Source organism: Somniosus microcephalus, chromosome 7 (assembly GCF_052327205.1).
Source record: "Somniosus microcephalus isolate GS21.2 chromosome 7, FLI_Smic_1.0, whole genome shotgun sequence".
Taxonomy (NCBI): Eukaryota; Metazoa; Chordata; class Chondrichthyes; order Squaliformes; family Somniosidae; genus Somniosus; species Somniosus microcephalus.
The window spans coordinates 155,974,309-156,410,909 of NC_140993.1; the positions used below are offsets into that span (position 1 = coordinate 155,974,309).

At 48.3% G+C, this 436,601-nt stretch overlaps 2 protein-coding genes across 5 annotated transcripts in view; one reads left to right on the forward strand and one right to left on the reverse strand.

Moving 5' to 3' along the window:
- The window catches only part of sulf1 (sulfatase 1), a 601,332-nt gene extending 589,320 nt beyond the window's left edge, over positions 1–12,012 (forward strand). For all 4 annotated transcript variants that reach the window (XM_085993124.1, XM_085993123.1, XM_085993126.1 and 1 more), the window contains one exon: positions 9,685–12,012. In XM_085993124.1, coding sequence (XP_085849250.1) covers positions 9,685–10,595 — 911 coding nt within the window. In that variant the 3' untranslated portion in view covers positions 10,596–12,012. The remainder of the gene's footprint in view (positions 1–9,684) is intronic.
- A 20,517-nt stretch (positions 12,013–32,529) lies between these two features.
- slco5a1 (solute carrier organic anion transporter family member 5A1) lies at positions 32,530–430,773 on the reverse strand. The gene is made up of 9 exons (XM_085993128.1): positions 429,469–430,773; positions 223,848–223,980; positions 171,243–171,460; positions 78,271–78,435; positions 64,682–64,880; positions 61,254–61,413; positions 58,592–58,833; positions 53,634–53,698; positions 32,530–35,760 (listed from the first exon to the last, which is right to left on the reverse strand). The coding sequence occupies exons 1-9, from the start codon at positions 430,367–430,369 to the stop codon at positions 35,306–35,308; spliced, it is 2,538 nt and encodes an 845-aa protein (XP_085849254.1). The 5' UTR covers positions 430,370–430,773; the 3' UTR covers positions 32,530–35,305.
- Positions 430,774–436,601: the final 5,828 nt, after the last annotated feature.

Consider the following 436,601-nt stretch of genomic DNA (forward strand, 5'->3'; position numbering starts at 1 on the left):
GAGAGAGAGAGAGGGAAGGAGAGAGAGAGAGAGGGAAGGAGAGAGAGAGAGAGGGAAGGAGAGAGAGACAGAGAGGGAAGGAGAGAGAGAGAGGGAAGGAGAGAGGGAAGGAGAGAGAGAGAAAGAAGGAGAGAGAGAGAGGGAAGGAGAGAGAGAGAGGGAAGGAGAGAGAGAGAGAGGGAAGGAGAGCGAGAGAGAGGGAAGGAGAGAGAGAGAGAGAGGGAAGGAGGGAGAGAGGGACGGAGAGAGAGAGAGAGGGAAGGAGAGAGACAGAGAGAGAGAGGGAAGGAGAGAGAGGGAAGGAGAGAGAGAGAGAGAGAGAGAGAGAGAGAGTGAAGGAGAGAGTGAGGGAAGGAGATAGAGAAGAGAGGAAGACACCCCGGGGAAGGGGCTGGACTCAGAGCCCGGCGGGTGAAGAAGGGCGGCCACCATTTTGTGAGGTTGGTGGGAAGTTTGAATTGCGGCAGCCGAAGGAAGGAAGAAGGCGAGCTCTCCCTCCCTCTCCCACCCCTTCACTCTTTCCCTCCCTCACCCTCTCTCTCTCCCTCCCCCCTCTCCCTGCCGCTCTCTCTCTCCCCCCTCTCTCTCCCCTCTCTCTCCCCCTCTCTCCCTGACCCTCTCTCTCCCTGCCCCTCTCTCTCCCTCCCTCCCCGCTCTCTCTCTCCCCCTCCCTCCCCGCTCTCTCTCTCTCCCCCTCCCTCCTCTGCTCTCTCTCTCTCTCCCCTCCCTCCCCGCTCTCTCTCTCCCCCTCCCTCCCCGCTCTCTCTCTCTCCCCCTCCCTCCCCGCTCTCTCTCCCTCCCTCCCCGCTCTCTCTCCCTCCCTCCCCTCTCCCTCTCTCTCCCTCTCCCCCTCTCCTCTCCCTCCGACTCACCTCGGTACCAGAACGGAGTATATCCGACACCGGGAGGCCGGGTGCCCATCGCTCAGAAGCGAGCCCAGGGTTCCTCATGTTTAACCAGGCGGGCCTTTGGACCCAGTTGGCCGGGCGGCAGTGGAAGGCCTTTCGCTCCTGACTCCCATGTCCGATTTAGGTCGGGGACGGCTCGTTGGAAAGCCCCGGTTTTCCCGGTCCCGCACTAATGGCAAGAGAGAGAGGGGGAAGGAGAGAGAGAGAGCGAGAGAGGGAAGAGGAGAGAGAGAGCGAGAGAGAGAGAGGGGGGGAAGGAGAGAGAGAGAGAGAGAGAGGGGGGGAAGGACTTAGAGGCAGGCCGCGGTGACCGTGCGTGGCCTAGCGCTTCAGGCCCGGCCGGGCTCTCGGGCCACGACTCACCTCAGCTGAGCTCCCGCTTCGGGAGAGAGAGAGAGAAAGGGGGGGAAGGAGAGGGAGAGAGGGGGGGAAGGAGAGAGAGAGAGAGAGAAATTCCTGAATCAATACTAATGAATCAACAATTTCCTCACCTCCATTACCATTTTTTTAGCTTCAGGCCCGGCCGGTCTTTAATGGCCGCCACTCACCTCAGCTCAGCTCCCGCTCGGCAGTTTGAAGGATTAGGCCCCGCCCACAAACACCATGAAACGCTCCCCAATTGGTTAACCATCACGTCACTCAACGCTAATGAGCGGTAGGATTGGTCAACCGCTAATGAGCGGATTTTGTCCGTTTTTTGAACGTTTTTGTCCGAACAATTTTTGTCTGACCAAAAAGTAAATATGCCTATGAGACTCCCCTAATCATAAGCTTTCTTTTGATATAACATATGTGTAGTTACGCTCTATAACTTTTGAGTGATGCCCCAGACAGACAGACAGACAGACAGACACCACGATCCTTTTATTATATATATATATAGATATATCTTCAGTTTAGCTTCTTGTTCTGTCAGCAGTCAATAGAAAGGTAATATTGATCCCAGTTTAATGGAAATTGCACAGTGCACGCATGGTGAGATGAACCATGGTGGTCTTTTCCGGGCTTGTATATTTCTATGGTGTCAATACGAGAGAATAAATCAGTTCATGCTAGTAAAATACAGCTCATTCCGACCAACAGATTTGCTTCACTTTCTCTCATCGTACATTGTCCATTTCACTAATAAACTTTTTTTTTTAGTGTGTAGGTTCATCGCGTTGCTGCTGCAGTATTTTCTGTTTGCCCTGCATGTCTAACCATTAGTCATCTTTCATTGCCTTATTTTCCGAAGGAGAAACCACCAGGATTGTCCAAACCAAGGCTAAAAGGTCATTTGTCCTGCTTACTCCTTGTTGATTTTCTTTGGATTTGTTTTTGTTTTATAGCTTTGACCATCTTCCTAACTCTCACAGGCCATGCCATTCACCTAACAGGACCTCACACACTGCCATTCATTATATGTCTAGGTTTCTTCTCCTAAGTTACACGGTTTTCTCAGTTTGCTTTTGTGTCATCTTTTATTAATATCACACTTTGTAAATACTGTAACAAAAAATACGGGCTTTAGGAAATTTCATGAGGACTCAATGGGGTTAATTTTGACTTTTGGGTGACTGGTTGAGTGCGGGCACTGGCTGGCCACCCATTATGGGGGTGAAGTGACCCCCATGGGTTTGCGGCCCCGGTCTCAGTTGTGGGGCATCAAACAGACGTCCCAATGCAGCTCAATGGACTAAGGCCTCAAAATTGAACCAAAGCAGCCTCAGCAAGGTAAGCTACAGGTGGGGGGGTGGGGGATGGGGGTGGGTGGCGGGGGTGGGGGGTGGGGATGGGAGGTGGGTGGGTGTTGGCGGTTCATGATCAGAGGGTGGGGTCCAAGGGCAGCAGCGTCCCGGTTTATTTTTGTGGACCCTGGAGGAGCAGTGCTGCTCCGGGGCCCACAAAAATAATTTGACCCTTATCTTTGGTAGGCCACTTGTGCTCCGTGGTCTGTGGAACTGGTCAGAATGTGCACGGCACAGACTCCGACTAGTTGCAACCTAAATTGGCAATCGGGCTCCTATTTACGTCATAGGACTCTGATTTCCATATTAAAATGGGCCTATGGCCTGAAACAGGCAGGTGCTTTGGGCACCCGGTGGTAGGCCCCTTTCAAAATAGAGCTGCCAGCAACACCGGTGTTAACAGGCCGGTAAAGCCACCGACTGTCCTGCTAATGCCAGGCAAAAGCAGTCAAAATCGACCCCAAAGAGTTTAAAACATGAGGGAAAATTTCCACTGTGTGCAATGTGTATCAAAATCATAAACAGGTTTTTTATAAACATAATAACATAGAAGCCATGGGTTATTTCAACTTGGCACCAGGTTTAAAACTGGCAACCTGGATCGGCCACATGTTGTAGAAACCGCCTGATGTTCATTTCCATTGAAATCAATGTGAAGGATTTCTTTCTCACTCTTTTGGGTACGAGAGGTAAGAATCAAGCGAGGCTGAAAAACTTCTCTAAATAATCGGATTTGTTAACATTAAGACATGACAGTTTTACAGATAGAGATGCTTACAGCCTTATCCAGGAGTACAACTCGAAACTCAGAATGATCAATTCTTCAGCTTTCGGGGGCTGAGGGTCTAATTCGTTGACATTTTCTTTGAACTGCTTCTGGTTCTGTCTCCTGGCAATCACTTTCAAATAGCTTTGATGCTGCAAAACAGCTTGCTGATGTTTTTTTCCCCTTTCTTGCTCTTTCTCATGGCTTGAGAAGACAGTTGTCCTGGTTATGGTTTGCTTTATCTCTAACCTTGTCTTTATCTCCCTGAAAGTACAGCTTGTCTCTTGAACACAGCAGTTAGTCTTCAACAGTCTGAAGCAATGAGAATATCCATGATACCTTTTGAACTTGGTCAAGCTTCCCAGCATGCCTTCTGATTTCAGTCAAGTTTAACAGTTCTGTGTTCTTGACTTTGGTGTTAACCAAATTTTGATTTTTTGCGAATAATCTAGGGTGTCTAGCCCATCCTTTTAGTTTTCCTTAAAAACGACTATTAGAAGTCCATATTGAAAATTACAAAATCCTTCAAATGGAAATGAAAATCAAGCGGCAGTTGATTCGCAATGTCAGTTTTACACCTGGTGGCAAGTTGAAAATCAACCCCAATCTTCCCCGATGATGCAGAAGACGATGATAAAGCTCTTGTGGGGAAAATGTTCACTTTGGGTGCGGGCATAAAGCTGGCAATTGCAGATTGGCCACCCTTTATACACCCCGTCCATTGGAAAAGAAAATCGGGTGGGGTGTGTAAGGGGCAGCAGATCCGCAACTGCTGGATTCTCTGCCAGTAACATACCCCCATATGTTACTGATAGACGAGTGCCCAATGCAGTAGGCTCAGATCTAGTTCACATAAATCAACAGATTCCTGATTCAACAGACAGATAGATCCTTGGATTGTATTTTTAGTGCCAAAGATTTCAGAACAAAGCAAAAACAAAATACTGCGGATGCTGGAAATCTGAAATTAAAACAAATGGCCGGAATTTTCTGGAGGTAGGCGGATTGGGGGGCGGGGAGCCTCCGAGGTGGGCGGGAAACCCCTGAGGCCGGGTTTCCTGCAGGTCCTGCCGACTTTAACAGCAGGGCCTGATTTGCATGTGAGGCCTCGGTTTCCCACCCGCAGCCAGACAGATTGAGGGGTTGGCTGACTGTGGGCAGGTAGGCCTGCATCTGCAGAGAGGGAAGGAGGGAGGGTTCAGTCTGGGGGGAGGATGGGGTGGGGATCACGGGGGGCTTGGTCGGGGAGCGGGGGGAGTTGGTCGGGGATTGGGGTCGGCCAGGGTTCAGGGATTGGAGTTGGCCATGGATCGGGGGAGTCAACCAGGGATCCGGGGGGGGGGGCGGGTGGCCGGAGGATTGAGGATCGGTGCGGGCGGGGTGGTGTTGGCTGGAGGACCAGGCATCGGCAGGGAGGTCAGCCAGGGATCCGGCGGGGGGGGGGGGGGGCGGCAGCCATGAATCAGCGGGTGGGTGGCTGGAGGATCGAGGATCGGCAGGGAGGTCGGCCAAGGATCGGCGGGGGGAGGGGGTGGAGAGAGGATCGGGGACGGTCACCGTAGGATTGTGGCCAGCCTCAGCATCAGTGGTGGGGGAGAAGCGCCATGGTGGGGCTCGGAGGCCTGGGAAGGCAATCAGAGGCCTTGTAAGGGGTTCTCTGATCATGGGGGGTGGGTTAGGTAGGGACCCTGGATCCAGGAGGTAGATATAAAGCCACTTACCTCCTGGATCCACTAGTCCCCGCCTCAGTTTAACTGCCAGGTTTCACGAATTGTGCAAAACCCATCCACATGCAGTTAAATTCAAAATGGAGGTTAAAAAAGAGGCTTCCAGCCTTATTATAATATTTAAATTGATGTTCGTCCCCTGGGAGCGGGTTGGTCACCTGCCCCTGTTCCGCCTCCATTAAAACCAGAAGTGGGCAGGCTGGAGGTGGGATCAGGTCAGGAATCCCATTTTTAACAATTTACCTGTACCCAAGCTCCAAACTCACCCAGTTTTTTAGTGGAAAATTCTGGTTAAAGTGTTGGAAATACTCAGCAGGTCAGGCAGCATCTACAGAGAGAGAAACAGAGTTAACAGGCTGGGTTTTAAGGAGGAGGGCGGGTAGGGGGCAGGGAGGCTCCGAGGTGGTCGGGGAACCCAGAGGCAGGGTTTCCCACAGGCCCTGCTGACTTTAACAGCAGGGCCTGATTTGCAAGCTAGGCCTCGGCTTCCCGCTCGCAGCGAGCCAGATTGAGAGGCTGGCTGATTGTGGGCGGGTAGGTCTGCGGTTCTAGGCCACACAAAGGAGGGAGGGAGAGTTCGCATGGGAGCGGGGTCGGGCAGATGATCGGGGGTCGGGCCAGACTGTTAAAAGGATCGGGTGGGGAGGGGTTGGGCAGACTATCGGGGGGTGAGGGGGGAGAGACGATCGGGACCGGATGGGTGATGGGAAGATCGTGGCTGGCCACCGGAGAATCGTGGCCGGCCTCAACATCATCAGTTGGGGGTGGGGAGGCCTGGGGGTGTGATCGGAAGCCTTCCGAGGGGGTCTCCGATCGCAGGGGGTAGGTTAGATAGGGACGTTGGACCTAGGAGGTAGGTATAAAGGCACTTACCTCCTGGATCCAGCAGTTCCCTGCTGTAGCTAACAGGTTTCAAAGAAACAGCAACTTTTCGTCACCAGGTTGGTTTTGGGTTCCAGGCTTTTGATGACTAAACAGAAGAGGTTTTGGTGTATCGCTTGTCATCATACATTTTGCAGATGGGTAAAGAACATGACTGTGGGGAGACAGGATCCCAGTGTTGGGATAGAATATAGGGATGCAAATTACAGAATTCTATAGTTATGTAAAAAGCAGAATCCCTAGTTATGTAGACACGGAGGAAAGGAAGATACTTTCCAGACTGTCAAACATAAAGGCACTTGAGACAGTTTATTTACCAGTGAAACAATCAAACCCACCCAGACGTCAGAGATTGTTCAAAGACACCGAGATGAATCAAAATGAAACCGCTTAGGCCTGTACTCATGACTGGGCAGTAGTACCAACAACAGGGCTGATGGAAAAATGGCATTTATTATGAAAATTACACACAAGCTATGGTTGACATTAGATGAGCCTCTTGATGGATGAGATAATGCCCAGCAATATCCAAACCCATGGTCAGGAGGGAGTACAGACATGAAGCCACACAGGGGATGCATGTAATATTACAGTGTACAGGTCCACACCAGGCTTAATGATGTGAAGAAGATGTCAGCCATGGAGAAGACTGCATTCAATGTCCAAACCAGGAGAGCAACAAGGGAGAATTCTGATAGATGAAGGATGTTATTAGTTGACACAGGTCTATCATTGGCTCGTTGATGAGCCTGCAGTTTCTAACATGCTGCTTCTCTTAAGTTAAATCTGTACACTAAATCACTGTTTTCAGGTGATTGAGTGGAGGTCCATAGATCCTTGGAAATAGCAGAGGCCCTGTGGTGCTGGAGGACTGGAGGACTGCTAATGTGGTACCCTTGTTTAAAAAGGGAGAAAAGGATAGACCAAGTAATTACAGGCCAATCAGCCTAACCTCGGTGGTGGGAAAATTATTGGAATGAATTCTGAAGGACAGGATAAATCTTCATTTAGAAAGACACGGATTAATCAAGGATAGTCAGTACGGATTTGTTAAGGGAAGGTCATGTCTGACAAAACTTGATTGAATTTTTTGAAGAGGCAACAAGGAGGGTAGATGAGGGTAGTGTGTTTGATGTAGTGTATATGGAATTTAGCAAGGCTTTTGATCAGGTTCCACATGGCAGACTGGTCACAAAGTTAAAAGCCCATGGGATCCAGGGCAAAGTGTCAAGTTGGCTCGGAGGCAGGAAGCAGAGGGTAATGGTTGATGAGTGTTTTTGTGACTGGAAGGCTGTTTCCAGTGGGGTTCCGCAGGGCTTAGTACTAGGTCCCTTGCTTTTTGTGGTATATATCAATGACCTAGATTTGAATATAGGGGGTATGATTAAGAAGTTTGCAGATGATACTAAAATCGGCTGTGTGGTTGATACTGAAGAAGGAAGCTGTAGACTGAAGGAAGATATCAATAAATTGGTCAGGTGGGCAGAACAGTGGCAAATGGAATTCAATCCGGAGAAGTGTGAGGTAATGCATTTGGGGAGGGCTAACAAGGAAAGGGAATACACATTAAATGGTAGGACACTGAGTAGTGTAGAGGAGCAAAGGGACCTTGGAGTGCATATCCATAGATCCCTGAAGGTAGCAGGCCAAGTAGATAAGGTGGTTAAGAAGGCATACGGAATGCTTGCCTTTATTAGCCGTGGCATAGAATACAAGAGCAGGGGGGTTATGCTTCAACTGTATAAAACACTAGTTAGGCCTGAGCTAGAGTACTGCGTGCAGTTCTGGTCACCACATTACAGGAAAGATGTGATTGCACTAGAGAGGGTACAGAAGAGATTTACAAGGATGTTGCCGGGAGTAGAGAATCTTAGCTATGAGGAAAGACTGGATAGGCTGGGTTTGTTTTCCTTGGAACAGAGGAGGCTGAGGGGAGACCTTATTGAGGTGTATAAAATTATGAGGGGCATAGATACAGTGGATAGAAAGGGCCTATTTCCCTTAGCAGAGGGGTCAAAAACCAGGGGGCACAGATTTAAAGTAATTGGTGGAAGGTTTAAAGGGGATTTGAGGGGAAATTTCTTCACCCAGAGGGTTGTGAGGGTCTGGAAGTCACTGCCTGAAAGGGTGGTAGAGGCAGAAACCCTAACTGCATTTAAAAAGTACTTGGATGTGCACTTGGGATGCTGTAACCTGCAGGGCTAGGGACCAAGAGCTGGGAAGTGGGATTAGGCTGGATAGCTCTTTGTTGGCCGGCATGGACACGATGGGCTGAAATGGCCTCCTTCTGTGCTGTAACTTTCTATGGTTCTATGAGATGGTGTGGACAGATTAATGTTATCTTACTCTTTTGTTGGTGCCTTACCTTTTGCTCAACATCCTCCTCTGACATGTTCATTCCTACAACATGAGGTGGGTAATTTGGACTTTGTGTGATAGTGTGAAATGGGTGATAATGAGTTGGCAGCCCGTTTTATCTCTCCCGATTTTTATTTCCATTGAAGTGAAATGTAAAATGGGCTGCCCATACACTATCACCTGTTTTACACTATTACACAAAATCAGAATTACTCCCAAGATGTTTATTATCCCTCTTGTGTGAACCACAGTACTGTTTTCTCTCCTGGCCTTGATAAACCTTGGTCAGAATTTGACCAATTGCACAAGTATTATTAGCTGCGCATAATAACTGGACACATTACTTGATTGGATCCAGCCCGTAATATTTTAAGTACATTTCCAGAAACTCTGCAATACTGAATTCATCCTATAGAAAATACAACTTGGCGTTAACATATAACCAGCCTTTTACATCAACTATATTTTCAAAATGAGACTGTCAGCATGAAAATCATGTCATCACTCACAAAATAATTCCCATAGAATCCTTGGTTATGTGGAGACACAAGATCCTTGCTATGTCCTGTGCTTTAGCCAATGGTTCTGGCAACCTTGATGTGGTTGCATGGTAATAAGATGTTGCTATCAATCTGTCAATAGGTAGTAAACATCAGTTTTGAGATATTTCTCTACTGTATTAATTAAATGAATTAGAGCTAGAGATTGGATTTTGGTGGAGGAATTTTTCTACTAAATATAATTTGTGTTAAAACAAGGACTTGCAAATAACTGAAATAGAGTATGTGTATGCATATATCTGTGTATGTGTGTGTGTGTGTGTGTGTGTGTGTGTGTGTGTGAGAGAGCGATTCCGTATTATCTTAAACTAATAAAAATATCAACACTTTTGCTTTCCAAATGCTATTTGATTGCAATGTAATGAAATATTAAGGGCAGTTCAGCTAGAAATATCAGATAAGGTGAAAATTACCTTTTAATTTATATTGTGTTTACTGTATGCAAAATCAAAATGAGAGTTACTTTCTTTAAGAAATCTCTTTTTGACAGTGAGTTTTGTGCCTGTGGTCTATCATTATTTCTCTTCCTTCCCCTGTTGCCTATGTTAAAATTCTGATGTGTGTTTTAAATCTGTTCCTGCTGTGCAGCTTTGCTAAAGTCTTTGTGTGGTGGGATGAGCTATCTCTAATTTTGCTTTAAACAACCAGTTGATATTGGAGCAGGTGCATGTTTGCATGCAAACGCAGTGCTTCAGCAATTATGGGCGGCGCCGTATGTGAAAATAATCTACTTCAAATCTTTGCTTCTGCCAGCAGAGGACAGCTATGGGATGGATGGGAAGGTTAATCCACTCAAACTGCCAAACTTCACAGAAAATATCAACTGGGAAGGACTTGAAAATTTGTACAGTGTGGATGAAAGCGTGTTTGAACACAGGCATAATTATAGCCTTAGCCTTGGAGACTGGACTAATTACTGGAAGGATGTAGATAGAATGTTTGCACTGCTGAAGACTTTTTCTGAACACATTAAAACTTCTGAGCCCATTGCGCTAAATAAGGGCAGGACTCTTGATTTGTTGACCATTGACACCACAGCACTGGACATGGCATCTACTCCATTGCCTATTTTGGGAAATGTGTTCTCTACTGAGCCAGAGGACGAATCTAGTGGCATGACTGCATGGGAGGCGAAAGAAGCACAACCTGCTGTACTTATAGACTCCAGGGGTCCAACTGCAAGCGCAGCCATTACAAGTGGTGACAGCCCAAAGGAGGAAGTGATAAATTACAATCATATACCTGATAAGCATTTTTCAAATTCTGAATGGTGGAGACCTAATCGGACACGAGAGTTGATAAAAGAATGGGTGGAGCTGGAAAATGATCAAGGTTTCAGTGGAAATGGCCTGATGGAGATTGAGACCAAAAACAACTTCTTCCTGCAGCAAAGTGGCATGCTTCCATCACCCAGCAACCAGAATGAAGTAGAGGAGAAAGAGGACATATTTGAAGATCAAACATATCTTCCTGCTGGTTCTGTTGGTCAATTTTATAATAAAGCTTTCACAGTTCCTCTAGAAACCGGGGTCAGCAACAATGAGAAATCAGCAAGTGTTCAGCTTCAGGAAGAACCCCAGAGCAGTGGAGAGGAAATCCACGAGAACTTCAGTACAGAAGGCAGTGCCTTGCCCCCTCCCTCCTTTCATCAACTCAAAACCCGCTAATTATTTATTTGGACAACTATTTTAATCTTTAGTAATAACAGCTTTATTTTAACAGCTTACATTGTGAGGTCAAAGCAAAGCACATTCCATTTCCATTGGAGGTTCATTTCATAACAGACTAGCCATGGTGGAAATATCACATACAGTTTTATTTTATTAGCATTGTGTGGAATGAGGGAACAAGAAGCTTATATTCCTTTTATAATTGTAATGTTTTACAACTCTCTATATAAATATATATTTAAATGTTCAGTGTTATGTAACTATGGATAGACATGACCCAAAGTGCTACGAGAAATTCTCCCAAGCTTTCCATTGGCTGTTCAGTATGCAGAACTTTAGGTGCTTCAGCCTGTCCTACAGAGGGTCTCAAGATCTGTGACCTTTCCATTCCAAAAAGCCCTCATCATACACTCTTCACATTAATTCACCATTATAGAAGTTATGAGTACAGCAGTGTTTCCTTCTTACAAAATATTTTGCACTTTCAGAATTCTTCACAATATATTTGCAGAATTTGGCCACCAAGTATGGATGTATTAACAGTGCAGAGCATTGGCTCAGTAAGTTTTTCCAGCTGATCATTTTAGCTGTAATGTGTAAAGGAAATCTCATTCTGTGTTCTTCATGCTGTAACGTACTGTCACTTATCAGTTGTTTTTCTTCTAAAATTTTTTAGGGTTGTCTTTATTTGCTTTAGAAATTTTACCTAGGCCTGTTTTGAAATTCTTCTTTAATGAAGGAACAAGATGAAGTCAACGTGCTGGATTTTGTTTCACTTCATTACTTTTTCCTGTTACTTGGCGCACATGCTTGCATAATGGGAAATGATATTAAAGGGGTATTGTCTTTGTGAAAATGTTTTGCAAATTTGCTTTGCTGGGGGAGGGGGAAGAATCATCTGCCACTTTACCCTGACATCATTGAGTGCAACTGTCATAATGATGTACTTCTAATGAGATTAATGTCACTGTGTGAATATGCATTAATAAATGGTTTGCAAGCCTTTTTCACGAATACGGTGCCCCTTTAAAATTAAAAAGTAGGCAAAACTACTTACAATATACTTGATGAGTAACTGTTTTGATAATTCTGTGTATAGTTTAAAAGCCTTGTTTAACACCATCCCTAGATTCATTTGCATGAAGGTTTGTATAATGTATGTAGGTTTTACAGTGGTCACAGATGTTTTCATTTTTTTATTATATGATGATAACACCATACATTTCCAAGCCAATGTAATCGATGTGCATAGGTTAGAGACATCAGAATAGTGCAATTCATGCTATTCAAAGGGTAAAATTTGTAACAGTGTGTTATTTTTGTCTGTAATATACACTGGCCATACTATTTACTGGTAATTACCTGTTGCTTGTTTCTGGATAGACTTGCAGTGATTAAACCACAATGCTTAATCCTTCTGTGAGAATGTAATTGTCATTAGTGATACAGAGTACTATCAACAAAAGGTACCAGAGTCAAAATTGAATTAAAATCAGTGAAGTTCACAACAGTGTATTGTGTGATTATAGGTACCCTGCAATGACTTAAAGATTTGGTTACTATGTGTTAAAAGATCCCCATATTCATTATTTCTATCAAAGTCCCAAAGCATTTTAAACAATAGAGGGAGTAATTTTATCTTTGGTGATAGTGTAAAATGGGCGATACCAAATTGGCCGCCCCTTCCACGCCCTGTCTGATTTTTCCTTCCATTGATTTCAATGGAAAAGAAAATCGGGCGTGGTGTATAATGGATGTCTAATTCAATATTGCCCATTTTATACTAGCACCCATAGGTTTTACTAGAAATAATAATCAGGAACAATTTTTACTAAATTATGGCACAATCAAATAGTGGCCAATGGAATATACAACTTCAATCTTTTCTTTTGGATTCCAATGAGAATTAGAAACTGAGCTTCACTCGCATAAAAGATGACATCACATAAGTCACTCGTTCAGGTCACTGCTGCTGTTGCTCCTGGGTATCCATTATTTTTCCTCTAACTTGTGGATTAACCTATAGCTGTTGACACTGGATTGTGTAAGTTCATGGGAAAATGAATCCAAATCAGATCAAAGCCTATGATTCACTTGCAATTGGTTCTGTAATTGGGTTATTTAAATTTTCTTCTTTATAAGAAGTACCTCATGCAATTCTTAAAAACAGAAAAAAAAGTAGCAAAACCCGGAAGTCAAATTAAAAACAGAGAATGATGAAAATGCACAGCAGGTCAGTTAGCATTTGTAATGAGAAAAGATAGGATATGATGGTCTGATACAGGGTTGCACTCTCCTGAGTTCTGATGAGCGGTGCATACCCAAAACGTCATAGCCTGTCTTTTCTCTTTACAGAGACTGACTAACCTAGTATGTATTTCCAGCACTTTCTGTTTTTATCTCGCACAATTTATTTGTTTTTCATGCATTTTGTTTTGTTTCAAACCTCAATGAATCATATATAGTTGTAGAAAATGGACCTTGTGTCCATTTTACAGGCATAAAGCGGGTGCAACAAGGCCGAATTTTGGGGACTAACGTCCTGTTCCCCAAGAACACCTGAAAAACGCCTGACATGAAATTGAGTCAGGCCATTTTTCAGGCACTCCTGGTGGCCACCTAAAACAGACTTTAGGTCAGTTACATATGGAAATGAGGGGCCTAACGCCTGTTTCAGGTCCCATCACAGAAATTGAGCAACAATGAGCAGGCCAGGCGCTGGGCTTACCCCACGCAAGATTCTTCTACAGCCGCCAATTAAAATGAGGTTTTTTGTAATGCAAAATACGACAGAACTTCTCTGTGGAGCCAGGAGGAGCAGGAGTGCTCCGCTGACTCCAAAGTCATTGGAGATTGCTCCAGAAAAATACTGCTGGCCGCTGCCGCTCACTCACATAATAGCCAAGAAATTGTTGTCGGCGTATTATTCATGGATAAACTACATTGCTAAAGATTTTGGGGAGAATGTGCAACTGCTGGTTTACCCACAAGATTGCTGTTTTCAGTTTGTGGCTAAAACTGGTGAAATTTTCCCTCACGCAGTTGGCCAGTCAATAAGAAGGGGCAGTGCTAAAAACTCTTAACGCAATCATGAACTGCAATTATGAGCTGAATAATGCATCTGTGGCCTTCTTGAGACAACGGTGGCTAGCAAACTGGCTGATATTACAGATGTCCCTTGCAATAACCTTAAGGGAACATAGTGTAAGGCATAGTCACCCTGGCAGTTGGAGGTTGTCTGCAGGTCTTCTAATCCAATGCCTGAGCCACAAATATCCAAAAACACCAGTTGCCTTGATGCCCAGCTCATCAAGGCTCCTCCTCCTATTGACTCCAAAATCCAAAGTAATCAAATATAATTCCACCATTTTGGTGTATAAACAAATGTGTGTTGTTAACCTAGACTGGGTGTTCTGCATGTGCACCCACCCTTAGATGCAGCAGCACAGGTACCAACATAGCCCATAAAATATTTGATCCCCTCCATTTATTGTTATCCCTATAATCTTTAATTCCATTCTATTGCCACTAAACTACTGACCACCCAACTTTCTTTTCTGACTCCCATGTTAGCTGATATTATTAACGGTTCTCTCTCCTCAGATACTGTCCCCCTCTCCTTCAAATCTGCCGTCATCACCCCCTCCTCAAAACAACAAACCTCGAGCCCCTCCGTCCTTGCAAACTACCCCCCCCCCCCATTTCCCACTTCCCTTTCCTCTCCAAAGTCCTTGAACGTGTTGTTGCCTCCCAAATCTGTGCTCATCTTTCCCAGAACTCTATATTTGAATCCCTCCAATCAGGTTTCCACCTTGCCACAGTACCGAAACGGCTCTCATCAAAGACACAAATGATACCCTATGTGACCATGACAAAGTTAAACTATCCCTTCTCGACCTGTCTGCAGCCATTGGCACGGTTGATCACGTCATCCTCCATAATGCCACAACATTTCTGCAGCTACTGATCTGCTCAACTTCACCCTCACCACCACCTTTGATGCCCTCGTCCCCATTAAAACCATTACTCTCGCTCACCCTGGCTGTTCCCCCTGGTACGGCCCTCATCTTCGCTCCCTTAAGTTCAAGGGACGCAGACTTGAACAGATATGGCGGACAACTGGTTTAGCCATTCATTGCCAGATCTAGCTGAACCACATAAAGCATTATTGAGTTCTGCTCTCGTCTGCCAAAACTGCTCACTATTCCAGAATAATTCTGGAATGCAAAGATAACACCCGGCATCTTTTCTCTACTGCAAGCTATCTTTTAAACCCCTCTCCCCTGTTTCCTTTACCCTTACCTCCAACAACAAGTGCGAGGAGCTCATGAACTTCTTTTTCACTGATTGAGACCATCCGATCAGCTGCCTCTGCCACTTCCCTTCCTTCACCTAGCCCACTGGGCCAAACTTCATCTAAGGTTACCCCCTTCCCTAGCCCTGAACTCATATCTTTCTCCAGTTTCTCTCTGATCTCCCCTCATGCCCTCTCCAAGCACATCTTGTCAATGAGGTCCACTTCCTGCTCCCTCAACCCTATTCCCACTAAACTGCTGACCACACAACATCATTTTCTGGCTCCCATGTTAGCTGACATTGTTAACGGTTCTCTCTCCTCAGGTACTGTCCACCTCTCCTTAAAATATGCCATCATCACTCCGCTCCTCAAAAACACCCTTGACCCTTCCATCCTTGCAAACTACCACCCCATGTCTGACCTCCCTTTCTTCTCCAAAGTCCTTGAACGTGTTGTCGCTTCCAAAATCCATGCTCATCTTTCCCGGAACTCCATATTTGAATTCCTCCAATGAGGTTTCCGCCGCTGCCACAGTGCCAAAATGGCTCTTATCAAAGTCACAAAGACACTGCTTAAAACCTTCCTCTTTGACCAAGCTTTTGGTCATCTGCCCTAATATCTCCTTATGTGGCTCGGTGTCAAAGTTTGTTTTAAAAAAGACTTGCATTTATACAACACCTTTCATGACCATCAGACATCCCAAAGCACTTTCCAGCCAATGAAGTACTTTTGAAGTGTAGCCGCTGTTGTAATGTAGGAAATGCTGCAGCCAATTTGTGCACAGCAAGCTCCCACAAGCAGCAATGTGATAATGACCAGATAATCTATTTTTGTGATGTTGATTGAGGGATAAATATTGACCAGGACACTGGGGAGAGCTCCCCTGCTCTTCTTCGAATTAGTGACATGAGAGTGCAGATAGAACCTCAGTTTAACGTCTCATCTGAAAGATGGCACCTCCAACAGTGCAACATTCCCTCTGGCACTGCACTGGAGGGTCAGCCTAGATTTTTGTGCTCGGGTCTCTGGAGTGGGACTTGAACCCACAACCTTCTGACTCAGAGGCAAGGGTGCTACTAACTGAGCCATGGCTCACACTAAGAATGCTCTTGTGAAGTGCCTTGGGACATTTTATTATGTTAAAGGCGCCATATAAATACAAGTTGTTGTTGTAGAAGTTTAGCTATTCTGATCTATTCCTGGTAGGAAATCAAGAATGGGTCGTTTTCAATAAACGCTGGTAGAGGATCACTGAAAAGCTGCTCTGCACACGTAGAATATTTGTACCAAGGATCAAAATCACTGGGAGCTATGTAAGCCCTTGTTTAAGGAATTTGAGCTGGGCCTGAAATACTTACACATTTAGAAGTCAGATGCTTGTTAAACAATTATAGCTATTTTAGGCTGGTGCCTTAATACAAAGGGGGGTTTAAACTAACTTGGCAGGGGGATGGGGTACAGAGTGGAGCTATAGTAGGGGGTGATTTACAGCCAAATACAGAGGGAAAAACAAGTCAGCTGGGAAGGCAGAGCAAATATGTGAAGGCAAAAGGGAATATGGCAGGGCTGGAAGGCATTTATTTTAATGCAAGGAGTCTTGCAAATAAGGTGGATGAACTGAAGTTGTTGTTGAACACATGGGAGTACGATATTGTTGCTATCACGGAGACATGGTTGAGGGAGGGTCAGGACTGGCAGCTCAATATTCCAGGGTATAGAATCTTCAGGCGAGACAGAGGGGGGTGTAAAAGGGGAGGGGGTGTTGCAATATTAATTAAGGAGTCAATTACTGCTGTAAGGAGGGATGATATATTAGCGGGTTCCTCTAATGAGGCCATATGGGTAGAACTTAAAAACAAAAAGGGGGCAAGCACTTTGCTGGGAGTGTACTATAGGCCCCCAAACAGTCAGGGGGAGATAGAGAAACAGATATGTAGGCAAATCTCAGAAAAGTGCGAAAATAATAGGGTAATAATAGTGGGGGATTTCAACTTCCCCAATATAAATTGGGATAGTCAGAGTGTGAAAGGCTTAGAGGGTGCAGAATTCTTAAAGTGCATCCAGGAGAGCTTTTTGAGCCAACATGTAGAAAGTCCTACAAGAGAGGGGGCGGTACTGGACCTAATTCTGGGGAATGTAGCCGGGCAAGTGGTGGAAGTGTCAGTAGGAGAGCATTTTGGCGACAGTGACCACAATTCGGTGAGATTTAAGGTGGTCATGGAAAAAGACAAAGACGGCCCGGAAATAAGGGTTCTAAATTGGGGGAAGGCCGATTTTAATATGATAAGGCAGGATCTGGCCAAATTGGACTGGGAGCAGCTACTTCTAGGAAAATCCGCATCAAAACAGTGGGAGACTTTCAGAAGGGAAATAGAGAGAGTACAACGCCAACATGTTCCTGTAAAGGTCAAGGGTGGGACCAGCAAGCAAAGGGAACCTTGGATGACAAGGGATATACAAAAATGCATTAGAAATAAAAGGGGGGCTTTTGGCAGTTACAAAAGACTAAAGACGGAAGAAGCCCTAGAGGAGTATAAAAAATGCAGGGGCATACTTAAAAAAGAAATTAGGAGGGCGAGGAGGGGCCATGAAATAACACTGGCGAGCAAAATAAAGGAAAATCCTAAGATGTTTTATAAGTATATTAAGGGCAAGAGGATAACCAGGGAAAGGGTAGGGCCCATTAGGGACCAAAGTGGCAATCTGTGTATAGAGCCAGATGATGTAGGCGGGGTTTTAAATGAATTTTTTGCATCTGTGTTCACTATGGAGAAAGACGATGCAGACATAGAAATCGGGCAAGGGGGCTGTGACATACTTGAACATATTAGCATCGAGAGGGAGGAGGTGCTAGCGGTTTTAGCAGGCCAAAAAGTGGATAAATCCCCAGGCCCGGACGAGATGTATCCCAGGCTGCTGTGGGAGGCAAAGGAGGAGATTGCAGGGGCTCTGACACAAATTTTCAGAACCTCTCTGGCCACAGGGGATGTACCAGAGGACTGGAGAACAGCTAACGTAGTACCATTATTCAAGAAGGGTAGCAGGGATAAACCAGGGAATTACAGGCCAGTGAGCCTAACATCTGTGGTAGGGAAATTATTGGAAAAAATTCTGAGGGACAAAATTAGTCTCCACTTGGAGAGGCAAGGATTAATCGGGGATAGTCAGCATGGCTTTGTCAAGGGTAAATCATGTCTGACAAATCTGATTGAATTTTTCGAGGGGGTGACTAGGGGGGTGGATGAGGGAAATGCTGTGGATGTGGTTTACATGGACTTCAGTAAAGCTTTTGACAAAGTCCCGCATAGGAGACTGGTCAAGAAGGTAAGAGCCCATGGGATCCAGGGTGCCTTGGCGCGTTGGATCCTAAACTGGCTGAGTGGCAGGAGGCAGAGGGTGATGGTCGAAGGTTGCTTTTGTGACTGGAAGCCTGTGTCCAGTGGGGTACCTCAGGGATCGGTGCTGGGTCCCTTGTTGTTTGTGATCTACATAAATGATTTGGATGAGAATGTAAAAGGTATGATCAGTAAGTTCGCAGATGACACGAAAATTGGTGGGGTGGTAAATTGTGAGGAGGAAAGCCTCAGGCTACAGGACGATATAAACGGGTTGGTCAGATGGGCGGAAAAGTGGCAAATGGAATTTAACCCTGAAAAGTGTGAGGTGATGCATTTTGGATGGACAAATAAGGCAAGGGAATACACAATGAGTGGTAGGACCCTAGGAAGTACAGAGGGTCAGAGGGACCTTGGTGTACATGTACATAGATCCCTGAAGGCAGCGGAACAGGTAGATAAGGTGGTTAAAAAGGCATATGGGATTCTTGCCTTCATTAGCCGAGGCATAGAATATAAGAGCAGGGAGGTTATGATGGAGCTGTACAAAACGCTGGTGAGGCCACAGCTGGAGTACTGTGTGCAGTTCTGGTCGCCTCACTATAGGAAGGATGTGATTGCTTTGGAGAGGGTGCAGAGAAGATTCACCAGGATGCTACCTGGGATGGAGCGCCTCAGCTATGAAGAGAGGCTGGACAGGCTGGGGTTGTTTTCCTTGGAGCAAAGAAGGCTGAGGGGGGACCTGATTGAGGTGTACAAAATGATGAGGGGCATAGATAGGGTAGATAAAGAGGAACTTTTCCCCTTAGTAGGGGGGTCAATAACAAGGGGGCATAGATTCAGGGTAAGGGGCAGGAGATTTAGAGGGGATTTGAGGAGGAACTTTTTCACCCAGAGGGTGGTTGGAATGTGGAACTCAATGCCTGAAAGGGTGGTAGAGGCAGGAACCCTCACAACATTCAAGAAGCATTTGGATGAGCACTTGAAATGCCATTGCATACAAGGCTATGGACCAAATGCTGGAAAATGGGATTAGACTGGACAGGGATGGATGGGTGGCGCAGACACGATGGGCCGAAGGGCCTCTTTCTGTGCTGTAAAACTCTATGACTCTATGAAACGAGCAGTACTGCATTAGCATATTGGGCATCAGACTCTCATGACTCCTCTGATCCCATCCCTTCTCTGAGATGCATTTATTTTAATGTGCCTGTTTTTGTATGTGCTTAGCATGTAGGGTTGCCAACACTGGTTGGACCTATTCCTGGAGGTTTAATCACGTGACCACCCACCTCCAACTGCCCTGCCTAGTCAAACAGTCTTTCTTATCCCCCTCACCAATAAATTTATAAATAATAAACAAAAGTGCTCAAAGAAAATAAGAAAAACACATAGGGCAAGAAATTCGTGGCCTTAGTGCCATTGGTGCTAAAACGGCGGCCGCTGCTCTTTTGCCAGCTGCTGGCGAGTCCCATGGTGGCCGCCGTTTTTGTCCTTACCTTTGCGCTGCCAGTAACTGGCAGTGCCATCTCCAACAAAATGGCGGTGTTGTGATGTAAATCGGCGTGTAACTCCAACTTTACATCACAAGCGTCAATTTCGACCCTAGCGCTGAATTCAGCGCTGATTCCTAAGCATGCAATGTCTGCTGCTCTTAAAGGGACACACACATCATTCAGGTAAGTTTGGTTTAAGGTTTTGGACTTTTTTTTACTTTATTGAAGTGGTGGCTTGCTGCAATAGATGTGAAAAGTTTTTTAAAGTGTTTAGGGAGTGCTGCTGGACGCTTGCAAGATCTTGGATGGTAAATGAAGGCCATTGAGAAGACAGAACATGCTGCAAATACTCAGCACGTCACGCAACATCTGCGGAGAGAAAAACGGAGTTCACGTCTCAGGTCGAGATGCTGCCTGACCAACTGAGTATTTCCAGCATTTTATGCTGTAATTTCACATTTACAGCATCCGATTGCAGAAGGAAAAGGAAGACACTGAAGAGGATGAAGCCGAACAGGAGGAAGCCAAAGAGGGGGAAGCAGAAGAGGAGGAAGCAGATGGAAGGATGTATCCCAGACAGCCCCTTGGTGGCTGGGATATCCGGGGTGGAATCATCTGCCTACGGTCCCAGTGACCACAACCCCAATTCCCCTTTCAACATTAGTCCCACACCTTATCTTCCACCTGTTACTGACCTTCACAATGTCGTCTTGGTCACGATGCTGAAATAAAAGCCACCACAAAGCAAACTTTCCAATCTAACTTTATACATCTATTCATCCAATGTGACATCAAGAAATCAACTCATCACCCGATTGCATTCTCTTAGTGACTGTCTTGTGTGTGCCTACTGATGTCACACAGTGCTATCCCAGTATGACTGGTGGAAGGTTGCTGACTTTCAATGGGCGACACTGCAAATGCCATTGCTGTTTGACCTTGAGGAGCTGGTGGCTGGGCATGTCAAGTCAATCTTCTTCTTCACTTTCCTCTCCCTCTTCTTGGTCACTCACTGGCTGGGCAGGCTGCATTTCTTGGGTGTGTGAAATGAGGGAGGCACAAGGGTGGAGTTGTGGTGAGGGGAGGGCGGGAAAGCATGAGGTGCATACCAGTAGGAGAATAATGTATGAGGATACCAGCATCTTGTATCCTTTCAGCCCCGCTGCTAGACAAGGGCTCAGCCATGCTTCTGCTAAGAATGGCCTGCGCCGTCTCCTCCATGGAGGTGAGGTGAGGCTAGGAATGGGAGATGTGCCTCATGATTGGTGCAGATTGTTGGTAGGTGAATGATTGGGGGTGGGGGATCGTGCATTGAGCAGTGTGTGAGGCTAGTGGTGCAGTTGGTAGGAGATGGCTTTTGAAGGTGCATTCACTGACCTGGACCAGTGGTCTGAGGTCATGAAGCTTCTTTGGGCACTGGAGCCAGGTGGTGGGGGCAACACTGCTGCCAGTGATGGCCTTGGTGTTGTGGTCCCACATCGTTCTTTCTGGAGGGCCTCCTGGCCCCTATGGGTCGAGGACCTGTCTTGCAGTGTTGACCAGCTGGAGTGCTGCGTGCGAGACCCTGGATGCCCTTCCCTGGCTTGTTGAGCCATTTGTGTTAGTACTGAGGCATTTTTCCCATTTTTTGAGTTTAGGAAAGGAATTCAGTTTTAAGAGCTGAATATTCACCTTTGGGACTTTTTTTAATGTTAAATATTTTTTTAAAAGGCAGAAAGGGTTGAAAACTGCATTGTTTCACTGGATTTTAATTTATATTGCTTCAGAATGCATGGCCCCTTTAATTCTCATGCCTCTTCATCACCCACAATTCCTTGTGAGCTCCACAGCCTTGATTCCAGAGGCTGTGTGAGGCTCGAATGCCGCACCTGGACAGGAACTTCGGGTTAGATGCCTCCAGCACGCCGCCAGGATGGTGTTGCATAGCAGGTAAGCGCTGCACCAACAATCTCCATCCCCGCAGATGAATTTTGCTCCATTAGCGTTGCTGCCATTTTCACTGGCTAAAATGAATTTCTCCCCTGTAATTCCCCAATGATTTTCTCCTCGGTTGGTTGCTTGCAGCAGTGCCAAGTAGATTAATCTTTAATTCCTGGGGACTCCCAAGACGATCCTGGCAGGTTGGCAACCCTATTAGCATGAAGACCGATTTTACAAAATCTCAATGAGAGTGTGGAGTAGGGTAAACAACCCTCTAGGAGTGTCCTGGAGTCTACAGGAATTGAAGATTCATCTCCAGGGCACTCCTGTAAGCATCCCAGGAGAAAATCAAATGGGTATTAAAAAAACTGGTGTTTTTTTCATTTTCTTTGAACACATTCGTTGTAAAAATATTGGAGATGGGAAAGAAATGTTTCACGAACAGTCAAGATTAATCTAATTGGTTAACAAACAGTCTGTTTGGTTTCCAATTGGTGTGGGAAGGCAGTGAGCCTGGAGGATGGACCAATGGCGGGAGTGTGGGGGGCGGTGAGCCTGGCGGATGGACCAATGGCGGGAGTGTGGGGGGTGGTGAGCCTGGAGGATGGACCAATGGCGGGAGTGTGGGGGGTGGTGAGCCTGGAGGATGGACCAATGGCGGGAGTGTGGGGGGCGGTGAGCCTGGCGGATGGACCAATGGCGGGAGTGTGGGGGGTGGTGAGCCTGGAGGATGGACCAATGGCGGGAGTGTGGGGGGCGGTGAGCCTGGAGGATGGACCAATGGCGGGAGTGTGGGGGGCGGTGAGCCTGGAGGATGGACCAATGGCGGGAGTGTGGGGGGCGGTGAGCCTGGAGGATGGACCAATGGCGGGAGTGTGGGGGGCGGTGAGCCTGGAGGATGGACCAATGGCGGGAGTGTGGGGGGGCGGTGAGCCTGGAGGATGGACCAATGGCGGGAGTGTGGGGGGCGGTGAGCCTGGAGGATGGACCAATGGCGGGAGTGTGGGGGGTGGTGAGCCTGGAGGATGGACCAATGGCGGGAGTGTGGGGGGCGGTGAGCCTGGAGTATGGACCAATTGCGGGAGTGTGGGGGGCGGGGTGGTTCGATCCGGGAGGTTATGTGATAAAACCTCCAGGAATACACCCAATCAGAGTTTCCCAGTACGTGCATCTGGTCATATTGGGGAATTGCAGGAAATCGTGAGATCTGGCATCTGCTGGCAGGCAAGACTCCCCGTCAGTAATATATATTCATAAAAATTGGTCCTCAGGATAAATACAGTTAGATACACCAAACCGAATGCATATCAGTTGATATCATGGCATGGGCACAGGAAGAGCAAAAGTTGTGGTTAAAAGTCTTTGAAAATGCCAGCTTTGATTACTTAGGCCACTGGGTCCTCTTTTTTTGATGTGTGAAAGAACCGTGACAAGAACTAGAATGAGCTGAATGGCCTTCCTCATCCCTTGTGAACGGGGTGGATCTCTACAAGGAAAGAAAGACTTGTACTTGTATAGCACCTTATCACATCTCTCAGAAGTGTCTCTAAGTGTCAGCTGTGGCTCAGTTGGTAGCACTCTCACCTCTGAGTTGGAAGATTGTAGATTCAAGTCTCACTCCAGAGACTTGAACACAAAAATCTAGGCTTATACTCCAGTACTGACACAGTGCCGCATTGTTGGAGGTGCTGTCTTTTGGATGAGACATTAAACCGAGGCCCTGTCTATGCTCTCCGGTGTAAGTAAAAGATCCCATGACACTATTTCGGAGAAGAGCAGGCAAGTTATCCCTGGTGTCCAGGCCAATATTTATTCTTCAATCGACATCACTAAAAAACAGATTGCTGTTTGTGGAAGCTTGCTGTGTGCAAATTGGCACATTTCCTACATTACGACAGTGACTACTACACTTCAAAATAGTACTTTGGGACGTCCGGTAGTTGTGAAAGTTACTCTATAAATGCAAGTCTTTCTTTCAAAGCGCTCTCTGTACAGTTAATTACTGTGAAGTAGTGGTTGTTACGTAAGCAATCGCAGCAGTCATTACATTTGCAGTAAGATCCAACAAACAATGAGATGAATGGTCAGTTTATTTATTTTTGGTAGTGTTGGTTGGTACATATCAGTTGCCAGGACAACTGGGATCTGAAATTCCACAGGGATTCTACTGTTCTCCCACTGACTCTTAGAATCATAGAACGGTTACAGCACAGAACGAGGCCATTCAGCCTGTCGAGCCCGTGCCGGCTCTCTGCAAGAGCACTTCAGCTAGTCCCACTCCCCCGCCCTTTCCCCGTAACCCTGCAATTTTTTTCCTTCAGGTACTTATCTAATTTCCTTTTGAAAACCACAATTAAATCTGCCTCCACCACCCTTTCAGGCAGTGCATTCCAGATCCTAACCACTCGCTGCGTAAATTATTTTTCCTCATGTCGTCTTTGGTTCTTCTGTCAATCACCTTAAATCTGTGTCCTCTGGTTCTCGACCCTTCCACCAATGGGAACAGTTTCTCTCTATCTACTCTGTCTGGACCCCTCATGATCTTGAACACTTCTATCAAATCTCCTCTCAACTTTCTCTACTCTAAGGATAACAACCCCAGCTTCGCCAGTCTATCCACGTAACTGAAACCCCTCATCCCTGGAATCATTCTCGTAAATCTTTTCTGCACCCTCCCTAAGGCCTTCACATCCTTCATGTGCAGTGCCCAGAATTGGACACAATACTCCAGTGAAGGTCGTACCAGTGTTTTTAAAGGTTCATCATAACTTCCTTGCATTTGTACACTATGCCTGTATTGATGAAGCCCAGGATCCCGTAAGCTTTTTTAACCACTTTCTCAACCTGCTCTGCCACCTTCAATGATTTGTGCACACATACCCCCAGGTCTCTCTGTTCCTGTACCCCCTTTAGAATTGTACCCTTTAGTTTATATTGCCTCTCATTCTTCCAACCAAAATGTATCACTTTGCACTTGTCTGCGTTAAATCTCATCTGCCACGCGTCCGCCCATTTCACCATCCTATGTCGTCTTGAAGTCTATCACTATCCTCCTCCTCACTGTTCACTATACTTCCAAGTTTTGTGTCATCTTCAAATTTTGAAATTGTGCCCTGTACACCCATATCCAAGTCATTAATATATATCAAGAAAAGCAGTGGTCCTAGTACCGACCCCTGGGGAACACCACTGTATACCTCCCTCCAGTCTGAAAAGCAACCGTTCACCACTACTGACTTAGTCAATTTCGTAGCCATGCTGTCACTATCCCTTTTATTCCATGGGCTTCAACTTTGCTGGCAAGCCTATTATGTGGCACTTTATCAAACTCCTTTTTGAAATCCATGTACACCACGTCAACCACATTGCCCTCATCAACCCTCTCTGTTAACTCATCAAAAAACTCAATCAAGTTAAACACGATTTGTCTTTAACAAATCCGTGCTGACTTTCCTTAATTAATCCACACTTGTCCAAGTGACTGTTAATTTTGTCCCGGATTATCGTTTCTAAAAGCTTCTCCACTTTCGAGCTTAAACTGACTGGCCTGTAGTTGCTGGGTTTATACTTACACCATTTTTTTGAACAAGGGTGTACCATTTGCAGTTCTCCAGTCCTCTGGCACCACCCCCATATCTAAGGAGGATTGGAAGATTATGGCCAGTACCTCCGCAATTTCCCTCTTTACTTCTCTCAGCATCCTTGGATGCATCCCTGGTGACTTAGCTACATTAAGCACAGCCAGCCTTTCTCGTACCTCCTTTATCAATTTTTATCCCATCCAGTATCTCAACTACCTCCTCTTTCACTGTGACTTTAGCAGCACCTTCTTCCGTGGTAAAGACAGATGCAAAGTTCTCATTTAGTACCTCAGCCATGCTCTCTGCCTCTATGCACAGATCTCCTTTTTGGTCCCTTTACTATTTATATGCCTATAGAAGATTTTTGGATTCCCTTTTATGTTGGCTGCCAATCTATTCTCATACCCTCTCTTTGCCCCTCTTATTTCCTTTTTCACTTCCCCTCTGAACTTTCTATATTCAGCTTGGTTCCACTTGCATTCGCAACCTGACATCTGTCACTTTCTGCTTCATCTTACTCTCTATCTCTTTCGTCATCCAGGGAGCTCTGACTTTAGTTGCCCTACCTTTCCCCCTCGTGGGAATGTACCTCGACTGTACCCGAACCATCTCCTCTTTAAAGGCAGCCCATTGTTCGATTACAGTTTTGCCTGCCAATCTTTGATTCCAATTTACCCGGGCCAGATCCATTCTCAACCCACTGAATTTGGCCTTCCTCCAAATAAGTATTTTTACTCTAGATTGCTCCCTGTCCTTTTCCATAGCTAATCTAAACCTTATGATACTATGATCACTGTTCCCTAAATGTTCCCTTACTGACACTTGCTCCACCACATTCCCCAGAACCAGATCCAGTAATGCCGCCTTCCTCGTTGGGCCGGAGATGTACTGATCAAGAAAGTTCTCCTGAACACACTTCAGAAATTCTTCCCCCTCTCTGCCCTTTACACTATTACTATCCCAGTCAAAATTAAGATAATTGAAGTCACCCATTATCACTACTCTATAGTTTTTGCACTTCTCTGTAATTTCCCTGCAAATTTGCTCCTCTACATCCTTCCCACTAGTTGGTGGTGTATAGAATGCTCTATTGTTTCTTAACTGTAACAGAACCCACTGGGAATCAGAATGAATGACAATTTATGTTGCTTCCCTGGGGGTTACGCCATCTCTGGCCTGAGTTATGGTGGGAGATCAGAAGACTCACCACAGAATTTTCAGGGCTCATAGCAAGCCAGATCAACAATTTGGCTCCAATTTGTTGCTTTTAACTGATTCAATTTTAAAAAGAAAAAAGACTTGTATTTATATAGCGCTTTTCATGACCTCGGGACGTTTTTAAGCGCTTTACAGCCAAAGAAGTACTTTTGAAGTGTAATCACTGTTGTAATGTAGGAAAAGCAGCAGTCAATTTGTGCACAGCAAACTCCCACAAACAGCATTTTGATAATGACCAGATAATCTGTTTTAGTGATATTGATTGACGGTTAAACATTGGCTCTGCTCTTCAAAATAGTGCCATGGGATCTTTTAAGAGGAATGCATCCTCTTGGTGAGTTTCCAGAAGTTGGTGGCTGGAAAAACAGCTCTAGATTATAAATGTAATATCAGTGTTTCCAACTGTACTCCGATTGAAAGTGGACAGCATGTTAATCATGGCATGCATAAAACATGACTTAAAATGTTTCTTAAGTTTTCTGTTGTTTAATTCAAAATGCTCCAATTAAACATGGCCACCAATATTATACCATGGGGTTTTCTTTGTTTTATTGACAACATATCAAGTATTTATTGTAAACAGGTTGTTAATGAACATGATGTTTACAGATGTTCCTGATAACGAAAGGAAGCGATTAAAGGCTTTACAATACTGTCATTATTACTGTCTTTCAAAGAAATACATTATCAATAAACCAATTATTTAGAAAACTCAATATTGACTACAGTATATTCCAAAAACAAAAGGATTTAAAACAACCAGTCACTTCCCGTTTCTTTGCTTATCACAAGCATAACGCATATACATCCAGTACAATTGATGCGATTGCTTTTAACATGGTATTGAAAAGCACAAGTCGACTCATTCAATATTCCCACCTGTGGAAGGAGGATGTTGCTGCTGGCGGTAGAGGTATGTAGTTGGTTAAAAATGCCCATTCCAAAAATTGTATCAGAATTTAATTTACCTGCACTCAATAAACCTTTACTACTTCTATTCATCTTGTTTTTAATCCAGTGAGTAGCTGAGGCATATAATGTGTGCTTGGTTAGCTGATTTCAGCCAGGACAGCGGTAAAGGCGCTACAATGCTTTGAGTGAGGGAGGTGAATAGCCCGCTAGGTTCCAGGTCCTGTTGCTATCCAGCGACCCCTGTTGGAAATGTTAAGTGTGCACATTGGGTCAGGACGGATTGGGCTCAACTGAGGAGCCCTGCTGGTTGAGTATTGTGCCAACATTCCCTGTCAATACTCACACATGAATAATTGGGTGAGGTACCTGAGTGGAACAAGCACCCATTAAATCTCAGCAAGGAGTCACCGCCTTCAGGATAGCAGGGCAGGTATAACATTGGCAGAGCAAAATTGGCAAAAACAACCTAATTTATGTTTGTGGAACAAGATGCTATGGAATTGCTGGCACAGTTAATCCTAGGCATATAACACAGGCCATGGCTGTAGGCCAAGGACTGCTCTCTATAAAATATTCTAACACATCTTTCTTACTCTCACCCCATCTTCCTAAAACTCACAACCACAAAGAGATCCTAATTAAATTTAAGGGAGCCATTTAAAATACAGTATAAAGAAAGACTTGCATATTTGCATATAACCTGTAGCAATAGTCATCTGAAGTAATAATCACTTGCCTTCAGCAACTACTTTTCCCTAGTCCCAAGTACCCAATCTTTCAGTTCAGAACCTGACCACGATAGTAGATTTGCACTTTATTTAGGAATTTATCATATTGTAAACCATCACTCATTCAACCTGGATAAATACACACTAGTGATCAAATGGATTTCTGAGAATTTCAGATCAGTGACGTTTTACTCTCCACACAGTAAAAATACAGTAGCATTAGAATTTGCTATTTAGTATAATTATGTCATTGTTTTTTGTTTATCTATTTCTTTGACTTTGAACTACAGTATTTATACAAAAGAGCTGCAGTTGAACATAACATGTAGAATATGCTGTCTGGAAGAGAGTGTAATGTGAGATGTCCATGAGTACACTGCCCTGAGTGACAGGCTGCACTGTGGGTCAAAATACATACACACACACGCACACACACACACACACACACACACACACACACACACACCTCTACCCCCATATTCAATGTATCACATTCTTATTTAAAATGTTTTTGCACTCAAAAGAACAGTTCAGATTTAGATCATTTAGATGTTGGGACACACAAGAAAGGAAAGAGAGGCGATTGGGACTATGTAGAAGTGAGAGCGGAGAGAAACAGTAAAATGTGGGCAAGGTAAGAAAGAATTTTAAAAATATTTATAATAGAAGGGTCATCGGTATTGTAAGACGAGCTGGGAGTATAAGAGCTGCTACAATTAGCAGTAGGAAGTCTTGGCAATTGCTAAATACATTTTGAGCTCACTAGCTGTCTTTCACTGTACAATTTCAACTGAATTGCCTGCTACAGGCCTCCCTAAACTACATCCAACTAACTTCTACAGTACCTACCTATGAGATCTAAAGTGTAGAAATGTGAAAAATATCTCTAACCTTTAGAAACCATACCAGTGTGACAGTGTACAATTTAAATACTGTTCTACAAGGTACATCAAAGAATTTGAGACAATTTGTATTGGATAAATTACAATCTGTGTAATACTGCACGAGACCTGTCCAGACAGCTTCCCGTCCTAAAGGAAAGCAAACTTAAAAAGTGCATGCAGCTGAAACAGTAGTAAACATGCATGCAATATTGTGCTTCAATATTCAAGTATTTCAAAGTTTTCCTGCATCAGTTATGTTGTTCTTATAACAAAAAAGTGATTTGCAATTATAAAAAAAGAAGTTTGGAAATGTATTACATGTTCCAATCCAATCCAATCTCTGCTTTTAAGTGTAATAAGAGTTCTTATTAAATCCTATTCTATTTGCTCTGTATTCAAGTTAAAAATGATCAAGACATGTTGTTAAATAATAAAACACAGCAAACAAAGTGGTTAAATCTATTTACCAGTGGACAGTACTTCAAGAATGACTGTACTGTCCTAAATGAAATAGCTGCAAAGAGGAGACCAAAAGCTACTTGTATACCAGTTCTTGCAAACGTTGGCATTTGCTTTCAATCCCACTTATGAAAATCAATACATTTCACCTCAGCGTTTGCTTTTGATACGGTTGAAAGATATGTTGCTGTGCACACTTTTGATTGGTACCTTAGCTATATAACTCTCAGTAATAACTGACTAAAACCACAGTTGATCTTGATCTAAGTCTACAAATTGCTATGGCAATATTAGCCGACAAATGCTTAACATGCTCAGATGGCATTCTTCTGTTAGAGATGCTAAACAATTTAAGATAAACACAATGGCCCGGAATTTGCGGTCAGCAGTGAAGTGAAGGCGTTCGCTGCCGGCTCCGAAGTACGCTCCGCACAAGGATCTCGCAATCCCTATGTCGAGAACTTCGGGTTTTCCAACCTTCAATTCAATTCAACGGACTGTAGTGGGGATCCTCTTGTTCGAACTGCTGTGACGTCAACAGGCTGTCTAAGCAGCCAATCAAAAGGCAGAATTTTCACAGACAGCGAACAAAGAAGTGAATAAGCTCTTAAAATTCTAACTTTTTTAAATAGTTAGAGCAAAAGAAAGATTGGGGCTTTCACATAGGGAAATGGCAAACCTGAAATAAAGATGGACACTTTTTTTTTAATTAACTTTTTTTTAAGTTTCTTGGAAATTTTAATTTTTATTAAAATGGACAAGTTTCACACTGCACAAAATTAAAATTGGTTTTCAAGGGCCTTTACATTTGTTTAGCAGTCAATACACTGTTAAAACCCCAGTTACACCTAATCCCTTTGGGTCTATCTTTTAGTGGGGAATGTAACAACATAATTACTGCGGAAAAGTTGAAATTTTCGTCAATTTCAATGATTTGGCTGATTACACAGATTGCCGGCTCTGTGAGGGGGTGGGGGTCACAGCGCAGCCTGTTTTGGAGCTGTCAATGACTGACCGCAACTTCGGCACTTCCGCATGTGTCTGCGCATGTGCCAAATCCCGAAGTTGCGGTCAGTTTCAAAGGCGGACTGATGGTGAACACTGCCAGTTCGCTGTCATCCCGACCACAAATTCCTGGGCCATTAACACCTGTGTTAAAATAGTGGACCAAGGGATGTCATTTGCCCATATTAAGTGACAGCTGCTAAAATAACCAATGATCATTTCTAGGTCTAGTAATTACCCATTTTTCATCCTGTTACTTGTAAAACATTAAAATATATATTAGTGAATAAAATTCTGATCTCACATTTTTATGTTTAAAGAAACACTTCATGACAAAATTCATGGCAAATCTTTTTCTTGTTTGGTTACAAACACATGATGCTATAATGTGATTGTATTAAAATACATCATCACATTACTCAAGCTGACAAAAAAAATTGGCAAATACTTTTAAGAAATCAAAAAATGTCATTTAACTTAGCTGAGAAAATACTTCAAACCAATTAATGATCACAGTGGAAGTATTCTGGCGAGTTCATCACTGACGTGGCTATGTGGCCATCCAGTATTTATTCAAGACACATGGGGGAAGGAATTGGATCTTGTTGCACCTGTTTTACAGATGGGCACAGCAGTGGCCAATTTTAGGGACCAACATCTGACCCGGTATTGGGTTGAGCCATTTCAGGCTGGCTAAAAGAGGCGTTAGACCCCTTACATATGTAAATGAGGGGCCTGACATCTCTTTTAGGCTCTCTGTGGGAAATTGGACATCACAGAGCAGAGTAGGAGTTAGGCCTCTCTGCTCCGGATTCTTCAGCGACTGCTGACAAATGGTGAGTTTTTAAAAACAAAATTTAAAAAACGTTCCTGTGGAGCTAGGGGGAGCAAGCATGCCTCCCTCACTCCACAGTATCTCAATTGGCAATTCCCCCATCCCATTGACGCTCCAACCCCCTCCCTGGTCTAACCGTTTGGCCGCTGAGAATGAGGCAAGTGGCCCAAAATTCATCTTTTAAAAATGGGCGAGTTGCCTGCGGAGATGCGACAGATGCCGGCAGCTCACTCAGATAATGTCAATGAAGCCTGAGGCCTAATTTTGCGCAGGCCTCGGGCCTGAAAATGGGCCTAAAGCAATTTCCACCTCATGGGCTCTGAAAATGCACAGGCTGTAATCCTGACAGTTATGCTGGCATTGTTTCCACCAGTGACTTCTAGCACTGCCCCCTCCCCACCCCAATCCCCACAGAGTTTTCAGGGCAGGGCTAGTTGTTGAGGGGGGTGGGGGCGGTACTGCACTTACATAGAGCTAGCGGGTGCTGTGTTTTTTTACTTTAGGGAGCAAACTCTGCCCTAAGCAATGGCTGGGAACTCCGGTGCCTGGCCACTATTGGGATGGGCGTGATACCCAGGCCTGACTCCGAGACTGAAGATCTCATGCATTACCTTCACGGCACCTTGTGTAAGGGGGCCTATCTTAAAAAAAATTTAAGCTCTATCTTTGGGGGGGTCCAGGCTCTGTCTCTGACCTGGGCCTCCACTTCCAGCCTTCTGGAGACACTGTAGAGACTCCGAGGGGGAAATTTTAATCCCCAAGAATGGTTAGGTTGGGGCTGGTGGGAAGGTAAAAAATTTAAAATTCTATCAACCGACCCCATCCCGCCCACTTCCAGTTTTAACAGAGGTGAATCAGGGAGCGGGCGACCAATCTGCTCTCAGGTGGCAGGTCGATTACTAAAATCTTTTAAGGAGGCTGTGTGCCTCCATTTTAACTCAATTCTTATTACTAATGCATGGAAGCCGGGGTTCCCGGCAAGTAAAACGATACGAGAAGGGTTGGATCGGTGAGGTAAGTGCCTTTAGTGCACTGCTTGCGGGCCAGGAGGAACAGGAGTATGGCCGACCCACTCCCCCTACCACAATGTCCGATTCATCCTAACCCTCCCACAATATCCGTATCCCCCCACAATATCCGATTCGCCCCAAACTCCCCGGCAACGTCAGACTTATCACTCCCCGGATGATTTCCAGCCTGACAGGAAAATCCTCCACCTCCCCCCCCCCCCCCCACCCGCTTCCCCCCACTCTCTTCCCGGCTCCGAGTAAATATCGGGGCCCCAGTGTAGGGAGTTCTCGCTTCTTCTGACATGGCTGGCCTTGTTCGGGACAGGTGGAGGCTCTTCCCCTTACAGGGCCGACCGGGATTTCCCAACAAATGTCAGGACCCAGTGTATTTTCCAAGCTGATTCACCGGACTTGCAGCGAAAATCTACTGGATCAGCTGAGGGAATTCGGCTCCAGGGTTTCTATTTGTACATAACTAAGTCTCAGTGTCAGGCTGGCATCAATGAGACGGATTGCACACATGGATAAAGCAGAGTACATTAGCTACAGCTTAACAGTCTGCACCCATTTCCATTTAATTCTACAGTTAGCATCCTTCATTTTATTCCAAACAAAGTAACCAGCTGGTATCCCATAGGTCACACAGTATCCACTTATATAAAACACAGAAAGATGCTCAAAATACACAGCGGGTCAGACAGCATCTGAAAGAGAAAGACAGGTTATTATTTCAGAACTGGTAAAAGCTCACAGTTGAAAAATTTGTCTATCTTTCCTCTTTACAGATGCTGACAAATCTGCTCTCTATTTTCAACGTTCCTTGTTTTTATTTCTAGTTGGCAGCATTTACAGGTTTTTTCTTTTTATCTGCAGCACTAAATGTTCTTTTCCCAACCTTTTCTGAATATTTCCAGCAGTGGGTGGCATAGCAGTCAATGTTCCCCCTAATTTTTTTTTGGGCTGCAAGGCCCCTTTAACGGGTTGTGTGGCCCATTTAAATTTCTGCGCATGTGCGGTTTTTTGCACTGGGAAGTTGGCTGACCGGCTGCGCAGGACCTCAATACGGCCATGCAGCTTAAAGGGAACGCTGATGGCAGTACTGAGTGTTGCCGCACTAATGCTAGGGGCTGGACTTTATCAATGGGGGCGCGTTGGGGGCGGGACTGCTGGTTGTCAGGTTTTAGTCCCGCCCCGAACGACATCCGGCTAACTCACACTATTTTCCCTTGATTGACCTTGTTAAGCCCGCCTTGCGGGCTTAGCAGGCCAATTAGGGGAAAGCCAGTGACAGAGGACGTCAGTGTATGACGTTTCATCTGTCAAAAAATTTTGACAGATGAATTGTCATCATTTGACAGCTTTGAGAAGCTGTCAAACACTGACATTCTCTGTTTTTTGGTGAGTCCTTGCACTGAAGACTCACCAAACCTCTTTCCTGAGCAGAAATCAGATGGCTGTTGCATCGGAGAATGCTGCAGCCATTCTGTCATCTCTGCCGTTGAGATGAGGCACCTTCGGATCCCCAAGGGTTGAAGCCTGCAGGATGAAACAAAGGTAAGTAAACTTTTTCTAACCTTTACACTCACCTCCCATACTTACCTCTCCACACTTGCCCCCATCACTCACCTCCACAGCGCACTTTTCGACCCCTCTGACCCCCGCAGACCCATTGCTTGCCTCGCTGACCCTGGCGAGGTTCGCAGCTGTCGGGAAGCCTGCACTTATGTTGGTAAAATGGGGATAACAGCCACTTAACTGCTTGTTAACAGGTAGTTAACAGGCAGTTAACAGGCTTAATCCTCTGGCTGTAATCCCCTTCCCGCCTCAAGGAGACGGGTCCCTGCACGAGTCGGGGACCCGCCTCCCGGGAAGATGGCATGGAGGCGGATTGGGAGCGGGGTTGGTATCCGTTCCCAGTTTCTACCATTTTCCTAGCAGACCCGCCTCTCCAGGGCTGGCAAAATTCCCCCTAGTGTTGGAAATGACAGGGTTTGACTCTCTGAGCATAGGTGCTGCTTCTCAGAACTGGGTTATTCCTGCCACCTCCTACTAGGCTACCAAAGGTGGGCATTGGCAAGATCTGGAATTTAAGCCTCCTGTCCACCCACTCCATGGCAAAGACACAAGATCCAGGCACGTCAGTGTTACAGATATCGGAATAAAAACAAAAGATGCTGCAAATATATAGCAGGTCTGTCAAAATCTGATCAGTTTTTCTTCAAGTTTCCAGCAATTGCAATTTCCTTGTTTTACCTTTACAAGGTGTCACAATTTACTGCTTTGTAAAATGTTTCTCAACATTTTAAATAATTATGTTTAAAAAATGGTCATTTGCACATAATTTATTAGGTCCAAGTCAGAGCCACTGGGGTAGATTTTCAACTTGCCACCTGAGTATGACACTGGCTGCTCCTTATAGAAACCACCATAGAGGTGACAAACGGGCAGGTTCTATAATGGGCGGCTCATCTCAATGGCAGTTTTACGTCCCAAAACCAAGTTAAAAATCTACCCTCACTGCATCTTGTAACAGCTCGTAGCTTGAACAAGCAGAGATTTCTAACACATCATCTTGAACAGATAAGAATAGCATTTAGTTAAAAAATTATATGGAAGCTTGTCAAAACAAAATTTCTCACTTACATTGATGCTATTTTCATCTCCCTGCTTGTTCGCCAATTATCTCTGTTTCTTAGTCCTCCAAATACAAACTGTACATTGACTCTGACCATGAGTGCAAATGGTCACTCTATAAGATTAAAAATGATACAAGGTATCTGAGAATTCTAATCTCGTTGAGGAATCCAACTTTCTAGCATGCTGTGGTTGGTTCTTTAATCGTTGTTTCTATTGGTCAGTGTATGCCACTTCTTTAAATTAAAAAGGCACAGGTTTTGTTGTTTACCTGGAGAAACTTCCCAAAGGGCACTTTTGTCAAAGAACTGAACTTCAAAACAGCCATCAGTATTTGTGTTTGACAACGAAATCCCTAAGACGGTGTATATATATATATATATATGAATTCACCTAAATGTCAACTGTCGTGTCATCCAGTGTGTTCTTGGCTGTGTATTTTACTGCCTCCTGGAGTGTCGCAGGAGTCTGTGCTACATGCTGGACTGGTCCAGACCGCGTTAGGTATTCACTGTGTTCAGCCTTTGTTTGAAAGGTAGGACATGATCGAGCCTGTGTATAGTTGTGCTGGGTCCCTGGGTTACTGATCAGCTCACTGACAGTGCTTATGGGTGAGGCTCTCCGTCTCCACCTTTGTAAGTGGTCTTCTTTATGTTTAATTGAGTACCAGGCTAGAAAGATAAAAATAAAGCCGACAAACTTGAGGCCTGCTGCCAGTCCAAAGTAGACAAATCTGAATGATGTGACATCGTATTCCCAACAGGAGCCAATAACGCCACATTCCTGTTGCCAAAGCATGCAGGTTGTGTCAATCACAGCCCCGAAGTAGATTGGAGTCGGAATGTAAGCTGTAAGGAAAATAAAAACTTATATTTGCATCAAGAAACTCATGTACGTTGTGGAATTAAAAAAAAAAATTACATAATGCATATATACTTAACTGACATTAGAAAAATAGTTGCTAACAGAATCACAAAGGAGCTTTCAATCTGTCCTGTGATATTTTGATGGATCTAATTAGACAATAATTTTACAATAAAAGCTCTAAGATTGACCTAACTGTACGTGCACTGCAACAATTAGTATGTTACTCTGAAGGGCAGACTTTCATAAATAATCCGTGCAGAAACCAGTAAGTTGTATCTTCACTAAACTGAAAGGGACTGAATCGCACTGTTCAGTAATATGGCTGCTGACACTGCTGCTTTCAGTGTCTCAAGACAATTAATAACTTATTTTGTGGAATGCAGTATAATCTTTTGCTGTGAAATAACTTAATGACATAATTGTAACTTGCTCATTATAATTATAATTATAATGTAACTTAGTTTCAGAGGAGTGTCAGATCAGAAGTGGTGTCATGTGCACATTATATGCATGTTTTTAAACTTTAAATACAGCCAGCCAAAAATATAAAGCAAGGTTTCAAAAAAAATGACTGGTACACATTTGTTTATAGTCTGGGTACTGGAACATTCAAAGCTTTGCTTTTTGTGTGTGCAATTTTTAATCTCAGATTAGAAGAAGCAAGTGTAAATTTAACTTTAGGGAGCTGGGAGCCACATCTAAAATCGTGGTGTAACAGTAATGGAATGTGTCATCAAAGCCTTATAAATAGTTGCAGCCTCAGAAAAACAACTGCTGACTGCTGTGCTCAAAACAATTCTTCTACAAATTATTCTATAAGAAAAATTACATTCATATAGTGCCTTTATTAAAACATCTCAAAACACTTCACTCAAAGAATTGCTTTTGAAGTGCAGTGCCCGTGCCAGCAAAGTCTAACAAATAGCAATGGGAAAAATCATTTTGATGGTATTTGGTGAAGAGAGGAACGTTGGTCACACCCTGTTCTCTGTTCATCTTCAAATACTGTTGTGGTATCTTTAATACCCTCTTTGGTTTATGTTTCATGTGAAAGACAGCACCTCCCACAAAGCAGCAGTCCCTCAGACTCCATTCACGTCCTGATTGGGGGCTGGAACCACAGTCTTCTGATCCAGAAGCAAGATTGCTGCCAAATGAGCCAAACTAATATTTATATATGGCTAATAAAACCAGTTAACAACTATCCAGACTTAACATAAAATATATAGCTTTGTTCATGCACCTGTTAACTAACATTGTGCAGAATTGAAACTTGTACACATTCTTCAGGAGAAAATAATCAAGATCTGGGAAGGAACACAGGTGTTCTACTAATATTTTCAAAAATTAATGGGGGGCTAAATTTGGTTAAGTTGCACCTCTCTAAGAGGGCGCTAACGGGGCACAAATCAACTAGCGCCTGGGCGCGATGCCGCTAACGCCTCCCGTGAAATTCAGCGGGAGGTTAGCAGCGGCGCTAACTGTAATATTGGGTGTCGCCTCCCGACTTACCGGCAGATGCTATGTCTGACGGGGTCAGGGGGGCCTACCTGCGGCCGGGGTGGCGCTAGTTAAAGGGGAGGTGGCGGGCGGCATCTATTACATCAGCAGCGGTGCCCTTGAAACTACCTCACCTTGGTCCTCAGAATCCCACCACGACCAGCCCCAACACCAGCAAGACCAGGCACACCAGCGGCACCAACAAATACATCAACATTCTTCGCAATCAGTTGGTGCTGCACAGGGGACAGGGCATCAGCACCCAACCACATTGCTGCTCGGGACGCCAGGGATGGCCTCACCATGGCCAGATTTACTTTGCTTAATGCTGTACACCCTGGCTGCCACAAAATGTGCCAGGTTGGCACTACCCCACCATAAAGCATCCCTACAATGCCCAAGTCATTCCTTTCACACTCATGACTATTGTGGGGGCGGGGGGGGGGGCGGTACTGTTATGTCTCACCATTCACTGCAACTCACTAAGCCACTTCCAAAGGTGCACACAGAGTTGTTGAAGAACGGAAAGTGTTGAAAATAAAGGTTTCAATGTTTGACACCGCATTAACAGAAACTTTACATGAACATTGGCTAAAACACCCAAGTGCCTACCCTTGTGTGTTGTTAGTTGGTATGATTGGACTAGGATGAGGGTGAGTGTGAGGGGTGGCTAGTGAGATGGGGAAGTGATAATGTAGATAGAGAGGGATGGGTGGAGGTGCAAGGTAAGTTGGTGTGAGTAAGGATGTACAGGAGTAGGGTAGGGAAGGCAGAGAAATAGGGATGTGATGAGTGGCACAGCAGGATGAGGTTGAGTGTGGCTTTGCATAACGTTTCGTGATTTACTGAGGTCAGTAAAAGGTTTGTGCCACTGCATCCTGGTCCTCCTGACGACATCCCTGCTTGTGCCCTTCTGTGCAATGTGCAACTAGGCTGCGTTGGTCTCCTGGGGAGGTCTCTTCCACCCATTAGAAGGGAAGAGAACCTCACTGCGTGTTGTGACTCCCTCCATAAGCATATGGAGGGAGTCATGGGGGGCCTGGGTGTAGCCCTGCACCTCTGTGCAGTGCTTGTCAGTGTTTGCAGCACCTCAATGCTGTAGAACACTGACAGCACAACTGTCAAAATCAATTTGCGCATGGTCCCTTTAAGGGACGTCATCTGACCCACTTCCTTCAATTGGCCGGCAAACCTGCTGTGCGGGCTTAATAAGCCCAATCAGGGGAAAATCATTTTCGACAGTGGGCTGGAGCCGGCAGCAGGGTTGGGACCCGCCACCGACGTCACCCGCTACAGACCCGCCGAGGTATAGGAAATCACGGCCTTCGTCAGCACCTCTTAAAGGAACACACACACATCTTTCAGGTAAGTTTGCATTTAACCTTTTGGACTGGACTTTTTTTATTTTATTGAAGTAGCAGCTTGGTGCAATATATGTTAAAGGTTTTTTAAGTGTGCAGGCAGTGCTGCTGGACACTTGCAAGACCTCGGATGGTAAAGGAAGGTCTCTGAGAAGACAGGAAATGCTGGAATTACTCAGCATGTCAGGCAGCATCCATGGAGAGAGAAACAGAGTTCATGTCTCAGGTCCAGATGCTTCCTGATCAGCTGAGTATTTCCAGCATTTTATGCTTTTATTTCAGACTTACACCATCTGCAGAAGAGGAAGATGCAGAAGTGGAGGAAGCAGAAGAGGAGGAAGCAGAAGGAAGGATGCAATCCAGACAGCCCCTTCCTGGCCAGGATATCCGGGATGGAATCATCCGCCTTCAGAACCAGTGACCACAAATCCAGTTCGCCTTTCAACATTTATCCCACACCTTACCCTCCCTCTGTTACTGACCATCACAATGTCCTCTTGGCCACAATGCTGAAATAAAAACCAACACAAAGCAAACTTTCCAATCCAACTTTATACATCCATCCAATATGACATCAAGAAATCAACTCATCACTGTTTTGCATTCCCTTAGTGACTGTCTTGTGTGTGCCTTTGCCTATCCTAGTGATGTCACACAGTGCTACCCCAGTGACTGCAGCATGGCTGGTGGAAGGCAGCTTTCAGTGGGCGACACTGCAAATGGCCTTGTTGGTCGACCTTGAGAAGCTGGTTGCTGGGAGTGTCAAATCGAGTGACGGTGTTTCTTCTTCTTCTCCTTCACTCTCTTCTCCCTCTTCTTGGTCACCCACTGGCTGGGCAGGCTGCATTCCTTGGGTGTGTGAAATGGGGGAGGCACAAGGGTGGAGTTGTGGTGAGGGGAGGGCGGGAAAGCAAGAGGTGCCTGCGAGAAGGAGGATAATGTATGAGGATACCCGCATCTTGTATCCTTTCAACCCTGCCGCTGGCCAAGGGCTTAGCCATGGCCCCTGCCAAGAATGGTCTGCACCGTCTCCTCCAAGGGGGTGAGGTGAAGCTAGTAATGGGAGGTGTGCCCCGTGTTTGGCACAGATTGTTGGTAGGTGAGTAATTGGACGGGGGGGTGGAGATTGGTCGTGTATTGTGAAGTGTGTGAGGCTAGTGGTGCAGTTGGTAGGAGAAGGCTTTTGAAGATGCATTCACTGACCTTGACCACTGGTCTGAGGTCATGAAGCTTCCTTGGGCACTGCTGGTAATGACAGCATCGGTGAAGTGGTCCCACATCGTTCTTTCTGGAGAGCCTCCTGGCCCCTGTCGGTAGAGGACATCTCTTGCATTGTTGGCCCCCTGCACAAAGCTGGAGCGCTGCAACGAGACCCTGGGTGCCCCTTCCCTGGCTTGCTGAGCCATTTGATGAGCTAGCTGAATGTCTCAGAGACTCCCCTTGTGGAATAAACGAACGCCTCATGAATCTACGGCTCACCCTAGCCCGGAACCAGTGCGCTACAGTCATCAGTGCGTACGCCCCAAAACAGACGAGACTAAAGAGGAATTCTACTCCAGCCTCGTACAATCCCTGTCTCGAGTCCCAACGGGCGACAATCTGATCCTCCTTAATGACTTCAACGCCAAAGTTGGAAAGGACACAGACCTCTGGGAAGGTGTGATCGGCAGAGTGGGGGTAGGGAAAGCCAACTCCAACAGTACCCTCCTCCTGACGAAATGCTTAGAACATGGCCTTGTCATAACCAACACCTTGTTCCGTCAGAGAGCCAAGTACAAGGCTTCATGGCAACACCCTCGCTCCAAGCACTGGCATCTGTTGGACTACGTCATCGTTCGAGCGAGGGACCGCAAGGACATCCGCATCACCCGCACCATGACAGGAGCTGACGACTGCTGGACAGGCCACCGCCTAATCCGCTCTGTCAGCTCCATCAACGTAGCCCCAAAACAGCTGCGGCAACAGAAGCAATGTCGCAGGAAAATCAACGCTGGAGCATGCAAAGACCCTGTTAAGAAAGCCCTATTCAGCCTGTGCCTCACAACCAACCTGACGACTCCCAGTGATTCAGAGACACAGATTTTGCCAGTCCTGGGGAGGTGGGTTTGGAGGCGGGACTGCTGGGAAAATGGCAGAATTTGGGGGCGGGTGCCCAACCCGCCTCCATGCCATCTTGCCAGGAGGCGGGTAGCCGACCTGCGCCGGGTCGGGGATTAATGCCAATTAACTGCCTGTTAACAGGTAGTTACCAGGCAGTTTTTTGGCTAATCCCTATTTTGAGCCCTGAAGTGTGGACTTCCCGACGGCTCCGAACCTCGCCAGGGTCAGTGAGGTGGGGCGTCGGTCTGCGGGGGTCGGAGGGGCCGAGATGTCCGGTGTGCAGGTGAGTAATGGGTGCATATGTGCAGAGATAAGTGTGTGAGGTGTGTGTAAAGTGTTTTAATAAGTTATACTTACCTTTACTTCTTCCTGCAGGCTTCCTCCCTTCAGGTCTTGGGAGTCCCTCAGCTCACCGGCACAGAAAGCAGAATGGCCGCTGAACTGTCAAAAGCTGCAGCATTCTGCTTTCTGGTCAGGAAGGCTTTCTAATTGAGTCTTGAGTAAAGACACAACTTAGAAGACAGATTGTCAGTGTTTGACAGCTTCACAGAGCTGTCAAATGATGACATTTCATCTGTCAAAAGCTCGACAGATGAAACGGCACTCGCTGACGTCACCTGTAAATGGCTTTCCCTTAATTGGCCTGTTAATCCTGCTGGGCGGGCTTAACAAGGTCAATCAAGGGAAAATAGTGTGGGTTGGCCACAAGTTGATGGAGGCGGGACTAAAACCCAACAAGTGGGAGTCCCGCCTCCAAAAGCTCCCCATTGACAAAATCCAGCCCAGAGTGTCCACAGTGCCTGGTCTGCACTCAAGGCCTCCATAATCAGCACCTGTGAAGAGACGCTCGGGCAATCGACCAGGAAACACCAAGACTGGTTCGACGAGAACGACCAGGAGATCCAGGAGCTAATAAGCCGCAAGCGCAAGGCATTCCTGATCTGGAAACAACAACAGAACTCGAGAGCAAGAAAGCAGCTCTACCGACGCCGGAAGGCCGAGGTCCAACAAAAAACTTGTGACTTAAAGAACAGATGGTGGGTGGAGAAAGCGCAGGAGATCCAGCAGCTAGCCGACAACCACGACGTGCGTGGATTCTTTAGTGCAGTCAAGACCACCTACGGCCCAAGCACCCAAGGTCCTACCCCACTGCGGGCCAAGAACAGAGAGGTACTCATCAAGGACAGAGAGGCAGTCAGTGCCCGCTGGAAGGAGCACTTCGAAGATCTCCTTAACCAAGACTCTGTCTTCCACGCGAGTGTCCTCAACTCCATCCCCCAGCATGCTACCCGCCACCATCTCAGCACAACCCCAGCCCTGCATGAGGTTGAAAAGGCCATCTGACAACTGAAGAACAACAAGGGCTCAGGAGCAGATGGAATCCCCGCCGAGGCGCTAAAACACGGCGGAGAAGCATTATTGGTGCGAATTCATGAAATCATTTCTCTTATTTGGAAGGAGGAGAGCATGCCAGGGGATCTCAGAGACGCCGTAATCGTGACCATCTTCAAGAAAGGTGACAAGTCCGATCGCGGTAATTACAGAGGAATCTCCCTGCTATCTGCCACAGGGAAAGTCATCACAAGAATCCTCAATCGTCTTCTCCCAGTGGCTGATGAGCTCCTCCCAGAGTCGCAATGCAGATTCCGCCCACTGAGGGGCACAATGGACATGATCTTCACCGCACGTCAACTACAAGAGAAATGCAGGGAACAGCACCAACCGCTGTACATGGCCTTCTTTGACCTCACAAAGGTCTTCGACACCATCAACCGTGAGGGATAATGGAGTGTCCTCCTCAAATTCGGCTGCCCTCAAAAGTTTGTCACCATCCTCTGCCTGCTTCACGACTGATGCGCTATCGATTCTAATAAAAGGCTGAGTAGAGTTCAGAACAACAGGCTTTTATTAACTACTGAATGCAACTACAAACAGATCAGGACTATGCCTCTAGTGGACGACCGAATGGCAGAGAGCTGCCGTGCAGCCGTCCTTATACCAGGTAGCCAAGGGCGGAGTCAGCTGAGGCATAGTCAGGTATAACAGTGAAACAAGAGTGAATGACAACAACAACAACAACAATAGTGAACACCGTGAACGACAGTGGTTTACCACAACGACGACATGCAATCCGTGATCCTGACCAACGGATCCACCACAGACCCAATTCACGTACAGACCGGGGTCAAGCAAGGTTGTGTCATCGCACCAATGCTCTTCTCGATCTTCCTGGCTGCAATGCTCCATCTCACCCTCAGTAAGCTCCCCACTGGAGTGGAGCTAATCTACAGAACAAACGGGAAACTGTTCAACCTCCGTCACCTCCAGTCCAGATCCAAGGTTATCCCATCCTCTGTCATTGAATTACAGTGTGCAGACGACGCTTGTGTCTGCGCACACTCTGAGGCCGAACTCCAAGATATTGTCAACACCTTCACCGAAGCATATGAGAGCATTGGCCTTACACTAAACATCCGTAGGACAAAGGTCCTCTACCAACCTGCCCCCGGCACACACTACTGCTCCCCGATTATCAAAATCCATGACGAGGCCTTGGACAACGTGGACCACTTTCCATACCTTGGGAGCCTACTGTCAACAAGGGCAGATGTCGATGACGAAGTCCAACACCGCCTTCAGTGTGCCAGTGCAGCCTTCGGTCGCCTGAGGAAGAGAGTGTTTGAAGACCAGGGCCTCAAATTCAGCACCAAGCTCATAGTCTACAGAGCAGTAATGATACCCGCCCTCCTGTATGCTTCAGAGACATGGACCATGTACAGCAGGCACCTCAAAGCACTGGAGAGGTACCACCAACGCTGCCTCCGTAAGATCCTGCAAATCCATTGGCAGGATAGGCGCACCAACATCAGTCACCAACTCTCAGGCCAACATCCCCAGCATCGAAGCTTTGACCACGCTCGATCAGCTCCGATGGATGGGCCACATTGTCCGCATGCCCGATACGAGACTCCCAAAACAAGCGCTCTACTCGGAGCTCCGACATGGCAAGAGAGCCCCAGGTGGGCAGAGGAAACGCTTCAAGGACACCCTCAAAGCCTCCTTGAAAAAGTGTAACATCCCCACCGACACCTGGAAATCCCTGGCCCAAGACCGCACAAAGTGGAGGAGAAGCATCCGGGAAGGCGCCGAACACCTTGAGTCTCTTTGCCGGGAGCAAGCGGAAGCCAAGCGCAAACAGGGGCAGGAGCACACGTCAACCCAAGCACCCCACCCACCCGCCTCTTCAACCACCGTCTGCCCCACAGCTTTTGTGGCATTCACGAATTTCTAGGCCAAATAGTTTAAATGATCAACCTGGCCAATTTCTGCCCCATCAGTCCACTCTCAATCATCAGAAAACCGATAGAAGGTGTCATCAACAGTGCTATCAAGAGGCACTTACTCACCAATAACCTGCTCACTGATGTCCAGTTTGGGTTCTGCCAGGACCACTCAGCTCCAGACCTCATTACAGCCTTGGTCCAAACATGGACAAAAGAACTGAATTGCAGAGGTGTGGTGAGAGTGACTGCCCTTGACGTCAAGGCAGCATTTGACCAAGTGTGGCATCAAGGAGCCCTAGTAAAATTGAAGTCAATGGGAATCAGGGGAAAAAACGCTCCACTGGCTGGAGTCATACCTAGCATAAAGGAAATGGTTGTGGTTGTTGGAGGTCAGTCATCACAGCCCCAGGATATCACTGCAGAAGTTACTCAGGGCAGTGTCCTAGGCCCAACTATCGTCAGCTGCTTCATTAATGACCTTTATTGGACACTAAGGGAATCAAGGGATATAGGAATAGGATGGGAAAATGGAGTTGAGGTAGAAGATCAGACATCATCTTACTGAATGGCGGTACAGGCTCGAGGGGCCGTGGAGCCTACTCCTGCTCCTATTTCTTACGTTTCCTTCATCATAAGGTCAGAAGTGGGGATATTTGCTGATGATTGCAGTGTTCAGTTGCATTCAGAATTCCACATATAATAAAGCAGTCCATGCCAGCATGCAGCAAGACCTGGACAACATCCAGGCTTGGCCTGATAAGTGGCAAGTCACATTCATGCCACACAAGTGCCAGGTAATGACCACCTCCAACAAGAGAGAGTCTAACCACCTTCCCATGGCATTCAATGGCATTATCATTGTCGAATCCCCCACCATCAACATCCTGAGGGTCAGCTATTGATCAGAAACTTAAATGGACCAGCCACATACATACTGTGGCTACAAGAGCAGGCCAGAGGCTGGGAATTCTGCAGCAAGTGTCTCACCTCCTGACTCTCCAAAGCCTTTCCACCACCTACAAGGCACAAGTTAGGAGTGTGATGGAATACTCTCCACTTGCCTGGATGAGAGCAGCTCCAACAACACTCAAGACGCTTGACACCATCTAGGACAAAGCAGCCTGCTTGATCTGCACCCCATCCACCACATTAAACATTCACTTCCTCCACCACCGGCGTACCGTGGCTGCAGTGTGTACCATCTACTAGATGCACTGCAGCAACTCAAGGCTTCTTCGACAGCACCTCCCAAGCTCACGATCTCCAACACCTATAAGGACAAGGGCAGCAGGTACATGGGAACACCATCACCTCCAATTTCCCCTCCAAGTTGCACACCACCCTGATTTGGAAGTATATTACCATTCCTTCATCACCGCTGGATCAAAATCCTGGAACTCCCTCCCGAACAGCACTGTGGGAGTACCATCACCACACGGACTGCAGCAGTTCAAGAAGGCGGCTCACCACCACCTTCTCAAGGGCAACTTGGGATGGGCAATAAATGCTGGCCTTGCCAGCGACGCCCACATCCCATGAATGAATTTTTTTAAATCCCTAATTTATGATGCGATGCCATTTGTTTGACAGATGATGGCACTGTTGCAGTGCAGAAACACATGAATGATTTGGACCTTGTGGTTTCGACTCAGTTCCAATCCCGGGGATGAGGGGGTGGTCATATGAGGAGAGGTTGAGTAGATTGGGACTCTACTCATTGGAGTTCAGAAGAATGAGAGGCGATCTTATTGAAACATATAAGATTGTGAAGGGGCTTGATCGGGTGGATGCGGTGAGGATGTTCCCAATGATGGGTGAAACTAGAACTAGGGGGCATAATCTTAAAATAAGGGGCTGCTCATTCAAAACTGAGATGAGGAGAAACTTCTTCACTCAGAGGGTGGTAGGTTTGTGGAATTTGCTGCCCCAGAAAGCTGTGGAAGCTACATCATTAAATAAATTTAAAACAGAAATAGATAGTTTCCTAGAAGTAAAGGGAATAAAGGGTTACGGGGAGCGGGCAGGAAATTGGACATGAGTCTGGGTTCGGAATGGTCATGGCCCTGTGGGTAGTGGAGCGGGCCCAGGGGCCGTGTAGCCTTGTTCTGCTCCTACTGTGTTCTAATTCTGTTAGATTTCAGGAGATGGTTTTATTCCTGTTCCTGGCTGGGGTGGAGATCGCCTTTACAGAAGGTAAGTACTGTAGAAAATATAGGGACAGAGTGATCTCCTGGAAGAATTTCGATCGCCTAGATGGGTCGGAGAGGAATTTCCCAGATTTTTTTCTCCCAAATTGGCCATTGGGTCTTTATCTGGTTTTTCGCCTCTCCCGGGAGATCACATGGGTTCGGGTGGATGCAGAGTGATAGAAGATTTGAGGTTAGGATCAGATCAGCCATGATCTTATTGAATGGTGGAGCAGGCTCGAGGGGCCGATTGGCCTACTCCTGCTCCTATTTCTTATGTTCTTATGTTCTTAGTTGCAGTTCATGCCCGATACGAGACTCCCAAAACAAGCGCTCTACTCAGAGCTCTGGCATGGCAAGAGAGCCCCAGGCGGGCAGAGGAAACGCTTCAAGGACACCCTCAAAGCCTCCTTGAAAAAGTGTAACATCCCCACCGACACCTGGAAATCCCTGGCCCAAGACCGCACAAAGTGGAGGAGAAGCATCCGGGAAGGCGCCGAACACCTCGAGTCTCTTCGCCGGGAGCAAGCAGAAGCCAAGCGCAGGCAGCGCAAGGAGCTCACGTCAACCCAAGCACCCCACCCACCCGCCCCTTCAACCACCGTCTGCCCCACCTGTGACAGAGACTGTAGGTCCCGCATTGGACTCATCAGTCACCTGAGAACTCATTTTTAATGTGGAAGCAAGTCATCTCGGTTCCGAGGGACTGCCTAAGAAGAAGAAGAGTTCAGATCATAGAATCATGGAATGTTACAGCACAGAAGGAGGCCATTCAACCCATCGGGCCTGTGTCGGCTCTTTGAAAGAGCAATCTAATTAGTCCCACTCCCCTGCTGTTTCCCCATAGCCCAGCAATTTTTTCCATTTCAAGTATTTATCCAATTCCCATTTGAAAGTTGCTATTGAATCTGCTTCCACCACCCTATCAGGCAGTGCATTCCAAATCTAAACTTACTGCGTAAAAATGTTTTCCCTCATGTCGCCACTGGTGCTTTTACCAATTACCTTAAATCTGTGTCCTCTGGTTACTGACCACAGAATCATAAAACCATAGAAATTTATGGCACAGAAGGAGGCCATTCGGCTGAAAGAGAGCTACCCAGCCTAATCCCACTTTTCAGCTCTTGGTCTGTAGCCTTGTAGGTTACGGCACTTCAACTGCATATCCAAGTACTTTTTAAATACGATGAGGGTTTCTGCCTCTACCACCCTTTCAGGCAGTGAGTTCCAGACCCTCACCACCCTCTGGGTGAAAAAGGTTCTCCTCAACTCCCCTCTAATCCTTCTACCGATTACTTTAAATCTATGACCCCTGGTTATTGACCTCTCTGCTAAGAGAAATAGGTCCTTCCGACCCACTTTATCTAGGCCCCTCGTAATTTTATACACCTCAATTAAATCTCCCCTCAGCCTCCTCTGTTCCAAAGAAAACAACCCCAGCCTATCCAATCCTTACTTATAGCTAAGTTTTCCAGTCCTGGCAACATCCTCGTAAATCTGCTCTGTACCCTCTCTAGTACAATCATATCTTTCCTGTAATGTGGTGACCAGAACTGTACGCAGTACTCTAGCTGTGGCCTAACTACAGTAAACTCTTGTTTAAACGGCACTTAATCATCTGGAATTCTTTAATAACCGGCAAAATAGATAACCAGTAATCTTGCTGAATCCATCCATTTTTCGTTTTTCTGAGTCCGAGTTTCCCGCGGTGGCTGAGTCAGTGGTTTTTATCTTTTTGTGTTAAAAATTGCCTACCTCTCTGTTATCCAGAATTTTTCATCAACCGGCACCATCCTGGTCCCGTAGGTGCCAGATATGAAAGAGTTTACTGTAGTGTTTAATACAGTTCAAGCATAACCTCCCTGCTCTTATATTCTATGCCTCGGCTAATAAAGGAAAGTATCCCGTATGCCTTCTTAACCACCTTATCTACCTGTCCTGCTACCTTCAGGGATCTGTAGACATGTACTCCAAGGTCCCTCTGTTCCTCTACACTTCTCCGTATTCTACCATTTATTGTGTATTCCCTTGCCTTGTTAGCCCTCCCCAAATGCATTACCTCACACTTATTTTTTTTTTGTTTATGGGATGTGGACGTCGCTGGCAAGGCCAGCATTTATTGCCTATTCCTAATTGCCCTTGCGAAGGTGGTGGTGAGCTGCCTTCTTGAACCGCTGCAGTCCATGTGGTGAAGGTACTCCCACAGTACTGTTAGGTAGGGAGTTCCAGGATTTTGATCCAGTGACGATGAAGGATCGGCGATATACTTCTAAGTCAGGATAGTGTGTGACTTGGAGGGGAACTTGCATGCAACTGCTGCCCTTGTCCTTCTACATGGAAGAGGTCGTGGGTTTCGGAGATGCTGCCGAAGAAGCCTTGAGTTGCTGCAGTGCATCTTGTAGATGGTACACACTGCAGCCACGGTACATCGGTGGTGGAGGGAGTGAATGTTTAAGGTGGTGGATGGGGTGCCAATCAAGCGGGCTGCTTTGTCCTGGATGGTGTCGAGGTTCTTGAGTGTTGTTGGAGCTGCTCTCATCCAGGCAAGTGGAGTTTATTCCATCAAACTCCTGACTTGTGCCTTGTAGATGGTGGAAAGGCTTTGGGGAGTCAGGAGGTGAGACACTCGCCGCAGAATACCTAGCCTCTGACCTGCTCTTGTTGCCACAGTATTTATGTTGCTGGTCCAGTTAAGTTTCTGGTCAATGGTGACCCTCACAATGTTGATGGTGGGGGATGCAGCGATGGTAATGCCATTGAATGTCAAGGGGAGGTGGTTAGACTCTCGCTTGTTGGAGATTGTCATTGCCTGGCATTTCTGTGGCGCGAATGTTACCTGCCACTTATCAGCCAAAGCCTGAACGTCGTCCAGGTCTTGTTGCATGCGGGCATGGGCTGCTTCATTATCTGAGGAATATTGAATGGCGCTGAACACTGTGCACTCTCCAGATTGAATTCCATTTGCCGCTTTTCTGCCCACCTGACCAATCCATTGATATCTTCCTGCAGTCTGCAGCTTTCTTCCTTACAATCAACCACACGGCCAATTGTTGTATCATCTGCAAACTTCTTAATCATGTCCTCTACATTGAAGTCTAAATCACTGATATATACCACAAAAAGTAAGGAACCTAACACTGAGCCCTGCGGAACCCCACTGGAAACAGCCTTCCAGTCATAAAATACCCGTTGACCATTACCCTTTGTTTCCTGTCACTGAGCCAACTTTGGATCCAACTTGCCACTTTCCCTTGGATCTCATGGGCTTTTACTTTTCTGACCAGTCTGCCATGTGGGACATTGTCAAAAGCCTTGCTAAAATCCATGTAGACTACATCAAACGCACTACCCTCATCGACCCTGAAGTTAGTCAGACACGACCTTCCCTTAACAAATCCATGCTGATTGTCCTTGATTAATCCATGCCTTTCTAACTGATGATTAATATTGTCCCTCAGAATTTTTTTCAATAATTTTCCCACCACCGAGGTTAGGCTGACTGGCCTGTAATTACTCGGTCTATCCCTTTCTCCCTTTTTAAACAACGGTACAACGTTAACAGTCCTCCAGTCCTCTGGCATCACACCTGTAGCCAGAGAGGATTGGAAAATGATGGGCAGAGCCTCCGCTATTTCCTCCCTTGCTTCTCTTAACAGCTTGGGATACATTTCATCCAGGCCTGGCGATTTATCTACTTTCAAAGATGCTAAACCACTGACTATTTCCTCTCTCACTGTGTTTATCTCATCAAATATTTCACTCCTCTTGCTTAACTATAATGTCTACATCGTCCCTCTCACTTGTGAAGACAGATGCGATGTATTCATTAAGAACCATGCCCACGTCTTCCGCCTCCACACACAGGTTACCTTTTATGGTCCCTAATAGGCTCTACTCTTTCTTTAGTAATCTTCTTGCTCTTTGTGTATTTATAAAACTTCTTTGGGTTTGCATTGATTTTACTTGCCAATATTCTTTTCATGCCCTCCCTTTGCTTTCCTAATGTCCTTCTTAATTTAGCAAAAGTGGACAGGAAACAGCTACTTGAAGGTAAATCAGTGTCAAAGCAGTGGAAGTCATTCAAGGAGGAGATAATGAGGGTTCAGAACAAATATGTTCCCAGAAAGAAAAAGGGTGGGACTTCCAAATATAGAGCCTCCTGGATGTCAAGGAGCATACAGGGTAGGATAAGACAAAAAAGGGAAGCTTATGTCAGATACCCTGCACTTTCTATACTCCTCTAAGCTTCCTGCAGTATGTAGATCCCGTATTTGACATAAGCTTCCTTTTTATGGCCTAATCTCTACACTTCTAAAGAAAGAAAGACTTGCATTGATATAGTGCCTTTCACAATCTCTGGACATCCCAAAGCGTTTTACAGCCAAAGAAGTACTTTTGAAGTGTAGTCACTGTTGTAATGTAGGAAACACGGCAGCCAATTTGTGCACAGCAAGCTCCCACAAACAGCAATCTGATAATGACCAGATAAGCTGCTTTTAGTGATGTTGATTGAGGAATAAATATTGGCCAGGACACCGGGGTAACTCCGCTGCTCTTCTTGATATATTGCCATGGGATTTTTTACCTGAGAGAATAGACGGGGCCTTGGTTTAACGTTTCATCCAAAAGGTGGCACCTCTGACAGTGCAGCACTCCCTCAGCACTGTCCTGAAGCATCAGCCTAAATTTTTGTGCTCAAGTCTCTGGAGTGGGACTTGAACCCACAGCTTTACTGACTCAGAGGCGAGGGTGCAACCACCTGAGCCATGGCTGACACTAAGAATAACCCCAGTTTATCTAGTCTCTCCACGTAACTAATAAAGATAGTAAAGCACAGAACTGTAATTAATTTCAGAAACAGACTTGCTAATTCAACTCTATTGGGCAGGTTTTTGACTTTACCACTGGGGCGTTAAGCATCACCTGGTTGGAGTGCCGGGAGAGAAATCAAGCACAGAGGATCACACATTTTTAATAACGTCGCCTGATATTTCTTCCAGTCAACTTAACGGGTGCAAAATTTGGCAGCCTCCTTTAGGGATGTGCAATCCTCCCATCTGAATTTCACTCTCTGTGCCCTGCCCCTGTGATAATTAATGTCCAGAAGGCAAAGTTGAAACCTACTAACAGATCCCATGGCACTATTTCAAAGAGCAGGGGAGTTCGCCCCAGTGTCCTGGCCAATATTTATCCCTCAACCAACATCCCAAAACAGATTATCTGGCCATTATCACATTGCTGTTCGTGGGAGCTTGCTGTGTGCAAATTGGCTGCCGTGTTTTCTACATTACAACAGTGACTACACTTCAAAAGTACTTCATTGGTTGTAAAGCGCATTGGGGCATCCTGAGGTTGTGAAAGACACTAAATAAATATAAGTTCTTTATTTCTTCTTTACTCGTATGAACTGACTAGGAACCTACCCTTATGGACTTAATAAACAAATGCATGCTGAAAAGTTACGATTCTGTAAATGGACATAATTGCTGATGACCATAAATTGAACAGGAAGAATTAATTCTACGTATGGAGCAATACTGAAAGTTTCAGCTAAACCTTTCTTTATTTGTTTTTCTATTTGAATATTTTTATCCCATCTGGCTATGGACATGGGGGAGATGAATTTCCATTTTTGCGGGATTCTGTGGCTCTTTCAGAGGAGTTAGAGTAGACAAGTGGAAACTTCCCCCCCCCCTCCCCCCGCCGCAGAAAGTTATCCTATGGCAGTCCAAAAGTCTGATGGTACTGAGTCAGCATTCACAGTTGGAGGATGTGCCTATATAACAGTCACATATAAATGCAACTATTTCCTTTGTTTTATTTTATAGTTCAACTAGCTGGGGGGGCCCCGCGTTGCCAGGGCTGTTTTGGGCCGGGCGGTTTAAATCGAGTCCCAGGCTTTCGGGCCTGTCTCTGTGTCCCTCTGTGAATCCGCTGCCGGGCAACATTTCTACCTTTTAATACCTTGAAAGATGAAAGTGAAAGTACTTATAAAACGTTTTTGGTAAATCTTATGTTATTTTTAAAAGAGATACTAACTTTTTAGAAGCTGGATTAGCAGATTTTGAGCTGGAAGTAGTTGAAGCAATGGCTGCCAGATCCCTGAGATGAAAACGATTAGTCCCGCCCACACACACACCGATTGGCCAACCATCAGGTGACTGAACTGTAGGTTTGGTCAATCATGACGGCACAGGATTGGTCGGCCTTGACGTCAGTCAATCAATGGTAATTAGCAGATAATGAGTTTAATTTTGAAGGTTTTTTGTATAACGCGCGAACAATTTTTGTCCGACCGAAAAGTAAATACGCTTACGACCGTCCTGGAATGGTAAGCTTTTTTTGGATGTAACGCACGTGTAGGTACGCTCTATAACTTTTGAGTGTATAGCCGGACAGACACACCGAAGGACAGACAGACAAATAGACAGACAGACAGACAGGTCAATCCTTTTATATATATATAGATAGATGAGTATATGGTGATGGGCCTTCTTAGCCTTTGCCAATGCTGCTCTGTATCAATTAGAAGATCTGCTAGAATTAGCAGTGAATGACTCTTCTTCCAACTTTCCTTCCCTCACAATGCAAAAGAAAAGCCTGGTTTCTGCTAGAAGCCTCGCCGAGATGATTGAAATGGATAATTCAGCATGCATGAAATTGTAGAAGCACCCACATGTTCGAAAACTCCATGTAACAATGTACTGTCTTTCAGTGAGCTCCCTCATGCTCCCTTAGGTGTTAGACATGGCTCGGTGGTAGCCTCTGAATCAGAAGGTTGTGTGTTGAAGTCCCACTGCAGAGGCTTGAGCACAACATTTAGGCTGACACTCCAGCACAGTACTGAGGGAGCGCTGCACTGTCAGAGGTGCCTTCTTTCAGATGAGATGTTAAACCGAGGTCCCGTCTGCGCTCTCAGGTGGACATAAACAATCCCATGGCACTATTTCGAAGGTGAGCAGGAGAGTTCTCTCCGTTGTCCAGGCCAATATTTATCCCTCAACCAACAGCACTAGAACCGATTATCTGGTCATTATTACTTTGCTGTTTGTGGGATCTTGCTGTGCAAAAATTGGCTGCCTCGTTTCCTACATTACAATAGTGACTACACTTCAAAGGTACTTTATTGGTTGTAAATCGCTTTGGGAAGTCCTGAGGTTGTGAAAGGCACTACAGAAATGCAAGTCTTCCAAATATTTCTGTCATTGCTCAGCACCATTCCACCCCTGAGTTTGAACTAAGCAAAACTAATTAAGCCAAGAAAATACTCATCAAGGGCATCACAGGCCCATAGCCTGCTCTTGTAGAACTTACATATATGATGTTTCACCGTATCAGTTAAACTGCATTCAAAATATTTTTTAAACATATGTAACTTTACTATGTATTCACTACTAGGCTATATAAGAACCTAATCACTTACCAAGGGTTCGTAAGAGAACAAATTGCATACCCAGTGCAAAAGGTCTCTCCTGATCTTCTACAGACCTAAAACAGAAAAGTATTTAATTAAATTTGTTCAATTATGCCATGAAAAATCATACTAGCGTTGAGAGCACAAGGACACTGTTTTGTACAGGCCATCTCTAATCCTCAAACTGACCGCACAGCCCCACAGAGGTGTTCATGCACAGCTACCGAAGGCTGTTTTTAAAAAAATCACATATTTCTCCTTTTTTTTGAAGTAAATCATTTCTCGCACCAATTTCCTTCTAATAAGGAGGGCAGGTGACCTGTTCCAAGGTCTCCATCATTCCTGCTTTATAGCTGAGGACAGGGGTGGGCAGGGAATATTTCCTCATTACTTGTTGGACAGTACTTCACCAATGCTTTAGTCCTTCCCTCTTTCCTCATCAAAGTAGAAGGGGGAACATAGTGTGCTGCTAACCCCTGGACACGCTGAAAGTAAAGGCAGAGATGTTTAAGCAGACTACATTTTAGTAAGAATGTCACTTACTGAAAATTAAATAACCCTGGGGCTGTTTATTTACCTATTATACCCGATGTGTGAGCAAGATAACTCATTTCCTATTTATCTCCCTTCAGTGCCACCTGGGACAAAAATGTATCCAAGCATTCATTTACAGCTGGGTGAGCGTGATCTAGTATCAGACAGCAACAATGTGGCTGGGAGTACAGAACTAAATTTAACTGTGCCGAAGTGACATACTAGATTAGAAATTGCAAAATCACATGCTCCAAGTAGCAATTCTGACAATTATTGGCATCTGAGTTTAAAAAAGAAAATTAGTGGGCACAAAACAAGTAAAAGATTAGAATATTCACTCTTGGGATGAGGGTGTTGCTGGGAAGGACACCCCTAGATGTCCTGTGTGGTGGTGGGCCTTCTGGTAGAGCAGCTTGATACAGTTGAGTGGCTCTCTAGGCCACTTCAGTTAAGAGTCAACAACATTGGTGTGGGACTGGCTTCACATATAGATCAGACCAGGTAAGGACAGCAGGTTTCCTTCCCTAAAGAACATTAGCGAACCAGCTGGATTTTTATGACAATCCGACAGTTTCATGGTCAATTTTTTTTACTGATAGCAGTTTTTCATTTCTAGATTTCCTAAACTGAATTCAAGTTGTCAATCTGCCATGGTGGGATGTGAACTCTGTTCTCTGGATTACACATCGAGTAGCATAGCCAGTAAACTACCATAGGTGGCCAACTGGAAGACTACACATCTGAGTGCCAGTTGTTATAGGGAATAATAAATACCGTAACTGTTGTTTAATAATAGAGGTGTTCAGGTGATATCAAGACCACAAGTGGGGTTTATGAATGTCATCATAACCAAAAGGCTAGACACAATCTTGAAATGACATAATTCTCAGATGTTAAATATATTGGGCTAGAAATTCAGTAGGCTTTGCGCCCAGTTTTCGCCCAAAGAGGGCTTTTGCGCCACTTGCTGAGCTTTCGCCGATATTCAGTGCTGCGGTAATGGCGGCGTTAGCCAGTAGCGCTGCGCCGCCACCGATGACGTCATCGGTGTGCGCAGTGCCCCGCTACCGGCCCGACCGCCATATTTAGTTGCGGCCGCCTCTTCCGCAGCGGTCGCAAACAGCGATCAGAAAACGGGGCCGTCCTGTAGCGTTAGTGGGGCGAGTTAAGGCGGAGGTGCGGTCGGCCGCTTTTTCGGCGGTCGCCTGCCCGCACCTCCTTCCCCGGCCTCCTCCACCGCCCCCACCCCCGCGGCATTGCTGGCTGTTTTCCGGGAGCCCGGCACTTCTCCGTGGTGCCGGGCTCATTTGCCGGCACTAGCAAGCGGCGATCTCGCTGTTGCAGGCACCTCCCCCTTAAGAGAGGGAGGAAGGCCTGCAGTACCGCAGCCTGCCGCTCCGCAGCGGGTGACGCTACGGCACCTAGCGCGCCGATATTCAGTTTCAGCGCCCCAAGCGGGGGCGCCGAAACCCTTGAATAGCGGCCGCCTTCGAGTTGGGGCGCTGAAACTGAATTTCCGGCAGGCGCAAGTGGCTCCGCGCGCAGCGGTACTTTCTGGGCGCGAGCGAGCTGGCCACCCCAAACTGAATTTCTAGGCCATTATGTACCAGGTAACTTCTCCTTTCAGCCACTGTGCTGTACCTGGAAGCTGTGTTAGATCATGACCTCATGGACTTGTTGCATATCAGCTATTAGAGACAACTTTTGTAGCATGTGGCTGCTATGCTTTTGTTGGTGACTAAGCTGCTTTCTCCTCAACATGAGATTTCTGTGGTTTTGTTTCTTTATGTTATTTTTCTTCCAGTAAACTGTTTCATAGCTATATTGTGGGTTCCATGGTAAGCAGCTAAGAGTATAGAAGGCAGGCGTTTAAAGAGAAGAGTAAACAGAGATTGTGTAGTCATTCACATTTACAGGGTAGTGTGTTTGATATGGTCTACATGGATTTTAGCCAGGCTTTTGACAAGGTCCCACACGGCAAACTGGTCAGAAAAGTAAAAGCCCATAGGATCCAAGGGAAAGTGGCAAGTGGATCCAAAATTGGCTCAGTGGCAGGAAGCAAAGGGAATTGGTCGACGGGTATTTTTGTGACTGGAAGGCTATTTCCAGTGGGGTTCCGCAGGGCTCGGTACTAAATCCCTTGCTTTTTGTGGTATATATCAATGATTTAGACTTCAATGTAGGGGGCATGATTAAGGAGTTTGCAGATGATACAAAAGTTGGCCGTGTGGTTGATAGTGAGGAAGTACACAGTAGACTGCAGGAAGATATCAATGGACTGGTCAGGTGGGCACAAAAGTGGCAAATGGAATTCAATCTGGAGAAGTGTGAGGTAATGCATTTGGGGAGGGCTAACACGGCAAGGAAATACACAATAAATGGTAGGATACTGAGAAATGTAAAGGAACAGAGAGACCTTGGAGTGCATGTCCACAGATCCCTGAAGGTAGCAGGACAGGTAGTTAAGAAGGCATACTTTCCTTTATTAGTCGAGGCACAGCAGGGAGGTTATGCTTGAACTGTATAAAACACTAGATAGGCCACAGCTAGAATACTGTGTACAGCTCTGGTCACCACATTACAGGAAAGATGTGATTGCACGAGAGAGGGTACAGAGGAGATTTATGAGGATAAGAGGATGTTGCCAGGACTGGAGAATTTTAGCTGTGAGGAAAGATTGGATAGGCTGGGGTTGTTTTCTTTGGAGCAGAGGAGGCTGAGGGGAGACGTAATTGAGGTGTATAAAATTATGAGGGGCATAGATAGAGTGGATTGGAAGGACCTATTTCCCTTAGCAGAGAGGTCAATAACCAGGGGGCATAGATTTAAAGTAATTGGTAGAAGGATTAGAGAGGAGTTGAGGAGAACATTTTTCACCCAGAGGGTGGCGTGGGTCTGGAACTCACTGCTTGAAAGAGTGGTAGACGCAGAAACCCTCATCGCATTTAAAAAGTACTTGGATATGAACTTGAAGTGCCGTAACCTACAAGGTTATGGTCCAAGAACTGAAAAGTGGGATTAGGCTGGATAGCTCTTTTTTGGCTGGCATAGACACGATGGGCCAAATGGCCTCCTTCTGTGCCGTTAATTTCTATGATTCTATGATAAGTCGAAGTGCCTAACAAACAGAGGAGTAACCCAAGTGAGGGGAATGGTTGTAGATATTGGAAGATGGAATGGGTACGATTATGGGTATGTGTCATGATTCCTTTCCAAAACTGTTGAATTGCTGTATTTATTGCTCTATAAATCTTATTTTAGGAACATTTGGTGGGGAACCAACATGGCTGCTGAAGGAGTTTAAAAATGACTTTTAAGGATATGATTATGTTTTGAATGTGGCCAGTGTTTTTGATTGGCTCAGATTTTACATTTACGAACAAGTAACCAATCAGCATGCATTTTGTGCTATGGATGCATCTGACATGTCAGCCATCCATACAGACAATGTTCCTGCTAATTTTTTGGGGTTGCACGGCCCATTCAAATATCCGCACATGCGCAGTTTTCCATTTAAAAGCCGCTGAGCGGCATGCACGGGACCTCCAGACCACTGCGCTGCCGTGCAGCTTAACGGGAATATTGCATACAAACAGGAAAATGGCAGTCACACGACGATCATCATGGCTAAAACACTTCTTCCCTACTACGCCCCCCCACACACACACACACACACACACACACCACCTCACACCTTCACACCTACCCTTGCAGCATGTAATCTCCATGTAATCAGGCAAAAAAAAACGGCCAAAAAGGGCAATAAATACTTTGTAAGATTCCTCTCCGACCCCCCTCAGGCAATGAAAACCAGTCCAGGAGATCACATGAACCAAGTATTACCTATACTTGGGAATGAATGGGTCAGACTCATGACGTACATAAACAAAGTTTCCACAGCACTTCCGGTGAAGTTGCACTAGCGGAGTGGAAGCAACTTCGAGGAAATTCATGGACATAAATTCACAAAAGGAGCAATAGCCTGTAGATTATAGAAACCTTAATGTTAGACAAGTTTTAGGATTGGGAAATACTTGCCCCTGTGTAAATCCTAGGTAATTATTTTTAAAAGAATTTCATGGTTAAGAATGAAATCTCAGTGACAGCAATCTTTAACAGGGCCCCGTATCATTCATTTCATGGCCGTGGTGGCGTTGAGTGACAGACAGCAGTGGGGTGTTCTTACTTCCTTGCTTCATAACACTGCAGTCAGTAGCAAATGTTTGCAGATGAGATCGTCATGAACAGAGTGACACACAGCTTGTTTGTTCCATTTAAAATGAGGCCTGGAAAGTTTACTTTAGTAGTTTTCTAAATGGATGCTGCTTGCTTCATGTCACATAATGACATCATTAAATGAGCATCACATTATCAGCACCATAAATTGAATTGACATGCCTGGTTGGCTCCATTCGGCTATAATGGGCTCTTACCTGAGTGTTACTATGATTACTGATGGCTGTGCGCAAGCTGTAATTAGTGTGACGATGAAGAGGAATATCAGAAAAGGGATCAGTGTATTGCACGTCCGCTCACACTTGCCAGACACTGCATAGCCATTCTCGTTCAGATAGGTTTTCACAATAACCAATCGGAGCTGATTTCTCTGTCCGACTGTAGGCGGGGTTATCACCTGCCGACTTTGAACACAGGCACAGTCAGTGTAGTTCCTCATCTGCAAAAACATATTTGATACTCAGGAAGGAGCACTGCTTGAAATTAATTAAAGTCTACTTTCAGCCACTGCAAGAATTCTTGAGTCAGCTATTGCACAAGGCAGTGCCACTCCTAATAAGGCTGCTTTATAATATAATTCAACTCCTTTCCTACAAAACACATCCATGGCAGTAGGCCAATTTCTTAAGAAAATAATAGAAACTATTGACATTGTTTAGATGTAAAAAAAAAAGCTCCATTACCAGAGGGATATCCACTGCTACACTACATCTGTTAATAGTTATTCTCCTTTACACTACACCAATCAGTGGTTAACCTTCTTACACTACGTCAGTAGTTACTCCCCTTTACACTACATCAGTTAGTAGTTATTCATTTTTACACTAGACCAGGCAGTAGTTATTCCCTTTACACTATACCAGTCAGTAGGTATTCCCCTTTACACTGCATCATTGAATGAGCTAAAGGCAGTACTCTCACAGATCACCACCTGACAGGATCTCCAGATAAAAGAAAACCAATATCCAGTTACAGTTCAGAGAGCAATGTAAGAAAGGTTACTACAGCATAAAAGAGATGGTATATGAGTATTACGTCTATCAGCCAACCTTTGAACTGGCAACTGGCTTACTACGCAACTTCTAGATCCAGGATCTAAAACTAGACATCTCTGCAGACTCGTGCTCAATTTCCAGGTGTTCAATAGTTATAAGTACAGAGGAACAGGAGTAGGCCGGTCAGCCGCTCAAGCCTGTTCCACCATTCAATTAGATCATGGCTGATCTGTATCCTAACTCTATCCACCTACCTTGGCTCCATATCCCTTAATACCCTTGTCTAGCAAAAATCTATCGATCTCAGACTTAAAATGATTAATTGAGCTAGCATCCACTGCTTTTTGTGGGAGATAGTGCCACACTTCTAGCACCCTTTGCGTGGAGAAATGTTTCCTAACTTCTCTCCTGAATGGCCTGACTCTGATTTTAAGGTCTTAGACTCCGCCACCAGCAGAAAACATTTCTCTCTCTCTACCCTATCAATTCCTTTCAAAATCCTAAAAACCCCAATCAAATCACCCCTTAACCTTCTATATTCTGTGGAATGCAAGCCTAGTTTATGTAATTTCTCCTCATGATCTAACCCTTGGAGCCCTGGTAACATTCTGGTGAATCTGTGCTGCACTCCTTCCAAGGCCAATTTATCCTTTCTAAGGTGTGGTGTCCAGAACTGCACACAGTGCTCCAGATGTGGTCTAACCAGGCAAAACTCTATAAAACTTTATATTCTAGCCCTCTAGTTATAAAGGCTAAGATTCCATTAGCCATTTTGATTATTTTTTTGTTCCTGACTACTACATTTTAGTGATTTGTGTGAATCCCTAAATCTCTTTGGACCTCCACTGTTCCTAGCATGTTACCATTTAAAAAATACTTGGATCTATCCTTTATTGATCCAAAATTGATGACCTCACACATACCTGTGTTGAAATCCATCTGCCAGAATTTTGCCCACTCACTTAATCTATCCTTGTCTCTGTAATTTTATGCTCCCGTCTACACTACTTACTTTGCCACCAATCTTCGTGTCATCAGCAAACTTGGATATATGGCTCTCTATTGCGTTATCTAAGTCATTAATACATATAGTGAATAGTTGAGGCCCCAGCAAAGACCCTTGTGGAACACCACCAGTCACTTCCTTCCAATTACCCCATCTCTCTGTCTTCTACTGCCTAACCAATCTCCTAACCAGATCAATAATTTGCCTTCAATTTCATGAGCTTTAATTTTAATTAACAATCTCTTATGTGGAACCTTATTGAATGCCTCTGGGAGTCCATATTAAATATATCCATAGACATTCCCCTGTCTACTACTTTAGTTACTTCCTCAAAAAACGCTATTAGATTCATCAGACATGACCTACCCTTTACAAATCCATGTAAGCTCTCTAATCAGCTCAAATTTCTCTAAGTGCTCAGTCACTCGTTCCTTAATTTATAGATTTCAATAATTTCCCACAACAGATGTTAGATTAACAGGTCTCTAATTTCCTGGTTTCTCTCTCTCACCTTTCTTAAGAAGTTAAATGGAGTCAAAGTTGGTGCTGCAACCATATTCTATTGTGTTGTCTTTACTTTTGTATTATAGAGGTTTATAGTGTCTCAACGTAAGTATTACACCAGTCTTTTATCATAGCAATGCTTAGAAGTCAGTATCCATTGAATGGATAGCTTGAATTCTTGCTATAATTTTAATTTGATGGTTTAGTGATACTTTGTAGCTTTAATATTAATTTTTATTTCCACTTACTTCAATGGAAATGAAAATCGGGGGAGACGTAAAACGGGCTGCCAATTCGCCATCGCCTGTTTTATACTATTGCTGTGTGGTAAAAGTTATCAATTTTGCTACTCACCCCTGTGCTTTCATTGAAGATGTTTGAGCAGCCAGCCAAGCAAGGACTGAAGTACGTGATCCCATCTGATCCACAGACAGGCTCATACTCATGGATTCTGCACCCACAGTTAACATTGCAGCCACCCGTTAGATTTCTGTGTGCCATTGTAAGCGAAGGGCTGAAAGGAAAACAAAAAGAGCTGTTTCTGCCATCATTCCTTCTAAAAAAAAACTGAGCTTGCTCTCTCATTATGCCTTTCAAATACAGTGATAGCAATCAAGGATTTTTTTTTTGCTGACAGTAGAGCGGTTTAGGCAGACGTTAGTGACCTCCACGTGAATCTATGCCCAGGGTTGCTAAGTACCAGTTAAGTATTCTGGAGGTCATGTAAAGGACAAAGTAATATTAAGGAAAGTATATTTCAATCATTTCATTTTTCCCTTTCTATGCCAATTGGTGTAAGCTTTTATTTTTGCTTTAGCACTATCAGTGGAGATTTAATAAAGGTTTTTAAAATTATGAACAGTTTTGATAGTGAATAAGGAAAGACTATTTCCTCTGGTTGGGGGAGTCAGTGCTGAAGAGTATTCAATTGAAAATAATCACTAACAGTGAAGAGAGGTTAGGCAGAGGGTTATCAGAGTTTGAATGCTTTGCCACAGGAAGAGATTGAGGCAGAGACCATGACATTTTTTGAAATGAAATTTGGATAAATATTTGAAGCTGAGGAAGATATATGGCTATATGGAGAAAGCAGGGCAGCGGGATTCATTTTGCATTAAACTTATATGATTCTGTTTGATGCTTTTAGAAGAAGGGATGTCAAGCAAGTCAGATTGTGTGAAAGATGCTCTGTGCCCACCCACTAGCAATTGCAGACAGAGGTGATCGGACTTTGCTTTGGCAGACAGTACATGCAGAGGCTCCCTTGACCAAAGGAAGCTGGAACACCTGACCTGATGACACCACTAGGATATCTGAATGAATGCCTAACTATAATGTTGAATACTTCCTCATAAGCACTACTCCCAGAATCTTGAGCCAGAATGTGCAGTGAGTAATAACGGTGAACTAACAGCATTCGCCGTTATTACCCCTTTGAAACTGACCGCAACTTCAGGATGTAGCACATGCAAATCTAAATGTGGAAATCCTGAAGCTGCAGTCAGTCATTCACTGCTCCAACACTGGCTGCGACGTGCCCCCACCCCCATAGCCAGCAATCAGTGTAATCAGTGAAATCAGTGAAACTGATGAAAACTTGGGCATTTCTGCGGTAATATCACTGTAAATACCCCATTAAATGTTAAGCCTTGTTGGACTAAGTGTAACTGGGGTTTTAACAGCGTATTGACTGCTAAACAAACGTTATGGCCCTGAAAAACTAATTTTAATTTTGTGGAGTGTCAAATTTCTCCATTATGATAAAAATTACAATTTTTAAGAAACCTTTTAGAAAAAAAAATTGTTCATGAAATTTCAGGTTCTACCTTATCCCCATGTGAGAGCCCCAATTTTTGTTTTGCTTTCTGTAACATTTTTAAAATGTCTGGATAAAAGCAGCTTCTCATTTCTTGGTTTCCTGTCTGTGAGAACTCTGTAATGTGATTGGCTGCTTAGACAGCTTGTTGACATCACAGCAGCATCGTACTAGGGAATTCCCACTACAGAACACTTGAACGTTGAAAAAGGCAAACCGGGGGCAGTGGCGAACGCAAATTCCAGGCCATTATATTTTAGTGCCAATGTAATGAATAAAGGAATGCTATGGTTATCACAAGCCAGCATAGCCTGATTGGTTGCACATGTCAACATGCCACCAACCATTTCTGCAGACCTGACAATGACCATGGGGAATGGTCAGTATCTGGGTCAGCCTAAACCACATATAGCTACCAGACAGCATTGGTATGACACATTCAGTGTCAGTAATGGTCGATTGTGGCCTGAAACATGGCTCTACCTCTTGAGAAGCATGCTGCAATATTAACCTATGGGAATGGTGCCGTGGAGTGGCACAAAGGAACACTGTCCTTGAAAACACCTCATGCGGCATCTCTTCCACTTCAGCAGCCATCACAGTGATTTGCAGACTCATGCCTGCACCTTCAATTATTTCAATTTTCCCTTGCACCTTCAGCTTTGGCAAAGAATGGGTTGAGATGCCTTTTGAGCCAGATCTTCCTGAATTTGTACCCTACTGTGACATTCTCCTTTAATTGTCCCAATTCCTTTAAGGTTCACTTAAGGTAATTTTCCACTCCCACCTTTAGGGGCCAATTTCAACTGTGCCCCCCACCCCCGGCATAAACAGGAGGGCAGTGGTTTGAAAATGACGTTAGGTCATGCCCTGTTTATTCTGGTCTCTGACCACTACCATGGGACCTTTACATGGGTGGCTGGAGCACCCGCCTGTATTAGGCAGGAAGCCCATTTAATATGCAAAGCGGGGTCCAAATACTTAGGACCCCAATTGCAATTTTGAGGTACAAATGGGCAGAACTTGCCTGATCCATGCAAATAAATTCCAGGACTAAAAATAGCTTAGATCTGCCTGACCACCTGCAATTTGACAAGTGTTAAAATGGCCCCTTAATGTGATCCCTACATTCATCGAATCTGCAACTGAAGCTGTGCTAATGAGCTGACCACAGAATATTGGGTGTAAGCGGTCCATCTACATTTGGGTTGCTCTAAAACCCACCAATATCCATTCTGGCATAAATGATACCAAAAATGGAAAATATGATGAGGCCAAAGTTCTCTGTGGGTCATCAAACCTAGCTGTTTATTTGCCCCATAATTGGGAGCAAGGTTTTGTTTATTTCTGCCCATATTTATAAATAAATCAAGCCATTAAATAGATTCAGACATTTTTATTTAATAGGAAGAGCGTCATTCAGAACACAGGGCCTCATTGTTTTAATAAGAGACTCAATATTTGCCAGAGTTTGAAGTCTGTCATCAGCTGATGCCACTTTGCAGAATAATCTGCATGATGATCATGTTTATCCTTGCTGTAATGAATGTGCAACAACCGCTGAATAAAACACAGGCGCAGCACTGTCAATTCTCTACATCAAACCATAGTTTTCTAATAAAAATAGCCTAAAAACTGTAGTTTAAATTGACATTATAAATATAACAAAAACACTTTACATATTTCATGCTATATAACCGGTATGTGACCTGTTTTGGTCACACACAGTGTGAAATTGGACTTTGGCAGTTGTGTGAACTGGGTGATAGTGAATCGGCGGCTCGTTTTACAATGTGCCCAATTTTCTTTTCGTTTGAAGTCAATGGGAAAGAAAATCATGTGCGGTGTAAAACGGATTGCCGATTCACTATCGCCCATGTTGGGCTACCGCCAAGGACCAATTTCACCCTTACAGGGCTTTTACAATCACAAAAAAGGCCAAAACATAAAGTAAGATCATTCTTACCCTGTGGTATATGGTATATTAATGCCCCCAAGGTTAATGCTTTCACAGCCAACAATGAAGAGCGTAGAGAAGCACAACAAAGAAACCCCACTGCAGATCATAGCAAGCTTAGCTGATTCTCGTGCACCAAGCTTGAGCTTTTTAATAATGTAGCCCCCTAGGATAATGCCAACACCAGCACTGGGAACAATGATCACACCTGAAATTAAATCAGAGCACTAGCTTACAAATGATTCACTGAACAGAAAACCGCACTTCATACAGCAACTCTAAAACTCTAAGTGTGTGTGATTTGTGTTTGCTAGCACCATAGTTTACTGCATTTAATCCCAGACAATTTATACATAAAATATGTATTTTTATGTGCACATTACGTGCCTACATTGCTTAAATGTTGGAATATAAAGACCATAGGGTGGATTAGATCATTCAGTATTATATTGATACTGTGCCCCTTAGTGTGATCCCTATATTCATTGAATCTGCAACTGAAGCTATGCTAATGAGCCTTTTCCATTTTTGAATGAATTTCTGTCACATTTATGATAGACTTCAATTTTTCACCCAATTCTTAAGTGGCAGCTTTAGAATTCTTTGGAACGTCATTTTGAAAATTTGAATAGCATTACCTATCTTCCAACTTTATTGTATGGTATCTGTGCAGGGGAATCAAGGGTAATGGGGGTCGGGCAGCAAAGTGAAGTTGAGGTCGAAGATCAGCCATGATCTTATTGAATGGCGGAGCAGGCTCGAGGGGCCGTATGGCCTACTCCTGCTCCTAATTCTTATGTTCTTATGTGCCTAAACAACTGAAGTAAAATCTGCTTCTGTGTGTACTCTCTGGGTCAGAGTGAGATCCGTCTTGTTTCAATTACAACAACTTGCATTTCTATAGTACTATTTTAATTGCTAAAATTTCCCACAGTTCTTCACAGATAGGGCTAAGGAAAATGGATACTGATTATGGAAGGAAGAGTTTAGGAGCCGTGACTGAAAGCTTGGCTTTTGAGTCAGCCTGTTCTGTTTGGGTTATCGGGTCAGCAGGGGCTGCATGGTATTGGTAGGGATGATTCTGTGGAGGCGAGGCAGCAAAACAACCTAGATTTCCAGGGAGCGGACTTATTTTCCAATTAAAATCAATTTATCTTGATTATTAAAAAATTCCAAATGCTGTAGCATATAGTTCTGACCACCGAGTTTGTCAGGAAATATGAATGCAGTCAAGCTAGGCTGAGTGAACAAACAGGAGGGCAAAACACTCTATAAAGGAATCAAAAAAAACATTAAAAAGTGAGGAAAAGCACAAAATTGTAAACTAAAAATTACATACAGAGGAAATAATTTAACTGGACGTTCTGAAGAAGTTCACAAATGAAGCACAAAGCCATCCCATGACCAGATTATATAATTATAGCATGACAAGTTTACGAAAGAAAGAAAAGACTTGCATTTCTATAGCGCCTTTCACATCCTCAGGGTGTCCCAAAGCGCTTTACAGCCAATTAAGTACATCTGAAGTGTAGTCACTGTTGTAATATAGGAACCACGGCAGCCAATTTGCCCATAGCAAGGTCCACAAACAGCAATGTGATAATGATTAGTTCAGGGATAAATATTGGCCAGGACACCAGGGTGAACTCCCCTCCTCGTCTTCAAAATATTACAATGGCACCTTTTACGTCCATCTGAGAAGACAGATGGAGCCTCAGTTTAACGTGTCATCCAAAAGACAGCACCTCTGACTATGCAATAGATTTTGTGCTTAAGTTTACATAGGCAAAACTCGTCTTTAATGTGGACATAGGTATTTATAACGGGAAAAGGTTGCACAAAAAGTATTACAAAATTGTGACAAGAAGTGTATGCAAATGGAATATTTTTAATACATTATATCCATATTATATTGATAGATATATAGGGAGTAACGTCAAACTTTTTTCTCATTTACAGCAAGTTATGAGGGACCTGGGTGACTGCATTAGCTCATTTGGTAACCTCACACCATGCTGCTGATACCTGTAATTTACTGAAGGATGGCCTTCAGCTCCAAATACGAACACCTCCCTTGATGCACCTCTTGCCGCAGGACTGTTAGCATCAAAGGGCGCAATGTTACCCACATGTCTTACTGTGCTACTGTGAACAACTAGTCCACTTTTCTGTCACCACCACAACTTCCAGAGACTGCGGGCCTTGAAGAGCTACTGCCTTTCTGGGTATTACACTTGCCAGCCAAGTGTGCTATTGGCCAAGCTCCATGGTAAGCCTTTTATGTGTAATTATTCAAATTAGGGGAGAGATTCCTGTCGCAAAATTTGGCACAGCCTGCTCCATACTACGACATGTGTGTCTCTACCACATGCTAGCACAATCCCATTTTTGCCTTTGGTATAAAACCATAGCTCATGTTGCTTGCTTTTCTTGTGTGCAGTTTTGGTCGCCTTATCTGAGGAAGGATGTTCTTGCCATGGAAGGAGTTCAGCGAAGATTAACCAGGCTGATACCTGGGATGGCAGGAATGACGTATGAGGAGAGATTGGGTCAATTGGGCTTATACTCGCTGGAGTTTAGAAGAATGAGAGGGGATCTCATTGAAACTTATAAAATTCTGACAGGACTGGACAGACTAGATGCAGGAAGGATGTTCCCGATGGTTGGGGAGTCCAGAACCAGGGGTCACAGTCTAAGGATAAGGGGTAAGCCATTTAGGACAGAAATGAGGAGGAATTTCTTCACCCAGAGAGTGGTGAACCTGTGGAATTCTCTACCACAGTAGGCAGTAGAGGCCAATTCATTAAATATATTCAAGAAGGAGTTGGATATATTTCTTAAGGCTAAAGTGATCAAAGGATATGGGGAGAAAGCAGGGACAGGGTACTGAATTTGGATGATCAGCCATGATCGCATTGAATGGCGGAGCAGGCTCGAGGGGCCGAATGGCCTACTCCTGCTCCTATCTTCTATGTTTCCCCTCTCTGCGAATCTGTATTGTAAATAAATTGTAAGAAGACGACGGAGCATAAAGTAAGGTGTGATGAGGGCAAACTATTGACAGTTCTGCACCACTGGACAGCTCACCAGGGGACCCTGGTTCATATCCCATGACATTCGAACTCTGACTTCTTGTTTCAGTTAGTTACAGCTGAGTCATCCAGCAAAGGAACTCTAAGCAGATGGTTCCTTCCCACACCCTTCAAGTGGGTTTAGAGATAGGCTGGATCAAAGAGAAGTAACCATGAAGTGATCTGTGAGTTGGACTGTTGCACTCTCACAAGAAAGTCAGCTGAATATAGGGAATTGGAGGGGCTATAGGAGAAACATTACACAGAAAACGAATAAGGCATTGTAATTTATTTTTATGTATGTATAATTTTACTGTCTAAAACATATGCTCATTAGGCAGGCAAAACAAAGATATTAAATTGAATTATTGTTTCAAATCACAATTACCTCAGGTATACTGAGATTCATTACTAAAACTTGGTTTCAGTATATGCTAATGTTGAGTTTAGATTATTGATGCTGTCCCAGTTGGACTGAATGTTATCAGCATTCATTTAAGTTGGAGCTGGATGTATTGTATCCCCTGAGATTGCCTGGGTTTACTCTGACACCTGGGAAACACACAGAATCATAGAAGCTTACAGCCATTCTGCCCATTATGCCTGTTTTGGTTCTTTGAAAGACCTGTCCAATTTAGTCCCACATCCCAGCATTTTCACCATAACCCTGCAAATGTTCCATTGAATATTGAAGGTGGATTGCAGACAATTTTGGTGCTGATCCATTCTCCAGTTTACTATATGAGTAACCTAGTAACAAGGCTTGCCCAGCTCACTGTATTAACCTCATATATCACAGTGATTTTGGAGGCAGGCAAGTGCATATCCTTTCACAGGGAAAGACAGAAAAGTTGATTAAGCATTTGAGGATATCCGACATTGCACTGCCACTTGTGAGAGCTTGGTATCTATTAGACCATTTCCTCCTGTGCCACTTGCGTTATGTGATCAGCAAATTCCTATGTCATCCACCATTTTGCTGCACAGACTTGGTTCATCTTTCAGTTTCTAGCCGAGAGATGGTCAGCACTGGTTGCCAGCTTCTAGCCAGAGCTCCACTTTCCTTGAAGCATGTCTGTGGTCCTGCTGAGTCAGGGCTTTACAACCAGGCATATTTTTCTGTTGGTGAGTTTTCCCAATTGAATTTTCCTGTCCCAGTTTATTTCTTCTTTTACCCTTGGTAACAACCCCTGGCAACTCTTATGTCTGTTGAGCTCTGCTATGTAGTTTCATATCGGGTGACAGGAAAATGGAATTCATTCTATTTGGCACGATTCATGAACTGCAACTGAGAATGGTGCAGCGCCAGGAACTGAAACTTTGGTAGTGCATCTGCCAAATATATTCTACTTGAGAATACACGCAGTGCATGGCCAACAAAATTATTATTTTTATTAAACTTTCTTACTAGATCAAGTGTCTAAAATGGTCTTGGTGCTCTGCATAGATTTAAAAATAAAACTTTTTTTGCACCTTAGGATGGGAAACTACTGTACTCGGCTATGAGTCCACTTCCACATCCTAACAACAACAACTTGCATTTATATAGCGCCTTTAATGTAGTAAAACGTCCCATGGCACTTCACAGGAGTGTAATCAGATAAAAATTGACACAGAGCCAAAGAAGGAGATATTAGGAGGGGTTCCTAAAAGCTTGCTCAGTGAGGTATGTTTTAAGGAGGAGAGCGAGGTGGAGAGACGGAGAGATTTAGGGATGGATACCAGAGCTTAGCGCCTAGACAACTGAAGGTTCGACCGCCAATGGTGGGGCAAAGGGAGTGGGGGACGCACAAGAGGCCAGAGTTGATGAAATGCAGAGTTCTTGGAAAGTTGTAGGTCTGGAGGAGGCTACAGAGATAGGGAAAGACAAAGCCATGGAGGAATTTGAACACGAAGATAAGAACTTTAAAATCGAGGCATTGGTGGACCGGGAGCCAATGTAGATCAGCGAGAACAGGGGTGACGGGTGAGCGGGACTTGGTGCGGGTTACAATACAAGCAGCAGAGTTTTGGATGAGCTGAACCTTACGGAGGGTGGATGTTGGGAGGTCAGCCAGAAGAGCATTGGAATAGTCACGTCTGGAGGTAACAATAGCGTGGATGAAGGTTTCAGCAGCAGATGGGGTGAGGCAGGGAGGAGATGGGCGATATTATGGAGGTGAAAATAGGCAATCTTAGTCATGGAAAGAATATGGGGTTGGAAGTTCAGCTCAAGGTCAAATAGGATATTGAGGTTACAAACAGTCTGGTTCATCCTGAGATGGTGCCTGTGGAAGCGTGGGCGGGGGGGGGGGTGGAATCTGTGGTAAATCTAACCACATGCTAATATTAAACTAGAAAAATCCATGAAAATTTTAGAGCTGCGATTGGTGTTCTTGACCAAACTAGAGTTTTGTCAAAGAAAGATGATAAGCAAATCATATTTACACTATGTGCATTATTGTGTTACAGCACCTGACTAATGTATAGAAAAGACATTGAACACTACTGTACTAGTATATTGGTTATATCAAGATAGTGAATGATGAGTATGGTTTATGCAGTCACCAATAATGATTTCACCTATGCAAACTTCAACTAAAATTAATTTGAGCTGTAAGCATTTAGCAGAACACAGGTTCTTCAAAAAAAAATTACATTGGATATCGTCACAATGGGCTAAAAATTCAACAGCACCACCCCCCCCCCCCCCCCCCCGAAATACGGGCATGGGGCTCGCGATGCACGATTATCCCACGGCCGTTCAAAGTAATGCAGGCAGAATGCAAACTTGGTGCTGCCTGCTAATTTAAATGATAGTGGCATGTAACCCAGTGCTAACCGCGCTATTGAGTGGCTGCATGCTCAGCAGGGGGCCCAAGTTTGTGTGAGCTTGGCACCAATTAAAGCTAGCCTGCACTTCTTAAAGGAAGCCTGCACCTCTTAAAGGGGAGGTGCAGTTTGATGAGATCAGGTGCTTGAAGTCATTCCAGAAGGCAGTTTCAACTGAGAAACATTCAGCAATAGCACAACAGGTCAGAGAGAGGGTTCCAAGTTTCTCAGATGTAGCATTGGAGACCTTAATATAGGAGATGAGAGGAGGAGAGAGGTCCTGTTTCCACAGGGGGCCAGGAGGCCCTCCAAACAGCAAAGGGAGTGGGAGCAGACAGACACTTGGTCAATGCCAACAGTGTTGTCCCGAGAACCTGGATGCAGTGCTGGAAGAAGTTTAATGACCTCACATGAATGGTCAAGGTCAGTGAATGCATCTTCAAATGCCATATCCCACAAACTGCACCACCAGCCTCACCCACTACTCAATTCATCGCAGCCCCATCACTCACCTACCAACAATCTCTATCAATCACGACTCATACCTCACATACATATGCTCCATCTCACCCTCACACATTTACCACTGCCACAAGCTTCACACTCACATCTCTCAGTTTGCACACACTGCCATCTTTTCAACCATGACAGCCACATCAGTCAAACACATTGAACCACACTCACTGACACACTTCCCTCTCTCTTGCAGGACAAGGTGGCGCACAACCGTAGGCAGCGGCAGCTAACCGGAAGGGGACAGGCACGCCTCCATATCCTGACCCCGCTTGAGGAGACGGTGCTCGGCATAGTTGGAGTGGCTGTGACTGAGGCTGTGGCCAGCGGCGGCGCTGAAACCATTGAAGATGACGGTATGCTCATACCTCTTTCTCACATCCCACTTCCCTCTCATCCCACAATCTCTTCTAATTTACAAGCTGCAGATGGTGTAAGCATGGACCTCTTGCTTTGCCTCCCACTGCTCCCCTCACCACAATCCTACCCTTGTGCCTTTCTCATTTCAGAGACCCAAGAAATCCAACCTGGCCAAGCAATGGTGCAAGAGGAAGAGGAGAGTGATGATGAAGAAAAAGCGTCACTGGATCTGACACTCGCAGTCACTAGCTCAGATACTGACACTGTGCGGACTTTAGAGGGTAGTTTAGAGGCAGGATCTGCACGTGAGTCACTGGGTACGAGTGGGCAGCAGCCAGGTCAGAGGCAAAGGGTAGTGCAAGTGCCAGCTCCCTGGAGGGCGAGGTCACACACGAGTTCCGCTGCACAGGACTCAGATGAGGATTTTATGGGGCGGCCTACAAAGCTGATGGGTATCCACAACTAAATGCTTGGTGTATTGGCGGGCCTGACAGAAAGCCATAGAAAAATAGAAGATAGGAGCAGGAGTAGGCCATTCGGCCCCTCGAGCCTGCTCCGCCATTCAATGCGATCATGGCTGATCATCCAATTTCAGTACCCGGTCCCTGCTTTCTCCCCATACCCCTTGATCCCTTTAGCCTTAAGAAATATATCCAACTCCTTCTTGAATATATTTAATGAATTGGCCTCTACTGCCTTCTGTTGTAGAGAATTCCACAGGTTCACCACTCTCTGGGTGAAGAAATTCCTCCTCATTTCTGTCCTAAATGGCCTACCCCTTATCCTTAGACTGTGACCCCTGGTTCTGGACTCCCCCGCCATCGGGAACATCCTTCCTGCATCTAGTCTGTCCAGTCCTGTCAGAATTTTATAAGTTCCAATAAGATCCCCTCTCATTCTTCTAAACTCCAGCGAGTACAAGCCCAATCATCCCAATCTCTCCTCATACGTCATTCCTGCCATTCGCTGAACTCCTTCCATGGCAAGAACACCCTTCCTCAGATAAGGCGACCAAAACTGCACACAATATTCAAGATGTGGTCTCACCAAGGCCCTGTACAACTGCAGCAAGACATCCTTGTTCCTGTACTCAAACCCTCTCGCTGCGAAGGCCAACATACCATTTGCCTTCTTAACCGCCTGCTGCACCTGCATGCTTACCTTCAGCGACTGGTGCACAAGGACACCCAGGTCTCGTTGCACTTCCCCTTCTCCCAAGCTATTGCCATTCAGATAATAATCTGCCTTCCTGTTTTTGCCACCAAAGTGGATAACCTCACATTTATCCACGTTATATTGCATCTGCCACGTTTTTGCCCAATCACCCAACCTATCCAAATCATACTGGAGTTTCTCGGCATCCTCCTCACAGCACACACTCCCACCCAGCTTTGTGTCATCTGCAAATTTGGAGATATTACATCTAGTTCCCTTGTCTAGATCATTAATATATATTGTGAATAGCTGGGGTCCAAGGACCGATCCCTGCGGTACCCCACTAGTCACTGCCTGCCACTCGGAAAAAGAGCCGTTTATTCCAACTCTTTGCTTTCTGACTGCCAACCAGTTCTCTATCCAAGTCAATACCTTGCCCCCAATCCCATGTGCCTTAACTTTACACGCTAATCTATTATGTGGGACCTTATCAAAAGCCTTCTGAAAGTCCAAATACACCACATCCGCTGTTCTCCCTTATCTATTTTACCAGTTACATCCTCAAAAAATTCCAGTAGATTAGTCAAGCACGATTTACCTTTTGTAAATCCATGTTGACTTTGTCCAATCCTGTCACTGTTTTCCAAGTGCTCTGCTATGACATCTTTTATAATGGACTCTAGCATTTTCCCCACTACCGATGTTAGGTCTGTAATTCCCCGTTTTCTCTCTACTACCTTTTTTGAATAGTGGGGTAACATTAGCTACCCTCCAATCCATGGGTACTGTTCCAGATTCCATCGAATGTTGGAAGATGATCAGCAATGCATCTACTATTTCTGGGGTGCAACGTCAAGGAGCATGGAGGAGTCCAACTCCAACCTTGCACAGGGCTTTGCGCAGAGTTTGGAGCCCATCCTTTCCAGCGTGGAAGGGGTGAACAGATCCATTAGCGCACTTGTGGGCCCCATGCAGCGTCTGATGGCCAACATCTTAGCTTCCACTGCAGCACAAGCAGAAGCCACCTAACATTTGAGTACTGCAATGGAAACTCAGACTGAAGCTTGCTGCCACACAAGCTCAGACTGTTGCCATCATGGTTGCGGTTAGCAGTGTTGAAAGGGGCTTACAGGGTGTCACAGCAGTCCAGCAATCTGTTCTCCAGCAGATTACTAGGATTGCTGAGGCCCTGGGGGAGTGGCAGTGGCTCCATGGAGGACGAACCTGCTGTCCTCTCTAAAGATGACAGCATTTTTCCTCCCACCTCTGCCACTCCTCCAGGGCTCTTGCTGTTGCCCATCAGTTAGCCTAAACTGCTGCCACCCAGGCCGAGGTGGTGCAGTCCAAAGCCGGGCCTACTAGACCCAGAGCTGCTCGAGGTCATCTTGCAAGGCCATCTTCATTCTCCCCCATTGGAAGTCAGCAGCCTTCCACCAGCCATGCTGCAGCCACTGGGGTAGTACTGCGTAGGAGCACTAGGATAGGCAAAGGCACACGGAAAACCAACACTAAGGGAATGCACAAGGGTGATTAGTTGACTTTACAATGAAATATTTTAATGGTTTGATTCGTAAAATTGGTTTGGAATGTTTGTTTTGTGGTGGCGTTTCTTGTAGTATTGTGGCCAAGGGGACGCTGTGATGGTCAGTAACAGCGGGAAGGTAAGGTGTGAGACTGTTCGTGAATGGGGAATTGGAGTTGCGTTCACTGGTACCACAGTCGGATGAGTCAATCACGGACAGCCTGGACAGAATGTGGCTGTCTGAGTTGGCTCCTCCTCTTCCGCTTCCTCCAGCTTTTCCGCTTCCTCCAGCTTTTCCTCTTCCTCCTCCTTCTCCTCTTCCTCAGCTGGTCACCTTACGCCTAGTGGCAAGGACTGTGCCCTCATGATGGCGAGGTTGTGGCGCATACAGCAGGCCATGACGAATCTTGAGACGCACTCTGGCAAATACTGCAGGGCTCCTCCAGAACAGTCTAGGCAGCGGAAGTGTCGTTTAAGCAGGCCAATGGTCTGCTCTATCAGATTCTGTGTGGCAGCATTGCTTTCATTGTATGCAGGCTGCCCAGATGTGTGTGGGTTGCACAGCGGAGTCATGAGTCAGGTGGTCAGCGGATAGCCCATGTCTCCCAGTAACCACCCTCTGGTTTGTCGTGGTGGTTCAAATGCTGATGGTACAGCGGACTGCCACAGAATGAAGGCATCATGACTGCTGCCAGGATACCGAGCATTGACCTGCATGATGCGCTGAGTATGGTCGCACACCAGCTGGACATTGAGGGAGTGGAATCCCTTCCAGTTGTGGTACATCTCCAAATTGAGATGCAGCGCCCACAAAGCGACGTGTGCAGTCAATGGCACCCCGCACCATGGGGAAGCCTGCTATCCTGGTGAAATCACGTGTTCGCTCCGTCTCCTTTCTCTGGCAAGAGAGAATGCAATGTATTCAGCTCTCTTTGCATACAGAGCCTCACTCACCTCCCTTGTACAGGAGTGGACGGTGAACTGGGAGATGTTACAGATGTCACCTGCTCCAGCCTGGAGGAGCCCGACGCAAAGAAGTTCAAGGCCACGGTCACCTTTACAGCCTCTGGCAATGCCGTCCTCGCCCTGGACTGAGGCGGCAGGTCTGTCTGCAGCAGGTGGCAGATTTCAGTGAGCACCTCCTTAGTAAAACCGAGATGTCACATGCACTGTTCGTCGCTGAGGTTGAGGTAGGAGAATTGCTCCCTGAAGACCCTGGGTGGATATGGCCTCCTGCTGAGGGCCCTTCTCCCCCTCCTTCTTCTGCATCTTCTAGCAGCTTGTCCTGCTCTGTGCCGCCTCTGCTCATTCTCCCTGTCATGCTGCAGGCCAAGGGGGTTACAAACTACTGCACCCGTGTCTGGGAGCAACTGGTCTGAGCAGACCCCTTGCAAGTCAGTACCAAGTCCTTGAGCACATGCCACACTACTCCTTGTAGACTTTAGGCAACTTTAAAGAAATCTAGAAAGCATCAAACACTTCTACAATCAATCAACAACTAACCTGTTAAATAGGTGATGATCCCTTTAAATAGCGCTGGTGGGGGGCCTTCCTGCTGCTGAACGCACGTTTAGTTGTGGGAGGTTAAGAGAGGGCGTTAGCTCCAGCGTTGAGGTTGGAAATGGCAGCACTGGCATCAAATTAGCGGTAGACATTGATTGACGTCATGATCTGCCTACTCTGAATACTTCCGATGCACGCTCCCAATGCCAACGCTAATGCCCTCACCAAAATGGCGTCTGGCGTCCCGCACCAGAAGTGTACACGCGCTGCTCAGACACCATTTTCAATCCAAAATGGCACCTGTAGCGCTCAAACAACCGGCGCTACACAACTGAATTTTTAGCCCCTAATTTCAGTTTAAACTTTTACTGAAAAAAATTTATAACTGTGAAAGTTCATTTGATAAGGCTTCATTTGCAACAACACCAAGAACAACGTGTATTAATATAGTAAAACATCCCAAAGCGCTTCACAGGAGCATTATAAAACAAAATTTGACACCAAGCCACATAAGGAGATATTAAGACAGAGAGCTTGGTCAAAGAGGTAGGTTTTAAGGAGCATCTTAAAGGAGGAAAGAGAGGTAGAGAGGTGAAGAGGTTTAGGGAGGGAATTCCAGAGCTTAGGGCTCTGGCAGCTGAAGGCACGGCCACCAATGGTTGAGCGATTAAAATCAGGGATGCTCAAGGGGCCAGAATTAGAGGAGCGCAGATATCTCGGGGGTTTGTGGGTCTGGAGATGATTACAGAGATAAGGAGGGGCAAACCCATGGAGGGATTTGAAAACATAGATGAGAATTTTAAAATCGAGGTGTTGCTTAACCGGGACCCAATGTAGGTCAGCGAGCAATGTAGGCGAATGGGACTTGGTGCGAGTTAGGACACGGGCAGCAGAGTTTTGGATGACCTCAAGTTTACGTAGGGTAGAACATGGGAGGTCAGCCAGGAGTGCATTGGAATAGTCAAGTCTAGAGGTAACAAAGGCATGGATGAGGGTTTCAGCAGCAGATGAGCTGAGGCAGGGACAGAGTCGGGCGATGTTACGGAGGTGGAAATAGGCGGTCTTAGTGATGGCGCGGATATGTGGTCGGAAGCTCATTTCAGGGTCAAATAATCCACCAAGGTTCTGAGCGGTCTGGGTCAGCCTCAGACAGACGCCTTATTCAATCCTCTTACAACTTCTGGTAAAGCTATCAGACAAGGGTAATCAATGGGATCTTATGAAAAATTAAAAATCTTTGAAAAACTAGCAATTGTCTCCATAGTCTTTGGAAATTACTCCATTGAGATTCTACATACATTGCATTTACCATCTGTTAGCACATTTACGAACATTTCTGGTAACATAATTTCTCTAGCTCCACTGCTGTGTCAGGGGGTAAATGCACTGCCCAGTATGAAACTGAATGGGCTGTTCATGGGTCTGCCATGGGTCTGCTATATTTGGCCGCAATGGCCCTGGACTGAGGCGGGATAAAAATCAGCCAATGTTCTTGCTCCTGATTGCTATCCAGTGAGTTCTACTGGAAAGTGCATATATGTGGATGTCAAGTGAGGACAGGTTTAGGCTCAGATGTGATGTTTACTTTGGTCAAATAGCTGACTGGTATTTACAGTCTATTTAGGCTTATCCATGAGGAACTGCCAATCAGCTAGCTGCCATGGAATCACACTCCTTCAGGATATTAGGAAAACTAGACACGGGAAAATCTCATCACTTCCAGCGCAACCTTACGTTACCCTAAATGTGAAAATCTGTCACTCAAATGGCCCTTTTGGTGTAAATAGCACAGTGAGTTTGAAAATGTATCATATCTGTTATTATGGACAAATCTGATCGTAGCACCTTTAGAGGTAAACATTTCACAGAATCACAGAAATCACAGAAACCCCACAATGCAGATAGAGGCCATTTCGGCCCATCGAGCCTGCACCGACACATATCCCACCCGATCCCCGTAACCCCTACACCAACACATATCCCACCCTATCCCCATAACCCCACGTATTTAATCCCCCCTAACACTAAGGGTCAATTTATCATAGCCAATCATCCTAACCCGCACATCTTTGGACTGTGGGAGGAAACCGGAGCACCCGGAGGAAACCCACGCAAACACGGGGAGAATGTGCAAACTCCACACAGACAGTCACCCGAGGCCGGATTCGAACCCGGGTCCCTGGCGCTGTGAGGCAACAGTGCTAACCACTATGCCACCGTGCTGCTTCCCCCATAATTTCCCCCATAATATTTGATCTAATGTTCTAACAATAAAGATACCTACATAACATTTCAAAAATTATTTCCAAGATATTGGGGGAGATTTTCATTTTCTTTTGCCTGGGCACAGCGAATAGAGGAAAATTTGTCAGGGTGGATCACATATCTTTAAGGGTGTCACTTGACTTTCTGTCCATTTAAATCAATGGATGGAAAATTAGATAAGTTTCCTTATGGGTGTGCAAATCTCTGCGCCTGATCAAATACACGCAGGCACAGGGACAGGACAATCTGCCCCATTTGGTCACATGTGAGGTACGGGTTCATAAGTCAACCTGATCCATGAAGGGGTAAAATCATCACAAAGTTTGCACCTATTCTATGGCATATTTCTGTTGCTAAAAATAACTTCACGGCCCAAAAGGTTAATGTACACATCTTACCAGTGTAAATGCTTGCATTAGATGCTGGGATGCCAAACTGAGATTCAATGAACTTGGGAATGAAGGTAATAAAAGCGGTGACGATGGCACTTTCTGCTGTGTATGACAAGCTCACAAACAGGAATGTCATGTTGCTCAAGATCCTGACAGCTGCTTTGGGAATGTCTATAAAAATGACAAGAGAAACACTTTCACCATGAATGAACCACAATGGAGAGGAGCACCTATAGACACGGAGAAACTCTACAGCTAATGTAAAGAGGCCCATTCGTACATTGTAAATGGCAATGTGTGTATTTGTTCGTAAAACAGGTGGAGCATGTAAGCAAGGCAATGGGTGTACTGTTCTGGGACATTTGTACTTTAGCATACAGTTCTATTGAATTCTTTTCGAAAGGATACCTCATTCAAACCAACTAACAACAGAGAGTACACACAGGGAACACATTAAATATACTTAGACAACAGATGGGCTTAGTCAGATAACATGAGTAGACAATCACAAGCGTGTTATGTTGGGCCTGCACATTGTCTAAATAATGGTTGTGTTTTCCATTAATATGAATATCAACAAACATAACCAGTCATGTTTAGAGCTTAGAACAAGTCAAAAAATAGAACCAGAAATGAAGCAGACTTACCAAGGTTCAAGATGACTTAGCATCTTGTGACATTTCTGCACACCACTGTATAAAAAGTCATTAGTTCTGTATTATTACCATAGTTGTGTATCAACTGTTCTAATTGAACAATTTAGATCAACCGTTGTTGGGCATGGATTTTAGCAGAGTATAGATAAATGGAAAGCAGTTTCTGGAGATCAAAAATTCAATATATGCTATCGCACCTATTTAAGTAATTGAAATAGTTCCGCAAAAATCATTTGTGATGGGCTGGATATTGCAACCCATGATGTAAATTAAGATGCTATTTTATGACCAGATCACCTTTTACATTAAACAGAAAGGGGGAGAAATTCAGTATCGCCCTAGTTGGGGCACAATTATCAGCCGGGCGCAAAAATTAGCGCCTGGCGCTAATTATCGCCTCCGACTGCAAACTTGGCTTTTATCACCCCTGGAGGTGATTGGAGCGCTAAATCAGGCGCTTTACACCTGTCTTATGGCGCAAAGGCCGAGGAGCGAGGCGCTACCTCAGAGCGCTGGCGAAGCTCATGTGATGTCAGTCAGCAATGGAACACAGACACAATGGCGCCGGCCAGTTCTTAAAGGGGAGGGTTGATCTTGCTCTCCATCCACATCCTGCTCATTGCAGCCTTGAATCTCAGCCTGGAGAGACCTGTACATCAAATCTGCTGGAAAGAACAATGGAGAGAACCAGGGAAAGAGCTCAGAGTGCAGCCCCCACAGTCTCTTCTAAATCGATACAAGGAAGGGCAAATCAAAATGAACCTGCAAAGTGCTGCTCAGTACCCAAAACTTCTTCACACAGCGTTGAATCTCTGCAGAAGTCTCTCTCTCTCTCTCAGAATGCGTGGTGCAAAAATGTCACCAACAAAAAAAGGCAGGAAGCATTCACCTTTAAATAGCACTCCCCCAGTCCCTTCCTGACTGCAAAATGCTCCCTCAACCTGTCGTTGCTAGCGGCAGGCGGTAAGGCAGGGGGTGCCACTCAATATCTGTCCGGGGCGCTACCAGGCGTTGCACACTCGACTGACGTCATGATCTGCCGGCGCAGGAGATCGTGGCGGTAGTGCTTAGTGCCGCCACAAAATGTCTAGTTAATTTCGTGAGCGGCGCAAACATCGCCACACCCGGGCGCTAGTTGATTTGCACCCCATTAGCGCCCTCTTAAGGTGCTAACGGGAGGCGCAAACCAACTGAATTTTTCCCCCAAAGGGTTTAATGTTTTAGGCAACTAGTCAACCAGCAGTGAAATATATTCCATTGGAGCATTATTGACAATACAAATCAAATTCCTGGCATGGAGGACACTTTAGACCTGGAACTCTTTCACAATGAAATGAAAAAAGAAATAACTCACTTTTACATATAACATTCAAAACTCTTTGAATAAAGTTATTCTCTACATATCATGGGTGCGAAGGCAGTCTAACACACAGAAGTCAAAATAAATGTCTGCCCTTTTAAGAGATCTCGTACCTGCACTACAGTTCCCTTCTAGTGCTGCATACTTTGTGCCCCAAGTAGCTATCTGACTTTTCAACCAGCCTCCGTCACACAAGGATAAGTGAAATCTACCCACCCTGTTTAATCCAATCAGGGATAAACTGAATCTTGTTCACCAATAAGCTACTTTTTTATTGACACATTGGCCTCGATATTAACACCCCTAAGACAGGCAGGAGAAGGTATGATGAATGTTTTCAACTGTCAAACGCGTGAAACGCGACCCTAACCCGTCGCACACGTTGTTGTTTATACAGCGTGGGTTTCGTGGCGTCTGAGTGGAGAAGCAGGACACTTCATTAACACAGTGCAAGTGGGAACCCAATTTAAAATGAACTATTACTGCACGGATTTCCCAGGGGTCGGGAAATCTGGCAGTGAAAGGAAGGTTGAAGCTGCTGACTTCACAAGGTAAGTGCCTTTACCAGCACCCCTTGTCAGCCAGGAGGAGCAGGAGTGCTCCCCCCAGGGCCTTCAAGAAAGCCATCAGACTCCCCTCTGCCAATCGCGGCCTTTCTGTCCCCCCCTTCTGCGAACACTGACCTCCCCACTGTCCTCCAGCCGTGATATTTTTTCTTCCACCCCCTGCTGTGTTGACCGACCTTCCCCGCTCCTGATTGCCAGGGCCTGTCCCAAGGGTTCCCGGCTGTGGCCTGTTGCTGCTGGTTTTCCCTCCTGGCCACCAGCCAGGCTGTCAATTTGGCTGGCTGCCAGGCGGGAAACGTATCCATAAAATGTTAATGAGGTCCTGCCAAACTGTATCCTCAGCTTTGCCGGGTTCTTCTGCTGTTTTCGGCCTTCCCCGTAAAGGAATGAGCCATACCTATTCAGAAAAATACACCATCCGATGAACAGAATTCTGACTTTATTAAAACATGACAAACTGGGTTTAAAAATCTAAAAGCCTCAATGACACAAAGCTGTAAATACAGGCTTTTGAGATAAAATGAGTTGTTAACACAAAGCTGTAAACACCATACAAGCTTTTGAAATGGGAATTGGTTGTTGACACTATTGAATAGCCCTATTGAACCAGCAGGTTGGAGCTTCCAGAAAGTCTGAGCTTTGGAAAGAACACAATAAGAATGCCCAGTTAAAGGTGTCATAAACCAACACTTTGAAATTAAACACATAAAATTAAAGAACCATATGCCTTCATAAATATGACATCAATAGATGCACCAAGCAATCACATGGTTTTTGTATTGAACTTGGAACACATAGAAGACGTGAAGTCTGCTTACAACCAGCTAAGGTGATTTAAGGATTGAATAGAAGTCCTTTGTAAAAATGGCATCAAATAGATACATCTGTTATAACCGTTTTTTATGATAAGTTTTGAACACCTACACAGCAGACAGAATTCTGCAAGCTAACAGCTGAATTGACAGTAAGAATAGAAAGAAGTCAACAGAAAGATGACTAGAGATAATTAGCTTACATCAGCAGAAAACTTCAAGGGATATACCACTGAAAAAAGGGTATAAAATATAGAACTTTCAGATAGGAAGCCAGAAGTCGCTAAAAGGGGCAAATTGATTCTCAACTTCAGAGGCAGCTCTGTAAGGTTTTAACTCTTTGAGTCTCGGGGATCAAAAAGGTACTTTTATTTGATTTTGGTGGATATCCTGGATTAGAAATAAGTAACAAATGTAAAAATGTAACGATGTTAAGATTTGAGAATAAGGATCTCTGATGATAAGAATTGTAAGCTATTTGTTTATGGAACTGTTAAAGTTGCGATTGAGTCACCAGCTGTTAACTACATGTCGGTTCTTTAATAAATCTATATATTTTTAGAATTGTCTCACATAGTACTTCTGTATCAAACTTGCGAACTCAATCTCTGTACACTCTTTGCTGAGGAGTTGCAGAATTCTGGGGGAGTTTTCTGGACCCTCATAATATCTGGAAGGTTACAGTCTAGTTAAACTTATTAAAAGTGCTATCTGGAGGATGGTAACATCTTCAAGTTGTTCCTTTCCTTTAGGGAGAGATAGTCTGGACCTTTAGACCCAATTAAGCGTCTTATAGAATTCGGCTGTCTCTAACTTTCGTTGAAGGTGGACATCTAGGGAATACTCCTGATCCGGGGTAGCATGAAAAGGGCTAGGACTAGTAATTATCCCTTCAGTTGGCGCCCAACATGTGTGTTAACAAGTTGATACAGAACCTATACTTATATTTATATCTATATCCATCTTGTAGATTGTTAAGTATAGAAGGAGGGGGAGAAATTCGGTTGGTTGCGCCACCCATTAGCGCCTAAAGAGGCCGAGAAGTGGGGCGCTAACCAACGAGCGCCCGGGCGCAGCGAACCCTGCGCCTCTTCCCATATTGAGCGGACATTTAGTGCCGGTGCTAAATCTTAGCACCCGCTCACGGGTGCAGGCAGATCATGACATAATTTCAGTGTGCAACGCCTTTTGGGCGCCCCGGACTGGAAATTCAGTGGCACCCCCTTCCATTCCACCTGGCGCTAATAAGGACAGCTTACCTGGAACGTTCCCCAGTCGCTGTCGGGCTGGGGGGGCGTTCTTTAAAGGGGACTGCTGTGGTATAAAAGCGGCAGCCATTTTTGGAGCACATCTTCTTCGAGAGTTACAGAGTGCTGCTGAGCTGCACACTGAGAGCCATTTCACCACTGAGCCAGCGCTGGCAGAAGAACTTCAGCCTTCTGACCATTACCTTGCTGTTGGTGAGCATTTCAAATGGGGAAACATTCTGCTGCTTTGGAGGGGAACGTCCTGCTGCTGAATCATCTGGAAAGGGCACAGAGACGCAGGGAGAGAGGGGCAGGCATGGCCAGACGGAGGAGGGCCAACAGACGTCGCCACACCAGACCTTACACTGCCAGGGTTTTCCGACAGCAGTTTTCCTACATGAACATGTCGGAGGAGCAGTGTATCAGAAGGCTGCGCTTTAGAAAGGAGGTGGTGACTGAGCTGTGCCACCTGCTTCAGCCAGATCTGCAGCCTCAGATAAGGTGCAGGACATCTCTGTCGGTGGCTGTGAAGATGACTGTTGCCCTAAACTTCTACGCAAGCGGCTCCTTTCAGGTCGCAACTGGGGACATAGCCAACATCTCGCAGTTTGCGGTGCATTGCTGCATCCGTCAAGTGACTGATGCCCTGTTTAGAAGGAGGCGGCAGTACATCTCCTTCCCAATGACCCCGGACAAGCAGTGGGAGCGCGCAGAGGGCTTCGCAGCAATAGCGGACTTCCCCATGGTGCAGGGTGCCATTGACTGCACGCACGTGGCTTTGCGGGCGCCTGTATTGAATCCGGAGGAGTTCCGCAACCACAAGGGGTTCCATTCCTTGAATGTCCAGCTGGTCTGTGACCACCGACAGCTGATCTTCGCAGTGAATGCACAGTTCCCAGGCAGCAGCCACGACGCCTTCATCCTGCGCCAGACTTCTGTTGCAGACCTTTTCGAGGCCCCGGCTCACCCAGGAGGCTGGCTTCTCGGGGACAAGGGCTATCCTCTATGCCCGTGGCTGATGACCCCGCTCCGTTCGCCCAGCACCCCTGCTGAAGAACGCTACAAAGCGAGCCATCAGGCGACGAGGAACATTGTGGAGCACACAATCGGCGTGCTGAAGCAGCGGTTCCGCTGTCTGGACCATTCCGGAGGAGCCCTGCAGTACTCGCCTGAGCGAGTCTCCCACTTCGTGGTTGTATGTTGCATGCTGCATAACCTCGCTATCCTACGAACCCAGCCAATGCCACCAGACATTGAAGAAGAGGATGATGATGATGATGATGAGGAGGAGGAGGAGGAGGATGAGGATGAGGAGGAGGTGGTGGTGGTGGAAGGGCCGTCCGTCAGAGGCTGATCAGAAGTTGCTTCTAGGCCCCTCTCACGGAATGCTTGCTGCCATTCCAAGAACAGGAATGGAACCGTTCTGATACCCCAAAGCCTGTGAAGGGCAAAATGCATGTAAATAGCAGACATGGCCATTGTAAATAAAGAAAGTTGTTTATTGTACAAAATGTGCTTCCTTCCAACAAGACAAAGCAATGGCAACAGAAATCAAAACTAACACACTGACACATAAGTGCCTCGCACACCTGCGAGACTGTCCAAAACATAACTAACATTTAGACCAGCATCCTCGGCCTTGATTTCTACAAATAAGACATTACAGCAGCACCTTCTACTCTTTCCCCCTTGATGGTGATCTGCTTCTCTTGCGAGATTGGCCCCTTTCCTCCCTGCAGCTCCTCCGTAATGGGCCCCCTTGGCTGGAGCAAGGCTGGGGGAGGCCTGCTGACTGTCCGAAAGCGCAGATGTCCCTGAGGGACGGCCTGGACGACCTCTGGGCTTGGAGGGCCCGGCTGCTGACTGCTCCAACTGTGCATGGGTGGAAGCAGTCTGTCCTGCAGGTGGTGGCAGCTGCAGTGGAGACATGCCAGCGGTGGCATCAGGAATGCTGTCATCCTGAGAGCGGACAGCAGCTCCCTGGTCGTCCGACACACTGGCACTCTGATGGGGCAGCACCAGAGCATGCGCAGCAATCGGATGGTCCACAGATTGCTGGCCTGCTGTGGTGCTGCAAGGGCCCCGGGTAATCCTGCCTGATCCAGCGAGGGTGGCAGCAGTCAGTGGTCGCGTGGCCTCAATCTGCATCTGCATGAGACCAGCGAGTGACTGCGTGGCAGCACTCAGCAGTTGCGTGGCAGGTGCCAGTGCTTCGGTGAAGCCCTGGACAGTCCTTTCCAGTGCTTCGGTGAAGCCCTGGACAGTCCTTTCCAGTGCTGTCCCGAAGCCCTGGACAGTCCTTTCCAGTGCTGTCCCGAAGCCCTGGACAGTCCTTTCCAGTGCGCTGCCGAAGTCCTGCGCACTCCTTGCCTGTGCTGCGCCGAAGTCTTGGACACTCCTTGCCAGTGTCTCGATGGATTCAGGCATCCTTGCCACTGCAGCCATGAGCTCAGTGTGCCTCAGCCCAGCCTGGGCGCTCATTTCTGCGAGGGCACGCACCTCTTCTGCGCTCTGTGCAGCAGCACTCGCGGCCTGACTCGCCCTCCGGGGAGACGGCCCCCGAGCTTCCCTACCCCCCCCTTGCGTGGCTGCAGCCTGCTGGTTCCTGGAAATGGTTCCTCCTCAGAGCATTCCCCCCCGCTCCCCTCCAGGGAAGTAGTTTCCCCAGTCTGCAGGGGGGCTGGCTCGCCTGAGGGTGGTACAGATGGTCCGGCTTCCTCCTGCTCGTCGCCTCCAGAAGCAGTGGCAGTGGCAGCTTGAGGGCCCGGCTCCCGAGCTGGTGATGCAGCATCTGAAAGCAGGGAGGTTGAAGAGTGGCTTTAGCGAAAGGACAGGGTGGCAGCAAGGGATGCATGAGTGCTGCAATGCTCTGACTTGGGTCCAAAGCGAAAAAGCATGCTGGTGGGGGGAACAAGTGGAAGGAGAGAGTTCAAAAAGGTGATGACCTTAACATCGCTGTGCACAATGGGGTCGGTAGCTCCAGAGGTGACAGGACCACTCATCCGGCTTCCAACAATCTGGTGGACTCGCTCCTCGAGGTCTGTGAGGGTCTGCAGGTGAGGCCGGCCTTCTCCGGTACGAAGCTGCTCCCTACGGTTCCTGGCCAGCTTGGCCTGCAGGAGAAAGGATGGGAAGTGATGAAACATGCTGCCCTGAGCTGACATTACATGCCCCCCATGGTAGACTAGCCCTTACATTATGCACTGAGCTGAATGTGCGTGTGTGTTTCCAGAAAGGGCCATGGGTGCTAGCTGGCAGATGGCCATTGGGGCTTCGCGCACCCTCTGGCCATAAAGTCAGGTGCAGATGGAGGGATGAAGATGATTGTGAAAAAGGCACTCACCCTAACGACCCTAGTGAGGTCATTGAACTTCTTCCTGCATTGCACAGGAGTCCTGGGCACCACGCTGCTGGAGGTGACTCTTTGGGAAACATCCCTCCAAGCTCTGCGGTATTTGCTCTGATGAGGCCTCCTGCCATTCTTGGGGTACAGCACAGCTCGCCGGCGCTCCACTGCGCCAACCAGAGCATCCAATGCCCCATCGCTAAAGCGCTCCGCTCTCTGCCTGACCCTCTCCATGTCTTGGAAGTTTTGAACGCCACAGGTAGGTCACCGCCGATTTTGAGGCCTACAAGGCGCAGAGTGTGGCTGCTGATGTTAATTGACCCGCCCCTTTAAGAGCTGGCCGGCGCCAGCGTGTCTCGGGGTAATCGATTATTGACAGCACCTGCGCTGCGCCCGGCCGCCGAGAAATTGAGTAGCGCCGCCGGGTTAGCGCCTTAAGAGTACCGTGCAGCACCTGATTTAGCGCCGCAATCACCTTCAGGGGCGCTGCAACCCAATATCGCTCGAGGTGGCGATAAGTTGCGCCTGGCGCTAAACTTTGCGTACCACCAATACTGGCGCCCCAAACGGAGCGATACCGAATTTCTCCCCCAGAGTGTTTTACTGACAGTGGTACTAAGACCCAGATTTAAGTCTCTAGAGACAACAAGACCCTGATCAGGCCTTGTAGAACTTAAATCAGAACTCCCTCAATATACCATTGAGGCCTAGAAATTTCTTATAAAGTTCATATTAAACCCTAACTGAGGTTAGGTCCTGACGAAATGGCAAACCCTGTCAGAATTGGCCAAGTCTTTTTATTAGGAAATTCAAACAATTGCTTTATTAGGGGAAATAATCCTATCCCTGTACCTCCACAAAACTAAGTGATAATTTTTGAAATAGAAGGCTTTGATGCCGAAGGAGCCGTTAGAACTCATGGCACGATTGATGTTGATTACCAGAACCAGAGGATACAGAATATCCAGTGGGATAATCAAACAAATACACCAAATCCACTAAATTCCTTAATGATAAGGTGCACACCTGCAAAATTGGGAGGCCTAATGAACGGTGCCCAACAAGGTGGTGGCAACCATGGCCGAATAGCAGGACCCGGAGCAGCCTATGCTTCTGGGGGCCATGGATTCCGGTTAAGGTGGCAAGCTCATGATGAAATAAATGACCAGAATCTTCGAGAAAACTATAGACAGCTTAGAATCTATTATAATCAATGCCGACAGGCACTAGCTCAATCTTATCTAAATGCTGGAGGTGCACTGATCACTGGTCCAATAAGCCAACCCCAGCAACCACAAATTGCGGCCCGAGGTCAAGTAAACCTGAGCTCTATCTACACAGTGTGTGGTAGACCGGGAAACACAAGCCAGGAAAGAACCTGCTGGATTCTAACTAACCTTGATAAATTGGAAACCTGTTGCCAAGATTGGAATGCCCAACACCTGAGGCAACTACTACAAATGATACTAAGTTCAGACTTAATTCCTCCATTAAACCAGTGTAACAACTGGGTTCAAATATACGCTTATGTTCTCACGGCAACTCAGGGAGGGCATGTAATGGGTTCCATCAAGGAAATACTCACTAATACAGCCACAACTAAAGGGCTGGTAGCTGCCTGCAGATTAGGCAAAGTACTTACACAGGATAACTGGGACATTGTCCATGGTTGCCTGGCCAATCAATACCAAAATACAGCCCTCAAACTTGCCTGTGAGGGTGCTCTAAACGATTATCGAGATAACCAACAAAGATGGGATAATATCAATCGCATTATCCAATTAAATCATGACCTCTTAGGTCTACCCCAAACTAAACCTATAATGAGATCAGAAACTAGGGATAAAAAAAACCAGAGAAGGTACCTTTGGTACTCAGAAAGAAGGACTGTATAGACCCAAGTCTCAAGTCCACCCCGCCCAGACACAAACTCGTGGCTCAGGACCCCCAAGAGGATATTCCAGAAGGTTTACACCCCCAACTCGCCCACAATACGAGAAAGATTTCTCTCCAGAAAGATGGGATAGACGAGGGGCTAGACCTCGAAAGGAAAGCGAAGAACAGTGGACTCCCTATGGCAACAGCTTTTACACTGGCCAAAACTATCAGAAAGACATGGGAGGATACCGAGAAAATCGAAATTGGGATCAAAAAGATTTCCGGCAGAACCAACGTCCACCTCAACAGGAGGATCGTCAAGATAATAAACGGTCCGACAAACCCCCTCAGGGATCTGGAAAACATGAAACTCCCAAGAGGGAGGAACAAAAATCAGTTAAAATAATTAAAGACAAAGCAGCAAATTAAACAGGATCCTGAGGATGAACAATCCCAGGATTGAAGGCCTGGCACCCAGCCAGGGCCTCTTGAATTCCCCTATGCCATGGCAACCTTGCCCACAAACACACAAGTGAAGGCCCTGTTTGATACGGGAGCTGATTACACTGTAATAGATCCTGCAATTATAAAAACTAAGTGGACAGATTTGGGAAGCCCAATTTGTAAAAAACCATTAGGGGGATTCACACAAGATGAAACCAAAATAATTAATTTTTACAAAATACCTATTACTATATATGGAATCACGGTGACCCTTGATGTAGGACTGGTACCACAATTGGCCTGTTCCCTCATTATAGGACAACCAGACATGAAACATTACCTTAAAATTTCAACCAGACCTGCAGAAGCATCCACAGACCAGGATGACAGGGAAAAACATGTCGAACACAGCTTGATCGAACTTGCCTAGAGGGGGGAGGCAAAGACCTCCTCGAGCAACTCATTAATAGATACTACCCTTATCTACACCGCCATCCAAATCAATGTGGAAAGATAGAGCATCTCCCCATCATGCCTCCCTGTAAATATCAGGGCCATTATATTATGTCCCAAAGGCACATATATACCTGATTAACAATTCAAGTATACCAAAATGCAAAAGTCCATTTGGAAAATCCCAATTAACACTAGATCAAGGTTCAGAGGAAGAGGAAGATATGATTCATGAAAGATAACACAGTGTGAAGAATGTAAATACCACACTTAAAAGTGAGCAAACTGTGGTTCCTTTTGATTCGTTATCCTACAGGTACCATAGCTCATTTTCCGAATGTAGGAAGAAGGCAAACTTATAAGCTTAAAACCATACAAGCAGAGTATAAGTCAGAGTTCCACCAAATGCATGTCCTTCTTTACAGCCAAATCTAAATGATAATATTTGGTGTGAATGTGAAGGTTACTTGTAGCTGTTGTGCAGATGTCCTTCAATACAACATGTTTAAAACTAATCCTCTACACATTAATCTATCACTTTGCAGGGAAGAAATTCTACCTATTAACTAGTTGGAATGTAAAATGCAGCCTACTGATCACTGAGCTGTCCTCTGGTGACAAATTTACCCCAAATCTTATTAACAAATTACTTTTTAATCCAATTTTCATAGTACCAAGCAGCTCACAACGCTGTCATACAAAAGGGTTCGTGTTCATTTTAGATGTATAAGGAACAGAAAAGATGGATTCTGAAATGATTTCTTGAGAGATGTAATTTAAATAACCTCATCTTGTAAGGGTTCGGGATGTGGATAAATATTGCACGATTCTTATCCTGTATGAGGTAGATGCTATTCATTTTTCTCAAGGTTAAGAACAAAGATTTTTTAATTTTATTTATTCATTCACAGGATTTGGGCTTCACTGGCAAGGCCAGCATTTATTGCCGATCCCTAATTTCCCTTGAGAAGATGGTGGTGAGCCGCCTTCTTGAACCGCTGCAGCCCGTGTGGTGAAGGTACTCCCACAGTGCTGTTAGGGAGGGAGTTCCAGGATTTTGACAGTGATGATGAAGGATTGGTGATATATTTCTAAGTCAGGATGGTGTGTGACTTGGAGGGGAACTTGGAGGTGGTGGTGTTCCCACATGCCTGCTGCCCTTGTCCTTCTAGGTGGAAGAGGTCGCGGGTTTGGGAGGTGCTGCCGAAGAAACCTTGGCGAGTTGCTGCAGTGCATCTTGTAGATGGTGCACACTGCAGCCATGGTACACCGGTGGTGGAGGGAGTGAATGTTTAAGGTGGTGGATGGGGTGCCGATCAAGCGGGCTGCTTTGTCTTAGATGGTGTTGAGCTTCTTGAGTGTTGTTGGAGCTGCAAGTGAAGAGTATTCCATCACACTCCTTACTTGCACTTTGTAGATGGTGGAAAGGCTTTGGGGAGTCAAGAGCTGAGTCACTCACATCCTGAGATACAAAAACAGCTTGCTATACCACAATGTTTTCTGTGGCACCATGGGAAACAAATACATAAGTGAAAACACAGTTTTAGGATTTGTCCATACCCTTATCCAAATCAGTTACTGGTGTTAAAGCAAACATTTATACCACTGCAGAATATTGCTCAATGTGTCAAAACCAATTGCTTCCCCTTCTTGATACATCTTGGCTCATTGTCGCTTAAAGTAATGGACAGAGGTTCGGACAGAGGTTCTTTGCTAAACCACAAAAGGAGTTGTCACTTCAGCAATCCTGGATCTCACTGTTCTGGAAGCTGCAGACACCTATCATTTCATTTGGACTTTCCTTGAAACTCTGACACAACTTGCTCCAAATCCTGATATGATGCCTGGGTTTGAACATTGCAGCATTTGTTTACAATTGAGTGTCTTGTTTGGTCAATTCATGGGGCATTAAGAATCAACCGCATGGTGTGGGACTGGAGGCACATGTAGACCAAATTGGCTAGGGGAGGCAGGCTTCTTTCCCGGAAGTGAGTCAATCGGTTGGGTGTTAATGGCAATCCAGAATCTTTCATGGTTATTTTACTGGTGCTTGCCCACAAATTACCAGATTTATTGAACTCAATTTCACAATTTGCCATGGTGGGATTTGAACTCAACTTCTACGCTGCCATTCTAGCACCATAGCCACCATGCTGCAGTTCTCTTTCTGAAAAGGCCCGTACTATTCATTTTTCATGGGGAGACAGCCGACATTCTTTTGCTTGGAATTGTGTTATCCTTATAATTGAGGAGCGGAGAGCTGAACATTACTCATAAGGATCAGAAACTAATTATGGATGAGGAAAACCATTCGGCCCATCTGGATTTATTCCTCTAGAGAGATCCTAACATCACCCCACTGTAGCATACAATAGTTTCTTACATGATTCTAAGATTTTTACCTCCACTACTCTATCTGGATATTTGTTCACACTATCTGGGAGTTTAAATCATAGCTTTAAGCTAACTACTTAATAGGAGAGGATTCGTGCACATCCGCTCGCAAGCAGAGAATTTTTAAGTCAATTCAGTAAGCCTAAACCTGCTTGAATGTTGAAGGATGGGGGTATTCTGGGTCAGTACTGTGGGGCTGTCACATAATGTTAGTTGAGCACCACTGTACACAATATAGCATGTAATGTGACCCTCACAGCGCCATCTACAGGCGCAATGTCATTAGAATGCTCTGGCCGTTTACTGGCCGCGATTTTACCTACCGAGGTGGGCTAAGTGCGGCCGAGGTAGGTGCTGGATGGCGACCCCGCTCCCAGCTCCATCCCGCTGTGTGAGAAGAATTTTCTGTTGATTGGGCTTGTTAATTCTGCCCTGCGAGGTTCCCAGCCAATTAAAAGGAAGCAGGTCTGATGACGTCATTTGATGACGCGACATCAGCCAGTTTCCTTAAAGGGGACATGTCCAAATTGATTTTGACAGTTATGCTGTCAGTGTTCTACAGCACTGAGGTGCTGCAAACACTGACAAGCACTACACAGAGATGCAGGGCTGCACCCAGGCTCTCCCATGACTTGCTCCATATGCTTATGGAGGGAGTCACAACACACAGGGAAGTTCTCTTCTCTTCCAATGGGCGGAAGAGACCTCCCCAGGAGACCAAGGCAGCCTGGTTGCACGTTGCACAGGACAGCACAAGCAGGGATGTCGTGAGGAGGACCAGGCTGCAGTGGCGCAAAACTTTCAATGATCTCAATAGATCATGAAATGTTACTGCAAAGCCACACTCAACCTCATTCTGCTGTGCCACTCATCACTCTGCCTTCCCTACACTACTCCTGCACATCCTTACTCACACCAACTTACCTTGCACCTCCGCCCATCCCTCTTTATCTACATTATCACTTCCCCATCTCACTAGCCACCATTCACATTCACCCTCATCCTACTGCAAGCATACCAACTAAGAAGACACAAGGGTAAGCATTGGGTGGTTTAGCCAACGTTCATGTGAAGTTTCTGGTAATGTGCTGTCAAACATTGAAATCTTTATTTTCAACACTTTGCATTCTTGGACAGATTTGTGTGCACCTTTGTAAGTGGCTTAGTGAGTTGCAGTGAATGGTGATACATAAGGGTACCCCCCGCAATGGTGGTGAGTGTGAAAGGAATGGCTTGGACATTGTAGGGATACTTTATGGTGTTGGTGTGGGGTGGTGCCAACCTGGCGCATTATGTGGCAGCCAGGGTATACAGCGTCAAGTAAAGTAAATCTGGCCATGGTGAGGCCATCGCTGGCGTCCCGGGCAGCAATGTGGTCGGGTGCTGATGCCCTGTGTCCTGTGCAGCATCAGGTGATTGCAGAAAAGGTTGGTGTTGTTGTTGGTGCGGCTGGTGTGCCTGGTGATGTTGGTGTTGGGGCTGATCGTGGTGGGATTCTGAGGACCAAGGTGAGATTTTTTCAAGGGCACCGATGCTGATGGAATAGATGGCAGCTGAAGTTGAGATGACAGAAGCGATCTGTCAATGTTGAGATAGGTTGCTCCAAGGAGGTGACAGTGGATAGTGAGTTTACTCTAAACACTTCTAAACTGCATAAAGCTCAAAAGTGGGTTCCAAATCCTGAAGGCTCCAGCTTCTAAGTTTGGGAAGTGAACAGCTGTGAAATGGTAGGTTTTATACCACCTTTGCAGCTGTCACCTATTCACAGCAATGGAGAGTCATTGAGAATACGACATACTTACCTGACATGATACCCGCTCTCCGGGAACCTCGTTAAAAACCTGGTAAAATGGTAAGTTCATGGTAAAATGGTGCTTAACAACTTTTAACAAGCTTTTAAGTATCTAAGTTGGCTGACCCACCGCTTGATGTCGAGTCTGTTCAGGGATGACAGACCCGACACTTGGGAAACTGACCAGGAGGCGGGTTTACAGCTTTGATTTTGACAGTGGACCCGCCTCCAAACCTGCACTCTGAGCGCCGGTAAAATTCTGGCCACTGTTTTTAATACGTAATAGATTAAACTGGGCTTTTACTTTGATTAATGACTCACTGTCTATTTATTGCTGCTGCAATAATAAAAAACAACTGATCAGTAATACAGATCAATATCACTTGTGGCAAACAAGACAGAAATTCTTGGTTGTTCTGATAAAATGTCACTGTTTCAGGAGCTGGCTGATTGTTTCAAAAACAAGAAAACAGCAGGTTGAAGTTGAGTTATAATAAGGTATGTTGAAATTATTGCATTCTTGTCAACGATTGAAGTCTAACCTAAAAAACCTGCTGTGCTCCCCGCTTCTTCAAGCTGTGAATAGACTGAAAATGGATTTTGTACTTTAAATGACAGTTTTGTCTAGCTGATACTTTTAAGAGTAATTAAGAAAATCAATAAGTACTCAGGCAGAGATAAAGCAATTTGTGCTGGGAAACTGATCATTAACTGAGTTAAACTATGAATGATTAGGGCTCATCTTAAAATCTATGCCATTCAGTGAATGTAAACATTAGAAGAGTCTTAACTATTGAATTCACTGGGGGGAATTTTAACTCCCGAGAACGGGTGGGTTGGGGTCGGGTACGAACTAAAAACAGAAGAAAAATGAGGCCTGACCGTAACCCAGATCCATCACGCCAACCTCCGGGTTTAACGGAGGCGATTTTGGCTGCGTGTGAGTAACCTGCTCGCCGGAGTCAGTGCAATCATTAGCGTGGGAGGGTCGGCAATTAAGACAGCATTTAACATCATAATTACATGAAAATGAGGGTTTTTCTAAATAATTAACTTCCTTTGCATTTAACAACTCCAGCACAGGTTTCCTGTGGCTCAGGAAACTCCCCAGTGAAATGGAGGCAAGTTTTAGCTGCAGTTCATGGGAGTCTTTAAACTTAAGATTTCCAGATCTCAATAAATGCTCAGTTCTTACATCTGCTTTATCAGTTCCCTCTGGCAAATGTTTAGCAGAGTTCTTGCCAGCAGAGGTTTTTGAGATGGTTGGAGCCTATCAGACACCAGAAGGATGGGAAGCACCAGTGATGTTTTTAACAGTACATCCGAAGAGGAAGGCCAAAACTATCCACAGCAGTGACATAGTGCTGCGGTGGGATCAGCAAGTGCAGAGGAGAGAGGTGCACAGGGCAGAGGTGCACAGGAGGAAGGGGAGAAGTGCACAGGGGGGAAGTGCAAAGGAGGAAGGTGCACAGGGGGAAGGTGCACAGGAGGAAGGGGAGAAGTGCACAGGAGGAAGGTGCACAGGGGAGAGGTGCACAGGGGAGAAGTGCACAAGAGGAAGGTGCACAGGGGAGAGGTGCACAGGAGGAAGGTGCACAGGGGAGAAGTGCACAGGAGGAAGGTGCACAGGGGAGAAGTGCACAGGGGGAAGGTGCACAGGGGAGAAGTGCACAGGAGAGAGGTGCACAGGGGAGAGGTGCACAGGGGAGCGGTGCACAGGGGAGAGGTGCACAGGGGGAAGGTGCACAGGGGAGAAGTGCACAGGAGAGAGGTGCACAGGGGAGAGGTGCACAGGAGGTAGGTGCACAGGGGAGAGGTGCACAGGGGAGCGGTGCACAGGAGGAAGGTGCACAGGGGAGAGGTGCACAGGGGGAAGGTGCACAGGGGAGAAGTGCACAGGAGAGAGGTGCACAGGGGAGAGGTGCACAGGGGAGAGGTGCACAGGAGGTAGGTGCACAGGGGAGAGGTGCACAGGAGTGAGGTGCACAGGGGAGAAGTGCACAGGGGAGAGGTGCACAGGGGAGAGGTGCACAGGAGGAAGGTGCATGGGGAGAGGTGCACAGGAGGAAGGTGCACAGGGGAGAAGTGCACAGGGGAGAGGTGCACAGGGGAGAGGTGCACAGGAGGAAGGTGCATGGGGAGAGGTGCACAGGAGGAAGGTGCACAGGGGAGAAGTGCACAGGGGAGAGGTGCACAGGAGGAAGGTGCATGGGGAGAGGTGCACAGGAGGAAGGTGCACAGGGGAGAAGTGCACAGGGGAGAGGTGCACAGGGGAGAGGTGCACAGGAGGAAGGTGCATGGGGAGAGGTGCACAGGAGGAAGGTGCACAGGAGGAAGGTGAACAGGGGAGAAGTGCACAGGGGAGAGGGGCACAGGAGGAAGGTGCACAGGGGAGAGGTGCATGGGGAGAGGTGCACAGGAGGAAGGTGCACAGGGGAGAGGTGCACAGGAGGAAGGTGCACAGGAGGAAGGTGCACAGGGGAGAGGTGCACAGGAGGAAGGTGCACAGGAGAGAGGTGCACAGGAGGAAGGTGCACAGGGGAGAGGTGCATGGGGAGAGGTGCACAGGAGGAAGGTGCACAGGGGAGAGGTGCACAGGAGGAAGGTGCACAGGAGAGAGGTGCAGAACAGCAGAGAGGAGACCCACATAAGAGTTGTGGTTGCACAACAGAGTCTCAGCTTCCTTGTCCTCTCGGAACAGCAATGCTTCCACAGGCTGAGAGTGTCACGTCAGGTGGTCGCAGACATCTGCAGTCTCCTAGAAGACGACCTGCTACCTACTGGACCTGGCAGACACACATTGCCAGTGGCTGTGAAAGTCACCACGGATCTCAATTTCTTTTGCCTCTGGGTCCTTCCAGTGCCCTACCGGAGACACCGGAGCATAAGAGATTAGCGTGCAAAGTTAAAGTACATGGGATTGGGGGTAAGGTACCATCTTGGATAGAGAACTGGTTGGCAGACAGGAAGCAAAGAGTTGGAATAAACTGGTCTTTTTCTAAGTGGCAGGCAGTGACTAGTGGGGTACCACAGGGATCGGTGCTAGGACCCCAGCTATTCACAACATATATAAATGATCTAGATGAGGGAACTAGATGTAATATCTCCAAGTTTGCAGATGACACAAAGCTGGGTGGGCGTGTGTGCTGTGAGGAGGATGCAGAGAAACTCCAGTATGATTTGGACAGGTTGGGTGATTGGGCAGATGCATGGCAAATGCAGTATAATGTGGGTAAATGCGAGGTTATCCACTTCGGTGGCAAAAACAGGAAGACAGATTATTATCTGAATGGCAATAGATTGGGAAAAGGAGAAGTGCAATGAGACCTGGGTGTCCTTGTGCACCAGTCGCTGAAGGTAAGCATGCAGCTGCAGCAGGCGGTTAAGAAGGCAAATGGTATGTTGGCCTTCATAGCGAGAGGATTTGAGTACAGGAGCAAGGATGTCTTGCTGCAGTTGTACAGGGCCTTGGTGAGACCACACCTTGAGTATTATGTGCAGTTTTGGTCACCTTATCTGAGGAAGGATGTTCTTGCCATGGAGAGAGTGCAGCAAAGATTCACCTGAGGAGAGATTGGGTTGATTAGGCTTATATTCGCTAAAGTTTAGAAGAATGAGAGGGGATCTCATTGAAACTTATAAAATTCTAACAGGACTAGACAGACTAGATGCAGGAAGGATGTTCCCGATGGCGGGGGAGTCCAGAACCAGGGGTCACAGTCTAAGGATAAGGGGTAAGCCATTTAGGACTGAGATGAGGAGGAATTTCTTCAGCCAGAGAGTGGTGAACCTGTGGAATTCTCTACCACAGAAGGCAGTTGAGGCCAATTCATTAAATATATTCAAGGCGTTAGATATAGAAACATAGAAGATAGGAGCAGGAGTAGGCCATTCGGCCCCTCGAGCCTGCTCCGCCATTCAATGCGATCATGGCTGATCATCCAAATGCAGTACCCTGTCCCTGCTTTCTCCCCATACCCCTTGATCCCTTTAGCCTTAACAAATATATCCAACTCCTTCTTGAATATATTTAATGAATTAGCCTCTACTGCCTTCTGTGGTAGAGAATTCCACAGGTTCACCACTCTCTGGGTGAAGAAATACCTCCTCATTTCTGTCCTAAATGGCTTACCCCTTATCCTTAGACTGTGACCCCTGGTTCTGGACTCCCCGACTATCGGGAACATCCTTCCTGCATCTAGTCTGTCCAGTCCTGTCAGAATTTTATAAGTTTCAATGAGATCCCCTCTCATTCTTCTAAACTCCAGCGAGTATAAGCCCAATCGACCCAATCTCTCCTCATACATCATTCCTGCCATCCCAGGTATCAGCCTGGTGAATTTTCGCTGAATTCCTTCCATGGCAAGAACATCCTTCCTCAGATAAGGCGACCAAAACTGCACACAATACTCAAGATGTGGTCTCACCAAGGCCCTGTACAACTGCAGCAAGACATCCTTGTTCCTGTACTCAAACCCTCTCACTACGAAGGCCAACATACCATTTGCCTTCTTAACCGCCTGCTGCACCTGCATGCTTACCTTCAGCGACTGGTGCACAAGGACACCCAGGTCTTGTTGCACTTCCCCTTCTCCCAATCTATTGCCATTCAGATAATAATCTGCCTTCCTGTTTTTGGCACCAAAGTGGATAACCTCGCATTTATCCACGTTATATTGCATCTGCCATGCTTCTACCCAATCACCCAACCTGTCCAAATCATCCTGGAGTTTCTTAGCATCCTCCTCACAGCACACACGCCCACCCAGCTTTGTGTCATCTGCAAACTTGGAGATATTACATCTAGTTCCCTTGTCTAGATCATTAATATATATTGTGAATAGCTGGGGTCCAGGGACCGATCCCTGCGGTACCCCACGAGTCACTGCCTGCCACTTGGAAAAAGAGCCGTTTATTCCAACTCTTTGCTTTCTGTCTGCCAACCAGTTCTCTATCCAAGTCAATACCTTGCCCCCAATCCCATGTGCCTTAATTTTACACGCTAATCTCTTATGCGGGACCTTATCGAAAGCCTTCTGAAAGTCCAAATACACCACATCCACTGGTTCTCCCTTATCTATTTTACCAGTTACATCCTCAAAAAATTCCAGTAGATTAGTCAAGCACGATTTACCTTTTGTAAATCCATGTTGACTTTGTCCGATCCTGTCACTGTTTTCCAAGTGCTCTGCTATTTCATCTTTTATATATTTCTTAAGGCTAAAGGGATCAAGGGATATGGGGAAAAAGCAGGGACAGGGTACTGAATTTGGATGATCAGCCATGATCTCATTAAATGGCAGAACAGGCTCAAGGGGCCGAATGGCCTACTCCTGCTCCTATCCGCTATCCAGGATCTCACAGTCTGCTGTTTCATGCTGCAGTGTCTCACAGAACTAAAAGCAGTTTAACCCTCTATAGTCCCTGTCGTTGCTATTAGGAGTAATGTAAGCATTTTGATCAGTGTCTTTTCTATGAGCATATGCTGTCTTACATTTGTTAATTATTTTCTCTGTAAATGTGTACAAATATGTTATTTTTATGATATTGCGTCCTTCTGGTTTTGGGTCTAAAAACTGAAATTAACAGAACAAGTGTCTAATCAAATGATGAATGCTGGTTTTCTGTGGATGGCTACTACAGACAGCTAGTTATTTAAACTATGTTGACATTCCTTGGGCATATGATTTGGGATTATCATGTAAAATTTGGCACTTTTGAGTTAATCAACCCATAACAAGGAATCAATATTTTATAGGAACATAGGAACAGAAGTAGGCCATTCAGCGTCTCGAACCTGTTCCGCCATTCAATGAGATCATGGCTGATCTGTGATCTAACTCCATATATCCGCCTTTGGCCCATATCCCTTAATGCCTTTGGTTAACAAAAATCTATCAAGCTCAGATTTAAAATTAACAATTGATCTATCATCAATTGCCATTTGCGGAAGAGAGTTCCAAACTTCTACCACCCTTTGTGTAGAAGTGTTTCCTAATTTCACTCCTGTAAAGTCTGGCTCTAATTTGTAGACTATGCCCCCTAGTCCTAGAATCCCCAACCAGCAGAAATAGTTTCTCTCTATCTACCCTATCGGTTCCCCTTAATATCTTGAAAACTTCGATCAAATCACCCCTTAACCATCTAAATTCCAGGGAATACAACCCTAATTTGTGTAATCTCTCCTTGTAATTTAACCCTGGAGTCCGGGTATTATTCTGGTAAACCTACGCTGCACTTCCCTCCAAGGCCAATATATCCTTCCTAAGGTGTGGTGCCCAGAACTGCTCACAGTACTCCAGGTGTGGTCTAACCAGGGTTTTGTATAGCTGCAGTATAACTTCTACCCTCTTGTATTCTAGTCCTCTACATATAAAGACCAGCATTCCATTAGCCTTTTTGATTATTTTCTGTAACTGCCCATGACATTTTAATGATCTATGTACACGGACTCCCAAGTCTCTTTGGACCTCCACTGTTTCTAGCTTTTCACCATTTAGAAAGTACTCTGTTCTATCCTTTTTAGGTCCAAAGTGGATGCCCTCACATTTGCCTACATTTTAATCAATTTGCCACAGTTTTGCCCATTCACTTAATCTATCAATATATCTTTGGTTCATCAGGGATGACCTACCTTTTACAAATCCATGCTGGCTTTCTCTGATCAGCTGAAAATTTTCAAGATTTTCAGTCACCCTACTCTTAATTATAGACTCTAGTAATTTCCTGACAACAGATGTTAGGCTAACTAGTCTATAATTTCCTGGTTTACCTCTCTCACCATTCTCAAATAGCGCAAACATGTGCAATTTTCCAATCTAAAGAAACAGTTCCTGAATCGAGAGAACTTTGGAAGATTATGTAGTTCGAGCATCTGCAATGTGCTCGCCTACTTCCTTTAAAACCCTGGGATGGAAACCATCTGGTCCTGGGGATTTATCACTCTTTAGTGCAATTCCTTATTATCATTGACAATATCACCATTATCAGTTTTCAAGGGGCCAACACCTGACCACCTTCTTTTTCCTAATTATGAATATTTTTTGTGTTGATTTTGATATCCCTTGCAAGTTTCTTTTCATATTCTCTTTTTGTAGCTCTTACTATCAGTTTTGTCAACCTTTGCTGTTCTTTGTATCTTTCCCATTCGCCAGGATCTGGGCTATTTTTTGCATTTTTGTATGCTTTTTCTTTTAGTTTTATGTTGTCCCTTACCTCTTTAGTCGTCCATGGCTGGTTTTTTTTGCTAAGTAGGGTTCTTGTCCCTTAGGGGTATAAACTGGGTCTGTATCATATTAAATTCTTTGTTGAACACTTCCCACTGTTTTGTATTAAAAAGGCAAAACCAGCTTTGGAAAATTACAAAGTTACATTTTGAACTTTTTCAAAGCACTTTTTTATTATTGACTTAGCAGCAGTCTGAAACTACTATTGTGCTGGCTGACTCCTCCCATACCCACAAGGGTTTTTCAAAGTGAGCAAGAAACTAACCATTTCTATTTGCCACATTGCATTGCTAAACGACAAGACATGCTGCATTTATTTTTTAAGTATCAGCTCTAAGCAATACCAGCATGCTCACGACCACGAAAGTTCTTCTGGAACAAGTTCTTTCGAGGTGGGGAGATCGAGGTGATCGATAGTGATAATGGAACATTATTTGTGGGTGAGGTCATGAAATAAATGTGCACTTAGTTAGGGATAGAACAGAAATTCCACATCCCATAGCACCCGCAAGTGTCAGGCTTGGCAGAAAGAACAAATAGAATGGTTAAAACTATCTTGAAGAATGTAGTCAGTGAGACTGAGATCTGAAAATTCCCCTGATTTTGATGCCAATTAGAGGTACAGGCCATGAAATTCAGCCCATCAGCACTGGCTGATAAAGCTGGTTTGGATGAAAAAAATGGCGGCCACCTCGCTTCTGCCACCTTCCGATGCGGAATGCAGCGGCCGCCATTTTGGGCAGATTTGGAAATTAGTCAGATCGTGACATCAATCAGCGTGTAACGCTGAATTGACGCACGACCTGCTATTTTGAGCGTCGCCGCTCCTTTTAATGCCCTCTCCAAAGCAGGCACAGCAGAATGTGTGTGCAGCAGTACAACGGACCCCCTACTAGCGCTTCTTAAAGGGACACAGGCAACTTTCAGGTAAGTTTAGATTTTTGCTTTTGTACTGGTTTCTTTACATTTTATTGGAGTAGTGGCTTGGTGTAATATATTTTAAAAGTTGTTAATGTGTGCAGGGAGTGCAGGGAATGCTGCTGGACGTTTGCAAGGCTTTGGATCTTAAAGAAAGGCCTCTGAGAACACCACTTGCTCCCAGTCCTGGGAGCTCTTGTTGCAGTCAACCTTGGGCTGCAGCATGACATGGAGATGGAGCAGAGGCAGCAAAGGGGACAAGCTGCTGCAGAGGGAGGAGGAAGAGGAGGAGAAGGAGCAGGAGCAGGAGAAGGAAGAAGCAGAAGAGGAAGAAGCAGAAGAGGAGGAAGCGGCAGGAAGGAGGTAACCCAAACAACCCCTTTCTGGCCGGGATATCCAGGATCGAATCATCCACCTGCGGTACCATTGAACACCACCCCAATTCCCCTTTCATCATTAGTCTGACACCTTACCTTCCCTCTGTTAGTGACCATCACAGCGTCCTCTTGGCCACAATGCTGAAATAAAAGCCAGCACAAAGCAAACTTTCCAATCCAACTTTATACATCTATCCATCCAATATGACATCAAGAAAGCAACTCATCACCCTGATGCATTCTCTTAGTGACTGTCTTGTGTGTGCCATTGCCAATCCTACAGAAGTCACGCAGTGCTACCCCAGTGGCTGCAGCATGGCTGGTGGAAGGCTGCTGAATTTCAGTGGGGACACTGCAGATGGCCTTGCTGGATGACCTTGAGGAGCTGGTGGCTGGGAGTGTGAAATTGAGTGACAGTGTTTCTTCTTTTTCTTCTTCACTTTCCTCTCCCTCTTCTTGGTCAATCACTGGTTAGGCAGGCTGGATTTCTTGGAAATGAGAAAGGCACAAGGGTAGGGTTGTGGTAAAAGAGGGTGGTAATGCAAAAGGTACAGCTCGTAAATCAGAAGATATTGTGGGATGAGGATAATGTGGGATGTGAGAAGGAGGATCATGTATGAGGATACCAGCATCTTGTATTCTTTCAGCCCCGCCACTGGCCAAGGGCTCAGCCATGCTCCTGCCAAGAATGGCCTGCACCGTCTCCTCCAAGGGGGTGAGGTGAAATAGGAATGCGAGATGTGCCTCGTGTTTGGTAGAGATTGTTGATAGGTGAGTGGTGGGGGTGGGGGGGCGTGGTCATGCATTCATCAGTGTGTGAGGCTAGTGGTGCAGTTGGTAGGAGACGGCTTTTGAAGATGCATTTACTGATGTTGACCACTCGTCTGAGCTCATGAACCTTCTTTGGGCACTGGAATCAGGTCCTGGGGGCGACACTGCTGGCAGTGACTGCCTCGGTGATCTGGTCCCACATCCTTTTTTCTGGAGGGCCTCCTGGCCCACTGTGGGTAGAGGACCTTTCTTCCAGTGTTCATCCCTGTACAAAGCTTGAGCGCTGCGTCTAAGACCTTGGTGCTCTATCCCTGGCCTGTTGAGCCATTTGGGTTGGTGGTGAAGCACTTTAACCATTTTTGATCAGCAGAAGGCAGCTCACCTTTAAGAGACCCAGACTAGCTTTACTTAAAGCTGGCCTCACTCGAACTTCAAAGTTGACCTGCTGCCTGCACTCCTTGAACGGTCGCGGGCGTATCGCACTTCGTGGTGCCTGTGCCCGTTTTTCAGCGCTATGGAATTTCATCTCCACTGTGTCTAAAGTACTGAACAAACGTCTTTTGACTTTTGAAGCCATGACGCAGAATCATAGAAATTTACGGCACAGAAGGTGGCCATTTGACCCATCATGTTTTTGCTGGCAGAAAAAGAGCTATCCAGCCTAATCCCAATTTTTGTATCATCTGCAAACTTCTTAATCATGAAAGACCATTGAAAGTCAGAGGTGCCGTCTTTCAGTTGAGATTTTAAACCCTCTAAGGTGGACAGAAAAGAACCCATGGCACTATTTTGAAGAAGAGCAGGGGAGTTGTCCCCAGTGCTCTGGCCAATATTTGTCCTCAATCAACATCACAAAAACAGATTGGCCCAGAACTTGGTGTCGGGGGCTTGCCGCGCGTGCAAGCCCCCGATCTGCACTCACCCTGCGCACTGACATCTGAAGCCCGGGCCTGCTTGCATTTCCTGTCACAGGCCCGGTTCAGGTGTCAGCGCGCAGTGCTTACCTGATCCAGCGGCGTAGTTAGTGCGATGTGCCGGCTGGGATCAGGTGAGCACTGTACAACCAATCAGGGGAGGGGAAGGTTCATTCATGAGTTTGAGAGTAAGAACTGTCAAACTCATGAAAACTACGGGGGCCCAAAACACTATTTAAACTTTAAATAAAAATTTAAAAAACATCCCAATCATTAAATAAGTTAAAAAAAATAATTTAAACAATTTTTTTTTTTGAAAAAAATAAATTTTTAATAAAAAGGGTCTAAAACTAAACTTACCTTATTGTAGATTCTTTAAAATAATAAACCTGTGGAAAAAAAATTCTAAATTGCACTAAAACACCACTTACCTGTAAAAATAAATACTTACGTGTGCTTTTTACAAGCATAAAGACCGGAGGCCTTTACACATGCACAAATCCCCCAAAACAGAGGAAATCCAAGACGCACGCGCTGCCCCCTACAGCGCACGCGCTAGCCTCTTCAACTCTTGGGTTAGAGGAGAGGAAATGCCGGTTTTCAGCGCATGCGCTGTGCATGCTGAAAACCGGCATTTCCTCCGGCCAGACGCGTGAGTACCCCTTCCGTACTCACGCGTTTGGGGAGGAATTACTGCCCCATTATCTGGTCATTATCACATTGCTGTTTGTGGGAGCTTGCTGTGTGCAAATTGGCCCTGTGTTTCCTGCATTACAACAGTGACTACACTTCAAAAGTACCTCACTGGCTGTAAAGTACTTTGGGACATCCTGAGGTTGTGGAAGGCGCTATATAAATGCAAGTCTTTCTATTTTTTTTCTTCACAGTTCATAAATTCGGTTAATTTCTGGTTAAATTCTAACCTGTACGGAGAGGTTATTTTTAAGATTGAAAGGATGGCATGGATGTTCCTTGCTGCTCTGATGGGTTTCGTTGTTACAAGTCAGGAAGGAGATACCAGGAGTACCTGAATATTTATCTTATCAATGACAATTGTGCCAACATTTATCTGACGACGATGTGAAGGCAAATAAATTAACGTTCATCAATTGTGGTAAATTGTTTGAACTGCAGGCTCATGATAAAGGCAAGATCCCAGAGGTAACAAAACTAAATTGGACCAGGATGAAGCAACGAAATCTGCGAAACAAGGCAAAGGCCCAAATAATGGACTGATAGTGATTTGCGATTCGGAAATTTTCCTACTCTATTAAATTTTTCTTTGGTATCTTTGCCTTCCAATTTATGTAATTGTATGTATGTAAATTTAATCATGCGCTGTTAAGAGAAATGGTACACTATTTTACTATGCACAATTCAAGAAGAAAATCAGGTGAACTGACATAAAGTGAATGTGGGAACATGATAAAACAATGCGCAAGTAATTGCCCATTTGGTACTGTGCATGCGCACTCGATCCGGTCGAGTACGCGTACCAAACGATGCGGTGGCTGCGGCCTGCTTTCCTCGGCTCCCTGCGGAGAAGGTCAGGTGATCAGATGGGGTGCGGGGGAAAAGGAGAGTGGATCGAAGGGGGGAGAGATGGAGGTGAGGGGATCGGATGCACGGGGAAGTGGAGAGGGGATGAAAGGGAGGAGAGGAGAACGGATCGAAGTGGTGAGAGAGGAGAGAGGATCGACAGGGGGAGAGGAGAGGGGATCGAAGGGGGGAAGAGGAGAGCGGATCGAAGGGGGGAGAGGAGAGAGGATCGAAAGGGGGAGAGGAGAGAGGATCGAAAGGGGGAGAGGAGAGGGGATCGAAGGGGGGAGAGGAAAGGGGATCGAAGGGGGAGGAGAGGATCGAAGGGGGGAGAGGAGAGAGGATCGAAGGGGGAGAGGAGAGGGGATCGAAGGGGGAAAGGAGAGGGGATCGAAGGGAGGAGAGGGGATTGAAGGGGGGGAGAGGAGAGCGGATCGAAGGGGGGAGAGGAGAGGGGATCGAAGGGGGGAGAGGAGAGGGGATCAAAGGGGGAGAAGAAAGGGGATCGAAGGGGGAGGAGAGGATCGAAGGGGGGAGAGGAGAGAGGATCGAAGGGGGAGAGGAGAGGGGATCGAAGGGGGAAAGGAGAGGGGATCGAAGGGAGGAGAGGGGATTGAAGGGGGGGAGAGGAGAGCGGATCGAAGGGGGGAGAGGAGAGGGGATCGAAGGGGGAGAGGAGAGGGGATCGAAGGGGGAGAGGAGAGGGGATCGAAGGGGAGAGGAGAGCGGATCGAAGGGGGGAGAGGAGAGGGGATCGAAGGGGGGAGAGGCGAGGGGATCGAAGGGATAGCCGTGGGGAGTGCTCGAATTTGCTTCCAATTGCCGATGGCACAACACCGGGCCAGGGGTGGCGGTGGGCCCGAACACTTCCTGGGTTAATGCTGCCGATGATGTTTTTATTCCTATTTCTGTTAATGAAATGTACAAAGCTCAAGCTTGAGAGTGTGAGTATTCAAAGGAGGAATGATATGCAGAGGAGACTGAGAATGAGGCATATTTCCAACAGCGGCAGAGGAAAATGATATTGGTAGGGGGAAATGGTGGACAAGGAAAAACAGAAAGGCAGTGTATTATTTAAATGGTGCTAGATTGGGAAATGCTGATGTACAAAGGAACCTGGGTGTCCTTGTACACCAGTCACTGAAAGCAAACATGCAGGTGCAGCAAGCAGTTAGGAAGGCAAATGGTATGTTGGCCTTCATTGCAAGAGGATTTGAGTACAGGAGCAAGGATGTCTTACTACAGTTATACAGGGCCTTGGTGAGACCACACCTGGAGTACTGTGTGCAGTTTTGGTCTCCTTATCTAAGAAAGGATATACTTGCCATAGAGGGAGTGCAGCGAAGGTTCACCAGACTGATTCCTGGTTAAAGCACATGGGAATGGGGGCAAGGTACTGACTTGGATAGAGAACTGGTTGGCAGACAGGAAGCAGAGTTGGAATAAATGGGTCTTTTTCCGAGTGGCAGGCAGTGACTAGTGGGGTACCGAAGGGATTGGTGCTAGGACCCCAGCTATTTACAATATATATTAATGATCTAGATGAGGGAACTAGATGTAATATCTCCAAGTTTGCAGATGACACAAAGCTGGGTGGGCGTGTGTGCTGTGAGGAGGATGCAGAGAAACTCCAGTATGATTTGGACAGGTTGGGTGATTGGGCAGATGCATGGCAGATGCAGTATAATGTGGATAAATGCGAGGTTATCCACTTTGTTGGCAAAAACAGGAAGGCAGATTATTATCTGAACGGCAATAGATTGGGAAAAGGGGAAGTGCAACGAGATCTGGGTGTCCTTAGCAACAGTCGCTGAAGATAAACATGCAGGTGCAGCAGACGGCTAAGAAGGCAAATGGCATGTTGGCCTTCATAGCGAGAGGATTCGAGTACAGGAGCAAGGATGTCTTGCTGCAGTTGTACAGGGCCTTGGTGAGACCACACCTTGAGTATTGTGTGCAGTTTTGGTCGCCTTATCTGAGGAAGGGTGTTCTTGCCATGGAGGGAGTGCAGCAAAGATTCACCAGACTGATACCTGGGATGGCAGGAATGACATATGAAGAGAGATTGGGTCGATTAGCCCTTATATTCGCTAGTTTAGAAGAATGAGAGGGGTTCTCATTGAAACTTATAAAATTCTAACAGGACTGGACAGACCAGATGCAGGAAGGATGTTCCCGATGGCGGGGAGTCCAGAACCAGGGGTCACAGTCTAAGGATAAGGGGTAAGCCATTTAGGACTGAGATGAGGAGGAATTTCTTCACCTAGAGAGTGGTGAACCTGTGGAATTCTCTACCACAGAAGGCAGTTGAGGCCAATTCGTTAAATATATTCAAGAAGGAGTTAGATATATTTGTTAAGGCTAAAGGGATCAAGGGATATGGGGAGAAAGCAGGGACAGGGTACTGAATTTGGATGATCAGCCATGATCTCATTAAATGGCGGAGCAGGCTCGAGGGGCCGAATGGCTTACTCCTGCTTCTATCTTCTATGTCTATGGCAGGACTGTCGTATGAGGAGAGATTGGGTTGACTAGGCCTGTATTCGCTAGAGTTTAGAAGAATGAGAGGGGATCTCATTGAAACGTATAAAGTTCTGACAGGGCTAGACAGACTGGATGCAGGGAGCCCTGGATGTTTCCCCTGGCTGGGGCATCTAGAATGAGGGGTCACAGTCTCAGGATACGGGGTAGGAAATTTAGGACTGAGATGAGGAGAAATTTCTTCACTCAGAGGGTGGTGAACCTGTGGAATTCTCTACCACTGAAGGCTGTGGCGGCCAAGTCACTGAATATATTTAAGAAGGAGACAGATAGATTTCTAGACACAAAAGGCATCAAGGGGTATGGGGAAAGAGCGGGAATATGGTATTGAGATAGAGGATCAGCCATCATCATATTGAATGGCGGAGCAGGCTCAAAGGGCCGAATGGCCTACTCCTGCTCCTATTTTTCTATAATAATTCTACCTGTGCGTTTACCCCAAATATTGTAGCTCTGTAACCAGGGCTCAAAAGAACAAGAGAATAACGATTCAAAGCGGCTCTTTGGCGGTGCTGTTTTTCCAGCCTCACTATCTTATGCAGCCATAACTGAAACCCAACAGGAGTTTGTAATCCCAGTCAGATCCGCAATATCAGAGGGGAGAGGGGATTGAAGGGGGAAAGAGTAGCTCGCAGAGGAGAGAGGAGCTCAAAGCTGGGGGTGGGGGTGCGGGGGGGGGTGGAAGAAGGTCAGGAACTTGGGGGCAGGTCAGAAACTCGGGGAGATGGGGGAGAAGGTCAGGAACTCGGGGACAGAAGGTCTGGAACTTGTTGGGGTGGGGAGCAGGATGAGAACAATGGGGAGGGGGGGAAGAGAGCAAGAATGTGATCAAGATGGGAAGATAGATCCCGTTCTCCAGCCCTCTGTTAGGCCTGGATCACGTTCTTCCACCCCCACCCCCTTTACACCTGCGCCACACTCTCCCTCTCCTCCGCACCCTAGACCACAGTGGTTCAAGAAAGCAGTTTACTACCACCCTCTCAAGGGCAATTAGGGATTGGCAACAAATTAATTAACTTTTAAAAATGAGAGCGTATTCCATGTTGGTCCAACAACATATATAACATTACATTTATGTGTTATTTTCCAGACTCGACTATTCCAATGTTCTCCCAGTCAGCCTCCCATCTTCCACCCTCAATAAACTTGAGCTCATCCAAAACTCTGCTGGCCGTGTCCCAACACGCAGCAAGTCCCATTCACCCATCCAAAACTCTGCTGCCCGTATCCTAACATGCAGCAAGTCCCGTTCACCCATCCAAAACTCTGCTGCCCGTATCCCAACACGCAGCAAGTCCCATTCACCCATCCAAAACTCTGCTGCCCGTATCCTAACATGCAGCAAGTCCCGTTCACCCATCCAAAACTCTGCTGCCCGTATCCTAACATGCAGCAAGTCCCGTTCACCCATCCAAAACTCTGCTGCCTGTATCCCAACACGCAGCAAGTCCCATTCACCCATCCAAAACTCTGCTGCCCGTATCCTAACACACAGCAAGTCCCGTTCACCCATCCAAAACTCTGCTGCCCGTATCCTAACACACAGCAAGTCCCGTTCACCCATCCAAAACTCTGCTGCCCGTATCCTAACACACAGCAAGTCCCATTCACCCATCCAAAACTCTGCTGCCCGTATCCTAACACACAGCAAGTCCCGTTCACCCATCCAAAACTCTGCTGCCCGTATCCTAACACGCAGCAAGTCCCGTTCACCCATCACCCCGTGCTCGTTGACCTACATTGGCTCTTGGTCCACCAACAACGTTCCTGCTAAGCCGCGCAGCTGTCTGGAGACTCTGCGCAGGCCGCTTACCGGCTTTTGAATGATGGATTTTGCACATGCGTGAAACTTTAAATAGGCCGCGTCCCATTAAAGGGACCGTGCACCAAACAAATTAGGGGGAACATTGTCCACCAACACCTTGATTTTAAAATTCTCATCCTCATGTTAAAATCACTCCACTGTCTCACCCCTTCCTATCTGAACTCGGCAGTTTGAGTGCTGTGAGTGCTTCTAATCCGGGAGGGTGAGCCCTGTCTGTTCTCCGAAAGCATTAGTGTTAACACTGTGAGCTCTGGAGCCAGGTTGTCACAATGAATGGATCAAATTACACATTGCAAAGATCTTGATTACTCCAGCAGGCAGGATCAAATTACACATTGCAGACAAACTATTGGGTGTGTCTTGTCCTTCAAGGGGTTCAATCAGAAATCTGGGCTTGCCCTGCACATGGTCCAATCAGAAATTTAGTGTTGCAAATAGACACAACCAAGTAATTAAAGGGTCTGTTTAAAGGAATAAATAGGCAGACCGGGGAACAACAAATACTATTAAGAACAACTGATCTCAAAGGTAGTATGTATGGTGGTTTTTTCTAATTAAATCTGATCCAAAAAGGGGTTAAATGATACAGAAACAATTGGAAACTAAATTTTATATTGGGCGAATAAATGAGAATCTGGAAATCAAATGGGAATATGGATTGATGGAAATTGTGATGTTTCAGATTGGTTTATTATGTCAGGAAGCCTGCAAGCAGAGTGATATTATTTCATACGAACATAAGAAGTAAGAGCAGGAGTAGGCCATACGGACCCTTGAGCCTCCTCCGCCATTCAATAAGATCTTGGCTGATCATCGACCTCAACTCCACTTTCCTGCGCGATCTCCATATCCCTGGATTCTCCTAGAGTCCAAAAATCTACCTATTTCAACCTTGAATATACTCAAACACTCAGCATTCACAGCCCTCTGGGGCAGAGAATTCCAAAGGTTCACAACCCTCTGAGTGAAGAAATTCCTCCTCATCTCAGTCTTAAATGGCCTACCCCTTATCCTGAGACTATGCCCCCTAGTTCTAAACACTCCAGCCAGGGGAAACAACCTCTCAGCATCTACCCTGTCAATCCCCTTCAGAGTCTTGTATGTTTCAATGAGATCACCTTTCATTCTTCTAAACTCCAGACAGTATAGGCCCATTCTACACAATCTCTCATCATAGGACAGCCCTCTCATCCCAGGAATCAATCTAGTGAATCTTCATTGCACCGCCTCCAAGGCAAGTATATCCTTCCTTAGATAAGGAGACCAAAACTGTGCACAGTACTCCAGGTGTGGTCTCACCAAGGCCTTGTACAATTGTAGCCAGATTTCCTTACTCTTATAACCCCCTTGCAATAAAGGCCAACATGCCATTTGCCTTCCTTATTGCTTGCTGTACCTGCATGCTAGCTTTCTGTGTTTCTTGCACAAGGACTTCCAAATCTCTCTGAACACCAACATTTGAAAGTTTCTCACCATTTAAAAAATATTCTTTTTTTCTATTCTTCCTACCAAAGTGAATAACCTTATATTTCCCTACATTATACTCCAACTGCAACCTTACTGCCCACTCACTTAGTCTATCTATATCCCTTTGCAGACTCTTTGACCGCGATTTTTCCTATCGATGTGGCTTGGGGGCGGGACAGCTGCATTCCAGGTTCCAGTCCCGTCCCCAACGACATCAGACGCACAGATGCGATTTTGCATCAATTGGCCTTGTTAAGCCCGCCCTGTGGGCTTGCTGGCCAATTAAGAGGATGCCGGTGTCAGATGACGTCAGTTGATGACGCGTCATCTGCTGGTTTTCTTAAAGGGGCCACGCACAATTTTTTTTGATAGCTGATTTTTCAGTGTTTGACAGCATTGAAGTGCTGCAAACACTGACAATTACTATACAAAGGTGAGCCCTTGCACCCAGGCTCTCCAGTGACCCCCTGCTTAGGCTAGAACAGATGGCAGCTGCAGGTGAGGTTACAGAAGCGATCTGTCACTGGTGAGAGAGATTTGCCTAATGAGGTGGGACTGCACACACAATCCAAAACATGTCACCTACAGAAAAGTGTAAATGCATTAAAAATGATTTTCCCAACATTTTCTTACCTCTGAAACTCACCAGTGCACCGTTGGATCCATCACACCACTTCTGCAGCTGTCATCAATGCAGAAACATTACAATAGACCCACAGCACTCCACACTTACCTGGCGTGGTGTCAGGACGTCGGGAAGCCCGCAGTAGACCTGACAAAATTGCAAAAAGCCTTTTAACTGCTTGTTAACAACCTGTTAACTAGCAGTTAAATGCCTATAATCCTCTTCCCGCCGCTAGGTGTCGGGTTCATGTGCAAATCGGGGACCCGACACCTGGGAAGATTGTATGGAGGCGGGTTGACAGCGAGTTTCCGATCTGCTGTCAATCTTTGCGATTTTGCTGGATGTCCCGCCTCCAAACCCGCCCCCTGAGCGCTGGCAAAATTCCAGCCTTTGTGTTCTCCTCACAGCTTACTGTCCCACCTAGCTTTGTATCATCAGCAAACTTGGATACATTACACTCGGCCCCTTCATCTAGGTCATTAATATAGATTGTAAATAGCTGAGGCCCCAACACTGATCTTTGCGGCACCCCACTAGTTACAGCCTGCCAACCTGAAAAAGATCAGTTTATCCCTACTCTCTGTTTTCTGTCCGTTAACCAATCCTCTATCCATGCTACTATGTTACCCCCAACCCCATGAGCCCTAATCTTGTGTAATAACCTTTTATGTGGCACCTTATCAAATGCCTTTTGGAAATCCAAATATACTACATCCACTGATTCCCCTTTATCTACCCTGCTAGTTACATCCTCAACAAACTCCAATAAATTTGTCAAACACAATTTCCCTTCCATAAAACCTTGTTGACTCTGCCTAATCCTGTTATGATTTTCTAAGTGAATTGATACCACTTCCTTAACAATGGATTCCAGCATTTTCCCGATGACTGATGTCATTTCTGACTAATAATAGCAATACCATTGATGTAAGACTGATAGAAATATTTAATGTGGACGCGATAGACTTGTTGGAAGATGACATATGCAAGGGGTTTGTAAACTATCCAAGGATACTAGTTAGAAAAAGAAAAAAGAAAGACTTGCATTTATATAGCACCTTTCACGACCTCAGGAAGACCCAAAACACTTTGCAGCCAATGACGTACTTGTTGAAGTGTCGTCACTGTTGTAATGTAGGAGACGCAGCAGCCAATTTGCGCACAGCAAGCTCCCATAAAACAGCAATGTGATAATGGCTAGATAATCTGTTTGTGATGTTGACTGAAGGATTAATATTGGCCAGGACACCTGGGATAGCTCCCCTGCTCTTCTTCCAAAGAATGTCATGGGATTGTATTCATCCACCTTAGAGAGCAGATGGGACCTCCTATAATGTCTCATCCGAAAGACGGCACCTCCAACAGTGCAGCACTCCCTCAATACTGCACTGGAGTGTCAGCCTAGAGTTATGTTTCTGGAGTGGAACTTGAACCCACAACCTTCTGATTCAGAGGTGAGCATGCTACCAACTAAGTCATGGCTGACACAAGGAACGAAGGAGTCTGGAGATCCCCAGATACCTCTTGCTGTTTCAGGAAAAGTGGTGTCTGGCTATGCGGCTGTGATGTGCTGCAGGTCTCACTCTCAGCATGTGGCTTCACCCTGGATGAAGAATTCCCTAACTGCACTATACAGATTGATCGATGGAACACAAAGAAAACTGGGGCAGAGTTTCCACTTTGGGCGCAATTGGCGCAAATTGTGTCCAAAATTGCACCCATTTTGAAAGCTGTTTTTCTTTTCTCTCTTGAGTTCCCGCTCAAACTCATTTGCATATCACCGAATGCAAAATCTGCCATGAACCAGTGCAATCGAGCAGTGTTTTAAAACGTTTTTTAAAAAAAGCTTTTACTTCAAAAAAATGTCCTGATATATTTAAGCGGGATAATTGGTACAGTCTGATTAATACAGCTGAAAATGGGTTTATCACAGAAAAAGAAGCAATTTTAATCACAGTGTCAATCCACCACCTATGAGTAACCCGACTTTAAATTACTGAAAATTACTTCAAAAAAATATACAGATCCATTTCCTAGTTATATTGGGGTACAGCAGTCAGTTTCTTAGTAATTAAAAAAAAATTATACAGGAAACTCTTTTTTACCAGCACCGACGGGACCGGCGTGTGGCCGGTTTATCAAAATTTCCGAATGACGGAGAGGGTTATCGACCGAAGCTATTTTTAACAAAGAAAAATAAAAAAATCAAGAAATGTGCAGTATACAGTAATTGGGTACTCACCTACAGAATGTTGTGTTAAATGGATGGTGGAAGATGCTTGATTAAGTACAGTACTGCCAGTTGAGGGTAATCCATTACTCTTTAATTACTTAACAGTAAAACAAAACTTATAAACGACTGTACAGTACAGTATAAAGTACTGTGGTTGACTGTACACTTATTCCAAGTCAACTGGTTCACCAGGAATATCCATGTCAGCTGGGTCATCAGGATCATGCACTTCAACAGATTCTTCAGGCACTTCCACTGCTTCAACTCTTTTGGAAGCTTTCCTAAACATGTCCCGGATGTCTGCTTGCTTAGTGGACTCTTGCCTCTTTTGTAGAAAGGTGGAATGCAGAATATGGAGGTGCATAACTTCTTGGGCAGAATAGCAAGGATGGCTTTCAGCAAATTTGAGGAATGAAGCAAAATCTTCTGCAGCTTTAGCCCAAGAAATCTTCTTCTCTTCAGAAATCTCATCACATTCCATCTCACTTTCCTTTTCTTTCTTTTGATTCAAAACATTCCCCATTATTTCATCATCACTTAGCATATGCACAACAGCAACTTCTCTATCTGCATCAACCCACTGCTCAATATCACTTTCACTGAGGTGACGTAGAGAGTTTGCTGGGCCTACATTTTTCACCATGCCAGCCATTTCCATTATTGTACTCCTCTTGGGATGAACATTGAACCCATGAAATTCCTCCTCTGAAGAAGAACTGTTGTGTATGTACCTTTAAGAGAATAACTGGTCTCAGACTGCAGTACCGGCAGTGACCACCCCTGTATAAAAGGCGCTAGAGAGCCTCTGTTTGTTAGTTTCACTATTGACTTCCACCAGTAAAGACTTGTTTGTTTTCACTCCTGCTGGTCCGTGTCTCAATCATTCACGGACTTAACACTGGCGACGAGTAAGAAACGAATTTACCTGCAACTCGGCAGCACCTCAGACGACGTTGTTGAAGGTCGGAGCCAGAAGAAAGAAAAAAAAAATAGAGTCCAAAGAAACTCGGGAAACGGGCGTCGACCGTCAATCATCGGTTTGAAAACTTGCAGGAGAGACTGTCCAGAGCCAGGCCGGGTTCCTCGGTCTGTGGTTTCCCAGCTAATCGGGCTGGAGGCAGGTAGTGCTCTGATCCTTCCTGGGCTGCGGCGGGCTGAAGCTCTATCAGGTGGCTTTTCAACGGGGCCGGGCAGCGAGTCGGGAAGCAAAGAGAGAGAGAGAGGGTGGCGCACACAGGGCGCGGCCGGTGCTTCGAAGCCGGGCAGCGTTCGGACCTAAGAAGAGGGAGGGAAGTGTCCCAGAGGGTCCGCTCCACGACGGGAAAATAATAAAAGAAAAAGAATCAATATTTAACGCGCAAGAAACCGTGGAAAGCAGCGCTAACAACAGGGGGAAGCAGGCAAAGCGCGGGAGGCGCCATTTTGTTAAATCGGGGAAGAAGGCAAAGCGCGGAAGGCGCCATTTTAGATTTGCAAGATGCCAAAGACTGGCTGTATCACTGCTTTTGATAATACATTAGAGGACTGGACCACGTATGTGGAAAGAGTCGAGGTATATTTCGAGGCAAACGAAATAGCGGAGGGGAAAAAGGCATTGATATTGCTAAACTTAATGGGCGCTAGAACGTACGGCCTATTGCGGGACCTGATTACTCCAGCCAAACCGAAGGCGAAGAGTTTTAACGAAATTGTTGCTGTCCTACAGGAACACTTAAACCCTGCACCGCTGTTGATAGCAGAAAGATTTAAATTCCACAGGAGAACTCAGCACAAAGATGAGAGCAATGCTGAGTATCTTACGGAACTACGCAAGCTATCAAAGCACTGCCGGTTCGGAGCAGGACTGGCAGATACCCTACGGGACAAATTTGTCTGTGGACTCCTGAGTGAAGGAACACAGAAGAAGTTACTCTCAGAAAAAGAGCTGACGCTAGATAAGGCTTTCAGCGTGGCAGTATCGTATGAAGCAGCAGCCAGGGGAGTTGCAGAAATTCAACAAAAACCACAGGAATACGGCACCCACGAAATGACACGGGGATTTGCAAAATGTTATCGCTGCGGCAGAACTAACCATGACCAGAAGGACTGCTGGTCCAAAGACAAAATATGCAGACAATGCGGGAAGATTGGACACATTGCACGAGTTTGCAGGTCTGGGAAGAAGACCAGTGACAACAAAAAGGCTACTAAGGAACCGCACAAGAAAGTACAAAAGATGACGGACAGTAGTTCCGAAGACCAGATGAGCGATAGTGAATCCGGAAACAGGAGACTAAGCTGTCTCAAACTTCACAATGTAATCGCAAAAGAGGATCACCGAACCATTTGGGTCACCCTCACGATAGCAGGGTCCCAAGTTAAAATGGAATTGGATACAGGATCAGCGCTAACCGTCATGAATCGACGAGACTACGAGCGGCTATTTTCACATATACCCTTGAGAGAGACATCCATCGTCTTGACGACGTATACGGGGCAAAAAGTATACCCCAGAGGAAAAATAAGGGTGCCTGTCGAATACAATGGCAAGAAAATACGGAAATTGTATCTCTGCATACTGCCAAATGGTGGACCACCGTTATTGGGACGGGAATGGATCAGGAAGATAAACTTAGATTGGCATTCCATTCATGCAATGACGGTGGACGGTAAAAAAGATGAAGACGTCACTCCCGGACGATTGTCAACAATCTTAGCTAACGCCAAAGAGGTATTTCAACAAGAACTGGGCACGCTTAAAGGCGTAACCGCCTCGATAAAAATAGAAGAGAATGCAGTTCCTAAGTTTTTCAAAGCAAGACCGGTACCATATGCAATTCGCCCAGCCGTCGAGGCAGAGCTGGAGAATCTGGAGAAGGCGGGCGTGTTGTCTAAGGTTGACTGGAGCGAGTGGGCGACACCCATCGTTCCTGTCATGAAGAAAACGTTAAGCAATAAGTCCGGAGAGCCAAGGAAGATTTGCATCTGTGGGGATTTCAAGGTGACGGTGAACCCTGTCCTTCACACAGTACAATATCCTCTTCCAAGGATAGAAGACATCTTCGCCTCACTGTCTGGAGGGAAGCGTTTTACAAAAATTGACCTAGCACAAGCATATTTGCAGATGGAGGTTGAAGAGTCCTCTAGGAAGTATCTCACGATAAACACTCACAAAGGTCTTTACCAGTATCATCGATTGGTATTCAGAGTAGCATCGGCTCCGGCGATATGGCAAAGAGCGATGGAACAAGTCCTGCAAGGGATTCCGGGGACTCAGTGTTACTTGGACGACATCCTTGTAACAGGTGAAGGTGACAGTGAACACCTTAACAACCTAGAACAGGTGCTCACTAGACTACGGGAACATGGGTTGCGAGCCAACCGCGCCAAGTGCGAATTTTTTAAGAAACAGATATCGTATTGTGGCCACGTGATTGATGAAGAGGGGCTCCATAAGTCCCCTGACAAAATTGAAGCAGTTGTTAAGGCCCCAGCGCCTGAAAATGTGTCGCAACTGAGGTCATTCCTCGGGTTGGTGAATTACTATCATAAGTTTTTGCCGAATCTGTCGACAATTCTGCACCCACTGAACGCCCTGCTACGAACAGGGGTAGCATGGAAATGGAACGAAGATTGTAAGCGTGCTTTTCAGAAGAGTAAGGACTTAATCACTTCAAGGGAAGTATTGGCTCACTACAACCCAGCACTGCCAATCAGGCTGGCGTGTGATGCGTCTCCCTACGGCATTGGGGCGGTACTGTCACATAAATTCCTTGATGGTTTAGAGAGGCCGATAGCTTTTGCGTCACGCTCGTTAACTTCTGCCGAGCGTAACTACGCCCAGATTGACAGAGAGGCCCTCAGCCTAGTGTGGGGGGTGAAGAAGTTCAATCACTATCTGCACGGTCAAAAATTTACTCTACTAACCGATCATCAACCTCTTGTCTCCATTTTCAACCCTCAGAAGGGCGTACCGATAATGACGGCACAACGGCTGCAGAGATGGTCCCTTTTCCTAGGGGCACACCAATATGACATCGAGTACAAAGGAACTAAACAGCATGGAAATGCTGATGGATTGTCATGCCTACCGTTGCCGACGGTGGAAGAAGAAGACCTTGCAGTGGATCCAATGGAGTTATTCCACTCGACCATAGTCGAATGTGTCCCTGTGACGAATGCAAACATAGAAAAGGAAACACGGAATGACCCGACACTATCACGGGTCTATGATTTAACGGTGAAGGGATGGCCAGCACATGGCGAACCACCGCTGCCAGCATTCTCGCCGAGAAGAGAACAGCTGTCAGTGTGTAGAGGAACCTTGATGTGTGGATCCAGAGTAGTAATTCCACCTAAGTTGACGGATAGAGTACTCAATGAGCTTCATGAGGGTCATCTGGGTGGGGTAAAAATGAAGAACTTAGCCAGAGCGTTTGTGTGGTGGCCGGGAATCGATAGAGAAATCGAAGAGATGACCAAGAGCTGTGCAGGATGCCAGAAGGTCCAAAACGCCCCACCACAAGCCCCTCTACATCCATGGGAGTGGCCCTCATCTCCATGGCAACGGGTGCACATTGATTTTGCTGGTCCCTTCATGGACTCGATGTTTTTAATTGCGGTGGATGCACATTCAAAGTGGCCAGAGGTAATAAAAATGTCCTCAACCACCACGGAAAAAACTATCACAGTTTTGCGAACCATATTCGCCAGGAATGGGCTGCCTGAACAGATTTGCTCTGACAATGGACCACAGTTTGTGTCTGAAGAGTTCCGGAGGTTCTTAAAGAACAATGGCGTTAAGCATTACACATCTGCCCCATATCATCCAGCCACTAATGGATTGGCCGAGAGGTTTGTCCAAACATTCAAGAAGGCTATCAAGGCAATGTGTAATGAAGATATACCCCTACAGCACAAGGTGGATAACTTCTTGTTTGCCTACCGGAATGCGACACATGCAGTTACCAACCAAACTCCAGCCATGATGTTCTTCAATCGAAGACTACGATGCCGCTTGGATTTGGTTAAGCCAAACGTCCGAAGAGATGTGGAGAACAGGCAGTTTCAGAATATGAATGAAAGGCCGACCAGGAGTTTTAAGATAGGTCAACCAGTTTTGGCCCGGGACTACCGCACTGAGAAATGGCAGCCAGGAACGATTTGTACACGACAAGGACCTCTCATGTATACCGTGGACGTTGGGGAGAGCATTGTAAGACGCCATGCTGAGCAGATTCCAGAGTCACTGGAAAACGTCAACTCCACACCACGATCTGATACACCTGGTAATGAAATTGACGTTCCAATTGCAGCTACCGCAGAATCGGTAATATTGGAAGCAGATGAACCAAACGAAGACATTGATCCCGACGCAACATTGCCAGAAGAACCTGATACCCCAAAGAGGCGTTATCCAGACAGAATCAGGAAGCCTCCTCAAAGACTGAACTTATAATTGCTTAAACTTAACCAATGTATCTAGCAACAGTAATTGTGATTGTAATTCGTTATCATTTAGTTGTTAAATGAATGTTATGTACTGTTTATCTAAAAGGGGAGGAATTGTTGTGTATGTACCTTTAAGAGAATAACTGGTCTCAGACTGCAGTACCGGCAGTGACCACCCCTGTATAAAAGGCGCTAGAGAGCCTCTGTTTGTTAGTTTCACTATTGACTTCCACCAGTAAAGACTTGTTTGTTTTCACTCCTGCTGGTCCGTGTCTCAATCATTCACGGACTTAACAAGAACCTTCAGCAAACATTACAGAAGGCTACAATTTGCGCCAGGCTTGTCTCAAAGTGTGACCTTTCACCAAGTTCCAGGAACATGCAGCATTCAAGATGGCATCTTTAAGATTGTATTCCTTCTGAAATGCGTGAATATTGTCATCTTGGCTTATCAGTTTACGTAGGAAGTCTTTCTTGTAATGACACTTGAGATTTTGGATAACGCCCTGGTCCATGGGTTGTATGAGAGAAGTTACATTTGGTGGCAAATAAATGGTGAAAATATTTCCCGCAACCAACTCGGATTCATGCGGATGGGCTCTACAATTATCAAGCAATAAAATGCATTTGCTATCTTCAGGTTTCCCTATTCGATGGAAATGTTCCCTCACAGATGGAACAAAAATATGATGGAACCAATTCGAAAAGATTTCCTTATCCATCCAAGCATTTCTTTGAGCTTTGTACTCAACAGGTAAGTGCCTCACATTTTTAAATGCACGGGGATTTTTATACTTCCCAATGACAAGAAGTTTAACCCAGTGTGATCCAGCAGCGTTCGCACGTTAGCACGGTTACACGATCGTTATTTTTCTTGTAACCTGAAGCATTAGCCTCACTAGCCCCAGCAAGCGTTGATTCTGGCAAAAACCTCCAAAATAAGCCAGTTTCATCAGCATTGTATAGCTGTGCTGGCAACAAATCATGTTGCTGCACAATTCGATTGAAATAATCGCAGTATTCTTCTGCGGCGTCGTGATCAGCTGATTTCTTCTCCCCGAAAATATCGAGTCGTCGTATCCAGTGCCGTACCTTGAAGCACGTTAGCCATCCCTCAGAGAAAGCACACTTGTCAGTGAGCTCCATCTTTGCGTAGAAATCCTTCGCTTTTTCGATTAGCATGGGTCCAGAAATCGGAACACCCTCTGAACGCTTAAGAGAAAACCACTCATAAAGCACGGTATCCAGCTCTTCAAGCTTAGGCTTACGAAGCGTACGCCATTTCTCTACACCCTTAGATGTCTCAGAGCTTGAATAAAACTTGAGCAGCTTATCCTTCTGCGATTTGATGTCGTAGATTGTTGACGAACCGATTTTGAATTCATTCATAATGTTGATACGCTTCTCTCCCCTTTCTAGTCGTTGGCATATGTCGATTTTCTGTTTTAAAGTTAACACCACTCTCTTCCTTTTGCTTGGACCAACTTTTGGGATTTCCATAATGCAACGCAATGACTACCAGCAGCGTGGGAGACACACAGTACCCCTGTAAAATGGCGGATCAGAAGAGACTACCGGCAGCGCGGGAGAGTCAGACTCCTGTTACAGGGGTTTTGAGGTGTTCTGACTTCCGACAGTGCCAAGAAGCCGAGTAGTGGCAGTTTGGAGAACTACCCCCACTGACTAACTCGGCCACCGCGGGAAACTCTGACTCTGACTCAGCAACATTGCTGGTTATTGAGGTGTTGTTTTCGGAGCGAGAATTTTGCCGGTTAATAGAGAATTCCGGATATTTAGGTGCCGTTTAAACGAGAGTTTCCTGTATTCAAAAGCTTAGAAAATGTTCCTGTTAGTGTCCTTGCATTCAGAAGAACGAGCTTAATTTTTAGAGCCTCCTCAAAGGCCTGCAAACGAGCTCAATTAGCGGAAACTCCCAATGGTGATTAATTCACCCGGGGGCGTGGCCAGTTTTGTGGGCAGGGCCAGCTTCTAGCACGATGTTTTTAAACTTGTGCAAAAGATTGCGGAAACTCGAGTTACGCTGAACGTAATTTGTGCGTAAAATTCCGCAATCTTTTGCATCGGTTACGCCGATTTAGGCCAAATTACACCGAAAAACCAGCTCAACTGAGCGGAAACTCCAGGCCGCAATGTTTGAAGAGAAGTAGGTATTGTGTTAAACACCTTATGTATGGTTTGGCAAACAGCAATTTTCCTTACACCAACCAAAATGACTAAAATTGGGGAGAAAATATTGGTGCCTGTTAGGGCGGTAGACATGTTGGCATCCAAAATCTGCACGGCCGTAGTCATGGCTTGCATGGACTCATTTGAGAGCCGTGCTTGAAGCTTCATTGGGACGGCCATTCTGTTCATGGTGGACATTCTCGCAATTACCTGCGCCGCTATTGTGGAGAGTGTGCGTCGCAGATCTGTCAGTACCTCGCAAAGTTGCTGATGCACCTCTAGTGTTCCCCTTCTCAACGATGGTCCCCACAATTCAGCATCTGGTTGAAGAGGATTGAGCCTCCTGACGCAGACTCTCCACAGCTGTTCCTGCCACTCGTGCCTGCTCGAGCTCACTTGTGAATTGTGAATCTCCAGGCGAAAACCCAACTAATACTCTCCCACTGAGGTGCAAGTATTTGTGCTGGTGCATGGCTGTACGTCATGTGATGGTGCACCTTCAGAAGGAATGATGTCCTCTGAGGAATCGTCCTCATACATCTCCAGCAACACTTACCGTACACATGTAAGCCCTGGAAGACAAAATAATGGGATGTGAATTAGTCATGGCAAAGTAACAATCTTGACAATCAACATACTAAGGCTTCTCATAGTTCAGTCATTGATGAAGTAAAGTCAGCATATGTGTGTCAGAGATATTTTAAATTCTGTCACCAGCTATCTGTGAGTTCCCAGTTTCTCCATCTCCGATTGAGAGGAATGCCGATGTGCCACTTATCTCCATGGCCTCCTCCTCTGCACCTGTGAGCTGCACAGTTTGTGGCGGCCCACCTCCAGTCCTCTCCCCTTCCCTCTCCTTTGTGTTTTGCGATCTCTTCTCCTACAAGGGATGAAAAAACAGACCTGTGAGTGAGTGAAGGTGAGGTTGTTGTTGTTTTTGTTGTATTCACCCAATGGCTGCATCAAATTGCATGAGGATTGGTGTGAGTGGCAGTGGTGGAGAATACATGTGTAAGTGCACAGAAAGTGAAGGCCGGGTGATGCTGAAAGATGAGAAGGTGTGAGGAGGGATGTGATGGAGAACGCTTACCAAGACAGAATGAAAGGAGGCAGTCGCTTAAACCACAGGATGTAGGTGAATCAGCAAATATCTTACTTTTCCTGACCTGGTTAGGTCATTAAACCACTTCCTGCACTGCATCCAAGACTGAGGCACAACACGTCTGCTGCTCACCTCCAAGCTATGCCTTCTTGGTGAGAGCCACAGGTTTCTTCCCCCCATTGCTGGGGAAAAGTATGTACCTTCTGCTCCTGACTGCACCAAGTAGTAATTCCAGGGATCCATCATTAAACCTGAGTGCTGCCCTTGCTCTCTGCGCATCCATCCAAACACCGCCTGGCTCCTCCAAATTCCATTTCTGCATTGGCCCTTTAAATAGTGGACTTCAGATCGCATCATGTGGGTGCGCATTATGTCCACTGCACAGCTTGGAGACACAAAACTTATTACCTCAATTAATCTGAAATTGCAGATTCCGACCTGGTGACGTTACTTCCCGGTTTCGCGCACGCATTCCCCACTTCCCCTGCTCGGAATTCACCTTTACATTAATATCGGGGCCACTACGTCTGAGTTCACCATAAGCAAATATGATTTATGTCCAACTTAAACAGTTCTCTTTAAACAAATTCACAGTCAATGTTTAAAATTGCCACAGTAGTTGAATTTGGACCAGGACATTAAGTAATGTCTTCTGGATTTGATAATCACAGTCCTAAGGAAAAAGTTGGAATTACTCAGCAGGTCAGGCAGCATCTGTGGAGAAACACAAGTCAGTCAGTTGATGTTTCTGGTCTAAGACCCTTCCTCAGGACTGGAAGGTATTACAGATGAACAGCATTTTCAAAGGAACAGAATAGGGAAAGGGGGAAGGGGAAAAAATAGAGAGAAATAAATAGAATGACTTGTGAAGTGTTAGGCAGAGAGCAGGAGATGGTTAAATGGCAGAAGTGATATTAGTATGAGACAAAAGAAGGCATAATGAGGGAAATCAAAAAAATTAAAAGATATGTACGAGACAGAGAGGCCGGAATTTCACCGGCGCTCAGAGTGCGGGTTTGGAGGTGCCAAAATCACAAAGATTGACAGCGGGTCGGTATCCCGCTATAAACCCGCCCCCTTGTCAGTTTCCCAAGTGTCGGGTCTGTCATCCCTGAACAGACCCGACACCAAGCAGTGGGTCAGCCAATTTAGATAGTTAAAAGCTTATTAAAAGGTAGTTAAGAACCATTTTCCCATGTACTTACTATTTTACCAGGTTTTCAATGAGGTTCCCGGAGAGCAGATATCACGTCAGGTAATTATATCGGGCTCTCAATGACTGTGGATTACTGTGAATAGGTGAAAGCTGCAAAGGTGGTATAAAAGCTACCATCTCACAGCTATTCACTTCCCAATCTTAGAAGCTGGAGCATTAATGATTTGGAACCCACTTTTGAGCTTTATGCACTTTTGAAGTGTTTGGAGTAATCCCTATCTACTGTCATCTCCTTGGAACAACCTAACTCAACATTGACAGGTTACTTCTGTCATCTCAACTTCAGCTGCCATCTATTCCATCAGCCTCGGTGCCTTTGAAAAAATCTCACCTTGGTCCTCAGAGTCCCAACACGATCAGCCCCAACACCAGCATCACCGGGCACACCAGCAGCACCAACATCCACACCAACCTTCTCCGCAATCAACTGATGCTGCACTGGACACAGGGCATCATCACCCATGCACATTGCTGCCCAGGACGCCAGCTATGGCCTCACCATGTCCAGATTTGCTTCATTTAACACTGTACACCCTGGCTGCCACATGATGCACCAGGCTGGCACCACTCCATATCAGCATCATAAAGCATCCCTACAATGTCCAAGCTATTATTTTCACACTCATCACCATTGCAGGGGGGGAGGGAATGTTACGTCTCACCATTCACTGGAACTCACTAAGACACTTTCAAAGGTGAACACAAATCTGTCCGAGAAGGCAAAGTGGTGAAAATAAGGATTTCAATGCTTGACAACACATTAACAGAAAGTTTACACAAACATTGCCTAAACACCCAAGAGCATACCCTTGTGTGTTGTTAGTTGGTATGATTGGACTAGGATGAGGGTGAGTGTGAGGGGTGGCTAGTGAGATGGGGAAGTGATAATATAGATAGATAGGGATGGGTGGAGGTGCAAGGTAAGTTGGTGTGAGTAAGGATGTGCAGGAGTAGGGTAGGGAAGGCAGAGTGATGGGGATGTGATGAGTGGCACAGGAGGATGAGGTTGAGTGTGGCTTTGCAGTAACATTTCATGATCTATTGTGATAATTGAAAGGTTCACGCCACTGCAGCCTGGTCCTCCTGACAATATCGCTGCTTGTGTCCTCCTGTGCAATGTGCATCCTGGCTGCATTGATCTCCTGGGGAGATCTCTTCCGCCCATGGGAAGGGAAGAGAACCTCCCTGCGTGCTGTGACTCCCTCCATAAGCATATGCAGGGAGTCATGGGAGAGCCTGGGTGCAGCCGTGCACCTCTGCGCAGTGCTTGTCAGTGTTTCCTCTACCTCAATGCCGCAGAACACTGACAGCACAACTGTCAAAATGAATGTGGACATGGCCCCTTTAAGGAAACTGGCTGATGACGTGTCATCAGATGATTTCATCAGACCCGCTTCCTTTTAATTGGCTGGGAACCTCGCAGGGCGGGCTTAACAAGCCCAATCAGGGTAAAATCACTTGGAGGAGGTGGGATGAAAACGGGAGCGGGGTTTGAGGCCGCTGTCTACTCCGGCCGCACTGGACTCGCCACAGCAGGTGAAATCGCGGCCAGAGAGTGTATGATTGGCTAATGGGGATGGGTAGAAAGGAAAGCATGACAAAACAGAAAAACAGAGCAGGCTCCAGTGGCCTGGGAGCCTGGTGGAACAAAAAAAGCAGGTCAACACCAAGGGTGCAGGACACCCTGCAGTAATGTTCCGAAGGGGGTGTCCCCACCCAAAGTAACAACCTACTCCTTATCCCACCAGCCCCCATCACTGGAAATGCCAGCACACACATCTCACTTTGCCAGCAACTACTGCCAGAGAAAAAATGGGAGTGTAATTAAGGTTTGAAGTTGTTAAAGTCAATGTTAAGGCCAGAGGGCTGCAAAGTGCCAAGTAGAAAGATGAGTTGCTGTCCTTCAAGCTTACATTAAAAGGCCAAGGACAGATGTGATCAGCAAAGCAATCAGCTAATCTACATTTGGTTTCCCCAATGTAGAGGATATTGCATTGTGAACTGGAAATGCAGTCTACTTGGTTGGAGGAAGTACTTGTAAATTATTATCTCACACAGATGGAGTGTTTGGGGGCCCTGGTGTGGGAGAAGGTGAATAGGCAGGTTATCTCCAGCACTTGCATGGGAACGTACCAGGGGAAGGACAGTGGATGGTAGGGACGATGGAAGATTGAACCAGGATGTCACAGAGGGAACAGTCCCTTCGGAAAGCTGAGAGGTAGGGTAGGGGAGGGAAGAGGAGGGGAGGGGAGGAGAAGAAGTGTTTGATGGTGGGATTGCCTTGGGTGTGGTGGAAATGGCAAGGAACATGAGAAAACAACGTTTGATAAAAAACATTATTAAAGCTAAAAAAGTTATTAAATATTGGGGCAGAAATTCCTCCCCAAACGCGTGAGTACGGAAGGGGTACTCACGCGTCTGGCCGGAGGAAATGCCGGTTTTCAGCATGCACAGCGCATCCGCTGAAAACCGGCATTTCCTCTCCTCTAACCCAAGAGGTGAAGAGGCTAGCGCGTGCGCTGTAGGGAGCAGCGCGTGCGTCTTGGATTTCCTCTGTTTTGGGGGATTTGCGCATGTGTAAAGGCCTCCGGTCTTTACGCTTGTAAAAAGCACACGTAAGGATTTATTTTTACAGGTAAGTGGTGTTTTAGTGTAATTTAGAATTTGTTTTCCCACAGGTTTATTATTTTAAAGAACCTACAATAAGGTAAGTTTAGTTTTAGACCCTTTTTATTAAAAATTTATTTTTTTCAAAAAAAAAAATTATTGTTTAAATTATTATTTTTTACTTATTTATATTTAATTTAATGATTGGGATGTTTTTTAAATTTTTATTTAAAGTTTAAATAGTGTTTTGGGCCCCCGTAGTTTTCATGAGTTTGACAGTTCTTACTCTCAAACTCATGAATGAACCTTCCCCTCCCGATTGGTTGTACAGTGCTCACCTGATCCCAGTCGGCACATCGCACTAACTACGCCGCTGGATCAGGTAAGCACATCGCGCTGACATCTGAACCGGGCCTGTGACAGGAAATGCAAGCAGGCCCGGGCTTCAGATGGCAGCGCGCAGGGTGAGTGCAGATCGGGGGCTTGCACGCGCGGGAAGCCCCCGACACCAAGTTCTGGGCCATTAACTTATCTGAGTAGCTAAAAAAAATCAAAATAGCATCAGAGAAGGAAGTGAAACCGGGTCAATTTGTCCCTGCAGTGCAGCAAAAACCAGAGCCTCTGCAGTGGCACATGGTGGCCAAAATATGGAACTGCAGCATCACAGGTTGTCACATTAATGGGAAAATCCTATTAAAAAATGACGGGACATAACATAACATATTTAATCATATACAGTTTATATAGATTGATGTAGCTAATTTCTGCAGAAACTGAGCAGCCCACGCACAGTTACAGTTCTGCTGTAGCTCCTGGCAGGTACACTGTTTTATGCCATGAAGCAACACAGGTTCCAGTTTGACCAAGCAAGGCGTAGAAATTTGATTGCACAGTGCTCATTTTACGGGCAAGAAACGGTGCTGAAGGGTCCAAGAAGATGTGCAGCGTGTGCGTGTTCAGTCCGCGCCGGAAGTGCACCGCACACCATATTGGTTCGGGTGCTCATAGACGTCCACGAGGCCTGGCTGAAACATGCGATAGGCCCATCGCCTATGCAAATCAGCGGCCTAATGACTGATTCAGGCCACTTTGCCAGATTGGAGCACAACTGACTGAAAAGTGCTCTCAGTTTTCTCGGGCATACAACAGCCGAACTGGCAGACCTTAAAGGGACCGCTGGAAGCCGCCACCAAAAAAGTAAGTAGGAAGAGCAGTCCTGCCTCCTCGCTAAAACCGTGGCCTGCTATTGGCCTGTGCTCACCCCTCCTCCTATTGATTACCTCACTCCCACCTCCCAGACTTACCAGCTGCAATCGGTCCATGTCCCAGCCAACTGATCTCTCCCTCCTGGCGGTCTGTCCATGTCCCAGCCAACTGATCTCTCCCCCTGGCGATCGGCCCAAGGCCCAGCCAACTGATCTCTTCCCCCTGGCGATCTGTCCATGTCCCAGCCAACTGATCTCTCCCCCTGGTGATCGATCAGTGTCCCAGCCAACTGATCTCTCCCCCCTGGCGATCTGTCCATGTCCCAGCCAACTGATCTCTCCCCCCTGGCAATCGGTCCATGTCCCAGCCAACTGATCAATCCCCCTGGCGATCGGTCCGTGTCCCAGCCAACTGATCTCTCCCCGCTGGCAATCGGTCCATGTCCCAGCCAAGTGATCTCTCCCCCTGGCGATCGGTCAGTGTCCCAGCCAACTGATCTCTCCCCCTGGCGATCGATCAGTGTCCCAGCCAACTGATCTCTCCCTCCTGGCGATCGGTCCGTGTCCCAGCCAACTGATCTCTCCCCGCTGGCAATCGGTCCATGTCCCAGCCAAGTGATCTCTCCCCCTGGCGATCGGTCAGTGTCCCAGCCAACTGATCTCTCCCCCTGGCGATCGATCAGTGTCCCAGCCAACTGATCTCTCCCTCCTGGCGATCTGTCCATGTCCCAGCCAACTGATCTCTCCCTCCTGGCAATCGGTCCATGTCCCAGCAAACTGATCTCTCCCCCTGGCGATCGGTCAGTGTCCCAGCCAACTGATCTCTCCCCCTGGCGATCAGTCTGTGTCCCAGCCAACTGATCTCTCCCCCTGGCGATCGGTCCGTGTCCCAGCCAACTAATCTCTCCCTCCTGGCGATCTGTCCATGTCCCAGCCAACTGATCTCTCCCTCCTGGCGATCGGTTAGGACTGTTGCCTCACAGCGCCAGGGTCCCGGGTTCAAATCCGGCCTCGGGTGACTGTCTGTGTGGAGTTTGCACATTCTCCCCGTGTTTGCGTGGGTTTCCTCCGGGTGCTCCGGTTTCCTCCCACAGTCCAAAGATGTGCGGGTTAGGTTGATTGGCCATGATAAAAATTGGCCCTTAGTGTTAGGGGGGATTAAATACGTGGGGTTACGGGGTTACGGGGATAGGGCTTGTGTGGGATGGCTGTCGGTGTAGGGACCGGGTGCTTGGGTTTGGATGATCAGCCATGATCTCGTTGAATGGCGGAGCAGGCTCGAAGGGCCGAATGGCCTACTCCTGCTCCTATCTTCTATGTTTCTATGTCCTGGCGATAGGCCTGTGTCCCAGCCAACTGATCTCTCCCCCTGGCGATTGGTCCGTGTCCCAGCCAACTAATCTCTCCCTCCTGGCGATCTGTCCATGTCCCAGCCAACTGATCTCTCCCTCCTGGCGATTGGTCCATGTCCCAGCCAACTGATCTCTCCCCCTGGCGATCGGTCCATGTCCCAGCAAACTGATCTCTCCCTCCTGGCAATCGGTCCATGTCCCAGCAAACTGATCTCTCCCGCTGGCGATCGGGCCATGTCCCAGCCAACTGATCTCCCCCGCCTGGCGATCTGTCCATGTCCCAGCAAACTGATCTCTCCCCCTGGCGATCGGTCAGTGTCCCAGCCAACTGATCTCTCCCCCTGGCGATCGGTCAGTGTCCCAGCCATCTGACCTCTCCCCGTGGCGATCGGTCAGTGTCCCAGCCAACTGATCTCTCCCCCTGGCGATCTGTCCATGTCCCAACCAACTGATCTCTCCCCCTGGCGATCGGTCCGTGTCCCAGCCAACTGCTCTCTCCCCCTGGCGATAGGTCCGTGTCCCAGCCAACTGATCTCTCCCCCTGGCGATCGTTGGTTGGGACATGGACCAATCACCAGGGGGAGAGATCAGTTGGCTAGGACACGGGCCGATCGCCAGGGGGAGAGATCAGTTGGCTGGGACACGGGCGATTGCCAGGGGGAGAGATCAGTTGGCTGGGACATGGGCCGATCGCCAGGGGGAGAGATCAGTTGGCTGGGACACGGACCGATCGCCAGGGGCAGAGATCAGTTGGCTGGGACACTGACCGATCGCCAGGGGAAGAGATCAGTTGGCTAGGACACGGGCCGATCGCCAGGGGGAGAGATCAGTTGACTGGGACACTGACCGATCGCCAGGGGGAGAGATCAGTTGGCTGGGACATCGACCAATCGCCAGGGGGAGAGATCAGTTGGCTGGGACATGGACCAATCGCCAGGGGTGAGAGTTCAGTTGGTTGGGACACTGACCGATCGCCAGGGGGAGAGATCAGTTGGCTAGGACACGGGCCGATCGCCAGGGGGAGAGATCAGTTGGCTGGGACACGGGCGATCGCCAGGGGGAGAGATCAGTTGGCTGGGACACGGCCCGATCGCCAGGGGGGGAGATCAGTTGGCTGGGACATGGACCGATCGCTAGGGGGAGAGATCAGTTGGCTGGGACACTGACCGATCGCCAGGGGGAGAGATCAGTTGGCTGGGACATGGACCGATCGCCAGGGGGAGAGATCAGTTGGCTGGGACACTGACCGATCGCCAAGGGGAGAGATCAGTTGGCTGGGACATGGACCAATCGCCAGGGGGAGAGATCAGTTGGCTGGGACATGGACTGATCGCCAGGGGGAGAGATCAGTTGGCTGGGACACGGGCCGATCACCAGGGGGAGAGATCAATTGGCTAGGACACGGGCCGATCGCCAGGGGGAGAGATCAGTTGGCTGGGACACTGACCGATCGCCAGGGGGAGAGATCAGTTGGCTGGGACACTGACCGATCGCCAGGGGGAGAGATCAGTTGGCTGGGACATCGACAGATCGCCATGAGGGAGAGATCAGTTGGCTGGGACACGGACCAATCGCCAGGGGGAGAGATCAGTTGGCTGGGACATGGACTGATCGCCAGGGGGAGAGATCAGTTGGCTGGGACACTGACCGATCGCCAGGGGAAGAGATCAGTTGGCTGGGACATGGACTGATCACCAGGACGGTGAGATCAGATGGCTGGGACATGGACTGATCGCCAGGACGGAGAGATCAGTTGGCTGGGACACGGACCGATCGCCAGGGGGAGAGATCAGTTGGATGGGACACTGACCGATCGCCAGGGGGAGAGATCAGTTGGCTGGGACACGGGCCGATCACCAGGGGGAGAGATCAGTTGGTTGGGACACTGACCGATTGCCAGGGAGAGAGATCAGTTGGCTGGGACATGGACCGATCGCCAGGGGGAGAGATCAGTTGGCTGGGACACGGGCCGATCGCCAAGGGGAGAGATCAGTTGGCTGGGACATGGACAGATTGCCAGGGGGAGAGATCAGTTGGCTGGGACACTGAGCGATTGCCAGGGGGAGAGATCAGTTGGCTGGGACACTGACCGATCGCCAGGGGGAGAGATCAGTTGGCTGGGAGACTGACCGATCGCCAAGGGGAGAGATCAGTTGGCTGGGACATGGACTGATCGCCAGGAGGGAGAGATCAGTTGGTTGGGACATGGATTGATTGCCAGGGGGAGAGATCAGTTGGCTGGGACATGGACAGATCGCCAGGGGCAGAGATCAGTTGGCTGGGACACGGGCCGATCACCAGGGGCAGAGATCAGTTGGCTGGGACATGGACCGATCGCCAGGGGGAGAGATCAGTTGGCTGGGACATGGACCGATCGCCAGGGGGAGAGATCAGTTGGCTGGGACACGGACCAATCGCCAGGGGGTGAGATCAGTTGGCTGGGACACGGACCGATCGCCAGGAGGGAGGGATCAGTTGGCTGGGACATGGACCGATCGCCAGGGGGAGAGATCAGTTGGCTGGGACATGGACCGATCGCCAGGGGGATTGATCAGTTGGCTGGGACATGGACAGATCGCCAGGACGGAGAGATCAGTTGGCTGGGACACTGACCGATCGCCGGGGGGAGAGATCAGTTGGCTGGGACACTGACCGATCGCCAGGGGGAGAGATCAGTTTGCTGTGTCATGGACCGATTGCCAGGAGGGAGAGATCAGTTGGCTGGGACACGGGCCGATCGCCACAGGGAGAGATCAGTTGGCTGGGACATGGACCGATCGCCAGGGGGAGAGATCAGTTGGCTGGGACATGGACCGATTGCCAGGGGGGAGAGATCAGTTGGCTGGGGCACGGACCGATCGCCAGGGGGAGAGATCAGTTGGCTGGGACATGGACCGATTGCCAGGGGGGAGAGATCAGTTGGCTGGGGCACGGACCGATCGCCAGGGTGACAGATAAGTTGGCTGGGACATGGACAGATCGCCAGGGGGAGAGGTCAGTTGGCTGGGACACGCACCAATCGCCAGGGGGAGAGATCAGTTGGCTGGGACACTGACCGATCGCCAGGGGGAGAGATCAGTTGGCTGGGACACGGGCCGATCGCCAGGGGGAGTGATCAGTTGGCTGGGACACTGACCGATCGCCGGGGGGAGAGATCAGTTGGCTGGGACATGGGCCGGTCGCCAGGGGAAGAGATCAGTTGGCCGGGACACTGACCGGTCGCCAGGGGGAGAGATCAGTTGGCTGGGACACGGGCCGATCGCCAGGGGGAGAGATCAGTTGGCTGGGACATGGGCCGATCGCCAGGGGGAGAGATCAGTTGGCTGGGACACTGACCGATCGCCAGGGGGAGAGTTCAGTTGGCTGGGACATGGACCGATCGCCAGGGGGAGAGATCAGTTGGCTGGGACATGGACCGATCGCCAGGAGAGAGAGATCAGTTGGCTGGGACATGGACAGATCGCCAGGAGGGAGAGATCAGTTGGCTGGGACATGGGCCGATTGCCAGGGGGAGAGATCAGTTGGCTGGGACACTGACCGATCGCCAGGCGGAGAGATCACTTGGCTGGGACACTGACCGATCGCCAGGGGGAGAGATCAGTTGGCTGGGAAACGGGCCGATCGCCAGGGGGGAGAGATCAGTTGGCTGGGACACGGACCGATCGTCAGGGGGAGAGATCAGTTGGCTGGGACACTGACCGATCGCCAGGGGGAGAGATCAGTTGGCTGGGACACGGACCGATCGCCAGGGGGAGAGATCAGTTGGCTGGGACACGGATCGATCGCCAGGGGGATTGATCAGTTGGCTGGGACATGGACAGATCGCCAGGAGGGAGAGATCAGTTGGCTGGGACACTGACCGATCGCCGGGGGGAGAGATCAGTTGGCTGGGACACTGACCGATCGCCAGGGGGAGAGATCAGTTTGCTGTGTCATGGACCGATTGCCAGGAGGGAGAGATCAGTTGGCTGGGACACGGGCCGATCGCCACGGGGAGAGATCAGTTGGCTGGCACATGGACAGATCGCCAGGAGGGAGAGATCAGTTGGCTGGGACATGGACCGATCGCCAGGGGGAGAGATCAGTTGGCTGGGACATGGACCGATTGCCAGGGGGGAGGGATCAGTTGGCTGGGACACGGACCGATCGCCAGGGGGAGAGATCAGTTGGCTGGGACATGGACCGATTGCCAGGGGGGAGAGATCAGTTGGCTGGGACACGGACCGATCGCCAGGGGGACAGATAAGTTGGCTGGGACATGGACAGATCGCCAGGGGGAGAGATCAGTTGGCTGGGACACGCACCAATCGCCAGGGGGAGAGATCAGTTGGCTGGGACACTGACCGATCGCCAGGGGGAGAGATCAGTTGGCTGGGACACGGGCCGATCGCCAGGGGGAGTGATCAGTTGGCTGGGACACTGACCGATCGCCGGGGGGAGAGATCAGTTGGCTGGGACATGGGCCGGTCGCCAGGGGGAGAGATCAGTTGGCTGGGACACTGACCGATCACCAGGGGGAGAGATCAGTTGGCTGGGACACGGGCCGATCGCCGGGGGGAGAGATCAGTTGGCTGGGACATGGGCCGATCGCCAGGGGGAGAGATCAGTTGGCTGGGACATTGACCGATCGCCAGGGGGAGAGTTCAGTTGGCTGGGACATGGACCGATCGCCAGGGGGAGAGATCAGTTGACGGGGACACTGACCGATCGCCAGGGGGAGAGATCAGTTGGCTGGGACATGGACCGATCGCCAGGGGGAGAGATCAGTTGGCTGGGACATGGACTGATCGGCAGGGGGAGAGATCAGTTGGCTGGGACACGGGCCGATCACCAGGGGGAGAGATCAGTTGGCTGGGACACTGACCGATTGCCAGGAGGGAGAGATCAGTTGGCTGGGACATGGACCGATCGCCAGGGGGAGAGATCAGTTGGCTGGGACATGGACTGATTGCCAGGGGGAGAGATCAGTTGGCTGGGACACTGACCGATCGCCAGAGGGAGAGATCAGTTGGCTGGGACATGGACGGATCGCCAGGGGGAGAGATCAGTTGGCTGGGACATGGACTGATCGCCAGGGGGAGAGATCAGTTGGCTGGGACATGGACCGATCGCCAGGGGGAGAGATCAGTTGGCTGGGACATGGACCAATCGCCAGGGGGAGAGATCAGTTGGCTGGGACACTGACCGATCGCCCGGGGGAGAGATCAGTTGGCTGGGACACGGGCCGATCACCAGGGGGAGAGATCAGTTGGCTGGGACATGGACCGGTCGCCAGGGGCAGAGATCAGTTGGCTGGGACATGGACCGATTGCCAGGGGGGAGAGATCAGTTGGCTGGGACATGGACCGATCGCCAGGGGGAGAGGTCAGTTGGCTGGGACACTGACCGATCGCCAGGGGGAGTGATCAGTTGGCTGGGATACGGGCCGATCGCCAGGGGGAGAGATCAGTTGGCTGGGGCACTGACCGATCGCCAGGGGGAGAGATCAGTTTGCTGGGACATGGACAGATCGCCAGGAGGGAGAGATCAGTTGGCTGGGTCACGGCCCGATCGCCAGGGGGAGAGATCAGTTTGCTGGGACATGGACCGATTGCCAGGAGGGAGAGATCAGTTGGCTGGGACACGGACCGATCGCCAGGAGGGAGGGATCAGTTGGCTGGGACATGGACCGATCGCCAGGGGGATAGATCAGTTGGCTGGGACATGGACCGATCGCCAGGAGAGAGAGATCAGTTGGCTGGGACATGGACAGATCGCCAGGAGGGAGAGATCAGTTGGCTGGGTCACGGCCCGATCGCCAGGGGGAGAGATCAGTTTGCTGGGACATGGACCGATTGCCAGGAGGGAGAGATCAGTTGGCTGGGACACGGACCGATCGCCAGGAGGGAGGGATCAGTTGGCTGGGACATGGACCGATCGCCAGGGGGATAGATCAGTTGGCTGGGATATGGACCGATCGCCAGGAGGGAGAGATCAGTTGGCTGGGTCACGGCCCGATCGCCAGGGGGAGAGATCAGTTTGCTGGGACATGGACCGATTGCCAGGAGGGAGAGATCAGTTGGCTGGGACACTGACCGATTGCCGGGGGGAGAGATCAGTTGGCTGGGACATGAACCGATCGGCAGGGGGAGAGATCAGTTAGCTGGGATACTGGCCGATCGCCAGGGGGAGAGGTCAGTTGGCTGGGGCACTGACCGATCGGCAGGGGGAGAGATCAGTTGGTTGGGACACTGACCGATCGCCAGGGGGAGAGGTCAGTTGGCTGGGACATGGACCGATCGCCAGGGGGAGAGATCGGTTGACTGGGACATGGACAGATCGCCACGGGGAGAGATCAGTTGGCTGGGACACTGACCGAACGCCAGGCGGAGAGATCACTTGGCTGGGACACTGACCGATCGCCAGGGGGAGAGATCAGTTGGCTGGGAAACGGGCCGATCGCCAGGGGGGAGAGATCAGTTGGCTGGGACACGGACCGATCGCCAGGGGGAGAGATCAGTTGGCTGGGACACTGACCGATCGCCAGGGGGAGACATCAGTTGGCTTTGACACGGACCGATCACCAGGGGGAGAGATCAGTTGGCTGGGACACGGATCGATCGCCAGGGGGATTGATCAGTTGGCTGGGACATGGACAGATCGCCAGGAGGGAGAGATCAGTTGGCTGGGACACTGACTGATCGCCGGGGGGAGAGATCAGTTGGCTGGGACACTGACCGATCGCCAGGGGGAGAGATCAGTTTGCTGTGTCATGGACCGATTGCCAGGAGGGAGAGATCAGTTGGCTGGGACACGGGCCGATCGCCACGGGGAGAGATCAGTTGGCTGGCACATGGACAGATCGCCAGGAGGGAGAGATCAGTTGGCTGGGACATGGACCGATCGCCAGGGGGAGAGATCAGTTGGCTGGGACATGGACCGATTGCCAGGGGGGAGGGATCAGTTGGCTGGGACACGGACCGATCGCCAGGGGGAGAGATCAGTTGGCTGGGACATGGACCGATTGCCAGGGGGGAGAGATCAGTTGGCTGGGACACGGACCGATCGCCAGGGGGACAGATAAGTTGGCTGGGACATGGACAGATCGCCAGGGGGAGAGATCAGTTGGCTGGGACACGCACCAATCGCCAGGGGGAGAGATCAGTTGGCTGGGACACTGACCGATCGCCAGGGGGAGAGATCGGTTGGCTGGGACACTGACCGATCGCCGGGGGGAGAGATCAGTTGGCTGGGACATGGGCCGGTCGCCAGGGGGAGAGATCAGTTGGCTGGGACACTGACCGATCGCCAGGGGGAGAGATCAGTTGGCTGGGACACGGGCCGATCGCCGGGGGGAGAGATCAGTTGGCTGGGACATGGGCCGATCGCCAGGGGGAGAGATCAGTTGGCTGGGACATTGACCGATCGCCAGGGGGAGAGTTCAGTTGGCTGGGACATGGACCGATCGCCAGGGGGAGAGATCAGTTGACGGGGACACTGACCGATCGCCAGGGGGAGAGATCAGTTGGCTGGGACATTGACCAATCGCCAGGGGGAGAGATCAGTTGGCTGGGACACGGGCCGATCACCAGGGGGAGAGATCAGTTGGCTGGGGCACTGACCGATCGCCAGGGGGAGAGATCAGTTTGCTGGGACATGGACAGATCGCCAGGAGGGAGAGATCAGTTGGCTGGGTCACGGCCCGATCGCCAGGGGGAGAGATCAGTTTGCTGGGACATGGACCGATTGCCAGGAGGGAGAGATCAGTTGGCTGGGACACGGACCGATCGCCAGGAGGGAGGGATCAGTTGGCTGGGACATGGACCGATCGCCAGGGGGATAGATCAGTTGGCTGGGATATGGACCGATCGCCAGGAGGGAGAGATCAGTTGGCTGGGTCACGGCCCGATCGCCAGGGGGAGAGATCAGTTTGCTGGGACATGGACCGATTGCCAGGAGGGAGAGATCAGTTGGCTGGGACACTGACCGATTGCCGGGGGGAGAGATCAGTTGGCTGGGACATGAACCGATCGGCAGGGGGAGAGATCAGTTAGCTGGGATACTGGCCGATCGCCAGGGGGAGAGGTCAGTTGGCTGGGGCACTGACCGATCGGCAGGGGGAGAGATCAGTTGGTTGGGACACTGACCGATCGCCAGGGGGAGAGGTCAGTTGGCTGGGACATGGACCGATCGCCAGGGGGAGAGATCGGTTGACTGGGACATGGACAGATCGCCACGGGGAGAGATCAGTTGGCTGGGACACTGACCGAACGCCAGGCGGAGAGATCACTTGGCTGGGACACTGACCGATCGCCAGGGGGAGAGATCAGTTGGCTGGGAAACGGGCCGATCGCCAGGGGGGAGAGATCAGTTGGCTGGGACACGGACCGATCGCCAGGGGGAGAGATCAGTTGGCTGGGACACTGACCGATCGCCAGGGGGAGACATCAGTTGGCTTTGACACGGACCGATCACCAGGGGGAGAGATCAGTTGGCTGGGACACGGATCGATCGCCAGGGGGATTGATCAGTTGGCTGGGACATGGACAGATCGCCAGGAGGGAGAGATCAGTTGGCTGGGACACTGACTGATCGCCGGGGGGAGAGATCAGTTGGCTGGGACACTGACCGATCGCCAGGGGGAGAGATCAGTTTGCTGTGTCATGGACCGATTGCCAGGAGGGAGAGATCAGTTGGCTGGGACACGGGCCGATCGCCACGGGGAGAGATCAGTTGGCTGGCACATGGACAGATCGCCAGGAGGGAGAGATCAGTTGGCTGGGACATGGACCGATCGCCAGGGGGAGAGATCAGTTGGCTGGGACATGGACCGATTGCCAGGGGGGAGGGATCAGTTGGCTGGGACACGGACCGATCGCCAGGGGGAGAGATCAGTTGGCTGGGACATGGACCGATTGCCAGGGGGGAGAGATCAGTTGGCTGGGACACGGACCGATCGCCAGGGGGACAGATAAGTTGGCTGGGACATGGACAGATCGCCAGGGGGAGAGATCAGTTGGCTGGGACACGCACCAATCGCCAGGGGGAGAGATCAGTTGGCTGGGACACTGACCGATCGCCAGGGGGAGAGATCGGTTGGCTGGGACACTGACCGATCGCCGGGGGGAGAGATCAGTTGGCTGGGACATGGGCCGGTCGCCAGGGGGAGAGATCAGTTGGCTGGGACACTGACCGATCGCCAGGGGGAGAGATCAGTTGGCTGGGACACGGGCCGATCGCCGGGGGGAGAGATCAGTTGGCTGGGACATGGGCCGATCGCCAGGGGGAGAGATCAGTTGGCTGGGACATTGACCGATCGCCAGGGGGAGAGTTCAGTTGGCTGGGACATGGACCGATCGCCAGGGGGAGAGATCAGTTGACGGGGACACTGACCGATCGCCAGGGGGAGAGATCAGTTGGCTGGGACATTGACCAATCGCCAGGGGGAGAGATCAGTTGGCTGGGACACGGGCCGATCACCAGGGGGAGAGATCAGTTGGCTGGGACACTGACCGATTGCCAGGAGGGAGAGATCAGTTGGCTGGGACATGGACTGATCGGCAGGGGGAGAGATCAGTTGGCTGGGACACGGACTGATCACCAGGGGGAGAGATCAGTTGGCTGGGACATGGACTGATCGCCAGGGGGAGAGATCAGTTGGCTGGGACATGGACTGATCGCCAGGGGGAGAGATCAGTTGGCTGGGACATGGACTGATCGCCAGGGGGAGAGATCAGTTGGCTGGGACATGGACTGATTGCCAGGGGGAGAGATCAGTTGGCTGGGACACGGACTGATCGCCAGGGGGAGAGATCAGTTGGCTGGGACATGGACTGATCGCCAGGGGGAGAGATCAGTTGGCTGGGACACGGACTGATCGCCAGAGGGAGAGATCAGTTGGCTGGGACACTGACCGATCGCCAGAGGGAGAGATCAGTTGGCTGGGACATGGACTGATCGCCAGGGGGAGAGATCAGTTGGCTGGGACACGGATCGATCGCCAGGGGGAGAGATCAGTTGGCTGGGACATGGACCAATCGCCAGGGGGAGAGATCAGTTGGCTGGGACACTGACCGATCGCCCGGGGGAGAGATCAGTTGGCTGGGACACGGGCCGATCACCAGGGGGAGAGATCAGTTGGCTGGGACATGGACCGGTCGCCAGGGACAGAGATCAGTTGGCTGGGACATGGACCGATTGCCAGGAGGGAGAGATCAGTTGGCTGGGACACTGACCGATTGCCGGGGGGAGAGATCAGTTGGCTGGGACATGGACCGATCGCCAGGGGGAGAGGTCAGTTGGCTGGGACACTGACCGATCGCCAGGGGGAGAGATCAGTTGGCTGGGATACGGGCCGATCGCCAGGGGGAGAGATCAGTTGGCTGGGGCACTGACCGATCGCCGGGGGGAGAGATCAGTTTGCTGGGACATGGACAGATCGCCAGGAGGGAGAGATCAGTTGGCTGGGTCACGGCCCGATCGCCAGGGGGAGACATCAGTTTGCTGGGACATGGACCGATTGCCAGGAGGGAGAGATCAGTTGGCTGGGACACGGACCGATCGCCAGGAGGGAGGGATCAGTTGGCTGGGACATGGACCGATCGCCAGGGGGATAGATCAGTTGGCTGGGACATGGACCGATCGCCAGGAGAGAGAGATCAGTTGGCTGGGATATGGACAGATCGCCAGGAGGGAGAGATCAGTTGGCTAGGACATGGGCCGATTGCCAGGGGGAGAGATCAGTTGGCTGGGACACTGACCGATCTCCAGGGGGAGAGATCGGTTTGCTGGGACATGGACCGATTGCCAGGAGGGAGAGATCAGTTGGCTGGGACACGGACCGATCGCCAGGGGGAGAGATCAGTTGGCTGGGACATGGACCGATCGCCAGGGGGAGAGATCAGTTGGCTGGGACACTGACCAATCGCCAGGAGGGAGAGATCAGTTAGCTGGGACACTGACCGATCGCCAGGGGGAGAGATCAGTTGGCTGGGAAACGGGCCGATCGCCAGGGGGAAGAGATCAGTTGGTTGGGCCACGGACCGATCACCAGGGGGAGAGATCAGTTGGCTGGGACACTGACCGATCGCCAGGGGGAGAGATCAGTTGGCTGGGACACGGACCGATCGCCAGGGGGAGAGATCAGTTGGCTGGGACACGGATCGATCGCCAGGGGGATTGATCAGTTGGCTGGGACATGGACAGATCGCCAGGAGGGAGAGATCAGTTGGCTGGGACACTGACCGATCGCCGGGGGGAGAGATCAGTTGGCTGGGACACTGACCGATCGCCAGGGGGAGAGATCAGTTTGCTGTGTCATGGACCGATTGCCAGGAGGGAGAGATCAGTTGGCTGGGACACGGGCCGATCGCCACGGGGAGAGATCAGTTGGCTGGGACATGGACAGATCGCCAGGAGGGAGAGATCAGTTGGCTGGGACATGGACTGATCGCCAGGGGCAGAGATCAGTTGGCTGGGACATGGACCGATTGCCAGGAGGGAGAGATCAGTTGGCTGGGACACTGACCGATTGCCGGGGGGAGAGATCAGTTGGCTGGGACATGAACCGATCGGCAGGGGGAGAGATCAGTTAGCTGGGATACTGGCCGATCGCCAGGGGGAGAGGTCAGTTGGCTGGGGCACTGACCGATCGGCAGGGGGAGAGATCAGTTGGTTGGGACAGTGACCGATCGCCAGGGGGAGGGGTCAGTTGGCTGGGACATGGACCGATCGCCAGGGGGAGAGATCGGTTGACTGGGACATGGACAGATCGCCACGGGGAGAGATCAGATGGCTGGGACACTGACCGATCGCCGGGGGCAGAGATCAGTTGGCTGGGACATGGGCCGGTCGCCAGGGGGAGAGATCAGTTGGCTGGGACACTGACCGATCGCCAGGGGGAGAGATCAGTTGGCTGGGACACGGGCCGATCGCCGGGGGGAGAGATCAGTTGGCTGGGACATGGGCCGATCGCCAGGGGGAGAGATCAGTTGGCTGGGACATTGACCGATCGCCAGGGGGAGAGATCAGTTGGCTGGGACATGGGCCGATCGCCAGGGGGAGAGATCAGTTGGCTGGGACATTGACCGATCGCCAGGGGGAGAGATCAGTTGATGGGGACACTGACCGATCGCCAGGGGGAGAGATCAGTTGGCTGGGACATGGACTGATCGCCAGGGGGAGAGATCAGTTGGCTGGGACACGGGCCGATCACCAGGGGGACAGATCAGTTGGCTGGGACACTGACCGATCGCCAGGGGGAGAGATCAGTTGGCTGGGACATGGACTGATCGCCAGGGGGAGAGATCAGTTGGCTGGGACACGGGCCGATCGCCAGGGATAGAGATCAGTTGGCTGGGACACTGACCGATTGCCAGGGGGAGAGATCAGTTGGCTGGGACACGGACTGATCGCCTGGAGGGAGAGATCAGTTGGCTGGGACATGGACTGATTGCCAGGGGGAGAGATCAGTTGGCTGGGACATGGACTGATTGCCAGGGGGAGAGATCAGTTGGCTGGGACACTGACCGATCACCAGGGGGAGAGATCAGTTGGCTGGGACACTGACCGATCGCCAGAGGGAGAGATCAGTTGGCTGGGACATGGACAGATCGCCAGGGGGAGAGATCAGTTGGCTGGGACATGGACTGATCGCCAGGGGGAGAGGTCAGTTGGCTGGGACACGGATCGATCGCCAGGGGGAGAGATCAGTTGGCTGGGACATGGACCAATCGCCAGGGGGAGAGATCAGTTGGCTGGGACACTGACCGATCGCCCGGGGGAGAGATCAGTTGGCTGGGACATGGGCCGATCACCAGGGGGAGAGATCAGTTGGCTGGGACATGGACCGGTCGCCAGGGGCAGAGATCAGTTGGCTGGGACATGGACCGATTGCCAGGAGGGAGAGATCAGTTGGCTGGGACACTGACCGATTGCCGGGGGGAGAGATCAGTTGGCTGGGACATGGACCGATCGCCAGGGGGAGAGATCAGTTGGCTGGGACACTGACCGATCGCCAGGGGGAGAGATCAGTTGGCTGGGATACGGGCCGATCGCCAGGGGGAGAGATCAGTTGGCTGGGGCACTGACCGATCGCCAGGGGGAGAGATCAGTTTGCTGGGACATGGACAGATCGCCAGGAGGGAGATATCAGTTGGCTGGGTCACGGCCCGATCGCCAGGGGGAGAGATCAGTTTGCTGGGACATGGACCGATTGCCAGGAGGGAGAGATCAGTTGGCTGGGACACGGACCGATCGCCAGGAGGGAGGGATCAGTTGGCTGGGACATGGACCGATCGCCAGGGGGATAGATCAGTTGGCTGGGACATGGACCGATCGCCAGGAGAGAGAGATCAGTTGGCTGGGACATGGACAGATCGCCAGGAGAGAGAGATCAGTTGGCTGGGACACTGACCAATCGCCAGGAGGGAGAGCTCAGTTAGCTGGGACACTGACCGATCGCCAGGGGGAGAGATCAGTTGGCTGGGAAACGGGCCGATCGCCAGGGGGAAGAGATCAGTTGGTTGGGCCACGGACCGATCGCCAGGGGGAGAGATCAGTTGGCTGGGACACTGACCGATCGCCAGGGGGAGAGATCAGTTGGCTGGGACACGGACCGATCGCCAGGGGGAGAGATCAGTTGGCTGGGACACGGATCGATCGCCAGGGGGATTGATCAGTTGGCTGGGACATGGACAGATCGCCAGGAGGGAGAGATCAGTTGGCTGGGACACTGACCGATCGCCGGGGGGAGAGATCAGTTGGCTGGGACACTGACCGATCGCCAGGGGGAGAGATCAGTTTGCTGTGTCATGGACCGATTGCCAGGAGGGAGAGATCAGTTGGCTGGGACACGGGCCGATCGCCACGGGGAGAGATCAGTTGGCTGGGACATGGACAGATCGCCAGGAGGGAGAGATCAGTTGGCTGGGACATGGACCGATCGCCAGGGGCAGAGATCAGTTGGCTGGGACATGGACCGATTGCCAGGAGGGAGAGATCAGTTGGCTGGGACACTGACCGATTGCCGGGGGGAGAGATCAGTTGGCTGGGACATGAACCGATCGGCAGGGGGAGAGATCAGTTAGCTGGGATACTGGCCGATCGCCAGGGGGAGAGATCAGTTGGCTGGGGCACTGACCGATCGGCAGGGGGAGAGATCAGTTGGTTGGGACACTGACCGATCGCCAGGGGGAGAGGTCAGTTGGCTGGGACATGGACCGATCGCCAGGGGAAGAGATCAGTTGACTGGGACATGGACAGATCGCCACGGGGAGAGATCAGATGGCTGGGACACTTACCGATCGCCAGGGGGAGAGATCAGTTGGCTGGGACACTGACCGATCGCCAGGGGGAGAGATCAGTTTGCTGGGACATGGACCGATCGCCAGGAGGGAGGGATCAGTTGGCTGGGACATGGACCGATCGCCAGGGGGAGAGATCAGTTGGCTGGGACATGGACCGATCGCCAGGAGAGAGAGATCAGTTGGCTGGGACATGGACAGATCGCCAGGAGGGAGAGATCATTTGGCTGGGACATGGGCCGATTGCCAGGGGGAGAGATCAGTTGGCTGGGACACTGACCGATCGCCAGGGGGAGAGATCAGTTTGCTGGGACATGGACCGATTGCCAGGAGGGAGAGATCAGTTGGCTGGGACACGGACCGATCGCCAGGGGGAGAGATCAGTTGGCTGGGACACGGACCGATTGCCAGGGGGAGAGATCAGTTGGCTGGGACACGGATCGATCGCCAGGGGGATTGATCAGTTGGCTGGGACATGGACAGATCGCCAGTAGGGAGAGATCAGTTGGCTGGGACACTGACCGATCGCCGGGGGGAGAGATCAGTTGGCTGGGACACTGACCTATCGCCAGGGGGAGAGATCAGTTTGCTGTGTCATGGACCGATTGCCAGGAGGGAGAGATCAGTTGGCTGGGACACGGGCCGATCGCCACGGGGAGAGATCAGTTGGCTGGGACATGGACAGATCGGCAGGAGGGAGAGATCAGTTGGCTGGGACATGGACCGATCGCCAGGGGGAGAGATCAGTTGGCTGGGACATGGACCGATTGCCAGGGGGGAGAGATCAGTTGGCTGGGACACGGACCGATCGCCATCGGGAGAGATCAGTTGGCTGGGACATGGACCGATTGCCAAGGGGGAGAGACCAGTTGGCTGGGACACGGACCGATCGCCAGGGGGACAGATAAGTTGGCTGGGACATGGACAGATCGCCAGGGGGAGAGATCAGTTGGCTGGGACACGCACCAATCGCCAGGGGGAGAGATCAGTTGGCTGGGACACTGACCGATCGCCAGGGGGAGAGATCAGTTGGATGGGACACGGGCCGATCGCCAGGGGGAGTGATCAGTTGGCTGGGACACTGACCGATCGCCGGGGGGAGAGATCAGTTGGCTGGGACATGGGCCGGTCACCAGGGGGAGAGATCAGTTGGCTGGGACACTGACGGATCGCCAGGGGGAGAGATCAGTTGGCTGGGACACGGGCCGATCGCCAGGGGGAGAGATCAGTTGGCTGGGACATGGGCCGATCGCCAGGGGGAGAGATCAGTTGGCTGGGACACTGACCGATCGCCAGGGGGAGATTTCAGTTGGCTGGGACATGGACCGATCGCCAGGGGGAGAGATCAGTTGGCTGGGACACGGGCCGATCACCAGGGGGAGAGGTCAGTTGGCTGGGACATGGACCAATTGCCAGGAGGGAGAGATCAGTTGGCTGGGACATGGACCGATCGCCAGGGGCAGAGATCAGTTGGCTGGGACATGGACCGATTGCCAGGAGGGAGAGATCAGTTGGCTGGGACACTGACCGATTGCCGGGGGGAGAGATCAGTTGGCTGGGACATGAACCGATCGGCAGGGGGAGAGATCAGTTAGCTGGGATACTGGCCGATCGCCAGGGGGAGAGATCAGTTGGCTGGGGCACTGACCGATCGGCAGGGGGAGAGATCAGTTGGTTGGGACACTGACCGATCGCCAGGGGGAGAGGTCAGTTGGCTGGGACATGGACCGATTACCAGGGGGGAGAGATCAGTTGGCTGGGACACGGACCAATCGCCAGGGGGAGAGATCAGTTGGCTGGGACATGGACTGATCGCCAGGGGGAGAGATCAGTTGGCTGGGACACGGGCCGATCACCAGGGGGAGAGATCAGTTGGCTGGGACACTGACCGATTGCCAGGAGGGAGAGATCAGTTGGCTGGGACATGGAGCGATCGCCAGGGGGAGAGATCAGTTGGCTGGGACATGGACTGATCGCCTGGAGGGAGAGATCAGTTGGCTGGGACACTGACCGATCGCCAGGGGGAGAGATCAGTTGGATGGGACATGGACTGATCGCCAGGATGGAGAGATCAGTTGGCTGGGACATGGACTGATTGCCAGGGGGAGAGATCAGTTGGCTGGGACACGGACCGATCGCCTGGAGGGATAGATCAGTTGGCTGGGGCACTGACCGATCGCCAGAGGGAGAGATCAGTTGGCTGGGACATGGACGGATCGCCAGGGGGAGAGATCAGTTGGCTGGGACATGGACTGATCGCCAGGGGGAGAGATCAGTTGGCTGGGACATGGACTTATCGCCAGGGGGAGAGATCAGTTGGCTGGGACATCGACTGATCGCCAGGGGGAGAGATCAGTTGGCTGGGACATGGACTGATCGCCAGGACGGAGAGATCAGTTGGCTGGGGCATGGGCAGATCGCCAGGGGGAGAGATCAGTTGGCTGGGACATGTACTGATCGCCAGGGAGAGAGATCAGTTGGCTGGGACACGGACCGATCGCCAGGGGGAGAGATCAGTTGGCTAGGACATGGACCAATCGCCAGGGGGAGAGATCAGTTGGCTGGGACACTGACCGATCGCCAGGGGGAGAGATCAGTTGGCTGGGACACGGGCCGATCACCAGGGGGAGAGATCAGTTGGCTGGGACATGGACCGATCGCCAGGGGGAGAGGTCAGTTGGCTGGGACATGGACCAATTGCCAGGAGGGAGAGATCAGTTGGCTGGGACACTGACCGATTGCCGGGGGGAGAGATCAGTTGGCTGGGACATGGACCGATTGCCAGGGGGAGAGATCAGTTGGCTGGGACACTGACCGATCGCCAGGGGGAGAGATCAGTTGGCTGGGATACGGGCCGATCGCCAGGGGGAGAGATCAGTTGGCTGGGGCACTGACCAATCGCCAGGGGGAGAGATCAGTTGGTTGGGACACTGACCGATCGCCAGGGGGAGAGATCAGTTGGCCGGGACATGGACCGATCGCCAGGGGGAGAGATCAGTTGACTGGGACATGGACAGATCGCCACGGGGAGAGATCAGATGGCTGGGACACTGACCGATCACCAGGGGGAGAGATCAGTTGGCTGGGACACTGACCGATCGCCAGGGGGAGAGATCAGTTTGCTGGGACATGGACAGATCGCCAGGAGGGAGAGATCAGTTGGCTGGGACACGGCCCGATCGCCAGGGGGAGAGATCAGTTTGCTGGGACATGGACCGATTGCCAGGAGGGAGAGATCAGTTGGCTGGGACATGGACCGATCGCCAGGGATAGAGATCAGTTGGCTGGGACACTGACCGATCGCCAGGGGGAGAGATCAGTTGGCTGGGACATGGACCGATCGCCAGGGGGAGAGATCAGTTTGCTGGGACATGGACAGATCGCCAGGGGGAGAGATCAGTTGGCTGGGACACTGACCGATTGCCAGGGGGAGAGATCAGTTGGCTGGGACACTGACCGATTGCCAGGGGGAGAGATCAGTTGGCTGGGACACTGACCGATCGCCAGGGGGAGAGATCAGTTGGCTGGGACACGGACCGATCACCAGGGGGAGAGATCAGTTGGCTGGGACATGGACCGATCGCCAGGGGGAGAGATCAGTTGGCTGGGACATGGACCAATTGCCAGGAGGGAGAGATCAGTTGGCTGGGACATGGACCGATCGCCAGGGGGAGAGATCAGTTGGCTGGGACATGGACCGATTGCCAGGAGGGAGAGATCAGTTGGCTGGGACACTGACCGATTGCCAGGGGGAGAGATCAGTTGGCTGGGACACTGACCGATTGCCAGGGGGAGAGATCAGTTGGCTGGGACACTGACCGATCGCCAGGGGGAGAGATCAGTTGGCTGGGACACGGACCGATCACCAGGGGGAGAGATCAGTTGGCTGGGACATGGACCGATTGCCAGGAGGGAGAGATCAGTTGGCTGGGACACTGACCGATTGCCAGGGGGAGAGATCAGTTGGCTGGGACATGGACCGATCACCAGGGGGAGAGATCAGTTGGCTGGGACACTGACCGATCGCCAGGGGGAGAGATCAGTTGGTTGGGACACTGACCAATCGCCAGGGGGAGAGATCAGTTGGCTGGGATACGGGCCGATCGCCAGGGGGTGAGATCAGTTGGTTGGGACACTGACCGATTCCCAGGGGGAGAGATCAGTTGGCTGGAACATGGACCGATTGCCAGGAGGGAGAGATCAGTTGGCTGGGACATGGACCGCTCGCCAGGAGGGAGAGATCAGTTGGCTGGGACATGGACCGCTCGCCAGGAGGGAGAGATCAGTTGGCTGGGACACGGGCCGATCGCCAGGGGGAGAGATCAGTTGGCTGGGACATGGACCGATTGCCAGGAGGGAGAGATCAGTTGGCTGGGACACGGGCCGATCGCCAGAGGGAGAGATCAGTTGGCTGGGACACGGGCCGATCGCCAGGGGGAGAGATCAGTTGGCTGGGACACGGACAGATCGCCAGGGGGGAGAGATCAGTTGGCTGGGACACTGTCCGATCGCCAGGGGGAGAGATCAGTTTGCTGGGACATGGACCGATTGCCAGGAGGGAGAGATCAGTTGGCTGGGACACGGGCAGTGTCCCAGCCAACTGATCTCTCCGCCCTGGCGATCGATCAGTGTCCCAGCCAACTGATCTCTCCCCCTGGCGATCGGTCCGTGTCCCAGCCAACTGATCTCTCCCCCTGGCGATCGGTCCGTGTCCCAGCCAACTGATCTCTCCCCCTGGCGATCGGTCCGTGTCCCAGCCAACTGATCTCTCCCCCTGGCGATCGGTCCGTGTCCCAGCCAACTGATCTCTCCGTCCTGGCGATTGGTGAGCTGCCTCTGGGGCCATGCTTGGTGCCTGTCGCTCACCGCAAATATACAAAGGCAGCCGGCAGACCAACTTCCGTGCCCGCAGCATCTTTCAGAGTGAGCCACTGCACCCAGATTACCCCCGAATTCCAGTGTGTCCAATTTCTAGAGCTAATTTTTACAAATCCCTCTCGCAGATTTCAAAACATATTGGCCTTAATTATTCATTGATCAATATCTGCTTAAAAAGCACCTTTACCCACCTCAGTTTTTAGGCCTTCTGCCTCCTCTCCTGAAGACACTAACTCAATTCAATTCAATTCAAATCGCTTTATTGGCATGATAAGGTACATCTTATGTTGCCAAAGCATCGAAAAACATTTATGGTTGAACACATAAACGCAGATCTATCCATACAGTGTATAAACAGATATATCCCTTAGTGTATAAATATACATTCGTATAATTAGTATATATTCTTTTCTTAGGTTTAATGGTTGTCCCTCTGTTTATGGCAAGCTTCTGGTAACATCTGACTATTCTTCATACTTGGATCAGGATGGTGAATTTTGGTGAGCTGCTTAGTTGTGCGGGCTTCACTCAGTGTCGACAATACAAACTTCCAATCGGGATGTCTGCATAGCAACCAGGAGCAGAAGCCCAGGACATTTCCCACTCCCTAGCTCAGACTAAGAACTCCGTTTTACTGACCCACTCGCAGCAATGTCAGCACAGACTGGGGATTTTCCTGGTCTGAATAGGTTAGTTCCACTTCATGGAGTGCACTCATCAACTGAGCCATTGGGATGGCTGTCTAAAGCATATTTTCAATATAGATGTGAATTAGAAAGATCTAATGAAAAGCAAGTACAAAGAATATACGGATGAGGGGCTAACAGGGATTAGCACATACATGTCCCTCTGGAAAACTAACGCAAACTGTTGAAAAAGTTGACAATGTACCAAAACATTGACAATTGAAGAACAACCCTGATTGTGCACCCATGACATGTGAAAATAAGGAATTACATGGACTTTGTAACTTGCCTATATCCAATGCTTCTTTACTTTCCCGTGAATGAATAAATAAAAGAAACTTCTATTGGATGGGGAAAGGAACACAAGTACTTGAAAGCCTGAAGGGGGAAATCCGAATGTTAACGGCACAAAATTGGTGGTGTTTCTAGGGGGGGATTCAGGGGGCATGTGTCCTGGAAAATGCTGAACTTTTACATTTAAGTTGAGGTATTCTGGTTAATTTTAAGTACTTTTACCTTTCACAATTGACACATTTTTAATCTAAACAATGGTTTATTTGGATTCTCAACCAACCAACCAGACTTCCCCAAAAGTTACCTCAACTGTCACTCTCCAAAATCCAAAACTTGCCCCAATTCAAAGAGACACTGTACCCCATCCAACAACCCACCCTTTCACAGAGACACTGGTCCCGATATTAACTTCGAGGCCCATGCGGAGGTGGGGGGGCGGGGGGCAGGGGGAGGGGGGTCCGATATTGTGTGGCAATATTTATTGCTGTATTTGCCTGACTTTTAATGAGCCCCGTGAATTGCTGTTCTGTTCTCACCTTGGTCTCAATGGCACATTTCAGGAAGCCTGGGAAACCCTTGGATGCACTGTTAAATTGGAATCTAAGTTAAAGTATCGCTGGAAATGATCTATCAACATGTTTAAATTGTTAACCCTCCTCTCCGGAGAGGGGCTATGTGCAACCAGCCAAGCGCACCAGAGTTAAACCCAGAAGTCAGCACGTTGGAGCCGGCTTTTGGACGCAAATGCATTTTCGGACACTTCAACCCCCCCCCCACCCCTCCGCCCCCCCCACCGCCACACCTAAACCCACATGTTGCTCCAGGTTAAAATTCCCCTCAGGTTAAAAACACTCTCCCCTTCAATTCAACCTGGCACTCTTCTCCAATTCCTTCCCCATTCAAGCTGACTATTCTTCTCTCCCCCACCACCAGTTGAAGCTGGTACTCTTTTCTTCTTCTTCAGTTCTTACTGGCACCGTTCCCCACAGTTGATCGTGATGCTCTCTACCTCAGCCTCAGTTCATTCGAGCTCTCTTTTCACCCTCTCAGTTAATGCTGAAACTCTGCGTCCCCACTTGGAAAGAGTAGACAAGGATAATGTAGTAAATGTCACATGCTTGGATTTTCAAAAGGCCTTTGATGAGATACTACGCAGTAGGCTCATGGCAAAGGTTAGGGCATGTGGTGTCAGGGGGAAAATAGCTGAATCGATAGCAAATTGGCTAAAAAAAATTAGAAAGCAGAGAGTAGGGGTAAAAGGTAGTTATTCAAATTGGAGGAAGGTAGAAAAAGATGTTTCACAAGGATCAGTGCTGGGACCGCTGTTACTCATAATTTACATTAATGATTTGGACTTAGGAACAAGTAAATCAACATCAAAATTTGCAGGTGATACCAAACAGCTAACACTGAAGAAGAATGCAACATAATACAAGAAGCCATCAGAAAACTTGCAGATTGGGCAGTTAAGTGGCAAATGAACTTTGATAGGAAAAATAGAAACATCACCTACACCTTAGAAAAGAAGAAACTGAATGGGGTGGAAGTGATTAGGATCTGGAATGCACTGCCTGAAAGGGTGGTGGAGGCAGATTCAATCATGACTTTCAAAAGGGAATTAGATAAGTGCCTGAAGGAAAGAAATTTGCAGGGCCACGGGGAAAGGGTGAGGGAGTGGGACTAGCTGAAGTGCTCTTGCAGAGAGCTGGCACGGGCGAGATGGGCTGAATGGCCTCCTTCTGTGCTGTAACCATTCTATGATTCTAAGAGCAAAGGGATCTAGGGGTACAGGTGAACAATTCATTAAAAGCAGCATCACAGGTTAGCAAAGCACTGGGATTTATTTCTAGGGATATAGAATTCAAAAGTAGTGAAGTTATGTTAAACTTGTATAGGACCCTGGTCAGGCCGCACTTGGAGTACTGTACACAGTTCTGGTCTCCGTACTATAAAAAGGACATAGAAGCACTGGAAAAAGTGCAAAAAAGATTTATAAGGATGGTACCAGAACTGAGAGATTACAGCTATCAGGAAAGATTGAACCGGTCGGGGCTTTTTCTTTAGAAAAGAGAAGACTTAGAGATGACCTGACAGAGGTCTTTAAAATTATGAATGGGTTGGACAGGGTAGATGTGCAGAAAATGTTTCCACTTGTGGGAGAATCCAAAACCACAAGCCATAAATACAAGCTAGTTACCAATAAATCCAATAGGGAAATAAGGAGAAATTTCTTTGCTTAGAGAGTGGTTAGAATGTGGAACACGCTACCACAGGAAGTGGTTGAGGCAAATAGCTTAGATGCTTTCAAAAAGAAACTAGATGAGTACATGAGAGGATTAAAAAGTTATGCTGAAAAGATGAGGTAGATGCAATGGGAGGAGACTCGTGTGGAGTATAAACACCAGCACAGACTAGTTGGGTCAAATGGCTTGTTTCTGTGCTGTTTATTCTATGTACTGCTGAAACTCTGCCTCCCCACTCCCTCTCAGTTAATGCTAGAGCGCTCCTTCCTCGCCCACCAAAAACACTGCTGCAGCTTCTGCTCCATTCCAACTCCCTTTCTTTCCCGATAGCAAAATACCCTCTCTAGATCTTTTCATCGCTAACTGCCGCCGTGACATCGGCCGTCTCCATTTCTCTGCTCCCCTCACTCACTCCAACCTACCTCCCTCTTAACTTGCATGACGCCATTCTCTTAGATCCAACCCTGACATTGTCATTAAACCCGCTGACAAGGGTGGTGCTGTTGTTGTTTGGCGCACTGACCTCTACCTAGCGGAAGCTGAACGCCAACTCTCCGACACCTCCTCCTACCTCCACCTGGACCATGACCCCACTACCGAACTTCAAACCACCGTTTCCAAGACTGTCACTGACCTCATCTCCTCTGGAGATCTTCCCCCTGCTGCCACCAACCTCATAGTTCCCCAACCCCGCACAGCCCGCTTCTACCTCCTTCCCAAGATCCACAAACAGGACTGCCCTGGTAGACCCATCGTTTCAGCCTGTTCTTGCCCTACAGAACTTATCTCTTCCTATCTTGACTCTATCTTTTCTCCCCTTGTCCAGTCTCTTCCCACCTACATCCGCGACTCTTCGGACGCCCTCCGCCACTTTAACAGTTTCCAGTTTCCTGGCCCCAACCGCTTCCTTTTCACCATGGACGTACAATCCCTCTACACCTCCATCCCCCACCCGGATGGCCTGAGGGCGCTCCGCTTCTTCCTCGAACAGAGGCCCGACCAGTCCCCATCCACCACGACCCTCCTCCGCCTGGCTGAACTTGTTCTCACATTGAACAACTTCTCCTTTAACTCCACTCATTTCCTCCAAATCAAAGGTGTTGCCATGGGTACCCGCATGGGTCCTAGCTATGCCTGCCTTTTCGTGGGCTATGTGGAACAATCTTTGTTCCAGTCCTACTCGGGTCCCCTCCCTCACCTCTTTTTCCGATACATTGATGACTGTATCGGTGCCGTTTCCTGCTCTCGCCCCGAACTTGACAATTTCATTCACTTTGCCTCCAATTTCCACCCTTCCCTCACCTTCACATGGTCCATCTCGGACTCTTCCCTTCCCTTCCTCGACTTCTCCGTCTCCATCTCTGGGGATAGGTTATCGACCAATATTTACTACAAGCCCACTGACTCCCACAGCTACCTGGACTACACTTCCTCCCACCCCGCTTCCTGTAAGGACTCTATTCCATTCTCCCAGTTTCTCCGCCTCCGCCGTATCTGCTCCGACGACGCCACCTTCCACACCAGTGCTTCAGACATGTCTTCCTTTTTCCGCAACCGAGGATTCCCCTCTACTGTGGTTGACACTGCCCTCGACCGTGTCAGTTCTATCTCCCGCACTTCTGCCCTCACCCCTGCCCCTCCCTCCCGGAACCACGATAGGGTTCCCCTTGTCCTCACCTTTCACCCCACCAGCCTCCACATTCAACGGATCATCCTCCGGCATTTCCGCTACCTCCAAAGTGATCCCACCACCAAACGTATCTTCCCCTCCCCTCCCCTTTCAGCATTCCGCAGGGACCGCTCCCTCCGAGACACCCTAGTCCACTCCTCTATCACCCCAAACAGCCCTTCCTCTTCGCCTGGCACCTTCCCGTGCAAGCGGAGGAGATGTAACACCTGCCCCTATACCTCCCCCCTTCCCACTGTCCAGGGCCCCAAACACCCCTTCCAGGTGAAACAGCGATTTACTTGTACTTCTCGCAATCTAGTATACTGTATTCGCTGCTCACGATGCGGTCTCCTCTACATTGGGGAGACCAAACGCAGATTGGGTGACCGCTTTGCGGAACACCTCCGTTCAGTCCGTAAGGGTGACCCCGAGCTTCCGGTCGCCTGTCATTTTAATTCACCGCTCCATTCCCACTCGGACCTCACCGTCCTTGGCCTCTTGTATTGTTCCACGGAAGCTCAACGTAAACTCGAGGAACAGCACCTCATCTTCCGATTAGGCAGTCTGCAGCCTTCCGGACTCAATATCGAGTTCAACAATTTCAGATCATAAGCTCGGCCCCCATTTCATTTTCTCTTGTAATTGTTCCACTCCTTTCCCCCCCCCCCCCTTTCCTTTTGTTTCTCTCTCACACCTGGCAGCTATCTTTTGCCCTGCCAGTACACTTTACACCTAATCCCAGCCTATTACCATCTCGTCTAGCTTCTAATCTCTTTTACTTCTTTTGTTTCTTTTATTCTTTTGTCCGATCGCAGCCCTGCCTCCGATCTAGTTTCTTTTCTTTCCAGTTTTGAAGAAGGGTCCAACCCGAAACGTCAACTCAAATTTCTCTCCACGGATGTTGCCTGACCTGCTGAGTTTTTCCAGCATTTTCTGTTGTTATTTCCCTTTCTTTCCCCCCTCCCTCACCCCTTCATTGCCATCTATTTCCTTCTCTTCCTTCCCTGCTCAGTGCTGTTTCTACCTGACTGCTGTTGATAATGGAAGAGATTTTAGCCGCTGTTCTGTTCATAAAAGAATTCCCACTTACATTATGCAGCAGTGGGAATCATTTCTATTAGCAGCAGGAGCCTCATAAGAGTTTCACTGTCTGCGTGAACACTGACCAATGGTGTAATGAATAACAGTGCATCTATGTGTGATTATAAACAGCCACCTATATGGAAGATTTCCTTTGGTCACTATGGGTGATTTTAACAGTTAAAATGGCCCAGGTTACCTACCTGTCCTGGAGCTGCTGGGAGTTTACCGCTTCTGGTTTTAACCTGCTCTACTGAGCAGGTGGCAAGGACACGCGGCCAAAGTCAATGGGTTATTTTTTACATATGTCATCGGCACCCAACTGCAATTTTAACTCAACGGCTTGAGTGGTAAACCGCTGTAGCTTTCCCGTCAAGTGAAGACAACATGGAAGAGGATCAGGGCAAGATGAGGCCCAAACAGGTACCTTTTTTACTTTCGTTATGGGGCCAGGAGGAGCACGAGCATCCAACTGTAATAGATAAAGCTTAGACATTCCCTGTCGGGGACTCATTCCCTCTTCCAGATCCCGAGAGTCCCACAAGACGGCTCCAGCAGCCAATCCCACCACCTACCTGGTGTTGGTGCGTAGCCTCGGTGTAATTTCCTGCCGCTTCCCAACTGGTGAGATTTAAATAAGGCCCCAGAGTTAAAATAGCTCTGGTCTGACTTGTGAAGCAGCGGGTGAGCTTCTAACTCACACCGCTACTCACTTGCCGAGAACTAGCCCAGAGTTAAAATTGGGGATTAGGTGTCATTGACAATATAAGTGCAGCAAGAAGACTTCTTCTGACCATTATTTCTTGTAAATCTTTCAGAACTCCTTTACAATTTTGCTACACATAGCAACCACAGGAAATCTCTCCAGTAGCAACAAGATTGTTTTTTAAAGTAGCCATGTCACGAAATAGTAGAATGCTGCTTCCATCTAACATTCCTCACATTGTGTGTTCCTCATTTCAGCCTAATCATCAGGAACGTGATAAGTTGGGCGCCCCTCCCAGCAAGAGAGGTAATATTAAAAAGTGAAGGGGTGAAATTGGGTGCCTTTGCTCCTCCTAACGGGGCGCTAATGGCTTTGTGACCAGGCGTGACGCTGACATCGACTCCTGTCATAGTCGGCGGGAGTTTGGCGGTGGCGCTACAGCGTTGCGCCCCAATCTCCTTTGCCTGGAGATCGTGACGTCATCACCGTGCGCATCACCACGGTAGCGCACCAGACCCAAAATTGACTTCCGCCCCCTGCAGCAGCGACAGGCGAAACACCGACACCTGCAGGAGGTGTGCTTCGGGCGGCCGGCCAGCCGCTTCGGGTGCAATGATTAAAGGCGAGGTGGCCGAGGTAAGTAAAAAAAAAACTTACCTCTCTTGTTCCACTTTTTTTCGCGGGTTTCTGCCCGCCTGGCACTAATTTTCCAAACTTTTAAGATTTAGCGCCACAAACGGAGCTATAATGAATTTCTCCCCCTGAGTCTTCCCAACATGGGAACTATGTGGAGAAATGCATGTACCTTACCTTCATTTTATGAAATTTCAAATCTGTTCACTGTCTACATACAATTGAAAATAGATTTTTTGAACCAATTTCAATTGAATTAAAAGGTAAATTACTTAGGCATAGCAATAGCTTAATACAATTTGAAATATTAATTTGCAGATATCCAACATTTAACATTTTATGAAATATAGACTGAAACATTTATAGCAGTACAAAATCTTGAAACATTTAGTAATATCCAATGTTTTGGTTACATGATCTGTGCTTCTGGCAATCTTTTTAAGCAAAAGAATGCTGAAATATTGGGCGTTACAAATGCAAATTGTTGTGTATGTACCTTTAAGGGAATAACTGGTCTTAGACTGCAGTACCGGCAGTGACCACCCATGTATAAAAGGCCCTAGCAGGCTTCTGTAGTTTCAGTTTCAAGCTGCCTCTTGTTCAGTAAAGTACCTGTTAAACTGTTCTCCCGAAGTCCGTGTATTATTGAGGCACGGACTTTACAGTGGCGACGAGTAAGTTCGAACTCACCTGCAGTGTGGCATCATCTCACGGGGATCTCGCCTGAAAGGAAGGTCCTGGAAGGTCGTAGTCTGAGCAACGGGCGTTGACCGAGGGCAACCGCCCAAAGAATCCATCGGTGTTTGGAGAATTGCGGGAGAGACTGTGGTTCCAGCGAATCGTGCTGGTAGCAGGTAGCGCGCTGACCCTTCCGGACTGCGGCGGGCTCAAGCTCGATCGAGCGGCTCTACAAATCGGGCCGCGCAGCGTCGTCGGGAAAAGAAAACAAGAGAGAGAGGGTGGAGCGCACAGGGCGTGGTCGGTGCTCGAGAACAGGACAGCGGAGAGAAACTAAACGGGGGGGAAGGAAAGCGAGACGCGCCGAAGCTGCGGGTCGCCGCCATTACCCTGCAGAACGCTAGGAGCAGCGTGGCAGTAAGGGGAAGAAGCAAAAGCGCGGGAGGCGCCATTTTATCCCGTTGGGGAAGAAGCAAAAGCGCGGGAGGCGCCATTTTATTCCACTGGGGAAGAAGCAAAAGCGCGGGAGGCGCCATTTTTAATCGCCCAAGATGCCGAAAAGTGGCAGTATCACTGCTTTCGACAACGAAGTAGAAGACTGGACCACGTATGTGGAAAGAATTGAAGTGTACTGCAAGGCAAATGAGGTGGCTGATGGAAAGAGGGCGTTGGTATTATTAAATCTGATGGGTGCGAGTACGTACGGCCTATTGCGGAATTTAATTACCCCAGCTAAACCAATGGAGAAAAGTTTTGAGGAGATTGTTCATATCTTACAGGAACATCTAAGCCCTACACCACTGCTGATAGCAGAAAGATTCAAGTTCCATAAAAGAAACCAGCACAAAGATGAGAGCAATGCTGACTATCTTACGGAACTACGCAAGTTATCGAAGCACTGCCAGTTCGGAGCAGGACTGGCAGACACCTTACGGGATAAGTTTGTCTGCGGGCTCCAGAGTGAAGGAACCCAGAAACGACTACTTTCAAAAAAGGACCTGACGCTACAACAGGCTTTCAGCGTGACAGTATCCTACGAAGCAGCAGCACGGGGAGCTGCGGAAATACAACAGAAACCACAAGAATATAGCGCTAACGAAATGGTGTATGGAGCCGAAAAGTGCTATCGCTGCAGCAGAACAACCCATGAGCAGAAGGACTGCTGGTTTAAAGACAAAATATGCAGGCAATGCGGGAAAATGGGACATATAGCAAGAGTCTGCAGGTCGGGAAAGAAGACCAACACGACAAGAACTACTAAGGAACAGTACAGGAAAGTAAAGAAACTGACAGATAGTAGTTCAGAAGATCAGGAGAGTGATAAGGACTCCGGGAGCAGGCGACTAAGTTGTTAAATGAATGTTATGTACTGTTTATCTAAAAGGGGAGGAATTGTTGTGTATGTACCTTTAAGGGAATAACTGGTCTTAGACTGCAGTACCGGCAGTGACCACCCATGTATAAAAGGCCCTAGCAGGCTTCTGTAGTTTCAGTTTCAAGCTGCCTCTTGTTCAGTAAAGTACCTGTTAAACTGTTCTCCCGAAGTCCATGTATTATTGAGGCACGGACTTTACACAAATGAATCCAAAATCTTTACAATATGAGCCTGAAAGATAAAATGCCATTTATTACAAATGCAATAGGGAATGGTTGATAGCACAGTGGTAATGTTACTGGACTAGTAATCCAGAGGCCTGGACTAATGATCTGGTAGCATGTGAGTTCAAATCCCACGATAGCAGCTGGGGAATTTAAATTTAGTTAATTAAATAAATCTGGAATAAAAAGCTCGTATCAGTAATGGTGACCATGAAACTACCGGATTGTCATAAAAACCCATCTGGTGCACTAATGCCCTTTAGGGAAGGAAATCTGCTGTCCTTACCCGGTCTGGCCTATATGTGACTCCAACCCCACAGCAATCTGGTTGACTCTTAATTGCCCTCTGAAATGGCCTAGCAAGCCACTCAATTATAACAAACTGCTACAAGAAACAATAATAAGCACCACCCGGCAATGGCTTCGGACACAAAAATGGCACACCCAGCCCAGTCGACCCTACAAAGTCCTCCTCACCAACATCGGGGGAACTGTGCCAATATTGGGAGAGCTGTCCCACAGTCTAGTCAAGCAACAGCCTGACATAGTCATACTCACAGAATCAGACCTTTCAATGTCCCAGACTCCTCCATCACCATCCCTGGGAATGTCCTGTCCCAACGGCAGGGGTGGCGGCACAGTGGTATACAGTCGAGAGGGAATGGCCCTGGGAGTCCTCCACATTGACTCTGGACCCTGGACCCCATGAAGTCTTATGGCATCAGGTCAAGCATGGGCAAGGAAACCTCCTGCCGATTACCACCTACTGCCCTTCCTCAGCTGATGAATCAGTACTCCTCCATGTTGAACACCACTTGAAACAAGCACTGAGAGTAGCAAGGGCACAGAATGTACTCTGGGTGGGGGACTTCAATGTCCATCACCAAAAGTGGCTCGGTAGCACCACTACTGACCGAGCTGGCCGAGTCCTGAAGGACATAACTGGCACACTGGGCCTGCTGCTGCAGGTGGTGAGAGAACCAACACAAGGGAAAAACCTACTTGACCTCATCCTCACCAATCTACCTGTTGCAGATGCATCTGTCCATGACAGTACTAGCAGCAGTGACCACCGCACAGTCCTTGTGGAGACGAAGTTCCATCTTCACACTGAGGAGACCCTCCATCGTGTTGTGTGGCACTACCACCGTGCTAAATAGAATAGATTCAGAACAGATGTAGCAGCTCAAAACTGGGCATCCATGAGGCACTGTGGGCCATCAGCAGCAGCAGAATTGTATTCCATCACAATCTGTAACCTCATGACCTGGCGTATCCCCGTCACTTTACCATTACCATCAAGCCAGGGGACCAACCCTGTTTCAATGAGGAGTGTAGAAGAGCATGCCAGGAGAAGCACCAGGTGTACCTAGAAATGAGGTGCCAACCTGGGAAAGCTGCAACACAGGACTACATGCATGCTAAACAACGGAAGCAGCATGCTATAGACAGAGCTATGCGATCCCACGACCAACGGATCACATCAAAGCTCTGCAGTCCTGCCACATCCAGTCGTGAATGGTGGTGGACCATTAAAGAACTGACGTCAGGAGGAGGCTCCATGAACATCCCCATCCTGAATGATGGCAGAACCCAGCACTCGAGTTCAAAAGACAAGGCTGAAGCATTTGCAACCAACTTCAGCCAGAAGTGCCAAGTGGATGATCCATCTCGGCTTCCTCCTGAGGTCCCCACCATCACAGAAGTCAGTCTTTAGCCAATTCGATTCACTCCACATAATATCAAGAAACAGCTGAGCACACTGGATACAGCAAAGGCTATGGGCCACAACAATATCCCGGCTATTGTGCTGAAGACATGTGCTCCAGAACTAGCCGTGCCTCTAGCCAAGCTGTTCCAGTACAGCTACAACACTGGCATCTACCCGACAATGTGGAAAACTGCCCAGGTATATCCTGCCCACAAAAAGCAGGGCAAATCCAATCCGGCCAATTACCATCTCATCAGTCTACTCTCAATCATCAGCAAAGTGATGGAAGGTGTCGACAGTGCTATCAAGCAGCACTTACTCACCACTAACCTGCTCACCGATGCTCAGTTTGGATTCCGCCAGGCCCACGCGGCTCCAGACCTCATTACAGCCTTGGTCCAAACATGGACAAAAGAGCTGAATTCCAGAGGTGAGGTGAGTGACTGCCCTTGACATCAAGGCAGCATTTGACTGAGTGTGGCATCAAGGAGCCCTAGTGATATACCTATCAATTCGTCCAATGAAAAGCGACGAGTTAGGAAAGTAACTATAGGTTTTTATTGACTAAATAACAGAGCCCACCCTCATGGGTGATCGGATCCAGCAAGGAGGAATACCAGCCAGTCGACTACCTTTATACCTGGGCAGGTAGGTGGAGCCATGGGCGGAGTCAGTGATGGTCAGCCCAGGTATAACAGTGTGACAAGAGGCGACCTCGTATAGTGATACAACAGTGAGAACAGTGATAACAATATAACAGTGATAACTATAGTGTAACGATAGTGAACGATAAAAGTGGTTTACCACATTCACCCCTTCTTTAGATTTGAGTCCGGCGGGGTGAAGTGTACTACCAGTTCTGGTATGTCAGTCTGTCCGGAGGCCTCGTAAGCCTCTCCGATCGTCGGTGTTGCATTATCCGGTGTTAATGCTGGTGTCTGCGTGGTCGGCGAAGGCTCGTGGGGTTCCGGCATACCGTCTACCTGGGCTGGAATTGGGGGGGTGGTGGGGGGGGGTAAAGGTGGTGTCTCCGGAGTGCCCGAGGGTGCGAGGTCTCGTAAGGAGACAGTATCCTCCCGCCCGTCTGGGTAAGCCACGTAGGCGTACTGGGGGTTGGCATGCAGGAGGTTCACCATCTCGACCAGGGGGTCCGTTTTATGGGCCCTCACGTGCTTTCGCAGCAGGACGGGCCCCGGAGAGGTCAGCCAGGTTGGTAGAGTGGTTCCCGTAGTCGACTTCCTGGGGAAAACAAACATTCGTTCATGGGGGGTGGCGTTAACGGCAGTGCAAAGTAGTGACCGGATGGAATGCAGCGCTGTCGGGAGGACTTCCTGCCAGCGGGAGGTTGGTAGGCCCTTAGACTTTAAGGCTAAGATGACGGCCTTCCAGACAGTCGCGTTCTCTCTTTCCACCTGGCCGTTCCCTCGGGGGTTGTAGCTGGTGGTCCTGCTTGCTGCAATACCTCTCGCTAGTAGGAACTGGCGGAGTTCCTCGCTCATGAAGGAGGAGCCCCGGTCACTATGTATATAGTTCGGGAACCCGAACAAGGCGAAGAGTTCGTTCAGGCATTTAATGACCGTGGTACTGGTCATGTCTGGGCAGGGGAAGGCAAAGGGGAAACGGGAGTACTCATCAACGATGTTGAGGAAGTACACATTACGGTCGGATGACGGTAGGGGCCCCTTAAAGTCGATGCTCAGGCGCTCGAAGGGGCGGGTGGCCTTGATCAGGCTTGCTTTGTCCGGCCTATAGAAGTGCGGTTTGCACTCCGCACAGGTCTGGCAGTTCCTGGTCATGGTCCTGACCTCCTCGATGGAGTAGGTCAGGTTGCGGGCCTTAATGAAATGGTAAAGTCTGGTGACCCCGGGGTGGCAGAGGTCGTTGTGGAGGGTCTGAAGTCTATCAATATGCGCGCTGGCGCATGTAATTCGTGAAAGAGCATCGGGGGGTTCGTTCAGCTTACCTGGCCGGTACAAGATCTCATAATCGTAGGTGGATAGCTCGATTCTCCACCTCAAGATCTTGTCATTCTTGATTTTGCCCCTCAGCTTGTTATTAAACATGAAAGCGACCGAACGCTGGTCGGTGAGGAGGGTAAATCGTTTGCCTGCCAGGTAATGCCTCCAGCGTCGTACCGCCTCCACGATCGCCTGGGCTTCCTTCTCGACCGACGAGTGTCGGATCTCAGGGCCCTGTAGGGTCCTTGAGAAGAAGGCCACCGGCCTCCCCTCCTGGTTAAGGGTAGCGGCTAGGGCGAAGTCGGATGCATCGCTCTCCACTTGGAAGGGGATGGACTCATCCACTGCGTGCATTGTGGCCTTGGCTATGTCTCCCTTAATGAGGGAGAAGGCCGCGCACGCCTCCTCCGTGAGGGGGAAGGATGTGGACTTCATGAGGGGCCTGGCTTTGTCCGCATAATTGGGCACCCATTGGGCATAGTAGGCGAAGAGTCCCAGGGTTCTCTTAAGTGCCTTAGGACAGTGGGGGAGGGGTAGCTCCATGAGGGGGCGCATTCTTTCGGGGTCGGGGCCGATGACTCCGTTCTCTACTACACAGCCGAGGATAGCAAGGCGTGAGGTGTTAAACACACATTTCTCCTTATTGTAGGTGAGGTTCAGCCGTTGGGCCGTACGGAGGAATTTCTCCAGATTCACATCATGGTCCTGCCGGTCGCGGCCGCAGATGGTGACGTTATCTAGATAAGGGAACGTGGCCTGCAGTCCGTTCTGGTCGACCATCCGGTCCATCTCCCTTTGGAAGACCGACACCCCGTTGGTGACACCGAAGGGGACCCTAAGGAAGTGGTAGAGGCGCCCGTTCGCCTCGAAGGCGGTATACTGGCGGTCCTCCGGGCTGATAGGGAGTTGGTGGTAGGCTGACTTAAGGTCGATGGTCGAGAATACTCGGTATTGTGCAATCTGATTGACCATGTCAGATATGCGGGGAAAGGGGTATGCGTCCAGCTGGGTGTACCTGTTTATGGTCTGGCTGTAGTCGATGACCAAGCGATTTTTATCGCCGGTCTTAACGACCACGACCTGGGCACGCCAGGGGCTGCTGCTCCCCTCGATGATGCCCTCATTCAGGAGGCGCCGCACCTCATAGCTAATGAAGGCCCTGTCCCCGGCGCTGTACCGCCTGCTCTTGGTAGCGACGGGTTTGCAGTCGGGGGTTAGGTTAGCGAACAGGGAAGGTGGCAGGACCTTGAGGGTGGATAGGCTGCAGGTGTTACGCGGTGGGCGGTTTAACATCCGCTGGTTGTTGACTGTGAGTGGGGGGAGGGGTCCACCATATGCTAGGGTGACACTTTGGAGGTGGGATTGGAAGTCCAGCCCTAGTAGGACGGCAGCGCATAGCTGGGGGAGGACGAGGAGTTTAAAGTTTTTATACTCCGTACCCTTAACCGACAGGGTCACAACACAGTAGCCGCTGATGTCCGTGGCGTGGGACCTTGATGCCATCGAGATTCGGTTGCGCGTTGGCAGGACGGGGAGGGAGTAGTGGCTCACCGTGTCTGGGTGGATGAAGCTCTCCGTGCTTCCGCTGTCGAACAGGCAGGTCGTGGCATGGCCGTTTACTTTGATGTCCATCATCGACTTGGACAGGTGATGCGGGCGGGCTTGATCCAGAGTGACGGAGGCTAGTGTGTAGCTGAGCGAGTCGTTGTCGTCTGCGGGTGAGGCGGTCGTCGGGTCTGGAGGCACGGTGGCAGTCGAGCGTGGTGGGTAAAATGGCGTCTCCCACGAGGTTGGACAAAATGGCTGCCCCCATAACTCACATGAGGCACTATTGGGGTCGGTTGCCTTGATCAAAGATGGCCGCCCCCATGACTCACGTGTGGGGATGCTGGCCTCTGTTGCCTTGAAGGAAGATGGCCGCCCCCACAGTTCGCATGAGGCACTGCTGGCCTCTGAAGATCCACTTCTGCAGGCCTTAGCAAGGTGGCCTTTCTTCCTGCAGGTTGAGCAGGTGGAGTTCCTAGCTGGGCAGCGCGACCTCGGGTGTTTCTCCTGGCCGCAGAAAAAGCAGCCGCGGGGGTCCGATGTCGGAGCCGGTACCGGGGGTGGCGGTCCCGATCGGGTCCGGGACGCCGATGCTGAGGTAGGTCCCGGGGGCGGCGCGGTGAAGGGTATTGCGGTAGGGGTCGGGCCCGAGTCCCAGGGTCGCGAACAGTACCTGGAGAACGCCTCCTGGTCCCGATGGGCCACCTCCAGGGAGAGAGCGAGGGCTGCAGCTTTGTCCAGGTCGAGGTCCTTTGCTTCCAGTAATCGCTGCCGTGTGTAGTCGGACCGTAGGCCTTTCACGAAGGCATCGCGGACGTTGTCTTCCGTATTTTCTGCCGCCGTTACTGCTTTAAAGTTACAGTCTCTGCCGAGTGCTTGTAGCACCCGTAAAAATTCCTCCACCGGCTCCCCTGGCAGTTGCGGGCGGGACCTTAGGAGGTGCCTGGTATACATGGGGTTTACCGGGGTTTGGTACTGTCTTTTCAGCCGGTTGATGGCGTCCTCGTATGTTTTAAGGTCCCGGATGAGCGCGAATACTTTGGGCGTTCAGAACTCTTAGCTTGGATCTCTGAGGCACGTTGGACTCTTCCAGGTAGGCTTCAAAGCAGCCCAGCCAGTGATCGAAGTCGAGGGCTGCGTTCGCTGCCCGTGGATTTAGATCCAGGTACGGTGGTCTGAGGGCTCGCAGCCAAGCCGGCTGTTGTGATTGTTGCGGCTCGGCGTCTGAAGGCTGCTGTGGCTGTTGTGGCGGGGCGTCTGGATGAGACATCTTAAAATTTAGTCAATAAAATTGATATACCTATCAATTCGTCCAATGAAAAGCGACGAGTTAGGAAAGTAACTATAGGTTTTTATTGACTAAATAACAGAGCCCACCCTCATGGGTGATCGGATCCAGCAAGGAGGAATACCAGCCAGTCGACTACCTTTATACCTGGGCAGGTAGGTGGAGCCATGGGCGGAGTCAGTGATGGTCAGCCCAGGTATAACAGTGTGACAAGAGGCGACCTCGTATAGTGATACAACAGTGAGAACAGTGAGAACAATATAACAGTGATAACTATAGTGTAACGATAGTGAACGATAAAAGTGGTTTACCACACCTAGTAAAATTGAAGTCAATGGGAATCGGGGGGAAAACTCTCCACTGGCTGGAGCCATACCTAGCACAAAGGAAGATGGTTGTGGTTGTTGGAGGCCAATCATCTCAGCCCCAGGACATCGCTGCAGGAGTTCCTCAGGGCAGTGTCCTAGGCCCAACCATCTTCAGCTGCTTCATCAATGATCTCCCTCCATCATAAGGTCAGTAGTGGGGATGTTCACTGATGATTGCACAGTGTTGTTGGAGCTGCACTCATCCAGGCAAGTAGAGAGTGGAGAGTATTCCATCACACTCCTGACTTTTGCCTTGTAGATTGTGGAAAGGTTTTGGGGAGTATGGAGGTGAGACACTCGCCACAGAATACCCAGCCTCTGACCTGCTCTTGTTGCCACAGTATTTATGTGGCTGGTCCAGTTAAGTTTCTGGTCAATGGTTACCCCCAGGATGTTGATGGTGGGCGAATTCGGCGATGGTAATGCCATTGAATGTCAAGGGACGGTGGTTAGAATCTCGCTTGTTGGAGATAGTCATTGCCTGGCACGAATGTTACTTGCCACTTATCAGCCCAAGCCTGAATGCCATCCAGGCATGCGGGCATGGACTGCTTCGTTATCTGAGGCGTTGCGTTGCAAATGGAACTAAACACTGTGCAATCATCAGCAAACATCCCCACTTCTGACCTTATGATGGAGGGAAGGTCATTGAAGCAGCTGAAGATGGTTGGGCCTAGGACACTGCCCTGAGGAACTCCTGCAGCAATGTCCTGGGGCTGTGATGATTGACCTGCAACAACCACAACCATCTTCATTTGTGCTAGGTATGACTCTAGCCAGTGGAGAGCTTTCCTCCTGATTCCCATTGACAATATATTGGAAATATATCGCCATCCTTTCATAGTCGCTGGGTCACAATCCTGGAACTCCCTCCCTAACTGCACTGTGGGAGTACCTTCACCACACGGACTGCTGTGGTTCAAGAAGGCGGCTCACCACCACCTTCTCAAGGGCAATTAGGGATGGGCAATAAATGCTGGCCTTGCCAGCGACGCCCACATTCCAGGAACGAATTTTTTTAAATATTAAAATGTTTCAATTTTAAAGGGGGTGCAGGAACAGAGAGACCTGGGGGTGCATGTACATAAATCCGTGAAGATGGCGGGATCCTTGGCTTTACAAATAGAGGTTTAGAGTACAAAAGCAAGAAAGTTATGCTAAACCTTTATAAAACACTGGTTAGGCCTCAGCTGGAGTATTGTGCTCAATTCTGGGTGCCACATTTTAGGAAGGATGTCAAGGCCTTAGAGAGGATGCACAAGAGATTTAGTAGAATGGTACCAGGGCTGAGGGACTTCAGTTATGCGGAGAGACTGGATAAGCTGGGGTTGTTCTCCTTAGAGCAGAGAAGGTTAAGAAGAGATTTGATAGAGGTGTTCAAAATTATGAATGGTTTTGATAGAGTAAATAAAAAGAAACTGTCTCCAGTGGCAAATGGTTCAGTAACCAGATGACACAGATTTAAGGTGATTGGCAAAAGAACCAGAGACGACGTGAGGGAAAAAAAATTGTTGCAGCGAATTGTTGTCATGCACTGCCTGAAAGGGTGGTGGAAGCAGATTCAATAGTAACTTTCAAAAGGGAATTGGATAAATACTTGAAGGAAATTGATTTACAGGGCTATGGAGAAAGAGTAGGGGAGTGGGTTTAATTGGATAGCTCTACCAAAGAGCCAACATAGGCACGATGGGCCGAAAGGTCTCCTTCTGTGCTGTATCATTCCATGATTCTATGAATACTCAAACAAACATACTTTTCACTTACCTTGTTCATATTATAATACTTCCTGTGAAGGCAGCAATGTACTTGTATGAAACAGTTTACATGCAGAAAAAAAGCAAAAATTAAATGAAGAAACTAATAAAAATATCTGCAAGAGGGATGAAGGGAGTGAAAGAGAGTGAAAGCAAAGGACATAATGGGAGAAACAAAAGAGAATGAGGTATGTGAGACAGAGAGAGAGAGAGACAGAGAGAGAGAGAGCAAGAAAGGAGGAAAAGAAGCTAGGAAGAAAGAGAGTGAGGAAAGGCTCGAGGGAGAGAATGGAAAGTCATAGAACCAAAAATACAAAACGGTGAGAAAAAGACAAACAAGATATTTTGTAGTCTGAGATTTTTAGGTCTTGGCAGTCATCTCTGGTGTTATAGTGGCCCAGCGTTCATCACAGTCAATTTCCTATATGCGGTAATGGAGGGTTCAGAATCTCCATTTCCTGTAGGTGACTATATATAGAATCGTGGAGCTGCAGGCTTCAGACACTCAAAAATCCTGTAAGGGCTAATCGACCATGGGAGGCAGTGCAGCCAAGATCAGGGCTTCACACTGTAAGGGCCATTCCACCATGGGAGGCAGCGCAGCCAAGATCAGGGCTTCACACTGTACTCAGAGCCCGTCCTTTCTCTTGCAGGGCAAGCTGGCGCATAACAGGAGGCAGCAGCAACGGACCGGGGGAAGCCGGCCTCACCTTCAAGCCCTCACCGATCTGGAGCAGCGAGTCCAGCGGATTATGGCAGGCCGGATGATTGGCCCCGTCGCCACTGGAGATGCCGACCCCGTTATGGACAGCAATGGTAAGGTCATCACCTTTTTCACATCTCTCCTTCCACTTGTGCCTCACACCAGCATCCTTTGCCACTATCGAACCAATACAGTACATTGCAGCACTCATGCCTCCCTTGCTGCCACCCTGTCCTCACGCTAAAGCCACTCTTGTACCTCCCTGCTTTCAGATGCTGATTCGCCAGGTGAGGAGGTGGGCCTTCAAGCTGCCACTGTGAGTGACTCTGAAGGCGACGACGAGGAGGAAGCCAAACCATCAGTGCCACCCTCAGCCGAGGCAGCCCATGGCCATAATGGGGACACGTCTTCCCTGGAGGGGAGCAGGGGGGAATGGTCTGAGGAGGGTGAAGCTCAGCAGGCTGCAGCAACGCGAGGGGGGTAGGGAAGCTCGGCGGCCTTCTCCCCGGAGGGAGAGTCTGGCCTCGAGTCCTGCTACAGTGAGCGCAGAAGAGGTGCGGCTCCTCGCTGAAATGAGCGCCCAGGCGGAGCACAGGCACACTGAGCATATGGCTGCAGTGGCAAGGATGCCAGATTCCATTGAGTCACTGGCAAGGAGTGTCCAGGGCTTCGGCGCAGCACAGGCAAGGAGTCTCCAGGACTTCGGCGCAGCACAGGCAAGGAGTCTCCAGGACTTCAGCGCAGCACAGGCAATGATTGTCCAGGGTGTCGACGCAGCACAGGCAACGAGTCTCCAGGACTTTGGTGCAGCACAGGCGGCTGCCACGCAAGTGCTTAGTGCTGCAATGCAGTCAGTGGCTGGTCTCATGCAGACGCAGATTGAGGCCACACGAGCACTGACTGCTGCTACCCTTTCTGGATCAGGCACGAATTGCCGGGGCCCTCGCCAGCAGATCGCCAGCAGTCTGTGCTTCAGCAGATTGCTCCGCATGCTGCAGTGCTACCCCATGGGAGTGCCAGTGTGTCGTCCGAACAGGGAGTTGCTGTCCTCTCTCAGGATGACAGCATTCCTGCTGCCAACACTGTCACTTCTCCACTGCGGCTGCCACCACCTGTAGGACAGACTGCTGCCGCCCATGCAGAGTTGGAGCAGTCAGCAGCCGGGCCCTCCAGGCCCAGAGCTGGTCCAGGCTGTCCCTCAAGGGCATCTGCAGTCTCAGTTTCTGACACTCAGCAGCCTTCCCCCAGCCTTGCTGCAGCCACTGGGGTCCCATTGCGGAGGAGCTGCAGGGTGGGAAGGGGCGAATCTCGCAAGCGAAGCAGATCACCCTCAAAGGGCAAAAAGTAGGAGGTGTGACAAAATGCTGTTAAATGTTTTATTGAAGGCCGAGGATCGTGGTCATTTTTTGGTTACTGTTTTGTTCATTGTCTCCAGGTTGTGAGAGCCAGTTATGTGACTGACTGCTTTTTTTGGGGTTCCTCTCTATTACTTTGTCATGCGGGAAGGGCACACAGTTTGTTAAATAAAGAAGTGTCTGTATTCAGAATGTGCATGTTTGCTCTTTGAACTATTTGTTGCCTTGACCAGCTTAGGGGGTGCGGCACAGTTCCATTCATGTTCTTTGAATGGCAGAAGCCATTCCCTCAGAGGGGGCCTAGAACCGACTTGCGATAAGCCGCTGACGGATGGCCCTTGCACTTTGTGCCTCCCTCCCGTCTTGGTGCTGCTGCTCCTCCTCCTCCTCTGTTGGTGCTCCAATGTCTGGTGGCAGTGGCTGAGTCCTGAGGATTGCCAGGTTATGCAGCATGCAGCACACAACAACGAAATGGGAGACTCGCTCAGGTGAGTACTGAAGGGCTCCTCCGGAATGGTCCAGACAGCGGTACCGTTGCTTGAGCACGCCGATTGTGTGCTCACTGATGTTCCTGGTAGCTTGATGGCTCTCATTGTATCGTTCTTCAGCAGGGGCGCTGGGCAAACGGAGCGGGGTCATCAGCCAGGTGCACAGAGGATAGCCCTTGTCCCCGAGAAGCCAGTCTCCTGGGTGAGCCGGGCCAGAAGTCTGGTGCAGGATGAAGGCGTCGTGGCTGCTGCCTGGAAAGCGGGCATTGACAGCGACTATCAGCTGTCTGTGGTCACAGACCAACTGGACGTTCAACGAATGGAACCCCTTCCGGTTGCGGTAATCCTCGGCATTCTCTTGTGGCGCCCGCAAAGCCACATGCGTGCAGTCAATGGCGCCCTGGACCATGGGGAAGCCCGCTATTCTTGCAAAGCCCATTGCGCGCTCTTGCTGCTTGTCCGGGGTTATGGGGAAGGAGATGTACTGCCGTCTCCTTTTTAACAGGGCACTCGTGATTTGACGGATGCAGCAATGCACCGCGAACTGGGAGATATTGGCAATGTCCCCAGTAGCGGATTGAAAGGTTGAAAGGAGCCAGTGGTATAGAAGTTGAGAGCTACTGTGACCTTCACTGCCACCGACAGAGACGTCCTGCTCCTCAGTTGAGGCTGCAAATCTGGCTGAAGCAGGTGGCAGAGCTCAGTGACCACCTCCTTGCTGAATTGCAGCCTCCGAAAACACTGCTCCTCAGACATATTGATGTATGAGAACTGTTGGCGGAAAACCCTGGGAGCGTAAGGTCTCGTGTGCCGACGCCTGTTGGCCCTCCTCCGTCTGGCCATGATTGGCACTCTCTCTCTGCGTCTCTGTGCCCTCTCAATGTAATAGAGAAGCCCAACGTTCCCACCCATTGCAGCCCCCATAGTATGTGGCCACTCAAGGTTATGCCGGTGAAAAAGCAAACCAACTACAAAGTTCTGGTCAGAAGCCAAAAGTACCTCAGCGAGCGCTGACTCAATGCAGAAAGCTCTCTCCCTTTGTCTCTCTGCAAATCTCTCTCTCACAGAAGGAGTGGTCCAAAAATGGCTACCACAAAGAAGCCAGGAAGAGCCCCCTTTAAATAGCGCCCCCCCAGCCCCACAGCGACTGGGAACCGTTCCAGTCAACCAGTCGCTGGGAGCGACAGGCGGAAAGGAGGGGGGTGCCACTTAATTTCCGGTTCGGGGTGCCCCAAGGGCGTTGCACTCTGAAATGACGTCAGGATCTGCGTGCGCAGCTGAGCGGGCGTTGCGGTTTAGTGCCGCCGCTAAATATCTGCTCAATTTCGCGAGAGGCGCAGGTCTCGCCGCGCCCGAGCGCTAGCTGGCTCACGCCCCACTTATCGCCCTCTTAAGGCGCTAACGGGTGGCGCAACCAACTGAATTTCTCCCCCATAGAAGTGTACAGGACAAGAAACAATTACTGCAGTCCATCTGACTGGTCCCAAAGTTCAAAAAATACCATACTAAACTCCAACTCTTACATCCCTCAATCACTTGTCCTGCCTGTCTAACTCCCTCTTGAATATGCCAATACAATCTGCCTCTACTGTCTCCCTGTGCGGTCTATTCCACATATTCACCACCCTCTGTGTGACATAATACAGATTACAGGAAACTTTTTTTTAACCGGAGGTTAAATGTCCGGAAAGCTCTATCCACCGGCAAAATTCAGGAGTCGGTTCAGATAAGTTTTTTTACTTCTCGTTGCTTTTTTTCTCCAGTCGTGGCTCTGCAAGGTCTAGCTGAAGCTGTTGCTTAGCTACAGAGACGCTTGCAAGCTACGCCGACTGTTTTGAAGCTGTTGAGCAACAGGGTTTGTTGCTTCACACGGAGCTCAGAAGCTCCGTATGTTTTAACATTAGCGCTGGTTTCTCCGGCAGTTTTGATGGAACGGCAACAGCTCGGTCCCGTCAGTGCCGGATACCAGAAAGTTTCCTGTATACAGATACTATACCGATAGTGGTGTATTAATGGACTTACTTCACATGACAAAGTTCATTCATGCCAGTGGTGATTCAGAACCATGTCTTTCTTACTTGTGAATCAAACCCAGTTATGTTTGTTACAGATGCAACAGTCTTCATTTAATTTATAAGGCATTTTTGCACTGCCCTTTCTTTTGAAAAAAATGGCTATACTTAAATATTCAGTCTCATAATTATGATTCCGTGCTGAGTAGAGGTCAGCTTATATCGTCTACATTAACATCTGACAAGCTGTTAATTATGCAATAATTTGTGTTTTAATTACTGCAGGATATTAAACAGCTAATTTTGAGCAATAATTAGTCATTTTTAATTATAAGAGGTTGTTAAACAGTTAATATTTATGTAATAATTAGTGATTTAGTGACATCAAGATATAACATTCTTGCAGTAAATCCAGCTACTGTACTACAGACATCTTTGTAATAAATTAATTACTAGATAAGTTTAATGAGAGATATGCATGTGAATTGTCAGTCACAAGAATAGAACCAAATTAAGCTAAACTTGCATTGATAATGGTACAAAATAACATACTGTGTACACCCACCTTTAAAGTCCTTTCCAAAACCCATAGAGGAAGTGACGGCGCTCTTTCTATGTTCTCTGCTGCCAGATTTCTCTTTCATCATCTCATCATCACTGTTTGAATTAGTCGAACCCATTTTCTTTCTTTTCTTCTGTCGAGGTGGTAGTTTTTGGGGGAAAGTGAACATTGGCACTATAACTAGAAGCATGGCAATCGCACAAAGCAAAAATCCACTCCACCTGCAAGGTTTTTTTGGGGGGGAGGAACAAGAAAAGAATACAAGGCAAAAACATGATGAGAATTTGTTTTTGGATTGTTGTGAGACACAAATCAATTCTATAATAAATATTGTGTTGGATCTAGAATTTCATTAAAAACATAAGAATAGGAAAATGTTATTGTATCAAAACACATAAAACTCAAATCTACATGATCAATATAGAATAGGCAAGGTCAAAAATAGATAATAAATAGCCTCCCTGCCAAAAGAAAATTGATACAGGAAGTTCTAGAAATGACATATATCAACCCACACAGATAATAAAACACCGTGGGGGCGAAATTGGCCTCGGTAGCGCCCGTTCTTTGGCGCTAAGAGTGTCATTAGGGTTCAAAAATAGCATCTGCTCCAAGCATGCACACTTCTGACATGAAGCGCGCTGGATGCCATCTTGGTAAAGGGGTGAGAGCATGCACGCTTAACGCCTGCTGGAAGTATGCAGAGCAGGCAGACCAGTGCAACACTGATTTGACACCAGCGCTGCCATTTTGGAACTCCACGCTCCAGCCGACGCCCTCTCTTAACCTCGCATAGCTGAACATGCATTAAGCAACATGAAGGACCCCCCACCAGCGCTATTTAAAGGGATTATCAACTTCTTACAGGTTAGTTGCTGGTTTATTTCCGCTGGCTGTTGATACAATTCTACACAGTTTTGGTGCCTTCCATAGTTGTTGCAAGTTTCAAAAGTTACAGGGAGTGGTCTGGCAGGTGCTGAAGTACTTTTTGCTGATTTCAAGGCTTCTGCACAAACTTGGTGCACTTGGAGGACTTCCTCTTGGAATTGAGAAAGACTGAGAGAATGAGCAGAGGCCATGCAGAGCAGAACAAGCAGCTAGAAGAGGGAGAGGGAGGAGTAAGAGGAGGACGAAGATGAGCAGGAGGCGAAAGAGGATGAAGAGGAAGGGAGGCTACTACCTAGACGGCCACTTTCTGTCCAGGCTGTACGTGAAGAACCAATTCAAGTGCAATACCAGTAACCTCAACCCCGATTCCCCATCAACCAACAGTCCCACTCCTTCCCTTCCCTCTGTTACTGACCATAACATCGTCCTCTTGGCCCCAATGCAAAAATAAAATCCACATTCCAAACCAAATTTATGAATTAAATTATTGCGTATTGCTTACAAACTTAAACTAATCATCCTTCTACATTCCCAAAAGCCTGTCTTCCGTGTGCCTTTGCCTGTCTGAGTGCTCCGACGCTGTGCTACTCCAGTGGCTGCAGCATGGCTGGTGGAAGGCTGCTGACTATCAGTGGAGGAGACTGCAGATGGCCTTGGAGGACGACCTCGAGCAGCTCTGGGCCTAGAAGGTCTGGCTTCAGACTGTACCATCTCGGCCTGGGCGAGAGTAGTGAGGGCTGGCTGCCTGACAGGCAACCGCAAGGGCACTGGTGGAGTGGCAGGGGTGGCATCACGAATGCTGTCCTCTTGAGAGAGGACAGCAGGTTCGTGCTCCATGGGGCGGCGCCTCAGCAATGCTAGTAATCTGATGGAGGACAGATTGTTGAACTGCTGTGACACTCTGCAAGTCCCTTTGAACAATAGTATCCACAGCCATGATGGTCGGACTTTTGGTGGAAGCTGCTTGTGCTGCAATGGAAGCGGAGACATCGGCCATCGGATGGTGCATCATACTTGGGTCCACAAGTGTGTTGATGGAGTTGACCACCAGTTCCTTGCTGGACAGGATCGGCTCGAAGCTCTAGGAAAAGCGCTATGCAAAGTTGCTGCCAGACTCCTCCATGCTCCTTGACATTAGTCATAGAGTCATAGGGCTCGAATTTCATCGAGCTGTTGAGGTAGGATTGGAGACGTGTGGGGGTTAAAATCGCGAAATCAGGGGGCACGAACCCATCCTGCCCTCAACCCGCCTCCATGCCTGTTTCACAGGAGGCAGGTGCCCGACCTGTGCTCGGAGCCGCCTCCCCGAGGCGGAAGGGGATTAGTGCCAATTAACTGCCTGTTAACAGGCAGTTTTTAGCCTAATCCCTATTTTTATCCCTGAAGTATGGGCTTCCCAACGGCTTCAAACCACGCCAAGTTAGCAAGGCGGACTGTCGGGCTGAAAGACTTGGAGGGTTTGAGATGTCCGCTGTTCAGGTGAGTGATGGGTGCATGAGTGCAGAGGTAAGTGTGTTTGGTATGTGTAAAGTGTTTAAATAAGTTTTACTTACCTTTGCAGCCTTCCTTCCTTCAGGTCTCAGGAGTCCCTCATCTTACTGGCACAGAAAGCAGAATGGCTGCGAGCTGTCAAAATCTGCAGCATTCTGCTTTCTGTTCTGGAGAGATCTCTAAATCAGCCTGAGAGGAAGGAATTAACTTAGGGTACAGATTGTCAGTGTTTGACAGCTTCAAAGAGCTGTCAATCGCTGATATTTCATCTGTCAAAAGCTCTTGACAGATGAAATGTCAATCTGTGACGTCACCTGTTGCCGGGTGGCCCTTAATTGGCCTGCTGAGCCCGCTGGGTGGGCTCAACAAGGTCAATTAAATGAAAATCGAGTAAGTTGGCCACAACTCGATGGAGGCGGGACGACAACCCCAAAAGTTGTCGGCCCGCCACCTACACGCCTCCATTGATAAAATCCAGCCCATAGAATCATACAGCACAGAAAGAGGCCCTTTGGCCCATCATATCCGCGCTGGCCATCAAGCCCTGTCTATTCTAATCCCATTTTCCAGCACTTGGTCGGTAGCCTTGTATGCTACGGTGTTTCAAGTGCTCAGCTAAATGCTTCTTGAATGTTGTGAAGGTTTCTGCCTCTACCACCCTTTCAAACAGTGAGTTCCAGATTCCAAACTCCCTCTGGGTGAAAAAGAGTATCTCATCACACTCCTTACTTGTGCCTTGTAGATGGCGGAAAGGCTCTCGGGAGTCAGGAGGTGAGACACTCGCCGCAGAATACCCAGCCTCTGACCCGCTCTTGTTGCCACAGTATTTATGTGGCTGGTCCAGTTAAGTTTCTGGTCAATGGTAACCCCCAGGATGTTGATGGTCGGGGATTCAGTGATGGTAATGCCATTGAATGTCAAGGGGTGGTGGTTAGACTCTCGCTTGTTGGAGATAGTCATTGCCTGGCACTTGTGTGATGCAAATGTTACCTGCCACTTATCAGCCCAAGCCGGAATGTCGTCCAGGTCTTGCTGCATGCGGGCATGGACTGCTTCATTATCTGAGGAGCTGCGAATAGAACTGAACACTGTGCAATCATCAGCGAACATCCCCACTTCTGACCTTATGATGGAGGGAAGGTCACTGATGAAGCAGCTGAAGATGGTTGGGCCTAGGACAGTGCCCTGAGGAACTCCTGTAATGATGTCCTGGGGCTGAGATGATTGACCTCCAACAACCACAACCATCTTCCTTTGTGCTAGGTGTGAGAGTGAGGCTTGCAACAGTGGTAAGTGTGTGAGGGTAAGAGGAAGCATATCAATGTTATGTTTGAGTCCTGATTGATAGAGATTGCTGGTAGGTGAGTGATGGGGGTGTGCTGAATTGAGCAGTGGCTGAGGCTAGTGGTGCAGTTGGTAGGATATGGCATTTGAAGCTGCATTCACTGATCTTGACCACTCGTGTGAGGTCATTAAACTTCTTGTGGCACTGCATCCAGGTCCTCGGGGCTAAACTTCTGGCATTGACCTCTGCGGCTATCTGTTCCCACTGCCTTCTTATCATGTGTCTGGCGGGCCTCCTGCTCCCCCTGCCCTGTGGATACAGGACATCTCTCTGCCTTTCCACCTCCTCCACCAAGACCTCCAGTGCAGTGTCGGAAAACCTTGGAGCCTGCTCTCTCCCATGGTCAGCCATTGTTCTTTGTTGCACAACACTATTCCGAATGATCTCAGCACCTCCAGCAGCCACAATGCATCTTCCCTTTAAGAGGTGCAGGCTAGCTTTAAGTAGTACTAGCAAGTAACAATATTGGGCCCCCTGCTGATGTGTGCAGCCAATGAACAGCGTGGTTAGTGTTGACTGCACGCAGCAATAATTATAATGAGCAGGCAGCACGAAGTTGGTGAGCTGCCTGCATTACTTTGAACGGGCGCGGGGTAATCGTGCATCACAATCCCCTCTTCTGGGGCTATCCAATTTAGGCCCCACAGAGGCAAAAAGAATATTTATAGAAAGCAAGATTGACTCAGGCTAGTTTCAAAGGTACGGTGGCCTACCTCAGGAGCGAGATACAGTATAACCCCATTCCAGTCAAATATTCAATCCTAACAAAAGTTGGTTGGTAATCAGTATCATTATTATCAATAAAAGAAAATAATTCAGCAGTCCTGTATCATGTTTAAACTGTGCAAAATGAGAGACAATCAACATTTATTACAAGTAAAACACCCCAATTCTTACAATAATGGTATGCTTGAAGTATCCAAAATGTCTGATTTTCATATGGGAGCATCTCTATAAAGGATGTGCTGCTTTAGCCTTTTCAAATCTAACATCAATGAATGATTGCAATGGACAGTTTCAATGTTTGCTTAGAGTCAGCAGGTTCCTCTCTCCCAAACAGAAATTGACAACAATGAGCCTTTAACTGGGTCAGCTATAACAAGTGTAAGACAGAAACAATCAACTCTGTTAAACTCTCTGCCACAATGTGCCTCCCACTGATCCTAATTGTTCCAACAGTTTGCATTGCCTTGGGTTTTCCCAAATCATTTCATCTCCTGAGGGACACACATTACCACAAGTAAAAACAAGGATCCTTGGATTTAAACAGCAACAACTTGTATTTATATAGCGCCTTTAACATAATAAAACGTCCCAAGGCGCCTCACAGGAGCACTATAAAACAAAATTTGACACCGAGCCACACAAGGAGATAGTGGGGCACAAAAGTGATAGGTTTTAAGGAGCGTCTTAAAGGAGGAAAGAGAGGTAGAGAGGTGAAGAGATTTAGGGAGGCAATTCCAGAGCTTAGGGCCTAGGAGTTAATGAGAGTGATGAATTTAAAGTAATTAAGATCAGTGGAGAAAAAGTACTTCAGAAACTAATGGGACTAAAAGTCGACAAATCCCATGGACCTGATCGCCTATATCCTAGGGTTCTAAAAGAGATAGATAGATTTTTACAGAGTCAGCTGTGGCTCAGTGGGTAGCACTCTCTAGGTGGGAGGGGCTAGGAGTGAGCAGGTGTTACTGGTTGCCTGATTGCTGCAGGGAGTTGGAGTGAGTTTGTAAAATGTTGGTGGTGGGTTTTTTTTTCAGGTTTTATGGCCTTTTTAGCCCATAAACAACAGCCAGATGGCTGCTGAGGGGTCCGGAGTGCCCAAGATGTGTTCCCAAGATTAATTTAATTAGGGGAGAAACTGTGGTTGGAAGGGAAAGAAAAAGGCCCAAAGATTTGGGCCGGAACCCCAGGAGGTTTGGAAAAGAAAACACGGTGGTGGTTCAGTGCGAGGATAAGGAGATACGAGCTTGGGATATTATCCAAGCGGTACATGAGGACTGTGGCGAGGGAAGCTGCTTTGCCTGCCGACCAAAGCCAAATGTTGGGTTTGAGGTGACGGTCAATGGCCGAGAGTAGGTGGAAAGACTTTTACTCAGTTTGAAAGTTGCCGATAATTTTTTGGAGGTATCTCTGCTATATTCGGAAGAGGTGGTGGTCTCATTCTTAAACTTGTCAGTTTATATTGAGGACGATGTGCTAATCAAAAAGTTGGAGTCATGGGACATTAAAATTTGCTCAGCAATAAAGAGGACATACTATCCAGGAACACGGGTAGCAGATGGAATCCGTTACATAAAGGTATGGTTCCCAGAGGGGGTGAAGTCATTACCGTACAGCATGAAATTCAAGACAATGGAAGGAGTGCAGTACTTCCGAGTACTGCATGATAACCAAGTGATGGTTTGTTATTATTGTCTTGGATACGACCATCTTGTAAGAAACTGTCCAGACTTGTACTGTTATAATTGCGGCGAGTCTGGACACATCGCTCGGCGCTGCAAGGCGGAGAGCTGTGGGGTGTGTCACAAAGGCCCCACCCGCTGTGAGTGTGAGGCAGAAGGAAGCTCTATGAGTGACGAGGAGATGGGAGAAGGAGCAGGAGGTGTGAGTGGAACGGCCGGAGGAGTGGAGCAGTCGGAGGACACAGCTGGTAAATTGAAGGAGAAAAGAGCACAGGAAGAGGCAGAAAATTGCGGAGCAGAGAACAGGATGGAGATGGTGGAAAACACACCAAGTACAGTGGAAAACAACAAAGACAGCAGCGGGCAGCAAGGGCCGAGTGCAGACTCGAGCCTTAATACGGTTCAGCTCTCCCTAAAGAATCTGGTGTCCACGGGGGGAGAGGAGGCAGGAGCGGTGTGCGTGGTAAATATAAGTACTCCAAAGAAAGATGGGGAGTCGGACATCTTGGTGAGCAGGAGGGGGCAAGACAAGGAGAGGGTGCAAGAGACAGGAGCCTTAAAGGGGCAGCAGGATGGGAGCGGCGAGACAAAGACGGCAGAAGGGAGCAATATAGGTGCGCCATTGTCCCAGAGAGAGAAGGATCAGGGAGCAAGGGTCAGAGGTGGAGATGAGGTCGAAGGGAGCGGCACTGTTGGAGAAACCGCGATAGCAGGAAGACTCTCTATGGGAGATGAAGTATTTGATGGGGAGCAGGATTATGTATCTGATGGGGAGCAGGCACAGAGAGTTACAGAAGAGCTTGAGAGTGAGGAATTAGAGGGGGACAGAGACATGGAAATGGGGGGTGAAGTGGCATCATGTGGAAAGGGAAAGGTTAGTGAGGGGCAGAAGGAGGAAGAAAGGGCAGCTCCTTGGCCCAAACTTAATGCAAGGAAGAGGCTGAAACAGCAGGGAAGGTTCAAACAGGAGATGAAAAAGAGTCAGAGGCTGCAGGAAAAAGCAACAGCTGGCCGAAAAGTTGGGAAGGAGCATGAGAGGAGGGAGGGGCCAGAGATTAAATGATGGGGACATTATCAGGCATACTTCCCTTCTTTGGAGCCATGATTACATTGGTCTCGATTAATGTGAACGGACTGAGGGGTGAGAAGAAATTGCAGCAGTTGTTGCAGGGTTTTAAAGGCACGGACTTGTTGTGTCTGCAAGAAACCTTTTGGGATGAGGATATCCTAGAAAGAGTTCAGAAGGTTTGGAAGGGAGAGGTGTTTGCAAGCTGTGTAAACATTAACCGTAGAGGGGTGGCTGTTTTGGTGAGTCCGTCCATAAAAGAGAACGTTGCCTTGGTGGACAAGGACACTGAGGGGAGATTTTTACATCTAAGGGTAAAAATGGAGGAATTTAATTGCGATCTCTTTAATATCTATGCACCGAACGACCATTGCAAGCGTCGTGAGTTTTTTCGAGGGTTATTCACTGAAGTGGCAGAGGTGGAAAATCCTTGTATAGTGGGGGATTTTAATGTATTTTTATCTTGGCTGGACATTTCAGCCCAGATGACCTTTAAGGATGATAACTCCAGAGGGATGATTGTAAAAATGATGGCAAATTTAAATTTGAGAGACTTATGAAGGGACCGGAACCCCATAAAAGAGAGTTCTCTAGAACAGGTTGGGTGGGTGATGTTTTAAAACAGAGCCGAATAGATTTTGTGTTAATGCGGGAAGGGTTAAGTTCGGAGGTGATGGAGATTTATTATAAAAAAGTATTTTTTAGTGACCACTTGGCTTTGGTTCTTAGAATTAGGAACAGCAGAATTAAGATCGGTGCAGGGGTATGGATTTTAAACAATCAATACCTGAAAGAAATTGCTTAAAAAGAAGGGATTTTAAATATAATAAAGAATGCTCGGAAGAAGCCTTTGTTCTTGAACGAAAGAAGAGTTTGGTGGGACAATTTCAAATATGAGGTAAAAGTTTTTTCGGTATGTTATGGGAAAAAGAGAGCGGCAGCTAACTGGCGTAGAGAAGAGAATATAAACAAAAGGTTTACGGATGTCTGTAAAGCAGTTGACGGAGGGGATAAGGGAGCTGAGACTAAGTTGCGGGTGCTAAAGGAAGAGTGGGAATTATTGCAAGCTGAAAAATGCAAGGGGGCTATTCTCTGTGCAAAGGCTAGAGATGCATTGGAGGGCGAAAGATGCACTAGATATTTTCTAGAGCAAGAGAAGCTGTGACAGAGATTATCATTAATTGGAGAGTTGAAGGTTGGGGAGAAGATCATTCATTAAAGTGGGGAGATTTTAGAGGTGCCTAGCAGCTTTTATCAAGAGTTATATACAAAAGAAGACATTTCCAATTTGGCAATGGAGAAGGTTAGTGCTTTTATTGAAGAGGGTTTAAAGGAGGATGAGAGAAGCATGTGTGACAAAGAAGTAGGATTAGCGGAAATAAAAGTAGCAATAAGTGGAATGAAGGGGGGGCGGGGGAAGCCCAGGGTCCGATGGACTAAGTGCAGAATTTTATAAAGAATTTTTTGAGATTTTAAGTCCATTGCTCTTAGAAGTTTTTAAGGAAATTAAAATTGAGGGAAGCCTGGCCCCATCTATGAGGAGAGGTGTCATAAGCTTAGCTTGTATAAAAATAAAGGGGATAGAAGGGATCTGAAGAATTGGAGGCCCATCACATTATTAAATGTGGATTATAAGATCTTGGCGAGGGTTATGGCAAATCGTATGAAGGCGGTGTTGCTGCAGATAGTTTTGCCCTCTCAGTCCTATGGAGTCATAGGCCGGGACATCGCAGACTCTGTGGTCTCAATCCGAGATGCGATAGAGCTCATAGAAGAGAGTGGGAGGGAGGCTTATGTATTAAAGATAGATCAAGAGAAAGCCTTTGATAGGGTCTCTCATGAATTTTTATTGAAGGTTTTGGAAGCATTTGGTTTCGGGGAAAATTTCATTGAGTGGATAAGGATTTTTTATTCAAACATATTTAGCTGTGTTAAATGTAATGGTTTTTTATCCAAGTAATTTCCGATACAGAGATCAGTGAGACAGGGTTGCCCCCTGTCCCCATTGTTGTACACATTGGTAGCATAACCATTAGGTTACATGATGTGAAAGGAACAAGGTGTAGTTGGGATTGCGGTTCCTGGTTCTGGGCTGGTGTTGGTGATACACCAATATGCAGATGACACAACCTTAACATTGAGAAATGGGGAGTCAGTGAGGAAAGCTATGGATGTAGTGGAGGAATATTGTAGAGCTTCAGGAGCCAGAGTGAATTATAGTAAGTCCCAATGCCTGGTTGCAGGGAGGGGTAGGGGGGAATGATTGGGGGAAAGTCCCTTTAAGTGGTGGAGGTTTTGGAAGTTCTGGGGGTGCATATGGGGTGCAAGAAAGACAGGGATGAAGTGGATCGATTAAATTGGGAACCGAAGGTTATGAAAATTTAAAAGATTTTGGGAAGATGGGAAAGAAGGTGGTTGAAAGTGCAAGGAAGAGCGACAGTGATGTCTGCTCGCGTGCTATCTAAGCTATGGTACTTATTGTCAGTGGAGGATATCCCTGAGTGGGCGGAAAAGTCCATCGGAGAGGCTTGTGTGAGGTTTTTATGGGAAGGGAAACCAGCCTTGGTGGCTTACAATACCATCATTGGACGGAGAGATCGGGGAGGACTCAATTTCCCAGATATTGATTTGAAGAAAATATCCTTTAGAATCAAATGGGTGAAGAAATTTCTTCAGAAGTCAAATACAAGTTTTTGGAAGAGTTGTTTCGAGCATTTTTTTAAATGAAGTGGGATAGGAGGGCAGGGGATATTGTATATGGAATACAATAATATGTTTTTGAAATCGATTAAACTTCTCCCTAGGTTTTATAAGGGAGTGGTAGAGACTTGGGCCCAATTTTTAAAAAGTGTGCAGTTTATGCCCAAGTGGGCTGAGGAATTTTTAGAACAGCCCTTACTTTTGAACAGGCGGGTCAACATCGAAGGAGAGGTTTTATTTAATCAAGCTTTTATAAAAGCTGGTATTATATGTGTGAAAGATGTATTATACGAGGTAATTCCAGGTTGGTTGCCGGAAGCGATAGTGAGGGACATGGTGTGGGAGGAGGATCAGGAGGTAGAGGAAAAAGCAATAGGGATCATGTATGAGAAGATTGTGAGGGCATTGCCACAGGATTGGATGGAAGAAATAAATGCGGAAATCTCCAAAGGAAGTAAAATGCGTCCTGCTTTTCCAAGCTTTCTGCTGGAGAAAGGGAGAGAGTTGGTCCAATTTGACAACTGCAATACTCGAGATTTCTATGAGGTATTTAGAGAATGGAGATTCAAGACACCTGCTGCTCAGGAGTTTTGGCAGAGTATATACCCACAGCTGGACTTCAACAGGATTTGGAAGGGAGTGTGGGCAAATTTTAAATGTCCAGAGTGGATTGAACTGGATTTCAAATTGGCTCATAACCGGATTTTTACCATGACGGTCTTGTGCAAGATTGGACAGTGGAGGGGGCAACTTGCCCAGTGTGTGGGACACGGGATGAGACTCTGTCCCATTTACTGGTGTTATGTCCACAGTAAAATGATTTTAAGTACAGGAAACTTTGTTATATCCGGCACCGACGGGACCGAGCTGTTGCCGATCTATCAAAACTGCCGGACATACAAAGTTAATGTTAAAGCATGCGGAGGTTTTCATCTCCGTATCTGACAACAAACACTGTTGCTTAGCAACAGCTTGTAAACAGTCGGCCCGTACCTTGGAAGCGTCTCTGTAGCTTAGCAACAGCTTCAGAGAGACTTTCCAGAGCCTGACTGTTGAAAACAAAGCCACGAGAAGAAAAAAAACCTAACAAAACGGCTCCTGATTTCTGCCGGTAGATCGAGGTTTCCGGACATACAACCTCTGGATAAACTAAAGTTTCCTGTACTATGTTCAACAGTTGTGTGAAGTTTTTTTGCTGGGTGGGGACCAAAGAGCGAGAATGGGAATCCTGAGGGACTCAATTTTGAGATGGGGATTGCAGGAGAGTCTGCCCGAGTTTAGCGGAGCGGCAATTAATTTAATGTTCAGTTTGGCTAGATTTGTGATTGTGCAAAGAAGGAATGCTCTGTTTTTTAAGATAAGGAGAATCAATCTAAAAGAGTATTTTAAATATAAGCTAAAAGATCATTATAAGGCTCTGTGGATGTTTTATTCAGAAAGGAATTTAAAGATAGTATTTTACAATCAATTTTTAAAGTACAATCGATTAATATATGTTACAGGAGACAAATTAAACTTCAGGTTTTGATGTTAAAATGTGGTGGCAGAATGGCTGTGCAGCGCGGCGGAATTGATTTGTATGATACAATGAAATGATCACGAAGTTGTAAATGTTCTTAATGTTCAATAAAGTATATTTAAAAAACAGTGGGTAGCACTCTCGCCTCTGAGTCAGAAGGTTGTGGGTTCAAGACCCACTCCAGGGACTTGAGCGCAAAAATGTAGGCTGACACTCCAGTACAGTGCTGAGGGGGTGCTGCACTGTCGGAGGTGCCATCTTTCGGATGAGACGTTAAACCTGCTCTCTCAGGTGGATGTAAACGATCCCATGGCACTATTTGAAAGAAGAGCAGTGGAGTTATCACCGGTGTCCTGGCCAATATTCATCCCTCAATCAACATCACTAAAAAACAGATTATCTGGTCAGTATCACATTGCTGTTTGTGGGAGCTTGCTGTATGCAAATTGGCTGTTGCATTTCCTACATTACAACAGTGACCACACTTCAAAAGTACTTCATTCGCTGTAAATCACTTTGGGATGTCCGGTGGTCGTGAACGACACTATATAAATGCAAGTCTTTCTTTCTATTTTTGGATTTTTGGACTCTAGGGGAATCAAGGGATATGGAGATCGGGCAAGACAGTGGAGTTGAGGTCGAAGATCAGCCATGATCTTATTGAATGACGGAGCAGGCTCGAAGGGCCATATGGCCTTCTCCTGCTCTGAATTCTTATATGTCTTATGTAAGAGTTGGCTGCAGAGATAGTGGATGCATTGGTTGTGATCTTCAAAAATTCCCTAGATTCTAGAACTGTCCCAGCGGATTGTAAGGTAGCAAATCTAACCCTGCTATTCAAGAACGGAAAGAGAGAGAAAATAGGGAACTAGAGAGTAGAGATAAACGGGTAATTTCCCGGTTTACAGGCTGTAACTAGTGGGGTGCCGCAAGGATCAGTGCTTGGGCCTCAGCTATTTACAATCTATATTAACGACTTAGATGAAGGGACTGAGTGTAATGTATCCAAGGTTGCTGGTGATAGAAAGCTAGGAGGAAAAGTAAGCTGTGAGGAGGACACACTGGGCTAAAATTTCAGGGGTTTAAAGCCACCCGTTGCACCAGATTCGGGGGGGGAAAATGGTGGCCGCCACTCTTCTGCCTGCTACCAGCGGTTCCCACGGCGGCCACCGTTTTCGCATGGCCAGCAGCGCTGACGATGTCGGTGCTCAGCAAAATTATGTAGATGATGCAGATCATGACGTCAGTGAGTGTGCAATGCTCAACTGATGCCCGATCTGCGAGTTTTGGCTTCGCTGCTCCACTTACCGACATGCCTTAAGTGCGACCAGCTGAGCAAGCGTTGACCATTAGGAAGGAGGCTCCAGCAGCGTTATCTAAAGAGATCATCAGCAACAACTTGCACCTGACATGTTTCTGCAGTTTGACTGGCTCTGTGCAACTTTCTGCAACTCCAGCAGCTTTATTAACTTCTTTCGAGGTCCTCAGGTAACAGGGAGTGTTGCTGCAGTGAAGAACACCTTCATTCTGATTTAATGGCTTCTGCTCACAACACTTGCTCACAGTCATGGGGGCTGTACTGGTAGTTCCCCTCGCACCCGAGTATCTTAGCGAGAGGGAGCGGAGGCAGTGACGAAGAGATGATGCGCGCAGAATGAGGTGGAGGAGGGCCAGGTGGGCTCTCAACAGGAGGCCTTACCCACCTAGGGTCTTCAGAGAGCACTTCTCTTATATCCACAAGCGAGGAGCCGTGCATTAGGAGGCTCCGCTTCACCAAGGAGGTGGTCCCAAAATTCTGCCACTTCCTGCAACCAGACATGCAGCCTGAAAGCAGGGCAACCTCGGCTCTCCCAGTGGCAGTCAAGGTCACCGTGACCCTCAATTTCTTCGCCAGCGGAACCTTCCAGTCTGCAGCAGGAGACATAGCTAACATCTCACAGTTTGTCGCCCATTGCTGCATCCGGAAGGTCACTGCGGCTCTCTACACCAGGAGAAGGGACTACATTTTCTTCTCTCTGAGCAGAGAAGCAGGACTAACGCGTATGTGGCTTTACCAGGATAGCGGGCTTCCCCATGGTGCAGGGCGCTGTCGACTGCACCCACATGGTTTTGCAGGTGCCACATAACAGTCCTGAGATGTTCCGTAACCGTAAAGGCTACCACTCACTTAATGTGCAGTTGATGTGTGACCACGCCCAGTGCTTCCTGATGGTCAATGCCCACTATCCTGGCAGCAGTCATGATGCCTTCATCCTACGTTATTCCGGTGTGCCAGCAATCTTCCAGCCACCACATGAAACTCGAGGGTGGCTGCTTGGAGACAAGGTCTATCCGCTCTGCATCTGGCTGATGACTCCCCTCTGCAACCCCACAACTCGCGCCCAGCATTTATATAATGAGAGCTGTGTTGCCACCAGGAACATCATCGAGCAGACCATCGGGCTACTGAAGCAACGGTTCCTTGACCGCTCGGGAGGAGCCCTCCAGTACTCGGTGGATTACTCTCTCATTTTGTGGTGGTCTGCTGCATGCTTCACAACTTGGCCATCATGAGGGCGCAGCCCTTGCTAGCAGGGGTTGCGGGACCACCTCAGGAGGAGGACAAGGGAGAGGAGGAGGAGGAAGAGGAAGATGAGCAAGAGGAGGAGGACGAGGAGGAAGGGAGGAGGTAGGTAGCCAAACCCATTTCCAGATGGGCTGTCCGTCAACACCTCATCAGACTCCGATTCCAATGAATGAAACCCCAGATCCCCATTGCTCATCACATCCCCCTCATACCATCCCTGTCTCACGGAATATCACAGCGTCCTCCTGGGCACAAAGCTGAAATGAGAGACACCACAAAAGATTCCAAACAAAATTAATAAATTTTATCAAAAAACAGTTTACACATACGATGTCAACTAATCACCTTGTGCAATCCCTTAGTGCCTGCTGTTCAGGTGCCCTTTCCTGATCTCGAGCTCCTACGAAGTGCTCCCCCAGTGGCTGCAGCATGACTGGTGGAAGGCTGCTGAGTTTCCGTGGCGGAGACTTCAGATGGCCTTGCAGGACGACCTCGAGCAGCTCTGGCCCTAGAAGGCCCGGCTGTAGATTGTGCCACCTTGGCATGGGTGGTAGCAGTCTGGGCTGGCTGGCTGACAGGCAGCAGCAAGGACAATGGTGGAGTGGCAGTGGTGGGAACAGGAATGCTGTCATCCTGAGAGAGGACAGCAGGGTTCTGCTCCACTGACCCACTGCCACTCCCCCGGGGCAGCACCTCAGCAATCCTAGCAATCTGTTGGAGCACAGATAGCAGGGCTGCTGCAACACCCTGCAAGCCCCGGTCGACACTGGTAAACCCAGCCACGATGGCAGCAGTCTGAACTTGGGTGGCAGCGAGCTGAGACCACATTAGAGCGGTCCGCGCTTCCGCTGCAGCACTAAGACGTTGGGTCACTTCCACTTGTGCTACAATGGCAGTCGCGACATCGCCATCACACGCAGCATCATGGCTGGGTCGACATGGTCTCTTCAGGAGTTTTCCATCATTCCCAACCTGGAAATCATGGGTTCCAAGCTCTGCGCAAAGGCCCGTGCAATGTTGGAGACTCCTCCATGCTCCTTGACATTGTCAAGAAGCTCTCTGGCAAACTTGCCATTGCACCTAGCAGTTTGGTGTGCCTGCCCATCACTCTTCTTCTGAAGGCCTCCCCATCAAGGTTCCTCATCTGAGTCGTGTGCAGCAGGACTCACACGCGAACTCACCCTCCGGGGAGCTGGCCCCCAAACTACCCTTTCCCCCGGTCTTGTTGCAGCCCACTCGTGCCCAGCGCCTCACCCTGTGCAGATCCCGCTTCTACACTGGTCTCTAAATTATGTGCAGCGCCAGTTTCTGAGTTGGTGTCTGCAAGTGTCACATGCAGTGACGCTGTGTCTTCTTCTTCTCCCCCCTTTCTCTCCTCCATCGCCTGGGGGACAGGCTGGTCTGGTGCATTAGCTGAAAGCAGAAAGGTGAGGGAAGAGGGGGGAAGCAAGATATGCATGCATACAGCATTAGGAGCTTAAAAGTGAAAAGAGATTGTGGCGTGAGGGGGAAGTGGGATGTGAGAAGAAGGATTAGGAATGAGCATACCATTGTTGTTCCCAAGGGCTTCAAACTTGCCAGTTGCCATGGGCTCCATGACCTGCCACCCAATCATCTCCAGCACTCGCTCCTCCAGTTGGCTGAGATCCTGGATGGCAGCTTGCCCCACCCACCCCACCCCCCCACCACATGTCTGCCACTGCTCCCTCCTGTTATACGTGACCTAGGCCTGCAAGAGAAAGGAAAGTGTGTGAGTGTGGTGCAATGTGTTTGGGCGATGCGCCTGTCATAGTTGAATAGCTGTCAGTGTGTGCAAGGTGTGAGATGTGGGTGTAAGTGTTGCAGCAGTGGTAAGGTTGTGAGGGTGAAGTGAAACTATGATTGTGAGGTCTGAGTGGTGATAAGTAGCGATTGTTGGTAGGTAAGTGATGGTGTGGTGCATTGAGCAGTGTGTGAGGTTTGTGGTGCAGATGGTGGGATACGGCATTTGCTGAAGCCTTCACTCACCTTGACCTGCCGTGTGAGGTCATTAAAATTCTTGCGGCACTGCATCGCCGACCTGGGGACCACAGTGCTGGCCATCACATAGCCGGCTATCTCTTGCCAGAGCCTTCGAGATGTATGGGACGGGGGCTTCCTGCCAGTCTGCGGGAAGAGGACAGCCCACCTCCACTCCAAGGCCACCACCAGTGCTTCAAGAACCACGTCGGAGAATCTGCAGGCTTGTTCCCTGTGCTGAGGCTCAGCCATCTGCTTCCACTGCCATCTTCTTCCAGGTGAAGTTGGAACTGGATTGACAATGAGGTGCTGTAGCATCACTGCACCTCCCCTTTGTACTGAATAAAGCCTGTGCGAAACATGACTGGGAATTAGACTCGGCCCGATACTGGCCCACCTGGTGAGTGGTAAGCCAATTAACAGCAGTTTTAGCGCTGTGATCAAGACGATAATGATGGTAATGAGGTCTCAGCACGAATTTTATGTGCTACATAGACCATTTTGACCTGCCGCAGCTTAACATCATTGGGCCATGACACCGCCCGTTTTATGGCCATATCCAATTATTAGCCCAAACAGCCTGCAAAGGGATATAGAAAAGATTAAATGAGTGGGCAATAAGGTGGAAGATGGAGTACAGGAAACTTTGTGCTATCCGGCACCGACGGGACTGAGCTGCTGCCGTTCCCTCAAAACTGCCGGACACTCCAGAGCTAATGCTGGAACATACGGAGATTTTCATCTCCGTATGAATCAACAAACCCTGTTGCTTAGCAACAGCCTCTAACAGTCGGCAAGCGTCTCTGTAGCATCTCTAGCTGAAGCTGTTGCTTAGCTACAGACCTTGCAGAGCTTGACTGTTCAAAAAAAGCAAAGAAAAGAAACGAAAAGAATAAAAAAACGGCTCCCGATTTTTGCCGGTGGCTCCAGCTTGTTGGACGGTTCGCCTCCGGATAACACAAAGTTTCCTGTATAATGTGGGGAAATGTGAGGTTATTTACTTCGGTAGGAAGAATAGAAAAACAGAATATTTTTTAAATGGTGAGAAGCTATTCAATGTTGGTGTTCAGAGAGATTTAGGTGTCCTCATACAGGAAACATAGAGGGGGGAATTTTTGGGGGGGTCAGCGGGTGCATTTGGTGGCGGGTAGGGTGGGGAAAAAAAATGTTTTGACAGTGGGTAGGGAACCCACTGTCAAACTGCCGCCACGCTAGTTTCCCAGATGTCGGGTCTGTCATCGCTGAACAGACCCGACACCAAGCGGCGGGGGAGGCAATTTAGATGATTAAGAGCTTGTTAACAGACAATTAAAAACTATGCTAAGCTCGCCTTTAAATTTTGCGAGTTCGTCCACGGGTTTCCCGCTGCTCGGGAATCAAGTCAGGTAAGCAGGTCAGGAGTTGTGTCACCATGGGATGATTTCTTAACTTGACAGCTGAAAATGGTCTATAAAAACTCCCATTTCATAGCTGTTCACTTTCCAAGGTCAGAAGCTGTTGCTCACTGCATTTGGAAGATGAATTGAGCTTTATGCAGGTTGCAAGTGTTTGGCGCAAACTCTCTATCCAGTGTCACCTCATTGGAATAACCTCTCTCACCATTGACAGATCGCTTCTGTCATCTCAACTTCACCTACCATCTATTCCATCAGCATCGGTATGGTTTAAAAAATCTCACCTTGGTCCTCAGAATCCCACCACGATCAACCCCAACACCAGCAGCACCAGGCACACCAGCAGCACCAACAACAACACCAACCTTCTCCGCAATCAACTGATGCTGCACAGGACATAGGGCAACAGCACCCGACTACATTGCTGGCCGGGAGGCCAGGGATGGTCTCACCATAGCCAGATTTACTTCACTTGACGCTGTCACCCTGGCTGCCACGTGATGTGCCAGGATGGCACCACCCCACACCAACAACATAAAGCATCCCTACAATGCCCAAGCTATTCATTTCACTCATGACCATTGCAGGGGGTACCGTTATGTCTCGCCATTCACTGCAACTCACTAAGCAACTTCCAAAGGCGCACACAAATCTGTCCAAGAACGCAAAGTGTGGAAAATAAAGATATTAATGTTTGACAGCACATTAACAGAAACTTCACATGAACATTGACTAAAACACCCAAGTGTCTACCGTTGTGTGTTGTTAGTTCGTATGATTTGACTAGGACGAGGGTGAATGTGAGGGGTGGTTAGTGAGATGGGGATGTGATAATGTAGATAGAGAGAGATGGGTGGAGGTGCAAGGTAAGTTGGTGTAAGGATATGTAGGAGAAGGGTAGGGAAGACAGAGTGATGGGGATGTGATGAGTGGCACAGCAGGACGAGGTTGAGTGTGGCTTTGCAGTAAGCATGATCTATTGAGACCATTGAAAGGTTTGCGCCACTGCTTGTGTCCTCCTGTGCAATGTGCAATCAGGCTGTGTTGATCTCCTGGGGTGATCTCTTCCACCCATGGGAAGGGAAGAGGACTTCCCTGCATGCTGTGACTCCCTTCATAAGCATATGGAGGGAGTCATGGGAGAGCCTGGGTGCAGCCGTGCTCCTCTGTGTAGTGCTTGTCAGTGTTTACAGCACCTCAAAGCTGTAGAACACTGACAGCACAACTGTCAAAATCAATTTGCACATGGTCCCTTTAAGGAAACTGGCTGATGACGCGTCAACTGATATCATCATCATCAACAACAACTTGTATTTATATAGCGCCTTTAATGTAGTAAAACGTCCCAAGGCATGCACAAGAGTATTTTACGACAAAAAATTTGACACCGATTCATATATTCAAGTATAAATTAGGGCAGGTGACCAAAAACAATGGCCTCGGTTTCCTAGTATTTAATTGGAGAAAATTTTTGCTCATCCAGATCTGTATGTCGGACATGCAGTGTGACAATTTAGACACCGTGAAGGGGTCGGGAGAGGAAGTAGTGAGGCAGAGCTGGGTGTCGTCAGCGTACATGTGGAAACTGACACTATGGGGTCGATTTTCCTGGAGCTGTCAGGTGGGGTTTCAGGCGTGTGGGGGGGGAAAATCCCGAATTCGGGGGTCCCGACACCATCCCGCCCAAAACCCTGCTCCACGCAACTTTCAGAGGTGGCGGGTACCCACCCCGCACTGGGACCCGCCGAAACCAGGCGGGAAGGGATTAGTGCCAATTAACTGCCTGTTAACAGGTAGCTAACAGGCAGTTTTTAGCCTAATCCCTATTTTGAGGGGTTTCGTGTGGGACTCCCGATGGCTCCAAACCACGCCAGGTTAGAGCAGGCGGGCCGTCGGGTTGAAGGAATTGGAGGGGTCGCGATGTCGGTGTTCAGCTGAGTGATGGGTGCATGAGTGCAAAGGTAAGTGTGTTTGGTGTGTCTAAAGTGTGTAAAGAACTTTTACTTACCTGTACTTACCTTAACAGCCTTTCTTCCTGTAGCCATCGGGAGCCCATCACTCAGCCGGCACTTAAAGCTGAACGGCTGCGATCTGTGAAAAGTGACAGCCTTCAGCTTTGAGTGCCGGTGTGAGTTCTAACTGAGTCTGTGCAGAAGGACTCATGTTAGAACTCGGACTGTTAGTGTTTCACAGCTTCAAACAGCTGTGAAACACTGATATTTCATCTGTCAAGAACTCTTGACAGATGACATTGCAGTCTGCGATGTTACCTGTTGCCGGGTGGCCCTTAATTGGCCTGCTGAGCCCGCTGGGCGGGCTCAACAAGGTCAATCAAGGGAAAATCGCGCGGATTGGCCGGATGTCGAAGTAGGCGGGTCTAAAACCCAAAAGTTGTAGTCCCGCCTTCTTCCCGACAGCTTCAGGAAAATCGACCCCTATGTTTTCGGATGATGTTGCCAAGGGGCAACATGTAGATGAGAAATAGGAGGGAGCCAAGGATAGATCCTTGGGGGACACCAGAGGTAATGATGCGGGTGCAGGAAGAGAAGCCGTTGCAGGTGATTCTCTGGTTACGATTAGATAGATAAGAATGGAGCCAGGTGAGTGCAGTCCCACCCAGTTGGACGACGGTGGAGAGGCGTTGGAGAAGGATGGAGTGGTCAACCGTGTCAAAAGCTGCAGACAAGTCAAGAAGGACAAGGAGGGATAGTTTACCTTCGTCACAGTCACAAAGGATGTCATTTGTAACTTTGATGAGAGCCGTTTCGGTACTGTGGCAAGGGCAGAAACCTGATTGGAGGGATTCAAACATGGAATTGCGGGAAAGATGGGCACGGATTTGGGAGGCAACAACATGTTCAAGGACTTTGGAGAGGAAAGGGAGGTTGGCGATGGGGCGGTAGTTTACAAGGACGGAGGGATCAAGGTTTTTTTTTGAGAGGGGTGATGACAGCAGATTTGAGAGAGAGGGGGACAGTTCCTGAGGAGAGAGAACCATTAACAATATCAGCTAACATGGGAGCCAGAAAAGGAAGTTGGATGGTCAGCAGTTTGGTGGGAATAGGTCGTGGGAGCAGGAGGTGGTTCTCATAGACAAGATGAACGCAGAGAGATTATGAGGGGAGATCGGAGAGAAACTGGAGAATGATGTGAGTTCAGGGCTAGGGCAGGGGGAACCTTAGAGGAAGTTTGGTCCAGTGGGCTAGGGGAAGGAAGGGAAGTGGCAAAGGCAAATGAACAGATGGTCTCAATTTTAGAGACAAAGAAGTCCATGAGCTCCTCACATTTGTTATTGGAGGTAAGGGTGGAGAAGATAGGGGAGAGGGGTTTAAGAAGACGGTTAGCAGTAGAGAATAGGAGCCGGGGTTTATATTTGCATTCCAGAATGAATCTGGAATAGTGAACAATTTTGGCAGATGAGAGCAGGACCCAATAGTGCTTTATGTGGTCCAGCCAGATCTGGTGGTGAATGGCTAAACCAGCTGTCTGCCATATCCGTTTGAGTCTACGTCCCTTGGACTTAAGGGAGCAAAGGTGAGGGCCGTACCAGGGGGAATGGCCAGGGTGAGAGAGGGTAATTGTTTTAGTAGGGACTAGGGCATCAAAGATGGTGGTAAGGGTGTGGTTGAGCAGATCGGTAGCTGCAGAAATGTCGTGGTGAATGGAGGGCCAGAGGCTGGACAGTTGGGATTTCATAAGTGCAGTTTTAAGAGAGCTAGGAGAGAGTTTTTTCCAGGGGCGGACACAGAAGGAAGTAGGGTTGCGGGTGGGGGGGGGGGGGGTGGGTGGAAGCAGGATGTGGGTGGAGGACGATTTGAGGAAATGGTCAATGATGGCCTTATCTGCAATTGACATGATGGGAGTAGCGAGGCCACAAGAGATTGCAAGGTCGAGAGGGTGGCAGTGAATATGGGTTGGGAAGTTTACATGGAGGGAGAGATTAAGGGAGGATAGGAGGCTAGTGAACTCAGAGGAGAGAGAGCATGATGAATTGAGATGGAGGTTGAAATCACCGAGGATGAGAAGTCGTTCGGTGCCGAGGCTGAGGAACGAGAACAGTGAAGGTATCTCAGTAATAAAATTTTTATGGTACTTGGGTGGGCGGTAGAGAACAAGAATTTTAAATGAGAGGTGAGAGGGGTGGAATAAGGTGAGATGCTCAAAGGAGGAGAAACTGCCGGAGGAATAGGGGGACAGGCTTGGTGATTTGGTGATGAGAGCCACACCGCCACCACGACGGTCTGAGCGGGGCCAGTGGTGGAAGGTATAGCCAGGCGGGAGGCTTCAGTTAAGGGTAAGGTGTCATCACCCCTCAACCAGGTTTCCGTCAGGGCCATGATATCGATGCAGTCATCCACAATAAGCTCATGGATGGCGAGGGCCTGGTTTGCAAGGGAACAGACATTCTTTGGGAGATGCGGAGAGGATCGGTGATGGCTGCCCCACTGTCAGCAACATCATCAGACCTGCTTCCTTCAATTTGCCGGGAAACGCACTGGGCAGGCTTAACAATCCCAATAAGTGTAACATCACTTTGGACAGCGGGCTGGAGCCAGCAGCGGGGCCGCAACCCCCCACCGACCCCGGCCTCAGCTGACCTGCCGAGGTAGAGAGTTAGCATGCAGGTACAGCAAGCAATTAGGAAGGCAAATGGCATGTTGGCCTTTATTGCAAGGGAGTTGGAGTACAAGAGTAAGGAAGTCTTGCTACAATTGTACAGGGCTTTGGTGAGACCACACCTGGAGTACTGTGCACAGTTTTGGTCTATTTATCGGAGGAAGGATATACTTGCCTTAGAGGCGGCGCAACGAAGATTCACTAGATTGGTTCCTGGGATGAGAGGGTTGTCTTATGAGGAGAGATTGAGTAGATTGGGCTTATACTCTCTGGAGCTTCGAAGAATGAGAGGTGATCTCATTGAAACATATAAGATTCTGAGGAGGATTGACAGGGTAGATGCTGAGAGGCAGTTTCTCCTGGCTGGAGAGTCTAGAACTAGGGGGCATAGTCTCAGGATAAGGGGTCGGCCATTTAAGACTGAGATGAAGAGGAATTTCTTCACTCAGAGGGTTGTGAATCTTTGGAATTCTCTACCCCAATGAGCTATGGATGCTGAAACGTTGAGTATATTCAAGGCTGAGATAGATAGATTTTTGGATTCCAGGGGAATCAAGGGATATGGAAGTCGAGCAGGAATGTGGAGTTGAGGTCGATGATCAGCCATGATCTTACTGAATGCCGGAGCAGGCTCGAGGGGCCGTATGGCCTACACCTTGTCCTAATTCTTATGTCGCCGCAAGGTAGCATGTAGATGAGAAATAGGAGGGGGCCAAGGATAGATCCTTTGGGGACACCAGAGATAACGACGTGGGAGCGGGAAGAGAAGCCATTGCAGGTGATTGTCTGGCTACAATTAGATGGATAAGAATGGAACCAGGCGAGTACAGTCCCACCCAGCTGGACGACGATGGAGAGGCGTTGGAGGAGGATGGTGTGGTCAACTGTGTCAAAGGCTGCAGACAGGTCGAGAAGGACGAGGAGGGAGAATTTACTTTTGTCACAGTCACATAGGATGTCATTTGTGACTTTGATAAGAGCTGTTTCGGTACTGTGGCAGGGGCGGAAACCTGATTGGAGTGATTTAAACATGGAGTTCTGGGAAAGATGGGCACGGATTTGGGAGGCGACAGCACAGGAAAAACAATGGCTCAGAAATTCGGGTCCCCACGCGTGAGTACATGCTGGGTACTCACGCGTAGGCCCAACGAAAGTGCTGGTTTCATGCATGCACTGCGCATGCGTAGGAAACCAGAACTTCCGTTCCCGTGAAAGAAGGGGTTGACAGGTGGAACGCATGCGCCGGAGAGGCAGCGCGTGCACATTGAACTTACGTTTTTTTGCAGATTTCTCCGGGAGGGTAAGTCTCCAACAGTTACACATTTAAAAAGCAGGCGCAAGGCAATTAAAATTAAAACATTTTTTCCACAGGTTTATTATTTTTAAATACTTTAAAGGGTAAGTTTATTTTTAGCCCCGTTAGAAAGAGTAATTAATTTTTTCAAAATTTTAAATTATTGTTTAAAATAGTTATTTCATGTAATTTATAGTTATTTTAAAAATGTGATTTAAAAAAAAAAATTATTTGAAGTTTTAGTTACGTTTTAGGGCTTATAGTATTTATAGGTTTGACAGCTCCTCCTGTCAAATTTATGAAGCATTCCCTGCTATGATTGGCTCTCTATGGCCCACGTGATCCCAGGGGACACTTCGAACTAACTGCGCCCCTGGGATACGCAAGCACTGCACGTCGGCAGTTGGAGCAGGCCCAGGATCGGAATCCCATGCGGGCCCACAGCACAACAGCCGGCGCGCAAGGTAAGTGCAGGTCGGAGGCTTGCACCCGCGGGAAGCCTCCGACCCGAATTTCTGGGCCAATGTTTTGAAGTGAATGGCATTTAGTTGGGTAAATTTCAAAAGAACTCTTACTTCAACAACATGCCCTTGACTATCTAAGATTTTGTTATTCAGGTGCCTATCGACTTTACAATATCAAACATACCAGCTATTAGCATGTTAAGCTGACATCAATGTTTTAACTCCAAATGTCAGCTTGTTAGCATTTCACATGGGCTTTTTTTCTCCGGGATTGGAGGCTGTTGGTATCAATCAATTAGGTTAGTTGGAAGGTGGGGCTCGAGGCTGTCCGAACCGCAGATGAGTTGGAGGGTAGGACTGAAGGTTGTTAGAACCAATTAGATCAGTCGAAGGACAGGACTGGAGGTTGTCAGAACCAATCAATCAGCTGTTATTTTCTTCCATTGCTGGTTGTGCACAAATTGAGACAGAAGGTCCCTGAGAGTCACAATTACAGGTGTGTTTTTTTAGTATTTATTCCAAAAGAAGTTATATATAACACAGCTTTTTTTCCCAAAGTTTTATTCCTTCTAAGTAACTATCCAGACATACCCAGCTGTTATCTTATATGAAGGTTTTTTCCCAAGACTGGTTGCAGTTGCTTTTTTTTATATAAGGAGGGTATTCCCTGGTGTGAATGGCTTTATTTGAGCATTCCTGCTTCTGTGCAATAACTGGGGACAGAATCTATACCATCCTTATTAGAGCAGTCAAAATGCACAGCTAAATTTGAGGAGTGACATTAATAATCAGTAAGAAATAGTAGATTGCAACCCTAAGACTGGAGGCAGTGGGCTTTTCCACCTTTCTTGGATGGTTTCTCAGCAGTAATTAGTGGAAAAATGAGGCTGAGTTGTCTAGAATCATAGAATGGTTACAGCACAGAAGGAGGCCATTCGGCCCATCAAGCCCGTGCCGGCTCGCTGCAGGAGCACTTTAGCTAGACCCACTCCCCCGCCCTTTCCCCGTAACCCTCCAAATTTTTATCCTTCAGGTCCCAATTCCCTTTTGAAAGCCACGCTTGAATCTGCCTCCACCACCCTTTCAGGCAGTGCATTCCAGATCCTAACCACTCGCTGCGTAAAAAAGTTTTTCCACATGTCGTCTTTGGTTCTTCTGCCAATCATCTTAAATCTGTGTCCTCTGGTTTTCGACCCTTCCGCCAATGGGAATAGTCTCTCTCCATCTACTCTGTCTAGGTCCCTCATGATTTTGAACACCTCTATCAAATCTCCTCTGCTCTAAGGAGAACAATCCCAGCTTCTACACATGGGTATGATCTGGTGGCCATTATGGAAACATGGCTGCAAGATAATCATGGCTGGGAACTAAACATACAAGGGTATTTGACAATTAGGAAGGACAGACAGGAAGGAAAGGGAGGTGGGGTTGCTATGTTAATCAAGAATGGAATCACTGCAATAGTCAGAAATGATATTGGGTCAAAGGATCAGGATAGTGAAATAGTTTGGGTGGAGATAAGGAATAAGAAGGGGAAAAAGTCACTAGTGGGCGTAGTCTATAGGCCTCCTAACAGTTGCAACTCTGTTGGTCGGAGTATAAATCAGGAAATAGTTGGGGCTTGTAATAAGGGAACAGCTATAATCATGGGGGATTTTAACTTTCATATTGACTGGACTAATCAAATTGGGCATGACAGCCTTGAGGAAGAGTTCATAGAGTGTATTAGGGACGGGTTCCTTGAGCAGTATGTAACTGAACCAACCAGGGGGCAGGCAATCTTAGATCTGGTCCTGTGTAATGAAACAGGATTAATAAAAAATGTCCTAGTAAAGGATCCCCTTGGAATGAGTGACCATAATATGGTTGAATTCCAAATTCAGTTTGAGGGTGAGAGAGTTGGATCTCAAACTAGCATACTGAGCTTAAATAAAGGAGACTATGAAGGTCTGAGAGTAGAATTGACTAAAGTGGACTGGGAAAACAGATTAAAGTGTAAGACGGTACAAGAGCAGTGGTCTACATTCAAGGAGATATTTCACATCTTTCAAGATAAATATATTCCACTGAGGAAAAAGGGGAGTAAAAGAAAAGACAGCCATCCGTGGCTTAGTAAAGTAATAAAGGATAGTATTCGACTGAAAACAAGGGCATATAAAGTAGCCAAATCTAGTGGGGGGATAGAAGATTGGGAAGCATTTAAAAGCCAGCAAACAATAACTAAAAGATTAATTAAGAAAGGGAAGATAGATTATGAAAGTAAACTAGCAAAAAATATAAAAACAGATAGCAAGAGTTTCTACAGCTATATAAAAAGAAAAAGGGTGGCTAAAGTGAACGTTGGTCCCTTAGAGGATGGGACCGGGAAACTAGTGGTGGGGAACATGGAGATGGCAAAGACGCTGAACAAATATATTGTATCAGTCTTTACAGTAGAGGACACTAAAAATATCCCAACATTGGACAAACAGGGGGCAATGGGTGAGACTAGAACCAAGGGGCACAATCTTAGAATAAGGGGCTGCCCTTTCAAAACTGAGATGAGGAGAAACTTCTTCACTCAGAGGGTAGTAAATCTATGGAATTTGCTACCCCAGAGAGCTGTGGAAGTTGCAACATTAAATAAATTTAAAATGGAGATAGACAATTTCCTAGCAGATAAGGGAATTAGGGGTTACGGGGAGAGGGCAGGGAAGTGGACGTGAGTCTAGATTCGGATCAGCCATGATCCTATTGAATGGCGGAGCTGGCCCGAGGGGCCGTATGGCCTACTCCTGCTCCTACTTCTTATGTTCTTATGTTCTCCAGTCTATCCATGTAACTGAAGTCCCTCATCCCTGGAACCATTCTCGTAAATCTTTTCTGCGCCCTCTCTAAGGCCTTCACATCCTTCCTAAAGTGCAGTGCCCAGAATTGGACACAATACTCCAGTTGAGGTCGGACCAGTGTTTTATAAAGGTTCATCATAACTTCCTTGCTTCTGTACTCTATGCCTCTATTTATGAAGCCCAGGATCTCGTATGTTTATTTAACCGCTTTCTCAACCTGCCCTGCCACCTTCAATGATTTGTGCATATACACCCCCAGGTCTCTCTGTTCCTGCACCCACTTTAAAATTGTACCCTTTAGCTTATATTGCCTCTCCTCGTTCTTCCTACCAAAATGTGTCACCTCGCACTTTTCTGCGTTAAATTTCATCTGCCACGTGTCCACCCATTCCACCAGCCTGTCTATGTCCTCTTGAAGTCTATCACAATCCTCACTGTTCACTATACTTCCAAGTTTTGTGTCATCTGCAAATTTTGAAATTGTGCTCTGTACACCCAAGTCCAAGTCATTAATATATATCAAGAAAAGCAGTGGTCCTAGTACCGACCCCTGGGGAACACCATTGTATCCCTTCCTCCAGTCCGAAAAACAACCGTTCACCACTACTCTCGGTTTCCTGTCACTTAGACAATTTCGTATCCATGCTGCCACTGTCCCCTTTATTCCATGGGCTTCAACTTTGCTGACAAGCCTATTATATGGCACTTTATTAAACGCTTTTTGGAAGTCCAGGTACACCACATCAACTGCACTGCCCTCATCATCCCTCTCTGTAACCTCTTCAAAAAAACTTAATCAAGTTAGTTAAACACGATATGCCTTTAACAAATCCCTGCTGACTTTCCTTAATTAATCCACACTTGTCCAAGTGACTGTTAATTTTGTCCCGGATTATCATTTCAAAAAGCTTCCCCACTACCGAGGTTAAACTGACTAACCTGTAGTTGCTGGGTTTATCCTTACTCCCTTTTTTGAACAAGGGTGTAACATTTGCAATTCTCCAGTCCTCTGGCACCATCCCCGTATACAACGAGATTGGAAGATTATGGCCAGTACCTCTGCAATTTCTACCTTTACTTCCCTCAGCATCCTTGGATACATCCCATCAGGTCCTGGTGACTTATCTATTTTAAGCACAGACAGCCTTTATAGTATCTCCTCTTTATCAATTTTTATCCCATCCAGTATCTCAACGACCTCCTCTTTCACTATGACTTTGGCAGCATCTTCTTCCTTGGTGAAGACAGATGCAAAGTACTCATTTAGTGCCTCGGCCATACCCTCTGCCTCCATGCGTAGGTCTTCATTTGGTCCCTAATTGGCCCCACCCCTCCTCTTGCTACCCGTTTACTATTTATATGCCTATAAAAAACTTTTGTATTCCCTTTTATGTTGGCTGCCATTCCATTCTCATACCCTCTCTTTACCCCTCTTATTTCCTTTTTCACTTCCCCTCTGAACTTTCTATATTCAGCTATTCTATATCTTCTATCTATCTATATATATACTAGCTAAAGGGCCCGGCGGTGCCGAGGCTTTTTCGAGGGCATGTTGTTGTTGGAAGAGAGAGAGAGAGAGCGCGACTGGGGGGGAAGAGAGAGAGAGAGAGAGCGCGACTGGGGGGGAAGAGAGAGAGCGACTGGGGGGTAGAGAGAGAGCGACTGGGGGGTAGAGAGAGAGGACGGGGGGGAAGGGAGGGCGGGGGGGGAAGGGAGGGCGGGGGGGAAGGGAGTGGGGAAAGGGAGGGGGGAAAGGGGTGGGGGGGAAGGGGCGGGGGGAAGGGAGGGGGGGAAGGGGCGGGGGGAAGGGGGGGAAGGGAGGGGGGAAGGGGGGGCAGGGGGGAGGGGGGAAGGGAGGGGGGAAGGGGCGGGGGGAGGGGGGGGAAGGGCAGGGGGGAAGGGGCGGGGGGGGAAAGGGGGGCGGGGGGGCGGGAAGGGGAAGGGGGGGCGGGGTGGGAAGGGGGGCGGAAGGGGGGGCGGGGGGGAAAGGGCGCCGAGCCCCGCCCCCCCCCCCGGCCGAGCCCGATTGCGGCTCTGAGAGACGGCAGGCGGCCGAGACCCGCCCCCACCCCGGCTGAGCCCGATTGCGGCTGTGAGGACGGCCGGCAGCCGAGCCCCACCCACCCCCCCGGCCGAGCCCAATTGCGGGCTCTGAGAGACGGCAGGCGGCCGAGCCCCGCCCCCCCTCCGGCCAGAGCCCGATTGCGGCTCTGAGAGATGGCCGGCGGCCGAGCCCCGCCCCCCCCCGGCCGAGCCCGATTGCGGCTCTAAGAGACGGCCGGCGGCTGAGCCCCGCCCCCCCCCCGCCGAGGCCCGATTGCGGCTCTGAGAGACGGCCGGCGGCCGAGCCCCGCCCCCCCCGAGCGCGGAACAGAGACGCCGCGTCTCACCTGCTCCTGCTGCGCGCGCACACCTGACCCTCGTGGCTGACGCCGTTGCCCTGGGTACTGTGACACGGCCGGGGCGGAGGGGGGGCGCGGGAGCAGCTTAGCAGCAGCCCAGTTACCTAGCTCGGGCCTGGCTGGGCAAGAAGTCCCAGGCTTTCAGGCCTAAGAAAAAAACAGGCAAAGGTAGGAAAAAGAATGTTCAGGTTAGATAAAATATTTACAAATGAGTGATTTATTTTAAAAGAATTTAATAAATTGAATTTTATTTTGCTGGAAATGTATATTTGAAAAGAAAGACGCAGAAAGCAGGAAAAAGAATGGAAGCAAGATGGCGGCGACTCACCTCGGTTCAGAACGATAAGGCCCGCAACACACGCACGCAATTGGCCCGGCCGCACGCGGAAGCAAGCCGCCGTACGATTGGTCAACCTCGAGGTCACTTCTGTCACTAATGAGCTGATAATGAGATGCTAATGAGCGGAACGCTGAAGGTTTTTCGGATACCGCGGGGCGCGATTTTAGCCCGGCCGAAACGTAAATACGCTTAAAAACCGTCTCGGAAGCGTAAGCTTTCTTTGGAGGTAACGCGGCGCGTAGGTACGCCCTGTAACTTTCGAGCGCATACCCAACAGACACACACGCGATGACAGACAGACAGAATGACAGAAGTACCGATTTATATATATAGACGAGCTGAAGTGCCCGGCGGTGCCGAGGCTTTTTCGCGGAATGTTGTTGTTGGAAGAGAGAGAGAGAGCGACTGGGGGGAAGAGAGAGAGCGACTGGGGGGAAGAGAGGGAGGGGAGGGAGGGGGGAGGGGAGGGGGGGGGAGGGCAGGGGGGAAGGGAGGGTGGGAAGGGAGGGGGAGGGCGGGGGGGAAGAAAAAGGGGGGGGAAGGGAGGGCGGGGGGGGAAGGGAGGGCGGGGGCGAGGGGGGGAGGGAGGGCGGGGGGTCCCCCGAGGGTCGCGCCCCCCCCGAGGGGTCGCGCCCCCCCCCGAGGGTGAAGACCGCCGATTGGCGCGCGCAGCAGAGCTGAGACGCGGCGTCTCTCTCTGGCTCGGCCGGCGGACCCGGTTGCCAGGGTAACCGTGACGCTGACCAAGCCCCGCCCCCCGGCCGAGCCAGAGAGAGAGACGCCGCGTCTCAGCTGCTCCTGCTGCGCGCGCGGCCCCTCCCGAGGGTCGCGGCCCCCCCCCGAGGTCGCGGCCACCCCCCCCCGAGGGTCGCGGCCCCCCGAGGTGAAGACCGCCGATTGCGGCTGTGCGAGACGGCCGGCCGGGGTTGCCAGGGTAACGCTGGACGCTCAGCAAGCCCCGCCCCCCCGGCCGATCCAGAGAGAGACGCCGCATCTCAGCTCCTGCTGCGGTGCTCACCCTAGCGGCGCTGGGCTGAGGCTCAGCCCTCCAGCCTTCGAGTGGGGCCGGGAGGTGCCTAGCTCGGGCGTGGGTGCAGAGGAGACGCCGAGGCTTCTAGGCCTACCTGGAAAAACGGGGAAAGGTAGGAAAATTAATGAGATTAGATAAGTTAATTACTTTCTAAATCATTTTTTCTTAAAAACAATATGTGTTTTAAAAGCAACGTTTTTTTTGAGACGCAGAAAGCGGGAAAAAGAAAGGAAAAGTTTCGAATCAAAATGGCGGCGATGGCGGCGACTCACCTCGGTCAGAAGGATAAGGCCCGGCCACACACGCACCGATTGGCCCGCGGCACACGCCAGCAACCTGGCGTACGATTGGTCGAGCTCGAGGTCACTCTGGTCGCTAATGAGCGGATAATGAGATGCTAATGAGCGGAATGTTAAGGTTTTTGGGATACCGCGGGCGCGATTTTAGCCCGGCCGAAAGTAAATACGCTTAAAACCCGTCTCGGAAGCGTAAGCTTTCTTTGGAGGTAACGCGCAGCGCGCGTAGGTACGCCCTGTAACTTTCGAGCGCATACTCCGACAGACGCACACGCGATGACAGACAGAATGACAGACAGATGACAGACAGAAGTACCGATTTATATATATAGACTAGCTGAAGTGCCCGGCGGTGCCGAGGCTTTTGTCGAGGGCATGTTGTTGTTGGAAGAGAGAGAGAGAGAGCGACTGGGGGGCGGGGGAGGAGAAGGCAGGGGGGGAGGGAGGGCGGGGGGGAAGGGAAGGGGGGAGGGGGGCGGAAGGGAAGGGGGGGAGAGGCGGGGGGAAGGGAAGGGAGGGGGGAGGGGGAAGGGGAGGGGGAAGGGCGGGGGGGAGGGAGGGGAGGGGGGAGGGGAGGGGAGGGGGGAGAGGGGGGGGGGGGCGGGGGGTAGGGAGGGGAGGGGGGGAAGGGGAGGGCGGGGGTGAAGGAAGGGGGAAGGGAAGGGGGGGGAGAGGGGGGGAAGAAAAGGGGGGGGAAGGGGAGGGGAGAGAGGGGAGGGGGGGCGCGGAGGGGGAGTGAGGGGCGGGGGCACTCCCCCGAGGGGGTCTCGCGGCCCCCCGCGGCCCCCCCCACCGAGGGTCGCGGCCCCCACCGAGGGTCACGGCCCCCCCGAGAGTCACGGCCTCCCCCCGAGGGTCGCGCCCCCCCCGAGGGTCATGGCCCCCCCCGTGGGTCGCGCCCCCCCCGCCGAGGTGAAGACCGCCGATTGCGGCTGTGCGAGACGGCCGGGGGGCCGGTTGCCAGGGTGACGCTTGACGCTCAGCAAGCCCCGCCCCCCGGCCGAGCCAGAGAGAGACGCCGCGTCTCAGCTCCTGCTGCGCGCGTACCCTAGCGGCGCTGGGCTGAGGCTCGGCCCTCCAGCCTTCGAGTGGGGCCGGGAGGTGCCTAGCTCGGGCGTGGGTGCGAAGGAGAAGCCGAGGCTTCTAGGCCTACCTGGAAAAACGGGGAAAGGTAGGAAAATTAATGAGATTAGATAAGTTAATTCGTTTCTAAATCATTTTTTTTTAAAACAATATGTGTTTTAAAAGCAATGTTTTTTTTAAAGACGCAGAAAGCGGGAAAAAGAAAGGAAAAGTTTGGAATCAAGATGGCGGCGACTCACCTCGGTTCAGAGCGATAAGGCCCGCCAACACACGCACCGATTGGCCCGGCCGCACGCGGAAGCAAGCCGCCGTACGATTGGTCAACCTCGAGGTCGCTCTGTCGCTAATGAGCGGATAATGAGATGCTAATGAGCGGAACGTTGAAGGTTTTTGGATACGGCGGGCGCGATAGATAGATAGATAGATAGATAGATAGATAGATAGATAGATAGATAGAAATTAGATAGATAGATAGATAGATAAATAAAAGGATCGTGGTGTCTGTCTGTCTGTCTGTCCGGCGGGGGCTCGGGTCTTGACAGGAGCTCAGCTCAGGTGAGTCAGGCCGGGCCTGAGGCGCTAGGGAGGGAGAGGGGAGGGAGGGAGAGAGAAGAAAGGAGGGAGAGACAGGGGGAGGGAGAGAGAGAGGGGGAGGGAGGAAGAGAGGGAGGGAGAGGAGAGGGGGAGAGGGAGAGAGAGGGAAAGAGGAGGGAGGGAGAGGGAGGGAGAGAGCGGGGAGGGAGGGGGAGAGCGAGAGAGAGGGGGGAGAGAGAGGGGCAGGGAGAGAGAGGGGGAGGGAGAGAGAGAGGGTGAGGGAGGGAAAGAGTGAAGGGGTGGGAGAGGGAGGGAGAGCTCACCTTCTTCCTTCCTTCCTTCCTTCCTTCGGCCGCCGCGATTCAAACTTCCCGCCAACCTCACAAAATGGCGGACGCCCTTCTTCACCCGCCGGGCTCTGAGTCCAGCCCCTTCCCCGGGATGTCTTCCTCTCTTCTCTATCTCCTTCCCTCACTCTCTCCTTCCCTCTCTCTCTCTCTCTCTCTCTCTCTCTCCTTCCCTCTCTCTCTCTCTCCTTCCCTCTCTCTCTCTCTCTCTCCTTCCCTCTCTCTCTCTCTCCTTCCCTCTCTCTCTGTCTCTCTCTCCTTCCCTCTCTCTCTCTCCCTCCCCCCTCTCTTTCCCTCTCTCTCTCCTTCCCTCTCTCTCTCTCCTTCCCTCTCTCTCTCTCTCCTTCCCTCTCTCTCTCTCTCCTTCCCTCTCTCGCTCCTTCCCTCCCTCTCGCTCCCTCCCCCTCTCTCTTTCCCTCTCTCTCTCTCCTTCCCTCTCTCTCTCTCTCTCTCCTTCCCTCCCTCTCTCTCTCTCCTTCCCTCTCTCTCTCTCCCTCCCCCTCTCTCTTTCCCCCTCTCTCTCTCTCTCCTTCCCACACAGACAGACAGACTCATTTATATATATATAAAAATTATTTTTTCTTTTTTCATAACAGCATGCCCTCAAGAAAACGTAGCAGACTTGGACGCACCACTTCTGACTGGCGATCTCCATTAACAAAAAACGAAGTTAAAGAACCACCTCCTGGGTGCTTAGGAAGAGTTCTTCAATCCCAACCGTCTCATAAACAGTTTTATAAATATGGCACAGGGTTCTTGAGTTCCCTCGGCACCGCCGGGCACTCTAGCTAGTATTTCTATAAAACTGCCTGCCAGTATTTTGCTCCCAGGAATCACCAGTGACTTAAGGCCCCGGAATGGAGGTAGGTAGGGATGGTTCAGTACTATCCCTTTACCACCCCTAGGAAACAACGCTGCTTTAAATGTAGTGTGTGAAGGTCAATATGATGTCTAAGAGGTGATATAGCTGAATGAAGGCAATAGTTACTAAACCTTTTCTTACTTGCAGGTCTTTAGAAGATTGAGGAAGGACGGTGATATTTGGAGTTTATTTATATTCTGTGTACGTAACAGTACTTCTGAAATTTAAAGTGAGTGCAGATTGTGGAGGGGGGAGTAGTGGGTTTCCCTATGGGAGTATTTTTATTCCTTTGTTATGATGAGGATGATGATAAGGATATGGAGGATGTAAAGATAAAAGCTAGGTGAATGAAGCATTACGGAAGGTTTCTCCAGCGGAGCTGTTGCTACACACTCGACATGGTTTAATGACCTCAGAGGTCATACCTTGATTTCTCCAATCACAGCACATTAGAAGGCTGCTCTTCCTTTCGGAGGCTGTTGGGGAATTCTACCAGATGTTGGCCGAAGACTTTCAACCCAAATCAAGAAAGAGCTCAGCCTTGTCAGTGGCTGTTAAAATTAATGCAGCCCTGAATCCAGGCAGCCTTGGGTGACCTCAATTAAAACAGTCAATCAGCTGTGTATTGAGAGGGTAACAGATGCTCTGCTCAGGCGGCATCTCAATTTATTATGTTAATGATTCCTGCAAAGCAAACAGAGCGAGCAGTTTTATAGACTAAGCAGGGTTCCCCCTGGCACAGGGTGATATTGATTGTACTCATGTAGCATGGAAGGTCCTATTTGAGAACTCTTAAGTTTTATTAACCAGAAGGGGTTCCATTCAATTAATGTACAGCTAATGTGTCATGCTAATCACATAATATTTCATGTAAGTAGCTGCTCATTTACACTTTGTCAATCAAGCATCCCTGCATTGTTGCACCAAAGCACTGTATTAAGTTGTTTGACTGAAGAGAAGGGAAACCCCTGCAGCCCTGGCTGATGACACCTCGAAGACATCTACATTCAGCAGGGGACAACAGGTATAATAAGGCCTTTGGAACAACTCAAATTTTATTGAACAGACAATTAGAATACTGAAATCTCATTTCGAGTATCTTGACAGATCTAGGGAGCCCAGCAACAAGCTATGAAAGAATCTCAAGAATAATTGCTGCATGTTGCACAACTATGCCATTAGGAAAGGATTAATCCTTCTAATTGCAGATGAGCATGAAGAGGAAGAAGGAACAGGCCCTCCCTCACATAATCATGAGGAGGTTGCCCAGGACGAAGATGAGATGGTTCAGGAAAACTCACTGGTGGCGATTTTCGGCAGCGTGTTCAGGCGCTAACGATCCTGAGGTGGCCAAGATGGGATCTTGAGCTGAAATGCCGGTTTAGTCCGCATTTAGCACAAGATGCCATCTTGCTAAAGTTGAAGCCTGCACTAGGAACGGCCACCTAGAGGCTCATTAAGGGACTGTCACTTAAAATGCCTGCAAATGCTCATTAAAGAGGCTGAATGGCATTTTGGTGGTTAGCACTCGTCTAACGCCCTCCCCTAGCAACGACCAGCTGTTTGGGAGTAAACTCGGCGTTGATTCCGATTCAAAAGCTACTTCAAGGAATACTCACCATTTTATGTTCACTTGCTGCTGCAGCTGTGAAGAGGACCTCTGAAACACACTGGGAGACTTTCTGAGACACTTTGTCAGGATTTCACCAACACACGAGCAACATTTATTCCGCAAATTCTCTGAGGACTTCAACTAAGAAGAGTGAGTGCTGTGCTACTCCACCTTATTGGATACCTTATAGGAGTCACCAGGAGAAAAGGAGTGCTTGGTCATGGGCATCTTGCTAGGGGTCCCCCCTTGGTCTAGATGAGGAATGGGAGGAGGACATGAGGCCAGGCAGGGCAGCACCAGCTACTGCAGGAGAGAGGGACAGGAGGGCAAGGAGGGTGATGTGGCGTCCTTCCCCCGCCCCCAGCCCTCCTACAGGTACAATTTATCCCTCCTCCTCTGGACCTCCTCCACCAGGACCTCCAATGCCACATCCAAGAACCTGTGCACCCTCTCCCTGAGCCATCCTGCAATGTGTCACAGTGCCAGCCAGCACGCTCCACACCTTCAGTGGAAGTGAGTGCGAGGAGCCCACATATAGTGCCCCACAAAAATTGTGTCTAATCAGCACTTGAGTGCTAACTCTGGAGGTGTCTGTTTAGCACCTCCAGGCAAGTTCAAATTATGGTAATCAGCAATTAGAAATTGTGTGCCAAATCCAGACTTTCAGACAGATGTGTTTTATTAGTACAGCACAAATTTAGCGCCTATTTTCACCCTTTAGCTAAAATAATCGCTATTGCCTGCACCTCAGGAGAGATGACAGCAAATTATAACAATTTCAACAAATCTAACTCAAAAATATCTAAGACCATTATCTATTGCCCAATAAAGAAAACTATTCCCCAAAGTTTTTAAAATTTGTTTCTTTCAGGGAGAAGTCCTTCCCTCACAGGACAACCAAGAAGAACAGATAACTGCATAGTCCAGCAGGAAAAAACCCAGTCAACACTGACAGATTCATTTCATTTTATTTGCAACATAATTTCACCACTAACTACTCCTACATCTTACCACTGTATCGACCTGTCACATTTTTAGATTTTTAGTCTTTTTTTCCTCATAAAAACGATTTGGGAATGAGTTATATTAAAATTTTGGGTTTTAAAACAAAGTGAATGTGCACAGGTTTAAAAAATGCCACCAGTTACCAGTGCTGTGTATGGGCCATGTAATGTATGTACCTTTAAGGGAGAGAACTACTTTTTACAGCTCCTGTATACTGCAGTACCGGCAGTGACCACACCTGTATATAAACCCTGAGTAGTGAGCTGTACAGTTAGTTCTAGAGTAACCCTCATTCAGTAAACACCTGTTGTACCGTTTCTCCTGCAGCCTGTGTCTTATTATACACAGACACAACATTGGCGACGAGCAGATTCGAACCTACCTGCAACTCTGCATCACCTCCCAGGGATTCGCTCCTGGAGAACAGTGGAAGGAGGTCAAGTCCAGAAGCACGGGCGTCGACCACGGGCAACCGCCCAGTCATCCAGCGGAGATTTGAGCATCACAGGGGAGGCTGTCGAGAGCCAGGCTTGGCTTTCCAGTCACGGTGGTCCAGCGGCGGCTAGAGCCGACCGAGCGGCACAGAAAAAGGCCGAGCAGCGTCGACGGGGGAGAGAGGGCAGAGCGCACAGGGCGCAGCCGGTGTTCAGGACCGAGCGGCGTCAACAGGGAGAGAGACGAGAGAGAGCAGAGCGCAGCCGGTGTTCAAGGGCCGAGCAGCGTCAACGGGGGAGAGAGGCGCGCAGGAAAACGCGAGGCGCTGCCATTGCCACGAGGACCGCAGAGAGCGGCATTGGCAGCAGCGCAGGAGCAGCGCACGAAACCCACAGGGCGTCGCCATTTGCCACGAGGACCACCGAGAGCGGCGTTGGCAGCAGCGCGGGAGACGCCATTTTAAGTGGCAGCGGGGAAGAAAGGAAAGCACAGGAGACGCCATTTTAAGCCGCAGCGGGGAAGAAAGGAAAGCGCGGGAGACGCCATTTTAAGCCAGTCTAACCACACCCAAAAATGCCGAAGAGTGGCAGTATCACAGCGTTCGACAATGAAGTCGAAGATTGGACGACATATGTTGAACGCATAGAAGTATACTGCAAGGCGAATGAAGTGCCAGATGACAAGAAAGCACTGGTATTGTTGAATTCAATGGGTGCAAAAACATATGGCTTACTACGAAACCTAGTAACCCCAGAGAAGCCAGTAGAAAAGGATTTTGAAAAAATAGTTTCAATCCTACAGGAGCACTTAAACCCCACACCGCTGCTGATAGCAGAAAGATTTAAGTTTCACAAAAGGAACCAGCATAAAGATGAAAGTAATGCTGAGTATTTAACGGAACTGCGCAAGCTATCGAAACACTGCCAGTTTGGAACGGGACTAGCAGATACTTTGAGGGACAAGTTTGTGTGTGGGCTTCAAAGTGAAGGAACCCAGAAACGGCTTCTATCAGAAAAGGATCTTATGCTGGACAAGGCTTTCAGCATTGCAGTATCACACGAAGCAGCAGCACGGGGCGCTGCAGAGATACAACGGAGACCACAAGAATATGGCACAAATGAAATGTCATACGGAACAGTGAAGTGCTATCGCTGCGGCAGAACAACACACGACCATAATGATTGCTGGTTCAAGGACAAAGTGTGCAGACAGTGTGGAAAAGTAGGACACATAGCACGAGTCTGCAGGTCGGGAAAGAAAACCAGCAGCAAGAAATCTCCACAGTAGAAGTACAAGAAGGTACATAAGGTGACGGAGAGTAGTTCAGACGAACAGAAAAGTGATACAGACTCCGGAAGCAAGGAGCTGGGTTGTCTGAAACTACATAATGTGATCAAAACAGAGGATCACCAAACTATCTGGGTCACGCTCAAGATAGCAGGAGTCCAAGTGAAAATGGAATTGGACACAAGATCAGCCCTAACAGTCATAAACCGAAGAGACTACAAGCGGCTATTCTCACATATACCCTTGAGAGATACAAAGATTGTCTTGAAGACGTACACGGGGCAAAAAGTCTACCCCAAAGGAAAAATAAGGGTGAACGTTATATATAACGGCAAGGAAACACCAAAAATGGACCTATATGTATTGCCAGATGGAGGACCACCACTACTAGGACGTGAATGGATCCGGAAGATACAGCTAGATTGGCATTCCATACAAGCACTGACTGTAGATGCCAAAAAGGATGACGACATCACACCTGGACGACTGTCAAAAATGCTAACTGACGCACAAGTGTTCCAGCAGGGACTCGGAACACTAAAAGGCATAACAGCGATGATCAAAATAGAGGAAAATGCAAGCCCAACGTTTTTTAAGGCCAGACCGGTACCTTATGCGATCCACCCAGCCGTCGAAGCAGAGCTGGAAGGTTTGGAACGTTCAGGAGTACTGTCCAAAGTGGACTGGAGCGAGTGGGCTACACCCATCGTTCCTGTAATGAAGAGGTCGTTGAGTAATACGCCTGGGGAACCAAAGAAGGTTCGCATCTGTGGGGACTTTAAGGTGACAGTGAACCCAGTCCTTCACACTGTACAATATCCGCTTCCGCGGATTGAAGATATTTTCGCCTCGCTATCTGGAGGGAAACGCTTCACTAAGATTGATCTGGCCCAGGCGTACCTGCAAATGGAGGTAGAAGAAGCCTCGAAACAGTACCTTACGATCAACACTCATAAAGGTCTCTACCAATACAACCGGCTGGTGTTCAGGGTAGCATCAGCTCCGGCTATTTGGCAAAGGGCAATGGAACAAGTCCTGCAAGGGATTCCAGGGACCCAGTGTTATTTGGACGACATCCTGGTCACAGGCGAAAATGACAGTGATCACCTCGCCAACCTGGAGCAGGTGCTCACTAGATTGAAGGAATATGGGCTCTGAGCTAATCGCCACAAATGCGAGTTTTTCCAGAAGCAGATCTCGTATTGTGGCCACGTTATTGATAAAGAGGGGTTACATAAGTCCCCTGAAAAGATTGAGGCAGTAGTCAAGGCTCCAGCACCGGAAAATGTGTCACAACTGAGGTCGTTCCTCGGGCTGGTGAACTACTACCATAAGTTCTTGCCGAATTTGTCTACAGTACTACACCCACTGAACACCCTACTGCAAACGGGGGTACCATGGAAGTGGAGTGACGAATGTAAACGAGCTTTCCAGAAGAGCAAAGCATTGATCACATCAAAAGAGGTGTTGGCTCATTTCAACCCAGCACTACCAATTCGGTTGGCGTGTGATGCATCGCCCTATGGCATTCGAGCGGTGCTGTCGCACAAATTCCCGGACGGCTCGGAGAGGCCAGTAGCATTTGCGTCTCGGTCACTAACCTCAGCCGAGCGTAACTACGCCCAGATTGACAGGGAGGCCCTCAGCCTAGTGTGGGGAGTGAAAACGTTCAATCACTATCTGCACGGGCAGAAGTTCACCTTGCTGACTGACCACCAACCACTTGTCTCCATCTTTAATCCAAAGAAGGGCGTTCCGGTGATGACTGCGCAACGGCTACAAAGATGGTCCCTTTTTCTAGGGGCGCACCAATATGAAATCGAGTATAAGGGCACGAAACAGCATGGAAACGCTGATGGGCTATCACGCCTGCCACTGCCTACTGCGGAGGAAGCACCAGCAGTGGATCCTGTCGAAATATTTCATTCGACTATAATTGAATGCTTGCCAGTAACTAACGCTGGTATAGAGAAGGAGACCCGAAATGACCCGACACTGTCTCGGGTATATGATTTGACGGTGAAGGGATGGCCAGCACATGGCGACTCACTGTTGCCAGCATTCTCATCCAGAAGAGAACAGCTGTCAGTATGCCAGGGGACCTTGATGTGTGGATCCGAGTGGTAATTCCACCCAAGTTAAGGGAGAGAGTGCTCAATGAGCTTCACGAAGGTCATCTGGGAGGGGTGAAAATGAAAAGCCTTGCTAGGGCTTATGTGTGGTGGCCGGGGATCGATCAGCAAATCGAGGACCTGACAAAGAGCTGCTCAGGATGCCAGAAGGTCCAAAATGCACCACCACATGCCCCTCTACACCCATGGGAGTGGCCCTCATCTCCATGGCAACGGGTGCATATTGATTTTGCTGGTCCATTCATGGACTCAATGTTCTTAATAGCCGTGGATGCGCACTCGAGATGGCCTGAGGTGATCAAAATGTCCTCCACCACCACGGATAAAACTATTGCAGTCCTACGGACCATTTTTGCCAGGAACAGCTTGCCAGAGCAGATTTGCTCTGATAACGGACCACAGTTTGTGTCCGAAGAGTTTCGAAGATTTATGAAAAGGAATGGGGTAAGGCATTACACATCCGCCCCGTATCATCCAGCCACAAATGGATTGGCTGAGAGGTTCGTACAAACCTTTAAAAAAGCAGTAAAGGCCATGTGCGATGACGACATTCCACTGCAGCATAAGGTGGACAATTTCCTGTTAGCCTACAGAAATGCGACACATGCAGTCACCAACCAGGCCCCGGCCATGATGTTCTTTAACCGAAGGTTGAGATCTCGTCTGGATTTGCTCAGACCAAATGTACGAAGAGATGTTGAGAGGAGGCAATTCCAGCACATCAATGAGAAGCCAACAAGGAGCTTCAATGTAGGGCAACCAGTCTTGGCCCGCGACTACCGAACAGAGAAATGGCAACCAGGAACGATATGTACACGGCAGGGGCCACTAATGTACACAGTGGATGTTGGGGAGAACATTGTGAGACGCCATGCTGACCAGATCCTAGAGTCACAGGAACGAGTCAACCCCATGTCTCCGCCATACGTACCTGGTGAGGAACCCGACGTACAGGTCGCATCTACCTCAGAAACAATAGCATTGGAAGCTGATGAATCAACTGACGACAGGGTGCTAGAATCGCCTCCGCACCAAGAGCAAGACACTCAGGAAAGGCGTTATCCAGAAAGAATCAGGAAGCCTCCCCAAAGGCTGAATTTATAAATAGACTATTTTCAGCTAATGTTGCATGTTAAAAGTGTTAATTGTAATTAGTTTGATATTTAATTGTTAAATGAGTGTTATGGTACTGTTAATCTAAAAGGGGAGGAATTGTAATGTATGTACCTTTAAGGGAGAGAACTACTTTTTACAGCTCCTGTATACTGTAGTACCGGCAGTGGCCACACCTGTATATAAACCCTGAGTAGTGATCTGTACAATTAGTTCTAGAGTAACCCTCATTCAGTAAACACCTGTTGTACCGTTTCTCCTGCAGTCTGTGTCTTATTATACACAGACACAACAGGCCAGTTGGTGGAAAATTGCAGCACACAGTCGACTGCAAGCTAATAAAATTAAGGTCAACTGTTGCAGAGGAAGAGGAAGCTGGTATAATTGACAGATCAAATAGAAATTTGTTGATCGGGGATGGAAATAGAGGGTCAGCCCACCGGACTTGTCCTTTCTGTGTCCTGAATAGTTGGTGAGTTTCCTCCTCGTGCACACTTTGAGGGTGCATGGTAGCTGAACCTCTTTCCATGGCAGTTCCTTGCCAATGATTTTCCTTCGCATGGAGAATACAGATTGAGAAAGACACCTGGTTGGCGCAGCATTTAATTTTACCCAGGTGTCTGTAACCATTCCATGCTGAGAATGCTTTCAGATTCAGACTAGCAGCGATCACCTCTGATTTGAGCCTTACAGTAGCACCTGTAACTGCTGCAACCATCGTTCCCTCCAAGCTGCGCGGCTGCACAGCTCTCTGCCGGTCCCGCGCAGCCTGGGATCGGTTTTTCCAATGTTAAGTTTTTTGCATGTGCAAAACTGTGAAGGGGCCGCGCAACCAAAAATAAATTAGGGGGAACATTGGCTGCAACCAAGTGGTAGCGTTAACAACACAAATCAAAGCAGGCTTCCAGCGCCAGCTCAAGACCTCTGTGGTACTCATAGACTTGACATAGTATGGAAGCATGGACTGCTTTACAAGCTCGCCGCCTTTTTACGTTGCAGAACAACGATCCATCTTCTCAACTCCATGCTTAGCAACCGACGCTTCCATGTGTACTCTGGCACCCAGAAGAGCAGATATAGGACATTCAACAACAGACTCCCACAGGGCTCTGTCCTGGCACCCATGTTATTCAACGTTTACACCAGTGACCTGCCCAAAACACAGTCCCGTAAGTTCATGTACGCTGATGACATTGCCTTGGCCATGCAAAACAAGAATCTGTCCGCTACCGAGGAGACCCTGACCAGTGATTTACAGAGGATGGAGGCCTACTTCTGCCGATGGTGACTCTGGCCAAACCCGCAAAAGACCGTCACTTCGACATTCCACCTCAACAACCCCATCAAGCAAACCAAGCTTTGAAAGTCTCCTTTTGCGGCGCAGAGGTAAACCATGCCAAAAAACCCTCCTATTTAGGAGTCACGCTCGATCACACCCTGTTGTGTAGACAGCGTCTCCGGACCTTGGGAAGAAACTAAAGAGCAGGGTCAACCTGATCCAGAAACTCGCCGATCCACACGGGGAGCAGATGCTCACACCCTCCATATGGCAGCACTCGCCCTGGTGTACTCTACAGCAGAGTACTGCTCTCCGGCATCGCTATCAAGTCCGCATGTCAAATCCGTTGACTATGACTAATTATCACCGGTGCGCTTTTAACGATACCATCGCTGCGAATATGCAGTCTCCAGAGAATACAACCGCTACACCAGCAAAGACATGCCAATCCCGGCTGACTTGACCAACTTACCACCAACACGTCTCAAATAGAAAAGGCCATTTTGGACTGTTGCCAACGCCCTTCAGCAATCTCCCCTCAGCCTTGATGATCGATGGCGAAATGCAACATACCAAATGGATTCCTTAAAGAGGACCCCACAGTACCACTTGAAGGATCAAACCTTCCTCGCAAACAGTGGACAACCATCAACCGCCTCAGAACCATCTTGGTAGATGCTGCCACCTTCTCCATAGACGTAAACGCACAAAGTGTAGTGAATAAGGTTGGTGAGCTACAAGCACAATTAGCCGTGTGGCAATATGATGTTGTGGCAATAACGGAAACGTGGTTTAAAAATGGTGAGGACTGGGCACTTAATATTCAAGGGTACAAGGTGTTCAGAAAAGATAGGGAAGGAAAAAAGGGAGGTGGGGTGGCAGTGCTGATTAAGGAAGACATTGTAGTGTTGGAAAGGGAGGATGTTCTGGAGGGGACAAGGACAGAATCCATTTGGTTAGAGTTGAGGAGCAAAAGGGTATGATCACACTATTGGGGGTATTCTACTGGCCTCCAAATAGTGAGAGGGAGGTAGAGGAGCAAATCTGCAGGGAAATCACAGAGATATGCAAGAGCTATAGGGGTCGATTTTCCCGCAGGTGCGGGGAATTGTCGGGTTCCCCGAATGTCGGGTTCTGACACGAATCTAAATGGGTCAGCCAGCTGCACGCAATTTTCCCTCAATTGGCCAATTTATTTCCAGCATGTGGGCACCCTTGCTAATTGTCCATTTCCAGTCAGAAAGCCCCACAGTATGATGTCATCATTCGTGGTGCTTTTAAAGTGTCCAGCAAGCTTTTCAACCTCTGCAGGTTTCCCAACCAGTCGTACAGAATGGCACCAGCTGCTGCCAGCGGCAAAGGCTGAGCTGCCGCCAAGTTTGATGAGACGTCACTGCAGACATCGGTGGATGGGGTTAGGGCCCACAGGGAGTTCCTCTTCCCTAGCTCAGGGAGGAAGAGGCCTCCCAAAGAGACCAGGGCTGCATGGATGGAGGTGACTGCAGAGGTGAACTCTCAGGGAGTCACCCGCTGGACCTGGATACAGTGCAGGAAGTGCTTCCATGACCTTCACCGTACAGGAAAAGTAAGTATGAAGTTTCCATCACCCTCAACCTGATCCCCATTGTCTTTCCCCAACAGCACTCAGCTTCAGCACTCTCTTCTTCCACATCCCACTTCACAGTCACATCCATGCACCCTTACCCATTCCCTATCTCTCTATGCTCACATTCACATAACTATTCCACCATGCAGCCCTCACACTGCCTCTCACTCTGATGCTTGGAACACAACTGACTACACACAGGGAGGGCCCTTGGTCTTGCAACCTCACTCCATCTTTGTCTCCTTCTAAGTATCTATGCTATGCAATCTCTGCACTCACTCCTTCATTCTCACTCAAACTCCACTTGTCTCCCTCATTGCAGAAAAAGAGAGCTCACAACAGGAGAGAGCGAGCCAGGACTGGTGGAGGGCCACCCTCAATCGTGCACCTGACCCCCTGGGAGGAAGCAGTGATGGAGATTGTCGGGGCTGACGTCGCTCCGGAAGCTGGGGAAGGAGAAACAGGAGCAAGCCCGCAAGCTGGTGACAGAATAGTTTTCCATCTCTCTCATTGACATAGCATGAGTCGCTGTAACGATTCTGAAGCTACATCATTTGGCCTTATGAGCATCTGCAAAATCCAATGTGCATGTAACCTTGGCATCACATCGCTAACTCTTTCCTTTACTCCCCCACAGGACCATCCAAAGCCCCCGTCCCCACTGCGGAGGAGGAAGAGGCTGAGCAGCCAGATGCCTGAGGAAGCTCCAACCTCTGAGGGTGCAGCGTCAGCAGAATTCAGCGCACCCAGCACCAGCGCAGACACTCGCACCTCGGTGGGGCCTTCACGAGTTGGAGTAGTGTTGTCACCTGGTGTATCACAGCTCACAAGTGAGCATCAGCAGATTGTGGAGACAGGGACAGCAGTGGAGAGTCCTCGTCGGAGGGCGCAGGCCTCTGCCAGCTCAGCTCAGCTGCATGTCGACCCTATGCCTCTGGGTCCATCCACAAGAGAGGAGGTGATGGATCTCCATGCACAGATGCAGGAGTCTCTGGCAGGTTTTGTCTCCAGGGTCGCTGCGAGTGTGGAGTAAATGGAGGAGTCCATGGTGAGCATGAGCAGAGCCTTATTGGAGTCATTGGCGCATGAAAGCATCACCATGGAAAGGATGGCTACCTCCGTGGTAAGGCTGGCTGCAGCCGAGGAGAGGAGGGCTGCAGCCGAGGAGAGGAGGGCTGCAGCCGAGGAGAGGAGGTCTGCGGCCGAGGAGAGGGCTGCAGCCGAGGAGAGGAGGGCTGCGGCCGAGGAGAGGAGGGCTGCGGCTGAGGAGAGGAGGGCTACGGCCATGGAGGAGCTTACTCGCCAGGGTATCGAAAACATGGTGAGTGCTCAGAATAGAATGACATCTCTTGAGGAGCGATGGGCATCTATTGAACACCGAAACCAGACCTTCATGGAAGTCCCTCTGAGCAGGACTTCCAGTACAGGGATGGGTCCCCATGGCCCCCCTGATGTGCAGCAAGGTGCTCTCCAGCCACTTGCAGGCACTGAGGGGGAGCTGACCCATGAGAGGGAGGTTGGTGGCACACCTCAAGGAAGTAGGGGCTCCTCTCCACGCGCTCACATTTCCATGCCACTTCAGAGCCCTCGGTCAGAGCCCCGCCGGAGTCCACACCCAAGTGAGATAGGAGTCTCAACCCCTGCACAGCCGCAGGAGCAGCAGACTGCTGGCGAGCCCTCACAGGCTCGCCACCCCAGAGGGCGCCCGCCAAAGGTGTCGAGACAGGCGCAGCAGGAAAGTGAGCAAGGGGCCTCCACATCTGCTGAAGCCACAGGGGAACCACTACGTAGGAGCATGCGTAAGAGAAAAATAAAGCACCACTAATCACAAGGGTAGTCACTTGGGTGAAAAGTCTTGTAGATAGTTTTAATGCCATCAGTTTCTTGTACATAAAAAATCTGGTGGCAACTGCTGGAGTTGTGGCGTCTGTCATTTGGCAAATGGGGATTTCACATTGAGGCCTTAGGATTACTTGCAGATGTCAGCAAGCTGGTCCAATAGGTAGAAATGTGCAGGGATGGGCCACTGTCCATGGTCAGTTAAGAAGCAGCGAGGCTACAGTGTTTGATGTACCAGGCTACGCAAATCTGGCCAGGATGAGTGCGTTCCTTGCATTCCGCCCAGCAATGTTCTCGTGCACTGGTGCCGCTGGTTGACGGGCCTCTGCAGGATGCTCGTTTCCCTCCTCCTCCTCCTCCTCCTCCTCCTCAGCATCATCCTCATCCGAGGCGGCTCTGTGAGGAGCCTCTTGGTCCTGCGGAATCGGCAAGCCACGACGCTGTGCCATGTTGTGAAGCACACAGCATACCACAACGATTTTGGAGACCCTGGCTGCTTAGTACTGTAGGGCTCCACCTGATCTATCGAGGCATCTGAAGCGCATCTTTAGCAATCCGATGGCTTGCTCGATAATGCATCTGGTGGAAATGTGGCTGGAGTTGTAGCGCTCCTCAGCTTCGTTGGCTGGTCTCCTCAACGGCGTCATTAGCCAAGTCCGCAGGGGATATCCCTTGTTTCCAAGTAGCCATCCCTGAAGTTCGTTTGGCGGACTGAATAGCGGAGGCACAGTAGACTGGCGCAGTATGAGGGAGTCATGGCAGCTGCCAGGGTACTTGGCACAAACATGCAAAATCACCTTCTTGTGGTCACACACCAGCTGAATGTTAAGGGAGTGGAAGCCCTTGCGGTTGACAAAAACTCCTGGATTGTGATGGGATGCCTAAGGGCCACATGTGTGCAGTCAATGACGCCCTGCACCCTTGGAAAGTCTGCCTGATGAGCTAATCCATGCGCTCGCGCCCTCACACTTGCGCGATCCCGGGTGAAATGGATGTGATTGTGCGCGAGGGCAAAGAGGGCATCGGTGACCTGTTTGATGCAAGTGTGTGCGGCCGCCTGGGAGATGCCGCTGATGTCTGCTGCTGATCCCTGGAAGGAGCCTAAGGCATAAAAGTTGAGTGCGGTGGTGACTTTGATGGCCACTGGTAAGGAGTGTCGACCTGGTGCTCTGGGCTCCAGGTCTTGCTGTAGCATTGCGCAGATGTCAGTCACTACCACTCGCAAAAGTCGGAGCTGCTTTTGGCACTGCTGCTCAGTCATGTTGAGGTAGCTCACCCTGTGTCTGTAGACCCTGTTTGGGGGGTATCTCCTGCGCCGACGGCCTTCCATGCGCTGGCCCCTTCTGGCCTGTGCTGCCTCAGGTGGCTGAGCTGCTGCCTGTCACTCCTGCTGGTGCTGCTGTTGCTGGTGCTGCTGTTGCTGCTGTTGTTGCTGGATCTGCTGCAGCCTCCTCTGCTGTTGGAGATCATCTAATGCCAAGAAGGGAAGGAACAAAAGGCCTCCCATGCTTCTGGCAGATGCCTCCATTGAGGAAGCGCTGAGTTAGGGTGCTGAGAGGGGCTTCCCAGGAGCTCACACTGGAGAAGTGTGTGAGGCTCCAACCTTCCACAGCTGTACCTAAGCCTTCAACAAGTTGCCCCAAGCCTGGAGCAACAAGGTCCTGCAGCCTACAAATGCTGGCTGATTAAATCTCTTCATTCCTGATTGACCTGCAGCTGAAAGTAAGCAAGCCGACATTATTCACGCCAGGTTTCATCAGTGGTGTTCCCACCGGCCGTGGTTTACATGGGGAAAGGCTGAAAATTGCAAGGGCCCCTTAAAATAGGATTACAGATGCCAATTATTGCTCATTAGGCTCCCGCCGACCAGTCTCGCCTGCTGCGGGTGGGAGTGATTCGGGTCGCGCTGAAACACGGGGCGAAAGTCGGACGGGGCAGGGAATCGGGTGGGGGGGGTGGTCGCGACCCCCTATTTCTGCAATTTTCAACCCCCGCCTGCCTGAAACCCCACCTGACGGCTCCAGGAAAAGCGGGGCCATAGAGTGGTGAAATTGGGGGAGCTTTAATTACCCAAATATCGATTGGAATAATGCTAGGGTAAAAGGAAAGGAGGGGGAGGAATTTCTGAAATGTGATCAGGAGAATTTCCTTGACCAATATGTTCTTGGCCCAACTAGGAAGGAGGCATTGCTGGATCTGGTGCTGGGGAATGAGGTGGGCCAGGTCGACCACTGTCTGTGGGAGAACACTTGGGTACGAGTGATCATCGTATCATAAGATTTAGATTAGCAATAGAGAGGAGCAAGGAACAATCTAGAGTGGAACTTCTAAACTGAAATAGGGCTAACTTCAATGGGATGCAAAAGGATCTAGCCAGGGTAAAATGGAACCAAAGACTGACAGGAAAAACTGTAACGGAACAATGGATGATCTTTAAGAAGGAGATGTTCCAGGTACAGGCTAGGTACATTCCAACAAGAGGGAAGGGTAAGGGAACCAAAGCAAGGGCTCCTTGGATGACGAGGGAGATAGAGAAGATGATGAAACAAAAAAAGAGGGTGTATGATGCATGTCAGGTGAATTCTTCAAAGGAGAACCAGACCAAATATAATAAGTTGAGAGTGGATGTGAAGATGAAAATAAGATTGGCAAAGAGAGAATATGAGAGTAGAATGGCAGTTAAGATAAAAGGGAACCCAAAAATGTTCTACCGGCATGTAAACGGTAAACGGGTAGTAAGAGGTGGGGTGGGGCCTATTAGAGACAAAGAAAGTGATAGATGCTTAGAGGTGCAGGGCAAGGCTAGAATACTGCATGAGTACTTTGTATCGGTGTTAACTAAGGAGGTGGATGCTGACAAAATATCAGTAGAAGTGGAAAAGGTAGAAGTAATGGGAGGGGTGAAAATTTTTAGACTGGATGTACTAGAAAGGCTGGGTATGCTTAGAGTGGCCAAGTCGCCTGGTCCAGATGGCTTGCATCCCAGATTGCTAAGGGAATTGGGGGAGGAGATAGTGGAAGGGCTTGCCATAATTTTCCAATCTTCCCTAGATGCGGGGGAGGTGTCTGAGGATTGGAAAGTGGCAAATGTGACACCATTGTTTAAGAAAGGGTGTAAGGACAATCCTAGTAACTACAGGCTGGTCAGTTTAACATCAATGGTGGGTAAAGTTTTAGAAACAATAATCAAGGAAAAAAATTAACGGGCACTTGGAGAGGTTTAAGCTAATTAAGGAGAGCCAACATGATTTGTAAAAGGCAGATCGTGTTTGACTAATTGAATTTTTTGATGAAGTAACAGAGAAGATTGATGAAGGGAATGCAATGGATGTTGTCTACATGGATTTTTGGAAGGCGTTTGACAAAGTACCACATAGAAGGCTGGTTAACAAAATTGGGGCATGGAATAGATGGGTCAGTGGCAGCTTGGATAAGGAATTGGCTTAAGGACAGAAAACAGCAAGTTGTGGTAAATGGCTGTTTTTCAGACTGGAGGATGGTAGACAGTGGTGTTCCCCAAGGGTCAGTGCTGGGGCCACTGCTTTTTTGATATATATAAATGACCTGGATATTGGAATACAGAGTAGAATTTCTAAATTTGCCAATGACACCAAACTTGGGGGTGTGGCAAACAGTGATGATGATATCAATCGACTGCAACAGGACATAGAAAGGCTAGCAGAATGGGCAGACAAGTGGCAGATGGAATTTAATAGAGATATGTGAGGTGATGCATTTTGACAGAAGGAACAGAGAGAGGCAATATACACTTAATGGCACAGTTTTAAAGCGTGCGCAGGGACAGAGGGAATGGACGCTAAGGGGAGGCGCAAAGCAACCAAATTTTTAGGTCTCAATGTTTTCAAGGGGAGACTGGATAGGAACTTGAGGGAAATAAACTTGCAGGGCTACAGGGATAGAGCGGGGGAATGGGACTGACTGGATTGCTCTACAGAGAGCCGGCATGGACTCGATGGACCAAATGGCCTCCTTCTGTGCCATTATGACTCTGAAAGATTAAAGCATCCCCATCATGCAACTGTGGAGCTCCTAATCAGACCCTGGAGCATATCATTAAACACTGCCCTCAGAGGAAATTCGCAGGCAGCCTACAAGATATCCACGCTATTACACCGGAAGCTTTGGCCTGGATAGCTGACTTAGATATTGATATTTAATTTGTTTTTTGCTACTATCATACGAGAAAAGAAGACTAGCATGCTTAGTCTCAGGCACAGTGGATTGGTAGGAAAGGAGTACATGTGCAAGCTATTAGGTGCCTTCTGAATATTAACTTCCACATTCATTTCATTTACACTGTGAGGGCATGATAAGTATGGAGGTGATTCACACATTTAGCATTCTATCAGGACATGCCTGGTCACTCATGCTTTAATTTACCTTGACCACGCTGGTGATAAACCTTTTCTCGCATACGTGGCATGGTGGAGGTGACATTGACTGCCTGAGCTACCTCCCTCCATAATGTCTGTATGACTCCCCCTCTTTAAGCAGTGCTAACTGCTTTGTAAGTCATGTGGTTTCTTAAGCACTAAGAATTATTTTGTGCAAGAGTAACTGAATAAGACACGTGGTTAAATTTGGGAGCACCCACTTTTGGGTACCCCCCCAACCTGCACACAAATGGCGAGGTCCGAGGAGCACTGGATATTTGGCCTTGGACCTCACTATCGTTAAGCCAGTGCTACAATAGGAGGCAGCATCAGGTAAATCCATGAAATTTAGGCCGCTGCTAGGAGAGTAGAAGTAAAAGATAAAGGTACTTGACTGCAAAAAAACCCAACTTTCAACAAGATAAGGAACTAACACAGATAAACAGGAAAGAAAAATCAGCAGATAAAACTTTTGAATAGGAGACGTTTAGGGTACAGACTAGGCGTAGTCCCACAAGAAGAAAACGAGGTGCAGCAAAAGCTAGGGTTCTTAAATGAGCAGTTGCTTCCAACTAAAGCAGAAATTAGAGGGAAAATGTTAACTTTTCCAGCCAGGCGGATGGGCAGTGACTTGCGCCCACCAATCCCACTGTCTTCCCATGGGTTACAAACTTAACTTGCTCCTTTGAGCAGGCAAGAGGGACACCTTCCAGAAAACAGAGGTGTCCTTCTTTAAATAAGCAGACCGGGCTCCGATTACATCGAGTCCCGACTGTAATTTTAACTACAGGCCTGTGCCAGGAAGCCATCGCGGCTTCACCAGGCCATCCTGCCAGCAACAGGAGCCAAGGCCCGAAGGCACCCAGAAAGGTGTTCATTTTATCTATTTCTGTTTCCTTTTGAGGAAGGAGTTGCAGGAATCTTGCCCCTCACCTGCCCCCAGCTTGCCTCCCCCGACCACGATGCCCTCCCAAACCCCCTCCCAACCACATCTGAGTGTTGGGGACCGTTCCATCGGATCCTCAGTGGTGACTTCCTGCTGCCTGAAATCTTACTCCTAACCATCGGACAGCTAACGTTTCCTGCCAGGTTCCGGTGGGAGACTGACGGGGTACAAAATGAAAATGGCAGCACTGTATTGCTGACAAAGACTGCAAACTCTCTAAATGACAAGATAATTACAGATATAGAGAACCATTTGGCTCAACTGGAGTCAGTGACCCATAGTTTCACTGTAGCATCCAACTGTTTCTTAAAGGATTCTAGGGTTTTTACCTTCGCCACTCTACCTGAACATTTATTCCACGTGTTGATCACTCTTTGTGTGAAGAGCAATGTCATGATATCAGTCATAAAAGTACCCTCTATACCTTTAAGTCAGTTGCCTCCTTTCGAAGCTATAAAGTATAAGTTTATCCAGTCCTTCTTCGTAACTCAGACCCCTGACACTGGCTCTCTGCACTGCTACCAGCGCTTGAATATCTTTCGTATTTCTTGGCAACCAGACTGGATAAAGTTATTCAAGGTGTAGACTGACTAGTATACTATAAAATTTGATCATTACCTGTTCTGACTTATTGTTTTAGCTATTTAGTTCAACATTCTATTGGCTTTGTTGGTTGCTGGTCTGCAGGGGTTGAACATGTTTAGTGTCTAGTCTAAGACTCCTAGGTCACTTTCAGCTATTTCAATACCATTCATGAAATATGCATGTCTTCCTATATGTAGCATTTGTCTGTATTAAATTTCATCTGCAATTGTTCTGCCTACTTATATGTTTTGTCCAACTCATTCTGTAATTTCTGAGCTGTCTCTTTCGAATCAACTGCCCTTCCTAGTTTGGTATCATCTGCAAATTTAACCACTTTGGGTTTCTGAATCCAGGTCATTTATGTAAATTAGAAATGGTACTGGTCCCAACAGTGAGCCCTGATGTACCCGACTCAGTACTTTCTCCCCACTCTGATATAACTCCTCTAACGATTACTCGTTGCTCCCTACTCTTCAACCACTTTCTTATCTATTTATCAGGGTTTACCCTGAATCTAAACAGCTTTTAAGTTAATTAATAGACTTTCATGTGGAACTTTGTCAAAAGCCTTTTGAGGGTACACCGTGTCATAGGGTTTGCCACAGTCCACTTGGGTTCTCATTTCCTCAAAGAAGTCGAGGAAGTTGGTCAGAGAGTATCTTCCTTTTCTGAATCTATGCCTACCAGGTTATTGTTGTACAGATGATCCTCAAGCTTACTGCTAATAATCAATTCCATTCTTTTACATGGAATGGAAGTAAGACGAATATGTCTTTCATGTTGTGCTGAATATGCAACTATCACAAATACACATGGTGAAAATTGGATCACTTTATGTTACACAAAGTACAAAGAAAAAAAGCTCATTCAAAGTGATATATGAAAATCAAAGTTGTTCACTTCTCTTACCAATTTCCAATAAAGCGTGGGTCATTCTGGTCAATCTGAACTATGGTCCTGGGATCTACGTAGAAGCCAATCAATACTCCCCCTAGAAGATATCCTGCTGCAGGGCCTAATGCTCCCATTACATACATGATGGCTGGAAAGTAGAGATGATAGATTGAGTAAAACACTGAGAACAACATGTGCACAAAGAGAAAGTCATAGATAGAAGTTTCATTATACTGTAGAAAGTCCAAATGAATCTGTGTACAATAGCAATGTGTTAGTTGCACTATACATTGCACAAGAGAGAACGTCAACTTGGCTCAGTAGTAGTACCTTGCCTGAGTCAGATGGTTGTAGCTTCAAGCCCTGCCCCAGGATTTGAACACATAATCTAGGCTGACACTTTAGTGCAGTACTGAGGGAGTACTGCAATTTTGGAGATGCCTTTTATCAAACGAGACATTGAGTAGAACTTTCAACTTTGGCAGAGGCATAGAACAGGTGATATAAGATTGGATATGTTTAGTATCAAGGCTACTAAGACTCCTAGATCTCTTTCAGCTATTTCAACACCATTCATGCCATGTGCATGTCTTCCTATAAGTAGCGCTAACAGTTGTCTGTATTAAATTTCACCTGGCATTGTTCTGCCCACTTACATATTTTGTCCAACTCATTGTGGAATTTCTTAGCTGCCTCTTTCGATTCAACTGCCTGATTTTCCCCTCCATTGAAGTCAAGTAAAGAAAATTCAGGTGGGGTGTATAATGGGCAGCCGATCCAATATCACCTCTTTTACACTCCCACCAAAGTTGATGGTTTTGGCCACTCAGGTAGGTCTAAAATATCTCATGGTGCTACTTAAAAAAGAGCAGGAAATTCTCCTGGTGTCCTGGCAGACATTTATCGCTCAACTAATAACACTGGAACAGATTACAGTATATAGTCATTTATCTCACGGATGTTTGTGGGACATTGCCGTGTGTAAATTGGCTGCTACATTTTCCTACAAATCAGAGATGACACTTTGAGTACTTTATTGGCTGTAAAGTGTTTTTCAACGTGTTGAGGATATAAAAGGTGTTACATAAATGCAAGTTTTATTTTTTCAGAAAAGAATTTAACAGCTATCATTAACTCCAATGTATTATGAAGCAGCATGTGAAGCAGTTATTATACAGCAACTACCTATACATTTTATACTGGTGTGATTTTGAGAGTGGTGAGAGTGGGCAGCTTTGATTTCACAGAATCATAGAATCATACAGCATAGATGGTGGCCATTTGCCCCATCATGCCTGTGCCAGCTCTTTGAAAGAGTTATCCAATTAGTCCCACTCCCCTGCTCTTTCCCCATAGCCCCCTAATTTTCCCCCTTCAAGTATTATGCAATTCCCTTTTGAAAGTTACTATTGAATCTGCTTCTGCGACCCTTTCAGGCTGTGCATTCCAGATCATAACAACTCGCTGCGTAAAAAAAAAGAGTTGTGCTGACCCATTCACACTCACAGGCCTGCTCTGTTCTGAGCAATACAATTTCCCAGAGAGGTCCTCAAAGAAGTGTTAGGCCAATCATTAGCATTTGCATGAGGTCTAACACCTGTATTAGACAGCTGCCGCAGATGTGTGGCAATTGTCCTTCTAGGTGGAAGAGGTTGCGGGTTTGGGAGGTGCTGCCGAAGAAGCCTTGGCGAGTTGCTGCAGTGCATCTTGTAGATGGTACACACTGCAGCCACAGTACGCCGGTGGTGGAGGGTGTGTATGTTTAAGGTGGTGGATGGGGTGACGATCAAGTGGGCTGCTTTGTCCCGGATTGTGTCAAGCTTCTTGAGTATTGTTGGAGCTGCACTCATCCAGGCAAGTGGAGAATATTCCATCACACCCCTGACCTGTGCCTTGTAGATGGTGGAAAGGCTTTGGGGAATCAGGAGGTGAGATATTTGCCACAGAATACCCAGCCTCTGACCTGCTCTTGCAGCCACAGTATTTATGTGGCTGTTCCAGTTAAGTTTCTGGTCACCATCTAGTATTAGGACACTAAAATTCAGTATGTTTGGAGCTAGTGGAGGTTAGTGAGGATGGGGTATGACGGATGTGACCTAATGAGGGACAGAATGTGGCACCAGAGTTTTGGATAAGTTGGACTTTGTGTAAGGAGGAGTTTGGGAAGCCAGTAAGGATGGCATTCAGGAAGTTGAATCGTTAGATAGATAAGAATGGATCAGGGTTTCAGTGACAAAAGAGATGAAATGGGACAAAAAAGCACAATGTTGTAAAGGCGGAAGTACAAGGACTTGGTGTTGGACATTGTAACAATTTAGATTTTACATGTACTACCTGAACTGGATTTTTTCAATTTATAATATTTCTGTAATCTAAAAGTCAGCATTTTTTCTCAACAATAAGCAAGGCACATGTACTATGGTGTTCTGAAGTGCTAGTTAGATATCCATAGAGGGGCTTTCAAACAATGAGTACACTCCAAGGATCAACTAACTGAAATGGCCATCGTGGTCAAGCCTTTGATAGATAGCTATTCCGGGTTAATTAAACAATCAAAAGTATTTTGTTTGCCCACAGTTCAAAGGGTAGGCCCAAACTGGAATTCTTGGTGATTGAAAGCTCGATGGGACAAACCCCTGAGCTCAAAGACTTTAGAGCTTGGCTCTCAATTCAATTCAATTCAAATCGCTTTAATGGCATGACAAGGTACATCTTATGTTGCCAAAGCATCTAAAAACATTTATGGTGGAACACATAAACACAGATCTATCCATACAGTGTATAAACAGATATATCCCTGAGTGTATATAAATATACATTCATATAATTTGTATATACTCTTTTCTTAGAGACAATGGGACTCTCTCAGACACAATGGGAATAATTTTGATTTTGTGCGCTAGTGTAAAATGGGTGATGGCGAGTCGGCAGCCCGTTTTACATTTTTCCCGATTTTTATTTCCATTGAAGTCAACTCGCTATCAATAGTTTTACACTATTGCACAGTTAAAATGACGCCCTATGAGTGAGCTTTGTCTTGACAGCAATAAGATGTCTATCGTATTTTTAAAAGACTAGATCAGCTAGCTTGAGAGACCAAGTTAAAAGTGGCGAAGCCATGCTCAAACAATTAGTCGTTGCATTTTTATTATTTTTCATAACTAAATTTGCAGATAGCACTAAGTTAGAAGACACAGTAGGTTGTGTGGATGAGAGCACTAAGTTACAAAGGGAATATACAGATAATGGGGGAAGTGTAAGGTCTTTGGATCTGAGAAAGACAAATTAAAATTAAAAAGAAATGGAACAAAAGTGGGTAAATGGAGTTGAGGTACAGATCATCCATGATCTAACTGAGTGGCAGAGCAAGCTGGAGGAGCTGAATGGACTGCTCCGGTTCCTATGAATTTTAATTCCTCCACCTGTCGGATACGGGGCAAACGGGAGTTAAAATCCAAGCAGTATAGTTACCGCTCGTTTCTCACCCTGCAGCTATTTTAACGCCGCTGTTTTATTGGGTGGCTGAGGTGTCCGTCTGAATCAGGCAGGAGCTTCATAAATATATCCTACCATTTACGTAGCACCACGATTCTATTTTAACTGCCTACTGAGAGGGGCGCCCGCTGCAGATGACCAATGGAAACACTGGGCTGGATTTTACAACTGGGGAGCTTTTGGAGGCGGGACTCCCACTTGTCAGGTTTCAGTACCGCCATCATCAACTTCTGGCCAACCCACGCTATTTTCCCTTGATTGACCTTGTTAAACCCGCCCTGCAGGCTTAGCAGGCCAATTAAGGGAGAGACTGTTACAGAGAACGACAACGTATGACGTTTCATTTGTCAAATATTTTTGACAGATGAATTGTCATCGTTTGACAGCTCTGTGAAGCTGTCAAACACTGACATTCTCTGTAGTTTGATGAGTCCTTGTATTCAAGACTCATCAAACCTCTATTTTTTGCAGAAATTAGATGGTTGTTGCATTGGAGAATACAACGGCCATCTGTCATCTCTGCCGCAGAGATGCGAGACTCTCTGCATACCCATCGATTGAAGCCTGCAGGAAGAAACAAAGGTAAGTAAACTTTTTTTAATACTTTCCACTTACCTCACATACTCCCCTCTCCACACTTGCACACATCACTTACCTTCACAGCACACTTTTGCACCCCTCCGACCCCCGCAGACCCACTACTCGCCTCGGTGACCCTGGCGGGTTTCAGAGCCTTTGGGAAGCCCGCACTTGTGTGGACAAAATGGGGATAATCCTCTTATCTGCCTGTTAACTACCTGTTAACAGGCAGTTAAGTGGCTGTAATCCCCTCCCGCCTCCAAGGAGACGGGACCCGGCGCGGGTCGGCTACCCGCCTCCTGGCAAGATGGCACAGAGGCGGGTTGTGCACCCGCCCCCAGGTTCTGCCATTTTCCCGGCAGTCCCACCTCCAAACCCGCCTCCCCAGGGCTGGCAAAATCCAGCCCATCTTTGTAGTCCTCGGGTACACTGTAAGCTTTAGGACTCCACATCCGATAGTATGGGTGTCTGTCATTGTATTATTACTGCCATTGTATAGGCTGACACATGAACAGAAACCACCTAAGTGAGGTACCAAAGGGTGGATGGCACCTGTGAAACAACAACCCAGCACCACTCAACACTTTCAAGAGGAGGAAATTAAAATGGGGGTGAGGTGGGGGGGGATTGAAACTATATACCTATTTATTCAGCATAGTCTTGTATTTTTCTAAAATGTTACTACATTTTTATTTTGGTGCTGCAACGTCACTGCAGTCCTTTAAAGAGTTAAATTTTTACCACAGAAATGTAACACTGGATTTGTTGCTGAGCACTTTAAAATCACAGGCAGATGGAGCATGAACAGAATAGGGGCTGAAGAGTCCGAGACGGGTGTAACTTAAAGTAGGTTAATATATTAGTCACTGTATGTTAATTATGAATTTTTTACATGGTTCTTTCAGCTATTACTTGTCCTCCATTATGTCACTCAATGAAAGTAAAACGAGAAGCTGTAGCTTACACATAGACAGTGATCTCCCGTCAGTAACCACAAACAAGCACTGGGAGCAAGTGGTGTTCTCAGGTCTTCCTTTAACGTCCAAAGCCTTGCAAGCATCCAGCAGCACACCCCGCACTCTTTTCACAACTTTTTTAATGTATTTCCCCAAGCCAATACTCCAATAAAATATTAAAAAAGCAACCCAAAAGCTGAAATCGAAACTTACCTGAAAGATATATGTGTCCCTTTAAGAAATGCTGACACTGACACTGTCCCTGTACAACTGCTGCACGTACGTTATTCCATGCGTGGTTAGGAGAAGACGGCATGGAGTGCGGCGACATCCAAAATCACAGTTGTGCGTCAATTCAGGTGTGATTGACATCACGATCTTCACATTTACATTGGAGAGACGAACATAGGCAACATAGAAACATAGAAGGTAGGAGCAGGAGTAGGCCATTCGGCCCCTCGAGCCTGCTCTGCCATTCAATGAGATCATGGCTGATCATCCAAATTCAGTACCCTGTTCCTGCCTTCTCCCCATATCCCTTGATCCCTTTAGCCTTAAGAAATATATCTAACTCCTTCTGGAATATATTTAATGAATTGGCCTCAACGGCCTTCTGTGGTAGAGAATTCCACAGGTTCACCACTCTCTGGGTGAAGAAATTCCTCCTCATCTCTGTCCTAAATGGCTTACCCCTTATCCTTAGACTGTGACCCCTGGTTCTGGACTCCCCAGCCATCGGGAACATCCTTCCTGCATTTAGTCTGTCTAGTCCTGTTAGAAGTTTATAAGTTTCAATGAGATCCCCTCTCATTCTTCTAAACTCCAGCGAGTATAAGCCTAATCGACCCAATCTCTCCTCATATGTCATCCCTGCCATCCCAGGTATCAGTCTGGTGAATCTTCGCTGCACTCCCTCCATGGCAAGAACATCCTTCCTCAGATAAGGCGACCAAAACGGCACACAATACTCAAGATGTGGTCTCACCAAGGCCCTGTACAACTGCAGCAAGACATCCTTGTTCCTGTACTTGAACCCTCTCTTGCAATGGCCCTTTCCAAATTGGCGACCACCGAGCCCCATGACAGAAGTGGGCGGAAACAAGGCGGCTGCCAGTTTTTCAAGAAAATTGGACTTAACGGCGGCACTACAAGATTGAATTTTGCGGCATCAGCCTCTATTTATAAAACATGGATACCATGAGCTTTTTTAACAGATTTATCAACTTGTCCTGCCACCTTCAAAGATTTGTGTACTAAACCCCAAGGTGTCTCTGTTCTTGCACCCCTTTTGAAATTGTACCATTTACTTTAGATTGCCTCTTCTCATTTTTCGTTCCAAAATGCATCACTTCACACTTCTCTGCATTACATTTCATCTGCCATATGTCTGCCCATTTCACCAGAAAGTATAGGGCCTAGAAATCCGAGTAGGCCAGAAACCTGCCGGTGCCATCACGGGCCGAATTAAAGGCTGCCTGCACTAATAGCGCAGGCAGCACCGGTATTTTGGTGCTGCCTGCTGATTAACATTAGCGCAGCGCAGAACCTGGAGTGCAACACTCTTTTCCCGGCGGTAGTCCTAGCAGCAGGCCCAGCGTGGCCATAGCGTCCCTGGACCGAAGCAGCATTCTCTTAAAGTTAGCCAGTCATTTTAGAAAGCAGTGCCAATCGCTTAAGGGGCACTTGTCTTGAATCGGCGCTAATCACCAGGAGCAGGCGAGCTGGATCATCACTTGTAAATTGGGTGAGGCTCCAAGTGTATAAAAGTAAACATTTCTACAGAGTACAGAGCAGTCTGCACAGAGTGGGATTAAATGGAATGGACTTCAACAGAATGCTTGGTTTGGGAATTTGGAAAGAGTGAGAATTTGGAGAAGAGGGGGAAGGGGTTGCTGCTTTTTTCTTACATTACTTGTAGTGCTTTGTGTTACAGGTAGATATATAATTTCAGTACCCTTAACTTAATCTACATCAAGTAAGTAGTCAAAAAACGACACTGTAAACTATGTTACCTAATTACAAATTTAAATAAATTTAATTAAATAAGACAAGGTCATATAGGGATGGCAGTGCAGGTGGTGTGCCGTAACTGCAGCATGTGGGAGTTTGTGGACAGCATTGTGATCCCAGACAACCACGTTTGCAGTAAGTGCCTACATCTTGAGGAACTCCAACTCAGAGTTTTTGAGCTGGAGTCTGAGGTGCAGACATTGTGGGGCATCAGGGATGGGGAGAGTTACCTGGACACTTTGGTCCAGGAGGCAGTCACACCCCTTAGGTTAGGTAGTGGTACAGGTCTGGTTAGTGGTCAGGGACAGGAGGGTGTGACTGCAACTCAGGCAGGTAAGGGGATGCCAGGTGCAGTGCTAGAGGAGCCTCAGCCTTTGTCCTTGTCCAACAGGTATGAGGTTCTTGCTGCCTGTGTGGATAAGGGAAAAGCCTGCAGGATGGATGAGCAGGCTAACCATGGCACTATGGTGCAGGAGGCCATTCAAGTAGGGGGAGTGAAAGGGAATGTAGTTGTGGTAGGGGACAGTATAGTCAGGGGGATAGATACTGTTCTCTGCAGCCGCGACCGAGAGTTCCGATGGTTGTGTTGCCAGGGTTAAAGACAGCTCCTCGCGGCTGAAGAACTTGGAGTGGGAGAGGGAGGAACCAGTTGTCGTGGTCCATGTAGGAACCAACGACATAAGTAGAACTAGGAATGAGGTTCTGCTGAGGGAGTTTGAGGAGCTAGGATCCAAATTAAAAAGCAGAACTTCAAAGATAGTCATCTCTGGATTGTTACCTGAGCCATGCGCAAATTGGCATAGGGACAAACAGATTAGAGGTTTAAATGTGTGGCTCAAAGAGTGGTGTGGGAGGAAGGGGTTTTGGTTCATGGGGCACTGGCACCAGTACTGGGGAAAGAGGGAGCTGTTCCATTGGGACGGGTTCCACTTAAACTGGGCTAGGACCAGTGTCCTGGCGAACCAAATAACTAGTGCAGTAGACTGGGCTTTAAACTAATGAAGGGCGGGGGGGGGGGGGGCGGGGGAGCGGGGTGGCGGGAGGATTTAGGAAAGAGTAAATTTAAAAGCAGCAACAGAAATGTCAAGGCTCTATAGCAGAGTAGAGTTTTGGGTAAAAATAAGCAGAGTGTGTCAGGAAGGGACAGAGAGTAACAAAGGTAATAGGGCATCAGTGACCAAGGTGACATCTGGGAAAAAGAGAAATAAGTCAAAGCTAAAGGCACTATATCTGAATGCATGAAGCATTCGCAACAAAATAGATTAATTAATAGCGCAGATAGAAATGAACAGGTTTGATCTAATAGCCATAACGGAGACGTGGTTGTAAAGTGGCCAAGGTTAGGAACTAAATATTCCAGGATACATAACTTTTAGAAGGGATAGGCAAAATGGAAAAGGAGGAGGGGTAGCCCTGATAATAAAGGATGGGATAAAGACAGCAGAGAGAAAGGATCTTAGCTCCGAAAATCAAGAAGTAGAATCAGTTTGGGTGGAGCTAAGAAACAGCAAGGGGCAGAAAACATTGGTGGGAGTTGTTTATAGGCCCCCAAACAATAGTTGTAATGTAGGACAGAGTATAAATCAGGAAATTAGAGGTGCACGTAACAAAGGTAATACAGTAATCATGGGGGACTTTAATCTACATATAGACTGGGCAAACCAAATTTGCAGTAATAGTGTGGAGGACGAATTCATGGAATGTATGCAAGATAGTTTTCTAGATCAGTATGTTGAGGAACCAACTAGGGAACAGGCTATTTTAGATCTAGTATTGTGCAATGAGAAAGGGTTAATTAATAACCTTGTAGTAAAGGGGTCTTTATGGAAGAGTGACCATAATATGATTGAATTTTATATTGAGTTTGAAAGTGATTTACTTAAATCCGAAACTATGGTCTTAAATCTAAACAAAGCAAACTACGTAGGTATGAGGGACGAGTTGGCTAAGGTAGATTGGGAAACTACATTAAAAGGTATGAACATGGACGAGCAATGGCTAGCATTTAAAAATGTTATACATAATTTACAACAAATATACATTCATTTAAGGCATAAAAACCCTACAGGAAAAGTGGTCTAATCATGACTAACAAGAGAAGTTAAAGATAGTATTAGATCAAAGGAAGAGGCTTATAATGCTGCCAAAAATAGTACGCCTGAGGATTGGGAGGATATTAGAATTCAGCAAAGGAGGACCAAGAAATTGATAAAGAAAGGGAAAATAGAATATGAGAGTAAACTAACATAAAAACAGACTGTAAAAGCTTCTATAGGTACGTAAAAAAGAAAAGATTAGTAAAAGTAAATGTGGGTCTCTTACAGGTTGAGACAGGAGAAATTTTAATGGGGAATAAGGAAATGGTAGCGAAATTAAACATACTTTGGCTGCAATTTTACTAATGGAGGCGGGTTGAGTGCGGGTCCGCTGCTCGGAGGCTTTCCGACCCGCTCCCAGCTGCCGCCTCCCAGAACTTACTATTTTGCCTTGATTGGCCTCATTACGGCCGACGTGCGGGTCCCTCCAGGCAATTGCTTGGAGGCTGTCAGTTTCTCGCGCCTGATGATGCGTTGTTTGGATGAAAACTTAAAGGGGCCATGTCCCCTTTGGGGAAAATGTCAATGGGATGGATTGGTGCCGTATTATATAGAAAGGGGAGTTGACAGCATCTGTTCTGAACAAAATTTAATGAATGAAATTGCTGGTCATATTATTCCAGAAAGATATTTATGATTTTTTTATATATCAATTCATTATCTGACTATGAAATTAAAAAGATGCCAGATTTGTTCCAATCATTGGCTTAGTGATAGTAATGCTTTTTTCTCTTAGAGGTGCTGGCTGCTGCAGGAACGGCAGCCCCAATAACTAAGGCTGCACCCAGGTTCAATGTTGGCTCTCTCCATGCTCTTGTTGAGGGAGTTAGAGAACGTCAGGAGCTCCTCTTCCCTGGAAACGGAAGGAGGAGGCCTCCTCAGCAAACCAAGGCAACTTGGCTGCAAATTGCTGAGGAGGTGAGCTCGAGGTTTGTGTGCAGACTCACATGGGTCCAGTGTGGAAAAAGGTTTAATGATCTGCTTAGATCACTTAAAGTGTGGCCTCTGTGTTCTGGGACATAGAAGTTCAAGAGTGAGGGCTCATGTAGAATGTTGGTGGTGACACTGAGCGCAAACCACCGTTTATTGGACAGATGATGCCTGGGGTTTGAGAATGTCGCACCTATATTCATCTCCATGTGCCAGCCACCTGTGGTTGAAGCGTAAGCTTATGCGAATCTGGCATGGATGAGTGCATCACTTGCCTGACGGCCAGCAATGTGGTCGCCTGCTGCTGGATTGGCCACATCCGGCCCCGCAAAACGTTACTCCCCGTCCTCCTCCCCGTCCTCTTCATCTTCCTCCAAGGAGGCTGTGTGCTGAGCCACTTGTTCATCCGGCAGCACTAAGCCGCGCTGCTCTTCCTCCGAATCTGACGACCAGGATGAGAGGATGTAAATGGTTCCCATCCCGTTGTTATAAATTTCAGTTGAAGCAAGAAGCTTGCCAGCGCACACTCAAAGTGGCCTGAAATTATTCCAATCAGTTCAAACAGCAGATGTGTGTCAACTTGACGAGTCACAAGGTCAGTAGATTTGCAAAATCTTATCCCAAACCTCCAACAACAAAATTGTTGCATTTGAATGCCAGCCATGTTACAGGAGCGCTTTTAAAGTTCTGCACCAATAATGACTACAGATCATGTCCTCGAGAAACTCGTCTCCTTGCAGCTGGACTGTTTTTGACACGACGGGAAACAGGAGCCAGAGGCACAAAAATGGGAAACCTCTGTCAAAATAGGATTATCAAGGCAGTTAGCTGCCATAACTCCCTGTCCCACCATTGGAGTCGGGTCAGTTTGAGAGCAGCTCAACAGACACTCACGAAAATCGCGTGGGGGCGGGATGGGTGTCTGAAGCCATTTTTTCCGATTTTACCAGCTGACACGCGTCCAAACCCACCTCCTCAGGGCTGTAAATATTGAGCCCTTTGTGTCTGTCTTCACGGAAGAAGACGCAAAATACTTCCCAGAAATAATGGAGAACTAATAGCGAAAATGTGGAAGTGAAAGAAATTCAATTAGTAAAAAAGTAGTACTGGAGAAATTAATGGGACTTAAAGCCGATAAATCCCCTGGACCTGGTGGCCTACATCCTAGGATTTTGAAAGAGTTGGCCATAGAGATAGTGGATGCATTGGTTGTCATTTTCCAAAATTCCATAGATTCTAGAACGGTTCCCGCAGATTGGAAGGTAACAAATGTAACCCCACTATTTAAGAAAGGAGGGAGAGAGAAAACAGGGAACTACAGACCAGTTAGCCTGACATCAGTAGTAGGGAAAATCCTAGAATCTATTATTAAGGACATGGTAACAGGACACTTAGAAAATAATAATAGGATTGGGCAGAGTCAACACGGATTTATGAAAGGGAAATCGTGTTTGACGAATCTGTTCGAATTTTTTGATGTTGTAACTAGCAGAATAGATAAGGGGGAACCAGTGGATGTGGTGTATTTGGATTTTAAGAAGGCATTCGATAAGGTGCCACACAAGAGGCTATTAAACAAAATTAGGGCTCATGGGATTGGGGGTAATATACTAGCATGGATTGAGGATTGGTTAAAGGACAGAAAACAGAGAGTAGGAATAAACGGGTCATTTTCTGGTTGGCAGGCTGTAACTAGTGGACTACCGCAAGGATCAGTGCTTGGGCCTCAGCTATTCACAATCTACTTCAATGATTTGGATGAGGGGACCAAATGTAATATATCCAAGTTTGTTGATGATACAAAGCTGGGTGGGAATGTAAGTTGTGAGGAGGATGCAAGGAGGCTTCAAGGGGATCTCGACAGGCTAAGTGAGTGGGCAAGAACATGGCAAATGGAATATAATGTGGACAAATGTGAGGTTATCCACTTTGGTAGGAAAAATAGAAAAGCAGAGTATTTTTTAAATGGTGAGAGACTGGGAAATGTTGGTGTTCAGAGGGACCTGGGTGTCCTTGTACACGAATCACTGAAAGTTAACATGCAGGTACAGCAAGCAATTAGGAAAGCAAATGGTACGTTGGCCTTTATTACAAGAGGATTTGAGTATAAGAGTAAAGACGTCTTACTGCAATTATATAGGGCCCTGGTGAGACCACACCTGGAGTATTGTGTACAGTTTTGGTCTCCTTACCTAAGGAAGGATATACTTGCCAAAGAGGGAGTGCAACGAACGTTCACCAGACAGGTTCCTGGGATGGGGGGATTGTCCTATGAGAAGAGATTGATTAGACTAGGCCTATATTCGCTAGAGTTTAGACGAATGAGAGGTGAACTCATTGAAACTAACAAAATTCTTGCAGGGCTTGACAGTGTAGATGCAGGGAGGATGTTTCCCCTGACTGGGGAGTCTAGAACCAGGGGTCACAGTCTCAGAATAAGGGGTCGACCATTTAGGACTGAGATGAGGAGAAACTTCTTCACTCAGAGGGTTTGGAATTCTCTACACCAGAGGGCTGTGGAGGCTCAGTTGTTGAGTACATTCAAGACAGAGAGCGACAGATTTTTGGATATTAAGGGAATCAAGGGATATGGGGATAGTGCAGGAAAGTGGAGTTGAGGTAGAAGATCAGCCATGATCTTATTGAATGGCTCCTGCTCCTATTTCTTATGTTCCTAGCTTCATCTCATCCCCTTGGAGGAGACGGTGCTGGCCATTCTCGGCAGGGACATGGCTGAGCCCCTGGCCAGCGATGGGGCTGAAAGGATACAAGATACTGGTATTCTTATACGTTATCCTCCTTCTCACATCCCACTTCCCCCTCATCCCAGAATCTCTTCTGATTTACAAAGTGCGCATGCTGTAAGCCTGCACCTCTTGCTTTCAGCCCTTCCCCTCAGCACAACCCTACCCTTGTGCCTTTCTCATTTCAGACACCCAAGAAATCTAGCCTGCCCAGCCAGTGGTTGACCAAGAAGAAGAAGAAGAAAAAAAAATCACTCAATTTGACACAACCAGCCACCAGCTCCTCGAGGTCATCATGCACAGCCATTTGCAGTGTCCCCCACTGAAAGTTAGCAGCCTTCCACCAGCCATGCTGCAGCCACTGGGGTAGCACTGCATGACATCAGTAGGATGGGCAAAGGCCGATGCAAGATAGCCACCAAGGGAATACACAAGGGTGATTAGTTGAGTTCTTGATATCATATTGGATGGATAGATGTATAAAGCTGGACTGGAAAGGTTGTTTTGTGGTTGCTTTTATTTCAGCATTGTGGCCAAGAGGACGATGTGATGGTCAGTAACAGAGGGAAGGTAATGTGTGGGACAAATGTTGAATGGGGAATCTCGCGCGGCAGAGCGGGGCTATAAAAGGCCCCAGAGACCAGGTAAGGCCTCACAGTGTCGGCGGGAATCTCGAGCGGCAGAGCGGGGCTATAAAAGGCCCCAGAGACCAGGTAAGGCCTCACAGTGTCGGCGGGAATCTCGAGCGGCAGAGCGGGGCTATAAAAGGCCCCAGAGACCAGGTAAGGCCTCACAGCGTCGGCGGGAATCTCGAGCGGCAGAGCGGGGCTATAAAAGGCCCCAGAGACCAGGTAAGGCCTCACAGCGTCGGAGGGAATTTCGAGCGGCAGAGCGGGGCTATAAAAGGCCCCAGAGACCAGGTAAGGCCTCACAGCGTCGGCGGGAATCTCGAGCGGCAGAGCGGGGCTATAAAAGGCCCCAGAGACCAGGTAAGGCCTCACAGCGTCGGCGGGAATCTCGAGCGGCAGAGCGGGGCTATAAAAGGCCCCAGAGACCAGGTAAGGCCTCACAGCGTCGGCGGGAATCTCGAGCGGCAGAGCGGGGCTATAAAAGGCCCCAGAGACCAGGTAAGGCCTCACAGCATCGGCGGGAATCTCGAGCGGCAGAGCGGGGCTATAAAAGGCCCCAGAGACCAGGTAAGGCCTCACAGCATCGGCGGGAATCTCGAGCGGCAGAGCGGGACTATAAAAGGCCCCAGAGACCAGGTAAGGCCTCACAGCATCGGCGGGAATCTCGAGCGGCAGAGCGGGGCTATAAAAGGCCCCAGAGACCAGGTAAGGCCTCACAGTGTCGGCGGGAATCTCTAGCGGCAGAGCGGGGCTATAAAAGGCCCCAGAGACCAGGTAAGGCCTCACAGTGTCGGCGGGAATCTCGAGCGGCAGAGCGGGGCTATAAAAGGCCCCAGAGACCAGGTAAGGCCTCACAGTGTCGGCGGGAATCTCGAGCGGCAGAGCGGGGCTATAAAAGGCCCCAGAGACCAGGTAAGGCCTCACAGCGTCGGCGGGAATCTCGAGCGGCAGAGCGGGGCTATAAAAGGCCCCAGAGACCAGGTAAGGCCTCACAGTGTCGGCGGGAATCTCTAGCGGCAGAGCGGGGCTATAAAAGGCCCCAGAGACCAGGTAAGGCCTCACAGTGTCGGCGGGAATCTCGAGCGGCAGAGCGGGGCTATAAAAGGCCCCAGAGACCAGGTAAGGCCTCACAGCATCGGCGGGAATCTCGAGCGGCAGAGCGGGGCTATAAAAGGCCCCAGAGACCAGGTAAGGCCTCACAGCATCGGCGGGAATCTCGAGCGGCAGAGCGGGACTATAAAAGGCCCCAGAGACCAGGTAAGGCCTCACAGCATCGGCGGGAATCTCGAGCGGCAGAGCGGGGCTATAAAAGGCCCCAGAGACCAGGTAAGGCCTCACAGTGTCGGCGGGAATCTCTAGCGGCAGAGCGGGGCTATAAAAGGCCCCAGAGACCAGGTAAGGCCTCACAGTGTCGGCGGGAATCTCGAGCGGCAGAGCGGGGCTATAAAAGGCCCCAGAGACCAGGTAAGGCCTCACAGCATCGGCGGGAATCTCGAGCGGCAGAGCGGGGCTATAAAAGGCCCCAGAGACCAGGTAAGGCCTCACAGCATCGGCGGGAATCTCGAGCGGCAGAGCGGGGCTATAAAAGGCCCCAGAGACCAGGTAAGGCGTACCAATCTCCAAACTCGGAACTCGGAGGGAAGGAGAGAGGTAAAAAGTAATCCAAGTGTGACTTCACCAAAAAGCGGGTAAGTGATTGGTTGGTAAGTATTTCTCTCTTTTTAAGCTTAAACTCTGTGGTTTATAGTTTCTAAGGTGCGATATTCATCTAGAATCGGAGCAGAGGGTATTTAAAAATAATATTAATAAATTTAATTAATTACATAGAATGGGAGATCAGGTGATGTGTTGCTGCTGCAATATGTGGGAGTTGGTGGACACCATTGATGCTCAAGGTGATCACATTTGCAGTAAGTGTTGGATGCTCGAGGAGTCCGAGCTTCAAGCACTGAGACACATCAGGGAGGGGGAGAGTTACCTGGACTCTGTGTATCAGGAGGTAGTCACACCAATTAGATTAATTAATTCAGATGTAGTCCGTGGCCAGGGTCAGGATGGTGTGACTAGAAGTGAGACAGGTACGGGGATCCAGGAGGTAGTGTTGGAGGAGCCGCAGCCCTTGCTCTTGTCCAACAGGTTTGAGGCTCTTACTCCCTGTGAGGATGGGAACAGGGACTGCAGGGAGGATGAGCAACCTGGCCACAGCACCGTGGAGCGGGGGGCCATTCAAGTGGGGGGAGTTAAAAGAAATGCTGTAGTGGTAGGGGATAGTATCGTTAGGGGGATAGATAGAGTTCTTTGCAGCCGAGAGCGAGAGACCCGAAGGCTGTGTTGCCTGCCCGGTGCCAGGGTTAAGGACATCTCCTCTGGGCTGGAGAGAAACTTGGAGAGGGAGGGGGAGGATCCAGTTGTCGTGGTCCATGTTGGTACCAACTACATAGATAGGACAAGGAAGGAGGTTCTGCTGAGGGAGTTTGAGCAGCTAGGGGCCAAATTAAAAAGCAGAACCACAAGGGTAATAATCTCTGGATTACTACCTGAGCCACGTGCAAATTTGGCTAGGGTAAATAAAATTAGAGAGTTAAATGCGTGGCTCAAAGACTGGTGTGGGAGAAATGGGTTTTGCTTCCTGGGACACTGGCATCAGTACTGGGACAGAAGAGAGCTGTTCCGTTGGGACGGACTTCACTTGGCCAGTGCTGGGACTAGAATCCTGGCGAACCGAATAATTAGGGCTGTAGAGAGGGCTTTAAAATAATTAGTGGGGGGGAGGTTTTAAGAGAGCGAAAAATAAAAATGACAGCGCAGAAGGCAATAGAGCAAGGTAGCAGTGGGGGAATTAAAAACCAGAGCGTGTCAGGAAGGGACAGAATGTATAATGATAAAGGTAAAGTAGTAAAAGGGGTAAAAGCAGGAATAAATTGTCAGAAAACATATTTGAAAGTTCTTTATCTGAATGCACGCAGCATTCATAACAAAATTGACGAGTTGACGGTACAAATAACTACACATGGGTATGATCTGGTGGCCATTACGGAAACATGGCAGCAATATAATCATGACTGGGAACTAAGCATACAAGGGTATTTGACAATTAGGAAGGACAGACAGGAAGGAAAGGGAGGTGGGGTTGCTATGTTAATCAAGGATGGAATCACTGCAATAGTCAGAAATTAGATTGGGTCAAAGGATCAGGATAGTAAACAGTTTGGGTGGAGATAAGGAATAATAAGGGGAAAAAGTCACTAGTGGGCATAGTCTGTAGGCCTCCTAACAGTTGCAACTCTGTTGGTCGGAGTATAAATCAGGAAATAGTTGGGGCTTGCAATAAGGGAACAGCTACAATCATGGGGGATTTTAACTTTCATATTGACTGGGCTAATCAAATTGGGCATGGCAGCATTGAGGAAGAGTTCATAGAGTGTATTAGGGACGGGTTCCTTGAGCAGTGTGTAACTGAACCAACCAGGGGGCAGGCAATCTTACATCTGGTCCTGTGTAATAAGACAGGATTAATAAAAAATGTCCTAGTAAAGGATCCCCTTGGAATGAGTGACCATAATATGGTTGAATTCCAAATTCAGTTTGAGGGTGAGAGAGTTGGATTTCAAACCAGTGTACTAAGCTTAAATAAAGGAGACTATGAAGGTATGAGAGTAGAATTGACTAAAGTGGACTGGGAAAACAGATTAAAGTGTAAGACGGTAGAAGAGCAGTGGTCTACATTCAAGGAGATATTTCACATCTTTCAAGATAAATATATTCCACTGAGGAAAAAGGGGAGTAAAAGAAAAGACAGCCATCCATGGCTTAGTAAAGTAATAAAGGATAGTATTCGACTGAAAACAAGGGCATAAAAATAAAGTAGCCAAATCTAGTGGGAGGATAGAAGATTGGGAAGCATTTAAAAGCCAGCAAACAATAACTAAAAGATTAATTAAGAAAGGGAAGATAGATTATGAAAGTAAACTAGCAAAAAATATAAAAACAGATAGCAAGAGTTTCTACAGCTATATAAAAAGTAAAAGGGTGGCTAAAGTGAACGTTGGTCCCTTAGAGGATGGGACCGGGAAACTAGTGGTGGGGAACATGGAGATGGCAAAGACACTGAACAAATATTTTGTATCAGTCTTTACAGTAGAGGACACTTAAAATACCCCAACACTGGACAAACAGGGGGCAATGCGGGGGGAGGAGCTAAACACGATTAAAATCACTAAGGAGATGGTACTCAGTAAAATAATGGGACTTAAGGCGGATAAATCCCCCGGACCTGATGGCCTACATCCTAGGGTCTTGAGAGAAGTGGCGGTAGGGATTGTGGATGCATTGGTGATCATTTTCCAGAACTCCCTGGACTCAGGAAAGGTCCCGGCAGATTGGAAAACTGCTAATGTAACACCCTTATTTAAGAAGGGAAGTAGACAAAAAGCTGGAAACTATAGACCAGTTAGCCTAACATCTGTGGTTGGCAAAATGTTGGAGTCCATTATTAAGGAAACAGTAACAGAGCAGTTGGATAAACATAATTTAATAGGACAGAGTCAGCATGGTTTTACGAAGGGGAAGTCATGTTTGACAAATTTGCTCGAATTCTTTGAGGATGTAACATACAGGGTGGATAAAGGGGAACCAGTGGATGTAGTGTATTTGGACTTCCAAAAGGCATTTAACAAGGTTCCACACAAAAGATTACTGATCAAGATAAAAAATCACGGGATTGGGGGTAATATACTGGCATGGCTGGAAGATTGGCTATCTAACAGAAAACAAAGAGTTGGGATAAATGGTTCGTTCTCGGGCTGGCAATCAGTAACTAGTGGTGTTCCGCAGGGGTCAGTGCTGGGACCCCAACTCTTTACAATCTATATTAACGATTTGGAGGAAGGGACCAAGTGCAACATATCCAAGTTTGCCGATGATACAAAGATGGGAGGGAAAGCAGTGAGCGAGGAGGACATAAAAAACCTGCAAAAGGACATAGACAGGCTAAGCGAGTGGGCAGAGATTTGGCAGATGCAATATAATGTTGGAAAGTGTGAGGTTATGCACTTTGGCAGAAAAAATCAAAGAGCAAGTTATTATCTAAATGGAGAGAAACTGCAAAGTGCTACAGTACAAAGGGATCTGGGGGTCCTGGTGCATGAAACACAAAAAGTTAGTATGCAGGTGCAGCAGGTGATCAGCAAGGCCAATGGAATCTTGGCTTTTATTGTAAGGGGGATGGAGTATAAAAACAGGGAAGTCTTGCTGCAGTTATACAGGGTATTGGTGAGGCCACACCTGGAATGCTGCGTGCAGTTTTGGTTTCCATATTTAAGAAAAGATATACTTGCAACGGGGCGGTTCAGAGAAGGTTCACTTGGTTGATTCCAGAGATGAGGGGGTTGACGTATGAGGAAAGGTTGAGTAGGTTGGGACTCTACTCATTGGAGTTCAGAAGAATGAGAGGCGATCTTATCAAAACATATAAGATTGTGAGGGGGCTTGATCGGGTGGATGCGGTGAGGATGTTTCCACTGATGGGTGAGACTAGAACTAGGGGGCATAATCTTAGAATAAGGGGCAGCCCTTTCAAAACTGAGATGAGGAGAAACTTCTTCACTCAGAGGGTAGTAAATCTATGGAATTTGCTACCCCAGAGAGTTGTGGAAGCTGCAATATTAAATAAATTTAAAATGGAGATAGACATTTTCCTAGCAGATAAGGGAATTAGGGGTTACGGGGAGAGGGCAGGGAAGTGGACGTGAGTCTAGATTCAGATCAGCCATGATCCTATTGAATGGCGGAGCAGGCCCGAGGGGCCGTATGGCCTACTCCTGCTCCTATTTCTTATGTTCTTATGAATTGGGGTTGTGTTCACTGGTACTGCAGGCAGATGATTCGATCCCGGATATCCTGGCCAGAAAGGGGCTGTCTGGGTTGCATCCTTCCTTCTGCTGCCTCTTCATCTGCGCCTTCCTTTCCTCTCTGCGAGCGGATGTTGGGAATCTGAAATAAAAGCAGAAAATGCTGGAAATACACAGCAGGTCAGGCAGCATCTGGAACTGAGGCGTTAACTCTGTTTCTCTTTCCACGGATGCTGCCTGACCTGCTGATTATTTCCAGTATTTTATGTCTTCTCAGAGGCCCTCCTTTACCATCCAAATCCTTGCAAGTGTCCAGCAGCACTCGCTACACACTTTAAAAACTTTTAACATCTATTGCACCAAGCTACTACTTCAATAAAATATTTTTTTAAGTGCAAGGAGGGAAAAATTCAGTTGCTTTGCGCCTCCCATTAGCACCCTAAGAGGGCACAAAGCAACTAGCGCCCGGGCTCTTTTGCTGGCACTCCGATCCCAGCTGGGCGCCGGGTCGCGCTGCGCAAGGCCCCTCCCCTTTAAGAAGGGGAGGAAGGCCTGCAATACCGCGGCGCGATATTCCCTCGCAGCGCCCCAAGAGGGAGGGGAAGTGTTTCCAGTAGCCCTGCTTCCCTCTTGGGGCGCTGCCACACAATTTCGGCCACGGGGGTGCTAATTTTTAGCGCCCCGGCGAAGTCAGTGCCCCAAAGGGGGCGCGACTCAATTTTTCTCCCCAAAAGCTTCAATCTAAACTTACCTGAAAGAAGTGTGTGTCCCTTTAAGAAGCTCTGACAGGCGTCTCTGCAGGGCTGTTGCAAGACATTATGGTTTGCAAAAATATCCAAGTTGGCAGTCATGGACTGCCAACTGAATTCACGATCTGCTACTTTACAATACAGGGGCCAGCGCTGTCAATGGCAGCGCCAAGGCCCTTACCAAAATGTCGGCCGCTGTGTCTCGCACCGCACGCACCCAGAATCGAGGTGGCCACTATTTTTTCCAGAGAACCATCGTCAACGGCCAGCACTCAGGTAAGGAATTTTTAGGCCTAGTTGTTACAGTCTCACTGTGTTCATCAATTTTGCTAAAAATTGAAACAAGTTTACAATCTCGCCTTTTTTTAAAAATACAACAAAGTGCTGTAGCAAAGTAGCAAACTCAAAATTCATTGACTGAAGAAAATGCAAGCATTTAAGGGACAGTTACTGTGAAGTTAAAATATAGTGGCCTAGGAATTTGTTGGCACCGTGCCTAGGAGTCCAATATGTCAGGCGGACCTGCGCCACCCACCATATTGGTAAAGGGTGCATTATAGGCAGCCAGGGCCCTCCACTAAAACAGGCGTTATGCTCTTTGCATATGCAATTAGGGGCCCTAATGCCCATTTCAGGAACCCTTCCCAAAACTGGGCTGCGTTCAGGATAACCAAATCTACATGCGGCCTAACCAGCAGTCCATAGAGACCATTGGAGGCTGCCACCAAAAAGCTATGTTTAACACAGCCGTCCTGAAGACCGTTGCCAGCCCCCGGCCCAGCCCTGTCCTGATCTCTTCCCCACCCCCACCCCTCAGAACTTACTGCCAGAGATGCTGCTGCCCAGAATTTAAATCCGCTTTGCCAGCGAGCTGCCTGAGGATGTGCAGCATTCGTCTGCAGGTCGCCAGTCTATCTTAAATATCAAGTGTACCTCGGCCCCACCCATTCCGGCACAGTTTGCGCCGGCAATCCGGTGCTATCCAATTTCATCTCCAATATCTGCAGTCACTCAGATGAGGATTTAGAGAATCTTCTTTACAGTTTTCACAAAATATTTAGCACATAAGAATCTGTTGCAAGGTGCAACAGCCTTTTATGGTCCAATGCTATTAAACTTGGAGTGTTTATTACTCGCCAGATTGATATGTAGTACACATTAAGATTTCAGGAGATAAAAAAAATGATACACATCACTACGCATCGTTACTTTATGTGGTGGGCTAGTGGACGCATTGGTTGTCATCTTCCAAAATTCTATAGATTCTGGAACAGTTCCTGCAGATTGGAGGATAGCAAATGTAACCCCGCTATTTAAGAAAGGAGGGAGAGAGAATACAGGGAACTACAGACCTGTTAGCCTCACATCAGTAGTTGGGAAAATGCTGGAATCTATTATAAAAGATGCAATAACCGGGCACTTAGAAACTAATAGTAAGATTGGGTGGAGTCAACCTGGATTTATGAAAAGGAAATCCTGTTTGACAAACCGATTGGAGTTTTTTCAGCATGTAACTAGTGGAGTGGACAACGGGGAACCGGTAGATGTGGTGTATTTGGATTTTCAGAAGGCCTTCAATAAGGTCCCACACAAGGGGTTGGTGAACAAAATTAGGGCACATGGAATTGGGGGTAATATACTAGCATGGATTGAGAATTGGTTAACAGACAGAAAACAAAGAGTAGGGATAAACAGGTCTTTTTCAGGATGGTAGGCTGTGACTAGTGGGGTACCGCAAGGAGCGGTGCTTGGGCCCCAGCTGTTCACAATCTATATCAATGATTTGGATGAGGGGACTAAATGTAACATTTCCAAATTTGCTGATGATACAAAGCTAGGTGGCAGTGTCAGTTGTAAAGAGGATTTGAAGAGGCTTCAGGGGGATCTCGACAGGCTCAGTGAGTGGGCGAGAACATGGCAGATGGAATATAATGTGGATAAATGTGAAGTTATCCACTTTGGTAGAAAAAACAGTAAGGCAGAGTATTTCCTAAATGGTGAAAGTTGGGGAATACAGATGCTCAAAGGGACCTGGGTGTCATTGTACATGAGTCACTGAAAGTGAATCTGCATGTGCAGCAAGCCATTAGGAAGGCAAATGGTATGCTGGCCTTCATTACAAGAGGATTTGAGTACAGGAGTAAAGAAATCTTACTCCAATTATATAGGGCCTTGTTGGGATCACATCTGGAGTACTGTGTACAATTTTGGTCTCCTTACCTAAGGAAGGATATACTTGCCATTGAGGGAGTGCAACGAAGGTTCACGAGATTGATTCCTGGGATGGCGGGACTGTCATATGAGAAGAGATTGAGTGAACTAGGCCTGTATTCTCTTGAATTCAGAAGAATGAGAGGAGATCTCATTGAAGCATACAAAATTATTACAGGGCTTGATAGGGTGGATGCTGGGAGAATGTTTCCCTTGGCTGGGGAGTCTAGAACCAGGGGTCACAGCCTCAGGATAAAGGGTAGGCCATTCAGGACTGAGATGAGAAGAAATTTCTTCACACAGAGGGTGGTGAATCTTTGGAATTCTCTACCCCAGAGAGCTGTGGAGGCTCGGTCATTGGGTATATTCAAAACAGAAGTCGATAGATTTCTGACTAGTAAGGGCATCAAGGGATATGGCGAAAGGGCCGGTGAATGGAGTTGAGGCAGAAGATCAGCCATGATCTCAGTGAATGGCAGAGCAGGCTCGAAGGGCCAAATGGCCTACTCCTGCTCCTGCTTCTTAGGTTTTTATGTTTGCTAACAACATGTCAGAAAACTCTTTCTATATAATACATTAATCAAATATGACTATTTATTAACCATACAAGGGACCCAGTAAGCACAACCGAATAACAGGCCATCTTAATAAATATTGCATTAACGGAATATTGATGCGCCTTCCTCAAACTCATAACATGGGTGTCAATTGAATATAGACTTGTGAATTTTCGGTCCAAAAAAAGTAGTTAAATATTTATAAAAAGAAATGAAAGACTTGCATTTATATAGCGCCTTCACGACCCCAGGACAGCCCAAAGTGCTTTACAGCCAATGAAGTACTTTTGAAGTGTTGTCACTGCTATAATGTAGGAAACGCAGCTGCCAATTTGTGTGCATCAAGTTCCTACAAACAGCAATTTGATAATGCACAGATAATCTGTTTTTGTGACATTGATATTAATGACATCGACATTAAATATTAGCCAGGACACAGGGGATAACTCTCCTGCTCTTCTTTGAAATAGTGCCATGGGATCTTTTACGTCCACCTGAGAGAGCAGACAAGACCTTGGTTTAACATCTCATCCAAAAAACGGCACCTCTGACAGTGCAGCACTCCCTCAACCCTGCACTGGAGTGTCAGTCTAGATTATTGTGCTCAAGTCTCTGGAGTGGAGCTTAAGCTTTAGCTAGGACTAGGAAACTTAGTCTATTTAATATGTTCTGTTATGCACAAATGAAGAACAAACATAGTACTACAAAATTCATTCATGATGGATTTTGTCAGCTGGAAATAAATTGGTCAGGTGGGCAGAACAGTGGCAAATGGAATTCAATCCGGAGAAGTGTGAGGTAATGCATTTGGGGAGGGCTAACAAGGAAAGGGAATACACATTAAATGGTAGGGCACTGAGTAGTGTAGAGGAACAAAGGGACCTTGGAGTGCATGTCCACAGAACCCTGAAGGTAACAGGCTAGCTAGATAAGGTGGTTAAGAAGGCATACGGAATGCTTGCCTTTCTTTATTAGCTGTGGCACAGAATACAAGAGCAGGGGGGGTTATGCTTCAACTGTATAAAACACTAGTTAGGCCTCAGCTAGAGTACTGCGTGCAGTTCTGGTCACCACATTACAGGAAAGATGTGATTGTACTAGAGAGGGCACAGAGGAGTTTTACAAGGATGTTGCCGGGAGTAGAGAATCTTAGCTATGAGGAAAGACTGGATAGGCTGGGTCTGTTTTCCTTGAAACAGAGGAGGCTGAGGGGAGATCTTATTGAGGTGTATAAAATTATGAGAGGCATAGATAAAGTGGACAGAAAGGACCCATTTCCCTTAGCAGAGGGGTCAAAAACCAGGGGGCACAGATTTAAAGTAATTGATGGAAGGTTTAGAGGGGATTTGAGGGGAAATTTCTTCACAGGGTGAAAGGGTGGTAGAGGCAGAAACCCTAACTGCATTTAAAAAGTACTTGGATGTGCACTTGGGATGCTCTAACCTGCAGGGCTACAGACCAAGAGCTGGGAAGTGGGATTAGGCTGGATAGCTCTTTGTTGGTCGGCACGGACACGATGGACCGAAATGGCCTCATTCCGTGCTGTAACTTTCTATGATTCTATTCTATGAAAGGGATAATTGCAGCTTCTTGACTGAATTTTTTAATTACTCAAACATACATCCTCTACTGGAAAAGTGACGTTGTAGGAATTAACGAATTCCTACGAATAACGGAGATCGACACAAGAGAACAATTAAACAGGTCTTTACTCCACGGAGATGCCACGAGGACTGCCTGGGCAGCCCCGTGGTTTGCGACATGACGTCATCGCGTTTACCCGCGTTTTCCCGTGCTCTTAAAGGGGCCACGCCCCGTACATGCAAACTCTATATACAAAACACAGTAATGCCTAACACAATGGTACAGGTTTAGGCTGGTGTTAGAACATCGTTAAAGAGAATTATATACAGTTAGCCAGAGTCATTCAGTGGTTCTGCCACATGCACCACCCCAGAATTCGCTTTAACGGACAAAGTCAAACGGTGAGGGGGTCTGACGAGCCTGCTGGTCGGCTGGCAGTCTGGCAGGCGGTCGCACTTGGTCTGCCGTAACGACGATGGGTGGCCGACCCCGTCTTGGCGGTTGTGCTGTCTCGACGGGGCGGTCGAGGTCTAAATGTGCTGGCTTTAAGCGGTCGACCGAAATGTGGTCCGGTTTACCACCGACATCTACCGTGAAGGTTTTGTCCCCTGCTTCCAACACACGGAAGGGACCGGTATATGGGGCCTTGAGCAGCTCCCTATGTGCGTCATGGCGAATAAAAACGTATTCAGACTTATGAAGCTCCGTGGGAACGTGTGACCTCTGCAGCCCGTGGTGCGAAGTGGGCACCAGTGCAAAACATCTGGCCGCCTCTTGGTGACTAGCAAGCTGGGCAGACGCGGACCATGGCTCCGTCGATGTTGGTAGGAAGTCCCCTGGGACTCGCAGCGGCTGATCATAGACAAGCTCCGCTGATGAAGAGTGAAGGTCTTCTTTGGGGGCCATGCGAAGGCCCAACAGGACCCACGGTAGCTTGTCTGCTCATCCAGCGTCCTGGAGGCTGGCCCTCAGGGCGGCTTTCGTTGACCGGTGAAAGCGTTCGCAGAGGCCATTCGCCTGTGGGTGGTAGGCTGTGGTGCGGTGCAATTTGACACCGAGTCCTTGGGCCACTGCGTTCCAGAGTCCGGAGGAAAACTGCGGTCCCCGGTCTGACGAAATATCTGCGGGCACTCCAAAACGGGCGATCCAGGAGGAAATAGTGGATGACAGGGGGACCGCCTCCGGCCATCTGGTGGTGCGGTCAACCATGGTCAGGATGTGTGAAAAACCATGGGAGGGTGGGAGTGGTCCTACCAGGTCCACGTTGACATGGTCAAAACGTTGCTCCGGAACTGTGAAGGTGGCCAACGGAGCTTTGATGTGGCGCTGTACCTTGGTCTTTTGGCAGACCATGCAGGTGTTGGCCCAGTCGCGGACATCTTTATGCATGCCATGCCATCCAAATTTTGCTGACATCAGTTTCTGAGAGGCCTTCATTCCTGGGTGTGACAACCCATGTATGGCGTCGAACACTTTGCGGCGCCAGACGACCGGCACGACAGGGCGAGGATCCTGTACGGAGACGTCACATAACAGCGTGGTACCTGCCGAATGGAACTTGACATCGGCCAACTGGAGGCCAGTGATGACCGTTCTGTAAGCTTGGACTTCCGGGTCTGAGGCTTGGTCCGCTGCCATGAGGGCGTAGTCGATGCCCAAATGAACCGTATTGACGATCGCGCGGGAGAGGCAGTCTGCCACCAGGTTGTCCTTACCGGCCACGTGCTGTATATCCGTGGTGAATTCGGATATGTAGGTCAGTTGACGCTGCTGTCGGGATGACCACGGTTCGGCGGTCTTGGCCATTGCAAAGGTTAGCGGCTTATGGTCCACAAAGGTGGTGAAAGGACGTCCTTCCAGTAGGAACCGAAAATGGCAGATGGCCAGAAAAAGGGCGAGCAACTCCCGGTCGAACGTGCTGTATGCTCTCTCGTTCCGCCGTAGTTGACGGCTGAAGAATGCCAACGGCTGCCACGTCCCGTTCACCCACTGCTATTGCACGGCACTGACTGCGTAGTCCGACGCGTCGGTGGTGAGGGTGATGGCAGCTCCTGGCAGCGGGTGCGCCAGCATAGTCGCGTTGGCCAAGGCGCTTTTGGTGTCGGCGAACGCTCGGGCCATGTCATCCGTCCAGTCTACCGGGTTCTTGCCAGTCTTGCCCTTGAGGGCCTCGTACAGGGGCTGCATGAGTAGTGCCACCTTAGGCACGAAACGGTGGTAAAAGTTTACCATGCCTAGGAATTCCTGCAGGGCCTTTACGTTCTGTGGGCGTGGAAAGGATGTCACCGCCTTTATTTTCGAAGGTAAAGGAACTGCTCCCTCTGAGGTGATGCGATGCCCCAGGAAGTCAATTTGGTGCAGGCCAAACTAACACTTGGCCGGGTTGATAATCAGGCTGTGTTGGCTGAGGCGTCGAAAAAGGGTGCGTAGGTGACAGGTATGTTCTTCCTTAGTAGGGCACGGTGGCATAGTGGTTAGCACTGTTGCCTCACAGCGCCAGGGACCCGGGTTCGAATCCGGCCTCGGGTGACTGTCTGTGTGGAGTTTGCACATTCTCCCCGTGTTTGCGTGGGTTTTCTCCGGGTGCTCCGGTTTCCTCCCACAGTCCAAAGATGTGCGGGGTTAGGTTGATTGGCCACGATAAAAATTGACCCTTAGTGTTAGGGGGATTAAATACGTGGGGTTACGGGGATAAGGTGGGATATGTGTTGGTGTAGGGGTTACGGGGATCGGGTGGGATATGTGTCGGTGCAGGCTCGATGGGCCGAAATGGCCTCTATCTGCACTGTGAGGTTTCTGTGTGATTCTGTGACTGGCAATTAGAATATCATCTAGGCAGACGAAGAGGAACTTGAGGTCCAGCAGCACGGAGTCCATCAGGCGTTGGAAAGCCTGGGCGGCGTTCTTTAACCCAAACGGCATTCGTAAAAACTCGAAGAGGCCGAATGGGGTGATGACTGCGGTCTTCTGGACATCTTGTGGATGGACTGGGACCTGGTGGTAGCCCCGGACGAGGTCGACTTTTGAGAATACGGTGTTCCCTGCCAAATGGGCAGAGAAATCCTGAATGTGGGGGGTTGGGTACCGATCAGGAGTGGTGGCGTCGTTTAGGCGTCGATAGTCGCCGCATGGCCGCCATCCGCCGCCAGGCTTCGGGACGATATGGAGGGGTGAAGACCAGGGACTATTTGACCGGCGAATAATCCCTAACCGTTCCATGGTTGCAAACTCTGCCTTTGCGACCGCCAGCTTGCCAGGTTCCAGGCGCCGGGCCCGCGCGTAGACCGGGGGGCCGTTGGTGGTGATGTGGTGTTCCACACCATGTTTCGTGGCTGTGGAGGAGAACGTGGGTCTTGTCAGGTCAGGGAATTCGCTGAGCAGGCGAGCGAACTCATCAGGAGTCAGGAACGCACAGGAGACGGTGCGCGACGTAGTGTTACTGCAGTAACATGGAAGAGAATTAAAAGTTGCTGCGTTGATCAGCCGCCGGTTCCTAACGTCGACCAGGAGGCTGTTGGCGCACAGGAAATCCGCGCCGAGGAGGGGCAGGGAAACTTTGGCTGTAACAAACTCCCAGTGAAAACGTTGCCCCCCGAGGCATACCTCCATTCGCCGTCTGCCAAAGGTCCGAATTGTTCCGCCATTGGCCGCTTCAAGGGTGGGGCCGTGATTCCCCGTCTGCACATCGAGGACGGACGCAGGTAAAATGCTGCACTGTGGCCCGGTGTCGCACAGAAAACGACGACCGGAGAGAGTATCAGTGATGAACAGCAATTTTCCCGCGTTGCCGATCGCCATCGCAGCCGCGGGGTGCCCGTTAGACCCATTCCTCGGTGGTCGCAGTGTCAGTTGTTGTTTGTTTTGTTGGGGAAAACTGCAGGGAGGGCGGCAACACTTCGCCTTCGCGCCGAACTGCGCGTGGTAGAAACACAGCCCAGCAGGCTGACGAGCTGGGGCGGCGTCTGCGGGGGATGGGTACCTCGTGGCGGCGCAGTACTGCCGAGTTACAGCGAAAATTTTGTCAGCCTCCGCAGCGAGTTTTGCGCAGTCTTCAATTTCAGATCTGGCCAGGGCAGCTTGTACCTGTTCAGGCAGTTGGCTGAGGAAAATCTCGCGGAATAGGAAACATTCCCGTTCTGAGCCCAGGAGTGTGAGCATTTGGCTCATCAACTCTGAAGGCTGGGAGTCCCCGAGCCCGGGCATAGCGAGTAATCGACGGGCTTGCTCCGATTTTGTGAGCCCGAAAACCTGCAGTAACCGCGCTTTGAGGGTTCCATACTTGCGCTCCGTTGGGGGGTTTTCGAGGAGGCTGACGATCCAAGAGGCGGTAGAGCTGTCGAGTGCGGAGACCACATAAAGGTACTTGGTCTGATCCGCATCGATGTTCCTCAGGGCGAACTGGGCCTCGACCTGAATAAACCACGAGGGCGCTTGCTGCTCCCAGAACTGCGGTAGCTTTAGCGAAACGGCGTTCACTTCCATGCTGTGCTCTTCTTTTGTGAAAACATTCACAAAAACGGGGTCACCAATGTAGGAATTAATGAATTCCTACGAATAACGGAGATCGACACAAGAGAACAATTAAACAGGTCTTTACTCCACGGAGATGTCATGAGGACTGCCTGGGCAGCCCCGTGGTTTGCGACGTGACGTCATCGCGTTTATCTGCGTTTTCCCGCGCTCTTAAAGGGGCCACGCCCCGTACATGCAAACTCTATATACAAAACACAGTAATGCCTAACACAATGGTACTGGTTTAGGCTGGTGTTAGAACATCGTTAAAGAGAATTATATACAGTTAGCCAGAGTCATTCAGTGGTTCTGCCACAATGTTGCTGACATACACACACACACATAACACTGAGATCAGTCACCTAAAAAATGCCCTTGTTGAGATACCGCGGCAAACGTGGGAGTCGAGACAGAGCTATTGAAAACACAACTGCTTTATTCTGACCACATGGCAAACAGGAACTAGAAAAGCCCGCACATCCACTTAAATACTTCCCAGACAGGAAGTGCTCCCGGCAGCCTGTCCCTGCGGGGGCTTCTGCTTAGACTGTCTGTGCCGCCGTGAGCGGATTATGTCCAGTGGTGGCGTGTCGCCACAGAGCTCCCCCCAGAATCCGCTTAGGAGGAGTGGACGAGTCGTGACGGTGGTCTAATGGTTCTGCCGCAGCGGCTCTGAGTGGTCGCCGGTCTGGTTGGTTGGGTCGGGCGGTTCGCCGCCGGCTGTGCTGGCTTGCCGGGGGGACGGCCTCTGGCTGGAGGCTGGGCCACGGGGACCTGTTCCCCTGGTTCTGTGTGTGCTGGTTTGAGCCGGTCGATGGAGACTGTCTCGACCCTGTCGCCGAGTCGCAGCTTGAATACCTTGTCCCCGGTTTGTAGTACCTCGTACGGACCATCGTACGGGGGTCGCAGGGGCCCGCGGTGCGCGTCGTGTCGCACGAAGACGAAGCGCGCCTGCTGTAAATTTGGCGGGACGTGAGGTGCGAGTTCGCCGTGTCGGTTGACCGGAAGTGGGGCGAACTGCTGAGCGGAAGAGAAAGAGTCGAGCCGCTGCTGTTCGGCCGACCAAGACTTGGTAGGCTCCGGAAGGAATTCGCCTGGGACGCGCAGCGGTTGTCCGTAGACTAACTCCGCTGCCGAGGACTGGAGGTCTTCCTTGACCGCGGTGCGTAGGCCGAGTAGCACCCACGGTAGGCGGTCAGTCCAGGTACTGTCCTGCAGGCCGGCGCGGAGTGAGGCCTTGAGTGACCTGTGGAAGCGTTCACAAAGTCCGTTGGCCTGCGGGTGGTACGCCGTGGTGCGGTGGAGCGTCACCCCGAGGTTGCGTGCTGTGGTCGTCCAGAGTTCGGAGGTGAACTGGGCGCCTCTGTCGGAGGTTATGTCGGCCGGTACGCCGAACCTCGCAACCCAGGTGTTAACGAACGCCCTGGCAATGTCGGCTGTGGTGGTGGAGGTCAGCGGCACTGCCTCAGGCCAGCGTGTGTAGCGGTCGACCATCGTGAGGAGATAAGTTTGGCCTTGCGATGGCGGCAGGGGACCGACGATGTCGACGTGTACGTGGTCGAAGCGGCGGCTGGGTACCTCGAAGTCTCCCAGGGGTGCTTTGGTGTGCAGCTGTACCTTAGCCCGTTGGCAGGCGAGGCAGGAGGTGGCCCAAGTCCGAACATCTCTGCTAAGGCCGCGCCAGACGAAGCGCTTGGAGAGGAGTTTGACGGATGCGCGGGAACCCGGGTGAGAGAGCCCGTGGAGCGCGTCGAAGACGCGGCGGCGCCAGGTCTCAGGGACGACCGGCCTGGGTTGGCCGAGTGAGACGTCGCACGTGACTGCCGTGGCTTCGGGCCCGTGCGCGACCTTGGCTAGGCGTAGCCCTGGCAGGCTGGTAGCCGCCGAGAGGAGGTCTGGGTCCGTGAGCTGGGCCGCTGCTAGTTGTGCGTAGTCGACCGCGAGGTGATTCGCACAGACGGCGGGACGGGAAAGGCAGTCGGCGACCACGTTGTCTCTACCGGAGACGTGCTGAATGTCCGTAGTAAACTCGGAGACGGCCGCGAGCTGGCGTTGCTGCCTAGCGGACCAGGGTTCGGTGTGCTTGGCCATCGCGTATGTGAGTGGCTTGTGGTCCACATACGCGGTGAAGGGGCGGCCTTCCAGGAGGAACCTGAAATGGCGGACCGACAGGTGGAGTGCGAGAAGCTCACGGTCGAAAGTGGAGTATTTGACCTCCGGGGGGCGCAGTTGGCGGCTGTAGAAGGCAAGTGGCTGCCACGCGCCATTGACCCACTGCTCGAACACGGCCCCGACCGCGTGGTCGGAGGCGTCGGTGGTGAGCGCGACCCGGGCATCGGCCCTCGGGTGCGCGAGCAGAGTGGCGTCGGCGAGCGCGTTTTTGGTGGCGTCGAAGGCGGCTGCTGGCGGGGAGCTGCCGAATGAAAAGCGTGCGAAAAAGGGCGCCGGGATTTTTGTCGTCAGAGAGGGACAGCATGTGGGAAAGCAGGTCTGATGGTGAAGCGTCACCAAGGCCGGGGAGGTCCAGGAGTTGGCAGTGGCGCTGGTAAGAGGACGTTTGAAATTTTTTAAGTAGCGCAGCCTTCAGATGCTCGTACTTGCCCTCCGTTGGTGGATTCTGCAGCGCTGCCCAAACCTTGGGGACTGTAGCGTAGGTGAGCGAGGCGACGAGGTAGTCGTACTTCGTGGCGTCGACTGTAATGCCTTTCAGCCGGAATCTGGACTCAGCTTGAACGAACCAGGCTTCGGCGAGGTTCTCCCAAAAGTCAGGTAATTTAACCGTGACTACGTTTGTATCCGCCATCCTAGCTTAGGATTCGTCCTGAGCGTCGGGGTCACCAGTGTTGAGATACCGCGGCAAACGTGGGAGTCGAGACAGAGCTATTGAAAACACAACTGCTTTATTCTGACCACATGGCAAACAGGAACTAGAAAAGCCCGCACATCCACTTAAATACTTCCCAGACAGGAAGTGCTCCCGGCAGCCTGTCCCTGCGGGAAACAAGTTGCTGGAGGAAAGGGCCCCCGGCTGGGGGCTTCTGCTTAGACTGTCTGTGCCGCCGTGAGCGGATTATGTCCAGTGGTGGCGTGTCGCCACACCCTACATGAAATGCAAAAACAGTCCTTGCTCATTCTAACCCAAACAGTTTCACTCAGAGCAGCAGACTGCAGGGTAAGAGATGTGGTTGATGTGTGAGAAAATGAACTCAAGATGGCCACCTGTGGAAATGTCCTGATGAGGTATGGGAAAGAAAGGTCAAATTAACTGTAGCCAAACAACTCTTGGAGTGAAAGACAACCCTTCTGACTCAGAAGAGGGAATACTTACCACTGAGCCAGTGTGGTTACTCTGTCTGGACGCGAGTGCGCCGCTGGATGTCAACCCTCTATTTAGAGACCTCTAGTCTCCACTGAACAAAGCAATAATTGAATATATGTCTACAAATGGCCCAGGGGGAGGAGCAGTACAGCTTTAATTCAATACGCCATTATAAATACAACAGAATAGTAAAATTTACTTTTCAATCCTGGACACCACACTTTAGGACAGATGTCAAGGCCTTCGAGAGGGTGCAAAGGATGAAGGACTTCAGTCATGTGGAAAGATTAGAGAAACTGGAGTTGTTCTCCTTAAAGCAGAGAAGGTTAAGGGGAGATTTGATAGAGGTGTTCAAAATAATGAAAGGCTTTGATAGAGTAAATAAGGATAAATTGTTTCCAGTGGCAGAAGGGTTGGTTACACACATTAAAGGTGACTAGCAAAAGAACCAGAGGCAACATGAGGAAAGCATTTTTTACACAGCAAGTTGTTAGGATCTGGAATCCACTGCCTGAAAGGGTGGTGGAAGCAGGTTCAATAATAACTTTCAAAAGGAATTTGAATAACTATTTGAAGGGGGGAAAATTTACAGGGCTATGGAGAAAGAACAGAGGAATGGGACTAATTGGATAGTTCTTTCAAAGAGCCGGCACAGACACGATGGGCTGAAAGGCTTCCTTCTGTGCTCTTTGATTCTATGATTAGGAAACTGTGGGTGGACTCCCCACAAATTTCCACCCATTAATATAAGCTTTGATGTTGGACTAATGTCTTGCCAGGTGAGACTCTATGCTGTAAGTACACATTCCTATAAATTACCCTAAAGTGTACACTGAAAATCTGTAACTAAACCAACTGAACTTGATTTAGTTTCAATATTAAGAACAGAAGAAAGTACCAAGTGAAAACAGGCCATTTATCTCAGTAAGCCCACTCCTTCAAATGGACCATGATCAATGTGCGACATTATGGACTTTCCACACGTTAGTTAATTTCTGAATAAAATCAACAATGATTTGTAATGATTCCAAGAAACTAAACCACTGATAGTTCTCTCTGACTCCAAACAGAAAAACAAGGAAGTTAAACAGATATAGGATATTAATCTGACATTCAAACCTATACTATTCCATAACTAAGATTTCAGTGCTTTATTTGTGAAACACTTTAAGTAATCAGCACTTATAATAACTGAATGTGAATGATGTCCAAGCAAACCACTCAAACTATCCAATAAGGTGTCACACTTAAAAAGATAAAATGGCTGACAGAGACACTACATTCAATGGCAAATGTATAGTAGGAAGAGGGGATCATAACAAAGTTTCTACCACGAGTGTGGAGTGCTCCACAAAATGTGTCATAGAGTTATACAGCACAGAAAGAGGCCCTTCGGCCCATCGTGTCCGCGCCGGCCATCAAGCCCTGTCTATTCTAATCCCATTTTCCAGCACTTGGTCCATAGCCTTGTATGCTATGGCGTTTCAAGTGCTCATCTAAATGCTTTTTGAATGTTGTGAGGGTTCCTGCCTCTACCACCCTTTCAGGCAGTGAGTTCCAGATTCCAACAACCCTCTGGGTGAAAAAGTTTTTCCTCAAATCCCCTCTAAACCTCCTGCCCCTTACCTTGAAACTATGCCCCCTGGTTATTGACCCCTCTACTAAGGGGAAAAGTTCCTTTCTATCTACCCTATCTATGCCCCTCATAATTTTGTACACCTCAATCAGGTCCCCCCTCAGCCTTCTCTGCTCTAAGGAAAACAACCCCAGCCTGTCCAGTCTCTCCTCATAGCTGAAGTGCTCCAGCCCAGGTGACATCCTGGTGAATCTCCTCTGCACCCTCTCCAATGCAGCTGGTTTAACATCAGTGGTGAGTAACGTTTTAGAAACAATAATCAAGGAAAAAATTAACGGGCTCTTGGAGAGGTTTAAGCTAATTAAGGAGAGACAATGCAGATTTTTAAAAGGCAGATCATGTTTGACTAATCTAATTGAATTTTTTGATGAAGTAACAGGGAGGATTGATGAAGGGAATGCAATGGATGTTTTCTACATGGATTTTAGAAAGGCGTTTGACCAAGTATCACATAGAAGGCTGGTTAACAAAATTGAGGCTCGTGGAATAGATGGGTTAATGGCAGCTTGGATAAGGAATTGGCTTAAGGACAGAAAATGGCTGGTAAATGGCTATTTTTCAGATTGGAGGATGGTAGACAGTGGTGTTCCACAAGGGTCAGTGCTGGGGCCACGGCTTTCTTTGATGTATATAAATGACCTGGATATTAGAATACAGGGTAGCATTTCTAAATTTCCCGAAAGCACCAAACTTGGGGCAGGGGGTGGGGTGGCAAACAGTGAGGATGATACCAATCGACTGCAACAGGACATAGAAAGGCTAGCAGAATGGGCAGTTAAGTGGCAGATGGAATTTAATACAGATGCATTTTGGCAGAAGGAACAGGGAGAGGCAATATACACTTAATGGCACAGTTTTAAAGAGTGTACAGGGACAAAGGGACCTGGGAGTTAATGTGCATAAGTCCCTGAAGGTGGCAGGGCATATTGAGAGAGTGGTTAACAAAGCATATGGGGTCTTGGGCTTCATAAATAGAGTTATTGGCCTAGAAATTGGGTATAGCCCCGCTTGAGGCGTTAGAACTGGCGGAGCGCTAAGTTTATAGCCAGACGAAAGTTATCGCTGCCTGGCGAGATATTGGGTTGCATCGCCCCCAAAGGGGATTGAGGCGCTAATTCAGCCGTTGCACGGTGCTCCTAAGGCGCTAAAGTTCAGGTGCTACTCAATATCGACGCGGACGGGCGCAGCGCAGGTGATCTCAATTACGGGAAACCACGAGACTTCCAGGCGCCGGCCGGCTCTTAAAGAGGTGGGTCAGTCAGCCTGAGCTTCAACACCCAACGCCCTGTAGGCCTCAGATTCGGCGCTCGCCCTTGTCTGGCGTTAGAAACTTGTTCAGCATGGAGAAGGTTAGACAGAGAGCAGAGTGCTTCAGCACTGAGGCTCTGGACCACTTGGTGGCTGCAGTTGAGCGCCGTCGAGATGTCCTGTATCCAGACAATGGCAAGAGGCCGAATCAGAAGGCTTACCGACGATCTTGGAGGGAGGTTGCTGTGAGGGTCAACTCCAGCAGCATGGCGACCAGGACCCCTGTTCAGTGCAGGAAGAAATTCAACGACCTCACACGGATCGTTAAGGTGAGTGATGGTTTAGCAAACTTCTGATTCCCTCCATCTGCAGCTGACTTCGGGCACCCTGCTGCAATGATGCCCCAATGGCCATCTGTCAGCATGCACCCATGGCACTTTCTGGGCACACACATGGACAGATGTCTCAAGGCCTCATGTAAGGGCTCTTGCACCATGGGGGGCATGCGATGATCTCTCAAGGCCTCATGTAAGGGCTCTTGCACCATGGGGGGCATGTGATGATGTCTCAAGGCATCATGTTACAGAACTTCCCCTTCTTTCCCCTGCAGTCCAAGCTGGCGATGATCCGAAAGGAGCAGCGTCGAACCGGTGGCGGACCTCCACAAGTGGTCACTCTCACGGATCTGGATGAGAGAGTGCACCAGATACTTGGAGGACGTCTGTCTGGTCCTGTGACCACTGCATCTGCCGACCCCATTTCCGACAGCGAGGGTCAGACTCTCACCTTTTTCACCTGTTGCCTTCCACTTGGTCCCCCCGCCAGCATGCATCCTCAGTGTGCAGCCATGTCAGAGCCTTGCCACAATCTGGCATGCCTTTCAGCAAACCTGTTCTTTTGCTAAAGCCACTCTTCCACCTCCCTACTTTCAGATGAAGCAGCACCAACTCGGGCTCAACGCACTGAAGCTGCCAGTGCCAGTGCCACCGGAGGCGAGGACCAGGAGGAATCCGGACCAGCCGTTGCAGAATTCGGGGAGCTGACACATCTACAGACTGGGGATAGTAGTCCCCTGGAGGGGAGGGGGGGGCTCTGAGGATGAACCAGTTGCCGGACCAAGTGGCATGCAGCAACGCACAGGGAATAGGCAAGTTCGGCCACCGTCTCCCCAGAGGGCAAGGCAGGTAGTGATGACTGCTGCACAGAGTGCAGATGAGGTGCGTCGCCTGGCTGAGATGAGCAAACAGGCCCGGGCCAGACACACGGAGCTGATGGCTGCAGTCGAGAAGATGCCTGAGTCAATAGATTCATTGGCTAAGAGTATGTTGGACTTCGGGGCAACAATGGAGAGGACTCTCCAGGGCTTTGGGGCAACAATGGACAGGACTCTCCAGGTCTTCGGGGCAACAATGGACAGGTCTATCCAGGGCTTCGGGGCAACAATGGACAGGACTATCCAGGGCTTCGGCCCAACAATGGAGAGGACTGTCCACAGCTTTGAGTCGGCTATGGAAAGGACTGTTCAGGGCTTCGGACAATCCCTGGAAAGGTCTGTCCAGGGCTTGTCCGAGGCAGTGGAGCGGTCGGCACCTGCCTTGTCCGAAGCAATGGGAAGAACTGTCCAGGGCTTCTCCGAAGCACTGGCACCTGGCACACAGGTCCTCACTGTTGCCACGCAGTCACTTGCTGGGCTCCTCCACACCCAGATTGACGCAACGCGATCTCTCACTGTAGCCACCCTCTCTGCATCAGTTAGGATCACCCCGGGCCCTTCCAGTCCCATACAAGGCCAGGAATCAGTGGAGCATGCGATTGTGGCGGATGAGCCGAGCCGCTCCCCTCAGATAGCCAGTGTGTCGTCCGACCATGGTGCAGGTGTCCTCTCTCGGCAGGAGACCATTGCACATGCCAGCGCTGGGACGCCTGCATTGCAGCTGCCACCACCTGCAGGCCACACTGCTTCCAGCCATGGTCACATCAAGCATCCTGCGTCCGCACCCTCCAAGCCCAGAGGTCGGCCAGGCCGTCCCTCAGGGGCTTCTGCGCTTCCAGACAGTCAGCAGGCGTCCCCCAGCCTTGAGCCCGCCACTGGGGTCCAATTACGTAGGAGCAGCAGGGAGGGAAGGGGCCGGGCGCGAAAGAGAAGTCGTTCTACCTCAAGGGGCCAGTTGTAGAGGGAGGTGCTGAGACGTTTGTTTGTCCAAATTCAAGGACACCCTCACCTGTTGTTATATTTGCAGAAGGTTTGTTGAGTTTTGCGGCTTTGCCGAAGAGTTCACAGTTATTTTGAAAGTTATGGTTTCTGTTGACATTCCGTTGTTTAGCTGTAATGAAAGGCTTTTGTGCCAATAAATAGAAGTTTCAATGTGGCATGGTGCATGTGACTAGTTTCAGTGATGCTGGCATTCAGAGGCCGTCAAACATCCAAAGTGCGCATGAGTTAAGACTCTCATCATTCCGCCACAGGGGTCTCGACATGAGTCCAGATGAGCCTCTGACGTATGGCCCTTCCACTTTCAGCAGCCCTTCCCTCTTCCTCCTCCTCCTCCTCCTCCTCCTCCGCCTGCTCTTCCTCCTCCTCCTCCTCCGCCTCCTCCTCCTCCGCCTGCTCTTCCTCCTCCTCCTCCTCCTCATCCTCCTCCTCCGCCTGCTCTTCCTCCTCCTCCTCTTCCTCCTCATACTCCTCCTCCTCCGCCTGCTCTGCTGGTCATTGAGGGACAGCTGGAATTGGCTGGGTGCCTCGATTCGCCAAGTTGTGGAGCATGCAGCAGACGACGACGATGTGTCCCACTTGCTGCGGCGAGTACTGCAGGGATCCCCCCGAATGTTCCAGACATCGGAAACGCTTTTTGACAACACCAATAGTGTGCTGTTTACTGTGCCTGGTCGCCTGATGGCCGCTGCTGATCAGCTCTTCTGCTGGGGTGTCGGCCACACGGAGTGATGTCATCAGCCATGGCCAGAGAGGATAGCCCTTGTCGCCAGTAAGCCAGCCTCGTCTTCGAGGCAGCCCCTCAAAAAGGTTACAAACTGAGGTCAACCGCAGGATAAAGGCATCGTGGCTGCACCCTGGGAAATGCGCGGTGACTGCCATGATGATTTGGCGGTGGTCACAGACCAGCTGCATGTTGAGGGAGTGGAACCCCTTGCGGTTGCGGAAGTCCTAAGGATGATGACATGGCGCCCTGAAAGCCACGTGTGTGCTGTCACTCGCCCCCTGCACCATGGGGAAGTCCGCAATAGAAGCGACACCCTGCGCGTGCTCCGCCTGCTTGTGCAGGGTCAGAGGGAAGGTCATGAATTGACGCCTTCACCTATAAAGGGCATCTGTAACTTGCCGGATGCAACAGTGGACTGCAACCTGAGCGACAGTCGCAATGTCCCCAATGGCTGACTGAAAGGATCCGTTGGCATAAAAATTGAGGCCATCAGTCAGTTTAGCGATCACGGACAGAGAGGTTCTGCACCGTTCACGCGGCTGCAGATCCTGACCAAGCAGGTGGCACAGATCAGTAACAATGTCCCTCCAGAATCGGAGCCTTCGCAAACACTGCTCCTCCGACATGTCAAGGCTTGTCTGCTGCCTAAAGACCCTCGCAGCTTCCCGTCGGATTGGCCGACCTCCATTGCCCCTCCTCCTTCTGGCCAATCCCAGCCCTCTCTCCCGCCATCTCTCTGCCCCTTCACAGAGGCCGTCGCCCTCCAAAGAAGCTCCCATTCCGATGCCAGTTGGTCAAAAGGCTTTTAGGTGTAGTGCTGCAAGTGCTTCGGACAGGTTTGAAGGTCCCAAGAATTCTAAAGCTAAATTCCCAGAACTCCGCTCCACAGTAGCTCGCCAACTCTCTCCAGCAACGATCGCAATGAGCAGGCCAAGTGGCTGAAGATTCTGCACTAGAGCTGTCCCCTTTAAATAGCGCCCCCCTACTCCAAGAAGGGCCTGCTAGCCCTCCCTCGAACTGTCACTAATAGCGCTAGGCGTTAAGGTTCCGGGCGCCACCCAATATGCGCTCAGGCGCTCCTAAAAGGCGTTGCACACTGAAATGACATCATGATCTGCTTGCGCTCGCGGGCGCGCGCAAACACTTAGCGCAGGCGCTAAATGTATAGTCAATATCTGAGTTGTCACTATCTTCATAGCGAACGCTCCAACATAGGGTATCGCCCCAATTCTAGGTCTCTTTAGGCGCTCAGCGCCGGCGCTACCAACCGAATTTCTCGGCCATTGAGTACAAAAGTAGAGAAATTATGCTGAACCTTTATAAAGCGCTGGTTAGGCCACAACTGGAGTATTGCGTCAAGTTCTAGTCACCACACTTTAGGAAGGATGTGAAGGCCCTTGAGTGGGTGCAGAGGAGATTTACGAGAATGGTTCCAGGGATGGGGGATCTTAGCTACAAGGACAGGTTGGAGAAGCTGGATTTGTTTTCATTAGAGCAAAGGAGGGTGTGGGGTGATTTGATATAGATGTACAAGATTATGACAGGTTTGGATAGGCTACACGGAGAAAGGCTGTTCCCACTAGTTGGTGGTACAAGGACTAGGGGACACAGATTTAAGGGTTTGGGCAAGAGATACAGTGGGGACGTGAGGAAAAACTTTTTTACGCAGCAAGTGGTGAGAACCTGGAGCTCGCTGCCGACGGAAGTGGTGGAAGCGGAGACACTCAATGTTTTCAAGGGGAGGCTTGATAGGCACTTGAGGGAAATAAACTTGCAGGACTACGGAGATACAGCGGGGGAATGGGACTGACTGGATTGCTCTACAGAGAGCCGGCACGGACTCGATGGGCCGAATGGCCTCCTTCTGTGCCGTTATGACTCTGACTGCACCAAAATATAGGAAGCCATAAAGAGGCTTGCAGGGTGGGCGGATAAATAGCAAATTAAATTCAATATCGTGAAGTGTGAGGCAGTTAATTTTAGATGGAGAATTAAGGAGACCACTTATTCCTTGGAGGGTAAGAAACGAAATGGGGTAAAGAAGCAAAGAGATCTGAGAATACAGATACATAAATCACTAAATGTAACAATGCAAGTTGATACTGTCATAAAGGGTATAAATGTAAGAAGTCACACAACACCAGGTTATAGTCCAACAGTTTTATTTGAAATCACAAGCTTTCGGAGCGCTGCTCCTTCGTCAGGTGAAGGAGCAGCGCTCAGAAAGCTTGTGATTTCAAATAAAACTGTTGGACTATAACCTGGTGTTGTGTGACTTCTTACATTTGTCCACCCCAGTCCAACACCGGCATCTCCACACCATAAAGGGTATAATCAAAGAACTGGGGCTCATTTCTAGAGGAATAGAATACAAAAGCATGGAGGTAATGTTAAGTTTATATAGAAGCTTGATTAGGCCACATGGAGTAATGTGTACAGTTCTAGTCTCCATTCTACAAAAAGGATACTGATGCACTGGAGAAAGTACAGAAAAGATTTACAAAGATGTTACCAGAATTGAGAGGATATAACTTTCAGGAAAGATTGAGCAGGCTGGTGATTTATTCTCTGGACCAAAGACGACTAAGAGCAGACCTGATAGAGGGTGGATGTGGAGAAACTGTTTTCACTTGTGGTTGAGTCTAGAACAAGGGGCAGATATATAAGATAGCCTATAAGATCAAATAAAGAATTTAGAAGGAATTTCTTTACGTAGAGAGTGGTGAGAATGTGGAACTCGCTGCCACATGGAGTGGCTGAAGCCGAGAGCATTGATGTATCTAAGGGGAAGGATTGATGCAGGCATGAGCGGAGAATCGCCCAGTATGGGGCAGAGTGGGGAAGAGGTAATTAAAGTGGGAGGAGCTTCGTGTGGACTATAAACACCATCCTAACAACATTTATATAGCGACTTTAACATAGTAAAACGTCCCAAGGCGCTTCACAGGAGGGTTAGCAAACAACATTTGACAGCGAGCCACAAAAGGAAGTATTAGAACTGATGACCAAAAGCTCGGTCAAAGAGGTAGGTTTTAAGGAGCGTCTTAAAGAAGAGAGAGGTAGAGAAGCGGAGAGGTTTAGGGAGGGAGTTCCAGAGCTAAGGGCCTTGGCAGCTGAAAGCGTGGCCACCGATGGTGAAGCGATTAAAATCGGTGATGTGCAAGAGGCCAGAATTGGGGAAGCACAGGGAGCTCAGAGGGTTATAGGGCTGGAGGAGGTTGCAGAGATAGGGAGGGGCAAGGCTATGGAGCGATTTGAAAACAAGGATGAGAATTTTTAAATTGAGGCATTGTTGGACCGGCAGCCAATGTAGGTCAGCGAGCATGGGTGTGTTGGGTGAACGGGACTTGGTGCGAGTTAGGATACGGACAGCAGAGTTTTGGATGAGCCCAAGTTTATGTAGGATGGAAGATGAGAGGCCGGCCAGGAGAGCACTGGAATAGTCGAGTCTCGAGGTAACAAAGGCATGGATGAGGATTTCAGCAACAGGTGAGCTGAGGCGGGGTGGAGTCGAACAATGTTACGTAGGTGAAAATAGAAGGTCTTTGTGATGGAGCGGATATGTGGTCAGAAGCTCATCTCAGGGTCAAATACAACACCAAGTTTGTGAACGGTCTGGTTCAGCCTCAGGCAGTTGCCAGAGAGAGGGATGGAGTCAGTAGCGAGGGAACTGAGTTTGTGGCACGGACCAAAGACATTGGCTGGAATTTTCAGAGGTAAGAACGGGTGGATTGGAGGCGTTGGTGGGGGTCGGGGGTGAGGGGGAGTGAAAGTTGAAAAAATGTGAACCTTGACCCCAATCCGCCTCCAACCCACCCACTTCCACCTTTTACTCAGGCGGGACGGGGGGCGGGCTGCCAAGAGGCGGGTTGGCAATTTATATTATAATGAGGCCTGATGCCTCTACCTTAACCTGTTTTGCAGGTTTTACTGCAGGCGGCCGGGGATCCCGGTGGCTGCAACCAGGCCGCCTCAGCCTTGGGGAGCAATCCTTGTGGGCCGAGAGGAGCAGGAGTACTTCCTCCTGGCCCCCCAAGCTCCCACACCATCAGCCTGGCCTTCCCCGGGGTCGGGGTTCAGACCATAGCGTGCTGGGGACCTTCTGGGTTTCCCGTCGTCTCCCAGGTCCCCCCCACACCATGCAGGTGACACCTGGAAAAATCCAGCCCAATGGCTTTGGTCTTCCGAATATTTAGTTGGAGGAAATGTCTGCTCATCCAGTACTAGATGTTGGACAAGCAGTCTGACAAATCAGAGACAGTGGAGGGGTCGAGAGAGGTGGCGGTGAGGTAGAGCTGGGTGTCGTCAGCGTACATGTGGAACCTGACGTCCTGTGTTCGAATGATGTTGCTATAGACCAGTTGGGCCTAATGGCCTGTTTCTGTGCTGTAGATCCTATGGCCTAGAAATTCAGTATCGCCATGATTGGGGCGCTACAGCTGGGCGTTCGCTAAATTTAGCGCCCGGCGCAACTTAGCGCCACCTTCGCCGAAATTGAGTTGCATCGCCCCAAGAGGTTGCTGCTGCGCTAAAGCAGGCGATGCACGACTAAATGAAGGCGCTAAGCCGGCGAGCCGAGGTGCTAACACCAAGGGCGGGCGCAGCGCAGGTACGGCGAGGTGCTGATTGAAGGCAGACACGCTGGCGCCGGTCAGCTCTTAAAGGGGGAGGGTGGACTTGTTTGGCTGCCACGCCCTGCACACTGCAGCCCTGAAGCAAGGCCTGACCATTGCTGGATCATCATTTCTACGCCCAGGACCATGCAGAAGGCTAGGGAGCGAGCGGAGCGCTTCAGCGAGGGTGCCCTGAGGCTACTGGTTGGCGCAGTAGAGCGCAGGCGACCTGTCCTCTTCCCTGACAGTGGGAGGAGGCCGCTTCCCAGCGAATACCAAAAAGCCTGGAGGGAGGTGGCAAACAGGGTGACCACCAACAGCATGGTTGCCAGGACTGCACTTCAATGCAGGAAAAAGTTCAACGACCTCACTCGGGTTGTCAGGGTGAGTACCCTTTCCACTATCCTGTTCATCCCTGCATGTGCACCTCAGTTTCTGGCCAAAGGGACCTGAAAGCCCCAATGCCCAGCCCTCATCCAAGAGCTATGGGACTCTCATGAAAACCACTTGCACATTCAACACTTTACACACTGTCAGGGCTATTCCACCATGGGAGGCAGTGCAGGCAAGATGAGGGCTTGACACTGTCAGGGCTATTCCACCATGGGAGGCAGTGCAGGCAAGATCAGGGCTTGACACTGCCAGGGCTATTCCACCATGGGAGGCAGTGCAGGCAAGATCAGGGCTTGACACTGTACTTAGAGGCCGTCCTTTCTCTTGCAGGGCAAGCTGGCCCACAATCGCAGGCAGCAGCTACGGACCGGGGGAGGCCGTCCTGACCTCAAAGAGCTCAGCGACCTGGAGCAGCGTGTGGAGCACATTATGGCAGGCCGCCTGATTGGCCCCGTCGCCAGTGGAGATGCCGACCCTGTTTTGGACAGCAATGGTAAGGTCATCACTTTTTTGACCTCTCTCTTTCCACTTGTGCCTCACACCAGCATTCTTTGCCACTATCGAACCAATGCAGTGCATAGCAGCACTCATGCCTCCCTCGCTGCCACCCTGTCCTCACTCTAAAGCAACTCTTGTGCCTCCCTGCTTTCAGATGCTGATTCGCCAGGTGAGGAGGCAGGCCCTCAAGCTGCCACTGTCAGTGATTCTGATTTCGAGCAGGAGGAAGAGGAAGCCGGCCCATCAGTGCCACCCTCAGCCGATGCAGCCCATGGCCATGATGGGGACATGTCTTCCCTAGAGGGGAGCAGGGGGGAAGGGTCTGAGGAGAGTGAAGCTCCGGGGCCCAGTGGGCTGCAGCAACGCGGGAGGGGTGGGGAAGCTCGGCAGCCTTCTCGCCGGAAGGTGAGTGCGGCCTCCAGTCCTGCTACAGTGAGCGCAGAGGAGGTGCGGCTCCTTGGTGAACTGGGCGCCCAGGCTGAGCGCAGGCACACTGAACTCATGGCTGCAGTGGCAAGGATGCCTGACTCCATAGAGTCACTGGCAAGGAGTGCTCAGGAATTCGGGGCAGCACAGGCCAGGAGTCTGCAAGAATTCAGTGCAGCACGGGCAAGGAGTCTGCAGGACTTCGCGGCAGCACAGGCTAGGAGTCAGCAGGACGTCGCTGCATCACAGGCGGCTTCCAGCCAAGTGCTCAGTCATGCCGTGCATTCACTGGCTGGTCTGATGCAGACACAGATCAGGGCCACACGGGCACTAACTGCTGCCACCCTCGCTGGATCGGCCAGGCCATCGCCGGGGTCCTCGCCACACCGCAGCAGCCCAGCAGTCTGTGCTTCAGCAGATTGCTGCGCATGCTGCAGTGCTGGCGCGAGTGCCAGTGTATCAGCCGACCAGGGAGTGCCTGTGCTCTGTCAGGTTGGCAGCATTCCTGCAGCCAACACTGTCACTCCTCCACTGCAGCTGCCACCACCCGTAGGGCAGACTGCTGCCGCCCAAGCAGAGTTGAAGCAGTCAGCAGCCGGGCCCTCCAGGCCCAGAGCTGGTCCAGGCCGTCCCCCAAGGGCATCTGTCGTCTCACCATCTGACCCTCGGCAGCCTTCCCCCAGCCTTGCTGCAGCCACTGGGGTCCCATTAAGGAGGAGCTGCAGGGCGGGAAGGGGCCATTCGCGGAAGCGAGGCGGATCACCTCCACAGGGGAAAAAGTAGAAGGTGTGGCCAAATGTTGTGTTTATATATGAAGGCCGAGAATGTTTATTTTATATATGAAGGCCGAGACTGTTGTGTTTGTTTTTTACGAAGGCCAAGACTGTTGTGTTTGTTTTTATATGAAGGCCGAGGATCATGGTCATTTTTGTTTAACTGTTTTTTTCATTTTCTGAAGGTTGTGAGAGCCAGTTATGTCTCTGACTGTTTTTTGGGGGGTTTATGTGAATTAGTTTGTCATGCGGGAAGGGCACAGAGTTTGCACCGTAAAAAATGTTCTTTAATCACATTGTCCATGTTTGCACTTTGAACTATTTGTTGCCTTGACCAGCTGAGGGCTTGCGGAGCGGCTCCATTCATGTTCTTTCATTGGCACAAGCCATTCCCTGAGAGGGGGCCTAGAACCGAGTTGCAATAAGCCGCCGACGGACGGCCCTTGCACTTTATGCCTCCCTCCTGTCTTGGTGCTCCTCCTCCTCCTCATCCTCCTCCTCCTCTGGCGGTCCTCCAATGTCTGCTGGCAGTGGCTGAGTCCTGAGGATAGCCAGGTTGTGCAGCATGCAGCACACTACAACGAAATGGGAGACTCGCTCAGGCGAGTACTGTATGGCTCCTCCGGAACGGTCCAGACAGCGGAGCCGTTGCTTGAGCACGCCGATTGTGTGCTCAATGATGTTCCTGGTAGCTTGATGGCTGTCATTGTATCGCTCTTCAGCAGGGGTGCTGGGCGCACGGAGCGGGGTCATCAGCCAGGTGCACAAAGGTTAGCCTTTGTCCCCGATAAGCCATCCTCGTGGGTGAACCTGGGCTTCAAAAATGTCTGCCACAGAAGTCTGGCGCAGGATGAAGGCATCGTGGCTGCTGCCTGGAAAGCGGGCATTGACAGCTAGTATGAGCTGCCTGTGGTTACACACCAACTGCACGTTGAGCGAATGGTAGCCCTTCCGGTTGCGGTAATCCTCGGCATTCTCTAGAGGTGCCCGTAAAGCCACATGCGTGCAGTCAATGGCGCCCTGGACCATGGGGAATCCCGCTATTCCTCCAAATCCCATTGCACGCTCCTGCTGCTTGTCCAGGGTCATGAGGAAGGAGATGTACTGACGTCTCCTTCTGAAAAGGGCATTGGTCACCTGGCGGATGCAGCAATGTACCGCGAACTGGGAGATGTTGACAATGTCCCCAGTAGCGGATTGGAAGGAGCCGGTGGCATAGAAGTTGAGAGCCACCGTCACCTTCACTGCCACCGACAGAGACGTCCTGCTCCTCAGCTGTGGCTGCAGATCTCTGCGAAGCAGGTGGCAGATCTCAGTGACCACCTCCCTTCTGAATCGCAGCCTCCGAACACACTGCTCCTAAGACATGTTCAGATATGAGAACTGCTGGCGGTATACCCTGGGTGGGTAAGGCCTCCTGTGCCGACGCCTGTTGGCCCTTCTCCGTCTGGCCATGACTGGCACTCTCTCACGGCGTCTCTGAGCCCTTTGAATGCAATGCAGTAAGCCAACGTTTCCACCCATTGCAGCCCCCATTATATGTGGCGACTCAAGGCTATGGCACTGAAAGTTAAATCCAAGTGCAAAGCTCTGGCCTGAAGCCAGAAGTACCTGTGCGAGCGCTGAGTCAAAGCAGAAAGCTCTCTCCCTTTGTCTCTCTCCAAATATCCGTCTCTCACACAGGATTGCCACAAAATGGCTGCCACTTATAATGCAGGAGGAGTCCCCTTTAAATAGCGCCCCCCGTGCCCCGCAGCGACTGGGAACCGTTCCCCTCTACCAGTCGTTGGGGGCACCAGGCGCACAGAAGGGCGGCGCCACTGAAGTTCCGGTTCGGGGCGCACCAAGGGCGTTGCACCATGAAATGACGTCAGGATCTGTGCGCGCAGCTGAGCAGGCGCTGTGGTTTTGCACCGCCGCTAAATCTTGAGTGAAGTTCGTGAGAGGCGCAGATCGCGCCGCGCCCGGGCGCTAGCCGCTTAGCGCCCCACTTCTCCTCCTCCTAAGGCGCTAGCGGCTGGCGCTAACAATGAATTTCTAGGCCTATGTATGTAATATCTCACAGTGAAGTTTCAACTCAAAAAGGTATATTTTATGATCACCTGGGGAAACACACAAAAAGGATTTTGGATTGCTGTAGCAAGGAGTCGACACAGATACAATGGGCCAAATGGTCTCCTGTGCTGTAAACTTCTACGGAGTTCAATGAAGCGTAAAATCAGGCAGGGTATCAATCGGGCTTTCGACCCAAACCCGCACCATTCTCACTGGGCAGGTTAGGTTAAAATCGGGGCTTTATTAGTTTTCACTTGCTTCTTCTTCTCATTCTAAAAGAATGATGACAATAATAAGTTTACAGAAATACCTCATCATATTAGCTGTGATTGGAATTCAAACGGAACAGCCATTACAAAGACCTCTAAACAGCTAATCACAAATTATCTTCTCCTAGTTATTTAATTTTTGCATGTACAAAACACAACATTTCACCTTCTAGGCACTGGGAATCTCACCCCTCCCAATGAATCTGTAAAGTGCAGACACAGTACACTGACATTTCTCTGCTCTGCCTGTTCAAATAAAATCACTTCTCAGCAGTTCCACAGTATCATCTTTTCAAAAGAAAAGCCGAGAATTGCCATTGAATCCATGAAGGTTTTTAAAAACTGCTCAATATACAAAATACTACTTCCTATGTACTGGGTTTTGGAATCCCAATTAGATTTACATGAATGTAATGCTGTGGATAGTTTCACAATGACATACTCAACAGTGCAGTAAAATGGAGCAAGATACAGAATTTATTTACTGAGTTATCTTAAGAAGTGAGCTAAATAAAGTCTGACTCAATATAATTGAGAATAATAAAAGGATTCATATCATTATTTATACTGTTTGATTGTCAACTACTTCCCCTATGTACCTTAAACTAAAATCGAGCAACATTATTTCTCAGAAATCCATTGAAGGTTAAACTCACGGTAATTACATCAAAATTTGTTCCTGCATTGAGAATGTAATTAACCACCAGATAAATGAAACATCCTGGCTGTCAATGCTAGCTACAAACATCTACCAGCAAAAATAAATTAATCTACAAGGGACTAGCTGGTGCACTGCATCAACAAGTCATTTGCTTAATTTTCTGGGTCTTAATGAGTTTTGCATCTCTGATGTGCCCACCACAGGCAGTTGGGGAATTTAAATTCAATTAATTAAATTAATCTGGAATTAAAAACTAGTATCAGTAATGGTGACCATGAAAATATCCGATTGTTGTGAAAACCCATCTGGTTCACTAATGTCCTTTAGAGAAGGAAATCTGCCGTCCTTACCTGGTCTGGCCTATATGTGACTCCAGACCCACAGCAATGTGGTTGACTCTTAACTGCCCTCTGCAGTTCAAGATGGCGGCTCACCACCACCTTCTCAGGGGCAATTCAGGGATGGGTAATAAATGCCGGCCTTGCCAACGACGACCATATCGCATGAATTAAAAAAAAACAGAATGTCAATTCACCTCTGGGATAGGGATATAAATCAGGGCCAGGCTGATGAGATGAAAGCTTCATTTTCCTGCGTAAAGGTCCTGCATAGAATGAGTCTGGTAGTCTCAACCCTGTTAGCCATAACTTGACACAGATTGCTATTTTTACTCAGTCCATAAAGATGGCTATTGTGAGAAATGGGAATATTCCACTAGATTGTTGGATATTGGTTGAAGGAAAGGGGATTAACAGATATGGGAATAGTATAGGCAAGGAGAATTAGGACTACTGCTTACATGGAGGATAAACACCAAGATGGACTGGTTGAACCATACAGCCTGTTTCCTTATTGTAATTTCAATGTAATTCACACTGGTGCAGTAGGAGGTGCCTTTATGCGATTGAGCAAAAGGAGTTTTATTCTATAACTGTATCTGATCTGAGAGTGCTTGATGCTAATAGTGGGTGATATTAAAAAGGAATAATTGTTCTTCTATCCAGCAATGACATCGCTCAACTTGATAAACATAAAATTCAACAAAATATTTATGGGTCATTAATGTGATCGCACTAATGCACCTGGGGCACACGTGATCTGTATGATCAGGCACCAAGGCCTTCCTCCTGCTGTGTGCCCTTTGTCTACAGTGCCCATTATCCAATTGCAAATTGCTTGTGGTGTTGTGGGCCTGCACATCAGACATGCAAAGCTCATTAAGACCCAGAAAATTAAGTAAATTACTTGTTGGTCTCATAACATATTTGCAGCACCTGAAAAGCACGACAAATGCTTATTGCCCATATAAAATGGGAGCTGCATAGTAGCCCCATTTAGCCATGCTGTGTGCTCTTGCTTGGTGGTTGTGGCATATAATGTATGTTGACCCATCAAATTGACTGAATATTTGTTTAATTTATTTGGCTCTGGCTCGTAACTCTTTGGACCATCAATGGACAAGACCTGAAGAAAGATACAATGAAGCACATGCAGCTACTCAGGTCTTGGTGGAGCAAGCTATCAATATGTTAAAACAAAGATTCTGATGCATTTACTGAGCAAAGGAATTCATGCAGTTCACCCATCCAGGAAACCCAAGATTATTGTAGCTTGCTGACACGCAGACAACTTTGCTTCCCAATTTTTAATTAGGGCTCTTTGAAGCACTTTGTTATGTTTTTCTACATTAAAGGCACTATATAAATGCAAGTTGTTATTGTTGTTGGAATAAAAAAATATCAGGATGCCTATCATTCAAGTGCCCTGTTCAGCAAATACCTTATGAGAGTCTGTGAACTTGCAGCATGGGAGTACCTTGTGTTGGCACGTGCTTGATGTTTGTTGCTTGATACATTCAATGGGCCACAGGGCAAATGCACTGACATGGCAGCAACTCAGAGTGCCTTGGTGAAACATAGGCATGTCAGTGCTTTTGAAACCACATGAACAGTTGCCAGAGCCCTGCACATTCTCCCTCTGTGATGCTCCATCAGCAAATTTCTTTCTCACCTGCCCCCAGGTTTGCTACACAGGTGAGAAAGCATTCGCAGCTTCAGCCGTTCAGGCTGCTCTGGTGCTGCTCTTAACTGGAGGGTGCCCTCAGCTCAAAAAAACCCCATCCTTCTTTAAAGAACCGCCTACAGAAAGACCTCCAAAGCCACTTAACTGAATGGAGAACTTCTCACTCTTGCTCTATAGAAAGTGAAGGGGGTTAATTAAAAAAGAAATTAGGAGAGCGAACAGGGGGCATGAAAAAACACTGACAAGTAAAATAAAGGAAAATCCCAAGGTGTTTTTGTTGTGTATTTGGAATGTGTATTAGAATTGTCCCACATGGGATACCGTAGTGGTGATTTGCAATGCACTATGGGAAATGTAGTGCATTGAGTGAAGAAGCACATTGTAAATAAAATGGCCGTTAACTAAACTCTCCACCCCGGAGTCCTTCTTAATTGTTATATAGGTAAGGGTATAAAACCCCTTGAGACACAACAAAACTGGCGACGAGGATGACAGACTTACGCATCACTTTGCACTGGAATCGGCGATGTTTAAAATAAGAAGTTCCTGTCTTTTCTTGATGGCGCGCCCGCAGTTTAGTGCTGATGCAATCGCCTCGTAAAGGTGGCGGTTCATGTGTTACACAAATAAGAAGGGGGAAAGTAACGATACAGTGAAACGAAGTGGAGGAAAAGGACTGTAAAAATAAAATAAAAAGTGGAGGAAAAGGACTGTAAAAAAAAAAGATAACAAAATGGCTATGCTAATCGGAGCGTTTGGACCATTTGATGAAACGGCAGAGCAATGGAGTGCTTATACAGAGCGTTTCGGATTTTTCGTGACTGCAAATGGCATTAAAGATGACGTGAAAGTGACGACGTTCCTCAGTGTGATCGGAGCAAAAACATTTGGCTTGTTACGGAGTTTGATGCACCCGGATAAGCCCGGCGCTAAGACATATGATCAGATTCTGGAAGTTTTGGAAACACATTTCGCACCCAAGCCGCTGCTGATTGCCGAGAGGTTCAGGTTTCACAAACGAAACCAAGGGGAGGGTGAGTCCATAGCCGAATATGTTGCAATGCTAAAGAAGCTAACTGAGCATTGTGAGTTTGGTGAAACTCGAAATGACACTGTCCGTGATAGGTTTGTGTGTGGATTAAGATGTGAAGCAACACAGAAGCGCTTGCTCACGACTGACAAACTAACGCTTAAATCAGCAGTGGAGCTCGCTGTGTCTATGGAGTTAGCAGCTAAAGATGCACAGCTATTGGGGGCTGCAACAAGAGTGCACAGGGTAGCAGCTACACCGGATAAGCATGCAAGGGGTGCCAGAGAGTGTTACAGATGTGGAAGGTCAGGTCATCAGCCATCTGACTGCTGGTGTAAAGACCTGACCTGTCGGAAATGTGAAAAGGACACATTGAACGTGTGTGTAAAGGGCAAAGCAAACAATCCTACACAGAGACACACAAAAACAAACAAGGAAACACATCCAACTGGCGTTCTAAAAAGAAAAACCTACACATGGTGAAACAAGAACAGGAAGACAGTGACACAGACTCTGATGGGGAGCTGAATCTCCATGTGTTAACGGTGAATGGAGGCTCATCAGGCTATGGAGTCACTCCACTACTAGAGGGAATACCGGTCAAAATGGAGCTGGATACGGGGGCCGCTGTCTCCTTGATTTCAGAGAAGCTATTCAAAGAAAAACTGAACCACCTATCACTGACGCCAGCCAAGCTCATCTTAAAGACCTACACTGGGGAAACAGTCCCAATGCTGGGTAAGACGGAGGTCAAGGTGGAGCTTAATGGACAAACCGTGATGCTGCCAGTTTACGTGGTCAAGGGTGACTATCCATCCCTGATGGGCAGGCCATGGTTGGAGAAAATTCATCTGGATTGGAAAAAAGTGAATGCGGTGTCAGTCGAAGAGGCGAGGCTAGCGGCAGTGTTGACAAAGCATGCGGCTGTCTTTGACGGAGAATTGGGGAGTATGAAGGGGATTACGGTCAAACTCAAGGTGAAGCCTGACAGCCAGCCATGATTCCTGAAGGCCAGGAACGTTCCCTACGCCCTCAGACCAAAGGTGGAGGCTGACCTGGAGCGTCTGGTCAAGATAGGGGTCCTGGTGCCGGTTTTGCACAGTGAGTGGGCCACGCCGGTGGTACCAGTGATGAAGAGTGACGGCGCGGTTCGCTTATGTGGAGATTTCAAAGTAACAGTGAATCCTGTGCTGTCAGCTGAACAGTACCCCCTCCGCATCATTGAAGATCTTTTCGCGGGTCTAGCAGGCGGTCAGAAGTTTAGCAAAATTGATCTATGCCAAGCCTACTTGCAGATGCATATAGAAGAGGACTCACAGAAGTACCTCACCATCACCACCCACAAGGGCCTCTACAGGTACTGCCGCCTACCCTTTGGTATAACGTCAGCACCAGCATTGTTTCAGCGGGCTATGGACCAGATCTTAAGTGGCATTCCAGGGGTACAATGTTATCTCGACGATATCCTTGTCACAGGAAAGGACGACAACGAGCATCTGCAGAACCTGACAAAGACACTGGGAAGACTTGAAGAATATGGCTTACGCATTCGCAAGGACAAATGCAAATTTTTCAAGCCATCAGTGGTGTACCTAGGCCATGTCATCGACGCGGACGGCCTACACACAGCACCGTCGAAAGTGAAAGCCATTGCCGACGCTCCTGCACCTACAAATGTCGGCCAGCTGCGGTCACTCTTAGGTCTCCTGAACTATTACGGAAAGTTTATTCCACAGCTGGCATCACTGTTGAAGCCATTACATGAGTTGCTGTGTCAGGGCAAGGCCTGGGCGTGGACGAAGGAGTGCGAAGCTGCATTCAAGAAAGCCAAAGCAGCTTTGACTGACCCCAGAGTGTTGACACACTTTGACCCGTTGTTGCAGATTCAGCTGGCCTGTGACGCGTCGCATTATGGCGTCGGCGCGGTCATGTCCCACATCTTTCCCTCAGGCGAAGAGAAGCCGATTGCATTCGCGTCAAGGTCCCTGAGCAAGGCGGAGGTGAAATACCCGCAGATCGAAAAAGAGACTTTGGGCATCATCTTTGGAATCAAAAAGTTCCATCACTACTTGTTCGGAAGGAAATTCACCTTGCTGATGGATCATCGTCCTCTGACATCGATCTTTGGTCCACACACAGGAATACCTTCCCTGGCAGCGTGCAGGATGCAGCGCTGGGCACTGATGTTAAGCGCTCACAATTACAACATCAAATACCGGAGGTCAGCAGCACATGGCAATGCGGACGGATTGTCAAGACTTCCGCTGCCTGTGCCCTCTGAAGGCTGTGAGCAGAAGATTTTCTACTTTGACATGGTGAGCAATGCCCCTGTCACGGCCCGGCAGGTCAAGAAAGAGGCCAGAGTGGACCCTACGCTATCCAAGGTGCTGGGTTGGGTGATGCGAGGAGACGGATCACGGGTGTCAGACGCACCACCTGAGCTCCTACCTTACCTGTCAAGAGGGAAGGAGTTGTCTGTCACGTCAGGATGCCTCCTTTGGGGCATGCGAGTGATCGTACCACCAAAGCTGCGGAAACATGTCCTCTACGAGCTGCACTCAGGACATTGTGGTATTGTGCGGATGAAGGAGCTGGCACGAAGCTACTTCTGGTGGTCCGGTCTGGATCATGAAATTGAAGTTGAAGCAAAATCATGCCCATCATGCGAGACAACCAGGGATGCGCCAAGAGCAGCGCCTGAATGCTTTCTTGCTGAAATACCGAAACATGCCTCATGCTATGACTGGAGCATCTCCTGCTTACCTACTCATGGGAAGGCAGCTACGGACACGCCTTGACCTGCTGAGGCCAACATCCACAGAAGCAGTGGTGCACGCCAATCAGCAGGATCAAGTCAGCAGACGAGCTCAGAGCTTTGTGGTGGGGGGCAAAGTCCTCGCGCGTAACTACACCACCCCGGAGCGGTGGGTCCCGGCTACGGTCATTCAAACGACGGGCCCCGTTTCATACCAAGTCCGCACCGGAGACGACCAAACATGGAGACGGCATGTAGACCAGTTACTGCCAAGACAGTCGCCACAGGTAACCCAAGAAACAGAGGATCAAGGACCTGCTGAGGGCTCCAGCAGGGACTGGTCGTCCGACCCTGAGACGGTGGCACCATCCACTCTTGTGCCATCGAGGGAGGAAGCCACGCCTGCAGGGTCACGGGAGAACCAGCCAGGGTCTGCTCCTGAGACTAGGCGTTACCCCCAAAGAGAAAGGCAGCCTCCAGAGCGCCTTAGTTACAGTTAGTGCTAACCTATGTGCATGGGGCAGAATAATCCCCAGGGTTAGCGGAATGTAGAGGCAGTCTACCCTCTCTTCCAAAGTTATAGTCCTTTTCAGTTATTCTGTTTTGTGGACATTCTATTTTAAGGGGGAGGAAATATGTTGTGTATTTGGAATGTGTATTAGAATTGTCCCACATGGGATGCCGTAGTGGTGATTTGCAATGCACTATGGGAAATGTAGTGCATTGAGTGAAGAAGCACATTGTAAATAAAATGGCCGTTAACTAAACTCTCCACCCCGGAGTCCTTCTTAATAATTGTTATATAGGTAAGGGTATAAAACCCCTTGAGACACAACAGTTTTATAAGTATATATACTAAGGGCAAGAGGATAACTAGGGAAAGAGTAGGGCCCATTAGGAACCAAAGTGGCAATCTGTGTGTAGAGCCGGAAGATGTAGGTGAGGTTTTAAATGAATATTTTGCGTCTGTGTTCAATGTGGAGAAGGACGATGTAGACATAGAAATCAGGCAGGGGGATTGTGATATACTTGAACAAGTTAGTATTGAGAGGGAGGAGGTACTAGCGGTTTTAGCGGGCTTAAAAGTGGATAAATCCCCAGGCCCTGATGATATGTATCGCAGGCTGCTGTGTGAGGCAAGGGAGGAGATTGCAGGGGCTCTGACACAAATTTTCAGAACCTCTCTGGCCACAGGGGAGGTGCCAGAGGACTGGAGAACAGCTAATGTAGCACCATTATTCAAGAAGGGTAGTACGGATAAAACAGGGAATTATAGGCCAGTGAGCCTAACATCAGTGGTAAGGAAATTATTGGAAAAAATTCTGAGGGACAGAATTAGTCTCCACTTGGAGAGGCAAGGATTAATCAAGGATAGTCAGCATGGTTTTGTCTGGGGGAGATCATGTCTAAACAATTTGATTGAATTTTTCAAGGAGGTGACTAGGTGTGTGGATGAGGGTAGTGCAGTTGATGTAGTCTACATGGACTTCAGTAAGGTTTTTGACAAAGTCCCACATGAGAGACTGGTCAAGAAGGTAAGAGCCCATGGGATCCAGGGCAATTTGGCACACTGGATCCAAAATTGGCTTAGTGGCAGGAGGCAGAGGGTGATGGTCAAAGGTTGTTTTTGTGACTGGAAGCCTGTGTCCAGTGGTGTACCGCAGGGACTGGTGCTGGGTCCTTTGCTGTTTGTAGTGTACATTAATGATTTAGATATGAATGTAGGAGGTATGATCAGTAAGTTCGCAGATGACATGAAAATTGGTGGAGTGGTAAATAGCGAGGAGGGAAGCCTCAGGCTACAGGGCGATATAGACGGGTTGGTTAGATTGGCAGGACAGTGGCAAATGGAATTTAACCCTGCATTTTGGGAGGACTAACATGGCATGGGAATACACAATGAATGGTAGGACCCTAGGAAGAACAGAGGATCAGAGGGACCTTGGTGTGCATGTATATAGATCCCTGAAGGCAGCAGGACAGGTAGATAAGGTGGTTAAAAAGGCATATGGGATACTTGCCTTCATTAGCCGAGGCATAGAATATAAGAGCAGGGAGGTTATGATGGAGCTGTACAAAACGCTAGTTAGGCCACAGCTGGAATACCTTGTGCAGTTCTGGTCGCTACACTATACGAAGGATGTGATTGCATTGGAGAGGGTGCAGAGGAGATTCACCAGGATGTTACCTGGGCTGGAGCATTTCAGCTATGAAGAGAGACTGGACAGGCTGGGGTTGTTTTCCTTAGAGCTGAGAAGGCTGCGGGGGGACCTGATTGAGCTATACAAAATTATGAGGGGCATAGATAGGGTAGATAGAAAGGAACTTTTCCCCTTAGTAGAGGGGTCAATAACCAGGGGGCATAGTTTCAAGGTAAGGGGCAGGAGGTTTAGAGGGGATTTGAGGAAAAACTTTTTCACCCAGAGGGTGGTTGGAATCTGGAACTCACTGCCTGAAACGGTGGTAGAGGCAGGAACCCTCACAACATTCAAGAAGCGTTTAGATGAGCACTTGAAACGCCATAGCATACAAGACTACGGACTAAGTGCTGGAAAATGGGATTAGAATAGACAGGGCTTGATAGCCGGCGCACACACGATGGGCCGAAAGGCCTCTTTCTGTGCGGTATAACTCTATAACTCTATGGCCTAGAAATTCAGTATAGCCACGTTTGGGGCACTACAGCCGGGCGGTCGCTAAATTTTGTGCCCGGCGCAACTTAGCGCCACCTTCACCGATATTCAGTTGCATCGCCCCAAGAGGTTGCTGCTGCACTAAAACAGGCGATGCACGACTATCATTAGGCGCTAAGCCGGCGGTCCGGGGCGCTACCCCCGAGGGCGGGCGCAGCGCAGGTGCGGCGAGTTGCTGATTGAAGGCAGACACTCTGGCGCTGGTCAGCTCTTAAAGGGGGAGGGTGGAATTGTTTGGCTGCCACGCACTGCACACTGCAGCCCTGAAGCAAGGCCTGACCACTGCTGCTTGAACTGTTCAACGCCCAGGACAATGGAGAAGGCCAGGGAGAGAGCGCAGCACTTCAGCAAGGGTGAACTGAGGGTGCTGGTTGGCGCAGTGGAGCGCAGGCACCATGTTCTGTTCCCTGAAGGTGGCAGGAGGCCGCTGCCCAGCGACTATCGGAAAGCCTGGAGGGAGGTGTCAAACAGGGTGACCTCCAACAGCGTGGTTGCCAGGACTCCTGTACAATGCCGAAAAAAGTTCAACGACCTCACTCTGGTTGTCAGGGTGAGTACCCTTTCCAGTGTCCTCCTCATCCCTGCATGTGCACCTCACTTTATGGGCAAAGGGACCTGAAAGCCCTAATGCCCAGCCCTCATCCAGCAGCTATGGGATTGTCATGAAGATCACTTGCACATTCAGGACTTTACACACTGTCAGGGCTATTCCACCATGGGAGGCAGTGCAGGCAAGATCAGGACTTTACACACTGTCAGGGCTATTCCACCATGGGAGGCAGCGCAGGCAAGATCAGGGCTTCACACTGTTAGGGCTATTCCACCATGGGAGGCAGTGCAGGCAAGATCAGGGCTTGACACTGTACTTAGAGGCCGTCCTTTCTCTTGCAGGGCAAGCTGGCGCACAACCGAAGGCAGCAGCGTCAGACCGGGGGAGGCCGTCCTGGCCTCAAACAGCTCAGCAACCTGGAGCAGCGTGTGGAGCGCATTATGTCAGGCCGGCTAATTGGCCCCGTCGCCAGTGGAGATGCCGACACTGTTGTGGGCCCCAATGGGAAGGGCATCACCTTTTTGACCTCTCTCTTTCCACTTGCGCCTCACACCAGCATCCTTTGCCACTGTCGGACCAATGCAGTGCATAGCAGCACTCATGCTTCCCTCGCTGCTGCCCTGTCCTCACTCTAAAGCAACTCTTGTGCCTCCCTGCGTTCAGATGCTGACTCGCCAGGTGAGGAGGCGGGCCCTCAAGCTGGCACTGTGAGTGAATCGGAAGGTGAGGAGGAGTAAGAGGAAGCCGGCCCATCAGAGCCACCCTCAGCCGAGGCAGCCCATGGCCATGATGGGGACACGTCTTCCATGGAGGGGAGCAGGGGGGAAGGGTCGGAGGAGAGTGAAGCTCTGGGGCCCAGCGGGCTGCAGCAACGCGGGAGGGGTGGGGAAGCTCGGCGGCCTTCTCCCCGGAGGGTGAGTGTGGCCTCCAGTCCTGCTACGTTGAGCGCAGAGGAGGTGCGGCTCCTTGCGGAAATGGGCGCCCAGGCTGAGCGCAGGCACACTGAGCTCATGGCTGCAGTGGCAAGGATGCTTGACTCCATAGAGTCACTGGCAAGGAGTGTACAGGAATTCGAGGCAGCACAGGCCAGGAGTCTGCAAGAATTCAGTGCAGCACAGGCCAGGAGTCTTCAGGATTTCGCAGCAGCACAGGCGGCTTCCAGCCAAGTGCTCAGTCGTGCCGTACATTCACTGGCTGGTCTCATGCAGACACAGATCAGGGCCACACGGGCACTAACTGCTGCCACCCTCGCTGGATCGGCCAGGCATCGCCGGGGCACTCGCCGCACCGCAGCAGCCCAGCAGTCTGTGCTTCAGCAGATTGCTACGCATGCTGCAGTGCTGGCCCGTGCGAGTGCCAATGTATCAGCCGACCAGGGAGTGCCTGTGCTCTGTCAGGTTGGCAGCATTCCTGCAGCCAACACTGTCACTCCTCCACTGCAGCTGCCACCACCCGTAGGACAGACTGCTGCCGCGCAAGCAGAGTTGGAGCAGTCAGCAGCCGGCCCCTCCAGGCCCAGAGCTGGTCCAGGCCGACCCCCAAGGACATCTGCCGTCTCACCATCTGACCCTCAGCAGCCTTCCCCCAGCCTTGCTGCAGCCACTGGGGCCCCATTGAGGAGGAGCTTCAGGGCGGGAAGGGGCCACTCGCGGAAGCGAGACGGCTCACCCTCGCAGGGGAAAAAGTAGAAGGTGTGGCCAAATGATTTTTTTATTTATAAAGGCCGAGACTGTTGTGTTCTTTTATATATGAAGGCCGAGACTGTTGTGTTCTTTTATATATGAAGGCCGAGACTATTGTGTTCTTTTATATATGAAGGCCGAGACTGTTGTGTTCTTTTATATATGAAGGCCGAGACTGTTGTGTTCTTTTATATCTGAAGGCCGAGACTGTTGTGTTCTTTTATATATGAAGGCCGAGACTGTTGTGTTCTTTTATATATGAAGGCCGAGACTGTTGTGTTCTTTTATATATGAAGGCCGAGACTGTTGTGTTCTTTTATATATAAAGGCTGAGACTGTTGTGATTGTTTTTTATATAGGCCGAGACTGTTGTGATTGTTTTTTATAAAGGCCGAGACTGCTGTGATTGTTTTTTATAAAGGCCGAGGTTGATGGTCATTTTGGTTTAACTGCTTGTTGCATTTTCTGAAGGTTGTGAGAGCCAGTTATGTCTCTGACTGTTTTTGGGGGGGTTTATCTGATTTAGTTTGTCATGTGGGAAGGGCACAGAGTTTGCACAGTAAACAAATTTCTGGAATCGCACTGTCCATGTTTGTTTTTTTAAGTATTTGTTGCCTTGACCAGCTCAGGGCATGCGGAGTGGCTACATTCATCTTCTTTCATTGGCACAAGCCATTCTCTCAGAGGGGGCCTAGAACCGAGTTGCAATAAGCCGCCGACGGACGGCCCTTGCACTTTGTGCCTCCCTCCTGTGCTGGTGCTCCTCCTCCTCCTCCTCCTCCTCCTCTGGTAGTCTGGCCATGACTGGCACTCTCTCACGGCGTCTCTGAGCCCTTTGAATGCAATGCAGCAAGCCAACATTTCCACCCATTGCAGCCCCCATTATATGTTTCGAATCAAGGCTATGGCACTGAAAGTTAAATGCAAGTGCAAAGCTCTGGCCTGAAGCCACAAGTACCTGTGCGAGCGTTGAGTCAAACCAGAAAGCTCTCTCCATTTGTCTCTCTCCAAATATCCTTCTCTCACAAAGAAGGAGTGGAACAAAATGGCTGCCATTTTATACTGCAGGAGGAGTCCCCTTTAATTTGCGGCCCCCGCGCCCCGCAGCGACTGGGAACCGTTCCCCTCTACCAGTCGCTGGGGGCGCCAGGCGCACATTAGGCCGGCGCCACTGAATTTCCGGTTTGGGGCGCACCAAGGGCGTTGCACCATGAAATGACGTCAGGATCTGCGCGCGCAGCTGAGCGGGCGCAGCGGTTTTGCGCCGGCGCTAAGTCTTAACTGAAGTTCGAGAGAGGCGCAGATCGCACCGCGCCCAGGCGCTAGCCGCTTAGCACCCCACTTCTCCTCCTCCTAAGGCGCTAGCGGCTGGCGCTAACAACTGAATTTCTAGGCCAATGACTTTTGCTCCAGTCATTTCAACTCTTTTTTAGTCGGACAGCTTTAACTGCAACCAGCAGCCCCTTGATCCTGTTGCATTCCTGTGTGCCCTGGGAGAGGCACTAATTTATGTCAATACTAGTTGAAGTGCCCGGCGGTGCCGAGGCTTTTTCGAGGGAATGTTGTTGTTGGAAGAGAGAGAGAGAGCGACTGGGGTGAAGAGAGAGCGACTGGGGGGAAGAGAGAGAGCGACTGGGGGAAGAGAGAGAGCGACTGGGGGAAGAGAGGGAGGGGAGGGGGGGGAGGGGGAGGGGGGGAGGGGGAGGGGAGGGGGGGAGGGGAGGGGGAGAGGGGAGTGGGAGGGGAAGGGGGGGAGGAGGAGGGGAGGGGGAAGAGGGGAGGGGGAGGGGAAGGGGGGAGGGGAGGGGGAGGGAGGGGGGGACGGAGGAGGGGGGAGGGGGAGGGGGAGGGAGGGAGAGGGGGAGGGGGGAGGGGGAGGGCGGGGAAGGGGGGGAGGGGAGGGGGAGGGCGGGGAGGGGGGAGGAAGGGAGGGGGGAGGGGAGGGGGAGGGCGGGGGGGGCAGGGGAGGGGGAGGGCGGGGAAGGGAGGGCGGGGGGGAGGAAGGTAGGGAGGGGGGGAAGGGAGGGCAGGGGGGGAAGGGGGGAGGGAGGGCGGGGGTCGCCCCCCCCCCCGAGGTGAAGACCGCCGATTGCGCGCGCAGCAGGAGCTGAGACTGTCGGCCGGCGGGCCCGGTTGCCAGGGTAACCGTGACGCTGACCAAGCCAGAGAGAGAGACGCCGCGTCTCAGCTGCTCCTGCTGCGCGCGCGGCCCCCCACCCCCCCCCGCCCGAGGGTCGCGGCCCCCCCCGCCACCCGAGGGTCGCGGCCCCCCCCCCCCCCGAGGTGAAGACCGCCGATTGCGGCTGCGCGAGACGTCCGGCGGGCCCGGTTGCCAGGGTAACGCTGGACGCTCAGCAAGCCCCGCCCCCCAGCCAGCCAGAGAGAGACAGCGGGTCTCAGCTCCTGCTGCACGCGCACCCTAGCGGCGCTGGGCTGAGGCTGGCCCTCCAGCCTTCGAGTGGGGCCGGGAGGTGCCTAGCTCGGGCGTGGGTGCGGAGGAGACGCCGAGGCTTCTAGGCCTACCTGGAAAAACGGGGAAAGGTAGGAAAATTAATGAGATTAGATAAGTTAATTACTTTCTAAATCATTTTTTTAAAAAACAATATGTGTTTTAAAAGCAACGTTTTTTTTTAAGACGTAGAAAGCGGGAAAAAGAATGGAAAAGTTTGGAATCAAGATGGCGGCGACTCACCTCGGTTCAGAACGATAAAGCCCGGCCACACACGCACCGATTGGCCCGGCGGCACACGCCAGCAACCTGGCGTACGATTGGTCAAGCTCGAGGTCACTCTGTCGGTCACTCTGTCGCTAATGAGCGGATAATGAGATGCTAATGAGCGGAATGTTGAAGGTTTTTGGGATACCGCGGGCGCAATTTTAGCCCGGCCGAAACGTAAATACGCTTAAAACCGTCTCGGAAGCGTAAGCTTTCTTTGGAGGTAACGCGCGCGTAGGTACGCCCTGTAACTTTCGAGTGCATACCCGCAACGCACACGCGATGACAGACAGATAGACAGATAGACAGAAAGACAGATAGACAGAAAGACAGAATGACAGAAGTACCGATTTATATATATAGATAAACTGAGCTCATACCCTAGTGCCAGGTTACCTCACCACAGTGCCGGAATGCACAGAACTCAAACAGCAGTCATCAACAGCACTGTACTGGGACCACATTATCAGTCCCATAAATAAAAGATACATATTTTTGAGACAACAGACTGGCAACAACATAAAGTCTTAATTCTTTCATTCAAAATAACAGAAAGTAACAATTGCATGATTGTAATTATAACAATCCCATTACAGGGATCAGGTGCTTAGCTAATGGGACAAATCATTCCTTGGTTCAAATATAGACTGTTTCCTGGTCAGGACAGTTCTGGCCAGGCATTGTGCCTGCTGAACCATGCTTTCAGAGTCATTCTGAGGATATTTTTAGATGCGCTGCTGATGCTTTCTAAAACTGTCAAGGGTTGCATGCACCTTCTTACCAATAACTCTTTGCCAAAGAACATTAGTACCATCAACGTTTCCACAGGTCGTGAAAACTTTAAATTCTTCAGCCATGCAAAATGTGATAGAGAAAATGCCGTGGGCAGCCTCCCTGCTGCAGCAAGTTAGATATCTGCCACACCTGATTCCAACCAATGGAGTCAATTTGGTTAGTCTGCTTATCAAAAAATCTCACCCACTGAGTCTGATAAAAGACTTTATGCAATTGTTGTTTGGACTCCTTTTTGAAGCACTGGGCCTTTGCTCTGAATGGGAAGCTTTCCATAATTTATGGAAAATATGTGGACAGCTGGTTAAAGAGAGAAATTTCTGAGGGGCCCTGTAGAGTTTATCAGGTCTGGACACTACTGTAGCAGCTTAGCACAGTTCACCCAAATATTCCAAATAAATAAATGTCATAAAAAGTAATAACTGAAATCTGTAAACATTTGACAAGCAGAAATTTCTGCAAAGTCAATAATTGAATCCTTTCTGGCACCTGCACATGCTTTTAATTGGACCCTCTTCTGAGAAGCAATGTATTCATCAAAAAATTACACACTTGAGTCAGCAGCATACCTAGATAGAGAAGCTTGTCCTTGTCCTCACCTTTCACCCCACCAGTCTCCACATTCAACGGATCATCCTCTGCCATTTCTGCCACCTCCAGTGTAATACCACCACCAAACGCATCTTCCCCTCCCCTTTCAGCATTCTGAAGGGACCGTTCCCTCTGCGACACCCTGGTCCACTCCTCAATCACCCCTAACACCCCCTCCCCTTCCCACGGCACCTTCCCGTGCAAGCGCAGGAGATGCAACACTTGCCCTTTTACCTCCTCCCTTCCCACTGTCCAGGGCCCCAAACACCCCTTCCAGCTGAAACAGCAATTTACTTGTACTACTTTCAATTTAGTATACTGTTGTGGCGGATCGCCACCTAAACGGGCGCAATCCACTTTTCCGTCCGTGGACAATAAATCGGGCACCTTGCCTTTAAGAAGCATGCTGCCTTTAAGGCATGACAAAGGAGCGGGCGTCGCCCTCAGTGTGTACTCAAAAGCGCGGGCGTCGCCCTCATTCTGTTTTCGAGTTTAGCAGAGAGAGGAGCTGAGGCAGCCATCTCTCAAGAGAATGTAATAAAAGCCATGTGTTCCTCAGATCGGTTCGGCCTCCATTCGTGTTCCGCGGCAGCCTCAACATTGGTGACCCCGACGCTCAGAACGTATTCCGAGCGCTGCAATGGCGGACACGAGCGCAGTTTCCGTGAAACTGCCGGAGTTTTCGGAAAACCAGCCCGAAGCCTGGTTCCTCCAAGCTGAGTCCCGATTCCGGCTGCGACACATCACCACAGATGGGACGAAGTATGACTACCTCGTCGCATCACTCGGTAGCTCCACAGTCACGAAGGTCTGGATAGCGCTGCAGAACTCACCAGAGGAGGGCAAGTATGCACATCTAAAGGCCGCGCTCCTTAAAAAATTTACGACCTCGACATACCAGCGAAACTGCCGCCTCCTCGACCTTCCAGGCCTCGGTGACGCCTCACCATCAGACCTCCTCTCCCACATGCTCTCACTCACCGACGAGAGCCCACCCGGGTCCCTCTTCCGCACGCTGTTCATCCGCCAGCTACCTCCCAGCATCCACCCAGCGATCGTGGCGTCCGGCCTCACGGACCTAGAAGCCCTGGCCGACGAGGCCGACAAGCTGCTGTCCGCTCACTCCAGCCGCGACGTCGCTCCGGACCTGGCAGCCACAGCCTGGGCGCGTCCCTCACCGGCCACCACGCGGCCACAAGGCCCAGCCACGGGGCCCACGGGGCCTTCGCACCCCACAAACCCGGGCTACTGTTACTACCACGCACGGTTCGGCGCCAGGGCACAACGGTGCACACATCCCTGCTCCTTCAAGTCCGCCCCCGTACCAGCCCCCGCGATGGCCGTGGGCCACGCAGGCTCCCTGCTGTACGTCACGGATGACAAAACTGGCCGCCGGTTCCTGTGCGACACTGGAGCTCAGCACAGCATCATCCCGGCCTCTTCCCTCGACATCCAAAAGGGCGAACGAGGACAGGCGCCGGCTGCCGCTAACGGCTCGGACATCCGGACGTACGGCACCCGCACAGTCACCCTCGACCTCGCTGGTTGCTGCTACCGATGGGAGTTCATCACTGCCAAGGTACTCTCCCCTCTCATCAGCGCAGACTTCCTGTGCGCCCACGGCCTACTGGTAGACATCCCTCGACACCGCCTCGTGGACATGAACACCATGTCCCCCATCCTGGGCGCCATGGCCCCCCGTCAACCCGCCGACATGGCGTCACAGTGCCACGCCCGGGCCACGGATGACTACTCGGCACTCCTGGCCGAATTCCCGGCCCTCACCAACCCGACCTTCTCCGCGGAGGTCGCCAAACACGGGGTGGAACACTTCATCCCCACCACAGGCCCCTCATTGTACGCCCACGCCCGCAGGCTGGACCCGGCCAAACTGGAGATCATGCGGACCGAGTTTGCCACTATGGAACAGCTCGGCATCATCCACCGCTCCAACAGTCCCTGGGCCTCCCCACTCCACATCGCCCCCAAACCAGGCGGGGGTTGGCGCCCCTGCGGGGATTACCGCCGCCTCAACGATGCCACCACCCCTGATCGGTACCCCGTGCCGCACATTCAGGACTTCTCGGCTAGACTGGCCGGCCGCTCAGTCTTTCCAAAGTCGACCTGGTGCGCGGCTACCACCAAGTCCCCGTCCACCCCGCGGACGTCCCCAAGACGGCCGTAATCACCCCCTTCGGGCTTTTCGAGTTCCTGCGGATGCCCTTCGGCCTCAAAAATGCGGCCCAGGCATTCCAACGGCTCATGGACTCGGTCCTTCGGGACCTGAAGTTCCTGTTCGTCTACCTGGACGACATCCTGGTAGCCAGTTCCTCCAAGCAGGAACACCTCAAACACATCGCATCCTGTTCGGGCGCCTCAGCGACCACGGGCTCATCCTCAGCCCAGCCAAGTGCCAGTTCGGCCTGGACAAGATCGATTTCCTCGGCCACCACATCACCCATGCTGGGGCCATTCCCCTGCCCACCAAGGTGCAGGCCGTCCAGCAATTTCCCCGCCCCACCACCATCAAAGGACTCCAGGAGTTCCTCGGGATGGTGAATTTCTACAACCGCTTCATCCCCAAAGCGTTTCCTCTGCCCACCTGGGGCTCTCTTGCTGTGCCGGAGCTCTGAGTAGAGCGCTTGTTTTGGGAGTCTCGTATCGAGCATGCGGACAATGTGACCCGTCCATCGGAGCTGATTGAGCGTGGTCAGAGCTTCGATGCTGGGGATGTTGGCCTGAGCAAGAACGCTGATGTTGGTGCGCCTATCCTGCCAATGGATTTGCAGGATCTTGCGGAGGCAGCGTTGGTGGTACCTCTCCAGTGCTTTGAGGTGCCTGCTGTACATGGTCCATGTCTCTGAGGCATACAGCAGGGCAGGTATCACTGCTGCCCTGTAGACCATGAGCTTAGTGCCGGGTTTGAGGTCCTGGTCTTCAAACACTCTCTTCCTCAGGCGACCGAAGGCTGCACTGCCACACTGAAGGCGGTGTTGGACTTCGTCGTCGACGTCTGCCCTTGTTGACAGTAGGCACCCGAGTTATGGAAAGTGGTCCACGTTGTCCAAGGCCTTGTCGTGGATTTTGATAATCGGGGGGCAGCACTGTGTGGCGGGGGCAGGTTGGTAGAGGACCTTTGTCTTATGGATGTTTAGTGTAAGGCCCATGCTCTCGTATGCTTCGGTGAAGGTGTTTACGATGGTTTGGAGTTCGACCTCCGAGTGAGCGCAGACACAAGCGTCGTCTGCATACTGTAATTCGATGACAGAGGATGGGACGACCTTGGATCTGGACTGGAAGCGACGGAGGTTGAGCAGTTTCCCGTTTGTTCTGTAAATTAGCTCCACTCCAGTGGGGAGCTTACTGAGGGTGAGATGGAGCATTGCAGCAAGGAAGATTGAGAAGAGCGTTGGTGCGATGACACAGCCTTGCTTGACCCCGGTTCGTACGTGAATTGGGTCTGTGGTGGAACCGTTGGTCAGGATCACGGCTTGCATGTCGTCGTGAAGCAGGCGGAGGATAGTGACAAACTTTTGAGGGCAGCCGAATTTGAGAACACTCCATAATCCCTCATGGTTGACAGTGTCGAAGGCCTTTGTGAGATCAAAGAAGGCCATGTACAGCGGTTGGTGCTGTTCCCTGCATTTCTCTTGTAATTGACGTGCGGTGAAGATCATGTCCATTGTGCCCCTTAGTGGGCGGAATCCGCATTGCGACTCTGGGAGGAGCTCTTCGGCCACTGGGAGAAGGCGATTGAAGAGGATTCTTGCGATGACTTTCCCTCAGAGACGCCGTAATTGTGACCATCTTCAAGAAAGGTGACAAGTCCGATTGCGGTAACTACAGAGGAGTTTCCCTGCTATCTGCCACAGGGAAAGTCATCGCAACACTTCCATCACCCCACTATCAGCTTCTCATCCCAGGCACTTTTCCATGACATTATAACAGATACAACACCTGTATAATTGTAATGGCCAGAGCCTCAGACTTTTTTCCATGTGCAACAATGGTTTACATGTCCTTCCTCCAAACTGGTAGGCTGTAATTGCTACTCATAATATGGTCTCACTATGTTGAGGTGATTAAATAAAGATGGGTGACCACTTTGCTAAACATCTCCACTCTCTGAGCAGGCATAATCTTAACTTCAACTGAATGACAGCAATCCTGGACATGTTCCACTAACCATTTAGCAAGTCTGATTAGCAATAGGTCTAGAAAGTGTCTGAAACAAACTACTGTCTCATTTAACAAATAGGCTTTGTTCTCCCCTCTGAGTACACTTGGAGCTTGTGCTCTATTTCAGAAGTGTACTTTTCACTCATTCTATGCAGCTAAGTAACCTCTTATGTAAGATAAAATTCAAAGACTATTTTGAGAAGAACTTTGGCAATGGATTCAGAACTGATCTGTCCTCGTGCCAATTGAGATAAGGCTGGTCTACCACCAAAACCTGGAGGAATGCACTCACACTTCTGGCACCAGTGCTATAAGTGTAGCTGCTTTCGATAGGAGGAACTTACTGATATGGATGCACAAGTTCAAAAGACAACGATAAATTTGAATCCTATACTTGGATGGAAGTGTTCCATTCAGGGTGACACTTCTTGGCTCCCTTCATGAACTTAGATAAGGGGATGCTGACTCTGGATTACCATCACTGATGAAAGGTTAGAATGGTTGCTGTATGAACCCAAACTGAGTTCCTGGCTGGTAACTACCCTTATGAGGCAGTAAAGACAATTCTGCTCTGACATGTTCAGAAAGGTGTGGTGGATTCTATAAAGCGTTGTGAGAGGTGCAGACAAATTGCCTCAAGTGTTGTTGCATCTTCATTTATTGGCCTCTCATGAACTCATCTTTATTATCTGCATCATGCAGCAATTTAACCCCCAAAGGAATTATCATCCTCACCACGTAGTCTGGTGCTATTTAAATGGAAGCAGCAAACAAGAATTATGAATTAGTGGCAGTAAAAAAAAATGTAAAAATGGTGGATTAAAATAAACTAATGCATGGAGCAAAATGCAGCAACATTGAACTGCAAATGCAAAACAACTAAATGGTACAATTTTAAAGGGGGTGCAGCAACAAAGAGAACTGGGGGTTCACACACACAAATCTTAGAGGGTGGCAGCACAAGCCGATAAGGCTGTTAAAAAAGCATATGGGATCCTGGGCTTTATAAACAGAGGCATGGGGGGGGGGTGGATTTTAACCCCCCACCCCTCCACACGATGAGCAGGAGAGCATTGGAGGGTGGGTTAAATCGGCCAATATGTGAAACCCGACCCCAACATGCTATGAACACGCCTGCTTCCATTTTAGCCGCGACGTGTTTGAGATGTCCGAGTAACCCAGTCTGGAGAGGTGGGTCAGTCATTATAATATCTTAATGAGGCTCCATTCGTTATATTTTGGCAGCCATTTGAATTTAACGCTGGCCGGCTGGGTTCCGCAGGGCTTGGGAAACCCGGCATCTAAAGTGATCTGGGAGCAGCTGGATCCAGCAGCTAAGTGCTTTTCCAGCACTGCTTGTGGGCCACGAGGACCAGGAGTGCTCCTCCCGGCCCCTCAAGCAAATCTTCTGTCATGATCAGGCAACTCTCCCCCCTCCCGCAACCCTGCGAGCTCTCCCGGTCCCCCTTTCCTCCCGATTGCCAGTCTGACTCTCCCCCACCCGCCCCACCAATCCGTGATCTCTCCCGGTTGCCGGGGACTGTTCCCGGCTATGGCCTTCTACCGCTGGCTTTCCCACCCAGCAGCCAACCTGCCTGTCAATCTGGCCAGCTGCCAGGCGGGAAATGAAGTTAAAAAAAGATAATGATGTGGTCCTGCCATTAAATTCAGCAGGACCTCCGCATTTCAGGCATTTCCAGGTTTCCCCCGTAAACACTTGCCCACTCTCTCCCAGCCTCCCGATAAATATCGTGGCCATAGAGTACAAAAGCAAGGAAGTTATGCTAAACCTTTATAAATCACTGGTTAGGCCTCAGCTGGAGTATTGTGTCCTATTCTGGGCACCACACTTTAGGAAAGATGTCAAGGCCTTGGAGAGGGTGCAGAGGAGATTTACTAGGATAAAGGGGAGCCAGTGGATGTAGTATATTTGGATTTTCAAAAGGCATTCGATAAGTTGCCACATAAAGGGTTGTTAAGCAAGATAAGGGCACATGGAGTTGGGGGTAATGTATTAGCATGGATGGATAAAGGATTGGTTAACGGACAGAAGACAGAGAGTAGGGATAAATGGGTCATTTTCAGATTGGCAGTCTGTAACTAGTGGAGTGACGCAAGGATCAGTGGTTGGGCCTCAGCTATTTACAATCTGTAATGAAATCTGTTTGTCTTGCCTGTATTCGTTTTGCACTCATGTATATTACCTTCCCCCACACGGTGTATAGTTTCACTTCCTCTTTCCTGACTAACCTGGAAGGTTCCAGGTCTTGGCTCTTGGCTCCGCCCCTGACTTCTCTTACTTAAAGATCTCAGGATCTGTATGACTCATTCCTGTGAGCCAGTCGGTGTGTTGAGATGTTAGCTCTGATCTTAGTGATTAAAAGCCAACTTGTTAAAGTCTATGGCCTAGAAATTCGGTATGGCTCCACCAGGGCTTTAGCGCCCGACATTTTGTGCTCGCCAGAATTGCCGTAGTGCCCGCCTAAAATTCAGTTGCCCCGGGCCAAGACGGCGGCGGGCGCTAATGCAGGGTTTTTGCGCCTCGCTAGGGGCGTTGAATGTAGCTTTCAGGCGTTCATCCCCCGCTGCGGCACCCGATGCGGTGCGGCAGGCTGGGGTACTGCAGGCCTCCTCCTTCTGTTAAGGAGGAGCTGCCTGCAGCCGTCAGATCACCGGTGGATTCCCCCGACAAATGAGCCCGGCACCACGGAGAAGTGCCGGGCTCGCGGGACACACACATCAGTGCCGCGGGGGGGTGGTGCAGGAGTCCAGGGAGGGAGGTGCGGGCAGGCGGCCGCCGGGAAAGCGGCCGGCCGCCGCTCCACCTTTATGCGCCGGCCTTACGGAGCTGCAACATCCCGTTTCACAAACGCTGTTTGCGGCTGCCACGGGCGAGGCGGCCGCAACTGAATTTGGCCATCGGGCCGGAATAGCATTGCAACCGGGGCGCTGCGCACACCGATGACGTCATCGGTGCTGGCGCAGCGCTACCGGGTAACGCCGATGTTAGGGTCCATCGGAATTTCGGGCGCAGCGATACTTCCGGCGCAACCCACTCTAATGCCCCTAATTGGGCGCTAACCCAACCGAATTTCTAGGCCTATAACTTCTAGTTTTGTGGTTATTGAAGGCACATCACAATCTATATTAATTACTTAGATGAAGGGACCGAGTACAATGTATCCAAGTTTGCTGACAATACAAAGCTAGGTGGGAAAGTAAGCTGTGAGGAGGACACAAAGAGCTTGCAAAGGGATATAGACAGCTTAAGTGAGTGGGCAATAAGGTGGCAGATGGAGTATAATGTGAGGAAATGTGAGGTTAATCACTTTGGTAGGAAGAATAGAAAAACAGTATTTTTTAAATGGTGAGAAACTATTAAATGTTGGTGCTCAGAGAAATTTAAGTATCCTTGTACAAGAAACACAGACAGTTAGCATGCAGGTACAGCAAGCAATTAGGAAGGCAAATGGCATGTTGGCCTTTATTGCAAGGGGGTTGGAGTAAAAGGGGGGGAAATTCGGTTGGTTTGCACCTCCCGTTAGCGCCTAAAGAGGGTGTTAATGGGACGCAAAACAACTAGCGCCCGGGCACGGCGATGTTTGCGCCGCTCGCGAAATTGACGACATTTTGCGACGGCTCTAAACACTACCACCACGATCTCCTGCGCCTGCAGATCGTGACGTCAGTCAAGCGTGCAACGCTCCGGTAGCGCCCCGGACTGGATATTGAGTGGCGCCCCGTCTTTCCGCCTGCCGCTAGCAACGACAGGTTGAGGGGAGTGTTTTGCAGTCTGGAAGAGACTGGGGGAGCGCTATTTAAAGGCGGCCGCTTCCTGCCTTTTTTTGTCGGCGACATTTTTGCACCACGCATTCTGAGAAAGAGAGAGACTTCTGGAGAGATTCAACGCTGTGTTGAGGAGTTTTGGGTACTGAGCAGCATTTTGCGGGTTCATTTTATATTACCAGCGTAAGGGTTAATATAAACCTTAAATTAAAAATAAAAAAATAAAAAATCATGCACAAACACTTAAAATTAGTTTATGTAAATTTTGGCCCAGATTAAAATGTTTAGAATTATTTTTCAAAACATTAATTTTTTTATTGTAAATGCTTCATTGAAGGGAATTTATTTAATTTGGAGAATGGGAACATTTATTTTTATTCCCGTTGTATAAATTATTTAATTATTTGGGGATTCCTCAGATGCTTATCAGGATTCCGTTCGTAAATGGAATCCCTATAAGCATATGAGGGATCCTCCTTTCTGATTGGAGAACCTGGCCCACGTGATCCCAGAGGCGCTTCTGAACCACTTGCGTCCCTGGGCTCCGTGGGCCTTTTTGCAGGCGTACGCAAGTCTTTGAAGCCCGGGAGCCTGAAGATAGGTGGGGATATTTTTTTTTTTTTTAATCGGATCGGAGGCGTACCTCAAATTCTGGCCCAATATTTTTCTTCTCTTTTCCATTCACACGGAGCTTTTTTTTTTCTTCTCTTTGATTTATGCGCAGAATAGCTTTCAGTTCGTTGGCAGCAGCTTCCAGTTCGTTGGCAGCAGTCACTCTGTTCAAATATTTGGAACTAGCTGAAGTACCCGGCGGTGCCGAGGCTTTCTTGAGGGCATGTTGTTGTTGGAAGAGAGAGAGAGAGCGACTGGGGGGAAGAGAGGGAGCGACTGGGGGGAAGAGAGAGAGCGACTGGGGGGAAGAGAGAGAGCGACTGGGGGTAAGAGAGAGAGCGACTGGGGGTAAGAGAGAGAGCGACTGGGGGGTAAGAGAGAGAGCGACTGGGGGGTAAGAGAGAGAGCGAAGGGGGGAAGGGGTTAAGGGAAGGGAAGGGGGAAGGGAAGGGGGGAGGAAGGGGAGGGGGAGGGGGGAGGAAGGGGGGGGGAGGAAGGGGAGGGGGAGGGGGGAAGGGGAGGGGGAGGGGGGAGGGGGGGAGGAAGGGGAGGGGGAGGGAGGAAGGGGAGGGGGGAGGAAGGGGAGGGGGAGGGGGGGAGGAAGGGGAGGGGGAGGAAGGGCAGGGGGAGGGGGGGAGGGGAGGGGAGGGGGAGGGGAGGAGGGGAGGGGAGGGGGGAGGGGAAGGGAGGGGGAAAGGTGGGGGAAGGAGGGGGGGAGAAAGGGATGGGGGGAGAAAGGGAGGGGGGGAGCCAGCAGACCCTCTCCCCTCTGCCGGCGATGGCTCCGCTGAGCTCCGTGCCGCCCCACGCACTGACATGGCCCAGCCGAGCGCAGCGCCCCGGTCAGCCCAAGTCCCGCCCCCCCCCCCCCCTCCTGAGGCCGGGCCTGAGGCGGCTTGAGATGGCCGATTGCAGCTGGCCGGGCCCGGTTGTCGGGGTAACCCTCCTCCCCTCTCCGCCCTCCCGATCTCCGGGACCGGGCCCGGGCCTGGGCCTGAGCGGCTTGAGACGGCCGATTGCGGCTGGCCAGGCCCAGTTGCCGGGGTAACCCTCCTCCCCTCTCCGCCCTCCCGATCTCCGGGACCGGGCCTGAGCGGCTTGAGACAGCTGATTGCGGCTGGCGAGCCCGGTTGCCGGGGCAACCCTCTCCGCTCCCCTCCCGAGCCTCGCCCCCCCCCCCCCGCGCTAACCTGCTCGCTTCCCTCTGCCCGCGCTCTGTGGGCCCTGTGTGGAGGTGCGCGTGCGCCGTGCAGCGCGAGCGCGAATGAAGCGCAAGCAGCTTGCAGTGAGCCCAGCCAGCCTTTACCAAGATGGCTGGCCGCTGGTTCGGAATCGGGCCCAGCGGGACAGCCGGTGCGTAGCTCGGGTGTGGCTGGGCAACAGACACCCAGGCTTCGAGGCCTGCCTGCAAAAACGGTGAAAGGTAGGAAAATTATAGAGGTTAGAGAAAAGATTTACAAATGAATTAACTTTTTTTAAAAACAATTTGTGTTTTAAAAGCAACTTTTTTTTTTGCTGGAAATGTAGATTTGAAAAGAAACACGCAGAAAGCGGGAAAAAGAAATGAAGAGTTTGGAATCAAGATGGCGGCTACTCACCTCGGTTCAGAATGATAAGGCCCGCCCACACACGCACCGATTGGTCAACCGTCAGGTCACTGAAGTGTAGGATTGGTCAATCGTCCTGTCACTTGACTGTAGGATGGCCCGCCCGCACATGCAATGAATCCGCCCCCGTGACACAGCGATTGGTCAACCTTCACGTCACTCGATGCTAATGAGCGGATAATGAGAGGAATTTTGAACGTTTTTTGGATACCGTCGGCACAATTTTTGTCCAACGAAAAAGTAAATATGCCTACAAGAGTCCCCTAATGATGAGCTTTCTTTTGATATAACACATGTGTAGGTACGCTCTATAACTTTTGATTGTATAGCCGGACAGAGAGACAGAGAGACAGACAGAGCGACAGACAGAGAGACATATCCTTTTATATATATAGATGCGCATCCTGCGTCTGTAGCAGTGCAACAGAGATATCCGTCCCACTGAAGAGGCCATCATTGGTGCAGTGCTGCAGTCAAAGCGGGCACAGGAAGCCCGAATCAGCTATTCCTGAGTTGGTGGAATGCTCGCTGCCTGGGTCAATGACTAGTAGCATAAAGTTGGGGTCAGAATAATCAAATTTAGAGCTAAAGCGAAATCTCTGGATAAAAGGCATCCAAGGTGTGGAGAGAATGGTCTGTCTGTTAAGTTTGCACCAGCCTCATATACAAACTTTCCACCATCTTCAATTAGAAACTTCTTCAATTTGAAGAAATTGTATTTTGGAGTAATGCAAAAACCATAATTTGAACTGTCCTGCATTGAAAATGCTAATCAGACAACATACACTCAAAATGACATGAACATGCTTCAAAAGTCATCAAGTTTACTTCCAATTATGTTTTTACTGGTAATTAGGAGCCGGATTGCATGGCAAATTTTGGAATATTCTGGTTTCCAACTAACTGTCTAATTAATACATTAGATAAATCGTAAAGCTCTGTCTACTTTGGCCAGTATGCCTCAGCCCCATCCTTCTACAGCACAAGCGTGACATGCCCTACACCAGCCATTTTTATGCCAGGACCCTGAGAGCTGGCAGAGAGAAGGAGCTTGCATCTTATTATCTGGGTTGGATCTGAGCCCGGGTACCAGAAAGGAAATGAAAAATTTCTAATCTACTGTGCCACTCATTTGCTAGGATCTAATGCACTCTTACAAGCTATTATATTTACTGACATCTTGCTGATAAACTTGATAATATGATTACTGAAGCAGGATGATACGTAACTTATACCTACTTTTTTTTAAATAGATTTAACATTCTCAAGGTTAAAGTTATTTATGCTGTTTATCTGAAGATCTCTGGCAAGACCTTGGAATGAAAAAAGATCAGTGTCTGCATGGATTGTGTTTAGCATAAACAGGCTGTTATCTACAGTACCTAGTGAGAAATACCTTCATTTACCATTTCTTTTTTCAAAATTAGAGACAGATTTGTGAGGGTTCACTGTGGCTGTATCACCAGCGTCTGACAGTTTTAGAGTGTGAAACACTTCAGAAAGGTCAGTAATGTAATTCAGGTATAGTAATGAAGCAAAAGGGGGACTAAAGGAATGTATTCCCACTAAGCTTAAAATAGATTCAGCATTCAGAGAAATGCAAATCTCCCAATTGCAGAGTCTGTTTGCTCTCTTCACTTTCTTTATTTTCTTCACTTTACACAGATCAAAAGTACCAAGCAGGACAAATCAGTATAGACCTAGAGGACCCACATAAATGAAGACCCTTTGACACAGTTGGGAAAGGAGGCAAGACACTATAAGGAATGCAGAGTAGATCCAGAAGGTAGACCACAGAGAAGGCAGTGGCCTAGCCAGCAGAAATAGAAGACAGGAGGAATACAGACAGCAGTCGACAGAAACAGAAACCAGATGGATTACAGAGGAGGCAGAGAGGGCCGTTGTGATATAGAGGCAGCTACAAACAGGCAAAGGGGGGAAAATTCGTTATAGCCCCGTTTGCGACGCTAAAACTTTAAAAGTAAAAAATTAGCACCAGGCGCTAATCATTCTCGCCTCCCATGAAATTCAGTTTTAGCGCTCCAAGAGGGAAGTGGAGCACTAAATCAAACGCTAACCACTTCTCTTAGGGCACTAAAGTGTGTGAGAGGAGCGGTAGCGGCAGAGCGCTGAAATATGTACAGTACGGTGCGACTGGCATCAGAGGCCCCTTCCCTCGCTTAAAGGGAAGGGCCAATGATGATTTGCAACATTCTTTGTCTTAGTTCAGTGGGGCCAGGGGACCTGCGGACTTCCATTATAGCCCCAATCACTCTGAGAGTGGAAGGCTTTGGCGCAGCAATGAGGCTTCAAAAACTTTCAGCAGGCACCAGACTGGTGTGAAGAATAAAGTTTGGCCTATCTGACCACCACTACCTTTAATTACCGTTCCCCAGGCGGCCAGCCGAAGTGACAATGTCTCCTGTTGCTGCCATTGTTGACGCCCAGCGATGCAGCAGGGGGCGGGAGCGAATTTCACATCCGGGGCGGTAACGGGACGCTGCGCACTTGGTGATGTCACGATCTACGGGGCGCTAGAGACCGAGGCGGTAAGTGTGGGTGGTAAGTGTGAGCGCCAGCGCAAAACTGCTAGGGAAGTTTGCGGGCGTCGCTGAATTCGCGCACCCGGTCGGTAACCCCTTAGCGCCCTGTTACCCCACCACAGGTGCTAACAGGAGGCGCAAAGCAGCCGAATTTCTCGCCCTTAAAGCATTTTCCAAACAAACCACAGTTACTATCACTCAATGGATAGGGGAGGAACAAGAGAAATGAAGGACAATTAAAGAAAGGAAAATGCACAAAAGAGGCCAGCTAGAATAATAAAATGTACTGAAAAGAAATATCACAGTTTTAAGGGATTCCCTAATATGCAGTGAGCTTGTGCTGGATAGTGCAGTAAGAAGCATCTCCAGATGGTTCACGTGAACCATGAACCACTCTAAACAGGTGGTCTCAGTGCACAGCTCTGTCATTAACTATTTTTTGTGTGAATAGTGCTTTTGCCATGATAACGTTTTGCCTCAGTTTGACTTCAGCTTGCATTAACCAATTTGAAAAACAATTCTGATTAATTATGCATTGCATGCAAAACACTGCATCAGCATTCTCTTCCAAATATATATAGATTTTCTTAAATGAGTTATCAACAGATTATTAAATACATATTTTGAGTGCATAAATCTGAGTCATTAGTGAAAGTGAAATATTTATCCAAAAATTCAGCTTTAAGGGGAACTATAGCTATTTAAGTGGACATGTAAAACCTCAATATCACTTAGGAAAAAGCTGTGTTCTTACTGGTGATCGGTCAGAAGAGATTAAATGTCAGATAAAATTTTGTCATTGGAACCTAATATTGATCGAATCCAAAAGATGAAAATTAAGGTTGTTCCAGCTAGCAACGAAGGTACCTCTGTTATCCAGTCTGTCAATAGAGGAAGGCTCACATCTGACAGTCCCTTAAGACTGATTGGGGGTGAAATTGGATCTTATTTTTGCAGGGCCATGTCTCGCGCCCCAAGGGTACCTGAAATAAATCTGATGCCATCCTGGCTCAGACATCCCTGGTTGCCACCTTAAATGGGCAATAGGCCCCTTCCATATGCTAATGAGTGTTTAAGGACCCCTCTGACAGCACCGGGCATGCTCTACTCAGGTTTTCCAGTTCCTTCTGCAACCTAACCGCTGGAACCTGCCAACAGAAAGGTAAGTTTTTTTCTTTTTAACTTAGTTAATGTGGAGCCAGGAGGAGCAGAGGTGTGCCCCCTGGCTCCACAGCATGATTGTAGGCCGCTGCAGGCCCATGTTTGCCTCCCCATCATCCCAGAACCTATCTAAGCAACGCTGTTTGTATCATAGCTGGCTCAAATTAGTCTAAAAGAAACTGGCAAGCTGCCTCAGGAGACCTGACAGGCACCTGCAATTCAGAGGAATTATTCAACTAAGGCCCAAGGCCCAATTTCGGATGAGCTTCGGGCCTTCGACTTCTGGCGCATGCTGTGAGCCCGCCGACCATTTTGAGTCCGAAAACAGATCTAGATGAATTTTCCCCCCATTTAGAGGAAGGTTCACTAGTCTGACCATATCTCAGACTGATATAGGAGGCTCACTATCCATCTTTTCTTGGCTCACTATTCTGTCAGATTTATCGAGAAGGATTTGGACACTCACTATCCTTATCGCCCTCCAGCTGATCTACAAGGAGGCTCACTATTCTGCCTGTATCTACTAAATGCACAAGACCAAACAACTGTGAAAATGTTTTCAAAAATTAGAAAAAGTACCTTCAAGAATGATTCAAACAAATACACCCTCACTGGGGTAAAAAAGGAAAACATAGTTTGACTTCAACAGTTCCAGGTGTTCATGACATCTCTTATCAGTAAAATAAAAAGGAAAAAGTGCAAATGCTGGAAATCTGAAATAAAAGAGAAAATGATGAAAATACACTGCAGGTCAGTCAGCAGCTATAAAGAGATAAGGCCGGTTATAACATTTCACATGTATACCCTTCATCAGAACAATGAAAGGTGCACACCCAAAATGTCATAATCTGTCTTGTCTCTTTACAGAGGCTGACTGACCTGCTGTGTATTTCCAGCATTTTCTCTTTTATTTTACATCTTTCATCTGATTATTAAAACAATGTCAAATTATCCTGTAGCTACAGCTTTTATAAAATGTTCTTCATGTCATAACATAAAGAATGACCTAATCCAATTTTACTGCAGACATAAGAACATGAGAAATAGGAGCAGGAGTAGGCCAATCGGCCCCTCGAGCCTGCTCCACCATTCAATAAGATCATGGCTGATCTGATCCTAACCTCAAATCTACTATCACTCTACATCCTACCCGAACCCAGGATCATCCTTGTGAGAGTGGGAATAGCCAAGACTGTGGCTGCGATTTTGCCGGCACTCAGAGGGCGGGTTTGGAGGCGGGTCAGAGGTTAAATTCATTTTGATTGATGGCGGGTTTGGAACCCGCCGTGAACCCGCCTCCACGCAACTTTGCCATGTGTCGGGTCTGGGAGTCCCGATGGGACTCTCCACCAAGTGGCGGGAAAGGCACTTAAGGCAGTTAACAGCTTGAGGCAGTTAACAGCTTGTTAACTGCCTACATAATCTGATTTTATCAGGCTCTTCCCATTTCAGGACATTTTCAGCGTGTTCCACGCCGTTCGCAAAACACGCCAGCTGATTGTGCCGGGTTCAGCAACTACCTGAATTCTTTACAGCTGCACCTGCAGCATAAAAGCGGACCTGTAACATGGCTAACTTTCAGATGACAGACTTTGTTTTTGAGGTGTTGGAACACTTTTTGCAGGTCTATTGAGCTTGTAAGTGGGTAAGCTGAGATCCATATGCACTGTGACCTCCTTGGAAAATCCTCTCCCCACATTGACTGAGTGCTTATAACATCTATTCCTCAACTGAGATATATACAGCGGAATGGGAAACATTTATACTCTCTCATCCTGGTCCTCAGAATCGGAGGAAGAGCAGCCGTGGCAGCAGCAGAACCAGGCACAATAGCAGCAGCAATAGGAGCGCCAAACTTCTCCTTGGCCACCTGATGCTGCACAGGGCAGAGGGCGTCAGCACAGGGCTGCACCTCGCCGCAGGAGATACCCCCAACACAAGATTTACAGGCCGAGGATGAGCTTCAACAACATGACTGAGCAGCAGTGCCAAAGGAGGCTGAGATTTTCACGAAAGGTAGTCGCTGACATCTGCGCAATGCTGTACCAACACCTGGAGCCCAGAGAAGCCGGTGGACACTCCTTACCAGTGGCTGTCAAAGTCACCACCGCCCTCAATTTTTTTGCTTCAGGGTCCTTCCAGGGATCATCAGCAGATATCAGCAGCATCTCCCAGTCGGCCGCACACACTTGCATCACGCAGGTTACCGATGCCCTCTTTGCAAAGGCGCACAATTACATCCACTTCTCCGCGGATGAAGCAAGTGTAACCACGCGTGCGGTTGGCTTTGCAAAGCTGGCAGGCTTGCCAAGGGTGCAGGGCGTTGTAGACTGCACACATGTGGCCATTAGGGCACCCCATCACAACCCAGCTGTATTTGTGAACCACAAGGGCTTCCACTCCCTTAACGTCTAGCTGGTATGTAACCACAGGAAGAACATTATGCATGTTTGTGTAAAGTACCCTAGCTGTTGCCATGACTCATTCATACTGCGCCAGTGTAGTGTGCCTCAGCTCTTCAATCCGCCAACCCAACTTTCCGGATGGCTACTTGGAGACAAGGGCTATCCCCTGAAGACGTGGCTAATAAGAACATAAGAACATAAGAAGTAGGAGCAGGAGTAGGCCATACGGCCCCTCGGGCCTGCTCCGCCATTCAATAGGATCATGGCTGATCTGAACCTAGATTCACGTCCACTTCCCTGCCCTCTCCCCGTAACCCCTAATTCCCTTATCAGTTAGGAAACTGTCTATCTCCGTTTTAAATTTATTTAATATTGCAGCTTCCACAGCTCTCTGAGGTAGCAAATTCCATAGACTTACTACCCTCTGAGTGAAGAAGTTTCTCCTCATCTCAGTTTTGAAAGGGCAGCCCCTTATTCTAAGATTGTGCCCCTTGGTTCTAGTCTCACCCATCAGTGGAAACATCCTCCCCGCGTCCACCCGATCAAGCCCCCTCACAATCTTATATGTTTCGATAAGATCGCCTCTCATTCTTCTGAATTCCAATGCGTAGAGGCCCAACCTACTCAACCTTTTCCTCATAAGTCAACCCCCTCATCTCCGGAATCAACCAAGTGAACCTTCTCTGAACTGCCTCGAGAGCAAGTATATCTTTTCTTAAATATGGAAACCAAAACTGTACGCAGTATTCCAGGTGTGGCCTCACCAGTACCCTGTATAACTGAAGCAAGACTTCCCTGCTTTTATACTCCATCCCTTTTGCAATAAAAGCCAAGATTCCATTGGCCTTCCTGATCACCTGCTGTACCTGCATACTAACCTTCTGTGTTTCATGCACCAGGACCCCCAGATCCCTTTGTACTGTAGCACTTTGCAGTTTCTCTCCATTTAGATAATAACTTGCTCTTTGATTTTTTCTGCCAAAGTGCATAACCTCACACTTTCCAACATTATATTCCATCTGCCAAATTTCTGCCTACTCACTTAGCCTGTCTATGTCCTTTTGCAGGTTTTTTATGTCCTCCTCACTCACTGCTTTCCCTCCCATCTTTGTATCGTCGGCAAACCTGGATATGTTGCACTCGGTCCCTTCCTCCAAACCGTTAATATAGATTGTAAAGAGTTGGGGTCCCAGCACTGACCCCTGCGGAACACCACTAGTCACAGACTGCCAACCCGAGAATGAACCATTTATCCCAACTCTCTGTTTTCTGTTAGATAGCCAATCTTCCACCCATGCCAGTATATTACCCCCAATCCTGTGATTTTTTATCTTGTGCAGTAATCTTTTGTGTGGCACCTTGTCAAATGCCTTTTGGAAGTCCAAATACACCACATCCACTGGTTCCCCTTTATCTACCCTGTTTGTTACGTCCTCAAAGAATTCGAGCAAATTAGTCAAACATGACTTCCCCTTCATAAAACCATGCTGACTCTGTCCGATTAAATTATGCTTACCCAAATGCCCTGTTACTGCTTCCTTAATAATGGACTCCAACATTTTACCAACCACAGATGTTAGGCTAACTGGTCTATAGTTTCCAGCCTTTTGTCTACTTCCCTTTTTAAATAAGGGTGTTACATTAGCAGTTTTCCAATCTGCTGGGACCTTACCTGAATCCAGGGAGTTCTGGAAAATTACCACTAATGCATCCGCAATCCCCACCGCCACTTCTCTCAAGACCCTAGGATGTAAGCCATCAGGTCCAGGGGATTTATCCGCCTTTAGTCCCATTATCTTACCAAGTACCATCTCCTTAGTGATTTTAATCGTGTTTAGCTCCTCCCCCCCTATAGCCCCCTGTTTGTCCAGTGTTGGGATATTTTTAATGTCCTCTACTGTAAAGACTGATACAAAATATTTGTTCAGCGCTTTTGCCATCTCCATGTTCCCCACCACTAATTTCCTGGTCTCGTCCTCTAAGGGACCAACATTCACTTTAGCCACCCATTTTCTTTTTATATAACTGTAGAAACTCTTGCTATCTGTTTTTATATTTTTTGCTAGTTTATTTTCATAATCTATCTTCCCTTTCTTAATTAATCTTTTAGTTATTCTTTGCTGGCTTTTAAATGCTTCCCAATCTTCTACCCTCCCACTAGATTTGGCTACTTTATATGCCCTTGTTTTCAGTCGGATACTATCCTTTATCACTTTACTTAGCCACGGATGGCTGTCTTTTCTTTTACGCCCCTTTTTCCTCAGTGGAATATATTTTTCTTGAAAGTTGTGAAATATCTCCTTGAATGTACACCACTGCTCATGTACCGTCTTACACTTTAATCTATTTTCCCAGTCAAATTTAGTCAACTCTGCTCTCATACCTTCATAGTCTCCTTTATTTAAGTTTAGTACACTGGTTTGAGATCCAACTCTCTCACCCTCCAACTGAATTTGGAATTCAACCATGTTATGGTCACTCATTCCAAGGGGATCCTTTACTAGGACATTTTTTATTAATCCTGTCTCATTACACAGGACCAGATCGCCATTGAGGAGGCCATCAAATGAAGCTGAGGAGCGCTACAATGAGAGCCACATTTCCACCAGAGCCATCATCGAGCAAACCATCGGCTTGCTCAAAATGCGATTCAGATGCCTCGACAGATCAGGTGGAGCCCTACAGTACTCACCAGCTAGGGTCTCCAGAATCGTCGTGGTCTGCTGTGCACTGCACAGCATCGCACAGTAGCGTGGCTTACCGCTGCCTGAGCAATAAGTGGTTCAGTGCACAGCCTCCTCATCAGAGGAGGGGGAGGAGGAGGAGGAAGACCTTGCGGAGGCGGATGTGCCAATACCACCAGCACGCGAGCACATTGCTGGCCGTGATGCAAGGGATGCACTAATCCATGCCAGATTCGCTTAAGTTTACGAAGCAAACACATGTGGCTGCCACCTTCTTAACACACCATACACCATCTGTACAATAAACTGTGGGTTCCTATCACTCTCACCACCATCATTACAGATGAAAGGCGCCCTGACACCTCACTATGACACTTCCATTTCTGGGCACACATAGGCCAACTCTTTGAATCTTTGCAATCGCATTTCTTTATTACAATTGAAATAACGACGATAATCTTCAATTTGTATTACATCAAAAGACCCAAGTGACTACCCTTGTGACTATTTGTGTGTTAACTTTCTCTTATGCGTGCTTCTACGTGGTGCTTCCCCTGTGGCTTCACAGATGTTGAGGCACCTTGCTCACTTTCATGCTGCTCCTGCTTCGACACCTTTGGCAGGCATCTCTGGGATTGGGAGCCTGGGAGGGCTCAGCAACAATCTGCTCCTCCTGCGGCTGTGCAGGGGCTGAGACGGCCATCTCATTTGGGTGAGGAATCTGGGGCTCTGACCGAGGGCTCCGCAGTGCCATGGGAGTGTGAGCGCTTGGAGAGGAGTCCACACTTCCTTGTTGTCGACCACCAACATCCCTCTCATGGGTCGCCCGCACTTCACTGCTAGCAAGTAGCTGGAGAACACCTTGCTGCACATCAGTGGGGCCATGAGGACCCGTCTCTGTACTGACAGTCCTCATAACGGGGACGTCCATGTACCTCTGGTGTCTCTCCTCAATAGATGCCCATCTGTCCTCCATAGCAGACCATCTATTTAGAAGAGTCACCATGCTCTGTTGAGTTTAGCGACTTATGTCCTCCAAGGAGGTTGCCACCTTCTCCATGGTGGCACATTCATGCGCCATTGCCTCCACCATGGCATTGCTTATGTTTGAGATGGACTCCTCCATTCTCTGCACACTCGCAGTTACGGTGGATGCAAAACCTGTCAGAGACTCCTGCACTTGTTGCTGAAGTTCCAGCACCGCTCTCTTTCTGGATGGCCCCAGAGGCACAGGGTCCACATGCAGCTGAGCAGAGCTAGGAGCGTCTTGTGACCTCCGACGAGGACTCTCCACTGCTGTCCCTGTCTCCACCATCTGCTGATGCTCACTTGTGAGCTGTGATACACCAGGTGACAACATTAGTCTATCTCGCGAATGACCCACCGAGGTGTGCGTCTCTGCTGGGTGCGCTTAATTCTGCTGACACTGCGCCCTCAGAGGTTGCAGCTTCCTCTGAGGAGTCTTCCGGCTCTTCCTCCTGGACAGTGGGGAGGGGGCTCTTGATGGTTCTGTGCGGGAGTAAAGGCATGAGTTAGACATGTGATATTAACGTAGCATGCACATTGAATTGTGCAGATGATCAGAACTCAATCTGTACGAACATCAGATGCCACATCAGTCACTCATGCAATCTAAATGAGAGGGCTGCAAATCTATTCTGTCACCAGTTTGCTCTACTGTGCCCCTCTCACCGTCCACCACTTCCAGATCCTCAGCACCTCCGACGATGTCGAGAGCAGCCTCCTCAGCGGTGGTCAAGTGGGCAATCGAAGGTAGCCCTCCTCCTGTCATGCCCCTCCCCCTCTTATTGTGGGCTCTCTTTTCCTGCAATGAGGGACACAAGTGGAGTTTGAGTGAGAATGTTGGAGTGGGTGTAGAGAATCCATTGCATAGATGCTTAGAGGGAGACAAAGATGGAGTGAGGTGCCAATACCAAGGGCCCTCCCTGTACGTCATTGCATAACAGTGATAGCGAGTGTGAGGGCAGCATAGTCGAACAGTGAAGTGATTCTGTACATAGAGAGAGAGGGATGGTTAAGGGTGCAAGGGATGTAAGGGTAAAGTGTGATGTGCAGGAGTAGGTTGACAATGCAGTGCTGGTGATGAGAGGAGATGGGGAGCAGATTGAAGGTAAGTGTGATGTAAAACTCACTTTTGCTGAGCGTAGCAGACCATTGAACCTTTTCCTGCACTGAACCCAGGTGCGACCACACAAAGACCTGGCGCTCACCTCCTCCGCAATTTGCAGCCAGGCTGCCTTGGTTTGCTGAGGAGGCTTCCTCTGTCCATTTGAGGGGAACAGTACCTCTTGACGCCCTCTCACTCCCTCCACAGGAGCATGGAGGGAGTCATCATCAAATCTGGGGATGCCTTTAGTCTTGAAGCAGTCATTTCGATATCTGCCACACCGAGAAGCAGCAGAATAGGATTGAACAACAACAAGGCTGCATGGGCCCTTTAAATGCAGCTGGATGAAAGACGTCAGCAAAAGTGAGCAGCAGACCCGAACCCACTGATTGGGCCGGGTAGCACGCACGACGGGCTTAATCAGCCCACTTAAGCCAAAATCGTAATTCCAGGGCGGCTGAAACCGGCAGCAGGACCGGAACCCGCCAAACATCAACGCGGCCTGTGTGTCTATGCGTGATGCAATGGTTTGCACACATTATTTGGAATGGTTATTTTTGTATGTGGCACTGGGGTGTTGGTCGAAGTGACATTGGCCCATAATTTGCGGTCAGCTGCGAAGCAAAGGCGTTTGCTGCTGCTCCCGAAGAAAGTTTCCCACAAAGATCTCACGCTCGCTGTGGCGAGAAGTTCGACTTTTTCGACGATCAGTTGAGATCAGTGCAGTGGGAATTCCAACTGCTGTGACATCATCAAGCTGTCTGAGCAGCCAATCACAATGCAGAATTCTCAGACAGGACATGAAGAAGTGCTTTTATTCTGATTTTCTAAAAATGTTAGAGAGAGCAAAACAAAGATTGGGGCTCTCACATGGGGAAAAGGTAAACCCGAAATAATTATGAACAAACTTTTCAAAAATATAATTTTTTTAAAGTTTCTTAAAAATTTTAATTTTTATTAAAATGGAGAAATTTGACACGCCACAGAATTAAAATTAGTTTTTCAGGGCTATAACGTTTGTTTAGCAGTAAATACGCTATTATAAGCCCAGTTACATGTAATCCAACAAGATCTAACTTTTAATGGGGTATTTAACAGCGATATTACTGCGGAAAACCAAAGTTTTCATCAGTTTCACTCATTTCACTGATTACACTGATTGCCGGCTATGTGGGGGGGGAGGGGGGGGGAACAGCACAGCCAGTGTTGGAGCAGTGAATGACTGACCGCAACTTCAGGATTTCTGTGTTAGGATACGCTAAATCCTGAAGTTGCGGTCAGTTTCAAAGGGGTAATAACACAACGCTGTTCGTTCGCTGTTTTTTCCCACCGCAAATTCCGGGCCATAGTATATTTGAATTTTTTCATGTAATATTGTGCCTTCATTTTGAAGACACACTTTTTAAACTGCGATGTGTAAGCAGGTTCAATCAAAGTTGCGAACTGCATGTTTTCTTGATCAATGCTCTGATTACTAACAATATCAAAAGTAATTACAACTAATTACCAAGGCACTCTGATTAGTAATCTGCAGATCATGCATTGCATCATTTATGCTATTACAAGTAAACAGACAGATACATAATCCTCCCAAATTAGGGCCTCTATTTATTAGGTGTAAACCAACATTTTAAGTATGAGTCTTAAAAGAGTGATGTGCTGTTTTACCATGGTACTTTAATGTATCCCATCCTTTCTAGCAGTAGTTACCGTCCCCAATTGCTTTCACATGTATTTCAAAATAATTGCACTGGCCTGCTCAAGTCGGCTTCTTAAAAGAAAATCACTTTGAGTTGCTGTTCAAAATGTTCCTCTTTTCATCTGTTTGCAATTATATTCTGCTGCCTTTTTCTCCATGCATGAGTTAGTTTTGAGGTCTAGTCCACCATTTTTACATCCCCACCCCCCTTCCTCGCCCCATACTTTCTTTCATGATTTTTGTTTGCAGCTGCCTTTTAAATGACACATTACAAAGTAATGTGAACAGGAATTCCTTTAGGGGGTTCTGAGCACGTTGCATGATTTGGTCGAGAAAGAGGAGTTCAGGAGGGGCCAGCAAACACAAATATAACACGGCCAATTTTCATTTTCGGCACGGGGGTAAAACTGACAATATCAGATTGGCCGCTTGTTAAACATCCCGCTCAATTTTCCATTCTATTGGAGTCAACAGAATCCAAATCCAAGGTGTTGCTGTGGGAACCCGCATGGGCCCTAGCTATGCCTGCCTTTTTGTGGGATATGTGGAACATTCTTTGTTCCAGTCCTACTCAGGTCCCCTCCCTCACCTCTTTTTCCGGTACATTGATGACTGTATTGGTGCCGTTTCCTGCTCTCGTCTTGAACTACATAATTTCATTCGCTTTGCTTCCAATTTCCACCCTTCCCTCACCTTCACTTGGTCCATCTCCGACTCTTCCTTTCCCTTCCTCGAATTCTCCGTCTCCATCTCTGGGGATAGGTTATTGTCAAACATTCACTACAAGCCCACTGACTCCCACAGCTACCTGGACTACACTTCCTCCCACCCCGCCTCCTGTAAGAACTCTATTCCATTCTCCCAGTTTCTCCGTCTCCGCCGCATCTGCTCTGACGATGCCACCTTCCATACCAGTGCTTCCGACGTGTCTTCCTTTTTCCTCAACCGAGGATTCCCCTCTACTGTGGTTGACACGGCCCTTAATTGTGTCCGTTCTATCTCCCGCACTTCTGCCCTCACCCCTGACCCTCCCTCCCAGAACCACGATAGAGTTCCCCTTGTCCTCACCTTTAACCCCACCAGCCTCCACATTCAACGGACCATCCTCCGCCATTTCTGCCACCTCCAGCGTGATCCCACCACCAACACATCTTCCCCTCAACTCCCCTTTCAGCATTCTGAAAGGACCGCTCCCTCCGCGACACCCTGGTCCACTCCTCTATCACCCCCAACACCCCTTCCCCTGGCACCTTCCCATGCAGGATATGCAACACATGCCCTTATACCTCTCCCCTTCCCACTGTCCAGGGCCCCAAACACCCCTTCCAGGTGAAACAGTGATTTACTTGTACTTCTTGCAATTTAGTATACTGTATTCGCTGCTCACGATGTGGTCGCCTCTACATTGGGGAGACCAAATGCAGATTGGGTGACCGCTTTGCGGAACACCTCCGTTCAGTCCGTAAGTGTGACCCTGAGCTTCCGGTCACCTGTCACTTTAAATCTCCGCTCCACTCCCACTCAGACCTCACCGTCCTCGGCCTCTTGCATTGTTCCACGGAAGCTCAGCGTAAGCTCGAGGAACAGCACCTCATCTTTCGATTAGGCACTTTACAGCCTTCTGCACTCAACATAGAGTTCAACAATTTCAGATCATAAACTCGGCCCCTATCATATATATATTTTTTATCCACACTTTTTGTTTGTGCCTTCTGTTCTTCTCTCCCGCATGGCAGCTGTCTTCCATTCTGCCAGCACAATTTACACTTCATCTAGAGCCATCCTTTGTTTCGTAACCTGTCCCATTACCATCTCCTTTTGCCTTGAATATCTCTTAATGTCTCTTAACCTCGCCTGCCTTCTATCCTATCATGGACCTTTTGTTCTTTCATCCCCTCCCCCCTTTCCCAGCCCCTACACTTGCTTAAAAATCTGTTCCATTTCCTGCCTTTTTCCACTTCTGACGTGAAACGTTAACTCTCTTTCTCTCTTCACAGATGCTGCCTGACCCGCTGAGTATCTCCAGCATTTTCTGTTTTTATTTCAGATTTCCTGCATCTGCAGTCTTTTCTTTTTGTAGAAAGGAAAATATGGTGGGGTGTATAAAGAGCGACCGATCCAAAACTGCCAGCTTTCCACCACCAGCGAAAGTGAAAATTACCCCCAATGATTTCTGAGGAGTTTTGACCACACCTGTCACCACCCTGGGACCTGCATTTACTGACCCCCATCACACGGGCCTTATTACATCCTCCAGTGATTTGCAACCAGTGGATTCACATTTAAATAAAGTTTACTGTTGTTATGTCACAAGCAACAAATGAGCTAAATGATCAGTTAATCTGCTTTTAGTCAAATAGCTAAGGGAAGAATGTTGGCCAGTCTGCCAGGAGAATTCCCTGTTCTTCTTCATTAGCACAATGAGATCTTTTATGGTCACCTGAACAAAAAGACAAGGCCTCAGTTTAACATCTCATTCAAAAGAAGGCAGCTCTGACAAAGTAGCACTCCCCCAGTAATGACGTAGCACTCCCCCAGCAATGACGTAGCACTCCCCCAGTAATGACGTAGCACTCCCCCAGTAATGACGTAGCACTCCCCCAGTAATGACGTAGCACTCCCCCAGTAATGACGTAGCACTCCCCCAGTAATGACGTAGCACTCCCCCAGTAATGACGTAGCACTCCCCCAGTAATGACATAGCACTCCCCCAGTAATGACGTAGCACTCCCCCAGTAATGACGTAGCACTCCCCCAGTAATGACGTAGCACTCCCCCAGTAATGACGTAGCACTCCCCCAGTAATGACGTAGCACTCCCCCAGTAATGACATAGCACTCCCCCAGTAATGGCGTAGCACTCCCCCAGTAATGGCGTAGCACTCCCCCAGTAATGACGTAGCACTCCCCCAGCAATGACGTAGCACTCCCCCAGTAATGACGTAGCACTCCCCCAGTAATGACGTAGCACTCCCCCAGTAATGACGCAGCACTCCCCCAGTAATGACGTAGCACTCCCCCAGTAATGACGTAGCACTCCCCCAGTAATGACGTAGCACTCCCCCAGTAATGACGTAGCACTCCCCCAGTAATGACGTAGCACTCCCCCAGCAATGACGTAGCACTCCCCCAGTAATGACGTAGCACTCCCCCAGTAATGACGTAGCACTCCCCCAGTAATGACGTAGCACTCCCCCAGCAATGACGTAGCACTCCCCCAGTAATGACGTAGCACTCCTCCAGTAATGACGTAGCACTCCCCCAGTAATGACGTAGCACTCCCCCAGTAATGACGTAGCACTCCTCCAGTAATGACGTAGCACTCCCCCAGTAATGACGTAGCACTCCCCCAGTAAAGGCGTAGCACTCCCCCAGTAATGACGTAGCACTCCCCCAGTAATGACGTAGCACTCCCCCAGTAAAGGCGTAGCACTCCCCCAGTAATGACGTAGCACTCCCCCAGTAATGACGTAGCACTCCCCCAGTAATGACGTAGCACTCCCCCAGTAAAGGCGTAGCACTCCCCCAGTAATGACGTAGCACTCCCCCAGTAATGACGTAGCACTCCCCCAGTAATGACGTAGCACTCCCCCAGTAATGACGTAGCACTCCCCCAGTAATGACGTAGCACTCCCCCAGTAATGACGTAGCACTCCCCCAGTAATGACGTAGCACTCCCCCAGTAATGACGTAGCACTCCCCCAGTAATGACGTAGCACTCCCCCAGTAATGACGTAGCACTCCCCCAGTAATGACGTAGCACTCCCCCAGTAATGACGTAGCACTCCCCCAGTAATGACGTAGCACTCCCCCAGTAATGACGTAGCACTCCCCCAGTAATGACGTAGCACTCCCCCAGTAATGACGTAGCACTCCCCCAGTAATGACGTAGCACTCCCCCAGTAATGACGTAGCACTCCCCCAGTAATGACGTAGCACTCCCCCAGTAAAGACGTAGCACTCCCCCAGTAATGACGTAGCACTCCCCCAGTAATGACGTAGCACTCCCCCAGTAATGACGTAGCACTCCCCCAGTAATGACGTAGCACTCCCCCAGTAATGACGTAGCACTCCCCCAGTAATGACGTAGCACTCCCCCAGTAATGACGTAGCACTCCCCCAGTAATGACGTAGCACTCCCCCAGTAATGACGTAGCACTCCCCCAGTAATGACGTAGCACTCCCCCAGTAATGACGTAGCACTCCCCCAGTAATGATGTAGCACTCCCCCAGTAATGACGTAGCACTCCCCCAGTAATGACGTAGCACTCCCCCAGTAATGACGTAGCACTCCCCCAGTAATGATGTAGCACTCCCCCAGTAATGATGTAGCACTCCCCCAGTAATGATGTAGCACTCCCCCAGTAATGACGTAGCACTCCCCCAGTAATGACGTAGCACTCCCCCAGTAATGACGTAGCACTCCCCCAGTAATGACGTAGCACTCCCCCAGTAATGATGTAGCACTCCCCCAGTAAAGACGTAGCACTCCCCCAGTAATGACGTAGCACTCCCCCAGTAATGACGTAGCACTCCCCCAGCAATGACGTAGCACTCCCCCAGTAATGACGTAGCACTCCCCCAGTAATGACGTAGCACTCCCCCAGTAATGACGTAGCACTCCCCCAGTAATGACGTAGCACTCCCCCAGTAATGATGTAGCACTCCCCCAGTAATGACGTAGCACTCCCCCAGTAATGACGTAGCACTCCCCCAGTAATGACGTAGCACTCCCCCAGTAATGACGTAGCACTCCCCCAGTAATGACGTAGCACTCCCCCAGTAATGACGTAGCACTCCCCCAGTAATGACGTAGCACTCCCCCAGTAATGACGTAGCACTCCCCCAGTAATGACGTAGCACTCCCCCAGTAATGACGTAGCACTCCCCCAGTAATGACGTAGCACTCCCCCAGTAATGACGTAGCACTCCCCCAGTAATGACGTAGCACTCCCCCGGTAATGACGTAGCACTCCCCCAGTAATGATGTAGCACTCCCCCAGTAATGATGTAGCACTCCCCCAGTAATGATGTAGCACTCCCCCAGTAATGACGTAGCACTCCCCCAGTAATGACGTAGCACTCCCCCAGTAATGACGTAGCACTCCCCCAGTAATGACGTAGCACTCCCCCAGTAATGATGTAGCACTCCCCCAGTAAAGACGTAGCACTCCCCCAGTAATGACGTAGCACTCCCCCAGTAATGACGTAGCACTCCCCCAGCAATGACGTAGCACTCCCCCAGTAATGACGTAGCACTCCCCCAGTAATGACATAGCACTCCCCCAGTAATGACGTAGCACTCCCCCAGTAATGACGTAGCACTCCCCCAGTAATGACATAGCACTCCCCCAGTAAAGACGTAGCACTCCCCCAGTAATGACATAGCACTCCCCCAGTAAAGACGTAGCACTCCCCCAGTAATGATGTAGCACACCCCCAGTAATGACGTAGCACTCCCCCAGTAATGACGTAGCACTCCCCCAGTAAAGACGTAGCACTCCCCCAGTAATGATGTAGCACTCCCCCAGTAATAACATAGCACTCCTCAGTAATGCATTGAATTGTCTAGATTGCATGCTCCAGTCCAGGACTGGGGCTAGACTTCTGGCTCAGAGATCAGAGTGTTCCAAGTAATTAAAACAAAACTTTTGTTATATATGCTAGTATATTGCTATTTATAAATGTTCTGCCCGCAGTAATGCCAACTCAAGCGATTTAATTGTGTGACATGTGATTTTTAATGAAAATCCCCCCCACTCGCGATCTGATGGTTCACCTCAGAAAACTCTCAAGTTGAACGGTTGAGTAATTCCAAACCAGAACTTCTGTACAAAAAAGAAGCGAACTCCGCCTGTATGCCCCGGTTGCCTCTATATATAATGTTCCAATTCTGAAAGGGAACGGGCTCCCATTAACTGGACAATGATTGACTGACGAGTACATTTCAATGGATTCTTCACAAAACATAAAGGAGGCGTGACCGTGCCAGTAGACACTGACTGATTGACCCTGCAGGATGATCCGGGGGGAGAGGGAGGGGCCAACTGGTTCAAAACTACAAGGTGTGCAACAGAAGGCTTCCTTCAATCCATGTAGGAAATCCAGAAACAAAGCTGTGAGCGGAGTTGTAGCAAAAAGGGGAAACAGTTTATAAAGGAAGGTGTAGGAAATATGAACAATAAATCCTGCACAAAGGCTACAATATGTAATATTGTATTGAAAAATTCTAATGTGGAATCTCTAAGTTCAAAGGCATCAGACATTAATTTTCTTAAACTGTCTTCACTTCATTTTGTCTAAAATTGCACTGAGTGAGTTGAGCTGGTTTTTCAAGGTGAGGAGAGAAGCGAGAGGTGGAGGGGTTTAGAGAGGGAGTTCCAGAGAAAGAGATGAGGCGGCTAAAGGTTCTGCCACCAATGGTGAGGCAAAGGAACTGGGAACGCACAACAGTCCAGAGTCAAAAAGCTAAAGGATGTAGGAGGTGGTATAAAACTGGAGGCGGTTGCAGAAAGTTGGGTTGAGGTCGTGAAGGGATTTGAAGATACCGACAGATTCTAAGTTTAAAAAGTGTTGGGGGACACGCAGCCAAAGTTAGTTTGTGAAAATGGGGACAATGGGCGAACAGGACTGAGTGCAGAAAAGAATAAGAGGGATAAGTTTTGGACAAATCTGAAATTATGGAGGTAGGAGAGTCAGAGCCAGAAAGAGGACATTGGAGAAAAATATTCTGTTGGTGACAAAATCATGGATAAAGCATTTCAGCAGTGCAGGAGTTGAGGTAGGAGCAGAAACAGACAGTGTTGCAGAGATGGAAACAAGAAGTTGTGGCGATGGGTAGACTGGTGTTTGGAGCTCAGCTCTGGATCAAACAGAAGTCAAGGTCTCACATTGTCTGGTTCAGCCTGACTGAGTGGCTGGAGAGGAGGATGGAGTAAGTGACAAGGAGCAGAGTTTGTGGTGGTGGGCAAAAACAATGATAAAACATATTGTTACTTCTGGACCATCTCAGACAGAGCATGTATAATAGAGTAGGTTTGGGTTTTGGTTCACAGGAGAGTTGAGGCTTGATTTTAACATAAGGAATTAAACAGGCGGGCAGTGGGCAGAATGCTTGCCTCTTCCTGCTGGCAGGTGGCCCAAGCCATAAATATATTGTATAACGAATTTATATTAGTCATTGTAACCTTAAACTGAGATACATGGCAGCATGGTGATAACGGGTAGGATTTTTTAAAAGTTTTTTGTAAAGCATTTTCAGATGCAGTAATATAGGACTGAATTTTAATCCTTTGGCGAGTTGGGAGCAGAAGCGGTCAGGAAAGCCAGGAGAACGGGTTTAAGAGTTTGTCTCATGATTTAAAGAGTTTGTCTCATGATTTATGAGACAGTGGGTTGGCATTGCTGTGTCTGAATCACAGCACATGCTAGGCATTGTCTCACAGTCTGCTTTCATAAATAGTTTAATTAGCTGGTTACAAAGAAAGAAAGACTTGCATTTATATAGCACCTTTCACAACTACCGGGCGTCCCAAAGCGCTTTACAGCCAATTACGTACTTTCTGAAGTGTAGTCACTATATTGTAATGTAGGAAATACGGCAACCAATTTGCGCACAGCAAGCTCCTACAAACAGCAATGTGATAATGACCAAATAATCTGTTTTTGTTATGTTGATTGAGGGATAAATATTGACCAGGACACCGGGGATAACTCCCCTGCTTTTCTTCAAAATAGTGCCATCTTTTGTGGGATCTTTTACATCCACCTGAGAGAGCAGACAGGTTTAACATCACAGTTGAAAGATGGCAACTCCAACAGTGCAGCACACCCTCAGGACTGCAGTGTCAGCCTAGGTGTTTGTACTCAAGTCTCTGGAGTGGGACTTGAACCCACAACCTTCTGACTCAGAGGCAAGAGTGCTACCAACTGAGCCATGGCTGACACTGTTTCTATAAAGCTGCCCTCTAATAACAAATACAATAAAGTTATTCATAGGAAAGCAGTTTTGTCCACTGTAGTCTATGTAATCTATACAACAACATCACAGCATTCAACATAAAGTACATAGTGTAAAAATTACCATTTAATTCATCCTTTAAAAACATATAATTACAAGCAGGCACATTTTAAATTGAAGGAGCAAGATGTTTTATTTGCATTATTTCTATATTTTAAATGATGGTGTATTCTGCCCTCACTTCTCTATGGGTACTTCTAATATATTTCCTCTTTATTATTTATAGAATTGCTTTCAAAACATCCTAAACCAGCTGGTCCAATCTCCCTCCAGATCAGTTGGTTTGCCTGACACAATAGTGATCTTATCACGTCTGTCATTGACCATCGCACTGCCTGCTGAACAGGATCAGAATGCCAAAGCATGGGAATCCACAGCTGCAGTCTCCCCACATTTAGAGCATTGCCCCTGGCAGGATAGCACCACCGCCACTCTGCTTCAAACATAAAAATAGGCTTCATTTTTATTTCTCTGTTATAGTTTTTACTCCAATATTGTTAGTAGAAATCCAATATTCATGGTTCCACCAGTCAATTATAGGATTAGATTTTTATATGTTAATAAGTGTGTTTGCATGAAGATTCTATTTCATATCATTACTCATAGTACGGCGATGAATGAGTAAAGGATGTTTATAAGCATTCGGAAACTGAATCTACTAACAACTCCAAAAATGGTGAACATCTCCTAAATACTCAATGTACAGTACCTTTTAAAAAATAAGTACACTAAGTCACTGGACATTTTGGAAGATCTCCAAGAGATGAATTTGCCAAAGTTGAAAAGAATCTAATAATTCACCTCCTATCACAAGTGTGTGAGATATGTCATAATTAAACATTTTACTACCTCAGGTTCAGTCCTGAGCCAATAAGCTTGAACTGTTAAATTATCTGTCTATAAGTGCACATAAACAGGGTGCAGAATCTAACAAAAGAGTAAATCCTACAATGTAGTGTTTTTAATTGCAATCAATAGCAAAATCAACTTTCCAGGAAAGGATTAATGAGTTCAAAATAAATTAACATTGTGGCTTCCACTGACAAGTATCTGCCACTAATTCAGACAAAACCCCATAACAAGGTCCCTATAATGGTTGAAGGGCTTGCAAAGGGGAAATTTTGGAGAAGCCTATTTTCTCCCCTACTCAGGAGTGATATTACTGATTCCAACAAATGGCATCAGCTGCAGTTACTTTATAAATATAATAATCAAAACGAACCAACAGCATTTTTAACAAAAAACATGGTACCTTTATTAATGTAAATTTTAACAAAAAAGATCAGAAGATTGAATATTTGTAGATGTAGTGCTCCTCGATTTTGTTTGGCATTGTTATCTTACACAGGCAATGTATATAGTAAGACTCCGAGAGGCAACGTGCTTTGATGCTCCTTTAGCCAGATCTATCTTTAACACATTTCCCCTTTATGCACAATATTGATCCACTCACTTATAGCCAATGTTCCCTTTAATTTTTTTTGGGTGCACGGGTCCTTTAACTGGCAGCACGACAAAAAGCTGGAAACTATAGACCAGTTAGCCTAACATCTGTGGTTGGCAAAATGTTGGAGTCCATTATTAAGGAAACAGTAACAGAGCATTTGGATAAACATAATTTAATAGGACAGAGTCAGCATGGTTTTATGAAGGGGAAGTCATGTTTGACAAATTTGCTCTAATTCTTTGAGGACGTAACATACAGGGTGGATAAAGGGGAACCAGTGGATGTAGTGTATCTGGACTTCCAAAAGGCATTTGACAAGGTTCCACACAAAAGATTACTGATCAAGATAAAAAATCACAGGATTGGGGGTCATATACTGGCATGGGTGGAAGATTGGCCATCTAACAGAAAACAAAGAGTTGGGATAAATGGTCATTCTCAGGATGGCAATCAGTAACTAGTGGTGTACCGCAGGGGTCAGTGCTGGGTCCCCAACTCTTTACAAATTATATTAACGTATCCAAGTTTGCCGATGATACAAAGATGGGAGGGAAAGCAGTGAGTGAGGAGGACATTAAAAACCTGCAAAAGGACATAAACAGGCTAAGTGAGTGGGCAGAGATTTGGCAGATGGAATATAATATTGGAAAGTGTGAGGTTATGCACTTTGGCAGAAAAAATCAAAGAGCAAGTTATTATCTAAATGGAGAGAAACTGCAAAGTGCTACATTACAAAGGGATCTGGGGGTCCTGGTGCATGAAACACAAAAAGTTAGCATGCAGGTGCAGCAGGTGATCAGGAAGGCCAATGGAATCTTGGCTTTTATTGCAAGGGGGATGGAGTATAAAAACAAGGAAGTCTTGCTGCAGTTATACAGGGTATTGGTGAGGCCACACCTGGAATACTGCGTGCAGTTTTGGTTTCCATATTTAAGAAAAGATATACTTGCTCTCGAGGCGGTTCAGAGAAGGTTCACTCGGTTGATTCCAGAGATGAGAGGGTTGTCGTATGAGGAAAGGTTAAGTAGGTTGGGCCTCTACTCATTGGAGTTCAGAAGAATGAGAGGTGATCTTATCGAAACATATAAGATTGTGAGGGGTCTTGATCGGGTGGATGCGGTGAGGATGTTTCCACTGATGGGTGAGACTAGAACTAGGGGGCATAATCTTAGAATAAGGGGCTGCCCTTTCAAAACTGAGATGAGGAGAAACTTCTTCACTCAGAGGGTAGTAAACCTATGGAATTTGCTACCCCAGAGAGCTGTGGAAGCTGCAACATTAAATAAATTTAAAACAGAGATAGACAGTTTCCTAGCAGACAAGGGAATTAGGGGTTACGGGGAGAGGGCAGGGAAGTGGAAGTGAGTCTAGATTCGGATCAGCCATGATCCTATTGAATGGCGGAGCAGGCCCGAGGGGCCGTATGACCTACTCCTGCTCCTACTTCTTATGTTATGTTCTTATTCAAATCTTTACACATACGCGATTATTCCAACTGAAAAGCCAGTGAGTGGCCTGCGCGGGACCTCCAGACCGCTGCACAGCCACGCAGCTTAATAGGAACATTGCTTATAACCCCATATCACATAATCACCTTCAGCAATATTCCTAGATCATGATCAGATTTCGCAGAGAATTTAAGCAGTCATTTTCAATGTGGCTCAGAAACAATGAGAAGGTAATGTCCTGTAGTTTAATGGAGTTTGCTGTTTTTCCTGTCCAAGAGAAATTGGCCTTGATATTAAACACCATGACAGGCGGGAGAGGGTAAAAATGAAAAAATAGGGTAAGCGTCCCCAACCCCATTTGCTGTTTTTACGGCGGTTGATTTCATGGTGTCCACCTGTCTTGTCATGGAGAGACGGGGCACTTTATTAACATATTTAAATCGGGCTCCCGCAGTGCCTCACCCTCCAGTCGATCATGGCCAATTCCACCTTCCCCCAAGCCCGATCACTGACCCCCACCCCCCCCCCCCCACTTCCACAACGGTCTCTCTCCCCTCCCTCACACCAAGCCACGATTGCTGACCTCTCCATGCCGCAATTGCAGGCATTTTCTCCCTATCCCCCACCCCCCAGCCTCAAACACCGGCCTTCCCCCTCTCGACTGCCAGGAACTATCCCCAAGGGCAGTCAATTTGGCCAGCTGCAGGGTGGGGAACGGAAGAAAAAAACGATAATGAGATTTTGCCGTTAAGTTCGGTAGGATCTCCACATCCCGGCCTTGCCAGGTTCCTCGGTCGTTTTCCACCGCCCCTGCCTCCCTGTAAATATTGGGGCGTTGAGTTTCTTCATGGATCTGGACCCTCTATAGATATCTGCTCCTTTCAGCAGAGAAGGCAAGATAGCAAAATGAAGGATTAAAAAAACAGAATAAGAAGAAATCCACTCCCTTCTCTCCTGTGTATTTTTATCTTTGCTAAGCCTTAACTACTGGCTTCCTGAAAATAGTTCCTATCCCTCCTCCCCCAGACAAGCTGTTTTTTGTCCCACACTTCCATTAGACCATCTGTTACACTGATTCCTAGGATTTACACTTGCAATCTATATCTTTTTTTTTGAAACATCCGTATTCAGGCTACATTCTGAAATGCATATATTTGTTTAATCAATATTTGAGTTTTAAAATGTTTCAATTACAACCAATTGCTTTCACCCTCCTAAAAGGCTCCAACTTTGTAAGAAGTTGCTGGCTGCCCTGCAACAGATCCAGTTTACATAGGCAGTTATTACACATTTCACATCTGCTGTAGATGTTCTCTCAGGTTCAGTGACACTGGTCATTCCTGTAAGTGGATCATACATCTCTGGCCTTCAGTTAACTCACACTGCCCAATATTCACCTATACAATAACGTCATCCAGGAGATGTAACACTACATCCCCCTTGTCATACAAATGGTGTCTTTCGCATGTGCCCTCATGTTCACCGCTCCAGAGGCAGAACTGATGAACACTCTCGCGAGATGAGGTTAATGAAAAATCAAGAAGCTGGTTTATTTTCCAGAATGCACATGACTGAACGGGTACTTTTAAGATATGGGTATCTATGTAAACATAGCATGTGCACACATGTATAATAGAAGTATTTTGTCTATTTAGATTTTAGCACCCAGATGCCAAAAGCAACTGGTGTGAAATTACTGCACATGATGGCAGGAATATGAAACAATGAGAACATGTACAGTAATTTATTTAGTGTTTCCAGCACTATAAAACCAGAGGATCCACTGCAAACAGAAAACAAATAAAATAACAACTTTGAATATTGAGCCTGTAATGCAGTTCTGAAATTCAGTATTGATGTGTTTCAAAGTATTACTGTACAAAGTACTTACAGCACAGAAACAGGCAATTTGGGCCAACAGGTTTATGTTCCACACAAGCCTCCTTCCACCCTTCTTCATCTACGCCCATCAACATATCCTTCTATTCCTTTCTCCTTCATGTGCTTACCTAGCTTCCCCTTCTCTTTTCTAGAGAAAAGAGCCTCAGCCTGCTCAATCTTTCCTGATAGGTATAACCTCTCAGTTCTGGTATTATTCTAGTGAATCTTTTTTGCACCTTCTCCAGTGCCTCTATATCTTTTTATAATACGGAGACCAGTATTGTACATGGTACTCCAAGTGTGGACTAACCAAGGTTCTATACAAGTTTAACATAACATTTCTGCTGTTCAATTCTATCCCTCTAGAAATAAACCCTAGAGCTTTGTTTGCTTTTTTTTATGGCCTTATTAACCAGCAATGTTACTTTTAGTGATTTGTGTATCTGTACCCCCAGATCCCTCTTTGCTTCCACCCCATTTAGACACTTATTTTCCAAGGAGTATATGGCTTCCTTATTCTTCCTACCAAAATCTATTATCTCGCACTTATATGTATTGAAGTTAATTTGCCAATTACACGCCAATTCTGCAAGTTTATTAATGTCTTCTTGTAATTTGTTGCAGTCCTCCCCTGTATTCAATACACCCCCCAATTTGGTCTCATCCGCAAAATTTGAAATTGTGCTTCCGATTCCCAAGTCCAAATCATTTATGTAAATGGTGAACAACAGTGGTCCCAGCACTGATCCTTGTGGAACACCATTTCCCAATATGTACCAATCTGAGTAATGGTTTTCTGTTTTGTAGCCAGCTTGCTTTCCATTCTGCTACTTGTCCCGACTCCACATGTTCTGACCTTAGTCATAAGTCTGCTATGTGGTACCTTATCGAAGGCATTTTGAAAATCTAAATATGTAACGTCTATTACACTACCCGCATCTACCCTTTCTGTTATTTCTTCAAAGAATTCACTAGGGTTGGTCAAGCATGACCTTCCCTTTTGGAATCCAGGTTGACTACTCTTTATTATATTTTCAGTTTCTAAATGTTTGTCTATTACATCTTTGATTAAGGATACCATTGTCTTTCCTACCCCCAACGTTAGTTTATTAATGTTTAGTTCTCTGGACATGTTCCATCTCTCTTTTTATATATAGTCATCACATTAGCTGTCCACCAGTCCTCTGCCACTATTATCTTTTCTAATGAATTTATATTTCTTCTGTTGTTTAGGTGTCTATAGAACACTTTACTATTCCTTGATAATGTAATTTTGAAGTTTCTCTTTTCCCTCCTAAATTTTTTTTGACTTCTTTCCTAACCTTCTCGTCTTCCCTTTTGTCAACCTCGCCTTTGTTGTCTATGTACTTGGTGTATGCCTTTTTCTTTAGTTTCAATTTTGACCTTATTCCTTTATTCATCCATGGCGTGTCATTACTGGCTAGTTTGCTTTTTAGTGGGATATATTTCTCCTGTATTGATCGCTGCTGTAAATGTTTCCCACTACTTTTCTATTTCTGAGCGTCAGCTGTGGCTCAGTTGGTTTTGACTCAGAAGGTTGTGGATTCATGTCCCACTCCAGAGAATTGTGCACAAAAATCTAGGCTGAAACTCCAGCGCAGTGCTGAGAGAGTGCTGCAGTGTCGGAGGTGCCATCTTTTGGGTGAGACATTAAACCAAGGACTCATCTGCTCTCTCGGGTGGACATAACAGATAAGTGATTGGTTGGTGAGTATTTCTCTCTTTCTCGCTTTTTTCCAAACTTAATTTTTGTGGCTTATAGTTTCTAGGATCTCTGTTGCGTAGCGGGAAGTGCTAGTAAACAAGGGCCCTTGAGTATATCATTTAATTGTAGTGTAATTAGCTGTATTGATTTGAGTTAACTTAATTTGAATTAATTAAAGGGTAAGTCATGGCAGCACAGCTCGGCCCTGTGGCATGCTCCTCCTGCACTATGTGGGAAATCAGGGACACTTCCTGTGTTCCTGACGACCATGTGTGCGGGAAGTGTATCCAGCTGAAGCTACTGGCAGACCGCATTGCAATGCTGGAGCTGCAAATGGATACATACTGGAGCATTTGCGATGCTGAGGACATTGTGGATAGCACGTTTAGGGAGTTGGTCACACCGCAGGTAAAGGCTGCACAGGCAGGAAGGGAATGGGTGACCGCCAGGCAGAGTAGTAGGCGCAGGCAGGTAACGCGGGGGTCCCCTGTGGCCATCCCCCTCTCAAACAGATATACCACTTTGGATATTGTTGAGCGAGATGGCTTATTGGGGGAAGGCAGCAGTAACCAACTTCCTGGCACCATGGGTGGTTCTGCTGCACAGGACGGGAGGAAAAAGACCGGGAGAGCTATAGTGATAGGGGATTCTATTGTAAGGGGAATAGATAGACGTTTCTGCGGCCGTAGACGAGACTCCAGGATGGTATGTTGCCTCCCTGGTGCAAGGGTCAAGGATGTCTCGGAGTGGCTGCAGGGCATTCTGGAGGGGGAGGGTGAACAGCCAGCTGTCGTGTTGCATATAGGTATCAACGATATAGGTAAAAAAACGGGATGAGGTCCTAAAAGCTGAATATAGGGAGTTAGGAGATAAATTTAAAAATAGGACCTCAAAGGTAGTAATCTCAGGATTGCTACCAGTGCCACGTGTTAGTCAGAGTAGAAATAGAAGGATATTTCAGATGAATACATGGCTAGAGGAATGGTGCAAGGGGGAGGGATTCAAATTCCTGGGACATTGGAACCGATTCTGGGGGAGGTGGGACCAGTACAAACTGGACGCTTTGCACCTGGGCAGGACCAGGACCGATGTCCTAGGGGGAGTGTTTGCTAGTGCTGTTGGGGAGGGTTTAAACTAAAATGGCAGGGGGTTGGGGACCTATGCAGAGAGACAGAGGAAAGGGAAGCAAGGATAGAAGCAAAAGACAGGAAGGAGAAAAGCAAAAGTGGAAGGCAGAGAAGTCAAGTGTGTAAATCAAACAGGGCCACATTAAATAAAAGGTCTAAGAGTGTTAAAAAAACAAGCCTGAAGGCTTTGTGTCTTAATGCGAGGAGCATTCGTAATAAGGTGGATGAATTAGCTGCGCAAATAGATGTAAACGAATATGATATAACTGGGATTACGGAGACATTGCTCCAGGGTGACCAAGGCTGGGAATTCAACATCCAGGGGTATTCAATATTCAGGAAAGACAGGCAAAAAGGAAAAGGAGGTGGGGTAGCATTGCTAGTTAAAGAGGAGATTAACACAATAGTAAGGAAGGATATTAGCAATGATGATGTGGAATCTGTATGGGTAGAGCTGAGAAATACCATTGGGGCAGAAAACTTTAGTGGGCGTTGTATACAGACCCCCAAACAGTAATGCTGAGGTTGGGGATGGCATTAAACGGGAAATTAGAGAAGCGTGCAATAAGGACACAGCAGTTATCATATAGATTGGGCTAACCAAATTAGCAACAATACTGTGGAGGGGGAATTCCTGGAGTGTATACGGGATGGTTTCCTGGACCAATATGTCGAGGAACCAACTAGAGATCAGGCCATCTTAGACTGGGTATTATGTTAATGAGAAAGGATTAATTAGCAATCTTGTTGTGCGAGGCCCCTTGGGGCGGAGCAATCATAATATGATAGAATTCTTCATTAAGATGGAGAGTGAAGCATTTGACTCAGAGACCAGGGTCCTGAATTTAAATAAAGGAAACTACGACGGTATGAGGCGCGAGTTGGCTAGGATGGATTGGGGAACGTTACTTAAAGGGTTGATGGTGGATAGGCAATGGCAAACATTTAAAGATCGCACGGATGAACTACAGAATTAGTTCATCCCTGTTTGGCATAAAAATAAAACAAAGAAGGTGACTCAACCGTGGCTAACAAGGGAAATTAGGGATAGCATAAGATCCAAAGAGAGGAAATATAAATTGGCCAGAAAAAGCAGCAAACCTGAGGATTGGGAGCAGTTTAGGATTCAGCAAAGGAGGACAAAGGGATTAATTAAGAGGGGGAAAATAAAGTATGAGAGTAAGCTTGCAGGGAATATAAAAACTGAAAGTAAAAGCTTCTATAGATATGCGAAGAGAAAAAGATTGGTGAAGTCATGCGTAGGTCCCTTGCAGTCAGTATCAGGGGAATTTATAATGCGGAACAAAGAAATGGCAGACCAATTAAATACATGCTTTGGTACTGTCTTCACAAAGGAGGACACAAATAACCTCCCAGAGATGTCGGGGAACATAGGGTCTAATGAGAGGGAGGAACTGAATGAAATCAGTATTTGTAGGGAAATAGTGTTAGGGAAATTGATGGGATTGAAGGCCGATAAATCCCCAGGGCCTGATAATCTACATCCTAGAGTACTTAAGGAAGTGGCCCTAGAAATAGTTGATGCTTTGCTGATCATCTTCCAGCATTCGATGGAATCTGGAACAGTACCCATGGATTGGAGGGTAGCTAATGTTACCCCACTGTTCAAAAAAGGTGGTAGAGAGAAAACGGGTAATTATAGACCGGTAAGCCTAACATCGGTAGTGGGGAAAATGCTAGAGTCCATTATAAAAGATGTACTAGCAGAGCACTTGGAAAACAATGACAGGATCAGACAAAGTCAACATGGATTTACAAAAGGTAAATCATGCTTGACTAATCTACCGGAAGTTTTTGAGGATGTAACTGGTAGAATAGATAAGGGAGAACCAGTGGATGTGGTGTATTTGGACTTTCAGAAGGCTTTTGATAAGGTCCCGCATAAGAGATTAGCGTGTAAAGTTAAAGCACATGGGATTGGGGGTAAGGTACTGACTTGGCTAGAGAACTGGTTGGCAGACAGGAAGCAAAGAGTTGGAATAAACGGGTCTTTTACCGAGTGGCAGGCAGTGACTAGTGGGGTACCGCAGGGATCGGTGCTAGGACCCCAGCTATTCACAATATATATTAATAATCTAGACGAGGGAACTAGATGTAATATCTCCAAGTTTGCAGACGACACAAAGCCTGGTGGGTGTGTGTGCTGTGAGGAGGATGCCGAGAAACTCTAGTATGATTTGGACAGGTTGGGTGATTGGGCAGAAGCATGGCAGATGCAGTATAATGTGGATAAATGCGAGGTTATCCACTTTGGTTGCAAAAACAGGAAGGAAGATTATTATCTGAACGGCAATAGATTGGGAGAAGGGGAAGTGCAACGAGACCTGGGTGTCCTTGTGCACCAGTCACTGAAGGTAAGCATTCAGGTGCAACAGGCGGTTAAGAAGGCAAATGGTATGTTGGCCTTCATAGCGAGAGGATTCGAGTACAGGAGCAAGGATGTTTTGCTGCAGTTGTACAGGGCCTTGGTGAGACCACACCTTGAGTATTGTGTGCAGTTTTGGTCGCCTTATCTGAGGAAGGTTGTTCTTGCCATGGAGGGAGTGCAGCGAAGATTCACCAGACTGATAGCTGGGATGGCAGGAATGACGTATGGGGAGAGATTGGGTCGATTGGGCTTATATTCGCTGGAGTTTAGAAGAATGAGAGGGCATTTCATTGAAACTTATAAAATTCTAACAGGACTAGACAGACTAGATGCAGGAAGGATGTTCCCGATGGCGGGGGAGTCCAGAACCAGAGGTCACAGTCTAAAGAGAAGGGATAAGCCATTTAGAACAGAGATGAGGAGGAATTTCTTCACCCAGAGAGTGGTGAACCTGTGGAATTCTCTACCATAAAAGACAGTTGAGGCCAATTCATTAAATATATTCAAGAAGGAGTTAGATATATTTCTTAAGGCTAAAGGGATCAAGGGATATGGGGAGAAAGCAGGGACAGGGTACTGAATTTGGATGATCAGCCATGATCTCATTAAATGGCGGAGCAGGCTCGAGGGGCTGAATGGCCTACTCCTGCTCCTATCTTCTATGTTTCTATGTCTCTATGGCACAGTTTCGAAGAAGAGCAGGGGAGTTATCCCCGGTGTCCTAGCCAATATTTATCCCTCGATCAACATCACTAAAACAGATTATCTGGTCATTGTTACATCGCTGTTTGTGGGAGCTACTGTGCACAAAGTGACTGCTGCATTTCCTACATTACAACAGTGACTACATTTTAAAAAGTACTTAATTGGCTGTTAAGCGCTTTGGGACATCTGGTGGTCACGAATGACACTCTATAAATGCAAGTCTTTCTTTCTTTGTTAGTAAATTTCCCACTGCTGTTCTATTTCTTTGTCAGTAAATTTTTCCAGTTTTCCCTCATTCCATTCTCATCCCCTTAAAATCAGTTTTTTTCCAATTTATTGCTTTTGTCTTTCTTATGTTCTTCTCAATCTTTATCTTAAACCTTATTATGTTGTGATCGCTATTGCCTAGATGTTCTGCTAAATTTACTTCTCTTATGTGTCCTGGTTCATTCCCCATTATTAGATCCAGCAGTGCTCTCTCCCTCTCTTGTTGGGCTTTTTACATACTGGATGATGTAAATAGACTACTGAGCACTTGGTTTGAGTATAAAACAAGGCTTTAATCAACTGTTTCACAACCATGAGATTCTAGTTACATCACTAGCTCCTGGTTACAAAAACATCCTGAGCAAGCTGGGCCCACGCCCGAACATTTATACTCCTTGGACGGCTGGCCGCCCAGTGTTACTTCATCAGTCATTTCTTCATGAATGACAAGATTCATGACATTTTTCCCGCTTGAAAGATTTGGAAGTCCGACGACTTCCTTCTAGCGGATTAGGCAGACCACGAATAGCCACAGTCTTTTAGATCTTTGTTTGTGGCTGGAAGGCACGTCTCCTCGGACCGTGTCTTGGTCCCTGGGTTGCTTGGCTCGTACTGGTAGATCGACAGGGCCCGTGTCGCCTTGATCGACCTGAGGGAGACTGGGGAGATAGTGACTCCGGGTGCGGGTCCCCACAGGAGCAGAGCTGGCTTCATCTTGTTTGGTAGCCGGGGACTGACCGGCGTCCTGGCTTCGGGTGGGCGTCCTGGCTTCGGGTGGCCAACCCGTGGGGATCGTTCGGCTCCCCGAGTTGATCCGGTGGAGTAACCGGCAGATCCCTTGATGTCCCAGGTAAGGCATCATCCTGAAAGGAGCGCAGAGTGTTGGCATCATTACTATGGGTTCCTCTATCAGTTGGGTCCGTGGGACCGGTTGGACAGGGAGCCAGATCTCGGAGTGAAACGGTGGACTCCCGGCCATCAGGGTACCGCACGTGCGCGTATGTGGGATTAACTTCTGTTAGTTCCACCTCGTCGACGTGGGAATCGTTTTTGGAAGATCGGACGAATCTTCGGAGCATCAGGGGGCCAGGTGCTGCCAACCATGATGGTAAGGACGTCCCATGAGTGGAGCGACGCTGGAACCTGAAGAATCGCTCGTGAGGAGTGACAGTGGTGGACGTAGAAAGAAGAGACCTGATGGAATGCAACACGTCAGGGAGCATAGTTTCCCACTGCTGGCCTGGTAGGTTGCGTGACCTCAGTGCAAGACGAACAGTGTTCCAAATGATAACGTTGTATCTCTCAACCTGTCCATTACCGATGGGATGATACGGTGTCGTTTTACTTGTGGCGATTCCCCATTGGGAAAGATAACTTTTGAGTTCGCTTGACATGAAGGAGGGACCCCGATCAGAGTGGATGAAATTGGCCGTACCGCAAAGGGAAAAGACTTGATCGAAGCATTTGTTCACTGTGGAAGTAAGCATATTGGGACAGGGGAAAGCAAAGGGAAAGCGTGAATATTCATCCACCATAGTAAGTAAGTAGGTGTTTCGCATTGAGGAAGGCAATGGCCCTTTAAAGTCAATGCTGAGTCGCTGCATAGCGTGTATGAGCGAGCAATCTGATGGACGGAAGAATTGCGGTTTTAATTCCGCACAAATTCTACAGGTGGAGCATGTTCTTTTCACATCTTCCGTAGAAAATGGGAGATTTTTAGATCGAACAAAGTGCAACATACGGGTAACACCAGGATGGCATAAGTCAGTTTGAAGATCTGCAAGAGTCGAAGTTGACATAGAAGAGCAGAACGCACGTGCGAGGGTATCCGGGACTACATTCTCTTTGCCGGGTCGATAATGTATGATGTAGCCAAAGGCAGCCAATTCCATCCTCCAGAGTTGTATTTTGTTATTCTTGATCTTAGTGCATTTCTGGTTATCCAGCATAAAGGTCACGGAGCGCTGATCGGTTATAAGCATGAAATGGCGATGAGCGAGAAAATGACTCCATTTACGTACTGCTTCGATGATAGCCATAGCCTCCTTCTCGACAGGAGGATAAGGGGAAGAAGGCAGGGACAGGGTACTGAATTTGAATGATCAGCCATGATCTCATTGAATGGCGGAGCAGGCTCGAAGGGCCGAATCACAGAAATCACAGAAATCACAGAAACCCCACAGTGCAGATAGAGGCCATTTCGGCCCATCGAGCCTGCACCGACACATATCCCACCCGATCCCCGTAACCCCTACACCAACACATATCCCACCCTATCCCTGTAACCCCACGTATTTAATCCCCCTAACACTAAGGGTCAATTTATCATAGCCAATCAACTTAACCCGCACATCTTTGGACTGTGGGAGGAAACCGGAGCACCCGGAGAAAACCCATGCAAACACGGGGAGAATGTGCAAACTCCACACAGACAGTCGCCCGAGGCCGGATTCGAACCCGGGTCCCTGGCGCTGTGAAGCAACAGTGCTAACCACTATGCCACCGTGCAGGAGAATGGCCTACTCCTGCTCCTATCTTCTATGTTTCTATGTTTCTATGTTAGTGATTATGGGCTTACATCGGGGGGAAAGATTGGTAAACAAGGAGGGCTCGTTGAGCAAAGCCGCCGAAAGCGCACAAAACGGTACTTTGGAAATAGTAAGCTCCGGTTTTGACCCTCCAAACTCGAAAGTGAGTCTTTTGTGTTGTTTCTGGAAATCCTGCCACAGGAGCACATCACTGCATAGGTTTTTGAGCACCCCGAGCCGGGTGGAGAAATAAGTGCGGCCATTGAGAATAAGGTCGACAAGACAAAAGCCGGAAGAGTTGCTGGTCAGTGTCGTCATAGCCATTGCAATTTCCCTGTCCGAGGGGTAAATACACAGTTTTAACTTACTGACAGCCCACTTACTAATGAAGCTGTCAAAGCTGCATGAGTCGATTAGTGCACTCAAAATGTGTCCATTTACCGAAACCTTCGTGGCTGCATGGGACAGACTTTGGGGAAAAACAGTTGTGATAGGAGGAGGGGCAGTTTTACCCTTGACAGCTGTAACCTTTGTAGTGGTTCTTGGGGGAGGAGCAGTTTTATCGATAGCAGCTGTAACCTTAGTAGTGGCTCTTGGGGGAGGAGCAGTTTTATAGATAGTAGCTGCAAAACTAACAGGGGCTCATGCCCGGTATACCTTAGAAAAGTGGCCTTTCTTACTAACAGAGGCTCTTGACTGGCATACCTTAGAAAAGTGACCTTTCTTACTGCAATGATTGCAGACTGCGTTACAAGCAGGATAAAATTTCCTATAGTGGAATGCACCTCCACAGAAGAAACACTTCCTTCCAGATTGGCAAGATGCTGCTAGGGCAGGGTTGTCATCAGTGAAGGCTTCTAGGGTAGGGTTGTCATCAGCCAGGTTGGAGTCATCATCAGTGACGGCTTCCGCCCGAGGCCTATCGAAGGAGTCACTAAAAGTGATAGCAGCCGCCCGTGCACGTGGTGAAAGATAGGTATCTGCATTCCTCTTTGCTAAGTCCAGAGAACATGCCTGGTCATAGGCAGCCTGTAACATGAGGGTTTTATTCTCCAGCAGACGCTGATGTATGAAGGGAGACGCAATTCCATTAATAAAAGAATCACGAATTAACTCCTCCTGGTACTGCTCAGCTGTGACAGCTTTATGATTACAATCCTTGCTGAGCCTGCGAAGTTTCTGAAGGAACTCGTCAAGTGATTCCCCGTGTTGTTGTCAAGTTGTGGCCAGTAGATGCCGAGCAAAAATTTCGTTTGGGGACTTAACATATAGTTGCTGTAGTATTTGGATAGCAGCGGCATAGTCTACACAGTCTTCGATATAGTCAAACACATGAGGAGATACATAATTGGCAAGCATTCGTAACTTATTAGGAACATTCTCACCACACTCCTCAAGGAAGTTGCTGAAGGTACGATACCAGTGTTTCCATACCTTAGCAGCTCTAAGTGAATTCGGGTCCAGGTCGAGACGGGCGGGTCTGAGTAGTTTCTCCGTGATGGATCGATTACTTCGTCCGAGTTCCCTTCTACGGTTTGAGTCGTAGCCATCTGTTCCCAAGACCACTCAGAGCGTGGAGCAGGTCAGTTGATTAAATTGATGTAAATAGACTACTGAGCACTTGGCTTGAGTATAAAACAAGGCTTTAATCAACTGTTTCACAACCATGAGATTCTAGTTACATCACTAGCTCCTGGTTACAAAAACATCCTGAGCAAGCTGGGCCCACGCCCAAGTATTTATACTCCTTGGATGGCGTCACCAGCTGACCGCCCAGTGTTACTTCATGAGTCATTTCTTCATGAATGATAAGATTCATGACACTGGATAAGAAAGGAGTTCTGCACATATTGTAAAAACTTCATTCCCTGTACCCCTTTTGATGCCTCTTCTTACCAGTTTATTTGGGGGTAGCTAAAATCGCCCATAATTATTATTCTATGTCCTTAACTCATTTCATATAATTGGTTATATATTACCACCTCCACCTCCTTTCCACGATGAGGTGGTCTGTAGTATACCCCTATTAGCTTGATCAATCACTTCTTTTCTATTATTTCAATCCAAATAGATTCTGTTTCTAACCTTCTGTTAGTTATGTCCTTTCTTTCTACTGCCATTATTTTATCTCTAATTAGTAGAGCTACCTACCCCTTTCTTCCTTCCCTATCCTTTATGATTATGTTATAACTTGCAATATTTAGTTTCCAGTCCTGTTCTTTATGTAGCCATGTATCAGTGATTCCTACTACATCTGGTTCCTCGCTACAGATTATTGCCTCCAATTCCCCCATTTTATTTTGGAGGTTGTGTACATTTCTGTGCAGGCAGTTTAACTCATCTTTAATAGTTATTCCTTTTACTTTATTTTAACAGTCCTTTTATGCTCCTATTTTATAACTGTATTTGTTCCCTGACCCTTTATGCTATCCTTGTTCCTCACTTTGCTCTGAACTTTACTTTCATCCCCTTTTTTTCCACCAGATCCCTCCCCCCATCTTACTAGTTTAAAGTCCTAGCGACAGCCCTATTTATCCTTTCCTCTAGGCCACTGGTCCCACTCCCAGTGGTACAATTCCTTCCTGTCCCAGTATAGGTGCTGGTGTTCCAGGAAATGGAACCCCTCCTTCCCACACCAGTCTTGCAGCCACGCATTCACCTTCCTGATCTGCCTAACCCAATGACAATTAGCATGTGGCTCAGTAGTAATCCCAAGATTACCACCTGTGAGGTCCTGTTTTTTAATTTAGTTCCTAACTTCTGATATTCCCTTAGCAAGACCTCCTCCCTTTTTTTCCCCTATATCATTGGTCCCAACATGGACCTTGGCAACTGGATCTTCCCCTTCCCTTTCCAAGTTCCTCTCCAGTTGCTCCGAGATATCCTTTACCTTTGCACCAGGTAGGCAACACACCCTTCTGGATTCTCAGTCACGACTGCAGAGGACACTATCCTTCTAAATATTGAATCCCCTATGAATACAACTTTTCCATTCTGCTCTTTCCCCCTTGGACCACCTCCTGCTCCATGGTGCCATGGTTAGCATTCTATCTGTCCGCCTACAGCCTGTGGCATTAGAAAATCTATTTATTGCAAATGAGCCATCAGCCTATTACAAAACTGTGATGGAGAATTAACATAAAAGAAGAGTTTAAGCTAAAGTGACCCACTAATTCCAGCTTATTTTTTGAATGTACTGTCAAAGTAAAGAAAGATTGTGGGGGCATGCAGATTGAAATCAAAACCAAATCTATGTATTAACATTATCAGTGGGCCATCAGGCAGTACAGCTTCTGCATAGTCTTCTCCTTTTCCTATCATTTAAAAGGAATTTTACAACCATCATATGATGAAGCAGGAAGAGCTTTGTTAACGTGCATCTTCAAAGCTAGAGAACCTGAAGGCACCATTCACCAGACTGGCACTGGCATGGATCAGGAAACACTAAGCTTTGCCTTCTAGCTGATGCATGCATCATCGTGACAGAAAAACCTAACTGATTCATCCAATTAAAAGTACATTTTCTTCTCCCTATTTAAGTTTGTGTCACCACTCCTGAAAAAATCCGAAGAGATAAGTGGCGTACACCGCACACAGGCAACGTAGGGAGCCATATGCTGCTGGGTTGCTGGTGGTCACCAATTTTCTATTTGTGAATGTCTCAATGGCAGAAGAACTGTGTATCTGCCATCAGCAGTAGTCCTTTAAAGTGAAATTATTTTCTGTAGGTTTCTTCTTCTTCTCTGACTTTCAGAAAACTGTAAGTCATTCCTCGTTATAAAAATTCTCTGGAAACCACACAAAAGCAGGGCTACCGCAGCAGCAGTTTTATGACAACGGGTTGGGAGCGCCAGTTCAACAACAATTAATTAGAGAAATAAAAACAGAAAATGTTGGAAATACTCAGCAGATCAGACAGCATCTGTGGAAAGAAACAGAGTTAATGGGCAGGATTTTCATTGGGCCATGGAGGCGGGTTTGGAGGCGTGTGGGGGGGTTAAAATCTCGAAATCGGGGGGCACGAACCCATCCCACCCCCAACCCGCCTCCATGCCAGTTTCAAAGGAGGCGGATACCCGACCTGTGCTGGGACCCGCCTCCCCGAGACGGGAAGGGGATTAGTGCCAATTAACTGCCTGTTAACAGGTAGTTAACAGGCAGTTTTTAGCCTGATCCCTATTTTTATTGCTGAAGTGTGGGATTCCCGACGGCTCCAAACCACGCCAAGTTAGCGAGGCGGACCGTCGGGCTGAAGGACTTGGAGGGTTCGAGGTGTCTGGTGTTCAGGTGAGTGATGGGTGCATGAGTGCAGAGGTAAGTGTGTTTGGTATGTGTAAAGTGTTTAAATAAGTTTTACTTACCTTTACTTACCTTTACAGCCTTCGTTCCTTCAGGTCTCAGGAGTCCCTCATCTCACCGGCACAGAAAGCAGAATGGTCGCGAGCTGTCAAAAGTTGCAGCATTCAGCTTTCTGTTCTGGAGAGATCTCTAAATCAGCCTGAGAGGAAGGAATTAACTTAGTGTACAGATTGTCAGTGTTTGACAGCTTCAAAGAGCTGTCAAACACTGATATTTCATCTGTCAAAAGCTCTTGACAGATGAAATGTCAATCTGTGAAGTCACCTGTTGCCGGGTGGCCCTTAATTGGCCTGCTGAGCCCGCTGGGCAGGCTCAACAAGGTCAATCAAGTGAAAATCGCGTGGGTTGGCCACAATTCGATGGAGGCGGGACTACAACCTCGAAAGTTGTAGTCCCGCCTCCTACACGCCTCCAGTTTCAAAATCCAGCCCAATGTTTCAGGTCGATGACCTTTAGTCAGAACTGGAAAAAGTTAGAGATATAATAGATTTTAAGCAAGTGCAGGGAAAGGAGGGAGGGGAGGAAAGAACAAAAGGGAAGGTCTGTGATAGGGTGGAAGGCAGGAAAGATTAAAAGACAAAAGGGATGATGGTGCAAGGCAAAAGGGGATGGTAATCGACAAATAGAGGAGCTGTAAATGACAACAGCAGACCATTACTAGAACCTGCTGTCCAATGAAATGGGAGCAGTGGTTGTGGTCTGAAATTGCTGAACTCAATGTTGAGTCCAGAAGGTTTCAAAGTACCTAATCGAAAGACGAGGTGCTGTTCCTCGAGCTTACGTTGAGCTTCATTGCAACAGTGTAGGAGGCCGAGGACAGAGAGGTCAGAGTGGAATGGAGGACTAAAATGGCAAGCGACCAGAAGCTCAGGATCACACTTGCAGACTGAACAGAGGTGTTCTCAAAGCATACTACATGATCTGGGGAACATCTTCTGAGACTATATATTGGAATCTTCAAATAAGCTATAACTAGCAATGTGTATGTGCTGTAACGCAGGCTGTGGTTGGACCCAAGAGTTAAATGCGGGTGAATGTAGCAAAAAAACTGATTCTACATTTGCAGCAGAAGCGTATTATTTTAGTATTAATTGTTTGGATTATCCTAATAAAACTCAACACAATGGATACCTCAGAGCAAAGCTCAAGTGGTTTACAACTGCCATATGAATTCCAAAATAAGATTATAGCCTTCAAATCCCTTGACAAAATCTAGTATTATTAAGTCAGAAGATACTGTTTTATAATGACAGGAGTATTATACCACATAACACTAAATGCATTATTATACAGGAAGGGGAGCGCTTATATCTTAATAACCCTTTTCTAATACGGGTAAAACGACGGCCGTGAGAAAAACAATCGGATGTTAACATGCTACTGCGTTTAACAATGTAGGCAGGGGATTAAAATGGCTGGGGTTTGCAGTGCATTCCAGAAGCACACCGCTCCCCACCCCAACAATCCCCCACCAGTTAAACTTACCTGAACTCAGGAATGCGAAAGCTGAACTCCCCAGAGAACCAGGGTCCTAAATTCAAGGGAAAGTCCTGTCCCGTTGACCTCAATGGGATATGCACCCCATTTTAGCTGCATGCCCAACTAAGCCACGCACAATCTACAGCCCACCAGCGAAAGCTGACAGCAACAAGAATTTTGACTCCTACCCACCGGGGGTGACATCATGCCCGCCGGCTTCAGGGTGGGAGTGGGGGTGGGGGGTGGGTGGAGGGTCAGTGTCGGGTCGTATAAATGAGACTCATGAGTTAAAATCTCCCGGGTCTCACACTCCAGGTGGTGGCGAACTGTTTGTCCCAGCACCCCCAATTCTCATCCTGAGTTAAAATCAGGGTTTAACTTACCAGCTGAACTCTGTGGGGAAAATGCTGTAAATAGGCACATCTATGTCAATTAGAGGCTAATTGCTGTTTCTCAAGGAAGTTTGACACTGTTGAAATTTGGCCGCCAACTTCTGAGTTCCATGATCCGCTGCTGAACATGCAGTATCTTGATACTTCTGTCCGCCCAGTGGCTCAATGCTGACTCCTCCAGAAATTGTGGGGTTGGATAATTTTACATTTCTGGGCATTGGGAGACCTGAAAAATTCATGTGGGAGGGAGCAGAGGAAGTAGTGCTGAAGGACGCGAGCACAGGATTTGAAGCTGGGTCTGCACCTAGCAAGCTGAAGGAATGGTTCCAATGAGAACTACTAAGAGGAGAGCTGCAAACTCACTTAGAGAGTGATATTAATCAGCTTATTGAAATAAGGCACAGGAGCAATGCAATTGTGGGCATGGGTGTAGGTGGGAAGAGATCCACCGATACAGTAGCTAGAACCACGTGGAATAAGGTGGCACAGTCAGTGAGTGGCAACTCCCGAACCCCCAAGTCCCTCCTCTAGTGTAGGAAGAAATGTAATGACTTCACAAGCTCAGCAAAAGTGCATGTGATGGTAGCAAGCTGCCATTCATCTAGATTTTAAACTTTTCAGACTACCACTTCAGGGTATAACCCTGTGAATTCAATGAATTCTACAGACTCCTTCAAATGGAACAATAAAAGTATATCACTGGAGTATCATGCAATGCAAGCATGGTACAGGAAACTTTGGTTTATCCGGAGGTTAACTGTCTGGAATGCTCGAGCCACCAGCAAAATTCAGGAGTCGGTTCAGTAAGTTTTTTTTCTTTTCGTTGCTTTTTTTTCACCAGTCAGGCTCTGCAAGGTCTAGCTAAAGCTGTTGCTTAGCTACAGAGACGCTTGCAAGCTACGGCCGACTGTAAGCAACAGGGTTTGTTGCTAGATACGGAGCAGCTCCGTATGTTTTAACATTACCGCTGGTTTGTCCGGCAGTTTTGATGGGATGGCAACAGCTCGGTCCCGTCGGTGCCGGATATCACAAAGTTTCCTGTATTTAAGGCATCATTTTCTCTCTGGGAACTCCATCAGAGAAGTAATAAGAGTTCTCCAATAGTCGGGAAATAAACCAGTCTGTGTCTGAAAGTAAAATGCTTTCTGTTCTTATGCAGGGAAAATTGGTGCATAGTTCCCGTGAATGATAATCTACAAGAGGAGAAACTGCAGGCATTCATCTAGCAACCCAGCAGGAGGAGAAAACAATGGATGTACTGGGCTCCAACTCAGCAGTGTTGATAGAGGAAGGAGACATGGGAGGTCTCGCACCCACAGGTGGTTTGTGCAGAACTAGTGCCAATGTTAAACAATAAAAACAATTTTAATTTCTGAAATTTAAACTGTGAGGTATCATTACATGAGTAGAACAGTAAGGAAAAAGAAGATCGCACGAAATTCGGCATTTCTCTATCTTTTTCGCTCTCTACAAGAGCTGGCGATATGAAAGTGACCTTGAGCAGCAGTGACAGCCAGCAAAAGTTCACCCATTACGTCATTCACCAGCCCAGATGGACAGGGTGATACAGATAGTTTAGGTAAGGAGTGGACACTGGGTGATGCACAATTCACAAGGAAACCAGAGAAAGATAAATTGGGACTGGACAATGATGTTCCTAAGTGGTGGCAAAGGAAAAGTCAGTATCTCACTGAAGAGCATTCAGAGGAAAATCTCAGGGCACTGCACGGCCTCAGTGAAAAATCTCAGGGCACTGCACGGCAGTGAAAAATCTCAGGGCACTGCACAGCCTCCGTGAAAAATCTCAGGGCACTGCACGGCCTCAGTGAAAAATCTCAGGGCACTGCACGGCCTCGGTGAAAAATCTCCGGGCACTGCACGGCAGTGAAAAATCTCAGGGCACTGCACGGCAGTGAAAAATCTCAGGGCACTGCACAGCCTCCGTGAAAAATCTCAGGGCACTGCACGGCCTCAGTGAAAAATCTCAGGGCACTGCACGGCCTCGGTGAAAAATCTCAGGGCACTGCACGGCAGTGAAAAATCTCAGGGCACTGCACAGCCTCCGTGAAAAATCTCAGGGCACTGCACGGCAGTGAAAAATCTCAGGGCACTGCACAGCCTCCGTGAAAAATCTCAGGGCACTGCACAGCCTCCGTGAAAAATCTCAGGGCACTGCACAGCCTCCGTGAAAAATCTCAGGGCACTGCACAGCCTCCGTGAAAAATCTCAGGGCACTGCACGGCCTCAGTGAAAAATCTCAGGGCACTGCACGGCAGTGAAAAATCTCAGGGCACTGCACGGCCTCAGTGAAAAATCTCAGGGCACTGCACAGCCTCAGTGAAAAATCTCAGGGCACTGCACGGCCTCAGTGAAAAATCTCAGGGCACTGCACGGCAGTGAAAAATCTCAGGGCACTGCACGGCCTCAGTGAAAAATCTCAGGGCACTGCACGGCCTCGGTGAAAAATCTCAGGGCACTGCACGGCCTCAGTGAAAAATCTCAGGGCACTGCACGGCCTCAGTGAAAAATCTCAGGGCACTGCACGGCCTCGGTGAAAAATCTCAGGGCACTGCACAGCCTCCGTGAAAAATCTCAGGGCACTGCACGGCAGTGAAAAATCTCAGGGCACTGCACGGCCTCGGTGAAAAATCTCAGGGCACTGCATGGCCTCAGTGAAAAATCTCAGGGCACTGCACGGCCTCAGTGAAAAATCTCAGGGCACTACATGGCCTCGGTGAAAAATCTCAGGGCACTGCATGGCCTCGGTGAAAAATCTCAGGGCACTGCACGGCCTCAGTGAAAAATCTCAGGGCACTGCACGGCCTCGGTGAAAAATCTCAGGGCACTGCACGGCAGTGAAAAATCTCAGGGCACTGCACGGCCTCAGTGAAAAATCTCAGGGCACTGCACGGCCTCAGTGAAAAATCTCAGGGCACTGCACGGCCTCAGTGAAAAATCTCAGGGCACTGCACGGCCTCGGTGAAAAATCTCAGGGCACTGCACGGCCTCGGTGAAAAATCTCAGGGCACTGCACGGCCTCAGTGAAAAATCTCAGGGCACTGCACAGCAGTGAAAAATCTCAGGGCACTGCACGGCCTCAGTGAAAAATCTCAGGGCACTGCACGGCCTCAGTGAAAAATCTCAGGGCACTGCACGGCCTCGGTGAAAAATCTCAGGGCACTGTATGGCCTCGGTGAAAAATCTCAGGGCACTGCACAGCCTCAGTGAAAAATCTCAGGGCAGTGCACGGCAGTGAAAAATCTCAGGGCACTGCACGGCAGTGAAAAATTTCAGGGCACTGCACGGCCTCAGAGGAAAATCTCAGGGCACTGCACAGCAGTGAAAAATCTCAGGGCACGGCACGGCCTCAGTGAAAATGTGCAGCAGAATGCAAGGATGCTGCAATTCTTTGCAGCAATATCTGAGAGCAGCAGCTATGGAGAGTGCTGGGCTTTGGTAGGATGAATGAAGCTTCTGGGGAATGGCAATGGTGTAGAGGGGGCACCTCTGGTTTGGTAACACTGGAGTCTGAACGTGGGATTTCATTTACGGGGCGATTCCTGGGGTCTAGCAGCAATGTGGTGGGGGGGGTAGGTGGGGCCGCTGGTCCCAGGGTTCAGGAGCACTGAGGAGGTTAATAGGATCTGTCAGCATTGAGAGTGGAAGGTTCCAGGAGGTTTCACCGTTAGGGAAGTTGCGAGTGTGTAGAAGACTGAGGAGATCTACCATGTGTTAGACCTCAGAGGTTGGGGGAGATCCTGAGCTTGGTAGCTCTGGGGATCAGAGTGCACTGAGGTGAGGTGTCATGCTCTGATAGCAATGGAATGGGGTACACAGGCTGTGGAAGCACTGCAATTAGCATGCTGGAGTCCAGGAGCACAGGGAGGGTGTCCCTGACATCTGAGAGCGGGGATGATGGTCCACGATTTAGGAGCATTCTGAGGGATCCCTGGTTATAAGAGCAATAGAGTGGGATATGCCTGTCTCTGGGAGCATTGAGAGCAGTCCTGGAATCAAGAGAAGCTGGGATGTGGTACTGAGGTGAGGGAGCACTGGGACAGGAGAAACCAGGATCTGTGAACACTGGCAGGAGTACCTTAGTATGTGGAAGCAAGAGAGAAGGCTGTTTTGGAGTCTGGGAAGGCTGGGAGGAAGATCCAAGATCTGAGGGAGTAGAGTCTGAAAGTATTGGAAGTCTGTAAGCATTGAGGAGGGTTGGATTGGGTCTGCAATATAAACGCTATATAAAGGCAAGTTGTTGTTAGCACTTGGGGGAGGGCCGCAGAACAATGTGGTCTGACATGTCCCTCAGGTGCATCCCAAGCACATTTTTACCTCTCATCCTTCCCTCTGAACAGCCTAGCGCCTGTTTTGGCCCTGCTGGAGCCCTCAACACGTTCCACAACTTCCCATTTTCTTTAAGGCTCTGTTACTTTTTCTTAAGACCAAACACAGAGAAGCTGTTTACACAGGAATTAGCCTGAATATGTTTACTTCAAAATTCTATTTGTCTCTCTTTTGTTCTGCAAGCATTCTGCTAAATAAACGCAGATTCACATTTCAGATTAAATCTACCTCTCTTTCTCTCACTCATTCTCTGTGACTGTCTCTCTAGCTAGCTTTAGCTTATCGCTATCTCTCTGAAGTAAAAAATAGCATGTAGCAATAGTTTAGTTATGAAAGATCACCTGAAAAAATGTTTTTAAAAATCCAGGTGATTTTCAAGTTATTTTGACACACAAAGAAACATAAACATATTCTCACACACTGAGGAGATATATAGGTGAATTTTCCAAGTATTCACACACAAGCGCACAACAGAAAACTGTGGGCAGCAGGCCCGCAATCTTTCAATGCCCACTCACAGTCTACAAGGTAACTTGCCAAGCGCAAGGACTAGTTAATCTTCCCTGAAGGTAAATTTAATGAGTTTGACTATCTTGTTATGAGTGACTGCTAATGAATATATTTGCAATAAAAGTGAACAAATTAACTGAAAAAAATTGATTATCAGCTAATTTGCACTGCGAGAATTTGGCCACCCTGCATTTTAAAACATTGCCGAATTGCACTGGTTCATGGCAGATTTTTTATTTGGCAATACGCAAATGAGCGGAAACCGAGGGGAAAAAAACACTTTTCAAAACAGTCGCAATTTTGGGCACAATTTGCGCCCCTTTCACCGATTGCACCCAAAGCGGAAACTCTACTCCCAGGGTCATCACCATCAGCCTAACGTAAATGCAGTTTGTTTGTATATCAAATAATTACTATAATAATTTAACTGTGGTCTCAGATTTTTCATTTTTTGTGTGTATTAACTACAGCTGTACAGCACCTGTAGCAGTCATCTGATCTCCTTTATTTATTATTTATTGCAAACAAGAGCTTCCTATGCCTCCATCCTCTCCACAACAAATTTTGCATGTGGTGCATCACCCACTTCTTTATTAGGCAGCACATTATTTGACGTAGCAACACATTTACAATTAAGCTAATGTTCTTAAAATTTAAAGGGAAAAATAGGCTCACACCCCCTTTGGGGCGCTAACTTTTAGCGCCTCGAAAAAGTTAGCGCCCCCATGCCTGAAATTGAATAGTAATGCCCCAAGCATTCTATGTAAAGTTGAGGTCATCCAACACTCGGCTGCCTGTGTCCGAACTCACACCAAGTCCCGTTCATCCATCACCCCTGTGCTCGTTGACCTCCACTGGCTCCTGGTTAAGCAATGCCTTGATTTCAAAATTCTCATCCTTGTTTTCAAATCCCTCCATGGCCTCGCCCCATCCTATCTCTGTAATCTCCTTCAGCCCCACAACCCCCCTAGATATCTGTGCTCCTCAAATTCTGCCCTTTTGAGTATCCCTGATTTTAATCGCTCCACCATTGGTGGCCGTGCTTTCTGTTGCCTGGGCCCTAAGCTCTGGAACTCCCTCCCTAAACCTCTCCGCCTATCTACCTCTCTTTCCTCCTTTAAGATGCTCCTTAAAAGCTACCTCTTTGACCAAGCTTTTGGTCATCTGCCCTAATTTCTTCTTATGTGGCTTGGTGTCAAAATTTTTGTCTTATAACATTCCTGTGAAGCGCCTTGGGACAATTTACGATTATAAAGGTGCTATATGAATACACGTTGTTGTTGTTGTAATTGGTAGAAAGATTAGAGAGGAGTTGAGGAGAAGTTTTTTCACCCAGAGAGTGGCAGGGGTTTGGAACTCACTGCCTGAAAGGGTGGTAGAGGCAGAAACCCTCATCACGTTTAAAAAGTACTTGGATATGCACTTGAAGTGCTTTAAACTACAGGGCTACGGACCAAGAGCTAGAAAGTGGGATTAGGCCGGATGGCTCTTTTTCGGCCGGTGCAGACACAACGGGCCGAATGGCTTCCTTGTGTGCCGTAAATTTCTATGATTCTATGCATCTTTTAGGTCTATGATAGCCAACCAATCTCCTGAGCACAATGTTCAGATACACTGTGGATACCATAACATGTTGAATTTCTCCATTAGGGATCAGCTTAGGATGCTAAGATTCAGTTTAAAGTGGGGTGTCCTGCCTTTTTTGGGGGTCTATAAAATACTAGAGGGAGAATTTTCTTCTTGTACTTGTTTTCTGGCATAACCTGGACAGGCCAGGGTAGTAAATTGGATGGGAACTCGTCTTGTTGGATGCCCCACCAGCCCACATTGATCTTCCAGCGCCCATCCAATAAAATTGAACGTGCGCAACCAAATAAGGTAGTAAAAACAGAATGACATCATGCATCACATTTTCAATCATTGCCATCATAGCAACACCAGATATAAAGAACATCTGTATAGAACAGACATTCAGTGTTGCTAAGACCAGGTGAACCATTTTGAAAATTAAAAGATCCACTGCATGGAGTGCAATTGATCACAGGGCAACTGATCCGCTCTCCCCTACCAGCACTTCATGTGGGATCTGTCAGATGCATTTCCCTTGCCTGGTGTCGGATGCTCCTTTAAGCTGCTGTAGGGACCAGAGTCTTGCAGCAGCAGAGATTTTCCACTCCACCCACCAGTGGACTCTGCTGCAAACCAGAATCCCCTGCAGGAGCCTGCCAAAAAAGATTAAAAGCAGCAGACAGAAGAATGTCACACGAGCAGGTTCATCTGCTGATAACACCGACAGTAATTTTGAGTCTCATCTGCTTCTCTGCAATGTCAACATGCTGCCTGGCCTACTGAGTATTTCCAGCATTTTCTGTTGTTATTTGACATTGATATATGTGTGCTCAATACATTGTTTCCCCAAAACCTACCAAGCTAAGTTATACTGCCACAGTGTGTAGGGGATATGGAATGAAGACTGCTGCTGTGTACTGATACCAGGTTCAGTAGTGTGCAGTTTCAGGAACAAGGTAGCACGCCTTATGGCAGCTTGTGACAACCTTGGGCAAAAGGCTGACTTTGCTGTATAATGCAAGATCACCTAACTACCGCCTTAGCCCTGGAAATTAGGCGTATAAAGCCCAGTCAATTCAATCTTGATTCTGCTTATATTTACTCGTTTCTGTTTTTTCTACTTCAATTCTGTGGACTTGGAGGTTTAGAAAGTGTTACATAGATACATAGAAGATAGGAGCAGGAGTAGGCCATTCGGCCCTTCGTGCCTGCTCCGCCATTTAATGAGATCATGGCTGATCCTTTAATTCAGTATCCCGTCCCCGCCTTCTCTCCGTAACCCTTAACCCCTTTTGCCCGTAGAAATATATCTAATTCCCTCTTAAATATATTTAATGAGCTGGCATACACTGCCCTCTGTGGCAATGAGTTCCACAGGTTCACCACTCTCTGAGTGAAGAAATTCCCCCTCATCTCTGTCCTAAATGGTTTAGCCCTTATCCTTAAATTATGTCCTCTAGTTCTGTTCTCACCCGCCAAGGGAAACATTCCTTCTGCATCCAGTCTGTCTAGACCTGTCAGAATTTTATACACTTCTATGAGGTCCCCTCTCAATCTTCTAAACTCCAGTGTGTACATCCCTAAACTACATAGTCTCTCCTCATAGGTCATTCCCGCCATTCCTGGTATCAGCCTGGTGAATCGCCGCTGCACCCCCTCCATGGCAAGAACATCCTTCCTCAGATGAGGCGACCAAAACTGTACACAGTACTCGAGGTGTGGTCTCACCAGTGCCCTGTACAGCTGCAGCAAGGTATCCCTGTTCCTGTATTCTAACCCTTTTGCTATGAAGGCCAGCATACCGTTTGCCTTCTTGACCGCCTGTTGCACCTGCATGCTCGCCTTCAGTGACTGGTGTACAAGAACACCCAGGTCTCTCTGTACTTCCCCCTCTCCCAATCTATTGCCATTTAAATAATAATTTGCCCTCCCGTTCCTGCACCCAAGGTGGATAACTTCGCACTTGTCCACATTATAGTGCATCTGCCATTTATCCGCCCAATCGCCCAGTCTGTCCAAATCGCTCTGGAGCTTCCTGGTCTCTTCCTCTGAGCCCACCCCCCCTCCTAGTTTAGTGTCGTCTGCAAATTTGGAAATGCTGCATCCGACTCCCTGATCCAGGTCATTAATGTAAATTGTGAACAGCTGGGGGCCCAGGACAGATCCCTGTGGTACCCCACTTGTTACTGCCTGCCATTCAGAAAATGAGCCGTTTATTCCAACTCTCTGTTTTCTATCTGACAGCCAGTTCCCTATCCACGCCAAAACTTTCCCCTTTATCCCATGAGCCTCAATTTTCCATGCTAATCTTTTATGTGGGACCTTATCGAAGGCCTTTTGGAAGTCCAGGTACACCACATCTACTGGCTCTCCCCCATCTATTCTACCAGTTACTCCCTCAAAAAATTCCAATAGATTAGTCAAGCACGATTTACCCTTTGTAAATCCATGTTGACTCTGTCCTATCCTGTCCCCATTTGCTAAGTGCTCCGCTATTTCATCCTTAATGATGGACTCCAGCATTTTGCCCACAACTGATGTAAGGCTTACAGGTCTGTAATTACCTGCTTTTTCCCTACCCCCCTTTTTGAATAGTGGGGTAACGTTAGCTACCCTCCAATCCATCGGCACTGTTCCCGAGTCTAATGAATTCTGAAAAATCATCCTTAGTGCATCCGCTATCTCTAGGGCCACCTCCTTCAGTACCCTAGGATGCATGTTATCAGGCCCTGGGGATTTGTCCACCTTCAATCCCTTTAGCTTCCTTAACACCATATCCTTAGAGATATTGATTTGCGTCAGTTCCTCCTTTGCCAATGTCCCTATTTTTCCCGATATCCCAGGGAGGTTTTTTGTGTCTTCCTTCGTAAAGACTGACCCAAAGTATGCATTTAGTTGATCTGCCATTTCCTTATTTCCCATTATATATTCCCCCGTATCTGACTGCAATGGACCAACTTTGGTTTTCACCAGTCTTTTCCTTTTGATATACTTATAAAAGCTTTTGGAGTTAGTTTTTATATTTTCCGCCAGCTTGTTTTCGTAAGCTATTTTGCCCCTCTTGATTATGCCCTTTGCCCTCCTTTGCTCTATCTTAAACTGTTCCCAATCTTCCGCTCTGGCGCTTTTTTTGGCTATTTTATACGCCCTATCTTTGGATTTTATGCTGTCTCTAATTTCCCCTGTTATCCACGGTTGAGTCACCTTTTTAGATTTCCTTTTATGCCAGATTGGTATAAACAATTTTTGCAATTTTGTCATTCTATCTTTAAATGTCTGGACTATGCTGTCTCATTGGTGCATCAATTCTAAATTGAACACAAAGATCTGTTAGTATCAGCAACTTAAAATATATGTAAAGTAGCAGGGGAGCCCCGCGTTGCAGGGCAATTTTGGGGCAGGTGGATATGTGGGCCGGGAGCCTGGGACTGGATTTGGGCTGTTGGAAGTTGGAGAAGCCTAGGCCTGTTTTGCACTGTTTTTTAACCTAAACATTTCTAGCTTTTAATACCTTCAAAGATGAAAGTTAAAGTACTTAGAAAACATTTTTGGTAAATCTTATTTTTTTTTACAAAGAAGCTGACCTGGATTACCAAAGTTTTTAGGTGCCCTGGCTGCTGTATAATGGCTGACAGATCCCTGAGATGAAAACGATTAGTCCCGCCCACACACACACCAATTGGTCAACCATCAGGTGACTGAACTGTAGGATTGGTCAATCATGACGGCACAGGATTGGTCGACCTTGACGTCAGTCAATGCTAATGAGTGGATAATGAGTGGAATTTTGAAGGTTTTTTGTATAATGTGCGAAGAATTTTTGTCCGACCAAAAAGTAAATACGCCTACAAGAGTCCCCTAATGATGAGCTTTCTTTTGATATAACACATGTGTAGGTACGCTCTATAACTTTTGATTGTATAGCCGGACAGACAGACAGAGAGACAGAGAGACATAGTTTTATATATACTAGCTGAAGTGCCCGGCGGTGCCGAGGGACTTTCGAGGGCATGTTGTTGTTGGAAGAGAGAGAGAGAGCGACTGGGGGGAAGAGAGAGAGCGACTGGGGGGAAGAGAGAGAGCGACTGGGGGGAAGGGGGGAGGGGAGGGGGGAGGGAAGGGGGGGAGGGAAGGGGGGAGCGGGGGGGAGGAGGGAGGGGGAAGGGGGGAGCGGGGGGGAGGAGGGAGGGGGAGGGGGGAGGGGGGGGAGGGAGGGGAGAGGGAGAGGGGGAGGGGGGAGAGAGAGAGAGGGGGAGAGGCCGGGTTGCCGGGGTAACCCTCCTCCCCCTCCCGTGGCCCGCCCCTCCTGAGCCCCGCCCCCCCCACCTCGCCGAGCCCCGCCCCCCCCTCCAGCTCCCCGAGCCCCACCCCCCCCCTCCCAAGGCCGGGCCTGAGGCGACTTGAGACGGCCGATTGCGGGTGGCTCCCGAGCCCCGCCCCCCCTCCCGAGGCTGGGCCTGAGGCGGCTTGAGACGGCCGATTGCGGCTGGCCAGGCCCGGTTGCCGGGTTAACCCTCTCCGCTCCCACTTCCCGCTACCCCCTCCCCCTCCCCTCCCGAGCGCCGCCCCCCTCGAGCCCCGCCCCCCGGTAACCTGCTCGCTTCCCTCTGCCCGTGCTCTGTGCGCCCTGTGGCCAGCCTTCACCAAGATGGCTGGCCGCTGGTTCGGAATCGGGCCCAGCGGGACGGCCGGTGCGTAGCTCAGGCGTGGTTGGGAAGGACAGGCCCAGGCTTGAAGGCCTGAGGCCTGCAGACAGCAGAACTGGACAAATGAAACAGATAATGGACTCATTTATTACACACAAATTATATAATGAGTTAGTTGGGCTCCTAAGTACCAAATTTGTGGTGGATAAAATCCTCTGCACACATACAGAAAGTGGAAAAAAAAAATAAACTTACGAATCAAGATGGCTGACACTCACTTCGGTTCAGAATGATAAGGCCCGCCCACACACGCACCGATTGGTCAACCGTAAGGTCACTGAAGTGTAGGATTGGTCAATGGTCCTGTCACTCGACTTTATGACGGCCCGCACGCGCGACGAACCCGCCCCCGCGACGCAGCGATTGGTCAACCGTCGGGTCGCTCGACCGTACGATTGGTCGACCTTCACGTCACTCGATGCTAATGAGCAGATAATGAGCGGAATTTTGAATAATGAGCGGATATTGAGCGGACTTTTGAACGTTTTTTGGATACCGCGGGCGCAATTTTTGTCCGACCAAAACGTAAATATGCTTATGACCGTTCTGGAATCGTAAGCTTTCTTTTGATGTGACGCACGTGTAGGTATGCTCAATAACTTGAAATTGTATAGCCGGACAGACAGACAGATCAACCGCTTTTATATATAGACTAGCTGGGGGAGCCCGGCTTTGCCAGGGCTGTTTTGGGCCGGGCGGTTTAAATCGAGTGCCAGGCTTTGGGGCCTCTCTGTGTCCCTCTGCGAATCTGGTGCCGGGCAACATTTTAAATCGAGTCCCAGGCTTTTGGGCCCTGTCTGTGTCCCTTTGTGAATCTGCTGCCGGGCAACATTTCTACCTTTTAATACCTTGAAAGATGAAAGTGAAAGTACTTATAAAACGTTTTTGGTAAATCTTATGTTATTTTTAAAAGAGATACTAACTTTTTCAACGCTGGATGATCAAAGTAGTTTGAGCTGGAAGCTGAAGTCATGGCAGTGAAACAATGGCTGCCAGATTCCCGAGATGAAAACAATTAGTCCCGCCCACACACAAACACACCGATTGGCCAACCATCAGGGGACCGTACTGTAGGATTGGTCAATCGTGACGGCACAGGATTGGTGGAACCTTGACGTCAGTCAATCAATGCTAGCAGATAATGAGAGTAATTTTGAAGGTTTTTTGCATAAGGCGCGAACAATTTTCATCCGACCGAAAAGTAAATACACTTACGAGCGTCCCGGAAGCGTAAGCTTTCTTCGGAGGTAACACGCGCGTAGGTACGCCGTATAACTTTCGAGCGCATAGCCGGACAGACGCACACCCGAGGACAGACTGAAGGACAGACAGACAGATCGATTCCTTTATTATATATATATAGATAGATAGATTAATGGGAGCATTGATTTAAACCACATTTGCAAGTCCCAGCGCAACAATGGGCCTCACAGACATCAGGTACAGGTCAGAAAACCGGGCACCTGCTTTTGCATTACAATTCATGGGACACCTGATATTCCGAGAGGTGATTTGTTAGCAAAAAGTGAGGATATGCTATTGACATGCATGGCATTATTTCAATATTTACAACTTGCATTTATACTGCGCCTTTAACATAAAAATACATTCCACGGCACTTCACAGAAGCTAAGGAAAGAAACTGATGTCGAAGCAAAGGAGGAGATATTAGGACTGACCAAATGCTTGGCCAAAGACCTGGAGCTAAAAATTCGGTATCGCCGCGCCAGGTCTTTAGTGCCCGAAATTTAGCGCTGGGCCGGATTCCCCTAGCGCCCGCCTGAAATTCAGTAGTGCCGCCCCAAGACGGAGGCGGGCGCTATTGGAGGGTTTGGCCGCCTCGTTTGGGGCGAAGAATGTCAGTTTCCGGCGCCCAGCTGCCGCTGCGGCAACCGATGCGGTGCGGCAGGCTGGGGTACTGCAGGCCTCCTCCTTCTCTTAAGGAGGAGCTGCCTGCAGCCGTGAGATCGCCGCTGGATTCCCCCGTCAAATGAGCCCGGCACCACGGAGAAGTGCCGGGCTCGCGGGAGTCACACACCAATGCCGCGGGGGGGTGGTGCAGGAGTCCGGGGAGGGAGGTGCGGCCAGGCGGCCGCCGGGAAAGCGGCCGGCCGCCCCTCCACCTTTATGCGCCGGCCTCTCGGAGCTGTAAGGTACCGTTTTGCAAACGCTGTTTGCGGCCGCAACTGAATTAGGCCATCGGGACGGATTACCATTGGAACCGGGGCGCTGCGCACACCGATGACGTCATCGGTGCCGGCGCAGCGCTACCAGCTAACGCCGATGTTAGGGACCAACTCAATTTCGGGCGCGAAAAAACTTCCGGCGCAAACCACTTTATAGCCAATAAGTGGGCGCAAACGCGACTGAATTTCTAGGCCCTGAGATTTAATGAGAGTCTTAAACAAAAGTGAGGTAGAAAGGTAGAGGTTATGGGTCTTAGGTGGCTAAATACACAGCTACAAATGGTGGGGGTAAAGGGACAAGGATTCACAAAAGGCCAGATTCAGAAGACGAGAGTTTGGGAGGGCTTGGGATGGATGAAGTTAGAGATGGAGTGACAAGACAAAGGAGGAATTCAAATACAAGGATGAGAATTTTCAATTTGAGGCATTTGGGGAGTGGGGCCAATGTAGATCAGTGAGATAATAGCAAAATACTGCAGATGCTGGAAATCTGAAATAACAACAGAAAATGCTGGAAATACTCAGCAGGCCAGGCAGCATCCGTGCAGAGAGAAACAGAGTTAACGTTTCCGGTCTGGGACCCTTCATCAGAACTGGAAAAAGCTGGAAATGTAACAGATATTAAGCAGGTGCAGAGACGGGGGGGGGGGGGGGGGGTTTGCAGGGGAGGAAGGAATTGAAAGAACATGCTGTGAAAATGTTGCGAATGGGAATGGCAAAATCATACTGCATGAAAAATGAGGGCAGGGATTATTATCTGAAATTGTTGAACTCTACGTTGAGTCCGGCAAGCTGCAAAGTGCCCAATCGAAAGGTGAGGTGCTGTTCCTCAACCTCAACATCTACAACCTCGACCTCTCTCTTCAGCAGCACCGACGCACTCTATTTCAAAGCTGTCCAGGTCCACAGTTCCATTTCATCCTTCGACTCATCCGACGCTTCAACAAAAAACATTTTTTCTTCCTTTCTAATGTCAAGGATCGCAAGCTTCATCAACTCTTGGACATTAACGCCCCTCCAGAACCTTCTTCCCCGTTACTTTCCTCTGATCCCATCCCTTCTTCCAATCTCACCCCTGCCGTGTTTTCACTATCCCCTCTGACCTTCCCCTCTCTCACTTTGAACGATCAGTCCTCAGTCCTCTTCTTCCGTCGCCTTCGTCTCCGTGCCCACTTCTCTGGCCAGGAGTCTTCCCCCCGCACTGCTGATCCTTTCTCCCACTTTCTAAATTCTCGTTCTACTTGGACCCCTCCCTCTGGCCTCTTACCCTCTCTAGATCTTTTCATTGCTAACTGCCGACGTGACATCGGCCGTCTCCATTTCTCTGCTCCCCTCTCTCACTCCAACCTACCTCCCTCTGAACTTGCAGCACTCCGTTCTCTCCGATCCAACCCTAACATTATCAGCAAACCTGCTGATAAGGGTGGTGCTGTTGTTGTTTGGCGAACCGACCTCTACCGTGCGGAAGCTGAATGCCAACTCTCCAACACCTCCTCCTACCTCCGCCTGGACCATGACGCCACTAGCAAACATCAAGCCATTGTTTCCAAGTATGTCACTGACCTCATCTCCTCTGGTGATCTTCCCTCCATGGCCGCCAACCTCATAGTCCCCCAACCCCGCACAGCCTGCTTCTACCTCCTTCCCAAGATTCACAAACAGGACTGCCCTGGTAGACCCATCGTTTCAGCCTGTTCTTGCCCCACGGAACTTATCTCTTCCTATCTCGACTCTATTTTTTCTCCCCTTGTCCAGTCTCTTCCCACCTACATTCGCGACTCTTCCGACGCCCTCCATCACTTTAACAGTTTCCAGTTTCCTGGCCCCAACCGTCTCCTTTTCACTATGGACATCCAATCCCTCTACACCTCCATCCCCCACCAGGACGACCTTCGGGCACTCTGTTTCTTTCTTGAACAGAGGCCCAACCAGTCCCCATCCACCACCACCCTCCTCCGCCTGGCTGAACTTGTTCTCACATTGAACAACTTCTCCTTTGACTCCACTCACTTCCTCCAAATTAAAGGTGTTGCTATGGGAACCCGCATGGGCCCTAGCTATGCCTGCCTGTTCATGGGATATGTGGAACATTCTTTGTTCCAGTCCTACTCAGGTCCCCTCCCTCACCTCTTTTTCCGGTACATCGATGACTGTATTGGTGCCGTTTCCTGCTCGCGCCCTGAACTAGATAAGTTCATTCACTTTACTTCCAATTTCCACCCTTCCCTCACCTTCACATGGTCCATCTCCGACTCTTCCCTTCCCTTCCTTGACTTCTCCGTCTCCATTTCTGGTGATCGGCTTTCGACAAACATCCACTACAAGCCTACTGACTCCCATAGCTAACTGGACTACACTTCCTCCCACCCCGCTTCCTGTAAGGACTCTATTCCATTCTCCCAGTTTCTCCGTCTCCGCCGCGTCTGTTCTGACGATGCCACCTTCCATACCAGTGCTTCCGACATGTCTTCCTTTTTCCTCAACCAAGGATTCCCCTCTACTGTGGTTGACACGGCCCTTGACCGTGTCTGTTCTATTTCCCGCACGTGTCTGTTCTATTTCCAGCACTTCTGCTCTCACCCCTGCCCCTCCCTCCCAGAACCATGATAGGGTTCCCCTTGTCCTCACCTTTCACCCCACCAGCCTCCACATTCAACAGATCATCCTCCGCCATTTCCACCACCTCCAGCGTGATCCCACCACCAAACACATCTTCCCCTCACCTCCCCTTTCAGCATTCCGAAGGGACCGCTCCCTCCGCGACACCCTGGTCCACTCCTCAATCACTCCCAACAGCCCTTCTCCTTCACCTGGCACCTTCCCGTGCAAACGCAGGAGATGCAACACATGCCCTTTTACCTCCACCCTTCCCACTGTCCAGGGCCCCAAACACCCCTTCCAGGTGAAACAGTGATTTACTTGTACTTCTTGCAATTTAATATACTGTATTCGCTGCTCACAATGTAGTCTCCTCTACATTGGGGAGACCAAACGCAGATTGGGTGACCGCTTTGCGGAACACCTCCGTTCAGTCCGTAAGGGTGACCCTGAGCTTCCGGTCGCCTGTCACTTTAATTCTCCGCTTCACTCCCACTCTGATCGCACCGTCCTCGGCCTCCTGCATTGTTCCAGTGAAGCTCAGCGTAAGCTCGAGAAACAGCACCTCATCTTTCGATTGGGCACTTTGCAGCCTGCCGGACTCAACGGAGAGTTCAACAATTTCAGATAATAATCCCTGCCCCCATTTTTCATGCAGTATGATTTTGCCATTCCCATTTGCAACATTTTCACAGCATGTTCTTTCAATTCCTTCCTTCCCTCCAAACCCTGCCACCACACCCCCACCCCCCCCCCCCCCCGCCGTCTCTGCACCTGCTTAATATCTGTTACATTTCCAGCTTTTTCCAGTTCTGATGAAGGGTCCCAGACCGGAAACGTTAACTCTGTTTCTCTCTGCACGGATGCTGCCTGGCCTGCTGAGTATTTCCAGCATTTTCTGTTGGTATTGTAGATCAGTGAGGGCAGGGGTGATGGGTGAGCAGAAGCTGGTGTAGGATAGGCTACAAACAGCAGAGTTTTGGAGGAGCTGAAGTTTATGGAGGATAGGAGGCCATCCAAGAGCGCATTGAGGGTGAAATCCAACATAAGCACGGCTGCAAAATGGGCGTTAGCGGATCAGCCACCATTCGCTTTTTCCTGCCTATTACCGGGGGGTATAACAGATGACCGATCCACTACCACCCGTTTTGTGCCCTCACCAAAGTTGAATTTTACCCCCATTGAGTCTGGAGGTGACAAAGGCATAAATGAGGGTTTCAGCAGCATTGGGCTGAGCCAAGAATAGAGGCAGGGAATGTTAAAGAGGTGGATGCAGGCGGTCTTGTAATAGAAAGGATATGGGTTCAGAAGCTCAATTCAGGGTCAAAAAGCATGCCATGGCTGTGAATTGTCTGGTTCAGCCTGAGATAGTGGCTGAGAAGGGATAGAGCCAGTGGCAAGAGTCCAGAGTGGACAATGCCAGGCTGACCAGATACAAGTTCTAGAGATACAGCTAACATCGACTCTCTCCCAGGACCATGTCACCATGAAAGGAGAGAACATCTCAGTCCCACTGACCCTTTTGTACTACAGGAGAGCTAACTACCTCTTGTGATGCTGGCCCTGTAAGGATTTCACAATAATTTTGAAATTTCCTACAGTTCCGAAGATTGATTTTGATTAAAGAATACCTGGGTAATATACCTTTAAAAATCCAGGGATCAAAATGGCCGTCAGACCTCGTGGCAGAAGACAAAAGACATTGAAAAGGCAGCTTGTGTGCCTGTGAAAAAGGGGTAATCAAAGATGGCTGCCCGACCTCGTGTCAGGACATAGACTGTGGACATATGAAAAGGGAAGATCAAAGATGGCTGACTAAACTGCCAATCAAAGGCAGTTCAGGGAGTTCCCCTCCCTGCAGAGACAATCGACAGAAACTGCTACGATGTTTACACAAAGGATTAACCACTTGAGACTGCGGTTTCAGTTTTGTTTACACTAACTTTCAAAGCTGTTTACTCAGCAATTATAGAAAGACATGCTTTTTTTCAAACTAAGACAGCTCCATTCAAACTCAGTATGATGAATGGGAATACATTCACAAACCCATCACGATAAATGGGTAATTCATCCAAACCCATCACAGACAACGGGGACAGTTTGGATCCCTTTTGTTCAGCCCAGATGCACCTGGATTTGGGTGGGAAGGTTTCGGCCCCAGTTGGGGTATAAGATAGCTTCTCAAGAAGCCATCTCTCTCTCTCTCTCTGCAGCCTCGCCTCCATGCCCTCGACAACTCAGGAGCCCGCCCAAGGGAGTGGAACACCAGCAGTTATTTTTAAACACTGGGGTGTCTCCATCTTCAGGGTGGTGAAGAATCTAAAACCGCACGGGGCAGGCGTTCATTGGTGAGCATATAATTTTCTGGCCCATTACAAGGCAACTTAGAATAGGTATAGGGGTGGGAATTGAGGGGAATTTTGTTAGAACTGTAATTTTAGTCGATTTTCCCTCGTTGTGTCCGTTCTCTCCTCCCCTATTTAAATAAAAGTGTTGCACTAAGCAGGGAAGTGCTGTAGTGAACATTAAGTGATTTGTAAGAAGTAAAAGTGCTGTATTTAAATAAAAGTGTTGCACTAAGCAGGGAAGTGCTGTAGTGAACATTAAGTAATTTGTAAGAAGTAAAGTGCTGTAGTGAACACTAAGGGGGAGAAATTGGGTGGAGCCGCAAACGGGGCGCCAAGCTCGCCTGGGCGCCGGATTTAGCGCAGCGTTTGGAGCAGTAGCGACCACCAGAAATTCAGCTTGAACGCCCAAGAGGGACACGGGGCGAGGCGCGAGGCGCTCCGCGTCCCTCTTAGGGTGCTGAAACTGAATATCGCAGCGCAACGTGCCGCAACGCGTGCACGCTGCGGTACTGCAGGCCTTCCTCCCATTCTTAAGGGGGAGGGGCCTGCACCAGCGCAATCAGAGATCGCGAGTGCCGGCAAAAGAGCCCGGCACCGAGGAGAAGTGCCGGGCTCTCGGAAAACAGCCGGCAATGCCACGGGGGCGATCAGGAGGCCGGGGACGGAGGTGCTGGCAGGCGGCCGCTGAAAAAAACGGCCGCCCCGCGCCTCCAACTTAATTTGCGCCACTGCCGCCACAGGAAGGCCCTGTGAACCGGGCGCCATTTGCGAAAGGCGCTACAGAGGCGGTTGCTGCCAAATATCGAGATCGGGGCGGTAGCGGGGCACTGCGCACACCGATGACATCATCGGAGGCGGTGCAGTGCAACAGGTTAACGCCGCCATTAGTGCCCCAGCTAAATATCGCGGGAGGCGCGGCCAGTGGCGCTAAAGCCACTGAGTGCCCTCTTTAGGCGCTAACTGGTGGCGCAGCCCACCGAATTTCTAGGCCTAAGAGTTCTGTATCAAGAGTGCTATTTAAGTAACAGTGTTGCACTAGCAGAGAAGTGCTGTAGTGAACACTAAGAGTTCTGTATTGAAAGTGCTATTAAAAAGGGTGTTGCACTGAGCAGAGAAGTGCTGTAGTGAACACTAAGTAGCTGTATTTAAAAGCGCTGTATCTAAGTAACAGTGTCGTACTAAGAAGTAAAGTGCTGCATTTAAGCAACAATGTTCTATTAAGCAAAAGAGTGCTGCAGTAAACGATAAGTGAACTGTGTTAAGTGAAGTGCTGTATTTCAGCATAAGTGTGCTGTATCGTTTATTTTCAATTTGTTTCCTTTTTGTTTCAATAAATGCTGGTCTGTTTTGCACCCAACCACGAGTCACGTTTTCTGTCTACATCGCCACAGAATAAGCCCGGCGGTCAGAACCAGGAATAGGGGAGCGCTTCGAAACCGCACGGGGGTCCGTGGAGCAGCTCAGAGGCTTCTGACTGGCCAGAGACAATAACCCCAACCCCGCTTGTTGAATTCCTACAGCCCTTAGGTTGTACCTTGAAGAAGTACTAGAATAGTAGAAAGAAAAGCATGTTTAGTCACCCAGCGGAAGCATGGTTTTAGGAAAGGTTGGTTTGTGTTCACTTCTGAGTACCTTGTAATATTGGAGAATGTGCACTTGGTTCATACTCAAGTTATTCATGTGCACTATAGTAATACAGGAAAGGATATACTTATGTCGTGCTCAGAAAATGGGGCTACAGAGTTATAGCTCCAGCTCTGCTGCTGAACCTGCCACTAACGAGGCTGTAAAATAGGAGGAGCCTTGCAAAATCACCCTCATAAATCCCACAATTAAACATAGTTGCAGAGCATAGAGAAAGCCCGATTCAACATTTCTTGTCACATGCAAAAGTTATACATACAGCAGTCAGCAGAGAGATGTAGAGTATGATCTCAATAAATTCAGTCAATACAATTGCAAAGTTATTGATTAAAAAATACAGGAACAACTTAATGCTGAAATATCTGTATTTCATCCCTCACTATCCAGTATTCCATGGGACACGAAGGTTAAACAAGATAATGCACATTTGCTAATGGTAGGAAAATGTTATCTTAGCCTTTAAAACATTATATTGAGTATTTACCGAAGATATCTTTGGTGTTTTATCTATGCAGGTCCCTCGAGCAGGTCCAAAAGACATTTGCTCATGTTAGCACAATCAATACAAATGTAACATTCACATGATTTTCCTTCATTGCCTTGACAGCAATTGTGGGTTACAACTAAATTGTTAAAATTGTCAGACAGCATCAAGTGTCACTGCCCTTACTGAGAATAACTAGTTCATCTGGCTTGTCACCGTTATGCATGTCAGCAGCATAGATCAAATCCCAGCCAAATACTTTGCAGGGTGATGGCGCTACATATAACCCGACTTTTGACCAGAAAAGTAAGGACATATTCATTTTTGAAATATAATAATATGGGCAATATGTCAATGAAATAACCAAAAGGGAAGAACTTGCGGTCCAAATACATAAATACAAGTAACAGTATGCAGAGTACAGCAGAGGGAAAATAATATCCAATTCCAAACATTTCCTGCAAGTACATGATGTTCTAGAATTTATTCCTCTGTTAAATCTGTCCTAATACAAAGAAAGCTGCATATTACAATCATAGTAACAAGATGGGATATCAGCAGCAATTGCTAAGATGATGCTTTACAGTTAATGATTAGAATTTCTGGGGGGGAGGAGGGGTTCACCCGTCGTATCTTCGGCGGAAACTCTGGAGAAATTGCGTCAATGGCAGTTTAGATTGTTTCTCCATCGCTTTTCCGGGTATAGTGGGTCATCAACTGCACCCAAGTTGCAATTCAGGCCCCTGTACACAATCCTGTGCCCTGTATGACCAGCAAAGATTTTGTTTTAATCTCAATGTGAGCATGTTATGCAGCCACCAGCACAGAATCTTGCAGGGCAATGCCTCCTTGCCCAGAATCTCTCACAATGCCTTCAGTTTAAGGCTTTCTCCATCTTTGCTTACATCTGCAGCAAAGTTATGTTTCTAGTTCTCTTTGCCCCTCTAATTACCTTTCTAACATATTTCTCCATGTTCTTATATTCATCTAAGAGAACCTTTTCCCCTTTCTCCACAAAGGATTTGTAGAGATCAATTTTTTCACATTTGCTTTATTTATTAATCCATTTAGGGCCACTCCTATTTAGGTTTTGGTATGTATTTATCCTGCATGCTCACCGTTATGCCTTTAAAACCCTGCAGTGTTGTTGAACAACCTTCCTCAATCAAATTTCGTAAGTTGCTCCCCCATTTTGAAATGAGCCTTTTTAAAGATAATTGGGTCATGCCCCCTTTGGGGTGCTAACTTTGCCGCGGCACTACTTTTAGCGACCTCAAAAACTTAGCGCCCCCGCGCCTGAAATTCAATGGTAGCGCCCCAAGAGAGAGGCGGGCCACTTGCCCCGCCTCCCTCTTGGGGTGCTTTGAGTGAATATCGCGGCACTACGTGCCGCAGCCCGCGCTCTGTGGCACGTTGTGCCGCAGTACTGCAGGCCTTCCTCCCCTTATTAAAGGGGAGGGGCCTAGTACAGCGCAACCTGGGGCCCAGCTTGGCCACCAGGGATCGGAGTGCCAGCAAAAGAGCCCGGGGAGAAGGGGGGCTGCACAGGCAGCCAGGGACGGCAACGGGAGCAGGCGCTGGCAGGCGGCCAGCAACAAAAAGGCCACCCGGCACCTCCCCTTTCATTTGTGCCGCCCCGGCCGCAGGTAGGCCCCCTTGACCCTGCCAGACATAGCGTCCAGCGGTAAGTCAGGGGGCGCTACCGAAGATTGCGGCCAGGGCACGAGTGGGGCGCTGCGCACACCGATGATGTCATCACCGGAGGTGTAGCGCCGCAGGGCGCTAACAGTTACCGCCGCCGCTAACCTCTCGCTGAATTTCGCGGGAGGCGCTAGCAGCGTCATGCCCGGGCGCTAGTTGCTTTGCACCCCATTAGCGCCCTCTTGTTCCCCATAAACCTCATTCTCGGTCTTTGGAACTTCTGAATGCCAGGTCATACTGACTTTAATCATTCTGTAGTCAATGGCCCCACATGACATTTTTTTGTAATTATTCTGGATCATTTATGAATACCAGGTTAAGATGAGCACTATCTCTTGTGACTTCTCTAACTCACTGAACCATGAAGGCAGTCAATTGAGTTTTGCTAATTTATATAAGGTTGATTAAAGTCACCCATTAAATTAACTTTGCTCTTCTGATATAAAATCATAGAATGGTTACAGCACAGAAGGAGGCCATTCAGCCCGTTGAGCCCATGTCAGCTCTCTGCAAGAGCACTTCAGCTAGTCCCACACCCCTGCTCTTTCCCCGTAGCCCTGCAATTTTTTTTCCTTCAGGTACTTATCCAATTCCCTTTTGAAAGCCGTGATTGAGTCTACCTCCACCACCCTTTCAGGCAGTGCATTCCAGATCCTAACCACTCACTGTGTAAAAAAGTTTTTCATCATGTCGCCTTTCGTTGTTTTGCCAATCACTTTAAATCGGTGTCCTCTGGTTCTCGACCCTTCCGCCAATGGGAACAGTTTCTCTCTACTCTGTCTAGACCCCTCATGATTTTGAACACCTCTATCAAATCTCCTCTCAACCTTCTCTGCTCTAAGGAGAACAACCCCAGCTTCTCTAGTCTATCCACGTAACTGAATTGCCTCGTCCCTATATATCTTTCCTATCTCAAAATCGAGCAAACTGTCTTTCTTCTTGAGCTTGAGCTGACCTGGAGGTCTACAGCACATCCCTAGTGAATCCTTGGATTTTTTCATGTTAGAGCTGTCTACCAAGAGTAGTTCATGGGACATTTGTCTACCTCCCACTACAACAACTTCTTTTACTTTCCAGGTATCCCTGACATATATGGTTACACCACCTCCTTTTCTGTCCACTCTATCTTTTCTGAACATTTTATATCCCAATTATTGTATTACATCACACCCTCTGCAATTAGCCATGTTTCCGATATTCCTACTCAGTCATAATGGAGAGTAAAATTGGACAGAGTGTAAATGTATTTCCCTGTAAAATTGGACGGGGTGTAAAACAGTGTCCGCCCCATTCCTGCCAAGTGGAAAGATTAAAATAGGGGCTGTAGTTCCCTGCTGTAGGTCTCCAGACCCATCATATTGAAGTCAATGGAAATAAAACTAGGGAGAGATGTATAACGGGCGGCCGATCCGATATAGCCCGTTTTACACTCTTGCCCAAAGCCAAAATTACCCCCATTATTTCGAATGCTTCTTTCTTAACTCATCCTCTTATTCTCTCCAATCACTTCATGTCACTACCAGCACATACACTCCTTCCCCATTTGCCCCAACTTGAAACTCCTTTCCACACACAATCAAACTACAGTACATGACTCCAGCCAAGCAATCACTTAAACTCTCTTCCAACTCAATCACTCAGATCATATGAAATAGTAAACTCAAAATATTGCTTAATTTTTTTTAAATTTTAATTCTTTATTTTTAATTCATTCTTGGGATATTAATATCACTGGCAAGGTCGGCATTTATTGCCCATCCCTAGTTGCCCTTGAGAAGGTGGTAGTGGGCCTTCTTCTTGAACCACTGCTGTCCATGTAGTGAAGGTACTCCAACAATGCTGTTAGGTAGGGAGTGATATATGTCCAAGTCGGAATAGTTTGTGACTTGGAGGGGAACTTGGAGGTGATGGTGTTCCCATGCTCCCAGTGTTGTTGGGTAAGGAGTTCCAGGATTTTGACCCAGCGACAATGAGGGAACAGTGATACATATCAAAATCAGGATGGTGTATGACTTAGAGGGGAACTTGGAGGTGATGGTGTTTCCATGCGCCTTCTATGGTGGAGGTCGCGGGTTTGGGAGGTGCTGCTGAAGAAGCCTTGGCGACTTTCTGCAGTGCGTCCTGTAGATAGCACACACTACAGCCAGTATGCCAGTGGTTGAGTCAATTGGATGTTGAAGCTGGCCAATGGGGTGCCAATCAAGCAGACTGCTTTGTCCTGGATGGTGTTGAGCTGCTTGAGTGTTGTTGGAGCTGCACTCATCCAGGTAAGTGGAAAATATTCCATCACACCCCTTACTTGTGCCTTGTGGAGAGGCTTTGGGGAGTCAGTCAGGTAAATTAAAAAATAGGACCTCAAAGGTAGTAATCTCAGGATTGCTACCAGTGCCATGTGCTAGTCAGAGTAGAAATAGAAGGATATTTCAAATGAATACGTGGCTAGAGGAATGGTGCAAGGAGGAGGGATTCAAATTCCTTGGACATTGGAACCGGTTCTAGGAGAGGTGGGACCAGTACAAACGGGACGGTTTGCACCTGGGCAGGGCCGGGACCGATGTCCTAGGGGGAGTGTTTGCTAGTGCTGTGGGGGAGGGTTTAAACTAAAGTGGCAGGGGGTTGGGAACCTGAGCAGGGAGACAGAGGAAAGGGAAACAAGGAAAAAAGCAAAAGACAGGAAGGAGAAAAACAAAATTAGAAGGCAAAGAACTCAACGGTTTAAATCAAACATGGACACAGTAAATAATAATTCATATAGGTCTGAGAGCGTTAAAAAAACAAGCCTGAAGGCTTTGTGTCTTAATGCAAGGAGCATTCGAAACAAGGTGGATGAATTAGCTGCGCAAATAGAGGTAAACGAATATGATTTGATTGGGATTACAGAAACATGGCTCCAGGGTGGCCAAGGCTGGGAACTCAACATCCAGGGGTATTCAATATTTAGGAAGGATAGGCAAAAAAGAAAGGGAGGTGGGGTAGCATTGCTGGTTAAAGAGGGGATTAACACAATTGAAAGGAAGGATATTAACTCTGATGATGCGGAATCTGTATGGGTAGAACTGAGAAATATCAAGGGACAGAAAACGTTAGTGGGATTGGTATATAGACCTCCAAACAGTAATACGGAGGTTGGGGATGGCATTAAAAGGGAAATTAGAGAAACATGCAGTAAGGGCACAGCAGTCATCATGGGTGACTTTAATTTACATATAGATTGGGCTAACCAAATTAGTAAAAATACTGTGGAGGAGGAATTCCTAGAATGCTTACGGGATGGTTTTCTGGAACAATATGTCGAGGAACCAACCAGAGATCGGGCCATCTTAGACTGGGTATTATGTAATGAGAGAGGATTAATTAGCAATCTTGTTGTACGAGGCCCCTTGGGTCAGAGCGATCATAATATGATAGAATTCTTCATTAGGATGGAGAGTGAAGTAGTTGACTCGGAGACTAGGGTCCTGAATTTAAATAAAGGAAACTACGATGGTATGAGGCGCGAATTGGGTAGGATTGATTGGGGAATGTCACTCAAAGGGTTGACGGTGGATAGGCAATGGCAAACATTCAAAGACCGCATGGATGAACTACAGAAGTGTTCATCCCAGTTTGGGATAAGAATAAAACAAAAAGGGTGACTCAACCGTGGCTAACAAGGGAAATTAGGGATAGCATAAGATCCAAGGAGAGGGCATATAAATTGGCCAGAAAAAGCGGTAACCCTGAGGATTGGGAGCAGTTCAGGATTCAACAAAGGAGGACAAAGGGATTAATTAAGAAGGGGAAAATAGAATATGAAAGTAAGCTTACAGAAAACATAAAAACTGACTGTAAGAGCTTTTATAGATATGTGAAGAGAAAAAGATTAGTGAAATCAAGTGTAGGTCCCTTGCAGTCAGAAACAGGGGAAGTTATAATGGGGAACAAAGAAATGGCAGACCAATTAAATGCATATTTTGGTTCTGTCTTCACAAAGGAGGACACAAATAACCTCCCAGAGATGTTGGAGAACATAGGGTCTGATGAGAGGGAGGAACTGAAAGAAATCAGTATTTGTAGGGAAATGGTGTTAGGGAAATTGACGGGATTGAAGGCCGATAAATCCCCAGGGCCTGATAATCTACATCCTAGGTGATATACCTATCAATTCGTCCAATAAAAAGCGGCGAGTTAGGAACGTAACTAAAGGTTTTTATTGACTAAATAACAGAGCCCACCCTCGTGGGTGATCGGGTCCAACAAGGAGGAATACCAGCCAGTCGACTACCTTTATACCTGGGCAGGTAGGTGGAGCCATGGGCGGAGTCGGAGGTGGTCAGCCCAGGTATAACAGCGCGACAAGAGGCGACCTCGTATAGTGATACAACAGTGAGAACAGTGAGAACAATACAACAGTGATAACTATAGTGTAACGATAGTGAACGATAAAAGTGGTTTACCACATTCACCCCTTGTTTAGATTTGAGTCCGGTGGGGTGAAGTGTACTACCAGTTCTGGTATGTCAGTCTGTCCGGAGGCCTCGTAAGCCTCTCCGATCGTCGCAGCGGCGGTGCTGCATTATCCGGTGTTAATGCTGGTGTCTGTGTGGTCGGCGAAGGCTCGTGGGGTTCCGGCATGCCGTCTACCTGGGCTGGAATTGGGGGGGTGGTGGGGGGGGGTAAAGGTGGTGTCTCCGGAGTGCCCGAGGGTGCGAGGTCTCGTAAGGAGACAGTGTCCTCCCGCCCGTCTGGGTAAGCCACGTAGGCGTACTGGGGGTTGGCGTGCAGGAGGTTCACCCTCTCGACCAGGGGGTCCGTTTTATGGGCCCTCACGTGCTTTCGCAGCAAGACGGGCCCCGGAGAGGTCAGCCAGGTTGGTAGAGTGGTTCCCGTAGTCGACTTCCTGGGGAAAACAAACATTTGTTCATGGAGGGTGGCGTTAACGGCAGTGCAAAGTAGTGACCGGATGGAGTGCAGCGCTGTCGGGAGGACTTCCTGCCAGCGGGAGGTTGGGAGGCCCTTAGACTTTAAGGCTAAGAGGACGGCCTTCCATACCGTCGCGTTCTCTCTTTCCACCTGGCCGTTCCCTCAGGGGTTGTAGCTGGTGGTCCTACTTGCTGCAATACCTCTCGCTAGTAGGAACTGACGGAGTTCCTCGCTCATGAAGGAGGAGCCCCGGTCACTATGTATATAGTTCGGGAACCCGAACAAGGCGAAGAGGTCGTTCAGGCACTTGATGACCGTGGTACTGGTCATGTCTGGGCAGGGGAAGGCAAAAGGGAAACAGGAGTACTCATCAACGATGTTGAGGAAGTACACATTGCGGTCAGATGACGGTAGAGGCCCCTTAAAGTCGATGCTCAGGCGCTCGAAGGGGCGGGTGGCCTTGATCAGGCTTGCTCTGTCCGGCCTATAGAAGTGCGGTTTGCACTCGGCGCAGGTCTGGCAGTTCCTGGTCATGGTCCTGACCTCCTCGATGGAGTAGGTCAGGTTGCGGGCCTTAATGAAATGGTAAAGTCTGGTGACCCCGGGGTGGCAGAGGTCGTTGTGGAGGGTCTGAAGTCTATCAATATGCGCGCTGGCGCATGTAATTCGTGAAAGAGCATCAGGGGGTTCGTTCAGCTTACCTGGCCGGTACAAGATATCATAATCGTAGGTGGATAGCTCGATTCTCCACCTCAAGATCTTGTCATTCTTGATTTTGCCCCTCAGCTTGTTATTAAACATGAAAGCAACCGAACGTTGGTCGGTGAGGAGGGTAAATCGTTTGCCTGCCAGGTAATGCCTCCAGCGCCGTACCGCCTCCACAATTGCCTGGGCTTCCTTCTTGACCGACGAGTGTCGGATCTCGGGGCCCTGTAGGGTCCTCGAGAAGAAGGCCACCGGCCTCCCCTCCTGGTAAAGGGTAGCGGCTAGGGCGAAGTCGGATGCATCGCTCTCCACTTGGAAGGGGATGGACTCATCCACTGCGTGCATTGTGGCCTTGGCTATGTCTCCCTTGATGAGGGAGAAGGCCGCGCACGCTTCCTCCGTGAGGGGGAAGGATGTGGACTTCATGAGGGGTCTGGCTTTGTCCGCATAATTGGGCACCCATTGGGCATAGTAGGCGAAGAGCCCCAGGGTTCTCTTAAGTGCCTTAGGGCAGTGGGGGAGGGGTAGCTCCATGAGGGGGCGCATTCTTTCGGGGTCGGGGCCGATGAGTCCGTTCTCTACTACACAGCCAAGGATGGCAAGGCGCGAGGTGTTAAACACACATTTCTCCTTATTGTAGGTGAGGTTCAGCCGCTGGGCCGTACGGAGGAATTTCTCCAGATTCACGTCATGGTCCTGCCGGTCGCGGCCGCAGATGGTGACGTTATCTAGATAGGGGAATGTGGCCTGCAGTCCGTTCTGGTCAACCATCCGGTCCATCTCCCTTTGGAAGACCGAGACCCCGTTGGTGACACCGAAGGGGACCCTAAGGAAGTGGTATAGGCGCCCATTCGCCTCGAAGGCGGTGTACTGGCGGTCCTCGGGGTGGATAGGGAGTTGGTGGTAGGCCGACTTAAGGTCGATGGTCGAGAATACGCGGTATTGTGCAATCTGATTGACCATGTCAGATATGCGGGGAAGTGGGTATGCGTCCAGCTGGGTGTATCTGTTTATGGTCTGGCTGTAGTCGATGACCAGGCGATTTTTATCGCCGGTCTTAACGACCACGACCTGGGCACGCCAGGGGCTGTTGCTCCCCTCGATAATGCCCTCTTTCAGGAGGCGCCGCACCTCAGAGCTAATGAAGGCTCTGTCCCCAGCGCTGTACCGCCTGCTCTTGGTAGCGACGGGTTTGCAGTTGGGGGTGAGGTTAGCGAACAGGGAAGGTGGCGGCACCTTGAGGGTGGATAGGCTGCAGGTGTTACGCGGTGGGCGGTTTAACATTCGCTGGTTGTCGACTGTGAGTGGGGGGAGGGGTCCACCGTATGCTAGGGTTACACTTTGGAGGTGGGATTGGAAGTCCAGCCCTAGTAGGACGGCAGCGCAGAGCTGGGGGAGGACGAGGAGTTTAAAATTTTTATACTCCGTACACTTAACCGACAAGGTCACAACACAGTAGCCGCTAATGTCCGTGGCGTGGGACCTCGATGCCATCGAGATTCGGTTGCGCGTTGGCAGGACAGGGAGGGAGTAGTGGCTCACCGTGTCTGGGTGGATGAAGCTCTCCGTGCTTCCGCTGTCGAACAGGCAGGTCATGGCGTGGCCGTTTACTTTGATGTCCATCATCGACTTGGACAGGTGGTGTGGGCGGGCTTGATCCAGAGTGACGGAGGCTAGTGTGTAGGTAAGCGAGTCGTTGTCGTCTGCGGGCGAGGCGGTCGTCGGGTCCGGGGGCCCGGTGGCAGTCAGGCGTGGTGGGTAAAATGGCGTCTCCCACGAGGTAGGACAAAATGGCGGAGAAGATGGCTGCCCCCATAACTCACATGAGGCACTATTGGGGTCGGTTGCCTTGATCAAAGATGGCCGCCCCCATGACTCACGTGTGGGGATGCTGGCCTCAGTTGCCTTGAAAGAAGATGGCCGCCCCCACAGTTCGCATGAGGCACTGCTGGCCTCTGAAAATCCGCTCCTGCAGGCCTTAGAGAAGTGGCCTTTCTTCCTGCAGGTTGAGCAGGTAGAGTTCCTGGCTGGGCAGCGCGACCTCGGGTGCTTCTCCTGGCCGCAAAAGAAGCAGCCGGCGGCCCAATCGCGGGTGCCCGATGTCGGAGCCGGTACCGGGGGTGGCGGTCCCGGTCGGGTCCGGGACGCCGACGCTGAGGTAGGTCCCGGGGGCGGCGCTGCGAAGGGTATTGCGGTAGGGGTCAGGCCCGAGTCCCAGGGTCGCGAGCAGTACCTGGAAAACGCCTCCTGGTCCTGATGGGCCACCTCTAGGGAGAGAGCGAGGGCTTCAGCTTTGTCCAGGTCGAGGTCTTTAGCTTCAAGCAGTCTTTGCCGTGAGTAGTCGGACCGTAGGCCTTTCACAAAGGCATCGCGGATATTATCTTCCGTATTTTCAACAGCCGTCACCGCTTTAAAGTCACAGTTCCTGCCGAGTGCTCTTAGCGCCCGTAAAAATTCAGCTACAGACTCTCCTGGCTGTTGCGGGCGGGATCTTAGGAGGTGCCTGGTGTACATGTAATTTACCGGGCTCCGGTACTGCTGTTTCAGTAGGTTGATAGCGGCCTCGTATGTAGTCGTGTCCTGGATGAGTGCGTATACTCTCGGGCTCGCTTGGGCATTCAGAACTCTTAGTTTGGATCTCTGAGGGACGCCGGATTCTTCCAGGTAGGATTCGAAGCAGTCCAGCCAGTGTTTGAAGTTGAGGGCTGAGTTTGCTGCCTGTGGGTTTAGATCCAGGTACGGTGGTTTGAGGGCTTGCAGCCAATCCGGCTGGTGTGGCTGGCGTAGCCCGGTGTCTGAAAGCTGCTGTGGCTGTGCTTCTGGGAGGGCTTCTGGCTGGCCAGTAGTAGACATCTTTAAAATTTAGTCAATAAAATTGATATACCTATCATTTCGTCCAATAAAAAGCGGCGAGTTAGGAACGTAACTAAAGGTTTTTATTGACTAAATAACAGAGCCCACCCTCGTGGGTGATCGGGTCCAACAAGGAGGAATACCAGCCAGTCGACTACCTTTATACCTGGGCAGGTAGGTGGAGCCATGGGCGGAGTCGGAGGTGGTCAGCCCAGGTATAACAGCGCGACAAGAGGCGACCTCGTATAGTGATACAACAGTGAGAACAGTGAGAACAATACAACAGTGATAACTATAGTGTAACGATAGTGAACGATAAAAGTGGTTTACCACACTAGGGTACTTAAGGAGGTGGCCCTAGAAATAGTAGATGCATTGCTGATCATCTTCCAAAATTCGCTGGAATCTGGAACTGTACCCATGGATTGGAGGGTAGCTAATGTTACCCCACTATTCAAAAAGGGTGGTAGAGAGAAAGCGGGGAATTACAGACCGGTAAGCCTGACATCGGTAGTGGGGAAAATGCTAGAGTCCATTATAAAGGATGCAATAGCTGAGCACTTGGAAAACAGTGACAGGATCGGACAAAGTCAACATGGATTTACAAAAGGTAAATCGTGCTTGACTAATCTACTGGAATTATTTGAGGATGTAACTGGGAAAATAGATAAGGGAGAACCAGTAGATGTGGTGTATTTGGACTTTCAAAAGGCTTTCGATAAGGTCCCGCATAAGAGATTAGCGTGTAAAGTTAAGGCACATGGGATTGGGGGCAAGGTATTGACTTGGATAGAGAACTGGTTGGCGGACAGAAAGCAGAGAGTAGGAATTAACGGGTCTTTTTCCGAGTGGCAGGCAGTGACTAGTGGGGTACCGCAGGGATCGGTCCTTGGACCCCAGCTATTCACAATATACATTAATGATCTAGATAAGGGAACTAGATGTAATATCTCCAAGTTTGCAGACGACACAAAGCTGGGTGGGCGTGTGTGCTGCGAGGAGGATACCGAGAAACTCCAGGATGATTTGGACAGGTTGGGTGATTGGGCAGAAGCGTGGCAGATGCAATGTAACATGGATAAATGCGAGGTTATCCACTTTGGTTGCAAAAACAGAAAGGCAGACTATTATCTGAACGGCAATAGATTGGGAGAAGGGGAAGTGCAACGAGACCTGGGTGTCCTTGTGCACCAGTCGCTGAAGGTAAGCATGCAGGTGCAGCAGGCGGTGAAGAAGGCAAATGGTATGTTGGCCTTCATAGCGAAAGGGTTTGAGTACAGGAGTAAGGATGTCCTGCTGCAGTTGTACAGGGCCTTGGTGAGACCACACCTTGAGTACTGTGTGCAGTTTTGGTCGCCTTATCTGAGGAAGGATGTTCTTGCCATGGAAGGAGTTCATCGAAGATTCACAAGGCTGATCCCTGGGATGGCAGGAATGACGTATGAGGAGAGATTGGGTCGATTGGGCTTATACTCGCTGGAGTTTAGAAGAATGAGAGGGGATCTCATCGAAACTTATAAAATTCTGACAGGACTGGACAAACTAGGTGCAGGAAGGATGTTCCCGATGGTCGGAGAGTCCAGAACCAGGGGTCACAGTCTAAGGATAAGGGGTAAGCCATTTAGGACAGAGATGAGGAAGAATTTCTTCACCCAGAGAGTGGTGAACCTGTGGAATTCTCTGCCACAGAAGGCGGTTGAGGCCAAGTCTTTAAATATATTCAAGAAGGAGTTAGATATATTTCTTAGAGCCAAAGGTATCAAGGGATATGGGGAGAAGGCAGGTACGGGGTACTGAGTTTGGATGATCAGTCATGATCTCATCGAATGGCGGAGCAGGCTCGCGGGGCCGAATGGCCTGCTCCTGCTCCTATCTTCTATGTTTCTATGAGCTACTCGCTGCAATATACCCAGCCTCTGACCTGCAATAGTAGCCACAGCATTTATGTGGCTGGTCCAGGAAAACCAGGAAAGTGGAGCAGAGGTTATAAATGTATATTAGTGAAAAATATTTTTAGAATAGATATTAGAAAGAGTGATAAATGATTGGAACAATCTGCAGGCTCAGTAAAGCAAGACCATTAGCGGCATTCAAAGTGAGGCTGCATGCTATAAAGGAAAAGTTAATGCAATAGAAACCGAATGGCATCTCAGCTTTGACTTTTCTTATGTTCTGTAAGTCATACTTTTTTGTACAAACAAGGTCCTACATTGGAGACCATGCTAAATATGCTTTAGGTGCAATTTGGATGGAACCCTGATCTTCTAGGTTTCCATCCTTCAGAAGTTGCCCCACAAATTGCATTCCAGTGGGTGCACATGAGTTTCTTAGGCTTGCTCCCAGTACACCACTGACTGACCTTGAGGCAAGTCTGAAGGCGTTCCACTCAGCTTGCACTTAATATGCCCCTAAAATAAAGAAAACAAAGATAATCGATCCCTGAGGAACATTCAATTCTTGTCCCAACCTCAGATTTGGGGAAGGTCCCATTATTGAAAGTCTTTCCAATTTAAATGACATAGGCTTCCCATAGTTGTGGGTAAGCCCTTAAGAGAATTCCCTCCTCAAAGTGGAAAAGCTGGTTCCCGGCCAAGAACCAGCTTTTGAGGTACAGCAACGGAATTCTCTGAATGGCCTCCTCCATGGTTTTGAGGAAGGCCTTGCTATCTAAACTGCAAAATATTTCATAAAGGGCCTTCCCCAATGTTGTGGGAAGGTCCTTTAATGAAATCTGCCCTGTAGTTCAATGGCCAATTCCTGAGACAAAAGGGTAAAAGACTACCTTCCCCAAGTCATTGAGAAGCCCTTTGAGGAATCGCTGCATTCAAAAGCTGGTTCTCCATTAAGGCCAGGAACTAGTTTTTGAAGTGCATCCTGGGTCAGACAGGCTGCCAATCAGGCCAGAGGGCATTTAGGACCCATAGGCTAGGCTATGGGGAATGTGAGGAGCAGGGATGAATGGAGCAGGTTAGAGGCCAGAGAGCAATCCAAGGAACCAGCAATGGGCTGAGGAGGACAAAGAACAGTGCTGGGAAGAAAGCATGGAGCCATGCCACAGTACCAGCAGTGGTGCAAGACCTGCAACTGCATCATGACAGCTTACGGTTTTAGATTAAATTCCTATTTTAAATGTTTACATAGGCAGTTTCAATTATAATAATTATTAATTAGTGGAGGAGGAGCATCCAGAAAGGCGCCGAATACCTCGAGTCTCTTCGCCGGGAGCAAGCAGAAGCCAAGCGCAAGCAGCGCAAGGAGCGCACGTCAACCCACCCGCCCCTTCAACCACCATCTGCCCCACCTGTGACAGAGACTGTCGGTCCCGCATTGGACCCATCAGTCACCTGAGAACTCATTTTTAATGTGGAAGCAAGTCATCCTCGGTTCCGAGGGACTGCCTAAGAGAGAGAATTGTTGATAGAAGCATTACCAAAATTTGTGACAACAGGAAGTTTGACAGGAGGTCCATGCATATGCAAGATTTTAATAATATATATATCCAGTATTTATTTTACCCAGTACGTAGCAAGCCCAACAAGGGGGCGGTTCTGGACCTAGTTTTAGGGAATGAAGTTGGGTAGGTGGAAAAGGTATCAGTGGGAGAACATATTGGTGGTATTGATCATAATTCAGTTAGATTTAGGGTATTTATGGAAAAGGACAAGGATAGACCAGGAATAAAAGTTCTCAATTGGCGAAAAGCAAATTATACTAAGCTGAGATGTGATTTAGCCAAAGTGGACTGGAGACAGAAACTTGAAGGTAAATCAGTGTCAGAGCAGTGGGAGGTATTCAAGGAGGAGATAGTGAGGGTTCGGAGCAAATCTGCTCCCTTAAAGAAAAAGGGTGGGACTAACAAATCTAGAGCCCCCTGGATGTCAAGGGGCATACAGAGTAGGATAAAGAAAAACAGGGAAGCTTATGACAGATACCAAGGACTCAATACTGCAGAAACCCCAGAGGAGTTTAGAAATTGCAGGGGTGAAATTAAAAAGGAAATTAGGAAAGCAAAGAGAGGGCATTAAAAAATATTGGCAAGTACAATCAAGGGAAACTCAAAGATGTTTTATAAATACATTAAGAACAAGAGGATAACTAAAGTAAGAGTAGGACCTATTAGGGACCGTAAAGGTAACCTGTGTGTGGAAGCAGAAGACGTGGGTATGGTTCTTAATGAATACTTTGCGTCTGTTTTCACAAAAAGAGAGGGACGATGCAGACATTGCAATCAGGGAGAAGGAGTGTGAAATATTAGATGAAATAAACATAGTGAAAGAGGAAGTATTAAGGGGATTAGCATCTTTGAAAGTGGATAAATCCCCAGGCCCGGATGTAATGTATCCCAGACTGTTAAGAGAAGTAAGAGAGGAAATAGCAGAGGCTCTGACCATCATTTTCCAATCCTCTCTGGCTACAGGTGTGGTGCCAGAGGACTGGAGGACTGGTAACGTGGTACCTTTGTTTAAAAAGAGAGAAAGGGATAGACCGAGTAATTGCAGGCCAGTCAGCCTAACCTCAGTGGTGGGAAAATTATTGGAAAAAATTCTGAGGGACAGGATTAATCTTTATTTAGAAAGATACGGATTAATCAGGGACAGTCAGCATGAATTTGTCATGGGAAGGTCGTGTCTGACTAACTTGATTGAATTTTTTGAGGAGGTAACAAGGAGGGTCGATGAGGGTAGTTCATTTGATGTAGTCTATATGGATTTTAGCAAGGCTTTTGATAAGGTTCCACATGGCAGACTGGTCATGAAAGTAAAAGCCCATGGGATCCAAGGCAAAGTTGGATCCAAAATTAGCTCAGTGGCAGGAAACAAAGAGTAATGGTCGAAGGGTGTTTTTGTGACTGGAAGGCTGTTTCCAGTGGGGTTCCGCAGGGCTCAGTACTGGATCGTTTGCTTTTTGTGGTATATATCAATGATTTGGACTTGACTGTAGGAAGTATGATTAAGAAGTTTGCAGATGATACAAAAATTGGCCGTGTGGCCTTGTGAAAAAGAAAGCTATAGACTGCAGGAAGCTATCAATGGACTGGTCTGGTGGGCAGAACAGTGGCAAATAGAATTCAATCCGGAGAAGTGTGAGGTAATGCATTTGGGGAGGGCTAATAAGGCAAGGGAATACACAATAAATGGTAGGACACTGAGAAGTGCAGAGGATCAAAGGGACCTTGGAGTGCATGTTCACAGATCTCTGAAGGTAGCAGGACAGGTAGATAAGGTGGTTAAGAAGGCATACGGGATACTTACCTTTATTAGCCGAGGCATAGAATATAAGAGCAGGGAGGTTATGCTTGAACTGTATAAAACACTAGTTAGGCCGCAGCTGGAGTACTGCGTGCAGTTCTAGTCAACACATTACAGGAAGGATGTGATTGCACTAGAGAGGGTGCAGAGGAGATTTAAAAGGATGTTGCCTGGGCTGGGGAATTTTAGCTATGAGAAAAGATTGTCTAGGCTGGGGTTGTTTTCTTTGGAACAGAGGAGGCTGAGGGGCAACCTAATTGAGGTGTATAAAATTATGAGGGGTCTAGATAGAGTGGATTGGAAGGACTTATTTCCCTTAGCAGAAGGGTCAATAACCAGGGGACATAGATTTAAAGTAATTGGTAGGAGGTTTAGAGGGGATTTGATGAGAATTTTTTTTACCCAGAGGGTGGTGGGGGTCTGGAACTCACTGTCTGAATGGGTGGTAGAGGCAGAAACCCTCATCACATTTTAAAAGTACTTGGATATGCACTTGAAGTGCCGTAACCTACAAGGCTACGGACCAAGTGCTGAAAAGTGGGATTAGGGTTGTTAGCTCTTTGTCGGCCGGCACGGACAAAATGGGCCGAATGGCCTCCTTCTGTACTGTAAATTTCTATGATTCTATGATATCTGCTTTTAGTCTCTTTCCAACTGTGTCGTGGATTCTCCTTCATTGTGCATTTCCATTTTTTTGTTTTCTCCCCTCTTGCCAGCTCTAGGGTGTAGTTCCATAGAGGAAAGTAGCCCTACATTACAACTTCGCCAAGTTGTTGATCATCATGAATAATCCTAAACATTACAGCCTGGATATTTGGATGAGAGTTACAAAACAATACCTCGCAAAAAAATCCAGGCTTGATTTTCGTAGGCAAATCGACTTTACAGGACATCACAGCCCAGTCCTGTCCTTACCCGTATCCATACATTTTGCACATTTCAGCAAAGACTGCTGGATAGAGATCAGGAGCAGCATTTTCCTGGCTGAGATTTTCTACTCCTGAGCCCAACCAATTATAGAGGTCCTAACATTGACCTGACTGAAATCAGCTATCTCAACACAGACCAAGGATTGAACATGGACGGGGCAGTTACTCACTGAGGCAACAAGAAAGCCACTGTGTAATTCTAACTTTTCTATTGTACATGTCTGAATGATGCTACAGGATTGATAATAAAATGAACGGAACCATTCCTGAAATAACGTAGCAAGTCCCATAGACTCATCTGCACCTTTTTATTGATGTTACTCATTTGGAGCATAAATAATAAATTGAAAATATAGAAAACTTAAAGTAAGAATGTTCCATTTGGTTCTTTGTAGGCTTTACATGAGAAGTATTAAAGGTATATAAATCCAAGTACAAAGTTGGATGTAAAGCTAAATTAATAACTTACATACCCATTGTTATATAAGTCTTCAGAGAAAATCAAATCTTTAATTATTTCTCCTTTATGAATGATATCATAACTATTCTGCCAATTCCCACTGAACAGAATGCAGTCTTTCATATTATTTCTAACTCTTTTACACCTAAGAATTTAGAGAAGCTGTAAAGTAGCAAGAAAGAATTGGCCATTATTATGTTATAAAGAGTTAGGTCAAATAGCAGGTCATGCGTAGGCAGTCAGAAGAGTTATAGCACTGCATCAGAAGGAAATTTATGAGTTTGTTTATGAGTTGACAGGTTGAAACAGTTTGATCTCAGTACCCACCCACTACATCACATATGCTATATCACATGTTACTATAAAAATCCTTCAGTCACCTCCTTTATGAAAACAAAGAAAAATTGTATTTATAAATCCAGCTACTCGGATGGGCCAGAACAAGATAGCACAGTGTATCAGAACACTTTCTTTCCAAGTCCAAATCCAGCCCAGAATTACTGTATTAAAACGGCCCCCGCCCCACCGACGCTGTGGTTAAATGCACCATTTAATGTGGCACTGAGACACACAGACTGTGAAGTTGCTAAATTTGCAGCTTAACAGTGGTTCCCAAGTACTGAATACACCTTTGTTATCTCCATGCTGGATTTCTCCAAAACTCCAAAACTGTGTTCCAAGCTCTGTACTGCACAAACCCCAACCTATTCTAAACTACCCTACCCATGTCATATCCCATCCTAAGTTCCACTCCCCTACGATCTCTAGCCTCGATGACTTCCACTGGATCCCAATCCCCCAGTGCACTGAATTCGAAGTCCTTGTCATTGTTTACAACATCCTCCATGGTTTTACCCCATCCCAGCTCTGCATCTTGCTCCAGCCCCCTCGCTCTACTCTTCCAGCTCTGGACTGGTTTACATTCTACCCTTCAGCCATGTTGGCGCACATTCTGGAACTCCCTTCCTGCACCTCTCAAACTTGCTACCTCTCTTCACATCTTCAAATTCCTCTTTAAAGCCTATGGGGGCAAAATTGGCTTGATAGCGCCCATTCTTTTGAGAGCTACAAGGTCCGTTAAGGTTCCAAAATGGCATTCGCAGCGCTCACACACACTTCTGACATGAAGTGCACTGGACACCATATTGGTAAAGGGGTTAGCGCACGTGCACCTAACGTCCGCCGGAAGTATGCAGAGCAGGCAGATCATGACGTCAATCATTGTGCAATGCTGATTTGACGCCAGCGCTGTCATTTTGGAGCTCCACACTCCATCCTTTGCACTCTCTTAACCTCCCACAGCTGAACACGCATTTAACAGCATGAAGGACCCACACCAGTGCTATTTAATGTAATCATCAACCATTACAGGTTAGGTGTTTGATTATTTCTTCTGGCTTCTGCTGAAATTCTATGTATTTTGGGTGCTTTTCTATACCTGTTAAAAGTTTCAATAATCCACAGGGCGTGGTCCAGATGGTGCTGAAGTACGTTTTTGGTGACTTAAAGTTTGTGCACAAACCAATTGCTTCCAGACATGGGTGACCCAGTAGGGCATCCTCTTGGCATTCAGCATGACTGGGAGAATGAGCAGAGGCCACGCAGAGCAGGACAAGCTGTTAGAAGAGGGAGGAGGAGGAGGAGGAGGAGGGAGAAGGGCTCTGAGCAAGAGGCCATATCTGCAGAGTCTTTAGGGAACAGATCTGTTGGAGAACAGATTGCTGCGATGCCCTGGAAGCCTATCACACACTGGTATCCAGAGCCACGATGGCAGCAATCTGAGATTGCATGACAGCAGTCTGAACTTTCGCTTCAGCACTCAGATATTGGGTGGATGCTGCTTGTGCTGCAATGGAAGTTGAGACATCAGCCATCAGGCACTTCATCCTGGTTGGCTCCATAGGTGCGTTGATGGAGGTGGAAAGAATGGGCTCCAAGCTCTGTGCAAAGCCCTGTGCCAAGTTAGTGCTATACTCGTCCATGCTTCTTGACATTGAACGCAGGCTTTCCAATGCACCAAACATTTGGCTGTGTACACCCATCAGCTTTCTTCTGTAGCCTGAGCCATCAAATTCATCATCTGAGTCCTCTGCAGCAGAACTAGTGTGTAACCTCGTCCTTCGGCACCTGCAATATCCTTTCCCCCTACCCTGGCTGCAGCGCACTTGTGTCCAGTGTCTCACCACGTGCAGATCACACCTCTATCCTATCCTCTAAATTATGCGCAGTGTCAGTAGCTGAACTGGGGGCTGCGATAGTGAAATCGATTGATGGTGTGTCTTCATCTTCACTGGCTTCTTGCTCATCCTCCACTGCCTGGGCAGGTTGCAGTTCTTGGGTATCTGAAAGGAAAAAGGGACAAGGGTAGGGTTGTGGTGAGGGGAGAGGAACATAAGAACATAAGAAATAGGAGCAGGAGTAGGCCATTTGGCCCCTCAAGCCTGCTCCGCCATTCAATAAGATCATGGCTGATCTTCTACCTCAACTCCACTTTCCTGCACTATCTCCATATCCCTTGATTCCCTTAATATCCAAAAATATATCGATCTCTGTCTTGAATATACTCAACGAGTAAGATTCCACAGCCCTCTGGGGTAGAGAATTCCAAAGATTCGCCAACCTCAGTGAAGAAATTTCACCTCATCTCACTCCTACATGGCCGACCCCTTATTCTGAGACTGTGACCCCTGGTTCTAGACTCCCCAGCCAGGGGAAACATCCTCCCTGCATCTACCCTGTAAAGCCCTGTAAGAATTTTGTATGTTTCAATGGGATCATCTCTCATTCTTCTAAACTCGAGAGAATATAGGCCTAGTCTACTCAATCTCTCCTCATAGGACAATCCCCCCATCCCAGGAATCAGTCTCGTGAACCTTCGCTGCACTCCCTCTATGGCAAGTGTATCCTTCCTTAGGTAAGGAGACCAAAACTGTACACAATACTCCAAGTACAGTCTCACCAGGCCCTATATAATTGCAGTAAGGTGTCTTTACTCTTATACTCGAATCCTCTTGTAATAAAGGCCAACATACCATTTGCTTTCCTAATTTCTTGCTGTACCTGCATGTTAACTTTCAGTGATTCATGTACAAGGACCCCCAGGTCCCTCTGAACACCGACATTTCCCAATCTCTCACCATTTAAAAAATACTCTGCTTTTCTATTTTTCCTACCAAAGTGGATAACTTCACATTTCTCCACATTATATTTCATTTGCCATGTTCTTGCCCACTCACTTAGCTTGTCTATATCCCCTTGAAGCCTCCTTGCATCCTCCTCACCACTTATATTCCCACCCAGCTTTGTATCATCAGCAAACTTGCATATATATTACATTTGGTCCCCTCATCCAAATCATTGATACAGGTTGTGAATAGCTGAGGCCCAAGCACTGATCCTTGAGGTACCCCATTAGTTACAGCCTGCCAACCCGAAAATTGCCTGTTTATTCCTGCTCTCTGTGTTCTCTCTGTTAACCAATCCTCAGTCCATGCTAGTATATTACCCCCATCCCATGAGCCCTAATTTTGTTTAATAACCTCTTGTGTGGCACCTTATCGAGTGCCTTCTGAAAATCCAAATACACCACATCCACTGGTTTCCGCTTATCTATTCTGCTAGTTACAAACTCAAAAATCTCCAACAGATTTGTTAAACATGATTTCCCTTTCATAAATCCGTGTTGACTCTGCCCAATCCTATTATTATTTTCTAAGTGTCCTGTTACCATGTCCTTAATAATAGATTCCAGCATTTTCCCTACTACTGATGTCAGGCTAACTGGTCTGTAGTTCCCCGCTTTCTCTCTCCCTCCTTTCTTAAATAGTGGGGTTACATTTACTACCTTCCAATCTGCAGGAACCATTCTAAAATCTATGGAATTTTGGAAATTGACAACCAATGCATCCACTATCTCGATAGCAAAATACTGCAGATGTTGGAAATCCGAAATAACAACAGAAAATGCTGGAAAAACTCAGCAGGTCAGGCAACATCCGTGGAGAGAAATTTGAGTTGACGTTTCGGGTTTGACCCTTCTTCAAAACTATCTCTATAGTCACCTCTTTCAAAACCCTAGGATGTATGCCATCAGGTCCAGGGGATTAATTGGCTTTCAGTCCCATTAATTTCTCCAGTACTATTTTTTTACTAATACTAATTTCTTTCAGTTCTTCACTCTCGCTAGACCCTTGGTTCTCCACTATTTGCGTCTTCTTCCGTGAAGGCAGACACAAAGGACTCGATTTTTATTTCCGAGGCAGGTTGGAGTCGGGTTCCGGAGCCGTTTCCGGCGGGATCAGCTGATGATGTCCGATTTTGATTTAGTCAGCTTGTTGATTTCATTGGGACGCGCTGGCTGGTCCAATGAGTGCGATCAGGTCGGCTGGCCGCCTCTGATGACATCATCATAGCAGCTGATTTTAAAGCTGCCATTCAGCCTAAGCCTTTCTCTTCTGAATTCTGATGGTCAGTGATATTGTTCTATCCGCAATGACTTCTTCCAGAGGCAAGGCAGCTCCACGCTTCAAAGATGAGTCCCTCCATGCTCTTAAGGATGTTGTCAGAGGACGTGGGGAAATTCTCTTCCCTCCTGATGGCCAGAGGAAGCCTCCTCAGCAGACCAAGGCAGCCTGGCTGCACATTGCTGAGGAGGTGAGCGCAAGGTCCATATGTTCACGCTCATGGATCCAGTGCCGATAAAGGTTTAATGATCTTGTGCGAACATCAAAAGTGAGTATCCCATCAGACTTAAGTTCAATCTGCTTCCCTTCTCTTCTCATCACCAGCACTCTGCGTTGTAAGACTGCTCCTCCACATATCACCTTACCCTTACTTCCCTTGCATCCTTACCTATCCATCTCTGTCTCTGCACTGAATCACTTCAGCATCCTGCCTATGCACCCCTTAGACTCGCTCTCACTGACATGCAGTGACAACAACTAACAACGCACAAGAAGCTAGCTTCCTCTTGGCACCTTACCCCATCCTCGTCTCCCTCAAAGCTTCTACGGTAGGGATTCTTCACATTCACTCCATCACTGTGGTTGAAACTCCGCTTGTGTCCCTCCTTGCAGGAAAAGATACCCCACAATAAGAGGGAGAGAGCACTGACTGGAGGAGGTACACCTACCCTAGCAACATTGACAAGCGCTGAAGAGGCTGCATATGAAATTGTTGGAGGTGGCGGGGGCCTGGAAGTGGGCGATGGAGAGACGGGCACACTAGAGGAAGCTGGTGACATAATAGAGTTTCATCCATCTCATTGACATTTAATGATTGACTGCAACAGCATATGATGTTCATAGAGAATCGCGTTGCATCATCTGCTCAAAAGGATGTGTCTGCTACATCAATATCAGATGTCTAAATCATGCCTTTACTCACCCACAGGACCATCGACACCCCCTCCCCACGATCCAGGGCGAAGAGTCGGACAACTCCTCAGAGGAACCTGAAGCCTCTGACGGAGCAGACTCAGCGCACCCAGCACCAGCGCAGCAACACACACCTCGGTGGGGCCCTCGCGAGTTAGAGTAGTGTTGCCACCTGGTCTATCACAGCGCACAAGTGAGCATCAGCAGATGGTGGAGACAGCAGTGGAGCGTCCTCGGTGGAGTTTGCAGCAATCTCCTAGCTCTGCTGAGCTGCATGTAGATGCTGTGCCTCTGGGGCCATCCAGAAAAAGAGCGTCTCGAGATATACAGGAACAAGTGCAAGAGTCTCTGGAGGGTTTGTCTCCAGGGTTAGTGCGATTGTGGATAGAATGGAGGAGTCCATCTCTAACATCAGCACTGCCGTGGTGGAGGCAATGGCACATGAACACACCACCATGGATAGGATGGCAACCTCCATGGATAGGATGGCAACCTCCGTGGAAAGGCTGGCTACCTCCTTAGAAAGGATGGCTACTGCCATGGAGGAAATAAGTCACCAGAGTCAGGAAAGCATGGTGACTGTTCAAAATAGAATGTCATCTCTGGAGGAGCGATGGGCAGCTATTGAGCAGAGAGACCAGAGCTTCATGGACGTCCTTGTGATGAGGACTGCCAGTGCAGATATGGGTCCTCATGGTCCCCCTAATGTGCAGCAAAGTGCTCTCCAGCCACTTGCCAGCAATGTGTTGTGGCTGACTCATGAGAGGGATGTTGTTGGCAGGACACAAGGAATTGTGGGTTCCTCTCAAAGCGCTCACACAACCATGCCACTGCGGAGCCCTCGGTCTGAGACCCACTTTGCAGAGACAACTGAGATGCCCCTCGTCCTCCTCCTCTTCCCAAGAAGATCTGCGCTGAGCCACGCGGCTGCCACTCCTCCGATTATGAGGACCAGGATGAGAGAGCATACATTTTTCCCATCTCCTTGCTATAGATTTCATTTGAGGCAAGAAGCTTGCAAGCGCACAGTCGAAGTGACCTGAAATTATTCCATTCAGGTCACACTGCAGGTAGGTGTTGGCTTGAACAGTCACAAGGTCAGTAGATGTGCAAAACCGTATCCCTTACCTACAACAGCAAAATTGTTGCATTTGAATGTCAGCCATGTTTCAGGGGTGCTTTTAAAGTGCTTCACAATAAATACAAATCATGTCCTCCAGCAACACGTCTCCTTCAACCTGGCCTGTTTCTGACAAGACGGGAAACAGGAGCCAGAAGCACAAAAATGGGAAACCACTATTAGCATTAGGATTAGTAAGGCAGTTAACAAGCTCTTAACTGCCTTAGCTACCTGTCCCACTGGTTCCAGTCGGGTCAATTTGGGAGCGGCTGAACAGCCACTCATGAAAATCAGGTGGGGGCGGGTCGGGTGTCTAAAGCTATTTTTTCCGATTTCGCTACAGACCCGCCTCCAAACCCGCCTCCTCAAGGCTATTAAAATCGCGCCCAAAGTATTTGTTTAATTTCTCTGCCATTTCCTTATTCCCCATTATAATTTCTCCTGTCTCAGCCTGTAAGGGACCCACATTTACTTTTGTTAATCTTTTCCATTTTACATACCTATAGAAGCTTTCACAGTCTGTTTTGATGTCTCTCGTTAGTTTACTCTCATATTCTAATTTCCCTTTCTTTATCAATTTCTTGGTCCTTCTTTGCTGAATTCTAAAATTCTCCCAATCCTCAGGCTTACTACTCTTTTTGGCAACATTATAAGCCTCTTCCTTTGATCTAATACTGTCTTTAACTTCTCTTGTTAGCCACTTTTCCTGTGGGGTTTTTGTGCCTTAAAGGAATGTATATTTGTTGTAAATTATGTATTAATTCTTTAAATGCTAGCCATTGCTTCTCTACTGTCATACCTTTTAATGTCGTTTCCCAATCTACCTTAGCCAACTTGTCCCTCATACCTACGTAGTTTGCTTTCTTTAGATTTAAGACCATAGTTTCGGATTTAACTAAATCACTTTCAAACTCAATGGGGCAGAAATTCAGGTCGGGGGCTTGCCGCGCGTGCAAGCCCCCGATCTGCACTTACCCGACGCGCCGGCCGTTGAGCTTCAGGGACGCCTGGAATTCCTGTTTTAAAATGTTGACTCCCGGGCAGCGTCTGACGTCACGCCGCCCAGAAGTGCAGCCAGTGCGAAGCCTAGAGCGCGCAGTGCAAGTGAGACACGCCCCTTGAGGTCTCATTTTAAAAGGACACGCCCCCAATGTTTCTCACAAGCTGCAAAGCATTTTTACATGTAGAGCGGCATTTTAAATAGGTTTATGGTATTTTTAAGAAGCTTTTGGTAAATTTTATAAACTTTTAAAAACGTTTACATTATTTTGAAGAATCTGAAGTAGTTTTAAACAGAATTAAAGCGATTTAAAGACTTTTAAAAGCCCTGAAAGCATTTTATTCATTCCATTTATTTAATTAGCAACGTCGTCGTCGTACGTGTCTTCACACTGTTCCCTTTGGGGAACTGTATGAAGCGGTGGAAGGATTTCTGGCCGTGATTAACGCTCCTTCCGTGACCGTAACCATCTTTGTACCAGCCATTAGGGTGGTTAGTCCTATGGCGGGAGGGTTTTACGGGCTCCCACAACCTATACGAGGGGGGGGGCCACCCACACCCACGGACGCAAATATCCCACTGGATGTCTACCCAGAATTTAGAGCCGGAGCTCCAACTCCACTTGCCGGGACTGTCTGGAGCGGGGTTAGAAACCCTACGCCGTGTGGCCCAGCAGCGGGGATGCTACCGCTACGCCAAAGGCCCACTCAGATTAGCAACGTGAAATGGCTGGAATGAGCACAATTCACGGCATTAAAAGAACTCACAATTGAACTGATGATGACCTCAGCAATCTCCTCAACGAGGTGGAGGCGCAGCGCCTGCTCATCATTGGTAATGAGAAGTCCAAGGCGCCGCAAAAAGGACAGATGATAGCTTGGTCTTTCAAGTGGCAGCATAGGGCTCCAGTCACGGGGAGGGAAAAGGCGCAGGAAACGTATGGGTGTCACCTTTTGCGCGGAGTGGGCCTTTTGCGTAGCGGTAAGCATCCCCGCCGCTGGGCCAGAAGGAGTAGGGTTTCGAGCCCCGCTCCAGACAGTCCCGGCAAGTGGAGTCGGAGCTCCAACTATAAATTCTGGGTGGACATCCAGCGGGATACTTGCGTCCGCGGGTGTGGGTGGCCCCCCCCCCTCAGATGGGTTGTGGGAGCCCGTAAAACCCTCACGCCATAGGACTAACCACCCTAATGGCTGGTATGAAGATGGTTATGGTCACGGAAGGAGCGTTAACGTGGCCAGAAATCCTTCCACCACTTCATACAGTTCCCGAAAGGGAACAGTGTGAGGATACGTACGACGATGACCTCTTGCGCAATGCACCTCCTTGGACCCTCAGTCGCAGATGCGAGGGGGCAAATCGTGCAATTGTTAAATTTTTCATTTTATTGACATGTAAAATGTTGGCCCAGTAATTCCGTTCCAAATGCGTGAGTACGGTCGGGGTACTCACGCGTCTGGCCGGAGGAAATGCCGGTTTTCAGCATGCACAGCGCATGCGGGGGAAACCGGCATTTCCTGTCCTCTGAACGAAGGGGTTCAGAGGCAGAACGCATGCGACTGCACAGGCAGCGCGTGCGCAGTAAAATTCGCCGGTTTCATTCATGCTTTCAGTGAGGTTAAGTCCTTACAACTTACACATGAAAAAAGCATGAGTACAGTTGCTCCAGAGGCTGCGGAGGAAGATATATTTTATCGTGGACATTCTGAAAGGCAATATTTTTGTTTGGGAAAGGGAGGAAAGTTATTTTAAGAAATGCTGAGGTAAATTTTAAAATTTATTTTTGTTTTTTAAAATGGGTTTTCAGTACTGTAGGTAGAAGGAGCAATTGTGGCTATGTGAATTGAATTTGCTGTGTTTATTAAATGTGAAAATGACTCCAACATTTTTAAGAAAGAAACTTTTCATCAGTAATATATTCTTTTAAGTAATTATGTATGTATGTCTGTATATATTCCTTTGCGTATATGTATGTATATATTCCTTTACTTATGTGTATGAATGTATGTATTTAATTATGACTTTCAGAGAAAGTAACTTATTGGAAAATCATAATTAAATACATACATTCATACACATAAGTAAAGGAATATATACATATACGTAAAGGAATATATACGGACATACGTACATAATTACTTAAAAGAATATATTATTGATGAACAGTTTCTTTCTTAAAAATGTTGGAAATGTTACATTACTCATTTTAGAACAGTCATTTTCACATTTAATAAACACAGCAAATTCAATTCACAGCCACAATTGCTCCTTCTACCTACAGTACTGAAAACCCGTTTAAAAAAAAAAAATTAAACTTTAAAACTTACCTCATCATTTCTTAAAATAACTTTCCTCCCTTTCCCAAACAAAAATATTGCCTTTCAGAAGCTCCACGATAAAATATATCTTCCTCCGCAGCCTCTGGAGCAACTTTACACATGCTTTTTTCATGTATAAGTTGTAAGGACTTAACCTCACTGAATCCATGAATGAAATCGACGAAGTTCACTGCGCACGCGCTGCCTGTGCAGTCGCACGCACTGTGCCTCTGAACCCCTTCGTTCAGAGGACAGGAAATGCCGGTTTTCTCCGCATGCGTTGTGCATGCTGAAAACCGGCATTTCCTCCGGCCAGACACGTGAGTACCCCGACCGTACTCACGCGTTTGGAACGGAATCACTGGGCCAATATAAAATTCTATCATATTATGGTCAGTCTTCCCTGAAGGCCCCTTTACTACAAGGTTATTAATTAACCCTTTCTCATTGCACAATACTCGATCTAAAATAGCCTGTTCCCTAATTGGTTCCTCAACATGATGATCTAGAAAGCTATCTTGCATACATTCCATGAATTTGTCCTCCACACTACTACTGCAAATTTGGTTTGCCCAGTCTATATGTAGAATAAAGTCCCCCATGATTACTGTATTACCCTTGTTACATGTGCCTCTAATTTCCTGATTTATACTCTGCCCTACATTACAACTACTATTTAGGGGCCGATAAACAACTCCCACCAATGTTTTCTGCCCCTTGCTGTTTCTTAGTTCCACCCAAACTGATTCTAAAGACGGGAGGAGGCTCGTATGGAGCATAAACGCTGGCATGTACTGGTTGGGCTGAATGGCCTGTTTCTGTGCCGTATATCCTATGTAATCTACGTACTTCTTGATTTTCAGAGCGAAGATCCTTTCTCTCTACTGTCTTTATCCCATCCTTTATTATCAGGGCTACCCCTCCTCCTTTTCCATTTTGCCTGTCTCTTCTAAAAGTCAAGTATCCTGGAATATTTAGTTCCCAACCTTGGCCACATTGCAACCACATCTCCGTAATGGCACACCATCTGCACTGCCATCTCTATATGACATTGTTTTATTTAATTATATTTAATTAAATTTGTAATTAGGTAACTTAGTTTACAGTGTAGTTTCTTGACAACTTACTTGATCTAGATTAAGTTATAGAAACATAGAAAAATAGGAGCAGGGGTAGGCCATTCAGCCCTTCGAGCCTGCTCCGCCATTCAATATGATCATGGCTGATCCTCTATCTCAATACCATATTCCCGCTCTCTCCCCATACCCCTTGATGCCTTTTGTGTCTAGAAATCTATCTATCTCCTTCTTAAATATATTCAGTGACTTGGCCTCCACAGCCTTCTGTGGTAGAGTATTCCACAGGTTCACCACCCTCTGAGTGAAGAAATTTCTCCTCATCTCAGTCCTAAATGTCCTACCCCATATCCTGAGACTGTGACCCCTTGTTCTAGACCCCCCAGCCAGGGGAAACATCCTCCCTGCATCCAGTCTGTCTAGCCCTGTCAGAATTTTATACGTTCCAATAAGATCCCCTCTCATTCTTCTAAACTCTAGTGAGTACAGGCCTAGTCGACCCACTCTCTCCTCATACGACAGTCCTGCCATCCCAGGAATCAGTCTGGTGAACCTTCGCTGCACTCCCTATAAAAGCAACAAGATCACGCTCGAACTTTATAAATCACTGGCTAGGCCTCAGCTGGAGTTCAGTGGACTGCTACTCTGCATTGCTTGGACAGGTCTAGCGTCTGGGTACTGAAATTAAATATCTACCTGTAACACAAAGCACTATAAGTAGTGTAGGCAAAAAGCAGCAACTCCTTCCCCTTCTTCTCCGAAATCCCAGAGAAAATAAGAAGTGCATGCTTACACCAACTTGTAAGTCAGAAGAGGCTATGGGATGAGGGGGATGTGAGGAGGAGGATTAGGCATGAGGATACCATCATCTTCAATGGCTTCAGCCCCGTAGGTGGCCACGGCCTCAGCAATGGCCCTTCACATAATGGCCAGCAACGTCTCCTCCATGGGGGTTAGAACATGCAGGCGTGCCTCTCTCCCTTCGGCTAGTTCCTGCTGCCTCTGGTTGTGCGCCACCTTCTCCTACAAGAGAGAGTGAAGTGTGTCAGTGAGCATCGTGCAATATGTTTGGGTGATGTGGCTGTTATGGTGGAAAAGCTGGCAGTGTATGCAAGCTGTGAGATGTGGATGCGAGGCTTGCAACATTGCTAAGTGTGCAAGGGTGAGATGAAGCATATGAATGTTATGTATGAGTCCTGATTGATAGAGATTCTTGGTAGGTGAGTGATGGGGGTGTGGTGAATTGAGCAGTGTCTGAGGTTAGTGGTGCAGTTGGTAGGATATGACATTTGAAGTTGCATTCACTGACCTTGACCACTCGTGTGAGGTCATTAAACTTATTGGGGCACTGCATCCAGATACTTGGTGCTATATTCCTAGTATTACCCTCCACGGCTATCTGTTCCCACTGCCTTCTCATCATGTCTCTGGCGGCCTCCTGCCCCCCTGAGGATACAGGCCATCTCTCCTCCTTTCCACCTCCTCTACCAAGACCTCCCATGCAGCGTCCAAAAACCTGGGTGCCCGCTCTCTCCCATGGACAGTCATTCTTCACTCTTTCCCAGGTCAGATTCAGTTGCAGAACTACTCCCACCACCTTCTCCAGCCACAATGCACCTCCCCTTTAAGAGGTGCAGGCTAGCTTTAAGTAGTGCAGGCTAGCTTTAAGTAGTGCAAGTTAGTAACGATATTGGGCCGCCTGCTGGTGCGTGTAGCCAATGAACAGTGCAGGTAGCGCTGGCTGTACACAGAAATCATTATAGTGAACAGGTAGCATGAAGTTGGCATGCTACCCGCATTACACTGAACGGGCGTGGGTTAATTGCGATTGCGATCCCCACGGCCGTTTTTGGGGGCTATCCAATTTAACCCCCTACATCTTTGACCATACCTTCGATTACCTCCATTAAATTTCCTACTATTCCTCCTGTCATTCTTACTTCCGTGAAGTGCCTTGGGGTCTTTACAATGTTAAAGGCGAATATATAAATGCAAGCTGTTGTCGAATTTACCATTCGTAATTTGGTGGATGAAGTGTTGCTACAAATGGTCTCAAAATTGGCAAGTAGGGATGGAAAAATTAACAGCATTACTGCTCCTGCAGCACTATTCAGTGACACTTGCTGGAAGTCCACATATTTAGAGGCTGGGTGAAGATATATTTGGGCTCATATATGATGTCAAGTAGCTTGCCAGTACTCGCTATTCAGGCACACACACGTGAAGACTGGCATGATGTGTCAGTCTCATTCTTTTCAAAATGATGGAGCCCCTTACCTCCCTCATTCGTCTTTGGTTCATCCTCCAATTTTCAGGCTTTTCAAATCCAATCTTGCAGTCACCTAATCGCTACATCCTGATTTACCTCAGCATGTTTACGCAATATGGGCTTTGGTTTCTCAGTTTAAAAAAAGTGAAATTGCTTTGACCCATTTAACAGTAGGTTTTAGTCTATAGCATGAAACGAAGGGGCTGAAATTCCAACCCCACTTAGTTGTGGTTTTCGTGCCAGCAGTGTCACACCTATAAGAAAGAAAGACTTGCATTTCTGTAAAGTATTAGTGCTCTGACTGCTGGTGATAAGCAGGCTCAACAGTTTGTACACAAGATGCAGCACCTGGGAGCAGATGGATTGGCATTCAATTACCGACTTCCAGTCGATCAGTGTGAATGTTTCTCAGGGAGAAGGGGGCTCCCACAATTGTACAACAATATACCTGTATCAAGGCCCTCCATCAGCAAAAGAGGGAAAAGTGAATGATAAAGGTCAATTTTAACTTTTAGTCGGCTGGCCGGCAGTCCGCCCGTTCTGACACCGAAGAGCCTGGAGCCGTTGTCGAGGCCCCAGCCTCAGTTAATTAGAACTGCATCCCAATACAGCTCGCCGGATTCAGGCCAGTGCAATATCGGGAGGCCCAGAGGCTGCCCGGCTGGTATCAAGGCAAGTTCAGGGGGCGGGGTGGGGGGGGGGGGGAGGGAAGAGCCCAGAATGGCAGCAGCCCAGATTAGTTTGTGGGACCCGGAGGAGCATTCCTACTCTTCATGGCTGCACAAAATAAATTAAACTTACCTTTTATTAGGGCCTCTTCAGTTCCAGTGGACTCCAGTTACATTATGGGGTCATTTTAAACTAACCCACCCGTCGAGAAACTGACAGGATCGGGTGGAGCGCCAGTTTAACACCCCATCCAATATTACCCTCCATTGTCTTCAATGGAAAGTCAAATCGGGTGGGGTGGGGTGTAAAACTAACGTTGCACCCGATCTCATCAGTTTCCCGACGGGCAGATTAGGTTAAAATTGCCCCATAGGAGTCCGTTGGAATAACCAAGTAATTCCAAGGTCAAAAGGTTCAGATGCCAAGGCAGCTAGGACAAAGACGCAGTTTGAAAGTCACAGAGTTTTTGCTGGCACACAGCAGTGGCTTTGCATTCCTAGTGCAAAGCACAGGGGCTTGTGAGACAAGAAAGTCCTGCCTTAATTTAAATATATTTTGGTAGCTTTGCTCTCCCAATCCTGATGTGTCAACAAAACCCTGGGAAATATGTTTCCAATGCACTTCTGGCACAAGGCCTGTGCTCCACAATTTCACCCCCTAAATTGCCAGGATGGAATGCTAAATGCCACATAGCAGTGCGTGTTCTTTCTGTGATAGCTTTAGCTAAGTTCAAACGTCCTGTGTGTCAAGGAAAAAAAACAATTCCCTTAGTATGGATGACAGAGCTACAAAATGTGCAGTGAAGTACTTACTAAAACAATCTAAGAATTAAAGCTGCTTTCATCCACCAAAAAAACATTAAAATTATACAACTTCCCCCCTCAAAAAGTGTATTTGCACTCAAGGAGATAGCGTGATCTAAACAAGTACTGCTGTTTATGTTGGAAACTATGAAACAAAAACAAGTTGGTTTGATTTGGCACAGGCTGCCATTAGCACTGAATCTCACTTTCCCCTCAGGCCCTATCAAAGGATTTTGTGGGAAGGAGTAGAGCTGTATCTAAATCAAATGCTTGTGACCAACAGCTCCCACAGTAATACCACTTAACCTTCCTCATTAATTATCAGTATTTTCCAGATGTCTCCTATTCTTCTGGTCACAACACACTGTCATTGCTTCCTCAGGCCACCTTGTAAAGTCTGTGGGTTGTGCAGTTAATAAATACACAGACTTCAGAAGTAACAAACAAAACAGGTCTTTACTATTCGAAGGTCCGGGCGAATCTGCCCCAGCAATCCTGCCACAACACTTATATACTGGTGTGGTCACTATCGGTATTACAGTATACAGAAGCCAAACAAATAGTGCCACACCTAAAGTAGTTCCCTTAAAGGTGAACGGTTACATTCAATAGTTCCCTTAAAGATAGACGGGTACATACACTACACACCTGAGTTACCGTGATTTTTTCTGACAAAATTTTTGGGCCGATACAGGCATAGAAGCTTGCAGGTTCGATCCCCAGTCTGAGTTTTACCTGGGACATCGGTAGGCCTACTGCAATTAACCTCAGTGCGTGTGTTTGGGGAAGATGAAAATGAGCCATGGCTCCACTTGGTGGAAGTATGCATGCATGGGTGCTGAGCAAGGAACAGGCTCAGCTGTGATGGCCATGTGACTGAATAGTCTCTGAACATTCAGCTACTTTTCAAATGCATAGAGCACTCTGTATTGTTGCCATGCTGATACATTGGTTCTGTGGGCCACTAAATGTGGCAAGCAACAAGCATCAATGCGACGCCCCTACATGCTGTTTCTTCATGTACACTCATAAGGTGGTGCTGGATGAGGTGATTTGGCAACACATATCATTTCTCAGATTCATCATTCTACCACATGCCTCTTTTTTTCCTGCATTCAGGAAAAAGCTACAGAGAAGGTAGCAGGGCATGTAAACTGGAGAAGGTTCACTTCATGTAAGACCTTTGACTTTGATGAAGAGGGTGCTCGAGATTCTCGGCCTGAAGGCAATGAAGGGATTGGAGCAACGAAGAGGTCAGAGGTCCATTCTCAAATCCATGGCAGGTATCATTCTTTATATCTCCATATTCACTCATTCATTCACTCCCTCACACATCTGAGTCTGAGTGAGCGGACTACCCGCGGGAGGAACAGAGTCGGAGACCGGGGATAAAGGCAGCGCGGAGCAGATACCTGGGAGTCTGAGTGAGCGGACTACCTGCGAGGGAGACAGTCGGCAAGTGACACAACGAAGGAGTGACGTCAGAATTCAAAGATGTCGCTGGCACAAGGGAGTTGAGAGGTGAGTATAGGGTGAGTATTTGTGGTAAGTTTTTCTTTGTTCTGTTTTCAGTATATTTCTGCTATGTAGTTCATAGTCTATCTAACAGAGGGAGGTGCTGATTGGTGGGTAGCTGTTGAGTGTTTCTTGTTAAGTTTATTTCTGCTAAATTACCTCCATAGTCTGGTAAATAGAGGCATGGCAGGGCAGCTCAGTCCCGTGACTTGCACATCGTATGCCATGTGGGATATCCTGGATGCTTCTTGCAACCTGGATGACCACGTGTGCAGGAAGTGTCGCCAACTGCAGCAACTCGAGCTCCGGGTTTTGGACATTGAGCGGCAGCTTGAATCACTACAGTGCATCCGCGAGGCTGAGAAATACTTGGAAAGCACATTTCTAGAAGTGGTCACCCCGCAGCCTCAGAATATGCAGGCAGAGAGGGAATGGGTGACCACCAGACAGAGGAGGAGGACCAGGCAGGTAGGGCAGGAATCCCCAGAGTGCATCTCGCTCGCTAACTGGTTCACAGTTCTGGAAACTGGTGCAGGTGATGGCTCCTCTGGGGAGAGCAGCCAGAGCCAAGGCCATGGCACCACGGGTGGATCAGCTGCACAGGGGGTGAGGAAGAAGAGTGGAAGAGCAATAGTGATAGGGGGTTCATTGGTTAGGGGAACAGATAGATGTTTCTGCAGATGTGACTCCAGGATGGTATGTTGCCTCCCTGGTGTCAGGGTCAAGGATGTCACTGAGCGGCTGCAGGACACACTGAGGGGGGAGGGTGAACAGCCAGATGTCGTTGTCCATATCGGTACCAATGACATAGGCAGAAAGAGGGATGAGGTCCTGCAGCAGACTATAGGGTGCTAGGAAAGAGATTAAAAAGCAGGACCTCAAAGGTAGTAATCTCCGGATTACTCCCGGTGCCACGTGCTAGTGAGTACAGGAATAGGAGGATAGAACAGATTAATGCGTGGCTGGAGAGATGGTGCAGGAGGGAGGACTTTAGATTCCTGAGGCATTGGGACCATTTCTGGGGATGGTGGGACCTGTACAAGCAGGACGGGTTATGTCTCAACAGAGCCAGGACCAATATTCTCGCAGGGAGGTGTGCTAGTGCTGTTGGGGAGGGTTTAAACTAGCTTGGCAGGGGGATGGGCACCAGCATGTAGGAGTGGAGGGGAGGAATGGGGTGCATGGAAACATAAAAGGGAACCCAAAAATCTTCTACCAGCATGTAAACAGAAAACAGGTAATAAGAGGCAGGGTGGGGCCTATTAGGGACAAAGAAGGTGATATATACTTAGAGGCGCCGGGCACGGCTAGAATACTCGATCAGTACTTTGTATCGGTGTTTACAAAGGAGGTGGATGCTGACAAAATATCGGTAGAAGTGGAAAAGGTAGAAGCAATGGAAGGTGTGACAATTGATAGACAAGATGTACTAGAAAGACGGGGTATGCTTAGAGTGGATAAGTCGCCTGGTCCAGGTGGCTTGCATCCCAGGTTGCTAAGGGAATTGGTGGAGGAGATAGTAGAAGGGCTTGCCATAATTTTCCAATCTTCCAGAGATACGGGGGAGGTGCCTGAGGATTGGAAAATGGCAAATGTGACACCATTGTTTAAGAAAGGGTGTAAGGACAACCCTAGTAACTACAGGCCGGTCAATTTAACATCAGTGGTGGGTAAAGTTTTAGAAACAATAATCAAGGAAAAAATTAACGGGCACTTGGAGAGAATTATGCTAATTAAGGAGAGACAACATGGATTTGTAAAAGGCAGATCGTGTTTGACTAATCTAATTGAATTTTTTGATGAAGTAACAGTGAGGATTGATGAAGGGAATGCAATGGATGTTGTCTACATGGATTGTAGAAAGGCGTTTGACAAAGTACCACATAGAAGGCTGGTTAACAAAACTGAGGCTCATGGAATAGGTGGGTCAGTGGCAGCTTGGATAAGGAACTGGCTTAGGGACAGAAAACAGCGAGTTGTGGTAAATGGCTGTTTTTCAAACTGGAGGATGGTAGACAGTGGTGTTCCCCAAGGGTCAGTGCTGAGGCCACTGCTTTTTTTGATATATATATAAATGACCTGGATATTGGAATAAAAAGTAGAATTTCTAAATTTGCCGATGACACCAACCTTGAGGGTGTGGCAAACAGTGAGGATGATACCAATCGACTGCAACAGGACATAGAAAGGCTAGCAGAATGGGCAGACAAGTGGCAAATGGAATTTAATACAGAGAAGTGTGAGGTGATGCATTTTGGCAGAAGGAACAGGGAGGGGCAATATACACTTAATGGCACAGTTTTAAAGAGTGTGCAGGGACAGAGGGACCTGGGAGTTAATGAGCATAGGTCCCTGAAGGTGGCGGGACATATTTAGAGAGTGGTCAGCAAAGCATATGGGATCATAAATAGAGGTATTGAGTACAAAAGTAGAGAAGTTATGCTGAACCTTTATAAAGCGCTGGTTAGGCCACAACTGGAGTATTGCATCCAGGTCTGGTCACCACACTTTAGGAAGGACGTGAAGGAACTTGAGAGGGTGCAGAGGAGATTTACCAGAATGGTTCCAGGAATGGGGGATCTTAGCTACAAGGACAGGTTAGAGAAGCTGGATTTGTTTTCATTAGAGCAAAGGAGGTTGAGGGGTGATTTGATAGAGGTGTACAAGATTATGGCAGGTTTGGATAAGCTAGACGGGGAAAGGCTGTTCCCACTAGTTGGTGGTACAAGGACTAGGGGACACAGATTTAAGGTTTTGGGAAAGAGATACAGGGGGGATGTGAAGAAAACTTTTTTATGCAGCGAGTGGTGATGACCTGGAATTCGCTGCCGGCGGAAGTGGTGGAAGCAGAGACACTCAGGCCTAGAAATTCAGTATCGCCACGTTTGGCGCTATAGTCGAGCGTGCGCTAAATTTAGCGCCTGGCGCAAATTATCACCACCTTCAGCTAAATTGAGTTGCTTCGCCCCAAGAGGTTGTTGGTGCGCTAAATCAGGCGCTGCACAACTATCCTAAGGCGCTAAGCCGGAGAGGCGAGGCACGACCACCGAGGGCGGGCGCAGCGCAGGTGCAGCCAGTTAGCGATTGCAGACAGACACACTCTTAAAGGGGGAGTGTCGATTTGGCTAGTAGCCACGCCCTGCACATTGGAGCCCTGATTCTCGGCCTGGACAGACCTGCTGCGACATTGTAACGCCTACGACCATAGAGAGGGCCAGGGAGCGACGCAGCGGTTCAGTGAGGGGGCCCTGAAGGTTCTGGTTGGCGCAGGCGACCTATCCTCTTTCCGGACAGTGGCAGGAGGCCGCTGCCCAATGAATATCGAAAAGCTTGGAGGGAGGTGGCACACAGAGTGACCTCCAACAGCATGGTACCTAGGACCCCGACGCAATGCAGGAAGAAATTCAACGACCTCACTCGGGTTGTCAGGGTGAGTACCCTTTCCAGTATCCTCTTCATCCCTGCATGTGCACCTCACTTTATGGCCAAAGGGTCCTGAAAGCCCCAATGCCCAGCCCTCATCCAACACCTATGGGCCTCTCATGAAACTCACATGCACATTCAGCACTTTACACACTGTAAGGGCTATTCGACCATGGGAGGCAGTGCAGCCAAGATCAGGGCTTCACACTGTAAGGGCTATTCCACCATGGGAGGCAGTGCAGCCAAGATCAGGGCTTCACACTGTAAGGGCTATTCCACCATGGGAGGCAGTGCAGCCAAGATCAGGGCTTCACACTGTAAAGGGCTGTTCCACCATCGGAGGCAGTGCAGCCAATATCAGGGCTTCACGTAGGACGGGCTCTCAGTACATTCTCTTGCAGGGCAAGCTGGCGCACAATAGGAGGCAGCAGCAACGGACCGGGGGAGGCCATCCTGAACTTAAAGACCTCAGCGATCTGGAGCAGCGAGTGGAACGGATTATGGCAGGCCGGATGATTGGCCCCGTCGCCACTGGAGATGCCGACCCCATTCTGGACAGCAATGGTAAGGTCATCACCTTTTTGACCTCTCTCCTTCCACTTGTGCCTCACACCAGCATCCTTTGCCACTATCGAACCAATGCAGTGCATTGCAGCACTCATGCCTCCCTCGCTGCCGCCCTGTCCTCACGCTAAAGCAACTCTTGTACCTCCCTGCTTTCAGATGCTGATTCGTCAGCTGAGGAGGTGGGCCCTCAAGCTGCCACTGTGAGTGACTCGGAAGGCGAGGAGGAGGAAGAGGAAGCCGGACCATCAGTGCCACCCTCAGCCGAGGCAGCCCATGGCCATAATGGGGACACGCCTTCCATGGAGGGGAGCAGGGGGGAAGGGTCTGAGGAGGGTGAAGCTCCGGGGCCCAGCGGGCTGCAGCAACGCACGGGGGGGTAGGGAAGCGCGGCGGCCTTCTCCACGGAGGGAGAGTGTGGCCTCCAGTCCTGCTACCGTGAGCGCAGAGGAGGTGCGGCTCCTCGCTGAAATGGGCGCCCAGGCGGAGCACAGGCACACTGAGCTCATGGCTGCAGTGGCAAGGATGCGTGACTCCACAGAGTCACTGGCAAGGAGTGTACAGGAATTCGGGGCAGCACAGGCAAGGAGTCTGCAGGACTTTGGTGCAGCACAGGCAAGGAGTCTGCAGGACTTCGGTGCAGCACAGGCGGCTTCCACACAAGTGCTTAGTCGCGCCATGCAGTCACTGGCTGGTCTGATGCAGACACAGATCAGGGCCACACGAGCACTAACTGTTGCCACCCTCGCTGGATTGGGCAAGATTCGCCGGGGCCCTCGCCGCGCCGCAGCAGGCCAGCAGTCTGTGCTTCAGCAGATTGCTGCGCATGCTTCAGTGTTGCCCCGTGCGAGTGCCAGTGTCTCGTCCGACCAGGGATTGTCTGTGCTCTGTCAGGTTGGCAGCATTCCTGCAGCCAACACTGTCACTCCTCCACTGCAGCTGCCACCACCCGTAGGACAGACTGCTGCCGCCCATGCAGAGTTGGAGCAGTCAGCAGCCGGGCCCTCCAGGCCCAGAGCTGGTCCAGGCCATCCCCCAAGGGCATCTGCTGACTCACTATCTGACACTCAGTAGCCTTCCCCCAGCCTTGCTGCAGCCACTGGGGTCCCATTGCGGAGGAGCTGCAGGGTGGGAAGGGGCCAATCTCGCAAGCGAGGCAGATCACCCTCGCAGGCCAAAAAGTAGGAGGTGTGGCAAAATGCTGTGATTTTTTTTAGTGAAGGCCGAAGATCATGGTCATTTTTAGTTGAGTCTTTTGTTCATTGTCTCCAGGTTGTGAGAGCCAGTTATGTGTCTGACTGTTTTTTTGGGGGTTTCCCTGTATTTGTTTGTCATGCGGGAAGGGCGCAGAGTTTGTTAAATAAATTATTGTCTTTATTCAGATTGTGCATGTTTCCTCTTTGAACACCAAGAAAACAAAGGAAATAATCGTGGACTTCAGGAAGTCCAAAGGCGGAAGTCACACCCCCATCCACATCAATGGGGCGGAGGTGGAAAGGGTGGCCAGCTTTAAGTTCCTCGGAGTGCACATCACGGAAGACCTCTCCTGGTCCCTCAACACCTCCTCTCTGGTGAAGAAGGCCCAGCAGCGCCTATATTTCTTGAGGAGGCTGAAGGGATGTAATCTGTCACCCCCGATCCCCTCTAACTTCTACCGCTGCACTATAGAGAGCATCCTGACAAACTGTATCACGGTATGGTACGGCAGCTGTAGCTCCCATGACCGGAAAGCCCTGCAGCGGGTAGTCAAAACTGCCCAACGCATCACCGGCACCCGGCTACCGACCATAGAACATATATATCAGAAACGCTGCCTACGGAGGGCACGGTCCATCATCAAAGACCCTACCCACCCCAGCCACAGTCTGTTCGCCCTCCTACCATCTGGAAGACGCTACAGATGCATTCGCACCCGTACGACCAGATTTAGGAACAGCTTCTTCCCAGGGCTGTCATCCTACTGAACTCCACAAATAAACACTAAAGCCTGCACATCTGCCGATGCACTTTATTATGGTCATATTTATGCTAATATATATGTACAAATGTATGTTGAAATGTTTAAGTGTCCTAATCCAAATTGTACACTCTCGGGAGCCGCAAGCCTACATTTCGTTGTACTGCACTTGTGCACTAACAATGACAATAAAAGTTGATTTGATTTGATTTGATTTGTTGCCTTGCCCGGCTCAGGGTTTGCGGCCCGGTTCCATTCTTGTTCTTTCAATGGCACAAACCATTCACTCAGAGGGGGCCTAGAACTGACTTGCAATAAGCTGCTGACGGACGGCCCTTGCACTTTTTGCCTCCCTCCCGTCTTGGTGCTCCTCCTCCTCCTCCTCCTCCTCCTCCGGTGGTCCTCCAATGTCTGCTGGCAGTGGCTGAGTCCTGAGGATAGCCAGGTTGTGCAGCATGCAGCACACTACAACGAAATGGGAGACTCGCTCAGGCGAGTACTGAAGGGCTCCCCTGGAATGGTCCAGACAGCGGAACCGTTGCTTTAGCATGCCGATTGTGTGCTCAATGATGTTCCTGGTCGCTTGATGGCTGTCATTATATCGTTCTTCAGCAGGGGTGCTGGGCGCACGGAGCAGGGTCATCAGCCAGGTGCACAAAGGATAGCCCTTGTCCCCGAGAAGCCAGCCTCCTGGGTGAGCTGGGGCTTCGAAAAGGTCTGCCACAGAAGTCTGGCGCAGGATGAAGGCGTCGTGGCTGCTGCCTGGAAAGCGGGCATTGACAGCTAGTATCAGCTGTCTGTGGTCACACACCAACTGCACGTTCAACGAATGGAACCCCTTCCGGTTGCGGTAATCCTCGGCATTCTCTAGAGGCGCCAGCAAAGCCACATGCGTGCAGTCAATGGCACCCTGGACCATGGGGAAGCCCACTATTCTTGCAAATCCCATTGCGCGCTCTTGCTGCTTGTCCAGGGTCATGGGGAAGGAAATGTACTGACGTCTCCTTTTGAAGAGGGCATTCGTGACTTGGCTGATGCAGCAATGCACTGCAAACTGGGAGACATTGGCAATGTCCCCAGTAGCGGCTTGGAAGGAGCCGGTGGCATAGAAGTTGAGAGCCACTGTCACCTTTACTGCCACCGACAGAGACGTCCTGCTCCTCAGCTGAGGCTGCAGATCTGTCTGAAGCAGGTGGCAGAGCTTAGTTACCACCTCCCTTCTGAATCGAAGCCTCCGAATACACTGCTCCTCAGACATGTTGAGGTATGAGAACTGCTGGCGGTATACCCTGGGAGGGTAAGGCCTCCTGTGCTGATGCCTGTTGGCCCTCCTCCATCTGGCCATGATTGGCACTCTCTCTCAGCATCTCTGAGCCCTCTCAATGCAATGGAAAAACCCAACGTTTCCACCCATTGCAGCCCCCATAATATGTGGCCACTCAAGGCTATGGCACTGAAAATTCAATCCACCTGCAAAGTTCTGGGCTGAAGCCAGAACTACCTGTGCGAGCGCTGAGTCAATGCAGAAAGCTCTCTCCCTTTGTCTCTCTGCAAATCTCTCTCTCACACAGGAGTGGTCCAAAAATGGCTACCACTAAGAAGTCAGGAAGAGCCCCCTTTAAATAGCAACCCCCCCAGCCCCACAGCGACTGGGAACTGTTCCACTCAACCAGTCGCTGGGAGCGCCAGGCGCAAAGGGGGGGCGCCACTGAAGTTCCGGTTCAGGGCGCAACAAGGGCGTTGCACCATGAAATGACGTCAGGATCTGCGCGTGCAGCTGAACTGGCGTTGCGGTTTTGCGCCGCCGCTAAATGTCCACTCAATTTCGCGAGAGGCGCAGGTCACACCACGCCCGGGCGCTAGCCACTTTGCGCCCCACTTATCACTCTCTTAAGGCGCTAGCGGCTGGCGCTACCAACTGAATTTCTCCCCCTCAATATTTTCAAGGGGAGACAGGGTAGGCACTTGAGGGAAATAAACTTGCAGGGCTATGGGGATGGAGCGGGGGAATGGGACTGACTGAATTCCTCTACAGAGAGCCAGCACGGACTCGATGGGCCGAATGTAGCACCTAAATGGGCACAAAGTGGCCAGGGTGTCTGCTATGCCTGCTCAAACACGCCGACGTGAGGTAGGTTCCACTGAGCTGTATGCATTTCCATAGAGAGAGGGAGCTGGTTGTGTTACTCATGCTTGTAATTGGCAGCTCACCCATTGGTGGGTGTGGGATATCCGGTAGGGGCCCACGATTTACAGGAAACCTACAGCTCTTATAGGGAAGGTGCATTTAGTGAATGGTGAATGACACAGGTAATGCTGCTGAAAGCAAAATGTCTGCTGCTAAAGCCCCTCATTTCTCGGACAGTGCCGTGGAAGTCTTGGTGGAAGAGGTGACCAGGAGGAAGGAGGTGTTGTTCACTGCAGATGGGTACAGAGTCCCCTGCCAGACTGTTGAGGCACAGCCCCATGCAAGGGGCAGTGGACCCATGGAGGAGGCTCTTCCTGTCCTTTTTTTTTTTTTTTTTTTATTCGTTTATGGGATGTGGGCGTCGCTGGCAAGGCCAGCATTTATTGCCCATCCCTAATTACCCTTGAGAAGGTGGTGGTGAGCCACCTTCTTGAAACGCTGTGGTCCGTGTGCTGAAGGTACTCCCACAGTGCTGTTAGGTAGGGAGTGCCAGGATTTTGACCCAGCGACGATTAAGCATCGGCGATATTACTTCTAAGTCAGGATGGTGTGTGACTTGGAGGGGAACTTGGAGGTGGTGCTGTTCCCATGTGCCTGCTGCCCTTGTCCTTCTAGGTGGAAGAGGTCGTGGGTTTGGGAGGTGCTAACGAAGAAGCTTTGGCGAGTTGCTGCAGTGCATCTTGTAGATGGTGCACATTGCAGCCACGGTACGCCGGTGGTGGAGGAATTAAAAATTTAAGGTGGTGGATGGGGTGCCAATCGCAGGCTGCTTTGTCCTGGATGGTGTTGAGCTTCTTGAGTGTTGTTGGAGCTGCACTCATCCAGGCAAGGGGAGAGTATTCCATCACACGCCTTACTTGTGCCTTGTAGATGGTGGAAAGGCTTTGGGGAGTCAGGAGGTGAGACACTCTCTGCAAAATACCTAGCCTCTGACCTGCTCTTGTTGCCACAGTATATATGTGGCTGGTCCAGTTAAGTTTCTGATCAATGGTGACCTCCAGGATGTTGATGGGGAATTCGGCGATGGCAATACCGTTGAATGTCATGGGGAGGTGGCTAGACTCTCGCTTGTTGGAGATAGTCATTGCCTGGCACTTTTTTGATTTGATTTGATTGAAAGTGCCATGCTAGTGTTTGGGTTAAGTACAGTCCTAAGAATAACCTTGTAGTAAAGGAGCCTCTGGGGAATAGTGATCATAATATGATAGAATTTTATGCTGAGTTTGAGAGTGATTTTGTTTATGCTGAGTTTGAGAGTGATTTAGTTAAGTCTGAAACTAGGATCCTGAACCTGAACAATACATAGGTATTACAGGCGAGTTGGCTAAGGTAGATTGGGAAACTAGATTAAAAGCAATGGCAAACATTTAAAGAAATAATTAATAATTCGCAACAAATATGCATTCCCTTAAGGATTAAAAAAAACACAGGAAAAATGGTCTAACCCTGACGACCAAGAGAAATTAAAGATAGTGTTAGATTAAAGGAAGAGGCTTATAATGTTACCAAAAATAGTAAGCCTGAGGATTGGGAGGATTTTAGAATTCAGCAAAGGAGGACCAAGAAATTCATAAAGAAAGGGAAAATAGAATGAGAGTAAACTAGCGAGAGTCATAAAAACAGACTGTAAAAGCTTCTATTGGTATGTAAGAAGTAAAAGATTAGCAAAAGTAAACATAGGTCCCTTACAGGCTGAGGCAGGGGAAATTATAATGGGGAATAAGGAAATGGCAGGGAAATTAAACAAATACTTTGCGGGGAATTTTACCAGTGTTCAGAGTGCGGGTTTGGAGGCAGGTCCGCCATCAAAATCACAAAGATTAACAGCGGGTCAGTATCCCGCTGTAAACCCACCTCTTTGTCAGTTTCCCAACTGTCAGGTCTGTAATCTCTGAACAGACCCGACACCAAGCGGCGGGTCAGCCAATTTAGATACTTAAAAGCTTGTTAAAAGGTAGTTAAGCAGCATTTTCCCATGTACTTACCATTTTACCAGCTTTTTAACGAAGTTCCAAAAGAGCGGGGATCACGTCAGGTAATTATGTCGGGTTCTCAATGACTCTCCATTACTGTGAATAGGTGACAGCTGCAAAAGTGGTATAAAACCTACCATTTCACAACTGTTCACTTCCCAATCTTTGAAGCTGGGGCCTTCAGGATTTGGAACCCACTTTTGAGCTTTATGTAGTTTGGAAGTGTTTGGAGTAAACTCTCTAAACACTGTCACCTCCTTGGAGCAACCTCTCTCACCACTGACAGATCGCTTCTGTCATCTCAACTTCAGCTGCCATCTATTCCAGCAACATCGGTGCCCTTGAAAAAAATCTCACCTTGGTCCTCCGAATCCCACCATGATCAACACCAACACCAACATCACCAGGCACACCAGCCGCACCAACCACAACACCAATCTTCTCCGCAATCACCTAATGCTGCACACGACACAAGGCATCAGCACCCAACCACAATGCTGCCCGGGATGCCAGCGATGGACTCACCATGGCCAGATTTACTTCACTTGACGCTGTACACCCTGGCTGCCACATGATGCGTCAGGTTGACACCACCCCACACCAGCACCATAAAGCATCCCTACAAAGTCCAAGCCATTCCTTTCACACTCGTCATCGTTGAGGGGACAGAGGGTACCGTTATGTCTCACAATTCACTGCAATTCACTAAGCCACTTCCAAAAGTGCACACAAATCGGTCCAAGAATGCAAAGTGTTGAAAATAAAGATTTCAATGTTTGACAGCACATTACCAGAAACTTCATCTGAACATTAGCTAAACCACCTAAGTACCTACTCTTGTGTTTTCTTAGTTGGTATGCTTGCAGTAGGATGAGGGTGACTGTGAGGGGTGGGGAAGTGATAATATAGATAGAGAGGGATGGTGGAGGTGCATGGTAAGTTGGTGTGAGTAAAGATGTGCAGGAGTAGGGTAGGGAAGGCAGAGTGGTGGGGATGTGATGAGTGGCACAGCAGGATGAGGTTGAGTGTAGCTTTGCAGTAACGTTTTGTGATCTACTGAGATCACTGAAAGGTTTGCACCACTGCAGCCTGGTCCTCCTGATGACATTCCTGCTTGTGTCCTCCTGTGCAATGTGCAACCAGACTGCGTTGGTCTCCTGGGGAGGTTGCTTCCGCCCATTGGAAGGGAAGAGAACCTCCATCCATAAGCATATGGAGCAAGTCATGGGAGAGTCTGGGTGTAGCCCTGCGCCTTTGTGCAGTGCTCGTCAGTGTTTGCAGCACCTCAATGCTGCAGAACACTGACAGCACAACTGTCAATGTGATTGTGCGCATGGCCCCTTTAAGGAAACCAACAGATCATGCGTCATCAAATGACGTCATCAGACCCGCTTCCTTTTAATTAGCCGGGAACCTCACAGGGCGGGCTTAACAAGCCCAATGAATGGAAAACTCTTCTCACAGAGCGGGATGGAGCCGGGAGCGGGGTCGCCGTCTGGCACCTACTTCGGCCGCACTTAGCCTGCCTCGGTAGGCGAAATCACTGCCTTTTTGTCTGTCTTTATGGAAGAAGACGCAAAAAACCTCCCGGAAATAGCGGAGAACCAAGGGTCTTGCGAAAATGAGGAACTGACAGAAACTAATATTAGTGAAAAAATAGTACTGGAGAAATTAATGGGACTGAAAGCCGATAAATCCCCTGGACCTGATGGCCTTCATCCTAGAGTTTTAAAAGAGGTGGCTATAGAGATAGTGGATGCATTGGCTGTCATTTTCCAAAATTTCATAAATTCTAGAACGGTTCCTGTGGATTGGAAGATAGCAAATGTAACCCCACTATTTAAGAAAGGAGAGAGAAAATGGGGAACTACAGACCAGTTAGCCTGACATCAGTAGTAGGGAAAATGCTAGAATCTATTAAGGACGTGGTAACAGGGCACTTGAAAATAATAATAGGATTGGGCAGAGTCAACACGGATTTATGAAAGGGAAATCGTGTGTGACAAATCTGTTGGAGTTTTTTGAGGTTATAACTTGCAGGATAGATAAGGGGGAACCAGTGGATGTGGAGTATTGTGTACAGTTTTAGTCTCCTTACCTAAGGAAGGATATACTTGTAATTGGAATTTCAGAAGGCATTCGCGAAGGTGCCACATAAAAGCTTATTAAACAAAATTAGGGCTCATGGGATTGGGGGTAATATACTAGCATGGATTGAGGATTGGTTAACGGACAGAAAACTGAGAGTAGGAATAAACGGGTCATTTTTAGGTTGGCAGGCTGTGACTAGTGAGGTACCGCAAGGATCAATGCTTGGGCCTCAGCTATTCACAATCTATATCAATGATTTGGATGAGGGGACCAAATGTAATGTATCCAAGTTTGCTGATGATACAAAGCTGGGTGGGAATGTAAGTTATGAGGAGGATGCAAAGAGGCTTCAAAGGGATATAGACAGGCTAAGTGAGTGGGCAAGAACATGGCAAATGGAATATTAAGTGGAGAAATGTGAAGTTATCCACTTTGGTAGGAAAAATAGAAAAGAGATTGGGAAATGTTGGTGTTCTGAAGGACCTGAGTGTCCTTGTACACGAATCACTGAAAGTTAACATGCAGGTAGAGCAAGCAATTAGGAAAGCAAATGGAATGTTGGCCATTATTACAAGAGGGTTTGAGTATAACAGTAAAGACGTCTTACTGCAATTATATAGGGCCCTGGTGAGACCACACCTGGAGTATTGTGTACAGTTTTGATCTCCTTACCTAAGGAAGGATATACTTGCCATAGAGGGAGTGCAACGAAAGTTCACCAGACTGATTTCTGGGATGGGGGGATTGTCCTATGAGGAGAGATTGAGTAGACTAGGCCTATATTCTCTAGAGTTTAGAAAAATGAGAGGTGATCTCATTGAAACATACAAAATTCTTACAGTGCTTGACCAGGTAAATGCAGGGAGGATGTTTCCCCTGGCCAGGGAGTCTAGAACCAAGGGTCAGTCTCAGAATAAGGGGTCGGCCATTTAGGGCTGAGTTGAGGAGAAAGTTCTTCACTCAGAGGGTGGTGAATGTAACATTTGCATTCTGAATTATCATTGGCCCGCAGGCATCTGTAAGGAATACCTATTATATTCACATGATCACATGCTGAGTTGTCATTGGCCTGCAGGCATCTGTAAGGACTGCTATTGTTTAGAAGACCCAGGGAGTCCTGGCTCCATCTTGTCCACACGGTGCTGTATGAGAGATCACAGACCTGATGTTTCATTAAAAGAGTTTAAACTATAATACTCCGTTGTCCTGCAATTTATTGTTTTTGTACAAAGTGTGCAAAACAAGACATGGTGTCAGAACAGGGATTTGAAATGGACATCGTTGGAGCTCCCTTACCCCGAATGAATTGGGAATCTTTGAACTTACCTAGAGAATGGAGCAAGTTCAAGCAACACGTGGAGTTGATGTTCTCGGGTCCGTTGAAAAGAAAAGGAGAGGAAGAAAAATGCAGCTACCTACTCCTGTGGATCGAAGAAAAAGGGAGAGACATTTTTAACACATGGTCTCTCACCGCAGATGAAGCAAAGGTACTGAAAAGTTATTTTGACCGTTTTGAAGCATATGTGATGCCCAAGACAAATACGATATTCGCTAGGTACAAGTTTCAGGAGAAAGTACAAGGAGCTAGTGAGTCGTTTGAATAGTTCGTGACTGAGTTAAAACTGCTGGTAAAAGACTGTGTATATGCTGATAAAGATGAGATGGTCAGAGACCGCATCGTGTTTGGAATATATTCAGCTAAAGTGAGAAACTTTTGAATGTTGGGTCCAGGCTAACGCTGGACAAAGCTATGGACATAGCTAGATCGCACGAGATAGCCCAAGCACAGTTGAAAACCATAACCGGCGCCACGAGCAGCTCGAGTGAACAGACAGTGCATGCAGTTAATAGATACACACCAAAGAACACTGCCCAGAGAGCGTGTTTCAGAACAGAAAGAACAGCGAGAGTTCTAAAAATGGGCGACACAGACATAAAACGCTTAAAAAACTGTGGATATTGTGGAAACAACTGGCATGGAGAAAAGGAGTACTGCCCTGCCAAAGGAAGGCAATGTACTAAATGTGGTAAACGGAACCACTTTGCTAAAGTTTGCAAGACTGCTTTCGGAAAAACAGTACACACAGTGAGTGACAGCCAAATGCCAGATAGAGAGCCAAATGCAGAGGAACTGTTTATTGATTCTGTGTCACAGAAAAAACAGATTTCAGGGACTGAGCAAGCCTTTGCCGATATTGAGATAGGAAAACAGGGCAAAGAGCTTAAGTTTAAACTAGACACTGGATCTCAGGTTAATGTAATTCCTCTGAGTGAGTATCACAGCTTGAAGGATGAGCGTGAGCTACAGCCCACCTCACGCAGACTGACCAGCTATGGGGGTGAGCAGCTCATTGTAAAAGGCACATGCGTGATGAAATGCAAGGACAAAGAAAGCGACATGATGCTGGACTTTTACATTATTGACATTCAAGCACCTCCAGTGCTAGGTCTAAAGGCATGTTTAGACATGGACCTCGTCAAGCTAGTGCTATCATTGACAGCACCAGTTGAGAAGCAGACAGTCATGGAGGAGTTTGCTGACGTTTTCAAAGGAATCGGACTATTCCCAGGTGAATGCACTATTCACCTTGACCCAGCAGCAACCCCTGTGGTTTGCCCACCGAGAAGGATACCCCTTGCTCTACGTAGTCGCCTGAAGGAGGAGCTGCAGAGCACGGAGAATACAGAAATCATCGTCTGGGAAACAGAACCGACACAATGGGTCAACGCGTTAGTAGTGGTTGAGAAACCACATACAGGCAAGCTCAGAGTCTGTCTCGACCCCAGAGATTTGAACAAGGCTATCAAATGCCCTCACTATCCTCCACCAATGCTAGATGACATCACACCCAAGCTAGTGGGAGCACATTACTTCAGTGTAATGGACGCACGATCAGGATACTGGACTATCAAGCTCACGGAAGAGTCATCTAAGCTAACAACGTTCAACACACCATTTGGACGCTACCGATTTCTGCGTTTACCATTTGGTCTTATCTCAGCTCAGGATGAATTCCAGTGGAAGATCGACGAAACCTATGAAGGCCTCGACGGAGTAGTCGCAATCGTAGACGACATCCTCATCTATGGCAGGAATAGAGAGGAACATGACAGGAACCTCCGTGCAATGCTACAAAGATCACGGGAGAAAGGTATCCGGCTCAACCCTGAGAAAAGCATAATCGGGTCCACCGAGATCAATTATTTCGGGCATCGCCTCTCAACTGATGGCATTAAGCCGGATCTAGAGAAAATCTCCACCATCAAGAAGATGGAGCCGCCGAAGAACCGCGCAGAACTAGAGACAGTACTAGGCATGGTTAACTACTTAGCCAAGTTTGCCCTGAGCTTCTCCGAAATCAACGCACCCATGCGTCCGCTGCTCAAACAATCCAATCAGTTCTTGTGGGACAAACAACATGACACAGCATTTCAGAAAATGAAAGACCTAATCACCAGAGAACCAGGACCAGTTTTTGCCTACTTCGACCCCAACAAAGAGCACAGACTACAACTGGACGCGTCAAATGACGGACTAGGCGCAGTATTACTGCAAGAAGGAAAGCCCATCGGCTACGCTTCCAGATCTCTCTCAGACAGTGAAATCAACTATGCTCAAATCGAGAAAGAGCTGTATGCAATTCTGTTTGGATGTAAGTGTTTCCACCAGTACGTCTATGGCCGACAAGTCATTGTGGAATCCGACCACAAGCCCCTCGAGTCAATCATGAGGAAACCACTAGCCGCAGCCCCACCAGGGCTACAGAGAATCATCCTTCAGCTACAGAAGTATGACTTCACAATCATTCACCGTCCAGGCAAAGACATTCCTGTCACAGACACGCTCGCCAGAAAGTCTCTTAGCTACCAGGACAGCAGCCTCAGTGAAGGCATGGATGTGCAGTTGCACATGGTGTACAACAGCTTACCTGTGAGTGACTCAAAACTAAAGGAGATCCGAGCAGGAACAGAGAAAGATGCACAACTCACACTGCTGAGCAAAGTCATACATGAAGGATGGCCTGCGGAAAGGAGGAAATGCCCTCAGAGCATATCTGAATTCTGGAACCACAGAGACGAAATGTCACAAATCAACGGAATCGTCTTCAAAGGGGAGAAAATCATCATTCCTACCAGTCTCAGAGAAGAGATGTTGACAAAAATTCATGCTGGACATATGGGCATGGAAAAAAGCAAACAAAGAGCACGTGACATTATGTTTTGGCCCGGAATGTGCAAACACATTGAGGACATTGTCGGAAAATGTTCCATTTGTCTAGAACGCCGCCCATCAAATGTCAAAGAGCCCATGATACCTCACCGTATCCCAGACAGGCCCTGGCAGGTCGTCGGCTGCAAGCAAGTGCATGCAAAACGTGTACAGAGGCAGCAACACCAAAAGAGATACTATGACAGGTCAGCTAGACTACTGCCGCCGCTGCACAATGGAGAATCCGTCAGAATCCAGGAGCATGACTACTGGAAGCCAGCAGTCATCATCCAGCCAGCTGACACTGAGCGATCGTATCATGTCCGCACCCCAGAAGGACAGGTGTACCGCCGCAATCGCAGGCACCTCCTGAACACCAAGGAACAACACCGTCATTCCGACGAGAGATCAAGCCTAGAGTTATCCTTGACTTGTGAACTGCCAAAGGGTGTAGGCGGATCGCTGCCCTAAAAAAAACGGTACATCGTTATTGAAACGTTGAGATGTTTTCAGTGCTAGTTAAATGTTGAGTTTATTTACTTATATGTTGATGCTACTGAGAACATTATGTAGAAGAAAGGTTCAAAAGTAATGCATAACATTTTTCTTTTAAAAGAAAGGGGATGTTGTAGGAATGATCAAATTCCTATCTAGAGATTGAGTTCGACGCAGGCAATCAATCAAAAAGGTTTTTAATATCAAACTAACGAGTTTAAACAGATTGATGCAAGAGAACTATGAATACAGGTCTTAACAGGTCGGAAGCTCCACGAGGACTGCCTGGGTGGTCCCGTGGATGGCATCATGACGTCATCACGTTTTTCCCGCGTTTGGGTGATCACGTGATTAGCGGCATGACGTCATCGCGTTCGCCCGCGCTCTTAAAGGGACCGCTGGCTGTACATGCAAACAGTATATACAATGGTACAGATTTAGTCTGTAGCTAACACATCGTTAAAGGGAATTATGTACAGTTGTTCAGAGTCCCTCAGTGGCTCTGCCACATGCATCCCCCCAGAATTGTCTTTAACGGAAAAAGTCAAACGGTGAGGGGGTACTGTCAGAACAACTCCTGTATTCCCGAAGCGGAAGCTGTTGGACGGCGGGTGGTTGCTCTTGTTCTGGCGTGACGACGGTGGGCGGCTGGCCTCGTCTCGGTGGCTGTGCGGTCTCGACGGGACGGTCAAGGTCCAGGTGTGCCACTTCAAACGGTCGACCGAAATGTGGTCCGGTTTATCACCGACATCCACCTTGAAGGTTTTGTCTCCTGCCTCTAACACGCGGAAAGGACCAGTGTATGGGGCCTTGAGCGGATTGCGGTGAGCATCGTGGCAGATGAACACGTAGTCGGCTTGTTTCAGCTCCGCTGGAACGTGAGAGCCCTGAACCCCGTGATGCGATGTGGGAACCGACGCGAAACATCTGGCTGCTTCCTGGTGGCTGATAAGCTGGCGTGAGGCGGACCATGGCTCCGTTGGTGTTGGCAGGAAATCTCCTGGCACTCGCAGCGGTTGACCATAAACGAGCTCTGCCGCGGAAGAGTGAAGATCTTTCTTGGGGGCCGTGCGAAGGCCCAACATGACCCACGGCAGCTTGTCTGCCCATCCAGCGTCTTGGAGGCTGGCCCTCAGTGCGGCCTTAAGCGATCTGTGAAAACGTTCGCACAGACCGTTCGCTTGTGGGTGGTAGGCTGTGGTGCAGTGTAATTTGACACCGAGTCCTTGAGCCACCGCATTCCAGAGTGCGGAGGAAAACTGCAGTCCCTGGTCTGAAGAGATGTCAGCAGGCACTCCAAAACAGGCGACCCATGAAGAGATGAACGCCCTGGCCACGTCCGCCGAAGTAGTAGATGACAGGGGAACCACCTCTGGCCATCTGGTGGTGCGATCTACTATGGTCAGGATGTGCGTGAAACCCTGTGAAGGTGGAAGTGGTCCTACCAGGTCCACATTAACGTGGTCAAACCGCCGCTCAGGAACTGCAAAGGTGGCCAATGGAGCCTTGATGTGGCGCTGTACCTTGGCCTTTTGGCAGACCACGCAGGTGTTGGCCCAGTCGCGGACATCTTTATGCACGCCCCACCAAACGAACTTAGATGACATTAGCTTCTGAGAAGCCTTCATTCCCGGGTGTGACAACCCATGTATGGCGTCAAACACCTTGCGGCGCCAGGCGACCGGCACAATAGGGCGAGGGTCCCGAACAGAGACGTCACACAGCAACGTGGTACCAGCCGAATGGAACCTGACGTCGGCCAACTGGAGGCTAGAGGTGTTGGTGCGGTAAGCCTGCACTTCTGGGTCTGAGACTTGGTCTGCTGTCATGAGGGCGCAGTCGATGCCCAGCTGGACCGCATGCACGGTCGCGCGGGAGAGGCAATCTGCCACCAGGTTGTCTTTACCGGCCACGTGCTGAATATCTGTGGTAAATTCAGAGATGTATGTCAGCTGACGTTGTTGTCGAGATGACCACGGTTCGGCGGTCTTAGCCATGGCAAAAGTCAGTGGCTTATGGTCGACGAAGGCTGTGAAAGGACGTCCTTCCAACAAGAAACGGAAATGGCGGATGGCCAGAAAAAGGGCCAGTAACTCCGTCGAAATTACTGTACGCCCGCTCGTTACGCCGCAGTTGACGGCTGAAGAATGCCAACGGCTGCCATGACCCGTTCACCCACTGCTCCTGAACGGCGCCGATTGCGTAATCTGACACGTCGCTGGTGAGGGCGATGGTGGCTCCTGGTAGCGGGTGCGCCAGCATGGTCGCGTTGGCCAAGGCACTCTTGGTGTTGGTGAAAGCCTGGTCCATGTCAACCGTCCAGCTCACCGGATCCTTGCCAGACTTGCCCTTGAGGGCCTCGTACAGGGGCTGCATGAGCAGTGCTGCCTTAGGCACGAAACGGTGGTAAAAATTTACCATCCCGAGGAACTCCTGCAGGGCCTTTATGTTCTGCAGGCGAGGAAAGGATGTCACCGCCTCTACCTTCGCTTGCAAAGAAACCGCCCCTTCTGAGGTAATGCGATGTCCCAGGAAATCGATTTGGTGCAGACCAAACTGGCACTTGGCTGGGTTGATAATCAGGCCGTGTTGGCTGAGGCGTCGAAAGAGGGTGCGGAGGTGAGAGATGTGTTCCTCCTTATTATGACTGGCGATGAGGATATCGTCTAAGTAGACGAAAAGGAACTTGAGGTCCCGCAGCACGGAGTCCATGAGGCGCTGGAAAGCCTGGGCGGCGTTCTTCAACCAAAACGGCATCCTTAAAAATTCGAAGAGACCGAAAGGGGTGATGACTGCGGTCTTTTGGACGTCTTGCAGGTGCACCGGGACCTGGTGGTAGCCTCGGACAAGGTCAACCTTGGAAAAAATGGTGTTTCCTGCCAAATGGGCAGAGAAATCCTGAATGTGGGGAATCGGGTATCGATCAGGAGTGGTGGCGTCGTTTAGTCGCCGATAGTTGCCGCAGGGCCGCCATCCGCCGCCAGGTTTCAGTACCATGTGCAGAGGCGAAGACCAGGGACTATTCGACCTGCGAATAATCCCTAAGCATTCCATTGTTGCGAATTCCGCCTTCGCGACCGCTAGCTTGCCAGGTTCGAGGCACCGGGCCCGCGCGTGGACCGGGGGGCCGGTGGTGGTGATGTGGTGTTCCACACCATGCTTCATGGCCGTGGAGGAGAACGTGGGCCTGGTCAGGTCTGGAAATTCGCCTAGCAGGCGAGCGAACTCATTCGGACTTGGGAAAGCGCAGGAGACGATGCGCGACATGGTGTTACTACGGTGGCAAGGGATAGAGTGAAACGTGGCCGCATTGATCAGCCGCCGGTTCCTTACATCGACCAGGAGGCTGTTGGCGCACAGGAAATCGGCACTGAGAATGGCTTGCGAAACCTTGGCCGTAACGAATTCCCAGAAAAACCGCTGGCCGCCGAAGCACACCTGGACCCGCCGTCTGCCGAAGGTCCAAATAGCTCCGCCATTAGCCGCTTCGAGGGGAAAGCCGTGGCTGCCAGCCTGTACATCAAGGGCTGACGCGGGTAGAATGCTGCACTGCGCTCCGGTGTCACAGAGGAACCAACGACCGGAGAGGGCATCTGTGATGAAGAGCAGCTTGCCTGCAGTGCCGACTGCCATCGCGGCCGTGGGGCACCCGTTAGACCCGTGCTTCATTGGACGGAGTTGTTGGTTTTTTTTGAGAGAAGCTGCAGGGAGGACAGCAACAGCTCGCCTTCGCGCCAAACCGCGCGTGGTAGAAGCACAGCCCCGCGGGATGAGGAGCTGGGGCGGCGTCTGTGGGGGATGGGTGCCTCGTGGCAGCGCAGTACTGTTGCATAACTGCGAATATTTTGTCCGCTTCGGCAGCGAGCGCTGTGCAGTCTTCGACCTCGGATCTCGCCAAGGCCGCTTGCACTTGCTCCGGTAATTGGCTGAGGAACAACTCTCTGAAGAGAAAGCATTGCGGTTCGGAGCCAAGGAGTGTGAGCATGTGGCTCATCAGCTCGGAAGGTTTGGAGTCCCCGATCCCAGGCATAGCGAGCAGCCGACGGGCGCGCTCTGATTTCGTGAGCCCGAAAACCTGTAGCAACCGCGCTTTGAGAGTCTCATACTTGCGGTCATCTGGGGGGTTCCCGAGAAGACTGACGATCCGCGAGGCGGTAGATCCGTCGAGTGCGGAGACCACGTATAAGTAATGGGTCTGATCCTCAACGATGCCTCTCAGGGCGAACTGGGCTTCAACATGGATGAACCACGAGGTCGCTTGTTGCTCCCAAAACTGCGGCAGCTTCAACGAAACGGCATTCGTCTCCATGCTGTGTTCCTTTTGCGAAATCCGTTCACAAAAGTCGAGGTCACCAATGTAGGAATGGTCAAATTCCTATCTAGAGATTGAGTTCGGCGCAGGCAATCAATCAAAAAGGTTTTTAATGTCAAACTAACGAGTTTAAACAGATTGATGCAAGAGAACTATGAATACAGGTCTTAACAGGTCGGAAGCTCCACGAGGACTGCCTGGGCGGTCCCGTGAATGGCGTCATGACGTCATCACGTTTTTCCCGCGTTTGGGTGATCACGTGATTAGTGGCATGATATCATCGCATTCGCCCGCGCTCTTAAAGGGACTGCGCGCTGTACATGCAAACAGTATATACAGTGGTACAGATTTAGTCTGTAGCTAACACATCGTTAAAGGGAATTATGTACAGTTGTTCAGAGTCCCTCAGTGGCTCTGCCACAATGTAACATTTGCATACTGAATTATCATTGGCCTGCAGGCATCTGTAAGGACTGCTATTGTTTAGAAGACCCAGGGGGTCCTGACTCCATCTTGTCCACACGGTGCTGTATGAGAGATCACAGACCTGATGCTTCATTAAAAGAGTTTAAACTATAATACTCCGTTGTCCTGCAATTTATTATTTTTGTACAAAGTGTGCAAAACAAGACAGTGAATCTTTGGCATTCTCTACGATAGAGGGCTGTGGAGGCGCAGTCGTTGAGTATATTCAAGACAGAGATCGATAGATTTTTGGATATTAAGGGAATCAAGGGATATGGAAATAGTGCGGGGAAAAGGAGTTGAGGTAGAAGATCAGCCATGATCTTACTGAATGGCACAGCAGGCTCGAGGGGCAGAATGGCCTGTTCCTGCTCCTATTTCTTATGTTCTTATGTGAAACTGCCATTGGGAATGAGTGTTGCCGCAAGGAATAGGAATTATTTAGCTGAAGTGCTCCTCAATGACGTGCTGTCAAAGCATTCTTGCGGCTGGCGGGACCCTGTTCTTCCACGTCATCCTCTATATCTTCCTGTTCTTTATGCTCCTGTACCTCCCTGTCTTCCTCTGTAGGTGACTCCATGGGTTGGCCACTTTGCATCGCAAAGTTGTGGAGCATGCAGCACAAATCAGTGATCCCAGAGATTCTCTAGGGGCTGTACTGCTGGACACCTTCTGACCTATCCTGGCAGCAGATGCATTGCTTGAGAATGTTGATGGTTTGCTCTATCAGGGCTCGGGTGAATGCATGGCTATGATTGTATCTCATCTCAGCATCTGTGCATGGGTTCCTGACAGGTGTTATGAGCCCTGTCTGCAGAAGATAGCCCTTGTCTCCAAGTAGTCAGATTTTATCCAGATGGTGTGGATAAAAGAAATGGAGAGTTGACGACTGGTGCAGAATGAAGGTATCATGACATCTGCCAGGATACTTGGCACAAACCTGCATGATGCATGCATGTCATCTCACACCAACTACAATTTCAGCAAGTGTTCAGGGTCTTTTGTTGGGAGCATGTACGGCTATGTGTGTACAATCAATGATGCCCTGCACCTAGGGGAAGTCTGCAATCCTGGCAAATCCCATGGTTCTGTCATCCTGGATCATAGCCTCCATAGGGAAGGAGATGAATTTGTTGGCTTTGGTGAACAGCGTATCAATCACCTGCTTGATACAGGCATGCACAGAAGATTGTCTAATGTTGCTAATGTTACATGCTGCAGCCTGGAATGACGCCAATGTATAAAAATTAAGGGCCAGTTACTTTAAGAGCCACAGGCAAGGACGACTGTGACCTGGTGCTGGGCTACAGTTGTTGCTGCAGCAGGTGACATAGTTCTGTGATGGCCTCCCTGTTAGAACAAAGCCTCCTCACACATTGCTCCTCACTGAACGGCAGGTATGAAGTTCCTGAACTCTCCAATGGGGTAAGGCCTATTGCGAGCTCCTTCCTTCTGCCAATTCTCTCTGCAGCTGCAAGTCTCTTGGCTCTTGCCTGCTCCTCCTCCTCCTCTTTCAGCTACAACGGCACAACAATCACCACATGCAGTGCAAGCCCCAGCCCATATTTTTAATAGCTCACTGCACTCTGGAACGGTTCCCGTAGACTGCACTCTGTAATGGTTCCCATAGACTGGAAGGAGGCTAATATAGTCCCCATCTTGAAAAAAGGTGACAAGATGGACCTGGGCCCATTAGTCTGACATCAGTAACAGGGAAGATACTTGAGGGCATCATTAGTGATGCAATATATGATTGCTTGGATAGAGAGGGTCATATTAGGGTCACCCAACATGGTTTCATAAAACAGTCATGTCTTACAAATCTGATTGTAATTTTTTAAATGTCACCAAGATGGTGGATGAGGAAAGTCCAGTAGGGATTGTCTACTTAGACTTCCAAAAAAAATCCTTTGATAAGGTACTGCACAAGAGACTTCTCTACAAGACTGAAGCCTCTGGTATTACTGGTAATATATTGAGCTGGATTGAGAACTGGCTGGAAAGACTTAGGCAAAAAGTAATTATAGATGGATTTGGATCAGTTTGGAGATCAATGGTGTTTTTTTTATTCGTTCACGGGATGTGGGCGTCACTGGCAAGGCCAGCATTTATTGCCCATCCCTAGTTGCCCTTGAGAAGATAGTGGTGAGCCGCCTTCTTGAACCGCTGCTGTCCGTAGTCCGTGTGGAGAAGGTACTGCAACAGAGCTGTTAGGGAGGGAGTTCCAGTATTTTGACCTAGCGATGATATACTTCTAAGTCAGGATGACGTGTGATTTGGCGGGGAGCTTGGAGGTGGTGGAGTTCCCATGTGCCTTCTGCCCTTGTCCTTCTAGGTGGTAGAGGTCGCGGGTTTGGGAGGTGCTGCCGAAGAAGCCTTGGCGAGTTGCTGCAGTGCACACTCCTTACTTGTGCCTTGTAGATGGTGGAAAGGCTTTGGGGAGTCAGGAGGTGAGACACTCGCCGCAGAATACCTAGCTTCTGACCTGTTCTTGTTGCCACAGAATTTATGTGGCTGGTCCAGTTAAATTTCTGGTCAATGGTGACCCCCAGGATATTGATAGTGGGGGATTTGGCGATGGTAATGCCGTTGAATGTCAAGGGGAGGTGGTTAGACTCTCGCTTGTTGGAGATAGTCATTGCCTGGCACTTCTGTGGTGCAAATGTTACCTGCCACTTATCAGCCCAAGCCTGAATGTCATCCAGGTCTTGCTGCATGCGGGCATGGACTGCTTCATTATTTGAGGAGTTGCAAATGGCACTGAACACTGTGCAGTCATCAGCGAACATTCCCACTTCTGACCTTATGATGGAGGGAAGGTCATTGATGAAGCAGCTGAAGATGGTTGGGCCTAGGACACTGCCCTGAGGAACTCCTGCAGCGATGTCCTGGGGCTGTGATGATTGACCTCCAACCACCACAACCATCTTCCTTTCTGCTAGGTATGACTCCAGCCAGTGCAGAGTTTTCCCCCCAATTCACATTGACTTCAGTTTTACTATGGCTCCTTGATGCCACACTCGGTCAAATGCTGCCTTGATGTCAAGGGCAGTCACTCTCACCTCACCTCTGGAATTAAGCTCTTTTGTCCATGTTTGGACCAAGGCTGTAATGAGGCCTGGAGCTGAGTGGTCCTGGAGGAACCCAAACTGAGCATCACTTACTGGTGAGTAGGTGCTGCTTGATAGCACTGTCGATGACACCTTCCATCACTCTGCTGATGGTTGAGAATAAACTGATGGGGCGGTAATTGGTATGATTGGATTTGTCCTACTTTTTGTGGACAGGACATACCTGGGGCAGTTTTCCACATTGTTGGATAGATGCCAGTGTTATAGTTGTTCTGGAACAGGTTGGCAAGAGGCTAGTTCTGGAGCACAAGTCTTCAGCATGACAACCGGGATGTTGTTGGGGCCCATAGCCTTTGCTGTATCCGGTACACTCAGCCATTTCTTGATATCACATGGAGTGAATCGAATTGGCTGAAGACTGGCTTCTGTGGTGGTGGGGACCTTGGGAGTGTTATGTTCATAAATAAATAGTCGTTTTCGTTATGAACAGCTAGCTTGAGCTAGTCATTTATTCAGCCATTTGGACTAGTGTACAGGCATCCATCTTGACTACTGCCTTGTGGGTAGCCCACTAAACATACAGCTCCACCTAGTGTACCATTCTAGAATGACATGTTACTGATCATTACATCCCCCTTCCTTAGAGGTTAAACAAAATCAATATCAATCAATCATAACGACATAAACATCTTCACAACAGTCAACACATTTTCAAAGCTTTACTTTATGAACTCTAAGCTTTTCATTCTTTTATTATAGTTTTCTTTGTACTCAAAGATTAAGTCTCAGGTTTTTTTACTTCACGTGTGGATCTTCTCAGCACAGGTAAGTCTGATGTGTTTTCATGAGAGTCTGTATGTGTGTTTGTGTTAGATTGTTCTGGTGGTGAGTGACAAGATTCAGTTGCGGCATTGTCATCGATTTGTTCTTGGATAGTTTCTTGTGTTTTCAGGAGGGAACGGCGGTTCCTCCTGAGAATCTGTCCTTCCTCAGTTCTAACGGTGTATGACCTTGGTCCTACTTCCTCAAGAACTGTAGCTTTCCTGTTCCATGCATCTGGATCCTCAATCCTGACAACATCATCCCCTGTCAATGGTTTCAGAGTTTTGGATGACTTGTCATAGTGTGATTTCTGTTTCAGCTTTGACAGTTGAAGTCTCTGTTTTAGTTCCTTACTCTGCTTTTCTTTTGCACAGCAGGGTAGCGTGGTGCGCAACTTGCAACCCATTAGGAGTTCAGCAGGTGAAGAACCAGTCTAAAGGGGAGGCTCGGTAGCACAGCAGGGCGAGATAAGGATCAGACTTGCTTTCTGTTGCTTTCTTCAGTAGCTGTTTGAGAACTTGAACACCTTTCTCTGCCTTACCATTCAACTGAGCATACAGAGGACTGGATGTGATGTGTTGAAAGTCATAATGTGCTGCAAACTGTTGCCACTCCTTACAGTTGAAGCACAGACCATTGTCGCTAACGGCAATCCTGGGAATTCCATGTCTGGTGAAGATGGATTTAACATGCATTATGACACTGCTTGCTGATGTGCTTGAGAGCAGCGCCATCTCAGGATAGTTAGAATAGTAGTCAATCACTATTAGATAGTCTTTACCATTCAAATGAAAGAGGTCCATACCAACCTTTTGCCATGGTGCTGTTGGTAAGTCAGCTACTATCATTGGTTCCTTTGCTTGTTTGTTTTGGTGTTTCTGACATGTCTCACATATGCCTATCATTTTCTCAATGTCCTTATTTATGCCAGGCCAATAAACAGTGTCTCTTGCACTCCTTTTGCATTTTTCAATTCCGAGGTGTCCCTCATGAATCCTTTTGAGCATGTCTCAACGTAGAGCCTGTGGAATGACTATTCTGTTCTGTTTTAGTAATAGTCCACTTGCGACACTCAACTCTGACCTGATGTGATAGTACTTTGGACAGGAACCTTTTGGCCAACGATGAAGAATGTTCTCTATTACTGTTTGTAACACTGTGTCTTTTACTGTTTCTTCTGCTATTTGCTTTGATTTTGTGTCTGACACGGGCAGCGCAGCGGTGGCCATACTCACATGAACATCCACGTCTTCCTCAGTAGAGCTCACATGACTCATTGTGGGTGCTCGGGATAGTGCATCTGCTAACACTATGTGTTTGCCTGGTGTGTAGGTCAGTTCAAAGTCATATCTTTGCAGCTTCATCATGAGTCGTTGAATCCTTGGAGACATCTCATTCAGGTTTTTTTTTATGATGGCAACCAGTGGGCAGTGGTCTGTCTCATCTGTGAAGGTGGGAAGTCCATATATGTAGCCATGGAACTTTTCTAGTCCAACTACCAAGCCTAGACATTCCTTTTCAATCTGGGCGTATCGACACTCAGAGTCAGTCATAGACCTGGAGGCATAGGCAACAGGCTTCCAATCTTCACCCTCTGCTTGTAGCAAGACCGCGCCTAGGCCATCTTTTGATGCATCCGTTGACACTTTGATTCTCTTTGTTGGGTCAAAGAAGGTGAGTACAGGTGCGGTTGTCAGCACTGTTTTGAGGTTCATCCACTCTTGTTCATGTCTTTCTGTCCATGCAAACTCATTTGTTTTATGTAGCAGGTCTCGCAGACAGGCTGTCTTGGCTGACAAGTTAGGAATGAACTTTCCAATGAAGTTTATCATCCCCATGATGCGTAGCACTCCTTTTTTGTCAGTGGGTCGGGGCATGTTGAGTATGGCGTTTACTTTTTCCATATCTGGCTCTATTCCTTTACCAGATAGATTATCTCCTAGGAAAGTGACTTCCTGGATGCCAAACTGACACTTGGCTTTGTTGAGCTTCAATCCATTCCGGCGTATGCTCTGTAGCACTTTAGTCAGTCTCTCATTGTGTTCTTTCAGTGTGGAGCCCCAGATGATGATGTCATCAACATAGACCCGAACTCCTTCCAAACCTTCAATTATGTGTTCCATCGCTCTATGAAAGATTTCAGATGCAGATATTATCCCGAAAGGCATTCTGAGGAAACAATACCTGCCAAATGGTGTGTTGAAGGTACAGTAGTTGGTGCTCTCCTCATCCAGTTTTAGTTGCCAAAATCCTTGTGAGGCATCGAGCTTTGTGAAGTATCTGGCACCTGACATTTCACTGGTGATTTCTTCTCGCTTGGGAATCTGGTAGTGTTCACGTTTTATGTTTGCATTTAAGTCCTTTGGATCCATGCATACTCTTAGATCATTGTTCTTTTTCTTTACACATACCATGGAGTTAACCCAGTCTGTTGGCTCTTCGACTTTCCTGGTGACTCCTAGTGTGGTCATTTTGTCCAGTTCTTTCTTGAGCCGGTCACACAGGGGTGCTGCAACTCTCCGTGGAGCATGTACCACTGGCTGAGCATCCTCCTTTAGCTGGATCTTGTAAGTGAATGGTAGAACTCCAAATCCATTGAACACATCCTGGAAATTACACACTACAGAATCCACTGAGTCATCTGGTCTGCTTATGGCACAGTTTATACGGTAGACTCTCTTGACCAGTTCTAAGTCCTCACAAGCTTTGTCACCTAATAGTGAATCAAGTCCTTCAGCCACAACAGAAAACATGAGATGATGCACTTTGTCTTTGACTGTCACTTTAAGTCTGCATACACCTAAGCTATCTATTTTCTGTCCATTATAGTTCTTCAGTAGTGCTGACTTTTTCTGTATTTTGGGCTTTTCTTTCATATTTTTAATGTCACTCATACTGATTAAGTTTGCTTTTGCCCCAGTGTCTAGTTTCAATGTAACTAATGCTCCATTTACCTGCAGTGGCATCATCCATTTGTCCTCTTTTACTGCATTAACTTTATGTTCAGCATTGTCCATTCCTAAGGGCTGCACATTTTCTGTATCCTTTTCGATATTGTCACATGACACCATTCCTACAAAAAATGTCTCACTTAAATCAGTGTCCTCAATCACATTGACTTGTTGCCCTTTCTTTGTTTTTACTTTTGAAAAGCATTGTTTGACAAAGTGATTCTTTCCATTACATTTTGTGCACATTTTCCCAAACGCTGGGCATTGTCTTGACTGGTGCTGGTAACCACAGCGTTTACAATTAAAAATTCCATCCTCCGATTGCTTTGCATTTCTGTTCTGCCCACGTTTCTTTCCCTTGTAGGACACAGTACCGACAGCAGCACAGTCACTCATTACAGTCGCATTATTATTAATTTCACTGAAAGTCTTTGCGTGCTGTTGAGCTAGCTCACTGAAATGGCATATTTTCACAGCATCCTCCAATGTTAGTTCGGTTTCTCTCAACAAACATTCCCTGACTTTTTTATCATGAATACCAAATACAATCTGGTCACGAATCATGGATGATTTCAGTTCAGAGAAATTACATGTCTGTGCTTTCAGTTTCGGATCGGTCACAAAGCTATCAAAAGTCTCATTTTGCTGCTGTGTCCGTGAATGGAACACGTACCTCTCATAGGTCTCGTTCTTTTTGGGAGAACAGTGTGTATCAAACTTCTTTAGCACATCGTCCATTTTTTCTCTGTCCTCCTCTTGATCAAAGAAAAATGTATTAAGTACCTCTATCGCCTGCGGGCCTGCAACCGTGAGCAGTAATGCTATTTTCCTTGCGTCTGGCTTCGTACCAAACCCGATGGCAGCAATATAGAGTTCGAATTGTTGTTTGAAAGTCCGCCAATTGCAGTCGACATTCCCCGTGAGTTTCAAACCCTCCGGTGGCTTCAAATTTTCCATGTCGCGTTTCACAATATTCAGCAGATATTACCAATCCTGGTACCATGTTATGTCCATAAATAAATAGACGTTTTCATTATGAACAGCTAGCTTGAGCTAGTCATTTATTCAGCCATGTGGGCTAGTGTACAGGCATCCATCTTGACTACTGCCTTGTGGGTAGCCCACTACTAAACATACAGCTCCACCTAGTGTACCATTCTAGAATGACATGCTACTGATCATTACAGGGAGTAGGCCGATATGGATCATCCACTCGGCACTTCTGGCTGAAGCTGGTTGAAAACGCTTCAGCCGTGTCTTTTGCATTCACATGCTGGGCTCCACCATCATTGAGGATGGCGATATTCTTGGAGCCTCCTCCTCCCATTAGTTGTTTAATCGTCAAACACCATTCACGACTCGATGTGGCAGGACTGCAGAGCTTTGATCTCATCCGTTGATTGTGGGATTGCTTAGCTCTGTCTATAGCATGCTGCTTCCACTTTTTAGCATGCATGTAGTTCTGTGTTGCAGCTTCCCAGGTTTTAGGTATGCCTGGTGCTGCTCCTGACATGCTCTTCTACACTCCTTATTGAACCAGGGTTGGTCCCTTGGCTTGATGGTAATGGTAGAGTGAGGGATATGCCGGGCCATAAGGTTACAGATTGTGATGGAATACAATTCTGCTGCTGCTGATAGCCCACAGCGCCTCATGGATGCCCAGTTTTGAGCTGTTAGATCTCATCTGAATCTATCCCATTTAGCATGGTGGTAGTGCCACACATGATGGAGGATGTCCTCAGTGTGAAGATGGGACTTTGTCTTCACAATGACTGTGCGGTGGTCACTGCTACCAATGCTGTCATGGACAGATGCATCTGCGACAAGTAGATTGGTGAGGACGAGGTCAAGTAGGTTTTTCCCTCGTGTTGGTTCTATCACCACCTGTCGCAGGCTCAGACAGGCAGTTATGTCCTTCAGGACTCGGCCAGTAGTGGTGCTACCGAGCCACTCTTGGTGATGGACATTGAAGCATTGAAGTTCCCCACCCAGAGTATGTTCTGTGCCCTTGCTACTCTCAGTACTTCTTCCAAATGGTGTTCAACATGGAGCAGTACTGATTCATCAGCTGAGGGAGGGCAGTAGGTGGTAATCAGCAGGAGGTTTCCTTGCCCATGCTTGACCTGAAGCCATGAGATTTCATGGCGTCCAGAGTCAATGTTGAGAACTTCCAGGGCCACTCCTTCTCGACTGTATACCACTGTGCTGCCACCCCTGGTGGGTCTGTCCTGCCAGTGGGACAGGACATACCCAGGGATGGTGATGGAAGAGTTTGGGACATTGGCTGAAAGGTATGATTCTGTGAGTATGACTATGTCAGGCTGTTGCTTGATTAGTCTGTGGGACAGCTCTCCCAATTTTGGCACAATTCCCCAGATGTTGGTGAGGAGGACTTTGCAGGGTCGACTGGGCTGGGTGTGCCGTTGTCGTGTTCGTTGCCGGTGCCGAGTGGTCCGTCCGGTTCTCTTATTGTTTTTCGTAGCGGTTTGTTACAACTGATTGACTTGCTAGGCCATTTCAGAGGGCAGTTAAGTCAAACCACATTGCTGTGGGTCTGAAGTCACATATAGGCCAGACCGGGTAGAGACAGCAGATTCCCTAAAGGACATTAGTGAACCACATGGGTTTTTACAACAATCCGATAGTTTCATGGTCACCATTACTGATGCCAGCTTTTTATTCCAGATTTATTTAATTAACTGAATTTAAATTCACCAGCTGCCGTGGTGGGATTTGAACTCACATTTCTGGATCATTAGTTCAGGCCTCTGGATTATTAGTCCTGTAACATAACCGCTATGCTACCGTTCCCACAGGAATCATTGCTGGGACCGTTGCTCTTTATTATTTTTATTAATGGTCTAGATGTAGGTGTTGGGGGCATGATCTGCAAATTTGCAGATGATACTAATATCTGTGCGAGTGTTAGGACTGCAGATGATGCTCAAAGGCTTCAGGCTGATTCTGATGTACTGGGAGATTGGCCTCATGACTGGGAAATTATGTTTAATTTAAAAATGTGCAATATTATGCAGGTGGGAAAGGTGAATGCTCAACATACACACACCCTTCAGGGAAAAGCATTAAAGCAGGTGGAGAAAGAAAGAAATCTGGGCATTCTAGTGCATACATCTCTAAAGGTACATAAGCAATGCCATGAAGTGATAGCTAGAATGAAGAGAGTGTTGGCATGCATTCATAGGACAATTGATTATAAGACGAGGCATACTATTTTGTCCTTGCACAAGACCTTGGTCAGGCCTCACTTGGAATACTGTTTTGGTCTCATCACATGGTGGGTGATATAGAGGCTCTGGACAGGGTGTAGAGGAGGGCCACTAGATGAATTCCCATTATAAAGCAATAGTTATCAAGATAGGTTAAAAGAGTTGGGACTCTACCAATGTTCCCTGTAATTTTTTGGGGGCCACATGGCCCCTTTAACACACTATGCAGCCCACTCAAAAGTCCACGCATGTGCGTTTTCCTCAATTTAAAAGCTGGCTCACTGGCTGCGCGGCACCCCGGAGTGCTGCACGGCCACTCAGCGTAAAGGGAACGTTGGACTCTACACTTTAGGGTGATCTAATGGAGATTTATAAGATGATGAAGGGAATAGACTGTGTTCCAACTGACAGTTTGTTCAAATTAAATAGATTAGGGAGGTGCAGGGATCACAATTTTAATTTGTACCAGGCCAGATATAGGTTAGATGTCAGGAGATGGTTCTTTTCCCAGAGAATAGTGGACCTATGGAATAGGCTGCTGTTTCCTGCGGTGAACGGCAACTTGCTGACTGCCTTCAAGCAAGAGCTGGAATGGTTTCTGGCTAGTGTGGCCATCACCTCTTACAAAAAGTAGGTACTGAAGGAAATTCAGGGCTAGAGTGATCTCCTGGACTAGTTTTGATCGCCTTGATAGGTCGGAGAGGAATTCCCCAGAATTGTTTCCCCCAAACTGGCCTGGCTTTTTATCTGTTCTGACGAAGGGCCATTGACCTGAAGCGTTAACTCTGTTTCTCTCTCCACAGATGCTGCCTGACCTGCTGAGTATTTCCAGCATTTTCTGTTTTTATTTCAGATTTCCAGCATCCACAGTATTTTGCTTTTGTATCTGGCTTTTTGCCTCTCCCAGGAGATCACGTGGTTTTGGGTGGAGTATATATGTTGTGATACACAAGGTATCACAGTTGTGTGGGATAGACTGGATGGACCAGAGGGTCTTTACCTGTCCGTCATTATTTGTATGTTCGTAAAACAAAGCAGATTCTGTTAAAAGAATTGTAAGAGAAATGAGCGGATTGGATTGTTTCCCTTCAATTTTCTCCCCCTTTCTCTCCCCTCTGCTCCTGAAAGCATCGACTTTTGGTGAAATACTGGTCCACAGGTGCTGATACCTTAACACATGGCTAGTTCAAGATAAATAAGACTCTGTGCATTGAGGTATACTTTTTTTTTAATGTACAGCACCACAACACCAAAACAGACAACACACCAGACCATGAGATGCCAAGTAACAACCAGTTCAAAGGTTAATGCAGAGACTTTTTTTTAAGACATCTAGGACTGATGCAATAGCTGTGCCAAAATCCTATCGCCGGCATGGCAATTACGCATTTACTTACACATGAAGCTGGTAAACTTGTACATAAGTTATTTCAACATTGACAAGTTTGATATAAATACAAACTGTATTCTATTGATGTGATTTATATCATCTGGATAGTTATAAATCAAAATGACACTTACGAAACATGTTCATGACCTTCAAAATTGGCAAAGATTCCACTTTGTCCTCCAGTTCCACATTATGATGGGAGTAAAACAAAAACATAAATCAACTTTGTTGTGCTTTTGGTGAAAACTAGTGCTCCCAAAATCATTCTCTCCCACTAGTGCTTTCTGGCTGTAAAATACAACCACATCTGTCTCCTCTGTCAGCTGTGGCTCAGTTGCTAACACTCTCACGTCTGAGTCAGAAGGTTGTGGGTTCATGTCCCACTCCAGAGACTTGAGCACAAAAATCTAGGCTGACACTTCAGTGCAGTGCTGCACTGTTGCAGGTGCTGTCTTTTGGATGAGACATTAGACCCCGTCTGCTCTCCCAGGTGGCGTAAAAGATCCCATGGCAATATTTCAAAGAAGAGCAGGGGAGTTATCCATGGTGTCCTGGCCAATATTTATCCCTCAATCAGCATAACAACAACAGATTATCTGGTCATTATCATATTGCTGTCTGTGAAAATTGGCTGCCGCATTTCCTACATTAGAACAGTGACTACACTTCAAAAGTACTTCATTGGCTGTAAAGCGATTTGGAATGTCCGGTGGTCGTGAAAGGCACTATAGAAATGCAAGACTTTTTCTTTTTTCTCTGTTCTTTCAAGTATTTAAACAGGATTTAACTTACAAAATATCTGCCAAGACACATTTCATCCTCACCACCATCAAGCTTTTTGAGTTAAATGCTAGTACCACCTCCAATTGGTGGAGGATTTTCCAGTTATGTTTCATTCTGATCCACGTATCGTGGATCTCTCTTTGGACATTATAGTTTTCATACTTTGTTGATTAATCTGTAGAAATTTTTAACAAATCAGCTACTGTTATTGTCATCTTTTAAACGGGATCAGTGTTGTTAAAGCCCATTTCCGACCCTCGCACTCTACAGGAACCAAGAAGCAGTATAAGAACCAATACACTGGATGCTGTATGCACTATACTAAATATACTGAAAGGCGAAGTAGTGTGAACAACTGGTACAGGAAGAAAGTATCTATGAGTATTGCTCAGTTAGTCATTCACTGATCAACCATAGTGTATACTATCAAACATCAATAAACTCAAATAATTCTTTAAAACTTGATGGAGTAATGAAACAATTACTATACCCCTATCCAAACAAAGGAATGGGGACCCCCTAACATGCATTCATATTTCTGTGTTTTATTAACTGTTTAGTTACAATGACCACAAGTATGCATTTAATGTGTATCTAGGCAGCAGAGCTAGTTTGTTCACTGAGCTGTTATCCTTATTGCTCGTAATGCACACCATAATTCCAAAGCAAACATATTTTCTCATGTAAATCCAAGCTGCTTTCATTAATGTTTGCTCCCACCATCTATGTTTTGTCTAAATATTCTACTACTGTAATATGTAATGGTAATTTCGCTGACCTAGTTTAGAATTAGTACTATGCTAGTGATAGACAGTCCTCTGTGCCCTGGGAAAGGACTGAGTTTTGGACTATCTGTACCAAAAGCAATCTAGGACTCTCTGAGTCATGGTTATTAATTTACATGGCTTTGCCCACTCAGGCTTGAGAGATTTCTCAGCTGTTGTGAGCATCTATGTTCCACAAAGGCTTACACCTGCAGCTGTTCAGTCTCTCACAGAGAAGAGGAAACAAAATATTAATTTTTCACAGCTACAAGAAGAATAGCATCTTCTCTGTCACAGTTTATAATTGAAGTGGAAAATTATGATTGTGCTGAAACACATAAAATAACTGTTGCTTAGATAAAGGGAAATATTGAATGATGGTGTTAACTTCACCTCTCCGTGACTTTACTGTTCCTGCCAATAGCATGAAAGTAGCTGATGTATTTCACTGTTACCAACAGTTATATATGTCACTTGGTTTTATGGGCATACACACGGAGATGAATTCAATACCTTAAAGAGAAAAGGCATTGAAATTTATCCATGCTACATCTTCCATACTGAATTTAGCATGACATGTGTTCTTGCTGTGATATTACAAAGTCCTACCAGTTGGATTTCCCTGACCTGTATAAGAGGATAACATCTATTTTTGTATTTTCTGTTGGCAGTCTGCACCAAGGACAGAAAGCACTTCACATCAATACAGTTTAACAACTGAATTTGTTATATACCATAAAAGGAAAGTAATTCAACAATCTGAATGTGAAAACTAGTCACACAGAATGTGCAAACAATGAAGTTTCAATACAAAAAATATCTATTATTAAAAAGGTTTCACAAACGGTTTCAACAGGGCTAGTGTTACATTTATCGCTGCTGAAACATTTGCTCTCACAGGCAAACATAAGTGAAGGCAGTCCTTCAGCAGCCTCATAAATTATTTGTATGGTGGTTGAAAATTAGACCTTTGAAATTCTTTGGGAGTTAAAGTTACAAGTAGCTCTGTTTAGAGTGTGTACCAAAATCACAAATTACTGCCTGTCTATAATTTTTTAATTTTGCCAACTATTTTTTTTTAAGTCTTCTCAAGCTACTTACCTTTGCCCATCTCAGAAAGTAGGCAGGCAGCCTTTTCCAAGGTATCTGTCAATGTTACTTTGTTGCTATGTTGCCATGAAGTGCACTAAAGCCCTCTAAGGTGTCTTCCCCCACTCCCCCAATAGTATTGCTGCAGCATCCCTGATAGTATTGTGGTACTGTGTGAAGAAATTGCTGCCATGCATTGCAATCGTGCTATATGAAATATTCTATTGTAATACCAATGGGTTGTATTACCACATTAATTTTTTAATCTTCTGCGCGCACTACTTACTCTAATTTAACAGACTGTAACATTCACAAGCAAAAGTCCCTCTGTGTTACACAATTTACCAAGAATGTGTTAGTGTGTGAAGCAAAATCCTATGAATATTATTGCATAGTCAAGGTCATTTCTGGAATATACCAGGCAATATGTAACTTTTGATAATCAGAATATCACAGTCAATAATTATACCCTTTTTATTGCAAAATCACTATCAGTGTTGCACCACGCTCAGCCAATTCAATGAGTACCTCAAGGAACAGTTATACTCAGTGTTAAATCAAGGGAAGCATGTTCAACTATTGAAAGGAATGGATAATATTTAATATATTTGTGCTACTGTACACTCCTGGCAGTTTTTTTTTAGTGCAGTATCTTGTCAAGTATATTATTTTGGTAATCTAAACATACTTGCATTCAATTTCATGATAACAGAACATTTAAAAACTACCCAAATTTCCAGCCTTATATGGTAATAATTTAACTACAGTTAAAACAGTGGTACCAGATTTCAAAGCCATGATGATCAAGTGCACATAATTATAGGGAGGTATTATTTGTATTAACGGATCATCGGGGCCAATGGCCTGTTATTCTGCAAATAATTCAATCTTAAGTCACAATCTTCAAATCAAAAATAAAATCGGCAGTGAAACACACAGATTCATCAAGTGGAACTTCTACAAGTATTACTTCATTTATTTCTACAATACAATATTAAGATATGATGAATAGAGGATACAATAAATTTCATAGAGTCATAGAGTTATACAGCACAGAAAGAGGCCCTTCAGCCCATCGTGTCCGCACCAGCCATCAAGCCCTGTCTATTCTAATCCCATTTTCCAGCACTTAGTCCGTAGCCTTGTATGCTATGGCATTTCAAGTGCTCATCTAAATGTTTCTTGAATGTTGTGAGGGTTCCTGCCTCTACCACCCTTTCAGGCAGTGAGTTCCAGATTCCAACCACCCTCTGGGTGAAAAAGTTTTTCCTCAAATTCCCTCTAAACCTCCTGCCCCTTACCTTGAAACTGTGCCCCCTGGTTATTGACCCCTCTAAGGGGAAAAGTTCCTTTCTATCCACCCTATCTATGCCCTTCATAATTTTGTACACCTCAATCAGATCCCCCCTCAGCCTTCTCTGCTCTAAGGAAAACAACCCCAGCCTGTCCAGTCTCTCTTCATAGCTGAAGCACTCCAGCCCAGGTAACATCCTGGTGAATCTCCTCTGCACCCTCTCCAATGCAATCACATCCTTCCTATAGTGTGGCGACCAGAACTGCACACAGTATTCCAGCTGTGGCCTAACTAGCGTTTTGTACAGCTCCATCATAACCTCCCTGCTCTTATATTCTATGCCTCGGCTAATGAAGGCAAGTATCCCATATGCCTTTTTAACCACCTTATCTACCTGTCCTGCTGCCTTCAGGGATCTATGTACATGCACACCAAGGTCCCTCTGATCCTCTGTCCTTCCTAGGGTCCTACCATTCATTGTGTATTCCCTTGCCTTGTTAGTCCTCCCAAAATGCACCACCTCACACTTTTCAGGGTTAAATTCCATTTGCCACTGTTCTGCCCATCTAACCAACCCGTCTATATCGTCTTGTAGCCTGAGGCTTCCCTCCTCGCTATTTACCACCCCATCAATTTTCGTGTCATCTGCGAACTTACTGATCATACCTCCTACATTCATATCTAAATCATTAATGTACACTACAAACAGCAAAGGACCCAGCACCGATCCCTGCGGTACACCACTGGACACAGGCTTCCAGTCACAAAAACAACCTTTGACCATCACCTTCTGCCTCCTGCCACTAAGCCAATTTTGGATCCAATGTGCCAAGTTGCCCTGGATCCCATGGGCTCTTACCTTCTTGACCAGTCTCCCATGCGGGACTTTGTCAAAAGCCTTACTGAAGTCCATGTTGACTACATCAACTGCACTACCCTCATCCACACACCTAGTCACCCCCCTCGAAAAATTCAATCAAATTGGTCAGGCATGATCTCCCCCTGACAAAGCCATGCTGACTACCCTCGATTCATCCTTGCCTCTCCAAGTGGAGACTAATTCTGTCCCTCAGAATTTTTTCCAATAATTTCCCTACCACTGATGTTAGGCTCACTGGCCTGTAATTCCCTGGTTCAGAAGCAATACCCCAAAGCAAATTTAGTGCATAAGTGATAAGAAGGCATTGTTAACCGGATTCGCTTGAAACCTGTTTATCTCAGCACTCTACCAAATGGGAATGGCCATGTGCTGTATGTGGCCAAACTAAAAACAATTTTGACAAATTGGGTTTAGGATTTAGTTGCATAATGTGTCCACAGGTCCTTAAAGGTAGCAGGACAGGTCGATAAAGTAGTTAAAAAGGCATACGGAATGCTTTCCTTTATTAGCCGAGGCATAGAATATAAGAGCAGGGCAGTTATGCTAGATCGGTATAAAACACTAGTTAGGTCACAGCTGTGCAGTTCTGAATACCACATTACAGGAAGGATGTGATTGCACTGGAGAGGGTGCAGAGGAGATTTACGAGGATGTTGCCAGGGCTGGAAAACTTTAGTTATGAGGAAAGATTGGATAGGCTGGGATTGTTTTCCTTGGAACAAAGGAGGCTGCAGGAAGATTTAATTGAGATGTATAAAATTATGAGGGGCCTAGATAGAGTGGATAGGAAGGACCTATTTCCCTTAGCAGAGGGGTCAAGAACCAGGGGGCATAGATTTAAAGTAGTTGGCAGAAGGATTAGAGGGGAGATGAGGAAAAAAAATTCACCCAGAGGGTGATGGAATTCTGGAACTCACTGCCCGAAAGGGTGGTAGAGGCAGAAACCCTCATCATATTTAAAAAGTACTTGGATATGCACTTGAAGAGCCGTAACCTACAGGGCTACAGACCGAGTGCTGGAAGGTGGGATTCGGCTGGGTAGCTCTTTTCCGACCAGCACGGACACGATGGGCCGAATGGTCTCCTTCTGTGTCATAATTTTTCTATGATTAATCAAAGGCACGAACCAGTAGGTTATCCTCCACAGCACAACTTATTGAAGCATTCTTACTCTAATTTTAGGACTTGAAGTTGGCAGATGGCTGTACAGTTGTCACTTACCCAAGTATAGAGATGCGTTCTCTGTTTTGACATTATCGTCCAGGTAGGTGGGCCCCAGGGTGTAAATGGGTGTGGAGCCCACGCCTATGAGGAACTGGGCGCAGACAAAAAGAGCCACATAGAGCGAATGTTGATGGCTGGAAAAGTCCTTGTTGGCACAGCCGGAATCCGAGTCTCTGCCCCCGGTACCATTGCCGGCGCTGCACAGCCCCTGGTTGGAGACGGACCTGTTCAACTCCTGGATCTGATGCGGAGGGGAGATGAAATGCGGCAGGGTGAACAGAGCGGCTCCGACTGCGATGAAAAGACCGCCCACGGCCAACCAGCGGGGTCTGCGCCCTCGGCCCCCGAAGTAACTGATAAAAACCACCACCAGCAAGCTGCCGATGTCGAAGCAGCTGACCAGGAGCCCGGACTCGGAGCTCTTCAGGTTGTACCTCCTCTCCATGGTGGTGATGACGCTGCTGAGGTAGCCGGAGACCATGAGGGACTGGATGAAAGTCAGGCAACACATGCAGAGGAGGAAACACCTAGAGTCGCCGAGCACCAGCCCCGGGCAGCGGCAGCGGCTGGCCAGCCGGCCGGTACCGGGAGGTCGGGGCGACCAACAGCCCGGCTGGGCGGCCGAGGGCGGCGAGCCGCCTCCTGAGCCCGATTTCCAGCTCCTGGACACCGGCTGCTCGCTGCTCGGCGAGGCTGTGGAGGAAAACGCTGCCGCCGAGGGGCTCTTGGTGGAAGTCAGCTCCGATTCCCGGGCTCCCGGCGACGACAAGTACCAACCATTTAAAGCGGGCAAACTTTTGCATTTGAAATGCTCGCCCGGCTGCTGGGTAGCGGCGGCCGCCGACTGCTGCTGGCCGCTGATGTTAGCAGCACCTTCCAGGAGTGAGTTTGAAGCCATGGTGATGATGATGATGGTGATCCGCGATCAGAGAGTTCACTCCTCCCGAAATAATTGCATTCAAATCCAAAGTGCTGCCCCGGTTAACGAGATCGAAGGGCTGGGAAGTGCCCGGGACTGTCGGGCGCGCTGACTGACAGCTCCAGGGACCAGCAGAGGGTCTGCAGGGACATGGCGCGGGAGCGCTCCTCACACCGCCAGCACCAGCCGCTCTCGCCCGAACAACCACAACCCTCTCAAGGCGCCGGCCGCAGCATTTGCACAGATGTCGGTGGACAAGACACGCGAGGGAGGCTGTGCAACTGGCGCGCTGTCCATAACCTCTGCGGGAACCAGCAGTGCTCCAGCTGGCGAGAGCCAGCATTAACCACACTCACTCATTCACACACTCAGTAATCCAACGGGGTGGGGGGAAGCCGGCCCCCGCCGCCGGCAAGTGAAGTCTGGAGATTGTAGTCTTCGCAGCACTTGTCAGTTCTGAGGGAGGATGAACTGCCTCTGACCGCTGGTCGATGCACGCACCACACAGGAGCGGGACAAGAATGGCGCCCTGCTTTTTATTTATTACTATTTATAATGATTTCGGGTTTCTGTGGCGCTGTTGCTGGCCTGATGCTGAGCATCAGTCAACTACATTTCCCAGAACCGTGCGCGTCCCGCCGGCCACAAGGTCGCCAACAGTCCAGCTCCGCGAGTCTATATTTGTCTTTAAATATGTTTTCATAATCCAAGCACACTTCTCCACCAGTGTACTCATTCAGCCTGTGAATAACCAGAGCCGACCGCCAGCGTTCCAGCTAAAATGTCCACGAGCGCAGTTAAGTCTGGTGCTTTTTGATATTAATAAACATCAAAGAATCATTGCACAGCACAGACCAAAGCTATGGCATTGGTAAAGCAAATGAGAAAAAAACACCCAACCGCACTCAGTCAACCCATGGGTAGGAAGACTGGAACATATCTTGAAATCTAGCTGAAAATAATTCAGGAATCATGACATTCCTTCCCAAAATAACAATCACTATTATTTAACCATTACAAAATTAAGAAAAGCTTCTAAAACCGGGACTGAAAATGTTCCGCCCCCAACTCCTACTTCAGGGCTATTAGTGCGACCATAACTGGTACTCGCCAGTGGTCAGATGCAACCGGATTTTACCGGAAACAAGATCATGGATTTAACAGCTATTAGCTGTGGCTCCATTAATATTTACGGTTCACTTTGAAACAAGTCATGGAATGCTCTTAGTAGCTTTTTAAATTGAGAAACCCAAGATGAAGGACCAAGGCTCATAGTGCAGGACACCACTAATGCTGAAAGGAGCAAAAGGGATTGGCTGGGATTTTGCGTTGAGAATGAAAGGTAAGACTATCGGAAATCCAGAAGTTGCGGACAGAGTTAACCTGCTCCTCCACTGGCTGCGCTGTAACAGTCCTCGCCGATAGACTCGCATTGAAATCCATGTAAGGGTGTGAAGTTGCGGTACTTACCCACTAGTTACCCACTAAACATGCCAGAAAAAGTTAGGGCTGGTGCATTCAGATGTAAGTGAATTTTTAACAGCGTGATAAGTCGTAATTACTGTCAAACAACCTCTCTGGCCCTGAAAGTGTAATTTTACAAGTATGGAGTCTCATTCCTTCAGAATTTAATTAGTGTTGAAGATTTTAATTGTGGTGTATAAAATTATGAGGGGCCGAGATCGAGTGGATGGAAAGGACCTATTCCCCGTAGCAGAGAGGTCAGTAAATGGGGCATAGATTTAAAGTAATTGGTAGAAGGATTAGAGGGGAGTTGAGAACTTTTTTCACCCAGAGGGTGGTTGGGGTCTGGAACTCACTGTCTGAATGGGTGGTAGAGGCAGAAACCTAATCACATTTAAAAAGTACTTGGATATGCACTTGAAGTGCCATAAGCTACAAGGCTACAGACCAAGAGCTGGAAAGTGGGATTAGGCTAGATAGATCTTTTTTGGCCAGCACAGACACAATGGTTGAATGGCCTCCTGTGCTGTAAATTTCTATGATTTCAACACAGTGCGATGTAGAGAGGAGGAAGAGCACACCGGATGTCATAGTTACAGCTTGGGGGGTGGGGGGGGGGTGGTACAAGAGATGAGCAAGGACGACAGTATCAATAATATAGAAGTTTGAGCGCTCCCCAGATGATCAAGTGTGTAAAGGCACTACCCAGTGTAACACTGAACTATACCCACCGGAAGCTGGCTGCCATTTGCTGAATTTGCTGATCTCAGCTGGAGAGGCACTGCAGTTGGGTTCAGTTCCACTGCATTAGGGAAGGGAAAAATAAACCAGGTTCCAGTTCATAATTGGTACCCTGTGACTCATGCTGGAAAATGTGTGTTTATTGACATTGGATGTGGACAAAATCAGGATCAGCTATGATGCCCTCAAGTACTGAATAGTGCACAGTTTTCCTCCAGATTCATAAATAAATCACTTTGGCAACATACCATGGACTATACCCCAGCAAAAGTCAGCATTTCAAGAGAGTAGGAGGCAATAAGATGAGGAAAAGGAAAGAGATGTCAGTATCTTCCTTGACATAATGGGTTGAATTTTGCGGGGGGTCAGCAGGCGCGATCGATGGTGGGTCGGGTGGGAAAATGTTTTTTTGACAGCAGGTCGGGACCCCGCTGTCAACCCGCCGCCACGCACCTTTCCCAAATGTCGGATCTGCCTGCGCTGAGCAAACCCAACACGTAGCGGCAGAGGAGGCAATTGAAATCATTAGTGGCTTGTTTAGAGCCACTTAACAATGTTTTTTTCCCCAGCTTTTTGATTTTGACTGGTCGCCCACCGGTTTCCTACTGTGCCTAGACCTCGTCAGTGAAGCAGAGATGGGAGGTGACTTGCCATTCTTTTAGTTGATGAGTTGACAGCTTCAAATGTCAAGTCAAAGCTCCCAGCTGAATCAGATATCTTCCCTTAGCCACTAGCTTCTCTAAATTGCATTAACACTACAGATTCAGGATGCTGCAAGTCTTTACACAAGTCTCCATCCAGTCTGACCTCATTACTCCTCCCACCATTGACAGATCGCTTCTGTCATCTCTACTTCACCTGCCATCTAGTCCATCAGCATCGGTGCCCTTGAAACTATTTCATCTTGGTACTCAGAATCCCACCACAATCAGCCCCAACAACAGCAGCACCAGGCACACCAGCAGCACCAACAACACCAACCTTCTCCGCAATCACCTGATGCTGCACAGGCCATAGGGCATCAGCACCTGACTACATTGCTGCCCGGGATGGCCTCACCAGGGCCAGGTTTACTTCACTTGATGCTGTACACCATGGCTGCCACATGATGCGCCAGGTTGGCACCACCCCACACCAACACCATAAAGCATCCCTACAATGCCCAAGCCATTCCTTTCACACTCCTCACCTTTGCGGGGGTTACCGTTATGTCTCACTACTCAGTGTAACTCATTAAGCCACTTCCAAAGGTGCACACAAATCTGTCCAAGAACGCAAAGTGTTGAAAATAAAGGTTTCAATGTTTGACAGCACATTAACAGAAACTTTACATGAACATTGCATAAAACATGCAAGTGCCTACCCTTGTGTGTTGCTAGTTGGTATGATTGCACTAGGATGAGGGTGAGTGTGAAGGGTGGCTGGTGAGATGGGGAAGTGATAATGTAGACAGAGAGGGATGGGTGGAGGTGCAAGATAAGTTGGTGTGAGTAAGGATATGCAGGAGTAGGGTAGGGAAGGCAGAGTGATGGGGATGTGATGAGTGGCACAGTAGGATGAGGTTGAGTGTGGCTTTGTACTAATGTTTCATGATCTACTGATATCATTGAAAGGTTTGCACCACTGCAGCCTGGTCCTCCTACAACATCCCTGCTTGTGTCCTCCTGTGCAATGTGCAACCAGGCTGCGTTGGTCTCCTGGGGAGGTCTCTTCTGCCCATTGGAAGGGAAGAGAACCTCCCTGCGTGCTGTGACTCCCTCCATAAGCATATGGAGGGAGTCATGGGAGAGCCTGGGTGCAGCCGTTCACCTCTGCGCAGTGCTTGTCAATGTTTGCAGTACCTCAATGCTGTAGAACACTGAAAGCACAAATGTTAAAATCAATTTGCGCATTGCCCTTTAAGGAAACTGGCTGATGAAGCATCGTCAAATGACGTCATCAGACCCTCTTCCTTCAATTGGCCGGCAAACGCGCTGGGCAGGCTTAACAAGCCCAATCAGGGGGAAATCATTTTGAACAGCGGGCTGGAGCCGGCAGTGTGGCCGGGACCACGTCACTGACGTCGTCCGCCACAGACCCGCCGAGGTTGGTAAAATCCAGCCCAACATTCCTGTGATCCCAGCAGTTCAGGAACCATTTTTCCACACAGCTGAATTGTACAGGTGAAGCATCTCTGTCTGCATTCATCTTTATAACCCTTAGTCCCCTTCCAAACCAGATACTCATCCAGTTCTTTGATGCAATCAGCAATTAAAAAAATAATATTGCAAGGGATTATCCTTCTCCTTGGCATTAATGAATCGTATGAATAGCAGAAGACCCAGAAAAAGATCCTCCATTAATTTTAAACAATCTCATACATACCACATCTACCTATATATATAAACGGATCGATCTGTCTGTCTGTCTGTCTATCTGTCTGTCCTCACGTGTGCGTCTGTCCGGCTATGCGCTCAAAAGTTATAGGGCGTACCTACGCGTGCGTTACGTCGAAAGAAAGCTTACCGTTCCGAAACGGTCGTAAGCGTATTTACGTTTCGGCGGGACGAAAATCGCGCCCGCGGTATCGCGAAAAACGTTCAACATTCCGCTCATTAGCATCTCATTATCTGCTCATTAGCGACAGAGTGACCTCGAGGTCGACCAATCGTACGCCAGGGTTGCTGGCGCATGCGGCCGGGCCCTCCTACGGTCGAGTGACGGGACGATTGACCAATCCTACGCTTTGGTGACCTGACGGTCGACCAATCGGTGCGTGTGTGGGCGGGCCTTATCGTTCTGAACCGAGGTGAGTCGCCGCCATCTTGATTCCAAACTTCTTTCTTTTTCCCGCTTCCTGCGTCTTTCAAAAAAACGTTGCTTTTTAAAACACATATTGTTTTTTAAAAAAAAGATTTAGAAAGTAATTAACTTATCTAATCTCATTAATTTTCCTACCTTTCCCCATTTTTCCAAGTAGGCCTCGAAGCTCGGACTCTCCTCCGCACCCACCGCCCGAGCTAGGCACCTCCCGGCCCCAGTCAACAAGCGGCCACCGATCGCCGCCATCTCTTTGTGAAGGGCTGGAGGGGGCGGGCCTCAGCCGAGCGCCGCTCCTTAGTAAAGGGTGCGCGCGCAGCAGGAGCAGCTGAGACGCGGCGTCTCTCTCTGTTCCCCGCTCGGCTTGGGCGGGGCTCTCGGGAGTGCTGATCTCGGGCGGGGCTTGGAGAGCAGGGAAGGGTTACCCCGGCAACCGGGCCCGCCGGCCGTCTCTCTCAGCCGCAATCGGCGCTCTTCAAGCCAGCTCGGGAGGGCGGGGCCATGTCAGTGCGTGGGGCGGCACGGAGCTCCGTGGAGCCATCGCCGGCGCTGAACTCGGGTGCTTTGTGGCCTGCGGCCGAACAGTGGCTAGCGGACCTTGAGCTGACCGGGGCGCTGGACTCGGCTGGGCCATGTCTTTGCGGGGTGTTCGCCTTGGCCAACGGCATCAGGGTGACGGCTGAGGGAACGCGTTCATCCAGGTGCCGAGGCCCGGGCCCCGGGGTGGAAAGAGGGTTTTGGAGCGGGGGATGAGGGCTCGGGTAGGGGAGAGAGGGCTCGTGCAGGGGAGAGGAGAGGGGGGGAGAGTGAGGAAGGGGGTAGGAGGTGTGAGAGGGAGGAGGAAGGTGGTGAGAGGGAGGAGGAGGGGGTAGGAGGTGTGTGAGAGGAGGGGAGAAGGGAGGAGAGAGTGGGAGAGGAGAGAGGTGGGGTGAGGGGAGAGAGAGAGGGTGGTGGGAGGGGAGTGAGAGAGAGGGGTGGGGAGGGGAGGAGAGGAGAGGTGGGAGGGGAGTAGAGAGGAGGGTGGGAGAGTGGGAGAGAGAGAGGGTGGGGGAGAGAGAGAGGAGAGAGAGAGAGTGAGGGGGGGAGGGGAGAGAGAGGTGTGGGGAGAGAGGTGAGAGTGAGAGGTGGTGGGGAGGGGAGAGAGTGAGGAGTGAGAGGTGAGGGGAGAGGGTGATGAGAGTGAGGTGGTGGTGGAGGGGGAGCGAGA

Excerpts from the sequence above, each read along its gene's own strand:
- slco5a1 (XM_085993128.1), bottom strand. The coding sequence starts at position 430,369 with ATGGCTTCAAACTCACTCCTGGAAGGTGCTGCTAACATCAGCGGCCAG. Across the intron at positions 64,881-78,270 it reads TAATGCAAGCATTTACACTG|GTGTGATCATTGTTCCCAGT; the intron begins GTAAGATGTGTA and ends ATTTAATTTCAG. Across the intron at positions 35,761-53,633 it reads TGTTCTCTTACGAACCCTTG|CTTACATTCCGACTCCAATC; the intron begins GTAAGTGATTAG and ends TTTTCCTTACAG.